This window comes from Oryctolagus cuniculus, chromosome 20, assembly GCF_051225735.1.
Source record: "Oryctolagus cuniculus isolate XC-2025 breed Fujian yellow rabbit chromosome 20, ASM5122573v1, whole genome shotgun sequence".
Classification (NCBI taxonomy): domain Eukaryota; kingdom Metazoa; phylum Chordata; class Mammalia; order Lagomorpha; family Leporidae; genus Oryctolagus; species Oryctolagus cuniculus.
In genome coordinates, this window is record NC_142886.1 from 50243368 (window position 1) to 50802669 (window position 559302).

The 559302-nt window shown below is 55.3% G+C and overlaps 9 protein-coding genes, 2 long non-coding RNA genes, 1 other non-coding gene and 1 pseudogene across 49 annotated transcripts in view; 9 read left to right on the forward strand and 4 right to left on the reverse strand.

Moving 5' to 3' along the window:
- Positions 1-38589: 38589 nt before the first annotated feature.
- RCOR1 (REST corepressor 1) lies at positions 38590-139263 on the forward strand. 5 transcript variants are annotated; one of them, XM_051834874.3, is made up of 12 exons: positions 38590-39118; positions 39210-39269; positions 100192-100275; positions 112046-112098; positions 117407-117568; positions 118344-118462; positions 120360-120438; positions 125636-125830; positions 129281-129358; positions 130837-130894; positions 131481-131710; positions 135458-139263. In XM_051834874.3, the coding sequence occupies exons 1-12, from the start codon at positions 38857-38859 to the stop codon at positions 135497-135499; spliced, it is 1422 nt and encodes a 473-aa protein (XP_051690834.3). In that variant the 5' UTR covers positions 38590-38856; the 3' UTR covers positions 135500-139263. The 5 variants fall into 5 exon arrangements, with proteins under 5 accessions (XP_051690834.3, XP_089178870.1, XP_089178868.1 ...); XM_089322744.1 differs by lacking the exons at positions 38590-39118; positions 39210-39269 and adding an exon at positions 39725-39749; XM_089322742.1 differs by lacking the exons at positions 38590-39118; positions 39210-39269 and adding an exon at positions 58282-58402.
- On the reverse strand, positions 66404-66808 carry LOC149120170 (small ribosomal subunit protein uS14 pseudogene; annotated as a pseudogene).
- A 32616-nt stretch (positions 139264-171879) lies between the features above and the next one.
- TRAF3 (TNF receptor associated factor 3) lies at positions 171880-305823 on the forward strand. 13 transcript variants are annotated; one of them, XM_070065423.2, is made up of 16 exons: positions 173446-174320; positions 175169-175248; positions 176745-176996; positions 228167-228297; positions 248598-248715; positions 258468-258723; positions 266047-266308; positions 267979-268030; positions 271394-271498; positions 272111-272278; positions 279336-279416; positions 283949-284023; positions 285640-285732; positions 293347-293487; positions 298835-299009; positions 300231-305823. In XM_070065423.2, exons 7-16 carry the CDS (start codon positions 266064-266066, stop codon positions 300800-300802), a joined length of 1707 nt encoding a protein of 568 aa, XP_069921524.1. In that variant the 5' UTR covers positions 173446-174320; positions 175169-175248; positions 176745-176996; positions 228167-228297; positions 248598-248715; positions 258468-258723; positions 266047-266063; the 3' UTR covers positions 300803-305823. The 13 variants fall into 13 exon arrangements, 12 of the variants coding, with proteins under 12 accessions (XP_051690830.1, XP_089178875.1, XP_089178876.1 ...); XR_016226882.1 differs by lacking the exons at positions 173446-174320; positions 175169-175248; positions 176745-176996 and adding an exon at positions 171896-172115 and having other exon boundaries at positions 293043-293487; XM_051834867.3 differs by lacking the exons at positions 173446-174320; positions 175169-175248; positions 176745-176996 and adding an exon at positions 171927-172115.
- A 6557-nt stretch (positions 305824-312380) lies between these two features.
- Positions 312381-318972, forward strand: AMN (amnion associated transmembrane protein). The gene is made up of 12 exons (XM_089322752.1): positions 312381-312489; positions 313012-313130; positions 313214-313258; positions 315822-315909; positions 316162-316373; positions 316786-316923; positions 316991-317099; positions 317355-317434; positions 317530-317692; positions 318380-318563; positions 318639-318729; positions 318807-318972. The coding sequence occupies exons 1-12, from the start codon at positions 312447-312449 to the stop codon at positions 318888-318890; spliced, it is 1356 nt and encodes a 451-aa protein (XP_089178878.1). The 5' UTR covers positions 312381-312446; the 3' UTR covers positions 318891-318972.
- On the reverse strand, positions 315155-315907 carry LOC138847269 (uncharacterized). Its single transcript, XR_011384990.2, has 2 exons — positions 315743-315907; positions 315155-315358 (listed from the first exon to the last, which is right to left on the reverse strand). It is a non-coding gene; the product is annotated as an uncharacterized LOC138847269 (long non-coding RNA).
- A 7695-nt stretch (positions 318973-326667) lies between the features above and the next one.
- On the reverse strand, positions 326668-421639 carry CDC42BPB (CDC42 binding protein kinase beta). Of its 6 annotated transcripts, none has more exons than XR_011384989.2 (37): positions 421078-421639; positions 383306-383397; positions 375856-375939; positions 374375-374470; positions 370491-370639; positions 360560-360653; positions 358729-358929; positions 356834-357082; positions 356173-356252; positions 353923-354089; positions 353716-353835; positions 352195-352328; positions 350470-350712; positions 349508-349618; positions 348148-348392; positions 347963-348068; positions 347563-347687; positions 347246-347351; positions 345866-346014; positions 344780-344874; positions 343739-343818; positions 340722-340805; positions 340492-340569; positions 339383-339488; positions 338834-338970; positions 338231-338370; positions 336863-336944; positions 335862-336078; positions 335684-335746; positions 334651-335063; positions 332366-332463; positions 332198-332282; positions 331940-332057; positions 331744-331836; positions 331341-331446; positions 331165-331235; positions 326668-327819 (listed from the first exon to the last, which is right to left on the reverse strand). XR_011384989.2 is itself a non-coding variant. In XM_070065425.2 (37 exons), the coding sequence occupies exons 1-37, from the start codon at positions 421250-421252 to the stop codon at positions 327688-327690; spliced, it is 5112 nt and encodes a 1703-aa protein (XP_069921526.2). In that variant the 5' UTR covers positions 421253-421639; the 3' UTR covers positions 326668-327687. The 6 variants fall into 6 exon arrangements, 3 of the variants coding, with proteins under 3 accessions (XP_069921526.2, XP_069921525.2, XP_089178877.1); XR_011384988.2 differs by having other exon boundaries at positions 331719-331836; XR_011384987.2 differs by having other exon boundaries at positions 334467-335063.
- A 6823-nt stretch (positions 421640-428462) lies between these two features.
- LBHD2 (LBH domain containing 2) lies at positions 428463-438669 on the forward strand. 2 transcript variants are annotated; one of them, XM_070065428.2, is made up of 4 exons: positions 428463-428707; positions 436686-436774; positions 437440-437590; positions 438386-438669. In XM_070065428.2, exons 1-4 carry the CDS (start codon positions 428524-428526, stop codon positions 438454-438456), a joined length of 495 nt encoding a protein of 164 aa, XP_069921529.2. In that variant the 5' UTR covers positions 428463-428523; the 3' UTR covers positions 438457-438669. The 2 variants fall into 2 exon arrangements, with proteins under 2 accessions (XP_069921529.2, XP_008246867.3); XM_008248645.4 differs by lacking the exon at positions 428463-428707 and adding an exon at positions 435162-435231.
- Positions 438670-443181: 4512 nt separating this feature from the next.
- EXOC3L4 (exocyst complex component 3 like 4) lies at positions 443182-456413 on the forward strand. Of its 2 annotated transcripts, XM_051834845.3 has the most exons (13): positions 443182-443337; positions 446932-447082; positions 447451-448193; positions 448885-449518; positions 450357-450468; positions 450624-450746; positions 451016-451116; positions 451253-451333; positions 452567-452681; positions 453211-453330; positions 453415-453567; positions 453862-453983; positions 454608-456413. In XM_051834845.3, the coding sequence occupies exons 3-13, from the start codon at positions 447467-447469 to the stop codon at positions 454798-454800; spliced, it is 2481 nt and encodes an 826-aa protein (XP_051690805.3). In that variant the 5' UTR covers positions 443182-443337; positions 446932-447082; positions 447451-447466; the 3' UTR covers positions 454801-456413. The 2 variants fall into 2 exon arrangements, with proteins under 2 accessions (XP_051690805.3, XP_051690807.3); XM_051834847.3 differs by lacking the exon at positions 446932-447082 and having other exon boundaries at positions 443188-443337.
- A 12026-nt stretch (positions 456414-468439) lies between these two features.
- TNFAIP2 (TNF alpha induced protein 2) lies at positions 468440-479968 on the forward strand. The gene is made up of 12 exons (XM_070065429.2): positions 468440-468574; positions 470903-471258; positions 471464-472100; positions 473833-473947; positions 474078-474200; positions 474382-474482; positions 475032-475130; positions 475521-475644; positions 476440-476562; positions 476812-476967; positions 477121-477242; positions 478285-479968. The coding sequence occupies exons 2-12, from the start codon at positions 470916-470918 to the stop codon at positions 478424-478426; spliced, it is 2085 nt and encodes a 694-aa protein (XP_069921530.2). The 5' UTR covers positions 468440-468574; positions 470903-470915; the 3' UTR covers positions 478427-479968.
- LOC149120171 (uncharacterized) lies at positions 473826-476227 on the reverse strand. Of its 2 annotated transcripts, none has more exons than XR_016226884.1 (4): positions 475958-476227; positions 475255-475322; positions 475015-475074; positions 473826-473963 (listed from the first exon to the last, which is right to left on the reverse strand). It is a non-coding gene; the product is annotated as an uncharacterized LOC149120171 (long non-coding RNA). The 2 variants fall into 2 exon arrangements; XR_016226883.1 differs by having other exon boundaries at positions 473933-474071.
- A 40526-nt stretch (positions 479969-520494) lies between the features above and the next one.
- Positions 520495-528530, forward strand: EIF5 (eukaryotic translation initiation factor 5). Of its 5 annotated transcripts, none has more exons than XM_070065430.2 (12): positions 520601-520739; positions 520864-521074; positions 521694-521973; positions 522057-522138; positions 522688-522860; positions 523053-523164; positions 524446-524588; positions 524786-524944; positions 525195-525356; positions 525504-525668; positions 525936-526070; positions 526342-528530. In XM_070065430.2, the coding sequence occupies exons 3-12, from the start codon at positions 521902-521904 to the stop codon at positions 526429-526431; spliced, it is 1293 nt and encodes a 430-aa protein (XP_069921531.1). In that variant the 5' UTR covers positions 520601-520739; positions 520864-521074; positions 521694-521901; the 3' UTR covers positions 526432-528530. The 5 variants fall into 5 exon arrangements, with proteins under 5 accessions (XP_089178879.1, XP_069921531.1, XP_089178880.1 ...); XM_089322754.1 differs by having other exon boundaries at positions 521833-521973; XM_089322753.1 differs by lacking the exon at positions 520864-521074 and having other exon boundaries at positions 520495-520739.
- On the forward strand, positions 523767-523892 carry LOC127487896 (small nucleolar RNA SNORA28). Its single transcript, XR_007915164.1, has one exon. It is a non-coding gene; the product is annotated as a small nucleolar RNA SNORA28 (small nucleolar RNA).
- A 29485-nt stretch (positions 528531-558015) lies between the features above and the next one.
- Positions 558016-559302, forward strand: part of MARK3 (microtubule affinity regulating kinase 3) — a 105703-nt gene continuing 104416 nt past the window's right edge. For 5 of the 10 annotated variants that reach the window (XM_002721712.6, XM_008248640.5, XM_002721713.6 and 2 more), the window contains exon 1: positions 558016-558598. In XM_002721712.6, the coding sequence (XP_002721758.1) occupies positions 558548-558598 (51 nt within the window). In that variant the 5' untranslated portion in view covers positions 558016-558547. The remainder of the gene's footprint in view (positions 558599-559302) is intronic. The other 5 variants (XM_017337734.4, XM_070065438.2, XM_089322757.1 and 2 more) reach the window with 1 other exon arrangement.

Below are 559302 nucleotides of genomic sequence, written 5' to 3' on the forward strand. Positions count from 1 at the left end.
CGCCCAGGCGCCCTGCGGGGCCGCACTAGGATGCATAGAATCCGCCCCCGGGGCGCCCTGGGCACGAGGACAGACGCAGCGGGGGACAGACCCAGGGGCCCACGCTGGCCCAGGCCACACCGCCCCAGCGAGTTTCCTATGCCAGCGCGGCACCCCCGGCCGACGCGGCCTCGAGCGACACGAGGAGACACCAGGACCGGGGAGGCGCAGCGGGGCGAGGGCTGGCGGGGCGCGGCGGCGGCCTCGGGCGTCCCCGCCTGGCACGGCGCGAGCCTGCCCCCTGGTGGCCCTGGACGCGGCCGCAGCTGCCCGCCTCGCGCCGGCGCCCCGCAGGCTCCGCCCGCGCTCCCGGGACCCGCGCGGCGCCCTCGGAGGGGTCGCGGAGGAGACGCTGAGGCCACAGCCCGGGGCGCCCGGCCGAGAGTGCGGAGTGCCGACGCCTGGCGTCACTGCGCCCGGGCCCGTCCTGTGCCCCAACCCTGGAGCCCAGTGCGGCCCCAGGGACCTCCCCTCACTCTGCCGCCCCTGCCCCACAGGGAGGCCCGGCCCGGGGCACTGGAGGCGTGAGTCCTCGGCGCCCACCGTGCGGGGACCAGTGACCCCGGGGCACAAGCGGCGTCCACAGCGCGCCCGTTCTCCCCGCCGGGCGATCGTCTGGGTGCGCGCAGGGCCGGCTGGGTTTTCTGCATTGATGGCGTCAGCTGGGGTCATCTGGGCGACCCGGCCCAGGCGGCTTCACCCCAAGGCCGCGGCCGCTGCACCTGGGATGGTGGCCCACGGAGGCGCCAGCTGACTTCATTGTAGTTCCATGTCTCCATGAACTTTCATTTCAAGAAAAGGCAAATCCAGCTGGAGAGAGCTGGGGGCAGGGCCAGGGACTGACAGCAAGTGTGCTCCAGGGTCTTGGGGGGGGGGGGGGATTATCCCAAACCGGACCGTGGCTTTGGTTGCACAATTCTAGAAATCGACTGAAAGTCATGGGGTTGGACCCTCCAGCAGGGTGGATTTCGTGGTATATTATACACCAGTAAAACTTGTAAAGAAGAAAAAGCGGGCGAGGCCCTTGGGTCCACTTAACCCAGCCCTGGCACGGCCTTCCAGTCTCAGCCCCAAGCGCTGGGGCCCGCGTCAGCTGCCACTCGAGACACCTAGGTCGGCCAGCCTTGTGGCACAGCAGGTTAAGCTGTGGGCCCCCCTCTGAGTCCCGGCTGCTCTGCTTCTGATCCAGCTCCCTGCTGATGCACCCGGGAGAACCGGAGGAGCTGGCCCAAGGGCCTGGGCCCCTGTACCCACGTGGGAGACCCAGATGGGGTTCCTAGCTCCTGGCTTTGGCCTGACCCAGACCTGGATGTTGTGGGAATTTGGGGAGTGAACCAGCAGGTGGAAGACAGAGCTCTCTCTCTCTCTTCCACTTCACTTTTCAAATAAACAAATATTAATCAAACAAACCAACCAACCTCTTGGGTCAGAATCCCAGCAGGGTGGGAGGGAGCCTAGGGGGTGGCGCTTGCTGGAGGCTCGGGGGAGAGGCCTGTTTGAGTGTGGAAGGCTCCAGATCAGCCCCCCCAGGTCTGGTATCTTCCAAAGGAGGGAACTCTGCTCACTTCCAACAACAAGGGCCAGGCCCCTGGGAGGCCCCAGCTGCACAGGTGAGGCAGCTAATTAGTGCGGGGCAATTAGGGACACTCCCTGGGGGGGGGGGGCAGAGCTTGCTGGGAAACCCAAGGAGGGTGTGTGCAGCCCTGGCCGCCCACACACAGCCAAGAGCGTCTCCCCACACTGGTGGAGTCAGGGTGCCTTCGATGAGCTTGGAACCAAGGGCAGGGGTACCTCCGAGACTGGCTGAAGAGTCGGCGCAGAGCGTCCCGAGTCCAGACACCCTAGGTCCCCCGGCAAGGGTAGAAGCAGCACTGGACCTGAAGTCCTCATGGGGGGCTCCCTGGGCACACCCTGCACCAACAAGCACCCCAAACGCCAGCCCCAGGTGCCTCCTTGGCTGGGTGCTGGGTCTCCCAGGCGGCCCCCCACCTCCCACCCTTGAGTACCACCAGTTTGGGGTTCAGAGATGGAGGTCAGCATCCTCAGATCCATTAACTTTTTTTTTTAAAGACTGATTTGAAAGAGTTAGAGAGAGAGACAGAGAGAGAGACAGAGGGAGAGGAGTCTCTCATCTGCTGGTTCACTCCCCAGATGGCCACAACGGTCAGAGCTGGGCCAATCCGAAGCCAGGAGCTTCTTCCGGGTCTCCCACATGGGTGCAGGGGCCCAAGGACTTGGGCCATCTTCTACTGCTTTCCCAGGCCACAGCAGAGAGCTGGATCAGAAGTACAGCAGCAGGGACTCGAACCGGTGGGGCTTTAACCCGCTGCGCCATAGTGTCAGTCCCTAATTTTTATGTTTTCTGTATTTGAGAGGCAGAGAAACAGAGCTCCCATCCACTGGGTCAGTCCCCGAATGGCCACCCGAGCCCAGGTCTGGGCCGGCTAAAAGCAGCACGCGGGAACTGAACCCAGGTCTCCCACTAGGGCGGCAGAGCCCAGTCACTTCCCAGGGCGCGCACCTGCAGGAAGCTGGAGTCAGGCGCTGGCATCGAGCCCACGTGTGCTTCCATCGGGGCTGTGGGCACCCAGACCCTGCCGCTCAGGCCTCCCCACAGCCCCCATCAGGCCCCTAGGGGCTCTGGTCAAGCTGCAGACGCCCACACCCAGAGGCAGCCGGCCCAGCACCCTGTCTGCTCTTCCCGCCGCTGATTGGACCACACGTGACACCTGACCAAGGGGACCCCCACCCATAGGCTGGCGATTGACCTATCCGAGTAGGCCTATGTAAGGCCTAGCCAATCAGATGCCTCCTGGGGCCCGGAGCCAAAGGTCAAGGTGGGCTATGGGCGGTGCCTGGCCCCTGGGAGGCGGAGACTCTGGGCCCAGCCCTCGCTAACCCGGCTCCCAGGTCCTCAGGCGGAAGCCAGGACGCTGGCCCTGGGTGACCCGGGCTGGCCACCGTCAGCCATTTCCGCCATGCCCCTGCCGCCGTGCGTGTGCGCTCACGTGTCACAGAATTCACCAGCATGAAGCTCCGCCAAGGCCCAGCGTCCGGACACTGGCGGCTCAGGAGAGCCCGGTGCATCCGCCGGCGGAATAGTAGGCAGCCCTGAAAAGGGCGTCGCGAGCGGGGCCAGCCCTCCTGAGACCTGACTTGTCCGTCCCGGCGGGGAGCGGAAGTGGGGTAGGGGCGGGCCGGGGGCCGGCGGGGAAGGTTCTGGGGCGGGGTGCCCACAGCTGCGCCACACGCGGAGGGGCCGCGGAATCTTGAGGCCGAAAAAGCGGCTGTCGTGGCCGTTTTGTCTCACGGGTATTTACCACACGGGCGTGTTAGGAAACTGGCGCAGTGTAGCCAGCTGGCCGCAGGGTCCAGCCAGCTGAGCCAGGCCCCACCCCATCCTGGTGGGATTGGCTGCCCCTGCTTCCCTGCCCGCCCTCGGGCGAAGCTGTAAAGGGCCAGCTCCTGACCACGTGCCCTCTCCGTCCCTCTCTCCTGCCCTCTCCGTCCTTCTGTCCTGCCCTCTCCGTCCCTCTCTCCTGCCCTCTCCGTCCCTCTCTCCTGCCCTCTCCGTCCTTCTGTCCTGCCCTCTCCGTCCCTCTCTCCTGCCCTCTCCGTCATTCTCTCCTGCCCTCTCCGTCCCTCTCTCCTGCTCTCTCCGTCCTTCTGTCCTGCTCTCTCCGTCCCTCTCTCCTGCCCTCTCCGTCCCTCTCTCCTGCCCTCTCCGTCCCTCTCTCCTGCCCTCTCCGTCCTTCTGTCCTGCCCTCTCCGTCCCTCTCTCCTGCCCTCTCCGTCCCTCTCTCCTGCCCTCTCCGTCCCTCTCTCCTGCCCTCTCCGTCCCTCTCTCCTGCCCTCTCCGTCCCTCTCTCCTGCCCTCTCCGTCCCTCTCTCCTGTCCTCTCCGTCCCTCTCTCCTGCCCTCTCCGTCCCTCTCTCCTGCCCTCTCCGTCCCTCTCTCCTGCTCTCTCCGTCCCTCTCTCCTGCTCTCTCCGTCCTTCTGTCCTGCCCTCTCCGTCCCTCTCTCCTGCCCTCTCCGTCCTTCTGTCCTGCCCTCTCCGTCCCTCTCTCCTGCCCTCTCCGTCCCTCTCTCCTGCCCTCTCCGTCCCTCTCTCCTGCCCTCTCCGTCCTTCTCTCCTGCCCTCTCCGTCCCTCTCTCCTGCCCTCTCCGTCCCTCTCTCCTGCTCTCTCCGTCCCTCTCTCCTGCCCTCTCCGTCCTTCTCTCCTGCCCTCTCCGTCCCTCTCTCCTGCCCTCTCCGTCCCTCTCTCCTGCCCTCTCCGTCCCTCTCTCCTGCCCTCTCCGTCCTTCTGTCCTGCCCTCTCCGTCCTTCTCTCCTGCCCTCTCCGTCCCTCTCTCCTGCTCTCTCCGTCCCTCTCTCCTGCTCTCTCCGTCCCTCTCTCCTGCCCTCTCCGTCCCTCTCTCCTGCTCTCTCCGTCCCTCTCTCCTGCCCTCTCCGTCCCTCTCTCCTGCCCTCTCCGTCCCTCTGTCCTGCTCTCTCCGTCCCTCTCTCCTGCTCTCTCCGTCCCTCTCTCCTGCCCTCTCCGTCCTTCTGTCCTGCCCTCTCCGTCCTTCTGTCCTGCTCTCTCCGTCCTTCTGTCCTGCCCTCTCCGTCCTTCTCTCCTGCTCTCTCCGTCCCTCTCTCCTGCTCTCTCCGTCCTTCTGTTCTGCGGAGTGGGGTGCCGGCTCACCTGCGCGGAGACACCCCGGTGGCTGGTCGGGCGGAGTGGGGTGCCGGCTCACCTGCGCGGGGACACCCGGTGGCTGAGGGTTTTGCTGGCCGTGCTGCTGGCCCCGTCCGTGCTGAGCCTGGGCAGCCTGAGAGGCGGGGTGGGGTGGGGGGGTCTGCTCCCCACGTGCACCTGGGAGAGGAGCCTCCAGGGGCAGCAGGCCCCTCCCGGGGGCGGGGGGCGGGGCTCTGCTTCTGCAGCCCCCGGTGTCTGGGGCAGTGGCTGGAGGTACAGCAAAGCCCTCCAGTGAGGCTCTGCCCGGGGAGAAGGCGCCGTCCTAGTCCTGTGCGGCCCACTGGGGAGTGACAGCAGGAGGAGACGGGCTCGGGTCAGTGGCTTCCCCGGGCCCTGCGGCAGGTGGCGCCACTCACAGCTGGAACCCCGCCACTGCCCCACTCACCCTCCCTGAAATGTGCTGAGTGAGTGGGCCTGGGGGTGAGGAGAAGCCACAGGCCACACGGGGACAACCCGGGCACCCATAAGCACCACACACACACACGCACACACACGCACGCACACCGGGGGGGGGGCTGAGCAGGACCCAGGACACGCTCACGGGTCACACACACACACACACACGCACTGGTGGGGGCTGAGCAGGACCCAGGACACGCTCACGGGTCACACACACACACACACACGCACACACACCGGGGGGGGGGGGCTGAGCAGGACCCAGGACACGCTCACGGGTCTCACACACACACACACACACACACACGGGGGGGGGCTGAGCAGGACCCAGGACACGCTCACGGGTCACACACACACACACACACACACTGGTGGGGGCTGAGCAGGACCCAGGACACGCTCACGGGTCACACACACACACACACACGGGTGGGGGCTGAGCAGGACCCAGGACACGCTCACGGGTCACACACACACACACACACACACACACGGGGGGGGGCTGAGCAGGACCCAGGACACGCTCACGGGTCTCACACACGCACACACACACGCACACGGGGGGGGGCTGAGCAGGACCCAGGACACGCTCACGGGTCACACACACACACACACACACACTGGTGGGGGCTGAGCAGGACCCAGGACATGCTCACGGGTCTCACACACACACACACACACACACACACACACACGGGTGGGGGCTGAGCAGGACCCAGGACACGCTCACGGGTCACACACACACACACACACACGGGGGGGGGCTGAGCAGGACCCAGGACACGCTCACGGGTCTCACACACGCACACACACACGCACACACACGGGTGGGGGCTGAGCAGGACCCAGGACACGCTCACGGGTCACACACACACACACACACGGGGTGGGGGCTGAGCAGGACCCAGGACACGCTCACGGGTTTCCCAGAAAGCTTGGCGGTGCGGAGACTGCAGCTCGTCCCACCGTCCCCACCCATCAGCCTCCACCATTAAGGAACGTTGCTGGGAGCGTTCCGGAAGCTGGTGCTCCGTCTGCCAGTTGGGGAGAAAGTAGCCCCGGCTGTGACAGCCTTCGCCAGGACTCGGGGCGGGGGTTCCCCTGGAATGCAGCCAGTGAGGGCGAGGGGGGCAGCAGCCCCCCAGCCTCTAGCCTGGCAACCCCAACACGGGCCCCTCCCCCGAGGCCTGCGTCCCTCATCTCCCAGTGCCGTCCCTCATCTCCCAGTGCCGAGGCGGTGGGGCAGTGGGTGGGCAGGAGAAAGGTGGGACTGTGGAGCGGGGCCCTGGGAGGCTCCTGCTGACCGCGATGCCCCTGGCTCGGGGGAGAGGGGTGGCAGGGAGCTCTGAGGGCGCACTTGGGAAATTGGGGCGTCCTGCGCGGGGTCCCAGGGAGACTTCACCAGTCTCCTTTCTGTTGTTGAGCTTTGAGTAAGGTTCCCCGTGGAGGGGGTTAGGCTACCAAAACCCCTCGGGCCCCTGCACCCCCCATAAGGTGTCCAGTGATCACCAGCGCCTTCCCTGCCACAGGACCTCTCGGCTCCTCCTGGGAGCCAGACAGACCCAACAGGAAACCTGGAATAGCGACCTAGACAGATGGAAGCTTATTCTCCTCTCGTCATGACGATGCTTGGAGGGGGCCAGGGATCGCGTGGCAAGCAGTGTCGTCATGCCGGGAACCTGGCTGCTCCTGCATGGTGGCTCTGCCAAAGGTTACCTTGTGGTCAAGAAGGCTGTGGAAGCTCCTGCCATTATGTTTGCATTCCAGGCAACAGGAAGGGGAAAGGAGAATAGGGGTGCCTTGCCCTTTAAGGAACTTTACTGAAATAAAACACTCTACTCATAACAAGGCCAAAACTTAGTCACACGGCTACGCCTACGCTAAGGGAGCCCAGAAAAATGTCTTCATTCCAAACAGTAAATGCCCAGACCGGACACTCGAGGTTCCATTCCTGTGGACCACTGGGGGTGGCAGGGGATGGACAGGGACCTGGAGGAGAGCGCACAGGGGATGGACAGGGACCTGGAGGAGAGCGCACAGGCTCCGGCCAGCCCCTGAGATGGTTGTGGGGAGGCCCCTCTGTGGCAGGGAGGCCGGAACCATGGGCGGGAGCCACGCTCGCTAGGCCGCTGCCTGTTCCAAACGCGCAGACTTGCAGGAGCACAAACCCCAGCTTCAGACTTTCAGCTCAGGCTGGGGGTCCTCGGGAGCCGCCTGGAGGAAGGCGCAGCCCTGAAGGCAGGCAGAGGTGGGCTGGGGGCGTCCTCCTGAGTCAGGAGGGCCTGACAGGCGCCTGGAGCCGCCGCAGACACAGGGCTCTACCGGGTACGCCAGATAGTTACTGGACAATGGGGCCGGCCGGCGGCGCAGGGGCCAGCCGCTGCTCACAGCACTGGCGTCTCATGTCGGAGCCACAGTCCGAGTGCGGCCCAGCTCCCTGCTGATGCGCCCGGCCCTGGCTGCTGCAGCCATCGGGGGAGTGAGCCAGTGGATGAGCTCGCTCTGTGCGTCTCCCTCTCCCCTCTGTCACTCTGCCTTTCAAATAACTTTAAAGCTGCCTGGCCTGTTGTACAGGGGCCGTGCGTGGCTGCAGGCGGTCTGGGCGCCGTGGGGCTAGGGTGACCTTGCACAAATGCTGAGGCGCACAGGTGGTGCCCCCGTGGAGCCCGAGGAAGCGCCCGGGGTGCCCGGGCTGACCGTGGGGTGGGTGAGGGCACCGAGATGTGTGGCTAAGAGCAGGGTCCTGGTGCGCTGGCGTGGGTGAGTCCCAGCTTCTGTGCACACCAGCTGTGTGGCCGCGGACAAGCACACCCTCTGTGCGCCCCACTGCCCTCAGCCACAAAGCTCGGAGCCTGCGCTGCGCGAGCGCCTGCCGCAGTGCCCAGCACTGCATGTGCGCGTGCCTGGTGACCGCGCTGGCACACTGCTGTGACCAGGCTGCTCCTGGTGAGGCACAGACGGCAGCGGGCGGAGGGCTGGCCCGGGGCAGACCCGGCCTTCCTGCTGCCCGCGCCCCAGCTGGGCACCGTACCAAGCTCCCGGCAGTTGCCACGTGGTGCTCTGAGGGCTGCTGGCTGGCAGATGGCTTCTGGGGCCCCGCTCCCTGGAGCTGCACTGCTGTGGACGGGGAGCGCCTCGGGAGGCCGGTCAGACCCTCAGCTGCCCACCCTGTCCCCCCGCCCAGGCCCCAGGCCAAGGGCCATCGGGGCTGTGCAGCCTCCATGGCCTCAGGCCAAGGGCAAGCCTGCTGTCTGAGGACCTGAGCCCCTCTCTCAGGGGGTCCTGGGTGTGGAGGAAGCAGGAACGGCTCCCCCTGTCCTGGGGTCTCCACCTCGTCCATCTGGGCCTCAGGGCAGTGGGTGATGGGTGGGCAGTGCTAAAGGCCTCCTGGCTTCAGACCCCAGCTCTGCCACTCCAGGCTGTGTGGCTTCCGCCAGTCACTCAACCTCTCTGAGCCCACTTTGTTGGTAAGATGGGGCTAGCCCCTGCTGGTGTGTTTCCAACCATTCAGACTTTCCTCCTCCCCACAATGCTGCCTGGGCGTCCTTGCCGGTGAGGGGGCCGTGCAGGGGCCTACCCTCGGGAAGCAGCACCCTCGTGGGGCCAGCTGATGTGAACCCAGGAGCCACTGATGTGGGCGGGGGGAGCTGAGGGGAGCCAGCGGGTGCACCACACCCCTGCTCTGCCCAAGCCCCACCTGTCCCATGCAGACCACACTGCCGGGGTTGAACCGGTGCCAGCGGGAAATACCCGTGTGGCTGCAGACTGTCTCCGCGGTGACCTTCAGGTCTTACGATGAAGTAAGATCACCACAGCTGGCATGCACTCCCATCATGCACCTCACGCCACAGAAGTGGGCAGTCCTGAAGCCCCACCCCGAAGTCCTCCCTCCGGCTGTTCTATGAGGCTTCTCCGACAGGACCCCCTATGCCCACACGGTGTAAAAGGCTGGGGGAAGGTGCTTTCTCTGTAAACAAACCCTGCCCTCCTGTTGCCCTTGCTCTCTGGTGGAGAGGGACCCCGGACCAAGCCTAGCCAGTGCTGGGGGTGGGGGGGCAGAAGACTGTGGTGCAGACACCTGGGAGGTAGGTGTGCAGGGAGCAGCCGGCAGGCCCTGCCCCCGGGACATCCCTGGGAGACTGAGGCCCCCGCTCTTGAACCCAGCCTCCCTGCCAGGTCTCCCGGCCCCACAGTCGCCTGGGATTTTGTAGACTTGAGTCAGGCGTTTGCACGCCCAACTCCTGCCCCTCCCAGCCCAAGGTGTTGGCACCACATTCCCAAAGCTGCCAGGCCAAGGCGGGCCCAGGGAGGCAGGACGCCCACAGGCACACGCCCCACTCCCCTCCCCCACAGCTGGGCCAGTGCATGTGGGGGTGGGGGGGGTGCTGCCCCTTTGGAGCCTTTCCCACAAGGGACCCTGCCCCAGGAGAGAGGAGGGGGTGACTGCCCTGGCCCCGGGCAAGGGAGGGCACTGGGTCCTGAGCACTTCCTGTTGGAAGGTGGTTGCCTTCCAGAGGCACCCGCCCCAGACCGCCAGGCCTGGGCAGCTGCTGGGGGCCCAGGATTCAGTTAGGTGGTCACTGGGCATCCAGGCAGGGCTGGCTCCTCCCTGGAGCTGCAGAGCACATCCAGGGCGCAGCCCCACTCCGGCATGGGGGCCCCGGGCGTGCCCCGTGTGCAGGCTGTGAAATAGGCAGACTGAGGCTGGGCGTGTGTGCACAGGCTGGGGGCAGGGGGTCCCGGGCCTGCGCCCCTCAGTCCTGTGGGGAGGAATGGGTGGGGCCGTCTCGGGGCTGCAGAGGCCAGAGCCTTCCCCGGGGTGGACACTGGGTGGGGCCCACAGGGCTGCCAAGGCCACCAGCTTCCCTGGCTGAGGAGGGCGCCCTGGCGCCCCCATGGTTGGGCCGGACCCCTCGGGGCGTGACAGGGGCCGCCAGCATGGGGCGCAGCCCCCACAGGCAGTGGGACTTGCCCACCCCTAGCCAAGGCCCAGAGTGGGAGACTGGAGGGTTCCTGGGGGAGGGGGGCCACTCCGCCCACCTCGCCTGCTGGGCCTGGAGCGCGAAGGGCTGGAAGGAGCCCCCCAACCCCCAGCAGCCGGGGCTCTGGGCCGTGTTCCAGGATTCCGCCTTTGAGGTCCTGTGCTCCAGGGCTTGGGGTCTGAGGCCCCCGAGGGACCCAAGGAGCCCTGCCAGAGCCTGGGGAGGCGGCTCCGCCCTGCCCCACCATCCACCCCAGAGGAGCATGGCCCGCTTGGCTCCCTCCCCTTCCCTGCAGCTCCTACCCATCCCCCGGCCCCCTGGCCACTGCCTCCAGCCCTGGGACAGCCGGCTCCGGCCCGCCCAGAATGCCGGCTCTGAGGCTGACCCACCCCATCCTTGCTTCGTCCTCCAGGGAACCCCCGAGGTCCTGAGGGATCCGGGACTCCCAGAGGCCGCGGGTTCCCAGGGACAGCTTGGAGGCTGTGCCCCCTTGGGGTGCCCCTCACCCTGTCTCAGCCCAGGGAGGGGGAGGGGAGGCTGCAGGCCTGGGCGGGGGCGGGGCCTGGCAGGAGGCCTGGCTGGGAGCTGGGCCAGGCTCCTCCAGGGCTCCTGGTGCCCCTCACCCACTCCTCAGGGCTCCCGACGGCGGCCTGCAGGCTGGGAGGGGTGCTGGGTGCCTGTGGGGCCCGGCTGGGGAAAGCTGGACCTCCAAGGAAAGGGCAGCCTTGTTCCCAGGGTGCTCAGCACTCCATAGTCAGAGCAAAGGGGGCCAGAAATGAGAAGCCTCCTGCCTGGGACCTGCCCGGGGCCCTGTGTGTCCCCCTGGTGTCCTGCACACCCCGGCCTCCTCCGGGATGTTTGTGTGCAGGTCCCTTGCGGGGAAGAATCCCTGTGCTGAAACGCACTCCCACCTGCCACTCACACACGCACTCACATACCCCTACCCTCTCCTCTCACCCTCACACCTGCTGGTGCACACACCTCCATGCGCACTCAAACACTCCTGTATTTTTTTTAAGTTTGTTTTTTTGGTTTTTTGTTTTTGTTTCTTTGTTTGTTTTTGAGAGGGAGAGGGAGAGACAGAGACAAAGGCCGGCGCTGCAGCTCACTAGGCTAATCCTCTGCCTTGCAGCGCCCGCACCCCAGGTTCTAGTCCCGGTCAGGGCACTGGATTCTGTCCCGGTTGCCCCTCTTCCAGGCCAGCTCTCTGCTGTGGCCCGGGAGTGCAGTGGAGGATGGCCCAAGTGCTTGGGCCCTGCACCCCATGGGAGACCAGGAAAAGCACCTGGCTCCTGCCATCGGATCGGCCGCAGCACACCGGCCGCGGCGGCCATTGGAGGGGGAAGACCTTTCTTTCTGTCTCTCACTGTCCACTCTGCCTGTCAAAAAAAAAAAAAAAAAAAGAGAGAGAGACAGAGAGGTCTAGGAGCCAGGAGGTTCTTCCGGGTCTCCCACATGGGTGCAGGGGCCCAAGCATTTGGGCCATCTTCTCTGCTGTTTTCTCAGGCCGTAGCAGAGATCTAGATTGGAAGAGGAGCAGCCGGGACTTAAACTGGTGACTATATAGGCTGCCAGCAACGCAGGCAGGGGTTAACCTACTACACCACAACACCAGCCCCAGTGTTTTGTGTTGTTTGCTTTCTTAATCAGCAAAACTGGGGACAGGTGCTGTGGCACAGCAGGAGCCGGGAACTCCACCTGGGTCTCCCAGAAGAGTGGCAGGGCCCCAAGTGCTGGGCCATCCTCTGCCACCTCCCCAGGCACATTAGCAGGGAGCTGGATTGGAAGTGGAGTGTTCGGCTGGAACTGGCACTCCATTGTGCAATGAGGGTGTCCTGAGTGGCGGCCTACCCACCGGACCACTACGCTGGCCAGTTTTGCTGGTTCTGGGTATTTCTTAATAGCCATCCTGTGGCTCCGACCTCCTGTTTCTGAGTGGTTGTAACTGATGGTAGCCCAGTCTAATGGTTATCACCAAACCCCACTTTGCAGCCTTTCGTCTCTGAAATCTGATCCTCCCAACAATCTGGCCAGGGACAGGGACAGCCAACAGGAGTGGGTCACCCCAAGGACACATGAGTGCATCCAGCCCTTAGAACTGGAACCCTAGGGTCTTTGCACTTCCTGTCTGTGGGGAGGAGGTGAGCAAGTGAGACACAGCTGGAGGCGGGAAGCCCTGGGTGAGGGCAGGAGATTGGCGCTCCAAGGACAGGTGGGGAGGGGGAGAGGGAACTGGGAGCTGGTAGAGCGCACTGCCGCTTCCTGGCTGGACTGGGGGTGGTTGTCTGAAGGCACAAGCGGAGCCCTGGGTGGTGACCGTGGTGACCGTGGTGACCGTGGGATGGGGAGTAGATGGGGAGCAGTTTGACAGACATGTCCTCTAGATGGAAGCCCTCAGAGGCCCCGGAAACTGGAAACAGCACAGCACCTGCAGGTACTTTAGAATGATGACAACAAGGTGGCAGGAGTTTTCTTAACCCAGCTGCCCCGAGCCACGGCCCAGCCTCTGGAAACCACAGGAGGAAAAGGCCCCTGGGGGCTGCTGGCAGGGATACACGGCCGTGCCAGTAAAGGGGTGCGTTTGCTTTTCTTTTTTTAAATGATTAATTGAAAGGCACAGTTATGGAGAGAGATTCCATCCACTGGTTCACTCCCCAAATGGGCACAACAGCCAGGTCTGGGCCAGGCCAAAGCCAGGATCCAGGAGCTCCATCCGGGTTTCCCACATCGGTGTCAGGGGTGCGAGCACTTGGGCCATCCTGCACTGCTTTCACTGGAGCCGGTCAGAAGTGGAGCAGCTGGGACTCAAGTCAGCGTTTCAGTACGGGATGCGGAGTCGCAAGTAGCAGCTTGTCCCGCGCGGGATGCGGTGTCGCAAGTAGCAGCTTGTCCCGCGCGGGATGCGGAGTCGCAAGTAGCAGCTTGTCCCGCGCGGGATGCGGTGTCGCAAGTAGCAGCTTGTCCCGCGCGGGATGCGGTGTCGCAAGTAGCAGCTTCTCCCGCGCGGGATGCGGTGTCGCAAGTAGCAGCTTATCCCGCGGCACCACAGGGTGGGCCCCAGAAGAGTAACGGTTTTTAAAATCGCTTTTGAGGGGCCAGCATTGTAGCACAGTGGGCTAAGCCGCCACTTGCAACACTGGCATCCCGTATCAGCACACTGGTTTGAGTCCCAGATGCTGCACTTCTAATCTGGCTTCCCGCTGAGGTGCATGGGAAAGCTACAGAAGGTAGCCTGAGTACTTGGGTCCCCGCCTTCTGGGGAGTGATCCAGAGGATGAAGGTCTCTCTTTGTCTTATCAAATAAGGCCTTTAAAAACTTTCTAAAAAAACCTGCTATTGAAGTGGGACTAGATGAGACAATTGTAAAAGCCAAGAGGAGCGGGAGGGGCATTAAAATCCTGAGCAAATGCGGTCTCTCTGCATCTCGGGGGAACGCTGGGAAAAGGCCTCCCCCCAGTCAGAGGTTGACCAGTTGACGTGTGTAAAATCGCGCTCTTCAGGTGTGCTGAGCCTGGCCTTCACTGTTCAGTCCACCTGAGGTACCTGCTGCTGCATCATCAGCCACCCCGAAACCAAAGCTAAAGTCTAGACCTTTATTGCCTCACGTGGCAGACCAGGAATCCAGAAGCAGCTCTGGCCCGGGGTCTCCCACAGGGTGGGCTGGAGACAGCAGCTCCACCCAGCTCCGGCTTCCAGGCCCACCCATTCCCCCACGGACTCCACCCGGGGCCCGGCAGCCAGCTCCCCAGACCCAGCGAGAGGGGGAATGGGCGCCCGAGACCAAAGCCAGCCTTCTTAGAACCTAAGTCAGAAGTGACGTCCTACCCCGGCCACCCTTCCGAGGATTTCAGTCCACTGTGGTCCAGAATCAAGAGACATGTGAGTCTTTAATAACTATTATAGGGGCTTCTATTTTATTAGTAATATTAGTAATTGTTCATCTTTCAACGTGCCTGTTTATGAATTAAAACGCATGATGGGGCAGCACAGTTTATAAATGACTTGGTAGGAGCCGTACTGGTGTCCATCAACTGGGGGTCCTGCCACAGGGCTGGAGGCTAAGGGGATGGGCCCGGGCCTTCTCCCAGAGGCCAGGCCAGATGGAGCTGGTCTAGGGCCTCCCCTGCACTGTTCCAGGAACCTACGCCTGAGTCGTCGCTGCCACCTCAGGTCTGCACTGTGTCACCCACCAGGGGACACAGAGAGGGCAGGCAGCTGTTCTTGAACCCACAGCCCGGAAAGCTGGGGCTGGCTGGGAACCTGGACCACAGGGGTGCTGGCCTGAGGGGCCTCCAGGGCAGGGCGGAATCCCCTGGGAGCCTGAAGCTTGGGAACAGGGGGCACCAGAACTGTCTCTGGGGTGCCCTAAGCCAGGGTGGGGGTCGGTGACCCCTGGCAGAGGAGCGCCCCCCAGGAGGGTGGGCGTGGAGGGGACAGGGAGAGCTGAGGCCACGTCCAAGGCCTCTGGGTCTAAGGAAGGCTGTGAGTGGGTGAGTCCAGAAAGAGAGGCCGCAGTGGGCACCTGGGAGCAGCTTGGCCATGGAACAGCACAGGCTGAGGTCGAGTGGAGGTCAAGGATCCTCCGTGGCTGGGTGTGGTCCTGGCGGCGGCCACACCCTCAGTCCCAGACCCCACCCAGGTCCACACCCCAGATAGAGCCTCCCAGGACACTGGCCTGAGGCAGCATTGAGTCCTGTGCCCCCTCCCCAGCTGGTCCAACCTGTTTGCCCAGCACCCAACCTCCACACAGCCCCTGTGGTCCCTGCAGCCCAGGAGCTGCCTTTTTTTTTTTTTTTTTTTTTTTTTTTTTTTTGACAGGCAGAGTGGACAGTGAGAGAGAGAGACAGAGAGAAAGGTCTTCCTTTTGCCGTTGGTTCACCCTCCAATGGCCGCCGCGGCCGGCGCGCTGCGGCCGGCGCACCGCGCTGATCCGATGGCAGGAGCCAGGAGCCAGGTACTTATCCTGGTCTCCCATGGGGTGCAGGGCCCAAGTACTTGGGCCATCCTCCACTGCACTCCCGGGCCACAGCAGAGAGCTGGCCTGGAAGAGGGGCAACCGGGACAGAATCCGGTGCCCCGACCGGGACTAGAACCCGGTGTGCCGGCGCCGCAAGGCGGAGGACTAGCCTAGTGAGTCGCGGCGCCGGCCGGAGCCGCTGCCCTTGATGAGCAAGCTGCCCCTGCGCAGCCTCCTCCAGGGAGCCCACCGGAGGCCCTCTTCCCATTCCCAGACCCCTGAGAGTGCGGATGAGGAATCTGCGGGAATCCGGCCCACGGCCCAGGAGTGCAGGTGTCTCCACACCCCGTGTCCGGGACCCTGGTCCCGCCCACCCTGCTCCCGGTGGCCTCTCGCCCCTCCCGCCCAGTCTGAGTCTCAGAGCTCTGCACGTGAGCACAGCGGCTCAGCCCGCAGGGTGGTGCAGTGTCCAGCTCCGGCCGGACACCCACCCCCCCCTAAGCCGCATCCCTTCCTGCTTCCCTCTCTAGTGCCTGGATCTCTCCCACCCCTCTGGGCTCTGCCCAAGCCCTCCTGCCGGGTCGAGGCGGTGATTTAATGGGCCTGTGCCGCAGTTTCCCCGTCTCTAAGGCGGTCAATCCTTGTCCCTGCCCCTGGGAGGAGAGAAGGCACTCGGCGGCGCCCAGCCGCGCTGCCCGGGTGCTCTCCACCCCGCCAGGCGGGGACGGTGCCTCCCGCCCTCCGGAGGCCCCACGGGAGAACATGTGCCGGAGCAGGGCCGGACAGCCCAACCGCGCCTCTGCCGCCTCGGGCCCCAGCAACCCAGGCCCGGCGCCCCGACCCCAGACGCTCGCGGCCCCAGCTGGGCTCGGCCTCTGACTCCCAGACTTCAAATGGGCCAGCAGCGCCCTCCCCAACCGGAGCGCCTGGCACTGCCGGTTCTCAGCGGCTACGAAATACACCCAAAAGACGCCTCGGGGCCCAGCCCGGGTGGCTGCTGCGCTCCGCCCTGGTTGCCCTCCAGGTGCAGCCCCGAGGACCCAGGGCCTGCCTCGGCGCGCACAAGGGCGCGGGGGCGGGGGACTCGAACCCGGGCACTGCCTGGCCTCTCGGCCCGGCCCCGCCGAGACGTACCGTATTTCTCCGAGAGGACGCGCACTCGCAGCGCAGCCTCCACCGCCGGCCGGGAGAGTAAGCGCGGACTTTGCGCTCTGCCACAGCGCGGACGGCGGGGTCAGTTCCGCAGCTCTCCAACCCCAGTGTTGCCTGGGAGACTCCCTGCAGCCGGCCGCCGTCCCTCCCCCGCCTTCCCCCTCCACAGTGCTTGTCTCCTTTTCCCTCCAAGCCCCTGGCCTTGCGAGGAAGGGGCTGCTGACCCCTCTTACGGCCGGGGCACTGCTTTAACACTGCATGGGGGCCGCACAAGCCACAGCCCGACCTCGGGCTGGGAGCCCGGCAGGCCCACCCCTCCACCTCGTGACTCACCGGGAACCAGAGCAGGGGTGGGTCCTTTGTTTAGTGCCCCGGGGCACTGGGACACGTGACTGCTCCTTGCTCTAACTCCAGGCCCTGCCTGCCCAGGGCCACCTGTGTGTTTGGAGCAGGGCCCATTCCTGCAGCCTCAGTTTCCCCACTTGAACACAGACCCTGGACTTGGGTAGGAGAAGCCTCTGGAAAGGAGCAGGAGGGTTGTCCCCCCGAGGGTCCCGGGCCCGGCCTGCACAGCTTCCCCCTGTCGGGGCCCTACCTGTGCCTCCCGCAGGCTGTGAGGGTGGGACCCCAGCCTCCTATGCCTGGCCTGGCGGTCAGCACGTGCCCACTACCTTAGAGAAGGCGCAAGGTCTCCCCCCCCCCCCAGTGGGGCTGGCACCAGCCAGGTCCCAGCAGGGATCTCACCCAAGGGAGCTGGGAAGTAGGGCGAGGGGCCCAGGGCCTCTGAGCTCTCAGAATTCTGAGTTCTGCCTCCCCCCCCCGCCCCCCCCCCGCCCCGCCGCAACCACACACAGCCAGGAGACCCCGGTGCTTTCCTTTCCGCCTTCTGCTGTGGACGACCTTGGATGTGGCAACAGTGACCCATGTCCTAGCGTGCGGGTTTGGGCTTTCCAGCTGCAGGCCGTGAAGAGTCTCTGGCTGCACCTGAGTCAGGGTGCCCAAGGAGCTTGCTTCCTCTAGCCTGCCCGAGCGCGGAGGGGTCTCAGGGTCCGGTTGCCACATTTCTCTCTCATTTGTTCCCTGAGAGCCTGGGGCGTGTCCTGAGTGATCCGGAGGCAGGCTCCTGTGTCTGCCCCACAGTGTGTGTGTGTGTGTGTGTGTGTGTGTGGTGCTTACAGCGTGGGCCCACACCCAGTCACACCCAGTTAGGTACAAGGGTGCCGCAGAACTGTGGGCGGGGGCATGACTCCCTGGAGGGAAGACGGCACTGCAAGCCCTCGGCCCCCACGAGGAGCCCTTGAAAGATGGAGGCGCAGGGGGCGGGAGCAGGGCCAGGAGCACTGTGGGCCACATGCGGCCTTGGCCGCCTGCCAGCAGCACGGAGGAGCCCCCCGGGGCTGTGGTGCGGCCGGCCCGGCAGCCTGGGAAGAAAGCACGCGTCGTTTCCTCCTGCACTCCACGGGCGCCGCCACAGCCTGGTGCGGCTTTGTGCACAGGACGAGGGAGACGGGCGCCATGCCCGTTTCGCAGATGTTTGTAGAAAACAGCAAGATCCTGGCTGTGATGGGCCGGGCAGGACAAAGAGTGCGAGTGTTCGCGGGGCTCGGCTGCTCCGGCAGGAAAGCGTGCAGACGTGGGGCCGAGAGGAGCAGGAAGCTCACGCGCCAAGTTGAAGGCAGGGAAGTAACAAAGGCCGGGCCGGCGCTCGGCACAGAACTGCCGGCCCAGTCGGCATTCAGTCGGCAGTTCTCGGGAGCGTGGGTGTGGGGCCTGCGTTTCTCCCCCCCACGCCCTGCCTGGGATGGTGCCGGCTTCCTAACAGCCCCCTTTGGTGAAGGGCCCCGTGTTGAACAGACAGGACTTCTGGCCTGCAGATGCCGGGCCAGCTCAAGGCTTGCTTCCTCCAACCCGTCTCCCTCTGTGGCCTGCATGCACACCTGGGCTCAGGTCTGCCCAGCTACCCCAACGCCAGTCCCGCCTGCAGCAGTCCTGAGGGAGACGGCTCAGGAGGTGCCCCACCAGGCAGAGGCGCTGGGTGCTGAGTGGGGTTGGCTCAGGGAAGGTCAGGGCACAGTGGGCCTGGGAGGGAGGCCCCTCCTCAGAATCCCAGTGACAGCAATGTGGAGTCTTCCAGGCGGCGTCTCTGCTTGCGGGCAGGTGGGGGGCAGCCAAGGCCCCCTAGTGTGGGTGGGCCTGGGGGTTGGAGGAGGTGAGTGGTGGGGGATGGGCATCCAGGCCAGGCTGAAGCCAAAGGAAGACCTGTGGGAGGGGGCAGGCTAGCCAGAAGACAGAGGAGGTGGGTTGACTTGGGGAATAAGCCTTGTGCTTCTGTCTTCAGCCTCTGCAAGCTCTGGAAGGCGCCCTGGCTGGGGCACCTACAGGCGGGGGCCTGGGCTGTCAGGGAGTGAGGGCGGGGCCAGATGACGGGCAGCTGATGATGGGTCAGAAGGGCGGCGGCCCCCATGGCAGACAGCGCGGTGCCCCCAGTGATTTCCGTCCTGCCTTCTGCTGTTTGTTACCTCGGCTAATCCTGCCCCTCCATGTCCTGGGAGCGGCTCCCAACGAGGAGGCTGTCGGTTGTGTGAATATGTTGTGTGACTCTCGAGCCCATCCAAGCAGGCTGGGGCCAAGCTTCCTGGGAGACAGTGCAGGAGGCAGCTGCTGTGGAGTAGAGACTCATATGCGTGTCTCCAAATCCCATTTACAGGCTCGAGTGCCTGAGTTTTTTTGAATGACTAATAGGGTAATGTTGAGGGTTAACAGATTGAAAATAAAGACCAGATCCAACCACTGTGAGGTGGGCCCCGTGGAAGGGCCTTGGGTCCCTGGGCAGCCCCGGCAGGTGGTTCTCGAGAGAGGGGGGTCGGCCGAGCTGTTCTCCGTGCTCCCCCATCGTGTGGTCCCTCCTCTGCCATCCGCTGCCCTCATCCGGCTCCAGGTCAGTGGGCCTGCTCCATCGCGGGCTGTGAACCTCCAACACCAGCAGCCAAAATAATGCTCCTCCCCCGTAAGCAGCTCATCTTGGGTATTTAGTTATGGTGACGAGAAAGTTGAGTCCTACGGAAGCCGTGTAGAGGAAGCCTGTGTCGGGAAGAGCCAGGGGTTGCTCCAACAGAAAGCCAGCAGGAGGCCAAGTCTGCAGGCACTGCAGCAGGGAGCTGGACCAGAAGCAGAGCAGCCAGGAACTGAACCTGTGCTGATGTGGGCTGGTGGTGTCACGGGTGGCAGGGTAACCCCCTGTGCCACAGCACTCGCCCACCACGTTTGTTTTAACAGAACAAAGAGCTTGTGGGAGTTTAATTGACGGCAGTTGGGGCAGGAGCTTGGCCTAGCAGTTAGGATGCCCATGTACCATATGACAGTGCCCAGGTCATGTCCTGGCTCCACTTCTGATTCCAGCCTCCTGCTAATACAGACCCTCGGAGGCAGCCGGTGGTGGCTCAAGTCCTTGGGCCCCTGCCACCCATGGGGGAGATCAGGATGGAGTTCCTGGCTCCTGGCCTCAGTCTGGCCCAGCCCCGTTCCTTGCTGCTGAGTGACTGAGGGCTTCGGTTTCTTGCTGACCACTGACTGGAGGCTGCCCTGACCTCCCGGAGGTCACCCACTGTCCTTGCCATGGGATCCCTCAGCATACACAGCCTCCTTCTCCCCAGTCAGTGGGGGAGCGAGAGAGTAGCAGGACAGGTGCTGTCATCTCATGCCGCACAATGCCATCTTTTCCATTGTGTTGGTTACAGTGAGACAGGTCATTCCCACACTTACAAGGAGGGGTCTACAACAGGGTGTGAATGCCAGGAGGCAGGGGTCTTGGGATCTGCCTACCAGACCAGGCAGCTAAAACCAAAGGTAGTGATTAACTTATGAAAAACTAAAAGTTGAACAGGAAAGGAAATGGAAGCATAACGTATTACTTGTGTCAGTAACAAACTAGTTATGTAATCATCCTGATGAAACAACTGGATATTGGCTTAAATGAAAGCTACCATGTATCAGTAGGAGTGGTGCACGGGCAGCAGGTGTGAGTGTGTGCCAGGGAGGGAGAGGAAGCCAAACTCGTCTTCCGTGAGAGAAGGTGGTAAGGTAACGGCTGGGGTGGTAAATTATGGAACTGAAGCGCAGAAATACGATTTGTAAGCACAGAGACAGAAGTCAGTGGGGGGGCTGCTGTGGGTCAGCAGGTTCACCAGTGCCCGCAGCCCCAGCATCGCACATGGGCGCCAGTCCACATCCCGGCTGCTCCACTCCCTGCCAACGTGCCTGGCAAAGCAGCAGAGGACAGCCTGAGTCCCTGGCCCCTGCACCCATGTGGGAGATAGGTGAAGTCCTGGCTCCTGGCTGCAGTCTGGCCCAGCCCTGGCTGTTACAGGTGTCTGGGGAGTGAACCAGATGATGGAAAAATCCCCCCCCCCCCCGCTTCTGTAACTCTTTCAAAATAAATAAATAAATCTTTTTAAAAATGGTGGTTATCTCTGGGGAAAATAGGCCTATTTGCCTTTTTTTTTTTTTTATTAGAGATAGAGTTGTATGTCTTGGATTGTTGGTTTGCAAAGCTGACCAAGTTAAATTATGCCTTTTGTTTGAAGTATTCATTTATTTATTTGAAAGACAGAGCTACAGAGAGAGAGAGAGAGAAGCAGAGAGAGATCTCCACCCACTGATTAATACCCAGCTGGCTGGAGCCAGGATCCAGGTGCTCCATCCGGGTCTCCCATGTGGGTGGCGGGACCCAAGCACTCATACAGCCTTCCATTGCTTTCCCAGGCCATTAGCAGGGAGCTGGGTGGGAAGTGGAGCAGCCATGTTGGGTGCCAGCTTTTCCGGCTATGCCACAGCGCCAGCCCCTTATTTGCCTTTTTTCCTCTCCAGTTTTAAAGATTTATTTATTTGAAAGGCAGAGCAACAGAGAGAGAGGGGGAGAGAGATTGATCTTCCATCCATCGGCTCACTCCCTTTATATCCACAGCCGTCTGGTCTGGGCCAGCTGGAAGCCAGGAGCCAGAACTCCATCTGGTCTCCCTCCTGAGTGGCAGGGGCCCAAGGACTTGGACCCTCCTCCACTGATCCCCCAGGAGCACTAGCCAGCGAGCTGGACTGGAAGTCGAGCCGGCACTATAAGCAGTGAGCCAGCCTGCTGCGCCCTAACTCTGGCCCTCCGTTTGCCTTTTTCACTTCTGTACATATCATGTGTGTTGACTTTGAACTTTGGATAAAAATACGCATTAATTAACAGAGAAATCGGGTGCCCAGGGGTGAACAGGGGCGTCCTCAGAGACTTCAGGCCCTGCTATTCTTCCTTGGGGGAGCAGCTCTCCTTCCAAAGAACAGATGCTGGGGAGGAGCGTGGCCTGGGGACAGGACAGGTGCAGCCAGGGGAGAGGTAACCGGAGCTCCGCCTGGAGAGCACAGGGACCGCCTGGGGCCTGGGAGCCAGGATTTGAGGGGTGGGAGGGGAGAACACAGACCCTACCCCTGGGAATGCCCCTCTCCCTAGACATTCTTGGAGGAGACTGTGAAGGCTCTGGCCAGGTTTTGTTTTGCATTTAACTCAGGAAATTTTGTATCTTTAAAAAAAAATCTAAATAATGAGTGCTTCTGATGAAAATGCTGGGAGAAGCCCCACTCACTGTGGCTGCCACTGTTTGTCCCACACAGAAGCGGTCTCTCGCCAGCACCGTGGGCTTTGCACCCTGCAAGACATCCTCCAGACACCAGGGAGGTATCTCACTCAGGCCACTGCGCTGGGAGACCCCCTGGTGAGTACCCCCCCACCCGCCCCGCGACAGGTGGTCAGTGGGCTGTGGGGTTGGGTGTAGACAGGACATGGGGACACAGCACAGCCTGCCCGCCTTGCTTTTCACCCCCTCCCCACCTCAGGGGAGAGGAGGAGGAAGGTGCCAGGGATTCCTGGCTCACTTTCGGGCACTTGTCACAGGTCAGGCATCGCAGGCCCCAGCCACTGTGTGGCCGTTCCAGAAGAGTTCTGGGGTGTCTCCGTGTCCAGCCACCACAGGCCATGTCGGAGGCAGACAGTTGGCTCCCTGGGGCTAGGGGCTGGCTGACCACACCCTGCTTGCAGCCTGGTGATTGATGGATGATTCTGGTCCCCGGATGTACTTGATAGTGACCCTGGGCAACTTAACTTTACGTCTCTGGGCCTCGATTCTCCTCATCTGTAAAGTGACGATGACAGTAGCACCTGTCAGAGCGAGGGGGCAGGCACAGAGCAGAGGGCTGCGGGGGGGGGGGGGAGGACTTCCTGGGCAGGAGAATGTGGTCCACGCCCTCCTGTGGCAGAGCCGGCACACCTGCCTCCAGGCCTGGGTTTCTCCATCCGCATAAAGCGCGGGCAGCCCTACCTGGAGTAACAGAGCTGCTGCCTCCTCCTCTATGTAACTGTGCCTGTGAAGAAAGATGGGGTGGCACGTGGCGCAGTGGGCAGTCCCTGCGTGGACATCCCAGCCCTGGTCTGAGTGCTGGGGTCGAGTCCTGGCTCCGCTTCCTGCTAACGTGCGCCCTGGGAGGCAGCAGGTGATGGCTCACGCACTTGGGTCCCAGCCGCTCACATGGGAGACCCGGATGGAGTTGCAGGCTCCTGGCTTGGTCCTGGCCCAGCCTCGGCTCTTGTGGGCACTCGGGGACTGAACCAGCAGAAGGAAGAGTTCTCTCTGCCTCTCAGATAACATGAAAGTGGGTAAGTGACAGTGTCTTCGGGAGGAAGAAAATGTAGCTTCCTGCATATGTGGACATCGCGGTCTGCTCGGGCGTGAGTCAGCTGGGTGCAGCTGGTGGGGTGGGGGAAGGGAGACCCTGGGGGGGGCAGTGGCTCGGGGAGGACTGGCGGGTCACGACCTAGGACAGCAGGAGCCAAGGCCCTGAGGGGGGGCAGGAAGCACCTGAGGAGCCCGGGCCCCTGTAGCCCGAGACAACAAAACCCCCTCTTCCTGTGCTGTACCCCAGCGACTGACACGGCAAGAGGGCAGAGTGACACGGGAGGGGCTGTGTCTGCTCTGATGAAGCTCTCGGGGGCTCGAGGCCGCCAGCAGCCCCTGCTGTGTCCCCTGAGGTGGGCAAGCTCCTCAGGACCCTGGCGGTACCCAGGGAGGGGTGCTGCAGTCCATGCTCTTGGGCGTGGCTCACGCTTGTCGGCTGAGGTCACTCCCACCCTGGGGGGACCCGGAGTTAACGGCTGTGAGGGCCTCCACGTACTCACACCTCAGCTGAGCTCGGCAGCCAGGCCCAGGGCCCGCACAGCCAGCTTTGTTTGCTGGGTCTCCAGGATGCAGCAGAGCTGCACCCACCGACCTGCCACCCGCTTTGGCATCAGCCGCGTCACCTGGTTTGTCACACCCACCTCTGACCAGGAACTGAGGCTGCTGCAGGCTCCCGAGTTTTGAAAATCAGGTGCCCCACGGGCAAGAGCAAGCCGCAGGTGCTGGCTGTGCACCTCCCGACAGAGGTGCCACCCCCAGGCTGGGGCCCCAGCTTCTCTTCCAGAGGTCTCTCTCTGGTGATAACAATGGCGAGTTTGGCACCGCCCGGCACGTGGCTTCCCACGTCATCCTCTCAAACAGCAGCTTCTGGTTCTCGGGGCAGAGATGCCTGCTCACCTGCACTCACGTGGCAGGGTCCGGGCTCCACTCTACTCCAACCCCTCCCTCTATTCATTGGCCACCCAGCCTGCAGCCATCCTGATGGGCCCCTCTGACCACAGCCCCTCCCTGCCTCTCCTGCCTTGGTCAGGAGGACCCGGTAGTCCCACGCCTGTGTGCTCACTGAGGCCCTGAAGGCAGCAGCACCCACCGAGCCCAGCGTCCGTGGACAGGTGAGTGGCTGCCCGAAATCTGGGCTATTCGTACCAGAAACAGTGTTCCTCCTCAAGGAGGGATGTGGACCCCGCTGTCACACGGAGGCGTCTTGAGGACATAATGCTGAGTGAAGTTGACACAAAGGACAGATCCGGTGTGATCCCAGAGGTCAGTGCTTTTTTTTTTTTTTTTCAAGATTTATTTATTTATTTGAAAGAGATACAGAGAGAGAGGGAGAGAAAGAGAGAGAGACTCTTCCGTCTACAGGTTCACTCTCCAAATGACCACAACGGTCAGGGCTGGGCCAAGCCGAAGCCAGGAGCCAGGAACCTCATCCGGGTCTCCCACATGGGTACAGAAACTCAAGGACTTGGCCTGTCTTCTGCTGTTTTCCCAGGCCGTTAGCAGGGAGCTGGATCAGAAGCAGAGCAGCCAGGACTCGAACCAGCGCCCACAGGGGATGCCAGCATCTCAGGCAGCAGCTCAGCCTGCTGTGCCGCAACACTGGCCCCTGTATAAATCTTTAAGATTTAAGCTGCACAGCCTTAAACCACGTGCGGTCCCTTCTGGGCTGCAGAGCCTACAGGGTGACACGGGTGGCAGTGCCAGCTGCCTGGGCCAGAGTCCCTCACCCTGTGGCCCTGAGCAGCTCAGCTTGCCCAAGGGTATGATGGCCCCAAAGGAGAGGCTGGGTTCACGCATGGGAAACCGTGGGCAAGGCCCGCATCACGGCTGCTGCTCAGCTGGGCTAACCTAGCTCGGGTGCTGAACCCTGCTCTGCACCTGCCTGACCTCCTCACTCACTCCTGCGCAGAGGCAGAGCCCCGCCCCTCCCTGTGTCCGGCACTGGGGACCAACTAACCAGCTGGGAGCAGCATTCCAGAGGAGGGAAAGCAACAGACTGGAAAGAGGACGGGTTGTGCAGGCTCCAAGTTGAGATCAGCTGCCTTTCCTGGGAATCCCGGGTGTGAGACAGGTGTGAGACAGGTGTGAGACAGGTGTGAGACAGGTGAGTGAGGCCGGTGCTGCTTTCCCAGGTGCATTCCCAGGGAGCTGGAGTGGCAGTGGAATCAGTACTCCATATGGGCTGCAAGCAGTGACTCAACCCACAGTGCCACATGCTTGTCCCTGCTTCTGTCTCTATGGATTTGCCTATGTGGACATTTTCATGGAAGTGGAACTATATTTCAATTACTATGATTTTCAAAAATGAACGTTATTTTTTGGAGCAGTTGTAGGTTGCTGGTGGAGCTGAGTAGAAGGAAGAGAGCTGACACATGACCCTGTCCCCACTCGCAGAACAACCGTCCTTCAAGGGGTGCATTTGTTCTGGTCGGTGGACCTAGGAGCATGTATCATGGGCACCCCGAGTCCAGGCTGATGGCAGCACCCCCACTTCATTGCGTCTTTTATGGGCTTGCACACACGTGGAAGGGGGGTGTCTACCATGTGAGGCTTATACACCGGATTTTCACCGCCCTCAACACCCCTGCTCCACCGGCCTGTCCGTCTCTCTCCCCCGGATCCTCCCAGGCCGGTGTGGAGGTGCAGTGGGCTAAGCTGCCACCCGCAAGCACCAGTTCCAACACCCTCAGCTTTTTTTTTTTTTTTTTTTTTTTTGACAGGCAGAGTGGACAGTGAGAGAGAGAGACAGAGAGAAAGGTCTTCCTTTGCCGTTGGTTCACCCTCCAATGGCCGCCGTGGCCGGCGCGCTGCGGCCGGCGCACCGCGCTGATCCGATGGCAGGAGCCAGGTGCTTCTCCTGGTCTCCCATGGGGTGCAGGGCCCAAGCACTTGGGCCATCCTCCACTGCACTCCCGGGCCACAGCAGAGAGCTGGCCTGGAAGAGGGGCAACCGGGACAGAATCCGGCGCCCCGGTGCCGCAAGGCGCAGGATTAGCCTAGTGAGCCGTGGCGCCGACAGTTCCAACCCCAGCTGCTCTGCTTCTGATGCAGCTCCCTGCCAATGTGCAGGGAAGGAGAGGGCTCACGTGTCTGGGCCTCTGTCACCCATCTGGGAGAGAAGGGTGCAGCTCCAGGCTCCTGGCTTCAGCCTAGCCCAGCCCTAGTCATTGCAACCATTTGAAGAGTGAACCCGGCCAGGGCTGTGGTATAGTCAGCTAAGCCTCCACCTTCAGAGCCGGCGTCCCATATGGGTGCCAGTTCGTGTCCTGGCTGTTCCTCTTCCAATCCAGATCTCTTTTATGGTCTGGGAAAGCAGCAGAAGATGACACAAGTCCTTGGGGGCCTGCACCTATGTGGGAGAACTGGACGGAGCTCCTTGCTTTGGATGGGCTCAGTGCGGCCATTTAGGGAGTGAATCACTGGATGGAAGACCTCTCTCTCTGTCTCTCCCTCTCCCTGTCTGTAATTTTCCACCTCTCAAATAAATAAATAAAATCTTTTATTTTTTATTTTTATTTATTTATTTATTTATTTTACAGGCAGAGTGGACAGTGAGAGAGAGAGACAGAGAAAGGTCTTCCTTTGCCGTTGGTTCACCCTCCAATGGCCACCGAGGCTGGCGCGCTGCGGCCGGCACACCACGCTGATCCGATGGCAGGAGCCAGGTGCTTCTCCTGGTCTCCCATGGGGTTCAGGGCCCAAGCACTTGGGCCATCCTCCACTGCACTCCCGGGCCACAGCAGAGAGCTGGCCTGGAAGAGGGGCAACCGGGACAGAATCCGGCGTCCCGACCGGGACTAGAACCCGGTGTGCCGGCGCCGCAGGGTGGAGGATTATTAGCCTATTGAGCCGCGGCGCCGGCATAAATACAATCTTTAAAAAAAGAAAAGTGAGCCAGTAGATGGAAGATCTCTCTTTCTTTTTGTCTCTCCTTCTCTCTAACTCTGCCTTTCAAATAAATGAATGAAAAGAGCCTGTATGAGTGGAATGTAGTGTTCATCTATCTGTGGCTGGCTTATTTCACGTAGCACGATATTCTCAAGGGTCTTCCATGTGGCGTCACAGAGTAGAGTTTGCTTCCCCTGTAAAGACAGAACAACGTCCCACGGGACGCATGCATTTCCCTTCCCCGTTCGTCCAGGGTGGCCACCTGGGTTGCTCCCGCGTCGGAGCTGCCGTGAGCGAGGCTGCCTGAACACAGACGCACAGACATCTCGCGACCTGGCTTTCAGCGCTTCCGGGATTTACCCAGAAGTGGGCTCACTGTATCGTGGGGTGCTTCTGTTTGTAACCCTTTTTGCTTTTGTAGAATTGTCCATGTGGCCTCACTTCCATTTCTGATTTTTGTAATTGGAGTCTTCTCTCTCTCTCTGCCTTTTCAGTCCTTCTAGCTAAAGCTTTGTCCGCTTTGTTGATCTTTTTGAAGAACCAACTTTCGGTTTCTTTGATCGTCTCTATTGTCTTCTGTTCTCTATCTAATCTTCATTGTTTCCTTCCTTCTCCTAGTGTTGGGTTTAGCTTGCTCTTCTTCCTTAATTCTCTAAGTTGTAAAGTTAAGTTGCTTTGAGATCACTCTCGGTTTTTTTTAGAGCAATTTCACCCTCACCACTGCTTTCACTGTGTCCCAGAAGTTTTGGGAAGTTGCCTTTTTGTTTTTATCAGTCTCCAAGTACTTTATTTGTTCTTCTCCTTTTCTTTCTTTTTTTAATCTTATCTGAAGTGCAGAGAGACACAGTTAACCAAGGAGAGGGGTCTTTGAGCTGCTTCTTTACTTCCCAAATACCCACAACAGTCAGGGTTGGGCCAGGCCAATGCCAGGGACCAGGAACTCCAACAGGGTTTCTCACGTGGGTGGCAGGGACCCAGGAACTTGAGCCATCACCTGCTGCCTCCCAGAGTGGGCATCAGCAGGAAGCTGGATTGGCAGTGGGGGTGGGATGCAAATCCAGGCTCTCCAATGAGGGGTACAGGTGCCCCAGCAGCAGCTTAATCACTACAGCCACCCCCAGATATTTTCTAATTTCCTTGTGATTTCTTCTTTGATCATTGGTTGTTTAATATCGTGTTGTTTAATTGCCACAGATTTGTGAATTTCTCGGTTTTCCTGCTGTTACTGATTTCTAACTTCATCCTGTTGCGATCAGAGAAGACCCTTGGTGTGTTACCAATCTATCGAGATGGTCTGTGGCTTAACACGCGGTGTCCTGGAACCCGCCCTGTGTGCAGCCGCGGAGCTCACGTGTGCTGTTGTTGGCGGGCAGAGTCTTCCACACTGCCAGCCGCGTCTGCTCAGGACCTCTGTCTCCTCACTCGGCCTCTGTCTGGTTGTTCTGTTCGTTACTGGGGGGATAGTGACGGTGCCGGCTGTTGGTAGAGCGGTTTCTCGCTGCGGTTCCAGCCGTCATTGCAGCACACGCCTCGGTGGTCTTCAGCAGGTGCAGGTACACCTGAGGGTTCTCCAGGGAGACAGAGTCAGTAGGAGACCGTGGATACAGGGAGGGGACGCACACCAGAGTCGGTAAGCCCACAGCATCCCTCAGCCCAGGTCTGAAGGCTTGTAGGGGGAAGGGGAGCCCAGGGAACCTGGGAGGGTGTAACTCAGTGTGAGGACAAGGGCCCAGCAGCCCAGGGGGCGCCAGTGGGAGTCCTGGTGTCCAGGGGCAGAGAAGAAAGGCATCCTGGCCCCTCCTCCACGCTTGGTCACAGGGCCCCCAGCCAACTGTCTGGCCCTGTGGAGGGCGGGTCCTCACCGCCCAGTCCACTCCCACGCCAGTCTCCTCTGGGAGGTCCTCCCGCCCACCCGGACACCTTGCTTCCTTCCCCTGCGCTCCGTGCCCCTTGACCCAGGCAACCAGCGCAGTGCACAGCGGCACACCACTGCTAGGTCTCGCGTCCGAGCCTCTTATTAGCATAGGGAGGAGGGCGGGGGCAGTCAGGAAGTCTCCAGAGGGGCAGCCTGGCAAGGTCCGGGTGAGGTGCTCCAGGCTGGCTCCGGCAGGTGCAGGATGTGGAGGGCGGGCAGGGAGAGAACGCAGCTGGGGCCTCAAGGGCAGTGCAGCAGACGGACATGTTTCAAGGATGCTTGCTTGTTGTCCTGTGCAGGGAGGGGGGCACTGGGGAGGGGCAGGGTCCTGGCAGCCAAGCTGAGGGGGGCGGGGGGAGAGCTCAGGTCTGCCGCTTCCCAAGACACCGCCGTGGCACCCCTGCCCTGGGGAAGGCCCCAAGTGTCTCTTTGGAACCCTAACACCCGTGAACAGCACGCCAATGGGAGCTGATGTGGCTGGGCCATGCAGACTCTCCCTGGGACCCGACGTTGGCAGTCCTGTCAGGACCCCGCCCGCATGGACCAGGGCCACGGGTCTCCATGGGCTGGCTGGCTGGCTGGCTGTTTCCGGGGAGTTAACTGGTTTGCCCTTTGCTGATCCAGCATCCTGGGGGAGGGGAATGAGAGTTGTCACTCTTGTGGACAGGGGCGGGCCCTCAGGCAGGAAGCCACACGTTGGAAGGCGGTTTCTAGACAGAAAAAGGAAGCCCCCTCTTTGGGAGGGTCTGAAAGTCTGGGTGCAGCTGGTAGCGGCTGAAGGGCCACCAGGAAGCCAGGCTCAGTCAGCATTTATTTCCCTGGTGATTTGTTTATGCTCCCAGGACAAAGGCAGCAGTGGTGACTTAATGAGCTCCTGCTGTGTGCAAGGTTCGGCCGGGCAGGGGACCCAGGCGCGGAGCAGCTGAACACAGCCTGTGGCGCTCCGGATCTGTCGGGGACGAGGCCCACCAGAGCCCCCGGGCCTGTGTCATTACAGCCATTACTCTGATCGGTGCTCGAAGGCAGGCCTGTGGGTGCTGGGACGGGGAGCCAAGGTATCAGGGAGGCCAGGAGAGCTCCCTGGAGGAGGCGGCTTCAACCATGCGGCCTCGGCAACCCCAGGAATCCCCCCTGAAGTGGGCAGTCTTGAGGCAAACTCAGACCCAGTGACCTTCGGACACCTCTGAGGGCAGGAGCTGTCCTCGGCTCTGTCTCCCAGTGGCCATCCCACTCACCCTAGAGGCCCCACACTTGTCCAGCTCTGCGGTCTTCTGGGGGTGGGGGCTTCTTAGAGCGTAAAAAATGTTCCTGAGTGATTTCCATACAGGGCTGTGAGGGCCCCACCTGGGGCTGCGTCCCCTCTTCTGCCGCAAGGTCGTGGGCACCCAGAGCTACTGCAGTGTGACCCGGGCCCTGAGGAGCCTGCGGGAGCGAGGTCACCCCCACGGGTCCTGGCACCTGGCCAGCCACACTTCTGCAGCGAGGCTGGCTCCCCCACGCCAGGCCGCGGAGGGCGCAAACTGGCGCAATCGGAGAAAGCCGAGGCCGTGGGAGGTAAGCTGTTTCCTTCCTTCCCACTCTCGGCTGTGTAGTCACTTCCATTTCTTTTTTTTTTTCTTTCTTTCAAGGCCTGTTTATTCATTTATTTAAAAGGCAGAGTGACCGAGGGAGAGAGAGAGACAGAGAGATCTTCCATCCGTTGGTTCATTCCCCAAATGGCTGTGACGGACGGGGACTCCGTCCAGGTTTCCCATGTGGGTGGCAGGCGCCCAGGTACTTGTGGTGTGACATGGCTGTACTAACCTTATTCCAGGCTCTTGTCTTACACAGAGATTACCAAGTACAGACATGTATGAGGTGCACACAGTGATAGCACGTTTTATTCAAAAGATGAGAAAGCGAACACACATGCACTTGTGAGCATGGATGGCCCTACGTGGACAGACACCTGTCACGGGTGGGCCAGAGGATTGCTCAAGGGAGGGGTGGGGGAGGGCAGAGCGAGTGCCTCCAGCTGCGGCCCACAGCAAGAGAGACCCGCCCTGGTTGTTGGTCTTATTTATGAGGTAGGGGGTGGGGCCTCCGCAGGCGTGAAGCCACCTGGGAATTTTATGAAGCCTCCATAATTCCACGTGGAGCTTTATGTCCATATTTTCAGGGTGCCCCCCTTTATGTCCTGGATGAAGCAGGTGCATCGTGGGAAAGGGGCGTTTTGATCGACAAGTAGGAGGGCACACTCACATTCCGCGCTCTCAGAGGCTTCCAGCTCACGCAGACCTGTCTGGCTTCCTGGTTACGCCGTCACTTGGGCCTTCCAGGTGCCTTCACAGGAAGCTGGATTAGAAGTGGAGGCGAGATTCCACGCCAGGTATCCAGTCGGGATGCAGGGGTCCCAAGCCACGGCTTCACTCACTGCCCTGTCCCTGTCTCAAACAGTGTTACTGGGACAGAATTCAAATACTGCACAGTTCACCCTGTAGAGCGCACCAGTCCGTGGTTTGCAGAGTTGGGTCACCGTCACCACAATCAAGGCCAGGAGATTTCATCACTGCCGATGCGCCCCGGCCCGTGCCGTCTCGGCCCTCCCTCTCCCCTCCGGTGCTGACAGCCATTAACCCACTTCCTGTCCGACACGGTGCTGAAGGGAAGCCCATGTGATTCTTTGTGACCAGCTTCCCCACTGAACAGACGTCTCCAAGGTTGGCTGGGTTGCAGGCTGTCTCTGACTGTTCCTTTTTATGGTGTCTCATATTCCGGGGTTTGAATATACCTCACTTGTGTAAACATTCGTTGAGGGATGGGCATGAAGTTTTGCCTGCTTTGTAACTATGCATGTCAGTAGTATATATGGATAAAACTTCCATGAGCATTTGCATACACTTTATTTTTTTAACATTTAAACAAAGTTTTATTTGGGAAGAAAATATATTTCATTTCACTGCAATATTTGCATACACTTTAGAAATTTTGAGGGGCCGGCACCATGGTGTAGCGGGTAGATCTGCTGTCTGCAATGCTGGCATCCCATATGGGTGCCTGTTTGAGTCCAGGCTGCTCCACTTCTGATCCAGCTCCCTGCTAATGCACCTGGGAAAGCAGCTGAAGATGGCCCAAACCTTTGGGTCCCTGCACCCATGTGGGAGAGCCAGATGAAGTTCTTGGCTCCTGACTTCAGCCTGACTCAGCCCTGGCCTTTGGGACTATCTGAGGAGTGAATCAGAAGATGGAAATGCGCTCTCTCTCTCTCTCTCTTTCAAATAAAATAAATACCTCTTTAAAGAAAAGGAGAGAGAGAGAGAAAGATCTTCCATCTGCTGGTTCACTCCCTGAATGTCTGCAACAGCTAGGGCTGGATCAGGCCGAGCCAGGAGATAGGAACTCTCTCCAGTCTCCCTGGTGCGTGGTGGGGACCCAGGTGCTTGAATCGTCATCTTCCAGGCACACTGGCAGGAAGCTGGATAGGAAGCGGAGCAGCCTGCCTCCAGCCTGCGCTCCGATATGGGATGAGCTTGCCAAGCAGCAGCTTGACCCGCTGAGCCGCCTCAGCCCCATGTGTCCTCATAAAAACGCGCATGCAGAGTGGGTGTTGTGGCACCGTGGGTCAAGGGCTACTTGCAGGCATTTGGGGAACGAACCAGCAGATGGAAGATGCGTCTCCCTCTTTCTCTGTCATTCTGCTTTGCAGATAGATCTTCAAGAAAAGTGGATGTATGTGCTAGTTTGGGATGTATGTCTAGGATCGGGATTCCTGGGCTGGTAACTCTAACTGAGCTTTCTGACCGCCCAGCTGCCTTCCAAGGCAGCTGCACCTCTGCGCTCCCGGCAGCAGTGGGTTCAACTCCTCCACACCCTCACAGCTTTTGCTCCTGTCTGGCTTTCCAGAAACTGCCAGCCTTTGGGCACAAAGCGGTGCCTCATGGTGGTTTTGGCCTGCACTGCCCTGGCGGCTACTACTAGGCAAGGTTCACATGCTTATCCATCACTTGGGCATCTCTACTCAGACACTTTGACCCTTTTAATATCGGTTTATTTATCTTTCTTTCTTTCGTTCTTTATTTATTTGAAAGTCAGAGTTATACAGAGAGAGGAGAGGCAGAGAGAGAGAGAGAGGTCTTCCCTCCACTGGTTCACTCCCCAATTGGCCGCAATGGCCGGAGCTGCGCTGATCTGAAGCCAGGAGCCAGGAGCTTATTCTGGGTTTCCCTCGTGGGTGCAGGGGCCCAAGGACTTGGCCATCTTCTACTGCCTTCCCAGGCCACAGCAGAGAGCTAGATCGGAGGAGGAGCAGCTGGACCTAGAACCGGTGCCCATATAGGATGCCGGTGCTTCAGGCCAGGGAGTTAACTCGCTGCGCCATAGCGCTGGCCCTAGTTTATTTATCTTTCTGAGATGTGTGAGTTTACTATATACTCTAAAGTCCCTTGGCATGCATGACTTACAAATATTTTCTCCCATTGTGTTAATCATCTTTTCACTTTTTTTGACAGGCAGAGTTAGACAGTGAGAGAGAGAGACAGAGAAAGGTCTTCCTTTTCTGTTGGTTCACCCTGCAAAGTGGCCGCTATGGCCAGTGTGTTGCGGCCGGCGCGCTGCGCCGATCCGAAGCCAGGAGCCAGGTGCTTCCTCCTGGTCTCCCATGCGGGTGCAGGGCCCAAGGACTTGGGCCAGCCTCCACTGCCTTACCCAGGCCACAGTAGAGAGTTGGACTGGATGAGGAGCAACCGGGACTAGAACCCGGCGCCCTGACTGGGACTAGAACCAGGGGTGCCAGCGCCACCTTTCTTTTCACTTTTTACTTTTTAAAAACATTTATTTTGAAAGGCAGAGTTACAGAGAGAAGAGGGAGACAGATTTTCCATCCGCTGGTTCACTCCCCAGACGGCTGCAACAGCCAGCGCTGGGCCAGGCCAAAGCCAGAAGCCAGCAGCTTCACTGGGGCTTTCCACCTTGGGCCATCTTCTGCTGTTTTCCCAGGCCATCAACAGGAAGCTGGGTCAGAAGTGGAGCAGCCGGGACTCGAGCTGGCGCCTGCACAGGATGCCAGTGTCTCAGGTGGTGGCTTTACCCGCTACGCCAGATTTATGTTTAGTTCTTACAGTTTGTCTAAGATCCATTTTTTTTTTTTTTTGACAGGCAGAGTTAGACAGTGAGAGAGAAAGAGACAGAGAGAAAGGTCTTCTTTCCATTGGTTCACCCCCCAAATGGCCGCAACGGCCAGCGCTACACCGATCCGAAGCCAGGAGCCAGGTACTTCTCCTGGTCTCCCATGTGGGTGCAGGGCCCAAGCACTTGGGCCATCCTCCACTGCACTCCCAGGCCACAGCAGAGAGCTGGACTGGAAGAGGAGCGACCGGGACAGAATCCGGCGCCCCAACCGGGACTAGAACCCGGTGTACCAGCGCCACAGGCAGAAGATTAGCCTAGTGAGCCGGTGGCGCCGGCCAGATCCATTTTATTATTGAGTTACTAACCTAGGAACTAACAGGATCTATGCTGGCTCTAATATACTGTGAGATTTTGGAGACGAGGGTAAGTGTTCTCCCGAGATTTCGTGCACAACTGTGCTGAGATGGTGTCACGGTTTCTGTGGGTGACAAGGTCACAGGCCCTAATACCACCTACATCCTTAAGTGAAGAGAATACTAGATTTCAGTTAAAGGGCACTTCAAATGAAGCCGGCGTCCACGGTCCTGATTCCAGCCACAGGTCCTAAGCTGAGAGCTCCTGGGAGGGCACACGTTCCCTCCTCAAATCTCAGTTTCTTTTGGGGCCCTGCATGCTCCCAGGCCTGGCTGCAGGGCTGTTTTCCTGCCTCCCTCGCCCCCACCAGCCCTGGCCAGGACCCTCTCCTGGGCCCGCCTCCAAGCTTGGAGCTTGCAGAGCGGCCTTCTCTAACCAGCCATCTAGTGCAGAGACAGCAATAATCAGTAGCGGCGATGAGATCTGTCAGCACTGTTAGGGCATCCTGAGCACAGCCTCGTCCCCGCCCCCCCCATTCCTGGGAGCAGCCCCGAGAGGAGCAGGATCCCGCTTGGCTCTGTGCCTTGCATGTGCCCTCCTGTCCCCACGTGACTGGCGCGTGACTTTCAGCAGATGCTGCAGCCCGGACGCCTCGGCTTCCTACCCACAGGGTGGGAGGCAGGCACGGTGTGTCCACTCGAGGGAACCGCTGGGCAGGGTACGGCGCTCAGAACGCGTCACTGAGGGGAGCCGGGCACGGGCACAGCCTACAGCACCAGCTCCTGCCGCTGGGCTTTGCAGGGTGACAGGGAGATGGCTTCTCCTTTGCTTGAATCTCTCCACAGCTCTCTGCACCCGTTATCTGCATTACCCTGGACTCGGGTCATAAAGGACGTTCTGGGGGACCAAGTCAGAAGGCCAGGCTTTCAGGCCTGGTTTATGATGAGTGGTGTGGGTCTCCAATGCACGAGTCAGGTCTCAGCCCCCTTCTCCCTAACTCAACACAGACCAGTGGGGGGGGCTGGGTGAGGCAGGCCAGGGGCCCGGGGTGCAATGGGGGAAGGAAAGCCTTCGCAGGCACTCCAGGGTCAGAGAGCTCCCCGGCCCTGCCTCGCCCCAGCCAGGTCCCTGTCCTGGGAGCCCTGGGCATTGCCATTCCTGAGGTCCTGGCCTCAGAGAGGAGGGGTTCTTTCCTGAGTTCCAGAAAAAGTTCCTAACAGGGCCACAGCTGCCTGCATTCCCTACCACTCATCCATCCACCTCGCACTCAACAGGTATTTAATGAGCACCTACTATGCACCAGACAGAGAATGAACCTCAATGATTACGGGTTGGAAGGCAGCGTGGTGCCGAGGGAATGGTCAGCTCAGGTGCTGCTGCTGGCAGGGGAGGCCAAGAAGGGACTGCTGGGTGGACAGCGGGGCAGCAGTGGGTGAGCTCAGCAGGAGCTAAGGGGTGGGGGCACGGCCCCATTGACTGGGCAAAGTGGAGAGGCCACGTGTGGATGGGGCTCTGAGGAGGCTCTGTGAGGGGTCTTGGGTCAGGCTGGAGCAACCCTGAGGGGGTGAGAGGGTCTGGGGGAGGAGGGAGCCAGCCAGGCAGGGAGAGGTCAGTCTGGGGGCTGCAGGGGAGGAGCCTGTCTGCTGGAGCGCAGGGGAGGCCACAGGCTGGGAGCCCGGCAGCAGGGCTGTGGGAGGTGTAAGAGGGAAATCTCCGTCTCCCCCACAGCCCTGGCTGCTGCCAGCGCGCAGGGCGACTGCCACCCCCAGCACCAGCGACAGGAAGAGACGGCGGGGGTGGGGGGAGTGAACTCCAGGAAAACCCAGGAGGAAGGTCCCAGTCCCAGAATCCGCATTTCACAGGTGAGGTTGCAGGTCATGGGGTCAGACACAGAACAGGCACTTGTTAGGCTTTTTATTTTAAAACTAAGATTTATTTGAAACACAGAGTAACAGAGAGACGCAGAGAGATCTGCTGTTTGTTTTTTAGTTTATGGGCTGGTGCTGGGCGGATTGGGCTAAGATTCTGCCTGTGGTACCGGCATCCCATAGGGGCTCTGGTTTGCTTCCCGGCTGCTCCACTTCGGATCCAGCTCTCTGCTATGGCCTGGGAGAGCAGTAGAAGATGCCCAAGATGGCCCCTGTACCCACGTGGGGGACCCGAAAGAAGCTCCTGGCTCCTGGCTTCAGATCGGTTCAGCTCCAGCTGTTGCAGCCATTTGGGGAGTGAACCAGCAGATGGAAGATCTTTCTGTCTCTCCTTTCATTTATTTCCAACAGAGTAACAGAAAAGAGAGAGACAAAGGGCGAATCCTCCACCTGCTGGTTCTCTGATCTCTACCATGACAGCCAGGGCTGCGCCAGCTGGAGCCAGGAGCTCTGTCTCTCTAGTGGGTGGCAGTAATCCAATCCAAGCACTTCAGTCATTATCTGTTGCCTGCTAAGACATTAGCAGGAAGCTGGGAATTATGGAGAAACTGGGAGGAACCAGGCACTCTGATATGGGATGTGGGTGTCCCCTGAGGCAGATTAAGCAGCTGTGACACAGAGCTCACACCAGGCTGTTAAAAACGGTGGGGGAGGCTGAGGGCTGAGGCCCTGGCTTTGAAGGTTAAGCCTTAAGCCTCTGCCTGCAGTTTTGGCCTCCCACATAGGTGCTTGTTCAAATCCCAGCTGCTCATCTTCCAACCCAGCTCCCTGCTAATGCGCCTGAGAAAGAGTGGAAGATGGCCCAAGCCCTACGGCCCCTGCACTCATGTGGGAGACGGGAATAAGCTCTTGGCTTCAACCTGGCCCAGCCCTGCCTTGGCCATTGTGGCCTTCTGGGGAGTGAACCCAAAGATGGAAGATCTCTCTCTCCTTCTCTATGGCTTTCAAATAAATAAAATCTGAAAATAAAAAAAGTGAGGCACACGTGGTGGTAAACCCAGCCAGGAAGTGGCCCCCACTGCGGGCTGGAGCCCCTGGGCCCTCGTCAGAGAGTCACCATCACCCCCGTGTCCTGGGAGGCTGGTCGCAGTCCGGGGCAGGGCAGGGCGCTCAGCCTCCTTCCGCGAGTCAGAGGCCCGGGCCGGGCGGCCCAGCCCCAGGAACACAGCCGTGGGTCCTGCGCTGCCCGGGGCTTCGCCGTGTGGGACTCTCTGGGGGCAGGGGCGTCCTGAGCGGAGCCCGGGGGCCGGACGACGGGGGTGGGGTGGGGTCGCAGCCCTGCTCGGGAAGGACCGAAGTGCGCTGGGACGGGAAGCCCTGGCGACGTCCTCCGATTTCTCCCGGAGCCAGCTATACCCTGGGCCGGTGCGAGCTGGAGCCCACAGCAAGCGCAGGCTGAAGTATCTTAAAAATGGGGCTCCCCGGCTTAGAAAAAAAAAAAAAAAGAAAAGAAAAGAGGTTTCCCGAACACGCTCCCTCGGGTCTCACTCGGCGCCCCTCGCCGGGGTGCGGGGCCAGGAGGCCGGCAGGTCCGGAAAAGCGGCTCCCGCCCGCAGGAAGCGACCCTCCTCCCTCTCCGGGGGCTTGGGATGCAAATAGCTTCCTTGTTCCCCTCCCCGGCACGCGGCCCACTTCCTCAAGCCCCCGCTCGGCCCCCAGACGGGTCGGACTGGAACCCCGCGCCCCGGAGTCGCGGGGCCCCCAGGGCCTCCCGGGGGCGCCCCCCACCCACCCAGGGAGCGCCCAGCCCCGGGACCCCGGGCTGCCGCACCGCCGCCCTCGTCTGCAGGGAGGCCGCCCCCGGGGGCCTGTCCCCTCGCACCTCGTCCCCCGGCCCCGGCACACCCCCAGCCCCGCGAGAGAGGCGGGGGCGCAATTAGTTTCTCCCAATTAGTTTCCCCTCTTTGTATGCATCCATTCAAACTGCGGTGTAGTCCTCCGCGCGAGCGGAAAGTAGTCCCGCCTCGTGTGCACGCCCGTCCTCCGCTCGGCGTGTTCCGACTTCTGCAGGCCGGCCGCGCGCGGCCGGGGGCTCCTGCGGGGCAGGCGGGGGCAGAGGCCGCGGGAGGCGCACGCGGGGCCGGGCCGGGGGCCGCGGGCGGGGGGCGGGGGCGGGGAGGGCCGCCAACTCCTCGCTATTGCCTGGAGAGATGGATCATGGGGCGTAGGAGATTGCAAACCTCGAACCACGTACAGTGGGCGATACGCGTCTACCGAACCCGGCCAGCGGAAGCCCGGGGCCTCCCCCTCCGCGTGCGCCCGCCCCGGGGCCCGGACGGACGGGCGCGCGCGGCCAACCCCGCCGCCGCTCGACGTCTCCGTCGCACGGAGCGCGCCAATGGGAGCGCGCGGGGGCGGGGCCTCGCGCGCCGCGTTAGGCTGCGCGCGGCCCTCCCCCGGCCCGCGCAGGCCCCGCCCCCACCCCTCCCCGCCCGCGGCTCCCGGAGTAGTTGGAGCCAGTCAAGTGCGGCCGCCGATGAGAGCCAAAGTTGCGCTCGGATCGGCGCCGGGGGCTTGAGGCGGCTCCGCACTCCGCCCGCCTGGGCCTCCTGAGCTTCAGCTCGCGCCGAGGGGCTGCCGCCGCGCCCGCCCGGCCCGCGCCCGGCCCGCGCCCCCTCCCCCCGCCCCGGCCGCGCTCCTCGGAGCCGCGGGTCCCCGCCACTTCGGCCGGGCCCCGGCCCCCGCCGATGCCGGCCATGGTGGAGAAGGGCCCTGAGGTCTCCGGGAAGCGCAGAGGGAGGAACAACGCGGCCGCCTCAGCCGCCGCCTCGGCCGCCGCCGCCTCAGCCGCCGCCGCCTCGGCCGCCTCAGCCGCCGCGGCCGCCTCGGCCGCCGCCGCCCCCAATAATGGCCAGAATAAAAGTTTGGCGGCCGCGGCGCCCAATGGCAACAGCGGCAGCAACTCCTGGGAGGAAGGCAGCTCGGGCTCGTCGAGCGACGAGGAGCACGGTAGGTGGCAGCCGCCCCGCGCCCGCCCGCCCGCCCGCCGGCCGCCGGCCGCCGGCCGCCGGCGCTCACCGCCCTCTCTGCTTCCCCGCAGGTGGCGGCGGCATGCGGGTCGGACCCCAGTACCAGGCGGCCGTGCCCGACTTCGACCCCGGTGAGTAGCGGCCGGCCGCCCGGAGCGGGGCCCGCGGGGCGCGAGAGGGCGGGGGGCGCCCGTCGCCAACTTTCTTTTTGTGTGTCTGCCCTGCCGTCGGGGGGCGGGCGGGGACGGGGACACGCACGCACACGCACACGCGTGGCCCGCGGACGTGCCCGTGCGCACGGGAGGCGCCTGCGAGCTGGGGGGCGGGGGGTGGGGTGGGGGCGGCTCCCGGGCTCCGGGGCGCAGGTGAGCGGGGTCCCCGCGCCCAGGTGAGCCGCGCCTCTCCGGGGCCGGGCGTCGCAGTGGCAGCGCCCGGGGAGCTGGGGGGCCGCGAGACCCCTCTCCCAGCGCTCGCCAGACGCCCCCCGCTGCCTGCCAGCTCCTGCGGCCCCCGGCCCCCGGAATCCGTTCGTGAAAGTGCTTTCCAGAGGGCGCTTGCCCGGGCAGGGAGGCTCGCGCGCGGCAGTCGGGTGTGAGGACCTATTTGTGAACGTGCGTGCATTTCCTTTATCTCTTTTTGGGGAAGGGAGGGGGAGGGGTTGAGAGGAGAGAGCCGTCAGAAGCTGGAGTCTAATAAATGGTTCCACCTACGAGCAGTGCCTGCACCCTGGAATGGAACGTGTACTTCCTCTGCTCCGTTTTGTGTGGAAGCACATTTAAAGTGGTACAGGAAAAAATCCAATCAGACAAAGGAATTCGTCGGATTTTAGTGCCTGGGATCCGGCCTGTCTTTCTGAGCGCGTCTCTAAAGGGTGTTGCACAGCGACCGTGCGGGAGGGCGCAGGGTGCGTCTCAGAGATGCAGAGAATCTGCGGCTGGACTGTCTTCCCGGTTGGGGGTCTGGAGCGGGAGATTCTCTGTGTGGGTTCTACCCCAGGATTATTAAAAAAAAAAAAAAAAAGTGCTTTTCCTTGGAAACAAAACTGCAGGAAATTGCAAGGATTTCGTCCTTGAAAAAGGCGGTTGCTCTTCAGCTGTTACTAAGGTGCTAAACTCTGGGTGTGCTTGGAAGTGGAAATCCATAGGGGTCCCTGGGGGGCCCTTGGACATTGGAAACCGTGACTTTACCCAAGTCTGCTTTCTAAGTTTTTGTTTGTTGACTTGAATCTCTTGGGGTTACGCAGTCTACGGCCAGGTTGGTCTCCCCCTTTGAAGCCCCTCTGATGTCTTGGGGAAGTCAGGGTCCCCTTGCCCCGCATTCCCTGACTCCTGCACGCCGTCCCTGGCCACCAGGGGAGGCACACTGTGTCTTGGTTACAGTTGACCCTGCCTTCATTTTGTAGGTCAAGTCTGTCTTCGCTTTACAGAACATAGAGCTTGTCCCCAAGTTTCCCCGTCATGCTATTTTTAAAAATCAGCTTGCACAAACCGTTGAGTAAGCTGGTCAGTTTTTTATTTGTGTTAGATTCAATTTGAAAGCTTTAGTTGAGTATGTTGGATGAGATGAGGAAAAGGGAATATTTGATGGGGCAGCAGGAATTAGATTTCTGACATTCATCTAAATATTGATGTCTAGCTCTGAGTTGCTAGCAGTGAGCCTGACTTCTTTGGAGTTGTGCTCAGCTTTGAAACGGTAGATGTTGAATTGCCGCTGCCTTTTTGATGGAATAGGTGCTGCCATCAACTTGCCACAGACCCCTTTCTAGAAAGTGAGACTTTGGGAAGGCCCTGCTGTGTGGACTTTGTGGGTCTTGTAGTAGTGTTTCCGCCTTTCCTAGGAGTCTTAACAGGTAGGAAACAGTTTCAAACTCTCTTGTCAATGGGACATTCCTAGAAATGACTGGAAATTGCCAAACTACTATGTTTTAGTGATTTCTTAAAATGTGTATCGTTATTTAACTTAACAGTCTAAGGGAGAGGAGACTGCCATTTTGGAATAGAAGTGATACAGCAGGTTTGTTTCGTGGCAGAATTCTTTAGATCTTTGAACTTAAGCCAGGCTCTGAAAGAGTCAAGTTAGGAGGAATGATGCAGAATTGAGGGTGCGACTCTGCTTTCTCCCTGACCGAGGGTTGAGTGTATCTTTGTCCTCGTTTACGAGAATTTGAAAATAGACAGATGAACGTGAAGCACATCAGAGCTATCCCCCCATTTTTTTTTTTTTTTGTTTGTTTTTTGTTTTTGACAGGCAGAGTGGACAGTGAGAAAGAGACAGAGAGAAAGGTCTTCTTTGCCGTTGGTTCACCCTCCAATAGCCACTGCGGCCAGCGCACCGTGCGGATCCGATGGCAGGAGCCAGGTGCTTCTCCTGGTCTCCCATGGGGTGCAGGGCCCAAGGACCTGGGCCATCCTCCACTGCACTCCCGGGCCACAGCAGAGAGCTGGCCTGGAAGAGGGGCAACCGGGACAGAATCCGACACCCCGACTGGGACTAGAACCTGGTGTGCTGACGCCGCAAGGCGGAGGATTAGCCTAGTGAGCCACGGCGCTGGCCATATCCCCCCATTTTTATTCATTTTTCATTTTTTTTCAGATGAGAGAGCGAGAGAGATCTTTGATCTGCTAGTTCACTCCCAGGTGCCTGCAATAGCCAGTGCTAGGCTAGGTGGAAGCCAGGAGCCAGGAAGTTATTTGGAGTCTCCCATGTGGATGGCAGGGATCCAGGTGTTTCAGCCGTCACCTGCTGCCTGCTAGGACAATTTTTTTTTTTTTTTAAAGCCAGACGCTGAATCCGAAGCAGAGTAGTCAGCGCAGGAACCAGGCACTTGGACATGGGATGCTGGGATTGCTGGCAGTAAATTTACTGCTGTGCCACATGACTGCCTTTCTCTTTTTTTTTTTTTTTTTTAAAGATTTATTTATTTATTTGAAAGTCAGAGTTACACAGAGAGAGGAGAGGCAGGGGGGAGGGGAGGTCTTCCATCTGTTGGTTCACTCCCCAATTGGCTGCAATGGCCAGAGCTGAGCTGATCTGAAGCCAGGAGCCAGGAGCTTCTTCCTGGTCTCCCACATGGGTGCAGGGGCCCAAGGACTTGGGCCATCTTCTACTGCTTTCCCAGGCCATAGCAGAGAGCTGGATCAGAAGTGGAGCAGCTGGGAATAGAACCGGCGCCTATATGGGATGCTGGCACTGCCGGCGGCGGCTTTACCTGCTATTCCATAGCACCGGCCCCGACTGCCTCTTAAAAACTATATATGATAAGGATGTATAAATGGAAGAAATTGATAATTAGTTTACCATGTTTTGTTTGCAGTGTCCCTACTTTATTTCACTTTAAAATGAATGCTTGAGGCTCAGACCATTTGGCACTTCTAAATAGTCCTAGAAAACTTTAATTCTGTCATGCTTCACAGCGGGCGCATGAAGTGAATAGCACCATAGTCCTAGAAATGCTGATTTGGTTCTTAAAGTCTTAAGACCTAGACTAGATCAGTGGAATATGATATGGCATGGCTTAGAAATTAAAATACCATCTTTTTTTTTTTTTTTTTTTTTTACAATGGAAGATAATTTGACGAGTTGAATACAGAAACCAGGGGCCAGTGTTGTGGCATAGTGGATTAAATTGTCAGTGGCCAGTGCAAGTACTGACTGCTCCACTTCCAATCCAGCTCTCTGCTATGGCCTGGGGAAGCAGCGGAGGATGGCCAAGTGTTGGGCTCCTGCACCCGCGTGGGAGACCCGGAAGAAGCTCCTGGCTTCGGCCTGCCAGCCCTGGCCTTTGTGGTCATTTGGGGAGTCAACCAGTGGATGGAAGACTTCTCTCTGTCTCTTCCTCTTTCTGTAACTCTGCCTTCCAAATAAATAAAATAAACCTTTAAAAACAACAAAAACCAGTGCTGTGGCATAGCAGATGGGGCTGTCCCCTGCAGTGCTGGCATCCCATGTGGGCTCTGGTTCGAGCCCCACCTGCTCCACTTCTGATACAACTCTGCTATGGCCTGGGAAAGCAGCGGAGATGCCCCAAGTCCTTCGGCTCCTGCACCCGTGTGGGAGACCAAGAGGATGCTTCTGGCTCCTGGCTTCAGGTCAGACCAGCTCCTGCTGTTGCGGCCATCTGGGGAGTGATCCCATGGATGGAAGACCTCTCCCCTCCCCTCCCCCTCCCCCTCCCCTCCCCTCCCCTCCCCTCCCTCTCTGCAACTCTGCCTTTCAAATAAAATAAGTAAATATTTTAAAAAATTAAAAAAACAAAACAAAACACCAGCCCTGTACCTTTAACAGGGGCTGGAGCTTAGCTGTCACGTGGTGTCCAGACTGTGTCTGCCTTGTGCCAAGTCGTCACTGGTGTCTCAGAACAGAGTCAGGAGGAGGATGCTTATTTTATCCTGCCTCTGGGTAGTTCTCTCCTACACTAGCAAAGCATCACTTACTTTGAAGTGAGCAGATTTTTTGGTTTGAAAAATGCATTTTCCTGTGATCTTAGCAATAAGCTTGAGGAGGAGAAGTCTCCTAGCCTGTGTATGTCCTTGATCATTTCTTTGACACTTTTTAAAAAAATTTATTTACTTGGAAGCCAGAGTTCAGAGAGAAAGGAGGAGAGACAGGGAAAGAGATCTTCCATCTGCTGATTCACTCCCCAAATGGCTGCCCAACTACTTGGGCTGGGCCAGGCCGAATCCAGGAGGTTAATCCAGGTCTCCCATGTAGGTGCAGAGGCCCAGGCTCTGGGGCCATCTTCCGCTGCTTTCCCAGGCACGTTAGCAGGGAGCTGTATCAGAACTGGAGCAGGGGCCGGTGCTGTGGTACAATGGATAAGCCCTGGCCTGCAGCACTGGCATCCCGTGTGGGTACCCGTTTGAATCCCAGCTAATGAGCCTGGGAAAGCGGCAGAGGATGGCCTAAGTTCTTAGGCCCCTGCACCCATGTGGGAGACCTGGAAGAGGCTCCTGCCTTTGTATTGGCCCAGCTCCAGCCTTTGCGGCCATTTGGGGAGTGAACCAGTGGATGGAAGACCTCTCTGTCTGTCTCTGACTCTCTTAGTAACTCTGTCTTTCAAATAAATATTTAACAAAAAATAAAAGGAAGTGGAGCAGCCAGGACTCGAACGGGTTGCTAGACTCGATGCTGGCACTGCAGGATGTGGCACAACCCACAGTACTGGCCTCTTGTCTGACACTCTTGCTCCCTGTTGTCTTATACAGGAGTGCATGGATAGGTTTTAAGGTTGTTCAAGTTCCCTTAGGATGTCATCTTTTTTTTTTTTTTTTTTGACAGGCAGAGTGGACAGTGAGAGAGAGAGAGACAGAGAGAAAGGTCTTCCTTTAGCCGTTGGTTCACCCTCCAATGGCCGCCACGTCCGGCGCACCGCGCTGATCCGAAGCCAGGAGCCAGGTGCTTATCCTGGTCTCCCATGGGGTGCAGGGCCCAAGCACTTGGACCATCCTCCACTGCCTTCCCGGGCCACAGCAGAGAGCTGGCCTGGAAGAGGGGCAACCGGGACAGAATCCGGCGCCCTGACCGGGACTAGAACCCGGTGTGCCGGCGCCGCTAGGTGGAGGATTAGCCTATTGAGCCCCGGCGCTGGCCTCGGATGTCATCTTTTATCTTGAGTTGGTATTGAGTATCAGTTCACTGATGCTAAAGTGAAGACTTAAATACAGCCGGCGCCATGGCTCACTAGGCTAATCCTCCGCCTTGCGGTGCCAGCACACCGGGTTCTAGTCCCGGTCAGGGTGCTGGATTCTGTCCCTGTTGCCCCTCTTCCAGGCCAGCTCTCTGCTGTGGCCCGGGAGTGCAGTGGAGGATGGTCCAAGTGCTTGGGCCCTGCACCCCATGGGAGACCAGAATAAGTACCTGGCTCCTGCCATTGGATCAGCGCAGTGCACTGGCCACAGCGCGCCGGCCGCGCTGGCCATTGGAGGGTGAACCAATGGCAAAGGAAGACCTTTCTCTCTGTCTCTGTCTCTCACTGTCCACTCTGCCTGTCAAAAAAAAAAAAAAAAAAAAACTTAAATACAAACAAAGAAAATTGTTAATGCTGAGTAGTTTTGAGGTAATGGTCTTTAAAAAAAAAAACAAACCTTTACTTGAACATGAAATCCAGTATTTTTAATCAGATTTAAAAACTTGTGGTTATCATCAGTTTAACTGTCACTTCAGACTAGACTTGTATTAGTAAAATGTGTTTTGCTTTCATGTATTAGAGATAGTTTTCTGAACAGAATGTCTTGACCTGTGTTTCATTTGTTTCCGCTGGTGTTTGGACATGTTTGTTCTTTCTCTCTCTCTCTCTCTCTCTCTCTTTCTCTTTCTCTTTCTCTTTTTTCATTTATTTATTTGAGAGGTAGAGTTACAGAGAGAGGAAGAGACAGAGAGAAAGGTCTTCCATCCTCTGGTTCACTCCCCAGATGGCTGCATCGGCCGGAGCTGTGCCAGTATGAAGACAGGAGCTTCTTCTAGGTCTCCCACCTGGGTGCAGGGGCCCAAGCACCTGGGGCATCCTCTGCTGCTTTCCCAGATGGCATTAGCAGAGAGCTGGATAGGAAGTAGAGCAGCCAGGACTCAAACCTGCGTCCATATGGGATGCTGGTGCTGCAGACTGGGGCTTTAACTCACTGTGCCACAGCGCTGGTCCCGGACGTGTTATTTCTGTATTTCCGTTAATTGTGAAGAACTATTTTGTATATATCCTAAAAGTCATCGGTTTTGGCAAATGCTCTGTGATTTAAACATGTTTTAAGGCAATTGTTCGCCCCAGTGAGAGGTCAGGGTTCTTGCATGTGATGGTAAATCTTGAGAGTGATCAACTGCATTAGGTATTATGGTTGGGAGTCACCCAGTGGTGGCCCTCAGGAGAGACTGTGCTGCATGTGTGACTGAGAAGGCAATACAGGTAGAAGTATCCTTTTGTCACAGGCGCCTCATTTCTTCAGTCTTGAATGGGTGGTTCTTTTCATCGTGGATACTGTCTAGGGGCAATATAGACTAGACTAGGAGAGCGTGCATGGACTGAGAGCTGTGAGACCCTGGTTCATCCTGGCAGTGCCCTTTTGTGCTGACCCCAGGCCAGTGATTTCATTGTGTCTTCATCTGTAAATGTAGATACTAGAACTTTTTTATTTTTATTTTTTTAATTAAAAAAATTTTTTTTATTTGACAGAGATAGAGAAAGGTCTTCCTTCCACTGGTTCATCCCCCAAATGGCTACCACGGCTGGCGCTGCACCGATCCAAAGCCAGGAGTCAGGTGCTTCCTCCCGGTTTCCCACGCGGGTGCCGGGCCCCCAGCACTTGGGCCATTCTCCACTGTCCTCCCAGGGCACAGCAGAGAGCTGGGCTGAGGAGCAGCCGGGACTAGAACCCGGTGCCCATATGGGATGCTAGTGCTGCAGGCGGAGAATTAACCAAGTGAGCCATGACGCCGGCCCCTTTTTTTTTTTATTTGACAAATAGAGTTAGTGAGTGAGTGAGTGAAAGACACGAGAGACAGAGTTTTTTTTTTTTTTTTTTTTTTTTTTTTTAAGGTTTATTTATTTGAAAGACAGAGTTACAGAGAGGCAGAAGCAGAGAGAGAGAGAGAGAGGTTTTCCATCTGCTGGCCCACTCCTCAATTGGCCACAAGGACCGGAGCTGCGCCAATCTGAAGCCAGGAGCTTCCTCCGGGTCTCCCACGTGGGTACAGGGCCCAAGGACTTGGGCATCTTCTGCTTTCCCAGGCCACAGCAGAGAGCTGGATAGGAAGCGGAGCAGCCAGGACTCGAACCACTGCCCACATGGGATGCCGGCACTGCAGCTGGCAGCTTTACCCGCTATGCCACAGCGCCGGCCCCAGTTCCTGTTTTTTTTTTTTTTTTTTAAGATTTTATTTATTTATTTGACAGGTAGAGTTACAGACAGTGAGAGAGACAGAGAGAAAGGTCTTCCTTCCACTGGCTCACTCTTTAAATGGCCACAGTGGCTGGAGCTGCACCAATTGGAAGCCAGGAGCCAGGTGCTTCCTCCCAGTTTCCCATGTAGGTGCAGGGGCCCAAGCACTTGGGCCATCTTCTGCTGCTTTCCCAGGCCATAACAGAGAGCTGGACTGGAAGAGGAGCAACCGGGACTAGAACCAGTGCCCATATGGGATGCCGGCGCCGCAGGCGGAGGATTAACCTAGTGCGCCATGCCGCCAGCCCCCCAATTCCTGTTCTTAAGAGAGGCAATTATCTGAGCCATACGTAAAACTCTTAGTGTAGTGCCTGCCACACAGTGAGTACTGAGTAAACATTTTCCACCATTCTTGTTTTGATTGTTATCCGTGTAACTGAGGTTGCCAGGCAGTGGTCCCGTCATTGCCTGCTTTACTGGGTGGTGACACTGGCTTGTAATGAAGCCACTGACTTGAATGCAGGTCAGTCCTACACTGAAGTGTGGAAGATCATTGTTTTTAAGTTACGTGTTCCTGACACAGTTTAAGTAAATGTCCTTTCCTGGAAGAGAGCCAGTCCACAACTTTCCTGTAGGCCAAGAGAACATTGAGGTGCAGAGAGGGAGACGCACGTGTCCAGATCAGGTCCTGGAAGGCACAGGAGAAAGCTTGAACGCAGCCCTGGGCCGGGGAAGCACACAGTAAGTGGCTTCTGAGTTAGGAAGCTTTTTGAGTTTTTTGAAAGACAGAGGGAGCCAGACACAGAGCCAGACACAGAGAGCTTCCACCCGTTGTCAAGTTACCATTTGTGTTAAAAAAGAGAACCTGAAATCACTTTCCAGGGGAGGGAGTCTAGCAGCATAGAAATCTAAATAAATAGGAACTGAGAAACCAATGCTGGTTCAGTGGTTTGGACTGAGTTAATTCCTACAACTAACGAGCAGTTTTGGAATGTGTTTGTGACTCTAGAAATGGTAGAGGGATAGGAGCAGTATAGCAATTTCTTCTGTTTTATGCTCTGAAAGTTTTATTAATGCACATACCTGACCTCTGGTTTAATTTTATGATTTCTGTTGTCGACTTTTAAAGTTGATTTGGGGCAGGTGTTTGATGCTGGCTTTAAGACATCTCTAATCTGTGTTTGAGTCCTAACTTTGCTTCCAACTTCAGTTTCTTGCTGATGCAGACCCCGAGAGAGCAGTGGCAGCTTCAGTACTCGGGTCCCTGCCACTCATGTGGGAGACCCAGATGGAGTTCTGATTCCTGGCTTCAGCCTAGCCCACCCCTGGCTATTGAGTGAACTAGTAGATGGAGGATCTCTCTTTGTGTTGGTTTGTCTCTCTGCCTTTCAAATAAAAATAAGTAAATTTTAAAAATTACGAAGTTTTGTGACCAAAAAAAAGGTTTGCTAGAATGTTTGAGAAAAAATACTTTCAAATAATATTAAACGCTGATCCTGGGACTGGTGTTGTGGTACAGCAGGTTAAGCCACTGCCTGTGATGCCAGCGTTCCACATGGAGTGCTGGTGTGAGTCCTGACTGCTCTGTTTCCAATCCAGCTCCTTGTTAATGTGTCTGGGAGGGCAGCAGGAGATGAGCCACGTACCTGGGTGCCTGCCCTCCATGTGGGAGACCAGAAGGAGTTCCTGGCTCCTGACTTTGGCCTGGCCCAAACCTGGTTGTTGGTGACCTCGTGGGGAGTGAATCAGCTGATGGAGAGGATCAGTTAGTTGATCAATCTCTGTCTTTCTCTGTCTTGGTCTGCGATTCAGATCAACCAATAAATCTTTAAGATGTCACTTCATTGAAATGTTAATAGTAAGCACTAAAACTTCTGTTTTTTTTCAAATTAGTCAAATTTTTAAAATGTATTGATCTTAGTAAAAGTTACACACCAGACATAATTCTTGGAGATTTTTTTATTTTCTCTGTCTCAGAGTTATTGGAGAGAAAATTGTGATTTCCATCTCAACCAAGGTTTCCTGCTCCTGAGAGTAAGATAAAAGAGAGAAAGTAATTTGTATTGTCTTTCATTTCGTAAACATTAGAAGTATCTCAAGATAGATATTTATTTAGGGTCATATGTGACCAAATGTAAAACTTTTTTCTTTTTTTTAAAGACTTTTTCATTTCACAAGTCAGAGTTCCAGAGAGAGACAGAGGTAGATCTTCCTTCTGCTGGTTCACTTCCCAGGTGGCTGCAGCTGCCGGTGCTGTGTCAGGTTGAAGCCAGGAGCTTTACCTGGGTTTCTCAAACAGGGGCCCAAACAGTTGGGCTGGTTTTCTTCCCAGGCCATTAAGAAGGGAGCTAGATCAGAAGTGGAGTAGCCAGGACACAAACTAGCGCCCATATGGGATGCCGCTTTGCATGCCTAAGCTTTATCTGATACGCCACAACCCCAGCCCCAAATGTAAAACTTCTATTGTTTTAGACTTGTTACTGGCTACAATAATTGACAGCAGTAATATGGGAAAATAGTTTTAGAACCAGAATAAGAGCTAAAGCTTGTAAAACTGAAATAACAAGATGTTTATTGTGTATCATTTGAATATGCCTTTCTGCAAAATCTCTGTAAGGTAGTATGGAAGTATAAAGATAGTTACTTAAAAAATAATCTCCAGGCAGGTGGTGGTGCAATGGTTTGGGTCACTGCTTGGACATCTGCATTCTATGTTGGAATGCCAGTTTGAGTACTAGCTATCTTGTTTCTGATCTAGCTTCCTCCTGATGCATCCTGGGAGAGAGGATGATGGCTTAAGCGCTTGGGCCCCTGCCACCCATGTAGGAGTCCCAGATGGAGTTCCAGGCTCTTGGCTTTGGCCTGGGCCAGCTCAGTCTGTTGCAGGCATTTGATGGAAGATCTCTGCCTGTCTCCCTCTCTCTCTGTAACTCTTTCAAATAAATAACTAATCTTAAAAAAAAAAAAAAAAAATAAGTAAAGGGAGCTGACACTGTGGTGTAGTGGCCTGTGACGCTGGCATCCCATATGAGCGCCAGTTCATGTCCTAGCTCCTGCTCTTTCGATCAGGCTCTCTGCTAATGGAAAGCAGTTGAGGATAGCCCAAGTGCTTGGGCCTCTGCACCCACGTGGGAGACCGGAGAAAGCTCCTGGCTTTGGACCGGTCCAGCTCTGGCCGTTGCAGCCATTTGGGGAGTGAACCAGCAGATGGAAGATCTCTCTGTCTTCTCCCTCCCTCTGCCTCTCAGATAAATGAATGAATCTTAGTACTATGTAACCACTCGAGGGGAAGGGGCTCTCTTCTCTCTCCACCTTGTGGACCAGGACAAGCAGAGCAAGAGTGAAGTGCAGTATCAGATGTCTGTTGAACTCCAGAAGTGAGTGACTCAGTCTCTTCACAGGAGGACAGGGGAGATGCACACTTACCACGCCTGCTTACTGCTGGGCACTGCTTCACCTCGCAAAAACACCCAGAAAGTTAGGTACTTCTAGTGCTTCCTAGGTGATGGCCCTGAGCTTAGTTCCTGTATCATCTCAGTTTTCCAAGATGCCTGCAGATGTGCAGTTTACAATGGAGCCCTAGAACCTGCTGAAAACCACTCAGGTCCATCCGACTGAACAGAGGACCAGCTTCCCTGAGAGCCTCCTCAGAGTGATTTCCCTGCCTGGAAATCCTGGGAGACTGAAATCTTGGACATGGATTTGGGCGCCTAATAATTGCTATCATTGCTTATGTTTAGATGTTATCTCCCAAAACAGATGGTCTTTGTTTTGTAGTTCAGAGACCACGTACAACTTTTTTTTATTAAAATTATTTTTAAACAAAAATAAATAGGTGAATCTTAAAAAAAGTAAAAATTAAAAAATCCAAGTAGAGTAGTATCAGCATTGTGATTAAGCACTGTTAATATTAGACCCTGTTTGCTGCAGGTGCAGCTGAAGCCTTGATCCCACTCATCTTTTTTCATTAATTTGAAGTTGATTTATATTATTTTTCTGGCAGTTCGTATTTTCTAAGAAGCAGGTGCCAAGACAGTGAGATGTGTCAGAAATTTGTAGTAAATGCTTGTCAAGGTTCAGGAGAGGAGGGGAAGGAGACTCGGGCTGCGAGAACCTCCAGTCAGCTGTAGGTGGGCCCTTGGGGAAGGAAGGGTGATGAATGGTGGGGCAGGAGCCCGGGCTGCGGTAGAGCTTGCAGCCAGAGTTAGAGGCGTCCTGGGCAAGACCAGCCCTGCCCTAGATGCCTGCTGGTTTCCGTTCTTTGCTGGGAGTGGCCTGGACGAGCCCTCCCAAGGTGCGGGTATTGCAGTGGATTTTGGTGGGGTCAGGCAGCTGGGGCTGTCAGTTATCCACGTTCCTCTCAGCACTTTCTCCCTCACAGGGAAACCCAGTGTTCTCTGGCACTCACAAGGCGGTCAGAATTCAAATACCTGGTCTTGTATTTCAGGGCAGACTTTTGTATGACAAATAGGTTGTTTTGTTTTGCCTTTTTTTTTTTTTTTTAGTCTTTGTAAATGAAATCACTGTGTTTTGTTGCTTTCCAAACAGGTACATTTCTTTTTCTTTTTTTTTTTTAATTTTATTTATTTATTTCAGATGTAGAGTCACAGTGAGATAGAGAGAGGTCTTCCTTCCGCTGGTTCACTCCCCAAATGGCCGAGATGGCCAGAGCTGGCTGTGCTGATCCGAAGTCAGGAGCCAGGTGCTTCTTCCGGTCTCTCACCTGGGTGCAGGGGCCCAAGCACTTGGGCCGTCTTTCACTGCTTTCCCAGGCCACAGCAGAGAGCTGGATCAGAAGAGGAGCAGCTGGGACTAGAACTGGTGCCTGTATGGGATGCTGGCGCCGCAGGTGGAGGATTAACCTACTGCACAATGGTGCTGGCCCCAGCCAAACAGGGACATTTCTACTAACTAACAAGGCACACAAGTTCACCTAGTCTTCACTATGATGTTAGGTTTATTAATTTTTTTGAAATGTCACTCTTGTGATTTATCCTGCCATTTTTCTAATTACAGGTGCAGTTTCCTTGTGAGAATGCATCACTTGCTGTCTGTAGAGTGTTGATCGATTTCTTACTGGCCTGCGAGTTATTTGAATGTTTGGATAGCAGTCCTTTGTTAAAATTGTGTATGTGCTTTTGTTTTCTTTTTACTTGTGTGTGCGGTGTGTTTCTTTCATTAGAAAAGAATAAAAATACATCCCTGATTGTAGACTGTGCTAGAAAGCAGAAGTCTTTAATATTTGTCACGAAGACCCCTGCTTTCTGAGTGTCACTAAGAATGGACTTCTGTTTCAAATCAGTGTTGTTTGGCTCATTTTGGTAAGCTGTTAACCAGCTGACCCAAATGATGACACCGATAACCTGAAAAGCGTGGTTTAATTTCTGCCCAGTGTGTACTTAGAGGTTAAGTTTAAGGCTTTGATTCCTACAGTGGCCAGTTAGTTTCCTACGAAAGGTTAAACTGCTGTGAACTAAGACTCAATTCAACTGTCTGGTGTACTTGCCACTTGATGGGTGAGTGTCTGGATGGGACAGTCCAGCCTGACATCATTAACAGAAAACCTGACCTCCAAAGCGTGCTTGAGGAATGCTAAGTCAGTGCAGTGCTCCCTCTGTGCCAGGCTGTTGAATACTTTATAGTATTAAATCGCTCGGCCCTCACAACAGCCATCATCTCCATTTTCCGGATGAGGAAACTGAGGCACAGAGGCTTTGTGTCATGTTTCAACTGATAGCTTGCCCAGCATATCCTAGTCTAAGATGCATTAGCTGTCCAGTGCATCGTTATTATTATCTTTTTTTTAAAGATTTTATTAATTTGAGAGGTAGAGTTACAGACTGTGAGAGGGAGAGACAGAGAGAGAGAGGTCTTCCATCCTCTGGTTCACTTCCCAATTGGCCACAATGGCTGGAGCTGAGCTGAGCTGAAGCCAGGAGCTTCTTCCAGGTCCCCCATGCGGGTGCAGGGGCCCAAGGACTTGGGCCATCTTCAGCTGCTTTCCCAGGCTGTGGCAGAGAGCTAGATTGGAAGAGGAGCAGCAGGCACTAGAACCAGTGCCCATATGAGATGCAGGAGCTGCAGGCAGAGGATTAACCTACTGTGCCACAGTGCTGGCCCCAGGTGTGCATTATTTTGTATGTCACTAAAAAAGGAAAAACATTAACAAGATGTCATAACTGTTGAGTTGTAATCAGATTTCAACCTGGTGTATTTCAGGGAGAATCAGCTAGAAATGCTCTTTAAGAAGCACTGGAAAAAAAAAAAAAGAGAGAGAGAAGCAGTATTGGGCTGGCTTGTGCAGCAGGTTAAGCCACAGTGAGATGCCTGTGAAAGCAGTGGAAGATGGCCCAAGTGCTGCACCCATGCGGAAGACCCAGATGGAGTTCCAGGCTCCTGCCTTTGGCCTGGCTCAGCCCCAGCTGTTGTGGCCATTTGTTTTGAACTAGCAGATGGAAGACTTTCTCTCTGCCTCTCTTATTCTGGCTTCCAAATAAATAAATCTTAAAAAAAAAAAAGAAGAAGAAGAAATGCTTAGGAGCAATGCTTTTATCAGATTCATTGATTAGCTTCCATGTGGGCTCAAATGTTGTAGGATTTTATTATTTTCTTGATACTTGGGCTGTCTTCATCTTCGCTGCTTTTCCCAGGCACATTAGTAGGAAGTTAATTGGATCAGAAGTGGATCAGCCAGGGCTTGAACCTGGGCCCATTTGGTATGCTGGCACTGCAGGTGGCAACTTTACCCACTTTGCAACAACGCCATCCTTGTGGAGTTTTAAGTTCAGGGTTGAAGAGCCGGCTTCATGTCCACTACATTCTTCATGGCATTGAAAACCGATGGAATGGCAGGTAGCTAGCTTGGGTCACTGGGCGTAGATTGGAATGAGCTGCCTTGTTCCTGCATGTGTTGAAATAGTTGCCTTTCCGGAGCTTATAGTATAGTGGGTATTGAGGGGAGCGGTTGGCTGTGACTCGAGGCTGTGATGCAGTGCTGTGCTACCCTTGTAGTGTAGCATTTAGATCTCTTCTCTCGCCTCCCAGATATGTTCTTCTGCAGGCTTCTGTTGAATTTGAGCTGTGGAATGAATGTAGGAGTCCCATTTTGAATAAGATGTGAAATAATGAAGTATCTGAGCGTATTAATAAAACCGTTGATGTCAGAGCACAGCAAATGCAGCTGTCTGGTTAGTGCCGTCTGTACGTGATCTCTCGCCTCAGATACTCTTCCCGTTTCCCTCCTCACTGGAAAACAAGCTTCTCTTTCCTTTGCCCACAAAATCAGCATATATTTTTTGGTGTTATATTTCAAAGACCAGATAATACTTAAAGAAATATCAAGTCTTATTCTAATTGACTCAGATGTGAGATTTGCCATATTTGATTTTAGTATAATTTAATACTAACTCAATGCTGGCTTTGTATTTAAACCTAGGGCCCTCAGTGCTGTGGTATAGCAGGTAAACCCACTGCCTGCAATGCCAGCATCCCATGTGGGCACCGGTTCAAGACCCAGCTGCTCCACTTGCCGTCCAGCTCTCTGCCATGGCCTGGGAAAGCAGTAGAAGATGGCCCAAGTCCTTGGGCCCCTGCAGCCATGTGGGAGACCCGGAGGAAGCTCCTGGCTCCTGGCTTCGGATTGGCGCAGCTCTGGCCCTTGTGACCAACTAGGGGGTGGGCCAGTGGATGGAAGACCTCTCTCTCTTTCCACCACTCCTCTGTGTAACTCTGCCTTTCCAATAAATAAATAAGTCTTAAAAAAACAAAAACAAAAACCCAGGACCCTCACCTGCATCTCTTGCTGAAGTTTGGCTTGCTTATCCTTCTCTAGCAAATTCACACAGTGGCCTAGAACACCGCTCTGATGGCTTTGTACCTGAAAGTGTTGGGTTGACTAGGCATTCTTTTTGCCAATTTTTTTAAGACTTATTTATTTATTTATTTGAGAGGTAGAGGCAGACACTCCCCAAATGGCCACAATGGCCAGAGCTGGGCCAATCTGAAGCTAGGTGCCTGGAGCTTCTTTCAGGTCTCCTGTGTGGGTGCAGGGACCCAAGGACTTCAGCCATCTTCTGCTGTCCCAGGCTATAACAGAGAGCTGGATTGGAAGTGGAGCAGCTGGGACTTGAGCTGGTGCCCATATGAGATGCTGTCACTGCAGGCAGCAGCCTTAGCCACTACGCCACAGCACTGGCCCCTCAATCAGGCATTCTTACTTGAACTTGGGGTATTTCTGTACTGTTTCTCTCACATACACTCATTGAATGCTATAGTTTTTGCTTTGCCTTTATTTGGATAGAAGCTTGTGGGCTTGCCAAGTTTAACCTGTCTTATCTGATTTTCCTCAGTCCTACAAAGATTCTGGGAGCTGGGGGTGTCCTGGACTATGTGTGGTTTCTTTGGAGATAGTAACAAAGTTTTCAGCTGCCGAGTTGTTAGGTGTCTCATGTTGTGCTAAACTTGTTGTCGCTCCCCCTCTTCATGGAGGAACGACACCAAACCCTGCCTAGGCTTCATATCCGAGTCACGGCACCATTATGTCGCTCCCCCTCTTCGTGGAGGAGCAACACAGGACCCTGCCTAGGCTTCATATCCGAGTCACGGCACCATTATGTCGCTCCCCCTCTTCGTGGAGGAACGACACAGGACCCTGCGCTGTTCTTTCGTCTGCTCGGCCCTCCCCGGGTTTGCTGCTGGTTCTTCCCGGGTTGGCTACTGTCCCTTCCACCTCCGTGGAAGGGCGGTTCCCCCTGGCCACATTCCCCACTTCCGCGGGGGAGCAGCACACCGCCGGCCGGCTCTCTCGGGGGCTGCACAGGTGTTCCCCTTAGATGTTCCCCTTAGATGTTCCTGGTGCATGCCATCTCTCTCCTCCTATATAGTCCTCTTCCACCAATCCCAACTCGGCTGCCCACACGCCGAGCACGCTGCTCTCCTCCAATCAGGAGCAAGTCCTACAGTTTATTGGCTGAACTGGAGGCAGCTGTGTAGAAGCTGTTTTCTTCTCTCCCAGCGCCATATTGTGGGAGAGCAGATGCATAGAATAAGTCTTAATTCCAGTAACTCAGTCTAGTCCGAGTTGCTCCCCACAACTTGTAGCAGACAACTCAGTGTCACTGAATACTAAAGAATCCTCAGTTTTGCTGAGTTTTCTTGAATATTCATTTGTAATGGACATTTGATAATTAAGCATCAAGTGCAATTATTTAAGAAATGGAAACCCAAGGGGAAATGGGCTTTTAAGTTGTAGTTAGAAGCTAATTTTTCCCATTTTTTTTTGCCTCTCCTATAATTGGGATGAATTAAGATGTACATCTTGCATAAAATGCTTTTTTTTTGGAGGAGGGGGCTACTTCCATCTCCTGGTGGATTTTAGGGTTGGGGTTGTATGTTTTATGGTAAGATACATTTTTAAGGCGCCTTTTCCTTTGAGTTAATTTTTTGGGTGGATAGAGGTTTGTTATATCCTTTGAGTACGTATAGGGTGGTATTTGGGGACTAGAATAGAGATTTAAAATCCATTGTCCGCAGCAGGCATCTGGTGCAGCAGTTGGGTCGCTGCTTGGTACGCCTCGTCCTGGGTCAGTGCCTGGTTAGAGTCCAGGCTACTACATTTATTTTATTTTTTAAGGATTTATTTAAATTTTTTTTAAGATTTATTTTATTTAAAGACAGAGTAACAGAGAGAGGTAGAGACAGAGAGAGGGTGGTCTTCCATCCGCTGGTTTACTCCCCAGATGGCTGCAACGGATGGAGCTGTGCCAATCCAAAGCCAGGAGCCAGGAGCTTCTGGGTCTCCCACATGGTCATCCCATATGGGATGCCGGCGCTTAAGGCCAGGGCTTTAACCCGCTGTGCCACAGTGCCAGCCTCTTGAGGATTTATTTGAAAGGCAGAGTTGCAGAGAGGGAGAGGCAGAGAGATTGGTCGATCTTTATCTGCTAGTCTACTCCCCAGATGGCCACAACAGCAGGGCTGGGCCAGGCTGAAGCTAGGAGCCAGGAGCTTCATCTGGGTCTTCCCGTGGGTACAAGGGCCCAAGCACTTGAACTGTCTTCTGCTGCTTTCCCAGGTGCATTAGCAGGGAACTGGATCTGCTGAAACTCTAGCCAGCGCCCATATGTGATGGTAGCGGTGCAGGCAACAGCTTAACACACTAGGCCAGAGAGCTGACCCCACTATACTACATTTCTTTCTTTCTTTCTTTTTTTTTTTAATTTATTTTTATTTATTTGAAAGAGCTACAGAGATAGGTTGAGACAGCGAGAGAGAGGTTTTCTGTCCACTGATTCACTCCCCAAATGGCTGCAATGGCCAGAACTGAGCTGATCCGAAGGCAGGAACCAGAAGCTTCCTCCGAGTCTCCCACATGGGTGCAGGGACCCAAGGACTTGGGCCATCCTCTACTGCTTTTCCAGGCCAAAGCAGAGAGCTGGATCAGAAGAGGGGCAGCTGGGACTCGAACTGGCACCCATATGGGATGCCAGCGCTTCAGGCTGGGGTTTTAACCTGCTGTGCCACAGCACCAGTCCCATTCTGATTCAACTTCCTGTTAATATGCACCCTGCAAAGCAGATGATAGCTCAAGTACTTGGGCTCACCCTAGAGACCCAAACTGAATCCTGAACTCCTGACTCAAGCCTGACCCAGCCCTGGCTTTGTGGGCATTTGGGAAGTGAACCAGAGGGTGGAAAATCTTTTGCTGTCTTTCTTTCAAATAAAGTGAAAATAAGCAAATAAAAATGTAAAAACATCAAATGTTTGCTCTCAAGGAGTTTAGTTGAGTGTAGATCAATTAGTGAAATAAGAAAATTCTGGTGGCAGTATGCAGAGCACTGGGAGGCATGGTGCAGTGGGCCACCAGATCCTTGCTGGGGGTGGGGGTGAGGGTGAGGGGATGGAAGACACCAGGGAGAACCTTTAGTTGGCATACTCCTTTTTATTTGAGAGGAAGAGTTTCAGAGAGAGAGGGAAGCCTTCCATCTGCTGGTTCACTCCCCAAATGACTGCATTGGGCATGGTTTGGCCAGGTCAAAGCCAGGAGTCAGGAACTTCTTCTGGGTCTCTCAAGTGCATGCAGAGACCCAAGGACTTGGGCCATCTTCTGCTGCTCTCCCAGGCCATTAACAGGGAGCTGGATTGGAAGTGGAGCAGCTGGTACTCAAACTGGCGACAGTTTGGGATACTGGCACTGCAGGTGGTGGCTTAATCCACTATGCCACAATGCCAGCTCCTAATATAACTTTAAAAAAAATTTTATTTGCAAGAATTATAGAGAGGAGAGACAGAGATGGTCCATTCACTCCCTAACTGGCTGCAGTGGTCAGGGCTGACCAGGTGGAAGTCAGGAGCCTGCAACTCCGTTAAGATCGCCTGTGTGGATGGCAGGGTCCCAGGTACTTATCTGCTGCTTTCCTAGGTACATTAGCAGGGAGCCGGGTTAGAAGTGGAGCAGCCAGAACTTGAAGCAGTGCTTGTATGGGATGTAGGTGTGACAGGTGGCATAGCCCACTGTGCCATACGGCTGGCCCCTGATCAGTGTAGTTCTGAGGAGAGTTTGATTCAGGAGCTACCTTACTCTTTGGCTGTGGGACCTCCGCCTTTCTGGAACGTGGTAAAGTGAGTGTGTGTGTTCTCTTGGAAGTGCTTAGTGGATAATCCATCCCCTCCTAGTCATTTTCATCTGCTTGGTTTTTAGAGTTTTGCACATCTGGCGCTTTTTATGTGCCATATATCGGTGCTTCTGAACAAGTAGGATTTTTGTCTCCGCTGAGGAGCCTTGTTTAGAGTTGTTGCCGGGTTCTTTGCCTGCTTGGCAACAGGTCAGTTTCCATGGCATTGCCAGTTTTGTGCTGCATTGTTCCTGAAGCTGGGAGATTGGGGGTGGGGCTGCAAGCCCCTTACCCTGCTGAAGCAGGGCAGAAAGTAGAATAGCTGAGCTTTGTCTGGTTTTGCATATTAAGCTCCTGGATAATAATTCTTTTTTACATTAGAGTTTTATTAACAGTAGAAAGCCGTTTGACATCCATGTCTTCTGCCTTCTTAAGAACAAGTTAACACTAGAAAAGATAAAATGTTGGTATCAGTAATTTTGAAGTGGTAGGTTCTGTAAATAATGCAGTTGAGACAGCTGCCATTAGGCATCCTGGAAGCTGGCGATTTTAATGTAGATGCACTTGCTGGTAGACTGTTTAATTTTGAAGGAAAAATACGAATTTAAGAGCATGCATTAAGTTGGAATTATTCTCTGGAAAAGTGAGATGAGAGGTCATTAGATATTTTTATTTTTTAGAAAAATATTTATTACTTGGAAGGCAGAGCCACAGAGGGAGGGAAGGAGGGAGAGAGAGGGAGAGACAAAGATTGATCTTCTATCTGCACTCGTCAAATGGCCACAACAGCCACAGCTGGGCTGGGCTGAAGCAAGGAGCCAGAAACTATCCTGGTTTCCCCACCTGAGTGGCAAGGGCCCAAGCACTTGGGCCATCATCTGCTGCCTTCGTGGTGCATTAGCTGGAAGCTGCATCGGAAGTGTAGTAGCGAGGACTGGAACCAGCACTCTGATAGGGGTACTGGCATCACAAGCCGTTGTTTAACTTGCTGTTCCACAGTGCTGGTCTCTTGTTTCAGCTTTTTTTAAAAAAAATTAATTTATTTTACACGAAAGAGTTACAGAAAAGGAGAGACAGAGATCTTCCATCCACTGGTTCACTCCCCAAATGGCTAGAGCTGAGCTGATCTGGAGCCAGGAGCAGGAGCTTCTTCTGGGTCTGCTTTCTGAGGTACGTTAGCAGGGAGCTGGATTGGAAGTGGAGCAGCCAGGACTCAAACCAGCACCCGTATGGGATGCTGGCACTGCGGGCGGCAGCTGTACCCGCTGTGCCGCAGCGCTGGCCTCTGTTTTAGCTTCTTGAGCATAATTCTCCTTATGTGTCTTGCCTTAGTTTCACGCATTACATTTTTGTATATGTTTTTAGGAACTCATTATGCAAAGATGTGATGGAATACTTATACTTTTTTTTTTTTTTTTTTTAATTGAGAGGCAGGGGGCAAAGAGAAACATACAGAGAGAGAGTTCCCATTTGCAGGGCTACTCCCCACATAGTTGAAATGCTCTGGGCTGAAAGTAGTGCTGGGAACTTAGTCTGGGTCTTCCACGTGAGTGGCAGGAACCCATCACAGTTGCCACCCAGAGTCTGCATTGGCAGGAAGCAGGAGTCAGGAGCCAGAGCCGGGTATGAAGGCCAGGGGTTTCAGTTTGGATGCAGGGCACTTTTAACTGCTAGACCTGCTCCCAGGTGTTGATCTCTGAGTTAGAATGGAACTTAATCAAATTAAGTGATTGAAGGTGGGGCCTTAGAAAGTGGTAAGATGGGATTAGGTTGTGGGGGATGGGGCTCCTCTGATAATTGTTGTAGCTGTGTAGAGGCACATGGCTGTGAAAATGGAATGTGCTCCCTCCACCATCCATCAGCTTCACCAGGTGCCAGAGGGGCCGCCTGATCTAGTTCTGTGATTCTCCAAACTGTCAGCCAAAATAGACCTTCCTAAGTAGCTTCTTTTAGGTATTTTAGTGACAATAATGAAAAGCTGTCTAATACAAGAAGTCTTTCCACAGGTGACTCTTAAAATAGGTTTGAAGGGCAGTGAAGGGACGCTCTCCAGGCCGAGGGAGCTGCATATTTGAGCAGAGCCCATGGGCAGAGCTTGACCTTTCTTTTCTTTTCTTTTCTTTTCTTTCTTTTTTTTTTTTTTTTTTTTTTTTTTTTGAGGAGTACAGGGAGTACAGTCTCATGTGACTTAATGACAGGGACATGTTCTGAGAATCGTGTCGCTGGGTGAACATCAGAGACTGTCCATAGAGAACTCTGGATAGCGCAGGCCCCCCAGTCCATGTGGCCTCTTGATGACATTGAGAGTGACAGTAAACAGGAGCTGTGGCTGTATCTGGTGTCACAGAGCATACTGCTGCCCACCAAGTGGGAGGAGTATATTCTAAAGTGATGATAAAATGTGTTGGAAATACAAAAACCAGTAGCATTAGCTATTTCTTATTGCTGATAACATGTACTGTACGTAGTCTGTTTGCTATGCTTTTATACAGCTGGCAGCAAAATTATTTTTTAATAGAAAGTATTTTTTTTAAAGATTTGTTTTATTTGAAAGAATTATATAGAGAAGTAGAGACAGAGCGAGAGAGAGAGAGAGAGGTCTTCAATCTGCTTGTTCACTCCCCAAATGTCTGCCACAGCCGGAGCTGAGCTGATCCGAAGCCAGGAGCCAGGAGATTGTACTGGGTCTCCCACGTGGGTGCAGGGCCCCAAGGACTTGGGCATCTTCTGTTGCTTTCCCAGGCTTGTTAGGGAGCTGGATTGGAAGTGGAGCAGCCAACATTCAAACCCATATGGGATGCTGGTGTTACAGGCTGGGGCTTGAACTCGCTGCACCACAGAGCTGGTGCCACAAAATTATTTTTATTTATTTGTTTATTTATTTTTGACAGAGTGGACAGTGAGAGAGAGAAACAGAGAGAAAGGTCTTCCTTTACTGTTGGTTCACCCTCCAATGGCCGGCACACTGCGCTGATCTGAAGCCAGGAGCCAGGTGCTTCTCCTGGTCTCCCATGGGGTGCAGGGCCCAAGCACCTGGGCCATCCTCCACTGCACTCCCGGGCCACAGCAGAGGGCTGGCCTGGAAGAGGGGCAACCGGGACAGAATCCGGCGCCCCGACCGGGACTAGAACCCAGTGTGCCGGCGCTGCAGGCGGAGGATTATCACCTATTGAGCCGCGGCGCCGGCCAAAATTATTTTATTTTTAAAAAGATTTTATATATTTATTTAAGAGAGAGAGTTAGAGAGGGAGAGACAGAGAGAAAGGTCTTCCATCCACTGGTTCACTCCCAGATGGCTGCAACAGCCAGAGCTAAGCTGATCTGAAGTCAGGAGCTTCTACTGAATCCCCATGCGGGTGCAGGGGCCCAAGCACTTGGGACATCCTCTACTGCTTTCCCAGGCCATAGCAGAGCTGGATCAGAAGAGGAGCAGCCAGGACACAAACTGGGGCCCATGTGGGATTCTGCACCGCAAGCAGAGGCTTTAGCCCACTATGTCACAGCGCCAGCCCTGCAAAATTATTTGAAAGATAATTTGAAGCCCAGAACAGTGTTCCCCCACTTCCTAAGATTTATTTATTTATTTATTTGGAAGACAGAGTGACAGGGGACAGAGAAGAACTCTTCCATTCACTGCTTTACTCCCCAAATCATTGCAATAGCCGAATCTGAGCCAGGCTGAAGCCAGGAGCCCAGGACTCCATCCAGGTCTCCCAGTTGAGTGGCTCAGGAAGTCTTCCACTTCCTTTTCCAGTACAGTAGCAGGAAGTTGGTTGGAAACAGAGTAGCCACGACCTGAACCTGCATTCCAGTTTGGGATGCCACTGTTACGAGCTGCTTCTTTACGTGCTGTGCCACAGTGCATGCCAGTCCTTTTACTAAAGTGGCTTGTGCTTGTTTCTGCTAGATGCTGGTACCCTGGAGTCACCCTGAACCATTCAGAACTGAGACAGGTCAAAGGTGTGGTGATGTCCTTTGAGGGCTTGTGCGCTTCAGTTTCATCTGCAACTCCCAGGAGGTAGTCGGGTGGGGTCTTAGCCCAAAGACAGGGGTGTTCACTGGCCACTGCCCATTCCACTCCACCTGTGCAGCTCTGGAATCTGCTACCTGAACAGATGCAGTGCTGGTGGTCCCAGCCTTGCAGTAGACCCTCTGAAATTAGCAAACACGTTTGGTGGAAAAGTGAATACCAGTAGCTGATCTTTCTTTTGTGAGCTCCGGGCTCTCCTGCTTTCTGGGCCTGTCTTAGTTTTCTGATTCTTTCCATGTCTTTAGTATTTTGTTCAGCTCCTCGCTTGTCCTTTAATGTGAGGGTTCTGAACAACTGAGTCTCCGAGAAGGGATGTGGTTCCTTTTATTCTGTTACTTAGACCAGAGGGATATTGTGGTTTCTTTCTTGCTTTGAAAGGCAGAGAGATCTTCCATCTGCTGGCTTACTCCCCACATGGGGCTGGGCCAGGCCGAAGCCAGGAGCCAGGTGCTTCTTCTGGGTCTCCATGTGGGTGCAGGGGTCCATGAGCTTGGGCCATCTTCTGCTGCTCTCCCAGACGCAGGGAGCTGGATCAGAGCTGAAGCTGCTAGGACTGCAACCTGTGCCCATGTGGAATGCGGGGGCTGCAAGCCGTGATACCAGCCCCAGATGTTGTGATCTCAGCATTCTTCAGATGAAAGACACTTTGCCTGCTTGGTTCCTTGCCTTCTCTTCAGAGCCTATTATCTGCTCTTTTTTTTTTTTTTTTTTAAGGATTTATTTTATTTATTTGAAAGACAGAGTTACAGAGAGAGGTAGAGACAGAGAGAGGTCTTCCATCTGCTGGTTCACTCCCCAGATGGCCACAACGGCCAGAGCTGAGCTGATCCGAAGCCAGGAGCCAGGAGCTTCTTCTGGGTCTCCCACATGGGTGCAGGGGCCCAAGCATTTGGGCTATCCTCTGCTGCTTTCCCAGGCCGTAGCAGAGAGCTGGATTGGAAGAGGAGCAGCTGAGACTAGAACTGGTGCCCATATGGGATGTCGGCACTGCAGGCCCGGGTTTTAGCCTGCTGCACCACAGCGCCTGTCCCATGCCTGTTTCTTACCTTAGATTTCTCAGAAAGTAGTGCATATGACAAAGCTTTCGTGTTAGAGTGAGGGAGAGAGAGGCAGGAAGCAGATACAGGTGTGTGCTCTCAAACTGGCCACTGTGTTGCGGGAGCCTTTGGCCTGATACTGCTGGAAATCTCTAGAGAATGGTGAGGCTGCTCAGATCATATGCAGGTAAAAAGGGGGCCGCAGACAACACAGTGAGATGTTGATTTCTTCTTGTGTCCCTTCCTGATCCGTTGCCCCAGGATGTAAACTGCTGTGTGCCTTTGGGTTTGTTCTTGGTCTCTCCATGCAACTGCTGGAGAAGGAGCTGACCTGGTGCTTTGGAGCTGTTGAGGTGTGGTGAGAGCCCCCAGGGTCTTATCACCTGGAAGGGAGAGACCACTGGTGGTGCTAGGAGGTGAGAAGCTGGACTCTGTGATCCTGTAAGCCTGCTGGAAGTCGAGTGGGCAGTGGCTGTGGGTCTGGGGGAGGGTGCGTGCACTGCGGCCATATAGTCCTGCATCCCTTAAGCTGAACATGGAGAGAAGCCAGATGGTCTCATTTTACAGTGGTGCTCACCAAAATCAAGTAGGCCCATTACAGGTCCAGTTCCTCCAGTTGCTCTGCTAGAGAATAGTTTAAATGTCTTACTTTTAAAAAAATTTTATTTAAGTTATACAAGTTTCATATATACAAATTTATGAGCATAATGATACTCCCCCCCCTTCCTCCAGCCCAAGCTCCAATCCTTCTTCCTGTTTCCTCTCACATTCCCACTGTTAATTTTTTTTTTCTTTTCTTTTTTTTTTTTTTTTTTTTTTTGACAGGCAGAGTGGACAGTGAGAGAGAGAGACAGAGAGAAAGGTCTTCCTTTGCCGTTGGTTCACCCTCCAATGGCTGCCGCGGCCGGCGCGCTGCGGCCGGCGCACCGCGCTGATCCGATGGCAGGAGCCAGGAGCCAGGTGCTTTTCCTGGTCTCCCATGGGGTGCAGGGCCCAAGCACCTGGGCCATCCTCCACTGCACTCCCTGGCCACAGCAGAGGGCTGGTCTGGAAGAGGGGCAACCGGGACAGAATCCGGCGCCCCGACCGGGACTAGAACCCGGTGTGCCGGCGCCACTAGGCGGAGGATTAGCCTAGTGAGCCGCGGTGCCGGCCTCCCACTGTTAATTTTTACAAAGATCTATTTTCAGTTTACTTAATGATCATATAGTTAACCCTACACTAAGTAAAAGAGTTCAACAAATAGTATGAAGAAGAAAAAACACTTTCTCAACAGAAGAGACAAGGACTGTAAACAATCATCACATCTTAAAATGTCCATTTCATTTTTAAACATTACATTTTAGGTACTCTATTAGTTATCTTGGATCATGGAAAACATGATATCTGTCTTTTTGGGACTGGCTTATTTCACTATGCTTTCCAGTTGTGTCCATCTTGTTGCAAAAGACAGAGTTTCCTTTTTTTTTTTTTTAAACAGCTGAGTAGTATTCCATAGTGTGTGTATACCATAATTTCTTATCCAGTCAACAGTTGATAGACATTTGGGTTGATTCTCTATCTTAGCTGTTGTGAATTGTGCTGCAGTGAACGTGGGGGTAGAGGTACTCTTTCAGATGCTGATTTCTTTTGGTTTGGGTAGATTCCCAGGAGTGGGATGGCCGTATATGATAGGTCTATATTCAGATTTCTGAGGTGTATCTATACTGTCTTCCAAAGTGCTGTACCAGTTTACATTCCCCCCAACAGTAGATTAGGGTACCTTTTCCTCTACATCCCCACCAGCATTTGTTGTTTGTTGATTTTTGTATGAGAGCCATTCTTTTTTTCTTTTTCTTTTTTGCCAGGCAGAGTTAGACAGTGAGAGACAGAAAGGTCTTCATTTACCATTGGTTCACTCCTCTAATGGCCGCCATGGCCGGTGCTGTGCTGATCCAAAGCCAGGAGCCGGGTACTTCCTCCTGGTCTCCCATGCGGGTGCAGGGACACAAGCACTTGGGCCACCCTCCGCTGCCCTCCTGGGCCACAGCAGAGAGCTGGACTGGAAGAGGAGCAACTGGGACAAGAACCCGGCGCCCAAACTGGGACTAGAACTCTAGGTGCCGGTGCTGCAGGCGGAGGCTTAGCCAGGTGAGCCACCGCGCCAGCCTGAGAGCCATTCTAACTGGAGTGAGGTGAAACCTTATTGTGCTTTTGATTTGCATTTCCCTGATGGCGAGTGATCCTGAGCATTTTTTCAAGTGTCTATTGGCCATTTGCATTTCTTCTCTTGAAAACTACCTGTTCAAGTTCTTTGCCCATTTCTTAACTGTATTTGTTTTGTTATTGTTGAGTTTCTTGAACTCTGTAAATTCTGAATGCTAACCCTTCATCAGTTGCAGTTTGCAAATATCTTTTAATTTTAACCACTAATTCTTTCTTCCTCACATTCCTTTTATTTCACTGGCAAAAATTGAGGTATTTAGAGGAAAACTAATACAGGCTGCCACCTACTGACATCTGTGCTTCATCTTATGCCGTCTCTGTTTTTGTTCCTAGCTAGGACCAACCCTTCTGCATGTCAGTCTACCCATATGTTTCTGTCTGCTTAAAGATATCTCTCCAAAATGAATCTTAATGAAGAATGGGGTGGGAGAGGGAGCAGGAGGTGGGATGGTTTGTGGGTGGGAGGGTGATTATGGGGAGGAAGAACCACTATAATCCAAAAGTTGTACTTTCGAAAATTAGATTTATTCAATAAAATTTTTCTATTAAAAAAAGAATGGAAAAAAAAGATATCATTCCAGTAATTCATCCTTCATTTCCAACATCAGATTTTTCTTCTGTTGTATCAGTCTCATCAACATATAAATAAATAGGTGGTTTTTTTTAATTGAAGTTCTTTATTTTATGTAGATAGCTGGCATGACTTTCATAGTGCTGATGTCTTGGAGAACCCATTCAAGGAGGATGACTTAGTCCAGCTTACTGAGGCTGATATCCTTCGCACACTGATGGAAGCGCTGGCGGCACATTTAGGCCTGTATTTCCTGACCAGACTGTGCCGGTTGAGCAGATGTGATAGGAGTGGGAACTCTGGCCAAGCTTTCACGGGTGGTTCCAGCAGAGCTGCTGGTGGCCCATCTTTCTTTCAGAAGTGCAATGAGGCAAAAAGGTAAATAGTTGTGTGTGTGTGTGTGTGTGTTTTAAGATTTTATTTATTTGAAAGGCCGAGAGGTGCAGAGGCAGAGAGGGAGAGAGAGAGGTCTTCCATCCCCAGATGACTGCAACGGCCAGAGCTGTGCTGATCTGAAGCCAGGAGCCAGGAGCTTCCTCAGGGTCTTCCACATGGGTGCAGGGGCCCAAGGGCTCGGGCCGTCTTCCATTGCTTTCCCAGGCCATTACAGAGAGCTGGATAGCAAGTGGAGCAGCCAGAATTCGAACCAGCGCCCATCTGGGATGCCGGCACTGCAGGCAGTGGCTTTACCCGCTACACCACAGCACCGGCCCCTCCTAGTCTTTCATGGCAGTGGCAGGGGCCCAAGCACTTGAGTCATCCCTTCCTGCACATTCACAGGAAGTTGGATCAGAAGCGGAGTAGCTGGGACTGGAACAGCACTAGTGTGGAATGCGGGCATCCTAAGCAGTAGCTTAACCGGCACTGCAGGTTCACCCTTCTCTTGTTCTCTTGAGCACATTGCATTCCAGCTTCACTCACTGTGCTCTTACAGAAACACGTTTAGGGTCACCAGCGTGATCTGTGTTGCTAAGTCCAGTGGTCAGTTTGCAGTCCTCTTGTTTGACAGTCACCACCCCCAGAGACACATGAAAGGGGTTTAAAGAGTTCATGGAAAATTGCATTATCTTTTTAACATTTATTTATTTGAGAGGTAGAGGGAGGGAGAGCAAGTGCTGGGCCATCCACTGATGCACTCCCCAAATGCCTGCAGTGGCTGGTCGCAGGGCCCTGTGGAAGCTGAGAACCAGGAGCTCAGTCAGAGCTTCTTCCATGGGGGTGGCAGGAACCTGATTACCTGAGTCACCACCACTGGCTTCCCACGTCCATACCGGCCGGAAGGAGGCAGAATTGGTCTTCAGACCCAGGTACTCTGATGCGTGGTCCTGGGCGTCGCAGTGCTAGGCTAAACGCACTCCCACGTGTCGCTGTTTGACCCGCGGGAACATGCTTCCGCCCAGGGCCTCCGTGCTCCTTCCTGGTGCTTTCTTCTTGCCTCCCCTCCCGCCTCCCTCAAAAAATCTGTATTTATTTTCTCATCTGCATTGAAGTGTCAGTTTCTCAGACTCCTCCGTGGTCAGTCTTGAGATTTCAGCTACATCCTTGACGTTTCCCGTTTGTCCTGCTCGTTTTATTTTTTTCTTTTTTGAATCTATTGTCCAGCATACTTCCTTATTTATTTTCTTTATTGTAATTTGGAGGGTACACTCTGAGGTGAGGTATTTTTTTTTAAAAGATGTATTTATTTACTTGGAAGGCAGAGTTACAGAGAAGCAGAGGCAGAGAGCTTTCTTCTGCTAGTTCACTCCCCAAATAGCTGCAACACCCAGAGCTGGACCCATCTGAAGCCAGAAGTTTCTTTTAGGTCTCCCACCTGGGTGCAGGGGTCCAAGGGCTTAGGCCATCCTCTGCTGCTTTCCCAGGCCATAGCAGAGAGCTGGATGGGAAGTGGAGCAGCCAGGACTTGAGCTGGCGCCCATCTGGGATGCCGGCACTGCAGGCAGTGGCTTTACCCGCTATGCCACAGCACTGACCCTGAGAGGATGTTTTTGATATTGTCTTTTATCCCTCCATCTTCTAGAAAAGTGTTTGATGAAAATTTGGCTCTTGATAACTTTGTTTTCTTAAAACTATGGGGAGGCAGTGGGTATTTCGGCTAGTGATCAAGACACCCACGTCCCACATGGGCGTACTTGGGCTCACATCCCTGCTCTGCTTGTCTCTAGCTTTCTGCTGATGCAGACCCTTAGTGGGAGGCAGTAGTGATGCTTCAAGAAACTGGGTCCCTGCCACTGGTTAGAGTTCCGGTTCTTGGCTTTGTGAGCATTTGGGAAGTGAACCAGGAGATAGATGGGAGCTCTTTCTTTTTGTTTATCTCCTCTCTCTTTGTCTCAAAGATATAGAAATTAAAATAAGTAAAAGTTTGACCCAAGAACTGTTGAAAATATAAATTATTGGCCTGCAGTTGTCAGCAATGAATCCCTTTATTGATTTACAAGTACCTCTTATAGATAACCATGGATGAGCTGATAACAGTTTTGAAGACTTCATGCCAGCCTTCTTACTTTCTACTTCCTTGTGTAAGTGTCTGTTAGAACCAGCATTGTACAGAGAGCATGATGCTATTTAGTGTTCATGACAATACTACAGTATAAATGATGCCATCCCCATTGTACAGACCACAGAAGTGAGGTTGGAAGAGCTTAAAAGCTTGCTTGGGGTCTCTAGGGCTAAGTGGTAGAACCCGGCTTGGGGCAGCTTAATTCAGATCCTGTCTTTTTGACCATTGGTAAATTTATATCCCACCTGCTGCATGTAGAGATGTCCTCTTTGTGTCATACAGGAAGTGAGGATCTCAGGCAGATCATTTAACCTTTGAAGTCAGTGAGTACCTTTTTTTTTTTTTTTTTTTTTTTAAAGATTTATTTATTTGGAAGACAGAGGAGAGACAGAGTCTCCATCTTCTGGTTCACTCCTTAAATGGTCGTGACAGGCTGGGCTGGGCCAGGTTGAAGCCAGGAGCCAAGAGCTTCTTCCAGGTGTTTCACGTGGGTGGAGGAGCCCAGGCACTTGGGCCATCTTCTGTTGCTTTCTTAGGCACATTGACAGGGGCCTGGATTGGAAATGGAGCAGCTGGGACTTGAACCCATACCCATATGGGATGCTGGCACTGCAGGTCATGGCTTAAGACGCTATGCCACAACATTGGCCCCCGAGTACCCACTTCTACATTGTCCACCTAACATGTCCACAGATATCCATGAGGGAGTATTCCTTTGTTTTCTCTAGTTACATTTGTAGTTCTTATAGCATTTTTTAAAAAAGATTTATTTATTTGAAAGAGTTACAGAGAGAGAGAGAGAGAGAGAAAGAGAAAGGTCTTCCATCTGCTGGTTCACTCCCCAACTGGCTGCAACGGCCAGAGCTGTGCCGATACGAAGCCAGGAGCATATTCTGGATCTACCACATGGGTGCAGGTGCCCAAGGACTTGGGCCATCTTCCACTGCTTGCCCAGGCCATAGCAGAGAGCTGGATTGGAAGTGGAGCAGCCAGGACTGGAACCGGTGCCCATATGGGATGCCGGCGCTGCAGGCAATGGCTTTACCTGCTACGCCACAGCACTGGTCCCTCTTACAGCTTTTAAACACTGAAAAAAATATTCAAGTTTAAAATAATTGTCCTCTCTATGATTTGGATTATGCGCTTCTTTTTCTCCAAATGTCAGTACTTTAAAAAATAAAAAGGAAGATTGCCTTGGAAAAATAGTAAAAACATGCAGCTCTCCCCCAGATTACAGAGTTATAATGTTGATGGGTTTGTGCCTTGTTTTCAAGCCCGTTTGACAGATTCGCTACATCAGAAAACAGACGGTTGTGTAACAGTTCTGGGAGGAGCAGCACACATGCAGGTAGCCGAGTTCCTTGTCAGGCAGGTGCAGAAGCTGTTGGGGAAGGCTCGGGAAAGAGGTTCTCATGGAGGCTGTCTGGGACGTGCAGGGAGGGAAATCCCAGTGGATTTTATTGGGAATGGTATTAGTCAGTATTCTACCTTCATAGGATTGTCTTCTATCCAAGTTTTGGATGTGAGTCTCTTGGGATTCTTTGCTTGCAGTTGCCACTGTACTGCTAATGGCTGTATCCATGGGAACATAAGTGGGATGACATAAGTTCATAACTTGTTGCTAGGCAGATCTAGTTCATAATGTCTTAAAATTTTCTCATTAGAAATGTGTTTGGATATTTAACCTTTTGCAGGGGATGATAACTAAAGAATATGAATATTCATATTTTAAATGGAAAAGAATTAGTTGAAGTAGCTGTGTTGAAGTGATTTGCTGTACTAGGCTTAAAGGTCCATGTTTGGGGGCCGGTATTGTGGCATAGTGGGTTAAGCTACTGCCTGTGACGCTGCGAGTTTTGGCTGCTGTATTTCTGATCCAGCTCCCTGCTAGTGACCTGGGAAAAGCTTCGAAAGATGAGCCATGTGGGAGACCTGGAGGAAGCTCTTGGCTCTTAGCTTGGCCTGGCCCAGCCTGGGCTGTTGCAGCCATCTGGGGAATGAACCAATAGATAGAGGATTTCTCTCTCTCTTGTTTCTCTATCTGACATTCAAACAAATAAGTCTTTTAAAAACCAGCTGGTACTGTGGCATAGTGGGTTAAGGCTCTGCCGACCGTGCTGGCATCCCATGTGGATGCTGGTTCTAGTCCCAGATGCTCCACTTCTAGTCCAGCTCCCTGCTCATGCACCGGGAAAGCTGTGGCAGTTTTGTGTGTGGGGACTTGGGTGGCAGGGACCTGAGAACTTGGGCCATCCTCCATTTCTTTCCCCAGGCCATTAGCAGGAGCTGGATTGGAAGTGGAGTAGTGGGGACAAAAACCAGCACTGTATTGGATGCTGGTGTTGCAGGCAGCAGTTTAATCTACCACAATGCTGGCCCCGGTGATGTATGTCTTAGATACTCACAGTTCCGAAAGACCTTAAGGGCCAATGAAGGAGATTCAAATACCTGGCTTCTGTTTGGTTACAACTTTAATTTCTTTTAATAACTTTTTTTGAATAATATTATTGGTATCAAATAACTACATTTCAGAAATTATAAATTTTAACAAGATTTATTTATTTATTTACTTGAAAGGCAGAGTTACAGAGAAGCAGAGGGAGGGAGAGAGGGAGGGAGGGAGGGGTGTCTTCCATTTGCTGGTTCACTCCTCAAATTGCTGCAGAGGCCAGAGCTGGGCCCATCTGAAGCCAGGAGCTTCTTCTGGGTTTCCCATGTGGGTGCAGGGCCCCAAGGCCTTGGGCCATCTTCTGCTATTTTCCCAGGCCATAGCAGGAAGCTGGATCAGAAATGTAGCAGCTGGGACTTGAACCAGCACCCATATGGGATGTGGCATCGCAGGTGGTGGCTTAACCTGCTCCATCACAGTGCCAGCCCATCAGAAACTATAAATTAAAATGTCATTGGTTTCCTACCTGCATTGTCTGAGCCACACAGTCCCCTTCCCCCAAGATATCACCCTTTCTCCTTGTCTGATTATAATGTGAAGAATCATTTGAGTAGTTATTTAGTAATGGATATTTTTTATGGAATTTTTGGTGCCAGTTGCTATAAGTACTTTATGGAACAATTTTTGGAAGCGGTTATTATTAACTCCATTTTACTGTAAGGAAACAGTCCTAGAGATGCTAAGTAAGTTGCCCAGAGTTTGCTGTTTCTTGCCCTCCAGATTGTGTGTTCCTAGAGAGTAGGGGCTGTGTCTGCTTCGTTCTCTGTGTCTAGGATGTGCTCCAGGAGGTTTGAGTTCAAGGTCAGCTTCACAAAGACAGTGGTGCGCTCAGCTGTTGACTTTGAACTTGTGCAGCTGTGACTCAGCCTTCTCTTTCTAGAGAGGTCACGTGAGGAATTTGAGCAGCACTGACTGCTTATTTATCAGAGGAATCTTATTTCTGAATTTCATATAGGTAACATTCGACAGTAGTTGGCTTGTGATTTTATTTTATTTATTTATTTATTTATTTATTTTGACAGGCAGAGTGGACAGTGAGAGAGAGACAGAGAGAAAGGTCTTCCTTTGCCGTTGGTTCACCCTCCAATGGCCGCTGCGGCCAGCGCACCGAGCTGATCCGATGACAGGAGCCAGGAGCCAGGTACTTTTCCTGGTCTCCCATGGGGTGCAGGGCCCAAGCACCTGGGCCATCCTCCACTGCACTCCCTGGCCACAGCAGAGAGCTGGCCTGGAAGAGGGCCAACCGGGACAGAATCCGGCGCCCCAACCGGGACTAGAACCCGGTGTGCCGGCGCCACTAGGCAGAGGATTAGCCTAGTGAGCCACGGCGCCGGCCAGCTTGTGATTTTATAAGGCATAATATTTGGGGCCCAGAGTGTTAATATAGAAGTTGATACAGGTGTGACTCCATTCCATTAGTGTTACTCCAGCCCTGACTTTCCAGGGTCCCTTCAGTTTCTTAACCTAATAGAAGGAATAAGAACAGATGGAAAAAATCTAATAGAAGGAATAAATGCCCTTGTTTGCCAATATTAGCAAATGTTGGTGACTTGAAAGCCTATGGTTAGTGTAAGTTTTTAGTGTCACAGGTTTCTTGCCTTTATGGAACATAAAATTTTAGAGCTAGGCAATTGCAATTATTTATAATTATAATTTATAATTATTTATAATAATTGCAGTTATTGCAATTATTTGCTGAAAAGAAATTGAGGAACAGGTCATTTCAAAGGATCATTATCAGATGCAGTTCTTCATTTGTTAAGTGGGGATGATATCGGCCAGTGTCGCAGCTCACTATGCTAATCCTCCGCCTTGCGGCGCTGGCACACCGGGTTCTAGTCCCGGTCGGGGCGCTGGATTCTGTCCCGGTTGCCCCTCTTCCAGGCCAGCTCTCTGCTGTGGCCCAGGAGTGCAGTGGAGGATGGCCCAAGTGCTTGGGCCCTGCACCCCATGGGAGACCAGGAGAAGCACCTGGCTCCTGCCATCGGATCCGCGCGGTGCGCCGGCTGCAGCGCATTGGAGGGTGAACCAACGGCAAAGGAAGACCTTTCTCTCTGTCACTCTCACTGTCCACTCTGCCTGTCAAATAAATAAATAAATAAAATAAAAGTGGGGATGATATCATAGGGTTGATATGAGGATTGAGAGATTCTCTATGAAAGTTGGACCGATGATTCAGGGCTAAGAGTAATAAATTTTGTTACACACTTCATGTGTGCTGGCATAGTGTGGGCAGGAAGTGTTCTAAGACGGTATAGGTGGGTTTGGAGGATAGAGGAATGAAGACAGGAGGGCTGTTGACTTAAGTTTTCTAAATGTGATGGATAGTGGAGGCTGACTAAGCATTAGAAATGGAAAAGAGGTTATTTGAACAACCCAGTAGAGCTAGCAGGAAAGAAGGGAGGCTTGAAAGTCTGAGTAATGGGGTACTTACACGCAGTGCAGCAGTCTGGAGAGGTCACTGATATTTTGAAAATAGATTGTCCAGGGCGTAGTAATTAAGTCAGAAGCAGATTGCTGCCGCGGAACCTCAGTTGCTGTGGAAGTGGTAACCTCCTACTTCACCCTCCAGGGCCCGCTGGGCTTCCATTGGAGAACTTGGATCTCCAGATTGGACTTCATTCCAGCTGCCCAGCAACCACACCTGCACTGTCATTGCACTGACAGATGGAGTGGGAGCCAGAGGGAGCCCAGGTTTGGAGGGGGAGGATGGACAGGACTGGACAAACAGTGAACTGGGAAAGTAAGTAGAGTAAGTGGAAGTTTGCAGATTGAATGGGGAGACACCTAGGGATGTCCCAGAAGTCTGCAGCTGGTTGATACCCTCCTGGCAGATCAGAAAATTCTTCTTTAGAAGAAAACTAGGCTAGATGTGAAGGTGATGATGGTAGAGTGTCACCCTGCCTTCCAATCAGTGATCATGGCGGTTGATGCTGTTACTATTTTCTTAAAATAACAGCAGTCATTTCACTAAAGCCCACATTTTCTGTTGGTGAGGATTTAGGGAGGGTTCAGCGGGGCAGCTCTGGCCTGGGTTTCCCTGGTGGAGGTTTTGGTCACAGCAGCTAGAGCACTGGTTCAGCCGGCAGGGCAGCGGCTGTGATGGTCTAGCCTCTTCCTGCCGTCATCTCGGCAGACTCCCCTGTGTGCTTACAGCCGTCTCCGGGTGCTCATGCTGCAGTTCACAGCTCAGGGGCCAGCGTCCCAAGAGAACTGAGTGTAGGCTGTGCACCTGTTAGGACCTTGCCCCATGGGGCGTCACTTCTGCCAGTCCCAAGTCAGCTCAGCTCCCAGGTGAAGGAACGGGAACTCATCTCTGAGTCACGCTGTAGGGGCAACATGTGGGATGGAAATGTTGTTGTGATCATTTTTGGAGAATACATCTCCTACAGCTTTCAGTTTGATCCCTGTAATTAATGCTCCTCCTACATGCAAATTACACCCACAGCCCCTCCCCCACCCCACATCATGGCATTAGCTAAAAGGTTGTTATCCTGGCCCCTAAATCAGGCCCAGCTGAAGTACCTCAGTTCTGTCCAGGTCCAAACCCAGGTGAGCTGGAGACCGCAGTGGTCTGCCCCTCCTCCGGTTGACAAGGTGGGACAGGCCTAGGATCACTGCTGTAGAAAGCACGAGGCACAGGTGACCTGTTGCTGAAGTTCACCTGGGCGCTTGTGGCAGTTTCCCCGTTGCTGGAAGCATTCTGCTCTGTGTTGAGATTTGTTTTGCTTTCTGATTCACTCTTTCCAAAGAAAGTGTTAGTTTATACCCAGACACAGCAAACATGCTAAAGAGTTTTCTTAACCTGTAGGCTTCATGATCATAGTATCTGGGGAGGAAAAAACCTCTTCATTCATTTTGCAGTGTTTTTGTGGCTGAGATCAGACTGGTACAGGTCTGTTTTATTTGTAGATGCCCGTTGGTGAGCCTTTGGTCAGAGCTGTACTTACGGGTGGGTCTCCTGTGATGCCCTTCCCAAGAGCCCCTTGGGGCTCTGCTTTTGGGGGGGCATCTCTCGGGAAGTCTGGTTAGTGGTGAGGGTCTGCACAGGAGATTCGGGGTCCTCAGAAGGCTCGTGGGCCATCTATAGCTTTCCTGAGGTTTTCGAGGTCTTAACAGCTGTGGTTTGGATTTGATCCCGAGATGTTGACGCATTTTGCCCTTTGTAGGGGTTGGAGACAAGAAGTGGTTTTATTTTTGAACCCAGTAAGTCCTGTTTCCCAGCTCATCTCCGTTCTTCCAGTTTCAAACCACCAGTGTGGGAGAGCCGATGTACTGCACTGTTGCGTGGAGTTTTCAGTGACTAGAGGATTTAGGGTGCTAGCTACATGTCTGCTGTTCGTGTTCCTGCAAGTCTCATTTCTAGCCCTTTGTAGCAGAGATCTCCTTTGCTCTAGTGCACAGTGATAGTTTGTTTTCCATTGATGTTTTACTCAGCATTTCCCTCGTCGTGAGGACTTTTTAGCTTTTTCTAAAAGCCTCTGTAGGCCGGCGCTGCGGCTCACTAGGCTAATCCTCCACCTGCGGCGCCGGCACCCCGGGTTCTAGTCCCGGTCGGGGCACCAGATTCTGTCCCTGTTGCCCCTCTTCCAGGCCAGCTCTCTGCTGTGGCCAGGGAGTGCAGTGGAGGATGGCCCAGGTGCTTGGGTCCTGCACCCCATGGGAGACCAGGAGAAGCACCTGGCTCCTGCCTTTGGATCAGCGCAGTACGCTGGCTGCAGCGCACCAGCCGTGGCGGCCATTGGAGGGTGAACCAACGGCAAAGGAAGACCTTTCTCTCTGTTTCTCTTTCTCACTGTCCACTCTGCCTGTAAGAAAAAAAAAAAAAAAAAAGCCTCTGTAGAGCCTTCTAGCTCCACCTGCCACCCAGCGCCTACCATGGGCTCTAGATTTTCCTGTAGCAGCATCTCCCTTCAAGGTGCCAAAATCTCTTCTGTTCTCTCTTGCTGTCTGAAAAATGACCCCAGTAATTTAGTGACTTGAAACAATTTCATGGTTTTTGTAGGCTGGCATTTGGGGAGCAAATTCTGTGTGCTGGCAGAGCTGTGCCTGTGAAGTTGTGTGTGTGACCTGGCGCCAGCTCTTCACGGCACGTGGCTGCTTCTGTTGTGGGCGGTGTCTCAGGAGAACCAGGCAGAACCCCTTTCACCTTTCTGGCTTCGTCTTGGAAGTCATAGCATGTCACTTGTGCCGCTGACTGGGGCCTGGGAAACCGAAAGTGTCACTTGGCTGCAGTGTAAGAAGACCATGTTGGGTGGCAGGCTTTGGAAGCTGCGGTCTTCCACGGCGCTGGCTGAAAGAGTTAGAGCCCTGTCTGGTTACCTGTGGGGAAGTCCTGCCATGGAAGTCCCATTTGTGCACATTATCAAAACTCTATTTTTAGCTAGTACTTCCTCAGCTAGGAGTGAACAGTCACTGACTGTGACACATGGAGAAGTCTAAGACTCTGATACAAACAGATGAAAAGAAACAGGAAGTACAGAAGGAAAGTTCAGATTTAAAAACAAAGAAAGCTTAAAGAGCTAAGAGAAGACACACAACAAAAAATAGGAATCCATTCAGAGAATAAGTGATCTTGGAAAATACAGCATCCAGGAAGCATTTCAATTGAAGACTAAAAATCTTCCAGGAAGTAGTAGGCAAATACAGACTTGGGGGGAAAAAAAGCCATGATTGGATCTTTGAGAAATAATGCTTGAGGTGATAGAAAGAAATATGAAAATGTGAATGAGGACTGTGTGCTGTGTGGTAATAAATAACTTAATTTTCTGTATGTGTGGCACTGGGATTATATAGGGGAAGATGCATATTAATGAATCTGTTTCTTAATTTTTCAGGTATGTGTGTGTATAAATACCCTGTATGTAGAGGGAGAAGGCGTGTACAGGACAGACTTGTGGCATAATGTTAACAATTGAAACAAGAAGGGAATACTTGAGGATCAGGTCAGGATGTTGTGGGATGGCAGGATCTAGGTTCTTGTCTCTGATGCAAGAAAGAATTCAAGGATGAGACACAGGTAAAGGTCATTGTTATCCAGGTGAAAGTATACCTTGAGAGGGAGTATGGGCATGTATGCACCCAGTGGGGTTCGAGGCCAGCTCTTTATATGATCTAGAGGCAGTTGGGTGGTGTCTGAGATGGAGCTTAAATGAAAATTCATAGTAGGTGGTTTTTGGGGTGGGGTTTGAATACTCCCTTTCCTTGCCCCTCTTTGGAATTCTTTGAGGTGTCATGGTGTCAGATGGATGATGGGTGTAGGACTATCAGCCATGGTAACTGTATTACAATGATACTGCTATCAACTGTAGGTCATTTTGGGAACACAGTCAGCAGTCACATTGGTTATGCTGGCACTTGTAGTGAGCAGCATAGAAGCCACAATTTTTTCCAAGATCTGATGACCTCGGCTCCCCTGTGCTACCTACATACCTGTATCCGGGAGTTCTAGCAACTGAATTATTAGGTGTTTCAAAGAAAGAAAGAAAGGAGAAAGCTGAGAAGAAACAATATTTGATATTTTAAGATTTCCTAGAAGTGAATGATCTGTATCTTTAGATTGAATAGACCTACTGAGGATCCAGACAAAATGAATGATGGAAAAAACTGATTGGCACATCTCAGTGAGATTCAAGAATTGTGAAAGTAGAAGATCTCACAGTCTTGCAGAGAGGGAAATGGAACACCTCAGAACTGTAGGGCATTGCTTCCGCTCGGGGTTCTGTGCTGGTGTGGTTGAGGAGAAAGGCATCTCAGACATGTGGCCTCTTTTTGTTTTTTTTTGCCTTTTTTTTAGGGGTGACAGTGGCTAGTCTGCTCCCTCTGTGTACGCATATTTTTTTTTCCCATGGACCATTCAGAGATAAGTTGAGATACAATGCTCTGTTTTTTCCCTGAGCTTTTTGCTTTTTAATTTTTTTGAATAGTGGCTTTATTGAGAGTTAAAAATTATTATGTAACTTACAAATTCATCCATTTTAAATGTGCAGTTTTGTGATTTTTAGCATATTCATCCAGTGTACAACCATTACTGTTTCTGTGTTAGATGTTTTTGCTATGGCTGAAGAATGCCCCGGAGCCACTAGCCGTCTCTTCCTTGCTGATGCCAACCTGTCTGTGTTGTGTGTGGATTTGCCCTTCTGGACTTTTTGTCTAAGTGAGGTCATCTGATACGTGGTGGTGATCGGCTCCGCTCACTTAGCACGCTGCTTTCCAGATTGATCATGGCAACAGCCTGGGCCAGCCCTGTTGCTGTCTGGTGCTCAGTGCTCTGCCGGTGCTGAGACGCTCCACGTCTGTCTCCTCGTCGTTTGGTGACCTGCCATGTCACAGTGCTGCCCCACACGTCTGAGTGGGTGTTGTGGTGTAGTGGGTACAGCTGCTGCCTGCAGCACCAGCATCCTACATGGGCGCTGGTTTGAGCCCTGGCTGCTCTGCTTCCAGTCCAGCGGCCTGCTAATACGGGTGGGAAGGCCGTGGAATATGGCCCACATCCTTGGCCCTTTCCACACGAGTGGCCGCCGTGAAGCTCCTGGCGTCAGCCTGGCCTGGCTCCAGTGTTGTGGCTTTCTGGGGAGTGAACCGGTACATGGCTGCTCTCTCTGTCTCTTCCTTTCTCTCTCTCTCTCTTTCTCTCTAACTCTTTAAAAATCTTAAAAAAATGTAACTTAAAAATATATCATGCCACAATAAAGCTTATTTTTTATTAGAAAAATTGTTATTTGAGAATTGATTCAGACAGAGTGGAAAATTCAGTAAAAAGCAAAACGTGGAATACAGGACCCAGTGAGGAAATAACTTTGGTTGTGTTTAAATGATCGTCATATGGTGGAACGGGCATTTGGTACAGCAGTTAAGTTGCCACTGGGATGCTTGCAAACCGTGTGAGAGCGCCGTGTTTGAGTGTCGGCTCTTCTGCTTCTGATCCTGCTTCTTGCTAGTGTGTGCCCAGGGAGGCAGCCAATGGTGGCTTAGGTGTTGGGTCCCTGACATCCCCATTGGCGATCCAAAGGGATCTGCACGGCCCAGCCCTGGCTGTGTGGGGATGTTTGAGGAATGAACCAGCTGATGGAAGATCTCTCTCTCTCTCTCTCTCATTCCTCCCTCCTTCTTTTCCTTCTCTATTTTAAGTGAAGTAAAAATAAATGAACTTAAAATTTGTGAATGCGAGCATGTTGGGTTATTGCTATGTGGTATGCATATAGACATAACTCTGCATGTGTGTATCCCCTTAAATCTGAAGCTGCAAACCCTGCTGAACAGAGCCTAAGACAGTGCCCAGTGCCGGGGCAGGCACAGAGCGAGGAAGCTGAAGCATCTGTGGAGCCCACGTGGGTTTCTGTGGAGAGTGGGAAGGGAGATCAGACCTCAAAGAAGTGCACCCAGTGAGCCATTCGACCTTTCTGATGGTGAACTTGCTCTCCAGGGTCCTTGATTTTTTGTTTTGTTTTTAATTTTTATTTAATGAATTTAAATTTCCAAAGCACAGCTTATGGATTACAATGGCTTCCCCCTCCCCATAACTTCCCTGCCACCCGCAACCCTCCCCTTTCCTGTTCCCTCTCGCTTTCCATTCACATCAAGATTCATTTTCAATTCTCTTTATATACAGAATATCAGTTTAGTATATAAGTAAGGATTTCAACAGTTTGCACCCACATAGAAACACAAAGTGAAAAATACTGTTTGAGTACTAGTTATAGCATTAAATCTCAATGTACAGCACACTAAGGACAAAGATCCTACATGAGGAGTAAGTGCACAGTGACTCCTGTTGTTGACTTAACAAATTGACACTCTTGTTTATGGCATCAGTAATCACCCTAGGCTCTTGTCATGAGCTGCCAAGGCTATGGAAGCCCCCTGAGTTCACTGACTCTGATCATATTTAGACAAGGCCATGGTCAAAGTGGAAGTTCTCTCCTCCCTTCAGAGAAAGGTACCTCCTTCTTTGATGGCCTGTTCTTTCCACTGGGATCTCACTCGTGGAGATCTTTCATTCAGGTCATTTCTTTTTCTCTTTCTTTCTTTCTTTCTTTTTTTTTTTTTTTTTTTTTTTTTGCCAGAGTGTCTTGGCTTTCCATACCTGAAATACTCTCATGGGCTTTTCAGCTGGATCCGAATGCCTTAAGGGCTGATTCTGAGCCCAGAGTGCTATTTAGGACATCTGCCATTCTATGAGTCTGCTGTGTATCCCGCTTCTCATGTTGGATCGTTCTCTCCCTTTTTTATTCTGTCGGTTAGTATTAGCAGACACTAGTCTTGTTTATGTGATCTCTTTGGTTCTTAGTCCTATCATTATGATCAATTGTGAACAGAAATTGTTCACTTGGACTAGTGAGATGGCATTGGTACATGCCACCTTGATGGGATTGAATTGGAATCCCCTGGTATGTTTCTAACTCTACCATCTGGGGCAAGTCAGCTTGAGCATGTCCCAAATTGTACATCTCTTCCCTCTCTGATTCCCACTCTTAAATTTAACAGGAATCCTTTTTTCAGTTAAGTATTAACACTTAAGAATAACTGTATTAATTACAGAATTCAACTGATAGTATTAAGTAGAGCAAACAAAAAAAATACTAGGAGGGATAAAGTATTAAGTTGTTCATCAACAGTCAGGGCAAGGGCTGATCAAGTCACCATTTCTCATTGTGTCCATTTCACTTCAACAGGTTTCCTTTTTGGTTCACAGTTAGTTGTCACCGATCAGGGAGAACATATATTTGCCCCTTTGGCACTGGCTTATTTCACTCAGCATGATGTTTTCCAGATTCCTCCATTTTGTTGCAAAAGACCAGATTTCATTGTTTTTTACTGCTGTATAGTATTCTGTAGAGTACATATCCCATAATTTCTTTATCCAGTCTACTGTTGATGGGAATTTAGGTTGATTCCAGGTCTTAGCTATTGTGAATTGAGCTGCAATAAACATTAAGGTGCAGACCGCTTTTTTGTTTGCTAATTTAATTTCCTTTGGGTAAACAGAGTCCTTGATTTTATGGATGGGGAAACCAAGTCCCAAATATAAGTCAGCTTTAAAAAGTTCATGTAGGGACCAGCGCTGTGGTAAAGCCACTGCCGACATCCCATACGGGCGCCGGTTCGAGACCTGGCTGCTTCTCTTCTGATCCAGCTCTCTGCTGTGGCCTGGGAAAGCAGTGGAAGATGGCCCAAGTCCTTGGGCCCCTGCATGCATGTGGGAGACCCTGAGGAAGCTCCTGGCTCCTGGTTTTGGATTGGTGCAGCCCTTGCCATTGGGGCCAATTGAGGAGTGAACCAGTGGATGGAAGACCTCCCTCTCTGCCCCCTCTCCTTCTCCCTTTCTCTCGCTTTCTTTCTCTCTCTCTGCCTCTCCTCTTTCTGTGTAACTCTGACTTTCAAATAAATAAATCTTAAAAAATTTCATGTAAAATGAGTACCATGAAAAAAAACCTGCATGTATTTTTAAAATCTTTGTAACAGAATAAACATGTCTTAATTCAATTTCAATGAACTTTTTGAAATCCCCTCATACTTTTGAAATTTCTGATTTGTGCAAGAGGGTAAGTAATCTATGGTTGTCATGAGCAAAGGAATGCATATTTTGGTTATTAGGTTGTTTCCTCTCATTGCATTATGGGTGTTCTTTATAGCCTAGCTGATTCCCTCAGATATTTTAACACTATCAGGCTTATTTTAATTTTAATTGATTCCTCTCTTGAATGGCAGAGAGACAGAGAGGTCCTCCACTCGTCAGTTCACTCCCCAAATGCCTGCGACAGCTTGTGTTGGGTGAGGGTGAAGTCAGGAGTGCAGAACTCTAACCTGGCCCGCCATGTGGGCAGCAGAGATCACGTTAGTGGGAAGCTTGATTGGAAGTAAGGTAGCCAGAACTCTAAACAGACACCCTGATACAGGATGTGAGTGGCCCACGCAGTCCCTATCAGGCTTACTTTAGAGCTTCTTATCTTAGTGGTTAAATGTTGACAACTTGCTCTCTATTGCATGATCTAATCAACATCACCAGTAATGATGATATTAGACAGTGAGCCTTAAGATTGCTAGTACAATCCAGATATCTCAGTGAGAATGTCTCATTTTTAAATATATGTCATATTTATTAAAATATATGTCTCATTTTTAAAATTTTAGCACCAGATGAAACTTGGTTTGTTGTACAATGAATTGTTGATAGCAGTTAGAAGAATTGGACGATACCTTTGCTGTTAAGGAAGGATATAGAATTTAAAGTAGCTTGAGACTAGAGAAGTAGATTGATAAGAATGTCTGCAAAACAAGTAGGTCCCTTAATTATTAGAGAGCTCCTGGGTTAAATTTCTTGAAGCTGAGGGTTGCTGAGTTTATCCTCAGACTTTTTTATTTTTAAAGATTTATCTCTATATATCTATGTATTTCAAAGGCAGAGTTAGAAAGGAGAAACACAGAGAAAGAGAAATCTTCCATCTACTGGTTCACTCCCCAAATGGACGCAACAGCTATGACTAGGCCAGACTGAAGCCAGGATCAGGAGCTTCTTCTGGGTCTCCCATGTGAATGCAGGGACCCAAGCACTTGGACTGTCTTCTACTGCTTTCCCAGGAGCGTTAGCGGAGAGATGGATCAGAAGTGGAACAGCTGGGGCTTGAACCGGTGCCAGTGCTACAGGCCGCAGCCTTAACCGCTACGCCACAGGACTGTGCCCTATCTTCAGGAGATTCAGCATGAGGCTGGATGGGTAGGGGCTGCTAGGGCTGCTTTAGACAATAATGTTGTACCCGAGTCTTTCAACAGCATGTTTGTGATTGTCTCCTGTGTGCCAGATCTTTGCTTTCTGTTTGAATATGCTGTTTTGTTAATCTTTGTGAAGAAGGAACAGTTTCCTCCTTTTAACAGAAAACAGGCCAGAGGAGAGATTAGAGAACTCTTGTTCTGTCTATGCAGAGCTGGGATTCCAACCAATGACTGTTAGGCCAAGGCAAATAAATGTTGTGTTAAAGAATGAGCTGTGAGGGGCTGGTGCTGGACATAGTGGGTGGAGCTGCCACCTGCAGTGCTGGTATCCCACATGGGCACCAGTTTGAGTTCCTGCTGCTCCACTTATCCTGCTCTCTGCTATGGCCTGGGAAAGCAGTGGAAGATGGCCCAGGTCCTTGGGCCCTGCATCCACGTGGGAGATAGGGAAGAGGCTCCTGGCTCCTGGCTTCGAATTGCCTCAGCTCTGGCCATTGCTGCTGTTTGGGGAATGAACCAGCAGATGGAGGACCTCCTTCCCTCCCTCCCTCCCTCCCTCCTTCCCTCCCTCCCTCCCTCCCTCCCTCTGTAGTCTCTCTGTAACTGTTTCAAATAAATAAAGATAAATCTTTAAAAAAAAGGCAGCACTGTGATACTACCTGGTGGGAAGGAATGCTGAGTGGCAGCACCTCTCCCTTCCTTGCCTTGTGTTGGCAGAGATGAGATTTTTTCAGACCGTTGCCTGATTCCTTTATCATCAAGCTCAATGTGATTTTCATTTCTTCCTTACGGTAAGCTTACCTGTCTGCTACTGTACAGTTCTCTTCAAGTATTGCACCATCCACACATCTCTACTTAAGTATTTTGTTATGGCCTTTCCTTTTTTTTAAGATTTATTTTATTTACTTGAAGGAAGGGTGACAGAGCGAGAGAGAGAGAGAGAGAGACAGACGGAAAGAGAATCTTCACCCACTGGTTTACTGCCCCAGTGGCTGCAATGGCTGGGGTTCTGCCTGGTCAGAACCATGAGGCTGGGTTGCAGGGGTCAAGGCACTCGGGCCATCTTTAGCAGGGAGCTAGAGCAGAAGCAGAGCAGTGGGACTGGAACCCATGCTCTGATATGGGACACTGGCAAGCAAGTGGTGGCTTGGCTCACTGTGCCATGGCAGCCCTGTGTCCTTTCACTAAGACAGTAATTTGAGTGCAGATTCTCCAAGCTGCATTTCTCCTGTGTATTCTGTTTTTATCATATAGAGCCAGCCGGCAGCTGCGAATATTTTGGGGAGATACGTTTTCTATCTTCCAGTTGACAAAAACACTGCCATTGATAAATAATGAACACTTACAATGTACAACTATTCATATACATGGGGAGGGATGGGTCTGTGCAGGGTTTTAGAACATGGAGAAGAATTAAGTGAAAATATCAGCTGTTGAATTTTTAGTGCTATTCTTTAATAGTTCTTTTTTCCTCTATTTATTTATTTATTTGAAAGGCAGGGTTACACAGAGAGGGAGAGACAGATAGGTCTGTCATCTGCTGGTTCACTCCCCAAATGGCTGCAACAACCAGGGCTGGGCCAAACAGAAACCAGAAGCTAAGAGCTTCTTCCGGGTCTCCAACATGGGTGCAAAGGCCCAAGGACTTGGGCCATCTGCTGCTGCTTTCCCAGATGCACGAGCAGGGAGCTGAATCAGAAGTGGAGCAACCAGGACTGGAACCAGCACCCATATGAAATATCAGTGTTACAGGCAGTGGCTTTACCCACAATACCACAATGCCAGTCCCGAGACGTTGTGCTTTTTTTTTTTTTTTTTTTAAAGAAAACTTAAAGGAGTCAAACCAGCACCCATATGGGATGCTGATGTCACACCTGCAGCTTAACCTGCTGTGCCACAACACAAGTCCTCTTTAATAGTTCTTAAAAGGCCTGCGTCGGCTGGCGCCGCGGCTCAATAGGCTAATCCTCCGCCTGTGGCGCTGGCACCCCAGGTTCTAGTCCTGGTCGTTCTTCTTCCTGTCCAGCTCTCTGCTATGGCCGGGAGTGCAGTGGAGGGTGGCCCAGGTCCTTGGGCACTTGAACAATTGCACCTCTGTATGCAACACTGTGAACCTACAGATCTATATTCAACCTGGCTTATGAACCTAGTTTAAGAGACAAGTTCTTAGACATGACACCAGAAGTATAATCCCTAAGACTTTTTTAAAAGGAACATTATAACCATTTAACATTTTAAAATTCTTGCTCTGTGAGCCGGCGCCGTGGCTCAATAGGCTAATCCTCCACCTTGCGGCGCCGGCACACCGGGTTCTAGTCCCGGTCGGGACGCCGGATTCTGTCCCGGTTGCCCCTCTTCCAGGCCAGCTCTCTGCTATGGCCAGGGAGTGCAGTGGAGGATGGTCCAGGTGCTTGGGCCCTGCACCCCATGGGAGACCAGGAAAAGCACCTGGCTCCTGGCTCCTGCCAGGATCAGCGCGGTGCGCCGGCTGCAGCGGCGGCCATTGGAGGGTGAACCAGCGGCAAAAGGAAGACCTTTCTCTCTCTGTCTCTCTCTCTCACTGTCCACTCTGCCTATAAAAAAAAAAAAAGAAAAAAAAAAAAGAAAAAAAAATTCTTGCTCTGTGAAATTTGCTATATGGAAACACTGAAGATTGTGAGAAATACTTGCAGTAGAAGATGGCCCAACTCCTTGGGCGCCTGAACCCATGTGGGAGACCGGGAAGAAGCTCCTGGCTTCTGGCTTCAGATCAGCATAGCTCCGGCCGTTTCAGCCTTTTGGGGAGTGAACTAGCAGATGGAAGACCTTTCTCTCTCTCTCTCTCTCTCTCTCTCTCTCTCTCTCTGTGTAACTCTTTCAAATAAATACATAAATCTTAAAAAAAAAAAAACACTTTTAAAAAAAAAGTTTTAAAAAGTTGTATTTATTTCAGAGGGAAAGAGAAATCTTCCATCCACGGAATCATTCTCTAAATTCCCACAAAAGTTGGTCTGGGCTAGCCTGAAGCTGGAGCAAGAAACTGAATTTGGATCTCGCAGATGAGTGGCAGGGACCCAGCTACCGAGTGTGTTAGCAGGAACTATACTTGTTTCTGGAACACAGGCATTGTGGCAAGAGATTGCGCCTTCCCAGCTGTGCCTTAACTGCTAGTCAATGTGCCTGCTGTAAAAGGGCATTTTTTAAGATTTATAATTGCTTATTTATTTGAAAGGCATGATGACAGAGGGGGAGACACAGAGATCTTCCATATGGTGGTTTATTCCCCAAATGCCCAAAGTGGCTGGGGCTGGACAAGACTGAAGCCAGGAGCCAGGAAATCCCTTGAGGTCCCCCATGTGCGTGACAGGAACCCAAGAACCTGAATCGGCACTAAGGTCTTCCAGAGTGGGTATGCATCAGCAAGAAGCTGGAACCAAGCATTCTCATTGGATGCAAGTGTTTGAAATGCCTGCCCTGGATCAAAGTTTGTCTGCTGTTTTTTTAAGACTTTCTTATTTATGGTTTTAATACTAGGAGTTTTTAGAACTATTTCTTAGAAATAGAGTGGCTACCAGTCCCTTCCCCCTTTCCTGTACATTGTTGACGAGCCCCTCCTCCAGACCCCCCCACCCGTGTTGACATCTCACCTCACCATTTTGTGCGTGTCAGACCCTGTTGCCATCTGGTAACTCAGCAGACTTTGTTCAGATTTACTAGTTTTCTCATTACTGTCCTTTAATGAAACATTTCCCCTGTTTTACGAGAGAGAGATCTTCCGTATGTTGATTCACTCCCCAAATTCCTGCAACAGCTGAGTCTGTTCCAGCTGAAGCCAGAGGCCCGCAACTCAGTCTGGACCTCCTCTGAGTGCAGCAGGGCCCAGCCAGGGTGCACACTGGCAGGGAGCGGGAATCTGAAGCAGAGCCAGGGCTGGAACAAAAGCAGTCTGAAATGGAAAGCAGATACCCAAACTGAGGTCAGGCAAGTGTCCTTTATTTCCCACCCAGGGTGCCATGTTGTCCTGCTTGCAGTGTCCCCCAGTCTCCTTTGATCCTGACACCTTCTCAGTCTTCCTGTTTTCTCTCACCTTGAGAATTTTGAGACCTTCTGGTCTAGTATTTTATAAAGATCCCTCAGTGTGTTTCGTGTGCTTCTCATGATTAGACTGGGATTGTGAGTTTTGGGAAGAATCCAGAGATGAAGAGTGTGTGTGCATGCTGGCGTCGAGTCTTAGCCCTTAGTTACCAGGACCCTCTCCATACTTTCGGTTTGGAAGAAGTTACTAAGATAAGCCCACACTCAAATGGGGAGAATTAAACTCCACTTCCTGGAAAGATGAATCCACATGGATTTTGGAAATTCTGCACAGAAGGTGCTTTTCCAGGAAATGTCTCTGTCCATTTCATTATTTGCTTGTTAGGCTTTTTTTTTTTTTTTTTTTTAACTTGTATTTGAAAGGCAGAGAGAGGGAGGTGGGGAGGAAGAGAAAGAGAAAGAACAAGAAGACATGTTCCCATCTGCTTGTTTACTCTCCAGATGCCCACAACAACTGGGTATGGGCCACAACAAAGCCAGGAGCTATGAACTCAATCCTGGTCTCCCTTGTGGGTTCCAGCAACCCAGCTACTTGGACCCTCACCTGCTGCTACCCAGAGTCCGCGTTAACAGGAAGTTGGAATCATGGAATCACCTTTTCCTTAAACAAGAGGTCTGGGATGAACGCAGTCAAACGTGGCCAAGGGGATTCTGGACTGGAGTCAGAGTGGGCTGTGGTAAAGATGAGTCCTTCACCCACATGGCCACAGCAAGACACATGTGTGTGGTTTCCTCACTTGCAAATTAAGCAGACTCCCTCTGTGAAGGTCTGTATCACTTCAGTCTTCTGAGTCAGTTTCTGGGGTTGCTTGGATTTCTCTTCTCTCTCTCCCTCTGTCTTTCTCTCTCCCTCTCTTCTCTCTTTCATTTGGTGGTGGGGAGAAATTTTTGCAAGGCAGTGTGGAGTAGCATCACATGGCTGGGCAGGGGGAGAGAATTCCTGCTGCCATTTATAGAACAGGCTAAGATCTGGAAATAGGAAAGAGACAGAACCTTGTGTAAGGACTTAATACGACCTGAACAAGCTGTGTGGGGGCTAGATCCTTGCTGGGGAATGTAGAAGAGAGCCACAGCTAGGAAGCATCTTCTAAAATGACACCCAGTTACTTTTCAGTGGCTTTTCTGCTTGTCTTGCCCAGTAGTCAACTGTTGGGTGAGCAGAGTGCCTGTTGTGTGTCAGGGCGTTCAGCTAAGCGCCTTATTCAGATCATCTTATTTGATTCTGTCACTGGGAGCTTGAAGCTATTTTTAACCACCTGTTCTAGGTGAGAACATAGGGCTGTCCCTAGTTTTCAGTGTCTGCAACTTCGCAGGTGCAGATCTAGAGTTCTGTGCCTCAGACGCATCTCAGCGGCCTCACCCGTGACATTCAGAACACAGCTCTGAAGACTGTGGTTCACAGTGTGAGTGAGTGGAAAGTGGTTTCTTAGTATGCAAATGTGAATGGATACTTTTTCATGGATTAGGATAAGTTTTTCATATTGTATAATAAAATTAACTTTTAAGTCTGTTCTATATCAAGAAGAAAATAGACATGCCCTTTCTGTGACTAGTAAGACATTGGCAGCACTTGATTTCTGCTGTCATTATTGTGTAATTTTACCAGATGCACATACAAGCTCAGACACGTGTTTCCTTCATACCATGTGACTTGCAGTGTTATGCATTGGTCCAGTTTGGTTTTAAAAAGTGTAAAATTGTGCATCAGTAATACAGTGGGGGCTGGTGCTGTGGCATGGCCATCTGTAGAGCCAGCATGCCATATGGATGCTGGTTAGAGTCCTGGCTGCTCCACTTCCGATCTAGCTCCCTGCTAATGCACCTGGGAAAGCAGTGGAAGGTGTCCCAAGTCCTTGGGTCCCTGTAGCTATGTGGGAGACCTGGATGAACCTCCTGGCTCCTGGTTTTTGCCTGGGCCAGCCCTGGTTGCTGGCCTGGAGTGAACCAGTGGATGCAAGATCTCACTCTCTCCCTCCCACCTCTCTCCCTCTCTGTAATTCTGATTTTCAAATAAATAAATCTTGAAAAACATACTTCAAAGCTCTTTTTCAAAGAGATGAAGTACTATAAAGAGAAACTGTGGGAGTAGAAATTTAATAAACTCAAAGGTCTAGATTAGTGACAGAAAAGTCGGTTGTAATTATGTAGTTTTTTTAATCCAACCCATCATGCTTTGTTTTATTCAAAAAAGACATAATATTCCTGCCATCCTCTTTTCATTAAACTTATCAGTAGCTTGATACTCCCTAATGTCGTAGAACTCAGAGGGAAAAATGCATTCCTCAGTAAAAGAGTTTGAGTAATGTAATCGGGCGCTTCGAGGGAAGAGACCACTTCCCAGAGAAGTGATTGCTCTTGTTAGAGGGGTGCATGGGGAAGGATGGGCCATGGAGTGTGAGGGGCGGACGGAGATGCCGGGGACCGTAACTCTAGTGGCGCATGAGTGGCTTTGTCATGACGGTGCTGTTCCTGTTCCTCACTACATGCTGCTCACAGCCTTGAGCTATTTCCACGTTGGGCTGCACCAGATCTTGAGTCTTCTGTTGGACTTCTGAGTTCTTCTCGGTTTGTTGCCTCTCAACATCATTGATGCATATGTTTGTAGATGGATTTTTGCATAGTTCTGTGATTTTACCGTAGAATCAGCTGCTGGAGACTTCGGCAAACATTGCTGAATTCCCCCCTTCAGCATGCCTGGGCTGATTTTCAGCACGCTGCTGCTGCCAGCATTTCTCTGCCCCCTCTGACTTCCTGCTCAGCCAAACCTTTGGAAGGAAGCCCATGCTCTCCTTGTCATAATTCAATCATTTATAGGGAAGCTCCTGTAACATGGTTATAGTTTGTTGTTTATTTTTATTTATTTGAAAGGCAGAGATCTTTGATCTGCTGATTTACTCCCCAAATGCCCGCAATGACTGGGGTTGGGATGGCCAAAGTCAGAAACCTGGAACTCAGTCTGTCTCCCATGTGGATGGTAGGGATCCAAGTACTTGAGCCATGATCGCTGCCTTCCAGGGTCTGCATCAATGAAAAGCTGGAGTCAGGAGCCAGAGCTGGAGAGCAAACCCAGTTACTCCAGTGTGGGATATGGTCTTAACCTCCAGGGCAATGGTCCACTGAAGAGCACACAGCATAGACCATGTTTATGAGAACTCGCTTTGTTTACTATTTATTGAGAGCTTACTTTTTATTAAGATGATTGATGCTGTGAAGGTAGGATGTAGGGATGGTGGAGATAATGACACTGTCATAGTCTCTGTGGGTTTGTAGTTTTTAGTTTCTTGTCAGAAGACTTGAGCAGGAAGCTAGTGTCTGCTTTTTAACTTAGTATACTGTAGCAGGTTGAGTGTCCTTTATCTGAAATGCTGTAGACCACAAGTGTTTCAGATTCAGTTTGGAGTATTTGCATAGACTTTACCAGTTCAGTCCCGTTGCCCAAGCTGAACTCTTTGGAGTGCTATGCTGCTTGGATTAGGTATGCCCAACCTGTGCTGCCGTTTTCATACATCTTTTAAGTTGTGATAAAACTAAGACATTTGAAGAAGAGTTGAGATTGCAGGAAACAAGACATGCACTGCTAAAACCTACCCTTGTGAGCAGGTCTTACTTGTGATTGGTGAAGGCAAAAAATGCCTGTAGTTGTCCTCTGCTCCTTAACTGTTTGGACACTGCCTTGCGTGTTTTGTCTTCCTCTCTCTGTTCTGACTGTGGTCAGTGAGTGGGGCCTGGGTGGTAGGGCTGCCCCTCCCCACTTCTTCCACCCTGCACACTAAACGCAGCGAGTGTGTTCAGGGTGTGGGTAGAGGCCTAGCAGAGAGGGGAACCTAAGTAGATGGTCCTGCTGGCTGTGGAGTGGCTGTGGGCAGCTTTCTCTTCTGTTGGTTTCTGGTGTCTCTCCACCTCATATGCATGCGCAGTGCAGAGAAGTGGTCTGACTCCCTGACCTGGGGAGCCACAGCATGTCTTTGTAAACTTTCACCTGTCCATACTTTTGCTTCACATACCAGGGGACTTCAAAAAGTTCTTGGAAAATGGAATTGAAAGTGAGTTTAGGGGTCGGCATTGTGCAGTGGGTTAAGCTACCCCTTGCAGCATTGTCCCTGCCACCCACGTGGGAGACCCAGATAGAGTACAAGGCTCCTGGCTTCTCTGCCTGGCCCAGCTCTGGCTGTTATGGCTATTTGGTAATAAACTAGCAGATGGAAGATCTCTCACTCCCTGTGTGTCTCTCCCTCTCTCTCTCTGTAACTCTCACTTTCAAATAAATGTTTAAATTATTATTATTATTTTTGAAAAGCACACCAAGAAGGGCCCAAGTTTGGGGGCCGTCTTCCGCCTTCTCAGGTGCACAGCAGGGAGCTGGGTCAGGCTGGAGCCAGCCTGCATTTGGGATGCCTTCTTCACACATGCAGAACCTGCGGTGCTGCAATGCAGGCTCCTAAGAACTGCGTTTTTAAAAAGTATGAGTTTATTTTGTATAAGAGGTTTTTCCTTTTTTTAAGATCTATTTGAAAGATAAAGGGAGAAACAGAGGTTCCCCATCTGTTGGTTTATTCCCCAGTGGCCCCAACTACCAGGGGGGGCTAGGCTGAAAGCCAGAGGCAGAAACTCCATCCAGGTCCCCCACGCGGGTGCAGGGGCCCAAACACTTGGGCCGTCTTCTGCTGGCAGTCTGTTAGCAGGGAGTGGGGTCAGAAGTGGACCAGCAGGGACTCTGACTGTTACCCAGATGGAATGCCAGCACTGCAGACAGCTGCTTAACCTGCTGTTCCACAGTACCAGCTCCACTTTGTAGCTTTTTTTTTTTTTTAAGAAATAATACCAAATTTTTCTAGTTCACTTTTTTTTTAAAAGATTTATTTATTTTACTTGAAAGTCACAGAGAGAGGAGAGGCAGAGAGAGAGAGAGAGAGAGAGAGAGAGTTCTTCCATCTGCTGGTTCACTCCCCAGATGGCAGCAATGACCGGAGCTGCGCTGATCAGGAGCCAGGAGCTTCTTCCAGGTCTCCCACACGGAGAGGCTTTACTTACTATGCCACAACGCCGGCCCCTGTAGTTATAGGTTTTATAAGTAGCTTTTTTTTTTTTTTTTTTTTTTTTTTTGACAGGCAGAGTGGACAGTGAGAGAGAGAGACAGAGAGAAAGGTCTTCCTTTTGCCGTTGGTTCACTCTCCAATGGCCGCCGCTGCAGCTGGCGCACCGCGCTGATCCTGGCAGGAGCCAGGAGCCAGGTGCTTTTCCTGGTCTCCCATGGGGTGCAGGGCCCAAGCACCTGGGCCATCCTCCACTGCACTCCCTGGCCATAGCAGAGAGCTGGCCTGGAAGAGGGGCAACCGGGACAGAATCCGGCGCCCCAACCGGGACTAGAACCCGGTGTGCCGGCGCCGCAAGGTGGAGGATTAGCCTATTGAGCCACGGCGCCGGCTATATAAGTAGCTTTTTAAAACAAATTTTATTTATTTATTTGAAAGGCAGAGGCACAGGCAGAGAGAGAGTCTTCTATCTCCTGCTTCACTCCCCAAACGCTCACAACAATGGCTGAAGCTGGGCCAATCCAAAGCTGAGAGAGCCTGGAGTCTCCCACGTGGGTGCAGGGGCCCAAGGATTTGGGCCATCTTCTGCTACTTTCCCAGGCCACATCAGGGAGGTGATCGCAAGTGGAGCAGCCGGGTCTTGAACCGGTGCCCATATGGGATGTCGACACTGCAGGTGGTGGTTTATGCACTGTGCCACAATGCCAGCCCCTATAAGTAGCTTGTTTGTAGCCTGTTCCAAGCACTGGGTCTGGGGTCATTTACCTCAGTTAATTGCACAAGGAAAATCCAATTTGTTGCATCTTAGAAAGTGCTTTCCACTGTTTTCCATTATATTGGACATCTCTGTCAGGACACAAAGTTTTTAAATCCTCAAAGTGTTTATATTTTTCTTCCATTTTAAAAAAAGATTTAATTTCTTATTTGAAAGTCAGAGTTAGAGAGAGGGGAGAAGAGTGGGAGAGACAGAGGGAGAGGGATCTTCCATCCACTGGTACACTCCCCAGATGGCTACAATGGTCAGGCTGCGCCAAACTGAATCCAGGAACTTCTTCCAGGTCTTCAGTGTGGTTCGCAGGGACCCGTGAGCACCTGGGGCATCTTCTGCTCCTTCTCCAGACCATTACAGGGAGCTGGATTGGAAGTGGAGCAGCTGGGACGGGAACTGGTGCTGATACGGGATGCAGGCAGCGGCTTTAACTGCTTCACCACAACACCTTTCTCTAATTTACTTTTTCTTTCTTTTTTTTTTTTTATTTTTTTATTTTTGACAGGCAGAGTGGACAGTGAGAGAGAGAGACAGAGAGAAAGGTCTTCCTTTGCCGTTGGTTCACCCTCCAATGGCCGCTGCGGCCGGTGCGCTGCGGCCGGCGCACCGCGCTGATCCGATGGCAGGAGCCAGGAGCCAGGTGCTTCTCCTGGTCTCCCATGGGGTGCAGGGCCCAAGCACCTGGGCCATCCTCCACTGCACTCCCGGGCCACAGCAGAGAGCTGGCCTGGAAGAGGGGCAACCGGGACAGAAGCCGGCGCCCCGACCGGGACTAGAACCCGGTGTGCCGGCGCCGCTAGGCGGAGGATTAGCCTAGTGAGCCGCGGCGCCGGCCTAATTTACTTTTTCTAAATAATTTGTGCAAGGTCTTCCATTTTAGGAAAGAGCGACATAATATATGAAAAAGCATCATGAAATGACACCTCATGGGGCATCGTTGTCAGTGGCAAAGCCACTGCCTGAGAGTTAGGACCACCACCAGCTCCCTGCTAAGTCTGGAAAAGCAGAAGACGGCCCAAGTGCTTGGGCCTCTGCCACTCATGTGGGAGATCTGGATGGAGTTCCAGGCTCCTGGCTTCCACCTAACCCAGCCGCGACTGTTGTGGCCATTTTGAGAGTGAACGAGCAGACAGAAGATCTCTCTCTCTCTAACTCTGCCTTTCAAATAAATACTTCATTTTTTAAAGGAAATGATACCTCACAACTTTGTTTTTTCCTTAATATATTTTTCTTTTTTTAAAGATTTATTTATTTATTTGAAAGTCAGAATTACACAGAGAAGAAGAGGCAGAGAGAGAGAGGTCTTCCATCTGATGGTTCACTCCCCAAATGGCCGCAATGGCTGCAGCTGTGATGATCTGAAGCCAAGAGCAGGAGCGTCTTCCAGGTCTCCCACGTGGGTGCAGGGGCCCAAGGAGTTGGGCCATCTTCTGCTTTCCCAGGCCATAGCAGAGAGCTGCATCCGAAGTGGAGCAGCCAAGTCTCGAACCAGCACCCATATGGGATGCCGGAGCTTCAGGCCAGGGTGTTAATCCGCTGCACCACAGTGCCGGCCCCTCCTTAATATATTTTTCTTTGGCAGGAAACTTAATTACACAAGTACTGATTAAATGCATCCTTAGGGTGAAAGTCCAAATCATGAGAAATGCGTGGAACTAAATCACAAATTCCATATCTTCCTCCCAGTGTAGGGGCCCACGGACTTGAGGCATCCTCCACTGCTTTCCCAGGTGCTTTGACAGGGAGCTGGATGGGAAGTGGAGTGGCCAGGGATTTAACCTGCTGCACCACAGCACCGGCACCTATAATTCATTTTCATAAAAAGTTAGAAACAATTAAATATTGCCATTTTTAAAAATAGTTTTACTGAGACATGGTTCACAAAACATACAGTTCACTTATTTAAAATATGCAAACCAGTGGCTTTTAGTATATTCAGTTGTATTATAGTTATTACAAATGTATTTTGGAATATTCTCATTTTTCCATAAAGAAATAATTACAGTGACTCTGCATTTCTCCCAAACACCCAAGGCTCTGGCAGCCACTAATTACTCTGTATGCCTGTCCGACCTTTGTTGGTGGAATCATAGAACATGAGTTTGCTTTTCTTTGTGACTGGCTGCTTTCATTGAGTGTAATGTTTTCAGGTTCCATCATATTGACCATATATTTAAATACTCATTCTCTTTTTCAAGTTTTAATTTACTTAAAAAAATTATTGGAAAGGCAAAGAGACAAACAGATCTTCCACCCACTTGTTAGTGCCCCTAAATGCCTGCAACAACCAGGGTTAGGAAAGACTAGAAATCAGGACTGATAACTCCAGCTGGGTGTCTCACGTGAGTGGCAGGGTCCCAAGTAGTTGAGCTGTCTCCTGCAGCCTTGCAAGAAGCTAGAATCGCAAGTGGAGGTGGCACTGAGCCCAGGCACTCTAATGCGAGATGAGCACCTTGACCCCCACATTCCTTTATGTGGTGGCGTAATATGCCAGCTAATAAAAAATTATGTATTTGAAAGTCAGAGTTACACAGAGAGAGGAGAGAGACAGACAGAGAGACAGAGAGACAGAGAGACAGAGAGAGAGAGAGAGAGAGAGGTCTTCCATCTGCTGGTTCACTCCCCAATTGGCCCCAATGGCCGGAGCTGCGCCGATCTGAAGACAGAAGCCAGGAGCTTCTTCCGGGTCTCCCACATGAGTGCAGGGGCCCAAGGACTTGAGCCATCTTCTGCTGCTTTCCCAGGCCACAGCAGAGAGCTGGATCAGAAGAAGAACAGCTGGGACATGCACCGGCACCCATATCGGATGCCGGCACTGGAGGCGGCGGCTTTGCTTGCTGTGCTACAGCTTCGGCTCCTGTAACATTTTGTTTATTGGCTTATCAGCTGGAGGACATTTGAGTGCTTTCTACCCTTTGGCTATTACGAATAATGCTGCTGTGGACATTTCTCTCTCCAAGTGTTTGCAGGGATGTGTGTCTTCTGTTCTTTGATTTTTATGCCCAGGAGTGACATTGCTGGATCGTTTCTAAGTGTTTAACTTTTTGAAGAACTGTAGCATTTCTGATCCCTCCATTCTAGAGAGATAATATAGTTTAAAAGCTGTTTATTGGGCCGGCGCCGCGGCTCACTAGGCTAATCCTCCGCCTTGCGGCGCCGGCACATCGGGTTCTAGTCCCGGTCGGGGCGCCAGATTCTGTCCCGGTTGCCCCTCTTCCAGGCCAGCTCTCTGCTGTGGCCCAGGAGTGCAGTGGAGGATGGCCCAGGTGCTTGGGTCCTGCACCCCTTGGGAGACCAGGAAAAGCACCTGGCTCCTGGCTCCTGCCATCGGATCAGCGCGGTGCGCCGGCCGCAGCGCGCCGGCCGCGGCGGCCATTGGAGGGTGAACCAACGGCAAAGGAAGACCTTTCTCTCTGTCTCTCTCTCTCTCTCACTGTCCACTCTGCCTGTCAAAAAAAAAAAAAAAAAAGCTGTTTATTTATGACAGGCAGAGAGCGATGAGAAAGTGGTTCGCTCCCCAAATGTCAAAGTGCTGGGGCTGGGCCAGGCCAACCCAGCCAGGAGTCCAGAACTCCATCTGGATCTCACGTGCAGGGGTCCAAGCACTTGTGCCGTCTTTTGTGGCTTTCCCGATATCAGGGAGCTGGATCAGAATGGAACCAGCTGAATTCGGACTGGCACTCCCATGGGATGATCAGCTTCGAACAAACAGCAGCCTCAGAGTTAGCGTCTTAGACTCATCAGTGTCTGAGCAGCCATTAACAACAGTGAGGGGGCACACGTTCTTGGGAATGCACCACACTGGGGGCCAGAACAGCTGCATCTCTGAAGATCTGCCTGGCACTTTCTCAGTCGCCCCAGTCCCTAACCCCAGACACCAGTCCCTAACCCCAGTCCCCAGTCCCTAACCCCAGACACCAGTCCCTAACCCCAGTCCCCAGTCCCTAACCCCAGACACCAGTCCCTAACCCCAGTCCCCAGTCCCTAACCCCAGACACCAGTCCCTAACCCCAGACACCAGTCCCTAACCCCAGTCCCCAGTCCCTAACCCCAGACACCAGTCCCTAACCCCAGTCCCCAGTCCCTAACCCCAGTCCCCAGTCCCTAACCCCAGACACCAGTCCCTAACCCCAGTCCCCAGTCCCTAACCCCAGACACCAGTGTTGGCTTCTTCGTCCTCTCAGCTGTGCCTTTTCTAGAACATCATCTTAAGGACTCGTCCGTGAAGTAGCTTTGGGAGACTGCCGGCTTTCACTCTGTGTAGATACAGAGATTAGATCCAGCTTGGCTTCTGTGTCAGTGGTTTGTTTGCGTTTGTTAAATTGCTGTGTCCTGTTCTAGTATATGGATTGTATACCACAGCTTATCCGTTTACCCATTGAAGCACCATTGTGTATAAAGTTACTGTAAATAATTGTGTGCAGGTTTTATGTGACAATATACGAGTTTTGTAGGATCTGTTTCCAGGGGTTGCTAGTTCAGCTATTTGATAAATTATAATTGCCTGTGTATTAAAAAACTACAAGATGTTTCTAGAACGAGTTTAACCTTTTGCTTTCACACTAGCAATGTTTGAGAGTTGCAGTTTCTCCTCCTAGTTGGGACTCAGTACTGTCTGTGCCTTTTCTTTCAGACACATTGGTTTCTCATCATGATTTAAATTTGTATTTATTTAGTAGCCAGTGATGTTGAGCATCTTTTCATGTGCTGTGCCATCTGTGTTACTACTTTGATTATGTCACTGATCAGATCTTTTGCCTGTTTAATAAAAATTGGATTATTGTTGTTGAGTTTGACGGTTCTTTATCTTGGATACAAGTGCTTTGTTGGCTGTCTGGTTCGCAAGTATTTCTCACAGTCTCCAGTGTTTCCATATAGCAAATTTCACAGAGCAAGAATGTTAAATGGTTATAATGTTCCTTTTAAAAAAGTCAGGGATTATACTTCTGGTGTCATGTCTAAGAACTTGTCTCTTAAACTAGGTTCATGAACCAGGTTGAATATAGATCTGTAGGTTCACAGTGTTGCATACAGAGGTGCAATTGTTCAAGTGCCCTTTGTAAAAAGTTTTCGTTATTTATTTGGCAGGCAGAGTGACAGGGAGGGAGAGAGATCTTCTGTCCACTGGTTCATTCCCCAGATGACCAAAAGCCAAGTCTGGACCAGGCTTAAGCCAGGAGTCAGGGATTTCACCCCAGTCTACCACATAGGTGGCAGGAGCCCAAGCACTTGGGTCATCATCTGCTGTCTTTCTAAGTGCATTAGCAGGGAGCTGAACTGGAAGCAAAGCAGCTGGGACTCCAACCCGACAGCCATGTTTAGCTCTTTGTACCAGCATGTGGGGCTCCTAAGCTCATTGTTCTAAAAACTTTTTGACTTTTTTAAAGATTTATCTCGTTTATTTGAAAGGCAAAGTTACAGAGAGGGAGAAACAGAGAGAGAAATCTTCTGTATGCTGGTTAACTCCCCAAATGGTTGCAGTGGCTGGATCTGGGCCAATGTACAACCAGAAGCCAGAAGCTTCTTCCAGGTCTCTCATGTGGGTGTAGGGCCCAAGCACTTGGGTGGGCCATCCTCCACTGTTTTCCCAGGCACATCGGCAGGGAGTTGGATGGGAAGTGGAGCATCTGAGACTTGAACTGGGGCCCATATGTAATGCCAACACTGCATGCAGGAGCTTAACCTGCTAGGCCACATGGGTGGCCCCTCTAGTAACATTTTATAGATTCTATAGATTGCTGCACTGATTATAGTGTTGTCTGTTAATAAAGACAATTTTAGGGGCCGCCACCTGTGGTGCCAGCTGCTCTACTTCCCATCCAGCTCTCTGCTGTGGCCTGGAAAAGCAGAAGATGGCCCAAGTCCTTGGGCCCTGCACCCAAGTGATAGACTCAAAAGAAGCTCCAGGCTCCTGGCTTCAGCTGACCCAGTTCCAGCCATTGTGTCCATGCGGGGAGTGAACCAGCGGATGGAGGACCTCTCTCGCTTTCTGCCCTTGCCTCTGCCTCTCTGTAACTCTGCCTTTCAAATAATAAATTGATGAATCTTTAAAAAAAAAAAAGAATTTTAATTGTACATTTCTGATGTGATACCTTTTATTGACTTCTGAGTTTTATTGGAAATCAAGGAAGACTCGCTTGCATTTGTATTCCATTTAGAGGCCCTGTCTACACACATTTGTTGACTTAATTTCATTTGTAGATTGTGTATGATACTAACAGTTTCCTAAAAGCTATAATTACATTAAAGGTTTTGCCAGCGTAGTTACCCTGATGTCTTTTGTCACAATCCTCCCTCCTCATCTAACCTTCTTCTATCTACCATGTAAATTCAACATGTAATCCTGCCTAATTTGTAACTCACACCTTCTCATTTGTGACGTAACTGTCCCCCACATTTTTATCAAAAGTGCTGAAGTTCTAACATTGAAGGTTAGAAACCGGCAGTTTCACAAAAAGGATGGTGAATTTCCTGTGTCAGAATTAGGTCAAGATGTCCACTGCGTTTTCGAGGGAGGTTTTGTGTTTTAAAGAAAAGCGAGATGGCAGTGATGCCTTTGGAATGGAGGACTTTGGGCCTGATGAGTGTGAGGGCACGGCCCAGCCTCCTGTCTCCTGAGGTTTTAGAAGATGCCGCCTCAGTGTCTCTGATGTGCTGTGTTAATTACTGCTGCTCCAGTTAATCCAGTCACATGGTCCCCCCAACACCTGGCACCTGTACACCTTTGGGCCTACTATTTTGTATCACAGAGTATTACAAATTTAAATCTATTCTGAAGTTTCCTTTCAGGTTAAACTTTTTCTATTTGTTAATAAGCTGTCAGAGTAGAGTAATCTTTGGATTATGATTGTCAAGTCACTAGGAAACTTCTCTTTCTGAGAAGGTGCGAGTGTTCAGCGTGGGCATGATGAGTTCACACCAAGCAGCTGGTGGTTGCGAGTCTGGGCAGGGCCTCCGGCCTCACCTCCCCTAGCAGGCAGTGGCGGGGAGTCCGCCTGCCTCAGACACAGGCTGTGTTCAACAGGAAGGACTGAGGTGGAAAAGGTGTAGCGGACTCTGCAGCCCCTGTCCCACAGTTAGGAAAAGGCGGGTCATGTCATCAGATTCCGAGGCTTGAGAGACCAGAGTGGTGGTGTCACTTAGTGTTTGTTTAATCTGTTATTATAATAAGTTTCTTTTTTCTTTCTACCAAGCCAAGCTAGCAAGACGCAGTCAAGAACGAGACAATCTTGGCATGTTGGTGTGGTCACCTAACCAGAACCTGTCCGAGGCAAAATGTAAGTTTTGGAGTATCTTTATTTCTCACCTTCCTAATTTAATGTTGTATAATTAATTAATTGATTAATCTTTAAAGAGTTATTTATTTGAAAGAGTTACAGAGAGAGTGGTCTTCCATCTGATGGTTCACTCCCCAGTTGGCTGCAATGGCCAGAGCTGAGCTGATCTGGAGCCAGGAGCCAAGAGCTTCTTCTAGATCTCCCATGTGGTTGCAGAGGCCCAAGCACGTGGGCCATCCTCTGCTGCTTTCTCAGGCACATTAGCAGGGAGCTGGATCAGAAGTAGAGCAGGGGCCTGTGCTGTGCGTAGTGGGTTAAGCCGCCACCTCCAGTGCCTGCATCCCATATGGGCACTGGTTCGAGACCTGGGTGCTCCACTTCTGATCCAGCTCTCTGCTGTGGCCTAGGAAAGCAGTAGAAGATGGCCCAAGTCCTTGTGTCCCTGCCCCAGCATGGGAGGAGACCTGGAAGAAGGTCCTGGCTCCTAGCTTCAGATCAGCGCAGTTGTGGCCAACTGGGGAATGAACCAGCAGATGGAGGACCTCTCTCTCTCTCTCTCTCTCTCTCTCTCTCTCTCTCTCTCTGCCTCTCCCTTTCTCTCTGTGTAACTCTTTCAAGTAAAATAAATAAATCTTTAAAAAGAAGAAGAAAAGAAATATTTTGAAGAGTTTGAAAGTATATATTTCTTTACTGTGGCATGTCAGAGTGATTTAGACTCCAGCCTGTGGTGTCATTATCTTCCATCTTTCTCAAAACGTTGCACCTGTGGGTTCTGAAGTAAACAGGGGGTGACTCCAGTGGACGGAACCTTGTAATGCAGTGTGGAACTCCCTCACCTGGGAAATCTAGGTTTGTAAAGAAAAGTTTAAGGACTGGCACTGTGACATAGTGGGTAAAGCTGCTGCCTGTGGTGTCGGCATCCCATATGGGCACTGGTTCGAATCTTGGCTGTTCCACTTTTGATGTAGCTCTCTGTTATGGCCTGAGAAAGCAGTGAAAGATGGTCCAAGTCCTTGGACCCCCATACCTGTGTGGGAGACCAGAAGAAACTCCTGGCTGCAGGCTGGCTTCGGATCAGTCCAGCTCTGGCCATTGTGGCTGTTTAGGGAGTGAATCAGCAGGTGGAAGACTCCTCCACCCCCCCCACCCTGCACCCCCACCTCTACCTCTCTGTAACTCTGCCTTTCAAATACATAAATAAACCTTTTAAAAAAAAGATAGAAGGTTGAACAAGTGTATTATTATTAAAAATTTTTTTTAATTTATTTAAAAGCAGTAGAGCAAGGGAGACAGGGAAGAGGGGGAGAGAGAGAAAGAGAAAGATCCTCCATTTGCTGGTTCACTCCTCAAATGACTACACTGGCTGAAAACCAGGAACTCTCCCTGGGTCTCCCATGTAGGTACAGGGACCCAAGCACTTGGGCCATCTTGCACTGCCCTCCTAGGAACATAAGCAGTGAGCTGGATCAGAAGCAGAGCTGTTGGGACTCAAATAGGTGTTCACGTGGGATGCCTGCGTTGCATCAGCTTATCCCAGTGCATCACACTGCCAGTCCCTTGAATAAGTTTTAATTTGAAGGATTATAAATAGCAAAGTATGTTGGGAATAAGCCTTATAAATAATGTAAGATTTCAACTTAGCTTGGAAGCAAAATAGAGAGGTCTTGCGTCTCTTGGTTCACTTCTCAAATGGTCATAGCAGCCAGGGCTGAGCCAGGCTGAAACCAGAAGCCAAGACCTGCTTCTGGGTCCCCCTCATGGGTTTGGGCCATCATCCCTTGCTTCATAGGTGCATTAACAGGGAGCTGGATCAAGAACTGAGTGCCTGGGACTGGAAGTGAGGTTCTGAAGTGGGGTGTGGGTGTCCCAAGTAGCTGCTGGGCCTGTGCGAGAATGCCCACTCTGGAAGTAAAACTTTTGAATTGGCTAGGTAACAGTGGCACAAACATTCTGACCTGTACTGGACTTTGGTGTGGGGGCAGGTGTTCTGTACCTGTTAATAATAATATAATAATATTATATAATATTATATATAATATTTATTATATTTTCTGTCTCCTCTGCTCAATTGAGCTCTGCTCAATTAATGCAAGATTAATTTTTTAAAGAAGATTTATTTCTTTGATAGGCAGAGTTAAGCAGAGAGAGATCTGTCTGCTTTTTCACTCCTCAAATGGAGTCAGGGATGGGCCAAGCTGAAGCTAGGAGCCAGGAGCTTCTTCCGTGTCTTCTTCCACATCAGTGCAGGGACCCAAGCCTTTGGGCCATCTACTGCTGTTTTCCCACGTGCATTAGCAGAGAGCTGCATTAGAAGTGGAGCAGCCAGGACTTGAACCGGTGCCCATATGGGCATGCTGGCATCACAAGCCATGGCTTAATGCTTCTAAACCACAGTGTTGGTCCTGCAAGATTGGTTTTCCATCTGATATATTACCATGAATCTTTACCATTTTCATTGTCTGTATTTTCTTCATAACTTAAGGAGGAAGACAAATGAGAATGCCCCCTTTGAGATTTCATTGGAGGTCATGGACTCAAGCAGAGTTTTTGATATAGTGCCCATTTTTATATGTAAAAGACATTATATTTTCAAAGGAGCCTTTAACAAAAATAGGTTAAGAGCCATTGTTTAAAATAGTTAAATTGTGGCCGGCACCGTGGCTCACTTGGCTAATCCTTCGCCTGCGGCGCCGGCACACCGGGTTCTAGTCCCAGTCAGGGCGCCGGATTCTGTCCCGCTTGCTCCTCTTCCAGGCCAGCTCTCTGCTGTGGCCCAGGAGTGCAGTGGAGGATGGCCCAAGTACTTGGGCCCTGCACCCCATGGGAGACCAGGAGGAGGCACCTGGCTTTTGGCTTCGGATTGGCGTAGCACACTGGCTGTAGCAGCATTTGGGGGATGAACCAACGGAAAAAGGAAGACCTTTTTCTCTGTCTCTCTCTCTCACTGTCCACTCTGCCTGTTAAAAAAAAAAAAAAAGTTAAATTGTGAGCAAAGTCTGGAACTGGTGGCCTTCCCATGCTATGTTTGCATCGTTTAGAATAGAACTGACAGTATTAGTGCCCAGCGCAAGGGGCATGCGCTTTGCGTAACCTCCGTCTGAATGTACGGTCCGCAGGAGCATATTGAAGGTGCTGTGAGCACAGGTGCTGAAGGAGCATACTAGGTTTTGATCCAGAAGGATCTATTTGTTGTATAAGTATAATACCCTCCATGGAGGTGGGAAATTCAACCACTCTTAGTAATGTTAAGCTTAGCAATAACAAAATACTCTGTCCAATCTGTTTTTTTTACAATAATCTTTTTTTAAAGATTTATTTTATTTATTTGAAAGGTAGGGTTAGAGAGAGAGACAGAGATAGGGTTAGAGAGAGAGAGCGATCTTCTATCCACTGGTTTACTCCCCAAATGGCTGCAATGGCCAGGGCTTGTCAGGCCAAAGCAAGGAGCAAGGAGCGTCATGCAGGTCTCCCACACAGGTGTCGGAGCCCAAGGACTTCGCATTCCCAGAGCAGAGGAGAGGGCCCAGGCAGGGGCTGTGACCTCACAGAAGCTCTTGAGGCAGAGCCTTCCTGTCACATCGTCTCCCTCTGAGCTTCCTCAGCCGCTGAGGCGCATTCAGCATCCTCCGCTGGGGGTCCTTGCGCAGGTGACTGACTGCGGGAGCACCCCACGTGTGTGGGTTGGAAGGGGACGGGTCCTTGCGCAGGCGACTGACTGCGGGAGCACCCCACGTGTGTGGGTTGGAAGGGGACGGGTCCTTGCACAGGCGACTGACTGCGGGAGCACCCCACATGTGTGGGTTGGAAGGGGACGGGTCCTTGCACAGGCGACTGACTGCGGGAGCACCCCACGTGTGTGGTTGGAAGGGGACGGGTCCTTGCGCAGGCGACTGACTGCGGGAGCACCCCACGTGTGTGGGTTGGAAGGGGACGGGTCCTTGCGCAGGCGACTGACTGCGGGAGCACCCCACGTGTGTGGGTTGGAAGGGGACGGGCCCTTGCGCAGGCGACTGACTGCGGGAGCACCCCACGTGTGTGGGTTGGAAGGGGACGGGTCCTTGCGCAGGCGACTGACTGCGGAAGCACCCCACGTGTGTGGGTTGGAAGGGGAGAGGAGCGCCTTGTTAGAATCGTAGCTCCTCCGCTTCAGGTCTGGGCCCCTGGTCACGTGCAAACCATCAGGTATTCGCCCTGCTACCCATGTGGGAAACCAGGATGGAATTCCTGGCTCTTGGCTTTGTTCTTCTTCGTCCCTTGTGAGCATTTGGGTGAGTGAACTAGCAGATGGCAGCTCTGTCTCTCTGCCTTTCAATAAAACAAAACAAAAATCCAACATTTAAAATTTTTTGTATGAGCTAAGTGTGTTTCCTATGTGAAGATGCACCCAGCTGCACTCTTTTTTGTTTTTTGTTTTTTTTTTAGGATTTATTTATTTGAAAGTCAGAACTAGAGAGAGGAAGAGACACGGAGAGAGAGATCTGTCTGCAGGGTAACTCTCAAAATAGCTGCAACAGCCAGGGCAGAGCCAGGCCAAAAAGGAAGCAGGAGCTTCTTCCATGTTTCCCGTGTGGGTGCAGGTGCCCAAGCACTTGGATCATCCTCTGCTGCTTTCCCAGATGTGTTAGCGGGAATCGGATCAGAAGTGGAACAGCTGTGTCTTGAACCAGCACCCTTGTGGGGTGCTGTTGCTGCAGATGGCTGTGGCTTAACCCACTGCGCCACAGCACTGGCCCTGAGCCACACCTTTGCATGTGTGCTGTCTGTGTGTTTCTCTTGCTGATCTGCACCTCTGCCTCTAGTTGAATCTCACAGATGTTCTGCAGGGAGGTAGTTTTTTTTTTTTTTTTTTTTTTTGACAGGCAGAGTGGACAGTGAGAGAGAGAGACAGAGAGAAAGGTCTTCCTTTGCCGTTGGTTCACCCTCCAATGGCCGCACTGATCCGATGGCAGGAGCCAGGTGCTTCTCCAGGTCTCCCATGGGGTGCAGGGCCCAAGCACTTGGGCCATCCTCCACTGCACTCCCTGGCCACAACTGCACTCCCTGGCCACAGCAGAGAGCTGGCCTGGAAGAGGGGCAACCGGGACAGAATCCGGCGCCCCGACAGGGACTAGAACCTGGTGTGCCAGCGCCGCAAGGCAGAGGATTTGCCTAGTGAGCCGCGGCGCCGGCACCAGGGAGTTAGCTTTAATAGTTTCTGTGTTCATGTGTTTCGTGTCCCCTATTCTATGTGAAAGACTGGAGCAGGCTGTCCTGCAGTCTGAGGGGTGGAGGTGGGTGAGATGGGAAGCTGTTCCCAGAAGCCCCGGACTTCCGCTGTCAGGGAAGGTTTGTGGTGGCAGAAGTGCTGCTTTTGTGCGGGTCCTCCTTGCTCCAGAGGGGGCCTGTGAGATTGTTTTGAGGGCACATTTGGTAGGGAGAAGCCCAGTGTGTTGACCTGATGGGGTGCAGCAGAAAGACGGTGTGTCACTGCACTGAGTGTGCTGGCTTGGGCATTTTTTGAGGAGAGAGGTGGACTATTTGTGAGTCTCAACTTTATGTCATTCTACTGCTGATCAGTTTTCAGGATTCTACTTCAGATGTCACGTGGGCAGGTGCACAAATGTGTGACTGCTGCTGAGGGCAGATGGATACACTTATCTTTTTTTTTTTTTTAAGATTTATTTTAAAGACAGAGTTAGAGTTAGAGCCAGCCAGCCAGCCAGCCAGGAGTTTCTTCCGGGTCTCCCACACGGGTGCAGGGGCCCGAGGACTTGGGCCATCTTCTTCTGCTTTCCCAGCCATGGCATCAGAAGAGGACTCAAACTGCCCATATGGGATGCCGGCACCACAGGCAGAGGCTCAGCCTACTATACCTCTGCTTCTTTTTTTTTTTTTTTTTAAATGCAGCATACAAACCTTGAACCGGTGCCCACATGGGATGCCAGCATGGACTTTAGCTGCTAGAGTACAGTGCTCCCCTCTTGTGCTCTCCTTTCCCTTAAAGATAGCGCTAGAGGCAGCCTTCCACTGTAAGCTGTAGTAATGTTTGTGTCCACCAGGTGGCAGAGTTGCTTAATCTAAATGATGTAAGCTCAATTCTGATTCTCAATGTTACAGTGATAACTCATTTATTATTTTAGTAATAAAAGGAAATGTCATGATATTTGTTATCATATTCTTAAAAATATTTTGGCACAGTTTGAGTCATGAGAGTTATTGGTGTCATGTGTCCTTTGCAGTATCTAATGCTGCTGCAAGTACTATGATGAATTCTTTATAAAAAGCTCTATTAGGGCTGTATGCTTTGTCCTCACCCCACCTTATGTTGTCAGCCTACCCTGTTCCACACAGAATGTGCAAGATCACAAGGTGTTCTGAGTCTGCAGTGTGTAGGGGGAGGGCAGGGGGAGGTAAGGTTACTGTGGCAAATTCCCTCTGTATTCTTAGTCTTTTGCAGTTGAATTTGAACCCTGACAATAGGTACTAAGCATTTAGCTTTTTTGGATTGAAACATGATTATAGAAACAAACGACACGCTGCACAGGATATCCGTCTGTTTCTTACCTGTTTCTGTCTCTTGCTGCCTCAGCCAGTTATGTTTTCCTGCCTGTTTCCAGTTCCTGACCCGGGATGCTTTTTTCCCCATGCCAGCTCTCAAAAGACAAGATGGTGCACGTGTTCTGGGCTGGTGCTGTGGCACAGCAGGTGAAAGCCCTGGCCTGAAGTGCTGGCCATATGGGCACCAGTTCTAGTCCAACCCAGCTCTCTGCTATGGCCTGGAAAGGCAGTGGAGAATGGCCCAAGTCCTTGAGACCCTGCACCCACTTGGGAGACCTGGAAGAAGCTCCAGTCATTGGAGCCATTTGGGGAGTGAACCAGCAGGTGGAAGACCTTTCTCTCTGCCTCTACCTCTCTCTGTAATGGAATGACCAGGGAGGATCGAAAACATAATTCCTGTGAAGAGTTTGGCACTATTAGTGGCACACAGTGTTCTCAAATGTTAGCTAATATTTTTACTTAAAATAACCTTTGAGGGGGCAGTATTGGTGGCACAGCTGGTTAAGTTATTGCCTGCAGTGCTGGGCATCCTGTATCAGAGCGCTGGTTCTGGTGCCAGCTGCTCCACTTCCACTTGTGCTCCCTACCAATGTTCCTGGGAAGGCCGTGGAAGATGACCCCGGCACGTGGGCTTCTCTGCACTTGTGGGAGATGCGATGCAGTTCCAGGACCCTGGCTTTGCCTGGCCCAGCCCTGGCTGTTGTGGCCATTTGAGGAGTAAACCAGCAGTTGGAAGAGCTCTGTCTCTCCTTTTGTGTCTGTTGCTCTGCCTTGAAAAGAAATAAAATAAATCTTTTATATGTGTATATGTACACACACACAGAAAAAGCTGCTGGATATTTTTAATATACATTTCTACATAAAGTTTAAAATATTCAAGAATTTATTTGAAAGGCAGAGAGATGGAGAGAGAGAGAGACAGAAGACGGATAGATAGATGTCTTTCATCCACTGTGTTCCCTCTCAAATGATGGAAAGAGCCAGCACTGGGCAAGACTGAAGCAGGAATCCGAATTCCATGGTAGGGAGCCGGGTACTTGAGCCGGCACCTGCTGCCTCAGGCACATTAGCAAGCAGCTGGGACTTCGAACCCAGGCACTTCCACATCTCAGGTGGCAGCATAGCCACTGCCCAGGCACCTGCCTCAGCGGCTGGATCCTCAGGCCGTTCTTCTTGATTTATCATCGTCACCATGATCGTCAGTCTGGTCATTCTGTCCTGATTACTTTGCCTCCTCAAACACTTGTTTCCGGTGCTTACCTGCTCTTCTGTTTCCTGTGTGTTGGTTGAAACCACTGCAGGTTGGTTGACCACGTCAGGAGGCCAGGGCATTTTTACTCTTTTAGTTAAGCCTGTTCCTTACTCCAGTCAGCTGTACATCAGTCAGTGTTAATAAGCCTTAGGGATTTTGTGCATTTTCTTGATGAATGAGAGTCTCACACGCTACCTCACACGATGTTACTCTATGACTCACTTGCCTGTGTTTTGATGGGGAGGCTTTGTGGCTTCAAAGATGCCTTGATTCATACAGTCTGTACTTTTCATAGAGTCAGTGTGATGTATATCCTTTTTATTATTATTATTTATTTATTTACTTGAGAGGTAGAGTTACAGACAGAGGGAGAGGCAGAGGGAGGTCTTCCATCCGCTGATTCATTCCCTAGATGGCTGCAATGGCTGGAGCTGGGCCCATCCAGCACTTGAGCCATCTTCTACTCCTTTCCCAGGCCATCAACAGGGAGCTGGATTAGAAATGGAACAGCCTGGACTAGAACCAGCACCCATATAGGATGCGGCATTTCAGACAGAAGCTTAACCTATTCTTCCGCTGGTCTGGCCCTCTGATGTTTATCTTTATTCATCATAATTTAGGATGAGACAAATCTTGCTGCTTGTTTCAATGGGAATTTTCAAGTTTAAAAAACGTTGCTGTATGCAATAATGGAATTACTTTTAAGTCTGAATACCCAATGATTGATTATTTTGCTGCTGCTGTTCCCCGCCCCCCAAAGATTTATGTATTTGTTTGAAAGCATTAGAAAGAAGGAGACAGAGATTGTCCATCTGCTGGTTTACTCCCCAAATGGCTGCAGCAGCCACGGCTGGGCCAGGCTGAAGCCGGAAGCTTCATCTGAGTCTCCCACGTTGGTGGCAGGGACCTGAGCACTTGCCATTTTCCACTGCTCTTCCTGGTTGGTAGCAGGGCGCGGGATTGGAAGTGGAGCAGCTGGGACACCAGCTGACAGCCATGTGGTGTGCCAGCGTTACAGGCAGCGGCTTGACCTGCTGGGCCACAGTGCCAGCCGCGATTCTAACACATGCTCACATGAGCTGGCCACACAAGACTGGCGGGCCACGCCCAGGTGGCTCCTGTACTGACCCTGTGTGCTGGGCAGGCTGCTGGCTGCGAACTCCCACCCCCGCCCGTGTCCTGGCATTCTCTCAGGCTCCTCGGTTTCTCGTATCACTGATCATTTTACCAAATGCTTCCCTGCCCACGGTTGCTCCTTACAGTGGCTGAGATCACCTCCAGTTGACCTTTGATCTTTTGGGGGCACAACCTAGATTGTTGCTACCTGACGTGGAAGGACTGTAGAAGTTCCTGGGCTGCCTGTTTCAGAACAGAGGTTCTCAGGTGGCTGTGCTTCTCCTGCCTCTCGCTGTTCCATCCGGGAGCCATCCGCCTTCGTCATCGCTGCCCTGTGTTTTCGTGAGGGCAGCTGGGAGAGGGCTTTATTTTCTTGGGTTGAGCTTGTTTTTGCTGTAGTTGGGAACACCCTGTGGGAGATTTTGAAAAAACACACACTTTACCCTTTCCTCACTGTTGCACCAGCTTCTGGTCATTCTGCAAAGGGCGTGGTGGGTGGTGGGAAAGTCAGGGCTCTGGGATATTCCCAGCCACAGAAGGGCACCACGTCCCTCTGAGTATCAGAGAGGAGGAGCCGCAGGTCAGAGCAGTAAAGCAGGGAGCCCCAAGGCCTGCCAGCAGGGTCGTCCGTGCCAGCGGCTGCATTCTGGGCTAATTCTGGTCTGGGAGGCTCTGCCAGGGAGGGGGCTCCGTTTAGGACCTAGTGTTCCTGGTGCTAATTCCTGGTGCTAAAAACATTTAAATCACAACTGTTTACAAAGAATCTTTAAGTGACTTTATTTTTAATCTGGAGTTGGCGACGCCTTGTTCCATAAAATAGAGTCGTGTTCTGACGGGTTGAGCAGAGGACACTGGTTTTATAGACCAGGAAGGCTGAAGGAATCAGAGCTGCTTGGTCATTTCAGAGTCACTTTCCTTGGTCTGGATGGAGAGACCGAGGAGTAGGAAGGTGACTGGCTCAGCTCAGGCTGCGGCTTCCATGTCCGGAGTAAGCAGAGAACCGTGTTCTCATGCAGCCAGAACCAGCTGCCTCCTGCCTCTCACCCTGATTTCTGAGGCTGGGCAGACAGCTCAGGGTCAGCTTGTCGGACGATACAGCGTGAGTGACACTGTTCGCTTGGTCTGTTGTGTCCGGCTTCCCCTGCTGGTCTCCAAGAGGCTCTCACAGCTGAGTGGTCTGGAAGGTGTCCTAAGGAAGATGCTGCCGTGGCAGAAATCAGTGGAGTTGTAACTGGAATGCTGTGGTCCCACTGTAGTTTGTAGCTGAATCTGGTTGGAGATGCTGGGGCAGACTTCACGGCCCCTGTTGCTGATGTAGTGGTGTGGATCCAGCCAATGGCATCTGCCTGAGGCACATGGGCAGTATAGGTCTAGTGAGCAGCCATCTCAGGGCCACCCACTCCACCTGTCAAGCCTGTGCATTGACTGACTTCAAGATCACAGGACTGACCCGTGGCCATGCCCATGGTCCTCATTCAGCTAGGGTAAATAGTAGCATGCTCGTGGAGCTGAGACTGTACGGAAGCTTGTGGTTCATCCCCTCAGAGCCGCTGGACAGAAGCAGCACGGCGCCAGGGTTGGCTTCCACTCTGCCTCCTGCCCCCGGCAGCCTGTCCTGGGTCCTGCCTGCCACCCTTTGCATCCAGGCTCCTCCAGCACCAGCCACTGCAGGCTCCGGCCTGGTCCACGGAGCCACTGCTTCTGTATCTGCACCTCACCTCACATTTTAGAGCCTTAGGGCACAGTCCCTGTCTGACGTTGCCTGCCCTATTTTAAAGTGAAAAGCATGCAGGAGGCGGGACCTGTCCTCCCCCTCTCAGCTGCGGTGACGGCCAGGGCCGTTTCATTGGTTACTTGCTGACTCTCGGATGTATCACAGTTCTCCTGTGTCCTGAGTGGATTGACTGGTATGCTTGTGAGTATATGTGTTTTAAACTTTTTTTAAAGGAAATTAGTGCCATTGTATTGTAATTAATAGTTACTTGCACTAAAGGGAGTTGTTGTTTGAATTAAATTGACTTTCTCTGTTGTTGATGGAAAAAATTTCCCTGAGTATTTAGTATATAACCTAGTAAAAGATTCGAATTATTTTTGGAAATTAATTTCTTTTTTCTAAATTGGTTGTCAATTATACCAGAATTAGCAGTGTGGTTGTAGTATAATTGAATAACAGGTTGAGATGCAGAAGGCCTGATCTTATTAGCTGGCTTGTGGATGCGGTCAGCTCCTGGGGCCACTTAGGGCCTGCTTTCTCTCCATTTAGTCCTCGGGCCAGAGGCTGCCCTGTGAGGGCAGAAGGACGTGGCACCTGTGGGCATTGTACGATTGTTGTGTGCAATTCCATGCTACTTTCTATGATTTATAAAGGAAGGCCATCCACAAATGGCCCATACTTCTTGAGGCCAAGTCAGTTCGATTTCTTCGGTATTTTCTTAGTGCTTGATAGCTAGCCAGCACTTGCCACCTTGTATTTCAATATTTCAATGCAGAGTCCAAGCACTGGGATGTGTAATTAATCTATTAGATTCTTTTTAAAAACATAAAAATAGCTTACTTATTCTTTATCCTCAACTGAGACAAAAAATGAACTCCACTTTCATACTGCTTTTTACTGCTAAGTAAGTATTTGTCAAAGCACCGAGTTAATGGTTGTGTGTTGTGGAAAACCTGAACAACACCAAGACAAGACACAATTTCCCCAATGGTGTTGGATCTGTGAGTGTGTTCCTCTGTGTTACTTAGTGGGATCCATGACGTGGTCCTGCCGTGTTCCCGTCTATTCTGTGGCAGGACTGAGACGTGTGCCAGTCGCGGCAGATAGATTATGCTGCCCCTGCTTACCGGCCTTCTCATCTTGTGTTTCAGTGGATGAATACATTGCCATTGCCAAGGAGAAGCATGGCTACAACATGGAGCAGGTAATGACACTCTGTCCAGCACGGTCTCTGCAGCCAGCCCAGTCAGCGTTTCCCTTGTGTGTGTGTGGGGGGGGGGCACTTTCCTTTCTGGCAGCGGGGCAGGAGTCGGCCCTCTGCTGCGTCCCTGCGGCCGGCGTCTCAGAGGGGCGGGTCTTTTCTCTTTGATATGTGATTGTTTGTGTTCTGGTTATGTGACTTTGTTTTCCACTCAGGCTGTCACTCATTCCTGCAGTGTTCAGTGTTCATTGTTTTACTTTCGGGCTGTAAATATTTGACTACGATGTTTTCTAAAAATATTTTTGGACCATTTTTGAGAAAGCTTGAAGATTTGGTTTTTTCGAGATCTAGTAACATTTTATTTTGCTGATTATCACTGCTGTTTTAGTTTTTACTTATTTGAGGTGCAGAGAGAGTTCCTATCCCCTAATTCACTCCCTAAATGCCTACAACAGCCTGCTGTGCCTGCCACCTGCTGGCTCTGGCAAGTTATTTACTGTCTTAGGGCCTCCTCCTATTTTTTTTTTTTAATTTATTTATGTGTTTTGAAGAGTTAGATGGGGAGACAGACAGAGATCTTCCACCCATTGTTTATTCCCCAGATGACTGCAATGGCTAGGGCTGGGCCAGGCTGCAGCCAGGAGCTCCCTCCGGATTTCCCACGTGGGGAGCAAGGGTCCAAGCGTTTGGACTGTCTTCCGCTGCTTTTCCCAGGGGCCTCTGCATTCTACTTTCGGAAGTGGGAAGAATGCAGTTTACCGCCCAAGACTTGGAAGGGCATGTGACAAAGAGGATTCTGTGATGACAGTGGAGGAGTGAGAAGCAGCCAGAAGTCAGTTATGTCAGAATATGTCCGATGTGACAATTCGGGGACTTCTGTGAGCCAGAAGCTCCCCGTCCTCCAGAGCTGGAGACACAGTGCAGCAGCTGTTGTAGCTCCTCCGTTTCTGCAAGTTCTTTAAAGGGCCAGCACCCTGCTCATCCCCCTCCTTTGTTTTTCTTTGATTTTGGGAGCCAGAGATTAAATACTAGGACATTCCAAAGCAAGCGCACGTGGAGGGAAACTAGAACATCATTGTGCGTGTCCTGGGAAAGCATGAGCTGGACGTCCGTAGGTCCACACTTCAGGCTGCTCCCTGGCACAGAGAAAGCCTGTAGCAATAAAACAAAAGAGCAGACCTGCTCAGGGTTGGGGGGAGGGGGAAGGTTTGATTTCTGGCATTCCCAACTCATTAGATTCAGATGTAGAGTTAAAAATAATAATCACAAAGCATGCAAAGAAACGGCAACGTTATGGCCCACTCAAAGGGAAAGAATCAGCAGATGCTGTGAGGAGGATGGGGTGAAAGGCCTGCCAGGCAGACTGTACCTGTCCTGTGGACACTCAGCACCAAAGGAAGATGAGGGCAGGTCGGGAACCTGAGGCTTAGGAGCGGGTGTGTGGGGTAGTGGATAACCTGCAGCCTGGGTTTAGGTCAGGGCTCTGCTCTGCACGCCAGCTTCCTGCTGACGCAGACCCTGGGAGGCAGTGATCATGGCTCACATTGTTGGTCCCTGCCTCCCATAGGGGAGACCTGGCTGGAGTTCTCAGCTCCCTTCAGCCTGGCCCAGGTTTACCCTCACTGTCACAGGCATATGAGGAGTGAGGCTGCAGATGGGGATCCATCTCTCTCTCTCTCTTGTTCTCTGTCTCCAATGAATAAAGTTTTGTGGGTTTTTTTAAGGTTTATTTATTTATTTTGAAAGAGTCACAGAGAGGCAGAGGCAGAGAGAGAGAGAGGTCTTCCATCTGCTGGTTCACTCCCCAATGGCCACAGTGGCCAGAGCTGTGCTGACCTGAAGCCGAGTTCCTTCCAAGTCTCCCACGTGGATACAGGGGCCCAAGCACTTGGGCCATCTTCTGTTGCCTTCCCAGGCACATTAACAAGGAGCTGGATTGGAAGTGGAGCAGCCAGGGATCCTATATGGAATGCCAGTGCCACAGGAGGCAGCTGTACCTGCTACGCCGCAGGGCCAGCCCCAATAAACAGGATTTCTAAAAAGAAAGAAAATGATCTGGGAACAAAATGGAAATATCAGTAAAGAAGACCTAAAAGGATCTGAAAGCTTCTGAATAAAGAAATATAATAACTAAAATGAGTAATTTGCTAGAGGGATTCAAAGGCAGATTTGAGGAGGCAAAGCAAAGAATCCATAAACTTGAAGATCAGACTATTGAAATTAGAGAATCTTGTTTTAATTTATTCAGAAAGCAGACACCCAGTGGTTCACTCTCCAGATACCCATCACTTCCTGGACTGGGTAGAGTCAAGGTTGGGAACCCCTGCCTTGACAGCAAGCTGGATGCGGCAGCCAGAGCTGGGCGTTGAATCCAGCCCATCTGATAGGGACTTAGCCGTCTTAATAGGCAGCATAACCACAGGCAAGAAGGATTTAAAGAGAGCAGACGAACCTTTGTCCTCTTTAAGCAGAGAAACACAAATATCGTGGGAGTTTCAGAAGGAGAAGATGGAGAGGAAGAGTAGTGTTTGAAGAACTAATGGCCAAAAGTACCAAGTTTAATGAAAGACACAAACCTCCAGGAAATTCAGTGAACTCCAGTTACGATGAGACACCGTGAAACTTCCAGACACAGCACTCGTCTTCACCACAGCCAGAGAAGTGGCTGGTCAGACACAGGGGCCTCAGCAGGGTCACCGGACTCCTTGTGAGACAGTGTCGTCAGACACAGGGCGCCTCAGCAGGGTCACCGGACTCCTTGTGAGACACAGTGTCGTCAAATACAGGGCGTCCTCAGCAGGGTCACCGGACTCCTTGTGAGACACAGTGTCGTCAAATACAGGGCGTCCTCAGCAGGGTCACCGGACTCCTTGTGAGAGTGTCCTCAGATACAGGGTGCCTCAGCAGGGTCACCGGACTCCTTGTGAGACACAGTGTCGTCAGATACAGGGCGTCCTCAGCAGGGTCACCGGACTCCTTGTGAGACACAGTGTCGTCAGATACAGGGCGTCCTCAGCAGGGTCACCGGACTCCTTGTGAGACACAGTGTCGTCAGATACAGGGCTCCTCAGCAGGGTCACCGGACTCCTTGTGAGACACAGTGTCGTCAGATACAGGGCTCCTCAGCAGGGTCACCGGACTCCTTGTGAGACACAGTGGAGACCAGAGACTGCACGGCTCTTCCAGAGCACCAGAGGAAACAGTCAGCCAGAGTCCTGTGCCTGACAGCACTGACGTCACACGTGAGGGGATGAGGCTGCTTCCAGGTGCACCTGAGGTAGTCAGCGCAACTAGACCTGCTCCGGAGCAAGACTGCCACGGGGCGGCTGTCAGAGCCCAGGCTGCAGCAAAGCTGCGTGACCACAGAGATTCACAGCATTAATAGAAACACCACCTAGGGCCGGTGCTGTGGCGTGGCAGGTAAAGCTGCCACCTGCAGTGCCAGAATCCCATATTGGTACCGGTTTGTATCCTGGCTACTTCACTTCCAGTCCAGCTGGGAAAGCAGTAGAAGATGGCCCAAGTCCTTGGGCCCCTGCACCTACATGGGAGACCCGGAAGAAGCTCCTGGCCCCTGGCTTCAGATCAGTGCAGTTCCGGCTGTTAAGACCAATTGGGGAGTGAACCAGCAGATGCAAGACCTTTCTCTCTCTCTCTCTCTCTCTCTCTCTCTCTCTGCCTCTACCTCTTTGTAACTCTGTCTTTCAAATAAATCTTTTACAAAGTAAAAAGACCATCTAAAAGCTAGTGTCGTCTAAGTCTGCAGCTCTATATTTTTATTCCTACATGTTTCAAAAAATTGACTCCTTTAAGAAAATATCTAGCTTAATTTTGTGTACAGATTCAGGTTTTTTTTTTTTTTTTTTTTTTTTTTTTTTAATGTTTGAACGGCAAAGTTAGAGAAAAAGAGAGAGGAATTATCCTTCCCTGTACTGGTTCATTCCCCAAATGTCCACAGTGGCCAGAGCTGGGCTGGGCTGGGCTGGGCTGGAGCCAGGAATTCCATCCATGTCTCCCACATGGGTGCAGGAGCCCAAGCACTTGGGCCATCTTCTGCTTGAAGCAGCTCCCATGTGGAATGCCAGCTCGATAGGCCATGGTTAGCCTGCTGTGCCACAGTGCTTCAGTTGTTTGACAACAGCAGGATGAGGCTGCTGCAGCAGCAGGTTGTCTGGTATGAGTTTGGGTGTTACTGGTGTTGAACTGGGGGGAAGTTCACACTAAGATGGTACAGCCGTAGGCTGTTAAGTGCACTCCCTGTGGTAATCAGGATAACTACAGAATATACACAAAGGAAATGTGAGAAGAAGATTAACGTTTCAGTGCATGTAATCAGCTGAACACAGAAGACAGTGACTCAGAAAATGGGGAGTGAAAGAGGTGTGCAGCAAATAGAAAAGAAATAACAAAGTGACAGAAATCATTTTCTCCTTATCAGTAATGACTTCAAATGTAAGTTGATTATATGCTGTGATCAAAAGAGAGGTGGGCAGAATGGGTGAGAACACTTGATTCTGCTTTGGCGCTGTACAGGAGACTCACTTAACAGCGAGTAGAGAACAGTGTAAGTTAGATAGGGACACAGGGGACCAAGAAGGACATTCGCTGTTGGTGGGATTGTAAAATGGTGCAGCTGCTGCAGAAAACAGGATGGCAGCTGCCAAAACCTGCCGTGTGCCCCAGCAGTTCCCCTTCTGGGTGTAGCTAAGGAAGGAGCAGCAGGGTCTCCAAAATACACAGCCCTGCTCTCAGCAGGCACACCTGTCCGTCAGCCTGCGAACAGGTGAGTGGACCGCATGTACAGGTGGTATCGTTGGAGACAGGGTACAGCGTGAACTTGGACACCACTGGGTGAAGCGAGCCAGTCACAGAGAGGAACGTATCCATCCTGTGTGATTCTACTTAGGATAAGAGACTTAGTGTGGTCAAATCACAGAGACGGGACCTAGAGTCGAGCTCGCCTGAGGCTGGGGGAGGAAGGGGAGAATGGGGAAGGGGTTGGGACCTATTACCGATGGGAAACAGAGTTGGGTTTTTCAAGCTGCGTGGAGTCCTGCAGTGGTGGTGCTGACAACCGTGCGTCAGTGTGACCGCGGATACCACTGAGCCACACCACCTCAATGTGGGCTTACCACAGGGAGGTCCCGGGAAAGGGGTCGATGCCAGTGTCTACCACTGAGCGAGCGTGAGTGCGGCATCCATTAGTTTGTGTGGATTTGAAACATTGTACATGCTCTTCTTTTGCCAATCTCATTTCCATTTTTGGGTTTCATTAAATTCTTCTAAAATTTCACTGATATCATTTTTCTAGGCTCTTGGGATGCTCTTTTGGCATAAGCATAACATTGAAAAATCACTGGCTGATTTGCCCAACTTTACCCCCTTCCCAGATGAGTGGACTGTGGAAGATAAAGTCTTGTTTGAACAAGCCTTTAGTTTTCACGGGAAGACTTTTCATAGAATCCAGCAGATGGTAAGTGGATGAGACCACTGCTTGTCTTGTCTTGTTTGTCCATCCGCTGGGCCAGGCCAAAGTCAGGAGCCAGGAACTCCATCTGGGTCTCCCACTTGGATGGCAGCAGCCCAAGCACTTGAGTCATCTTCTGCTCTCCCTGGTGCATAACAGGGAACTGGGTAGGAAGTGGAATAGTCAGGACTTGAACTGGTGCTAATGGCATGCCAGTATTACAGGTGGCGGCTTAATGTGCTGTGCCACAATACCAGGCCCCATATTACTTTAAAACTACATGTTTATTAGTTTTTTCCTTATCAGAAAAATGGTGCTGTGACTTAGGACATTTCTGAGTATTTCAATGAGTGATCTTTTTTTATTTATTTATTTTGCCAGGCAGAGTTAGACAGTGAGAGAGAGAGTTATAGACAGTGAGAGAGAGACAGAGAGAAAGGTCTTCCTTCCGTTGGTTCACCCCCCTTAAGGCTGCTACGGCCGGTGCTGCGCTGATCCAAAGCCAGAAGGTGGGTACTTCCTCTCGGTCTCCCATGCGGGTGCAGGGACCCAAGCACTTGGGCCATCCTCCACTGCACTCCCAGGCCACAGCAGAGAGCTAGACTGGAAGAGGAGCAACCGGGACTAGAACCCGGCACCCCAACTGGGACTAGAACCCGGGGTGCTGGCACCACAGACAGAGGATTAATCAAGTGAGCCATGGCGCCAACCAAGAGTGATCTTTATTAAACATATCTAAACATTACCTTTAAATATAAACCAGAATATCTTTTATATTCAGCTTCCTGATAAATCCATAGCAAGTCTGGTGAAATTTTACTACTCTTGGAAGAAGACAAGAACTAAAACCAGTGTGATGGATCGCCACGCTCGGAAACAGAAGCGGGAGCGAGAGGAGAGGTGAGCCTGTTGGGACTGCGGGCTCGCCCAGCCCGGGAGCTTGCTCAGTGGTGGAAGAGCCACAGAGGAGAGGGTAGGGGGCCTGGAAATCCCCCAGTGCCTTCCTGGTCAAACTAAACCCCACACGGGTGCTCCTGAGCTAGCGCCATGAGGTAGGTTCCCGAGCGAGTGTCACCGCCTCGGTACTTTTTCTGTTCCCTGCGGAGAGCTTATATTTGCAACGAGTGACCTTACACATCTGGTGTTGCCCCCCTGCCTTTTCAGGCTTATGCTTTTTATTAACCAGAAACTTCTTGTTTTGTAAGCTGAAGTTTATATTACTGTGTGGTATGTAAGAAAGGGGCAGCATCAGATTAGATTCTCCTCTTCCCTTTTGACTGTTGGCCTTTGTGTGTAAGAGAGAAACATCTTAGAATTTCTTAATAAGGAGGTGAGTGTTAAGGCTAGCTTAGTGAGTAGGGTACTTAGCTATCACTTCCTCAGTCTCACCCAGTGCACAGGGAAGGGGGAGTCTGGTCTCTGCCTCGGGTGAGTCAGCTCAGTACACCTGGCCCTGAGCTCTGCTGTTCCAGGAAGGAGGTGTAGCAGCCAGAAGGCAGAGCACAGACATGTCGGGGTTTTGGGGGTGCGGGGTAGAGTGAGGGGGTGTCAAGAATCTAGGTGGCTTTAAAACATCATGCTTTCTAGGTTAATGATACCGATGACAATGAAGGAGAATGAACTCTCTGTGCTGCAGTATCGTATCTCAGGACAGAATTGTGCGATTTCAAGTGAAGAAGTGCTATGTGAGAGTGCAGTCTTGTATAAATGAGAGTGCTGTGGAAGGCTTCTTCGAAGCTCTTTGCAGACCTCAGATTCAGCACAACTGCTGACCTTGATGCATGTGCACACTTTTGTTGTGCAGCTCACAGTCTCGTGGCTGTTTACGGGTCAGTACTTACCCTGACTTTGGTTGATTCTTAGTTTCCCATGCAAGGTAGACTCTGATTTATAGTTATGACTTGAGTCTGGTCCTACAACAGAATGAAATAACATGGACAGGAGTGGGCTGTCCTTGACTATAAATGGTCAGAATATGGCTGCCAGTGCGGCCGTCGCAGTCCACACACCCGCCTCTGTGCGACCACCACGGCTGGCAGCAGTGCTGTGCCAGAATGTGGGGTAACCCTGCAGCGGGACTTGCCGATGGACCGGATGCTGCAGCTTCAGGTTCTGTCTCCTCTGCAACACTTCTCAGCTGGGAGTGGCTGGGGGAGGTGTGACCACCTGCTCACCCGGGTGGCTCCTGACACCAAGTGACAGGTTGACACTGGGAGGCCTGAGTGTTCTGCCGTCACCACCGTGCAGTGGTTCTGGCGGGGCAGACCAGACTGCCGCTTGACCTCTGCCAGTGTGTCAGTTTTTAAATGGAGTTCCTGCCAGCCTGAGGGTTTTTGTTATGTTTTGTGGGTGTGGGTGTGGGTGTGGTTTTTTTTTTTTTTTTTTTTTTGAAATTCTCAGTGGAAGGTCACAAAGTGTTTGAGGTACTATACCTTTGTAAGTGTTCCTTTTTTAAATTAATGAGCTTTAAAATATCAGTTATCCAGGCCACTAGAAACTCTTGGACTTTGGCCAGGTAACAGAGAGGTGGGACTTAATATCAGTCGAGAGCTGAAAGAAAACAGTGATGCTCTGCATCTGGTGTGGGAAGTGAGAAGCATATTGTAATACTTTTCACTGTCAGACCAAAAACTATGACGTTGACATTCTCTCTGAATTACACAGAAGTATATACCTCGGTCGTCTGGATACATATATTTTAATTTTATGTTGTGTTTGTCATAAACTAATTGGTTGCTTATATGAATATAAGAATTAATACAAAATAATCTTTCAGTAACTTGTTCTTGTTTTTCAGTGAGGATGAACTAGAAGAAACAAATGGAAATAATCCCATTGACATTGAAGTTGATCAAAACAAGGAAAGCAAAAAAGAGGTATTTTTCTCTCTGGTATTGATCAGGCAAACTTATTCTGCAAATAAAGCATTCTTCTTGTTCATTCTACTTAACTTATTAAGGGTTCTGTACAAAGCATCATGATACATCTTTCTTTGTTTAACTTGAGATTAGAGACAGGGAGAGCTCCTATCCACATGTTCCTTCATTCCCATATGTCTGCAACAGCCAGGGCTCGACCAGACAAGAGCTGGGACCTCAACCCAGGTCTCCCAGTGGAGTGGTAGGCACCTAATCATTTAAGCCGTCACCACCACCTCCCAGGGTCTGTCTAGAATTAGGAACCAGCGCCAGGTATGTAACCCAAGTAACTCAGATGTGGGATGTGGATGTCTGAACTGCTAGGTCAAATACCCACCCCATGATACGACTTTGAATCACGAAGTGTACTCAGAGAACCTAGAAGTCCAGGACCGTGAAGTACAAGCAAAGGCGGCGTCAAGCAAGTACATGGTGTCCTGTCTCGGGCGGGAGCCCTCACTGGTTTCTTTCTCAAGTGCTAGTTTTGTTTTGTTTTTTTTTGTTTGTTTTTGTTTTTGTTTTTTTAATATTTATTTATTTATTTGGAAGTCAGAGTTACATAAAGAGAGGAGAGGCAGAGAGAGAGAGAGAGAAGTCCTCCAGCCACTGGTTCACTCCCCAATTGGCCTCCATGGCCAGAGCTGTGCTAATCAGGAGCCAGGAGTTTCTTCCGGTCTCCCACGCAGGTACAGGAGCTCAAGGACTTGGGCCATCTTCTGCTGCTATCCTAGGCCATAGCAGAGAGCTGGATCAGAAGGGAGTGGCCAGGAACCGGCCCCATATGGGATGCTGGCACTGCAGGGGTGGCTTTGCCCGCTGCGCCTCAGGGCTGGCTCAGCAACGTGCTTTCAAGAACAGGCTGCTGCCTGGCCCTGATTGTCCACTTAGCAACCTGCTTTCCAGCTGCAGTTCCGACATCCCATTCCTCAGAACAGTGAGGACCTTCCCTCACACGTCTGAAAACCATCACACAGATTTCAGGCTCCAGATCCAAGGGCACGTGAATGCTGCCAGCGGTACGACGTCACACACGTGCTAGGAGGGCAGAGCATGGAGTCAAAGGTCAAGCTGGGTCTTCTGAAGAAGAGGCGGCTCACAACACTCCTGGAGGCCTGTGTGTGGCACAGCCGTGTGGGAGGCCCACATGGACTTCCGGACTCCTGGCTTTGGCCTGGCCTAGCCTCGGCCATTGCAGCCTTCTGGGGAGTGCACCAGCAGATGGAAGATCTCTCTTTCTCCTCTCTCTGTCTTCCTACCCCTTCACTATCAATGTGCCTTTAAAATAAAAAATCTCTTTGTAAAAAATTCATGTACCACATATACTGTGAAAAACTATATATGGGTTTTAAAATGTTTTTGCACCAAAATCTGTATTTTCAGTTCTGGTTTTTCACAAACTTTGAAGTACCTTCAAAGTAGCAGAACATTTATTTTAAAGTTTATTTATTTATTTGAAAGTTAGAGTTACACCGAAAGAGAAGGAGAAACAGAGAGAGAGAGAAAGAGGTCCTCCATCCGCTGGTTCACTCCCCAATTGGCTGCAATGGCCGGAGCTGTGCTGATCCAAAGCCAGGAGCCAGGAGCTTCTTCCAGGTCTCCCACGCGGGTGGTACCGGGGCCCAAGGACTTGGGTGAACTTCTGTTGCATTCCGAGGCCATAGCAGAAAGCTGCAGAAAGCTGGAGCAGCCAGGACTCGAACTGGTACCCATGTGGAATTCCAGCACCGCAGGTGGTGACTCAACCCGTTAAGCCACAGCGCCGGCACCAGAACAGTTATTTGATGCCAGGAAAAACAGAAGGGTCTAGATAGGTCCCAGCTCTAAAATGCTGTCAGTAATGTTGGATTTCTCCAGGACGAGCAGGGAACACACCTGCAGAGAAGTACTAAGGAAACGGCACCCATGGTCACCACTAACTGAGATGCGATACTGAATAGATCCTTTTTTTAATAGAAATAATAGAATGAGAACTTACCCTGTAATATTTCAGGCTTTCAAAATTTGCTCTGCCTTGAATAATATTTCTAGGTCAAAATAGTTGTATACATAGTATTAGCAAAATTATACTGTTTGGGAATTCAGATTGTACTGGAGTCTTTTACAAGCTGTTTTGATGTATTGTTATTTAATAGGTTCTTCATTTTAAACGGAACATTTCAAATGAAAGAGAAAAGGCTTGATTTTTAAATCAGTTTCTGTAATTTTTATACACAAAACAATTTCTGACCCAAAAAGAAAAATGATTAAATCTTAGTAATTGGCCGGTGCCGCGGCTCACTAGGCTAATCCTCCGCCTTGCGGCACCGGCACACCAGGTTCTAGTCCCGGTGGAGGTGCTGGATTCTGTCCCGGTTGCCCCTCTTCCAGGCCAGCTCTCTGCTGTGGCCAGGGAGTGCAGTGGAGGATGGCCCAAGTGCTTGGGCCCTGCACCCCATGGGAGACCGGGAGAAGCACCTGGCTCCTGCCATCAGATCAGCGCGGTGCGCCAGCCACAGCACGCTGGCCGCGGCAGCCATTGGAGGGTGAACCAACGGCAAAGGAAGACCTTTCTCTCTGTCTCACTGTCTACTCTGACTGTCCAAAAAAAAATCTTAGTAGTTTTCTGAGTACTAGATTAGTAAAACAGGTTATGGTCAGTAGGTGACCTGTATTAAACAGCACAGTGCTCTATAGAATATAGTTTATTACCAACTAATATTTGTAGATATTATTTATAACTGCTGTTCAAGAATTGCCAGTACCAGCATGGTTTGCTTAGACTCATCTCAGTCTTTAATGTAAGAAGCCAAAAACCTGAACATATTTTCAGTTTTATCAGTGATTTTTTTAAAGGATTTATTTATTTATTTGAAAGGTATAGTTACAGAGAGGCAGAGGCAAAGGGAGGGGGGGGGTTTCCATCCGCTGGTTCACTTCCCAGATGGCCGCAATGGCCGGAGCTGCGCTGATTCTTAGCCAGGAGCCAGGGGCTTCATCCAGGTCTCCCACATGGGTGCAGGGGCCCAAGCACTTGGACCAACTTCTACTGCTTTCCCAGGCCACAGCAGAGAGCTGGATTGCTAGTGGAGCAGCCAGGACACAAACTGGCACCCATATGAGATGCCAGCAAGGCAGCAGCTCTACTCACTATGCCACAGCACTGGCCCCTTATCAGTAATTTTAAAACACTACCAGGATGAGGTTTTGAACATTTATAAAAATTGATTGTTCGTAAGATGGTTACTAGTTTGTTGTAACACTTTTCCAAAATTTTACTGGGTTTCACTTCAGAAGGTTTAGTGTTTGAGAAAGTACTTAGAGAGAATTAGCAGCAGTCATACATTTTAAAATGGCAGCATAGGGGGTAAGGCATTGAGCCTAGCAGTGGGATGCACATGTCCCTCATCAGCGTGACTGGTTCAATTCCCAGCTCTGGCTTCTGACGCCAGCCTCTGCTAATAATGCAGACCCTGCAAGGCAGCGATTGGGTTCCTGCCACCTACACGGGAGACTTGGATTGAGTTTCTAGCTCCCTTCTTTACTGTGAGGATTTGGGAACTGAAATAGTCTCTATCCCTCTGTTTCTCTGCCTCTCAAATAAATAAATAAATAAAAATAACTTTTAGAGGGCCACCATAGTGGTTTGGTAGATAAAGGCACCATCTGCAATACCAGCATCCCATAAGGGTGCCAGTTCAAGTCCCAGCTGCTCCACTTCTGATCCGGCTCCCTGCTAACAGCCTGAGAAAGCAGCGGAGGGTGGCCCAAGTGCTTGGGTCCTTGCCACTCATGTGGACCCAGATGAAGCTCCTAGCTCCTGACTTCGGTCCAGCCTTAGTGGCAATTTGGGGAGTGAACTAGCAGATGAAAGATGAATCAATCAATATCTCTCTCTCTCTCTCTCTCTCTCTCATTTTCAAATAAGTAAATTAAATATATATATATATATATATATATAGCAACCATGTGTATTTTTTGAGCAATTTATAGAAGTTACCCAAAAAGTTAACTGTTGTCCACAAAGAAAAGATGTGTAGGGGCCGGCACTGTGGTGTAGCAGGTAAGGCTGCTGCCTGCAGTGCTGGCATCCCATATGGGCACCGGTTCATGTCCTGGCTGCTCCACTAGCAATCCAGCTCTCTGCTGTGGCCTGGGAAAGCAGTAGAAGATGGCCCAGGTCCTTGGGCCCCTGCACCAGTGTAGGAGATCCAAAAGAGGCTCCTGGCTTCTGGCTTCAGATTGGCACAGCCCCGGCCATTGCAGCCATTGGAGAGTGAACCAGCAGATAGAAGACCTCTTTCCCTCTCCTCTCCTCTCCTCTCCTCTCCTCTCCTCTCCTCTCCTCTGTCTCTGTCTCTGTCTCTGTAACTCTGACTTTCAAATAAATAAATAAATTTTTCAAAAGAAAAGATGTGTAAAAGTCATATTTTCATCACTTCAAAATGTGTGTATTTTTTTTTTTTTTTTTTTTGGACAGGCAGAGTGGACAGTGAGAGAGAGAGACAGAGAGAAAGGTCTTCCTTTGCCGTTGGTTCACCCTCCAATGGCTGCCGCGGCCGGCGCGCTGCGGCCGGCGCACCGCGCTGATCCGATGGCAGGAGCCAGGAGCCAGGTGCTTTTCCTGGTCTCCCATGGGGTGCAGGGCCCAAGCACCTGGGCCATCCTCCACTGCACTCCCTGGCCACAGCAGAGGGCTGGCCTGGAAGAGGGGCAACCGGGACAGAATCCGGCGCCCCGACCGGGACTAGAACCCGGTGTGCCGGCGCCGCTAGGCGGAGGATTAGCCTAGTGAGCCGCGGCGCCGGCCTCAAAATGTGTGTATTTCTTAATGGGAAGATGGAAGTGAATGACTTCCAGATCCTTCCCCAGTGCTGGATCAGTGGTCGTCTGTGTGCAGGGGGAGATGCGGGCGGTATCATAGGTCCCCCTTATGCTGGAGGCCGTGTCAGGATGTGGCCAGAGTTCTTCCTCGCTACAGGAAGCTGGACCTGCTCACTGTCAGAGGCTTGAAGAGGTAGAACAGGGACACCAGTGTGTGAGACTGAAACCACTTGGAAGCCTTCCTGCCGGCCTGCTAAAGTGTGTGTATAGTAGCTGTTGTGTTGTAGGAAATGGGGTTTTTATTGTTGACACTTTTACTTGTTAGTTTCATTTATCAAATGTGTATATCATGCAGGTGCCCCCTACTGAGACAGTTCCTCAGGTCAAAAAAGAAAAACATAGCACACAAGCTAAAAATAGAGCAAAAAGGAAACCTCCGAAAGGCATGTTTCTTTCTCAAGAAGACGTGGAGGCTGTGTCTGCCAATGCCTCTGCTGCGACCACGGTGCTGAGACAGCTGGACATGGAGCTGGTCTCCATCAAGCGACAGGTGCGTTCAACCCAGTCCTGGGAAAGGAATGAGCTGGTCTTTCGGAAGTGTTTGTACTTGTCACCCATTTTGTCCCCTTATGTAAATACTGAAAGGGGATTTTATTTCTAATGAATTGAACAGAAGATTTTTGGGTATTAGTCAATCAATTTGTTTTAAATTGACTCTTAAAATATTAATAGGTAACAGGAAAGTGTGTGAGTGATTTATGCTCAGTACCTGCATTTGTATGAGTGCATTTGTATCTGAATGATCTCAGTGGCTTTTTTATGTGTGTTGTCAAGAAATAGGATGTCACCAAGACCCCACTTGTCACTTACACGCACACACTCTGCGCCTCGTGACCCACGCTGTCCAGGGAGAGGACACTGTTTTTAAGATCAGTCAGGAATCAGCACTGTTGTCCACAGTTGTCCACAGCACCATTGTCCACAGCACCATTGTCCACAGTTGTCCACAGCACCATTATCCACAGTGGGTTGTGGTTGGACTGTTTCTGGGCTTCTAGCTGCGGTACAAGAGGACTCGGGGCCTGGCCCTTTGTGTTTTCCACGTATTGTCATCATTTCAGTTTCCAGAGAAAGACTTCGTGGGTGGGCACCTCAGATGCCCACATCCCACATTGACTTGGATTCCCTGCTGCGGCCCCTGGCAGTAGCCTCCTGGGAACGTAGGGGCTGGGAGGCAGCAGTTGAGGCTCAAGTAATTGGATTGGGAAAATTCTCAGCTCCACCTTTGTTATTTCCATGCCCCTCAGGGGTCCCCTCCCAGCCGCATTTGTGGGCTGTGCAGAGTGAGCCAACCTTAATCTTCCACCCCCACCTCTCAGATAATTTTTTAATTTAATTTTTAACATTAAAAAATAGAAAATTTACATCTTTATCGAGTCTGGTCCTTCAGTGTTCCGTTGTTTCTGTATTACACAGGCTTGTGCACTGTTTGTTAAGGGTTATTCCTAGACAGTTGGTACTTCTGCAGCTACTCTTGCAAATGATCCTGCTTTTTAAACTCCGTAGTTCAGAAAGGGTGCATCATTTCCAGCTGGCTGCAGAGTGCTTTTGGAGTGAGAATGCGGCCGAAGAGGGTGGTATGGACCGCTCCTCCACTCTCTCTGATTTTCCCGCTGGATTTCAGCTCTAGAAAACTATCAGCATTGTGGAGTGACAGTTTAGTTCCGAGTTTCTGAGTTGTTAATCTTGGTGGTTTCCCAGGAAAGTTAAGTGGGGGCCTGTGTTCCATCTTCCTGTGTCCCAGAGTGGGGGCTGGTACCCACCTTGACAGCAGCACAGCTGTGCTGTGATCTCGGGAGAATCACTTGATCTCCCTGGGCCTCGGAAATGAGGAGATTAATTCTGGCTGATGTCACAGATGCACCACGTGCACACACGGAAGCCCTCTGCTGTGGCAGCGCGCTCTGATGAGGGCTGGGAGCTCTGCATCTTCATCTCTCACAGTCCTTGCCCCTCTGCCAAGAGGAGGTTTGTTAATGTGTTGAGCAAGGAAAATGAAGCCCCTTGGTCCATGGAGCTGGGAGTGATCGGAGTAGGAGACGTGAAGATGGGTTTGTGGGGCAGAGTGCACCACTCACATTTGAAGATGCTATGGGGAGCCAGCTTGTGGACCGCAGCCCACCAGGACCCCGTGGGGCAGTGCTGGCCTCTGCAGCATGGGACATTTGGCTCCCTTGTTGGATAGTTTACCTGAAAGAACATAAAAACTGACCAAGCAGCTGAAACAGGAGGATTTATTGTTGTCAGGTAGCAGGCACCCACACCGTGATGCGCCCTTTGATTTGGTTTCTTTCTTTGTTCCATGGCCTCCCCCGGAAGCTGCAGAAGCCATTTGGTCATCTCACATGCATTCTGGCCGTTCCTTGTAGCGGCACCCCACGGCAGTCTCCTGTCTGCCAGCCGCCACACGCTGCAGAGCGTCTGTAATCCCGGCGTGTGCTGCACCCGGGAACGCTGCCTGCTGCAGCAGGTCTCTGAACAGAGAACAGGGTCTGACGGGAGACAGGGCTCTCTCTGCACGCCCCACACCCCACATGAGACAAAAGAAATTGTCTGTGAGAGGCCAGGTGGGGCGTCTGCCAAGTAGATTGATCTTTGGTTTTTATTTTATTTTCCCTTCTTTAAATGCTGGTTGCTTTCATACCTTAGCTCTTACCCAGCTCCTTACCAGTCTGGCTTCCTTCCACCTGCTCTGAGGCTGGCAGCAACATGTTCTGCCTCTGGTTTATAAACTGTGTATTCCTGTTACGGAAGATACACCAGCGATAGGGATGTGGACTGTGAGAATCTAGCATTTGCAAATGTTTTGTGTGTAATCGCTGTGCTAGCATCAAGAGCTCCCTTAGTGTCCAGCGGAGAAACACCCTCTACACAGAGTTCAGGGAAGGAACCTGCTCCATCCAGGAGGCCCCAGAGGGCGGAAGCGCTGCCTTGGCCAGGTTGGCTGTTTGGTCTGCATTCATTTTTCCTGTGGCTGGGTGAGGGCAAGCAGGTGAGGCACACCGAGGGAAGGAAGACAGGATGGACAGTGAGGTTTGTGGGACAGCTGCTGACATCACGCGACATCTGTGCTTGTGTTCTCTCTGCCCTGGGTGGCACATGTGACGTAGTGGGACAGCACCAGGTTAGGGCTCTGGGAGGCTGGCCCTGAGCTCTGCTGTGTCCTGTGTCTTCAGCTGACTTCTGAGCGGTGGGACGCCGGCTGCTCTGTCCCAGCATCATGGCCAGCTCTTGTGCTGACGCAGTCCCCTGCCTGTGTGCAGGGGCCCTCTTGCCCCCACTCCGTGGGCATCAGGCTGTCTCGTGGCTGTGCTCAGGGACCGCCGCACTGAAATCACCGCCACGGGAACTGTCGCTCCCCGTCTTCGTGGAGGAACGACACAGGACCCTGCGCTGTTCTTTCGTCTGCTCGGCCCTCCCCGGGTTTGCTGCTGGTTCTTCCCGGGTTGGCTACTATCCCTTCCACCTCCGTGGAAGGGCAGTTCCCCCTGCCACATTCCCCACTTCCGCAGGGGAGCGGCACACCGCCGGCCGGCTTTCTCGGGGGCTGCACGGGTTCCCTTAGATGTTCCCCATAGATGTTCCTGGTGCATGCCGTCTCTCTCCTCCTTTATAGTCCTCCTCCGCCAATCCCAACTCGGCTGCCCACACGCCGCGTACGCTGCTCTCCAATCAGGAGCAAGTCCTACAGTTAATTGGTTGAACTGGAGGCAGCTGTGCGGAAGCTGTTTACTTCTCTCCCAGCGCCATATTGTGGGAGAGCAGATGCATAGAATAAGTCTTAATTCCAGTAACTCAGTCTAGTCCGGTTGCTCCCCACAGGAACTAGAGCGGCACTGCTCTTTGTTGTTTTTGTTTGTTTTAGTTTTTTTCAGTTGTGTGTTCTTTTCATGCCTTATGAAAGCTTTCCTTTTTTAAACAAAACTCTTTTCCCATTTAGATTCAGAATATTAAACAAACGAACAGTGCTCTCAAAGAAAAACTGGATGGTGGAATAGAACCGTATCGACTTCCAGAGGTAGGGCTGTGGGAGCATCATCGCAGATCTACCCGTTTGGGGTGTTAAGAGAACGGTGTCTGGGGCAGGTATTATGCAGTGGTTTAACCTGCTGCTTGGGCCACCTGCACCACGCGTCAGTGTGCCTGCAGTGGAGTTCTATGTGTGTCTCCAACCCAGCTTCCTGCTAATGTGCACCCTGGGAGACAGCAAATGGTGGCTCAAATACTACCACCCACTTGGGAAACCCTGATTGAGTTTCTGGTTCCTGGCATCACTTTGGGTGTTGTGGGCATTTGGGAAGTGAGCCATCAGATGGAAAATGTCTGTCTCTTTCTGCCTCTCTACCTCTCAAATAAATAAATATTCCTTTTACCAAAGAATGTAGTATATGTGTGATTCGTCTCCAATATGTATCTCCTAGGAAGAAGGGTGTAGAGATTGGCACTTAGTTTAGCTTAGACACTTGCACCCCATATCTGAGTTCCTGGGTGCCTGGCTTCAGTCCCTGTCCCACTCACTTTTTTTTTTTTTTTTTTTTTTTAATTTATTTGACAGGTAGAATTATAGTCAGTGAGAGAGAGACAGAGAGAAAGGTCTTCCTTCCTTTGGTTCACTCCCCTAATGGCCGCTACGGCTTGCACTGAGCTGATCTGAAGGCAGGAGCCAGGTGCTTCTTCCTGGTCTCCCATGTGGGTGCAGGACCCAAGCACTCGGGCCATCCTCCACTGCACTCCCAGGCCACAGCAGAGAGCTGGACTGGAAGAGGAGCAACCGGGACTAGAACCTGGCACCCACATGGGATGCCGGCACTGCAGGTGAAGGATGAACTAAGTGAGCCACGGTGCTGCCTCCCTCCTCCCTCCCCCTTTTATTTAAGAGGCAGAGACAGACAAAGGTCCTCCACCTGCTGGTTCACTCCCCAAATGGCTACAAAAATCAGGGATGGGCCAGGCCAAAGCCAGGAGCCAGAACTCAGTCTCTGTCTCCCACGTGGTTAGCAGGAACCCCAGGTACTCAAACCACCATCACCACTTGTCTCTGAGAGTGGAGAAAGCTGGAGTCAGAAACAGCAGGTGCTCCACAGGGGCTCAGGCGTTAGGAGCAGCTTCTTGTGGGAGCCAGGTGCTGCACACGGGCTCCTGACTGCAGCTTCCTTGTGTTCAGCAGTGGCGGCTCAGTACTGGGGCCCTGCCACCCTCCTGGGAGATGCGGGCGAGTTCCCAGCTCTCAGCTTTGCCCTGTCATTGTGGGCATGAAGCATGCAGCAGTGGATGAGAGCTCTCTCTCTAAATCTGAATTAGAAAAACAAGACCAGGAGCAGGGTTGAAAAAGCAAACCTTGAGAACAACTACAAAATAAACAAGAAGGATGTTGAAGGATATAGACGTAATTTTATAAACCTCGTTGAAGTTAAGATTCAGCAAAGGTCATTACACCCCAGAAGAGCACAGCCATCTCTAAATATAATGTGCTCAAGCCCTCATTTGCTTCCTCAGGTCATTCAGAAATGCAATGCACGTTGGACCACAGAAGAGCAGCTTCTGGCCGTACAAGGTAGGGGTGTCTCCTTAGAGAACGCGCCAGCAGTGGGGTGGCAGTGACGTCTCGCCTGCTTGCTCCCCTCACTTGCTCCCGAGAGAGAACATACGTACTGCATTCCCTAGGGTTTGCTGCTTTTTCCTTTTGCACTTCTCACAGGTTATAAAAGTTAACCTGGAAACCTCCTTGTGTGACTTTCATTCTAGCAGCTTGGTGTTGAGCTCTTCATAGTGAAGTACAGAGCCAGAGAAGTAGCAGGTCAGATGTGAGAACCTTACTCTGAGAGTGTTATGGGCCTGGGGGTCCCGATGACATAAATGCAGGACACCCCCAGGCTCAGGGGATGCAAGGACTTCCTTGTGCTGTGACATGGTGGGCAGGCTGATGTCTAGAGGACAGGGTCCTGTGGAGCTTGTACGGCCGTGTACGTCTGCATGCGTCCATCTAGAAATGACTGCGTACTGCTCCCTTTCCACACCAAGGTAGTGCCTGCTCTTGGAAGCCCCTGTTTTCTAAACGGGATAAGGGAGCAATCAAATTGTGGTTTATAAAATGGTTTTTCTATTTTATTGAAAAAAAAAATGCTCTCTTGCTTTCATAGCCATCAGGAAATATGGTCGAGATTTTCAGGCAATCTCAGACGTGATTGGGAACAAATCAGTGGTACAAGTCAAAAACTTCTTCGTAAATTATCGACGCCGCTTCAACATAGATGAAGTTTTACAAGAATGGGAGGCAGAACATGGTAAAGAAGAGACCAACGGGCCCAGGACGCAGAGACCTGCCAAGTCCCCGGATGATTCTGCAAAGACGCCGGAGGAGGAGGAGGAGGTAACGGTGCCCGCCCTTCTCTGCCAGCTTCATCTCAGTTTTTTTCAGCTGTAGAAATATTTTTAGGTTTCACCTGCATCAGTAATTTTACTTGTGCTTATAAAATGCCATGATATGTGTGTTGATTCAGTCAGTTCTTGTCACTGTGATTATTCATGTTTTAGCTGCTTGTCAAATTTTTTATTCCATCCTGGTTTCTTCCAGTCACAGAATATTCCACCTGTACCAGTATTTCCTTAAATGCGGTACAAACCATGGGGAAACAGGAAGTGAGTGTCCGAGCTGTTTCCGTGCTCCCATGGCGAGCCTGCTTGTCATGACCTCAGGAGGGGACTTCCTTTTGGGGGCCTGTACTTTGGTAGAATTCTGAGCTCTGTGCCTGCTGTACAAACCCTCTAATCTTTGGTGTTGTTCAGGCCTAATTATTGATAGGGGCATTTATAGGTTTTCTTATAAGGCTGGAACTTGGTAGGATGGTGACTGACTTTCTAGTAATTTCCAGGATGGTGCACTGGTGTATGTCATCAGCCTAGTCAGCCAGGATTAGGTAGCAAGATTGCTTGGGCTCCAGAGACCCATCTGCTGCCTCCCTGCCCCCAATATCAGGGCTGCCTGCCCTTTCTCCATCTTGCCAGGACCACCCTCCTCTGTGGAATCTGGGTGTGGGGCTGAGCAGAGGTGAGCATGCATTGCTAGTTACTGCACATCTGAACTGTTGACTGACTGTAAACGGAGGCTTCCTGTAGCTCTACAAGGAAATCACTTTCTCACCAGAGGCTTCCTCACAGCCGCATGCCTGATGCGAGGTGACTCTCACGTTGAGGGAGTGTCCCCTTGAAGCCTGTTGTGTCCTGAGCATGCAGAAGGACCCTCCTGAGGAGGAGGGCACTCCTGAGAGCATGGGGTCACTGGTCCATGACGTTTCCATCTGTTAGGAAACCGAGACGTTGTGTTGCAATCTGGCTTTCCAGAGCCCCTTACCTTGATTGCACTTGGTGGTGAGTGCAGAGTCTGACAGTGCCAGTGTGAAGGGCACCCGGCACAGCTTCCTGTATGCCCCAGCGGGAGGCCTGGCGGAGGGGCTGCCCTTACAGTTAGCAGTGATTTTGTCTCTGCTAATTGCCCTCTCACAACAAACTAACCTCCATTTCTGGACTCGATTCAGGGGAACTTTGGAAAGTTGGTGATTACTGGGGAGGAGATGGAAGAACTCTCCATGTGTGGTTTAGCTTCAGTCCCAGGGTTACCAGCGCAGATGGTAGGAAATGCTGGTGCTCAGTCACCCTTTGCGTAGCCAGCCGGAGTGTCCTGACAGCAGGACCTGCCGTGGCGCACAGAGGGTGAAGCCACTGCCCACAGCACCGCCGCCCACACGAGCAGCGGTTCCAGTCCTGGCTGCTCCACTCCACTCCAGCTCCCTGCTCAGATGTTAGCCAAGGGCTTGGGCCCCTGTCACCCACATGGGAGATCCGGGTGGATTCCAGGCTCCTGGTTTCAGCCTGGCCCAGCCCTGGTCATTGCAGCCATTTTGGAAGTGAACCAGTGAATGGGAGATCTCTCCCTCCCTCTCTCTCTGTAGATCTGCCTTTCAAATAAATAAATAAATAAATACATCTTTAAAAAAATAAATCTGAGAGTAAATCTTAGACCAAAAATTTTTTTTTTTTTTTTTTTTTTTTTTTTTTTTTTTTTTTTTTTTTTTGGACAGGCAGAGTGGACAGTGAGAGAGAGAGACAGAGAGAGAAAGGTCTTCCTTTTGCCGTTGGTTCACCCTCCAATGGCCGCCGCTGCAGCCGGCGCACCGCACTGATCCTGGCAGGAGCCAGGAGCCAGGTGCTTTTTCCTGGTCTCCCATGGGGTGCAGGGCCCAAGCACCTGGGCCATCCTCCACTGCACTCCCTGGCCATAGCAGAGAGCTGGCCTGGAAGAGGGGCAACCGGGACAGAATCCGGCGCCCCGACCGGGACTAGAACCCGGTGTGCCGGCGCCGCAAGGTGGAGGATTAGCCTATTGAGCCACGGCGCCGGCTTAGACCAAAAATTTTTTAAAGTTTTTTATTTTCATTATATTTGAAAGGCAGAGAGACAAGTTTTCCAGTCGTCTAGTTCATTGCCCAAAGGCTCCCAAGAGCCAGACCGAAGCCGGAATCCAGGAATCTAGTGTGTGTCTCCCATGTCCCTGCAGCCACTCAGGGTGCACACGAGCAGGAAGCCCGAATCAGAAGTGGAGGAGCAGGACTGACCCAGGCACTCCCAGGCGGTGCCTTAACCACTGGACAAAATATCTGTCTTAAGATTTCTTTTTTTTGCCTACAGCTTTTCTTCCATCTCTGCCTGGCTCATTTCCTGGCTGACTTCAGTGAGGCAGGTCTTTGTCACTGGTCCTTGTCAGCTGTGCATCAGGAGCATCCTCAGGCTCGCTCTGTTGGTGGCGCATCCGGTGCCTGTAGGGTTTCCTTCCATACGCACTTGTGCCTCATCCGCGTCTAGACCTCCTCCAAGTGGTCAAACTTTGGTTCTCTTTCGTGATGAACGTTCTCTGTGCGGCTTGCGTGTGTTCACCCAGTGTCGCAACATCAGAAGGAAACAGGGGAGTGGTGTGACCTGGCACGTCATTAATGCATAGCCTTTTTATCTGCTTTTGAAGTGGTTTAAAGTCCTCCCCTCAGATTTCTCGAGTCTCTTTGCTACTCTGCCACCATCTGTTGTCTGTTCTCTGTGTTTTAGTCTGTAGAAGGAAGTCGATCTGTTAGGATCACCACGTTCCTATGTCCCTGGGCCTGAGTGGGTATGTGAGAGCCCTAGCGTCCTGTCAGTGCTCGGACGATGGAGTTTTGTCTTTCCCAGCCTTTTTCCCCAAGGAGTCCCATCAGCCAAGCTTGGAGCCCACTGATGCTCTGTCTGGGATTTTAGGTATTAGGCAAAACAGAACAGGAGGAGCACGTCAGAATCTCCAGGGGTTCGGCAAGTATGATGGCCTGTTGGTGGCATTGATTTCCTCCACTTGTCAGAGTAGCGCCAGGACAGTGACCTTTTGTGGTCAGAGCCCTATGGGGGACAGACCTCACATCCTGCCTCGCACTTGGCATGGCCACGGAGGCATGCTCTCAGCTGACCGTGGGGTTGGAGATAGCAGTCCTCACCTGCAGTCGGGTGCTGGCGTGAACGAGCAGCTGGATGGAGAACTGGTTTCTGGCGCTGCCTCGTAGCCCAGGCAGGTCCCTGGCAGTGACAGCACGAAGGTCGTAGGGACCTCAGACGAGACTTGGCTCCGGGTCCAGGAGCAGCTTAGAAAAATGGAGTCAGGGATTGAGCAACTCCCTTGTGGCTTTCAAAGAAGACCCTTGAGCAAGCGTGTTCCGGGCTCCGGCAGGAACCACAGCTGTCCGTTGGGTGCCAGGGGTTCCAGCCTCCCACTGGCAGGAGGGGCGATGCCGGTCACGCATACCTGAGCCAGGCCCTCCTCAGCTAACTTTTTTGCCTCTTGTGACCTCAGCACTGCTGTTGTGTATATTCTACATGTGAGGAAACTGGAGCTCAACAGGAACTGGTAACTTGTCCTAGGTCACAGTGCCAAGAAGTCCTGGACCGTGGCGTGAGTGGGGGCACCTAGCCCTAGCGCCACCCTCGCATCTACCTTTAGGGCCCACGGGCCTGAGTATGGAACGCTTGCCCCAGGTCTCAGCCTTCAGGGAGCCACTGCTGCTGCTCTCTCCCTGCTCACTGACCCTTTCTCTTTGCTCTCCAGGCGGCTTCTGTTCTTGACGTCAGATACGCCTCTGCCTCCTGAGAAACGCTGGTGGCTCTGCACACTGGGTGTGGACTGCTGTGCTGTCCAGGAAATCAGGTATTACGACATCACCTCGCCATCTGCATCACTTCTCTGTGGACAAGCAGCTATTACCAAAAAGGCACACACTCCCAGGCCTCTGCTGCATCTGCCTTAATTCCCTGCTCGGTCCTCGATGGCGGCACCACTTCCCAGAGAGCCCTGTCGCCTCTCAAACGCTGCCTGCGTGCTGGGACTCCCACCGCCCGCACTCCTCCTGGGGCCCGGGCTGCACCTCCGCAGTCGGAGCGCCTCCCGGTCAGCAGCTTCAGAACGGGCGGTCTCCTCAGAAGGCACGGCTCTGCTCCCGCATGGCCTGCGCGTCTGCTCTCTGCACAATGTCATTTTCGGAGTGACTGAGACCCTGTTGGCCTTCTAGAAAGTTTCTCTTGTTCTTTGTGAGCAGCCAGTGGCGCGGCGTCACACTTCTGTGGCCGTCATAGTGTGTCGGCAGACTGCAGCGTGCCCTGTGTCGTGCCAAGGTCTGATAGGTCTCGCATTGCCCCACATGTAGGGTGTCATGATGGTCTCTGCGTTTAGTTGGCTTAAATCTCTGCCCTCCTCCTCCTTCCCGAGGGGTCCAAAGCTATCCATAGCAGCAGCCCTTGGGCGTCTGGCTGGCGGGAACGCGAGCCAGTGCTTTCTGCCTTCAGCTTTCAGCCCCATCTCTTCCTGATGCCCGACCGCCACCACCACTCAACTCCAAGAGATTCGGTCCCTGCCCCTCTACCTGGTGCTGGTACATCGGACTCGGTGCCTTCTCCTCTGGCAACCACGTTACCACCCTCTTCTGTTCTAGCGCCTCATTTCTTCTGTAAGGTTTATTGCTTGCCAAAGATGACATCACTGAGATTAGGAGACAGGGGAGAGCTTCTGCAGTTTCTAGCAGAGTGCACATTTTGAATGTGGGTTAGCTCGTAAATGCTGTTAGGATCGCTGGGGACGGTTTTACAAAAGCTCCGTGTGGTCTGCACCGTCGCCCTGGTCTGCCTGGCCCGCTCCGTGCCCTCCGTGCGTCCTTCATGTTCAGTGTGACTGCACCACACCCCCCTCTCTTCTAGTATTAGCACAGGAAAGAGAAGTGATCGATGTGTCGGTCTCACGACAGCACGATGAAAAGACACTCTACAAAGTGGTATGGGATGCCTTTTGGTTCGATTGGGAACACGTAGAATTTTCTGGTAAATGTTGTGAGACATCAGCTTCACCTCTGCTCTCAGACCGTGGGCCTGCCGGGGGCTGTGTGTGGAGCACACATCCCACCATAGCCCGCCCCGCACTAGTGTGTTAAAGTAGCTTTTGTTGTTTGCATCAAATACTTTTTTCTGCTTTCAATACCAAAAAGAAAAAAATGCAGATGCTTTAAGGCATAACCAGAATTCTCAAGAATTTTAAATATGCAATTAGATGTGCTGTGTTTTGACTCCACGCACCTTGCTCTTTGTTTTTATAAGTCAGCTGATTTTCTCTTTAGAAAGAGGGCCAGCTAGAAACCTTAAGTTTTTCGGAATTGTGCATTCTTTTTTAGAAGTTTGGAGAAAGGTCACTCAATGGGGAGAGGACAGTGGACTTTCCTGCCTCTCGCCACCTTGTTCCTGCACGAGGCGTCTGTTGGGCCAGGAAAGCCTGTGTTGAGCAGCTTCAGGAGGCCCCAGCTCACTGTTCGTACCTGGTGACAGGGTAGCAAGGTACCACTAGTACCAGGGTAGGGCGGCCTGTGTCACCGGAAGCCTGCGGGGTGACTGGAAGCCGGCAGGGCAGACGTGGAGGGAGCCGGCCTGCGTCAGGGGACCCGGAGGCGTGGACTGAAGCCATAGGTCCCGTCCTGTTCAGCAGAAGCCTCCAGCAGTTGCTGCAGTGGGTTCCTCCCTCTGCCAGCAGCTGTTGTCCCTGCTCACACCCAGGCTCTTCCCTGGGGACTGGGTCCGCTCTGGCAGCACCTGGAGGCTCAGTGCCTGTCCCTGGGCAGTATGGCAAGTAGAGCGACAGTGCCGGCAGTCCCCTGTCTCTGCACGACCCTGTCCTTGGCGCTTGAGATCACAGCAGCCGACTCCAGGCTCCCCGAGAGCGCGTGCGGTCCTGCCACTGAGGGGAAGAGGTGCTGTGCCCGCCTGCCTGCCGTAGTTGCTTCCTGAACAAGATAGCACTGTGTTTTAGACTTCTTTTCTTTACACTGTCCTTGCAATGATGTAAATGCGAGAAATCACTTAGCTTAAAAAGCTAAATGGTTTGGTCTTATTTATGTGAAGACTTTTTAACATATCAAGATTAGGTGCATTGGCAGGTAGTGTTTGGGGTTGATGACTGCTTCAGATGGAATGTTCACGTAAGCATTGTCTTCTTTAAAATTATCAATGTGAATGTCATAATTATATATTTTTGTGGGAAATTTCTCCTAAGTATAAGTTATTGTGCAAAGTATAGTAACATTGACGCAAATAATAGTTTAACTTTTAGTTTAGAAACCCTAAAAGATATAAATTGTGTTGCATATGCATTAAAAGTTTGTTTTATTTAATTTTATGTAGATGTGTAAAATGTTAGGTAAAAGTTGTTTTCACTTTTCCATTTAAACACCTTTTTACTTGAATACCGTGTTGACTGGTCTGCGACCGTGATCCGCTCAGTAACAGCTCGGGTGACACCAGTGGTGGCGCGCAGGCGGGGCCGGGTAGGCAGGAGCCAGGGCTAGTGGCTTGCACCCCTTGCCTTGTCTTGGCGGGTCTGTCGAGACGCCATCCTCACGGTGACTGGTGGCTCCGCCTGTAACACCCTTTGACGGCCACAAACTTGTAATCGAGACACGAAGGTGAAAAGCAGCTGAGTTTTCAAATCTTGCTGTGGTGGACGACTCTGCAGCTTTCTGTTCCTCTAAGTTCCTCAAATGCCACACGCCACTGTCAGCGTGTTCCTTGTCACTTTAAATTCCAACAATGCCCTGTGTTTGTCTTTCTAAATAGCAGATGTACTCTTGGTATAATTGCACACCAAAAATAAGCCAAACAGTGCATTACACTAACTGGACCCTGCTTTTCCGTGAGCGAAGGAAGGACGGAGCCAGCTTCCACGAGAGCCACTTTCCCTCGCGTCCAGCCTGTTGCTCAGTGTCGCGACCCAAGACCCAGCTCCCCCTCGGGTTGACTCCCGGGAGCCGGGCGGCCTGGCTCGCTGGCCTCGTGCCGCGCGCGGCCGCGCCCTGGGTCTGCGGTTCTCCCAGACTGCGGTGAAGCACAATCGCAGCTACAGTCAGAAGAAGGAAGGTCAGTCCAGTCTATGCACGTTGTAAATAGTGAGTGTTTACAGGCGCCGCCTCGAGACGAGATCTGTACTGGAGTGGATAGGATCCCATTATGTAGACTTACCAATTTTGCTAAGTGCTTTTTAGATTGCTTAAAATTTTTTCAAGATTTTAAAAGATGTATAAGGTTAAGTTTGCAAATATAATGGAAATGCTGTATATCTTTTGAAGTGATAAAATCCACGTTGGAATTTTAAAGAAAATACATTGTAATAATGCCGTTGTAAGTAATATTTTAATGTCTGCCTGTTTTCTACTTCAGCACACTCATTGTGGTGAACGTTCATAGCATTATAATTGCTTAGCCATTGAATGATAACATTTGTTAGTGGAGATTAGAAACTTTATTTGTGAAAATCTGCAGAGTTCATTTTCTATTTCCAGTATTTGCTGAAGTTAAATAAAAATTTTCAAGCCATTGCAGTAACAGATGCGAAATGAGAGCGCCTTCTGCACGCCGGCTCCAGCCAGGCTCCCCAGCCCTGCCGCAGAGGAGGGGAGGGGGTGCATGGCGGGGTTCCTGCAGGCGTCAGCCCACTTGCCCTAGACCCTGTGGAAACAGCGACTCCCTCTGAGCCATCAGCGTTGCCCGCACTGTGTTGTCCTCCACGCGTGCTTGGCGTCCTGTGCGATGCAGGGGCCACCGTGTTTGTGACAGTTGGGCTTCACTGCAATGGGTCAGGGAGATGAATTTTCAGTAGTTTCTCTTTTTTCTTTCTCTCTTTTTTTTTCCAGCATAGCCAGGCTTTGACTTGACCTTTGGAGGCTGGTCTGCCCCTGGCCCCTGGACTGTGGTCTCTGGCTAACCAGGAGTGGCCCCGTCCTAGCGTCTGTGACGTTCTCTTTCTGAGTGGGAATGGAGGATTTAATTAGATTACTGCTATGAAAGCCCGTGTCCCAGATGCGCATGCCCCAGACAGAATGGACAGTTGGTGGATGGACTGCGTCCCGCGGCAGGGCTGGCTGCGCAGAGCTGACGCGGTAGAGGAAACAGCCTCTTCCCAGGCCAGCAGTGCCTCAAGAGCGTCTGGGAGGGAGACCCGGGCTGCCTGTGTCCTACAGAGCACCTGTCCTGGAGCCAGGCTTGCAGGAGGGGCGACATCTCCTGGCTTAGCTGGAGCGGCCACCAGGATCTGTCCTAGGGAGCTGGATTGTAGTGGAGAGCAGGGAGAGCAAGTGCCGTGGCAGACTCTGGGCTTCCTACCAGGAGACGGGAGGGAGAAGGAAAGGATGGGGGGGCAGGGCCGACCTGCGGCGCCTGCATCCATGTGGGTGCGGTTCAATCCCTGCCGCGTTACTCCCATCCAGCTTCCTGCTGATGTAGCGCAGAAGCAGCAGCAGACCTCCCGGGTGCTCGCTCCCTGCCACCCACGTGGGAGACCTGGGTGGAGCTCCAGACTCTCGGCTTCGGCCTGGCCCAGCCCTGGCCTCTGCAGCCATTTAGGGAGTGAATTAGTGATTGAAAGTCAATCTCTGGCCGGCACCGCGGCTCACTAGGCTAATCCTCCGCCTAGCGGCGCCGGCACACCGGGTTCTAGTCCCGGTCGGGGCGCCGGGTTCTGTCTCAGTTGCCCCTCTTCCAGGCCAACTCTCTGCTGTGGCCAGAGAGTGCAGTGGAGGATGGCCCAAGTGCTTGGGCCCTGCACCCCATGGGAGACCAGGAGAAGCACCTGGCTCCTGCCATCGGATCAGCGCGGTGCACCAGCCGCAGCGGCCATTGTGGGGTGAAGCAATGGAAAAAGGAAGATCTTTGTCTCTCTCTCTCACTGTCCACTCTGCCTGTCAAAAAATAAAAATAAAAAATAAAAAATAAAAAAAAGAAAGTCAGCCGGCGCCACGGCTCAATAGGCTAACCCTCCACCTGGCAGCGCCGGCACACCGGGTTCTAGTCCCGGTCGGGGCGCCGGATTCTGTCCCAGTTGCCCCTCTTCCAGGCCAGCTCTCTGCTGTGGCCCGGGAGTGCAGTGGAGGATGGCCCAAGTGCTTGGGCCCTGCACCCCATGGGAGACCAGGAGAAGCACCTGATCCTGCCATCGGATCAGCGCGGTGCGCTGGCTGCAGCGCGCCAGCTGTGGCGGCCATTGGAGGGTGAACCAACGGCAAAGGAAGACCTTTCTCTCTCTCTCACTGTCCACTCTGCCTGTCAAAAAAAAAAAAAAAAAAAAAAAAAAAGTCAATCTCTGTCTCTTGTCTGTCTCTCTCTCTGCCTTTCAGAAAAAAAGATGGGGAATGAAAGGTCATGCCTAAGATGGACAGTTGTCAAGGGTCCACTGCCTTGAGCTGGGGGGGCAAGGGAGGTGTCTAGCCTGGCACGACTTGAGTGTGTGGTAGCGCAGCTGGGCGGGGGACAAGTCACGGGGCTTGAAGGCAAGGCCTCTGACTAAGGGAGAAGGATTCGTGTGTCTCTGAGGGTCACCTCTTGTGTCTTACTCCACACGGTCTTGGCCCCCGCTGCAGCCCTGGCTTTCAGGTGTGTGCTCCCACATGGGAGGCCACACTAGACCGCGGATGTGCAGTCCCCTGGGCCACCCTCCGAGCTGTGCCGCAGTCAGCCAGCCCGCTCAGCACTGCAGCTTTGTACGTGTCCCTAACCTGTCTCACTTCCTTTTTTTTTTTTTTTTTTTTTCCCTTTTTGACGGGCAGAGTGGACAGAGAGAAAGGTCTTCCTTTGCCATTGGTTCACTCTCCAATGGCTGCCTCGGCCAGTGCGCTGCGGCCAACGCATCGCACTGATCCGAAGGCAGGAGCCAGGTACTTCTCCTGGTCTCCCATGGGGTGCAGGGCCCAAGCACTTGGGCCATCCTCCACTGCACTCCCGGGCCACAGCAGAGAGCTGGCCTGGAAGAGGAGCAACCAGGACAGAATCTGGCACCCCGACCGGGACTAGAACCCGGTGTGCCGGCGCCGCAGGTGGAGGATTAGCCTAGTGAGCCGCAGCGCCGGCACCTGTCTCACTTCTGCCTCCCCTCTCCCATTCCCTGTGATCACATTTAAAGTTGAACCACTGGACACAAGCCCTCACGCCCTTGTGGAATCTGGGCCAGGCCAGCACATGCACATGGGACCCGTTTCTCTGCTCGCTGTCAGGCCTGGTCATCGTGGTGTCTTCTGCTGAAGGGGTTCTTTTGGAGAGCCTCGACTGCTGATCCCGCAGGAATGGTGACAGCGCCGCTGTTCAACTGCCAGTTGTGTGGCTTCCTGTCAGCCTTACGTCCAGCGCGCGCAGACACTTGAGAGCTGGCGTGCAGCTCAGGCTGCCGGCCGGGGGCCGTGAGCTCTGACGGGCCGCCTCTGCAGCTGCTCCCAGCTCGGGGCGTGGAGCTAAGACTTGGGCCAAGACTAGTTTGTGGGTGGTCCTGACATCCTCTAAGACATAACCAAAGTACCTGGTCTAAAGGGCAGACGGTAAAGAGTTGGCTCCCTGTCTTCTGACCCTTCCTCTCTGCCAGCAGCTGCTGCCAGTCCAAGACAGTCGACGTGGGTGTGCACGTGGTCTTGGCGCACGCACACAGCACACTGCACACACTGCTCTGGGCCTTGCTTGTTGCTGACAAGCCTGTGTCTCCATCTTTCTGTGTTAGCAGGGCCAAGTTGCTTATTCTTTCCCGCTGGCCTCATGGTGGTCCAGGTACAGCTGTAGCCGACATCCATGGCCGGGCCTCACGGTGTCAGTGTGCCGTCAGCTTCCTGGTTTTGTCCACGCGCTGCTGCGGTTGTGAGATGAATACCGAGGACTGGTGTTTCTGGACCGAGAGATGTGTCCATTTGTTGAGATTTGATGCCCACCACCCAGCTGCCTTTCGCAGGGGCTGCGCTGCGGCCGTTTTCACTTCTGATGCTGTGGTTGGAGGGCCCTCGGGTGGGCAGGCTGCCTGTGAGTGCCCCGAGGTCAGGACTGCCAGCATTCCCTGGGTTCCCAGAGCCAGTGACGATAGGATCCAAGGCTGGCTGAAGGAACGGGAACTCGGATGCATGGAGGAGGAAAAATAAATGTCTGCCGGCTTTGGGCTGGAGGGTCGGGGCCCCGAGAGGACTGACATCTGACTCCCAGCAGCGGGGGCCAAGGTTGGCGATGGATGGATAGCCAGAGAGGCCTGAGCAAATCCTGCGGTCAGCCATGTCGGTTGTGGCTGCCCAGTTGCCCGGAGACGAGGTTTAAGCTGAAGGTGTGCTCCCGGTGGGCTTCAAGGAGGCTGGGGTCTGGATCCCGGCTTTTGCGTCCTCTCCTTCCCGCCTGTACTCGGTGCCCCTCTGCTCCCGCCCCCAGCCTGCCTGTCACGGAGCTGGCTGGCCAATCCCTGGGAGCAAGTGGACAGACGCCTTCCGCGGAGCCGCAGGCGGGGCTGCCAGGAGCCGCTGAGAAGCGGGACGCTGTCCAGGAGGTGACGGGAAGGAGCAGCTGCCAGCCCGGGCGTGGGGTGCACCTCCCTGCGCCCTGTGGGTTAGGGCCCCCAGCACTGTGAGCAGGTGAGAGGGCTGTGGCGGCGAGGAATGGATGGGTGGGGTGCAGTGCACCCTGGGACGCGAGGTTCAGGCTGCAGAGAAGGATGGAGCCTGGGTGCCGCCTGCGTCTCCCGGCTCGCGGGCCCCTCAGCGGAGGAAGCTACAGGCTTGGAAGGAGAGTCTGAGCTCTTACTGGGAGGCTTGGACACCCCCTTCTCTTCCAGGGCTGACCGCAGAGACCACCTGGAAGCCCCGCCCACACTCTGCCCGGGATGGAGAGGGCACAGCTGTGCAGGCAGCCCAGGCCAGCAGCAGCAGCGTCTTGCTGCCCCCACGCCAGGGGCACACCGCGGCCTGTGCATCAGCGCCTTTTTCAGAACTGCAATGCTCTCCCTACTGGTCCTTCTTCCTCCGCGCCACACCGTCGTCGCCTTCCCGCAGCGGGCCGCAGTGGCCTCGGGCTGGAGTATTTTCCAGCTCTGTGAAGCCAGATCCTTCCTGGCTAGAGCCGGGGGCTTGGGTTACGGCCCTGAATGAGTGACGTTAGGCAAGGGGCTCCCTCCCTGTCCCTCTGGGTGCCCTGGTGAGGTGACCGCCCAACCCCCTCCCAAATGACAGGTAAATCGCTGAGAGAAGAGGGTAACGAGCTGTCGTTGAAGGAAACACTGATTTTTTATTTTTTTTATTTTTTATTTATTTATTTATTTATTTTTTGACAGGCAGAGTGGACAGTGAGAGAGAGAGACAGGTGAGAAAGGTCTTCCTTTGCCGTTGGTTCACCCTCCAATGGCCGCCGCGGCCGGCGCGCTGCGGCCGGCGCACCGCGCTGATCCGATGGCAGGAGCCAGGAGCCAGGTGCTTTTCCTGGTCTCCCATGGGGTGCAGGGCCCAAGCACCTGGGCCATCCTCCACTGCACTCCCTGGCCACAGCAGAGGGCTGGCCTGGAAGAGGGGCAACCGGGACAGAATCTGGCGCCCCGACCGGGACTAGAACCCGGTGTGCCGGCGCCGCTAGGCGGAGGATTAGCCTAGTGAGCTGCGGCGCCGGCCAAAACACTGATTTTTTAAAGATGCTCGGAGAAGTGAAGGCAGGCATGGAGACAGCCGAGACGCGCGGACAGCGTGAAAGACCGACAAAGGTGCAGGAAGCTGAGCGACCCGAGAGTGGCCGTAGAACTGGGCTGGCCTTGCCCCGCAGCAGGTCAGGGGCTGCTTGGGTCTCCTGCATCGCGTGGCACGGTGTCTGGGCTCAGTGCCGGCTCCTCTGCTTCCAGGCCGTCCTCCTAGCGGTGCACGTGCCAGGAGGCAGCAGGTGACGGCTCGCGTCCGTTAGTCCCTGCCACCCACACGGGAGGCCTGGGCACAGGTCTGCCCTCTGGCTTCAGCCTGGTCCTGCCCTGGCTGGTGCAACCGTTTGGAGAGTGAACCAGTGGATGGGAGGCGGATCTCGTTGTCTCTCTGCCTTTCAAATAAATCTTTAAAAAGTGCATATGTCTTAAGTAGAAATTCACGAGAGGGATTCAACAGCAGACTGGAGGAGTCACAAGAAAGAACAGGAAGATGGGAAAAGGGAAACCGCGGAATCCGAGGAACAGGAGAGAAGCGTGCCCGGAGCCTCCGCAGCCGCCGGCAGGCGCGTGCGTCTCGGCAGTCGTGGAGGGAAGCACGGGATGTACCGGCAGAGGGATTCTTTGAAGGAATAACAGGCCTTGACTTCAGAGTATGGTGGACGACATGAATGGAAATGCTCACACAGATCAAGGCCGGCACCAAGAGCCACCCCATGAGGCCAGAAAACCAAGCCCACGAAGCTCCTTGGGGGCGGGAGCGCAGAGCGGCCTGGCAGCTGCAGGTGCCGGGGAGGGCTCATCGCAGACCTTGTGCCCAAAAGCACAGACTGCAGCTGAGAACCCTGTGCGGATGCTGATGAGGCCCCCGTGCACTGGAACCGCCTTCGGCACACCCGCAGCCCGCTCTAGTCTGCTTGCCGTCGGGTGCCGCTGCCCCGCATCTCCTGAGAGTCCTGTGCCCCCACAGCCATCGCAGGGAGATTTTATTGAATGGCTCGCTTCCACAGCACCATCAAGCAGAAAAGCAGCAGGCCGTCCTAAGCCAGCAGTAAAGACCAGAGCAAGCGACAGCCCGCGGTCACTGAAGCGCGCCCGTAGCACCACTCTGTTTTCTTCAGCAGTCGAGAGACATTTTTAAAATTTACTTTAAAAATAAAGATGTATTTATTTATTTGAGAGGCAGAGGCAGAGAGACAGAAAGAGAGGCCTTCCATCCTTTGGTTCACTCCCCAGATGACCCCAGCAGCTGGTGCTGCGCCAATCTGAAGCCAGGAGCTTCTTCCAGTCTCCCACGTGGGTGCAGGGGCCCAAGGACTTGGGCCATCTTCCATTGCTTTCCCAGGCCTCAGCAGAGAGCTGGATCGAAGTGGAGCAGCTGGAACTTGAACCAGCACCCATATGGGATGCTGGCACGCAGACAGCAGCTTTACCCACTACGCCACAGTGCCAGCCCCTAGAATATACTCTTAAGTATGATTGAGGCTGGCATAGTGGTTGAAGCCACCGCCTGCGGCACCAGCATCCCCCGTGAGCTCCTGTTCCAGGCCTGGCTGCTGCTCTCTGGATCCAGCTCAAGCGCTTGGGCCCTGCACCCGAGTGGGAGACCCAGAGGAAGCTCCCGGCTTCGGATGGGCGCAGCTCCGGCCTTTGTGGCCATCTGGGGTGTGAATCAGCGTAGAAGACCTTTCTGTTTCTCCCTCTCTCTCTAACTACCTCTCAAATAAATAAATAAATCTTGGTTTTTAATTTCACATTCCTTTTGGAACGTGAGCTAATAGGCGTATGTGGTGGCACACAGTATCAGCAGGTGTAATTTTGTGACATCAGGGACTGAGGAGTGGGGATGGAGCTGGAATTCAATAGCAGGAGAACAAATAACCTTGTTGTACAAAAGGAAAGAAGACAGGCACAGGCTTTGCTCATGGTCCAGGGGCCGCAAGTGTGCGGACCAGTGCTGGGTGTTCCCTGTCTGTCGCCAGGGAAGTGCAGGCTGGAGCCCCAGGCCTCACTTCGCACCTGCAGGATGGCAGCCATGGGCGGGAAGTGAGTCTAGAGCCAGCACAGTACACAGCCAGAATGTGGGAGGCGGCAGCAGTGTCCACTGCAGCCCTGTCCAGTCACCCAGGGGGCGTGTCCACTGTGCCCCGCCTTTAAAGGAAGGTCTGCAGCGGCATCAGGCGCAGCAGGTTAAGCCACTTGGGACACCTGCATCCCGCATCAGAGTGTTGGTCCGAGCCCTGGCTGCTCCACTCCTGATCCAGCTCCCTGCCATTGACTTTGCCTCAAATAATATCTTAAAAATGTGGTTTAGGGCCAGCGCTGTGGTGCAGTGGGTTAACGGCCTGGCCTGAAGTGCTGGCATCCCATGTGGGCACCGGTTTGAGTCCTGGCTGCTCCGTTTCCAATCCAGCTCTCTACTATGGCCTGGGAAAGCAGTGGAGGATGGCCCAGGTGCTTGGGCCCCCGCACCCTCGTGGGAGACCCGGAGGAAGCTCCTGGCTCCTGGCTTCAGATCGGCGCAGCTCTGGCCGTTACAGCCAATTGGGAAGTGAACCAGCAGGTGGAAGACACTCTCTCTCTCTCTCTCTCTCTCTCTCTCTTTCTCTCTGTCTCTTCTCTCAGTAACTCTTTCAAATAAATAAATTAACTAAAAAGGTGACTTGTAGTGAGTTTATAATTTTACTCTGCCTCCCACCTTGGTGTCCTCTGGCGATCCATTTTTAAATAGGAGTTTAGTTTTCTCACACCAGAAGCGTGGCTTGGTCGCCCCTGACCAGCAGGTTTCTGTGCCATACCTACTCAAGCGGCTGCAGCATGGCCCGAGGTAAAACTTGGCGGCTGGCAACGTGGCATAGCAGGTTAAGCTGCCACCTGTGACGCCAGCATCCTGCATCGGGTGCTTCCCAGCTTCTAACTGCGATCCCCACTCGGCTGCCTGCCGTGGCCTGGGGAGGCAGCAGTAGCGGTCCAGGTCCTTGAGCCCCTGCACCCGCGGGAGACCGGGATGGAGTCCCAGCCTCTGGTTCCAGGCTGGCCCAGCCCTGGCTGTTGCAGCCGTTTGGGGAGCGGAATCTGCAGATGGAGACCTCGCCCTTGCTCTCCTTTTCAAATAAATAAATTACTTTAAACCAAACAAACAAGAAAGAGAAAAACCTAGAGGTGGGCCGTATGTAGCACAGTGGTTTGGCCACTGCTCGTGTGGTCCAAATCACATGACCAAGTCCTGGGCTGACGTCCCAGCTCCACTTTGCTGGTAATGGGCACCCGGGTGGCGGTGCTGATGGCCCAGGTAGCTGGGTCCCTGCCGTTACATGGGACACCCAGGTTGATTTCCAGGCTCCCGGCTTCAGCCTGGCCCAGCCCTGGGTGGGAATTCTGGTTATGTGTGTCTTTCCCACTTCCTTTGTCATTTTCAAATAAAATATTTAAATCAGACCACTAAACTTGAAAAACATTTTACAGTTTATTTTCGTTTTATTTGAAACAAAGTCAGTCGGGACTCTGCCACCCATGGGAGCGGCCTGGGTGGATTTTCCAGCTGCCGGCTGCGGCCTGTCCTGGCCCAGCTCTCGGGCATTTGAAGCAGTGGATGGGAGATTTCTTGTGCACGCACGCGCTTGCTTGCTCTCTGAAATAAATAAAAAATGGGCGCTGAGGCCCAGCCGCGTCCATCAGGAATGCGCACAAGATCATCTCTGCCTTTCAGATGAACTGCATTCAGTAAAATGCACCTATCGGAAGGCTTTGGTTTTATAATTGATTTAAGGCTTACGGCAAAACTGAGGGCCAGAGCTCACCTCCATGCCCCGTCCAGAGGCGCGGAGCGCGGCTCTCGGCTCTCGTGTCCCGCAGGACCTCTGCCCTGATGGCCCTGCCCGCCACGGTGGCTCTCGGCGGGCGGGAGCTGGCATCTGGCCCACGAGCCCTGAGGTGGAACGTGAGTCCTGAGCTGCAGGCCTCCCAGCAGGAGGGACACGGTCTCCAGGCCTACCTTTTTCCTCATTCCCCCACGTGGATGGGTGTGGTGTGTGTGCTGCTGGTGTTAGGAACCCAAGTGCTTGGATGAGACCTGGATGGAGTTCCTGGCTTCAGCCTGGCCCAGCCCTGGCTGTTGAGGGCATTTGAGGAGTGAATCGGCACAAGCAGCACTCTGTCTCAAAGGGGGGGAGGGATTCCTGCCCTTGAACCTCATATTCCACGCCGTGGCTGGCTGGCACCCTGCACATCTCCACGGCGCACAGGGCTCCGCTCGCTGGCGCTGTGCCCACCTTCTCCACAGGAGGGAGGGGAGAGACCTCACTGTGGCTTTGATCGCTGCTTGTTGGTGATCGAGGTACGTTATTGAACAAGAAACTGGCACAGGCAACCGTCCAGGGAAGGAGGAGGCTACTGGCGCCTGGGCAGGGAGGCCGTGGGCTTGGGGGCCCGGCAGTCTGCCCAGTGTGCCAGATGTGCCCTGGCCTTGTATCTGGATGTCATGGTGAGGACAGAGGGCTTCAGGGACACCCTGCCCCTGTGCATCCGTCCCCCCCCCGCCCCCGTGTGGGGCTCATGGGAATCTTGCGGCTGCCGACTGAGGGCAGGACCAGCGCCTCAGCCTTTGCTGTCCCTCGCTGCAGCCCTAGAGGGTGCTCACAGGTACTAGACAGACAGTGGCCTGCCGGGGACAGGGCTGGGCTGTGGTCACGTGCTCAGCCCCTAGCTCTGCACCTCCCGGCCTGGGCTGCCCTCTGCCCGGTTCCCAGGTGCCTGGCACTGGGGGTCTTTGTGCTGGGACACGATCCCTGGCAGCACGGGGGACAGTCGCGAGGTGTGATTTTGAAAACAAGCGGTCCGTGTCAGAGTACGGCCCCCCTCCGTCCAGACGCTGGCTGCCTGGCTCCCTGGCTGCTGTGTTGGGGTGACTGGACCTGTAGCCTGCAGAGCTTGTTGCTTCTGAGCCGTTGTGGACGGAGGAGCCACAGACGGGTCTTCCCAGCTGTCCCGGGCACAGGTGCGCCTAGAGAGGCCTTGGCCTCAGACTGGAAGACTCGCCGCTCTCGGGCCTCTGGCCCACTTCATGCCCTCCTCACCCTGCTGGCCTGCCCAGGGGACCTGAGCCAGAGGCCACGTCCAGCCACCCGCCCCCTGCAGCACACCCCGTGGCACGGCGCCCACTGTGGGTGGAGGCAGCGCCCATACGTTAAGGACTGGGCCTGGACAGGCCTCGGCAGGTGTAGCAGGGCCCCCGCTCCAGCTCTGAGGCCCAGGCCCTGTCCTGGGGGCGCGGGGGGCTCAGCCCTCGAGCCTGGCCTGGCCTCTCATCCGGGACATCCTGGAGCTTCCCTCCTTCCCCCCTGCATCTGAGTTGCAGGGTCCCCGGTCCTCCCCTGTGGTCTTTCCTGCACCCCACCCTGCCAGCAGGCCCCCAGCTGGGTGGGGCACCCCACGTCCATTGCTCTGGGGTCTGGCTCCCTCCTGTTCAGTCACCTGCTGTGTGTCCACGTGCAGTGGGTCCATTATTTTTAGCACCCTTGGCTCCTCCCAGCTTCTCTGCCCTGGAGACGTCCTTTCCAAGACGGCCAGACCGTGGCCGGGGCCGTCAGGCGCCCACAAGGCCTGGGTGAGAGGCCACCAGACTCCTGCAGCAGAAAGCGGCCCTGCTTCCCAGCCATGCCTCTGCACTTTCCCCCAGCCGCTGGCCCCCACCCGAGAGTCCCTGTGCTGAGGCACATGTGTGCACTGCCACCCCTGCAACCCCAGAGGGCGGCCAGCTCTGGCCAGGCACCGACATGCACCAGCTGCGCCCCACGCCATCACGGCAACAGCTGTGAGCAGACAGGAGCCCCTCCTGTTCTATGTGTATGGATGCAACCCAGGCAACCGCCTGCAGGTGCTGGGCGCCGGGGCTGGGGGGCGTGAGGGGAGGACGGTGGCCACGGGTCGGTGCCTGGCCTGAAAGGCCCAGTGCCCCGGTGCACGGGCCCTCTGAGTGCCGGGAGCAAGCTGGCAGTCTTTCTGGCTGATCGTTGTTTGTTTTCCCAGAGCAGGTGGGGGCAGGGCCCTCTCCCATCCATTATCACGGCGACAGTGAGGCGCCGGCGCGTGCAAGGCAGAACATTCTGGTTTTGCTTGAATTAGCCAGGGAACAGCAGAGCATAGTTTGAAATATCTGAATATCTGTGGCTGTGCAAACGCAGACTCAACTAATAATAATCAGCAAATCCACAGGAATTGCATCAATAGTTAACAAATAGCAGTAGTAACAGCACACCAGGAATCCGAGCCCAGAGGGTGTGGTCCGGCACCTGCGCTTGTCAGCTCCCCACTGTCTCATTCTCCGAGCTTGCAGTGTGTCCCGCCCGGTGCGGGCTGCAGATCTCCCTCTGTCCAAGCCCAGGCCATGATGTGGGCACTTCCTTCTTTTGTTTTTACAGCTATATGTATGTATTGGAAAGAGTTACAGAGAGAAAAGGAAAGACAGATCTTCTATCTGCTGGTTTACTCTGCAGATGGCTGCGATGGCCGGGACTGGGCCAGGCTGAAGCCAGGAGCTCACATCTGGGTCTCCCACGGGGGTGCAGGGGCTCAAGGACTTGGGCCAAACTCCACTGCTTTTCCCCAGCCACTAGCAGGGAGCTGGATCTGAAGTGGAGCTGTTGGGACTTGAACCGGTGCCCGGATGGGATGCTGGCATTGCAGGCGGCAGCTTCACCCACCATACCACTGCACGAGACCCCAGTGGTGGGGCTGTGCAGGCTATCCTTAGACCCCATCCAGGGGAGGAGGTGGGAAACCACAGAGATCATGGTGTGCAACCCAGCGTCCTAAAAGCCAAGGGTCCAGCAGGCAGGTGGTCTGGGGGCAAGGTGGAGACAGGCCAGGGCTACTGTGGATGGCTGATGGCCTGGGCACCTCTGCGGGCACCTGGGGCTTGGCCTCTCCACCTGAGGGGATCCCTCCTGAGACGTCCCGGCTCCTCAGGAGGCCGGCGGCCGGCAAGGGCTCACCAGCGACTCCTGGTCCAGGGGCTGTGGGCTGCCCCTTGGCTGACAAGGCTCCAGTGCTCTCTGCCGCTAGGGGTCCTTCCCGGCTTCAGGGAGCCCGGGGACCCAGAGGGCTGCAGCGACCTCTTGGCTGGTGTGGTCCTGGCACAGGATCCGGCCCTGCCTGGCGCCATCCTCCATGGCTGAGCAGAAAGGGAGGCAGGACGAGGATGCCGACAGGGACCTGGAGCTCCGCCTGGGTCTCCCACGTGGGTGGCAGGGACCCAAGTGCTTGGGCCACCTTCCTGTTCCTCCGCCAGAGCACTAGCAGGCAGCTGCACGGGCAGCAGGGCCTAGAACGGGGCCTGACGCGGGACGCTGGCCCTGCAAGCTGCGGCTCACCTGCGGCGCCACGGTTCCCACCCGCTCTCCGAATCCTGGACGGCGCTGCCTGGGAGGCCTGTGCCCACGTGGAGAGCCTGGGTTGAAGTCTCCTCCGCTTCCAATTTCAGCTTCCTGCTGATGCCACCCTGAGAGGCAGCAGGCGATGGCTCAGGGTCCGCGTCCCCGTCACCCACGTGGGACACCTGCACTGGGTTCCAGGCTCCTAGCTTCAGCCTGGGCCAGTCCTGGCTGATGGGAGTATTGGAGGAGTGAACCATCAGATGGAAGACTCTCTCTCTCTCTCTCTCTCTCTCTCTCTCTCTCTCTCTCTGCTTCTGCTCTCTCTGTGTAACTCAAATAAATAAATAAATTTTTAAAAAATAAAGTAAAATAAAAAATCCAGGGCAGGGCAGCACAGGCCCTTAGCTGAAGCCAAGACTCCGGGCTCTCACCAGGAGCAGTGGGTCAAGTTCCCTGTTGTCACAGCACAGAGCAGGGAAGCCAGTTGAACGCCCCGTGCCATGTGCACCTGCTAAGGGGTATGTGGTGTCACAGGTGCGCACAGGTCGGGGAGTGAGCAGAGGCCAGAAGGGCTAGATTTTGCCTGTGGACTCTGTGTTCCAACCCCAGCCCCACTGGGGCTGTGTGACCCCGGGCAAGTAGCTTCCCCCTCTGGGCTTCAGTGTTCTGGTCTTGCAGAGATGATGGCTGCTACCTGTGGGCTACAGGGAGGCTCATGGGAGAGAATCACAGTGACCACGTGCAGGCCGTGGGTGGCCTGGGGGTCAATGCCACATTCCTAACCTCCTGTGCGAGTTTGAGTCCTGGCCTGGGCCAGCCAGGGCTGCAACCGAGGCTGAGGGTCCAAGGCTGGGGACAGGTTGGGAGGGGGCCGTGGGGCTGTGGCTGGGGGCCTGGAGGAACCCCGTGAGGTTTTGGGACCCTGCTTGGGGTTTTTGGGAGACAGCTCAGAGTTTCCGCGAGAGGGCTGCTGGGCTGCTTCCGGCAGGAGACCCCTCGACTCCGGGGCTGCCCCCACCCGGAAGTTACATGGCTGCCGGGTGCCCTCGGCAAACAGGCAGATAGGCGTGTCTTCCCCTCTTCCCCACAGGCGGCCACCGCTTTGCTTTGCTTTTCTTTTTTCTTTTTTTCTTTTTCTTTTCTTTCTTTTTTTTTGACAGGCAGAGTTAGTGAAGAGAGAGACAGCGAGAAAGGTCTTCCATCCGTTGGTTCACCCCCCAAATGGCCGCCATGGCCGGCGCTGCGCCGATCTGAAGCCAGGAGCCAGGTGCTTCCTCCTGGTCTCCCATGCGGGTGCAGGGCCCAAGCACTTGGGCATCCTCCACTGCACTCCCGGGCCACAGCAGAAAGCTGGACTGGAAGAGGAATAACCGGGACAGAATCCGGTGCCCCAACCAGGACTAGAACTTGGTGTGCCGGCACTGCAGGCAAAGGATTAGCCAATGAGCCGCGGCGCCAGCCATCCACTGATTTTTTTTTTTTTTTTAATTTGTTTATTTTGAAAGAGTTACAGAAAGCGGGAGAGGAAGAGAGAGAGAGCTTCTATCCGCTGGTTCACTCCCCAGTGGCTGCAGTGGCCAGGGCTGGGCCAGTCCAGAGCCAGGGACCTCATTCAGGTCTCCTAGCTGGGTGGTAGGGACCCAGCCTCCTGAGCCGTTCCTGCTGCCTCCCCAGGGCGCACGTTAGCAAGAAGATGGGTTTGGGAGCAGAACCCAGACTTAAACCCAGGCATTCAGATACGGGATGCAGGTGTGGAAACCTCGAGGCCAAGTGCCCACCTGTGCCCTGCGCTGTCTGGGCTGTGTCCACTGAGAAGGGCGGCCCGGGGAAGTGTGCCGTGGTCAGGGCAGCCCTGTGAGGTCCCACGAGGGCTGCCCCGGACGGACTTGTTGGGGTCTTCATCCTGCTCTTCCTCGGGGAAGTCTGCTCCTGCCAGGGCGTGCTGGCCCGCTCGCTGTGGCCACCGGGCGCCCAGCAGGACGCTGGCAAGTGAGGGATGGCCGGCCTTCGGGGCGCAGTGTGCGAACAAGGCTGTCGTGTGCACAGCTCAGAGCGCCCACCGAGTGCGTGATGATCCGACAGCTGCACCCTCCAGCACGTTTGGGAAGAGAGAACTTGGATTCTTTAGCTTGCTTCCTCGCTGCTGTCCGACCCCGCGGCCCCACCCCACAGGACATCTCTCATCGCGAGAGACCAGTGGCCCCGGGGAGACCCAACCCAGGGATCCTGAGGGCTCCGTGATGTCCCCGGACAGATCGTGGCTGAGTCCTGCTCCGAGCTCTGTCTTTTGGAGGTGATGAGCTCACCGTTGTCTGCTGAGGCCGAGTTCCACACCCTAAGAATAAATAAAGTTGCATTCCTGGAATATATATATAAATCCGTATTTTGGGATCAGCCAATTGGTGGCAACCTCAGATGTTCACATGATTTTTCTTTTTTTTGGTCCTGTCTGGGTAGCAGCAGAATGGTGATATATTGGGAAAGTCTGCAACTTGTCTGGTGTCTCTGTGAACGCACGCAGAAGGCCCAGGACCCGTCAGCCTGGTGACAGCAGAGGAAGGAGCGGATGCCCCAGGAGTCACCCGGGGACACGCAGAGCCAAACAGCCTTCCCGTGTATTTCGATCGGTGGGATTTAGTCTTAATTATTTAAGAGAACATTCATGAAGTATTTTCAAAGAGAAATGAGGTCTTAATAACCTGAGCTCTCGGCCCAGCCTTCTGCTGTGGCGCCGCGGCGGCTCCGCAGCGCCGTGGGGCTCAGGGCGCTCGGCCTCACTCTGCCCTCTGGGCGAAGGCCGCGGCAAGGAGCAGTCCCCTCCGTGTCTGGGGGACCGCGGCAGGGCCAGGCACCGCCGTCGGGAGCAGACCTGGAGCTCCCCTCCCCAGCCTGGTTTCAGTTCCTTCCTCTTGCTGAAGTTGCCCCACTTTACCCACTTTATCTTTTTTTTTTTTTTTTTAAGGATTTATTCATTTGGTGGCTGGTGCTGTGGCTTAGTGGGTAAAGCTGCTGCCTGGGGCGCCAGCATCCCATATGGGTACCGGTTCAAGTCCTGGCTGCTCCTCTTCCGATCCAGCTCCCTGCTAATGCCCCTGGGAAAGCAGCAGAGGATGGCCCAAGTGCTTGGGCCCTGCACCCACGTGGGAGACCAGAGGAAGCTCTGGCTCCTGGCTTCAGCCTGGGAAGCCCTGGCCCTTGCGGGCATTTGGGGAGTGACCCAGCAGATGGACGACGCGACGAGCTCGCTCGCTCTCTATCTGCCTCTCCTTCTCTGTAACTTTGACTTTGAAATAAATAAATCTTCAAAAAATTATTTTTTTGAAAAGCAGAGTTAAAGGTGTGTGGGGGTTCCCGTCTGCTGATTCACTCCGAATGATCGCAACAGCAGGGTCTGGGCCAGGCCGAAGCCAGGCACCTGGATGGCCGTGCTCATCTCTCAGGCGCATTAACAGAGCTGGGTCAGGAGTAGAGCAGCCAGGGCTCCAACGGGCTCCTAGGGGACGCTGGCGCGGCACAACACCGGCTCCTGTCGGGGACAGCGGTGACCTTGCTGTCCCCCCGGGAGCTCACGCTGTCACCCACGGCCTCCAGCCTTGGTAGAGGGGGTGTAACGCTCACCCTCAGACGCGTGGTTGCAAAGCGCAGGCCAGAGGTGATTAGCTTGGGTGCAAGGTTTTGCACACGGCGGTCAGTTTGGAGTTTGGGCACCAACCGGCCCTTCCTCCTCCTCAGCTCCAGCAACCATCAATGTTTCTGTCCCTGGGGCTTTGCCTAGCCCGGATGCTTCGAATACAGCGATTGTGCAACACCTGGTCCCTGAGCGCCTGGCTTCCTGACGCCTGCTGTAACCTGTACCGGGGCTCCCTTCCTTTTGTTGCCAAATAAGATTCCGTGGGGTGGCGGGCCCACGGCGTGTTCACCCAGCTGCTGCTTTAACACGGCCGTGGCTTCGGAGTGCCTGTTTCTGTGTGGACAGATGCCCGAGCTGCCGAGGGAAGGTTGTTTGCATGGGGAACGCGTTCACGTGGAGGGCGTCCTGTTTCCTGGGGGAGTGGGGAGCGGGCTGTGGTCTGGACTCTGCTCTCGGACTGCAAGGACTCAGCCACATGCCTGCTCCGGGCTGGGCCCTCCTGCGGGGACGCGCCCGTCTCGGGCAGGTGCCTGCACGCCCAGCTCCTCACTGGGAAGGACCAAGGGCCTCAGACACCGTGCTGGGAGTGACAGTGCCCACCCGCGGAGACCGCGTGCCCTGGCTTCGGCTTTCTGGTCAAGGCCTTGCGGCTCAGAGATGGGAAGCGTCGCCCTCCCGCTGTAATTACCACGTTTTTCATTTGCACTGTAAAGGCTACACTGCTGTATTCCATTGTATCCTTTTAGTTTTGAAAGTAATCCTGGGGCCGGCACTGTGGTAGCGGGGAAAGCCCTGGCCTGCAGTGCCGGCATCCCATATGGGCACTGGTTCGAGTCCCAGCTGCTCCACTTCCAGTCCAGCTCTCTGCTGTGGCCTGGGAAAGCAGTGGAAGATGGCCCAAGTCATTGGGCCCCTGCACCCATGTGGGAGACTTGGATGAAGCCCCTGGCTCCTGGCTTTGGATCGGCACAGCTCCAGCTGTTGAAGCCAATTGGGGAGTGAACCAGTGGATGGAAGACCTCTCTCTCTCTCTCTCTCTCTCTCTCTCTGCCGCTCCTTCTCTCTCTGTGTAACTCTGATTTTCAAATAAATAAATCTTTAAAAAAAATAAAAAAGTAAGCCTTAGCTAATTCGAATAAGAGCCATACAAAGCTCAGCCAGAATCTCATCGCATTTACTAAATAGCTAATAAATATTTACCACAAATCTCATTGTTCCATAAAATGAGGGCTGCACCTTCTGCGTGCCTTCTTGGCTTCGAGGCTGGGCTGGGAGCCAGGGGAGACGGTGGGAAGGAGAGGAAGGAGCCGGCTCATCTCCCTGTTCGGCCCGGCTGTGGTCCTCCGTCTGGTGTTTTCCATAATGAGAGCTGACGGCTCGCCAGGGCCTTTGATCTGAGTGTGGTCATTTTATCCAGGAAGCACGCGTTCTCACAAGGGTTCATTTCCATGGCAATTCCAAGCCAGGTCTCTCTGATTCTGCCTGGAAAGCTCACATTTTCCACTGAGATGGGTTCTGAATTAACTGGAAACGTGGCAGTTTTGTATTTTTTGAATTGTAGATTTCCAACTCCCCTTCTTAGTCTCCCAAGTCTGTCAGTGGGCATTTCTAAATCTGAAATTTGCCATCGGCTGGGTCCTCGAAGAAAGATATATATCCTTGACATTTAAAAAAAATTGACAGAAAATCATTAAATCCTTTGGATTGCAGCATTGAAATGTGGTTACAACTTTTCCCCCAGGCAGTGGGGGTGGATCCCAGCACAGCGGCCGCGCTGAGTTTGGGAGGCTGAACTCAAGGGCTCCCAGACCTGCTGCCGGGCTCTCTGGCTCTGAGCTGGGGCTGTGCCAGGTGGAGCAATGACCTGGTGACCCTGCCACGTACCCAGACTCACTCAGGAGCCCCAGAGAGGGCTAAGCCCCAGGGTCAAGGCGTGGGCTGAGGGGGCTGCTCTGGGAATCCCCGGGAGCTAGTTCCCCGTCGCCTCCCCTGTTCCAGGAATCCTGGAGCCTATTCTCAGGCCGCAGCCTGTTTATGGGGACGGAGGACATTTCTGCAGGTCAACCAAGGCACATGCCAGAGGGTCAAAGGTCACAAGACCATGGCCCAAGCCCAGGCCCCCGTTTCGCTGCACCCACACGGGTAGAGAGGGTTGGCAAGCCTTTAGGGCCACTGGGTGTGTGTGTGGTGGGCACTGTGGGGCCTGTGTGCCTCAGCCTTGCGGTGGGATAAATGGCCCAGACGGGCGGAAGCCAGCCGTCCCTCCTCAGCCCTCCACCCTGAGAGCGGGCCCGGGGGACCAGGAAGGTCTGAGGTTCTCCTGTGGGCCAGTCCCAGGGTCTTGGAGCTCCAGCGCCTGTCAGTGTGTGTGCCTCAGCTATGCTCATGTGCTGTTGGCCAAAGCAGCCTCTTGGCCACGCCCAGAGCGAAGGCGTGGGAACCGATGGATTTAAGGAACCACCATGTCCGGTGCCAGAGGGCCTGGGCTTCTGGCCACTCTGCTCCCTGCAACGGGGCCCCCAGCCCCACGTCTGCGCCCATTCCCCAGCTCACAGCTGCCTGCTCTCAGCCACGCTCGTCCGTCCCGGCCCGCGGCTGGCTGAGTCCTGGGCGCCCGAGGCCCTTCTCCGGGAGGGGGGCACCGGTGCGCTGTGGCCGGTGCTCCTGAACCCCGTAGGCCTGGGGCCAGGGCTGGACTCCACTGCAGCCCACGCGTCCACCTCCCCCTCACCAAACCACGGACCTCACGGCCAAGATCCGGCTCTGCTCCCGCGGGCCCCACGCAGGAGCTTTCCCTGGCCAGGTCCCTCCCACAGCCCTGCTGGCTACCGGGGGCTCCCCCTGCCCGGCGTCTGCTGGGGGGACGTCCGCCAGCCCCACCCCCGAGGAGACCCTCCCAAGCCGGGCCTCTCCCGAGCTCCTGGCCCGCAGAGACGGCCGGGTGCGGGGGCCCTGCCAGCGCTCAGTTTTGAGTCCCCTGTTGCTTGTTGGGGGGCCGCAGTGGCTGGCGGGGTCCCAGGCAGCGTCCGCCTCCTTGCTCTCACGGGGACTCGCAGACGAGGGGGCCCCCCCAGGGCCCTGCACGCGGGCGTCTGTCTGCCCGCCCCTCATTCTCCTCCACCCCGCGCTGACAGGCGCGCGCCCACGCCGGGGAGGGTGCCTCCTGAGCACCCACTTCCCCGCCGAGCCCCGTGTCCCTGCTCCCCGGCTCCCTCGGTCTGCAGCCGGTCCGGGAGTGGGGCCGGGAGTGGGGCCACGAGGAGCGCAGGGCGGCAGGGCCGGAGGGAGCTGAGCCTGCCGCAGCGAGTCCGGGGAGGAGGAGGAGGAGCCCTGCAGAGGGGCTGGTGGTGTCCTGCCCAGCCCGAGACGGCACACGGCACACCAGACACACACACACACACACACATCATACAGACACACACACAGATACACACAGACACACACCATACAGTCCTGGGGAGGAGGAGGAGGAGCCCTGCAGAAGGGCTGATGGTGTCCTGCCCCAGCCCGAGACGGCACACGGCACACAGCACACACACACACACACAGACACACACAGACACCAGACACACACACAGACACCAGACACACACACACACACCAGACACACAGACACACACACCATACATACCAGACACACACACACACACCACACACCACACACACACACCACACACAGCACACCACACAGACACACATACCACACAAGCACACCAGACACACCAGACACACACACCAGACACAGACACCACACAGATACACAGACACAGACACCATACAGACACACACAGACATACACACAGATACACAGACACACACACCACACAGACACACACACACCAGACACATACACACCAGACACACACACACACCAGACACACACACCATACAGACACACACACCATACAGACACAGACACACACCACACAAACACCAGACACACACACCACATAGACACACCACACACCACACATATGCCACATACATACCCCACACACCACACAGACACACACAGACACACCCCACACAGACACACAGACACACATACACCAGACACACACACCCCACAAGATGCATACCACACACACCACACAGACACACACACACCAGACACACACCATATAGACACACACCACAGACACACACACACACACACCATACAGTCCTGGAGAGGAGGAGGAGGAGCCCTGCAGAAGGGCTGATGGTGTCCTGCCCCAGCCTGAGACGGCACACGGCACACGGCACACCAGACAGACACACACACACACATAGACACCATACACACACACAGATACACACACACAGACACACACAGACACAGACACCATACAGACACACACACACACCAGACACACACACACACACCAGACACACACACACACACCAGACACACAGACACACACACCACACACCACACACACTCACCACACACAGCACACCACACAGACACACATACCACACAGGCATACCAGACACACATACCAGACAGACACAGACACCACACAGATACACAGACACAGACACCATACAGACACACACAGACACACACACACACAGACACACAGAAACACACACCACACAGACCAGACACACCACAGAGACACACACCAGATACACACACACCACCCACACCACACAGACACACACACACACACACACACCACACACCACACACAGCACACCACACAGACACACATACCACACAGGCACACCAGACACACCAGACAGACACACACACCAGACACAGACACCACACAGATACACAGACACAGACACCATACAGACACACAGACACACACACAGACACACATACACACAGACACACACACACCACACACACACACCAGACACACACACACACACACCAGACAGACACAGACACACACCACACAAACACCAGACACACACACCACATAGACACACCACACATATGCCACATACATACCCCACACACCACACAGATACACACCACACAGACACACACACCATACACCACACACACATCACACACCACACAGACACCACACAGACACACCCCACACAGACACACAGACACACACACACCAGACACACACACCCCACAAGACGCATACCACACACATCACACAGACACACACACACCAGACACACACCATATAGACACACACCACAGACACACACACACCATACAGACACACATCGCAGACACGCACACACCATACAGACACACACACACCATACACACACACCACACAGATACCACATAGACACACACACCATACAGACACACACACCACACAGACACACACCACACGGACACATACACATACACACAGCACACACCACACACACACACAGAGGCACGTATATACTACACTTACACATACACATACACGGCACACACCACACACACATGCACACACATGCAGTATACACATAGCACACACACACATGCACACCACACACAGACACACACACATGCACACCACTTGACAGCTGTGTCCGGAGGCCGAAGGGAAGACACCGCTGTCCAGTGGGGTGAGTGGCTGGGGGGGCAGGCACGGGGGGAGGCGCGAGGTGGGGGTGGAAGTGACCCCGGGGACCAGTATTGAGTGGTGGGCACAGCGGGGGGGATGCTAGCCCCTTTGAAGTGGTCACAACTCAGGCACGCGGCCAAGCGATGCTACTGGATTCTGACTGATATGAAAGTCGTCAAGAATTGCATTTTTTTAGCAGATGTCAGAGATTCTCTTACATTTCTAGAGTTTTAGGTCCTCTGACAGCACAGGGACAGCCGGCCCCTCGTTCGAGGGCAAACAGCACAACACACAATTCTGAAAGCAATTTCGGCAAGTGCCCGGCTCACGTCCACGCCAGGGGCCCGCACAACGTGGTGGGGCGAAGTCAGAGGGGGAGGGGGAGAAGGTGACGAAGGCAGCCCCCACGCAGCACTGGGGGCTCACCGAAGGCAGCTGGGACCACCACCCCTGCGTTGACCCCTTTGCCATTGCCAAGAGCACTGTACCACCGGCCGAGAAAATCTTGGCTCGTGGTCTGGGAGCTGCAGGTGGGCACCGCGTGGTGACGGGCAGGGCGCGTGCAGGCCTAAGTGTGTTTCTTCCAGTCTCTCTCCTTTTTCTTAGAAAGCCACAGGATTTATGTGTGGGATCCACCCTGACCTCGTCTAAGCCCTAGCGGCCTCCCCAACACCCCACCCCAAACACCGTAATCGGATTAAGCTCCTACCCCTCGATTCCTCACAGTGGGGCTAATTTCCACGCATGACCCTTTGGAGGACGCCCAACCCACAGCCAGACCGCAGCACCCCAAGTCCGTGGGGCAGTATTCGGGGTTTACAAGCAGGACAGGCGAGGAACAGAGCCCATTCTCTCCCTGTGCCGCGGACTGGCTGGGGAGGTCATTGCCCGTGGATCCTCTTTTGTCCTTAAACACTGTCCGGCCTGGGACAGACAGGGCGCTTCTCTCAGCCTCGTGCCCTCTGCTGTCTTCCTCAGGATCGGGAGGGCTGTCGTCTGCCCCCACGGGAGCTGGCAGGAACGTTCGTGTCCCACTGCCGGGCTGCCCTGGCCACTTCACACGGGCTCGTGCCGGTGACCTCGTGTCCCCAGGGAGGCCGGGCGTCCTTCGGGGGAGGTGACCTGGAGGTGGCCGCCCAGAGGAGCTCTGATTCCGGGCTGCGTGGCCGTTTCTGTTTCTGCATTTGGAGTTGCAGAATGAAGCGCCCCAGAGGAAGAGCAAAATCCCCAGACCCAAGTTAGACCGTCCGATTTTGGTTCCTTAACCATCTGCAGGGAAATTTTTGAGTTTGCCCCACACTCAAAAAGAAACAGCCAGAGAGGAAAGGCCGCTTCCTGTGACCTGTGTCAGGGCAGCCGCCGGGGCTTCAGCCTGGATACCTGGCAGGGTCCCACCTCCACCAGCAGCGACACTGTGGGTGGTCTCGGCAGCCTGCCCACGACTCCTGTTCCTGCTGCCCCAGGAGCGAGGAAGCGAGGAAGCGCCCGCCCGCCCGGGTGCAGGAATGCGCCTGAGCCACGGGTCAGCTGACCTGGGCCTCTCTGGAGGCCGCCTCCCGCCAGCCCCTGGGCCCTCGCTCATGCCCGGAAGCTCCTGACACCAGCCAGAGTGCTGGGCAGGCCGATCCAGCTTGTTACACAGAGAAGCGGGTTTGTTTACACAGCCTGCTAATCCAGAGAAGTAACTGTTTGCCTGAAGCTGTAGGACCGCATTTCAGGTGTCACCGCAGGAGCAGTCAGAGTCCCCTGGGAAGCAGCTGCCTCGCGTCCTTCTGGAAACCAGCAGAGGGAGACCTGAACTCGGAAGGAATGAGACGGGTCTGGACTGGCCCCAGGGGGGTCACAGGAGCCTGAGCTGCGCATTCGCTGAGCCGTTTCCCCTGCGGGGCGAGACAGAGACAGAGAGGAGAGCTAGGAGCTGCACCCTGCGTGCCTCAGCTGGTTAGGCTGCTGCCTGCAACACCGGTTCGAGTCCCGGGAGCGCCACTTCCTCTCCCGCTCTCTGCCAAAGCATCCTGGGAAAACAGTAGAAGTTGGCCCGAGTTCCCCGGGCCCCTGACCCCACGTGGGAGACCCGGACGGCGCTCCAGGCTCCTGGCTTCAGCCTGGCCCAGCCCTGGCCGTGGCGGCCTTCTGGAGAGTGAACCAATAGTTGAAGATCTCTCTGTCTCTGCTTCTCTCTCGGTAACTCTGCCTTTCAAATAAATAAATAAATCTTTAAAAAGGAAGGAAGAGAAGGAGGGAGGGAGGGAGGGAGGAAGAAACCGCCCCCTTGAAGGTCAGACCCCGGGCCGTGGGCCGTGGGCTAGACTGCACTCCTTCCTGGCACTCGCCCAGCCTGTCCCCCCCGCCAGGGCCTTGAGGTGCACCTGCCTTTGGGGACTGCACTTGTTAACAGTTTCTCAGCCAGCGCTCATGAGCTCCCGGTGAACACAGCAGGGCCCCCGGGAAACTGCCCGGTCGCTGGCAACCCCAGGGCAGGGCCCGACCTCCGCCGGACACACAGTGACTCTGGATCGGCCCAGCCGTCGGTTCCTTGTGTGCCCATGTCCAGGGGTGAGGCTGCGGGGGGCCCGAAGAGTCCCCGTCTTCAGCGAGCCCCCAGGTCCGTCAGACCCACATGTTGAGGAAAGGGGCCGAGCCTGTGTGGCCATGGAAGTCCAGGCTGAGTCCTGGCGGCTCCTCCGGGCAGACAGCTCCACCACGAACCTCGGAGCAGGGAACCATGGAGCCAGCCCGGGGCCAGGGCCCTGTGCCGGCCGACGCGGGCTGAGGGCTGAGCGAGCCTCAGCCCTCACTCATCACTCATCACTCATCACTCATCACTCATCACTCATCACCACGGACGTCCCCAAAGCTGCCCCTCGGACAGAGTGAGCCCCTCGGAGATGGGGGTGGCTGGGAAGGGGGTGCAGGAAGGCCCAGCGCTGTTTAGGGGCACACGGGCAAAGTGACCCCATCATCATTTGTTTTTTTTTGAAAGTGACCTCATTAATTCAGACTTGACTCATTCTGAGTCTGACTCCATCCAGGGTGTCGCACCGCACACAGAAAGCGGTGAGAGAGCCGTAGATCCAGCAGGCTTCCCGCAACGGCCCCGCGCGGGCCCCGCAAAGCTGCCTCGTGTGGCTGTCGCTCGGCCACCTTCAAAGCTCCTCAGCAGGACCCACAGCGAGAAAACATGTCGTGGCTACACACACACACACACACATACCCCAGAGCCACGTGCACCCCGCGGGACTGAAGCTGGGGTTCCACAGCTGTCCCCGCCCTTGCTCAGGGTGAGTTCTGCCACTTCCGGTCGTGTCCAGCTCGTTGGTTGTGGCCCACGAGGGTTGACTCCATATCTCATACAGAACTGGAAGAAAGGCGCTCGGCGGTCCCGGCACAGGTGATAAGTTGGGGATGATGACGTTCTGGTTTGAACATTACGCTCTGTAAACGCCCACCAGCCACACGTGCCCACACATACGTGCAACAGTCATATGCCAATAAAACACAAACGTAAAAAGTAGACTTAAAACCTTAAAAAAAAATAAAAAAGGCGCTGGTCACATCTACTCAGCTGACCTCACGACCTTTGGATGGTTCATGACCTGTAGCTTGGGAACTGCCCTTTGGAGACTGGACAAAGGCACATGACCCCGTGTGAGTCTGATAAGGGGCTAAGTGATGTCCCCAGTGGAGTCTTGGCTGTGTCAGGTTTTCGCCCACGGCGATGGGTCAGGGCTCCTGAAATTAACTTTCCACGTGACCACAGCCCAGCGTCTGGAACGCCCCGGCACCTTCTCCCGTTTCGGCACCTGCCGCATGGCCTCGGCAGCAGGGCTGCCTTCTCGAAGCTCCCTGGGGAAAGGCAGGCGGTCGCAGTTCCGCTACAGAAAAGGGGAAACACGGGGCCGGGGAGGCGGCGCCTTCCTGCGATCACACAGCCAGTCCTGAGTTGAGTTCTGCTTTTTCGATTCCTGCTCTAGAATTTTCCCGCTGCAGTGATTCCTTGCTGGTTCGCCCTTCCTGGGGCACTCATCACTACCATGTTCCGGGAAGCCCTTGGAAGAGCAGGGCTTGTCCTGGGGCACCCAGCGTGCTGCAGACAGACCAGGGCCCTTCGGAGGCAGGGATGGTGGGCTCTAGAAACTCTTTTATCCAGAGTCACCCCGACTGGCGATGACCGAAGGAAGCGGGGGAGGGAGGGCTGGTTGTAGATGGCTGTGGCAAGAGTGGTCTGGGCAGGGGTAGCAGCATGAGCAAGGGGTCAGAGGCCACCCAGAGGCCAGCAGTCACCAGAGCCGGTGGGCCATGGGCACCAGGCCTGGAGCTGACCACCATGCCCCCCGCTCCCGGTTCTTCCTGCGGACTCAACCACTGACAGCAGACTGGCAAAGGCTGCTACACGGGGCCCGTGGTGCCATGGCCAGAGCTGCCCTGGGCCCGGCCGTGTGCTGTGTCCTCCCAGATCCTCATCCCGGTTTCCCTGTGTCCTTTCTTCCCACCGGCGTTGGTGCAGATTGTTTAAAAGAAGTCACTGGACACGTCTCCACAGTATTTGGAGTTGGAACTGAAAAAAAAAAAACACAAAAACACAAAAACCTGACATGTAGCCATTTAAAAACCAGCCTGGGAGGCCAGCATTGTGGCAAAGTAGGCTAAGCCTCCGCCGGCATCCCGTATAGGCGCAGGTTCGTGCCCTGGCTGCTCCTCTTCCAGTCTAGCTCTCTGCTGTGGCCTGGGAAAGCACTGGAAGATGCCCAAGTGCTTGGGTCCCTGCACCTGCATGGGAGACCAGGAAGAAGCACCTGGCTCCTGGCTTCAGATCAGCCCAGCTCTGGCTGTTGCAGCCATCTGGGGAGTGAACCAGCAGATGGAAGACCTCTCTCTCTGTCTCTCCCTCTCTCTATCCATAACTCTACCTCTCAAATAAATAAATAAAATCTTAAAAAACAAAACAAAACAAAACAAAACAACTAGCCTGCGGCTGGCAGTCTGGTGTAGTGGGTAAAGCTGCTGCCTGCATCCCACATGGGCACGTTTGTGTTCTGGCTGCTCCACTTCTGATCCAGCTCCCTGCCAATAGCCTGAGAAAAACAGCAGAAGACGGCCCAATATCTGGGCCTCTGCACCCACATGAGAGGCCCAGATTAAACTTGGGCATGTGGCTATCTGAGGAGTGAACCAGCTGGTGGAAGATCTCTCCCTCACCCGCCCCTCGGTTGGCATTGGGTTGCAATGGACTAAGCCACTGCCTGCCATGCCATATCCCTTGTGGGCACTGATTTGAGCCCAGCTGTTCCATTTCCCATCCACCTCCTTGCTAATGTGGGGCGGGGGGCAGCAGAGGACTGGCCCAAGGTCTGCAGCCCCTGAACCCATGTGAGAGACTTGGATGAAGCGCCTGGCTCTTGGCTCCGGGTTCCTGGCTATGGCCTGGCCCAGCCCTGGCCCAGCCTTGTTCAAACGGGTTCAGACAAGCCAATAAATCTCTAAAACAGAAAAAACAAACAAACAAAAAACCCCTCTCTCTCTTTCCCTCTCCATGGAGCTCTTTTAAACAAATAAATCAATCTTAAAAATAAAAACAAAAAACCCAGCCTAACGAGGCCTGCCTACTGGCTTCCACCATCAGGCTCTGCAGGCTCCGAGCCCCTCCCTGTCACCGAAGGGGGAGGGGCCCACATCAAATGGTTTCCTGGATTGGGGTCAGTGTGTCAAGAGGGGGTCACCTCGATGTGGAACAATTCTTTTTTTTTTTTTTTTTTTTTGACAGGCAGAGTGGACAGTGAGAGAGAGAGACAGAGAGAAAGGTCTTCCTTTGCCGTTGGTTCACCCTTCAATGGCCGCCGCGGCCGGCGCACCGCGCTGATCCGATGGCAGGAGCCAGGAGCCAGGTGCTTTTCCTGGTCTCCCATGGGGTGCAGGGCCCAAGCACCTGGGCCATCCTCCACTGCACTCCCTGGCCACAGCAGAGGGCTGGCCTGGAAGAGGGGCAACCGGGACAGAATCCGGCGCCCCGACCGGGACTAGAACCTGGTGTGCCGGCGCCGCTAGGCGGAGGGATGTGGAACAATTCTGTTTCAGCTGCTGGCCCACACCCGTGTGTCCATCTGTAGCTGCCCCCACCTACTGCTGGCCAGAGCCGAGGGGTCAGCCCCTGCGGTCTGCGCCTGTTGTAGGAGTTAATGTCCTGCTGTGGTTCAAATCTGCCCACTGCTCAGCCTGTTCCTGGAGGAAAGTGAAGACCGAGACAAGGACAAGGTTCTTTTATACACAGACCCCCCCCCTCACCTGCAGCCCTGCCTACGCAGCCCTCCTCTTCGACTCTCCCTAACACTGGGGGAAGCCACACCGGCTGCTGGGAATGCTCACTGACCACAGGACCTTGGCCCACGCCACCCTGCTGGTGTCCTCATGGCCCCCTGGATCGGTGCCCCCGGGCCTCCCTCCCTGCCCTGAGTTCTGATTGCTGCTCACCCTGGTTACAGATCGTGGTAACCCCTCTGCTTTCCGTCTCCGCCCACTAGAAGTTAGGCTCTTCCTGCACCAGCAGAGTGCGGGTGGGGTTGTGCTGGGCGAGCAGGTCTTGACGGCATGCACTGCTGAGCAAGGCCAGGGTGGGCGGAGTCGCTTCCGCCTGGCAGCGGGTGGCACGGTGCCGTGCAGGCCTCTTAGAACGGCTCGGGGGCCTTCCCCACGGGGACGCTCACCAACCCACAGCTTGATCTGGACCCAGTGGCGGTCCCCCTCCTCATTTCTAATTTGCAGCCCCTGGCCTTTGTGTGGGGGAAGAGCAGAGACTGGGGCGGGTGGGGGTGGGTGGGGCACGTAGGAGCCCCTGTGAGCCTACAGGGCCAGTAGGGTCAGTGACGGGGCACAGGGCCTGGGACACAGGGCTGCAGCCTCTGAACGGGATCTCAAGAGAAGAGCGGTGCTCCTGTGGGTCTCTCGACGTAGGCATCGACAGGCATCCTGTTCTGGTCTCCCTTGACGGTGGGCGAGGATCCCTCCTGCCTAAGGGCACGGCAGGGTCGAATGTATTTTCAGGAAGTGTCCAAGGCCGAGGTGGGCTTGAGCTCCGTTCAAAGCTGCTGGTTGAGAGGCTGGCCACAGCCAGGACTCAGGTCCTTCCAAAGGGCCCAGAGAGTGCCATGGTGTGTGGGTGTTGCACACCCACCCCAGAGTGGGTTCCCTGAGAGAAGGGTGACTTTGTCTCCCTGAGTGCCCCAGAGAAATGAAACTCACGGACACTGTATGAGGCCACCTCCCTCTCCCGTCTCCCCGTCACGTGCCCAAGAGCCCTGCCTGGGCCTGCTCTGCCTCTCCTCACACCACACCCTGTGCGCTAGTGTCCAGCGTCCCTGTCCACGTCCGCATCGCCAGCCAGCCCAGATGCAGCTCGCACGGAGGGGCAGGGATACACTGGCACCATGACCACCCAACCCGGACCCCTCCCGCCACCTAGTGTAAAATAGCACTTTCCAAGTCCAGGCTGAGAGCCAACAGGAAGTTTTGAGGTCATGATCAGCATTAGGCACAACTGGAGGGAGTGTCCTGGTGCAGCAGGCGGGTCCAGCTGGAGATGCTGGTATCCCACGCAGACTGCGTGAGGTCGAATCCCGCTGCTGCGTCCCTGCTGGTGTGCGGCCGGTGTCCTGTATCCTGCGCATCCTCTTGGGTCCCGGGATTGAGTGCCAGGCTCCTGCCGTGGGCCTGGCCCAGCACCAGCTGTTGAGGGCATTTGAGGAGCGAACCAGCCAATGGGAGATCTCTCTGCTACTCTGCCTTTTAAATACATAAACCCATCTTTTAACAGAGGAAACACAACGCCGTAGTGCCTGGCACGTTTGGGGTTGAGTTACACCCGTGGGTGTGCGCCCGCACAGCTCCTGCTGTAGTGTTGTCTGCCGGTCGGTGTCGGCTTTGCCTGCCGGCTGCAGCAGCGCCCAGCAGCTCCGCGTGGGGAGGGGGCGCCTGCGGCACCGGGCGTCCTATCAGAGAGGCGGGCCGGCAGCCCCCGGCCCTCTTCTCCCGCTCCGCGAGCTGTCGCACTCCCGTGAGTCACTCTCACAGCCGCAAGCACGTCTCCGCAAAACGCCGCACGCAGGACGTGTCACGCTCCAGCGGCTCCCGGGAGCAGTGTCTGCAGAAATGGTGGCCCCTTGTTGTTCCGCGTTGCCATAGGGAACCCAGCGCTCGGCCTCCGCCACACAGCGACGAGAGGACGGTGATTGGCTCTCCCTGCTGCCCATCACTGCTCCCCAGTGGCTGCAGCTGCAGAGGCCACAACACCCGCCTCCAAAGATGCAGCCCTGTGTGGGGCAGAACCAGTTTGTGCTGCCCTGTCCCGAGCCTCCGGAACTGGAGCTCCGGAACTGTTCGGACAACCGGAGAGGACAGTGCAGGGGGAGGGGGAGCAGGAGGAGCTGGGGAGGGAGGGGGGAAGAGGAGGAGCAGGGGGAGGAAGAGGAAGAGGAGGAGGAAGGAGAGGAGGGGGAGAAGGAGGAGGAGGGAGAGCAGAAGGGGAGGAGGAGGAGGGAGAGGAGGAGGAGGGGGGAGGAGGGGGAGAAGGGGGAGGAGGAGGAGGAAGAAGAGCAGGGGGAGGAGGAGGAGGAAGAGGGGGAGGAGGAGGAGCTGGGGGAGGAAGAAGAGGAGGAGGGGGAGGAGGAGGAGGAAGAGCAGGGGGAGGAAGAGGGGAAGGAAGAGGAAGAGGAGGGGGAGAAGGAGGAGGAGCAAGAGCAGAAGGGGAGGAGGAGGGAGAGGAGGAGCTGGGGGGAGGAGAAGGAGGAAGAGCAGGAGGAGGGGGAGGAGGAGGGGGAGAAGGAGGAGGAGGAGGGAGAGGGGGAGGAGGAGGGAGAGGAGGAGCTGGGGGAGGAGAAGGAGGAAGAAGAGGAGGAGGAGGAAGAGCAGGAAGAGGAGAAGGAGGAGGAAGAGCAGGAGGGGGAAGAGGAGGAGGAAGGGGAGGAGGAAGAGAAAGTGCAGGAGGAGGGGGAGGAGGTGGAGGGAGGGGGAGGAGGGAGAGGAGGAGCAGGAGGAGGGGGAGGAGGAGAGGAGGAGCTGGGGGAGAAGCAGGACGAGGAAGAGGAGGAGGGGGGAGGAGGAGGAGTTGGGGAGGAGGGGGAGGAAGAGAAGGAGGGGAGGAGCAGGAGCAGGAGGAGGAGGGGGAGGAGGAGGAGCTGGGGGGAGGAGGGGAGGGGGAGGAGAAGGAGGGGAGGAGCAGGAGGAGGAAGGAGAAGAGCAGGAGGGGGAGGAGGGGGAGGAGCAGGAGAGGAAGAGGGGGAGGAGGGGGAGGAGCAGGAGGAGGAGGGAGAGGAGCAGGAGGAGGGGGAGGAGGGGGAGCAGGAGGAGGAGGGAGATCAGGAGGAGGAGGAGGAAGTGGAGGAGGGAGGGGGGAGCAGGAGAGGAAGAGGGGGAGGAGGGGGAGGAGCAGGAGGAGGAGGGAGAGGAGCAGGAGGGGGGAGGAGCAGGAGGGGGAAGGAGGAAGTGGAGGAGAAGGAGGAGGAGGAGGAGGGGGAAGTGGAGGAGGGAAGGGGAGGAGGAAGAGGAGGGGGAGGAGCAGGAGGAGGAGGGGGGAGCAGGAGAGGAAGAGGAGGAGGAGAGGGAGAAGGAGGAGCAGGAAGAGGAGGAGGGGGAGGAGGAGGAGGGGGGAAGGAGAGGAGGAGGGAGGAAGGGAAGAGAAGGGGGGAGGAGCAGGAGGAGGAGGGAGAGGAGCAGGAGGGGGGAAGTGGAGGAGGGAGAGGAGGGGGGAGGAAGAGAAGGAGGGGGAGGAGCAGGAGGAGGAGGGAGAGGAGCAGGAGGGGGGAGGAGCAGGCGGAGGAGGAGGAGGAGGGGGAAGTGGAGGAGGGAGGGGGGAAGTGGAGGAGGGAGAGGAGGAGGGAGGAAGAGAAGGAGGGGGGAGGAGCAGGAGGAGGAGGGAGAGGAGCAGGAGGAGGAGGAGGAGGAGGGGGAAGTGGAGGAGGGAGAGGAGGGGGGAGCAGCAGCAGCAGCGCGGGCTTGACCAGCAGAGGTCGCGGCCACGGCGGCGGCCGGAGCCCGGAGCCCGGAGCCCGGAGCCCTCGCGTTCGACGCCGCGGGCAGCCGGGAAGGGAGGGAGCGCGCGGGAGCCCTGCGAGGGGCCGTGGCCCCGGGTCGCTGCTCCCTGGAGGCCCGGCGGCCGTCCGCCTCGAGGCCGCGTCCCCACGCAGCCCCCTCAGGACGCCGGGGTTGGGCGCCCACCCTGAGAAGTGGGGGCGGCGGGCGGCGCGGGGGCTCCGGGCCCGTGGTCCGGGTGGGGGCGGCGTCGCGGCCGGCCGACCCCAGCAGGCAGGACCCCGGCGGAGGGCGCCCGAGCCGAGGCGGGCGGCCAGGGTTCTGGAGTCGTCCGCAGGGCCGGCGCACGCGGCCACCCGCGCTGGCCGCCCCCTCCACAGCAGTCGCGGGGCGGCACGGGTCACCGAGGGGCTCCTCGGCGCGGGCCTGGGCCGTGGACGCAGCCCCCGGGGGCCTTGATGGCGCACTGGGGACTTGGGGCCGCGGCCCGGCCCGGGAGCAGAGGGCGCAGGCCCGCCGACGACGCAGGAGCCGGCGCCCGGCTGTCCACGCTGGCCCAGGACGCGGCTTCCTGGGTGTGGGAGGGAGGCACCCGGCCACGCCAGCCCCGAGAGGCGCAGGCAGGGGCCGATGGCCGCGTCCGCGGGGCACGAGGCCGTGGGCCTGCTGCGACGGCCGCCCGCGGGCGCGCGTGACGGAGCGTGAGGAGCCGCCCGCCCGCCCCGCGCCCCGCGTGGCCTCTCGACCCGGAACGGCGGGCGCGGGGGCGCGCAGCGGCTGTCGGGGCGGGGGGCTCCGGCCGCGGGCGAGGCCCGCCGGGGGGCGCACAGCGCGGCGCCGCGGCCGAGGGCCCTTAGCAACCAGCCGCGGGGGCGCGCGGGCTCCCGCCGCTCCCACGCGCGCGCGCGGCGGGGGCGGGGCGGCGCGCGCGCCGGGGCGCGCGCCGGCGGCCGGCGGGGATTTCCAGCGCGCGAGAGGAAGTGCCGGCGGGAGGGTGCGCGAGGGCGCCAGCGAGCGCGGCGCGGCGCGGCCGCCGCGTGCGCGAGCCGGGTGCAGCCCAGCAGGGACTTTCCAGCCGGCGGCAGCGGCAGCGGCGGCGGCGGCGGCGGCGGCCGCGCCGGCCCTTCCCCGCCCCCCGACATGGGGCTGCCCGGGGAGCAGGACGCTGCGGACCGCGGCGGAGGACGCGCCCGGCGCCCCTGAGCCGGCCGAGCGGCGCGCACCGCGGGGTAAGGGGCCGCGGCGGGCGGGCGGGACGCGGACGGGCCCACCCTCGGCGCCTGCATCCCGCGCGCCGGGCGCCGGGGCCGGGCCCGGGGCTGCCCGGGGCGGCGCAGGCCCAGGCGGCGCGGCGGTCCGCGCGGCCTCGCCCTGCGCCCCGGCCCGGCTCCCCGCCGCCCCCCGAACGCCGCAACTTCGGGAAACTTTGTGGGGGAGGCCGGGCGGCGGGGGCCGCGGCTTTTCAGGAACCGGGGCGCGAGGCCTCCCGGCCGCCGCGAGCCCCCCGGGGTGCTGAGGCGCCGGCGGCTCCTGCCGGGCGCCCGTTCCGTCTACACCGGCGACCGTGCTCGCCGCGGGCTGCTGGAGGTGATTTTTTTTTTTTTTTTGAGCCATTATTTAAAAGTTTACACTGAGTCATGCCTCTGCGGATGAATGAATGATTCGCAGGCGGGAGCTGCGGCGGCGGGCGGGTCCGGGCCCCGGGCTCGGCGCGCCCCGGGCTGGTGCGAGAGGTCGCCCGCAGCGGTGTGTGCGTGCCGGGGGCCCGCGCCGGGCCCCGCTTCCACGCGGGCACCTCCCGGGGGGCGCGGCGGCGCTTGGCTGGGCAGGGGTGCAGGACCGCGGACGTGCCTTGCAGGGGAGAAGCCTCCGGACGGGGCCCGTGCAGGGCACTGCTCGGCGTTGGCCCTGTCTGAGCGGTGCGGGTGCGGGTGCGGGTGTGCGTGTCGTCGTCCCTGATGCATTTGTTTTTGTGGAGTCATGAGGGCTGCGTGGAGCAGCGCGCTCGCCGATTCCTGATTTACATTCGCAGCACACAGTTGACGGGAGCCATCGTTTCGTGTTTTCCCCTAGCACTTGGCGCGGATACACACTGGTGAAGCCTGGGACTTGTTGTCGGTTGTCGTCTACGTGTCTGTAAAATGCCTGTGCGCAGGATGGGCAGGTGGACCAGCTGCTGGCTTTAGAATCTTCTCGTGTCTTTAAAATGGCCTGTAAAAGACTGCATCACATGTAGGGAGTCTGACAGCCGGGCGCCGCGCACCGCCGGAGTGTTTCTCGCTGCATTGTGACAGTGGGGACGTTAAGAATTGGTCCAAAGATGGAAAATTCTTTGGCCGAAACAAAATAAAAGCCTTATCAATTTAGCAGCTTGGAAATAGCAGACGAGATTGGAAAACCCTGGTGGAGCGTGGATTCCGGCGTCACTGGTTAAAATCAGCCCGTGTCGTGGATAAGGGTTAAGATGTGAGGTGTTTCGCCCAGACGCCATCTGTTCGGTTGTCACAATGCAGGAACCAGGAAAGCAGAGAGCTGGCTACGGAGAAATCCAGCCCTTTTTTTTTTTTTTTTTTTTTGATATTCATGTGAATTTTCCTGTGAGGGGAAAGACCAGTTATTTCCCTTGGATGCTGTCCATTCTTTTTGGTTTTAATAAGGTGGCCCCACTAAGAAGGCTGTAGACATTCCATTGGGAATAGGCGATGGCAGTGACCAGTTGTTTCTTTAATTCCGTTGGAATATCTCCACGCTTGTGTGCGGCTGTCCTTCGTTCGACTGAAACATCTGAGCTGCTTTTTGTTTTCCTCGGTGTTGGGTGTTTGGGATTTTATCCTCTAAGCACCTCTGCTAGAATCCCTTTCCTTTTTTTTACTGTGCAAATCAAGAAGGAGCTTTCTGGGGGTGTTAGCAGAATAGACATGCTAATGAGCTAAAAGATGAGAATGATTTATCACCTCCTTAAAGTCCTTTCTTATGATGCTAAAGCTGCACTACCAGAAAAATAAAACTGTCACTGTGGTGTTGCAAGTCTAAGCTAGTTCAGGCAAACAAAGGAAACTGCGTTAAATTTGCCCATCTCTGTTTTCTCGTTTTACTACAGCAAGACTCTCCAAACGTCAGCCTTTCAAATCTTACACAACAGCCGAATCTCCTTGCAGGGTCCAGGGGAGGTCTAACTCAGCCGAGGTCCAGAGGCCCAGGGTGGTTTCTGCAGAGTCAGGACCCTGTGTGGGTTTCTTCGCAAGTGGTCTTGGAGGAAGAAAAATTATTTGCTGTTTTTTTGGGGTGAAGGGGATATAGTTACTGACGTAAGGTACAGAGAGAAATTAGGAAGAGCCACAGAGTGAGAAAGGAGGAGGTGAGGCCAGCGTACTTGGAAGGTGACCAAGGAGAGGCAGCTAAGGCCTGAACCTGGAACGATGCTTAGATTTGCTGTGAGTAGGAGGAGTGAAGCCTGTGGGCAGGAGGGCGGTAGGGAGAGGGAATGGGGAGAGATACCTACAGTTTACACCGCAGTGTTAGGCTTCAGGGTCCTAAAGGAGTTGATGGAAATGGGAGAAAATTCACCTTTATTTTATTTATTTTTTATTTTTTTGACAGGCAGAGTTAGGGAGAGAGAGAGACAGAGAGAAAGGTCTTCATTCCGTTGGTTCACCCCTCAATGGCCACTGCAGCCGGCGCTGCGCTGATCCGATGGCAGGAGCCAGGTACTTCTCCTGGTCTCCCATGCAGGTGCAGGGCCCAAGCACCTGGGCCATCCTCCACTGCACTCCCGGGCCACAGCAGAGAGCTGGCCTGGAAGAGGAGTGACCGGGACTAGAACCTGGGGTGCCGGCACTGCAGGCGGAGGATTAGCCTAGTGAGCTGGGGCGCCAGCCAAACATTCACCTTTAAATAGGAAAGAAGGGGCTGGCGCTGTGGAGCAGCGGGTTAACCATGGCCCTTCGATGCCCACGTCCCCTGTGGGTGCCAGTTCACGTTCCTGCTGCTCTGCTTCCGGTCTGGCTCCCTGCTGGTGCTCCTGGAAAGCAGCTGGAGACACCCAAGTGCTCGTGCCCCTGCACCCAGCGGGGAGACCTGGAGCAGCCCTGCCTTTGCTGCCACCTGGGGAGTGGACCAGCCCACTGAAGACCTCTCTGTCTCTGTCTCCCCTCCCCCTAACTCTGCCTTTTAAACAAGAAAATAAATATTAAAAAAAAAAGGCAAGAAAATGCATGTGTACTTGTATAGAACCTATGGTTCATCATTAACTGAAAATTCAAAATGGCTTTCTCATTTTTAGAAAGCCGCTGGCGTCTATTTAAGTTCTGACAGCACCCTTCCAGGAAAGGTGGGCAGAGGCGGCGCCAGCCTAGGAAGAAGGTGAGCTTTTTGTCATTAAACAAAAACGTTTTTTGGTAAAACTTTTTTTTCTTTAACGATTTATTTATTGAAAGAGTTACACAGAGAAAGGAAGAGACAGAGATCTTCTGTCTACTGGTCTGCTCCCTGGATGGCTGCAACAGCCAGGGCTGGGCCAGGGCCTCCTCCAAATGTACCGTGGGGGCAGGGCCAAGGCCTCGGGCCGGCATCTGCCTGTGTCCCAGGCACGTGAGCAGGGAGCTGGATTGGAAGCAGAGCAGCCGGGTCTCAAACCGGTGCCCGTATGGGATACCCGCGTCCCGGGTGGTGGATTTTACTGCTCTGCCACAGCGCGGCCCCTCAGTGGCACTTCTTGCTGCCCCCTGCGGATAAAGTCAGGTGACTTGGTTTCTGTCAGGTCCAGGAGTCCGAGAATTCCTGTGCAGCAATTTGTATTCCTTGAGATAAGTAGATCGTTAGCTGGAACTTGGGAGTCTTTCTCTTCCCATTAACGTTCGGTTAAGGCGCCCTGGGTTCCTCTAATAGTCAGTTACGGTGCCGGGGTGTGTCAGACACAGCACCCACCTTTGAGGGCATGACCTGCAGAAATCCGGAACATTCTGACTCCTGTGCACTCTGAGGGGAGATGCCAGGAACCAGCAGGTGCTTGACTGAGGCAGCACCAGAACCAGAGCTTGTGAATGGAAAGGTTGAGAAAAAAACGAAAACTCACTGTCCTGCCTTCAGGAGGACTGTTCAACTGAGAGGCCCCCTGAGAAGTGAGTGCCTGGGTTGTAGGGAGGACTGCAATGCAGTCCTTCTGCATAATAAGGGAAGTAAAGCTCCTAGCTGGCTGGGGTAGCTGGGAAGGCTTCCTAGAAGTGGTGCTGAGCGCACGGTGGAAGGCTCTGCTACACCAGAGCTGTCTGTTTTGGGGAGAGGGGTCTGGCACCTTGCTGCGCCGTTGCTCCCTACTGGTAGAAAGGTGCTAGCCATGCTGCTGGTGGTTGCCCGTCATGGAACTTCTTGCGCTGTCCTGAGCTGCTGCGTAGCCCTTCATGACCAAGCCCCCTTGTTGGTTAGGATGTCTCCACTGAGGGCGAGGCTGTAGAGGGTAACAGAGCGGGGGCAGAAACACGTTCCTCTCTGTACTGTTGCTCGTGGTGGGTAGAAAGTCTCAAAAAATGGTGGTAGAGGGAGGGATATAAATTTGAAAAGCCCCTGACCAGATCTGCTCTGTGTCCTGTGCTAAAGTGAACTGAAGCTCTCTCATTCTCAAGAAGTAAAAAACTTGGCCAGGCATTTAGCTTCATAATTTACTTTTCTAGGTCTTATTTCGCTGATTTTAAACACCAAGTTTTTTTTGTTTGTTTGTTTGGTGACTTCTCATGGGGTCATTCCACCAAGAACGGTGTTAGGATCTGCTGCTCTGATATCCTGATTTCTTTTCCAGTTGAAAATGTTGATTCTGTGGCAAAACTTAAAAAGCTTATTTATCAGAAACTTGATTTCTTCAGATGGTGGGAAGACCTAAGTGATGAACCCCGTGGCTGAAGTCTTTAGGACAGCACCGCCACGGTGCTGTGAGTGAGCCCTGAGTGCCCTGGAGTCAGCCGTCGTCGTGAAGGTGTTCAAAGGCTGACTTCCTCCGTGCCTGTGAGGAGGCTGTGCACGCGGAGACGCGGAGGTGCCTGGGAGGCCTGCCTCCTTCCCGACAGAGGGGTCATGGTGCCTCTGTCAGGGCTCCTGTCCGGGTTCTGCAGGTTCAGGTGAGAGGAGCGATGTGACAGCTGCCCCACAGAGGTTGCCTGGTTTGGAATTCGCGTCCACAGCTGGGTGTGCCCTGAGCTGCCCCCTGAGACTGCACGCTCCTGCAGGCTCCCGTCTTCCTGTTGTTATCCCTTGGCTCCAGGGTTTAATGAGTTGGGGGGCTATGTGATGAGAAATGTCTTTTGACGATTGACTTTCTTTGGTGCACTTTTTTCTTTTTAAAAAGATTTATTTATTTGAAAGGCAGAGTTACAGAGAGGCAGAGACAGAGAGACAAAAAGAGAGGTCTTCCATCTGCTGGTTCACTCTCCAAATGGCTGCAATGACCGGAGCTGCGCTGATCTGAAGCCAGGAGCTGGGAGCCTCCTCTGGGTTTCCCATGTGGGTGCAGGTGCCCAAGGACTTGGGCCATCTTCTCCTGCTTTCCCAGGCCACAGCAGAGAGCTGGGTCGGCAGTGGAGCAGCCGGGACTAGAACCGTGCCCATGTGGGATGCCGGTCCTTCAGGCGGTGGCTTTACTCCCTTCGCTGCAGCGCCAGCCCCGTTGGATGCTTTTAATGACTTTAAAGCTGGAAGAACAGGGAAACTGGTTCTCTTGAGTCCTTCCTTGTCCAGCAGTGCCCAGAAGTCACAGCTTTATGCTGGAAGTTAAATTCTCTCCTTTTTGGATCAGTGTAGCCTGCTATTTCGGGTCTTATTTAGGGGGAATTCGATGTTTAGGTTTCAGAAGGCTTTTCTGAGGGAAGACTTTTCCTCTGTGTGTGAGTAGGGGCCAGCCAATTACAATTTATTTTAAAATTTAGTGTGAATGTTTACATTGTATTCAGTAATATGTCTGATTGTTTAAATATCAACATACTTGTCCCCAAAATCTTTGAGGGACAGTTGATTTCCCAAAGGTCGCTTCGAGGAGTCCCCTGCAATCCCACGTGTGCCCTTGAGGCTGTCCACCCCCAGTGTGGGAAGCAGGAGCTGGGTGGAGAGCACCCTTTGACGGTCTGAATTCCATTCCTGCCCTCTGTGTTTGGTAGTGGAGTGGACTTGGCAGGCTCTCTTTGGACTCTGAGTTGGTTTTCCCGTCTGTAAGGTGGGGCTGATGGGACCAGGGACATCACACGGTTGACATGAACGCGTGATGCTGATGGTCACAGTGATGGAGGACTATGATACTGTTAAGTAAGGATATTAAGATCTGAAACATTTCTGGTTCCAGGCATTTCAGATAAAGGATATTTAACCTGTATTTCATCAAGATACAGTTTTGAGAATTGCTGTGTGCCAGAAGTTGTGCTTGTTGTTAAAACTGAAAAGTCAAGTGTGATGCTAAGTGGTTGCTGTCCTCAGGTCAAGTCAGATACTGAATGATAACTGTCCTCAAGGGACTTCCATGCACTAGGTGGGTAAGAGTAATTGGATTATGGCCCAGTGTCATGGGTGCCATGACAACAGAGTGGAGGCAGCGTGTGATCGTGGGGACACCGTGCAGTCTGGACCGTGGATTAGTAGGATATGTTTTTCACAGAGGTACCTCCTAAATGGTTAGCTTGAGCAAGCTGGCGGAGAGGCAGGGGGGCATTGGCTGGCAGTCATAGGTCAGAGGGCGCCCTGCTGAAGCAGTTACCTGGGAGAGGCGCAGGAAGAGAGGCCTGGCCACTGTGGGACCATCTTTGTGCCAGCCTGAGTGTGGAGGTAGGAGTGACCCCACTGCTTTGTGGTTCGTTTAAGCTGAATCACAGCTCGGTTTTAGGTTTTCTTCAGATTCTGGAGTTTTTAGTATTTTTCAGAATCTGTACTTTGTTTTGCTGCTAGAGCTTTTTCAACGCAGCATGTATTCTCCGGCTTTGCCTTCATCCAGACCCTGCTTTGCCTGTGCTGCCTGGTTTTCCAGTCGTTGCTGCGTCCCTCTCGGGTTGAGTTCTTTGCTTTGCGCAGCGGCGTTGCGCTCAGTGTCGTAGCAGCCTCAGGGTGCTCTGCAGCCCGCAGCTCAGATCTTGCTGGGGAGCCGTCCCCAGCCTGATGCGCCAGCCCCCCCATTTATGTGGCTGTCAGTAGTCGGGAAAACGATCGTGTGTAGGTGTTCTGTCTTTACAGGCTTCTACAAACGTGAGCTTGTTAGTGGTGAGCAAGTCCCTGAGGTCTGCTTGCTCTATAGAGAGCATAATGGTTACAACCCAGCACCCATTTATTTTGAATTTAATTATAACTATGGAGTCCTTATGGGAATACAAATTAAAAGAAAGAAGCCCTCTTCAAGACAGAGAAATGTCGTCGTTGGCTGTTTTGAGGAAGACTTTATGAGATTCTTCTGCTAGAACCGCTGCGAAGTGTTTGCCCGAAGGTGCAACAGGAAAAGCCGGTGATGGCTGGACTGAGGTGTGGGGGTTGTTTCATGGTCATCTGTACCCACTGCAGGAAGAGCTGTGACCAGGGGACACAGCTAGGCACTTGAGGCCCTGCGGTCAGCTCTCTGGGGTGATAAAGAATAGGTTTCTTTGCCGGCGCCGCGGCTCACTAGGCTAATCCTCCACCTAGCGGCGCCAGCACACCGGGTTCTAGTCCCGGTCGGGGCGCCGGCTTCTGTCCGGTTGCCCCTCTTCCAGGCCAGCTCTCTGCTGTGGCCCGGGAGTGCAGTGGAGGATGGCCCAGGTGCTTGGGCCCTGCACCCCATGGGAGACCAGGAAAAGCTCCTGGCTCCTGCCATTGGATCAGCGCGGTGTGCTGGCCGCAGCGTGCCGGCCGCGGCGGCCATTGGAGGGTGAACCAACGGCAAAGGAAGACCTTTCTCTCTGTCTCTCTCACTGTCCACTCTGCCTGTCAAAAAAAAAAAAAAAAAAAAAGAGTAGGTTTCTTTCTTCTGAGGTTGGCCATTTTAGGGTAGAGACAGAGGCATGGTAGCTAGGGCTTCGTGTTTCTGGAGTGTCCCCTGCAGGTTCAGGGGTGTTACGGTGAGTGCTGGCTGGGGCTCTGATGTGGAGAGCACAGCCTCCTAAGCAGAGGGATACCTTTTTCTTTGTGTTTCCGCAGTCTGGCCTAATGTGCTCAGTCAGAATGAGCTGAGTTTATGGAAGGAGTCAAACCTGGTCCTTCCTGTAGCTATTGGTAAGTTATTTATCCTCTTTGAGTCTCATTTTTCTCCTCTGAAAAGGTGAGTGTGGGTGGAGGTTATGATAGCAATGGTCGCCCATTTGGATTTAATACTCCTGAACTGTGCACCTACAACTGATTTAAATGGTAAATTTTATGTTATGTGTATTTTGCCACAATAAGAAAGTATTTGTGAGAATTAAAAGTGAGAACTCAGCATATCAGAAGTGATCATTTTGTCCCTCTCTTCGGAGTGATTTTATAAAGGGAAATATGACTTATTAGCAAGGAGGATGACAGGCAGTACTGGGAGTATGACTGCCTCTCCAGGAATGTCTTCCAAGTGGGAGGAGAGGGCAGTGTTGGACTGTCAAGAAATTGCTTACCACAGGGTAAAATGTCTGGAAACCAAAGTCATGGTTTGTTTGTATAAAAAGGAGCAACTGTATTTAGGTATTCCCTCCTTTTTAAAGGAAGACATTTTTGCATACGATGAATTTAAATTTAATTCCTTCCTTTTTTTTTTTTTTTTTTTTTTTTTTTTGACAGAGTAGACAGTGAGAGAGAGAGAGAGAGAAAGGTCTTCCTTTTGCCGTTGGTTCACCCTCCAATGGCCGCCATGGCCTGCGCACTGTGGCCGGCGCATTGTGCTGATCCGAAGGCAGGAGTCAGGTGCTTCTCCTGGTCTCCCATGGGGTGCAGGGCCCAAGCACTTGGGCCATCCTCCACTGCACTCCCTGGCCACAACTGCACTCCCTGGCCACAGCAGAGAGCTGGCCTGGAAGAGGGGCAACCGGGACAGAAGCCGGCGCCCCGACCGGGACTAGAACCCGGTGTGCCAGCGCCGCAAGGTGGAGGATTAGCCTATTGAGCTGCGGTGCCGGCCTAATTCCTTCCATTTTTAAAAAAGATTTTATTATTTGAGAGGCAGAGTTACAGAGAGAGAGAGAGAGAGAGAGAGAGAGAGAGGTTTTCCATCCACTGGCTCACTCCCCAAATGGCAGCAACGGCTAGAGCTGGGCTAATCTGACGCCAGGAGCCAGGACTTCATCTGGGTCTCCCACATGGGTGCGTGGTCCCAAGCACTTGGGCATCCTCCACTACTTTCCCAGGCCATTAGCAGGGAGCTGGATCGGAGGTGGAGCAGCCGGGACTCGAACCGGCATGGGTGCCGGTGCCACCTGCTAAACCACAGCACTGACCCCAGTTTCTTCCATTTTTGAAGAGATTTATTTGTTTATTTGAAAGACTGAGTGACAGAGAAAGAGACTGATCTGTCTTCCATTTTCTGGTTCAGTCCCCAAATGGCCACAACAGCCAGGCCTGGTCTGGGCCGTCCATCCTCATCTCTCATATGGTGCTCGGGGCCCAGGTCTTTGGGCCACCATCTGCTGCCTTAGGAGGGAGCTGAATTGAAAGTGATGCTGCCAGGATTTGAACCAGAGCTCTGATCTGGGTGCTGGCATCACAGGCTGCGGGTTAACCTGCACCACAGCGTCCAGCCCCTCTTCCAGGGTTAGCAGGAATAGCACTGGGTTCAGTCAGGTCTTTGTTGCAGATTTCACTTCTGTGGAGCTGTCTTCCCTGAACACCGTAATGAAAAAGCCCCCCACTGTCGCTCTCTGGTCTCTCCCCGTCTTGGTCAGCTTCTAGTTACTATAATGAAATGCCTGAGACAGGCTAACTTTATAGAAAGAGAGATGTGGCTCACAGTTGTGAAGGCTTTACGTCCAAGTAGGATGGTGCAGGCTTTTGGGAAAGCCCCTGGTAGATGGCAGAAGTAGGAGATCCTATTTCAATGCAGGAAGCAGAGAGAGAGACTCCTCTGGTCAGCCTTAGGCTTTTATGAAAATGGCTCACTCTCTCTCTTTTTTAAAGATTTATTTATTTGAAAGAGTTACACAGAGGAGAGGCAGAGGGAGAGGGAGAGAGAGGGAAAGTCTTCCATCCAATGGTTCAGTCTCCAATTGACTGCAAATGGCTGGAGCTGTGCCAATCCAAAGCCAGGAGACAGGAGCTTCTTTCAGGTCTCCCACGCAGGTGCAGAGGCCCAAGGACTTGGGCCATTTTCTACTGCTTTTCCAGGCTATAGCAGAGAGCTGGATAGAAAGTGGAGCAGCCAGGTCTTGAACCGGCACCCATATGGGATGCTGGCGCTTCAGGCCAGGGCATTAACCTGCTGGGCCACAGTGCCAGCCCCGAAAATGGCTCTCTTGATAACTCACTCCAGGAGACCAGTATTCCTTCTGAGGGCAGCCTCCCCAGTGACCTAAGGACCTCCCACTGGGTCCCATCTCTTACAGCGCCCATAGTTTCCAGCACCAGCACCCTGAGGGCCAAGCGAGAGGCACAAACAACATGCAAACCAATGCACTTGGATTTTTTTTTTTTTTGAAGATTGATTTATTACTTGGTTCAGCACGGTGGTGCAGTAGGTTAAACTGCCGCGTGCAGTGCCAGCATCCCATATAGGCACCACTTCATGTGCTGCTGCACCTCCAGCACAGCTCCTGACCATGCGCCTGGAAGACAGCACACGATGGCCCAAGTGCTGGGCCCCACCGCCCATGTGGGAGATCTGGAAGAAGCTCCTGGTTTTGCCTGGCCCAGTCCTGACCAATAGGGCCATTTGGGGAGTCAATCAGTGGATGGGAAATCTTTGTCTCTCCTTTCTGTAACTGCCTTTCAAATAAATAAATAAATCTTAAAAAAAAATAAAGATTGATTTACTGTTATTTATTCTAGAGTTACTAGGCGTTGGAGAACGGCTGCTGGCTGCTGGTTTATCCTCCAGATTGCCACAGTGGGCCAGGTCTGGGCCAGGAGCCTGAAACTACGTCCAGGTCTCCCACGTGAGCGCAGGGCACGAGGAATTGGGCCATCTTCCTCTGCTTTCCCAGGCATCAGCAGGAAGCTGGATCCGAGGTGGAGTGGCAGGAAGTCGGATCAACGCCCATATGGGATGCTGGTGTTGTAGGAGGCGACTTAACTTGCACCACAGTGCTGGCTCCTGCACTTGGATTTGTTTTTCTTCATAGCAAAAAATGTTGTCCATCACTTTAATCCATGTACCAGCTGAATGCCTGGCATGTGAAAGATGTTCAGATATTAGAATAAATGAATCAGGCTGGCGCCGTGGCTCAATAGGCTAATCCTCCACCTGCGGCACCGGCACACCGGGTTCTAGTCCCTGTCCGGGTGCCAGATTCTGTCCCGGTTGCCCCTCTTCCAGTCCAGCTCTCTGCTGTGGCCCGGGAAGGCAGTGGAGGATGGCCCAAGTGCTTGGGCCCTGCACCCCATGGGAGACCAGGAGAAGCTCCTGGCTCCTGCCTTCAGATCAGCGCGGTGCGCCGGCCGCAGCGCACTGGCCGTGGTGGCCATTGGAGTGTGAACCAACGGCAAAGGAAGACCTTTCTCTCTGTCTCTCTCTCTCTCTCACTGTCCACTCTGCCTGTCAAATCAATCAATCAATCAATCAATCAAACTATAGTCTAACATTTTGTTTTATTGAGATAAAATTCATATAACATACAAGAGCCGTATGTGGTTCAGTGGTATTTAGTGTCATCACCAACTCTGTAGTGGTAGAACTTTTTTTTCTTCCTGTACCTATTGGGCAGTCATTCTCATTTTTCCATCTCTTTAGCCCCCAGTAGCCTTGAATCCGCTTTTTGTCTCTGTGAGTTTTCTTAGAAATATCATATAAGAGGAATCTTACAATATGTTACCTATTGTATCTGGCTTGTTTCACTTGGCATTTTTATTAAAGATTTATTTATTTATTTGAAAGGCAGAGTTACAGAGAGGTAGAGGCAGAGAGAAAGATAAAGAAATCTTCCATCCATTGGTTCACTCCCTAGATGGCTGCAATGGCTGGAGCTGCACCAATCTGAAGCCAGGAGCCAGGAGCTTCTTCCAGGTCTCCCACACAGGTGCAGGGGTCCAAGAACTTGGACCATCTTCTACTGCTTTCCCAGGCCACAGCAGAGAGCTGGATCAGAAATGGAGCAGCCAGGACTTGAACCGGCACCCATATGGGATGCTGGCACTGTAGGTGGTGGCTTTACCCGCTATGCCACAGTGCCGGCCCCGATTACTTAGCACGTTTTTGAGGTATAACGAGTTCCTTCTTATAGCTGAATAATACTCTTGCGTGTACAAGGGTACTTAAAGATTATGGAAAGTGGAATTAAAAGACAAGTTTATTCTGGTGAAGTTGTCTGAAATCCACGTATACAGCATGTACCGCAGTTTGCTTATCCATTCATTTGTTGGTGGGTTTTGGATTGTTTTCACTTTTGGCTGTTATGAATAATGTGCTGTAAGCATTGGTGCACAAGTCTATGTGTAAATGTGTGTTTTTGGTTCTTGTGGGAATTTATCTGAGAGTAGAATTGCTGTCAACATGGGATTTTGTGTTTAACTTCTTCCTACCGGCAGTGTCCCAGCCTCTGCATGTCTTCACTAACACTTATTTTCTGGTGTTTTTGATGAAAACTGTTCTGGTAGGTATGAAGTGGTACCTCGTTTGTGTTTCCTTCGTGACCACTGATAAGTGTCAGTGTGCTTTCTGGAACAGTGTTTAAGTCCCTTACACGTGTTGTCATTGGATTGCTTTTGTTGAATTGTAGGTGTCCATCTATTCTGGGTGTTAAACCTTTAATAACTTTATGACTTTCAAGTATTTTTTCCCATTGCCTAGTTTTTTCCCACATTTTTTTTTGATAATGTCCTTTGTATAAAATTGCTTAATTTTGATGAAGTTCAAGTAATTTGTTTCTTTTGCTGTGTGTACTCTGGGTGTCAAATTTAATAATCTATGGCCAAATTCCAGGCCATGAAGATTTACCAGTGTGTTTTCTTCTAAGAGTTTTATTTCTTTTATTTATGTCTTTGATCTATTTTGATTTAACTTTTTTATGTGGAGCAAGCTAGGAGTTCTACTTCACTCTTTCATATGTGGTTATCACCTGTCCCAGCACCATTTACTGAAGAGACTGTTTTTTCCCGTTGAATGGTCTAGATATCCTTGTTAAAATAAATTGATTGGGGCTGGTGTTGTGGCGTAGTAGATTTAAGTCTCTGCCTGTGGTGTGGGCATCCTATTTGGGCGCTGGTTCAAGTCCTGGCTGCTCCACTTCTGATCCAGCTCCCTGCTGATGGATTGGGAAAGCAGCAGAAGATGGTCCAAGTGCTTGGGCTTCTGTACCCGTGTGGAAGACCTGGCATTAATTAGCTCCTGGCTCCTGACTTTGGATTGGCCTAGCTCTGGCCTTTGTGGCCATTTGGGGAGTGAACCATGGGTGGAAGATCTCTCTTTGACTCTCCCTCTCTCTTTCTGTAACTCTGCCTCTCAAATACATAAATAAATCTTTAAAATAAATTGACCGGAGCTAGCATTATGGCATAGTGGGTTAAGCTGTGGCCTGTGGTGCTGGCATCTCATATGAGCACTGGTTCGAGTCCCTGCTGCTTTGCTTCTGGTCCAGCTTCCTGCTAAGAAGCTGTCCCAAGTCCTTGGGCCCTTGCACCCGTGTGGGAGACTTGGATTGAGCTCCCAGCTCCTGGCTTCAGCCTGGCCCAGTCCTAGCTGTTGTGACCATTGGAAAGTGAACCAGTGGATAGAAGATCTTTCTTTTTCTGTCTCTCCTCTGTCTGTTACTCTGCCTTTCAAATAAATAAATCTTTAAAATATAAATAAATAAATTGACCATAGATTTTAAAAAAGATTTACTTACTTATTTGAAAGAGTTAACACAGAAAAGGAGGGAGAAAAGAGAGATTGATCTTCTGTCTGCTGGTTCACTCCCCAGGAGATTCATCTGTATCTCCCACACGGGTGCAGGGGCCCACACACTTGGGCCATCTCATGCTGCTTTCCTCAGGCCATTAGCAGGGAGCTGGATCGGAAATGGAGCAGCCGGGACACAATATGGGAGATGCTGGCATCACAGGCTGTGACTTTACCTGCTGTGCCACAGTGCTGGCCCCGACCGTAGATATTTGCATTGAGTACTGGGCCTTCCATTTTATTTTACTGATCTATGTGTCTGTCCGTATGTCAGTACTTTTTCTTTCTTTTTTTAAAAAGATTTATTTATTTATTTGAAAAGCAGAGTTACAGAGAGGCAAAGAGAGAGCTCTTCCTTCTGCTGGTTCACTCCCCAAATGGCTGCAACAGCTGGAGCTGTGCTTATCTGAAGCCAGGAGCCAGGAGCTTCTTCCGGGTCTCCCACACAGGTGCAGGGGCCCAAGGACCTGGGCCATCTTCTGCTTTCCCAGGCCATAGCAAGAACTGGATCGGAAGTGGAGCAGCTGGGTTTCAGACTGGTGCAATATGGGATGCTGGCACTGCAGGCGGCAGCTTTACCCACTACACCACAGCACTAGCGCCTGTCGGTACTGTTTTGATTACTGTTACTTTGCAGTACATTTTGAAAGAGTAAATTTAGGAGTTGTTAGCCTTTTGGCTTTGATTTGCATTTTTAACGATATCTGTCTGTTTGGGGCCCTTTGTAGTTCCATATGAATTTGAGGATCAGCTTTTCTATTTCTGCAGAAATTGTCCAGTGGAATTTTAATACAGATTGCATTGAATCTATACATTTCTTTGGGGAATTGCCATTTTAGCAATATTAAATCTTGCAGTCCATGAACATGGGATGCCTTTTCATTTACTTGTGCCTTCTTTTTTCCAGCAATATTTTATAGTTTCATTGTACAGATCATTCACCACCTTGGGTAACTTTATTCCTAGGTATCTTATTCTTGTGGATTCTATTGAAAATAGAATTTTTAAATTTCATTTTTGGATTCATTGGCTGTATATAGAAACACAATTGATTTTTCTGTGTTGGTCTTATGTCCTGCAACTTTGCTGAATTTATTTATTATCTTTATAGTTATTTTGTGAGTTATATTGGATTTTTTAAATATAAGATCATGTCATCTGCAAATAGAGATATTTTACTTTTTCTTTCCCATTTGGATGCCTTTAAATTGCTCTGGCTAGGAGATCCAGTTGAATAGTAGTGGTAAAAGAGAGCATTCTCCATATTGTTCCTGATATTAGGGGGAGCTTTTAGTCTTTGACCACTGATGATGAAGTGAGCCCTGGGTCTTTTATTAATAAGTGCTCTTTGTCCTGTTTTGCTGTTTTTTTTTTTTTTTTTATCATGAAGTGTTGAATTTTGTCATGCTTTTTTTGTATGTCTTTTGAGATGATCATGTGCTTTATTTTTCCCTTTGTTCTGTTAATGTAGTATATTATATTGATTGAACTTTGTTGAATCATCCTTGGATTCCTGGGGTAAATGTAACTTTGTCATGGTATATAATCTTTTTAATATGTTATTAGATTCAGTTTGCTACTATTTTGCTGAGGATTTTCATTTCTGTTCATCAGGAATACTGACCCATGGCTTTCTTGTGATGTTGTTGGCTTTATTATCAGGTACTCACTGTATTTTAACTGTTCATCATGTTTCTTTGGAATCTTGAAACCTCAACTTCCCCTAATTCATAGCTTATAGAAGACTAGTAGAGTTTGAAGGCAGGCAGGCAGAACGTTTTGCTGATGATCATACTGTATACCTCGTTGCTTCTCAACATGCACACTTAGCCTGTCGTGCCGGCTCTGACACACAGGAGGCTGCCCTTACCGCCGGAGACAGTCGTGGCTGACACTACACCGTAGCCATGTGTCTACCGATGGAGAACTGGTAGAGTTCCAGATGCCAGGTCAGGGGAGAGATGTGCATCTTTCATTTCCTGAAAAAGCCACAGATTGTTCCAGGTCGTGATTCCTGAGTAACACGCTGACCTAAAGAGATTGACTTGAACAGTAAGCTGCTGCTACATCTCCTGTTCTGTTGGCTGATAAGCAGGGTTCTGCTGGGCGATTCTTCTGCTGCTGTGGCGTTACTGAGGCCGCTCCCTGATTCAGTTGGGGGCTGGTCTTGAGGCTCCACGGTAGCTCCACGGTAGCTCTACTTACATGCTTGGACAGTTGGAAGGCTGAGCTCCGGTTTCTTTCCATCCATGTGGTCTTGGGGTGTCTCCATGTGGCTTTTCCACTAGGATGGTTAGACTTCTTAATGGCATCTCTGGACTTCTGAAGTGAGTGCCCTTGGAGAAGAGGTAGATGTTTGAATAAAATTTAGAAATATACTCACTGATCAAATGGCAATTACTTGTACAAATTGTGTGTTTTATTAATCAGCGGCCATCCTTGATCGCTTGTTAAGGGGTTTTTGGGTACACATTGGGGTCCATAAATTTGCTTTTATTGTTAATTTTCAGAATCATTTGAAACCTTCACTTATTTTGAAGAGTATTGTGGAGTTTAAGTTTGTATTTTTTTCTGTTCTTCTTTACAAAAAATCTTCATTGAGAAAATGTTAGTATACACATTCTAAATATTCTTTTCTTTACCCTAGATCATGCTGGTAAGTGCCCGTGAGGCTTATTAGAATTAAGCTCTGGCTGCTTATGTATAAAGTGTGGGAGAATTTGACTGTATGCAGAGTTGTGTGCACATCAGCCCTAACCTCTGCCTCTCAGCCTGCCTCTACGGATTTTGTAAGTGTTTGAGAGGGAGCGATGTGGCGAGGCCACAGGGGAGGGAGGGAGCAGATTTAAATACTAGGAAGCTGCGTCTGGCTGCAGTGGGATTACTGAGGGAGAAGCTGTGTCTGGCTGTTCTGTGACTGCCTTTGCTTGTGCCTGCACGGAGAGCTCTGACATCCTGCCTGGGAAGCCATCTAGTTCTGTGTTTCCCAGGCACGCCCTGCGTCTCACCAAGTAAGTCACTCCCAGGCCTGACGTCGGCAGAGTAGCATGAGTTAGCACAGTGAGCTGCCTGAAGTCTCTGAGACACGCAGGTGACTGACTGAGGGGACTGATGATCGCCTGGATTCTGTGGACTCTGGGGTCTTGCTGCTTCCCCTCCAGTGACTCCTGTGTCAGGAGCTACTGTCTGCGTGCTCTGAGCTCCCTTGTAGCAGGAAGGAACGTGCACACATTGAGTAGGGGTGTCTGTGCTTCATTCTTCGTATTTCTAATTCCAGAGGTGTGCTACTCTTCAGCGCAGTGTGATGTACAAACTAACTGCTCGCTGTGAGCCTTTGGGCGTGTTTCTCTGCAGGCACCAGGTTTCTCATTTCCGTCACTTTCAGGATGCTGCACCAGCAGGTGGTGACTGTGGCCCAGGGGTGGCACGTGTTGGGGCTGAGGGACTGGGCCTTGTTGGGGGAGGAGTCTGAGCACCATGACAGTCGTGTTTCAGAGTTGAGTGGCGTGCGCTTGCCTGTTCCCTCTTCATGCTCTCCTTTTTTTTTTTCTTTTTTTCTTTTTAATGCTTTATTTATTTGAAGGCCAACCTAACAGAGAGCGGGAGAGACAGAGAAAGAGAGATCTTCATCCAGTGGTGTAGTCCTCAAATGGCCACATAGTCTGTTATTGAGCCAGACTGAAGCCAGGAGTTTCCACCTGGGTGCAGGGGCCCAAGGACTCGGGCCATCTGCTGCTGCTTTCCCAGGCCACAGCAGAGAGCTGGATCAGAAGTGGAGCAGCCGGGACTCAAATCCATAGTGCAGGCTCCATCCTTGATTCTCATAAAATAGGTGGTGCCTTGTGTTAGAATGGATTACTATAGTTACGCCCTGGCCTTTTATTTTGTCTTTGGGTTCTTAGAAACTCCTTCGTAGTTTAGTCATTGATGCTTGGAGCAGAATGCATAATGTGTACTTTAACTTGAAATAAGTTATTGAGAGACTTCTTCATAGAGACTCCAGTTTTGCACTTGATAGTTAAGGGCTCTTAAAAGATTTGACCTTCTATTCTTCATTGTGTAGCTTTAATGCACGGGTTTCTAAATTACGTGACATGGTAGGACACATGGAGATGTCTGTTGGTGAGTAGAGGCTGGAGAGGTAAGGGTCAAGGGGCTGGTGGCCTCCCACCTGCTGAGGCTCTGCTGTGGTATAGCCCACCTGTCTTTGTGACACTGGGCAAATCATTTAAACTCTTTGAAGCTCACACCTCCCTGAATGTGTGACATTCAGTGACAATAAAATAATGAAATCACTATAAATGTATTCACCATAAAGAATGAAAAATGGTATTTAAGGTTAAAGAGAAGGAGACTATGTCCCCCAGTCATTTTCCACTTTAGCATATCCTTATCAGTTCAGAATATTCCCTGGTTTGCATACATTTATCTATTCTGTGTCTGGCTGAGGTTCAGTGCCTGCTGTGTGTTTGTGTGTTTGTGCTAAGTGTATTAAGAAAATCAACATTTACACGAACACTGACCACGTCCCGTCCAGTCCAGCTGACTGTAAAGCACTCAGGAACGTGTGGATATGGGATACATGGATGCCGTGTTGCGTGAGGCGCTCTGTTTTGAAGACACTCAGTCTGCTCCCTTCAGGCTGGAACATTAGGCTTTGTGAAGAAGACCACAGAACAGAGTGGGCACATTGCAGATGAGTAAGTGAGCCAGCTAGTAACTCAGGCTGGGGTAGCACTCTTGCTTAGTGTGCATGAAAAATTTCACTAAAAGAGATTCCCCAGAGAACTGGAATCAGGGAGATGAGTAGGCTGCGGATGCAAATGTCACCTCAGAAATGGCCTGAGATGGGTATGGGAGATAGTGACTTACTGGGACTGTTGGAAGCACAGTTAAGAGTTTGGGTGACGTAGAGGGCTGGTTAGTACTGCAGAAAGCTGTTTGGGGCTTTTTTTTTTTTTTTTTTTTTTTTTTTTTTTTTTGATAGGTAGAGTCATAGACAGAGAGAGAGAGAGAGAGAGAGAGAGAGAGGGAGAGAGAGGTCTTCCTTCCGTTGGTTCACTCCTCAAATGGCTGCTATGGCCAGTGCTGTGCCAATCTGAAGCCAGGAGCCAGGTGCTTCCTCCTGGTCTCCCACGCAGGTGCAGGGGCCCAAGCACTTGGGCCATCCTCCACTGCCTTCCTGGGCCACAGCAGAGAGCTGGACTGGAAGGGGAGCAACTGGGACTAGAACCCGGCGCCCATGTGGGATGCCAGTGCCGCAGGCAGAGGACTAACCAAGTGCGCCAGGTGCCTGCCTGGGGCCTTTTCTTACGATGCTGTTTTCAGTAGAAGCTTAACATACAGTGGGGGAGCTTCAGAGTTACGCGGTGGGAGGAGAGGTGGGTGGCTGCTAATGTCCCTTTCCGTCTTAGGACCTCATGAACGTGATTTATGTGCAGATTCCACTGGACTCATTGATTCATACCCATAGACGGCATAGCAACAGCCTGAGTGCTCAAGTCTTTGCTGTGGGGGGGTCAGCGAGGATGCAGCAGCACTTGCTGATGTGCGCTTGTGTGTGGCTGTCTGCGGGGACTTGGCCTTTGGTGTGGTATGTCTAGGGTTTGCTTGGTTTCCAGGGAGGGAGAAATGCTCGCTAGCCGTGTGCCTGGGGTGCTGCGGTTCTCTGTCCTTGAGGAACCTGGTGACACTTCGCAGTCTCCATGGGGAGCCTCTCAGTCTCCTGGTGGCAAGAGGACTCCAGATGGAGCTTAGAGGCGGCTTGCAGGCTGCCGGCGAGTCTTCCTCTGAGAGCAGTCCGTGATGCCCGTGATTCGGAATCCTGGCAAAACACCAGCACTGCGGGAAGTAACCCCCAGACGGGGAGCACCGCCCACAGTTGCTGTCAGCTGTTGAGTTGCTGGGTGTCTTTGAAGACGTTCCAGGAGGAGGCTGATCAGCTGGGGTAGAGAGCCTCTGGGTGGTGGAGAGGATGCACTTTGCTCCCGCTCGAAGGGCTCCTGGCGCCTTAGAGATGCAGTCAAGGCCCCGCTCCGGCCTGCTCTGCGCAGCCGGCATCTGGGCAAGGCTTTCCGGTGACAGCTCTCTCACGTGTGGGGAGCTCTGTGCAGGCTTCGGGCAGGAACACTGGGGGTCTGACCTGCTCTTCTATTTCTTGTTCTTGTTCTTCTTTTTTGTTTTTAAGATTTATTTATTTGAAAGGCAGAGTTACAGAGAGGCAGAGGTGGGGAGAGGTTTTTCCATCACTGGTTTACTCCCCAGATGGCTGCAGTGGCTGGAGCTGAGCCGATCTGAAGCCAGGAGCCAGGAGCTTCTTCCAGGTCTCCCATGCGGGTGCAGGGGCCCAAGGACTTGGGCCATCTTCCGCTGCTTTCCCAGGCCATAGCAAAGAGCTGGATCGGAAGTTGAGCAGCCGGGACTAGAACCAACGTCTATATGGGATGCTGGCACTGCAGGTGGCCGTCATACCTGCTAAGCCACAACGCCAGCCCTTCTTCTTTTTTAAATTATTTGTTTATTAATTTATTTAGTTAGTTATTTGAAAGGCAGAGTTACAGACAGGAAGAGGCAGAGAGAGAGAGAGAGGTCTTCCATCCACTGGTTCACTCCCCAATTGGCCGCAGTGGCTGGAACTGTGCCGATCTGAAGCCAACAGCTAGGAGCTTCTTCTGGGTCTCCCATGCAGGTGCAGGGTCCCAAGCACTTGGGCCATCTTCTGTTGCTTGTCCCAGGCTGTTAACAAGGGAGCTGCATCAGAAGTGGCACAGCTGAGACTAAACCGGCACCTATGTGGGATGCTGGTGCTGCAGGCAGAGGCTTAACCTGCTACACCACAGCTGCCCCTGCTTTCCTTCTTCCTTCACACCTGGTCTGGACTTAAGTTCGGTGGCCTCCCTGAGCCTGGTGCCCTCAAACAGAATGAGTACTATCATGCAGGCACCCAGTCCCTCAGTTGCACTTCCGAAACCCTGAGCCTCTGAAAATGGAATGGTTTTTCTCATAGGTTTAGTGTCACTTGATCTGAACGCATTTGAGCTATTTATAGTCTTTCATTTAATGCGAATATTTTGATACTTTACTGCAAACTCTTAGCTAATATAAATATATTTTTTTGACAGGCAGAGTTAGAGAGAGAGAGAGAGAGAAAGGTCTTCTTTTTTCTGTTGGTTCATCCCCAAAATGGCTGCTATCGTCGGCACACTGCGCCAATCTGAAGCCAGGAGCCAGGTGCTTCTCCTGGTCTTTCATGCGGGTGCAGGGCCCAAGCACTTGGGCCATCCTCCCCTGCCTTCCTGGGCCACAGCAAAGAGCTGGCCTGGAAGAGGAGCAACCGGGACAGAATTCGGCGCCCCAACCGGGACGGAATCTGGCACCCGGACCGGGACTAGAACCCGGTGTGCCGGCGCCACAGGCAGAAGATTAGCCAAGTGAGCCACGACGCCGCCAGCTAATATATTTTCTTATGAGTGCTGTCTCAGACTTCATGAGAGTTTTGCGCAATATGCAGTATGTGCAAACAATATTTCCTTTCTAAATTCCCCAAATTCTGAAGTCTGAAACAATATCTGGGCTCTGTTTTGGATAAAAGATCACGATGCTTGGGGCTGGTGCTGTGGCGTGGCGGGTAGGGCCGTCGCCTGCAGTGTCAGCATCCTATATGGGCACCAGTTTGAGTACTGGCTGCTCCACTTCCCATCCAGCTCTCTGCTGTGGCCTGGGAAAGCTGTAGAAGATGCCCAAGTGCTTGGGCCCCTGCACCCACGTGGGAGACCCGGAAGAAGCTCCAGGCTCCTGGCTTCGGATCGGCACAGTTCCGGCCGTTGTGGCTATCTGGGGTGTGAACCAGCGGATGGAAGACCAACCTCTCTGCCTCTGCTTCTCTCTCTGTGTAACTGACTTTTAAGTTAATAAATAAATCTCAAAAAAAGTATATATAACGAATATCTAACGATTGAAAAAAAAAGATCGTGGTGCTGTAGAAGCCAGCTCCAGAGTTGGTCAGTGTATGTTATAATAATGTGAGTGGGGCCGGCACTGTGGCGCAGCAGGTTAACACCCTGGCCTGAAGTGCCGGCATCCCATATGGGCACCGGTTCTAGTCCCGGCTGCTCCACTTCCCGTCCAGCTCTCTGCTATGGCCTAGGAAAGCAGTAGAAGATGGGCCAAGTCCTTGGACTCCTGCACCCGCGTGGGAGACCAGGAAGAAGCACCTGGCTCCTGGTTTTGGATCGGCGCGGCTCTGGCCGTTGCGGCCATTAGGGGAGTGAACCAACAGAAGGAAGACCTTTCTCTCTGTCTCTCCCTCTCACTGTAACTCTACCTCTCAAATAAAATAAATAAAAATATTAAAAAAGAGGAGGTGGGAGGGTTAGCTATTGGAGGCAAGCCGCCTGGTCTGGATGACTGTGGTCCTTGGAAGTCACTTCACTTCCTGTGTGTCTTAGTTCCTTTATGGAGAAAGAGAGATAATAGCACCCACCTCCTGGAGGTGTGAGATGAAAAGCAGTTAGCATAGCTAAGTGCTTAATAAAGTCTTGTTACCAGGGTGCTTATGTAGGTTAAGTGACTTATTTGACCCCAGAAGTGGAACATTCTTGCTGGGGCTCAAAGCTGGAGTAGGCAGCCAGCTCTGGCTTACTTACAGAACTGTGACTCTGGGTGGTCCAATCTCTCAGCCTCTTGTCTTTTTTTTTTTTTTTTTTTTAAGATTTATTTATTTGAATGTCAGATATGCAGAGAGAGAGAGAGGCAGAAGCAGAGAGAGAGAGAGAGAGAGAGAGAGAGAGAGAGAGGTCTTCCATCTGCTGGTTTACTCCCCAGATGGCTGTAGCAGCCAGAGCTGTGCTGATCCAAAGCCAGGAGCCAGGAGCTTCTTCCAGGTCTCCCATGTGGGTGCAGAGGTCCAAGGACTTGGGCATCTTCCACTGCTTTCTCAGGCCATAGCAGAGAGCTGGATTGGAAGTGGAACAGCCAGGACTTGACCCGGAACCCATATGGAATGCCGGTGCTGCAGGTGGCGACTTCACCCACTATGCCACAGCACTGGCCTTAGCCTCTTTCTTTTCATTTGTAAGTGTCTTATGACTGCTGCAAAAACCATAGAAACATGCACAGATAGAATTCTTGCCTTTGACGAGGTGGCTGAAAAAGGTTGAAAATTCAGAGAAATGGCCGGCACCGCTGCTCACTAGGCTAATCCTCCGCCTGCGGCACCGACACACCGGGTTCTAGTCCCAGTCGGGGCGCCGGATTCTGTCCCGGTTGCCCCTCTTCCAGGCCAGCTCTCTGCTGTGGCCCGGGAGTGCAGTGGAGGATCGCCCAGGTCCTTGGGCCCTGCACCCCATGGGAGACCAGGAGAAGCACCTGGCTCCTGCCATCGGATCAGTGCGGTGCGCCAGCCACAGCGGCCATTGGAGGGTGAACCAACGGCAAAGGAAGACCTTTCTCTCTGTCTCTCTCTCTCTGTCCACTCTGCCTGTCAAAAAATAAAAAAAAAAAGAAAATTGAGAAACAGTGGAGTTATATGCATCTTTACAAATAGAATCATCCCCACCCTGTCCTGTTTAGTGTTCTCTGTGAAGACTTAGAATATTCAATTCTCAAAATTTCTTCAGATTTGATTTTATTTACTTTAAAGGCCAGGGGATGTGGTGGGGTGGGGTGATGGAGAAAGATCTTCCATCTGCTGGTTCATTCCCCAAATGGCTGCAATGGCCGGGGATTAGGCCAGGCCGAAGCCAGGAGTCAGGAACTGCGTCCAGGCCTCCCACATGGTTGTCAAATGCCCAAGGACTTCTGTTGCTTTACTGGTCACATTAGCAAGGAACTGGATCGCGTTGGAGTAGTTGGGTCTTGTGCTGGCACTTAGATGGGATGTGAGCGTCACAGGAGGTGGCTTCATCTGCTGTGCCCCAGCGCTGTGACCTTGGCAGTGAAGATAATCAGACTGTGTGGTCGATGACCGCGGTTAATGTTTCCTGCTAACCACTGTGAGGCCCCCAGCTACAGAGCAAAGTGGACGTGAGACTTGTGCCCTTTCAGAGACCCAGAGCGCCATGTCCTGAAGGAGCTTGTTCTTTGAAAAAAATTTTTTAATTTTATTTGAAAGGCGGACAGATAGATCTTTTTTTTTTTTAAAGATTTATTTGAGGGGCCAGCACTATGGCGCAGTGGGTTAACGCCCTGGCCTGAAACCCCGGCATCCCATATGGGTGCTGGTTTGAGACCCAGCTGCTCCACTTCTGATTTGGCTCTCTGCTATGGCCTGGGAAAGCAGTAGAAGATGGCCCAAGTGCTTGGGCCCCCGCACCCGCTAGGAGACCTAGAAGAAGCTCCTGGCTCCTGGCTTCGGATAAGTGCAGTTCCAGCTGTTGCCGCCAGTTGAGGAGTGAACCAGCTGATGGAAGACCTCTCTCTCTCTCTCTCTCTTTTTCTCTGGCATTCATATAAAATAAATAAGTAAATAAAAAAAAAACTTATTTGAAAGAGTTACAAAGAGAGAAGGAGATGCAGAGAGAGAGAGAGAGGTCTTCCATCCGTTGGTTCACTCCCCAGTTGGCCCCAACGGCCGGAGCTGTGCTGATCTGAAGCCAGGAGCCAGGAGCTTCTTCGGAGTCTCCCATGCAGGTACAGGGGCCCAAGGCCTTAGGCCATCCTCCACTGCCTTCCCAGGCCATAGCAGAGAGCTGGATTGGAAGAGGAGCAGCTGAGACTCGAACCGGTGCCCATATGGGATGCCGGCACTACAAGAGGTGGCTTTACCCGCTATGCCGCAACGCCGGCCCCCAGACGGATGTTCTATTTGCTGTTTTACTTCCCAGGTGTTCACAATGGCTGAGACTGAGTCAGGCCTAAACTAGGAGCTCAGCACTTCACCTGGGCCACCTGCTTGGGTAGGTGGCAGGGACCCCAGTGCTTGAGTCATCACCACTACTTCCCAGCATGTACGCTAGCAGGAAGCTGGGTCGGGAGCTGGCCTTCAAACCGGGTACATGTGGCATCCTAGCGGGAGGTTTAATTGCTACGTCAGACACCCACCCCTGAGGTCGCCTGGTTTTTATTATTATTATTATTATTATTATTTTGACAGAGTGGACAGTGAGAGAGAGACAGAGAGAAAGGTCTTCCTTTGCCGTTGGTTCACCCTCCAATGGCCGCCGCCGCCCATGCACTGTGGCTGGCGCACCACGCTGATCCGATGGCAGGAGCCAGGTGCTTCTCCTGGTCTCCCATGGGGTGCAGGGCCCAAGGACTTGGGCCATCCTCCACTGCACTCCCTGGCCACAGCAGAGAGCTGTCCTGGAAGAGGGGCAACCGGGACAGAATCCGGCGCCCCGACCGGGACTAGAACCCGGTGTGCCGGCGCCGCAAGGCGGAGGATTAGCCTAGTGAGCTGCGGCGCTGGCAGGTAGCCTGTTTTTAGTATATGGTTCTTGTGGTCTCTCTTTACCTACAATTCTTATGAACTTTGCATTCTGAAATATAATTGTGTTCTAGTATGACAGACTTCTAAAAATCTTTGTACTGAAACTGACCCTGCAGGACGGGAAACTGCCTGCTAGTCCTGTGGCCCTGTATATACCGCTGTACTTTGAAGCACTAGGAGAATTTGACCTTCCTTGGGCATAGAAGCATCTGCAAGACTGGCACGTCTTTAATCCCTTAATTGCTCCAGTTTTTTCCTTCTTGCCCATAAGGGAGTCTTTGCACTGCATGCATCCTTGGTGCCCTTTGGTTTAGATAATTTTGATAATTGGCAACTAGTTTTGATCTCATCAGAAAATTTAATCTGGACCCCACCATCACCATTCCCATCAAGGGGGAGTTTGGAAGGCCAGGAGAGTCATGGGATGCTTGTTTTGTGTGGAATGTTCTTAGATGGAGGGAGAAAAGTTAAAACCTCAAAATCTGCATGGTAAACTATGTGGGAATCTGATATTAAAAATGTTAAAATTGATTTTAGGGGCCGGTGCCGGCATCCCCTATGAGTGCTGGGTTCTGTCCCGGTTGCTCCTCTTCCAGTCCAGCTCTCTGCTGTGGCCCGGGAGGGCAGTGGAGGATGGCCCAAGTGCTTGGGCCCCTGCACCTGCGTGGGAGACCAGGAGGAGGCACCTGGCTCCTGGCTTTGGATCAGCGCAGCACCGGCCATAGCAGCCATTTGGGGAGTGAACCAACGGAAGGAAGACCTTTCTCTCTGTCTCTCTCTCACTGTCTGTAACTCTACCTGTCAAATAAAAAAAAATTTTGATTTTAAAGTGTGTTGAGTTACTGATTTTTCTGTGCAGAGTGGCCTGCGTAAACACGGGTGGTGGAAGCCTGCCGATTCTACCTCTGCCTTTGGTCCTTGCATCTGGGATGCTGGAAGCCGTTGAGGAGAGGTTAGCTACTGAGCTCATCGCTGCGGAGGTCCTGTCAGCTTCTCTGTGTCTGGTGAGCTCCTGCTCCCAGCCCCCTTCTGTGATGCCTCCCGTTTCAGTCGTGGGATAATCACCTGCAGGGCCATGCTTGCAGGCTGACGTTGGGTCCTTCCAGAGTCTCAGACCTGTGTCCAGAAGACAGGTCAGCATGTTTGCTGTCATACTTCACAGCTGTGCCAGATGGGGTGTGTGTGTGTGTGTGTGTGTGTGTGTGTGCATACTTGTTTTACTTTCAGTTTCACTGGAAGATGTCATCTGGGCTGCTGGTTTTTAAGCGATCATTTCAAATCTGACTGAGTGTGATCCCCACTTTCTCGGTTATGTTTATACAAAAAGACTACTTGATCTAGGGGAGTGGGTCTCAGCTGTGGGAAGAGGCAGTGTATCCTTCAGGGGTACTTGCGGAAGAGGGGCTGCTGCTGTCATTCGGTGAGAGGCCAGCGGTGCTGTGAACGTCTTCTGATGCCCAGCGTGGTCGCCCACAGCCCGGCTGGAAGACCCCAAATGCCAGCGGTATTGAGACTGTAGAAACCTGGTCTTAGAAGTTGCTCAGAAATAACTCTGCTTTATCTCTAGTGGATGTGTAATTATTAGTTTTAATGTTTTTGTCAGGTGAAGTGCTTTCTACAGAAATTTAGTCTTTAGTCATTAAGTGAAATCTTGAGTATTAAAAAATATTTTCAGTACAATGAGATTCTGTGGGAAGTGTGTGTGGAAATTAGCAGGGGGCCTGGGAGGTCAGAGTGCCTGGGACAGAAGCCCAGATGTCCATCAAGCCAGTCTGGATAAACCCTTCCCAAGATACCGTAACTTACAGCAAAACTTTCGTCAGCAGAATGGGAATTTTTGAGTAGGTAACATTAGAAAAATAGAATAATTTTCCAGCTGTGGTTCCCAAGTTCCCCTTATTTGTGTCTTTAACTCGTACCTCTCTTTGAGCTTTGACTTTGGACCGTGTATTTATTTAACAGCCACTGATGGAGCCCTCCGTGTGTGCCAGGCACCACCCCGTGACAGGCTTTGAAGACAGGGAGGTCCACAGGCTGACTGCAGAAGAACAAAGGGACACTGGCGGGCTGACCTGGGCCAGGAGCCGAGCAGTCCACCTGACTGGTCACGGAGGAGCTCGCTGACCAGAACTTGTTCCCAGGCTCCGAGAGAGTGACGGGGTCTTCTCACTGGACGTCACCTGACTTGTCCTTAACAGCTCTTCTTCCTCCTTGACCCCACCCAGTTGCTTAAGCCAGAAGACTGGGGAGCCTTTCCTGGTCCGTCTCCTTGCCTCCCACTGGGAGCAGCACTGTCCTGTACTTTCCCACCTCCCCGGTCCCCAACCCAGTGCCAGTGGCCCCTGACGGATGTCTCAGCTTCACCCCAGTTCACTTAACCACTTCTCCATGCAGCTGCACAGAGGTCTTGTGTCATCTTGCCCTTACTTAAAACCCTCAGTGGCTTCCTGCTGCACTCAGGACTGCATTCCCTCCCGACGCCCTGCACTGGCTGGGCCCCGGCTCTTCTGGGAGGCCACGGCCAGCCTCCCCTAGACACCTGCCAGCCTTGCCTGTGGCGCGCTCTCCTGCAGCGCCTCTGGGACTCGGTCTTCCTGCGCCTGCCCTCTGCAGTCCTGCTGCCCTGGCTTGTGCAGGTGCTCCCTGGACACCCTCGGTGCCGTGTCCTTCCTGTCGGCCGTCTTTAGATGAGAAACCACTCACCTGTGCCGCTTTCCCGCGGAGGAGTGGGTGATTCACGGGGCCGCCCTCCTTCCCGCAGGGCTGGGGTTTTGCATAGGGGATTTTTCTGTCAGTTATTTTTTCCTCACCTTTTGGAGTCTGAAAAGAACCGAAGCCTCAGTGGGGGGAGCAGGGCGGCGACTGCCTCGTGGAGCGCTCTCTGCCCCTGCGCTGGCGTCCGTCCACCCTGTCCTGGAGCAGAGGGAGAGAGGCGCACGTGATGCGCTAGTAAGCTTTGGAAGGAGAGCGTGGTGAGTGAGTTGGCTTTTTTATTACAAAAAGGAAATGGAAAACTAGGGCTGTGGTGTTGGCAGCCTGCTCCAGCGTGCAGACTGGGCTGTGAGGAGGTCGAGGCAGCGCACCTGTCTCTTACGAAGCCGTCTTTGTTGGATGTGAGTGGATGTGTAGACTGGGTGGTCATTGAGTGATCCTGTATTTAGTGGCTCAGTTTAAATGGATGTAGGAAGGGGACATGTTCTGGTTCCTCGCTTGCCACAGACTAATGCTTGAACGTTCTTAAGTTTCCAAGTGGAAAATGAATATGAAAGAGGCAGCGTGCTAGTCCAGTGGCAGAGGGATTCAGGTGACCTGAGAGAAGGACATGTATTTAAGATGATTTGTTGGTAACAGAGGAACTTCCAGATTGGTCTGGGCGGTAAATCTAGGTATAGACACATTTTCTATGAGACGTATAGGCTGGGAGTACTAAAGTTGCAGCTTCATAATGTAGGAAAAACACATCTTCTGAATCCAGTGGCTGCTGTTTGTAGAAAAATTATTCTAGTCTTGATTGTGTTTGTTTTGATCTTGTTAAGTTTTTTTAAGCTTATATATCCCCTGAAAACTGTATGTATACAAAGTAAATATTATTTTTAAGCTTTATAATCAGTTCACATACAGCATGGCATTTTAAAGACTTCGTGGACAGGAACAGATCCTTGAAGGAAAACCTCAGTCTGGATTGGAGCTCATAGAATTTAAAGCAAGCGAAAGATGTTCCTCCCACTGACCCCAGGCTCTTCATGTATTTGAGAAGCTTGTTAGAAGTCTGCTTGACCACAGACAAGCACTCTGCTGCTTGTGATGGAAAATGCTTAAATAAGCAACTTAAAATCCAGTGTACTCTACCTAAAAGATGCAGAGACAAAGCACTGTACTCGTGTCAGTACTAGATAGTGTGGGACTTGGATAGACTGCTCTTGCTTTCACAGAACCTGTAACCTGTGGGGCAGATGGGAGCAGACATGCAGGCGGTGTGGAGTGTCGGCAGGCAGGAGAACAGAGCTGTGTAGCAGAGCCGTGGTAATCAGGCAGGAACAGAGGCAGAGGCACTGCCTGACCACTGGGAGCCCAGGTAGGAGTAGTGGTGTCTGAAATGGGTTGGTAAGCTACAGAAATGAGAATGGTTTTTATGTTTTTAAAAGATTGTAAAAATAAGCAAAGAAGAGCTGTATGACAGTGAGACCATATGTGGGCCGTGAATCCTAAAATATTTAGGCCCTTTACAGAAAAAAATGTTAACTCTTGGCTTAGAATTTCAGGAAATACTTATTAAGAAGAAAAATCTAATGTTTGAGGAAGACTTGAAGGTAGAGGGACAGAGTGGGAGGGGAAGAGGAGAGAGAAAGAGAGAGATCTTTGATCTGCTGATTCAGGGGAGAGAGAGAGCCTGAGTGCACGATACCTTTCATCCACTCATTGAGTCCCAAAGGGCCAGTGACAGTCAGAATTCATGAGCTAGGAGCGCCATCTGGGTCTCCCCTGGGAATGGCTGGGGTCCAAGCATTTGAGCCATCATCCGCTGCTTCCAGGATGCGGTAGTAGGGCGCCGTGGTAGAGTGGAGGAGCTAGGACGCGGACTGGCGCTCCACGATGGACCCTGGGCCTCCTAAGGAGCTCCTTCACCTGCCGCGTCACAACAAAACCCCAGAGCAGTTTTTCGGGAAATGTTTCCTTCTTCAGGCAGTGAGGGTGGGCGTAAGAATGCGGCGACCGTTCCTCCATCGCGATGCATGGGTCCTGGCATGTGCTTAGGACTACTGGGGAGGGGAGGGCCAACTTCTGGGTCCATCTTAAGTGCCAGCACGTTTAACTTCAGTTCTGGAGTGGGTGAAGCTGTTGAGTCAGAGGCTCAGGACATCATTAGCATTAATTGTAAGATACTGAAATAAATACTGATTAATTGTAAGACACTGAAGTAAATACTCCATGCCCACCCCCCCCATGCTCCCCTGAGCTTGCGGAACAGTTCTTCAGCAACGAGCATGTTCCCAGCAGGCCACTGACTCCTGCATTTCCAGGATTTCTGGATTAGGCTGAGGGCTGGTGATCTGCGTCATGGCTGCGTGTCTTCTAGTCAGCAGCAGGTCTACAGTCTCAGTGATCTCACGAGTGAAGGAACTTGAGGATCTAAAGAAAGGAAAATTCTAACTGTAAGTTAAACTTCTGCACAGAGAATTTGAGTGTCATGTACCATATAAGAGTCAGCCAGGGGCTGGCGCCGCGGCTCACTTGGCTAATCTTTCGCCTGCGGCACCGGCACACCGGGTTCTAGTCCCAGTCGGGGCACCGGATTCTGTCCTGGTTGCCCCTCTTCCAGTCCAGCTCTCTGCTGTGGCCCGGGAAGGCAGTGGAGGATGGCCCAAGTGCTTGGGCCCTGCACCCCATGGGAGACCAGGAGAAGCACCTGACTCCTGGCTCGTATTGGTGCTGCGCCGGCCATAGCAGCCTTTAGGGGGGTGAACCAACGGAAGCAAGACCTTTCTCTCTGTCTCTGTCTCTGTCTCTCTCTCTCTCTCTCTCTCTCACTGTCTAACTCTTCCTGTAAAAAAAAAAAAAAAAAAAAAAAAAGAGCCTGGGGCCGGCGCTGTGGCAAAGTGGGTAACACCCTGGCCTATGGGTATTGGTTCTAGTCCTGGCTGCGCCTCTTCCGATCCAGCTCTCTGCTGTGGCCTGGGAAAGCAACAGAAGATGCCCAAGTCCTTGGGCCCTGCACCTGCATGAGAGACCCAGATATGCTCCTGGCTGCTGGCCTTGGATCAGCGCAGCTCCGGCCATTGCGGCCAAGGGGAGTGAACCAGGGGATGGAAGACACATCTCTCCCTCCCTCCCTCCCTCCCCCTCCCTCCCTCTCTCTCTCTCTGTCTCTCTCTCTCCCCCTTTCCCCTCTTTATGTAACTCTGATTTTCAAATAAATAAATCTTTAAAAAAAAAAAAAAAAGAGTCAGCCTACCTAGGTGGAGATTTTTTTTAAAAGATTTTTATTTATTTATTTATTTGAAAGAGTTGCAGAGAACGACAGAGAGAGATGTCTTCCATCTACTGATTCACTTCCCAAATGGCTGCCATAGCTGGGGCTGGGGCAGGCTGAAGCCAGGAGCCAGGAGCTTCTTCTGGGTCTCCCATGTGGCTGCAGAAGCCCAAGGACTCGGGCCATCTTCTGCTGCTTTCCCAGGCAGATCAGCAGGGAACTGGATTGGACGTGGAGCAGCTGGGACTGGAACCGTTGTCCATATGGAATGCTGGCACTGCAGGCAGTGGCTTTACCCACTGGGCCACCGTGCCGATCTGGAGGTGAAAGGGGAAGGCTGCCCTGACTCCAGGACACTTTCTGGGTCCCCAGGGATGGGTGCCCCTGAGGGCAGAGTCTTTACAGCCACTTACTTCAGGAAGGGAGTCTGAGGAGAAAGCTGGGTAGAGGCATCTTGCCTTTCCAAGTGTGTGTACTCAGAGAAGACACAGAGATAGAAGTACCCCTTGCGCTCCCACAAGTGCCGTTTGCTGTACCGTCTCTTGTGCATAGGCCCTGCCCGTGTCTGCTCTGTATTTCCGGGGTGACCTGACCGTGCAGGGGACCAAGGTCTAGTCACGCCGAGTGGGCCCCCACCCGGTGAGGCGGTGGTGGGCACTCTGCACAGTTCTCCGACGGCCCAGCAGCAGGGGGAGAGGCCGGCGCACACGTCTGAACTCTGGTGGCAGAGGACCGGAGTGCTGAGGCCCTGCATTCGAGCTTCCCAGTGCTTCTCAGCCTGATCCGAAGTTGCTGAGAGGAGACCACATCGCGAAGAGAACACCGACCTGCCAGCAAAATGGCAATTGCCTTTTCAAACCTGACTGCTCGAAAGATCCTCCCCCAGAGCCCAGGCCGTGGCAGTGCATCAAGCAAGGTGCTCTGTCCCCTCACCCTTGACTGGTCTGGTGACACAGCCGCAGCCAGTGGTGAGACCCTCAGTGGGACTTAGACACTTGGTCTTCCTCTCCTCAGGAAACCCTGCGTGGGAGCTTGGAGCCCTCAGGGCAGCTGTGGGCTTGTCTGTGGACCTGCACCTGCTCTGCTCAGCCCTGCTGGCTGGACTTCCTGGAAAGGCGTGTGTGTGTATGTGCACTGACATCTTTGTTTTCAGGAAAAAGCCAGTGTGTTTCTGGTGGAATATTTAGAAATGTAGATATTTCTGTCACCTCACCACTATTCGTATTTTGGTATATATAATTTAACTTTGAGGGGGCATGATCTTGTGAATCTTTAGGAAAATGGGAACCTACTTGTCATTTTTAATTTTTGTGTTTTTTTTTTTTTTTTTTTTTGTAAAGATTCATTTACTTGAAAGGCAGAGTTAGAGAGAGAGAGAGACCATTATCTGGTTCGCTTTGCAAATTGCTGCAAAGGCTGGAGGTCCAAGCCAAGGTCAGGAGCCGGGGCTTCATCCCATTCTCGGCAGGCCGGGGCCATCGCAGGCGGTGGTGTAACCTGCCACATGCTGGCCCTGAATTTTAGTTTTAAAAAGCACCCTTTTAAAGTAGAAAAAAGAACTCCTTTTAATTCCAAAAGCAATACCCATTCAGTTCACAGGAAAAAACTTTTTTTTTTTTTTTTTTTTTTTGACAGGCAGAGTGGACAGTGAGAAAGAGAGACAGAAAGAAAGGTCTTCCTTTTTGCCGCCGGTTTACCCTCCAATGGCCGCCGCAGCCAGCACGCTGCGGCCGGCGCACCACGCTGATCCGATAGCAGGAGCCAGGTGCTTCTCCTGGTCTCCCATGGGGGGCAGGGCCCAAGCACTTGGGCCATCCTCCACTGCACTCCCTGGCCACAGCAGAGAGCTGGCCTGGAAGAGGGGCAACCGGGACAGAATCTGGCGCCCCAACCGGGACTAGAACCCGGTGTGCCGGCGCCGCAAGGCGGAGGATTAGCCTAGTGAGCCGCGGCGCCGGCCTAGAAAAAACTTTTAATAGACAAATTGAAAGATGAAACAATATACTTAACATCCTGTCCACTAAAATCTCCATAGAGTTGTCACTCAGTATCTGTCAGATTTTTCTAGGGCCACCCCCACCCCCAAATAGCAAAATCTCTACATACTCAGATCCCGCCTCTGAAGTAGTGCCAGGATTTGTATACAACCAAAAAGGAGAAACAACTCAATCTCAATCAACTGATGAGTAAACAAAACAGGTATTATCCATCAACAACAATATTACTTACCTATAAAAAGGAATAAAATGATGACACAGGCTTAACACTGTTATATAAAAAAGTTACAAAAGACTATCTATTGTATGATTTTATTTATAGGAAACACCAAGAAAAGGCAAATCAAGACACATAGAAAGGATTAATGGCCGCCTAGGGCTGGAAAAGGGGCAGGATGAGAAGTGACAGATAACTTTTTGAGGTGATGAAAATGGTTTAAAATTAGTGTTTACAAGAGTGATCACAACACTCTTGAAAACACTAAAAACCAGTGAACTCTATAAAATGGAGTTTGTTTTTTTTTTTTAATCTGAATCATACTTTAAAAAAGCTACCATTTTTAAAGGAAAATTATAGGGGCCAGCACTGTGGAGTAGCCAGTAAAGCCACTGCCTTTGACTCCAGCATTCCATGTGTGCCCAGTTGAGCCCGGGCTCTCCTACTTCCAGTCCAGCTCCCTGCTGATGGCACCTGGGAAAGCAGTGGAGCGTGGCCCACGTACTTGAGCCCCTGCACCCACGTGGGAGACCTGGGGGAAGCTCCTGGCTCCTGGTTCCTGGTTTTGGCCTGGCCCAGCCCTGGTTGTTGCAGCCATCGGGAGAGTGAACCAGTGGACGGAGGATCTCTCTCTCTCTCCATCTCCTCTCTCTATAATCTGCCTTTCAAATAACTAAAGCTCTTTAAAAACTTATAAATGGCACTAAATTATACGAGTGTATTTTTATGAAAAAGAATTGTATGAGGCTCAAAGACATGCTCACACAGCATCCGTACCCACAGGCTCTGTATCCACGAGTCAACCACAAGCAAATGGAAATATTTGAAAAACAAGTTGAGTTGTACTGAAAACGTACAGACTTTTCTTGTCATTTTTCCCTGAGAAGTATTTGCCCTGCGTCTGTACTGTTAGGCACCTGAGTACCAGACGGGACTCATGCGGAAGCTGTGCACAGGTTGTATACAAATCCTGGCGCTACTTCAGAGACGGGATCTGAGTATGTAGAGATTTTGCTATTTGGGGGTGGGGGTGGCCCTAGAAAAATCTGACAGATACTGAGTGACAACTCTATGGAGATTTTAGTGGACAGGATGTTAAGTATATTGTTTCATCTTTCAATTTGTCTATTAAAAGTTTTTTCTAGGCCGGCGCTGCGGCTCACTAGGCTAATCCTCCACCTTTGCGGCACTGGCACACCGGGTTCTAGTCCCAGTCGGGGCGCCGGATTCTGTCCCGGTTGCCCCTCTTCCAGGCCAGCTCTCTGCTGTGGCCAGGGAGTGCAGTGGAGGATGGCCCAGGTGCTTGGGCCCCTGCATGGGAGACCCAGAAGAAGCTCCTGGCTCCTGGCTTCAGATCAGTGCAGCTCCAGCCGTTGTGGCCAGTTGGGGAGTGAACCAGCAGATGGAAGACCTTTCTCTCTGTCTCTGTCTCTCTCTCCGCGTCTCCTTCTCTCTCTATGTAACTCTGAATATCAAGTAAATAAATCTTAAAAAAAAAAAAAAAAGTACAAGCAGGGTCTGTGGACAGTGGATTTTGTGGGTCACTGTGACTGCTCTGCTTCGAGCTGGCTTCCGCCGGCGCACCTGGGAAGCCCAAGTAGTACAGGCTCCTGGCTTTAGCCTCTTACCAGTCCTGGCTGTTGCAGCCATTTGAAGAGTGAACCAGTGGATGGAAGACATTTCTCTCTCCTTTGCCTCCTCTCTCTGTAACTGCTTTCAAAGAAATAAAAAAAATCTTTAAAAAAATTTGTATGGAAAATGCACATTATTTAAAAGGTTATGCATGGATTGCATCAAAATGAATTTACCTAATAATCCCATTTTTTTAAACTTTTATTTAATGAATATAAATTTCCAAAGTACATCTTATGGATTACAATGGCTTCCCCCCCATAACGTCCCTCCCACCCGCAACCCTCCCCTTTCCCTCTCCCTCTCCCCTTCATTCACATCAAGATTCATTTTCAATTCTCTTTATATACTGAAGATCATTTTAGCATACATTAAGTAAAGATTTCAACAGTTTGCTCCCACACAGAAACATAAAGTGAAAAATACTGTTTGAGTACTAGTTATAGCATTAAATCTCAATGTACAGCACACTAAGGACAAAGATCCTACATGAGGAGTAAGTGCACAGTGACTCCTGTTGTTGACTTAACAAATTGACACTCTTGTTTATGGCATCAGTAATCACCCTAGGCTCTTGTCATGAGCTGCCAAGGCTATGGAAGCCCCCTGAGTTCACTGACTCTGATCATATTTAGACAAGGCCATGGTCAAAGTGGAAGTTCTCTCCTCCCTTCAGAGAAAGGTACCTCCTTCTTTGATGACCCGTTCTTTCTACTGGGATCTCACTCGCGGAGATCTTTCATTTAGTTGTTTGTTTGTTTGTTTGTTTTTGCCAGAGTGTCTTGGCTTTCCATGCCTGAAATACTCTCATGGGCTTTTCAGCTGGATCCGCATGCCTTAAGGGCTGATTCTGAGGCCAGAGTGCTGTTTAGGACATCTGCCATTCTATGAGTCTGCTGAGTATCTCACTTCCCATGTTGGATCGTTCTCTCCCTTTTTTATTCTGTCGGTTAGTATTAGCAGACACTAGTCTTGTTTATGTGATCCCTTTGGTTCTAAGTCCTTTCATTATGATCAATTGTGAACAGAAATTGATCACTGGGACTAGTGAGATGGCATTGGTACGTGCCACCTTGATGGGATTGAATTGGAATCCCCTGGTATGTTTCTAACAATAATCCCATTTTTTGTAAACCTTTTGAGGTACTGTGTGTGTGTGTGTGTGTGTGTGTAGACTGTTCCAAAGCGCTGGATGTTGTGGTGGGTTGAACCCTGCTTGGGAGGCCTGCATCCTGCACGCTGCAGTGCCTCATTTGTGACCCAGCTCCCTGCTGACAGGCCTGGGAAGCACTCGATCCTTGCCTCCCGTTTGGGAGACTGAGATGGAGGTCATGACCTGGCTCCTTTGGGAAGTGATCTAGCAGGGGAAAGATGCCCCCCTTCCCAACCCCAGGTCACTCTGCCTTTCAAATATATACATAAGTCAATCCTAAAAAAACAAAAAGACAGCTAGGACATTTTACATTCCTGTTGGCAGTGAATTGAGAGTTCTAGCTTCTCTCTTTTTTTTTATTTTAGACTTCCTCCTAGGGGGCATGAAGTGGTATTATTGTAGGCTTGATTTGCATTTCCTTAATGGTGCTGAGCATGTTTTTATCTGCTCAGTTACCAATTATCAGTCTTTCATTGGAAAAATGTTCAATTGCAGGGCAAGCACTGTGGCGTAGTGGCCTAACCTTTGCCTGTGGTGCCGGCATCCCATGTGGGCACTGGTTCTATCCTGGCCGCTCCTCTTCCCATCCAGCTCTCTGCTATAGTCTGGAAAAGTAGTGGAAGATGGCTCAAGTGCTTGGGGTCCCTGTACCCGCATGGGAGACCCTGAAGAAGCTCCTGGCTCCTGGCTTCAGATTAGCCCAGCTCTAGCCATTGCGGCCATTTGGGGAGTGAACCAGCGGATAGAATACCTTTCTCTCTCTCTCCCTCCCTCTCTCTGTAACACTATCTTTCCAGTAAATAAATAAAATCTTTTTTTTTTTTTTTTAAATTTTTTTGACAGGCAGAGTGGACAGTGAGAGAGAGAGAGAGAAAGGTCTTCCTTTGCCGTTGGTTCACCCTCCACGTGCGGCTGGCACGTGCGGTTGGCGCACCACACTGATCCGAAGGCAGGAGCCAGGTGCTTCTCCTGGTCTCCCATGGGGTGCAGGGCCCAAACACTTGGGCCATCCTTCACTGCACTCCCGGGCCATAGCAGAGAGCTGGACAGGAAGAGGAGCGACCGGGACAGAATCTGGCGCCCCAACCGGGACTGGAACCCAGTGTGCCGGCGCCACAGGTGGAGGATTAGCCCATTGAGCTGCGGCACTGGCCCAATAAATAAAATCTTTAAAAAAAATGTTTAGTTACCTTGGCTATTTAAATTTTGAGTTGTCTTTTTCATGAGCTCTTCACGTACTCTGGATATAATTTCTTCATCATATATATGATTTGCAAATATTTTCTCCTGTAGGTTATCATCTCTTGGCATCTTTTGATGCTCAAAAATTTTTTCTAAAATGTTTATTTGTTTTTATCTACTTTTTAAGGTTAATTTAAAAATTTGTTTTTAATTAAATTTAATTATTTAAATTTCATTAATTTATTTTTTAAAAATTTATTTGATTTATTTGGAAGATAGAGTTACAGAGAGAGAGAGAGAGAGAGAGAGAGATCTCCCATCCACTGGTTCGCTCCCAAAATGGCCATAATTGCTGGAGCTGAGCCAGTCTGAAGCCAGGAGCCAGGAGCTTCCTCCTGGTCTTCCCATGTGGGATGCCAGCACTATAGGCTGGGGCTTTAACCCACTGTGTCACAGCACTGGCTCCCATCTATCTACTTGAAAGGCAAAGAAATGGAGAAAGAGAAAGAGGCGCTACATCTGCTGGTTTACTCCCTCAGAGCCCACAGCAGCCAGGAGGTCAGAACTCGATCCAGGTCTCCCACGTGGTGGTAGGGGCCCAAGCACTTGAGTCAGCTTTTTTTTTTTTTTTTTTTTTTTAAGGATTTATTTATTTATTTGACAGAGTTGTAGATAGAGGTAGAGACAGAGAGGTCTTCCATCCGCTGGTTCACTCCCCAGATGGCCGCAACGGCCGGAGCTGAGCCGATCCAAAGCCAGGAGTCTCCTCCAGGTCTCCCACGTGGTGCAGGGGCCCAAGGACTTGGGCCATCTTCTACTGCTTTCCCAGGCCACAGCAGAGAGCTGTGTCAGAAAGGGGCAGCCGGGACTAGAACTGGCGCCCATATGGGATGCCAGTGCTTCAGGCCAGGGCTTTAACCCGCTGCGCCACAGCGCTGGCCCCCTTGAGTCAACTTTTGCTTTCTTCCAAGTTGCGTTAGCAGGAAGCTGGGATGGAAGCGGAGTAGCCAGGACTTGAACTGGGGCTGCCGTCTGGGACTTGGCAGCTTAACCTTGTGCTCCAGTGCCTGTCCCACTAAGGTTTTTAACTCTGTTGTTCAATTTTTTCTTTGATTACTTGTAATTTTATTGTTGCTAAGAAACTTGCCTAATCGAAGGTCATGAAGATTGATAAAATCTGTTATCTTTTAAGAATTATATAGTTTTTTGTTTTTTAAAAAGATTTATTCATTTGAAAGGCAAAGTTCGGAGAGGGAGGAGAGAGAGGGGAAGGAGGCCGGCACCGCGGCTCACTAGGCTAATCCTCCGCCTTGCGGCGCCGGCACACCGGGTTCTAGTCCCGGTCGGGGCGCCGGATTCTGTCCCAGTTGCTCCTCTTCCAGGCCAGCTCTCTGCTGTGGCCAGGGAGTGCAGTGGAGGATGGCCCAGGTGCTTGGGCCCTGCCCCCCATGGGAGACCAGGAGAAGCACCTGGCTCCTGGCTCCTGCCATCGGATCAGCGCGGTGCGCCGGCCGCCGCGCGCCGGCCGCGGCGGCCATTGGAGGGTGAACCAACGGCAAAAGGAAGACCTTTCTCTCTGTCTCTCTCTCTCACTGTCCACTCTGTCTGTCAAAAAAAAAAAAAAAAAGAGAGAGAGGGGAAGGAGAGAGAAAAAGGGGAAAGGGGAGAGAGGGAGAGGGAGAGAAGGAAGAGAAGAGGGAGAGGGAGGGAGAGAGGGAGAGGAGGGAGAGAGGGAGAGGGGGAGAGGGAGAGAAGGGAGAGAGGGAGAGAAGGGGAGAGAAAGAAGGGAGAGAGGGAGAGGAGGGAGAGAGGGAGAGGGGGAGAGGGAGAGAAGGGGAGAGAAAGAGAGAAGGGAGAGAGGGAGAGAAGGGAGAGAGAGAGGGAGAGAAGGGAGAGAGAGAGAGAGATTGACTTTCTGTCCACTGGTTCACTCCCCAGATGGCTGCAATGGTTGGCCCTAGGCCAGGCTGAAGCCAGGGGCTTGGCACTGCATCTTGGTTTCCCACAGGGTGCAGGGGCCCAGTGACTGTGCCGCGTTCCTCTGCCTGCGCAGATGCAGGGAGCTGGATTGGAAGTGGAGCAGTCGGAGCTCAGACTGCCCCTGTGGGAAGCCAGCACTGCAGGTGGCAGCTTAACCCATCGCGCTACAGTGTGGCCCCATTTTTGGTAAAAATTTTACTTCTATTTATTTGAAAGGCAGTGTGACAGAGAGAGAGGGATAGTTGACAGATCATCTTCCATCTGCTGATTCACTTCCCAGCGGCTGCTGACTGTGGCTGGGTCAGGCCGAAACCAGTACCAGGAACTTCATCTACAGGGCTAACAGGGGCCGAAGTACTTGAGCCATCATTTGCTGCCTTCCCAGGCACATTAGCAGGGAGCTGGATCAGATGTGGAGCAGCCAGGACAGGAACTGGGGCTCCAGTGTGGGATGTTGGGTTGCAGGCAGCAACCTAGCCTTCTGTGCCGTAGCAACAGTACCACGAATTAGCTACTTCTAGTTCTTTTATTCTGTGATCCATTTTGAGTTAAATTTTGTGTGTGTGGTGAAGTCAGGGTTCAGTTTCATGTGTTGCATGTGGGTGTCCAAGATTATTGAAGAGACCTTTTTTCTCTGTGGTGTTGGTACCCTTGTTCAAAATTAGCTGACCATGGACTGGCGCTGTGGCCTAGAGGGTAAAGCTGCTGCACTGTTTCGAGTCCAGCTGCTCTGATTCTGATCCAGCTCCCTGCTAATGTGCCTGGGAAAGCAACGGAGGATGGCCCAAGTCTTTGGGCCCCCGCACCCATGTGGGAGACCTGGAGGCAGCTCCTGGCTCTTTGCTTTGGCCTGGCCAGACCCAACTGTTGTGGCCATTTGGGAGGTGAACCAGTGGAAGGAAGTCTGTCTCTCTCTCTCTCTCTTTTTCTCCCTTTCTGTCTCCGTCTCTTCCTGTCTTTGTGTAACTCTTTCAAATAAATAAATAAATTTTTAAAAAATTGACAGAATTTCCAAACCTAATCTATATGAATGTAAAAATGTAAAGGCACATTTCTGCACTCCAGATTCTACACTGTTGAAATTGTGTCTGTCCTCTTGCCAGTCCTTATACTTTGCTGTATAGTAAGTTATGAAATTAAGAATTGTGAGTGCAAATTTGTTCTTTTTAAAGATTGTTTGGTTTGTTCCAGGTCCTTTCTATTTCTGTGTGTATTTTAGGATCAGTTTGTCCATTTCTGCAAAACATAACTTGCCTCTTTGACTTACTGTACTATGAACTTTTTTCTTAGTCTGTAAATGCACTGTCCAGTACAGCAGCCATGGACATGTGTGGCTCACAAACACCTAAAGTATGGCTGTTTAGATTGAGATGTGTCCTAAATGTAAACCACACGCCAGTTTTTGAAGTGTCTGTGTGAAAAAAGAAAAATACGTCTTAAATAATTTTTATTGATTGCATGTTGAAATTAGAAACTATTGTAACGAGGCTGGCGCCGCGGCTAAATAGGCTAATCCTCCGCCTGTGGCGCTGGCACACTGGGTTCTAGTCCCGGTCGGGGCGCCGGATTCTGTCCTTGTTGCTCTTCTTCCAGGCCAGCTCTCTGCTGTGGCCCGGGAGTGCAGTGGAGGATGGCCCAAGTGCTTGGGCCCTGCACCCCATGGGAGACCAGGAGAAGTACCTGGCTCTTGGCTTCGGATCAGCACGGTGCGGCCATTGGAGGGTAAACCAACGGCAAAGGAAGACCTTTCTCTCTCTCTCTCTCTCTCTATCCACTCTTCCTGTAAAAAAAAAAAAAAAAAAAAAAAAAAAAAAAAAGAAGAAGAAGAAGAAACTGTTGTATTGAATACAATGCATTAAATCATTATTTTACCTGTTTTACTTTTTAGGCCTGTGTTTTGAATGGCATGGCATCCTACCATGTGGTTGATTAAGTAATCACCTTCAGGCTGCTTCCGAGGTTCTTGATTCAGTTCCCTGTTTTTGGACACTTAGGTTGTTTCCAGATGTCTCTGTTTTACAGTGTTGGGAGGCATGACCTTGTAGTGGGGTCTTTGCTGCTGTGGCTGCTGCCAGAACACAGCTCACAAGGAGAACTTGAGAAGTGCATCTGCTGTACTTTTTTAAGTCTAAGGCATGCAGATTCTTGTGTTATACGGTGTCAAATAAATGAAAATGAATATTCATTTTCATTTTAATAAGAGTTTCAAAAGAAGACTGTAAAAACTCAGGATTTTATATAATTTTTTTAAAAAGATTTATTTATTTGAAAGAGTTACAGAGAGAGAAGGAGAAACAGAAAGAGCTTCCATCCACTGGTTCACTCCCTAGATGGCCACAATGGCCAGAGCTGGGCCAATCTGAAGCCAGGAGCTTGGATATTCTGGGTCTCCCATGTGGGTACAGGGGCCCAAGGCCTTGGGCCATCCTCCACGGCCTTCCCAGACACAGCAGAGAGCTGGATCAGAAGTGGAGCAGCTGCGACTCGAACTAGTAAACACGGATGCTGGTGCTGCAGGCTGGGGCTTTAACCTGCTGCGCCACAGCGCAGGCCCTTCAGCTGCATCCTGACTGCTAGACTAGCACCTGCTCCGAAGTTGGTTTTTCTTCCCTCTCCTCTCCTCTCCTCTCCTCTCCTCTCCTCTCCTCTCCTCTCCTCTCCTCTCCTCTCCTCTCCTCTCCTCTCCTCTCCTCTCCTCTCCTCTCCTCTCCTCTCCTCTCCTCTCCTCTCCTCTCCTCTCCTCTCCTCTCCTCTCCTCTCCTCTCCTCTCCTCTCCCCTCCCCTCCCCTCCCCTCCCCTCCCCTCCTCCCCTCTCCTCTCCTCCCCTCTCCTCTCCTCCCCTCTCCTCTCCTCCCCTCTTTCCTCCTCTCCCCTCCCCCTTCCTCTCCCTTCCCCTCCCCTCTCCCCTCCCCTCCCCTCCCCTCCTCTCTCCTCTCCTCTTTTTTTTCTAAAGATTTATTTATTTATTTGAAAGTCAGAGTTCGAGAGAGGGAGAAGTCTTCCATCCACTGGTTTACTCCCCAATTGGCCACAGTGGCCCAAGCTGTGCTGATGCGAAGCCAGGAGCTCTTCCAGGTTTCCCACGCAGGTGTAGAGGCTCATGGACTTGGGCCATCTTCCACTGCTTTCCCAGGCCATAGCAGAGATCCAGATCAGAAGTAGAGCAATAGGGACTCGAACTGGCGCCCATATAGGATGCTGGCCCTGCAGGTGGTGGCTTTACCCGCTGCGCCACCACGCCGGGCCTGATTTTTCTTTTCTTTCTTTTCTTCTCTCCCTTTTTCTTTCTTTCTAAGACAGTTGCCTACTTATTTAAATTATCTTAAAATTTTGAAAAGCAGGGAGTTACAGAGATCTTTGGTCTGCTGATTCACTCTCCAAGAACCCACAGTAGTGGGGGGCTGGGCCAGGCAGAGTCTAGAAGCCTGTATCGCAACCCATGTCTCCCATGTGACATGTACCTGCAGCCTTCCGGGATGCACAGTAGCAGGAAGCTGGATTGGACGTGTATCCAGGCACTCTGGCCTTCTGACACGGGAAGGGGCAGCCCAGTCTCTGCTCAACCGCTGCACCCAAAAGTGCCCTTCCTAAGCTGGCGCTCCGACATCTCCGAGAGATGGTCAGCAGGTCAGCAGGTGAGGATTGTGCTTGGACGGAAACGAAGACTGGAAACCGGGTGTCCTGGGAGCCCCAGCGTTTGAGTAGGGGAGGGAGCCAGCGCTCCGATCCAGGATGCAGGCATCTCGACTGCTGTGCTAATGCCCGCCCACAAGAACGTTTTGGCCAGAGGGACTGGGAAGTCCAAAGGCCTTGGCGTGGTTTTGGATCAGCTAGGAGGCCATCGTGGCTGGAGCCTGCTGAGAAGTGACTAGACATAGGATACATTTGGAAGAGGAAACTGACCATCTTTGCTGGTGGGTTGGATGTAGAACATCTGAGGAAGGGAGCCTCTGTGGCCTAAGTGGATGGTGCCGTCTTCTGCGGAATCCTGGAGGTTGGGCCAGCAGCGAGGACTGGGCACCCATCACTCAGTGTTAGACCTGTGACGTCTGAGGTGCCTTTTGAGTGTGCAAGTGGGTGTTGAGTTGCTCACTGGATGCTCCAGTCTGAAGAGTGCAGGGAGGTGGCTTGAGACGCTTTCGGGAGTTATGGGAAGCTACTTGACTGTCAAGCAGGAGGGTGAGCGTTGATGCTGTTACGTGATGTATGGAGCTGTTGGGAGCTGGGATGGCAGTGGTGTCCGTGGGTGTGGCAAGTGCAGGCTTTTAGGGAAGGATGAGATGTCTCCTTGAAACGGTTTACTGTGAAGTGGACAGAAGGTGGGGTGTGTGAGTAAATGGGGCGTTCTGCTACTTCACTGGGCACTGGGAGGGCCAGAGTGGAGGGTGGCCTCGCTCATGGAACCCTGGCACAGGTAGGGTAGCCCATCAGGCCTTCCCTTCAGGGAGTGCCAGCTTTGGAAGCTAGGAGTGAGTGACAAGGGATGATGGGATATTGTAGGCTATGTTTTGAGAGTTAAATATAAATTTTGCTTGAATTTGCTTTTATTTTTACTTATTTAAAAGGCACAGATACAGAGAGAACTCCCGTCCATGGGCTTATTCCTCAAATGCTTGCAATAGCTGGGCCTGGGCCAGCTAAAGCCTGGAGCCAGGAGCTCCACCCAGACGTCCCATGTGGGTGACTACTTAAGCCATTACCTGCTGGCTCCCACGGCGTGAATTAGCGGGAAGCTGGATAGGAAGCAGAGCCGGGACTTGTGAATTTTTAATACAAAATTGAGGAGCTTCAAAGTGTTTACCCTCAGGGTTCTCTCTTGTGCCTTTGGGAGAAAAGTTTGAGAAACCATTTCATTGTTGTAGTATTGTTATGTTGCTAAATCTCACCCAAGTGGATATTTAACCTTAAAGAGTTTGAGATTCACTTACCCATTTTGTTATCCCTAATAGAGCTTTTGCAGCTGCTCCAAATGGCCCTCCGTTTGTGCATCTTAATAGCTGTTTGGCAAGCTGCTTTGATCCTGCCCTGGGGAAGGCCAGTGGGAGGCTGCAGGCTATCTGGAGACAGCACAGGAGTGCTGAGGTCCCCCCCCCCCCCCCCCCGGTGAATTTGACGGCCTCTCTAGGCTCCTGAAGTATAGCAACCTCCAAGGACATTTTAATAACCTTTTTTCCTTTATTCTCAGAACAGTTAACAAATGCACTCTGCATCTTTTAATTCTGGCAGAGTGCTTTGGGTAAGCTGAGTGCAGTTAACCAGCCGTTCACAACATTGGAGTTGTGTGGCCTCTGTCTCATTTATTGCATTGCAAGCTTTTTTTTGTTTCTGTACAGTTTGGTGTCAGTAAGTTCTTTCTCACATTAAAGTTCTTCAACCCTCTTGTACAAAGTGCTGTGAACCCACAGAAGTCACACGTGGGCAGCAGGGACCCATGTGCTTGGGCTGCCTTTTGCTGCCTTCCCATGGCTGTTATCAGGAAACAGTGGGAAGTGGAGCAGAGGGGCTTGAATCTGCACCCTGATGTGGGCTGCCAGGATCACAGGTAGTGATGCTGTCCCACATTAGCCCATTTGTCAGGCTTTGACATTGCTTAGCTGTATAGGTACAAATGATGCAGTGTTAAAACCAACCTTAATGTTTGTTTATTTTCACATTATTTAAATGGTAGAGAGACAGAGATCTTTTATCTTCTGGTCTACTCCTCAGGCCTACAACAGCCTGAGCTGGGCCAAGCCAAAGTCAGGAGGTCAGAACTTAATATGAGTTTCCCACATGGGTGATAGGGACCCAAGTAGTTGAGCCATCACCTCCGACCTCCCGGGGTACACGTCAGCTGGAAGTTGGAATCAGAATTGGAGCAAAGAATCAAACTCCGGGACTCTGTTATAGGATGCTGGCACTGGGGCCTGCACTGTGGTGTGGGAGGTGATGAGCTGCTGCCTGTGACTCTGCCATCCCATATGGGCCCTGGTTTGAGTCCTGCTGTTCCACTTCCAGTCCAGCTCCCTGCTGCTGTCCTGGGAAAGCAGCAGAAGATGGCCTTGCCACCCACGTGGGAGACCCAGATAAAGCTCCTGGCTCCTGGCTTTGGCCATGCTCATCTCTGGCTATTGTAGCCATTTGGGGAGAAAATCACCAAATATAAGATTGATCAATTGATTGGATTGATTTTTCTCCCTCCCTCCCTCTTCTTCTCTAAGTCTGACTTTCAAATTTTTTTTTTTTTAAGATGTTGGCATCCAAGACCGTGTCTTGACCACTCTGCTAATGCCTGCCCAAAACCAAATTTAAGTTGCCTGTTTTGTCAACATGCAGGTTTATTTTGTATTAAATTATCTTTTCATACTTTCAATTTTTTTTTTTTTTTGACAGGCAGAGTGGACAGTGAGAGAGAGAGACAGAGAGAAAGGTCTTCCTTTGCCGTTGGTTCACCCTCCAATGGCCGCCGTGGCCAGCGCGCTGCGGGCAGCGCACCGCGCTGATCCAATGGCAGGAGCCAGGTGCTTATCCTGGTCTCCCATGGGGTGCAGGGCCCAAGGACTTGGGCCATCCTCCACTGCACTCTCTGGCCACAGCAGAGAGCTGGACTGGAAGAGGGGCAGCCGGGACAGAATCCGGCGCCCCGACCATGACTAGAACCCCGTGTGACAGCGCCGCAAGGTGGAAGATTAGCCTAGTGAGCTGTGGCGCCGGCCTCATACTTTCAATTTTTAAAAAATAATGGTGTCTTATTTATTTCAAAGGTTTTTTTTTTTTAAAGATTTATTTCATTGATTTGAAAGACAGAGTTACAATTAGAGGTAGAGACAGAGAGAGAGGTCCTCCATCCGATGGTTCACTCCCCAATTGGCGACAATGGTCAGAGCTGTGCTGATCCGAAGCCAGGAGCCAGGAGCTTCTTCCAGGTCTCCCACGTGGGTGCAGGGGCCCAAGCACTTGGGCCATCTTCTACTGCTTTCCCAGGCCACAGCAGAGAGCTGGATGGGAAGAGGAGCAGCCGGGACTAGAACCAGTGCCCATATGGGATGCCGGCGCTTCAGGCCAGGGCTTTAACTCACTGTGCGACAGCGCCGGCCCCTATTTATTTTAAAGGTTTATTTATTTGAAAGTCAGAGACAGAAAGATCTCCATCCACTGGTTCACTTCCCAAGTGGCTGCAATGACTGGGACTGGGCCAGGCCGAAGCCAGGAGCCAGGAGCTTCTTCTGGGTGTCCCTCGTGGGTGCAGCTTCCACTGCTTTCACATTAACAGGGAGCTCGATTGGAAGTGCAGCAGCCGGGACTCTGGCCCTTGCTGACATGGGATGCCAGCCCTGCAGACGGCAGCTTGACCTGCTGCGCCACAGTGCCAGTACCTTTTTTTTTTTTTTTTTTTTATTAAGACTTAGTATTTTAGGGGTTGTGTGCCGTGGTGTAGAGGGTAAAGTTGCTGCCTGCAGGCTGGCATCCCATAGGGGACCCCTGCACTCACGTGGGAGACCTGGAAGAAGCTCCTGGCTCCTGGCTTGGGATCGGCTCAGCTGCAGATGTTGCAGCCATCTGGGGAGTGAACCAGCAGATGGAGGACTCACTCACTCACACACTCTCTCTCTCTCTCTCTCTTTCTCTCTCTCTCTCTTTCTCTCCCCCTCTGCCTCTTCCCCTCTCTCCCCCTTTGCCTCTACCTTTGAAATAAATAAATAAATCTTTAAAAAAAAAAGATGTTAAAGATTTACTTATTTTAAAGATATAGAGATGGAGAGAGACAAAGGGAAAGAGATCTTCCATCTTCTGCTTCTCTCCCCAGATGGCTGCAACAGCCAGGGCTGGACCAGCTGAACCAGGAGCCTGGAGCTCCGTCTGGGCTTGGGCCATCTTAGGCTGCTTTACCAAGCACGTAAACAGAGCTGGATCAAAAACGGGAGCAGCTGAGACTTGCGCTGGTGCTCACAGGGGATGCTGGTGCGGCAGGCAGCAGCAGCTTAACCCAGTGCCCACAGTGACATTCTCAGATAGTGTTTATGAAATTTCCAACAGTAACATCAAATACAATAGCATAAAAAGAATTAGATCTATTAAACCTGAGCCGTGTGTGTGTCTAAAATAGTTTCTTTTCTGGATTTTGGTTAAGCTAGCAGAAGTACCTTCACATCTGTAATTCCTGGTAACTTAATGAGAACACACTGAACTTTTGGGTCATAGTAAACTTTCCCGTTATATTAAATATTTTACACACTGATTGACTCATTGTGAGTTGTGAGTAGACGTGATTCTCTTCTTGCGGAAGACAGAAGCAAACTTTATAGTAGTGATGATGTCAGCCAGTTACAGAATTGTGTTTGGGGTACCACACTGACCTTTTTTGGTACTCTTTGTGAGCTGGCTGTTGAGAACTTGGATATGGACAGATCGTGTGGGCACTTTTGCCAGGGGCACAGGATGTATGCTTTCTATAGTCATTTATGTTTTATACATAAGGTTATTTTGGTATTTGTGTGTTTTATGTTGAGTTAATATATGTGTACTTTTTCCTCAGTGCTTGTAAGTATTTCCGGGTCGTGGGACCAAGCAAGTGAATAATTTCAGAAGGGTATTGATAGGGTCCATAGTGAGTCTTCCCTCTAATATTTAAAAATGTGAATTCATGTTTGTGTGTATATATGTAATTTATAGTTTGTATTAGTCATTTTTTTTCCTTGAAAAATTGTTGAACTCATATTTTGAGGGGAAAGATTACCATGCAGTTATGGGTTGTTTTTGAACAACCCATATGAAAAAAACTTATATAAAAAACTTAGTAAAACTGTTTAGAAGGGATGCCTCCAAGTTGCCTGCGTGAAAACTCTGGCCCCACCACTTTCCCATTTGTTTTTATTTATTTATTTATTTATTTTTTTGACCGGCAGAGTGGACAGTGAGAGAGAGAGAGACAGAGAGAAAGGTCTTCCTTTGCCGTTGGTTCACCCTCCAATGGCCGCCGCGGCCGGCACGCTGCGGCCGGCCCACCGCGCTGATCCGATGGCAGGAGCCAGGAGCCAGGTGCTTTTCCTGGTCTCCCATGGGGTGCAGGGCCCAAGCACCTGGGCCATCCTCCACTGCACTCCCTGGCCAGAGCAGAGGGCTGGCCTGGAAGAGGGGCAACCGGGACAGAATCCGGCGCCCCGACCGGGACTAGAACCCGGTGTGCCGGCGCTGCTAGGCGGAGGATTAGCCTAGTGAGCCGCGGCGCCGGCCCTCCCATTTGTTTTAAAATGGGTAGGTGAGCTGCCTCTCCTTAGGGGTTGGTAACTACCAGATCTTTGGACTTTGGCCTGATTGCAATGAGCCAGTCACATTTTATAGAGTTCACCCACGGTTTTCAGTTGAGTGGTGTTTAGAATGCACAAGGTTGTGCGGCCATTGCCTGTTTTGAATGTTTCACGTAAATGGAGTTTTCGAGTATGTGGTCTTTTTGTAACTGGCCCCTCTCTGCATGTTTCAAGTTTTATTTGTTTGAAAGGCAGAGGAACAGATTGAGAGGGAGAGAATGAATCTTGCGTCTGCTGGTTCATTCCCCAAGTGGTCAGATCTAGGCCGGGCTGAAGCCAGGAGGCAGGCGCTCCATCAGGGCCCTACACTAGAGCCATCTTAGCTGCTTTTCCTAGTTGCATCTAGCAGGATGCTGGATCAGAAGCAGATGAGCCAGGACTCAAACCGGCCCTCTGAGACGGGGTGCCGGCTCTGCAGGCTGCGGCTGCCCTGCTGGCGCTAGCACCGGCCTGCCACTTGGTGTGTCCAAGGCTTTACTGTGTCGCGGCGTGATCAGGGGATCGTCCCTTTGTAATGGCGATTGTTACTCCGTTGCTTGAGTGTACCCTATTTTAGTCATTGGTCTGTTGGCACACGTTTGGGTTGTTTCTACTTTTGGGGTATTGCGAGTCATGCTGCTATGAATGTTGGTATATGTAAGTCTGTGTGTGGATGTCTTTTTCCATTTCTCTTGGATAAACAGCAAAGAGTTTGTACCAGCCTTTAGTGCTTCTTTTACCTGTCTTCATGTTCCCATTTGTGTTTGTGAAGAGGCGTTACCACGTGTAACCCAGCGATTTCCTGTCCGGGCTTGAAGTCTCTGGCCCCCTCTGTTGCCTAGAGAAGCAGCCAGGATTACAGAGTCCTTCTTACCCAAGACCAGAACGCATCTGATGGTCCTGAGATGGGCTTATCAAATAAATGTCCTGTTATATTTTTGGCAAATAATTATGTATCCAAGCCAACTAAGCCTTTTCTTTATGGTGTGTGTGTGTGTGTGTGTGTGCGCGCTTCATGCTTCCTCTTGGGGACCTTCTTTGTTCTTATGCCCAGCACCACAAGCAGCGGCTTCAGCGACTTGTCTGTGTGTTTTCCCCTCAGAAGGTATACCACTCATGCCTTTGGCTTTGTTCATGTTAATTTTGATACCTGGATTATCTGTTTTTGAAGTGATGTCAATAAGAGACTTGCTTTTTAGCAGTTCAGTGTCTAGCTGAACCTATTAGGGATGTTTTCATAATCTTCAAATTGGTGTACACGTGCATTAATCATATTAGCTGGTTTACCTGAGTTAGATTATTAATTTTATTACTGCTGTTTAATAAAAGGACACTTTTTTGCCATAGTCTTTAGGCCTCTCATGTATCTACATATAGATATATAGATTTATTTTTATTTATTTCAAAGGCAGAGTTAGAGGGAGAGAGCTCTTCCATCTGTTTGCAAATGGCTGCAACAGCCAAGACTGGGCCAGGCTGAAGCCAGGAGCCTGGAGCTTCTTCCAGATCTCCCATGTGGGTGCAGGGGCCCAAGCACTTGGACCATCTTCTGCTGCCTTCCCAGGCCACTAGCAGAGAGCTGGATTGGAAGTGAAACCAGCTGGGGTTTGGACTGGCACCCATATGGGATGCTGGCATCACTGGCAGTGGCCTAACCCTCTACACCACAGTGGTGGCCTCCTCTCATCATATATTTAAGCTGAGTTAAGCTTGAAATAATTATTGAGTGGCTGTATATTGTAACAATTGTGCTTTAAATTTTTTTTTAGATTTTAATTAATTTATTTGAGAGGTAGAGTTACACACAGTGAAAGGGAGAGACAGAGAGAAAGGTCTTCCTTCCGTTGGTTCATTCCCCAGATGGCTGCAACGGCCAGAGCTGCGCCGATCCGAAGCCGGGAGCCTGGAGCTTCTTCCCGGTCTCCCACGTGGGTGCAGGAGCCCAAGCACTTGGGCCATCTTCTACTGCTTTTCCAGGCCACGGCTGAGAGCTAGATTGGAAGAGGGGCAGCTGGGACTAGAACTGGCACCCATATGGGATGCCGGCGCGGCAGACAGAGGATTAACCTACTGCACCATAGAGCTGGCCCCATGCTTTAAATTTTGAGACAACTTATACTTTGGGAGCCTTTCACGTGCATTCTGTCAGTTGAAAAATCAAATCAACTCCTTAAAGTTTGTAGGATAGGTCTTAACTCTTTTCCCGGTTAAGGGGTTTGGTTAGGAAAGCGAGCATCGTACGGAGACCCAGTGTCTGGGAGGAAATAGCAGGCCTTCCCTGCCATGGCCCCTGAGAGGGAAGCAGTGCTGTTTGAGCTGGCACACTTGGGAACTTGCTTTTCCTACTGGGGCCCCACCTCCACATGTCTGGGCGACTTGGCACCCGCGAACTGAACTGCCGCCTCGGGCTTCAGACTGTGCGTGGTCTTGAGGCTTGCGTGTGCTTCTCCTCTGCTCTCCAGAGGCCCCTGCCTACCTTTCTTTTCTTTCTTTCTTTTTTTTTTTTTTAAGATTTATTTATTTACTTGAGAGAAGTCTTCCATCTGCTGGTTTACTCCCCAGATGGCCGCAACGGCTAGAGCTGCACCAGTCTGAAGCCAGGAGCCAGGAGCTTTTTCCAGGTCTCCCACACAGGTGCAGGGCCCAAGGAGCTGGGCCGTCTTTGCTTTCCCAGGCCACAGCAGAGAGCTGGATAGGAAATGGAGCAGCTGGGACTCGAACTGGTGCCCATATGGGATCCCGGCACTGCAGGTGGCTGCTTTACCCGCTATGCCACAGCACCAGCCCCCCTGCCTACCTTTCTGTGCCAGTGTGCACTACCTCAAAATCTCAGCTTCAGACCAGCTCTCAGCCCCACCTCTCTAGGCATCACCTGTTCCATGGGGCACAGGAGTATGCATATAAGACCCCCTGCTCATTCCTCCAGACTTCTGGGAAAGCCCGCTCAGGCCGGAGCACAGCATTGTGCTGGCATCAGGCTTGGATCGGAGACTGCACCGTCCATGGGAAGAGTCGTGTTGCTGCCTTCCGCTCACTGGCTGGCGGGAGGGGGACTGCCACAGAGGACAAGCCTTGATCCCTGATTTGAAAGGCAGAGCTCTGCTGGACTTCTGTGGGCAGTGCTGAGCAGTAGCTCCATGTGCCCAGCAACGTTTGATAAAAAGTTCCTTGGAGGTTTTAAAAAGATGGCTCTAGTGAGTCTCTGTACAGCCCAGTGAGTGATGAGAACAGGAAGTTTCCTGCTGTCAGCTCTCTGTGCCTTCTCTGCTTGTCCACCACGTGCTGTGAGGTAGTCCTGGCCGGTCAGGAATTTATACATAAGTACTTGTGATTTGATCTGGTGGATTCATTTATTCACATCTTGCCTTAAAGGGACGGATCGGTGAGGGAAGACTATAATAATTCCTGAAAGTTTTCGCATAATCTTATGCACCCTGCTCCCTGAGGTCAGTGTTGTATTTCCCAGCTGGTATTGTTGAATCCTGGTGGGTGTGTAGGAAAGCAGGGGCCAGGGTTCAGGGCGCAGCTTATGGAAGCCACGACCTGCCTTAGAATCCTGGCTCTGCCCTGTGGCTGTAACTTAGCTTCCTTGTGCCTTGATCTCTTGGTCTGTCTGGAGATCATGTGGGAGACCCCTCTCAGCAGCAGTGAGTGTGCGTGTCCTCTGGGGTGCTGGACACCTCTGTGCTTCTAGAAGGGAGGAGTAACCAGTACATTTTTTTTTTTTTTCAAGATTTGTGGTTTTTTTGAAAGAGATACAGACAGATTGGTGAGAGGGTGTGGCACAGTATCTTCATCCGCTGGTTCGCTCTGGCCAGGGCTGGGCCAGGCCAAAGCCAGGAGCCAGGAGCTTCTTCCAGGTCTCCCACATTGGCGCACGGGCCCAAACACTTGGTCCATCTTCTCTTGCTTTTCCCAGGCCATTAGCAGGAGCTGAATCGGCAGTGGAGCAGGTGGGATATGGACTGCCGCGCATATGCTCTGCTGGCAGTGCAGGTGGCTTGACCTGCTATGCCACAGCTCTGGGCCCCGGTGCACTTTTGATTTGTTTATTTCTTCCTGCAGTTTACCCAGCACCTGTCCCCTTGTTAGGGCCCTGGATTTGGGGTAGAACAAGATGCATCTGTACACTGCCTACATATTAGGTAGTCATGGCTGTCGGAGGGGGTCACCAGTATCACCAAAAGACAGCTGTTTCTTATTGAGTGGCAGTGCAGGGGAATAGCATAGTACAGGGCTGCCCCACTGGGGTCAGATTCTGACACCTGTGTTTGGTTCCCATGCGCCTGGGGCAGGTGTGTGCCTCAGGTGTCTGTCAGCTGTGGTGGCTCAGGGACGGTGAGCCACACGGGAGCTGAGGACCCATGAGTATCTCCCTCGGAGTGTGACAGCCCTGTGAGGACATTCTTCCCTCAGGCCTCGTCTTTCCCAGCTGAGTCCACTCCTTTGCCTCCCAATAAATGCTGCTCGCTTACAGAACCTTGTCCAGGGAGCTCTGCACCAGCCAGGACTGTCCCTCCCTGAGTGTGCCAGCCCTCTCTGTCACAGGTCCCAGCTTGGAATGACTTGTACCGAGTGTCTTCTCATGACACAGTGCTGTAACCACCTTGATGGTGAGCTGTTACTGTGTGTCCTTGTGCCTGTGGCATGCAGGTAACGCTCACTGAATGCACTGAATGAATGAGTGGAATTAAAGGACATTTAGTATACATGCTACTAGTTCAGAAATCTGTTGGTGTGACTTTGGTTGTAGAATCAGTGGTTTAGGGTTTTAAGTGCTCTTGACCACTGTGGTTTTTACTGGACTGTTTCTCTGCTGTTGAGGTGCTGAGGTTCAAGGTGATGGCTGCCGGTGGAGGGCTCCAAGTGCTGGCTGTACTTGCATGTTTGGGATGAAAGCCGTGTTCATTTCCAGCAGGTATCTCCCCTCCACTCCCCGCCCCACCAGCTGCCCCCAGCCCTGGCCCCAAGGAGGGCTTTGAAGCTGGTGCGGAGCAGCAGACGTGCAGGGCCTCACTGGGAGCGCTGGGCATTGTGGACGGGGTCCTGCTCACCTTTCTTTCATCTCAGCCATCTCTTCTAGCACTGTCACTCACCACAGCTGTCCTCCCGTGCCAGACAAACCAGTCAGCCTTTAGGAAACAGATGAGAAATCTAGAAATGTCCCAGGTATTTGCCACATTTTAAAGAAGATTCTTAGGAAATCTTTGGATTCCAAAGGCAGCGTCCTGTGCCAGGGTGTCTCTAGCGCTTTTGCTTCTGAGGTTGGTAGCTTTCAGAAAGACTGCATTGCAGCAGCCAGAGAGTTCCGGCTACCGTGGACACAGCCATGGTGAAGTCTTCTCTCCTTCACAGTTGCTGGCTCTTGCCTGCAGTCTGGAGGAGGAGATAATGCCAGTGGTGTTCCCTGGCCCTGCAGTCCAGCGCCGAGTGCTAGCGGATTGAGCGTGGGGTGGCGCTGCGAGTCACGGCTGCGTGGGCCTCCCGGAGCGTGAAGCTGAAGATGCCGTTGCGGTTTGTGCGTGGTGATTCTGTTTTCATCTCCATGTTCAGACTCTGAGGAGGTGAGGGGCTTTAAACATTCTATTCCTGGTCCAGGTGAAGAATTTGAACAGATGTCTCTGAGCCTGAGAGATGCAACTTTATTTCTTGTTAATGTCAGTTTTGATGTTTGAAGAATTAGTGTTGACAGGTGCCTTCTGAGTGCATTCTTCAAGCTGTCCTTTGACCGCACACAGTCAGATTGGACAGGTGTAGGTAGGGAATAACGTGTGTGTGTGCTTGATGCACACAATGGCGGTTTCATTAACGTGGCAGGAAGCAGGTTACATTTTACCAAGTCTCAGCCCTGGGCAGAAGTTGATGAAGTCTTAATTTCTTAAATTCTTATTTTGCTCTCAGGGGAGCATTTTGAAAGTGTAGAGCTCTATGCCTGTCCGTGGAGGAGCTGGGTACCGCCTCCCCGTCCGTGGGGGGAGCTGGGTACCGCCTCCCCGTCCGTGGGGGGAGCTAGGTACTGCCTCCTCTGGTCCTCATTGTTTATCTAAGCATCAGAACTCAGGTTTATTTTGCTATGAATTGGTGGCCCCAAACTGTTTTAAATACATTATGAGTGGTAATTTATATGTCCATTGCCAAGGAATAGAATGTCTCAGTTACCATGGTAACTGCATGCATTTAGAAAAGCTTGTGAATGAGTTCTGAACCTTGTGCGTTGGAAGTGAGGTTTTCCAGCTGAGCGCCTGCTCAGTGATTACTGCAAACAAAGTCGGCTTTCCATGGGAAGTGCACCCTCCCTCCGCGTTTGTCAGGGCTGTTCATTCAGCTCAGTCCTTGCACTGGTGATGTCTGCCTGGCCTCTCGGTTCCTGGCCACAGACTGTTAGCGAGAGGTTTTCAGTGTTAGATTGGGCAACTGGCCTGTAGAGTGCAGAGTCCTGCTACCTCCTGTGGGCCCTGTGCGGTGGGGCGGGTGACACACGGGATCCCCAGAAGCGTGGCTGCAGCCCATTTGCCAGTGTAGCCTCGCAGAGCTTTCTGGCCATCTGACAATCTTTCCAGTAGCTCGTCTAGGGCTCCAGAGAGCCCGGCTTCCTCGAAGGCACTCCTGCCTCGGTGGTTGGTTTTTGGGAGGGAGGTCCACATTAGAAAGACCCATGCTCAAAATGTCAGACTTGTGAAAATAGCGAGGGCCTATGGTCTTCATCATGGAAGAATTTTGCTTGTTGTTCTTTGGAAATGTGTGTGACTTAGTGTCTGAAAACCAGCTCCCTTTGTGCATTTAAATCATATTGATATTTTGATTGTACGGGACGGAAATGTTTGTAATCTTATATGGCCTGAAATCCGAGGTCTGGAGCTGGGTAGAGGCTGTGAAAGCCCCAGGGCTGACGTTGGCTTCTGACCTAGCAGCTCCTGATGGAGGACCTGCCAGGATTCCAGGGAGCGTTTTTATGTTTGTATAGAATTCATGCTCTTTTTAAATGAATATTCAGGTCTGAGTTTAAACTATAATTTGAAGCCAGACCAACCTTTTAGTATATGCCCATGAGCACTTGACGATGGCTCATCTATAGGCTTCCATTAAGAACCCTCAGGACGGTCGGCGTTGGGATGTGGTGGGTAAGCTGCCAGCTGCGGTTCCGCTCGGGAATGCCTTCTGAGTGCTGCTTTGTGTCCTGGCCACCCCACTTCTGATCTAGCTCCCTGCTAGTGGACTGGGAAAAGCAGCGAAAGATGGCCCAAGTCCTTGGGCCCCTGCCAGCCACGTGGGAGACCTGGATGAAGCTCCTGGCTCCTGGCTGCGGCCTGGCTTAGCCCTGGCCGTTGCAGTCACGTGGGAATGAGGCAGGGCATGGAAGATTTCTCTCTCCTCCCGTCTCTTCCTCTCTCTCTGCAAATGCCTCAAATAGACAAATGAATCTATTTTTAAAAAGAATTCTGTGTAATTCAGACCTTTTATTTTACAGATGAGGAAACTGAGGCCCAAAGAAGTTACGCCACTTGGTTAAGGTCCCAGAGCAGGTCAGAAGCAGATCTGGATCGGAATCCTGGCTCCTGGCGCTCTGTTCTCGTGGGGATCACTGTCCTGACAGAAGAGGTTTGCTCTCACTCTTTTGTTTCCTTTTGTCAGAAAGAGGCTTTTTGTAAAAGACCCCTAATTTAGAGTTTGACAGACTCCTTTCTTCTCTCTGTCATTTATTGAACTTGTCAATGTGCTGGATATAAGAAAAAAGAGAGGAGACAGAATATGAACTCGCAGCCAGACCGAGTTTATTCAAAGAAAATAAACTCACAGAGGTTGACCAACTGCCAGTGTGCACACAGACTGAGCGTGTGGCAGAGGCCCAGACCCCGGGGCTGGGTTGTTTTATATCTTAGGTGGGCTGGGGGTGGGGTTAGGGGACGGTAGGCAGAGGGGAGCTTCTCCACGCAGGGTTTTCAAGTTTGGCCTGCTGGCTTCCAAACCTGGGGAAGATTGCAGGGGGTGGGGTGGGAACAGTAGAGTGTGAGACTGACTTGGGGTTCAGGGACAAGGGATAAATTCCGATTCTGTCTTTCGGGCAATGAGCTAGAATGGCTGAGGCTTATGTCCTTGTTCCATCACTGGAGGTATCCATGTGAGGGCAAAGGCTCGGACGTCTGCCCCCCGACTGGGCGGGGCGTCAGCACGGCCTGCAGCGCCAGAGCAGATTCTGGCCGACACCTGCAGGCACTTCTGCTCTCTGTGGTATTCTGTGTTCTGCGAGCAGCTGCAGTGCCCAGCGGTCACCCAGAGGTGACCTTGAATCATCACCTGGTAAAGCAAGGTCACAGCACTGCGCTTACTAAGGCAGGGCGGCTTAACAACTTGCTTACTACGAGTAGTGAGTGTCAGCTTACCAAGGCTGGAATACAGATGGTCACTGTGGCCGATTCTACTTGTTAGTTTTCCAGTCATCAAGGAAATTGAGATTATATTGTAGAACTCACTTAGGGTGACGGATTGCATTTTACTGATGGGTCTCAGAGGTATGTCCCGTCCTCCTCACGTGGGACTTTGATGAACGTGTGGGTCTCCGTTCCTTTCCTGAGAGCCTGTGCTGTGTTTGTGACTTGCCTCACCCAATCACATGGCAAAGTGCTGCTCTAACGTTTCTGAGTTGAGTGCTAAGAAAGGTGTCGTGTTCTTGGCTTCTGTTTTGGGATATTTGCTGTGGGGAAGGCCTGCTCCCTGCTGAGAAAGCCCTTGTGCCCGGCGTGCAGCCGAGGAGCTGTGCGTGGGACCAGAGCAGCCGCCTGGCTTGTGAGGGAATGACCCTTTGGTGATTCCACCTTTGCTGCCTTCCAGCCGAGCCTCAGACACGGGAGCAGAGGTTGGCCGCCCCCTCTGTGCCTTGTTCGGGTTCCCACTGCCTTTGGGATGACGTATTGTCTAGCTGCTTACTAGATTCCGTAATGTTTTCATTCAGCAGTAGTAGATCTCGTACTTTATTAACATGCTAGAGATAGAAGACATAAGAAATTGGGACTTTTTGGTAATCACGTAACATTTTAAAATTTTCATTATTTAAAACTTTGGGATAATGTGCTTGCCAGAAACCCTACCGTGTTACAGTGCCCTGTTCAGTGGTTGTCGTCATCACCGCTGCTCAGTTCCAGCGCGTTTTCCCCATGGGAGGTAAAAGGTGAAAGGTTAGGTCATCATGCCTTATGTGGAGCTGTGGTCCGTGCGTATCTGGAGAGCGTGCAAGAGCCAGGTTGGTGCCCCGACGTTGGAGTTTGGCTGCAGGTCGGCTGCAGCTCTGATGGGTGAATAGGAGTTGATGCTGAGACTTTGGGAAGAGGTGAGCTTTAAGCTGGGTCTTCATGGAGTGGGAAATAGGGAAGAGTTTGAGCACAGCCCACGCTGCAAGTCGCGAGGTGTCTGGCAGGTCTTCCTTTGGCTGCACGTGCTTCCCTGCCGCCTGTGCAGGCACTGATGCTCTGTCTGCCCTGCCATGATTCCAGCTGCTCATTCCCACGGATACAATGCTGAAAGTGACATGGGGGAGCAGAAGCGTGGCCTTAAGAGGAGGGGGCTGCCACCAGCCTGGACTGGGGGTCCCCACACTTCTTTTGTGAAGGGCAAGATAGTACACAGTTGTGGACAGTTCTGTTTGTCTGTTTTGTAGAGACCATGTGAGCTGTGTTCCAGTGAAACTTTAATTAGAAAATGGTGGGCTGCAGTTTGCCAGCCCTGGCTGGATGAGCACGCCTGTGCCCCTTGCACCGTGTGTGTGTGCTGACACATGAGCTGCTGCTCTCGTCGCCTGTCTTCTGCTTAGCTGTCATACCAGTTGACAGGAACGCAGGCCGGTGGTACTGTGCTGATTCTTGGAGTGGTTGGACATTCTTACAGCACCGCACCTGCTGCTCCTGAGCTGAAAGGTCTATGGGGCAGGGTGCACATTTCACGTTGTTTTTCCTTCTGCTTAGCCTGTAGCAGGAACCTAGTAAACGTCTGAATAACTTCGGACTTCCTGGAAAGTACTAGGACCGTCACAGATTAGGGGGTGGTTGGCAAAGATGACAGAGAAGGAATAAGGCCAGTGCCCGGGCCCGGTGGTGCGTGCGCCTGTTGCTCAGTGGGCACGTGGTAAGATACATGATAATCTGAAACTCCAAGAGGGAGAGCAAGAATTTGGTCTTCCCTTTAGCCTGTGCAGACAGCCCAGGACAAAAGCATTGTTACACTGAGTGAGAGAGAATTAAATCCCCTCTTAAGAGAGGACACTATCAAAAGAGTCTTAGAAATACCTTTTCCGGTGAAGAAAAGTGTTTTCCCCCTTTTCTCTTCTTTTTATCAGATTTATTTATTTGAAAAGCAAGGCGAGAGAGAAGGAGAGCTCTGCCATTTTCAGTTCGCTTCCCAAATGCCCGCAGCAGCTGGGGCCGGTCCAGGCAGAAGCCCGGAGCCCAGAACTCGTCTGGGTCTCTCGTGCTAGCGCCATTATCTGCCGTCTCCCAGGTCATTTGCAGGAAGCTGGCTTTGAACCAGGAGTCCCAGGGAGCGGCTTAACTCACCACCACAACATCAGCCACACTTTTTGCTTTTAAATCTTACAAGATGCTGAACTTTCTTGATAAATGAAGGATTCCATGATCGTGATCCCCTACCTAATGGGCTGACTTACCCAGACCTACAAAGCCTAGCACCTTAATAGACAGCTTAACTTCAGAGTTCCCTGGGTGATTTGTTTTTTATTAAGAAAAATTTTTTGGAGCCGGCGCCGTGGCTCAATAGGCTAATCCTCCACCTTGCGGCGCCGGCACACCGGGTTCTAGTCCCGGTTGGGGCGCCGGATTCTGTCCCGGTTGCCCCTCTTCCAGGCCAGCTCTCTGCTATGGCCAGGGAGTGCAGTGGAGGATGGCCCAGGTGCTTGGGCCCTGCACCCCATGGGAGACCAGGAAAAGCACCTGGCTCCTGGCTCCTGCCAGGATCAGCGCGGTGCGCCGGCTGCAGCGGCGGCCATTGGAGGGTGAACCAGCGGCAAAGGAAGACCTTTCTCTCTCTGTCTCTCTCTCTCACTGTCCACTCTGCCTGTCAAAAAAAAAAAAAAAAAAAAAAAAAAAGAAAAATTTTTTGGTGGTGGGCAGGACTGGCGCTGTGGCATAGTCCCATATGGGCGCTGGTTTGAGTCCCAGCTGCTCAACTTCTCATCCAACTTCCTGCTAATGCACCTGGGAAAGCAGTGAAGACGGCCCAAGTGCTTGGGCCCCTGCATCCACATGGGAGATCCAGAGGAAGCTCTTGGCTCCTTGCCTTGGCCTGGCTGAGACCCAGCCATTGTGGCCATTTGGGGAGTGAACCAGTGGATGGAAGACATCTCTTTCTGTCTCTCCCTTTCTCTCTCTAACACTGCCTTTCAAATAAAAATAAAATTTAAAAAATGAAATTTAAAACTTTTTTTTCATCTTTGAAAAACAGAGTAACAGAGAAAGAGAGAGGGACTGCAGACAGACACCTGATTCACTCCCCAAAGTGCCTGCAGTGGTTGGTGCTGGGGCAGGCTGAAGCCGGGAGCCTGCAACTCCAGCAGGGTGTCGCATGTGGGTGGCAGGGCCCAGATGTTTGAGGCATCATCTGCCTCCCAAGGCGTGCCTTAGCGGAAAGCTGAATCAGAAAGAAAGTGGCTGGGACTTGAACTGGATGTAGATGTCTCCAGGTGGTAGTTTAACCTGCTGCACCACACGCTGGTACCTAGCATGGTGTAGAGGAGATAAAACCCAGAGGGAAAAATGAACACATTCTTACTGACTGGCTTTCAAGTCCAGATGAGAGGCACTCATCAATTTATGGTGAGTGAAGCAGGTCCTGGTGTTAGAAGTGGGTGATATCCTAGGAATGAATTCAGTGGCAAAATCTCATTAAATTAGAAGAACAAAATTAATTGAAGGAGGATAGTAGTGTCTTGTTCAAAAAAGAGGTGATATTCAATTAAAAGTGACATTTTCACACTTAGATAATCCCTGCATATGTTACGCAATGGCATTTTACAGGCAAATTCGTTAACTAGGAGTCTTTGCAAGGGTCGTCAAACCCTCAGGTTAGAGTTAGCCTCCTTTTTATAGACTCCTGGCAGCCTGTGTTCAGTGATAGGAAATCTGTGTGTAACAAGGTGACTTCTGTTTTCCATGGGGGCAGAAAGGCATGATAATTGTCTTTACCTGTGGGAAGGGTCATGGCTGGCAATCCTGTACCAACAGATAGGTTAAGAGCATGGTGGCCCAGCGCTGTGGTGTATCGGGTAGAGCTGCCACTGCAATGCCAGCGTCGCATACGAGTGCCAGTTTGTATCCTGGCTGTTCATTTCTGATCCAGCTCACTGCTAACAGCCTGGAAAAAGCAGAGGAAGATGGCCAGAGTGCTTGGGCCCCTGCCACCCATGTGGGAAACCTGGATGAAGCTCATGGCTTTGGATTGGCCCAGCTCCTGCCATTGAAGCCATTTGGGGAGTAAACCAGCAAGTGGAAGACCTTTCTCTTTGTCTTTCCCTCTCTCTGTAACTCTGCCTCTCAAATAAAATTAAATAAATAAACAAATAAAAGTGACAAATTTATTTGAAGTTTCATGTGACAAGAAGCCTTGAGGAATGACAACTCAGAGACCTAGAAAATACTTTTTGTTTGCTTGTTTTCGTTTGTTTAATTTGAGATGGGGAGAGAGAGAGAGATCAGTCTTTATCCACTATTTCATTCCAACAGTTGAGGTTGGGCCAGGCTGAAGCCAGGAGTCTCAGTCCATCTGGATCTCCCATGTGAGTGGCAAAGACCTAAGCACTTGAGCCAGCATCTGCTGTCTTCCAGGCATATTATCAGGGAGCCAGATCGTAAGCAGGTGTTTCAAGCAGTGGTTTACCCTGCTGTGCCACAGTGACTGCCGCTGTCTTATTTTTATGCTTAGGTTTAAAAAGAAGAATCATGGGGCTGGTGCTGTGGCGCAATGGCCTGAAGTGCCGGCATCCCATATGGGCGTGGGTTCTAGTCCCGGCTGCCCCTCTTCTAACCAGCTCTCTGCTGTGGCCTGGGAAAACAGTAGAAGATGCCCAAGTCCTTGGGCCCCTGCAGTCGCATGGGAGACCCTGAAGAAGCTTCTGGCTCCTGCCTTCGGATCGGTGCAGCTCCGGCCGTTGCAGCCATCTGGGGAGTGAACCAGTGGATGGAAGACCTCTCTCTGTCTCTACGTCTCTCTGTAACTCTTTCAAAAAAAAGTTAAAAAAAAGAAGAAGAAGAAGAAGAAGAATCTGAACAGGCAGGCAGTGCTGGGTTTCCCGCTTCAGTCTGTCGCCGTGAGATCAGGCTCTTTTGTCCAATCATGTCTCTACATAGCTGTCTATTTTTAAAAGTTTTTTTTTTTTTTTTTAATTCACTTGAAAGGTACAATTAGAGAGAGGGAGAGATAGAGACAGAGAGATCTTCCATCTGATGGTTCATTCCCCAAATGGCTGCAACAGGCTGGAGCCAGGAACCTCTTCCACATCTCCCACGTGAGTACAGGGGCCCGAGCAATTGGGCCATCTGCTTTCCCAGGCACATTAGCAGGGAGCTGGATTGGAAGGGGAGCAGGCGAGACCTGAACCAGTGCCCATTTAAGGTGCCAGCGTTGCAAGCAGCGGCTTTGCCTGCCGTGCTGCGACGCCGGCCCCCAGATTCTTCTTGACCTTCTTGCGGCAGTTCTTCCTCCTGGGTGTGGAGCAGCTCCCCTCTGGAATCGGGGCCTCGGGACTGTCAGACAAGGAGGGCTGAGAGCCTCGCTGTGGCCAGGTGTCACACGGGAAAGTAAGGGAAGGTTGGAGTAATGTGTCTGGTTTCTAAGACCTTTGGGGAAGAAGGAGGAACAGCAGCGTAGCTCAGCGGGGAAGGGGGTGCCACCCAGGGAGAGGAAGCTGTGAAGGAGACAGGAGGGAGGAGGTGGTCGGAGAGGGCGTGTGCTTCCTGCTGTTCTGACGTTCTTTGGTTCAAAGTGCTCATTTTCTGAATAACTTCCGCCTTAGGTGGAAGCTGTGTGCCTGAACTCAGCAGGCTGAATTTAGCTTTTTTCGGAGAAAGGGTTAAGATGGGACTCAGTTTTGCCATCCCACAAGGAGGCGCTGATTTGGCATTCTAGGCTGTTGGAGACGTGGACTGCGAAATGTTAGGTCCGCCTTGCAGCCTTCCTGAATGCTGTCCTGTGTGTGCCTGGCCAGCCCTGCCTCACTCTGACCCAGGGAAAGCGGGAGGGGGTTAGAGTAATAGTTGGAGTTGCTGTGACAGCCTGCGTCCTTCAGTTCCTACAACGCTGTTTTCCCGCTCCTGCCTGTGATTTGGAACGTCTGATAGTGCTGGTTGGTTTGTTCATTCTTCTTCATGGGTGGTGTGGTTTATTACAACTTCAAACTTCAAATCTTGTGAAATAAAATCATTTCCCCCTTTCAGAATTGCTCATCCTAAAAATTTACAATATTAACTTAGAACAAAGCTTCTAGCATATCGCTTACTAATAACAAGCATAACAACTAAAGATAAATTTTGAAAACAATTTTCATACATGGAAGTCAGTTGGAATGGAGGTTTAATTTTTTAAGATTTATGTTTTTATTTGAAAGGCAGAGTTACAGAGAGAGAGAGGGAGAGACAGAAAGAGAGGTCTTTCATCCACTGGTTCACTCCCCAAATGGCCGCAGTGGCCGGAGCTGGGCTGATCCTAAGTCAAGAGCCAGGAACAACTTCCTACATCTCCCACATGGGTGGCAGGGGTCCAAGCACTTGGACCATCTTCCACTGCTTTTTCTAGGCCATTAGCAGAGAGCTGGATTGTGGAGCGCCCAGGACTCAAACTGGACCCAAATGGGATGCTAGCCCTGCAGGCAGTAGCTTTACCCACTATGCCATACACTGGCCCTGAGGTTTAATTTTTAAAAATCAGCAGATACTCAGCAGACTCATAGAATGGCAGATGTCCTAAATAGCACTCTGGCCTCAGAATCAGCCCTAAAGGCACTCGGATCTGGCTGAAAAGCCCATGAGAGTATTTCAGGCATGGAAAGCCAAGACACTCTGTCAAAAAGATCTCTGTGAGTGAGATCCCAGTGGAAAGAACAGGTCTTCAAAGAGGGAGGTGCCTTTCTCTGAAGGGAGGAGAGAACCTCCACTTTGACTATGACCTTGTCTAAACAAGATAAGAGTCGGAGAACTCAAGGGGCTTCCATAGCCTTGGAAACTCATGACTGGTGCATAGGGAGATTACTGATGCCATAAACAGGAGTGTCAATTTGTAAAGTCAACAACAGGAGTCACTGTGCACTTACTCCTCATGTAGGATCTCTGTCCTTAATGTGCTGTACACTGAGGCTTAATGCTATAACGAGTACTCAAACAGTATATTTCACTTTGTGTTTCTATGGGGGTGCAAACTGTTGAAATCTTTACTTAATGTACACTAAACTGATCTTCTGTTAAAAAAAAAAAAAAAAAAGAAAAGAAACTATCAATTCCCAACTTGACTCTCACTGGGATTAAACATGACAATAGGTCTGATCTGATTTCATCATCATGTAAAAAAAAATCATCTATTATTTTTCACTTTATGTTCCTGTGTGGGAACAAACTGTTGAAATCCTTACTTAAGGTATACTAAGCTGATCTTCTGTATACTAAGATAATCGAAAATGAATCTTGATGTGAATGGAAGGGGAGAGGGAGTGGGAAAGGGGAGGGTGGTGGGTGGGAGGGACGGTATGGGGGGGAAAGCCATTGTAACCCATGAGACGTACTTTGGAAATTTATATTCATTAAATAAAAGATAAAAAAAAAAATCAATTAATCTAGGGCCAGCACTGTGGTATAATGGGTAAAGCCACCGCCTGCAGTGCTGCATCTCATACGGGTAGCAGTTCGAGTCCCGGCTGCTCCACGTCGACCCAGCTCTCTGCTAGGGCCTGGGAAAGCAGTGGAAGATGGCCCAAGTCCTTGAGCCCCTGCACCTGCATAGGAGACCTGGAAGAAACTCCTGGCTCCTGGCTTTGGATTGGATCCACGTTGCTCTAGCCGTTGTGGCTATCTGGGGAGAGTGAACCAGTGAATGGAAGACCTCTCTCTCTCTGCCACTGTCTCTCTGTAACTCTGCCTTTCAAATAGAAAAATAAATCTTTTTTAAAAAAATTAGTTAATCTTATTTGGTAGGCAGAGAGAGATGCACACACACAGTAAAGAGCTCCCACCCACTGGTTTGCTCCCAAAATGCCCACCGCACAAGCAGGAAGTGGGACTGGGAGCTGATGCTGGATGTTGAACTCAGACACGCTGTTCTGAGTCCTGAGCCTCATCCTTCTCCTTCACCAAGCCTGTTTACTGCAGGCATTCACGTCCACGGTGAATGGACAGAGAGGAGAGCCTCCCTCCAAAGTGGCTGGATGATCTGGGTCAACCGGCCTGGTTTCTGTGAATCCTTATGTGTGGGGAGCAAAACAGGCAGCATGCAGGAGGACAGGGTCACAGAGACTGCGTCTGACCCCTTGCCGCCTGCTCTCCACGGCTTTCCTCAGACGTTCTCAGGTGTTTTCCGATTCGGCCAAGAAGTCTCTCTTCCACTACTTAGGCCTTCTTCAAATAGTTGAATATTTCCATTTTCTGTCTTCTCTAAGGAGTTGGAAACTAAAAATGGATGTCTTCTTATGCTGTAAGGTGTCCTTTCTTTCTTTTCTATTCCCTCAAGTTCTTCCTTATGGAAGTGAACAGATGCCCTGGGAGGGCCATTGAGTTTAAGTGAACCCCTAGCATTCAAGGATGGAGATTATCGAGAATAATGCAGACTGGTCAAACTTGCCCCACAGATTTTGGAAATTTATGGGCAGAACTCTTACATTTCATTTCTTCCATGTAAGTGCTCAGCTAGGGGAAGAATACCACCATCCCAAAGGATTCAGTGGATGCTTTAAACCTGGCAGCAGAGTGCTGTGGGCAGGGTGAGCACTGGGCCTCAGCCAGGAGGTGAGCCTTGGAGCCGGCTCACTCTGTGCCTGTCATCCAGGCCTGGCCCACTGAATCTCTCCTGGAGTGGGTCAGCAGCACTGTACAACCTGCATTCAAAGGTTTATTTTCATATTTTTCTGGCAGAAAATTTTATTAATGTATAAACTTTATTTGCATAAAGGGTGTTGACAGTGGAATGTTTTATTTTCAAAATATTGATTAATTTTGAGGAAACTGAAGAAATTTGATATTGCATAATCTGTAAATTCACTGAATGAATTTCAGTGAATCATAACTATATTAAGAAAAACTAACATTTCAAAAGAAAAATGACTTGAAAGACCAATTAGGTAAAGATTTCAGAGCGACCTGGAAAGATTCCACACGTTGTTAGATGCCACAGAGGAAAGTTTGTAGCAGTGGGTCTAGAGTTTTAGGAGTGGGAGTGGATTGCATTTATATAGCATGGAGGAATATTAAATTCAAAGACATAGTATACCAGATAACTTAAATTTTCAGCATGACCCTTGGCTAGCTGTAAAAACATGCCTGACATTTTACACTTTAGGAATAAAGTAAATCCGCAGTGGTAATGGATGTTTGATCATAATTTCAGCTGGGCAAGACGTCAGGCAAAAATCAAACCTCACTGTCGCATTATAGTTCCAAAACCAGCTTCTCCTTCCAAGAGCGGTTTCCCGTGTCACTGAGCAGTGCAGGGCAGCTGTTCCACTCTTGTCTTACCTCTGCCTCCTCCTTGTTCAAGTCCATTGGGACAGTGCTTTTGAAAAATGAGCTAAGAGTAGGCATCCTGGCACAGCAGATTAAACTGTGACCTGCAGCAGGAGCATCCCGGAAAACCGCTGGTTCAAGTCCCGGCTGCTCCACTTGGGAGCCAGCTGCCTGCTAGTGCACCTGGGAAGGCAGCAGGTGAGGGCGAAGTGCTTGGGCCCTCGCCACCCACTTGAGAGTCCTGGATGGGGCTCCGGGCTCCTGACATCAACTTGGCCCAGCCCTAGCTGTTGAGGCCATTTGGGGAGTCAACCAGAGAATTGGAGATCTCTCTTTGTCTCTCCCTTTCTCTCTGAGATAGATAGAAGCAGCCCGCATTGTGCCTTTCAAATAATGATTCTGCAGTTGTGAGTGTCCTATGTTGGTCGTAAGGAAATAAATACTGTGCTGACATTCGAAACAATGAAAAAAGGTACTTGGTTTAGGCTGGCATTGTGGTGTAGCAGGTGAAGCTGCAGCCTGTGACCCTGGCATCCCATTTGGGTCCTGGTTTGAGACCTGGCTGCTCCACTTCCGATCCAGCTCCCTGCTAATGTGCCTGGGAAGGCAACAGAAGATGACGCAAATGCTTGGGCCCCTGCACCCATGTGGGAAAGAAGCAGCTCATGACTCCTGACTTCAGTCTGGCCTAGCTCTGGTCATTGCTACCATTTGGCGAGTGAACTAGCAGATGGAAGATATCTCTCTCTGTCTAACTCTGACGTTCAAATAAATACATTTTGTTAAAGTACTTGTTTATATATATATATATATATATATATACACACACACACACACACACACACATACTTGTTTATATTTGACAGGTAGAGTTATAAACAAAGAGAGACAGAGAGAAAGGTCTTCCTTCCGTTGGCTCACCCCCCAAATGGCCGTCACAGCCGGTGCTGCGCCTATCCGAAGCCAGGAGCCAGGTGCTTCTTCCTGGTTTCCCATGCGGGAGCAGGGTCCGAGCACTTGGGCCATCCTCCACTGCCCTCCCGGGCCACAGCAGAGAGCTGGACTGGAAGAGGAACAACTGGGACAGAACCCAGTGCCACCACCCCCCCCTTTTAAGATTTATTTATTTATTTGAAAGTTGGTGTCACACAGAGAAGGAGAGGCAGAGAGAGAGAGGTCTTCCATCCGCTGGTTCACTCCCCAATTGGTCTTAACAGCCGGAGCTGCACCAATCTGAAGCCAGGAGCGAGGAGTTTCTTTCAGGTCTCCCATGCAGGTGCAGGGGCCCAAGGATTTGGGCTACCTTCTACTGCTTTCCCAGGCCATAGCAGAGAGCTGGATTAGAAGTGGAGCAGCCGGGTCTAGAACCAGTGCCTATATATATGGGATGCCGGCACTGCAGGTATTGGCTTTACCCGCTAAGCCACAGTGCCGGCCCCTGTATTTGTTTTTAAAATGGGGCAAATGTATATTAGGCATTGTTTTTATTTTGAATATTTGGGGTTACTTCTTGCTGAGGAATTATATAATCACTCTGGGTTTGAATTCACAAGCGACAGTCCTTCAGAGCACTGTGGTCAAGTTTCCAAGGAGGGAATGCTGGTTCTGGTGATTCTGGTTTGGATCAAGTTGTTAGGTGTTGTTATCTTAGTTACTCTGCAGTCCGAGGAGAGAATTGGACCATTGGATAATCTTTTTAAAGTAATTTGAGAGTGCAAATGGAAAATCTGATTTGCTGCCATAAATCTTTAAAAGCCATCGAGCCAGCTGTGGGTGACGCAGTCAGTGTGTGGTAGCAGATGTGGTTGTTCACATGGGCTCTGGAACCTGGTGGCTCTGCTACTTGGGAATGCACCGTGTGGGGACATTGCTGAACCTCGTGTTTCAGTTTCCTCCTGAGCAGGCAGAGAAGGGAGAGCCACATTTACAGCTGTGTGGAACGAACTCATTCACTACCAGGAGTAAATCAGTCACTGCATCTAACGTGTGTCAGCTTTTGTGTGTTAGGCACCATGCTTGGTGCTGAGGGTGCAGACCTAAGACGCATTCCGGTGTCGTCCGAAGGCTCACAGGTGGGAGAGAGGGAAGGCACCAGGCAAGCACGGCCTACACGTGTCGTGGGTGTGCTCATGGTACCAGGGTTTGAGGAGCAGGGTCACTTTTCACTGGGAAAGCACAGTGGGTGAAAAGATTCCTAAAGGAGCTTTAACTCCACGCTGGCGGGGCGTGTGCTGGGTGCGCTGGTGCCTTCCGAGGTGTTGGGCTGGAGGGTAGATTGAGTGTCACCTATCGATGTAGGACTGTCAGGCGGGGTGGACACCAGAGTGTGGCAGTGACCAGTGGATGCTGAGATGCTGGACAGGCATCCTGAGGATGAAGTGTTTGGCCTAGACAGAGGAGCTGAAGCAGACGGAGCAGGCTAGGAGCGTAGCATTGGAGGCCAGCCTGCAGTGAAGGCCCAAGCTAGGTGGGTTCGACTCACGTCCGAGGGCCAGGTTGGAGGAGCAGACGGGGGAGGCAGTGTGCGTGGGGGTGTACTTTATGAATTTGAATGACAGCTAATGGTTAAATTGAGGCCCATGAGTACTAGACAGTATCCTCATAAAAATCATAACTTTAAACTTCACGGTCTTTGTTTGCCCAATTTAAGATTGAGGAAACTGTCTGTCGGCACATTTGAAAGCATCTTTCTCACCTGGGCCCTAGACAGTGAAGTGAGCAGTGTCACCATGGAGATCACTTTCTTGAAGAGCTGGACCCTGCTGTGGACGAGGTGCTCTTGGCTTGCTGAGTGCTTTTCTCCCATGTCTCTGCGATGGGGTTGGGAGCGGGTGCACTTAAGAAACACGGTAGCTGACTTCGCAAGGTTAGTGATCCTCACCGAGTTTCCGGGCCCTGCACCCACGTGGGATTCTTGCATGAGTTCCAGGCTCCCGACTAGCCGGGCCCAGTCCAGTGACCGAGAAGATGGAAGATATTCTCCCTCTCTCTCTCTCTCTCTCTCTCTCTCTTTCTCTGTGTGTGTCTTCCTCCCTGTAACTCTGCCTTTCAAATAAATAGATAAATTTTTTTTAAAAAAGAAAGAAGTTTGTTGGTTGACTTGCTTTCTTTTTTTTGACAGGTAGAGTTACAGACAGTGAGAGAGAGAAAGGTCTTCCTTCCGGTGGTTCACTCCCCAGATGGCCGTCACGGCCGGTGCTGCACAGATCCGAAACCAGGAGCCAGGTGCTTCTCCTGGTCTCCCATGCGGGTGCAGGGCCCAAGCACTTGGGCCATCCTCCACTGCCCTCCCGGGCCACAGCAGAGAGCTGGCCTGGAAGAGGGGCAACCAGGACTAGAACCCGGCGCCCATATGGGATGCTGGCGCTGCAGGCGGAGGATTAACCATGTGAGCCACGGCGCCGGCCCCATTGACTAACTTTTAATTAAGCTGATGGTTTTGGAGACTGCGCACCTGTTTTCAGTCAGTAACTGGTCTTGGGAGCAGTTGCTTGTCACTGGATACTGTGTGATCACACTTCTGTTTTGTAGTCACAAGTATCTGTGTACACATGTTTATTTAGCAATTATAAGAAAGTTTTTATGTTCACATAGCACTTTCCTGTCTACAGAGTGCTTTTGTTTACCAGTTTGTTTCCATTTGACACTCATTTAATGGTTCCCTGATGGATTGCATGGGAAGTCATGTAAGGCCTAGTTGCAGATAGAAGCAGTGAGAACAAACCATTTCACATGGAAGCAGTCTCTACTTCTAAGTCATCTCTGAGTAAGAAAACGGAGTTTGCCAGTGCCGACAGACGCCTGCAGTGCCAAGGTGTGCTCAGTAACAAACCACGATGGCGTAGCAGGTGCAGATTGGTGCCCACTGGGACAGGTGAGGGCGCCAGCAGCCTTGGCAGGTGCGCTTCCTGGTGTTTTAATGCAGTTCTTTAAAGCGATTCCACTGCCAGAACAGATGAGGGGAAAACTGCAGTTTGAATAAAGACAGAGTCTGTATTAATGATTTTTCCTTTTGCTTCTGGCTCCAGCGTGGTTTGGCAGGCACTGTTACTGAGACTGTCTTTGTTTAAAATTTTTATGTTTTGTTCCTCATGGATTTTTTCATTAATTTTTATTTTATCTCTTTTACTGAATTTTTTGCCACTCAAACTTTGTGCCTGAGGCAACTATCACCTTTCTACCATCTTAAGAAAACCAGACAGAGTGAAAAAAAAAACAATTTTTAGACATTGGATAGCAGGCAGGTTTGAACTGTCTTGCCTATCTCTCTGCTGCTCTTTGAAGCCCTGCTCATGTTTAATAGGATACAATAAAATCCAGCATGTAACAATGTAAAAAAAATTGAATGTCCAGCAATTACCAGGAACACAAATAAACAAGAAAATATAATACTAACTAGGATGGATGTCAATTAATAAAAACAGATCCAATGGTGCTGGCAAGCCACTGCACATGATGCCAGCATTCCATATGGGCACCGGCTTATGTCTCAGCTGCTCCACTTCCAATCCAGCTCTCTGCTAACGTGCCTGGGAAAGCAGCAGAAGATGGCCCAAGTGTTTGGGTCCCTGCCACCCACATAAGAGACCTGGATGGAGCTCCTGGCCCCTGACTTCAGCCATTGCTGCCATCTGGGGAGCGAACCAGCGGATGGAAGTTATCTCTTTCTCTTTTCCTCTTGCTCTCCTATCTCTCCTCTCTCTCTCTCTCCTCTTCCTCTGTAACTGATATTTTCAAAATAAATAAGCAAATCTTAAGAGAAACAGATCCAAAATAACAAATGAAATTGATAGACAAGAATATCAATATATTGCACATATTCAACCATGAGGAGAAGGGGCAGGTGTCTAGGCTAGCAGGTAAGATACCTATGTCAGACATCAGAATACCTGTGTTCAATTCCTGGCTCTGGCTCCTGGCTTCGGCTTCCTACCAGTAGGAGTCTTAGAGGTGGCGGTAGTGGCTTGAGGAATTGGGTTTCTCCTGCCAGTATGAGAGATTGAGTTCTCATCCTGGCTTCTGCCCTGGCCCGGCCCCAGCCTCTTCGCGCATTTGAGGAGTAAACCAGTGAATGGGAATTCTTTGTTTATCTCTTTGTCTGCCTCTCAGATAAATAAATAAAACTTTACTAAAAGAATATAGAAGAGAATATAAGCATATTGACAAGGGAAATAAAAGATAAAAGGAGACTAAAATAGAACTTTTAGAGGTAAAAACAATGGTAGTGAAAACAACAGCATATTAGTGCTACTGAAGACAAGATTAGTGTACTTCAAGGTTGAGCCATAGAAACCATCCAGAATACAGCATAAAGAATAAAGACAACAAAATGACAGCATTGGTGACCTGTGGGGACACAAGCAGCTTATCTAAAACATGCATAACTGGAGATTAAGAAGAAGAAGAGCTAATGGAAACAATATTTGAAGAAATAATGACTGCGTAATATCCAAATTTGGCGAAAAATTGCAATAAGACAAAACCCAAAATAGTACCAGAGTAGACATAAAGAAAACCATACCAATAGTTAGATTGCTAAAAATCAGTGATAAAGTGACAGAGTCTCAGCAGAGGGAAAGAAGACACAGTGCAGAAGAATTGAGAGACTCGTAACAGCAGACATCTGGTAAACAAACAACCATCCCAGACAAAGAGAAGGAATAAATGGAAGTGCTTCCAGATCCTACACTGGAAGTGATAAAATCTACCTGAAGAGAAGGATGTAAATTATCTAAAAAGTTTATCAGGGAAGAAACAAGAAACATTACTTTCCAGTATCTGGGACTTCGTTACAGGTCATAGATATTGAGAGGATGATGAGGAACTTACGGGAAGTTTTATGTCCGTGAATTTGACGCCTCGGAGCCAGTGTTGTGGCACAGCTGCTGTCCCATGTTAGAATGCAGATTTGTGCCTGGCTTCCCTGCTTCAGATCCAGCTTCCTGCTAATGTGCCTGGGAAGGCAGTGGGATGTGGCCCAGCTACTTTGGGCCCTTCACCCACTTAGGAGACCAGGATGGATGGAGTTCCTGACTCTTGGCTGTTGTAGCCATTTGAGGAGTGAAAAATGGATACAGATTTCTTTCTTTTTGTCACTCTGATTTTTAAATAAATAAATCGTAAAAAATTTTTTTGACAACTTAACACAAACTACCAAGGCTCTCCCAAGAGGAGATAGTCTACATAGCTCTCTGTGAGGTTGAGTTCGCACGTTGAAAATGAAAATTTTCGTTTTCATTTTTTTCATTCAGTGGACAAATGAAATTTAAAGGTAAATTTATTTGATGCAGAACAGTTTTGAAGTCATGCATAATCATTTCATAATGTGTTTCCTTGGACTTTCTGAAGACTCCTTGCGGGGTCAGCGCTGTGACGCAGCAGGTTAAACCGCAGCCTGCAGTGCTGGCATCCCGTATTGGTGCCAGTTCGAGTCCTGACTGCTCCTCTTCCTATCCAGCTCTCTGCTGTGGCCTGGGAAAGCAGTGGAAGGTGGCCCAAGTCCCTGGGCCCCTACACCAACGTGGGAGACCCAGAAGAAGCTCCTGGCTCTTAGATTTGGCCTGGCTTAGCTGTGGTCATTGTGGTCACTGAGGGAGTGAACCAGCAGATGGAAGATCTGTCTCTCCTTCTCTCTCTGTAACTCTGCCTTTCAAATAAATAAATAAATTCTTTTTTAAAAAAAGACCCCTTGAATTTATCAAAGAAATTGATTTGTGGTTAAAATACTTTCCTCAGAGCAGGCATTTAGCTTACTGGTTAAGATGCCAGTTAAGACACCTGTGTCCCACACTGGAATACCTGGGTTTGATACTTGGCTTCCGCTCCTGATTCCAGCTTCCTCCTGGAAGGTATTGGTGATGGCTCATGTAGTTGGGTCTCTGCCACCAGTGTGAGAGACCTGGATGGAGCTCCTGGCTTTCCTGGCCTGGTCGTGGTCATTGCAGGCATCTTTGGAAGTAAACCAGTGGGTGGATGGAAGTGCTTTCTCTCACACCTCTTTTTGTCCCTCCCTCCCTCTCTCTCACTCTTTCAAAATAAAAAAAAATTTTTAAATAATTACTAAAAGAACAGAAGCAGAATATGTAACTTGCATGTGAGTACAGAGCAGGTACTTGAATGATAACTAATCCAAAATAAAGAGATAGAAAGCTCTTGAGTAAAATAGTATATTAAATCTAAATATGAGCAGTCACTCCGATGTGAATGAATTCAAGGTTCCAGTTCAGAGACAAAGACATTGAATTGTGGGTTTAAGCATTTCAGCCCTGTACTGTTCATAAGAAACCTATCTGGAACATAGGATTCAGAAATGTTGAAAGTCAAATGATGAAGAAAAATAAATTATGCAAATAATAGCCAAAGGTAGGATGGTATTAGTATCAGAGAAAATATACGTTTTTAAAAAAGATTTATTTATTTGAAATATAGAGGTACAGGGAGAGAGATCTTCAGATGCCAGCACTGCAGGCGGAGACTTGGTGCACTACACCACAGCACTGGCCCTGGGCCGACTTCTGTGTGTTCACGTTCAAGTTCCTTGGAGGAATAGTCCCAGAGTGGGAAGAGAAGGTTTCATGAATTCTGACCTCAATTTTGTGTTCAGAGATGAAGCAGCTCTGACCAGGGGAGCAGGGTGCTCTGATCAGGCAGGCCCGTGATGCATGCTTCCCCATAACCAGAGGTTGGCATCAGTGTCTCTGGGCAGCTGGTGGACTGAGAATGGGATGTTGTACCTGGAGAGAAACTGGGGTGCAGGAGCCATGGGAAAAGTGAATAAATGCGTGCAGAATTAAATCTCCATCACAGTGATTGTCAGATAAACATTTTGCAGTTAGCAAGGATTAAAAAGTCTGATAAGTCTTAAAAAAAAAAAAAAGTCTGATAAGTCTTTTTTTTTTTTTTTTTTTTTTTTTGTGTGTGTGGACAGTGAGAGAGAGAGAGAGAGAAAGGTCTTCCTTTGCCGTTGGTTCACCCTCCAATGGCCGCCGCGGCCGGTGCGCTGCAGCCGGCACACCGCGCTGATCCGATGGCAGGAGCCAGGTACTTATCCTGGTCTCCATGGGGTGCAGGGCCCAAGCACTTGGGCCATCCTCCACTGCACTCCCTGGCCACAGCAGAGAGCTGGAAGAGGAGCAACCGGGACAGAATCCGGCGCCCCAACCGGGACTAGAACCCGGTGTGCCAGTGCCGCAAGGCAGAGGATTAGCCTAGTGAGCTGTGGCACCGGCCTCTGATAAGTCTTATAGAAAAAGTTGAACCCTTCTGGGAGTGTAAATTGTTACAACTGTTTTGGAAGATCGTTTGGCTCCACCTGCCAGCAATGGCACTCCTAGGTGTATGCTCCAGAGAAATCCGTGCACGCTTGACACAGCTGTACCAGAATGGTCTTCACAGTGTCCGTCTTGCTTCGAAGCAGATGCTACCCAAGGAATAGTAGAAAGAATGTTTGTGCTGTAGGTACACAATGGGATGTTTCATAGCAGTGACAGTAAGCTACGTGCAGGAGTAGTGCAGAAGAGCAACAGAAAGTATTTACAATAAGATTCTATTCATGTGAAGTTCAGAAGCATGCAAAAATGAACTGTGTCTATTAGGGCTTCATGCCTCTGTGGTCAGTGTCTGTTGAAAAGCACGAGGCCAGTGCTGGGGCATACTAGGCTGAGCCTCCGCCTGCAGTGCCGGCATCCCATAATGGGCACTGATTCGTATCCCAGCTGTTCTACTTCCGATCCAGTTCTCTGATTATGGCCTGGGAAAGCAATGGAGGATGGCCCAAGTGCTTGGATCCCTGCATCCACGTGGGAGACCCAGAAGAAGCTCCTGGCCCCTGGCCTCAGATGGGCTCAGCTCTAGCCATTGCAGCCATTTGGGGAGTGAACTGGCGGATGGAAGACCTTTCTCTCTGAAATTCTACCTCTCAAATAAATAAATAAAATCTAAAAAACAAAACAAAAAACCACAAACCCATAAAGCAGAAAATGAAATCATAAAAATTAAGATGCTCGTTCCTTTTGGCAAGGAAGGGTTAAGATCAGAGAGTGGGAACCCACCCAGCCTGTCTAGAGTTTAGCAAAGCCCCGGATCCTTGGCCTGGGTGAATTGGACTAGTCCTTGTGTAATAACCCTATGAAATTGTCGATACATATTTCCTGTCCTTTATGTACAAAATACTTCATGGTAAAAGTCACTTAAAATAAAAATAACCACAGACTTTGGTTTCCTACTTACAAATTGTAGGAAACCAAAACCTGAGGCCAGCACCTGCAGTGCCTGCATCCCATATGGGCACCAGTTCGAGTCCAGGCTGCTCCACTTCCAATTCAGCTCTCTGCTGTGGCCTGGGAAAGCAGTAGAGGATGGCCCAAGTGCTTGGGCCCCTGCACCCGTGTGGGAGACCTGGAAGAAGCTGCTGGCTCCTGGCTTCGGATCGGCACAGATCCAGTCGTTGCGGCTAACTGGAGAGTGAACCAGCAGATGGCAGATCTCTCTCTCTCTCTGCCTCTCCTTCTCTCTCTGTGTAACTCTCTGACTTTCAGGTAAATAGGCCAGCTCTCTGCAGTGGCCAGGGAGTGCAGTGGAGGATGGCCCAAGTACTTGGGCCCTGCACCCCATGGGAGACCAGGAAAAGCACCTGGCTCCTGCCTTCGGATCAGCGCGGTGCGCCAGCCATAGCGTGCCGGCCGCGGCGGCCATTGGAGGGTGAACCAACGGCAAAGGAAGACTTTTCTCTCTGTCTCTCTCTCTCACTGTCCACTCTGCCTGTCAAAAAAAAAATAAATAAATAAAATAAATAAATAAAAAAAATAAAACCTCCATGCTTACAAAGTTGTTAAAAATATGTATCTTGGGTCCAGTGTCCTGGCATAGCTGGTTAAGCCACTGCCTGCAACACCAGCATTGCATATGGGTGCCAATTTGAGTCCCAGCTGCTCTACTTCCAATCCACCTCTAGCTAATGGCCTGGTCCAGCCTTGGCTATTGCAGCCATCTTGGGAGTGAACCACTGGGTGGAAGATATATCTGTGTGTGTCCTTTTCTCTCTGTAATTCTGACTTTCAAGTAAATAAATGAATATTAAAAAATACGTATCTTGTTGCTTGGTCATTTTATAGAAATTTGTATTCCTGAAATTCTATTTTTAAAAGCTTTAGAAATTTTCCATATTAGAGTTAACCAATTATTATTATTAATTCCTAGGTAAGGAAGTCCACTACATTTTTTGAGGAAGCATAAGGTTGACACAGCTTCACTTCTTTCTGTATTGAAGTCTCTCCCTGATCAAGCTTCGACACATCTGACAGTGTATGACACACAGGTAGGCACTGAAAAGTCTGCATAGATTTCTTGCTTCACCTGTCACTGTTTCACGTTGCATAAACATAGTCGTTACATTGGGAAGCATCCTGAACTAGGGCGTACTCCGTGCAGCAGTGGGGTGCGCTGCCGGCTGTGATGCTGGGTATCCTAGGAGAGCCCGTTCCGGTCCCGGCTGCTTTATTTCCTTCCAGCTGCCTGCTAGTGCACCTCGAAAAGCTGTGGAAGGTGGCCCAAGTGCTTGGGTCCCTGCCAGCCTCATGGGAGACCCAAATGGAGATTCAGGATCCTAGCTTTGGCCTAGTCCAACCTTCGTATCTCCCGCTCTCTAACTCTACCTTTCAAATAAATACATATTAAAAAATAAATGAATAAAATGGAATTTAAAAAAAAAGTATCTTGAACTTACTCATTTTTCGCTTAGCAGTTTCATTCTTCCTCAGATGTCTTTCAGCATCTTGTTATGTACGTGGCACTGTGTTGTGGTTTGTGTCTGCCCTTATTTTTATTACTTTTTAAAATGAGCGTTAAACTTTGAGAATAAGGGGCATCACACCTGACAGCTCGGCAATGATGGAATAAAGCCGAAAACCAGGAGGCGTGGCAGGCACCCCTGCTGCATAGGCCTGCCGTGGGACGGCTCTCAGGAAGGGCCCTGCTGCAGGACGGCTGCGGGGTTTGGGGAGGGCTGGCCCACTCCTGTTGCTTTGTGAACTCTTCACTCCTCAAACATCTTTCTCCAGGAGTTTGAAAAGAAACAGTACCCTGTGTTTAATCTCTAATTTGTGATTGATATTTTGTACTTGAAATTAGCAACTGTTTAATATATTAGAATATTAGGACGAATATAAAAACAGTTTGAAATATTTACGTCTAAAGTGAAAATAATACATGACAATGTTTCATAAATTGAAACCATGAAAAAAAACGTCGTTACATTTCATTTTTTAAAGATTTGTATTTATTTCATTTGAAAGGCAGAGTTACAGAAAGAAAGGTCTTCTATCTGCTGGTTCCCTCCCCAAATGGCTACAGTGGCCAGAGCTGGGCCAGTCCGGAGCCGGGAGCTGGGAGCCAGGAGCTTCCTCCAGGTCTCCCACATTGGGGGCAGGGGCCCAAGCACTTGGGCCATCTGCTGCTGCTATCCCAGGCCATAGCAGGGAACTGGATGGGAGGTTGAGCAGCTGGACTCAAATCAGCACCTGTATGTAATTCCAGCGCTGCAGGTAGAGGCTTAACCTACTATGCCATGGCACAGGCCCCGGTAAATTTCATTTTAATCAGTTTCATAATAGTATCATTCAATTTTCCTCTGTAATCTCAGGTTTTTTTTTTTTTTTTTTTTTTTGGACAGGCAGAGTGGACAGTGAGAGAGAAAGACAGAGAGAAAGGTCTTCCTTTGCCGTTGGTTCACCCTCCAATGGCTGCCGCGTCCCGGTGCGCTGCGGCCGGTGCACCGAGCTGATCCTATGGCAGGAGCCAGGAGCCAGGTGCTTTTCCTGGTCTCCCATGGGGTGCAGGGCCCAAGCACTTGGGCCATCCTCCACTGCACTCCCTGGCCACAGCAGAGAGCTGGCCTGGAAGGGGGGCAACCGGGACAGAATCCGGCGCCCCAACCGGGACTAGAACCCGGTGTGCCGGCGCCGCTAGGCGGAGGATTAGCCTAGTGAGCCGCGGCGCCGGCCTGTAATCTCAGGTTTTTGTTTTATTTATTCATTCATTCATTCAACTTCGTTTAAAATAAACTGTGAAGTATCTTTGAGTCTCTCCGGATCATTAGGATCCTCCTCCCAATCCCTGTCCTGCTTGCATTTTGTGTGTGGGAAGAACCAGGCTGATGGTCCCGTAGTCAGAGGATGGGTGCCGGGGTCTGGCCATGCTCCCTGTGGAGGGGATGGGTGCCGGGGTCTGGCCATGCTCCCTGTGGAGGGGATGGGTGCCGGGGTCTGGCCATGCTCCCGCTCAGCCGGCCAGCGCGGGCACTCCAAGGCAGTAGTGTGTACTTTTGTGTTGGACTTGCTGGGAGAGAGTGACAATGGTGGCAGTCTCATTTTGTCATTTACTCTTTTTTTTTCTTTTGGCAGAGTGGACAGTGAGAGAGAGAGAGAGAGAGAAAGGTCTTCCTTTTGCCGTTGGTTCACCCTCCAATGGCCACTGCCGCCCGCGTGCCGCGGCCAGTGCACCACACCAATCCGAAGGCAGGAGCCAGGTGCTTTTCCTGGTCTCCCATGGGGTGCAGGGCCCAAGCACTTGGGCCATCCTCCACTGCACTCCCGGGCCACAGCAGAGAGCTGGCCTGGAAGAGGGGCAACCGGGACAGAATCCGGCACCCCGACCAGGATTAGAACCTGGTGTGCCGGCACCACAAGGCGAAGGATTAGCCTAGTGAGCCGCGGCGCCGGCCTTGTCATTTACTTTTAATGGATTCACTGAAATATTTTTGTAGAGACAGTCTTCCAAAAATTACTGTTTGGTTACAGTAAGGGATAGTTCACCTAGAAGAGGCAGGATGAATGTCTGGTTTCTTTGCTGTTAATCAGTTCTCAAATAACCATATGGTTTGACAGTCACTCTGAAAGTGACCAACAGTTGTTGAATTGAAACATATCATGTTTAATCTGTTACAGTTGTTATTCCTGTAGATGCCTAAATTGTGCCACTTCTCCCCAGTGGAGTCATTTTTGTAAAGATTTGTTTATTTGAGGAGCTGGCACTGTGGCATAGTAAACTTCCACCTGCAGTGCTGACATCCCATATGGATACCGCTTTGAGTCCTGGCTGCTCCACTTCTGATCCAGCTCCCTGCTGATGGCCTGGCAAAGCCGTGGAGGATGATGAGAGGCAGAGTTAGAGAGTGAGTGAGTGAGCAAGCGATTTCTTCCATCTACTGCTTCCCTCACCAAATGGCTGCAGAGGCCAGGGCTGGGTTAGACTGAAGCCAGGAACCTGGGACACCATCTGGGTCTCGCACTTGAGTGGTAGGGGCCAAGGACCTACACTGTCCTCCACTGCTTTCCTAGACACGTGGGCAGGGAGCTGGATTGGAAGCGGAGCAGCCGGGACTGAAACCATTGCTCAGAGATGGGATGTCGACGTTGTAAGCCATGGCTTAATCTACTGTACCACAACTCAGGCCCCAGTAGATCTTGTTTTTAGTGTTGTGTTGTATCTTTCCATTTTTGTTGTAAGCTCATATACTAGGCCATTTTAGAAAGTTCATAAAAAATGGAAATAAAAGATGTTTATTTTGATGCAAGAAAATTTTGAAATCTATGCTTGTGAGGAGAGTCTTCAGGAAGTTCATAGAAAATGCATATTATGAAAAACTGAATTTCAAAAAAAATTTTTTTTAAAAGATTTATTTTTATTTATTTGAAAGACAGAGTTACAGACAGAGGCAGAGAGAGAGAGAGAGAGAGAGGTCTTCCATCCGCTGGTTCACTCCCCAGATGGCTGCAACAGCTGGAGCTGTGCCGATCCAAAGCCAGGAGCCAGGAGCTTCTTCCGGGTCTCCCATGCGGTTGCAGGGGCCCAAGGACTTGGACCATCTTGTACTGCTTTCCCAGGCCACAGCAGAGAGCTGGATCGAAAGAGGAGCAGCCGGGGCTAGAACCGGTGCTCTGCTCCACAGTACTGGCCCATCAAAAAAGAAATTTTTTTTTAATTTATTTGACAGAGTTATAGACAGTGAGAGATAGAGAGAAAAAGGTCTTCCTTCCGTTGGTTCACTCCCCAAATGGCCACTCCGGCCAGAGCTGTGCCAATCTGAAGCCAGGAGCCAGATGCTTTCTCCTGGTCTCCCATGCGGGTGCAGGGCCCAAGCACTTGGGCCATCCTCCACTGCCCTCCCGGGCCACAGCAGAGAGCTGGACTGGAAGAGGAGCAACCGGGACTAGAACCCAGCACCCATATGGGATGCTGGCGCCGCAGGCAGAGGATTAACCAAGTGAGCCATGGCGCCGGCACCGCCCCTTGGAATTTTCACAATCCCTCATGGGAATGCCTGGGTTCGAGTCCTGGCTCTCCTTGCAATTGCAGCTTCTTGCGAATGTGTACACTGGGAGTCAGCAGATGAGGGCTCAAGCAGCTGGGTTACTGCCACCCACACGGGAGACCTGGACTGAACTCCAGGTCCCTGGTTTTGGCCTGGCCCAGGCCTAGCTGTTGTGGGTATTTGGGGAGTGAACCAATGGATGGAAGATCTCTCTCTCCCTTTCAACAAAATGAAAGTAAATAAAATGATAAATAGGTGTGGCCCCAGGTAGCCTCCACCTGGAAAGATGCGGCTGCTCCTTGATGGAGTAAGAGCAGCCAGGCCTCAGCGCTCTCCCTGCCCCCTGCCCCCGCCCCCTTCCACGCAGCACCACTGGCCCGGAGCGGGAGAGGCACTTTGCTCGCAGTGAGGATCTAGGTAACGCTTCTCAACAGCCACAGCCGTGGAAGTCCAGGCATATTGGCAACGTGGGGCTGCACGTGGCTGTCACTTTCCTGAGGATTTTAAGCCCATGGTTCACAATGTGGTTCAGTCAGGTTCTTTTCCACTGCTTGCATGGGCAGGCAGGATGGTCTGTGCATCGCTCCCTCCCCTCAGGGGCTGCCTCCTTGGAAGAGTCTCGTCTCTCCTCCTCAGTATTCTCGCACTGTGTTGGGTACCTGCCCCCTCCCCAGGGCAGCGTTTGGCAGCAGGTATTACCAGGAGTCAGCGTGCTGAGTTTGCATTCAGTGTGGGTTTCCAGAAAGCTTCTTACCAGGAGGGCACACCCGCTGTGAGCATCTCCCTTCTCCCTCTTGGCGTGCTGTGGACTTGATGTTGAGCTGTGTGTCAGGTTTAATACTTTCTTGCTGGCAGGAATCGTGTTCTTTGTTTATCGGCTGCTCCCTCGTTTGGTTTTCCCCGGGCTTTCCAGTTCTTGGAACACCCTGTAGTCTGCAGACGTCCTTTTGTTTCCAGTTTCTAAGCTCCAGTTAAAGTGCAACTCAGCCAGAGTCGCACAGTAGGGAGCACGCACTAAACCCTCAGTGATGGAGGCAGAGGAAAGTGAGAGGCCTCGTCCGGCTCTTGCTGCGTTTCTAAGTTTAGCTTTGCCTCAGGTGCGAGCCAGGTGCTCTCAAGTCATCATTTGGGTAAAGTAAAGCCTCAAAATACAATGAGTTCATGCCTGAAAGTGCAGCAACTGCTAAGTAGTGTGTTGGAACAGTAATTCTGCTGAACGAGGAGAGCTGCGGAACCAGAGGTCTGGGACTAGGCTCACCGGGCACTGCCCAGGGTGCCAGCTGCAGACCGCTCTGGTAGGGTCTGGTCTCAGCTCCTCTCCAGGTGTGACAGGCACAGTGGCTCGGTGCGTGGTTCCTCTTCAGTATGATTTCCTGCACTCTACTGTTCCTGATCGGTGTGGGTGGAAGCAATGTTTTCTCTCCACATGAGATGCTCCGTAAGAACGGAGGTGAGGCATTGGCAGTGGCCTCAGGTTCCCATCCACACTTCCTTAAATCAGGTTATTAAGCATTAGTTGGCAAGTCCCTAAAAGTTGCCTCAAAAAAACATCTTTAATGCATTTGACTGAATTTACATAATTTTTCTTTAGCAACACAATAATTATTATAGAATTTCATTAACTTGTAATTCCCACATCTAGATTTTAGGGTAAGGGTAGAATTTTTTTCCTTATAAATTTACTTATTTATTTGAAAGAGTTACAGGAGAGAGAAGGAGAGACAGGGAGAAAGATCTTCTATCTGCTGGTTCACTCTCCAAATGGCCTCAACAGCTGGGGCTGGGCTAGGCCAAAGCCAGGAGCCAGGCACTAACTCCAGGTTTCCCACGTGGGTGCAGGGTGGGCTGTCTTCTGCTTTCACGTTAGCAGGGAGCTGGATTGGAAGTGGAGCAGTCAGGACTCAAACTGGTGCCCCTAGGGATGCCGGCACTGCAGACTGCTGCTTAACCTGCTGGCCCCCAGAGGGAGAATTTAACTATTTTTCTGCCCATTTATAAGCAAGCAAAATAAAGATATTTATATTGAAATTAAGAAATCTAATCTTTTTTTTAAAGATCTTTTTTATTTGAAAGGTACAGTTACAGACAGAGAGAGGGAGAGACAGAGAGAGAGAGGGATCCTCCATCCCAAACCAACAGCTAGAGCTGAGCCAATCCGAAGCTAGGAGCCTGGCTTCCTATGTGGGCCTCTGCTGCCTTCCCAGGCTGTAAGCAGAGAGCTGGATCAGAAGAGGAACAGCCAGGACAGGAACTGCCGCCCATGTGGGATGCCCTCACTGCTGGCAGAGGCTTAGCCTAGTATGCCACAGCATCAGTCTCGGGTTTTTTGTTTTTTGTTTTTTGTTTTTTAATTTATTTTTTTTGACCATTCTCTTATTGGGAAGTTCCAAAGATGTAACTTTGTATATTTCTTGCTTGTTTCTTTTAAAAAATATTAGTTTTTAAGGATTTATTTATTTATCTGAAAGAGTTACACACAGAAGAGAGAGGCAGAAAGAGAGAGAAAGGTCTTCCATCCACTGGTTTACTCCCCAGATGGCCTCAATGCCCAGAGCTACGCTGATTCTAAGCCAGGAGCCAGGAGCTTCTTCCAGGTCTCCCACATGGGTGGGAGTGCAGGGGTGCCAAGGACTTGGGCCATCTTCTGCTGTTTTCCCAGGCCACAGCAGAGAGCTAGATTGGAAGAATAGCAGCTGGGACTCGAACCGACATCCATGTGGGATGCCGGCACTGCAGAGTTACAGAGAGAGGTAGAGACACACACACACAGAGAGGTCTTCCATCCGCTAGTTCACTCCCCAAATGGCTGCAATGGCCAGAGCTGCGCCGATCTGAAGCCAGGAGCCAGGAGCTTCTTCTAGGTCTCCCATGTGGATGCAGGGGCCCAAGGACTTGGGTCATCTTCCACTGCTTTCCCAGGCCACAGCAGAGAGCTGGATTGGAAGAGGAGCAGCTGAGGCACGAACTGGTGCCCATATGGAATGCTCAGACAGAGGCGTAGCCTGCTTCACCACAGTGCCGGCCCGCAGCATGTATTCTTCATCCTGTGTGCCCACTGAAGTCTCTGTTCTGTTAGCCATGTAGCTCGTGATGAGGCACTGAATTCCTTAGGTTCCTGGAACCAAAAATATCTCCCAGACTTTCCGATGGGGTCCGTGTGTGTGGGTGCTACCTCAGCACCCAGCTGGGCAGTTGGCTTTGATCTTTAGCATTCAGCTGCAATTCACCCAGAGCCTGAAGGTCAGCTAGAGGTGAATGCTAGGCACCTACTCAGCCTGCTCTGAGCCTTCGGGTGGCCTTCTAGAGTCCTGGGAGTACGCCAGAGCCGCCAGAGTCCAGCTTCCCTGCCGTGCTGGTAAGGCTGGTAAGGCTGTTAAGGCTGGTGTTTGCCTCAGTGTTACCCATGGCTCAGGCAGCAGCACTTGCTACACTTTTCTCTGTGTGTTTCCTGTACCCTACCCTCTCACCTCCGGTAGCCACCTTGGCAGGGGGAGAGGTCCAAGTCTGGTGAGATAAAGGTACCCCCCACCTTTTTTTTTTCTTTTCAAGATTTATTCATTTATTTGAAAGGCAGTTATAGAGAGAGAGAAGGGGAGAGAGAGAGAGAGAGATCTTCCATCTACTGGTATGTTCCAAAAGTGGCCACAACAGCCAGGGCTGGGCCAGGATGAAGCCAGAAGCCCATAGCTTCTTCCTGGTCTCCCACATGGGTGCGGGGGCCCAAGCACTTGGGGCATCTGCTGCTGCTTTTCCAGGCACGTTAGCAGGGTCCTGGAGTGAAAGTGGGGCAGTGGGGACTTGAACTGGCACCCATTTGGGATGCTGGCACTGTAGGCGGTAGCTTAATCCCTTAAGCCACGGCCCCAACCCCAAGGCAAGCTCTTTGAAGCAAATTTCCAGGGACCACCAGCTGGGCTAGAACAAATAGCTGCAGTGCTTTGCATACAAAACCCACCCTGCCCCCACAGTACCAGTACTGCTGCCAGAATTGCAGCCTGGTGCTGCCCTGGGTGGAGCCGAGCTGGAGATTCAGGTGGATTCTGTTGATCAAGCATTTCTTTGATTGCTGCAAGTTTTTGGTTAGTTTCCAGAGTTCAAAAAAAGAATTTGATTCTGCCAGCTTGCCAGTTTTTTCATTGTACATATTGAGGGATGGGCTAGTGGAGTTCCAGACTCGGCTGTTTTTGCTGGTGTCACTTATTACCGTGTTCTGACATTGTGACTGATTCTGAGTTTGCCTGCTTTACGTCCATGTCACCTGATTCCAGAAGAGATTTCGGATGGGTATAAGGGTACATATCACGAAAGAGCCAGTGCACGACCATTGTCAGTATTCCCAGTGTCTGTAGGGCTGAGGGCATGTTAGTAAAAGCTTCCTTCCTCTCAACTGCTGTTCCAAACTTGTCCTACAGCTGGAAATGCTGTTTCCTGGGGTGATCTTAGGTTGTTGCCTTCCCTGTTCCATAGGTGGGAGGGATCCTGGAGCGAATTTCACCTCAGTGGTTTCTCCAGCCTCCTGGCTGTGCACATCGTCTTAAGGTGATAGTTATACCAAGGTAGTGTCCGGCATCAGGAATAGCTGGTCCAGTCACCTCTGAGTTGGTTGTGAGAAATTTGTCTCCAGTGGTTTTCCTAAATCCAAAACTCCTATTTTCTTGGGATATGGTGGGTGAGCATCCTTTTGTCCAGGTAGTTGGAGGTAGTTGCTGATTCCTAGACTTCCTGTCTTAGTGGCAGCCGATGGCCTATGGGGTCTAGGATTGACCTAACTCTGAGACGGTGCACCTCCATCCTGTCTGCTGATATCTGTTGAGGTGGTCCATCTTCTGCTTCCCTGGAGCCAGCCATGGCCCATAGGGCCATCTCACCGATGCAGACTGCTTACTGGGTCCGGCTCAGGGTCTGTGTCATTCATGCTTGAGTAGGCTTTTGTTTTTAGAAGAATATCTTCTTTGAGCCATGCTAGGCAATTTGACATAGTTAGTACTCATTTTCTAGTCTTGTTAAAAATGTTTATTTTTAAAATTTGGCCGGCGCCGCAGCTCACTAGGCTAATCCTCCGCCTAGCGGCGCCGGCACACTGGGTTCTAGTCCCGGTCGCCCCTCTTCCAGGCCAGCCCTCTGCTGTGGCCAGGGAGTGCAGTGGAGGATGGCCCAAGTGCTTGGGCCCTGCACCCCATGGGAGACCAGGAAAAGCACCTGGCTCCTGGCTCCTGCCATCGGATCAGCGCGGTGCGCCGGCTGCAGTGCGCTGGCCGCGACGGCCATTGGAGGGTGAACCAACGGCAAAAGGAAGACCTTTCTCTCTGTCTCTCTCTCTCACTGTCCACTCTGCCTGTCAAAAAAAAATAAATAAATAAATAAAATGTTTATTTTTAAAATTTATTTTCATCTACTTGAGAGAGGGAGCAGTTTTCCATCAGCTGGTTCACTCTGCAGTGCCTGCCACAGCCAGTGCTGGGTCAGGCTGAAACCAGGGGCCTGCAGCGTCATCCGGGTTCTCATGCAGGGGCCCACGCACTTGAGCCGTCACCTGCTGCTGCCATGACACATTGGTGGGAAGCTGAATTGGAAACGGAGCAGCCAGTATTGGCACCAGCATTGCCATAGGGGAAGACAGTTTCCTCAACAGTGGCTCAACAGACTGTACCACAGGTCCCACCCCATTTGCTAGTCTCATATGAGCAAATTCTGTGATAGTATTAGAATGGCTGTTTTTCTATATATACTGGGACTGTCTCTTTTGTTTTATCTTTTAGAAAAACTTATTTTATTTGCAAGATAGAGATCTCCTATGCTCTTGTTCGCTCCCCAAATGCCCTCAACAGATAGGGCCGGTCCAAGCTGAAACCACAAGTCAGGAACTCAGTCCAGGTCTCCCACAAGGATGGCAGAGATCCAACAACTTGAAGCATCAGCCACTGCCCCTCGGGGTGCACATTAGCAAGAAGCTGGAACTGGGAGTAAAGTCGGAACTTGAACACAGCCATTCTTCAGAGGATGCAGATGTCACAGGTGATCTTCATTGTGCCAGATGCCTGCCCATGAGTGACCCCTTTGATCACCACCATCCGCAAACTAATTGAACATTTGGGAAGTTCAAGATGGGGTAAATTCTACTATATAAAAATTAAGACCTCTCTTCATTAATAGACACTGTAAACAATGTTAAACTCAAGCTATGAATTGAGATAAGACATTTAAAACACATATAACAGATTAACAATCAAAATACGAGTATAGTAAGAATTCCTACCAGTGTTGTACAAGACACTAGTTTGCTTGAAGAATAAGGAGACACAATCAGGCATTTAACAGGAGGATAACAAAGGACAAACTTCCCAAGTATTTATATAAGAAAAGGAAAAGACCACTATACCTGTAGGCTTAGCAGAGATTCGGGTGTTGGTGAGGTGTGGATTAAAGAAGTGCTCAGGCTCCTGGGGCGTGCTCCTGGTTACCTGCCCTCTGGCACTTGCCCACTTGCACAACTGCATTGGCGAGTCCTCTGAACTCCAGGTGTGGACTGTAGCACAATGGGTACAAAACGTTTTTTTTTTAAACTTAATTAAAATTTTTTTTTTAATTTGAGAGGCAGAGAGTTCCCATTCACTGGTTCACTCCCCCAAATGCCTGCAACAGATATTACTGGGCTGGGCCAAAGCCAGGAACCAGGAACTTAATCCAGGTCTCCCAAGTGGGTGGCAGGGACTCAGCTGCCTGGGCCTTCGCTGATGCTTCTCCAGGGTCTGCACTATCAGGAAAGTGGGATAAGGAGCCAAAGCCAAGTGTCAAACCAGGTACTCCAGTGTGGGACCCACATGTCCTACCTGTGAGGCCGGATGCCCACCCCTGCAAACTCTTGTAAGGACAGGAGGCTGAAAGTTACAAACTGGGTCCACACGCTGTGTGTCATGTACATTTTATTCTGTTTGTCTTTACAACCTTTTTTGTTTGTTTCTTTGTTTTACAGATTCCTTTATTTTGAAAGTCAGGGTTAGAGGGAGAAACAGAGACAGAGATATTCCATCTGCTGGTTCACTCTCCAGATGGCTGCAACAGCCAGGACTGGCCGGGCTGAAACCAGAAGCCAGGAGCTTCATCCGTGTCTCCCATGTGGGTGGCAACGGCCCAAGCACTTGGGCCATTTTCCGCTGCTTTTCCCAGGCTGTTAACCAGCTGGATAAGAAGTAAAGCAGCCACAACATGAAGCAGCACCCATATGGGATGCTGGCATTACAGGTCACAGCTTTACCTGCTACCCCATAATGCTACCCTGTCTTTACAACCTTTTAAAGTAGCTGCTGGCTAGATTTGACCCATAGGCTGTAGTTTTCAAATCCCTGACACCCTCATCTCGGGCATGTACCCTAGAGAGACTTGGGCAGATGCCCAGAGATGTGCCCATGCATTCAGAGCAGTCTGTTCGTGATCACGAAAACTGGAAGCTGTGTGAAGAGGGTGGGTGTGTTCATCGTTACTACTGCAGTAAACAGTGAGTCAGATGTGTTTGCCTGGGCGGATGGGCACTCACGATGCTGCTGGCAGAAGAGCGTGTATGGCGCTATTAGAAAAAGAGGAGCAGAGGCCAGCAGTGTGGTGTAGCGGGTTAAACTGTTGGCTGCAGTGCCGGCCTCCCATATGGGCACTGGTTCAAGTCCCGGCTGCTCCACTTCCTATCCAACTCTCTGCTATGGCCCGGGAAAGCAATAAAAGAAGGCCCAGTGCTTGGGCCCCTGCACCTGCTTGTGAGACCTGGAAGAAGCTCCTGGCTCCTGGCTTCAGATTGGTGCAGCTCTGGCCATTGCAGCCAACTGGGGAGTGAACCAGCAGATGGAAGACCTCTCTCTCTCTCTGCCTCTCCTCTCTCTGTGTAACTCTGCCTTTCAAACAATAAATAAATAAATAAATCTTTAAGAAAAAGTGGAGCAGATTGGTGACTCCTCACACTGGGTGCAAAAAAATGTTAGGAAAAGAGTTGCAGAACAGAAAGGAGACAGAATACGAACTTGCAGCCAGACCGAATTTATTCAGAGAAAATAAATCCGCAGAGGTCAGCCAACTGCCGTCATGTTCATAGACTGAACACGTGGCAGAGGCCTCGACCCCAGCAGGCTAGGACCTCTTGTATCTTAGGTGGGCTCGGTTGGGGGGGCAGTAGGCAGAGAGGAGTTTCTCTGTACTGGTTCTTCCGCGTTTGGCACACTGGCTTCCAACCCTGGGGAAGAATGCAGGGGGTGGAATGGAGACCAAAACGGGGTGTGAGACAGACGGATCTCTTGAAAGAAGGCGGGGTGACAAGAAACCTAAGGCGGCTTCTGCTCATGTCCTTGTCTCATCAGCACGATGCTTTATGAAGCTCAAGATGAGGCAGGAGAATGTTATTGAAGAAAACCAGGGGTGAAGTGTGGCAAGAAGATGGACGCGTTACTAAACGCTGTAGTGAGCAGAGACGCGTTCTGGTGGTCTACGGCAGTGGTGACTGTCATTACCAAGTCACTGTGTGTCTCAGAAGAGTTGGAAGGGGATTTTGAATGTTCCCATCACCTGAAATGATGAATGTTTAAGGTGCTGGAAATGCTAAGTACACTGATTTGATTATTACATGCTGTTTGAACATAGCAAAATATCATACTGTATCCTATAAATATATGTAATCATGTGTTAATTAAAAGTGAAAATGAACAGAAAAGAACTGAAGGTACTTCAGAATATTCATGGGAAGATGAAATCAATTTTATTTTGTGCAAACATTTTGAAAACCATGCATAGGTTTTTCATAGTAGCATTTTCATGAACTTAAGACCTCTCAGTATGTATGAATTTTAGTAATATTTTGCAGCAAAATAAACTTTTAATTGCATTTTTCTTTTTTTAAGTTTATTGATTTGAAAGAATTACAAAGAGAGAGGGAGAGACAGAGAGAGGGACAGATCTTTCATCTGTTGGTTCACTCCTCAGGTAGCTGCAACAGCAGAGCTGGGCTAGCCAAAGGCCAGGAGCTTCCAGGTCTCCCACGTGGGTAGCAGGGGCTCAAGCACTTGGGCCGTCTTCCCTTCTATCCTAAGGCCATTAGCAGTGAGCTGGATTGGAAGTGGAGCATCCCAGACACAAACCGGTGCCCATACAAGATCCAGAGTTGCAGGCTGCAGCTCTACCCACTGCACCACAGCGCTGGCTGCTAATTCCATTTTTCAAACACTTTTTGAGGTACTCACGGATATGCTAGCAGGAGCATTATGGCACAAAGTTCAGGCTGTTGTTGACTGGAGAGAGACAAGGGTGGGCTCAGGTAGAAGCACACAGGTGGGTGGTAAAACTTGTCTTCAAACAGTGCTTTATACTTCGTGTGTCTGTGTGGGTGCAGACTGTTAAAATCTTTACTTAGTGTAGAATTGGTCTTCTGTATGTAAAGATAATTAAAAATGGATCTTAATGAAGAATGAGATGGGAGAGGGAGTAGGAGGTGGGACGGAAGTGGGGGTGGGAGGACAAATATGGGGGAAAAGCTGCTGTATTCCTAAAGCTGTACCTGTTAAATTTGTATTTATTAAATCGAAGCTTTCTAAAAAAATAAAAGATTTTATTTATTTGAAAAGCAGAATTACAGAGAAAGAAGAGACAGAAAGCTCTTGGGTGCAGGGCCCAAGCACTTGGGCCAGCTTCTGCTTTTCCCAGGTACATTCGCAAGGAACTGAATCAGAAGTTGAGCATCAGTGACTTGAACTAGCCCTTATATAGCAGACCAGTGCACTGCAATGGCAGCCTCTAATGGAATCTTCTAAACAGTCACGTTGTATAAGATTTGCTTAAGTTTTAATATTTTTTAAGTTTTTTTAAATGTGGAAATTTATTTTTTTTCTTTTTTTAAATTTTATTTAAGGTATACAAGTTTCATGTATTTATTTATTTAAAGGCAGAGTTAGAGAGATAGAGGGAGAGACAGAATGAGAGAGAGGTCTTTCCATCCACTGGTTCACTCCCTAAATGGGTGCATCAGCCAGAGCTGGGCCAGGCCAAAGCCAGGAGCCAGGAGCTGATTCCTGGTCTCCCACGTGGGTGCAGGGCTCCAAGCACTTGGGCATCTTCCACTGCTTCCCAGGCCACAGCAGGAGTGAGACTGGAAGTGGAGCAGCTGAGACTTGAACCAGCACCCATTTGGAATGCCGGCACTGCAGGCTGTGGCTTTACCTGCTACGCCACAGCACCGGCCCCTTTGCTGTTGTTGTTTTAAAAATTTTATTTATTTATTTGAGAGAGAGAGTTACAGACAGTGAGAGGGAGAGACAGGAAGATCTTCCTTCTGTTGGTTCACTCCCCACATGGCCACAACGGCCGGAGCTACACCGATCCGAAGCCAGGAGCCAGGAGCTTCTTCCGGGTCTCCCACGTGGGTGCAGGGCCCAAGCACTTGGGCCATCTTATGCTGCTTTCCCAGGCCACAGCAGAGAGCTGGATGGGAAGAGGAGCAGCTGGGACTAGAACCGTGCCCATATGGGATGCCGGTGCTGCAGACGGAGGATCAACCTACTGCGCCATGGTGCTGCCCCCCCTTAGGTTTTTAATTGAGATGTAATTTGCATACTATAAGTTTACTCATTTACAGATACAATTTTTTGGTTATTTGGCTGTTCACAGAGGTGTGTGGCTGTCACCACTGTGTTCCAGAGCATTCTCGTCACCCAGCAGAAAGGCGGTACCCATCAGCAGCACTCCTCCCCAGTCCCCAGCCCTGAAACCACAAGTTGACTTTCTGCCCCCGAGTGGCCTGCTCTGGGTGTTGGGTGGTTTTGTGCACTGGTTTTCCCTCCCTGTGCTGGGAAGAGGGGGGCTGCTGCTTCTCTTGTTCCTGCTGTGTCGGTGCCATGACGGACAGGCCACACTGGGACAGGATGTGGGGGATCCTGGCCAGCTGTGTGAGAGGCCCCCAGTGGCCCCTTCATGAGATGCCCACGTGTGCAGGGTGAAGCCCTGACAAACCTGCTGACCTGGGGTTTCCTGTGCCTTTCGGGACAAGGCTGCCATGAAAACAAGGACTTGAAGCTGTGTCCTGCAGGGTGCAGTGCTAACTAAGCTCTGGGTGGCTTTCACTCTCAGCAGGCTCCTCGAGGCATGAGGCTGTGAGGGTTTCCTGCTTCTGGAAGTCATTTTGTCCCAAAGATACAGTTTGGTGTGAGAGACGGGGACCTCCCCTTCCTAGGTACCTTCTACTGGTCAGGCACTGGTTTGAGTAGCTGGGGCTATGTTCTGTGGAGGAGCGGGAGGGACAGGTGGTGTGTGTGCTGAGAGGCAGGCAGTGCTGTGGGAAAGCACAGAGGTGAGGGAGGCCTGCCTGCCTGGGGCAGCACCGGCAGCACAGTGGCCAGGGCTGTGGGCCACTTCGACCCCTGAGGAAGCACACGGCCAGTGCGGGGAGCAGAGGGAGATGGCCCTGGCCACCCTCGTCTGACAGGCAAGGGCAGTGCTGGCTGCCTTCCTGCTTGGGCACGGCTCAGCAGGTCTTCAGGAGCAGGGCTTTGACTGGCGCTTTGGCAGGCAGAGTCTCTGACCTCCTGAGGTCATTTTGAAAACTTTGTTGTTTTCACAAATAAATTAATTTCTCACAAGGCTCCCAGCAGTGTTCTATTTTATCAAAGCTAGCCCAAGTGTAATAGAACACCCGTTCATTAATCTGTCAGATGTTCTGCTGCCGGCGTTCGGTTTTTTATACATCCCTAGCCTGGAAATGTTCATTTCTATCAGCCTGAAAAAGGCAGCAAAACACAGTGCAAGCACAGGGCTCAGAAGGAGCTGGCCCTGGCTCCGCCGGCCCTGGGTTGAGGGCGTAGGGTTTGCAGCCTGGCTCACCGTGCTGAGTCTCACACTGAGGAAAAAAGGCGGGGTCTCGGGTCGAGGCCTAGGACCTTGTAAGTACAGTCACAAAAACAGATGAATTGGGCAAACAGCAAGTGTTCTTGAGGAAGCCTGTGAGCTTGGAAAGAGCCCTGCCCTGCCTGTTGACCAGATGTGCTGCTGCGGAGGGGGGAAGCCTGCCTCCCTGCTTGGCCCCTCCCTTCCTCACTGGCTGGCTGTGCTGTGCAGGCTGAGCCCCAAGGTGGCGGAGGCGTGCATGCACTGGCGTAGTGGAGCTGCCTTGTAGAGAAGGGCACGGAGGGCTGAGCACACACGCTCCCAGGAAGGTTCAAAGTGTACGCGTTCCTCTTAACACTGTCCGGTGTCCAAAATGTGCTTGCTTTTTCTTTCTTTCTTTTTTTAAGATTTATTTATTTATTTGAAAGGCAGAAATCCAGAGAGAGAGAGGTGTTCCATTCGCTGGTTCACTCCCCAAATGGCTGCAACAGCTGGAGCTGGGCCTATCTGAAGCCAGGAGTCTGGAGCCTCCTCCTGGTCTCTCATGTGGGTACAGGGGTCCAAGCACCTGGGCCATCCTCCACTGCTTTCCCAGGCCATAGCAGAGAGCTGGATTGGAAGTGGAGCAGCCGGGACACAAACCGGTGGTACCCGTATGGCACTGCAGGCGGTGGTTTTAGTAGCTACGCCATAGCGCTGGCCCCTAAAATGTGTTTTCTTAGCATAAAATTATTATGTTTGGCATGTGTTTGGCATGGTGGTTAAGCCAACGGCTAACAGCAATCCAGGTCTCCCATGTAGGTAGCGTTAACTACTCCACTTCCAACCCAGCTCCCTGCTAATGTGCATGGGAAAACAGTGCAAGATGGCTCGAGAGCTTGGCTCCTGCACCCACATGGGAGACCTGGAAGAAGCTCCTGACTTTGGATTGGCCCAGCTCCTGCCATTGTGACTATTTGGGGAGTGAACCAGTGGATGGAAGACCTCTTTCTCTGTCTCTCCCTCCCTCTGTATGTCTGCCTCTCAATTAAACAAGTAAATCTTTAAAAAATAAAACTACATCTCTCAGATACTTTTTGGTTTTTTTTTTTTTTTTTTGAAGTATTGTTTTATTTATTTTAAAGGCAGAGTTACAGAGAGAGACTCAGAGATCTTCTGTCTACTGGCTCACTCCCCAAATGGTCCCAACAGTAGGGGCTGGGCCAGGCTGAAGCTTCATTTGGGTCTCTCACGTGAGTGGCAGGAGCCCGAGCGCTTGGGCCATCCTCCGCTGCTTTCCTGGCACTTCAGCAGGGAGCGGGATGAGAAGTGGGGTAGCCTGGACTCGAACTGGTGCCCATATGTGATGCCAGTGTCACAAGCATCACATCACCTACCACGCCCCAGCACTGTTGCTTTTCCATGGCTGTTTTTCCCTTGGATAGGATGATGGGATGACACACTACTTACTTATCTGTTTTTTTGCCTTTTTTTTTTTATTCCTGGCAGAACTTGTCTTTACTAAAATGGAGTCAAGTAAAAAGATGGACTCCCCTGGCACAGTGCAGGCAAACCCACCGCTGAAGCTGCACCCTGACCGGGGCGCTGGGACAGCTGTTTTCGCCCCTGAGCAGGGAGGCTACAAGGAGAAGTTTGTGAAGACTGTGGAGGACAAGTACAAGTGTGAGAAGTGCCGCCTGGTGCTGTGCAACCCGAAGCAGACCGAGTGTGGGCACCGGTTCTGTGAGAGCTGCATGGCTGCCCTGTTGAGGTGGGTGCTGTATGGCCCAGTGGGCAGCCCTTGCTTAGCCTGCTTGTGCCTGGCCTAGCTCCTCTCCTCACCCATTTGTTTGTTTCCCAACAAAATAAACCTCTGACGGTTTTACTCACCCTGGAGGAGGGCCCGGCTTGTGCAGCTTCGGGCGCCTCCGTGAAATCCGCATCTGCGCTTGCTGAGGTCTGTGTAGGCCTTTGTCCCTGCCCAGCCCCCGTCCTCCGAGGGCTCCCTGCTGGCATCAGCTCCTCTGTCTGCAGCCTCCGTCTCTTGTTGTGGTTTGCTCAAGCAGCTGCTGGTTCTGTGGAGGGGATGGAGGAGCAGCCATTGAGACGGCGCTGTCGAAGTTCCAGACTCTGGCGTGCAGGCGTGCAGGCGTGCCACGCCCGAGCAGTAACTCCGTCTGTGCACTTACCTCTGCCTGCGCTTTTGAGCCGTGTCAGTGCTGCCGTGCAGCCCACCGGGGAGGCTAGCGCTTACAGTCCAGCAGCGGCAAGAAGCAGCTTCCTCCGTCTCACAGCTGCTGTCCGTTTTCTGGATGCCACCCTGGGCAGTAGGGGTAGCAGACACGCCTCAAGCTTCTTGTGGCCCTAGGGCACATCACCAGGGAAGAGTTGCCCAACTCCTTCCAGTTTACCACTTGCGCCTGGGCTGCCCAGAGACCCTCTGGCAGGCGCAGCACCCAGCCTCCCTCCTTGTCACTCTCCTCTCAGTGCCTGCCCCAACCCCCAACACAGCCAGTCTTGCCACATATCCCAAACCGTCCACTCTCTTTGGCCTGCTTAGAGGTACGATGACTCTTTTTTTTTTTCTTTGATTGATTAATTTGGAAGTCAGAGTTACACAGAGAAAAGGAAGAGGCAGAGAGAGAGGGAAAGGTCTCCCATCCACTGGTTCACTCCCCAGTTGGCCACAATGGCCAGAGCTGCGCCGATCTGAAGCCAGCAGCCAGGAGCTTCTTCCGGGTCTCCCACGGGTGTGCAGGGGCCCCAGGACTTGGGCCATCTTCTACTGCTTTCCCAGGCCACAGCAGAGACCTAGATAGGAAGTGGAGCAGCAGGGACTCAAACTGGTACCCATATGGGATGCCAGCCCTGCAGACAGCAGCTGTACCCGCCTCGCCACAGCACTGGCCCTGCCACGATGACTCTTGAGTTGAGCCTAGTGATGACTTGGTGAACTTAGCACCTGATTGCCCTGCCCCTCTGCCCAGAAAAGGCCTACAGGTGGGTGGGCCACTGGGGAGGGGCTGCCTCCCATGCAGTGGGCACTGGCCTTCCAGTTCGGTGGAGACGATCTGTGTGGAGAGTGTGCTGAATACTCTTAGAAAGCAGGAGCCTGTGAAGCAGCCCCGGCAAGCCGCAGGTGCCGGCGCTGAAGAGCTGCTCCACAGAGAGCCAGTGTGGTTCTGAAATCAGACTTGACTTTCATGTTCTTTGAAAAGGCTTTACTGGGGCACTGAGCTGGCGTTCTACTTAGTAAGTTCCTTTTGGGAAATCAGCATTTAAGAAAGTCATCTCTTTTCTCCTGTGGCTTCACATTTGAACTCAGCTCAAACGCTGCCGGGGGCTCTGGTCCTGGAGAGCGCCTGGCTGGAATGCAGAGCCCTGTGCACAGTGAGTGCAAAAGCCACTTCCACGCTAACGAATTGTTGTGTCTCCCTTCAGCTCCTCAAGTCCGAAATGTACCGCGTGTCAAGAAAGCATTGTGAAAGACAAGGTATTCTTGGGTTTCTGATTCATCGTGTGGTCTGGTGCTGGGCTCATCTTTTCACGGGGCTTGCAGTGCATGCACTGGCACCCAGTTCTGCCTCAGTTTGACCACTGCTGTGGCAGCTCCTACAAGGCTGGGTACCATGTGGTGTAGGCACCAGGACAGATGGCGGTCAGAGCTGTTGGCTGCTTCCCAGCTGTGTGGGCTTCAGGAGGTCCATGACAGTGCTGGCATCAGCTGCTAAGGCTCCTGGAGGCAAGGGTGAGGTGGCCCGGCTGAGGCCCTGTGAGTAAAATCCCCGTGTCTGCAGTCACGGCTGTCCCCTGGCTGTCCAGCCCAGACAGCTTATCCCTGACGCTTCAGATTTTACCTTTGAACTCCTGCTCGTCTGATGAGCTCATTTGGATTTGCTCCCCTGCTGCCCGCAGTGTGTTGTGGTCATCTGACGTGAGACAGCCCATTGTCTCCTCACACGGTGCTGGGTGTCAGCCAGAGCCCATGGGTGTCACTGCACACTGAGCACAAAGGACTATCCGGGCTTGCCTTGCCAGACTCCCTGCTGGGCCCGATCCCTCCATGACCTCTCTGACAGGTGGTCATCCATGTGCCACTAAACCCTACTGGGTGCACTCGGAGTTTGAAACAGTGCATCCTCAGTGCTTAAGATCTCAATAAAAGCATGCGTGGTTCTGCCGTCTGACGACGAGCCTAGCAAGCTTTAGATGGAGGTCGCTAGGCTGCGCAGTGAAGCCTGCTCCGGGGTTTGCCTGTGCAGGGCTTTGCGCTCGCTGGGCTGTTGGGGCAACCCAGGCGGATGCCGGGTGGAGGGCTGCTGGGTGTAGGTGTCCTTGTACTGCTGACAGAACCTGCTCTGGAAGGTCTGAGACCATGTGCCTGTTTGTTGGTTTGTTTGTTTATTTATTTATTTTAACAGGCAGAGTTAGACAGTGAGAGAGACAGAGAGAAAGGTCTTCCATCCGTTGGTTCACCCCCCAAATGGCCTCTACGGCCGGCGCGCTGCACCGATCCGAAGGCAGGAGCCAGGTGCTTCCTCCTGGTCTCCCATGGGGTGCAGGGCCCAAGCACTTGGGCCATCCTCCACTGCCCTCCCGGGCCACAGCAGAGAGCTGGCCTGGAAGAGGGGCAACCGGGACAGAATCCAGTGCCCCATCGGGACTAGAACCCAGGGTGCTGGCACCACAGGCGGAGGATTAGCCAAGTGAGCTGTGGCGCCGGCCAGTGTGCCTGTTGTTTAACACTGACCTTCTGCTAAAGGCTTGGGTGAGTTAGGGCTAAGAATACCAGGTCACTCAACTCTACTCCTTGTCCAAATACTATAAGCAACTACCTTGTTCCCGTGTGTCTAATTGATGTAGCTGAGAGACAGTTGAAACCAATGGGTTTCTGGTTAATTATTCAGAATTATTGTCTCTATTTCTTTTTTAAGATTTATTGTATTTATTTGAAAGAGTTACAGAGAGAGGTAGAGACAGAGAGAGAGGTCTTCCATCTGCTGGTTCACTCCCCAGATGGCTGCAACAGCCAGAGCTGCGCTGATCTGAAGCCAGGAGCCAGGAGCTTCTTCCAGGCCTCCCTCATGGGGCAGGGGCCCAAGGACTTAGGCCATCTTGTACTGCTTTCCCAGGCCATAGCAGAGAGCTGGATTAGAAGAGGAACAGCCGGGACTAGAACTGGCGCCCATATGGGATGCCGGCTCTTCAGGCAGGGCGTTAACCCGCTGCGCCACAGCACCAGCCCCTATTTCTCAATGACATTAATAGCCGAAGGGAAAGGAAAAAGGTTGCTGACTATCATGAGAGAGAAGGAGCAGAGCCGGCTGGGTGCCTGGAGGCCTGGTCTGCTCGGCTGCTGTTGCTCCGGCTCCTCGTGTGTGTTAAAGGAGTGGTTGGAATAAATAATCCAGGGCCTTTCTCTCTGACTGCTTTGCTCTTGTTATACTGGGGTGTGGGGTATGGGGGCTGGATGTTGGGTCTGTGTTTTTTATCTGTAAGGCTAAACTCAGGTGATTTAAGGAGAAAGGAAGCTCATTCATTCCTAGTTAAAAATACCTATTCTGTTGATACTATGTATCTTAAGTCATGACTTTTTATTTTTTATTTTTTTAAAGATTTATTTTATTTATTTGAAAGAATTAGAGAGAGAGGTAGAGACAGAGAGGTTGTTCTCCATCTACTGCTTCACTCCCCAGATGGCCGCAATGGCCGGAGCTGCACCAATCCGGAGCCAGGAGCCAGGAGCTTCTTCCGGGTCTCCCACATGGGTGCAGGGTTCCAAGGACATGGGCCATCTTCCACTGCTTTCCCAGGCCAATCGGAATCAGATTGAGAATCGGAAGAGGAGCAGCCGAGACTAGAACTGGTGCCCATATGGGATGCTGGTGCTGTAGGCCAGGGCATTAACCTGCTGTGCCACAGGGCCGGCCCCAAGTCATGACTTTTTAAAAAATCATGTTTATAAAGGATTGGATTTTACTCCATCTTAGTTTATTTTTAATTCTTAACTGTTGTTGATTCTGTTTTTTGCACTGGTGGAGGTCAGAAGGTTTAACTCCCGGTTTCTCTTACACCGTGGGTGTTATTAACAGATGGAGTGTCTTAGAAATGCCTGAGGACAAAGATGTAGACTGTGTTGTTAGATAGAGTAAGAGTATTTGTTTCTAAGGGTAAAATAAAATTAACACCTGCAAGGTTTTCATTTTCAAAGGAAAATATTTTCATTATTAGATTAACTTTTCTGATATATGTTTAAAGGAGTGTTTTTGTTACAGGAGGCCTGTGGTTCCGTTGTGATGAAGAAGTGGGTTATAAGTAGCATAACCTTAGGAGAAGAAACCAAAATAATTGTTTTATAAATCATCACAGAATATGATCTCTTCCAGGAGTCAGTCTGCTCTTAGCAAGCCATCTGAGCTGTGTTGAGGTGCTTCCAAGCCCTGCTCAAGTCGTTCTGCAGGGAGATCCTGCTCCCTACCATCCCCCACCCCGTAGCTGGCTCCTGCAAGTCCCAGGCGTGCATATGTGAAGTGGCCTCCTCTTCCCTTGACCTGAGATTACATCGGTTAATTGAAACTGTTTGGATGTTACAGAGTGGTCTTTAATTATTCAGTATAATTCATTTTATTTTGGCTTATCTAACCAAAGATGGTCAAGTTCAGGTTAGAGAATTTAAATTGTGTCATTTAGTGGGGCTCCTTCATTCTACTTGCAGAAATTAAGATGGTCCTTAATGCTTCCCGAGGTCCACTTGAGAGTTGCTCTCATGCTCTTTTAAAGTGGTTTTGCCTTGTTCAAAATAGTATGTGTAGATTAAGAACTGTTAATCCCGAAAATAAGTGCCTTTCCGTTGCAGGTGTTCAAGGACAACTGCTGCAAGAGAGAGATTCTGGCCCTTCAGATCTGCTGTCGGAACGAGAGCAGAGGCTGTGCGGAGCAGTTGGCACTGGGGCATCTGCTGGTAGGTCCCACGTGGCACTGCGGCTTTGACACAAGGAACATGAGCCCCTTACTTTGTCCAGCTGTGACATGGCACCTGAAGGCCACGTCCACGCTAGTGCTTCGGAACACAGCCACGAACTGTGGCTTCGGAACACAGGCTGCTGGTCCACGTGCTGTGCTGTTTGTATCTTCACTGACAGAGTTGCCAGTTGTTTTTAAATACTCTCGTTCTATTTAGAATAGAAAAATCTGAATTAGATTTTAATTTTGGAAGTCACATTAAAACCTTTTTTTTTACTATCAGAGTCCACATAATTTCTTTTTTTATTTTTTTAATTTACCTCATATTTTACCCTGTCAGCACATTTGATGTGGGATAAAACAGCGCTCTCAGCAGATGCCCATCTGTCCATCGACAAGGAAGAGTGACTCAGCTCTTCAACGGCAGGCACTAGATGGAACGTGGAATTTGGTGTTTCTTGGTGTATTTGCGACTCTTTGCTGTGAAAACTGGTCTGAAAGCTGAGTGGAAGCATTCCGTAGGAGTTCGTTGTGTGGTGGTTAGAGCATGGTATCTCAGATTAGTATTTTTTCTCTGCCAGTTACAGACTTGGAATGGTTTGTCCTGCAGGTACATCTAAAAAATGACTGCCAGTTCGAGGAACTTGCCTGTGTGCGCGCTGACTGCAAAGAGAAGGTGCTGAGGAAGGATCTGCGCGACCATGTGGAGAAGGCCTGCAAGTACCGCGAGGCCACGTGCAGCCACTGCAAGAGCCAGGTCCCCATGATCACCCTGCAGGTGTGCTGCCCACCACCCTCTCAGCGCTGGGGAGCTTCCTCTCAGAGGAGCTCTTTGGATGACTGTTCTTTTTGTTTTTAAAATATGTATTTATTTATTTGAAAACATAGTTAGGGAGAGGCAAGACAGAGATCTTCCATCCGCTGGTTCACTTCCCAGATGACCACAATGGCCAGGCTTCTTCCTGGTCTCCCACGTGGTGCCAGGGCCCAAGGACTTGGGCCCTCTGCTGCTGCTTTCCCAGGCAGAGATGCCAGTGCCGCGGGTAGCTTAACCTGCTACGCCTGCTACACCGCAGCGCCCGTCCCCGACTGACCATTCCGGCAGGACTAGGGAGAAGAGATGGGAGTCAACAGTGGTTTTCATCTGACTTCATTTTACAGTGAAGCTTTATTGTTTGAGCTTATTTTGATTTATATAGTTAACATTTTCTTTTGCCTTTACTGAGTATACTTTCGAGTCTCAAGAAAATAAATAGTAATTTTTTAAAAAATGTAGAATTCTTAACTTGTCCCAGGGAGTGCTCATGGCTCTACATTTTTTAAGAAATTTATTAATTTTACTTACTAGAGAGCCCCTCTGCTGGTTCACTCCCCAGATGCCTGCAACAGCCAGAGCTGTGCTAGACTGGAGCTGGGAGCCAGGAACTCAATCTGAATTTCCCACATGGGTGCCAAGGACCCAATGACATGAGATACCACCTGCTGCCTCCCAGTGTGTGCATTAGTAGGCTATAATTGAGGGTGGCACCAAGACTCAAACCTAGACACCCAGTATGGGGTACAGACATCCCAGCTGACAGCGTTCTCCTGGCTCGGCATTTTGATGGCTGGCTTGGTCTTTGTGCAGCTGCGTAAGTCATCCCGCAGTATTGAAGCACAGCTGCCGTCTTCAGAGAGCTGAGAATCTAGACTGTTCCTGCCTCAGTTGTTGGCTTGGCGCTCTACCTGTAGGGATGTGTTAGAGTCCTGCCTCTTCTGTGTGCGTCTAAGAGAGGACGGCTGTTGAAGGTGGGAGACAGGCTTCAGGAACAGCACACTCGAACAAGCGTCTCAGAGTGCCTGCTGTGTGCTGGCTGCTCTCCTGGGAGCTGTGGCCTGGGGGGAAGCTCACCTTCTAGCAGGAAGAGAGAATTCAAAAATATGTGCTGTTGGGTAGAGATGAGTGCATGAAGAAAAATCCCCTGGTGACAAGGGAAGTGGAAGTGACTGGGGCTGGCTGCTGGGGCGACAGCAAGGACTGTGTGCTCCGAGACAGTGCTCTTGGGGTCATTGGGTTTTAGGAACAGAGTTGAGATGTGAGGGCAAGGGGGGCAGCCGGAGGACACAGGAAGGCACTGGACCTTGAGTTCTGGTGGCAGAGGTGACAGGCAAGTGGGAGTGGTTGGGGAGGCAGTCCAGGGTGGAGCACAGGGTTGGCCGATGGCTCACAGGGGACATGAGGCGAGGATGACCCTGGGTCTTGTGGTGGGAACAGCTGGGTCCTGCCCCGGAGGGGGTTGGTTGGAGGACAGCAGGCAGGGGAACTGGAGGGCGGGAGGGCGGGGAGGGCCGGTGCTTCTAAGCACTGAGCACATGGGGTCACACTTGGTGACTGGTGGGCCATCAGGAGGGTGGAGACTTGGAAGCCCCGCCAGGGGCCGTGGGCTGCTCTGAGCACTGACCGTGTTGTGCATGAACTGAGGTTTGTTCCGCCTGTGTCTTTTCCTGCCATCCTGCAACTCTTCCAGGGGACACTGCAGGTGCTCCTAGTTGCCAAGAACTCTGAGGAACTGTGTCCAGCACTTGTCATAATTGGATAATTCCTGCAGTAATTAAATTCTGGGGGCTGAGACACATATCTGATGAACAGTTCTCCAGGCTTTACATATATTAGTGTATTTCTGTCAGAGTTAGACTTTGTTTCTCGCAAAAATCAATTATTTACAGAGTAGAATCTAGCAATTAATTTTCATTTGAAAAGGATGTCGATTAAATACCACATTAAGTAACAGACTGGCCCCAGCTGAGGCTGTCGAGTCAGGGGTTGGTGCAGCAGCACTGCATGTGGGTTCCCGAGACCTGACCCGGCACACCCAGCAGAGTCGCAGTCTCGCCTGCAGTCCACCCCTGGTGAAGGAGGTAGCCAAGCAGTGGGGAGTCGTGTGGCTGTAGTTAGGGTGAAGTGGTTACTGCAGCCTGAGCGGGTGCAGCTTTAGTGAGGAGTGGTTTTCAGTTTGGTCTGGGTTGTGAGTCTAAAAACAGGTGGGGAAAAAAGACAACAGGTACTCCAGCACGGCTTGATCAATAGCAAGTTTAAGACCTGAGGCCTGTAAATAAATACTTCTTTTTTTAAAAGATGTATTTATTTTTTACTTGAGAATCAGAGTTACACAGAGAGAGGAGAGGCACAGAGAGAGAGAGAGAGAGTCTTCCATCCGCTGGTTCACTCCCCAATTGGCCGCAATGGCTGGAACTGCGCTGATCCGAAGCCAGGAGCCTCTTCCGCGTCTCCCACACGGGTACAGGGGCCCAAGGACTTAGGCCATCTTCCTCTGCTATTCCAGGCCATAGCAGAGAGCTAGATTGGAAGTGGAGCGGCCGGGACTAGAACCGGCGCCCATATGGGATGCCGGCGCTTCAGGCCAGTGCATTAACCCGTTGTACCACAGCGCCAGCCCCTGTAAATAAATACTTCTTACAACTTTTACTATACTACTCATAGAAAATGTTGAAACTAGAGTACACCCTAAGGTTTATGTTGCTGCATCTTAGAGTCTGTGATGGTTATAATAAGCACATGTGTCCAGGGTCACTGCTGGTATAACTCTTCCTCACCCTAACTTGATGCTGTACCCCCACCCTGAAGTGCTGGCACAGCAGGTGCACACCCACTCCTCCCTGACACTGGGACGGCAGGCACACCCACTCCTCCCTGACACTGGGACGGCAGGTGCACACCCACTCCTCCCTGACACTGGGACGGCAGGGGCACACCCACTCCTCCCTGACACTGGGCAGCAGGTGCACACCCACTCCTCCCTGACACTGGGGCAGCAGGTGCACACCCACTCCTCCCTGACACTGGGACGGCAGGGGCACACCCACTCCTCCCTGACACTGGGCAGCAGGTGCACACCCACTCCTCCCTGACACTGGGACGGCAGGCACACCCACTCCTCCCTGACACTGGGACGGCAGGCACACCCACTCCTCCCTGACACTGGGACGGCAGGCACACCCACTCCTCCCTGACACTGGGACGGCACGTGCACACCCACTCCTCCCTGACACTGGGACTGCAGGTGCACACCCACTCCTCCCTGACACTGGCACAGCAGGTGCACACCCACTCCTCCCTGACACTGGGACGGCAGGCACACCCACTCCTCCCTGACACTGGGACGGCAGGCACACCCACTCCTCCCTGACACTGGGGCAGCAGGGGCACACCCACTCCTCCCTGACACTGGGACGGCAGGCACACCCACTCCTCCCTGACACTGGGACAGCAGGGGCACACCCACTCCTCCCTGACACTGGGACAGCAGGGGCACACCCACTCCTCCCTGACACTGGGGTGGAGGTGCACACCCACTCCTCCCTGACACTGGGGCGGCAGGGGCACACCCACTCCTCCCTGACACTGGGACGGCAGGGGCACACCCACTCCTCCCTGACACTGGGACGGCAGGTGCACACCCACTCCTCCCTGACACTGGGACGGCAGGCACACCCACTCCTCCCTGACACTGGGCGACAGGGGCACAGCCACTCCTCCCTGACACTGGGCGACAGGGGCACAGCCACTCCTCCCTGACACTGGGCGGCAGGGGCACACCCACTCCTCCCTGACACTGGGGTGGAGGTGCACACCCACTCCTCCCTGACACTGGGCAGCAGGTGCACACCCACTCCTCCCTGACACTGGGGCGGCAGGGGCACACCCACTCCTCCCTGACACTGGGGCAGCAGGGGCACACCCACTCCTCCCTGACACTGGGGCAGCAGGGGCACACCCACTCCTCCCTGACACTGGCACAGCAGGTGCACACCCACTCCTCCCTTGACACTGGGACGGCAGGGGCACACCCACTCCTCCCTGACACTGGGGCAGCAGGTGCACACCCACTCCTCCCTGACACTGGGACGGCAGGCACACCCACTCCTCCCCGACACTGGGACGGCAGGCACACCCACTCCTCCCTGACACTGGGACGGCAGGGGCACACCCACTCCTCCCTGACACTGGGACGGCAGGGGCACACCCACTCCTCCCTGACACTGGGCGGCAGGGGCACACCCACTCCTCCCTGACACTGGGGAGGCAGGGGCACACCCACTCCTCCCTGACACTGGGCGGCAGGGGCACACCCACTCCTCCCTGACACTGGGACGGCAGGGGCACACCCACTCCTCCCTGACACTGGGACGGCAGGGGCACACCCACTCCTCCCTGACACTGGGCGGCAGGGGCACACCCACTCCTCCCTGACACTGGGCGGCAGGGGCACACCCACTCCTCCCTGACACTGGGGTGGAGGTGCACACCCACTCCTCCCTGACACTGGGACGGCAGGGGCACACCCACTCCTCCCTGACACTGGGGTGGAGGTGCACACCCACTCCTCCCTGACACTGGGGCGGCAGGTGTGCACTCCCTGACTTCCTGGAATGACAAGAGGTTCTGTGACTCCCAGGGCCTCCTTTCAAGTTGGGGGCATGATTTTATTACCAAGTCTTTTATTCTTTTGAGTTTTAAGCTCAAATTTTCATCCTCTCAGGCTGTAAGTATATTTTATTTTACCATTATTTTGAAAATATATTCATTTTTTAAATTTTTAAATTTTATTTAAAATAGAGATCTCCTGTCTGCTAGTTCACCCCTCAAATACTCACAACAGCTAGTGCTGTACCAGTCTGAAGCCAGGTGCCCAGAACTCAGTTCAGGTCTCCTCTCTGAGTGATAGGGGCCCAAATACTTGAACTGTTACCTGCTGCCTCCTGGGTGTTCATTAGCAGGAAGCTGGAATTAGAAACAGATCTAGGCCTTGAACCCCAAGCATCCTAATGTGAGATACAGGAGTCCCAAATGGCATCTTAATTATTGGTGTCAAATGCCCATCCCTATTTTTATTCATTTTTTTAAAGATTTATTTATTTTGGCAGCTGGTGCTGTGGCATAGAGGGTAAAGCTACCGCCTGTAGTGCCAGCATTCCATATGGGCACTGGTTTGATTCCCGGCTGCTCCACTTCTTATCCAGCTCTCTGCTGTGGCCTGGAAAAGCAATAGAAGATGGCCCAAGTGCTTGGGCCCATGTACCCGCGTGGGAGTCCTGGAAGAAGCTCCTGGCTCCTGGCTTCAGGTCAGCCCAAATCTGCTGTTGCAGCCATTTGGGAAGTGAAGCAGTGGATGGAAGACCTCCCTCCCTCCCTCCCTGCCTCCCCCCGCCCCCGTAACTCTCCCTTTCAAATACATAACTGAATCTTTTTTAAGAAAAGCAGCAGAGTGATAGAGACAGGGAAAGAGATCTTCCGTCCACTGCTTCCCTCCCCAGATGACTCTGACCGCCAGGCAGAAACCAGGAGCCGGGAGCTCCGTCTGGGCCTCCTGCTGCGTGGCAGGGACCCAAGCACTTGGGCCACCTTCTATTGCTTTTCCAGGCCACAGCAGGGAGCTGGGCTTGAGCAGGCACTCAGATGTGGGCTGGGGGCCTCCTGAGTGGGGGCTGCACCTGACCACGCGACGCCTGCCCCCCGTCCCTGTCTGGTAGGCAGACCTAGAGCCCAGGTTGTCCCGATCTTCCTGCATTGCCGTGGTGTGTCCCACGTGCCAGATGGTGAGGAGGACTGAAATCTGCACCACAGCAGTTCTGGCAGGGACCTCCGTCCCGACTGTGGCTGCAGTACAGACGGTGTGTCAGCTGCGTCCAAACGCCAGCCTTCCTCTGCAGTTGAAGTCTGTAGGTCAGCACGATCTCAAGTATCGAGGGCAAAATTCATTTTTTACATTTAGTCTAGAAATTTTTGAATATTGGTCTATTTAAGCACATCTGTTAATTAATGAAAAATCAGGATTGTAAAGATTTCACTTTTGAAAAATGTATCATGAAGGAAGCGTATCTGGGTACAGCCACTTTGGGAAATAATCTGGCAGTATTTTATGGTGTTGAACGTTCACGTACCCAGTTAATTAGCAGCACTTCTCCTGATTATGCAAGAGAAACGCAGTGCACACCCAGAGACGTGGTCATGTGTAGTCAAAGCAGCGGACATCTGAGACAACACGGGCATCCGCGAGCAGGAGCCGCAGGAGCAGAGCCGCTGCGGGGAGCCCATGCCAGGAACACCTGCCAGGGTGCCATCACAAACCACCGAGTGTGCTGTGCAGTGATGAGCGCAGGACCTGCGGCAGTGTGCCCTGGTTGTCAGAGGATGCTTCCCTTTCTGGCTGTGCCAGGCCCCATTGTCATGTGCTGAGCTGTTCTCCAGGGGTCTTGGGGTTCAATGTCTTTATGGCGAGCTGTACTTTGCTTGTGGACAGGTGTCCAGCACTTGCCTGTGACAGGTGCCCAGCTAGTGCCCTAGCATTGGGTTTAACAGTCACTGTCATCCATGTCTGGGAAGTTAACTTCTGTGCCATTCAGAAAAGGGCTAAGCCAAGACTGACCGTATTTTCCACGTGCTAAAGATAATCTAGGTAGGATTTCTGGATCACTCAGTAGCTAGTGCTGTTTTCAAGTCTTTGAGAAGCACTATTTCCAAATTCCAAACTAAGAGGCCAGCGAGAGCCTGCTGGACACGGGCAGGAGGCTAAGCTGTGTGCGCTGAGAGGCAGTGGCCGGGGTGCCACCTCTGTCAGATTCTGCTCCCCCAAGTCACCCCCGCCTCCTGAGTTACCTGAGACCGGAGACGCTCAGACTTCGGGAAATAACGATGATCCAAGCGACGCGTGAGTGTGCTGACTTAGGGGTCGCTGGCAGTGAGCTGAGTGCTTCGTTTTGAGCGTTGGGGCTGCGGTGGGAACTGAGGAGGACAGGTGTGTTTCAGCGCTGATGGCCTCTGCTCTTCTCCGCAGAAACACGAGGACACCGAGTGTCCCTGCGTGGTGGTGTCGTGCCCTCACAAGTGCAGCGTGCTGACCCTGCTGAGGAGCGAGGTAAGGGCTGCTGGGCCGTCGGGAGTTGGGACGTCTTCGGGACTGGGCCCTGCTCTGCTGTCCGGAGCTCAAGTCCGCGTCTTCACAGTCCGTGGTGGTAACGTGCGGTAGAGAACAGAAACCGCAGGGACGTGTTTGCAAGTCAGAAGCAAGCGATTGAGAACTGCAGAGCGGTAAATTCAGGGCAGAAGCGTTCAGAGTTGAGAAAACGAGGATGTAGTGCGAGCAAAGGTGACACTTGAAAAAGCTGCTTTCACATCTGTGAGGCGGGAGTCACTGCCCCGTGAAGTCAGTGCGTTCACCTAGAGACACCGGGATCCTGGTGACCACAGGCTCTGGCTTGGGCACCTGTGTCTGTCCTCACCAGCCCCCAGCCGAGGCTGTCTCTCACACCCTTCCTTTGAGAAAGGTAGATTTTGTAGTGCTTGCACTTGATCAGGGTACATCCAGATGGGAGACGTCCGGGAGTCTCCTCAGTCCTGGACCCCTCTGGCTGCCGTTGCAGGAGCTGCCTGCGGCCCTGTGGGCTCCTGGGTGTCTGCCCCGAGGAGCCTGCTCACCTCAGCCTTTCCCAGCAGCCTGAGACTGTGACACTGCACGCTGGGGTGAGGGACGGCCTCCGGCGACCCTGCTGAGTGAGAAGGCCCAGTTGGGCCAAGGGCCAGGGACGACCTCAGGAGCCACTCTGACCTAGAGTTGCCCCAGGCTTGCCTGGTGACAGATCTCTGGGATGGGGGAGGGTCCTGGCTAGTTATTTCCACGGCCAGACAGTACCCCCACTAGTGTGTAAAGGTCGTAGCACTGAGGGAATTTCCAGGGTTTTGTGCATGTTCCTGAATTCTACTCAGAGCTCTGAATTCAAAGCTGCCTCTCTATTGCTTCTCAGGTGCCACTAGGCTGTGGTATAGCTTATTCTTGTCTCTGTTTCAAAGCTCCTGCAGTCTGGTCTCAGAGTGCTGGTGATGAACCAGTGGAGGGACAGGTGTGACGCCGAGTGCGTAGCGGCACACTGAAAACAGCGTGTCCCCAGTGTGAACGTTCGGAGCGTTAGGTGGTTACATTCACAGCTGCGTTAACAGCGCTTGAAAGAAAATGTCTTGGAATTTTAAATGGACTGCTGTGTGCATTCTCCATGCTGTTGCATCATGTGCCTTCTGGGCACATACCCCACGTCCAGGGCCTGTCCCACCACCTTGACTCCACCCTGGTGCAGACCTTGCACAGAGGTTGGCCATGCTGGCTGTCATGTAGGTCTCTCGGCTACTCCCGTCTCTTGAACCCCCTCCTCAGCTGTCTGAGTAAAGCGAGAGACCTGTCCTGGGATCCTCTGTTCCCTGCATTGTAAATACCTGGCTAGCGGAAAGGACCGTCACTGTCCTGAAGGACGCCCTGCACCCTCCAGGGCGACACAGTGTCTGCACCCCTGAGAGTGAGAGCGTGTGTCCCGGGCACACAGGAGTGTGTCTCCAGGACGACACAGAGCCTACACCCCTGAGAGCCTGTGTCCCGGGCACACAGGAGCGTGTCTCCAGGGCGACACAGTGTCTGCACCCCGAGAGTGTGTGTCCCTGGCACACAGGAGCATGTCTCCAGGGCGACACAGTGCACCCTGAGAGTGTGTGTCCCGGGCACACAGGAGCGTGTCTCCAGGACGACACAGTGTCTGCACCCCGAGAGTGTGTGTCCCGGGCACACAGGAGCATGTCTCCAGGACGACACAGTGTCTGCACCCCGAGAGTGTGTTCCCGGGCACACAGGAGCATGTCTCCAGGGCGACACAGTGTCTGCACCCCAAGAGTGTGTGTCCCTGGCACATAGGAGCGTGTCTCCAGGGCGACACAGTGTCTGTACCCCGAGAGTGTGTTCCCGGGCACACAGGAGCATGTCTCCAGGACAACACAGAGTCTACACCCCTGAGAGCGTGTGTCCCGGGCACACAGGAGCATGTCTCCAGGACGACACAGAGTCTACACCCCCGAGAGTGTGTGTCCCGGGCACACAGGAGCATGTCTCCAGGGCGACACAGTGTCTGCACCCCGAGAGTGTGTGTCCCGGGCACACAGGAGCGTGTCTCCAGGGCGACACAGTGTCTGCACCCCGAGAGCGTGTGTCCCGGGCACACAGGAGCGTGTCTCCAGGACGACACAGTGTCTGCACCCCGAGAGTGTGTGTCCCGGGCACACAGGAGCATGTCTCCAGGACGACACAGTGTCTGCACCCCGAGAGTGTGTGTCCCTGGCACACAGGAGCATGTCTCCAGGGCGACACAGTGTCTGCACCCCGAGAGTGTGTGTCCCGGGCACACAGGAGCGTGTCTCCAGGACGACACAGTGTCTGCACCCCGAGAGTGTGTGTCCCGGGCACACAGGAGCATGTCTCCAGGACGACACAGAGTCTACACCCCTGAGAGTGTGTGTCCCTGGCACACAGGAGCGTGTCTCCAGGGCGACACAGTGTCTGCACCCCGAGAGTGTGTGTCCCTGGCACACAGGAGCGTGTCTCCAGGGCGACACAGAGTCTACACCCCTGAGAGTGTGTGTCCCTGGCACACAGGAGCGTGTCTCCAGAGCGACACAGTGTCTGCACCCCGAGAGCGTGTGTCCCGGGCACACAGGAGCATGTCTCCAGGGCGACACAGTGTCTGCACCCTGAGAGTGTGTGTCCCGGGCACACAGGAGCGTGTCTCCAGGACGACACAGTGTCTGCACCCCGAGAGTGTGTGTCCCTGGCACACAGGAGCATGTCTCCAGGGCGACACAGTGCACTCTGAGAGTGTGTGTCCCGGGCACACAGGAGCATGTCTCCAGGGCGACACAGTGTCTGCACCCCGAGAGCGTGTGTCCCGGGCACACAGGAGCGTGTCTCCAGGGCGACACAGTGTCTGCACCCCGAGAGCGTGTGTCCCGGGCACACAGGAGCATGTCTCCAGGACGACACAGTGTCTACACCCCCGAGAGTGTGTGTCCCTGGCACACAGGAGCGTGTCTCCAGGGCGACACAGTGTCTGCACCCCGAGAGTGTGTGTCCCGGGCACACAGGAGCGTGTCTCCAGGGCGACACAGTGTCTGCACCCTGAGAGTGTGTGTCCCGGGCACACAGGAGCGTGTCTCCAGGGCGACACAGTGTCTGCACCCCTGAGAGTGTGTGTCCCTGGCACACAGGAGCGTGTCTCCAGGGCGACACAGTGTCTGCACCCCGAGAGTGTGTGTCCCGGGCACACAGGAGCATGTCTCCAGGACGACACAGTGTCTACACCCCGAGAGTGTGTGTCCCGGGCACACAGGAGCGTGTCTCCAGGACGACACAGTGTCTGCACCCCGAGAGCGTGTGTCCCTGGCACACAGGAGCATGTCTCCAGGACGACACAGTGTCTGCACCCTGAGAGTGTGTGTCCCGGGCACACAGGAGCATGTCTCCAGGACGACACAGTGTCTGCACCCCGAGAGCGTGTGTCCCGGGCACACAGGAGCGTGTCTCCAGGGCGACACAGAGTCTACACCCCTGAGAGTGTGTGTCCCGGGCACACAGGAGCATGTCTCCAGGACGACACAGTGTCTGCACCCCGAGAGTGTGTGTCCCGGGCACACAGGAGCGTGTCTCCAGGACGACACAGTGTCTGCACCCCGAGAGTGTGTGTCCCGGGCACACAGGAGCGTGTCTCCAGGACGACACAGTGTCTGCACCCCGAGAGCGTGTGTCCCGGGCACAGGAGCATGTTCCAGAGAGGCTTCCCTCGCGAGCAGGCAGCTGCTGTCTTTCCATACTCTTCAGGCATCCCAGCCTGATGCATGACCGCGCCTTGCAGTTCCCTGCCTCGTGCTGGGTGTCACAACTGATTTTTGTGTGATGCCCGCCAATGTTTCAGCTGAACAGAGAGGTTTTTCCTTGGAAGATGCGTTATCTGCCACCAGTCCTCCTGAAGTCCCTTCCATCAGCTAGAGGTGACAGTGTTAAGATTCATGTTGTCAGAATGGCCTGAGGGGTCTTTGAAAGGCTCTGCCACACCGTGGAGGGGAGAGACTTCAGGAGCAGAAGCCCCCTCCAGTTACCCCAAGTGTTACTGAGCGCTGGGCTGTTGAATAAGCCTGCTTGGGAGAGAGCACTCTGTGCACTGTATAGTAGGTGTGTGGCCAGTTGCATCCTAAATGCTTTCTATTTTTTTTTCTTGTGTTTCATGCAATTTTTGTTTATAGTCTTTAAATGTGCATTTCAGTTTACGTTTTTTTATTTATTTTCTGAATTCTGGCACCTCAGACAGCATGCCACATTTTGAACAATTTGTTCTAAAGAAACTACAGGCTTAAGAAATGTGACAGTGAATGTATTTCTGTATATCGGTGTGTATTTGTGTATACACGTGGTTATACTGTATGGTAACTGCATATAACTCTAGAAAGCGAGTGATATAAACACACATAGAGCTGATAAACACCATTCTGAATAGTGCAAGCCGATGCTCTCTGTGCCCTAATATGTTTGAACATTTTCATGCAAACGTTTGTGCCACAACTCATGTCTCTTTCCCGTTGCAGTTGAGTGCACACTTGTCAGAGTGTGTCAATGCCCCCAGCACCTGTAGTTTTAAGCGCTATGGCTGCGTTTTTCAGGTCAGTATCCAACATTTGTCCTTCCTAGTCACTGACATTCTGCCATGAGAGAAAGTTTATATTAACATTTTCATATGCAAGTTCCGGGCTCTTTTAGTCTTTGTCGTGAAACCGAAACACCCTGTTGCACGGGTGATGGAAGCGTGTGCAGCTGCTAGTCCAGTGACTCTTTGAAACTTCAGGTGGATCCTGTACAGAGGAGGAAGTCAGTCTGTTAGGAGAGCTGCTACATTTGAAACAAGCGAGCAGTGGGAGAGAGAGGCTGACATATGGTGGGGGTTTACATGGGTTGATACGGAACTCTTAGGTCTTCCTTGAACATAAGTGATTAACAAACCAGACAGTGTGTCAGTTTCCAGCCATAGGAATCACACGTGGCTTGTGTCATAAATATGTTTTGTGTTTCTGCCTTTGCTGACTCTGCCCCAGCCAGGGACGGATCCAAAAGGGAGCCCAGCCCCTAGGAACCACACTTCCTGGGAAGGAGTGTGGAGAGGATGTGGGCTGCTGCCGCGTATGTGGCATGAGAAACCTGCATCTGGTGGTGGTGGTGGTGGATTTTTTCCTAAACAAGTCTGAGATTGCCAGTGTGTTGGGACTGAAGTTTCATTTAAATGCAAACCTCCCAGCTGCCCAAAGGCAGCACATCTTGCCAGGGAACACTGTGTCTTCAGTGTGTCACCAGGACTTAGGATGAAGTCAGTGCAGGCACGTGGGCGCGTCAGCTCTCTGAGGAAGTGAAAAGACCGAGAGTGAGACTGGCTGTAGCCTCCCTGTGCTTTGGTCTCTGTGGAGACGGAGCCTCCCACCATGTCGTACGCAGCGTCACTCATGCTCTCTGTGTGTGTGTATATATATGTTTATATATAGCCACACTTATATCAACATATATATATGAATTTTCTATGTACAGAGTATATGTTTTGGAGATCATTAAGATGGTTTCTCTGGCTTTTTAATTTTCCAATATTGAAACAGATTATATTTTCATTCTACTTGTCTCCTTAAATACATGAAGTACTATTTCATGTGCGTATTCCTGACTAAAGTGGTCTACATCTTATGTACTCTGTAGATTGTTCATGTTCTGTGTGTGACTTCCTGAGTCCACTTAGAATGGTGAGGAGTGGCAGTTCTTAGGTGCAGTGGATTGGAGCTGTACTGAATTCTGGACACCCTACTTGGCTTAAACATGGTCGCTGGGCTGTGGTAGCAGTATCCAGCTGCAGCGACAGGTATCCAAACATTGTCAACTTACATTTTTAATGGAAAAGGTAACATAAAGAATAACAGGAGCTGAGAGGCTTAGTGTGTTGGTATCGCAAGTGTGGAACGTTGATAAGAAGGCGCTGGTGGTGAGAAGCTTGAGAAGTGGGCAGTGTGCACTTGAGGGCAGCGTTGCGAGGAGTTTTCTAGACTCTGGGTGCTCTGTTCCTCCTCACGACCCTCCCAAGTGGCCACTGGGCGGGACTCTGCTGAGGCTGAGATGCCTGCTAACTACGCATGAGAGACATCAGGAAGCCCCTTCTCTGTGTTTAGTGCCGCTTTTAAACCATGTGTGAGTGTCCTTTGAAATGGAATGATTGGCTCACTGTCTGGCACATTTGCTCTCGCAGGGGACGAACCAGCAGATCAAGGCCCACGAGGCCAGCTCGGCGGTACAGCACGTCAACCTGCTCAAGGAGTGGAGCAACTCCCTGGAGAAGAAGGTAGGCCATGGGTCCAGCTGCTGTTGGGCTTTTCATTTCTTCACATTAGCTAAAGAGGAAAACCTTTATTAGTTGTTAATGAAGAGTTGGCAGATAGATAAGTTATCTTTGCTTGATCTCAAGATTATGAATCAAGGTGCTTTGTTTTTGTGTATTCTTTGTTTTTAAATTGCCAAGTAAGCATGCTTTGCTTTTTAAAAAAATACATACATGTAATCACGTTGTGGTTATCTCAGCATTGATCGAGATCACGATGATCGACACCCAGCCCCAGCTCCTTTTGTGGATGAAGGTGATGACTGGAAAGCTGCCCCCCCCCATTTGTTTCTGTGGACATGGCGTGTGGACGTCATGGCCCGCAGTGGTTACCACCTGGCTCCTCTGATGGGAGTGAGGGTCAAGGGTCGTCTTCAAAGACTTCTTTGTCTTTTGTGAGAGACAAATAGGCAAACCCATTTCCACCATCACTAGCTCAGGGGGTGACAGCCTGGAAGCTTCCTGCACCAGCCACAGACAGGAGCCCCTCCCCAGATTCGCCTCCTCCCGGCTGTCCTCGGAGGGCCGCCACAGGGCTGTGGGCCCCATAGCAGGCGCCCTCCTGTTGGAAGACCTCGTCCCAGTTGAGTTTGTGGTATGGTGTTCAGCACAGCTGGGTCTTACTTTCATGAGGAGAATATGAAAACTGACAAGAATTGATAGAGAAGGAGCTGTTACAAGATCTCCCATTGTGGCTTATTTATAAAATAAGAGCTTAATGCCGCATCTGGCACTCGTCTGGAAAGCATACAGCAGGAGTGCACGGAGATGAACCAGAGCAGCCCTGGAGTCGGCGTTTGGGTTTTCCAGAGATTCTGAAGGTGGATGTCTTGTTTCAAGTGTAGAGTCCAGGCTGTTTAAAACTAACTTTTTTTAAAAGACTTATTTTATTTATTTGAAAGAGTTAGAGAGAGAGGTAGAGACAGAAAGGGAGAGCTCTCCCATCCGCTGGGTCACTCCCCAGATGGCTACAACGGCCAGAGCTGCGCTGATCTGAAGCCAGAAGCCAGGAGCTTCTTCCAGGTCTCCCAAGGACTGGGGCCATCCTCTGCTGCTTCCCCAGGCACATTAGCAGGGAGCTGGATTGGAAGTGGAGCAGCCGGGACTCAAATTGACACCCATATGAGATGCAGCCCAGGTCTTCAACCTGCTGCGCCATAGCACTGGCCCTGAAAGACTAACATTTTAGATTAAAAATTTATCAGGCCGGTGCCATGGCTCACCTGGTCAATCCTCCACCTGCGGCACCAGCATCCCATATGGGTGCCGGGTTCTAGTCCCGGTTGCTCCTCTTCCAGTCCAGCTCTCTGCTGTGGCCCGGGAGGGCAGTGGAGGATGGCCCATGTGCTTGGGCCCCTGCACCTGCATGGGAGACCAGGAGGAAGCACCTGGCTTCTGGCTCCTGGCTTCAGATCGGCGCAGCGCCAGCCGTGGCAGCCACTTGGGGGGTGAACCAAAGGAAAATGAAGACCTTTCTCTCAGTCTCTCTCTCTCTGACTGTCTATAACTCTACCTGTCAAATAAAAAATATTCTCATTACATCTGACATAAAATAGTTTTTTTTTTTTTTTTTTTTGACAGGCAAAGTTATAGACAGAGAGAGAGACTGAGAGAAAGGTCTTCCTTCCATTGGTTCACCCCCCAAATGGCCACTACTGTGCCAATCCAAAGCCAAGAGCCAGGCGCTTCCTCCTGGTCTCCCATGCGGGTGCAGGGCTCAAGCACTTGGGCCACAGCAGGGAGCTGGCCTGGAAGAGGAGCCACCGGGACAGAATCCGGTGCCCCAACTGGGACTAGAACCTGGTGTGCCAGCGCCACAGGCGGAGGATTAGCCTGTGGAGCCGCGGTGCCGGCCAAAAATAGTTTTTAATATAAACACTTGAGAAGAAGCTGAGAAGCAATGACAGGCTGGTGTGTTGTGTGTGCCGGCACAGGCGGGCAGGCAGATTCTGTCAGCTGTGAGGTTGAGCTCATGGTAGATGAACCATGGGTGGTTTTCCCAGAAGCGCCTACTGCTGTTCTGAACTCAGTGACGGTTCACCTATAAATCTTCTTTTCCCTCTTCTTGAAGAATGTGTTGTTTCTGCTCTTTTAAAATTATAGGCATCGATCAAAGGGATGCTTGTCTCATGGGGCTGCATTCCTCATTTGAAAGGTTCTTTTTTTTTTTTTTTTTGATAGGTAGAGTTATAAACAGTGAGAGAGAACGAGATAGGGAGAAAGGTCTAGAAAGGTCTTCCTTCCATTGGTTCACTCCCCAAATGGCCGCCACGGCCGGCGCTGCGCCGATCCGAAGCCAGGAGCCAGGTGCTTTTCCTGGTCTCCCATGCAGGTACAGGACCCAAGAACCTGGGCCCTCCTCCACTGCCCTCCCGGGCCACAGCAGAGAGCTGGACTGGAAGGGGGGCAACCGGGACTAGAACCCGGCACCCACATGGGATGCCGGCGCCGAAGGTGGAGGATTAGTCTAGTGCGCCACGGCGCCGGCCCCGGTTCTTTCATTTTAAGGGTTAGTTTTGTTACAGTGCTGCTACTTACGTAACACTAGAGGTCTGAGTTAGGTGATTACGCAGAGGACAGTGCAGGAGGGAACGTAGCGCTCAGTCGGCATCCAGGACAGGGGCTCTGTGAAGGTGTTCCAGGTCAGGTGTGCTTGTGCCCTTCTTTCTCGCCTCATCGGTTCCCCCTCAGAGAGCATGGTTGGCATCACTGGCACCCGACACGACACTCCCTAGAGCAGCCCCTGCCCCACTGCTGCACCAGCTGCACTGTTGGAACTCCACGTGCTGTGCCCTGGTGACAGTGCAGCACACGGGCTGTGCTTTGCCACGCAGTAGCTGGAATGTTTGTCCCTGGTTGTTGCTCAGGATTCGTCTCTCTGACCCTGTTCGTTAGAAAGGCCGCCCACCTCCCCTGCCCCTGCGTTCCAGCCACCAAGCTCAGGAGAACATGCACATGTGCCCCTCATCCAGAAGTGAAGGCTGGGCACATCATAGAGGTCACTCGTGTCCTGTGTCTTCTCAGAGTGTGAGCTTGTTTCTCATTGTGCACTTCCTCAGGGCCTTGTTTATTTCATGCATCTGTAATAGAAAATAGAATGGTCGAGTTGGTTCAGGAGCAGGCCGTGAGCCTAGCAGCTAAGACACCTGCATCCCGTGTCCAGGTTCCTGGGTTGATCCTCGTCTCTGAGCCCAGCTTCCTGTGAGCAGTGATGGCTCGAGCATTCGGGTCCCTGCGACCTGTGGGGAAGCTGAACTGTGTTCTGGGCTGCAGGCTCCTGGCTCCAGCCTTGGCCCGGCCCCAGCCTGTAGGGGCAGCTGAGAAGTAAGCCAGTGGATGGGAGCTCTCTTTTCTCTCTGTCTCAAATTAGTTAATTAATTTTAAGACGTACTGATCTTCACAGTCATGGTTCAACAAAAGAATGACTTTTTTTTTTTTTTTTTTTGTAAAACTGAGACTGGGTCACACCTACCTTAGATCTCTTGGGGAACCTAAGTCGGAGGGACATGTAGAGTACCTCGAGTGCCTCTAGCCAGCTGGGCAGGGTGGAGGCGCTCCTGATGCACAGGGTCCTGGGGAGGGGCAGGGACTGCTTTCCTGCCGCGTGGACGCTGTGCTATGCTTCTCCAAGTCACACCTACCTGGTGGGCTTTCCCGTGCGTACATCTGCCTAACAGATACATGAAAGCCGCGATCCACGGGCACCTGGGAATTAGGTCCTTTGATTAAAACAAATAAATAAAAGGTTATGGTGTCTGTTTTGCAGTGGGAATAAAAAGTCTTGGAATTCCATCCATCTTTTTTTTTTTTTTTTTTTTTTTTTTGACAGGCAGAGTGGACAGTGAGAGAGAGAGACAGAGAGAAAGGTCTTCCTTTGCCGTTGGTTCACCCTCCAATGGCCGCCGTGGCCGGCACGCCTCGCTGATCCGATGGCAGGAGCCAGGAGCCAGGTGCTTTTCCTGGTCTCCCATGGGGTACAGGGCCCAAGCACCTGGGCCATCCTCCACTGCACTCCCTGGCCAGAGCAGAGGGCTGGCCTGGAAGAGGGGCAACCGGGACAGAATCCGGCGCCCTGACCGGGACTAGAACCCGGTGTGCCGGCGCCGCAAGGCGGAGGATTAGCCTAGTGAGCCGCGGCGCCGGCCTTCCATCCATCTTTGACAGGTGGAAGTGACCCTGTCCTGCACTGATGTGGGTTGGTCACTTGGCAGTTCATGGACATTTGAAGCATTCTGTTTTAGCAAAGAAAGCCAATTTTTGCTGAGTAAAATCCTAGGAAAGTGAAGTCATATTTTGTCTGTAAGATGCTGCAAGTTTTATATTCTTTAGTAAATATATATTTGTTTTTAAATAAAACAAACTGTGTTCATTTCCAGCGGTGCTTCTTACTTTAAATATTTTTTCCATCTTATTTGAAAGTCAGAGAGACAGACCTTCCATCTGCTGGTTTACTCCTCAAAAGCCTGCAGCGGCCATGGCTGGACCAGGCCTAAGCAAGGGGCCCGAAATCCCATTTGGGTCTTCTAGTGGGTGGCAGGAGCCCAAGTACTTGGGCCATCGTTGCCTGCTGCCTCACAGGCTGAGCAGTGTCAGGAAGCTGGCTTAGAAGCAGTGTAGCTGGGCCTTAAACCAGGCACTCAGATGTTGGGTGCAGGTACCCCAGGCGGTGACTTAGCTGTTGTGCCCCACACTGGCCCCAGAGTACTCCTTCCTTTAAGGGATACCTGTCTGTAGGCTGCTTGTCCTTCGAAGGGTAGCATCAGGACTTGCTCTTATCACACTCTGAGCTGCCCTCGGGCCATCATGTCTGCCGCCCTTGGCTGGTGTGGTGCCCAGGCACTGGTGGTCGTCGCTCATTGCAGAGGTGCCATCTGGATCGGTCTGCCTCGGAGCCAGTAGCTGTTACACCCCTGGTGGGTGGAGGTGTGGGTTGGTGGAGCGCAGCTTGTTTCGTAGGCGCAGGCGCCCTTGCAGAGAGCTGGGAGGAAGGAAGCTTGTGGGAATCGCTTCCGGACTCCTCATTCCGGGGGCTTTTGTGGATCAGTCCTGGGAGCCAGTTGTTTTTCAGAAAGAAATATTGGGGCAGGCTTTGGCACGGTGGGTTGGGTTTGTGTCCTGACTTCACTCCTCATCAGGCTTCCCGTTAACACACTAGGGAGACATCAGGCTTGGACCCCTGCCGTTCATGGCAGGCCCCATGTGGATTTCCAGGCTCCTGGCTGTTGCAGGCATTTGGGCGGTGAACCAGCACATGGAAGCTTGCTCTCGCTCACTCTCTCTCCCCCTTTAAAATAAATAAATGAAAATTAAAAGAGTTGAAAAAGAAAGTGATTTTGAAAAGGTGAAAGGTGGACTTGGGAATAGCGGCTGCGCAGGCCAAAGCTGTGTTGAGCGTCTGGGGAGAGGACTGGTGTGCTTACGGCCTTGAGGAGATCCCAAGCCACCCATGCGGTCTTTTTTTTTTTTTTTTAGGTTTAGCTTATTTATTTATCTGACAGTCAAAGTGACAGAGAGGGAGAGACAAAAAGATCTTCCGTTTGTTGGTTCACTCCCAAATTGGCTTGCAACAGTCAGATCTGGGCCAGGCCAAAGCCAAGAACCGAGACCTCCATCCTGGTCTTTTACTTGGATGGCAAGGGCTGTCCTTTCCCAGAAGCCTTAGCAGGGAACTGTATTGGAGGCAGAGCAGCTGGGACTCAAACCAGTGCCCTGATAGGTAAGAGGCAGCCTAATCTGCCGTGCCACAGTGCCAGACTACCTTCTTGATTTTTAATTTTCACACTGCAGGATGCAACCCACGGGTAGGTATTGGGCAATAACGTAGCAGGATATAACTAGGAATACTTCTGATTGCCAAATAATAGTTGGATATATTTCTGGGTACAGTGAGACGTTTTGAATAGATGTATACACACAGAATTTTTAAATCAATGTGATTAACATACCCATGGCCTCATGAGTTTTTTGAGACAAAATTTTTTGGTAGCTTTATTTATTTATTTGAAAGGCAGAGTTACAGAGAGAGAGAGAGAGAGAGAGAGAAAGAGAGAGAGTTTCCACCCGCTGATTCACTCCCCAGGCTGGTTCACAGCAGCCAGGCCCAGGCCCATAGGGAAATGCTGGTGTTGCAGCCAGCAGCTTTACCTGCTGTGCCATGACACCAGGCCCATGTGATTCAGACTTCTAAAGTCTTTCTTAGCCGTTTTGAAATACGTGTCTGACGTTATTATTAGCTGTAGTCACCACTGCTGTGGTAGATCTTCAGCAGTTACTGCTGGGGCTGGGCTGGGTTGTGCTGCAGTGGGCTGTCTGATGCTGCAGCATCCGTGTTGGAGCAGGTTCAAGTCCTCATGGCTCCACTCTCAGTCCAGCTCCCTGCTGATGTGCTTGGGGAGGCACTAGAAGGTGGCCAAGTCCATGGACTCCTGCCCCGTGTGAGAGACCCGGGAAGAATCCTAGGCGCCTGGTTTCAGCTTGGCCCACCCTGGCCATTTTGACCATTTAGGGAGTGAACCAGTGCATGGAAGATACCTCTGCCTGTGCATTCCTCTCGCTCTCGCTCTCTCTCTCTCTCTCATTCTCATTCTGCCTTTTAATAGATAAAATGAATTTTGAAAACACAAGACTTACTCCTTCTGTCCTCTGGTACCTTCTTAAGCTTTCACCAACATCTTAGCTCTTCTCATTCTCACGCAGAAGTGAGACGTGCAGTATTCCTCTTCTGTGCTCGGTTTACTTCACTTCGCATCATGTGCTCCAAAGACCAGCATTGTTTCGTTAAGTGAAATAGAATAAAATAGAAAATAGGGCGCATTGGGACTGATTAGGGCAAGTGTGGTTCTGTGAAACCTATTTTTCAGTTATACACACACATAATGTTTCTATAAATGGGGTGAAATATAAGAATGTGCTTGTTATATGTTTCCTGGTCAGAATTTGAGAGCTACTCAAATGTTTTGTTTTCAGCAAAATCTCTAGAAAAGTACCCTGTCCTAAACTTCAGTCAGTTGCTGTACTTTGCTTAAGTTCTGAGAAATGCAATGCACAGGACTCTGTCTTCTAAAAAATAAGATTTCCTTACTTACCTGAGAGGCAGAGTTACAGACAGAGAGAGGGGAAGACAGAGAGAGAGGTCTTCCATCCACTGGTTCACTCCCCAGATGGCCGCAATGGCCAGACCTGGACCTGTCTGAAGCCAGGAGCCAGGAGCTGCTGGGTCTCCCACGCAGGTGCAGGGGCCCAAGCACTTAGGCCGCCTTACATTGCTTTCCCAGGCCATCAGCGGGGAGCCGGATCCAAGCAGAGAAGCGACACCCGTATGGGATGCCAGCGCCGCAGGCAGAGGCTCGGCTCACTGTGCCACAGTGCCCGCCCCTAGGATTCTTTCCAGTTACCAGAACTTCACTTTCTGTGTGGACGGATTTTTTTTCTTCTGGAACTCCGTTGGGTTTTGTGAATATTTAATTAGTCATTATCATTGTTAATTCATTGTTTTGTGAATATTTAATGAGTCATTAGCGTTGTTAATTAATATTCAAACCACTTTTTGTTAAATTGATTGAGGCATTTCTTTTTTAGGTTTCCTTGCTGCAAAATGAAAGTGTAGAAAAAAACAAGAGTATACAAAGTCTGCACAATCAGATATGTAGCTTTGAAATTGAAATTGAGAGACAAAAGGAGATGCTTCGAAATAATGAATCCAAAATACTTCATTTACAGGTAAGCAGCTGAAGCTGTCTGGTCCACGTGTGGTGTCTCCTGGAGGGCTCCTGCCCGGAGCTGGGGACAGGGGTGCACTCCTCTCTCTCCTCTCCTGCTCAAGTGGAGACAGAGAAGGCAGCCCGGGGAGCTGCCAGGCAGCCGTGGTCTCAGCCTTTTCTCTGGAGAGCAGGCCTCTCACCCCTCTGCTGTGTTGTGATCTGCTGTTGGCAAAGCAAGACTTGACGCCTGTGTTGTAAAAACGAGCAGGCGTGGTTATCTCGGACTCCGTGTTGTTGGTGAGCAGTTGTGTGCAGTGTCTAGGGAGTGAGAGGCAGCTGCGTGGCTCTGCAGCTTTCTGATGTGGGGACCCGCCCCCTGCCCACACGGTCACTCCGTGTCACTCCAGAAGCACTGGAGCAGCCGGAAAGGGCACCCTTCCCTGCTGAATAGGGGATTCTGTCCGCGGGCCCAGTGCCAGCCTCTGCTGGGCACCGTGGAGTAGACTGTCTTGGAGGCCTGTCTGCACTGGGACTGGCACCTGTGCGTGGCAGTGCCCGTGGGAGGCACTGGAGTGATTTTCAGTGTGTTTCCCTGCGTGATTTCTAACAGTGCGGAGCTGTAATATCTTTGAGACTTCCTCTCCTCCCATTTTGACAGTGAGGCTTAGTCATACCTTGACTTGTGTTGGAATTTTAATTTTATCTCATTTGTATTAAACTTTGTAGTTGTGCAGAGACAAGAAATATAGGAAACATTAGATTGTCTTAGAAAAGAGTCAAGCTGTTAGTATTGAAATCAAGCCAAAAGTGTACAGTGTTCCAGTGTACCAGCAAACCTGGAAACTCGTGGCATTTTGCTGAGGACCCAAACAGTATGCGGTCAGACTGTCCCAAGGGGCCAAGCAAGCCCTGTCTCAGGGCCCTGTCCATCCACATGGTTCATCCTCACCTCCTCTGCCTGGGGGACAGGTCTGAAGCTTTGAAGTACAGCACCTGAATTTAACCTTGGCTCAGAGACCAGGGGAAGCCAGGGAAATTGATGTCATGCTAGAAACCTGCCTGTGAGGCTGTCAGCAGGGTCCAGCACTGTGGCGCAGCGAGTTAAGCCACTGTCTGCAATGCTACCATCCCATATGGGCACTGGTTTGAGTCCTGGCTGCCCCACTCACTCGCTGCTACTGTGCGTGGGAAAGCAGTGGAAAATGGCCCAAACCCTGCGCCCATGTGGGAGAATGGGAGGAAACTCCTGGCTCCCGGCTTCAGCCAGGCCCAGTTCCCCAGCTCCAGCCATTACAGCCATCTGGAGAGTGAACCAGCAGATGGAAGACCTCTCTCTCTCTCTCACTCTCACTTTCTCACTCTGATTTTCAAATCAATAAATAAATCTTTAAAAACAAAAAGACTATAACAAAAAGAATGAATAAGCAGTGAGTTAACTTACTTTTTTTTTTAAGATTTATTTATCTTATTTGAAAGAGTTACAGAGAGAGAGAAGGAGAGGCAGAGAGAGAGAGAGAGAGAGAGAGGTCTTCCATACACTGGTTCACTCCCCAGATGGCCGCAATGGCTGGAGCTGCACTGATCTGGAGCCAGGAGCCAGGAGCCTCCTCCAGGTCTCCCACATGGGCGCAGGGCCCAAGGACTTGGGCCATCTTCCACTGCTTTCCCAGGCCATAGCAGAGAGCTGGAGCAGAAATGGAGCAGCCGGGACTTGAACCGGTGCCCATATGGGATGCTGGCACTGCAGGCAGCGGCTTTACCTGCTATGCCACAGCGCCGGCCCCATCACTGAGTTAACTTATTACATCTATAACAGAAATAACATTTATAACAGAAATAATTTAGAATGTACACGATGATGTTTAGAGGCCAAATAGGAAACCTCAAGGTTTCACGTGCCCTTCTTGCAGTCAGCCGGAAGGGCTCTCTGCACAGTGTTTAGTGTGTAATCACTCTGCTACGTGTGTAGAGCATGTTCATATTTTAAAACTTTGCAGCTGAATAAACCGGTAAGATGCAAGTCAGAAAGAAAGGGGAGGTGGGTCGCTGGAGCCCAGGAAAGTGGAGCGTGAGCTCTGACGGGGGTCCATGGCCCCTGTGTGTGGGGTGAGCGGGAGGGCAGTGGCTTGTTCCTTCTCTTCTCTGTGGAAAGAAAAGCACAGAGCAAGCAGACCGCATTTTCCAAAGGAGCTCAGATCCAAGGGCACCAGAGCTTGTGCGGGCACGAGACACGGTTCCCATCACTCCTAGCCTTCTGCTCAGGGCCTCGCCAGACGGATGTGAACGGTGGGAGTTAGTTGGACCTTTGGTGTCACTGTGGGATTGGCAGCCTTGGCTGGAGCTGGGGGAGAAACTCTGGCCTGGCTTCAAGAAACAGTGATGGGAGGAGCTGCGCTCACCTGGGCTCGCCCGCCCCACCCCTGCAGCCAGGGCGCATTGCCCAGGAAAGGCCCACTGTCCACTCGTCCCCTTCCCAGCTCTGCCTCCCTCTGCGCCGCCACGTGGCCCTTTCGCGGTCCTTGAGAGGCTGCTCGCTCCTGCACAGATGTGGCCTGAGCTCCAGGGCCCTCTGCCCCTGCCTGCCTTCGCTGAGTGAGCCTGGCTCCTCCTCAGACACCCTCCAGGACGCCTTCCTCCCTCACCTCTGCCCTCAGCACTGTCCAGTGCTGTGCGTTGACCACCTCAGTGATGGCTGCCCACATCACTGCAGGTCATTCACTCCTCGTCTGACGAGGGTGGGAGTGTGGACACGGTGTGGCATCTGGTGGCAGAGAAGTGTGAAGGGTGTAGGACTGAAGGGTGTGTTTGCTCGTGCTGGCCCGCCAAGGACTGTGTCTTCATATTTCACTTCTTAAAGATCCTGGGTTTTCTTACTTGAAAAACAGCTGAGGTCTGAGCCTGACCCAGTGCTCCTGCTGTCGATGGCACTGGGTGACGTGGTTCTTGCTGGTGGTGCGACCTGCTACTGCGGCTCCACAGGTCCGCGTGCTCTGAGCCCAGGTGCACCGTGGCTGAGAGAGGTAGGCTGCAGGTGGGGAGTGTTGCTGGAGACTTACTTGTCAGTTCTGAGTTACTTTTCCTAATAAATTCGGCACTTGCAGAAGATCTGTGCTTCCAGAAGCACTGTGGCTGATAGTGGCGCCTTCCTAACGAATAAGGCGCGGCTAGAATCTCCTCCTGCCTTGAAGCTGCCCTTCACCCAGCAGGATCATCTGTTCTAAAAATAGAAAATTTCCCCTTGCTGTACATGGGAACTCCTTTCAAGTTAGTGGGTTGAGCCACCTCTCATGTGTCTCTGTGTCCGTGTGCATGTTGCAATGTGTTTGTCCCTGCACACACACCCTGACTCTGCATGCCAGGCTGGGCTTTGACACCACCTGCTGTCAGCTGCAGCTCCGTGCCTCGGGGCCCCGGGCTGTGGGTCACTCCCGCTTCTGTTACTGACAGCATCTCAGGCCATTGTGGGTCCACTTCTCTTTGCCTGTTGTCGGCATCCACATCGGCGTGGCGTGCAGTATCGGCAGAGCGTATGGAAGTGGTGGTCACAGATGTTTCCTAAAATGTGTCTGGGTCTGGATGTCCACTAATGTGAACAGTATTGGCTCCCAGGAAGAATTTTGTAGATTCGTTAAATATTCCTCTCCCAGGTGTATTTGTTTAAAATAAAGGGATGTTGGTATAGAAAGAGGTTTTTGTTTTGTTGAATATTAGCTAACATTAGATTTCTTGAAAAAAAATAGAAAGGGTAACACTTTTTTTTAAAAAAAAAGATTTATTTATTTACTTGAAAGTCAGAGTTACACAGAGAAAGGAGAGGCAGAGAGAGAACGAGAGCGAAGGCTTCCATCCGCTGGTTCACTCCCCAAGTGGCTGCAGTGGCTGGAGCTGCGCCAATCCGAAGCTTCTTCCCAGTCTCCCACGTGGGTGCAGGGCCCAAGGACTTGGACCATCCTCTACTGCTTTGCCAGGCCACAGCAAAGAGCTAGAACTGGAGCAGCTGGGACTTGAACTGGCACCCACATGGGATGCCGGCACTGCAGGCGGTGGCTTTACCCGCTACACCACAGCACCAGCCCCAACATTGTTTTTACACCCAGAAAGTCACCCAGACCTGCCGTGCTCCTTCCTTCCTGGTTGGGAAGAGCAGCAGAGGTGCTAAACCTGCGTGTTACCTGTAGACCTCGAGGGGGCAGCTCAGCCAGGGGCATCAGGGGCATCAGGGGCAGCTCTGGCGCTCAGACCTCCCCAAGCACTCAGCGGCTGACTCGGGAGCTCTGTCTCCCAGTGCAGATCCTTTTCAGAAACGGAAACACTACAGGCCCGGCTGTAGAGAGCGTGTGGTGCTCCAGGCCTGTCACACAGTCGGGGACTGCTGTCCTCACTGCCGTCACTGCTAAGCGTGGCCTGTGTTTCTGAATTAACTGAGGATAACAGGAGTCGGGCCTTGCTGTTGGTGGCCACATATGTCTGTGAGCTTTGTTCCTGCGCCCTGTCCCCTTGTGCTCTGTGTAGAGCAGGCAGAGGGCCCTCAGGCTGTTGCCTGCGTCAGTGCTGTGTAGAGCAGCCAGGTGCGTGGGGCAGCGGCAGGCCGATGCGAGCTCTCTGCCAGGGCCCGGATGAGTTCCCAGGCACCCTCTGCCGCCTCCAGTGCTGTGGCTGCACCTCCCCTGGCCCTCGGCTGATGTTCAAAGAGAAAACAGGGCCGCATGGCAGTGACTCCAGCACCCTGAGCCTGAGGCTCCATGGCAGGTAGCAGGGATTTGGAGCTGCCTGCCCTGGGCACCTGCACTTAATGAGGTGATGCCTCCCTGTGCCCCGGTCCCCTCCTCTGGGAAGCAGGGTTCCCAGTACCTGCGGGCCCTGAAGTACAGACGGATGAAACGGCTGTGGCAACCAGGCCTGGGAGGAGGCGGGGAGGTGCAGGGAGAACCACTGGTGAGTACGAGGGCGGGGTCACGTCCTGGGTCAAAGTGGAGCTGGGGGGATCAGCTGATCCTTGGATAGGACAGGTGGCTGGGCTGAGATGGAGCCGGCCGGAGCTCCTCCCGACCCCGTGTGACACAGCAGAGAGGTTTGCGTGGAACCTCCATCTGATTGTCCCAGCGTGTGTGCACATCACCTCTCTTCCGGTGGCCCTGTGTGGCAGAGCAGTGGATGCAGTGGGCCTGGTTCACTCATTCTCCATAGGAAGTGTCTTTCTAGTTCTTTCCCACCATGCTCCCTGGAGCGGGGCTGGCGCCCACCCCCTGTTCCGTCAGGTCTGGACGCTGGGCGGCTGCTCTGCCCCTGGCTGGCTAGTCCTGGGTAGGTGGTGGCACGTTTTCAGAGTCCTGACTTTCTTGTCTTTTCAACACTCGACGTGGAAGCGAGTAATAGACAGCCAAGCAGAGAAGCTAAAGGAGCTGGACAAGGAGATCCGCCCCTTCCGGCAGAACTGGGAGGAGGCCGACAGCATGAAGAGCAGCGTGGAGTCGCTCCAGAACCGCGTGACCGAGCTGGAAAGTGTGGACAAAAGTGCCGGGCAGGCGGCTCGCAACACAGGTGAGTGCAAGCCTGGGGGACCAGGCTGTGCACCCAGACGAGTGCCGTGTCCAGTGGCAGGTCGGGCGTGGGCCGTGTCCAGTGGCAGGTTGGGCGTGGGCCGTGTCCAGTGGCAGGTCGGGCATGGGCCGTGTCCAGTGGCAGGTTGGGCGTGGGCCGTGTCCAGTGGCAGGTCAGGCATGGGCCGTGTCCAGTGGCAGGTCGGGCGTGGGCCGTGTCCAGTGGCAGGTCGGGCGTGGGCCGTGTCCAGTGGCAGGTCGGGCGTGGGCCGTGTCCAGTGGCAGGTCAGGCGTGGGCCGTGTCCAGTGGCAGGTTGGGCGTGGGCCGTGTTCAGTGGCAGGTCAGGCATGGGCCGTGTTCAGTGGCAGGTTGGGCGTGGGCCGTGTTCAGTGGCAGGTCAGGCCTTTGCTGTGTCCAGTGGCAGGTCAGGCCTTTGCCGTGTCCAGTGGCAGGTCAGGCCTTTGCCGTGTTCAGTGGCAGGTCGGGCGTGGGCCGTGTCCAGTGGCAGGTCAGGCCTTTGCCGTGTTCCTGTGGAGATCCCTGCAGTCAAGATGGAAGCTTCCCCACTCAGGGTCCAGTGGGAGGCCTCAGAGCCCTTCCCAAGAGAGGCTGGGGCCACAGGGCTGGCCGACAGGCACAGGGGACGCCAGGTCCTGATGGTCCATTGCCCCAGGCCGTGCTGCTGTGGTCCAGGGGCAGGAGCTGGCAGGGCAGGCAGCAGACAAGGCCTGCTCAGCACCCCTGTGACAGCCAGGAGTGGAAGTGAGTGGTGGCCTCAGGACCGAGTGGGTGCTGAGTGTGTGTGAGGAGGGTTGGTGGTGGAGAGGAGCGGGAACGCTGTGCGTGTGGGCTGCACCACGCAGGCAGAGGGCTTGCACTGGGAGCGAGAGAGCAGCTGAGACCTACAGGTGGGAGAGTCGTGAGCACACCCTCTCCCAGGGGCTCCCACCAGGCAGACTCCAGGTGGCTCAGAGTTGACCACCCCGTGTGCTTCATCGTCAGCCCCACCCTCCCCCCGTCCACCATGGCTGCTGGGCAGAAAGGAAGACAGGTGGGTGTCCTGAAAAGCCCTCTTCGTGGCAGGCTCAGGCGTGCGCCCCGCTTTCATCCCTGGCACCCAGGTTCCCAGCCGTAGGCACCGGAGTGTGGCTGTGGAGTGCAGATGCTCGCGTGGGTTTGCGCTCGCGTCTCACCTGCCCGATCTCTCCCCGCCCGCCGCAGGCTTGCTGGAGTCCCAGCTGAGCCGGCACGACCAGATGCTGAGCGTTCATGACATCCGCCTGGCGGACATGGACCTGCGCTTCCAGGTCCTGGAGACCGCCAGCTACAACGGCGTGCTGATCTGGAAGATCCGAGATTATAAGCGGCGGAAGCAGGAGGCCGTGATGGGGAAGACCCTGTCCCTTTACAGCCAGCCTTTCTACACGGGCTATTTTGGCTATAAGATGTGCGCCAGGGTCTACCTGAATGGGGACGGGATGGGGAAGGGGACACACTTGTCACTGTTCTTTGTCATCATGCGTGGAGAGTATGATGCCTTGCTTCCTTGGCCGTTTAAGCAGAAAGTGACGCTCATGTTAATGGATCAGGGGTCCTCGCGGCGCCACCTGGGAGACGCGTTCAAGCCTGACCCCAACAGCAGCAGCTTCCGGAAGCCCACAGGGGAGATGAACATCGCCTCTGGCTGCCCCGTCTTTGTGGCCCAAACTGTCCTGGAAAACGGGACGTATATTAAAGATGATACAATTTTTATTAAAGTCATAGTGGATACTTCGGATCTGCCCGACCCCTGACAAGTACCTGGGGAGGTGGATTTAGCAGAAGGTCACTCCTCTGGGGGGGGTTGAACCAGTCTGTCTTCACTGAGGTCCTCGTGCTCAGGAAAGGACCTTGTCGGAGGAACGGAGGAGGAAGCGGCGGAAGGCAGACGCGCGGCCGGCGGGAGGAGCCACCGTGAACACCTGACGCGTTTTCTATAGACTAGCAACACTTCACTCTGAGGAATTATTTATCCCTCGCCGAGATAAATACTGCTGTCAGAGAAGGTTTTCATTTTCATTTTTAAAGATCTAGTTAACTAAGGTGGAAAACATATATGCTAAACAAAAACAAAAAAAAAGTGATTTTTTTCTTCCTTAAACTTGCACACCAAAAAAACAAAACACACGTGGGGACAGCTGGCCACCTCAGCATGTTAAGTGAAAGGAGAGTTTATGAAATAATAATGCAATTCTGATATATTCGTTCTAAAATCCAAGAGTGCAATCTTGTTTCAAATATAGTATATTGTCTATTTTTAAGGCCTCTTCTGGTCTCTGTTCTAATAATTTGTTTGTCAGAAGACCCTGAAATAACACCCAGGTCTTTTTGGAAAGTCTCTGAATTCAGAATCAGTTTTTAATTTAAAGTTCTACAGATAATTATTACTGCAAACATTTTATTTTAAAACGTTGATAGACTGATATTTCTTGGAAGAAAATGTAGAATATCAAACACTGGTTATCACTTGTGATAGGAAAGAGGATCTCCAACCTGCTGTTATTTCTCGTTAGAAATGTGAGCCTTCGTGCTGTCGTAGTCCGTGACACGCCTCAGGGGACTGCGGGGGGACCTGCTCATGGATGCTGTGCATCGTTCTGACTTACCGTGTTTTCACCCTAAAATAGGGCATCAGTTGAACTTTGAAGTTCTAAACAGAATCCTGTAGGTTTTTAAAATTCTGCCCCGTGTTCAGACAAGCTCTCTGTTGCTGACAGCTCGACCTCAGCCCGGGGGTGGGCAGGCGGCGCGTGCTGAGGGAGGCCACAGCAGGGGTGTCCCTTCATCCTGTCATTGCTGCATTCCGTTAGTGATCTCCGAGAGCGTAGATGGCGTGCAGTGCCTGTGCCTTAGATGCGCCATGCTGCTGCTTGACCCTGGGTTGGTGTTCGGCGTCACCCTGGAAGGCCATGGTTTGCCAGACTTTCTCCACCGCTAGGTGTTCTCCGCAAGGGCCCTCAGACAGCTCTGCCTGCCGAGGGGAAGCCGGGCTCCACTGTCAGCCTCCGGAGCCGCCACTGCTTAGTTGTCACAGATTTCAAATCTCTCGGCCCCCGCACGGCCTGCCCCACCCACCCTGAGGGCGGCAGGTGGGGAGCATTAGCCACACCTCCCCGTGTCCCCAGCTGGGGCCCTGGAAACCCACACAAGCTCAACGCAGAACCCTGTGAGCATTCCAGAGACCGATGCTCCGGGGGGCCTGCCCAGGCTGACCCACGGGCGGCCCCGAGCCACCACGCTGGCGGGAGGGATGGCTGGGGCCGCTTTCCCAGCCTGCGCCTGCCCGGACGGCACCCTCCACCACTGTTTACTGTTTCTCAATGGTCCAACTGTGATTGAAGCCTGGAGCCCTGCCCTGTGCCCCTTTTGCTATGCACCACGCTTCATGGTGCTCTTACCACTGATGGGTGCTACACGCAACGGGTGCTTCTTAGACAGAACCAATGTGTGCGAACCACCACATCTGTGCCACTCGCCCAAAAGACGCGCCCACGATTGGCCAGCTGGGCCGCGCACTTCAGACTGCCTGCCTCTGGGCTCTCCCCTTGGTGGCACGGGGACAGCTGGGTTGGTGCCCGGTGGCCCACCTTGTCTCTGGTGCTGCCATCTGTCCTGGGTGTGCCTTCGCCCCAGTGCCTGCTGGAAGTGCCCTCCCTCACGCACACCTATCCCTGCGCCTCCGGGAGTGACCTCCTTGGTTCAAAGCACCTGTCCTGCCCTGTCGTGGTTCCAGCGCGCAGCCGTCCTCTGCTTCCTCCGCCCTCCTGGGATGGCTTTCTGGCCAGAGCCTCGTGTCTTTGCACAGAGAGGAAGGGCTGCCTGCAGAGGCCGCCATGCCCGTGGGTGTCCCTGGCTTTTCCGGGCCTCTCCGCTGGGTTCTACCCTGGAGATCTGGAGGAAGGGCAGCTGCTTGGCCGTCCCTACCTGGCCTCAGGTTTCTCAGGCCAGGGATTAACAACAGAGACCTCCCTGTGACTCCTTGCCCTTCACAAGAAGTCTGTACGGTTCCAACAAGCGTAGGATGAGCGACATCGGGGTCTGGTGAGAAGCCAGCCATTTCCCCTTCTCGGGTTGAAGTCCTGGCCGGGACTGGAAAGCCTCCCTTGCTTTTCCAGCAGCTCCTGGGGGTGTGATGGGCCCTCCCCGCACCCACCAGAGCCCCTGGGATGTGACTGGAGTAGCTGGTCCTGCCCCCTGGGAGGAGGGCACGACCTGGGTCGTGTGATCTGGTGACAGCGGAATTGGGGGGTGCCCATGCCTTTCTGCCTGTGTGCGACACTTGAGGCCCAGGACCCGCTGGCGTGGTCTCATGGACGCTGGAAGTGCCCTCCTGCTCCCTGTGCTTCAGGCGGCCCCGTCCCAGGACTCCTCGGTACCCTTGTTTGGTGCTCGCCGCGGGGCCAGCCTTGGGCTGGGTCTCCTTGCGGCTGAGGCCCAGCTGCCCTTCCTGGCAGCGCGGGGCCTCCCCACTTCACAGGGTCCTGGCAACAGGAAGTGAAGGGTGATGGCACGCTCTGCGTCTCTGGGTGTGTGCGTCTTCCTTCCTACAAGTGACATCCCCAGAAGTCAGACCCCCTGAGTCCCTGGCCCTGTGCAGGTTCTCTCCAGTGCTCCCGCCACCAGGGCCACGGGGCAGCAGGTGGTCCTGGGTCGGACCCAGCTGCCGCTTGTGTGTGTGTGAGCCCCACCGCACTGGCTCTGGGGCTCGTGCCAGGGGAGCGTGAGGAGCCAGAGCCGTGGTGTCCACGACAGCTGAGTGGACGCTTGCTCTGGGAGCAGACAGACCCAGCCCGCGTGGGCTGGCGTTGCCGCGTGGGCCTTGCCTGGGGCTGGGCTTCTCAGCTGCCGTGTTTTTAGTGGCACAGAGGGAGGCAGGAAGGGAGTGTGTGCAGCTGTCTGTCCCCCAGACGTCAAGTCTTGCAGGAGCCTCGGAGGCCTTGGATGCCAGCTGTGTGCTGCTGTGCGGGTGGGGCTCTGGGGGAGGCCCTGAGCCGGAACCCACAGCCCCGCCCCCAGGCAGCCCTGAGCCTACCAGGAAGCTCCTTGCTCAAGCAGCCTCCTGCCTGTCCCAACTTTGTTCCTCCCTGGGCAGTGGACACCCTGCCCACAGGGACTCCCACTGAATTGGCTCTTTGACAAGATGTGCCCTTGTCCACACGTGGCCCTCCCTGGTGAGGATGTGGGTGTCCAGTGCAACCCCACGGGGACAGCCACCTCCTGACCACCAGTCTGCCTCTGGGCTGCCCAGGTCCGAGGCCTCGTGTCCCCGCCGATGCCTGCTGTCCTAGCGTTGTTACTCATGGTGCCCCCTACACTTGACAGTGCCGGGACAAGGTTGTCTGGACAGATCTGTAAACACAGGTGGGTCACTCTCTGTCAGCCCAAGGAGACACCAACGGGTGAGCTGACTCCAGCAACCAGGCCCACCCCTGCTTTCTCCCTCTGCACCCAAGGGGTGGTGCAGGGCCCCGCAGGGTGGCGGCCTGCGCCTCCCTGGGCAGTCCCAGGGTCGGTCAGAAGCGCATTCTCTCCGGGGGCCTCCCGGCACCTTCCTCCGCTTGGGGTCATCAGCACGTTGAAAGGGCTCGGTGGAGCTGTAAAATAGTGGTTTTTACTTTTACTCCAGAGCTTTACTTACTAGACTGTGGAAGGAGTGCTGGGGAGAACTCTGGGAGCTCCTTCATGTTGAGTGCGTGCGAGACGAGAGAGGGTCTGTCACTCAAATTACTTCTCAGCCCAAGACCATGGTTCTGTCTTCCGTTTGCAAATCTCTGTCACTCTGTTCCCCCAAAGTAGAAGAGGTGCCCACGGCGGGGTGGGTGGAGGGCAGTGTCTCCAGCACGCAGATGGTTCCCATCTTGTCCTGGCTGCCCTGGGGGCACCGTTGTCGTCTGCACAGGGGTCGTGGGCAGTGGCAGGGCGGCTGCGGTGCGGGCGAGGAGGCCGGGGAGCAGGGCTTGCATCTCATTTCTGCTGCTGCGCTGTATCTAGAGTCTGTCCGTCCGTCCGTCTGTCCTGTGAATTCTCGCCATGAAAAACGAGGCTAAAAGTCCAGGATCGCTGCACCACTCCTGTAGTTAGTGGTGATTGGTTTTTATAACTCAGTCCCCTTAGACAAGTAAGATAACCTTCAACAGCAAACTCAATGACTAAATTGGAAATCGTGAAAGCCGGCACCGTCCCAAGGATTTCTGTAGGAAGTAGCTCTAGAAGACCTGTGACGCGGGAAGCGTGCGAGCCGCGTAGACACCGTGTGACCCTGTAGGATTGCATTTTCTGATGGCACACCTCTTGCGTTCAGTTCTGTTACCCACAAACAAAGACCAAAGAAGGCCAATCTCTCATTTGACTCTGTATTTTTAATCTGCCTGTTTAAAAAAACAAAAAACAAAAAACAAAAAAAACAGAGCCGTCCGTAGTAGCTGTGCGCTGTGAGGACCCATCTGGACAGCCCGAGTGACCGTGACCAGTGATTCACGCCCCGTGTTTTCTGCTCTTCTAAGAAAAAACAAAAAGACAGTGTGAGTTATTGCTCAGCAATAATCATGTTGTTAATATGCGTTAGCAACATGTCTGACCTGATAGCATTATTATGTTTTATATTTTTGTTGACTGTATATTGTGTGTGGTTTTATTTGGTATTTATTTGTGTTTTTGAGGTCTTGCAATGTTTTTGTGTTTCCTATGCTAATAACTAAAGTTTGTAAGACTGTAGAATGCAAAACTTTGAAATGCTAAACTGTCTTATTAGAGGAAAATAAATCTGATTAAGGAGTCCTGGCTTCTTGTCACACTGCGTCTCCCAGGCCACACGCCGTGTGGCTCTGCACCTTCTAGAACACAGACTTCAGTAAGGACCCTGCGAATTGTGTGCGGTCCGTGGTGTGGCCTCGGGGCCTCCCTTGAAATCCCAGGCCCCGGCTCTCAGGGTGGCTGGCACGGGAGAGGCCAGCCGGTGCCGACCGCCAACCACCGGCCTGGGGCTCTCATTAACCCTTTGTGGGACTTGGCATCTCTGGGCCTGCTTCCGCATCCCTAAAATGGAGGGGCGGTCTCTGCTTCCTTCCTGGAACCAGCGGTCATTAATCAGTGGTTACTAATCAGCGGTCGCTGATCAGCGGTCACTGATCAGCGGTCACTAATCAATCCGGCGGCGGCGAGCAGGGAGGTGTGGCAGAGCTTAAGCTGCCACTTGAGACGCCTGCGTCCCACACGGGAGTCGCTGGGGTCAAGCCCACCCGTCTCCCTCCCTGCTAACAGGCGCCCCTGCCACCCTGAGGGGAGACCCAGATGGAGTCCTGGCCTCGGCCTGGCCCAGCCCCGGCCGTCGCGGAGTGAGCCTCTGGGTGGAGGTCATGCGCTCCTCCCTCCCCGCCCCTCCCTCTCAGAAGCCGAAACCCGGCAGTGCTGACCCTGCTGACCGACGCGCAGGCGGGTGCTGGAGCCCCGGGCTCACCGCCCCGCGGCCAGCTCCCTCTGTCCAGCAGTTGTCTGGGGCAGCCCGGGATGAGGAAACCCCACCTCACCCTGAGGCGCCCCAGAGCCACCCGAGCACCCCCGCCCCCAGAGTACACACTGTCCTGCAGCCTGGGCAGCGCCCTGCCCAGCCTCACTCCCTTCATGGCACTCCGTGGGGCCAGGGCCAGGGATGCCCTCAGCCATCCGGCGTGCCCCCCCATCCTCCCTCCAGAGCCGAGGCTGCTCCCAGGGGCCCTGCACTGGTGCGTTCCAGCCAGGCCCGTGCTCTCAGCCCAGCCCCAGGCTGAGGCAGCCATGCTGGCCTCGCCACAGTCCTGCCAGGCCGTGGTGCCCAGAGGCTGTCCCCGCCCTTGCAGGCCCTGAGTCTGTGAGCCCCTGTGCTGGTGGTGGGGGCCCACGCGTCAGCCTTCTCCCTGGGCTCTGGCCCAGCAAGCTACAGGTGTGGACGCTGCCACCTGGGACCCAGGCCAAGCCGAGGGACGGGCCAGGCCGGCCGAGGCGGCCAACCAGGGTTTCAGAAACTCTTCTTTCACCCCTCTGGAATCTTTTCCCCCAGGAACAGAAATAGATAGGAACCCCCGAAACTGCTGGGCTTGGGCCTGGGCCGGAGACAGATGGGACCCCTGCAGAGCCGGCTTCAGGGGGAGCTGTGCCAACCACACAGTTGGCCGGCAGCAAGAAACAGGTTTGGGCAGGGCGTTTGGTGCCGTGGCTAAGCCGCTGCTGTGTCACCTGGCATCCCCGATCAGAGTGCCCGGGTCAACTCCCAGCGGCTCTGTTTGCAGTGCAGCTTCCGACTCTGCACCCTGGGAGGAAACAGGAAGGGCCCACGTACTTGGGCTCCTGTCGCCCACGTGGGAGACCTGGGTGGAGTGCGTAGCTCCCGGCTCAGCCCGCCCCAGCCTTGGCTGTGTTGTACCATCTGAGGAGTGAACATCAGGTGGGAGATGCAGCTCTTTATCTCTTTCTGATGAAAATAAATAAAAGCTCAAAAACACAAAATGATGGGGCCAGCACTGTGGCGCAGTGGGTAAACCACCGCCTGCATGCCAGCATCCCACATGGGCGCAGGTGCAGATCCCGGCTGCTGCACTTCCAGCCCAACTCCCTGCTAATGGCCTTGGAACGCAGCGAAAGGTGGCCTAGTGCGAAGGCCCCTACACGCACGTGGGAGATCCGGATGAAGCTCCTGGCCCCTGGCTTTGGCCTGGCCCAGCCTGGCTGTTGTGGCCATCTGGGGAGTGAACCAATGGCTGGAAGGCCTCTGTCTCTGTCTCTCTCTAACTCTGCCTTCCAAATGAATATTTAAAAGAAAAAAAAAAAAAACACAAAAGAAACCAGATGAGAAACTGGTATTCCAGAGCCACAGGCCCCTGACCGCAGCCTGACACCCAGACCACAAGGGGCAGGAGGGTGGGTGGCACACCCCGCTGCCGCCTTCCTCCTGCCTGTGGGGGTGCTCCAACTCCGACAGTGGACAGGGCCTGCTGAGACTGCCGTCCCACAGCCTGGGGTGCACGGGTGTGTCGCTGAGGGGTCAGTCACCAGTGCAGGGTCACCTGCTGGCAGCTCCGCCCACAGAGGCCAAAACCACCTCAGCCGGACCCCAGCCGAGGACCAGACCTCCGGCAGAAGTGGCTGTCCCTGGCCAGAGCGCTCGGGGGAAAGCCACGTGCTGAAACGTGTGTTCCAGTAAGAAGAGCGAGGCCTGGGAAGGCCAGGGTTTGCACAGGGTCTGGGGCGGCCCCGCCTGCTCTGGCCTCTAGGACAGCCAGGGACCAGCGACTGCAGCCCTGGCCCAGCCCACCTGCTCCCTAGAACCACAGAGTGAAAAGCGTTAGAGGTCAGATCCGGAGCCAGAGTCCAGGGGGTTTCCCGTTTTCTGAAAGAGCCGTGTGATCCAATCCCGAGCCAGCCGCCTCCTGGTGACACCAGCAGGAAAACCGCAGGGCGGTGTGGGAGCCGGCACAGCGGCTGGCCGTGCCCTGAAGCCCCGGCCCGAGTCCTTGGTGAGAAGTTGGGGACGGAGGGCAGGAGAGCCTCCAGGAGCTGTCCTGGACCCACTCCCTGCACTCGGGTGGCTCTCGGTGGACCCTGGAGCTCAGAGCCCACCTGCGCAGGCCCCAGGGAGGGTGCAGGGCCGTGCACCCCCGGGTGTCCCCGTCCCTCGGGGTAACGTTGGCGTCTGTGCCCTCGAGCCTGGACCCCTGCCACCTGCCTGAGGCCTTGCAGCCACCAACAGGCGCCACGGTGGGCTCCGCGGTGTCTGGGGACACGGCCTCTGTGGGCAGTGAGCTGGCCGGGGCTATCCCAGTGAGCAGCGCTCTCACTGGGGCAGTGTCTGGCTGGGATGTCCGCGCTGCCCGGGAGACCGCTCTTGGCCAGCCGTGCTTTAGCCCCTCAGACCACCCTGAAGTGGCCCCTGTCCACGCACTCGTGTCCTGGCAGAGGCAGTGACCCCGACCTCCAGCTGGGGGCTCCTTTCCTTCATCCCCAGGGGCCTGTGACCCCTGTCCCTGCCTCCCGTCTGGAGGGGAGAGGTGGAGGCCGGGCAGCGCTGGCCCCGCGAGAACCCCTCGCATCTTGGGGTGCGGCTCCCGCAGCGCGCCGAGGAGCCCCGGGGGTGCAACAGGGTCAAGAAGCCCCCTCGCCTGGAGCTCTGTTCCCCTCCGCCAGTCCAGGGCTGCAGCGCGAAGGACCCAGGCCCTTGTGCCCTGTAAGGCGGGCTCAGCTACCTCCCTTTGCAGGCGAAGGATGGAACAGGCTGAGTGGTGGAGCTCACACAGCGTTTGAACCAGGACCCGGCTCGGAGCTGGTGCGGCCACTGCTGGACGCCCCCGCGGGTGCCCCAGCTGCCCTCCGCCTTGGCTGACAGCCGTGGCAGCCCCTGGGCACGCAGCCCCTGGGCACGCAGCCCCCGGGCACGCAGCCCTGGGCACGCAGCCTCCTGGGCCCTGCTCTCAGGCGTCGTCGAACGCGGGCCCAGCAGCAAGGCGCCCAGCAAGCCCCCGGCCCGACCCAGCCAGGGACCCGCTCCTCTTCCTGCCAATCAACCTCCCGGGCAGGGCCGCGAGCCCGGCTGGCCAATCAGAGCGTAGCAAGCCTGGCCCTCGGGGATTTGATTGGTGCAGCGTGGGAAGCAGACGCCAATCAGAGCGAGCGCCCCAGCCCGGAGGGCAGCCGCCACGTCCTAGCACCGGCCTGCAGGTCTGGCCCCCCGTGTGGCCGCCAGCGACTCTGCCCGAGTGCTTGGCGGTAGTCCTGTGGCGGAGCCCCGCCGGAGGCCGGGCCGACCCCTGCAGCTGGCCCCGCCGCGCCCGCCAGCAGCCTCACCCCTGCCCCGCCCCGCCAGCCTCCGAACGGTGGGCGCATCCTTGAGTGTGGCGTTAAGGCTGCCTTCCCAGCAAGCCCCGCTGGCCGTCGGGGCGCCCCACTGCCCTCTCCAGGTGGGCAGCAGCGGCTGGGGAGTTCTACTCCCCAAGGCTCAGCGCCCCCGGGCCTGCCCTCGGGGCAGTCCACTTCCGGCCTGCGCAGGAGCCCCCACCTCTGGCCATGCCTTCCTAGCCTCTTGGGCCCTGCGGTGGAGTCCACTTGGCCAGCCCCTCGCAGCCGAGGGTGCGAACCAGGGAGGCCCAGTCAATCAACCTGCTTTCGAGAGATGCGAGATGAGGGGCAGTAGGGTGCGGTCCAGACTGCCACCAGATGCCGGGTCCCGGAGCCCAGCAGGGGACAAGGCCAAAGTCCAGCACTGTGTCCTCTCCCCACCCCGACTCTGAGCCAGAGAGATCCGAGAGTCGGGGTCTGGTGGCCGCTCCTCCCCCAGATGAAGGGTCTGTGCCTGCAGCGGCCAAGCCCAAAGCAGGGCTGCGGCACCTGTGCCCCAGGTGAGGGTGAGGGTGGAAGGTCCCACGCGTCCACCTCCACCCACCCTTCCCTGTCTGCTCACCCGACATCCAGTCCTCTAGCCCAGCGCCCCAGCCCCCATCAGCCATGACCACTGGTCTCCCAGCACCCCCTGCTCACGCTGTCCCCTAGTGTCAACTCATCATCCTCCCCACCACCCCAGCCAACTGCCACCCACAACCCACCCACGGTCCACCCACAACTCACCCACGGTCCACCCACAATCCACCCACGATCCACCCACGGTCCACCCACAACCCACCCACGGTTCACCCACAACCCACCCACGGTCCACCCACAACCCACCCACGGTTCACCCACAACCCACCCACGGTCCACCCACAATCCACCCACAACTCACCCACGGTCCACCCACAATCCACCCACGGTTCACCCACAACCCACCCACGGTTCACCCACAACTCACCCACGGTCCACCCACAATCCACCCACTATCCACCCACAACCCACCCACGGTCCACACACAACCCACCCACGGTCCACCCACAACCCACCCATGGTCCACACACAACCCACCCACGGTTCACCCACAATCCACCCATGGTCCACACACAACCCACCCACGGTCCACACACAACCCACCCACGGTCCACACACAACCCACCCACGGTCCACCCACAACCCACCCATGGTCCACACACAACCCACCCACGGTTCACCCACAATCCACCCACGGTCCACTCACAACCCACCCACGATCCACACACAACCCACCCACGGTCCACTCACAACCCACCCATGGTCCACCCACAATCCACCCACAATCCACCCACGGTCCACCCACAATCCACCCACGGTCCACCCACTCACCCATCTGTGCCTCCCAGGACACAAACCCAGATCCCCTCACGACCCCGCCATCGCCACATGCGTGACACAGAGATCCAAGCCTCCATCCTCTCCACACAACCCTCCACCCCCCACCACCCCTGCACCCCCATCACCCCTCCACCCCCATCACCCCTCCATCACCCCCATCACCCCTCCACCCCCATCACCCCTCCATCACCCCAATCACCCCTCCACCCCCCATCACCCCTCCATCACCCCCATCACCCCTCCACCCCCCATCACCCCTACACCCCCATCACCCCTCCAGCCCCGATCACCCCTACACCCCCATCACCCCTCCACCCCCCATCACCCCTCCACCCCCATCACCCCTTCATCCCCCATCACCCCTCCACCCCCCATCACCCCTCCACCCCCCCATCACCCCTCCAGCCCCGATCACCCCTCCACCCCCATCACCCCTCCACCCCCCCATCACCCCTCCACCCCCTATCACCCCTCCAGCCCCCTACCGTGGTCATCCATCCACCTACTCACCCACCTGCCTACACCTCTCACCAGCTGTCCACTCCCAGTTCACCAAAGTCCATTCACCACCCTTGGAGCTCCCCTGCCACTCCCCTCCCCTCATCCAGAGCCCACGCCTTTCCTGCCACCATGCGCGCCAGCCCACATCCTCCAACCCTGCACTCGTGACCGTTATCCACCTGCCCACTGCCCACCATTCCCCTCCATCCAGCCATCCCCTCATCCTGCACCCAGTGACCAACACACACACCAAGCGGCCACTCTCGGCCACTGCCCGCCACACGCTGAGACATCCACTACGCTGCCCGCCGGCTGTGTGCTGGCCACCTGCTGATGACCGCTCACGGCCCACAGTCAGCACCCTGGACCATCCCCGGTGGTCCCGGAGGCAGGGGCGGCCTGGGGGAGAAGCTGTGTCCGAGTTCTGTAGGCCGGCAGACCGCACAGAGAGGGGCCTCGCTTGCCAATCTGCCCCTGCACCCGCCCCCTTCCCAGGGCGGTCCGCCCCAACCAGGCCCCTCAGACCCCGATGGGTGGGTGTGGGGCTGCCGGGAGGCCCCTCCGGAGGGGCCCGGGCAGGTCCGGAAGTAAATGTGTAACCGGCCCCGGCGCCCCCGCCGGTCACGTGGCGCCGGCGGGCAAAGTCTGCGGGCCGCGACGCCGGGCGCAGAGGAGATGGGCGCGCCGGGCCGGCTGGTGCTGTGGCTGCAGCTCTGTGGTAAGCGGGGCGCGGGCGGGTCCCCCCGAGATGTCCTCGGCACGTGGGCGCGGCCTGGCCTCCAGCGGGGCCCCTGGGCGCCCTCCCCTAACTCCCGGAGCTCTGGAGGCACAGCGCTGGCCCTGCCCGCTTCCTTGAGCCCCGGCACCTGCTGAGAGCCAGCCCCAGTCCTGCGCCCCCAGCCCCTTCTGCCGGCGCAGCCCCTCCGGTCCCAGGTCAGACTCCTCCAGGAAGCCCTCCTGCCCATCCCCAGGGGCACTGTCCTCGACCGACCCCGACCTCTACTCTCGCGCCGGACATACTGGGGGCGGGGCGGCCACGCGGGGTGGGTCCCGCGAGCTGGGCGCTGGAGCGGGCCGTGCGGATCCGGTTGGTGTCTGCAGGAAGGCAGGGACGGGGCTCCCATAGGGCCGGCTCGAGGCGCGCAAGGACCCTGGCCCGGGCCGCACGGGACTTGGCCGCGCCCGGCGGGGACCCTCGGGGGCCGGGGCTGGGGCACGCACTGAGCAGCCCCCTCCCCAGCGCTGGCCGGTGCTGCCTCCAAACGCTGGGTTCCCAGCACCAACTTCGACGACGCCGCCAACTGGAGCCAGAACCGGACGCCGTGCGCGGGCGGCGCCGCTCAGTTCCCGGCAGACAAGGTGCTCATGGCCGGGGGTCGGCGGGTGGGGGCGCCGTGGGCGGGGTCCTCACGCCCTCTCGCTGACGCCGCTTCTCCCGGCAGGCGGTGTCGGTCCTGGTGCGCGGAGACCACGCCCTCTCGGACTTGGTGAGACGAGAGGCGGCCTCGGCTTTGGCTGCCAGGGGAGGCCTGGGGGTCCACAGTCACAGGAGTTCGGGGATTGACCCCGCGGCCAGGCGCGGCTCTAAGGATTCTGCGTTCGAATGCTTATTTGTTTATTTCCATCTAAATGAAAGAGAGAGAGAAAGAAGAGATGCTTCCATCCACTCCCCAGTGTCTGCACCCGCCCGGGCTGGGCCAGGCCGAAGCCAGGAGCCAGGAGCTTTATCCTGGTCTCCCATGTGGGTGCAGGGGCCTCTGCTGCTTTCCCAGGTGCACTAGCAGGGAGCTGGTGGGAAGTGGAGCAGCCGGGACTTGAACCGGTGCCCGTGAGGGATGCTGGCGCTGCAGTACGCCACAGCGACGCCCTGATTGGTTTCTAGCATGAGTGGTGCCCTGCTTTTCCAAACGCTGCCCTTTAGCTGGCCGCTGTCCCCTCCGCTGCGGCCCTCTTGTTTCTCTTCTCACAGCATTGGCCGGGACCCCCACTCCTGCCCAACAGCAGCCAGGAGTCGCTCTCAGAGAAGCCGTTTCAAGTCTGTCCCCTGAGTGTGCTCACGGGAGGCTCTCGGGACATGGCTGTGCACATCCTACTGCTAGCTGGATGGCAGGTTTTAAAGTTTTTAAATTAACTTATCTGTAAGGCAGAGAGACCTCCACCTGCTGGTTCCCTCCCCAAATGCCTGCAACAGCGAGGGCTGGGCCAGGCTGGAGCCGGGGGCTCCGGCCTGGGCAGTGCTTGCTGCCTCCCCGGGTGGGCGCAGAGCCGGGACTCGAACCCAGACGCATCGCCGTCGACACGTGCCCCGCTCGCCGCTGCGGAAAATCCCACGCAGGCCATTTCCCGCGTCTTTTCCATCCCTTGAGTGCCTCACCCCACCATGTAGCCCGGGAATGAGGAGCTCTGAGGTGACCCGGGCCGCACGGGACACTCCGGGACCCTCCAGTCCGGGCAGGTCGAAGGTTGAAAGAGGCGGAGAGAATTTGCTGGCCCGAGACTCCGCACTGCCCTCTGCTGGGCTCCCCTGGCCCCGCAGCCGGAACCTGAGCAGTGCCCTGCCTTGGGGGAAATGAGTGGTTCTTGATCACCACGCATTTACAACTGAATTTTTAAAATGGTGGGTTTTTTTGTTTTCGTTTGTTTGTTTGTTACAGCAATTGGGTTCAGAGCAAAATAGAGAGGGAGTCAGTCCCTTATGCCCCTGCCCCCCAGTCCGCCCCGCTGCCATCCCCCAGGGAGCTGCACTGGTGCAGGGCACTCGTGGTGTTGCACAGCCTTGCAACAATGCCCCAGTTGGCGCCAGCCCCCAGCTCTGTCCAGAAGTTCTGCTTCGGGATTTCTGAGTAAAATGAGCACATTCTTTCCTATCCTGCGGTGGACTTGTGACCACGCTGACCCCTCCAGGTCTGACCCTGCCTGGCACGCCTGGGTCGCGGATGGAGGCAGAGTGCCATCCACTCTGCACACCGGGGCAGCAGGGACTGCTCCAGGGCTTGGGCCGCGGCCACCCACATGGGGCCCTGGCTTCAACCCGGGCCCAACCCTGGCTGTTGGGGGCAGTTGGGGAAAGAACCAATGGTGGAAAATCTCTGCAGCTTTTGTTCAAATAAAATGCAAAAAATATTACATTTCAGCCCTGTAGCAATTGGCTGACACTTTTCCTTTCATTTTTTTAGTTTTACAGAACGACTTCTGTAACAAGAAATTAATTGTTCCCAGAGAATTCAGCAGAGCTCACCGGTGCCAGTGTCGGGCGGGTTTCTGGGACTCCTGGCCTCCCAAGTTTTCATTTTGTAATGCTTACCGATTGTTCAGATTCTCTGCTGCTTCTTGTGTCAGCTTTGACACTTTAGAATTGACTAGAAATTGACATTTCATCCAACTTTCTTCCTTTTAACTAATTTATTTGTTTGAAAGGCAGAGTTACAGAGAGAGAGAGAGGTCTTCCATCCGCTGGTTCACTCCCCAGATGGCCGCCACGGCCAGGGCTGAACCAGGCTGAAGCCAGGAGCCTCCTCCGGGTCTCCCACGCGGGTGCAGGGCCCACGCTCTCCCAGGCGCGGTAGCAGGGAGACCCCTCTGGAATCCTTTAAGAAACAGCATTGCTGCTCTTGCTTCCCCTGCTCGCCTGTCCTCTCGGGCCCGCTGTCCCTTGTCAGGGCAGCCCCCAGGCCTGGGCGCACTTGGCCGGCGGGTCAGGCGCGGCGCTCCTGGGGGGGGGGGCCTGGCACAGCGCAGAGGCGACCTCTCCCAGCCGCTTCCGCGAGCGCCCTCTGCCCAGGGGAGCTCAGAGCCCGGCGGCTGGTCAGCGCTTTCTGACCCGGTTCTGGAACCCAGAGCCCATGGCCTGCACAGCTTCTGGTGAGGGGGCCCGGTGGTGCTGCAGCCTGGCCCCTCCCAGAGATGGGACGCCCCCCGCCCCCGGCCCTGACTGCGCCCAGTTTCCCGGTCACCCTCTGGGCTCCTCGCACCTGCGACTCGGGGTCCAGGGTGGGCGCGGGTCGGGCTCGGACCCTCACGAGGCGCCATCTCAGCTGGCGCCTTCCGCAGCTCCTGCCGCTGGATGGGGAGCTCGTCCTGGCCTCGGGAGCGGGGTTCAGCGCCTCGGACGCAGGCTCGGACCCGGACTGCGGCCCAGGTGAGCCGGCGGCCGGGGCGGGGCTCCGAGCGCCGCTCAGCCCCGGGGGCGGGGCGGGGGCGTGGCCTGGGCGGAGCTGAGGGGCGCGCGTGGACGGGGCGTGGCCTGGCCGGTGCTGAGGGGCGGCGCGTGGACGGGGCGTGGCCTGGGCGGTGCTCGGGGCGTCGCGTGGACGGGGCGTGGCCTGGCCAGTGCTTGGGGTGGCGCGTGGACGGCGTGGCCTGGCGGCGCTGAGGGACGCGCGCCCCGCAGGTGCCCGCGCACTCTTCCTAAATCCCGACCGCTTCCTGTGGCACGACCCGCTCCTGTGGCGCTCGGAGGACGAGGCGCGCGGCCTGTTCTCCGTGGACGCCGAGCGCGTGCCCTGTCGCCACGACGACGTGGTCTTCCCACCCGACGGCTCGTTCCGCGTGGGGCTGGGCCCCGGCGCCGTGCGAGTCCGCAGCGTGGCGGCGCTCGGCCAGGTGAGCGGGGCGGGCAGGTGAGCGGGGCGGGCAGGTGAGGGGGGGGCGGGCAGGTGAGCGGGGCGGGCGGGTGAGTGGGGGCGGGCGCGGGGCGGGGCAGGTGAGTGGGGCAGGTGAGCGGGGCGGGGCAGGTGAGCGGGGGGGGGGGGCAGGTGCGCGGGGCGGGCAGGTGAGCGGGGGGGGGGGCGGGCAGGTGCGCGGGGCGGGCAGGTGAGGGGGGGGCAGGTGAGCGGGGGAGGTGAGCGGGGCGGGCAGGTGAGAGGGGCGGGCAGGTGAGCGGGGCGGGCAGGTGCGCGGGGCGGGCAGGTGAGCGGGGCGGGCAGGTGAGAGGGGCGGGTGAGGGGGGAGGCAGGTGCGCGGGGCAGGTGAGCGGGGCGGGCGGGCGCTGAGGCGACGCCCCGCTGCCCCGCAGACGTTCGCGCGCGACGACGACCTGGCCGCCTTCCTGGAGTCCCGCGCGGGCCGCCTGCGGTTCCACGGCCCGGGCTCGCTGCGCGTGGGCCCCGCCGCCTGCGCCGACCCGTCGGGCTGCGTCTGCGGCAACGCCGAGGTGAGCGCGGCCGCGCGGGGGGCGCCTCCGGCCGGCCCGGCCCGGCGCTGACCTCGCGCTCCCGCAGGCGCTGCCCCGGATCTGCGCGGCGCTGCTGCAGCCCCTGGGCGGCCGCTGCCCCCCGGCGCCCTGCCTCGACGCCCTGCGGCCCGAGGGCCAGTGCTGCGGCCTGTGCGGTGAGCGCGGCCCTGCGCCGCCTGACCCCGCCTCCCGCCCGCCCCGCCCCAGGCCGCCTGTCCCCCGCCTCCCGCCCGCCTCCCGCCCGCCCCGCCTGTCCCCAGTCTCCCGCCCGCCCCGCGCCCCCGCGCCTGTCCCCCGCCTGTCCCCGCCTCCCGCCCGCCCCGCCTGTCCCCAGTCTCCCGCCCGCCCCGCCTGTCCCCCGCCTGTCCCCGCCTCCCGCCCGCCCCGCCTGACTCCGCCTCCCGCCGCAGGAGCCGTCGTCTCTCTGACCGTCGGGCCGGCCTTCGACCTGGCGCGGTACCGCGCGCGGCTGCTGGACGCCCTCGCGCCGGTAACGGGCTGGCGGCGGGGGCGCGGGGCGGGGGCGGGGGCCCTCAGCCTCGGCCGCCGCCCTGACGCCTGCGCCCCCGCCCGCTTGGCCCCCAGCCCCAGTATGAGGGGCTGCGCGTGGCCGCGTCCAAGGTGCCGCGCCCGTTCCGGCTGCGCGAGGCCGACACGGAGATCCAGGTGGTGCTGGCGGACTCCCGGCCCGAGGCGGGCGCTGCGGGGCGCCTGGCCCGGGAGCTCCTGGCCGACGTGGGCCAGCACGGTACACCCCTGCCCCGGCCCCCGGCGGCGCTCAGCCCCGACCCCCGGTCCCCAGCCCCCGACCCCCGGTCCCCGGTCCCCAGCCCCCGGCCCCTGCCCCAGCCCCCGATCCCCGGTCCCCGGTCCCCGGTCCCCAGCCCCCAGCCCCTGGCCCCTGCCCCAGCCCCCGACCCCCGACCCCCGGTCCCCAGCCCCCGGCCCCTGCCCCAGCCCCCGACCCCCGGTCCCCGGTCCCCAGCCCCCGGCCCCTGCCCCAGCCCCCGATCCCCGGTCCCCGGTCCCCGGTCCCCAGCCCCTGGCCCCTGCCCCAGCCCCCGACCCCCGACCCCCGGTCCCCAGCCCCCGGCCCCTGCCCCAGCCCCCGACCCCGGGTCCCCAGCCCCCGGCCCCTGCCCCAGCCCCCGACCCCCGGTCCCCAGCCCCTGGCCCCTGCCCCAGCCCCCGACCCCCGACCCCCGGTCCCCAGCCCCTGGTCCCTGCCCCAGCCCCCGACCCCCGGTCCCCAGCCTCCGCCCCCGGCCCCTGCCCCAGCCCCCGACCCCCGGCCCCCGGTCCCCAGCCCCTGGTCCCTGCCCCAGCCCCCGACCCCCGGTCCCCAGCCTCCGGCCCCCGGCCCCTGCCCCAGCCCCCGACCCCCGGCCCCCAGTCCCCGGCCCGCGCGGAGACTGAGCCGGATCCTCCCTCGCAGGCGCGGCCCTGGGCATCTTGGCGGCCACCGTGCGGGAGTCCGGCGCGCCGGTCGGGGGCGGCTCGGCGGCAGGGCTGCACGGGGCCGCGGCCGGCGCGGGGCTCGCGGGCGGCCTGGTGGCGGCGGCGCTGGCGTTGCTGGCGCTGCTGGCGGCGCTGCTGCTGCTCCGCTCGGGGCGGCTCAGGTACGCGCGGGGCGGGGCGGGGCGGGGGCTCCGGTGGAGGCGCCGCGTGGGGCTCACCCGCGACCCGATCGGCAGCTGGCGGAGGCGGGAGGAGGAGACGGCCACGGAGGTGCCCATGGGCTTCCGCAATCCCGTGTTCGACTCGGCGGCGGCCTCCGAGCAGCTGGTGAGGGCTGGAGGGCGGGCGGGGGGCCCCGTGGCAGGGCTGGGAGCCCCAGGCCCCCTGACCGTCTGCTCCCGCAGCCCCCCAGCGCAGCCCCAGAGTCGGAAGCCGGCGCCAGCCACAGCTACTTCATTAACCCCCTCTTCGCCGAGGCCCAGGCCTGACCACCGCCGACCGAACCCCTGTTCCGCTCTGCCACCCAGGCCGAGGACCGCGTGGCCTTGCGCAATAAAGGGGTTTTCTGCATCTGCCGTGTGGCTGCAGTCCCTCCTGCCCCCGCGGGGAAGGGCCCTGGGCTGAGAAGTCCCCACGTTGTCAGCTGCAGGCAGCACAGGCAGCCTGGGCGTGGGTGTCCAGCGTGTGTGGGTGGGGCAGCGGGCACCACGCAGGCGGGAAGCTGCGGGCTCCGAAGGCGCACTGAGGAGCCCTAGGTGCAGGGCTGTGCCTGGGCGAGCTGAGCAGGCTCCCCAGGAGGGCTCCCTGGGAGGCTATGCGCGTGGCCGGGCTAGCAGGCACAGGTGGGTGTTCTGATTCTCCTTTCACATTTGCGTCTTTTGATCAAGGTCTCTCTCCACAGTGGTGGTCAGTCATCCGGACGGTAAAGGGCGTCTGACCTCGCTGCCCTTGGTGTGCACCCAGGGTGGGGCTGCGGGGTCAAGGGTGGCTCTGTTGTCCCTTGTGTAGGAGCCTCCACTCTGCTTTCCATGTGATGCCACCAAGGGTGCTCCACGCCCGGGACAGGATTGATCTATGTGGAAGGCAGAGCGAGAACTCCCTCTGTTCTCTCTGCTGTGGGATGCTGCCCCGCAAGCAGCAGCTTAACTGCACAGCAACCCCAGCCCAGCCTCGCTTGTCTCTTCTTTTTTGACAGGCAGAGTTAGAGAGAGAGAGAAAAGTCTTCCTTCCGTTAGTTCCGTTAGCAGATGGCCCCAGATGGCCACTATGGCTGGCGCTGCACCAATCTAAAGCCAGGAGCCAGGCGCTTCCTCCTGGTCTCCCATGGGATGCAGGGCCCAAGCACCTGGGCCATCCTCCACTGCACTCCCTGGCCACAGCAGAGAACTGGCCTGGAAGAGGGGCAACTGGGACAGAATCTGGTGCTCCGACCGGGACTAGAACCTGGGGTGCCAGCGCCGCAGGCAGAGGATTAGCCAGTGAGCCGTGGCACTGGCCCCTGTTGCTGTGGATTGGTTTCCGAGAGGAAGAGTGTGGTGGAGGCAAGAGGCCTGGAGTCACCACACAGACCCCGGGAGTCGGGTGAAAGCAGGCCCGAGGCGAGCAGCCCACAGACTCGTTTATTTCAGTTGGTACAGCAGCTTATATAGCCAAGGCAGCCAATCCGGTCAAGGGGCGGTCTATGCCCTAACCAATCACAACCTGTTGCCAGGCAGTTTCCGAAGCCATCCAATCACAGCTTATTGCCAGGCAGGCTCCGTTGTCATGTGGTTTCCAAAACCATCCAATCACAGCCTGTTGCCAGGCAGTTTCTGTTGCCAGCAGCCATCTTGGCATGGCCTTCTCATTCCACCACATTTCCCCCTTTTTGTTTATTTTTGAGCAACAGGAGCCATGATTCTTGGCCATTCCATTGTTGACCCCGTTTCCATGTGGTCTCCGTACGCAGCTGTGCCTGTTTTAGGTTGTCCCCCATGGGATCTTACCCATCGTTGACTAACCAGCACTCAAAATGGGAGACCACAGGAGTGCTTGCTCAGATGGGGGTAGGAATGAGGAACAATGGTAATCAGGAATGGCGTCACTGCACACAGGCTGTGGGCCATTTGAGTGGCTGACCAGAGCCAGTGGGGTGTAAAACAGTAACAGATGTGGCTGTGGGCGGTTTCTCAGGGCAGGATGATAAGGCAGGTGCGTCCGCTACCAAGGCGGACTCTCAGTCTTGGTCAGCTGGTCCTGGTTGACTGTCAGTTGCAGGCTTGATGTTTCTGGCTGGTACCCAAATGGGCTGTCCCACATCCTCTGGACAGATACAAGCATATGCTCGGCCCTTGGTTAGCAGGAGCCTTGCTACAGGCGTTGGAATCCAGGGCCTGAATTCTGCATCTGCTCCTACATTAACGGCAAACATGCAGGTGGGATGGGGTCTAGCGGCTGCCCTGAGAGCCTGGGGTGCCTGGGAACTGCCACAAACGTGGGGATCCTCACTGGGTGTGGATGGGATGACCTCGCATGGGTTATTGCCTTGAGGTTGTCTAAGTTCATCCCACGGATATTTGGGGGGTGGCTGACCAGGCATCGCTACGTTGTCTGCTGTCATGTCATTTTCACCGTCAGAGCTCTCTTTCCCTAAGTCATCAACTGTTGTCTGTGAGACAGGGACCTGGAGTGTCAGGCTCTTATCACTCACAGATTCACTATGTTTGGTAATATGTGTGCGCCTCTGAGCGGGAGGTATCTTTCCCATGTTTGAGTGTTTAAGAGCGGCGCGCCACGCCAACTCTAGCCAAAGGAAAGACACGCACAGCACTGCCGCCATAACAATACAGATTCCTAGCACCTCAGGGTTGATGGCATTCTGCAGGGGTTCCCTACATTAGACGAACAGACAGTGGTATATCAGATCGTACGTATGTCCTGTGCTTAGTGGGGGACTTCCTTGATTCGTTAGGTCAAGGCCGTATGTCCACACGGTGTCTCCAGAGCGTCACCTCTCTCAAGTGAGGGTAGATGACTTGGTTCCAAATTTTGGGATGATCAGTCCCTTACATGAATTCGCCAGGCGAACCGAAAGTAAAAGGAGGAGCCGAGAAGCGGCGTATGCTTCCAGGCGGTGTGTGCCTAACCTGGGGTCACTTAGACTGAGGACAAGGACAAGGAAAGGGTTGTATGAGGGGGTTCTGTGCTCATCCTCACAGAACCAAACAGCACACAGAACACTGAGGGGCCTTCTTGCCGAAATCCAGGGGGGACCTTGCCGAGTCCAACACGCTGTTTCTCAGTCACGTTGGTGTGCCAGATGTTGAAGTCAATTTCTTCTGAGAGGAGGAACGTGGTGGGGGCAAGAAGCGCGGAGTCACCACACAGACCCCGGGAGTCGGGTGAAAGCAGGCCTGAGGCGAGCAGCCTGCAGACTCGTTTATTTCAGTTGGTACAGCAGCTTATATAGCCAAGGCAGCCAATCCGATCAAGGGGTGGTTTATGCCCTAACCAATCACAGCCTGTTGCCAGGCAGTTTCCGAAGCCATCCAATCACAGCCTGTTGCCAGGCAGTTTCTGTTGCCAGTGGCCATCTTGGCATGGCCTTCTCATTCCACCACAGGCCCCCTCTTGTTTTTCTAATAAGAGCCAGTCTAGGGGCCGGTGCTGTGGTGCAGGTTAATCCTCCACCTGCAGTGCCGGCATCCCGTAGAGGTGATGGTTCGAGCCCCAGATGCTCCACTTCTGATTCAGCTCTCTGCTGTGGTCTGGGAAAGCAGTCAAAGATGGTCCAAGCGCTTGGGCCCCTGCACCCATGTGGGAGACCTGGAGGAAGCACAGCTGTGGCCATTGCAGCCATTTGGGGAGTGAACCACCAGATTGAAGAACTTTCTGTCTCTACCTCTCAAAATTTAAAAAAGAACATTATGTTGAAGAGCCAGTCTAACTGGAGTGGGATAATGTATCATTGTGGATTTATTTGTAAAATTTGTTTTGGGGCCGGCGCCGCGGCTCACTACGCTAATCCTCCGCCTAGCGGCGCCGGCACACTGGGTTCTAGTCCCGGTTGCCCCTCTTCCAGGCCAGCTCTCTGCTGTGGCCAGGGAGTGCAGTGGAGGATGACCCAGGTGCTTGGGCCCTGCACCCCATGGGAGACCAGGAAAAGCACCTGGCTCCTGGCTCCTGCCATCAGATCAGCGTGGTGCTCCGGCCGCGGCGGCCATTGGAGGGTGAACCAACGGCAAAGGAAGACCTTTCTCTCTGTCTCTCTCTCACTGTCCACTCTGTCAAAAAAAAAAAAAAAAAAATTTTTTTTGTTTTGAAAGAGAGATCTGGTTCCCTCTCCAAATGCACCCAGCAGCCAGGGCTGGGCCCAAAGCTGGAGCCGGGAACTCAGCCTGGGTCTCTTACGGAGACTGAGCCCTCATCATGCATCCCAGGGTTCCCGTGAGCAGAACTGCAGTGTGGGATGCAGGTACCCAAGTGGTGTTAACTTTCCAACGCCTGCCCCAACCGTAGCTTTGTAATATTTTAAAGTCAGGAATTGTAATCCTTGCTTTGTTCTTTTTGTTCAAGGCTGCATTAGCTATTCAAGGTCTCTGTAGTTCTGCACAAATTTTAGTATTTTTTCCTAGTTCCGTGGAAAATGGTATTTTGATAGGGATTGCACGGAATCTGTGCATGGCTTTGGGGGTAACACGTGTCTTACAGTGTGTCTTACAGTGTGTTGCAGTTGATTTCTCAACAATGTTGCAGTGGATTCCTGAGAGGAGGAGCGTGGTGGGGGCAAGAGGTGCTGAGTCACCACACAGACCCCGGGAGTTGGGTGAAAGTGGGCTTGAGGTGAGCAGCCCGCAGACTCATTTATTTCAGTTGGTACAACATCTTTTATAGCCAAGACCAGCAAATGTGGTCAAGGGGCGGTCTATGCCCCAACCAATCACAGCCTGTTGCCAGGCAGTTTCCAAAGCCATCCAATCACAGCCTGTTGCCCTTCTCATTCCACAACAGTGAACAGGGTGTCCTGTTTCTCCAAGTCAGTGTGACGGCTCCCCTTCCTCAGCTCTCTCACCTCTGGCCTAACTGTTCCTAGGTTTTTTACTTTTGGGGGGGCTACTGGAAATGGGATTGTCTCCCTGATTTCTCTCGCACTTATTGTGCTACTGGTGTGTGACAGTGCTGCCAGCTTCGTATACCACTTTGTACCCAGGTCATTTACTGTGCCGTCGGCAGCAGCGGCAGGTGATGGCCTCCCGCCCGGTCTGGGCGCCGGCCCTTGCCTGTGCCCAGCTGCCATGGCAGGGACTCGCAGGGTGGTGCTGCGGCAGAGGGTGTCCTTGTCTCGTCCAGGTCTTAGGGAGAACACTTCAGCTCTTCTTCACTGTGGAAGGCTCGTCACCCGTGGATTTTATATGCTCAGGTCCAACCCTTCTGTTGAGAGTTTTTAATCATGAAGGGATGCTGGATTTTATCCAGTGTCTTCTGAGATGAACATATAATTTTTATATTTTTTTGAAAATTTTATTTGAAAGGCAGTTACAGAGAGGCAGAGAGGTCTTCCAACCGTTGGTTCACTCCCCAAATGGTCGCAACAGCCGGAGCTAGGCTGATCCGAAGCCAGGAGCCAGGTGCTTCTCCTGGTCTCCCATGGGGTGCAGGGCTCAAGTACTTGGGCCATCCTCCACTGCCTTCCTGGGCCACAGCAGAGAGCTGGATCGGAAGTGGAGTAGTAGGAATTCAAACTGGCGCCCATGTGGGGATTCTGTGTCAGCACCCCCAAGAGCTGCTCACTGTGAGGTGCGTGCCGCCATCGTCCTGCCGATGGAGAGGGGTCCTGGGGGGGTTCAGGGGACAGCCCGTCCCTGCACACATGCAAACCTCAAGTCCAGTGAGCACACTGTTCCCACACTTGCTTTACTTGATTCATCAGCACAGGTGGGAAAAGCTCTTAGAAACGGTTTTTGTTGTTTTGTTTTTCCCTGGCCATTTTTGTGCCAGATAGAGAGAACCACTACTGACGTGAGTGCTAGGTGTCGCAGGTGTCGGCCAAGGTCGTGAGGGTCATTCTGAGAAGTGTTTGAGAAAGTTACTTTTCCATTCACCTAGGGTTTTCCTTGTAGATCGCTATTTTTTTTCATTTACGCATATGAAAGGCATTTTTGGGGGTGACCTGCCTGCTAGTTCTCTTCCTCAGATGACAACAGCTGTGGCTGGGCCAGGCTGGAGCCAGGGCCAGGAGCTCTGTGCTGGTCTCCCCTGGGAGGCGGGGGTGCAGCAGTGGAGCTGCCAGCTCTGTTGTCCCAGGCACATCCACAGGGACTACGGGATTCAGGCGTCCCACACACGTCCCACGTCACTCCTCCAGCACCCTGGCCACCGCTAGTCCAGGCTAAACCTTCATGTCCCCAAGCGGGGGACTCCTATGTGCTGGGTTGCTGTGGAGTCACTGTAAATCGCAAAACCATTCATTTGAGGGTTTTCCCCCATCTTTGCCAAAACGCCATGGGAAAAACTGGCAAATAGACTTTGTCCGATTTTTAATTTTTTAAAATTTGAAAGGCAGAGTTAAAGCTTCCATCCACTGGTTCATGCCCCAAATGTCCGCAATGGCTGGAGCTGAGCCAGGCCAAAGCTAGGACCTTCATCCACATCTCCCATGTGGGTGTAGGGGCCCAAACACTCGGGCCGTCTTCCTCTGCCTTTCCCAGGTGCACCAGCTGGGAGCTGGACCCGAAGAGGAGCAGCTGGGGGTTGAACCAGCGCCCACATGGGAGGCCGGCGCTGCGGGCGGTGGCTTTACCTGCTGCGTCGCGGCGCTGGCCCCTTAGTTTCCCTAAATGAAAAAGCGGAGTCAACACAAGCAGAGGGAAGAACCCAGAACTACACATGTTCCCTCACATGTACACATGTAGCCTTCACGTTTGCCTTGTTTTAAAGTTTTTATTCTGTTTATTTGAAAAGCAGACAGATCTCCCAGCCAGTGCTTCATTCCCCAGACGCCCACAACAGCCCGACGCTGGCCAGGCTGAAGCCAGGGCTACATCCAGGTCTCCCCAACGCGAGGCCAGGGCCCAGAACGCAAGTCAGCAGCTGCCGCCCCCGCAAGCAGACCAGCAGAGCTGGGGCCCGGCCCAGGCTGACGGGTCGGCGCCCCTGGGGGGCTCAGAGGTGCCTTTCCCTCGGACTACGGGACGGCGTGAGAGGGGCCTGCTCCGTGTGCCCGAGAATCCTGGCGCCCAGTCGCTCGGTCTCTTGGGGAAGAGAAGGTCCCGCAGTACTTGTCTGCGTTCCCAGGGCTGGGCCCATGGTTGGCTTCCTGGTCTTCGTGGTCCACGTCTGTGGCGCTCACCGTAGCGTGTGGTGGCCAGCCGTCTCGTGGTGAACCACTGCGTGCGTCCTGCAGCAGGCAAGGCTGTGTTGGCGTCAGGTGTCGCTGGCCCCTCACCACTGCGCACTGGGCACTCGCCAATGCGCGCGAACTGCAGCCGCGGCTGCCTCGTCTGCGCAGGGTCAGTGCTGCTCCCCACCACTCAGGGACTGTTCTCTGTCCCCTGAAGGGCCGTGTGGCCCCTGGAAGGGCAGCTGTGGGAGTAAGCGGGCTCACGGGAGCTCCTGGGCAGAGCTTTGGGAGCTGTGCCATGTTCCTTCTGGGCTAGGATCACGGAGCCTCAGATGGCCTCGGCCCAGGGGCTAGGGAGCGTGCTGGCCAGCATGGGCTGTGGGGGCAGAAACTGTTCCATGGGGGACCACGTGCTCAGCTGCGGCCCCGGCCAGCACTCCTGCTTCTGTGCACCTCTGTGGCGGTGCCGCTGTCTTCTTAGGGGCGCTGGTTAGCCGGAACCTTCCGTGAATGGCAAATCCAAGGCTACCTTGACCCATCAGGCCAGAGCCCCACCCCCACCCCTTGGCTCCTCTCCGTGCACTCTGGCCTGCCCGTCAGGCTGCTGAGGGGGTAGGAGTGCATGGGACAGTCCCCCCCTACCCTGACCCATGGCGTCTCTCATTGACCCCTGCCTGAGTCTCACAGTGGGACCTGGAGGCCTGGCAGAAGCAGCTGGCCAGTCAGCCCTGGCAGGTGTCCCCCTGGACACCCCCAACCTGGGTCTGAGCAGGTGGAAGCTCCAGTTATGGGGACCAGCTCTGCCCCAGGACTGCGAGTGACTTTGTGTGTGGCTTCTGACTTCAGTGCACGTGACCCAGGACAGCTTGGGCAGGCCAGCTGGCTTCTGGGAAGGAATTCTAGGAGCCCGGACACGGGGCGCAGCCTCAGCACAGGCGACCACTGAGAACTTTAAAACTGCCGTCTCTGCTTTATTGACAGGTAAATTGTTCAAAAATGTTCTCACGATTCAATAATTACAAAGACTCAGACTTACATTAAAAAATTAAAAACCAGACCCCCAGCAGGTGCCCGCCCCAGCAGAAGGCCCAGGAGGAGCGGGCAGGTGCTGGTGTGTGACGTGGCAGCCACAGCACTCAGCACCGCCCCCACAGACGTGGAGGGCGGGAGCACAGGCTGTGTCTGCTGCCAGTCAGTCACAAGCCTTTAAAGAGACAGGGCCACACACTTGATCACTCAACACTGGCTACAGGAAGCAGCGCGATTAATGCGCGCCGCAGGCTGGGGCCGGAAGCAGGAGTGTATCTGGCGGTGGGTGCCATGCGGGGGCGGGGCAGGTGTCCCCAGGCCTCCCCTCAGTCCAGCAGGTGCAGACAGAGGACCCAGCTGACGTCAGCAGGTGCTGGTGCTACCTTGTGGCTGTGGCCCAGTGTGAACTAGCATGCGGGGATGCCGTGTCACTGGTCCCAGGCCTCCCCATAACCAGGTGGTCAGCAAGGACATCCACAGCTGACTATGCAGTGACATGAGGAAAAAGGCCAGATTAACCTGCATCCGCCCCCCCCCCCCCCATCTTCAAACTCCTGGTGACTGGGTGACCCTCCCCGCCTCTCTGCTGCGGTGCTCAGGACGTCCAGGGGAGAGCTGACAGATCAGCGCCTCCTGTGAGGGCTTCTGCTGTGGCCGGCGTCCTCGGCCCGTGCGCCTTTCGGGGAGGGTGCGGGAGGGAGGGGTGTGTGGTCCTTCATGTGCAAACGAACAGTGTCACCTCACGGCTGTGCTGACAAGTGATCTGGTCTGCTGCCATGAACAACACAGCATAAAACTGACCACTGTTACAATAAAGGTTTCCTCCATCTCCGTGTCTACATTTCTTTGAACACTGGAGGGTCCGCTCAGTCTTGGCACTGACGTTGGGGGCCGTCCAGACTCCCTGGCCCAGTGGCAGCGGTGGAGGGCTGGCAGCCTCAGGCATCGCAAGGTGGCTGCTCCAGGCCTGCGAGGGGAAGCTGGCTCCGGTGGGGGGAGTTGGGGCTTGGCGGGCCACTGGGGTTGGAGCTGTTTGACGGGGTTGAGTGTTTGGTGGAATCCGAGTCGGGCTGTAAACAAGAGGGGACATGTGAGAGCCGCCTGCCCATCTAGGTGCTGCTGTCCGTCCGGGGACAGGTGTGGGCACTGTCTCCTCCTCTCCAAGCGAGCTGCTCACGTGGAGGACATGAGACGGCCACACACAGCCACCCAGTCCCCAGTCAGGGTCAGGACCCACGACAGACAGCACTCCTGAGAAGCCCACAGCCCCGTCCCAGCAGTCACGTGAACACAAAGCTTTTCATCCTCGCTCAGGAACAAGACAAGGACGCTGCTCTCCCCAGTCTGGCCAGAGCAACCAGGCCAACAGGAAGGAAACCTGAACACACACACAGAAAACACCCATCTGCCAAAGCCTGCTTGAGTCAGCAGTGTAGCTTCAAGGTCACCACAGGTCACCAGTGAACAGCCTGAGAAGGAATTGTCTACAACGTCCAGAAGAGTCACATCTAGGAATGGACTTAACCAAGGAGGTCAGAGAGCCTCCACAGGGGAGCTCAGAGCAGCCCACCAGTGCTGAGATGAGCGAGCCTGCGTCCAGACGCGAGTGCCTGCAGGCAGCAAAGGGTCCAGCACCATCCAATGGAGAGAGCAGACTTAAACACGTGGTGCTGGACGTCCACACACAGAACGAAGCTGGGATCCTACCTCGTGCCACAAACAAACATGAACTCGACATGTATCAGAGGGCTACATATAGAAGCTAACGCATCTAAGCTGTTAGATGAAAACCCTCGAGGGGCCGGCGCTGTGGCGTAGAGGGTAAAGCCACCGCCTGCAGTGCCGCATCCCATACGGGCGCCGGTTCTAGTACCGGCTGCTCCACTTCCAATCCAGCTCTTTGCTATGGCCCGGGAAAGCAGTGGAAGATGGCCCAAGTCCTTGAGCCCCTGCACCCACGTCGGAGACCCGGAAGAAGCTCCTGGCTCCTGGTTTTGGATCGGCCCAGCTCCAGCCGTTGCGGCCATCTGGGGAGTGAACCAGCAGAGGGAAGGGCTCTCTCTCTCCACCACTGTCTCTGCCTCTCTGTAACTCTGCATTTTAAATACATAAAAGTTCCAGGCTCCTGGCTTCAGACTGGCCCAGCAGGTACCACTGCCACCCAAAGGGCAGCCACTAGAGAGGGGAGAAGTGCCGGGGAGGGTATGGAGGAGCTGGGACTCCGCCTGCCACGGGGAAGTGCACACACAGCAGCTCCACCCCAGCTGTCTCCACAGGGGACGCAGGTGCCCAGACACACGTTCCCAAGGACCCGAGACGGGGTCAGCCCAAGTCTACCTGCGGGAGAACGGAAAAGCTCATCCACACACAGAGGAGTGATACCCTGACGCACGTCACTACGTGGTGCTCGTCCAGAGGAAGACACCAGACACAAAGGCCAGGCACCCAGGTGTGTGACAGAGACAGAAGGGCAGTGGTTGTGTAGGGGCTGGGGACAGAGGAAGGTCCTTATGGGTAGGGCTTCTACTTTGGAGCAATGGAGCCATGCTCGGTGCTAAGGAGGTGGCCACCTGTGTCATGTGCTTGTCCCCTCAGTTTGAGAGAAGCACACGCGGTCAGGGCCGAGCACACAGAACCCAGCGCCCTGACGAGGACTCAGCCTGTGACACAGCAGGGGTGGGCACAGAAAGATGGATGACCTCCCAGAGTGAAGTGGACATGTGACTGGGGGGGGGGTCATGGTGAGGACTGTGCCACCGTGGCTCTAGGTTGGACGTTAGGCCCAGGAATGTGCTGGCCCCACGCTGGGACAATGTCTTCCCTAATCTCAGGAGAGGGGACGTGCACACTCATTGCTCTTTGTCCCTGGGAAAGCTGGGGAGCTGGGGGAGAGGCATGGGGGACCTCTCACTGTTGATGTGAAAGAACCTGCTTTTCAGAAATGGGCAACAAAAAGGCTGGCCAGATCAGACTGGAGACGGGACCCCCGTGCACACAGCGCCCTTGCCGGGACTCTGGGGCAGGCAGGCGCTCCCTCAGGCACACGCAGGCACCGTCAGCTCGCAGGTCACTTCGCTGGCTCTGCACCTAGACAGGGCTAACACAGGTTCCGGCACCTGTGTGTTGTTCACGCCCCTACTTGTTTTCATTTGGAAGGCAGACAGTGTGAGAGATGGGTAGAGGTCTTCCATCTACTGTCATTTCCCAAATGCCTGCAAGTCAGGGCTGGACCAGGCCGAGGCCAAAAGCCAGAGCTCCCGCAGTCTCCCATGTTGGTGGTCACTACCCGAGAACTTGAGCCACCATCCGCAGCCTCCCAGGGTGTGCCTTAGGGGGAAGCCGGAGTGGCAGGAGAGCAGCCAGACCCCAGGATGGGATGTGGCGTCCCAGGCGGTGACCTGGCCTCTGCACCACATACCTGCTGCTCCTCTGGAAGTCTGACAGAGTTCCGAGAGGCCTGCGGAACCTCCCACCGCAGAGCTTGGGGCGTGAACAGCCCTGACCACAGCTCGCAGGACAGCACAGAGAAAGAAAGGCACAGGCCCCCTTCCCCAGCCCGCCCTGAGCACAATGCCTGTGGCTGCCCGTGTCCAGCATCGGTGTCCTGGCACCCTGGCTTAAGCCCTGCTAGAGCACCTAGACGCAGGGGGAGGGGGCAGGGGCCTGCCTGGCACACACCTGGCTGCGGAGGACATCTGGGGGGTGAACCTGTCTCTCCCTCCTGTCACTCTGCCTTTCAAATGAATATATAAATAAAACAATTAATAATCAAGAGTGCAAGGGAATCTACTACAACTCCCTACATTAACGGGTACGAAGGTCGCTCAGTAAAGTGTGAAGCAGGCATCCGGCCGGTGCACTGGGAGTGGCACCACACACACGTGTACGTGCCCGCTGCCCTCACACACATGCTTCCAGGATGTGATGGCAAACAGAAGAGGAGTCCAGCAAAGTTCTCGAAGAGTCTACAGGAGTATTCGTCTTCGCTGGAAAGGAGAATCTAGACTGCACAGAAAACAGATTTCTGCGTGGCCAAGCACAGGAAAGATCAGCACTAGCGAGGGGCATCTGCAGCTGACACCTGCTCAGACTCCCGACTCCGGGCGAGGCCACGGCCCAGCGGCACCAGACAGACAAGGGTGTGACACACAGCGGCCCGGCCCTGCTGCCACCTGCAGAGCGGGCACTCCCACCCTCTGCTGGGTGATTCTTAGCCCACTCGCCTGCATCTCACACCCCCCCACACATAGGGGAAACTGAGGCACAGAGCAGTGAGGCCTCAGTGGGCATGAGGTGTTGGCGCCCAACGCCTGCTGCCCAGTGCTTCCTCCTTTCTTCCCACCCTCACCCTCAGCCCCAGGACCCAGGGGCTGCTGGGCGGGGCAAGCACTGTGGCCATGGCACACGCGCCTTACCTCTCGGTCGAAGTCCTGGTCAGGGTCGGACATGCTCCTCAGAGGCCCTGTCACCCCAGACTCCGACCCCCCTAGGAGACACAGGCAGCGCTCGTCTTAGGGGTCATCAACAAAGCTGAACTCAGAACTTGGCTCTCCCACTCCAGATGTGGCCTGGGCGGCGGCCCCCTCCCTACCTGACGAGGGCCATGAGACGTAGGGCTTGTTCCTAGACGGAGGCTGCCGGGACAGGCCGGCAGGAGCAGGGCCAGGCCTTTCCTCCTGGGCAGCGGGCACGGCACTCTGGGGAGAGAACGGCTCATGAGATGGGCCAGGGGCCAGGTGCAGGCAGCCCGAGACATGATGAGTGAAACAGGATCGAGGGTGGCGAAAACCAAAGCAGCCCAAGTGACATCCGACAGAAAACACAGTGCTGACGTAATGAAGGACAACGTGTGTGCACGCTGGCAGCTGTCTCCTTAGGGGACAGCACTAACGACACATGAAGAGGGCATTCTGGCAGGGACAAGGTTGCGTGGACACCCTGGGTGAGGGCTGTGTCCCCGGGCACGCACCAGAGGCAGGTCCATGAGCACCTGCCTGCCGTCGCCGGGGCCCATGTGTGCCACGTGGTTGAAGTTGGTTGGGTTGGAGATCATTTTGGATCTCAGTTCTGGATCTCTGAGCATCTCTCTGGGAAAAAGAAGATGATTTTGAGATTTGTGACTATGCAAACCTTCGCCTCCAGCCCACCCGCTCCCAGGGGAGGCCAGGCCAGCAGGGGGGCCGCCCTCACCGCCGCTGCTGCAGCCGCTCCTCCTCCGGGACCTTGAAGACAAAGCGCCTTTTGCTCCTGGTTCGAAGCATCTGCTTCCTGCTGTTGTCGGAGGTGTCGGGCACATTGAGCGTCGAACCTGCAGGAGGGACACAGGCCCTGCAGCTACCACCACGGCCTTGATGCAGGACAGGTGTGGGCGAGGGGAGCAGCCGCCAGACCGCTGGGAGCAGTCCATCTGAAAGGTCCCCCTCCTGCTCCCTGCAGAGCAAGGCCTACCCGCGAACTTGCTCTTGAAGTAGATCAGGCGTGGGGGCTCACAGCCAAGGAGGTTGAGGGAGCCGTCGGAGTTCAGTGGTCTTATCTGCACAGGGAACCAGACAAGGTTGGGACACAGGTGGCAAGGCCTGGCCTGCCCACACCCCGGAGGGCAGCCGGAGGCCTTACCCTCCGCAAGCCGATGGTCTGCACCCACTCCATGGTGCGCACGTCAAAGACGTCGACGCCATACTCGCTGTACACCGTGACGTGGGAAGGGCTGCAACCTGACCAGATGGAGCAAGGCGAGGTGAGCAGCTGGCGGGCTCCAGGCCTCACCTGCCTCACTCCTGAGCCAGCCTGGACCTGAGCAGGGCGCCCCCGAGGGGCACCCTCAAACCCTTCTCCCCTGGCCCAGGGTTCAGACACAGTGTTCCTGCGACTGAGTAACACCTGAGTTTCCGTTCACCTGTGACTGCTGCACAACCTATCAGTCCTGGACGAGCCCACGTGAAATTCAGCTACCCCACTGGGAAGCTGACCCCTCCCTCACAAGACGCAGGGACAGGCTCCTGGGAAGGCACCCAAAGCCCCACACTGGATACAGCTCAGCCCCGCGCGCCCCTTGTGACTGCAAGCAGGCCCTGGGGGAATGTTCCAGGCCCCTCTCGGCTCCCCGTGTGCGGTCTGAACAAACACGACAAGGACACTTCCTTTCGGAGCTGCAGCACTGCCGTCTCCCTCTTCCCCAGGCCTCTGCAGCCAGCTTCCTACCGTCGATTCCAGCCAGGCTGTGCGACCAGCCTTCCCCCCTCCCTACCCCCCTTTAATAAAAAACAAAACAAAACTGGTTTTGGCAGATAGAAAGGAGATGCTTAACTGGGTACCAGACTGCCTCAGAACTGATATTCACAGACAAACCCGTGGGGCCCTCTCTGAGCACACACGGAAAACTGACCCGGGCTCACTCTGCCGACAGAGCCATCAACTCACAGCCAAAGAAAACCTCAACTACAGCTACGAGTGAGACGTGGCCGTGGAGCAGCTGAGCCCAGTTACAGAACCTCTGTGGCAAGGGGCGCCCGGTCAGCACCTGCCCTGAGACGGGCGCATTTCACCAGAGCTCTGGGCTCGAGCCCCAGCCCTGCTCCTGGTTCCAGCTTCCTGCTGACAGGCACCCTGGGGGCAGCAGTGAGGGCTCAGGTGTTTGGGACCCTGCCCCCACGTGGGAGACTCAGACTGAGCGCCAAGCCCTGGCCGTTGTGAACTGGCAGATGGGAGGCCTCTCTCATCTCTCTACTCCTATTCAGATAAATAAAAGTAAACAAACGGACTTGGCGTCTACTGTGCTGGGGCGGGGGCGAGAAGACCCTCAGCAGTGGAGGGCACAAGACATCCACCCGGGGTCCGTCTGGGTCGCTAGGGCCCTGTGGCTTCTCGGCCCTGACCCTTCTGTTCCAGGAGAAGGACCCTGCTCCCACGAGGTCAGCTTCCTGTACCGGCTGCCATGATGGGGTGTGGTCCCTCTCCTGCCTGCGCGGCACACTGGGGCTGCCAGCACCCACAGGCTGGGTGTCAGTCCCAGTCCCCGGGGACACTGCCGGCTTGGCGAGGCCAGCAGCAGACAGACCCAAGCACTTCACTTCAGGTAATTCAGGAAAGGAGAACACCCACCTGAGCCCAGCCACTCCCTGCCCACAGCCCCGACGTTGCCCACTGCGGCCTTCTGCCCGCCTGACGCGGTGATGCAGGCCCCTCTGAATTCACCAGTGCAAGCCTGGGGTTTAAGGCTTTAGCGTGGAGCCCAGACCCCGGTGGCGCTGGCTTTTAGCTTCCCAGACGGATCAGGGCTCTGGCTTCTGCTGGGCGTCCCCGTCCACAGAGGAGTCTGGAACTAAGCACACTAAGTGACGGCACCGATTTCCAGATGCTTGACCAAGAGGGACTGGGCTGGAACCCAGAACCCAGACTTGAACTGGCCACCGGACACCTTGAGCTGTTTCTACGCTGGGCCAAGAACGCCAGGCGCCTTCTCCTTCCGCCAACAGGTGCTGCGCAGCAGGAGGCTGCTCAAGAGGGGAGGCCCTGGGCACCCACCACGCCCACCCACGCCACGTGGACGCGTGCTGTCTACACACGCTGCACCGTGGGGGCCAGGGAGCCCACCGCTCCTGACACATCCGCAGCGACAACTAAGGGAACTGGAAGACAAGTACAGCAAAATAGAACACAGCAACTGTCGAGGTGAGAAGCAGCAGCAGGGGTATGGCAACAGAAAACATATACATACTACAGGCGACAGGAGCCGCAGGCCACATGAGCTCCTGCATGCGTGACCTCCGGCCTTGTGGGTCCACGTACAGTCCCATGTGGCTGAAGCAAAGCAGGTACTCCTCACTTGTGAGTTCCACAGCACAAAGGGCATCAAAAGACTGTTGTGAGAGGAACGTAAGCGAGGGGTCATTGGGATTTACCAGGTTGAGAGCCTGCCCGTCTCCCTGGATGCTCAACAGAGAGAACCCAGAAGGGTAGCCAACACACAGCCTGTCCTTGAACACGGCCATCCACTGCACGTGTCCGGGGGCCGCGAGCTCACTGAACTTCCTGTGGAAGGGCTTAGTCCTCTGGATCTCATAGCAGAGGACCAGCCGCTTCACGGCCACGAAGAGGCAGGTCGCAGAGCTCCCCTTCAGGGTGGCCGTGGCTATGAGCTGGCAGCCTTTGGTTTCCGGGAGCTTGATATCAAAGCTGCCTTCCGCTCCATCCAGAGAGGACCACGGGTAGAGGTGCACGTGGTGGCTGCGGCCACACAGGAGGACGACCATCTTCTCTCGGGGAGCAAGCTCGATCTGGTGCACTTTCTTACAGTCGGCGGCGCGGACGATCACTGGAGCGGGGACAGGAGCGTGAGCCCCGTGAGGCGGCCCTGGGCTCTGACACGGGCACAGGAGCGCCCCGATTCCACCGGCCTCTGCCCAGCCCTCTACACCCCCAACACCAGGGCCCTGCTGGGAAGCCCTACACCCCAGCCTGGAGGCTGCTTGCTGCAGGGAGCCTGAGTTTTTCCCAGCTCATCCCCAAACCAGAGCATGTGGGGAACAAGGGTAGCTGCGGCCTCACTCTTCCCACACTCGCCAGACGTCCTAACTGGCTAGGCAGCTCCACTCCACACGAGGAGAGCCAGGCCTGAAGGACAGAGCCGCCCTGGGCCAGCCACGGCTCACCCTCGCTCCCCTGTCTGATCCCTTGGGGCGGCTCTAGGGCCCACTCTTGTCCTGACAGGTCAGCTCCCGACCCTGGGCTGTGTGGCACTCTGCCGTGATTGTCACAGGGACGCCAACGGGCAGCACTTCTGAGAGTCCCAAAGCACAGGAGCCAGCCAGACGCACCCCGGGAGGCACTCCCTGACCCCACCCGTGCGTCCTCTCCTCGTGGACATCAGCTGTGGGCTGGCCACTGAAGGCCTTGCCCTGTGTGACACGGGGTCATGCACCCGGCCGCACTCACCGTCTCGGGTGACCTCAATGACGTACAGTCCCTCTTCCAGGCCAACTGCTATCCGGTCTCCATCTGCCGGGGATAGGAAGGTGACAAAGATGCACGGAGGAGCTCGTCGACGAGTTCAAGGGCAGCACCTCGGAGAACCCCTGCCCAACACCTGGCTGGCCGCGTGCTGGGGACCCACCCACGATGGCCGCCGCCAGCACGGCCTTGATGAGCGGCAGCGAGCTGTCGTAGGCTTCCTGCGGCACGTGCACCACCTGGTTCCTCAGCCGGTTTTTGTGGAGGATGGACTGCAGTCCTTCTAGAATCCCCACCCACTTCCTCTTCTCGTTCTCATTCTCTGTCAGAATGAGCAGGGCGCTGGTCTTGGAAGGTGTACCTAAGAGAGAGGCCGTCACCTTCACGGCGGGAGACAGACAAGAACAGAGAGCAGCCGTCAAACCAAGCAGAGCCCAGGCCTGGTCCCAGGGTCCCTCTGCACCGGGCCAGGTGGACAGCAAAGCGCCTGCCTGTGGTGGCTCCCAGGGCAGTCTACAGGAGGGCGGAACCCAACCACCTCTGCACATCCCTTCCTGCTCAGGTGCAGTTAATTCCGCTCTTGCCAGACTTAGGCTTTCTTGACTAATTATAATCAAAAAGTAGATTATCAGAATGTGTGCCACGAGAACAGGATCCAAGAGACCCCCTACCCTCGCCCTGGATGCCTGGAGGGCTTCAGTCCCACAAGGCGCCCATGACCGAAGCATGAGGGCGGCCCTTTGACCGCGATGTGACTGGGTGAAGGGTGGCTCTGGGTGTTTAGGACAGTGCTCAGCAGAGGCCTGGGGCGTCTCCTTCAGCTCCTGGGAGCTCCCTGGCACACAGACTCCAGCAGGGGGTGGGGGCATTCTGCCCCAGCCAGGAAACACCACGCAACAAGGTCTGCGTGTCTCCGGCCCTTTCCTATCTCGGGCGATTGGTGGGACAGTCACGGCTGACCACCAAGAAGCTGCTCATGGTGCTGAAGGTCAGACCCAGGCCACATGGACACGAGCTCCAGAGGTCGGCTGAAGAGCAGGCTGTGGAGCCGGGCAGGCGTGGGCTGGCAGCAGGACTCTGGGGGAGGCGGGCACCCAGACTCCCTGTATTTTAACCATGGGATTTTTTCTTTTAGCGATTGGAGAAACCATCAGACAGTCCTACCCTGAATATACACGGGACGTCTCGGCGCGTGGCGTGGATGACATCTGAGGCCAGGACTGAGCTCACAGAAAACTCTTCGTCTCTGACAAGAAAAAAACTATTCAGAGCCCAGTACAGATGGGCACGGCCTGGCCCCACCCTTTGCCAGCATGGTGCCTGCTAGGAAGGGCGCGTCCACCCCTGAGGGCAGCCCCTCTGTAGCCCAGGGCTCCGGCAAAGGCACCAACATCTTGGAGGGGCGGGCACCCCCGCTCTGGTTTTACACTGTAATGTGCCCAAGTCCCATAGCAAAGTGTGGCCTGCACTGACCACAGGTCAACCCTGGGCTCTGTGTCTGTCACAGAGCAGGCTCTGCCCCAGACGGCGCTGGGATTCGAGCCCATGCCAGGCCAGGGCCACAGAAGTGGACAGCGTCACTTTGTGGCTGACGCGCCGTTGGCTCTTGCAGTGCTGGGGGGTGCCTGCCTGGTACTCCTGCTCCCAAAGAAAATGCTGGAAACTGGGTCTCTGGGCCAGGCTATGTGGCACTGGGCTGACGACACCAAGTGGCCCTCACGTATGGACGGCCTGTGTGTACTGTGTGTGGCGTGTCTCTCACGTACAGACGGCCTGTGTGTACTGTGTGTGGCGCGTCTCTCACGTACGGATGGCCTGTGTGTACTGTGTGTAGTGCATCTCCAGTAATTGGCTTGACCCTCAGCCCAGCCCTCTGTGTGGGCAGTGGGGTCCTTGCCGGTGTCACAGACATGGAGTCTGAGGACAGAGACGCGGGTGCAGGGCCACTCTCGCACGGGTCTGACGCTCAGCCCTGGTGCCAAGCTTCCGGCACAGGCTGTGCCTCTGCCGAGTTCCTGCTGTTCGTGGGCACAGAGTCACATGCTAAATGTCTACCTGGCAATTTTTTCTTAGTTTATTTTTCATTTATTTGAAAGGCAGAGAAACAGAGATCTTCCATCCTCTGGCTCACTCTCCAAACGCCTGCAATCACTGGGGTGGGCTAGGTTGAAACCAGGAGCCAGGACGTCCATCTGCGTCCCCCACAAGCTGTCTCGAAGGTACACATCAGCAGGGGACTGGATAAAAACCCAGGCTGGGACTTGACCCCGGCACTCCCGACAGGGGACGTGGCTGTCCCAGCTACAGACAACACCCACCGCAGCCATCTTTCCAATGCACAGACAGCCACAGCAGTGACGCTCACAGCCTCTCAGGAGTAACTAAACCTGTCCCGTGTTTGGGCTCACAGTAGTTAAGGAGGTGAAGGTGTCGATGAGGTTGAGGGTCACCAAGCACCCAACCCTCTGTGACAGCTGCCGACAGCTGAGCCGGGTCCCCGCCAGAGTGCGTGGCCAGCACGCCGACACACACCTGAGGTCCAGGACCTGGCTGGCGACGACCCCGGGCTGGGCGGACTTCCCCTCAGGCAGGTCGTACAGGAAGAGCTTGCAGTCGCACACCACCGCGTACGCCCGCTGCCAGCCCTTCTTCACCCCGCTGGGCTTTGGGACCTGCAGACGCACAGTGACCACGCTTCGCTGGGCCAGGGCAGCGGCAGCGGAGGCCGCAGGGCCAGCTCACCACCTGCCTCTGGCGCTGTGCACGTCCCAGCGGCCAGGGCTGTATCTGGGGAAGGCTCCGCATGTGCGGGTCCACCAGCAGCTGGGCCACAGTGGACAGGAGCCTTGCAGTCCTCCCACCCAACCTGACCCTGGACACCTGGCCAGCCGGGGGGATGGGCCCCCAGTGGGTTCCGGTCCTCAGGACCCCCTGCCTCCCAGGAGCACCCCAGGTCACCTCGCACAGGCACCTCAGTGGGTTCCGGTCCTCAGGACCTCCTGCCCCCAGGAGCACCCCAGGTCACCTCACTCAGGCACCGGCTTCAAGAGCAGTGTGGTGGCCCTCAGCCACTAGCCCGGGACGCTGAGGACTGAGTGGAAGGGGCCACAGACTGGGAGGCTGCAGCCCTCTTACCTTGACGTAGCCCTTGTAGGCTGTTCCTATGCCCCTCTGTACGTCCACGCCAAGAGGCCTCTTGGACTGCTCGGGAGGGATGGGGCACACCTGGGGGGCGCTGTCTCTGCAGGAGACGTGGCACGCAAAGGAACACACTGGGAAGGACAGGAAGGCATGTGACCCTCGGGACGTACCCAGGGCAGCGTCACCACAACCCCAGAAGCCCAGCGATCTGGTGCTGCATGGACGTCCACCTGGCTGATAGGAAGGCGGGGCTTGGCTCGTGGTTACGCCATCCCACACAGGCAGGTCCCCAGTCCCCCAGGGCTGCCGTGCATATAGACCGGGGTCCTGGCAAGCAACCAGTGCTTACAAGTTAAAAGGAAAATGCTCCTGCTACCACACGGAGAACCAAGAAAACCACCAAGGCGGCGTCCACACAGCCCAGGGGTGGCCCCCCGTGTACAGCCTCACCCACAGGGCTGCGGGCCAGCCCACCTGGCCAGTGCACACCCCGTCTCTTCCCTGCTGCTCCAGGCCGGCGGGGAGGCGAGGCCGGACACTCACCCTCGCAGGCGTAGCCCTGGCGAATGAGGCCGACCATCAGGGAGGTGCAGTGGCTGCACTGTGTGGGGCTGGAGAAGGACTTGATGCTGAACTGGTGGGCCTTGGGCTGGAGGAAGAGGGCCAAGAACAGAGGTGAGCACGGCTGAGCAGCACACGGTCCCCTGAGGCCTCGCCACGTGAGCCTGGAACCTCCTAGGGCGTGTAGGCCAGAACACATCCACCTTTGCTCACCTCAGAGACACAGGTGGGCTGAGCCGCGGCCCTGGGAGGCGGGGCTGACCCTGGCATAAGCTCTCCAAGACAGACTATGCTGGGGCCAGACTGTCTCTCCAAGCAGCCCTGCACGGGAGTGCTCCCAACAGGAAAAGCTTGGCAGGCCCCAGCGCCGCAATCCATGGACCAGAGACCAACACAGGGCAGGGCTGAGTCCCACAATGCGCTCAGCATGGCACAGGTGTGGCGAGATCGTCGGGAAGAAGCGAGGAGTGGGTGACCCAGGGAGGGGCGCGGGCAGTGGCTGGGCCGGTCACAGCTGTGCCGGGCGACACCCCAGCAGAGCCACTTCTGGGTATCGAATACGTTCACAAAAGGTAGGACGACCCTCTTAACGCGGTCCCTGACTCTTGAAGGCTCTTAAGGCCAAAAGCCAAAGGTCAGCTCATCTTAAATGAACCCCACTTCTTCCTCAGCGGGAACCGGGCAGACGTCAGGGCCACGCCGACGGCGGCATCAGAGAGCCCTGCCACGTGGGCTCAGAGTCAGTCAGGGGGGCTGGGCACCACTGCGAACTGAGTGCTCTGTGCTGTCTACACCAAACACAAAGGAGGCCATGGAACGCCAGGCCACGACACAAATCAGGGAGGCCTGCCTGTGCCAACAGCAGGGCCAAAACGACAAGGCTCAGAACCGTAGAGCGACACCCTCAGCACGAGCACAGGCTGTGTGGACGGCTGTGTGGAGCACAGGTGTGGTGACGCCACCGCAGGCTCCTAGGCCGCCACCAACCCAGACCAGCTCGGCACAGGGCACGAGATCCTACTGTGTCCAGAACGCTGTCTTCTTCACACCAGTTATTTTCCGATCTTTCTGAATGACGCACGAGGCCCTACCTTTGGTCCAGCCAGGGCGAGGGCCGGCGTGGTGGGCAGCGGCACAGCGGGCATCCTCTGTGGCGGTCGCGCCAGGTCCTAGGAGACAGGCAGGAGAGGTGAGCATGCGCACCTTGGCGTAGGACTCCCCTCTCTACAACGGGCTGCTAGCAACATCTGTGCCAAAGGGCGAGGCTCCCGCTGCAGGCTGGGGGACAGGGTCTTTGCTCCCCAAGGCAGCACCGCCTTACCTCCTGCTGCTCGGTGCTGGCGGCCACAGAGGGCGAGGCCTCCGGCTTTGCAGCCTGCGCTTCCTGCTCACTGGCTGAGCTGCTCTGCAAAACGAAGGCGCACAGGGTCCCGTGCAGCCCACACCTGCTCCACTCCCCGGGAGCCCGAGTCCCAGGCCCGCACCCTACCCCCAGCTCTCCCGCCCTGGGCACGCCCATGCAGGGGAGCCAGGACTGGGCCACGTGACCTGATTCTTCCGTGATTTTACCTCAGCCTGGCAGTGTGAGGACGAAGGGGAGGCTCACCTGGGCAGAACCCCCTGAAGCTCTCATGCCTCATGGCCATGTTTTGTGTGGTTGCCACAAATTAGTTGCTGTTTACTACGCATTCCTGAGAGTAAACTTTCCTCATCAAGCCAACTGTGTTTGCTCTGGTGGGTGGGGTGGCTGTGCTCTGGGACCCACACCAGAACCCTCAGTGAGCCGCAGCTGACCCCCACTCCCCATCAGCCAGGGAAGGCGCACAGGAGATGCCCACAGCTGTGCACTGAGTGCAACAACTCGTAAACAAACCACATGGGAAAGGTCTGCTCAGTTATTATCAAAGCTAAAATATGTAAGCAAATGCGCCCCGTAAATAAGGCACGTTAAATGAGCTAAGGTTTGCATCTAGAGATGAATGAGCAGAGTACTAAGTAGTGCAATTTTAGCCACGGAAAAGTCCCACTGGTCCCAGTTACTTGGAGAATTAATGGAAAGGATGCAGTTGCGGAAGAGCAGGGCTAACAAGCTGTCTGCCAACAGGGACGGGAGTGTGGGAGGCGGCACGGCAGGCACGTACTTCCTCCCAGAAGGCTGGCAGAAAAGACAGGGACGAGGAGGAGAGACAGGAGGAACAAAGCAGTCCCGGGCCGCCCGGTGCCCTGGCACAGACATCGACGCGGCCTCAGCCTCGAGCCCCATCTTGGCTGACCAGGCCACGTGGAGCAGACCCAGAGCTGGCCCCACCTGCCCCCAGGATCAGGGGCAGGAAGGAGGGGCGGAGACCGGGCCATGCCGGCCACGCCCTCCTCCCCCAGGGCTGCTGTCTCTGCACCCTGCAGACGCCACGCCTGGCCTCTGCTACCTGTGCTCGCTCCGGCCAGGGGCTCGTCAGAGGAAACACACTCGCGCCTTAAAGTGGACTCCAGCAGAGACAAAGGTCGCGGATTTTGTTTATCTTTTAATTAATGCTTTCTTCCTTTTGTAATTTTTTATTTATGTATTTGAAAGGCAGAGACACAGAGATTTCCATCTGTTGGTTCACTCCCCCCAGGTCAAAGCAGGGAGCCAGAACCTCCATCCAGATCTCTATGTGGGTGGCAGTCTTTGCCTGCTGCCTCCGGCAGTGTGCAGTAGCAGGAAGCTGCAATCAGAAGTAGAGTCAGGACTCGAACCCAGGCACCCTGTTAGGGGATGGGGTATCTTAACCACTGCGCCCAATGTCCACCCACCAATTAAGATTAAAAAAACAAAAACAAAAACAAAAAACAAAACCACATTTTGGCAAGTGGTGGTCGACACTGTGTGCCCAAGATGGCTGCTGGCCTTGCCAACCTGCTAGGAACCTGAAGTAACTAGCTGGTCTGGGTCAGGATGGGGGGTGATGCCGGTCCCCGAGAGGGGGACTGCACGGACACCCGCTGGCTGCCCCACTGATGACACAGACAAGTCTGGCGCCACCGCCTCAACCTGACAGCAGTCGCAGCATAGGCACTCTGGTCTCAGGGCCCTGCCCGGACCTAGCGCCCAGCCGTGCACCCGACACGGCATCAGCAGGGAACATCGGACAGCTCCAGGCCACAGCCGCTTCACCAGACAGTTGGTCTGGACACTCGAAAAGTATTAACATCACAGACAGTGTTGGAGATGAAAGAAACGTGGGGCCGGCCCCGCGGCACAGCTGGCAAAGCTGCCATCCACGACGCCAGCATCCTGTCTGAGCGCCAGCTGGAGACCCGGCTGCTCCACTTCTGCTGCAGCTCCCTGCTAATGCACCGGGGAAGGCAGTGGAAGACGCCCGTGGGAGACCCAGATGGAGGCCACCTGGGGAGGGAACCAGCAGATGGAAGCCCCGCCTCTCCAACTCTGCCTTTCAAATAAATAAACAAAAAGTGAGGGAGCGAGCTAGGAACAGCGTGAGCAGTGACATCATCTCTGACTGGAGAGACCCTGCTGTGAAGGGGCTCACGGGGTGAGGGTGGCACAGGGCCAGTGCCCCCCCCACAGGACAGCAGCAGCGTGCTGAGCTGAGGGAGCGCCCTCGGCCTTACACATGCCGTCACTGTCGGACAGCTCAGGGGACGTGGGTCTGTGTGTGCAGTGAGACAGAAGCACCAGTGTGGTCCCTGTGCTACAGCGCCCACGTTTCCTAAATAAAAGTTGGAATAAGAAGCACCCCAGCGGCAGCCCCACCGCATGGTATGCTCTTGGAACCCCAACTCCTGCTGGCTGTTGGTGGGTGCTGCTCTGGGCCCCTCCACGCCGTGTCAGACACCATGGAGCACCCGTGTGGCCTTCTGGAGCTGCCAACAGCGGACAGCAGAGGGCGGGAGCAGGACCTGGACCTGCTCTGTTGGCAGGTGCCACGCCGGATGCTGGTGCCAGGGTCCTGGCCAGGTGCTCGGTGCCGAGTTCATCTCATAACTCACCCTTCCCACCAATCGTGAGACCAATGACAAAACCGCACAAGCCATGGACGTGGCGACACGACTGAATCGTGCTAATCCGAACAATAGCAGGAAACACTCACTCCTCTGCCGGAGGCCTGTGCAGATTTCTCCCCAGAGACGCCCAACACTTCTGTCACCGACTGTTACCTCATGAGAGCGGAGGAAGCCTCTTCGGGAGCAGCAAGGCCTCGGGTGTCCCTAACCTTGCAGCTCTGACGTCCCGTGTCCGTGACGGGGTCGGCAGGACATCAAGCTAAACAGATGTCCGCTCACTGGTGCGTGGGCAGGGGCTGTTACGCTACTTCTAATTTATCTCAGTTTACTTACTCTGAACGTCAGGTCATGTGCAAGAGGTGCAGTGTTGAAGTACTCAAAAATAGCATCCTGAAAGTCTGGAAGTTTGAGCCCTACAAGAAACAGAACGGTGCACATGAGAGTTTAAGCGCTCGTGTGGGAAGACGACTCAGCGTCACCCCACGTCAGTTCCCCAGCCACGCGGACAGAGGACTCTGACGGGATCCTGGCCGAGTGGGGAGCAGGAGCCTCTGCTGGGCTCTAGCGAGCTCCCGGCCACCTCTCACACGCCACGGTCACCTGTGTGTCGGAGCCACGTGTGGTGGAGGTGAGGGCGGTCTGCCAACCATGAACAGAGAGATGCAGCTGATGGATACAGCTACTGCTCAAGCTACACATCCGCACACTCCAAAGGGGCAGCCGTCTAACCTGAGCACCGGCACCACGCAGGCGGGGCACCACGCAGGCGGGGCGGAAGCCAGGCGTGAGCCCCTGCACAGCTGGGGGAGCGGATGGCTTCCCACGACTAAGGGGGGAAAGCCTGACAAAACACTTCACTAGGAAAAAAAAAACTGAACAAGAGAAGATAAACTAAGAAATAATCAAAAGGCTTTAACTCCTAATATATAAAACACCTAACAAAAACTAACACTGAGTTCTTACAAATAGGCAAAAGATACAAACACATAACTCACCGAAGGAAATACAAATCGCCTTAAATACACGAGGAAGCGCTGAACCTCGCGTAAGAGAAGCAGACAAGCTGCACTGAGATGCGACTTCGCCCTTATTCAGACTGGCAAAAGCCAGACCCCCCAGCCGAGCGGTGGGGCAGGCCCCCTCCCAGAGCGCGGCAGGAATCCATTGGCCCCGGCACACCGGACAATCCCACGTGAAACACACGGAAGTTCCATGCGCACGGCTGGGAGGCCCTACGGTGACGGCAAAGCCGGAAACAGCCCAACAATGCGGCGACCCCAGCACGGAGGGCGCGCAGCCCGTGCCCGGCGCACTCCCAGCTGAGAAGCGAATCTGAGAAGAACCGGCCCCGAAAAGCTCGGCATCTTGGATTACCAGGGTCTGCTCTCAAGTTCTCCTCCATCTTCTTCTTCAAATTCTCCATCTCTTCCAGTAACCCCCTGTTTCTGGCTTCGGAGTCCTTCAGTTTGCTACGATAAAAAGTGGACGGCTGTGAGGCGCGGGGCTTCTCGCTGGCGCCCAGGGCCAGCAGATCCCACAGTAACAAATGCTCCAGCGTGGATCTGGCACGCGGCTGGGAGACTCGGGCTCGGGCAGCCCTCTGTGCCTGGCGTCCCTGTGTCCCCCGAGGCCGTGGGGCCCAGGTCACTCGCTCAGCAGGTGCAGCCTTTCTGTGCAGCTCTGCGGCTGCGCGAGGGCTGGGGCCTTGGGGACGCTGATGCTGGGGTGTGCGGGCCGTGAGAGCGGAGTGGTGCCAGGTGAGCAGAGGTGAGCAGCCGGAGCCGGGTGCTGCCACCATCAGTGGGTGACACTGGCCAAGGACCCTACTTCCCAAGCCCCTGCGCCCTGGTCAGGGGACAAGAGAGTGTGCCTGACAGTACAAGGGGGGGGTCACGGCAGTTCCCACTGCAGAAGGAACGTGACCAGTATCTGTTTCTCATTATTTTCTTAGCCCCAAACAAAAAGGATTTCATCCCTCCTGAGTGCTGCCCCCACCACCCAGCAGCGTGCCCTGGCCTACCCCGCAGGGCACCGGGAACAGCACCTGCACGCGCCACACCCCACAAGTTCTTGCTGAACTTGCCACAGGAACTTGCCACTGCTGCCACTTCGACTCAGGGAAGCTTCCCAGAGGCATGCCATCTTCTGCCTCCATTTCTAAATATTCACGTTTGTTTAACAAACTTCTGCGCTGCCAACGCTAAGAGCGCTGAGGTGGACAGGAAGCCACAGAGGTGCGGCTGTGAGTCTTGTCTCCCAACACAGGGGACACAAGCAGCCAGGGGCCCAGCCACGCTCATTTTCTCTGCGGAACACCAAGCACACTGGCAGCAGAAGCCACACCCTCCTCAAGCCCCCTCCTGTCCTCATGGCGCCCTGCCCACTGCGAGCTGGGCTGTGCCTGTTTCCAGACAAGGGAGGCAGGGTTCAGCTGTCCCGCGTCGGACCAACACCAAGTACCTCTCGAAGGAGAGATTTGCATCTTTGACCTTCCTCAGCTCCTCCTGCACCAGCTGCTTGGCCCGGATCTCTGCCTCAAGCGCAGACTGCAACTCCAGCCGTGCAGACATGTCCAGCTTCTGACTGCGTCGGACTTTCCAAAGCGGGTCCTTCAGACGGGGGTTAGGACGTTACCACCATAGTCATATATGTATATATAACTATTCGCAAAAAACTAACACTAATCTGTAGGATCTTTTACTGTATTATTTGTTTTAAAGATTTGCACATTTAGTGGCAGAGTGGCAAAGACAAGGCGAGACAGAAAGCATCTTCCAATGACCAATTTGCTCCTCAAACGGCCACAATGGCCAGGACCCCATCCGGGTCTCCCAGGTGGGGAGCAGGGACCTGGGTATTGAGGCTACTTTATTTCCCCACGTGCATGAGAGCTGGATCAGAAGTAAAGCAGCCAGGACTCGAACTGGCGCCCATGAGGGATGCTGGGGTCACAGGCAGCGGCTAAGCCACTGCGCCACAACGCCAGCCTCAACATTTTGCTGTGTCATCATCATTGCTTGTTCCTAGGTTGTTTTTTTTTTTAAAAAGCTGAGGCTGGAATTATGGCGTCGTGGCTTAAACTGCCATTTGTGACACTGGCATCCCCCTTCAGAGGGCTGGTTCAAGTCCCAGTTGCTCTGCTTCTGATCCAGTTTCCTGCTAATGCACCTGGGAAAGCAGCAGAAGATGGCCCAAGTACTGTGGCCATTTGGGGAGTGAAGCAGCAGATGAAAGATTTCTCACTCTCCGTCACTCTGCCTTTCAAATCAGTAGTGGCCTGGCATGACGGGACAACAGTGAAACCAGCAGAATGGGCCACGTTCTCCCCGCTGCGGAGCTGCCCCAGCACCGCGAGAAGGAAACTGGGGGAGGCATTTCACAGTCATCAGTCCAAGGTGGGAAGGAGGCCGTCGCCTGCTGCCTGCCGGGGGCGCACAGAACAAGGACTGGACCCTGGCAGTGCCGTAGAGGACACGGGCGCCCTGATGGCACCAACCACCCCCCTTACATCAGATTTAAAGGGCAAACTGGCCCTGGAAAGATGGCGACAACAGGTATCTGGCCTGTGGTGAAGGCGCACAGGTCAGGCTGCCGGGTGAGCCTGGACGGTCCACCCACTGCCAGAGCCTGTGCTCCACGGCGCTTTGAGAGGAAGCCGTGCCCTCCTGACAGCTGCCCAGAGGCAGGACCCTTCCAAGTGGACTCAGCGTCAGGGGTCACATGCAGGCTTCGCCGGCGCAGGAGCACCTGGGATGCCCCCAAACACGGCCCCGTGCTGGACGACAAACCCATCAGGGCGGACGCAGGCAACACAAACGCCGGCTTCGGAGCAAAACCTACCAGTGTCCTGGACCCCAGGCTGGAGCTCCGCAGAGCCTCGAGCTCCTCCGCCATCTTAGAAGCCAGAGCCTGAAGGTAGCCCCGGGCGTCCTTCTCGTCGCTGACCCTGCAGGGGGAAACACTGCCTCAGTCAGGCAAGATGGCGCTTTCTGCCATCGCTGCTCTCCCCAGTCTCCTGGGACGGGGCGTCTACCTCCACCTGAGGGCGAGAGGGCGGCGTGGACAGCGCGGCTCCGCTGGCCCCAGTGACGCCCTCAGGAATCTGGGGAGACGGCGGCAGGCCCCGCACCCCGCCCTGGGCACGGCCACGGACATACCACTGAATGATTTCCGCGATCTGGGCTTCCCAGTGCGCGGCGGACTCCTTCTTGGAGGCCAGGTCCTGCAGCTCGCCCTCCAGCTGTCTGTTTTGAGCCGTGAGTTTGTCCACAAAGGAACAAAGCTGAAATTAAACAATTTCACCACACAACCCATTAATTTGGCATCCTTTAATAGAACAGCCCCATTAAAATCGAGACAGCCACAGTCGGTTCAAGACAGGACTTCGGCCGAGCCATTTCCCCACACACAGAAACCGAGTGGAGACAGCCCCGGACTCCAGGTCGCTACAGCTGTCAGCAGCCTGAATCCGTCCCAAAGACAAGCACATTACTTCAGTTACTGTTACTTCAGTTACCACGAGCACTCAAGCACACACTGAACGCCCAGTGAAGGCACCTTTTCATTCTCAGCTGTTAACTTCTTGTTTTCATCAAGCAGCATCGTTCTCTCCCGCTCGTACTTGTCTCTGACGGTGCCCACCGCCTCCTCCATCTCAGTGTGCCTGCGGGGTGAGGGAGACGCGGCTAGCGCTTCGCGCGGCTCCGGCCGTCGTGGCTCCCCGCCCGGGGCTCCTGGCTCACCGCTCGCGTTTCGCCTTCTCCAGCTTGTCTTTCAGCATCAGCACCTCCTTCTGCAGGGCCAGCTGCTGGCTCTCGGAGTCATGAGCCTCCTTCCTCACACTCTTCACCTCCAGCACGTGCGAGGCCTCGCGCCGGACCAACTCCTCTTCGTAAAACAAGACTTTCTTCTCCAGCTCAGACTTGATCTTGGAGATCTCCTGCTGATGTTCCAGGGCCGCCCCCGGCCCCCGGCCGCCCTGCTTCACCTGGACAGGGAGGAGACACGATGGCGGGCTCTGCGCTGCCCCAGGCCACACCCGGCCTCGGCGTCCCGACCCGGGGCCCTCCTAACAGCTGTGCAGCAGACTGCGGGGGAGGCGGGGTCTGCTCGCAGGGGCTCTCTGCCACACTGCCCGAGTTGGCATCCACTCTTCCACGTGACAACGTCCTCCTGAGGGCTGAGGTGTCAAGCTCCCTTCTGGTGACACCGAGGGCTCTGCTATCGCGGTGCAGGGAGGTCACTGGCACGACTGGCACTGAGATGAGGCATGCGATCAAGTTTGTGGGTGGGGAGTGAGGGAGATGGTTAGGGAGGCAGCTGTGAGGCGTGACTCATGGAGCAGCCCGGGACAGGCGGCGAGGGCGCAGGCAGGAGGCCGGGCGCCGACACGCTCACTGGCTGCTGTACGCAGAGCAGAGAGCGAGGGAAGGAGGGAGGCTCAGCCGCAGACATGCAGGGGAGCCAGGCAAACTGCTGCCAGTGGCGAGCAGCCTGCGCCAGGGGAGAGACAACAGGGTCACCGAGTGGCAGAGAGGCCCTAGCACATCCGCTTCACAGAGCCACTTGTCTGGGGCCACAGTGACCCTTTGCCCAAGCCCACACACAGCCCTCTCGGCTCCCTTCCCGGTCTCCACCGTCAGCACAGGACGTGGGCTTGACTACGGAGCTTTTCCAGAACTGGACACAGCTGAGCTTAGAAAACCAGACCACAGTGAGGCGTAGACGTTAGCTTACCAGGACGACCGTGGACTGCCTGGAACTGGTACACAGGCAGGAAAGACGTGCGCTCGGTTTTGAAAGGAAAGCTAGCACAGAGGCTCTGCAGGCTCTGCCGCCAGCCGGGGCCTCCCCGTGCTGTCCGGCGATGAGCACACTGTGGAAGACCAGTCAGCGGGGTGGGGTGCGGCCCCAACCGTGCGCTACCCTGAGGGGTGGGGTGCGGCCCCGACCTGTACTACCCTGAGGGGTGGGGTGCGGCCCCAACCGTGCGCTACCCTGAGGGGTGGGGTGCAGCCCGACCGTGCGCTACCCTGAGGGGTGGGGTGCGGCCCTAACCGTGTGCTACCCTGAGGGGTGGGGTGCGGCCCGACCCTGCGCTACCTTGAGGGCCTCCAGCTCGCGCTCCACCTGCTTGGAGAAGCTCTCGCTGTGCTCACGAAGCTTGCGTTCCTTGGAGGCCTCGGCGACGGCGTCTTCGAGCTGAGCCTCCAGCTACAAAAGACCCACGGTTCCTTAACACAGAGCGAGCAGGGCCTCACCCGACACACAGGGCCACCGCCAAGTAGGCTGGGAAACACAACTCCGGGCTTCACCGGACGGCTGGTGGTGACGCAGCCAGCGCTAACGTAAACTGAGAATCTGACGCTGAACTTCAAGACAGGACGCTGATTCCTGAATACAGGCCCTTCTGATACCTGTGGAACACTGCTGCGTTTTTAAACAAAATTTCAGTGTCCATGAAAAGGAGAATAGTGGCCCGAGGCCCAGGTGCCGGACAGATGGCTCTGGCAGCGGCCGGAGCTGAGCCCACTCCGTCACTTACAGGAAACCCAGACCCCAGGCCTGAAGTGGCAGTCTGCAATTAGGGGTTTCACTAACTTAGCTGTACTTGACTGTACTACCAACATATGTGGCTAGCAAAGTAAGCTAAGAAGAAAATAAACAGGCGTTCTGAGGCGTGAGGAGAGACCCAGAACCTGGGAGGAACAAGACCTTCAGGCCTTCGAACGCTCGGGCTTTCTCGAGCACATCTGAAATCAGGCACTGTCTGGAGGCCCTCGCCCGCGGACCGCAGGTGCTCAGGAGGCCCAGGGCAGCAGGTCCTCTTAGGTGCCCAGCCAGGAGCCAAGCCTTCCTCAGCGCCACACTTGCGAGGCCACAGCATCGCACGTCACCACTCAGACACTGTCCTTTTGTTTTAAAGGGGAATTTTCAAAATTAGTTGGAATCTCAGCAGCTTCACAGACACGAGGGTCGAGACCTACAACTCAACTCCTGGCAGGTCCATGTACGCGGCTTCGCACAGCACGTGGGACCCCGGGACCTGCCGGCCGAAAGGCTACCTCTTTCCTGAGCTTCTCGGACTTGCGCATCTCCTGCCGCAGCGAGTCCATCTTCTGCATGGCCACCTCCACCTCCTCCTCTCGGTCCCGCAGCTGCCGGGACACCTTCTGCTTCTGGGAGCGGAGCTCCGCCATGCGCTCGTTGAGCTCGGAAAACTCCTGCAGGGCCAGCTTCCGCTGCTGATGCGCGTCTCTGAGTTCTTTGGCCTGGGATTTCAGCCGCTCTGACGCTTCCACCAGTTGCTGGACAGAAAGAACGGCAGCTGTCTCCCGTGAAGGGCGGCAAGGCTGCAGCTCAGCGCTTGCTGTGTAACCGAGGCTGGGGTTAACTTACAGCCCTGAAAACCCGGGGGAAGGCCCTCCGCCCTGCCCTACACACAGCCCGGACCTGCACCACTGTCTCAGCTGCACAATCACACAGACAAGCACGAATCGGTTACACACAGCAGAATCAGAGAACACACATGTGCAGATGCCCAAATGTGCCAGTTCTCAAAGTGAGAAGCTGAGAGCCAGGCCCTCAGCAGACTGCAGCCCGCCGGGTCCACCATCCAGCTGTTCAGGCCCTGTCACTGCTGGTTTGGGGGCTCCCCCAGGGCAGCAGGCAAGGATCCCTGTGAGGCCTGGGGTGATGCCACACGTCCCCACCCGTACTCTAGACCCAGCGCAGACTTCAGAAACTGTGGGCTTGAGCCCCTCTCACTTCAGAGAACAGATCAGGTTCAGAGAACAGAGGACAGGTTCGAGGGCAAAGGGAAATGAACGCGCTGCAGAAACAGGGCTGTGGTGCGGCAGAAGTCGCCGCCTGCAGACCGGCATCCCACGTGGGCGCTGACTCGTGTCCCTGCTACTCCTCTTCCAGTCCAGCTCCCTGCCAATGGCCTGGGGAAGCTGTGGAAGATGGCACAAGTGTCTGGGCCCCTGCACCCACGTGGGAGACCCAGATGAAGCCCCTGGCTTCGGCCTGACTCACCCTTGGCCACTGCAGCCATCTGGGGAGTGAGCCAGTGGATGGAGGCTCTCTCACTGTCTCTCCCTCTCTTTCTGTAACTCAGAGTTTCAAATAAATTAATAAAAAAAAAAAAAAAAAGAAAACAGGGTATGACTGTGGTGCTAACGTGAAGAACATTCAAAATATTAGTGGAAAATAGAATGAAAGCAAGTTAACTTCAGTGCAAAAAATGAAATTCATGAAGTTTTTCCAATAATATGCATTTTCTGTGAACTTTTTAACACTCCTCATAGGCAAGGATTTAAAAAATGTTTTTGCACCAAAACAGATGTGTCTTTTAACTCCATTTCCCACGAGCTTTCTGAAGTGGCACTGAGCATGTAGCCTGCCGTATCTCACTGGACTCAAGTTCCCACCGGCTGCAGGGCCTCAGCGGTCACGGCTGCCTGTCCTCACTAAGAAGCCCCTCCAGGGAGGCCGCTGCAGGAGGCCGGGGTGGGACAGGAGGACAGGCACTCAGACCAGCCGGCGTGGCTCTGTGGACGCTGCCGCAGCCTCCAAGTCCGGCTGCCCCCGCCCCGAGAATGGGGAGGGGGTCCTGCTTCCTCTGCAGGGCTGGGGTGCAGACCGATAATGCCTGTCAAGCGGGTGCCAGCAGCAGCCAGGGCCCTGCCCTCCTTTCCTGCCCACAGCACGGGGGTCGTCCACGGGTGAGGGTGCTGAGGGCTCTGGAGGTCTCAGGAACGCAGCCTGCCGCAGCCCAGCCCCTGTACCTTGTGCAGGTCCTCCTTCTCCTGCCGCGCCGCGCGGCACTGCTTCTCCAGGCCCTTCAGCCGCTGCGTGCAGTCCTCGTGCTCCTGGCGAAGCGAGACCGTGTCCTCCAGCTGCCGCTCCAGCCTGCTCGAATCTGGCACAGAGAGACCATCGTGCTGCTTCGCCCAGACTTCACGGGCTAACCTGGCACGTGGCCTCAGTGCCAGGGAACTACCGAACGGTGCGCTGAGCTCAGAGTTGACCAGGCTGCCACGTGCTTGCGCCTCCTCCTAGTCACCTATCCAGCACCCAGTGCCCACGGCTTCTGAGGCCCAGCAGGACGCCCCTCTCCTGCATGGCTCTCCATGCTGCAGCTGGCCTGGTGTGGACCCCTCTCACGTTAAGTGTGAGAGTAACTGGTTCTTTCAAAGCCTTTTTCTGGAGAGGCGGCAGATTCAAGGTGTGACTTGGAGAGGGTGAAGCTAAAACATCACTGGAGTCTCTGGAATTCTTGGTACCCAGGGACCTCCACAGGAGACAGCACAGGCTTAGCACTTCAAACACTGGACAGCCCACCCCACTGGTGAAGGCTTTAAAGAGGAGGAAGCTCTGGCTACAGAGAAACAGGGAAGCACCAGATACTCTGAAAGTTTGTGGATAAAATAGTCGAGACTGGGGTCAATGCTGTGGTGTCATGGGTAAAGCCACTGCCTGTGATGCTGGCATCCATATGGGCACCAGTTCAACTCCTGGCTGCTCCATTTCCTAGCCAGCTACCTGACAATGGCCTTGGAAAGCAGCAGAACAGGCCCAAGTGCTTAGGCCTTCACACCCACTTTGAAGACCTGGATGAAGCTCCTGGCTCCTGACTTCGGCCAGGCCTGGCCCAGCCCTAGCTGTTGTGCCCACTTAAAGAGTGAACCAGCAGATAGAAGATTCTCCCTAACTCTGTCTTTTAAATAAATAAATATTTTAAAAAGGTTTATTTATTTATTTGAAAGGCACAGTTACAGAGAGAGAAACAAAAAGGCAGAGACAGAAAAATAGCTTCCATCCGCTGGCTCACTCCCCAGATGGCCGCAGTGGAGACGAGCCAGCCCAAAGCCAGGAGCTTCCTCCAGGTCTCCACGTTGGTGCAGAGGCCCAAGCACTTGGACGATCTTTCCCAGGTACATTAGCGAGGAGCTGGATTGGAAGTGGAGCAGCTGGGACTAGCATGGGTACCAATACGGGATGCTGGCACCACAGGCAGTGGCTTTACCTGCCATGCCATGGCACCAGCCCCTATAAATAAATCTCAAAAACATTTAAAAAGTAAAGAAATAGTAGGAACTGAGCCTAGCCAACCGGGGGATAATTCTAAATACAGTGAAGTACCAGGACTCCAGCACTTTGCTCGGGTTTCAGGGTTTGGGGCTGCTCCACCTGATGAAAGCACTACGCCAGCGCCCACCAAGGAGGTCACGGCCAGGAGCAGAAAAGCCACGAGGCCTCAGGGCTGCTCCGCTGCCTCTCCTCAGACCGCCTTCCCTGGGTCTCACCTGCTACCTTACTCCTCAGACGTTCAATCTCTTCGTTGAGCTTTTTGATTTCTTTGTCTCGGTTGGAACTGCTCAGGGCCCGAGTGGAGCCGTGAAGAGACTGCACGGTCTGGGTGGACTCTGCGGGAGGGCACAGTGTGAGTGCGGCGGCCACAGAGCACGGCCGTGGACATGCAGCCCCCGCCCCCGGGGCCGCCCAGCACTCACCTTGCAGCTTCCGGCTCAGCTCCAGCTTCTCCTGCGCCAGCCTGCGGATCCTCCTCTCGTAGGCCTCGACCTGCAGGCTGTTCTCCAGGTCTCGCTGCACGTCCTCGTCCTCGGTTAACGTGTGGGTCTGCATGGTGCTCTTCAGACAGCCTCGATCAGAGAAACAGCTGTGGAACAAAGCAGCCGGCTGTTCTCATCTGCTGAGCCCCAACCATTCTGCACCTCTGAAAAGCCTGCCTGCGGTGACCAGTGGGGGCGAGTCAAAGAAAGAGCCTGCAGAGCAGGCAGGGTGATGTCGTGTGGCCACAGACACTCAGCTAGGAAGGCAAAGACAGAGCCGTCTGTGGAACGGCTGGGCCTACTGGGCAGCACAGGCCACTAGGGCCTCTCCAGTTCTGCCTCTCACTGGCTGGGCGATCCAGGGATACCTGCCAACCCCCTGCTCACTGGCCCCTGCAGGCTAAAGAGCCAACTCCCCTGCTCTGAGCTGCGTGCACCAGCAGCAACCACACTCGTGGGCCAACACACAGCTTCGTTCGTGGGCTGTGTCATGCATTATTTAGTTTGTGGGGTAATGTCCAGGAGACGGTTTCGAGTTACTGCACCGAGTCTGACAGAGGCACCAGCACTCACACACACATTACGTCACTGTTTCTCCAGGCTTGGTCCGACAGGGTCACAGGAAGAGACCCCTGCGATCCCTTGCACCAAAATGAAGCCTTGGCAGGTGGGCCTGGAGCCGCGTGAGCGACACGTGTTTGGTGGTGGGAGGCCCCCATCAGCCTGCCCACCCAGAATGCACCAGGCGCTGTCTAACTCTGTCACCTCACGCTGAGACCTTGACAAACTCCAGCAGAGGGCCCCTCTCTCAAATTTCACCAACTCAGGTGTCAGCTGCCAGGAGAGGCCACGAACCCCACCCCCAACCTCCCCTCAGGCTCCGTCACTCTTCTCCCTGCTCCCCTCAGCCCACCTTCCGCTCCACACCCTAGGGGACACCAGGCAGCACAGCCTTGCAGAGGCCCACCCAGGACAGAAGCCAGAAGGCACCAACAGCTCAGCAGCCGTGGGCCGGGAGCCCACGTGGGCGGACACTCAGCGCTCTCCACCAGCACGACGGCAGTCCCAGGGACGGAAACAAGGGCACTGAAGCCAATATCCTTGAAACAGCAAGCAGTGCTCGCACGAGGCCGGCTCAGCCGAGCACAATGGCACCTGTAGCTGAGGCTGCTGCTCCAACTGTCACCAGCACCAACAGCCGATTCGGTCAGAAGCCAGCAGAACACAGCCATGGGCCAAACCCCACCATGGCCTGTTCTCACGCCACACGGCCTGTTGTCCCGCCAGCTTGCACACGGCCTGTTCTCAGGCCACATGACCTGTTCTCAACGCCAGTGTGTACACGGCCTGTTCTCACGCCACATGGCCTGTTGTCCCGCCAGCGTGCACACGGCCTGTTCTCAGGCCACACGGCCTGTTCTCAACGCCAGTGTGTACACGGCCTGTTCTCACGCCACCATGCACACGGCATATTCTCATGCCACATGACCTGTTGTCCAGCCAGCGGGCACACGGCGTATTCTCATGCCACACGGCCGGTTCCCAACACCAGTGGGCACATGGCCTGTTCTTATACCACACGGCCTGTTCTCATGCCAGTGTGCACTAAGAGTGGCTGCTAAGATTTCAAATGGTTGTAAGACGAGAAGACCGTGTAAAAGAAACTACAACAACTAAACCACAGCCAGGCAGTGCTGAACGACAGGCACAGTCCTGAGATGCCTCTGTCATATGAGCACCACGGAGCACACACATGCGTGCACACACGTGATCTGACGGGACAAAGGAAGGAAGTGAGCAGTCAGAAGGAACGCACAGTCTGAAGCTGCAACCTGTGACACAGGCTGTAAGACACGCACCCCAAAGCGAGAGGGAGCACTGGTCTGGTGTGAAGAATGTATGCCAGAGCCACGGTGGTCTACGGCCTGCACCCAGCACACTCACACGTGCGACAGTGTGGCAGGTGGGTGCGCCAGCACCACCACGCGGTTTTCCAGCCCCACTGTGACCCCAAGCGAGGTAGCACTGCACTCACTGCTCAGCCCCAGACAAAGACTGGGGACCCAACCCAGGGTGTCGCCCATGGTAAGCAGCTGTGTGCTTTCAAAGGACAACAGGTGCTCCTGGGGTGAGCAACACTTGTGCACAAAGGTCTCTGTTTCTTTCATGGGAAGGCAAACCCAGACGTACCTTTCTGTTGTGAATGTGAAACCAATGAATGGCAAATGTAATCCAGAAAAACCTGTGTGAGAACCGGGAGGTAGGATTTCCTGCAAAAGAACACACACCACACAAGTCAAACCCACATTCCCACAGGGAAAAAGAAACGCAGGGGAGCACAGGGAACCCCAACAGCCCGACGGGACACGGCTTTGAAACAAAAGCAGAAGTACTCCACTAAGTCCAAAACAGGGGCCAGTGCGGTGGCTCAGCAAGTGAGCCACCCCTGCAGTGCCAGCCCCATGTGGGCACTGTTGCAAGTCCTCGGTGCTCCACTCCTAATCCAGTGGAAAATGGCCCACGTACCTGGGCCCCTGTCACCCACATAGGGGACCTGGACGAAGCTCCCGGCTCCTGGCTCCAGTCTGACCAGCCCTGGCCATTGTGGCCATTTGGGGACTGAACCAGCGGGTACAAGGTACTCTCTCTCTCTCTCTCACTCTCACTCTCACTCTGCCTTTTAAATGAATAAACAGATACATCTATAAATAAATAAATGGCCACCGAGGACCCAGCTGAAGGCTGGAATGAAAGGTACTTTCCTAAGCCGACTGTTCCCACTTTCCAGGAATCCATGCACTTGGAGGTTGACCTGACAAGCGACAGGGGCCACTGTGACCCTCCCACTCACAGTGTTTCTCAGCACGTCGTCATCCACGTCGAAGTTGGAGGTGTCAGAAGGACTGCTCACGTCAGGGATGTACGGGGCTTCCAGGTTCCGGATGTTTTCCCAGTTCAGGCCTTCAAAGAACGCGTGCTTTTTGAAGTCCTCTATCCCGTTCTGCCCCAGCCGGCGCTCTCTGCTGCAGATCAACCTCTGGATGAGGTCCTTGGCTTCTTCAGAGACATCCGTGACATGGGAGGGGAACTGAAATCGCTCCTGGGTGGAGCCGCAAAAGGAGAGAGAGCAGGTGCTCACACTCAGAGAGCCACGGCCTGCAGACGCCACACTCAGAGAGCCACGGCCTGCAGACGCCACACTCAGAGAGCCACGGCCTGCAGACGCCACACTCAGAGAGCCACGGCCTGCAGACGCCACAGGCAGCAGCACGAGGCACAGCTCCAAAGCAGCGCAGCTCGTGGGAGCGGAAGGCACACCCAAGCCAGCCAGCTTCACATCCTTAGCTGGCCAGTTTTAGTCATGGCAGACTTGGGACCGCACTGCTGCAAGTTCCAACAGGGATAAATATCCACCTGTCAAAGTGGCAAAGGAGCCGCAGGACACGGGCCGTGGCCAGGCACTGCCTTTTCAGGGTGCTTCTGGCAAATACCTGGACCATTCCACTCCTAGAAGTGCACTCTACAGAAACATTCCCCAGAAAAACCAGGACATATTCATGACTGCACCATATTTTGGCCATGAAAACTACAAATAACCTAAATCCTCACCAAAAAGGGAATTGTACAAAAAGATACAGAACACACAGACAGGCTTATCTCTGTCAGAGCAGATGCTGAAAATACATAGAGCGTTTCACTCCCTGCCTATTTGGCCAGGCCGCACCTAAGGACCAATCAGCCCCTCGCTGCCTTGCCTTACCTGCGCTACCCCCAGAAGCAGACAATGCAATTTATCACCTGCTTCATGGGCCGCTGTGTGGAGAGGCCGCCCGCAGCCCCAGCAGGCTTCCTGCTGCTACCAGGCACTGTTCCCACCGTGCCTCTGCAGCCCTGAACGTGGACAGGGCCACCTCCACCACCCACCTTTCGTGCTCTTCTGTGCCCTGAAGGATTTATGGGGAGTACAGTTTTCCACTTTGGGAAAGATGGTTTTTAAAATTTTAGCTTTGCCTTGATTTGCAGTTCAACGGAAAACTTTCTCTATCATAGTGCTATCTGCTTCCTCACAAGAGCTTCAAGGGAGACACGGCTGGAGGGGGCACACACGTGCTCCCAGCACGGAGGGAGACACGGCTGGAGGGGGCACACATGTGCTCCCAGCACTGAGGGAGACACGGCTGGAGGGGGCACACACGTGCCTGCAGAAAGTACATCGTAAGCACACACAGGGGAGTGTGAAGCCATCGTCGGAGACGCGTTTGACTAGAAAAAGAAAGCGAGGAAGATACCAGATAAAAAATAATAAAGAAGGCAAGGGAGAGAGAGAAGGAAGCAACACCGACGTGAAGAATGAACAGCTCCGAAAGGAACGGAAGAGAAAGGAGACCGTGGAGGGTGAGGAACACCCCCTAGGGACTTGTGGCCATTTATGAGAGCGGCCTCTGGGGAGCGGACCTGAGTCATGGCTGCTGTCTGACTGACCACGCCGGAGGCACAAAGTGCTCCGCACATGACTTCCCACGTCCTGTGAACCTGCCTCTGCCAGGGTCCCCAAGCTCAGCAAACACCAGACCCCACCCCCAGGGAACTCCCACTCCCCTCATGCCAGCCCAAAGCTCTCCAGGTTCTGTCCGGCCCAGCCAGCCCAAACCCCAGCACCCCGTTCCAAAATACTAGACCCCTTCCTCGCTGCTCGCCCGCCCTCCCTCCTGGCCTGTGCCAGGCACCAAGCGCACACTGTCTTACCTCATGGTTCATGATCTTGCCGTAGGTCTCCACCAGCGACTCGGCATAAAAGGGGGTTTCTCCATACAGCATCTCGTACATGCAGACGCCCAGGGACCACCAGTCACACTCGGGCCCGTACGCGCCCATGCCGTCCTCCATGGCCTGCAGGATCTCTGGGGAGATGTAGTCAGGTGTGCCCACGGCCACAGAGGACTGGACCTGGGGGGAGAAGAGTAGCTGTCATCACGTGTCTCTAATGACATTCTCTAAAACCCAGAGCAACAGAAAATGAAAAGGCAAGGCATCAAAGTGGCGAGTGACCATGATTCCGGAACCTGATGGCCCCAATTCAGTACCAGTAACGTCCTCTGGCCTTTCTGAACTCCGCAGCCCCGGGAAGCTGCGGAGTCTTGCACTCCGTCTCTCAAAACCCACATGCGGGTCCGGCGCTGTGGCATCGCGGGTAAAGCCGCCGCCTGCAGTGCTGGCATCCCAAGTGGGCGGCAGTAAGTCCCAGCTGCTCCACTTCCGATCCAGCTCTCTGCTGTGGCCTGGGAAAGCAGGCCATAGGAAAGCAGGCCTGGGAAAGCGGGCCTGGGAAAGCAGGCCATAGGAAAGCAGGCCTGGGAAAGCCAGGCCAAGCAAGTCCTTGGGCTCCTGCACCCACATGGGAAACCCGGAAGAAGCTCCTGGCTTTGAATCGGCCCAGCTCTGGCCGTTGTGGGAGTGAACCAGATGGAGGCCCTCTCTTCTCTCTCTCTCTGCTTCTCTGTAACTCTTAAAAAAAGAAGAAAAAAGGCCACATGCCCTCCTTGGCACCACCGGACCACCCCAGTCTCCCAGGGCTGCATTTCCCACACTTTCCTCCCCTGTTCCCTGGTGGCCTAAGGAACCACGCGTGCCAGGCTGGCCTCCTGCCTGTCCCACACAGCACACAGACCTTGTCTGGGGCTCTCAGCAGCACACAGCTGTGTGTGGGGTCTGCCTCCACACTCCCAGTGGACAGGCACCCTCTTTGCCTCCCAAATAAATTAGACTTCCAAACATCTAAGAACAGAGCCTCAACCACAGCCACAGGGGGCGACCTGGACCAAAGTCCCCAGGGCAGTAAAAGGCACACTGGAAGCAACTGCTGCGCCAGACTGGGCAGTGTGGATGGACACGGCTGGTCACGCCACGGGGTGGTGGCTCCATGGAACAGAGGCCTAAGTCTGGGCCCCTGTGCACAGCTGGGGCAGGGCCAGCACCCTCATCAGCAGTGGGGACACCAGCTGCCCCTGCAAGGCTCCAAGCACCAGGGACCCCCATGCCTGGGTCCACAAAACCCTCAGAGGAAGGCGCCTGCCCACAGGAAATACCTGTCAACAAAACCAGGAACCCAGGGCCGACAGCGGGGCCGCCCACCTGCCAGGAACCCAGGGCCGACAGCGGGGCCGCCCACCTGACCAGGAACCCAGGGCCGACAGCGGGGCCGCCCACCTGACCAGGAACCCAGGGCCGACAGCGGGGCCGCCCACCTGACCAGGAACCCAGGGCCGACAGCGGGGCCGCCCACCTGACCAGGAACCCAGGGCCGACAGCGGGGCCGCCCACCTGACCACCTGGACAGGGCACGTACGGGGTGGGAGCCGCCCTCATGCTTCAGGGTTTGGGGAAGCCGGAAAACTCCCCATTTTAAAAGGCACCCATGTGACTTTTCTGAACATAAAAAACAGTAAAAATGTTTGTAAGAGGACTCATTTCTTAATCACACTAATAAACTTGGCTTCTCAATTGTAACTCAAATTCAGTGCAAAGCCCTTTCTGACCACAAGGCAGACCCACAACAAACAGAGCCCACAGAACCTACAGTTCCATCGTCGCTCATCTTCAAGCACGACCCGAAGTCGGCCAGGCGGATGTGGCCGTTCACGTCCAAAAGTACGTTGTCAGGCTTGATGTCCCTGTCACAAAACACACGCACAAATGAGCTGTCTCCGGGCCACACACGAGGCGCTCAAGTCCCCGGCCAGGGGAGAGTGGGCTGGGCGCTGGCTGTGACAGCCACGTGACCACCTGCGCAGTCTGTCCCCAGGGGCGGCAGTCTCACTCCAACCCAGCTAACGCAGGATCTGGGCCTCTCCACTTGCACAGCAGGGCACGGTGCAAGCTGTGGGGAGCCCCAGGAAGGAGACAAGCCGAGGTAAGGAACGAGGAGCAGCGGGGCGGGGGCCTCTGTGGAAGAGGGCGCTGGGCGGGGCAGGGGCCAGGAGCCAACCTGACGCCAGCTGACCTACAGGCGTGGAGCGGAGCTGGGCAGGGGCCAGGAGCCAACCTGACGCCAGCTGACCTACAGGCGTGGAGCGAGCTGTGCTGTTCAGAGTGCGAGTTCCTGACTACCCATCCGCGTCCTTCCTAACCCGTGTGGTGGGGCACAGACATCGGGGCCTGGGCCTCAAAAACTGATTGAACAGTATGGAAGGGAGAAAACTTATCAAAAAAGAGAAGATTATTTATTTATTTGAAATGCAGAATTAGAGACAGAGACAGAGAGAGAGAGTTGTCCATCTGCTGGTTCTCTCCCCATATGGCTACGAGGGCCTGAGCTGGGCCAGGCCAAAGCTAGGAGCCTGTAGGTGCATCTGGGCCTCTTCTAAGGGTGGGACGGGCTGTGTGTGTGTGTGTGTGACAGAGACAACTAGTTGGGCCATCCTCTGCCGCTTCCCCAGGCACAATCAGAGGGACTTGGATCAGACGTGGAGCAGCCGGGACACGAACTGGCACTCAGATACGGGGTGCTGACGTTGCAGGCAGCAGCTTAGCTCCCCACACTACAATGCCTGCCCCAGAGTAAACCCGAAAGGCACGAGTGGGCATCTGGCCCAGTGATTAGGCTCTGTCAGGACACCTGTGTCCTGTGTCCTGTGTCCGGCGTCCAAGTGCCTGGGTTCCAGTCCCGGCTCAGCTCCTGGCTCAAGCTTCCTGCTAATGAAGATCCTGGGAGGCAGCAGTCGATGGCTCAAGTAACCGGGTTCCTGACATCCTCGCAGCTCCAAACTTCAGACTCCCGGCTGTCGTGGGCATCGGGGGCATGAACCTGCGAATGGGACTGAGTACTCGCTTGCTCTCTCCCTCTCTCTCTCTCTGTGTTTCTCTGTCTCTCAGATAAAGAAACAAATAAAATGTAAAAGTGAAGGCAAAAGAAGACATCCAGTACAAGACCAGCACAAGTGTGCTGTCAGCAGCTGCTTACAACTGGCCAGAGCAGCAGCCACCTCGACACCCACCTGCAGGACGAGGGGCACGGAGCCTCACAGGGAACAACAGGCCGACCAAGTGTTCCCAACACGAATGGGAGGGGGCAACAGCTCCTGCCAGAAACAAACCCACAGGCCCGGGCAGGTGCTGCGGCGCAGCAGGGTAAAGCCACAGCCTGTCATGCCCCAGCCCAACATGGGCGCTGGTTCGAGTCTCAGCTGCTCACTTCCAATCCTGCTCCTGCTAATGCACCTGGGAAAGCAGTGGAAGACGGCACAGCTGGGAGACCCAGAAGTTCCTGGTTTTGCCATTGTGGCCATTTGGGGAGTGAACCAGAGGATGGAAGCATTCTCTCTCTCTCTCTCTCTCTCTCTCTCTCTCTCTGTCCCCCTTTCTCTGTAACTCTGCCTTTCAAATAAATAAAATAAATCTTTAAAAAAGAATCAAAGGTATCAATGTGAATGCTGATTTAAAAAAAAAAAAAAAATCCATGGGCAAAAGAAAACTGGAGCACAGCTCTTCACCCTGAAATGAAAGCCTTCAAAAACACGCAAACAAAACAAAACAAAACAAAATTCCACAATGAACTTTTTTAAAAAGAACTGGACAGAAGCAGGAAGAAAACAGAAACAGCTGATTTAACTCAGGGAAGGAATAGCAGGAAAAAATCTTATCGGAAACGAAGACTAAATCATAAGATCCTCAAAGGAAGATAAATTCAGAGAAAAGTCAAATGAAAGGCAAAGAAACGGGGAAGCAACAAGCATGAGCGAACGGCAGGAGACTGAAAGGGAGGATGGGAAAAATGGCCCAACACACACTTAACTGGAGTCCCTGAGGAAAACAACAAAAACGGGGGCTGACGTGGTAGGTGAGGCCGCCGCCTGCAGTGCCAGCATCCCACGTGGGCACCAGTTCAAATCTCGGCTGCTCCACTTCCAATCCTGCTCCTGCTAATGCTCTGGCAAGAAGACTAGAAGATGGTCCAAGTGCTTGGGCCCCTACACCCTTGTGGGAGACCTGGAGGAAGCTCCTGGCTCCTGGCTCTGGCTTGGCCCAGCCCTGGCCAATGCAGCCATTTGCTGTAGGAGTGAATCAGAGTATGAAAGATCTCTCTCTATAACTCTTCAAAAAAATAAATAAATCTTTTTAAAAAATTGGAAACTGTAATCTAAAAGAACTTTCCAGAAATAAACAAAGGAGCTGAACGTATAGACTGAGAGGGCCCCTCAGATTCTGTCTCGTAACTAAATGGCTTTCTGGTCGTCACGGGGCTGACTTTGTGTCGTTCTTTCCTCGGCGATTTGAAATACCGTCTTGTGGGGAGCAACCCGGACTAGACTAAGTTACTGGAATTAAGACTTATTCTATGCATCTGCTCTCCCACAATATGGCGCTGGGACAGGAGAAAACAGCTTCTACACAGCTGCCTCCAGTTCAACCAATAAACTGTAGGACCTGCTCCTGATTGGAGGAGAGCAGCGTACTCAGCGTGTGGGTAGCAGAGTTGGGATTGGTGGAAGAGGACTATAAAGGAGGAGAGAGACAACATGCACCGGGAACATCTATCTGAAGGAACACCTGTGCAGCCCCCGAGAGCCGGCCGGCGGTGTGCCGCTCCCCCGCGGAAGTGGGGAAAGTGGCTAGGGGGAACCGCCCTTCCACGGAGGTGGAAGGGATGGTAGCCAACCCGGGAAGAACCAGCAGCAAACCCGGGGAGGGCCGAGCAGACAAAAGAACAGCGCAGGGTCCTGTGTCGTTCCTCCACGAAGAGGGGGAGCGACATAATGGTGCTGTGACTCGGATAGGAAACTTAGGAGGGAAGAAACGGGAAGAAGTGGGAAAATACCGGAGAGAGAGACTAGCAAAGAGCCTAGGGAAAAGCCGGACGGAAAAGGTGCCGGAAGAAGCTATCAAAAGCCTAGGCATAGACTCAGATACGGACTACGGGGGGAAGCTGGGAGAAATCTCTAAGGTCGAAAGTGAAAGCTAGAACAAACAGACTCGGATACGGACTGTGGGGAGAAGCCAGGAGAAATGAGGGAGGAATATTGTTGGAAGAAAACTTAGGGAAACATACCGGGTAGAGAAAAATGTTAGGGAAATTGAAGCTGCGGGGGCAGGCCGAGGCGAAAACGTAAGCTATGTTGGAATTCTTCAAGTCAGCCCGGGGAACAAAAGGTGAAAAGTTAAACCAGAGGCGGAAACGTGGGCCAGGTTGGAATCCGTTAGATTAGCCCGGGGAGCAAAAGACGGGAAGCCAAACCGTAAGGCGGAAATGTAAGCTATAGGTTGAATTCGCCAGGTTAGCCCGGGGAACTTAGATTGAATACCAGTGGCGGAAACGTGAGCTGGGGCTGTGTGACTCGCGGAGGCTGCCGCGTGCAGAGAGAGCGTGCGGGGCACAAGTAGATAGGGAACGTTGGGCTAGCGCGAGGCCGTGGTGTGGACGCGAAGGGCGTGGAGACCGCGGAGAGCGCGTGAAGCCGCGCAGATGAAAAGCGCGGGCTGAAGCGGCTCAGAGCCAGGAAGCCGCCGAGAAGCAGCCTCGGGGCGGGTGCCGGGAAGCCGCAGGGATAAGAGAAACAGAAATTTAGAAGTAAAATGAGAGAAATAGGAATGCTGGCAGATAGAAGTAAAATGGGAGAGATAGGAATGCCCGGAGATGGAGAAATAGAGAAAAATAGGGCCTCCCCTCAACATGGCAATGAGAGAGCTTGGATTTGGTCTGCCTGATTAGGGAGGTGGTGAGCACCTGTGGGCGGCTAGCAGCTTATGCACCGCAGGTCACCGAAGACAGGCACAAATTAACATCAATAAGTCTGCCCACAATACCGCAATGAGAAGGCTTGGATTCGGTCTGCCTGATTAGTAAGGCGATAAGCACCAGCAGGCAGCTTGACCAGAGTATGAGCTGCAGGTCACCGAAGATAGGCACGAATCAACACCAATAAGTCTCCCTACAATACGGCAATGAGAAGGCTTGGATTCGGTTTGCCTGATTGTTAGGGCTTGTAAGCACCTGCAGGCAGTTCTAGCAGAGCAGAGCATGCGCTGCAGGGCACCGAACACAGGCACGCATCAGCGCCTAAAAACCTCCTCGCAACATGGCGAAGAGAGGACCCGGATTCGGTTTGCCTGATTGGTAGGGCTTGTAAGCACCTGTGGGCAACTCTAGCAAGCAGAGCAGAGTGTGTGCCGCAGGGCACCGAAGACAGGCACGTATCAACGCCAAAAATAAAAAGAAAGGGGGATCTGTGAAGAGCAACTCGGACTAGACTAAGTTACTGGAATTAAGACTTATTTTATGCATCTGCTCTCCCACAATATGGCGCTGAGAAGGGAGAAGCAGCTTCTACACAGCTGCCTCCAGTTCAACCAATAAACAGCAGGACCTACTCCTGATTGGAGGAGAGCAGCATACTCGGCGTGTGGGTAGCAGAGTTGGGATTGGTGGAAGAGGACTATAAAGGAGGAGAGAGACAACATGCACCGGGAACATCTATCTGAAGGAACACCTGTGCAGCCCCCGAGAGCCGGCCGGCGGTGTGCCGCTCCCCCGCGGAAGTGGGGAAAGTGGCTAGGGGGAACCGCCCTTCCACGGAGGTGGAAGGGATGGTAGCCAACCCGGGAAGAACCAGCAGCAAACCCGGGGAGGGCCGAGCAGACAAAAGAACAGCGCAGGGTCCTGTGTCGTTCCTCCACAAAGAGGGGGAGCGACACGTCTTTGTCGCCCAGCTTCTCCAAGTGGCTGGGCTGTTCTGTCTACGAGCTAGCACGTCCTTCCGAGTGGAGCCTGGGGGTGGGGGGGTGGGGGGGCTCGCGAGCTCCTGCACTGAGCCCACACACGCAGTGCCTGTGCTTTCGTGTCGCTCATGGGCTCAAGAACGTGGGCCCCTGCCGCCACCGGGAGACTCAGCCTAAGCCTGATCCGGCCCCAGCTGTCGCCCCTGCCACCACCGCTACCACCAGGAGACTCAGCCTAAGCCTGATCCAGCCCCAGCTGTCGCAGGTGCCTGGGGAGTGAACCAGTGGATGAGACAAATACTTTTTAACAATTAAAGGGAAGAAGGGATAGACACATGGTAAAACCATGAAATAAACATCTCATACAGCACACCCACACACAAACATATGAAAACAGGGCCAGTGTTGTGGCTTAGCGGGTTAAACCACAGCCTGTGACACCAGGATCCCATACCAGAGCCCTAGTTTGAGTCCCAGCTACGCGGCTTCTGATCCAGCGCCCTGCACATGTACCTGGGAGGCAGAAGATGGCCCAAGTGCTTGAGCTTCTGCCACCCGGGTGGGAGACCCAGATGGAGCTCCTAGCTCCTGACTTTAGCCTTGCCCCAGACCTGGCTGTCTCGGTCATTTGGGGAGTGAACCAACAGCTGGCAGATTCGTCTTTCTGAGTCTGTGCATCTGTCTTTCTCCACTTCCCTTCCCTCCACCCGTTTCTCCTAGCCTTCTGTTGCTCTGCCTTTCAAATAAAAATAAATCTTAAAAAAATAAAAATTATGTTCAAGTGTTTAGGAAAGGTGAAAAAGTATTTTTTCTACTTCTCTCATCCACCAGAAGACAGAAACTCCGAAGTCTGCACACTCTGCTGCAAGGCCAGAGCACAGCAGGCGAGACAGGGGCTCTGCACAGGAGGGAAACCCGCACCACAGCTGCCAGGCGTCTCCTCCAGCATCACAAACACAGAGGAAGAAGAGATTAAGAAGACAAGACACGGAAACGCAACATGTGACCCCAGACTGCACTCTCCAAAAAGACGCCCCTGGGTTACTGGACAAAACCTGAACTCAGGAAGGAACAGGAACAAACCCTCCCGGGGCATCCAGTCTCCAAAAGTCACGCGGCCCACGCACAGGAACACCCAGCACACAAGTGAAGAGAAAACCGCACACGCTGTGTGTCTGTGTGTGTACAGGAGGGCAACATTCACATCAGGTGCACCTGGGAGACGCTAGGTGGGTGTCCTGCGTACTGTTCTTGCAATCTGTGTAAATCTCAAGTCAGCCCTTTTGAGAGTAGACAAGCATCTGGTCTAATAACTAGCACCTCATTTAAGACTCCTGCATCCAACATCAGAGCCGACACTCAGCTCCAGTTCCTGACTCCAGGGGCTGGGACCCTGCCACCCCCATGGGAGACCTGGACTGAGTTCGGCTCCCAGCTTCAGCCCCAGCCTAGCTCAGCTGTTGTGGGCATTCAGGGAGCAACCAGAGGCTGGGAGCTAGGTCTGCACTCACACTCCCTCTCTAAATTAAGAAAATTATAAGTAAATATTTTAATAATTCTGATATCTTAGTCATAATATTTAAATAAGAATATAATATTTTAAAACAGGCCAAGACGATTTACGGCAGCCCCTAGCCACCATGGCTATTGAGGTTTAAGTTAAGCTAAATAAAATGAAGAATTCCGTTCTTAGCTGCACAGCCACATTTTGAGTATTCAGTAGCCACACGTGGATGGCGGCCGTGGACGGCACAGCACGGACTACTGAGCAATCCACCACTGCAGAAAAGCTCCAATGACCATGGGGGGCGGGGACGGGGGCAGGGGCGGGGGCAGGGGCAGGGGCAGGGGCAGGGGCAGGGGCAGGGGCAGGGACCGGGAGCAGTGCGGGGCTTCTCACACGGCTGCTGGCTGCCAATGAATGCATTACCGATCTCACACACTCCTCCATGCCCCGTCACACACAGATTCTAGGATAACTGCCATGGCTAGCGGTCTCAGCCCTTCTCAGAATAGCAGTTAAGTCAGGTCAGTATAACCAAACTCAAATCAGCCACAGCTCCTCTCTGAAAACTTACTTGTCCGCCATGACATCTGGGTAAGCACCAAGCACCAGTTATCTCCCCAAACTCACAAACAGTGACCCTGCCTGTGCTTGCTAAAGTCCCAGCTGCAGCAGGAAGGAGAGCTATGGGGGCTGAGGTAGGGGCAAGAGGAGGGGGATGTGGGGGCCAGCAGTGGCGTCTGCTGAGAAGCTGCCCCCAACTGCCCTTCTTTGGGCTGCTGTGACTCCGGTTAAGAGAGGCTGGGCGGAGGGGCCGCTGCCTTGGCTTGGCTTTTCCCACCCCCTCTTTCTGGTCTGCTGAGAAGGGAGGCTGGTCTTGGTCCGCAGGGAGCCGCTTCCTGCTGACCGACAAAGGGAGTGCTCTCACGCGGCGGGGGTGGCTCCCGAGCCCCTCGGACCCCTCAGCTTCACTCTCCAGCTCCTGCCTTGCTCGGATTTCTTCTACATCTTCTGCCTTCTTGGCAAGTTATTCTCCCGCATCTCTGTTTTCTGAGATCCTTTCCTTTCCTTAGGTTTGTATCCCATTCTTGCTTCATCCGGGCAGCACACCTGGGCCTCTGCGGAGACCCAGTGCCCCGTCCTGCTTTTGGCTGCAAGGCTCTCCTGGTGAGCTGTCCTTCCTGGGGTCCCCGCTGCCCACACCAGGCAGAGCTGGGGGCACAGAGGGTACCATCCACAATCACAACACAAAGGCAACCCGGGAAGGGGTGCGGCCCTGCTGGAGCAGCCTCCAGCCCCTCACAGCACCCCTCCAAGGCTCCTGTAGCTGGGCTGCCCACACAATCTAACTTTGTTCTCTTTTTAGACTGGGTTGTCTAGGCACCGGGTCTGAGGGCGGGGGATAAGAGCTCCGTATTTTCAAGTCTTTGCGTCTGGAGGTCCAGCCAACAATGCAAACCAAGAGGAAGCATTCGCCTTGGAGACAGAGGTGTGAACGACCAGCAGAGCGGTCAGGCTGACGCCCCTGGACCTTGGGCTGTGTGTCGGGGGATGCCTCGTCAAGAAGACAGAGCAGGAAACCTGAGTTCCGGAACCACAGGAAGTGGTTCCGCTACACAGAGGCCACACTGACAGAAGGGCACTGCCTGGAACCTCACAGCTCGCAAAGCGGCGGTGTGTCCCTGGGGCAGCAGCCCTGGAATCTACACCCCAAGCTCCACTCTGTGGATGACCATCACAGTCGTGGGTGGAAGGAACAGAAGATGTCCAAAAAATGACCTCACACCCCTTTTCCAGAGGCCACTGACGAGGTGTGCTACCCAAAAAGGAAATAAGCCAGAGAAGGGAAGATGACTCAGAAAACAAGGATCCAGGCCCAGAAAGGAGGACTCTCTCCCGGCAAACAGTCTCGGGATGGGCACGGCACGGTGAGGCCAAGAGCCACCGAGGCTGATGGGGGAACTCAGACCACAGCCGCCTGGGAGGCCTGGGCTGGGAGCTGGGTAATTTGTCCCTGATATTTAGGGATAATTAGCAATGGTTACACAGAAAAGGATGATCATGAAAAGCAAGAATATTATTAACTTCAAAGGAAAGAAAAACTTGTATCATATACTACAATGCTCAGTTTTAATATTTATGCAATCATTATATTATAAACACAAAATACCGATTTAACAGAAGTTGCTATTTTACTAATTGAGACCATGTGGGAGAGGGGGAGAGAGATTTATGCATGAGAGCTAAACCCCATTTTAATCAATGTCATTTAACACCAACAGAAGGGGCAGGCCAGGCTGTTATTCAGGAAATGAAGGGACTGGGGAGGAACAAGTCCACACCGTGACTGCAGCAAGGGGACCATGATGGGACGGGCAGGGTGGCTCCTTTTTTGTTAGAAGCTCTATAGAACTACTTGACTTTTAAGAACTATTACCATAAAATCACTTCAAAAAAAATGAAACTCAGGACCGGTGCTGTGGCGTAGCAGGTAAAGCCACAGCTTGCAGTGCTGGCATCCCTTAGGGGTGCTGGTTCGAGTCCTGCTGCTCCCCTTCCAACCGCATTCTCTGCTGTGGCCTGGGAAGGCAGTGGAGGATGGCCTAAGTGCTTGGGCCCTGCACCCGCGTGGGAGATCTGGAGGAAGCGCCTGGCTCCTAGTCAGCACAGCTCTGGCCATTGCAGCCATCTGGGGAGTGAACCAGCGGATGGAATCTCTCTGTCTCTACCTTTCTCTGTAACTCTGTCTTTCAAATAAATAAAATAAATCTTTAAAAAAGGGAAAAATGAAACTTTATAAAAACAAAAATAAAACCAACTCCAGGACTGAACCTTGGAGTCTCAGAATGAGATCCATGTAAAAGTCACGGCAGCTGGGACTTACGGAGCTGCCTCCCTGCAGAGGGGACAGGCACCGAGCCAAGTCCCCCCTGCTGCTGACCCCAACACCCTTCCGAGTGCTCCGCGGGTTCAGGACTGCAGGCTCTCGTGGGGTCACAGGACAGACTGAAGAACAGGGCAGAGACGATGGAGACACAGTGGGGATCCAACACGAGGCACGGGGATGGCAGGCATTTTGGGGAGGGGATACAGGCGGGGAAGCAGAGCCACTGTCACATAAAGGTCAGAGGTCAAGGTGGCTTCCGCTGCCGGAGTTAGACAGAACAGTTAGACCGACAGACGCTGGGGTCCAAAGAGGCTGGGGTGAATCACCCCGTGTGGCAGCTGCTCCAGGGGGCTCAGAGTGGCTTCCTGGGGAGCCCTGGCCTGGGGCGCTCGCAGGTGTGCTTACCTGTGCACGTAATGGAGCTGGTGGATGGAGTCGATGGCCAGCACCATCTCACCGATGTAGAACCTCGCCATGTCCTCCGGAAGCTTGTCCTCAAACTTGCTGAGCAGGGTCAGCAGATCGCCCCCCACGTAGTAATCCATGACCAAGTACTGCAGGGTCGGGTGAGAAGAGAAGACGCGGCTGTCACCAGGGAGCCCACAGCGAGGCCACACCTCCCCCAGGGGCTCCGTGGCTCCTGGTCTCGCAGGATTCCTCCTCTCGGAACACAAACTCCCTGCAATGCAGCTGCAATGTTAAGTTATGCACAGGGCAGAGAAGACATGAAGGAAGCGGAAATGGGTGCAAGGTGTGAGGCTGCAGGCAGCGTTCTGACGCGGACGATCCAAAGCAGAGCCCAGTTCTGCCCGTCAAGCTAGCCCTGCTGGGCGGACATATGTCTGCAGGCCCTCGGGGCGCGGCAGCAGAGTGACCCAAAACCACTGGTGCATCAGCAGCTCCTCCTGGCGAGATGCTGCCACCCAGGACCGAAGGATGACCACTCGCGGGTTCCCTCCTATGGACAAATCACAGAAGCTGTTGCCTAACGAGAAGTCAGAGCAACGGGAGAAGAGCCAGCTGCTCACAGGGCTTCGCCCCGCCTTACAGGAGCTCACTCACCACAGCACCACAGGCCGGCCAGGGGCAGGCGCTGCAGGCCCCACGTGAGCCCACACGGAGGCCCACCTGACACCCTGCTTCTCAGAAGGCTCAAGCTAGGGTGGGCCTCGGGCCTTGCGGTTCAGATGCCAGTTAGGACCCAGAGAACCTGGGTTTGATTCCGTTCCAGTTCCAGTTCCCTGCGGGTGTGGACGTGGGGATGCAGCAGTGAGCTCGTGTACTTGGGTCCCTGTCACCCTATGGGAGACCTAGACAGAGCTCCTTGCTCCTGGCTTTGCCCTCAGTCAAGTCCTGGCCTCTGTAGGCATTTAGGCAGTGAACCAGCAGACAGGAGCTTGGCCTCTCAAATAAATAAAATTAAAAACAAAACCAAATGTGAGTCAGGCCCTGAAGCTGAGGGCTCAGAAGTCCTGGCGGGCACACCTCCAGGAGCCAGAAGCCCAGGTCAGGGTGGCGGCCAGGGTCATGGGGCTTCCCTGGAGCCCAGGTGTGGGGAGCTGCCAGCGCCGCCCCGAGCCATCTCCTCTGGCTGCCCAGCTAGCCTTCGTTCACAGGCAGGGAATGCCACGTCCTGGTCCTTTCAACTCATTAAGGGCCACTGCTCGGTGTCACCAGCCTGTGCTGGGCCCTCAAGCACATGAGCTGCCCTCTTCCCACTCCTCAGGTGCTGTGCAGGCCCCCGCTGGCATTCAGGTAACATCCTGCTCAGCACGTCCCAACCAACCGCCCGCTGTGGGGCCTGTGTGGGAGAGGCGGGCTCCGGGCTGTTCTCAGACAGATCTCCCAAGACCGTCCCCGAACGCAGCCCCTCAGCAGAGGGCAGCTTACGGCCTCCCTCCTTGCCAGCTCTTCCCACGAGGGCGGGGCAGGCGCCCACAGGGACCAGGACGCTGCCTCTCCCGCACCTCGCCTGCCTCCTGACACACTAAACGGTAGAGGGTGGCCTGGCCAGCTGGCCCCTGCCTCCTTGGCTCACTCTCACCACAGTCACCCCCTTGGAACCTCCTGCTCCTCGGAGCTCAGTTAGTAGAAAAGGCCAGAGAGCGAGAAAAGCCATGGAAACAGCAGGCCCGGGGAATGGCCAAGCACGGAGCACCCAGCTGGTGGACGCCCAAGCAAGGGCCTGGGGGGCGGCCAGGCTGTGCTCCAAAGGGAAGTGCAGAGAGGCCAGGGGCAGGTGGAAATGGTGGCCGTGCCTGGCGGGGAGCAGAGAGGGCCCTGTGTGGGTGCCGTGTGCAGAGGGCAGTGGAGAGGGAGGACACAGGATGGATCCTGGAGGCACTGTGGGGCAGGAGAGCAGCGGACGGGCGTGTGGGGGTGAGGGAGAGCAGCGGACGGGTGTGTGGGGGTGAGGGAGAGCAGCGGACGGGTGTGTGGGGGTGTGTGGGGGTGAGGGAGAGCAGCGGACGGGTGTGTGGGGGTGAGGGAGAGCAGCGGGAGTAGCAGCCAAGACCTCAGGTCCCTAAAGCAGCAAGTCGGGCACCACAGCGAGCTGGGCCCCCATGGTTTTCACATCTGCCTAGAAACCTGCAAAGACAAATAAGCCTACACAGCAGTGCTAATCCGGGGGGTGGTCTTCTGAAAAACAAGTCTCTAAGAGTCGACGGCCATGGCTTAGGAGGCAGAGAAGCACAAACTTATTTTTGGAGTAAGAACAAGACCAGTTATTTCCCCTGTTCCATGACACACGCAGTGGAAAAACAGGCTGACTTTCTACAACATGCAGAGCTGGACACCGACAGCAGGAACCACACCATGACCCAGCTCTGCGTGCTGAGGGCACCGATGCCCACCCAAGCCCAGCCACACGCACCGCCCTTCCAACGGGCAATGCCACGACTCTCACCAGGAGTCCTAACTGACGCCTCTCAGCTCAGGATAAACCTGGTGACGTCCAACGTCTCAGGAAGCAGCATGCTACTCATAGAAACAACACAGAAGCCACAATCGTCCTCTGTGCAGACCCACACTGCCTGGAGTTCCTTGCCAACCCCGCTCACTTCTCAGCAGAAGAGGAAACGGGAAGCAGGCACCGGCAAGAGGCCACGGTGTTGAGACGTGTGCCTTCCCTACCAGAGAGCCTGGGTTCCAGTCTCCACCCTGACCCTGATTCCAGCCCCCGATAATGCACCTGGGAGGCCGCCCAAGTACTCACATGGGAGACCCAGATTGAATTCCTGGCTCCTGGCTTGGGCCTGACCCCCAGGCATATGGCATAGGAGGAGTGAACCGGTAAACGGAAGCCTACTCTTTCTCCCCTGCCCCCACCTGCTCCTCTCTGTTGTTCTGCTTGTTGACTGTTGAATAAATCAATCTTTTAAAAAAAATTAAAAATCAGCATTTCCATGAACTTTTTGAAGCCCCTTGTATACCGTATTTTTTTTTTTAATATTTCTTTATTTATTTGAAAGGAAGAGTCAGAGAGAGACACACAGAGAAAATTTTCATCCACTGGTTGGGGAACCAACCAGGGCCAGGGCTGGACTGGGCCAAAGCCAGGAGCCAGGAGCTGCATCTGTGTCTCCCGCATGGGTGCAGGGACCCAAGCACTGGGGCCATTAGCCCAGAGCTGAATCGGAAGTGGAACCGCTGCAACTTGAACTGGTCCTCACAGGATGCCAGCAGCACAGGCAGTGGCTTAACACAAGGGTCTCGGCTCCTGCTGCCCACACGGGAGACCCAGATGAGGCTTCCGGCTTGGGCCTGGCCCAGCACTGGCCACTACAGCCATCTGCTGAGTAGATCAGCAGATGGAGGACCTCTTTCTGTCTCTCCTTCTCTCTGTAATTCTGACTTTCAAAATAAACAAATCTTATATATTAAAAAAAGTGTAAGAATCCCTTTATATAAAAAGAAGTGGGCCCAGCTCACTCCGAAGAATAAACAGATGACGAGCCAGAAACAAGCATTACCCAGCCTGAGTGACGAGGCCTGCAGGCTGGCGCAGGGGCCCTGCTGGCGACCCACCAGGCAGAGGGAGGGATGCCCATGGGGCCAGAGCCGGGGCCTTCAAGTTCCCGCGGCAGTTTCTTAGCCTTCTGTGGGATTGAGGACAGGAAACGTCACCCAAACGTAACAAACCCAGAGATCAGAGGGAACTCACTTACTCACCCAAGGCTTTCTCAAGCTCACTCTGCAGTGACAGCACAGAGCAGTGCAAATACTGAACCCTCCCGGACCCGGCCCCCAGCGCCCCAGGCCCCTCGGCCCCCAGCACCGGTGCCTACCAGGTAGTTCTCGTCCTGAAAAGCGTAGTGCAGCGTGGTGATCCACTGGCAGTCGCCGTTCACCAGCACGTCCCGCTCCTCTCGGAAACAAGCGGTCTGCAAGGGCGAGGGGACGGTCAGCCCGTGTTCACCCGGAAATCCCCAGCACTGGGGGGGCTCTGCTGTGACACAGCTCCAGGGACAGCATCACCAGCTCCCCAGGCTGCACGGAGCCTGGTCTTCATCTCCCCTGGGCCAAAGGGACCCTGGCCCTGGATGCCCCCTGCAGTCCCAGGGTGCTGGCCTGGACGGTGTCACGGGCCAGAGAAGGCACGCAGCCTCTCGCCCCGCCGCTTCTCCAGAGCCGCCCACCCTGCACATGGACTCCTCCAGCCCAGGGCCACACCAGCTCCTGCAGCTGCCTGTGGGGTGCGCCCTGTCTCACACCATTGCCGAAAGCACACACATCTGGTTAGCGACCCGAGTCCGTTACGTCCCAGAACTGTGACTTCCTCCCGCACACTGGTGAGGGCTGTCACCCATTATGGACGGCCAGTGGCGTAGGGGCGAGGCTGCGACGCTGCCTGGCAGCCTGGCATCTCTGCAAGTAACCAGTCTCTGGCTTAACTGTAACAGTTTCTTCTCTACTGAGCATACAACATACTAAGATTTAAACTCATTCTTCCATCTAAAGCTTATAAAGCTTAACAAAAATCAAAGCACTTTCAGGGCGAGGGTTTTAGCAGCTCTCTCACCAGTCTCGGTGGCCTTTTTCATTCTAAAACTTTCTAAGTCTGTCTTTCACAATGAAATGACTGGGGCTGGTGCTGTGGCGCAGTAGGTAGTCCTCTGCCTGCAGGGCTGGCATCCCACATGGGCACCAGTTCTAGTCCCCGCTGCTCCTCTTCTGATCCAGCTCCCTGCTGTGGCCTGGGATAGCAGTAGAAGATGGCCCAAGTGCTTGGGCCCTGCACCCTCACGGGAGACCCGGAGAAGCTCCTGGCTCCTGGCTTCGGATGCTCCGGCCGTTGCAGCCATTTGGGGAGTGAACCAGTGATGGAAGACCTTTCTCTCTGCCTCTCTCTGTCTGTAATTCTACCTCTCAAATAAATAAATAAAATCTTAAAAAGAAAATGACTGAGGTAGATGTGCCTCAATTCTACTAATTATCACATGCGGGGAGGGGACCCGCAGCCCGCTGAGGACATTCTGACACAAAGGGACAAGCAGTTCCCGTGAGACTACCTCCCACAGGGAACGGTGTCACAGCAGAAGCCTGTCCCCTGTTCTAGGTGCAGACAGCCACCTGTCTCGTTCTGTGTGTACATGGTAACCTGTCCCATTCTACCATTCTGATGGCCGCCTGTCCCCTGTTCCACGCACTGACGGCCGCCTGTCCCCTGTTCTACAGACGGTTGCCTGTTCCCCGTTCCACACGCTGACAGTCGCCTGTCCCCTGCTCTACAGATGGCCGCCTGTCCCTGTTCCATGTGGGTAGTTACCTCTGCTCTTTTAAGCATCTCCCACTTGTTGAGGATCTTCATGGCATAAATTCGTTCAGTGTTCTTCATTTTGACAACAGCAACCTAAAACACAAATGTGAGTTTAACAGAAAGTTAACAGACCCTGTAACACAGCTACAGCCAATACCAACTGCCCGAGAGCTGTCGAGGAAGGAGCAGCTTTCTACGTGGACAAAGCTTTGTCCTCCTGTGCCTCAAAACTCAATGGAACCATCCTGCTACTGGAATGCCTCCTGGCTCAGCTCAGCTCAGCTCTCGCCCCAAGCCATGGGAACACGCAGCTCTCTGTACTCTGCCTGGAGAGACTCATTTAAAACAAAAAGTTTTAAATGTGGCACAGCAGGTTAATGCCCTGGCCTGAAGCGCCAGCATCCCATATGGGTGCGGGTTCTAGTCCCGGCTGCTCCTCTTCCGATCCAGCTCTCTGCTATAGCCTGGAAAAGCAGTAGGAGATGGCCCAAGTCCTTGGGTCCCTGCACCCACGTAGGATACCTGGAAGAAGCTCCTGGCTCCTGATCGGCGCAGCTCTGGCTGTTGCAGCCAATTGGGGAGTGAACCATCGGATGGAAGACCTCTCTCTCTGCCTCTCCTTTTCTCTCTGTGTAACTCTCATTTTCAAATAAATAAATAAATCTTTAAAAAAAATAGTTTCAAAATTCGTTCATGACTCCCAAGCTTCGATCCCTCACACCTAAGCTCCCCCTCCCATTTCTGGCTCTCACTCTAGCCAATCTGTGCCTGTGCCAACTCCTGCATCTGGAATCTTCTTCCACAGGGGCAGCAGTTTCTGGTGTTCTACTTGGCAAACTGACTTCAGCCTCAGTTTCCACAACTCCAAAAGGGGATCAGAGCAGGACTGGCCTCCCAAGACTGCGGTGTTGGTCACCTGAGTCATTACATTTCACACCCTCAGACCAGCTAGGCACAGTCAGCACTCAGCATGACTGTCAGCCATGTACTTAAGGCAAAACTGAAAGGCCACCTCTTCCAGGAAGTCCTCCTGGATATTTCGGTCTTTGCCAAATCTTGAAAGAGCTCTTCCATCACTATCAACACCCACACACCCATGGTGATGTCTGCGCCACCGCACGGTTATGTCTGATCCTCAGCTGTCAGCCACGCACTGGCCCACATTCCTGCCTTGACACTGCTGCAAGTGACTTCAGTGCGCCTGGCTGCCAGCGGCAGGGTCAGCAGTCGCCTGAACACAGCCGCCAGACAGAGCTGAGCAGTGGAAGCATCTGCTCCCTGCCTTTTTTTTTTAGGTTTATTTATTTAGTTTGAAAGGCAGAAGCAGAGAGAGAAAGACAGAGAGAGAGAGAGAGAGACAGAGAGAGGAAAAGACAGAAAGAGAGGTCTTCCACCTGCTAGTTCACCCCCCAAAATGGCCGCAACAGCAAGAGCTGTGCTGATCCGAAGCCAGGAGCCAGGAGCTTCTTCCAAGTTTCCCATGCAGGTGCAGGGGCCCAAGGACTTGGGCCATCTTCCACTGCTTTCCCAGGCCACAAAGAGCTGGATCGGAAGTGGAGCAGCTGGGACTCGAACCAGTATCCATATGGGATGCCGGCACCACAGGTGAAGGCTTTACCCGCTGAGCCACAGCGCCGGTCCCTGCTTCCTGCCTTTCTAAGCATCATGGTTCACCCAGTAACATCGCCAAGGCAACTGCGGGTGCCAACACACCCAGAGCCCTCCCCACACACCAAGGACAGCACGAGGCAGTCCCCGTCCCTCATTTAATGCTCACGTCAGTCCTGGGTGGTAGAGAGTTTTAACACCCATTTCTTTTACGTGTGTGGAATTTGAGACTCAAAGTGTTCACATGAAGCAGCCAGGCGTCTCCCTTTCAGACACGTGCTGTTGCAGACCGCACCGTGACCACGGTGACAGCGTAGTTAAGTATGCTCCCCTGGGCAACAGCCGGGGTCCACAGTGACCAGGGTCACAGAGGCCTGGGAGCGCCTACTTTCCCTCTGGTCCTGTTTTGGTGCTATGGTCTCAGAAACTAACAGCCGAGCTTGCTGAAATTCTGAATTAATCAGAAACAAGTGGTGCTCCCTGATGTGTCAGGAGTGAGGACTCAGAGGCACACACTCTTCTCCTGAGAGCCACTACAACCCAGGTACGTGGGTATCAGCATTTCAAGGAGCTAGAGTACTTCTACAGCAACGCTCTAACTGGAAGGGACGGCAGAGGTGGGGACTTGCTAAGGAAACACTGGGGCCAGTGCTGTGGTGTAGTGGGTGAAGCTGCTGCCTGCGATGCCAGCATCCTACAAGGGCTCACATCCTGGCTGCTCCACTTCCGGTCCATGTCCATGCTATGGCCTGGAAAGCAGCAGCAGATGGCCCAAGTGCCTGGGTCCCTGTACCCACAATGGAGTTCCTAGTACCTGGGTTTGGCCTGGCATAGCCCTGGCCATTGTGGCCATTTGGGAGAGAACCAGTGGATGGAGTCTCTCTCTCTTTGTAACTCTGCCTTTCAGATAAATAAAAGAAAATTTTTTTAAAGATTTTTTATTTATTTGACAGGTAGAATTATAGACAGTGAGAGGGAGAGACAGAGAGAAAGGTCTTCCTTCCGTTGGTTTACCCCTCAAATGGCCACTACAGCCGGAGCTATGCCGATCCGAAGCCAGGTGCTTTTTCCTGGTCTCCCATGGGGTGCAGGGCCCAAGGACTTGGGCCATCCTCCACTGCCTTCCCAGGCCACAACAGAGAGCTGGACTGGAAGAGAAGCAACCGGGACAGAATCCAGCGCCCATTTGGGATTCCGGTGCCAAAGGCAGAGGATTAGCCAAGTGAGCCACGGTGCCGGCCCAATAAAAGAAATTTTTCTCAAAAATTTCTTAAATAGGGGGCGCTGAGGGCACAGAAAACAGGCAAAAGACTCTGGTAAAATCCATGAGGAATGGATGTGACCACAGAGATCTTGCCAAATCAAGAATGCATGGAAGCAAAATTTAACACGGAGAACAATCCTGTGCATTAAACAAGTTTCCTCTATTACAAAACAACTTATAATTTATAAGCAACTTGTAGAAAATCTTGCTTGGCTTACCAGAGAATTCTTCTTGTCCAAAACCTCAATTGTAATGGTTTCAAAAAGAGGTCAAGGAACTGGCGTTGTGGCACAGAGGGGTAGGCTGCCACCTGAGACACTGGCATCCCACTTGGGCACCGGTTCAAGTCCCAGCTATCCCTCTCCTGATCCAGCTCCCTGCCAATGGCCTAGGAAAAGCAGCAAAAGATGGCCCAAGTGTTTGGACCCTTGCCACCCATGTGGGAGACCAGATGAAGTTCCTGGTTCCTGGCTTCGGCCTGGCCCAGCACTGGCAGTTGCGGCCATCTGGGGAGTGAGCCAAGAGAGAAAATATCCCCTCCCTCCCACCACATTCTGATTTTTAAATACATACATACATATATACATGCACCTTTTTAAAGATTTTTTATTTATTTTTGAGAGGTAGAGTTACAGACAGTGAGAGAGAGAGACAGAGAGAAAGGTCTTCTGTCCATTGGTTCATTCCCCAATGGCTGCAATGGCCAGAGCTGCACTGATCCGAACCCAGGAGCCAGGAGCTTCTTCCAGGTCTCCCATGCAGGTGCGTGGGCCCAAGGACTTGAGCCATCTTCTACTGCTTTTCCAGGCCACAGCAGAGAGCTGGATCAGAAGAGAAGCAGCTGGGACTAGAACCAGTGCCCCTATGGGAGCCGGCACCGCAGGTAGAAGATTAACCTACTGCACCATGGCGTAGGCCCCTATACATAAATTTTAAGATGGCCCAAGTACCTGGGTTTCTACCACCAACATGGGAGAGACCTGAATGGAGTTACAGGCTCCTGGCTCAGCCCAACATTGGTGGCCACTTAGGAAGTGAACCAACAGATGAAAGATTCTCTCTCTTTCTCCCTTGTCTTTCTCTCTCTCTCTCTCTCTCTCTCTCTCTCTGTAACTCTGCCTTTCAAGTAAATAATCTTGGGGCGGGGGGATGATCAGAGTGGGTATCATGGCAGTGAGGTAAGCCACTGCTGGAGATGCCCACATCCATATCAGAGTGCATGGTTCAAGTTCAGGCTGCTCTACTTCAATCCAATTGCCTGCTAATGTGCCTAGGAAGGCAGCAAATGATGGCTCAAGTACTTGGGGCCCTGCCACCCACATGAGAGGCCCAGACGGAGTTGGGAAGTGAACCAATGGATGAAGATATCTGTCATTCTACGTTTCAAATAAATAAATAAAACTTAAAAACTAAACTAGTTTCATTCTAAAGCTATCTCCAAAATTAGCCAATTAGCAAAAAAAAAAAAAAAAAAAAAAAAACTTTACACAACATTAAAAAGTGATCCAAGGGGCTAGTCCTGGCTGCTCCACTTCGATCCAGCTCTCTGCTTCGGCCTGGGAAAGCAGTAAAAGAAGGTCTAAGCCAGAGGAGGCTCCTGGCTCTTGGCTTTGGACTGGTGCAACTCTGACCATTGCAGCCATCTGGGGAGTGAACGAGCAGATGGAAGTCTCTTTCTCTCTGTGCCTCTGCATAACTCTGCCTTTCAAGCAAATAAATAAATCTTAAAAAAAAAAAAAAAAAAAACAAACCAGCAGCAGAGGAGCCAGGAGTCCACCTGGCACTCTGTATGTCACACTGGCACAGACAGCAGCTTAACCCACTGTACTGCAACAGCAGCCCAGGAGGTGCCCTCTGGTCCCTGTGCCAGCGGCTCAGCACCTGGTCCTTCTCTGCAGCAGGGCTCACGGCAGCGCCTGGCATGGCCACAGTGCCAGGTGCACACAGCAGCCTCTGGTCCAGCAGTAACTCAGGACCGCGTGTGAGGAACACGCCTGTCTCCAGAGCTGACACCTCCCTCACATCTGTGATTTGCTCAGTGTTTTCAGAGACCAAGACTGAACTGGGATGTGACTACAACAGCAGCCCGTGGGGGTCACGGGGAGACAGCAACACAGCTGCAGAACCCAAAGGCCTAGCTCACGTGGCAGGGAGGGCTGGTGAGAACCTGGACACAGGAGCAAGCAAGAGGAGTGGGCAGCAGCAGGAGCTGGATACGGAGGGCTGGGGCAGAGTCCAGCCACAGGGGCCCAGAGAGGACACCAAGGGATGACCTGGGTGGGGTGGGATCTAGAAGTTGCTAAGGGGGCAGGTGTGGCACCGTGGTTAGCCCATCGCCTGCACGATATGGGTGACAGCACCCATATTGGAGCACAGGTTCACTGAGTCCTGGCTGCTCTGCTTCTGATCCATCTCCCTGCAGGAGGGCCTGGCAGAGATGCCGTGACGGCCCCTGCCACCCACATGGGAGACCCAGAGGAGTTCCTGGCCCCTGGCTTCAGCCTGGCCCAGCACTGGCTGTTATAGCCTTTTGGGGAGTGAACCAGTGAAAAGATTCTCTATCACTCTACATTTCAAATAAATAAATAAAATCTTAAAAAAAAAAAAACAACAAAAAAAAAAACAGCCAACCATGGTAGTTGCTACAGGCTACGCAGGGAGGGAAGCAGAGGAGGGGCCCGTAGAGGCAGGGCCCTGGGCAAGCCCACACTGGTCTTGGGCAGCAGGAGCCTCCCAGGGGCTGACCCCTCACAGATTGGGCTCTGACAGCTGTCTCACCCCCCGGTGGGCCCTTCCTTGACTTCTGAGCCCGCTCCTGGTCAGTGAGGCTATCACTGGGCCCTGGATGGCCCTGGCTCTTGCTCCTTGCCGCTGCCACACCGGCACAGGGCCTGATGCAAGGACGTTGGGCTGTCAGCAGACAGCCTCAGTGCAATCTGGTCCCACTCTGAAAGGCTTTCTGGTTCCTCTCGCCAGCACAGAAGCCTCGAATCACAATTGAATGAGCTGTGTGCCCCCAGGAGGGCTCTTTCGTGTGGACTCCATTCTTCCTGTGGCTCCTTTTATGGAAACTTCTTTGCTGGTGGCAGAGCTGTCATCTGGCAGTGGGCAGGGCCTGGCACAGGGAGAGGCCTAGAGAGGACTGGGGGACTCTGTATTGACGGGAGTGCGGGTTACGAGGGTAAGCTGTCAACTCGAACTACACACTTAGATCTGGCATTTTATGTAACTATATTTCAGGATTTTTAAAAAATTTTAAATTTTCTGTCCCACCCCAGCCCAAAGTAAACTGAATTTGGCTGGGAGTCCTGAGTCCATGGCGGGCCAGGCCAGGCCCAGGGGGAAGCTGCTCCCCTCTCCCCCTCTGGAGACAGTCACAGGGCTGGTGCTCAAAGACAGGGCTGGGCCAGACAAGAGAAGCACAGGACAAGAGACACGGAACCAGGCTGGGGTCTAATCTGAGGCCACGGCAATTTTCAAGGGAGAAATGAAGGCCGGCTCGGGCAGGCAGAGAAGTTTCTCATTCGAGTATTTTTGAAGCACTTCCCCAGGAATGCTTTCTCCTGTGTAACCTACGTTAGACCTGCAGGTAAGGCAGGCGTCAGCAGGGACGTTTCAGTCTTCATAGAAGACACCAGGATGTCTTTCACAGCAGCCCAGGCCTGGTTCTCCTCAGTATTTACCTGTGAGGTATCCCAGGCCAAAGAGGCATCGCCAAACCACATGCACCACTCTGGTGGCTCTTCGGGGAGGCTGGGCAGAGCAGCCGCCACGACGCGACTCGGGCGTCTGGCATCCAGTCGTCCTCAGCGAACAGCACGCACGCTCCACGGCTGGGCAGAGTCTCGGGGTGAACGCACTTCACCGCTTACAAAGCAAAGCTCTTAGGGTGCTGTGGGCTGCCCGGGGTCTTGGCAGAAAGGCCACGCCGTGCGCCCCCGCCTCCCAGGCAGGGCCCTGATGCAGCTCCCCGAGCCGGAGCCCCACCCTCCTTCAGCGTGAGGCCGGCAGCACGCTCCACACTGCGACAGCCTCACTGAAACCTCCGACGTGTTTTAGGAAACGCCAACAATTCTTCAGTTAACGTGTTTTAAAAAACTTGTGTTTTTCTAGGCTAATCCTCCGCCTAGCGGCGCCGGCACACCAGGTTCTAGTCCCGGTTGGGGCACCGGATTCTGTCCCGGTTGCCCCTCTTCCAGGCCAGCTCTCTGCTGTGGCCAGGGAGTGCAGTGGAGGATGGCCCAGGTGCTTGGGCCCTGCACCCCATGGGAGACCAGGAAAAGCACCTGGCTCCTGGCTCCTGCCATCGGATCAGCGCGGTGTGCCGGCCGCGGCGGCCATTGGAGGGTGAACCAACGGCAAAGGAAGACCTTTCTCTCTGTCTCTCTCTCTCACTGTCCACTCTGCCTGTCAAAAAAAATAAAAATAAAAAATAAAAAAAAAAAAACACTTGTGTTTTTAAGAAACTATATCTTTCCACACAGCGTTCAGGGTTTTTTTTTTCCTCTCAATCTCTTTCAGAGTGTAAGGTTCAGGAACTCCCCCGACACCAGTGGGCAGCCACGGGAGAAACGGGATGCACCTTACCTCACCAAAAGCGCCTCTTCCGATCACTTTAATTATCTCAAAGTCTTCTCGATGAAGCTGCATTTCTTTCACCAGCTGTGTGAACGGTTTAGCTACAAATGTTTAAGAAAAGTAAAATTAACACTTTCATCTAATAGACACGATATAAAAATGCAACTGAGCATCTCACTATATTACACTCTTTTTTTAATGTTTACTTTTTTAAATATTTACGATGTGAAAAGCCCTGGAAAGTCTGTGTTTATGCTAATAAATGTAGATGAATACCAGCAACTCTGAGGGGTCTTCAAACAAGTTCATAAAAACATGACGACGAACATGAAGAAACCATGCATGGAGTGCATGCAAACTGTTTTCTGCCAAAATAGTTCACTTTCTAAATTCCATTTTCCCATGAAGCTTTACAAGTACCCACGAGCACATCACCATCTTCTATAACCAGCGCCATTGCTACAAAATTTCCTGGTAGAAATCTATTCCCCTCCAGGCCTAAGTCCAAGAGTGACACAGGCAGGTGGGCTGCACTGCCCTGAGAAGGCCACCTGCCCCAGGCCAGGCAGCTCTCAGCCCCACGAGCCACACAGGCTCCAGGACCACAGCAACGGCAACCTTGAGAGTGCTGGCCACACCCCAGGCACCCTAAAGGGTCCTGAAAAAGCCAGATGGAGTCTCACAGGGACACGCAGGGACCAGGCACTTTAGGCTGCTGCTCACACCCTCCGTGCAGGGGCTCTCTGAGCCTAACCTGTCCTTAGCATGTTTCACACACAGAACACCCAGCCTTGCCGCTGCAGACCATGCACGAGGGTGAACGGTGTCCCCACGATGTGTGTCTTCATAGGCACAACCACGTTCAGATGAGGCCACAACCTGGAAGAGGGTGGCGCTAGCTGCGACATCACCGGTGTCCGTATAAAAGGGAGAATTCTGACGCAGAGACAGAGTGGGGAGAGCCGCGTGAAGACGCGGGCCGTGGCTGGAGAGATGCAGCCTCACCAAGCAGCGCCGAGGACAGCCAGCAGCCACAGAAGCTGGGAGAGGCAGGCAGGATCCTCCAGCACTCGGGGCGCAGTCCTGCCCGCTCCTCCTGTGACAGGACCGCCGCTGCTGCTTTCAGGCCCCCGGTCTGTGGTCACTGTCTCAGCAGCCCAGGACACGCCTACAGAGAGGTTAGGCTTCCTCCCAGGAGCACATCCTCATGGCCACGCCCACCTGCCCATGCTCCAGCCCACCGAGCTGTCAACTACATTTCTTCTTTTTTTTTTTTTTTAAGATATTTATTTTAAAGTCAGAGTTAGACAGAGAGAGAAGGAGAGGCAGAAAGAGAGAAAGTGAGTCTTCCATCCACTGGTTCACTCCCCAATTAGCCGCAAGTGCTGAAGCTGTGCCGATCCAAAGCCAGGAGCCAGGAGCTTCTTCTGGGTCTCCTATGCCAGTGCAAGGGCCCAAGGACCTGGGTCATCTTCTACTGCTTTCCCAGGCCATGACAGAGAGCTGGATCGGAAGTGGAGCAGCTGGGACTCCAAACAGCGCTCACATGGGATGCCCGCACTGCCCACTACGCTACAGTGCCGGCCCCTCAATTACATTTCTTACACCCGCTCTTACATCACCATCGGGCCCAAAGCCCTAAGTGTTCTGCTAACTTTTATTGTTCTGCAAGGCTGTTTTTCAAATCTCCCATTAATGGTTTGACAGAATATTAGCACTGGGAAAACTGTGCCAAGTGTATAGGAGATCTCTCTTTTACTTTTTTTTTTTTTTTTTTTTTTTTGATAGGCAGAGTGGACAGTGAGAGAGAGAGACAGAGAGAAAGGTCTTCCTTTGCCGTTGGTTCACCCTCCAATGGCCGCCGCGGCCGGCGCGCTGCGGCCGGCACACCGTGCTGATCCGATGGCAGGAGCCAGGAGCCAGGTGCTTTTCCTGGTCTCCCATGGGGTGCAGGGCCCAAGCACTTGGGCCATCCTCCACTGCCCTCCCTGGCCACAGCAGAGAGCTGGCCTGGAAGAGGGGCAACCGGGACAGAATCCAGCGCCCCGACCGGGACTAGAACCTGGTGTGCTGGCGCCGCTAGGCGGAGGATTAGCCTATTGAGCCGCGGCACCGGCCTTACTTCATTTTTTTTAAAGATATATTTATTTATTTGAAAGTCAGAGTTACACAGAGAGAGGGGGGAGGGAAGGAGGGAAGGAGAGAGAGAAGTAGAAGACAGGGCTTCCATCCGCTGGTTCACTCCCCAGTTGGCCACAACAGCCAGAGCTGCGCCGGTCCGAAGCCAGGAGCCAGGAGTTTCTACCAGGTCTCCCACACGGGTGCAGGGGCCCAAGCACTTGGGCCATCTTCTACTGCTTTCCCAGGCCACAGCAGAGAGCAGGACTGGAAGAGGAGCACTCGGGACTAGAACCTGGTGCCCATATGGGATGCCGGCGCCACAGGTGGAGGATTAACCAAGTGAGCCGCGGCGCCGGCTCCCGATTATGATTTCTACTAAGTGACATAGTTAAATGAAAAAAAGACAGTAGCATGGAGGAAAGGCATTTACAGCTATTGCATCTGACAAGACCAAAATCAAACCATCATACGCCTGGTTAAAAAGATGCAGAAGCGAGGCAGGTGCTGGGGTAGCCGTGCAGAGGCCGCTTGGGGTGCCTGCACCCCCCAGACTCAAGTCTCAGCTCCACTCCTGCTTCCATCTTCCTGCTGACGAGCTCACACGTGAGACGTGGATGAGGTGCCTGGCCTCGGCCTGGCCCAGCCGTCTCTTATATGCACTCGAGAGACTTCTGTCTCCTTCTTTCTCTCTGCCTCTCCAGTAAATGAATAAATAAAAACTCTAACAAAATAAAAGACCAAGATGCGACCCATGCGCAGATGTGCTGGGCAGACAGTGAACAGGGTGCGTGTGGGCAGCCAGGCACTCGGCACTGGGCACCAGGGGCTGTGCCGCAGGGGCAGAACTTCGGCGCCTCCTGTTTTGGAAGACAGACCGGAAGCCTCAGAGCACGTTAACCCTCTAACTGCACAGGCCAGGAACGTCACCCTTGCAGTTGGTGAGGACGACGAGAGAGCCACGTCTCTGGAGTGCCAGCTGTGAGGAATGAAGTTAAGCTAACCGTGTCCAGCGGACACGTGATTCAATCGCGCGAGATGAGGCTGAGCGGCGGACGACTCTGAGCTCTGGCTCAGGGCTTTCTTTGCCCTGGACTTTGGTTTTCCGTGGTTCAGGGCTCTGTCACCTCCTGTGTGCTGGTGCAGGGCAGGGCTTTGTATCCCTCGCGCGGCGGACACTGAGCGTCTGAGAGCTCCTGTGGTGGTCCTCAGTGCCGTGACCGTGGTGATGACACCTTAGGGCTGCTGAGCAGCCACGTAAGGAGAGAAAGTCGGGTCTGGTGTTGCGGTGAGTGGGTTCAGCTGCAGCTCCTGTTGTCAGGATCCCATGGGGAGGGCTGGTTCAAGTCTCAGCTACTCTCCCAGCTCCCTGCTAATGTGCTGAGAAGGCAGTAGAAGAGGCCATGTGGTAGGCTGTGATTTGGCTCCTGGCTTTGGCCTGCCCCAGCATGGGCTGTTACAGGAATTTGGGGAGTGAATCAGAGGGTGGAAGATCTTTCTCTCTGTTGCTCTGCCTTTCAAAGAAACAGGTAAAAAAATTTTTGAATAATTTGGAACTCAGAAAATTTTAGGTTGTACATTTTTTAAAAAAAGACTTACTTATTTGAAAGTCAGAGTTACAGAAAGAAGGGAGAATTATATAAAGAAAAATCTTCCATCCACTGGCTCACTCCCCAAATGGCTGCAATGGCTGGGGCTGGTCCAAGCCAAAGCCAGGAGCCAGGGGCTTCATCCAGGTCTCCCACGTGGGTGTAGGGGCCAGAAGACTTGAGCCATTTTCCACTGCTTTCCCAGGCCATAGCAGAGAGCTGGATTGGAAGTGGGGCAGCCAGGACTCAAGCCAGCCCCTAGGTTGTACAATGTTGAGGAGTGAATTATAGATACACTTGCAGTAGTTAGAAATAAAAGGGAGAGGGGGCTGGCACTGTAGTGTAGTGGGTTAACGCCCTGGCCTGAAGTGCTGGCAAAGATATGGGGGCTGGTTTGAGACCGGCTGCTCCACTTCCGATCCAGCTCTCTGCGATGGCCTGGGAAAGCAGAAGATGGTCCCAAGTGCTTGTGACCCTGCACCCACATGGGAGACCTGGAAGAAGCACCTGGCCCCTGGCTTGGGTTCAGTGCGGCTCCAGCCACTGCGGTCATCTGGGTAAGAACCAATGGTAGGGCCGGCACCGCCGCTCAATAGGCTAATCCTCTGCCTGCGTCGCCAGCACACCAGGTTCTAGTCCCGGTCGGGACACCGGATTCTGTCCCGGTTGCCCCTCTTCCAGGCCAGCTCTCTGCTATGGCCCAGGAGTGCAGTGGAGGATGGCCCAGGTCCTTGGGCCCTGCACCTGCATGGGAGACCGAGAGGAAGCACCTGGCTCTTGGCTTCGGATCAGCGCGGCAGGCCGGCCGCGGCGGCCATTGAAGGGTGAACCAAAGGCAAAAGGAAGACCTTTCTCTCTGTCTCTCTCTCTCACTGTCCACTCTGCCTGTCAAAAAAAAAAAAAAAAAAAAAAAAAGAACCAATGGTAGGAAGACCTGTCTCTCTCTGTCTGTAACTCTACCCCTCAAATAAATAAATACAATCTTTAAAAAAAAAAAAAAAAAAAAAAAAAGGCTTACTCATTCATTTAAAAAGCAGAGCACCAGACAGGGAGAGACAGAGAAATATCTCCCATCTGCTGGTTCACTCCCCAGATGGCTAGAACGGCCAGGGCTGGAGGAGCCAGGACCTCCACACTGGTCCCACATGAGTGGCAGAGGTCCAAGTGCTTGGGTCATCATCTGCTGCCTACCCAGGTGCATGAGCTGGATCAGAAGCAGGACAGCCTGAACTTGAACTGGTGCTCTGACATGGGATGTCAGCGTCAAGTGGCAGCTCAACCCCCTGGACCACAGTGTCAGCCCCAGGTGCCCCTCTTTCCATATTAATTAATTATCCTAAAGTCATCTATCTCCTCTATCAAGCATTTCCCTCACTCTTTTAATTTTTCTCCTTATACATTGTAACAGTTTTGCACAAATTCCCTTGAAATTGGGTAAAAAGATCCATCAGGGCCTGCCTGATACACAGGAAGAACCAACAAACCCGAGAGGAAAGTTCAAAAAAGGAAAAAACGCAAGTCTCCAGCAACGGAAAATCATCTATGCGAATGAAAGCTGACTTCTTTAAATAAAGGGCATTGTAAAGAATGATCCAGAAAGAAGTCTAAGGGGAAACACTTCTTAAAAAACACGTATTTTCAAATAGATGTGAGAACCAACTAACAGCACTGCACTAGATTGTAAAAATTAAGCTAAATTTAGCTAAAATCAGACAAGAAAACCCAATCAGAGAGCAGTGCTGGCCACACTGGTGCTAAGGGGAGGGGGGGCAAACAGCGTGGACGGGGCGCAGCAACTGGAAAGGACAGAGGGGCGGTGCTGGGTGTAGGGGGTACAGCCCCCCCTCCAGTGCTGCATCCCATGTGGGCGCCAGTTCACATCCTGGCTGCTCCACTTCCCATCCAGCTCTCTGCTGCAGCCTGGGAAAGCAGTGGAGGATGGATGGCCCAAGTGCTTGGGCCCCTGCACCCGCATGAGAGACCCAGAAGCTCCTGGCTCCTGACTGACGCAGCTCCAGCTGTTGCGGCCATTTGGGGAGTGAACTGCTGGATGGACGACCTCCCTCCCTCCCTCCCTCCCTCCCTCCCTTCCTCTCTCTCTCTCTCTCTCTCTGCCTCTCCTTCTCTGTGCAATTCTTTCAAATAAAGACAGAGGGGCACGCCAACGTGAGGACAAGGTGTCTGCAGGGATGGAATGGGCACAGTTAAGAGACAGAAGCCAGCCACTTACTTGAACAAAGAAAATTCTGCATAAAGAACTGCTAACCAGGTAACTCAAAGTAAACCAGGGCACCCACGTTTCATGGAGACGGCACTGCAGGGAGCAACCGCAGTGATCCTCAGGCTTGGGAGGCAAAGGGGAAAGGTTACAGACACCCGGGCCAAGGGCCCCCAAGCTGGAACTCCATCTCCGGGGTGAGAGGCCGCAGGCAGGCCCCCTGTGCTGGGGCCCGCCCCTGTGCCTGTATCAAAGGGGGCGCCGGCTGGCTGCTCTGTGACTGTGGGGGAAATGTCCACTCCCAGAAGGGCTGCACTGCCAGGACGGAGTGGTGCCAAGGTGTCGCTCAAAGGAAGTGGACACGGGCAGTCTCTCTCTAGTGCCCCCTTCAGGCTGAGCACAACAGGAACAGAGCCAGAGCCTGCCCCACTGGCAGCTGATGCAGCGAGGACAACTATGCTGCGATGGGGAAGGGATGAGGGCGAAATAAGCAAATTCTGCTCCCGTGAAGAGAACTGAGTCAGACGAGGGAGGAACTAGGGTGAGTCCTACAGGCCTTGACCAGACGGGAGGTGCCATTACAATCTCCTGTCTTGCGTATGCGTGGACAGACACAGAAGTGACTACAGACACAGGGGCTAACAGCCCCAGCTCTGTCCACTGCATGGACCCTAACAATGAGCGCATCCTACACCAGACCCAGTTTCCAGCACCACTGTCCAGCGCAAGAACCAGGGTCCCCGGGCAGTTCCAGAGCTGAGTCAAGAAAGTACAAGGTGGAGCAGGCCTTGTGGCGCAGCAGGTTAAGCCACTGCCTGCAGTGCTGCATCCCATATGGGCGCTGGTTCGAGTCCCGGCTGCTGCAGTTCTGATCCGGCTCTCTGCTGTGGCCTGGGAAAGCAGTGGAGGACGGCCTACGTGTTTGGGCCCCTGCACCCACGTGGGAGACTCCGAAGCAGCAGCTCCTGGCTCCTGGCTTCAGATCGGCACAGCTCCAGCCATTGAGGCCATCTGGGGAATGAACCAGTGGGTAAAAGACTTCTCTCTCTCTCTCTGCCTCTATCTTTCTCTGTAACTCTTTCAAATAAATAAAAGGGGTTCACACTCTTCATGTTAGAGAGAGGGAGAGAGAGAAAAGAAACCTAAGCTGAAGGGGCATTCTGCAAAGTGACCAGCCGACAGTCTCCAGAGTCACGGAAGCCGAGACGGCCCAAGGAGCCGCTCACCCTGCAGGGCCTGGGACACAAGGCACAGTCACCTTCTGCTGGTGATGCCACCCTGCCCTGTGAGCACCAGACGGCAGCAACGGAGCAGCGAATCCCTGGTTTTGATAAAGAGCGCCCCCGTTTGGAGGAAATACTAATATGCTCAAGGGAAATGGGGTTATTGTGAAAGCAATTTAAATACTTGGGGGAAGAGAGTTCTTTGTAACTTGCTACGTTTCCATAAGTTTGAAACCATTTCAAAAAAATGTTTAGCTTTTTAAAAGGTCATTTGTTGGGGGCCAGCAAGGTGGTACAGGGGGTTAAGCCACTGCCTGTGACACCAGCATCCCATATGAGCCCCAGTTCAAGTCCCAGCTGCTCCACTTCCAATCCAGCTTCCTGCTAACATGCCTGGGAAAGCAGAGATTGTCCACATGCTGGGTCTTGATCCATGTGGGAGACCCGGATTTCTAGGGTCCTGGCTTTGTCCTGGCCAGGTCTGACCACCATGGCCACTCGGGGAGTCAACCGGCATACAGAAGAAAGCTCTTTCTCTGTCTCTCCCTGTCACTCTGCCTTTCAAAAAAATTTAAATTTCTGTTCTTAAAAAAGATTTATTTTTATTTCAAAAGAAGAGTCAGAGGGAGAGAGGGAGAGAAAGAGAGAGGGAGAGAGGGAGAGACGGAGAGAGAGAGAGAGAATGAGCTCTTCCATCCTCTGGTTCATTCTCCAAATGGCTGGAATGGCCAGGGCTGGGCCAGGCCAAAACCAGAAGCCAGGAGCCACAAGCTTCCTCCAGGTCTCCCATGTGGGTGCCAGAGTCCAAACAGTTGGGCCATTCCCCGCTGCCTTCCCAGGCCATCAGCAGGGAGCAGGCTCGGAAGTGGAGCAGCCAGGAGTGGAACTGACGCCCATGTGGGATCCCAGTATCACAGGTGCTAGCTTAACCTGCCACACAACAACACCAGCCCCAATTTAAATATCTTTAAAAAAATAAAAAAGGGTTATTTGTTGCAATTTGGAGAACAGAACAGGCTGTAGACAGACAAGTCTGGAAAGAAGAGCCCAATGGATGGAGCCCACTCCAGCAGCAACCATCAAAACGCCACTGAGAGATTAAACTGACTGATGCTGAAGGCGGTTTTCAGTGGGCCAACACCACTGAGCTGCAGCCTGGGACGCTCCTCCGTAGGGACACAGCCACCAGACCCTCGCTATAAGTATCTTTATACTCAGATCCGCTTGGCAGACGGGAGACAGTGATAGCTTGAAGAAAATCGATCAGCGTGAGACAATGCTGGACTCTACAGCGACAACAAACTTGCAGGTTTTGAGGTAAGCCCAATATAGCTATGTTTTTAAAAAAGGTTTTATTTATTTATTTATTTATTTATTTGAAAGTCAAAGTTACACACAGAGAGAAGGAGAGGCAGAGAGAGAGAGACAGACAGACAGACAGAGAGGCAGAGAGGTCTTCCATCCAGTGGTTCACTCCCCAAACAGCTACAATGGCCGGAGCTGGTCTGATCTGAAGCCAGGAAGCAGGAGCTTCTTCCAGGTCTCCCACGCAGGTGCAGGGGCCCAAGGACTTGGGCCACCTTTCACTGCTTTCCCAGGCCAAAGCAGAGAGCTGGATGGGAAGTGGAGCAGCTGGGACTCAAACTGGCACCCATATGGGATGCCTGCCCTGCAGGTGGCAGCTTTACCCGCTACGCCACAGCACTGGCCCCCACGTATTCAACATGAAGACCGCAGATTGCAACTTGAACGTTTTCTAACAAAAATGGGCTGGGTAGGGCTTTAGCCTTTAGAGTTAAACTTTTACTAGGAGAAATACCCTCCTCATCTCTTTATTCCTCTATAATCCAGACTGCCCCCTTCAGAACTTCTAGAAGCCCCAGAAGATAATGAATTAATCCACCTCTGGTCAGCAGTGACAAAGATGAGATCCAAACTGTAAGGAAAAGGTGCACTGCAATGTTCCCTTTAAATAGGAGCGGCTCAGCCGGGAGAAGGGGCAGAGCTGAAACTGACGGAAAATCGCTGTAGAAAGAAACCCCCATCCCCATTTTTTTTTTAGATTTATTTATTATTTAAAGTCAGAGTTACACAAAGAGAGAGGAGAGGGGAGGGGAGGGGAGGGGAGGGGAGGGGAGGGGAGGGAGGGGCAGGCACTCCATCCGATGGTTCACTCTCCAAATGGCTGCAATGGCCGGCCAGAGCTGCACCGATACAAAGCCAGGAGCCAGGCGCTTCTTTCGGGTCTCCCACATGGGTGCAGAGGCCCAAGGACTTGGGCCATCTTCCACTGCTTTCCCAGGCCACAGCAGAGAGCTGGATTGGAAGTGGAGCAGCCAGGACTCAAACCAGTGCCCACATGGGATGCTGGTGCCTCAGGCCAGGGTGTTAACCCACTGCACCACAGCACCCATCCCCCCCCCCAATTTTTTATAAGAAATCTTATCAGGCCGGGTGGGAGGAGCGCCCCAGAAGGCGGGGTCTCAGGACTGAGGGTCACAGCGCAGGGCAGCAGCCCACAGGATGGCAGGCAGGAAGTCCGCAGCCCCCTCCAGCTGGAGCCCCACTCAACCCCGTCACGCAGTCTCCCCACTGCTGTGGCCTCAGCCACCTGTGCTCAGTCAGTACACAGGACCTGGAAACACGCTTACATACTGTCCCGCAGAGACGAGCCATGCACCAGTGGAGAAACAGGGCCCCAAGGGCCAGCTGACACGCAGAGTTCACGAGGGACAGAGGTCAGTCACCCCTGCCATGGGCTCGCTCCCCCTGTGTCTGCCACTGAGTTCTGGCCCCTTCAAGGGACAACAAAACCAGTATCGCCCAGGTAGCCACTGCACAGCCGGCTGAGCAGCGGGTGGCCAGAGGGAGGCACCTACGGAGGCTCTGCGAGGCCCACAGGTGAGGCCCAGGCTGGCAGCCAGGCCCCAGCGTGCCAGCCTCCAGAGTGGGGAGGCCAGAGCAGCAACCCAGTGGCAAAACAATGTGGACAGGGAACAGGTAAGCCCCAAGAGGGCGTGCGGCCAGAGCCGAGGGTCACGATCGTCTCTGGCATGTGACAAGCGGCATGCCACATCTAACGGTGAGTCCAAAGTCCCAAAACCACCTGCAACTTGGACAGCTCAGGCTGCTGCTACATCAGACTCCACCTCTAATCACAAAGGTTTTGAAAAGTGTGTTCAGGCCGGCGCCGCGGCTCACTAGGCTAATCCTCCGCCTAGCGGCACCGGCACACCGGGTTCTAGTCCCGGTCGGGGCGCCGGATTCTGTCCCGGTTGCCCCTCTTCCAGGCCAGCCCTCTGCTGTGGCCAGGGAGGGTAGTGGAGGATGGCCCAGGTGCTTGGGCCCTGCACCCCATGGGAGACCAGGAAAAGCACCTGGCTCCTGCCATCGGATCAGCGCGGTGCGCCGGCCGCAGCGCGCCGGCCGCGGCGGCCATTGGAGGGTGAACCAACGGCAAAGGAAGACCTTTCTCTCTGTCTCTCTCTCTCACTGTCCACTCTGCCTGTCAAAAAAAAAAAAAAAGTACATTATACATGGCCGGCGCCGCGGCTCAGTAGGCTAATCCTCCGCCTTGGGGCACCGGCACCCTGGGTTCTAGTCCCGGTTGCCCCTCTTCCAGACCAGCTCTCTGCTGTGGCCCGGGAGGGCAGTGGAGGATGGCCCAAGTGCTTGGGCCCTGCACCCGCATGGGAGACCGGGAGGAAGCACCTGACTCCCGGCTTCGGATCAGCGCAGTGTGCTGGCCACAGCGGCCATTGGAGGGAGAACCAACGGAAAAGGAAGACCTTTCTCTCTGTCTCTCTCTCACTGTCCACTCTGCCTGTCCAAAAAAAAAAAAAAAAAAAAAAGTGTTCCAACTGCATAAGTACATTCTGTCTGCTTCGACAACTAAGATCCTTATAAAGTGATGGAACGTCTTCTCAGAGAGTGTCGGCCATGAATCCTCTTCATGAACCTTCCCAGAAGCCCCACAGACGCCCGAACAAAGCTCTAAGCATGAATTCGTCCACGCAGGCTGGTGATCAGGAACCATGTGTTAAAAGAGCATTAAAATTCAATCCACTGTAATTTACGGTTTTGGAGGATTCAGAAGGAAGCCCTCTAATAACAGTGATTCAGGAAGACACAGCTGAGTCAGTGAGATGCTGAGCGGCTGAGTCAGCTGAGACCTGGGCTCGTGCCTGCCGCCTGCTGTCACAGCAGGGTGGCCGGCACCGCCTCGCTCAGACCCCGCGTGGTGCTGGTGCCGAAGCACTGGGCCACACGTCCCTGTAGCTTTGCCAAAACTCGGTATTTCACAGGTTTCTTTCCTCAGCTCACTTTCGTCTAGCTGGACTCCTCATGACTCAGTCCGCTGAAGCGTCTGTCCTGCTCAGAACGGCTCGTCCCACCAGACCCCGAGCCCCACAGCACAATTCCTGTGGCAACGCCAAGGGCCTGTGCGATGACCTCACAACAGCTGGCTGCCTGCTGTAGGACAGAAACACAAGTCCGACGTGCGGAAGGACAAGAGCCACAGGGCAGGCCGGTGCCGCGGCTCAATAGGCTAATCCTCCACCTGCGGCGCCGGCACACCGGGTTCTAGTCCCCGTCGGGACACCGGATTCTGTCCTGGTTGCCCCTCTTCCAGGCCAGCTCTCTGCTGTGGCCAGGGAGTGCAGTGGAGGATGGCCCAGGTGCTTGGGCCCTGCACCCCATGGGAGACCAGGAGAAGCACCTGGCTCCTGGCTTCGGATCAGCGCGGTGCGCCGGCCGCAGCAGGGGGTGAACCAACAGAAAAGGAAGACCTTTCTCTCTGTCTCTCTCTCACTGTCCACTCTGGCTGTCAAAAAAAAAAAAAAAAAAAAGAGCCACAGGGCGCAGCACGCACGTCCCCGCCCTGCCCGCTCACAGCAGCTCCTCACCCACTTCCAGGCCACTTTGTCCAAGTCGTAACAGCGTCCTGAGCCTGCTCTCCACCTGAGACCCAGAAACCCAACCTGGCTGGTGTGTGGGGCACTGGCTTGGGCTGCTGCTCCCGATGCCTGCATCCCGTTCGTGAGTGCTCTCTGCTCCCAATCCAGCTGCCTGCTAATGCACCTGGGAAGCAGAAGACGGACCAAGTGCTGGGGCCCTGCACCCACATGGGAGACCTGGGTGGAGCTGCCGACTCCTGACTTAGGCCAGGCCCAGCCCTGACCCTCGTGGCTATTTGGGGAGTGAACCAGCAGAGGGAAGAGCTTTCTCTTTACTCTGCTTTTAAAATAAATAAAAATAAGTCATTTTAAAAAATTAGAAAATACATTTAAGGATTCTAAAATATACCAGAATCCACTGAATAATTACTACTAAACAGCTGCTACTTGGTAAGAACTGCTCCAGGCAGCAGACAGCTCTGTGAACAGAACCTCTCTGGAGCTTACATCAACAGAGTAAGACAAAAAGGAAACAGAAACCACGAGGAACAGTGAACACACAGAAGCAGTAAGCTGAGAAATCCGGCCAGCAGGACGGGCTGGGAGCAGGGGCTGTGGTGTGGACAGTGTCTCCTGAAGGTTCCCTGTGGGAAGCCCAGGTCCCCAGGGAGGCAGTGGGAGCTGCTGGGCGTGCTGGGCGCAGGGCCTCCCCCGGAGGCAGCACTGAGTTGGTTCTCCTGGGAGGCAGGTGTTCTGAAGACCTGGGCCTGAGCCCCAGCCTCTCTCCGGTCTTCTGTTTGCAGATGTGAGCTCTTCCTCCCAGCTTCTAAAACTGTGAGCTAAATAAACCCCTTCTTTATAAAATGGATTGGAACTGCTCCAAGGACTTTGTTTTGGGTAGCAAACACTATTTTGTTATTAAAAAAGTTATACAGGTATTTATTCGCGGTGTCCCCCCCAAGGTATTTCTTATACACAGAATATGAACGAATACAGTTCATGACACAAGGCGGGCAGTGGTCTGTACAGAGCAGGTGAGCTGCTGGACTGGCTGTGCCCAAAGGAACCAGCCAGTGCCACAGCCTGAGTAGCAGGCTGAGCTGGCCACAGCCAGGAAGGGAGGGATGAAGGCAGGGGTGCGCTGTGGTGGTGTAGACAGAGGGAGGCAGTAGGATGAGCGTGTGTGGGCACTCAGTGTACAGCTGGGATTAAGTTTCCAGCCTGGAGAGTATCGCCCACGCAAGTGGGGGCGGGGCTACATGAGGAGGCTGGGAGAAGGGACACACCCACAGGTGCAGAGAATCCAGGACCTCCACTGGGAAGGCAGGGAGCACAGAGGATTAAGACTTTGCCACATGGAGACCATAAGTGCCCTTGACCAAAGTGGCAGCAAGAAGAGACAGGGGACGAAAGTCTGAAGAGAGGCCAGCACTGTGGCTCGCGAGTTAAGTTGCTGTCTGCAGCGCTGTCATCCTGTATGGGCGCCCCACTTCCGATCCAGCTCCCTGCTAATGCGCCTGGGAAGGCAGCAGAGGATGGCCCAGGTCCTTGGGCCCCTGCACCATGTGGGAGACCCAGAGGAAGCTCTGGCTCCTAGCTTTGGCCACTGCAGCTATTTGAGGAGTAAACCAGAAGATGGAAGACCTCTCTCTGTCTCTCCTCTCTCTTTTTCTCTCTCTGTAACTCTGACTTTCAAATAAATAAATAAATCTTTAAAAAAAAAAAAAAGTCTGAATAGATTGTGTTTGCGAGTTGGAAGGTAGGAGGTGGGATTAGCAAGGACTGACAACTCTTTAGTCTTACTGTTAACAACAACAACAAAAAATACCACAGGCTGGATGCCTGAAATCATTCTCATCAAACATTCTAAAAAAAAAAATTAATTAATTAATTAATTCAGGGGCCAGCACAGTGGTGTAGCAGGTTAGGCCACCACCTGCAATGCTGGCACCCCATATGGGCACCAGTTCAAGTCCTGGCTGCTCCACTTCCGATCCAGCTCCTTGCTAATGCACTTAGTGGCAGCAGATGATAGCCCAAGTCCACAGGTCCCTGCACCCATGTGGGAGACCCAGATGGTGCTCCTGTCTTTAGCGTGGCCTGGCCCTGGCTGTTGCGGGCATTTGGAGAGTTATCCAGCAAATGGAAGATGTATTTCTTTCTTTCTCTCTCTCTGCTTTCAAATAAATCTTTTTAAAAATCTTCATTTTTTTCTGGCTTACAGACTAACAATACTTCACAAAATTCTAGAATTACAAAATAAACATCCCAAGCTTCAACAAGCAACCAACAGAATACAGCACTTCCTTAATGAACGTGGCCAGCAGTCGCTCCAGCGGTGACCATGCGCCCACCTGGGGCAGCCGCTCACCGAGGCCCACTGCGCCCATCCTAGCTGTGCTACTGTTCAATGGGCTGTTACCTGCCACACCCAAGTACAGCAGCAATCACACAGATGTAGTTAATTTTTTTCCTTTGGTGGAAATTAATGATTTCACTTACTGGGTTTTTCTTGATCTTTCTTTACTGAATTCTGGTGAAATACATTCATAGTTTTATTAAAATCAACTACCAGGAATATGTGCACACATTCTGATGATACACACCAGAGAGAGGCCTCCAAGCTCATGTACGACAAGAGCTTGCTCTAGAGAGGACTGTGTAACTCCACGTCTTGTCCCACTACCGAGATATCCAGGTATCGTAACCGGCTGATTTTCTCCTTAGCATTCCAACCAGTTACCGTGAAGATAAAAAGCAGCACGCAGTGCTGGGCACCCTGTGGGATGGATCAACTGCCAGACCAGCAGGGCAGGGCTCTGCTGACCAGCACAGGAGCCTGCGAAACCAGCTTGGCAACTGCCCTGCAGGGGCAGGAAACAGGAAGGGACCTGTCTACACCTCTTCCTCCAGGGAGGACCTCAGGGAGCACCCGAGCTCTGCCCTCAGAGTCCCCTCTCCCAGGCCCTGAGACTTGCTGATACACTCCTAGAACTCACAAGACTCCCGGCAAAGTGCACTGGTAAAATGGAATCTTTTCTTAGCTGCGATTGAGGGAGTGGGGAAAGAATAGGATAATCTGAGAAGCATCAACAAAGTAATAAAATTCAAATGAAGGTAATTTAATTTCGGTCATCAGTAAACTAAAAAATTTTGGTGGGGCCCATACGGCCACTGCCTGCAGCACCCCACCGCAGGAGGGCAGCCGTACTGGTGAACATGCAGCGTGGGGGAACCCTGAATTGAAAGAAAGCAGGCACAGGCACGAGGTTGAGACGCCCCTGGAGCGTGCATGTCGGTGTCAGGCCACCTGGGCTCAGGCCCCCTCGGCTCCTGCTCAGATTTCCTACTGAGGAGCACCCTGCAAGGCTGAAGGCTCAACCACCTGGGCTTTGTCACCCACATGGGAGCTGGAGCCTGCCTCAGCCCTGGCTACTGCAGGCATTCGGAGAGATGAATCAGCAGATGGAAGACTTCTGTCTTTCAAATAAGTGAAAATAAGCAAAAGTTTTTAAGAAGAAAAAAAAAGCCACGCACAGAAGGTACACATTGTATTTACATGAAATGTCCTCAACAGGCAAATCCAGAGAGACAAAGAGAGAGCAGCGGCTGCCAGGGGCTGGGGGCTGGGGCCTGGGGCCTGGGGGCTGGGGCTGGAAGTCATGGCCGCTGGGCACCTTCCACCGAGGTGATGACATGATCTAGATGAGCCAAAGGTGCCAATGCGCCAACAACCACTGGACTGCCTACCTGAACAGAAACAGCGCCAGGCACTACGCATCCGGAACACGGACTACCAGGGGCTGAGGTTACCCAGCAGGGCTGCACAATGCACCACTCACTCACTGTCAAGTGCCAGGAAGCGAGGGACACGGTGGCCGCACACAGGCACCTGAGCTTCGATCCAGCAACCCCACTGTGCCACAAGTATTCGGTTCCCTCCTGGACAGACAGTGAGGCGGCATCAGCAACACCACAGGAACCCTCCCGGTGCTTTCCCTGTTCCCACAAAACAAGGTGGCAGTGGCTCCCAGGGACACACCTCTGTACCCAAAGCAACAGCACCGGCCCCTTGGTCCCTGCCCAACCTCCCCCGCGTGCAGGCCGCCGGTCCTCTGGCCATCTCTGCACTCTCTTCACAGCACTTCTGGAAGGCCCACTCCACACCAGACCCCAAGGATGCTCAGCCAGCGAGAGCCCCCGGCCTGACCCAGAGGCCTTTCTCAGAGACGCCACCTGCCCCTCCCCGTGCCCCCTGCTCACGCCTACGCTTCGGAGCAGGCTTTTATCTGAATACAGTGCATGGGATTCTAACTTAGCAGATCTGTTCCTCATTTTTAAGCTCACTGAAATGGAAAACACTACTAACAAGAAACACCAGGAGTTTTTTTATAATTCTAGCATAATCCTGAAATCAGTAGACTCTACCTAAGCTGCTAACTCGTCTGCCTACAAACCATTCATCAATGATCTTAAAACTGCTCCGAGCCAAATGCTCAATTATCCCAGTCTTGAGTGCCAGTCTTTGGAACTACACAGCCCACACCGGCAGGCAGGAAGGGCTCACGGACAAGGATCCTTCAAGTCTCTACTGTGGCTGGCGACTAACCCCGTACTTTCTGCACAAGGAGTAAGTGTCTCTGGAGGGGGAAAATGTTTCTAACAAAATTGTGTGAATGTTCCAGAGCCCGATCCACGACCAGACAGACACCCAGGGCGAGAAGGAGACACCAGACTGAGGCCAGGGCAGGAGGTAGAAATGAGAGCCTCAGGGCAGCCCCGCAGCCTGTCCAGCAGCTCCAGGATCCCAGAGACCCCCAGGCAGGGGCTTCTGGAACAGGGCAAGAGCGAGCTGCTCAGACAGAAGCACTCCCCTCTCCCCAAGACGCAAAGACAACGTGCAGCCAGCAGGCAGGAGGCTGCCCTGGCGAGGAGCTGCCGCGGGTGTTCAACCACGAGACCGCACTCCGGGCACCACAGACCCAGGGCCTCGCTGCTGAGTCTGGGGTACCGGCGCCTTTTCAAAACGCTCAGGAACCTAGCGAATCGAGGAAAACAGCTACCTGCGCTACTGTCGCGTTGACAAACTGCTGGAGGATGTGTACGGCAGGGGCTACGGCAGGGGCTACGGCAGTGGGGCTACGGCAGGGGGGCTACGGCAGGGGCTACGGCAGGGGCTACGGCAGTGGGGCTACGGCAGTGGGGCTACGGCAGTGGGGCTACGGCAGGGGCTACGGCAGTGGGGCTACGGCAGTGGGGCTACGGCAGGGGCTACGGCAGTGGGGCTACGGCAGGGGCTACGGCAGTGGGGCTACGGCAGGGGCTACGGCAGTGGGGCTACGGCAGGGGCTACGGCAGTGGGGCTACGGCAGTGGCTACGGCAGTGGGGCTACGGCAGTGGGGCTACGGCAGTGGGGCTACGGCAGGGGATACGGCAGGGGCTACGGCAGGGGGGCTACGGCAGAGGCTACGGCAGGGGCTACGGCAGTGGGGCTACAGCAGGGGCTATGGCAGGGGCTACGGCTGGGGCTACGGCAGAGGCTACGGCAGGGGCTACGGCAGTGGGGCTACGGCAGGGGCTACGGCAGGGGGGCTACGGCAGGGGCTACGGCAGGGGCACTGCTGCTGAATTCCACCTGCTTCCCTCCTGACTTTGCTCGTCAGTATCTCTAAAGTCTCACAGGAAAAGAAGGCACAGCTTGTGTGACTAACACACACCACATTTACACTCGAGCTGCTTTTACCAACCAGCTGAAAACCAGCATCAGAGTAAAATGGACATGAGACACAGGCAAGCGATTCATCGATAAATAGTACAACGGGAGACAGCACAATTAAAAAAAAGTGCCAAACGTCTTAGTAATTAAATCAAACAAAACAATATGCCATTCTTCCATGTTGGATCCACAAAAATAATCAACTGTATGTAGGAACAGCATTCCTCCAACAAAAGTAGCTGGACTCGCTGATATAAGCATTTTGAAGGTGTTTGTCAGTAAAGAACAAAAACTTTTAAAATGTGCACATGCTAGGGGCAGGTGCTGTGGTATAGCAGGTAAAGCCACCTGCAGTGCTGGCATCCCATATGGGCGCCAATTCATGACCCGGCTGCTCCATTTCCAATCCAGCTCTCGGCTGTGGCCTGAAAAAGCAGTAGAAGATGGCCCAAGTCCGTGGGCCCCTGCACCCACATGGGAAGAAGCTCCTGGCTCCTGGCTTCGGATCGGTGCAGCTCCGGCAGTTGCGGTTGGTTGGGGAGTGAACCAGCAGATGGAAGACCTCTCTCTCTCTGCCTTTCCTCTCTCTGTGTAACTCTTTCAAATAAATAAATAAATCTTTTTAAAAATAATTATTATTATTTTAGAAAATAATCAGACAAGGGTAACAAATTATGTTTAAGAGTATTCAAAAAATATTAATTATGAGATGTCAGAAAATCTCAATGCCAGTTAGTTAAAAGACAGTAAGTCTATGTTATAAAGAAATGCTGTGCAACCATTAAAACAACAACAAAACCATTGAGGAGGCTGCCACTGCGGTGTAGCAAGGTAAAGCCGCTGCCTGCGACACCAGCATCTCACATGGGCGGCGGCTGTGGTCACAGCTGCTCCACTTCTGATTCGGCTCCCTACTAATGCGCTTGGGAAAGCAGAAGAAGATGGCCCAAGTCCTTGGGCCCCTACACCCATGTGGGAGACTTGGAAGAAGCTCCTGGCTCCTGGCTTTGGTCTGGCTCAGCTCTGGCTGTCACAGTCATTGGGGGGGGGGGGGGGCAAACCAGTGGATGGAAGACTTCTCTGTGGAACTATATCAAATAAAATAAATAAATCTTTTTTAAAGAGCCCATCAAAGTATCTAGCCTATTAAAAGAGGCATATAACGCTGTTTAGCCATTTGGGGAGTATATGAGTGGATGGTATATCTCTCTCTCTCCTGCCACCTCTATAGCTCTACCTTTCAAATAAGTTTAAAAAAAAAAAATTGTGCCCAGACTGTGTCCCATCATCCACACTGAATGGTATTCCACTGAGCTACGCATCTCTGAGACACTTTTTTAAAATAAACAAACCAACCTGTGCTTGGTATTTTCTCATTAATATAAAAATGTCAGCATAAGGAAATGAAACACAAAAGCGAACAATCCAGCCACCAAGCAGAGAAAAAGCTGCATCTCCCGTCTTCAGCTCACCATCCCCAAAACAACCGGATTCACAGGAAGGAGAGGAGGCTGCGCTTCCACAGGCCGAGTCCACAGAGGCACCGGGCGCCCCAGAGCTGCCCTGCCCACCAGGGCCTGCAAGGGGACACAGAGCCTTCCAAATCATTACCAGGATTTCACTAAAGCCTGGCAAACGTTCTGACATTTTAAAAGGAAGACCAGCCTGTGACTGCACCCATCTACAGCTGGACGGGCGGGGAGCCACGGCCCTCCCCCTGACACAGGCCGTGAAACGGGAGTGTCACAGCATGAGCATTTCATGAATTTCATGGTAAAAAAGCGTCCTGACTGCCAGGGAGCCCCACGCCGACCCACACCCACACTCAGCCCCTGACATCTGAGGCACAGGCGTGGCTCGGCCTCGTGTGCAGGCAAGAGCTGCACCGCGGAAACAAATTAAAGAGCTGAACGCAGTGACCCTGCAGGTCGCAGACACAGCGTTGGCTCATTCTTCTTAAGCTCAGTAAGGAAACAAGAAGCTTCACACACAACTTGCAGAGCAGTCTCCATATCATCAGCTCCTCGGACCTGCCTCTCCGTTTCTGCAAACCAAAGGCCGCACGCCCAGCGCTTTCCTGATGAACAGGCACACTGGTGTTCACAGCACTGGTCACCAGGGCACCTGGCGTCCTCCAGGAGCGTGGGCACTGCTGCCCCACTCACACTGTGGGCTCCTTGCCCTGGGAGGACCCAGAACAGGACTGAGACTGAGTCACCCCAAGTGTGACCTGGCCCCACAGACCCCTCCCAGCCCCAACAGCCACACACCCACCTCAAGAGCTGCAGCGCGCTCCCAAGAGGACACTGAACACTGGCCCTGCCAAAGGGTCTATGGCTGGCGCCGACCCCCAGCGAGACAGGAATGCTCCAGGGAGGTGGACGCCTGGCCAACCCTGAGACAGCAGGCTGCAGCTGAGGGGGCTGCGCAGGACATGCTGCACCTCCCATCACAGCCCAAGACCCTGGCCTCTCCAGCAGCTCTCCAGCACGCCTTGGCTTCACCTGCCACCAAGATTCCAGCCCTCAAGAATCCCAGGGGTCAGCAGACATGAAAAATGCAATGCACTTCAAGAAAAATGACATTTTCATGCACGGCACCATCTACTCCTTTATAATATTTTTAAATTTTTTTTTATTATTTGGGTTTTTACTTTTTTAAAAAGATTTATTTATTTATTTGAAAGTCAGAGTCACACAGAGAGAAGAGAGGCAGAGAGAGAGAGAGAGAGGTCTTCCATCCGCTGGTTCACTCCCCAATTGGCTGCAATGGCAGGAGCTGTGCCGATCTGAAGCCAGGAGTCAGGAGCTTCTTCCATGTCTCCCACACGGGTGCAGGGGCCCAAGGACTTGGACCATCCTCTACTGCTTTCCCAGGCCACAGCAGAGAGCCAGATGGGAAGTGGAGCAGCCAGGACTCGAACCGGCGTCCATATGGGATGCCGGCGCTTCAGGCCAGGGTGTTAAGCTGCTGTGCCACAGCGCCGGCCTTATTTATTATTTGAAAAGCACAACAACAGAGAGAGAGATACACAGAGCTCTTCCATCTGCTGGATCACTTCCTCAATGTCTGCAACAGCCAGGGCTGCCCCAGGCCACAGCCAGGAGCCAGAACTCCATCCGGGTCTCCTCCGTGGCTGGCGGGGCCCCAAGCACTCGAGCTATCGTCTGCTGCTTCCCAGGCGCATTAGGAGGGAGCTGGACTGGAAGTGGACGTGGCTGGGACCTGCCCAGACACCCCTAAACGAGATGTGGGCGTTCCAAGCTGCGGCTTCACAGCTGTGCAACACCCACTCCTACTATTCTGTTAACGTGGCTCTACTGCAAGAAAGCTGAGGGCACAACATGGGGTACTGCACCAGAAACTTGAGAACAAGTTTCCTTTTGCAAATACTCAAAGCAGGAGGACTGAACCCAGTCTACAAGCTCTTGTCCCACACGTGGCAGCTTCCTCCTGGAAGCGCATCACAGGAAAGCCAGCTCACGCCCAGCGTGCTCATCCTGAGCTCATCTGTTTTACCGCTGGCATCCTTCTGGCCATAACCAGTTTTATGAGCTGGTGAAACTCCTGTGCAAACCCTCAAAGCTGGCGTGGCTCCTGATCTCGGCGCTAGCAGAGCACACCGTACCTGCTGACCCGGCAGGACCCGCTGCAGCCTCCCGCACAGGCTGCCACACACGGAGGCCCCTTGACACACCCACCACACGGGCCACAAGGAAAAGTGAGAAACAGTAACATTCTCCACATAAACTGTATTTTTTAGAACACTGAAACTTCATTTTACTTAAGAATTTACTGAAAACAGTTCTCTGATATTGCAAATGTAGTATTTTAAGCACCATTAGATTAGTTTCAATCAACAACCAGAAGTCTATGGCAGGAAAAACTAAGCCATCAGAAAAAGGTGCTGTGTGGAACTACAAAGTGTGTATTAAGTTTAGGGCAGCATGAATTTTTAGTTTTTCTCCCTGGGGCTGGTACTGTGGCACAGAGAGTGAAGCCACTGCCTACAACACCAGCATCCCATATGAGTGCCTGTTCAAATCCCAGCTGCTCCACTTTTGATCCAGTGATAATGCACCTGGGAAAGCAGCAGCAGGTGGCCCGAGTGCTTGGGAGACCCAGACGGAGTTACTGACTCCAGGCTTCAGCCTGACCCAACCCCAGCTGTTGTGGGCATTTGGAGAGTGAGCCAGTGCATGGAAGATCTCTCTCTCTCTGCCTCTCCTTCTCTCTCTGTGTGACTCTTTCAAATAAATAAATATATCTTAAAAAATTTAATAGTTACCAAGAATGCTACTGCAAAAGGAAACTATAAAATCTGATCAACTGAGGACCTAGCAGTACTCGAAAATGTCACCATTCAATTTTCTTTTCTTTTCTGCAACACCGGCATCCCATGTGGGCGTCAGTTTGTGTCCCAGCTGCTCCACTTCTGATCCAACTCCCTGCTGATGGCCTGGGAAAGCAGAGGAATATGGCCCAAGTGATTGGGCCCTTGCCCCTCACGTGGGAAACCTGGAAGCAGCTCCTGGATCCTGGATTCAGATCGGCCCAGCTCCAACCATTACAGCCATTTGGGGAGTGAACCAGTGGATAAAGACCCCCCACCCCCACCCCCGTCTCTGCCTCTGCTTCTGCCTATGAAAAACTTTGTGACCTTGGATTCAACAATGAATTCTTAAATGTAACACCAAAAGCAACAATGAAAGTTAAATTGTACTTCATCAAAATTAACTTTTGTGCTTCAAAGTCTACTATTAAGAAAGTGAGGGGTGGGCACTGCAGCACAGCGGGGTAAGCTGCCACTCGTGGCACCCAAATCCCAGACTGGAGTGCAAGTTTCAGTCCCAGCTACTCCACTTCCAACACAGCTTCTTACTGATGCATCCTGGGAAACAGACAATGGCTTAAGTGCTTGGGTTCCTGCCACCCACATGGAGACCCATATGAAGAGCAGGATCCCGCCTTCAGCCTGGCCCAGACCTGGCCCAGACCTGGCATTTGGGGAATAAACCAGCAGAGGAATGACATCTCTGTCTCTACGTCTCTCTCTGTCACTCTGCCTTTCAAGTAGGTGAAAAAAATTTTTAAGATTTATTTTGTTTGTTTGAAATGCAGAGTGACAGAGAAAGAGGAAGCCATAAAGGGGGAGGACAGGGTTCCTCCATCCACTGGTTCATTCCCCAAATGGCCACAACAGCCGGGGCTGAGCCAGACCAATGCCGGGAGCCAGAGCCTCTTCCAGGTCTCCCATGTGAGTGCAGGGGCCCAAGCAGGTCGGTCGTCCTCTGCTGCCTTCCCAGGCCATTAGCAGGGAGCTGGATCAGAAAGGGAGCAGCCAGGACTCAACCGGTGCCCATGTGGGATGCCAGTGCTGCAGGTGGCAGCCACAGTGCTGGACCCCAAGGTAGGTGAAAATAAATAACATTTTTTTTTAAAGTGAAATGAGAATCCAAAGATTGGGAGAAAATATTTTCAAATCATGTCAGATATCAAACTCGTACCGAGAAAAAAAATATATATATATATATAAAATTCACCAACAAAAAGACAAATATAGGCCTGGAGTTGTGGCACAGCAGGTTAAGCTGTCACCTGCTAGGCCTCTATCTTATGTGAGGGCTTGTCCCAGTCTCGGATGCTCTGCTTCCGACCCAGCTCCCTACCAATATGCATGGGAAAGCAGCAGAAGATGGCCCAAGTGCTTGGCCCTTGCCGTCCACATGGGAGACCCAGATGGAGCTCCAGGATCCTGGCTTCAGCCTGGCCCAGCCCTGGACATCGCAGGCATTTGGGAAGTGAACAAGTAGAAGATATCTCTCTCCCCTCCCCCTGCTCTGTAATTCTGCCTTATAAAAAAAAAATGGGCACAGAAGAGCAGGTGTTTGGCACAGTGGTTAAGACACCACTTGGGCCGGCGCCGCGGCTCACTAGGCTAATCCTCCACCTAGCGGCACCGGCACACCGGGTTCTAGTCCCGGTCGGGGCACCAGATTCTGTCCTGGTTGCCCCTCTTCCAGGCTAGCTCTCTGCTGTGGCCAGGGAGCGCAGTGGAGGATGGCCCAAGTGCTTGGGCCCTGCACCCCATGGGAGACCAGGATGAGTACCTGGCTCCTGCCTTCGGATCAGCACAGTGCGCCGGCCGCAGCGCGCCGGCCGCGGCGGCCATTGGAGGGTGAACCAACGGCAAAAGAAGACCTTTCTCTCTCTCTCTCTCTCTCACTGTTCCCTCTGCCTGTAAAAAAAAAAAAAAAAGACACCACTTGGGGGAGGGGGGCAGCACTATGGTGCAGCAGGTTAACACCCTGGCCTGAAGCGCCAGCATCCCATATGGGCGCCAGTTCGAGACCTGGCTGCTCCACTTCCAATCCAACGCTCTGCTGTGGCCTGGGAAAGCGGCAGCAGATGGCCCAAGTGCTTGGCCCCTGCACCACGTGGAAGGCCTGGAAGCAGCTCCTGGCTCCTGGCTCCCAGATCCGCGCAGCTCCACATGAAGATCACTCTCTCTGCTCTGCCTTTCAAATAAACAATCAAGACTTTTTAAAACATTCATTTCTGACGCAGCTGCAAAACTAATTTTCAAGGATTGCTGCATACCATTAATCACAAAACAACATCTTTCTCATAGTGACAAATCAACACAAACAGCATTTCAAATCAAAGTAAAGTAAAGGGGCTGGCATGGGACCACTTGGGGAGCGAACCAGCGGATGGAAGACCTCTCTCTCTCTCTGCCTCTCTTCTCTCTGTGTAACTCTGACTTTCAAATAAATAAATAAATCTTTAAAAAAAAAAAAAAGACACCACTTGGGGGACCAGCGCTCTGACATAGTGGGCTAAGCCCTTGCCTGTGGAGCCGACATCCCATGGGGCGCTGGTTCAAGTCCCAGCTGCTCCACTTCTGATCCAGCTCTCTGCTATGGCCTGGGAAAACAGCAGAAAATGGCCCAAGTGCTTGGGCCCCTGCACCTGCGTGGGAAAACCCGAAAATGCTCCAAGCTCCTGGCTTTGGATCAACTCAGCTCCGGCCACTGCAGCCATTTTAGGAGTAAACCAGCAGATGGAGGACTTCTCTCTCTGTCTCCCCTTCTCTCTGTAACTCTACCTCTCAAGTAAATAAATAAAAATCTTAAAAAAAAAAAAAAAGACACCAATTGGGATGCCCACATCCCATATCGGAGTGCCTGGGCTCCAGTCGTGGCTCCGTTCTCCATTCCCGCTTCCTGATAATGGACGTCCTGGTAAGCAGTAGGTGACGGCTGGAGTACTGTGTCCCTGCCACCCATGTAGGAGACTGCATGGCGTTCTGGGCTCCTGGCTTCAGTCTGGCCCAGCCATGGCTGTTGTGGGCATCTAGAGTGAACCAGCAAATGGAAGATCTGTCTGTCTCTCTCTCTTTCAATAAAATACAAATAATAATTAAAAAAAAAAAAACTTAAATCTTAACTCTTGGGCTAGGTGAAAATAAGTCAGCCACAAAGGTCACATCTTGTATGATTTATAAGACATGTCCAGAATTCGCAAGTTTATAATGAAAGTGATCAGTGGTCACTCAGGGTAGCGGTGCAGGGGAGAAGGCTAGGGTGAGGGTGAGGGTGAGGGTGAGGGTTAAGGTTGGGTTAGGGTTAGGGTTAGGGTTAGGGTTAGGGTTAAGGTTGGGTTAGAGTTAGGGTTAGGGTTAAGGTTGGGTTAGGGTTAGGGTTGGGTTAGGTTAGGTTAGGGTTAGGGTTAGGGTTAGGTTAGGGTTAGGGTTAGGGTTAGGGTTAGGTTAGGGTTAGGGTTAGGGTTAGGGTTAGAAAATGTTCTGGATTTAGACGCTGCGGAGGTTCCCTGACTCTAGAACACACTAAAAACCACTGAAGCATACACCAACTGTATCTCAATAAAGTCGTTATCGAGAGGGAAGAGAGAAACCCCTGGAGTCGCAGAGGAAGTTCGCTTCATCTGTTAGCCGTGTAATTCAATTTAGATTTCTGTCACACTGCTGGGAGACATCCGGCTTTTGTTCAATAACGCTCTGAACATCCTATCTCACAAGGATTATTTAAACTTCATAAACACTAAGCTTGCTTCCTAAAAAAATAACTAAATATTTGCAGAAGGAAATACATCCAGGCTTATCACTTTAGTTACATAAAACCATGAAAATGCCTGCTGTTTTGGGAAACGCATCTATCCTGACACAGTCCATGTGCAAACACCACCCCTGACATTCACCATCCGGTGAAACTGGAAATCCACATCCCAACAACTTCCTTATTTGCTGCTAGCCCCACGGTAGCTTCTACACATCTGAAGGCAGAATTCATCAGTATCTTCCCAAATTCACTTTAAAGGTACATCAAGAAAGTTGTTTTGTCAATATAACCCCCAGCAATCTGGTTTCAAGTCCTTCGGGTTAAAAAACACCCAGGGGCTGGAGCTGCACAGTGAGCTAGGCTGCCCCCTGCAACCCCGGCACCCCATATGGAAGCGCCAGCTCAAGTCTCAGGTGTTCCACCTCCAATCCAGCTCCTCGGGAGGCAGTGGTGGGCCAGGTACTCGGGCAACTAGCACCCACAAGTGACACCTGGATGGAGCTCCAGTCGCCTGGCTTGGGCCTGGACCAGCCCCAGTCATCATGGCCACCTGGGGAGTGAACTAGCACATGAAGATCACTCTCTCTGCTCTGCCTTTCAAATAAACAATTAAGACTTTTTAAAACATTCATTTCTGACACAGCTGCAAAATTAATTTTCAAGGATTGCTGCATACCATTAATCACAAAACAACATCTTTCTCATAGTGACAAATCAACACAAACAGCATTTCAAATCAAAGTAAAGTTAAGGGGCTGGTATGGTGGTGCAGTGGGTTAGGCCACCGCATGCAACACCCGCATCCCACATTGGAGTGCTGACCCAAATCCTGGCTGCTCCGCGTCTGATCCAGCTTTCTGATACCTCGCTGAGGGAGGCAGCGGAAGATGGCGCAAGTGCTTGGGCCCCTGCCACTCATGAGGAAGACAACCCAGATGGAGTTCTGGGGTCCTGGCTTTGGCCGGTCCCAGCCCTGGCTTTTGCAGCCATTTGGGGAGTGATCCAGCAGAAAGATCTCCCCACCCCCCACCAACTCTGCCTGTCAAATAAGTAAATAAACAAATATTTTTTAAAAATAAAAATAGGAAGGCCGGAGCTGTGGCACAGTAGTCTAAACCTCCACCTGGGGTACCTGCATCCCATAAGGGCACCAACTGTAGTCTCACTGCTGCTCTTCCGATCCAGCTCTCTCTGTGGCCTGGGAAGCAGTAGAGGTGGGCCAAGTCCTTGGGCCCCTGCGCCTGCGTGGGAGAGCTAGCAGAAGCTCCTGGCTTGGGATCAGCACAGCTCCAGCTGTTGCGGCCTTTTGGGGAGTGAACCGGTGGACAGAAGACACCCCCCACCCCGGTGTGTGTGTATGTATGTCTGACTCTCTCTGTAACACTGAATTCCAAGTAAATAAATAAGTAAGTAAATAAATAAGGGGCAAGGGAAGGAAAGGCATGGACAGGCTCTTGGTGCTGAGACCCCACACCCCATACTGGAGTTCCTGGGTGCATGAGCTCCGTCTCATTCCCGCCTTCCATGAACCCCGAGAGGCAGCTGCTGATGGCCCAAGTACCTGAGTCCCTGTTACTCAACCTCAGATTTGAGTTCCTGACTCCTGGCAGTTACAGGCATTTGGGGAGTGAACCAGTAGATGAGTGATCTTTGTCCTTCTGCCTTTCAAATAAATAAATAAATAAAATTAAGAGGAAAGGGGCTGGTACTATGGCGCAGTAGGTTAAGCATCTGCCTGCAGCGCTGGCACCCGTATGGGAGCTGGTTCGAGTCCCGGTTACTCCACATCTGATCCAGCTCTCTGCTATGGCCTAGAAAAGCAGTGAAGGATGGCCCAAGTCCTTGGGCCCCTGCACCCATGTGGGAGACCCAGCTCCAGCCTCTCAAGTAAAAAATTAGGAGAAAAAAAAAAAAAAAGAAATGAAAGATATGACAGCAGCAACAGAAGTTCAATGTAAAGACTAGAAGCTGGGCTGGGCATCTGGCACAGCGGTTCCGTTGCTGCCTGGGAATCCTACCCCCACACCAGAGTGCCTGGTTCCCTCCCTGCCCCTCCGCTTCCAATCCGCCTTCCTGCTCATGTGCATCCTGGGAAGCAGCGGATGGCCCAGGTATTCAGGTCCCTGCCTCCCATACGGGAGTTCTGGGTCCTGGCTTTGGCCTGGCCCAGCCCTGACTGTTTGCTGCAGACATCTGGGGAGTGAATCAGCAAATGGAAGATCTGTGTGTATGTCTGCCTTTCACATAAAACAAAAAAAAATGAATAAATTTTTTAAATGTTTCTCCTTTTAAAATAACAAGAGAAGATAAAGTTATGGACTCGCCCCCTCAAAATAAAAAGACAATGAAATAAAAACGGAAAACTGGAGTTCAGGACGCCCCACGTCTGAACAACACGAGACGTCTGAGAGTCAGAACAGAAATGCTTCCCAGGGCTGAGGACGCGGGACTCCGACTAAAAAGATCCAGAGGGGCCGGCGCCGCGGCTCACTAGGCTAATCCTCCACCTTGCGGCGCCGGCACACCGGGTTCTAGTCCCGGTCGGGGCGCCAGATTCTGTCCCGGTTGCCCCTCTTCCAGGCCAGCTCTCTGCTGTGGCCAGGGAGGGCAGTGGAGGATGGCCCAAGTGCTTGGGCCCTGCACCCCATGGGAGACCGGGAGAAGCACCTGGCTCCTGGCTTTGGATCAACGCAGTGCGCCGGCTGCAGAGCGCCGGCCAGGGCGGCCATTGGAGGGTGAACCAACGGCAAAGGAAGACCTTTCTGTCTCTCTCTCTCTCACTGTCCACTCTGCCTGTCAAAAAAAAAAAAAAAAAAAAAAAAAAAAAAAAAAAAGATCCACAGAGGAACACCAGGACTAAATAGAACCACCTGGAACCTTCCAGATCGAACAGCAGCAATCAAGGCCTGGGAACCACAACGGCCCCAGACTGCTCCCCTCAATCTCTGTGACCTAAAATTCCATACCCAGGCAAACTCTCTCTCACGTGAGGGGAAGAAAGGCTAAATTCTTAGGCCAGGCCTCGAAAACCATGCCTCTGAGTCCTGCGCAGGAAGGCCTGGAAGAAGCCCTCCACCAGAAGGTGCCAGGCTGGCTCCAGACACAGCACTCCCAGTAGGAAGGGGAGGAAATCACGGTGCTGCTTAGCGGCAGGCCTACGGCACAGGCCCAAACAGAAACAATGCATGGAAGACTCCGGAAGGGATGAAAGCGCCAGACCGCCCGAGGTGGCTGCCGGCGCTGGAACTGAATTCCCGAGTGCACTGAAAACCACGCCAAGCCCAGGACTTAACTGTGTCCTGTGTGCTGAATGTCAAACTCAACAAACTGGTATCCTGTACTGGGACAGGGGAGAGAGGAAGGGTGGTCTGTGTGGGGCAGTGGGGGAGAAGGGATGGTCCCATGGGAGCCGCCGCAGCTCTTCCACGCCAGGAAGTCACAGACGACATCCAAAATGGAAAAACCAGAAACAGGGAACCCGAGGCACGAACTGCAAGATCATTAACCACCGACGCTCCAGATTCTTCCACAGTAACACAACACCTCCATCCCTGGGAGGGTGGCCCCTGCTGATGCTGGGGTGCAGGGCAGGAGAGACCCAGCCTCCCAGAGGCTGTCCTACCAGCCTCCCACTGCTGACACTCGATTTAACACAAGGCAGAAATCGTTACTTGGTTCTCCAGTACTGGAAGCTGAGTGTGGTCCTAATTAGAATCAGGAGGGAAAGCGGTTGCCTAGGGGAAGCTGCAGCCCCAGGGTGGCGGGGGCGGGGACCGGGAGGCCTGTGTTCAGCACTCAACTCTGTAGCATCACTCGGCTTCTGAAACCACCAAGAGGGGTAGGCATGGTGGCCAGTGAACTAAGATGCTACCCCAGACACCCACATCCTGTATCAGAGCTGTGGATGGACAGTCCACCTCCACTTCCGATGCAGCTTCCTGCTTTTCACCTGGGAGGCAGCAGACGACAGCTTCCTGCTATGGGAGACCAGACAGCGCTGGGCTCCTGGCTTGGGCCTGGCCCAACCCCAGCTGTTGTGGGCATCTCGGTAGTGGACCGGCAGATGCAAAGTCCGTTTCTCCCTCTCTGTCACTCTGGCTTTAAAATAAACCTCAAGAAATAAAAATAAAACTTGGGGCCGGTGATGTGGCATAGCAGGTAAAGCTGCTGCCTGCAGCGCCAGCATCCTACATGGGCTCTGGTTTGAGACCCGGCTGTTCCACTCCCAATCCAGCTCTCTGCTAAGGCCTGGGAAAGCAACAGAAGATGGCCAGGTACTTGGGCCCTTGTACCCACATGGGAGACCTGGAGGAAGCTCCTGGCTCCTGGCTTCGGATCGACCCAGCTCTGGCCATTACGGCCACTTGGGAGAGTGAACCAGTGGATGGAGGAACTCTCTCTGGCCCTGCCTTTCTGTAACTCTGCCTTTCAAATAAATAAATAAATAAATATCGTTTTAAAGAAATAAATAATAATAAACCAAGGAAATGTGTCATGTTAATAAGGCCAAATTATATTTAGGGAAAATCACCCCACCAGGTAGCTAAGTCGGAAGGGCCATTACCCTCAACTTCCAAAACTAAGGTCAGATGATCTTTCCAGGTCTATTTTAAATGCCAACACTGGACTGTGGATTTCAGACCTGATTTGGTTTTGTTTTTGTTTGAAGGCAACAGAATATGAAGCCACTGTAGAAGCATTTGAACAAGGGAGTCATGAAATGAAGGGAAGTGCCTAGGACTGATCTGACAGAGGTTTATGTGGGGGGGGGGGGGCCCGATGCAGCAAGTCACGCTGCCGCTGGGATCCTGCTCCCTGTCACACAGTTGCCTGGGACGCAGTCCTGGCCACTGTGGAGCCACCCAGCCTCCTGCGAATGCAGCTAGGAGGTGCAGGACAGCTCACAAACTTGCGGCCTGCCACCCGTGTGGGAGACCTGGACGGAACTCCAGTCTCCTGGCTTCATCCCGGCTCAGCCCCAGCTGCTGCAGGCACGTGGGGAGTGAATTAGTAAGTGGAAGATCTCGCTGTCTCTCCCGCTCTCTGCCTTTCAAGTAAATTTTTTTTTTAAATTAGCGTTGTGGAACAGCAGATTAAGCCATGGCTTGTGACACGCGCATCCCATACAGGTGCTGGGTCCAGTCCCAGCTGCTCTGCTTCCAACCAGCTCCCTGCTAATCCCCCTGGGGAGGCAGCGGAAGACAGCTCAAGTACTTGGGTCCCTGCCACCCATGTGGGAAACCTGGGTAGAGCTCCAGGCTCCTGGCTTCAGCCTGGCCCAGTCCCAGCCATTTGGAAAGAGAACCACTGGATGGAAGATAGATTCTCTCTCTCTCTCTGCCTTCCAAATAAACAAATCTAACTAAAAACTTCAAGTAGGAAAACTTTAAAAACTAAAACTTCAAGTGGGAAAAGCATTCACGTAGGTCTGAGGGCCTGGAAACTTCAGGTAGGCCACTCACAACAGGACTGGAAGGAAAACGCACGAGGCCAGCAGTGATGTAGCGAGTAATGCCACCGCCTGCAAAGCTGGCACGAGCACCGGCTTGTGTCTTGGCCGCTTCATTCCTGACCCAGCGCTCTGCTGACGGCCTGGGGAAAGCAGCAGAGGATGGCCCAAGAGTCTAGGCCCCTGCTGCCCAAGTGGGAGACCCTGATGAGACTCCTGGATCCTGGATTCGAACTGGCCCAGCCCTGGCCGCTAGGGAGTGAGCCAGCAGTTGAAGAGCTCTCTCTCCCTCTCTGTAACTCTTTCAAATAAATAAATAAAAACTGAGGTATTTCAGAGCAGGCACCAGTGAGGAGGTCAAGAGCGCGATGCTGCCCTGGCCAGAGCACTGCCTGCTCATGCAAGGGGGAGTGGGGCTGAGGACCGTCCCAACAGCGTCCCCACCCGCGACTGATGGCAGCAAGCTCTCAAATTCCCAACAGCGTCCCCACCCGCCAAACAGGCACCAACCCCAGGACAGAAAGTGAATGACCAATTCAAATTTCTCTTTGAATTTCTAATTCTTTCTTAAGCATAACAAAAGTCCAAAGTTCCCTAATATGTAATCGATCCTTTTTGGAAAGTTTTAATTTAAAAACAATTTTGCTGCCACAGTTAGCTACCAATCAATAAAGCTGACCAAAACCCTGATTGCTTAAAATCAACCTACAAGGTGTGTGTGACCTTTACTTCATAGGTAATATCTATTTTATTTGGGGGATTATTTGGTAATTTTAACTCCAAGTGAAGAATTTCCACGAGACGGCCACACGGAGCTCACCCTGTCCAACACCCGGGACATGTGTTTTCCTCTCCCCATCTTCTTCCGTGAGAGCAGCCTGCGGGAGCTCGTCACACACTTTTCTTCCTTCCGTTGGTTCACCCCCCAACGACTGTTATGGCCGGCGCGCTGTGCTGATCTGAAGCCAGGAGCCAGGTGCTTCTCCTGGTCTCCCACGCAGGTACAGGGCCCAAGCACTTGGGCCATCCTCCACTGCACTCCCGAGCCACAGCAGAGAGCTGGACTAGAAGAGGAGCAATCGGGACAGAACCCAGCACCCTGACCAGGACTAGAACCTGGGGTGCCGGCGCCACAGGCGGAGGATTAGCCTAGTGAGCCGCGGGGCCAGCCTTCCTCACACACTTTAAAAGTACCCTTAACATCTGTCACCCCAAACATTCCAGGACTAAACACAGGACAAGGACCCAAAGGGGCTGTGACACGGGTACGGTGACCACACGGCCACGGCCATGCAAGGTTTTCTGCAAAGCTTATTTAAGCCCCCTTTTGTGTAAAGAAAGTAAAAAAAATCCATTATTTGTTCTCTTCCAGCAGGATCCTTCGACTCAGGCTCAAAAAATACTTCTTGCCTCTACGTCAGAAAACATTCACTGGTTTCCCTGAACTTAACAGAGCTGGGAATTAACAGCCCCACCCGCCCAGTGTCAGCACAAACAGGAGACTCCTGGGGGCCCTGGCTCTGTGAGAGGCGCTGCCTGTCAACCCTCCACTGTGGGTACTTTAACTCACACTTGAGTGTTGGGCTGTCCCTGCCCATCATACACTTCTCCAGGCAGCTCAAGCAGCAGTATCTAAGTGAGAACCCTTTCTTCAACTCCAATCCTACTGACCCAAGTATCTAAGTGAGACCCCTTTCTTCAACTCCAATCCTACTGACCCAAGTCCAGATCCAACACTGGCACCGCCGTGCACCGTGAAGCTCAAGCGTCCCTCAAGGTCTCCAGCAGACAGGCCCGTTCTTCCTGGCTGCAGCCCCCCCTCGTGTCCTGTGGTCAACACCAGCCCGCGTTTCAAACAGCTGCTCAGAAAATCCAAGCCATACCAACCTAATTTTTATCATGCAATCCTGACGTCACCCTACAATTTAGATTTTATTCAAAAGATTTCCTAAATCTGTTATTAAAAAAAAAAAAAAGCATGCCCATGTTACACACTCCACCCAGAGAAAACATAAAGGTTATAATGTATTTTTTTTAAAAAGATTTATTTATTTATTTGAACATCAGAATTACACAGAGAGAGAAGGAGAGACAGAGAGAGAGATAGGTCTTTCATCAGATGGTTCACTCCCCAATTGGCAGAAACGGTGCCGATCCAAAGCCAGGAGCCAGGGGCTTCTTCCAGATCTCCCACGCAGGTACGGGGGCCCAAGCACTTGGGTCATCTTCTACTGCTTTCCCAGGCCACAGCAGAGAGCTGGATCAGAAGTAGAGCAGCCAGGACCCAAACTGGTGCCCATATGGGATGCCAGCACTGTAGGCGGCAGCTTTACCCACTATGCCACAGCACCGGCCCTGTATAATGTACTTTTTTTTTTTTTTTTTTTTTTTGACAGGCAGAGTGGACAGTGAGAGAGAGAGACAGAGAGAAAGGTCTTCCTTTGCCGTTGGATCACCCTCCAATGGCCGTCGCGGCTGGCGCGCTGCGGCCGGCGCACCCCGCCTATCCGAAGGCAGGAGCCAGGTGCTTTTCCTGGTCTCCCATGGGGTGCAGGGCCCAAGCACTTGGGTCATCCTCCACTGCACTCCCTGGCCACAGCAGAGAGCTGGTCTGGAAGAGGGGCAACCGGGACTAGAACCCAGGGTGCCGGTGCCCCAAGGCGGAGGATTAGCCTACTGAGCCGCGGCGCCGGCCATGTATAATGTACTTTTTTTTTTTTTTTGACAGGCAGAGTGGACAGTGAGAGAGAGAGACAGAGAGAAAGGTCTTCCTTTGCCGTTGGTTCACCCTCCAATGGCCGCCGCGGCCGGCGCGCTGCGGCCGGCGCACCGCGCTGATCCGATGGCAGGAGCCAGGTGCTTTTCCTGGTCTCCCATGGGGTGCAGGGCCCAAGCACCTGGGCCATCCTCCACTACCCTCCCTGGCCACAGCAGAGGGCTGGCCTGGAAGAGGGGCAACCGGGACAGAATCCGGCGCCCCGACCGGGACTAGAACCCGGTGTGCCGGTGCCGCTAGGCGGAGGATTAGCCTAGTGAGCCGCGGCACCGGCCCCATGTATAATGTACTTTAAAAAATTATTTTCTTGGCCGGCGCCATCGCTCACTAGGCTAATCCTCCACCTACGGCACTGGCACCCCGGGTTCTAGTCCCGGTCGGGGCACCGGATTCTGTCCCAGTTGCCTCTCTTCCAGGCCAGCTCTCTGCTGTGGCCCGGGAGTGCAGTGGAGGATGGCCCAAGTGCTTGGGCCCTGCACCCCATGGGAGACCAGGAGAGGCACCTGGCTTCCGATCAGCATGGTGCGCCGGCCGCGGCGGCCATTGGAGGGTGAACCAACGGTAAAGGAAGACCTTTCTCTCTGTCTCTCTCTCCACTCTGCCTGTCAAAAAAAAAAAAAAAAAAATTATTTTCTTGGGTCCGGTGCTGTGGCACATCAGGTTATAGCCCTGGCCTACAACACCAGCATCCTATACGGGTGCCGGTTCAAGTCCTGGCTGCTCCACTTCCAATGTAGGTCCCTGTTAATGTGCCTGGGAAAGCAGCAGAGGCTGCACCCACATGGGAGACCCAGACCCAGACCAAGCTCTTGGCTCCTGGCTTCAGCTCAGCTTAGCTCTGACCATTGCGGCCATTTGGGGAGTAAGTCAGCAGATGGAAGACCTCTCTCTCTCTCTCTAGCTCTACCTCTTTCTGTAACTCTGTCTTTCAAATAAATAAAATAAATCTTTTAAAAATTAATTTCTTTTTATTTATTTGGAAGCAGAGAGACAGAGACAGACAGATTTCCCATCCAGTTTCAATTCCCAAATGCCAACAACAGTTGGGGCTGGGCCAGACCAAAGCCAGGAGTCGGAAACCCACTCCAGGTCCCCCACAGGGGTGGAAGTACATCACCTGCTGTCCCCCTGGGGTGCACACACCAGAAAGCTGGAACAGAAGCAGAGCCAGGACTGAAACCCCAGGACTCTGACATGGGACACAGGCAACCCAAGAGGCATCGTAACTGCGGGGCCAAACTCCTGCCTCCTGAAAGGTACTCTGAGACGTTCACCACCATCAGTGTAGGCACCGAGGGCTGGGCGCCCACACAGCTATGGACACTCACACCCAAGAAGGAGAATCGGAGAAGGTTCTGTCCCGTGCACGACAAGAGGGAATTAACAGAAAGTCTAGAAAGGCAAAGGGAGCGCCTGCTGAGACGAGGCCCTGGGCAGGGACGGACAGCAGGTCTGCCTCGCTCCTGCCCCGCGGTCTCTCCAGGGACCAGAGCGGAGGGCCCCAGGCTGTCCATCACCAACAGGCTGGGGCTGCAAGCATCAGCTCCGTCCAAATGAGACGCTAGCTGTCGCATTTAAGCTGTGAAAAAAACCACCGAACACATGAAAAAAGTATTTTTACATTTGGTTGTATTTACTTGAGGAAATTTTAAAGTGTTTCATTCGCTCTGCTTCAAATGGCATCAAATTTACATTTTAAAAAAATTTGTTTAAAGAAATACACATGCAAAACAGAGCATTTCCAACTTTTAATTGAGGCCCAGGATTTCAGAGGAAGCCAATCAAATTATAAACATAATCAAAGGAAAATTAAACAAAAGTCCAGAGAGCTGAGCTGACTTTTGTCCGGCACGCGGGTGCAGCGGGAAGTCACGCTGTGCACGTGCATCAACGCCACACCGCAAGTGTGTGCAGGACTCTGATGTCAGTTAGAAATTTAAGGGCCAGAAACAAACTCCCTTTGAAACTTCAGAACATGATAACCTACACTTTCCAAATTCCCTCGAAGCCTTCCCAGGAAGTCTCAAAATCTAAATGGAGTCAACTGCTTTCCCTTCTTACATGTCAAGAATCCTATGTAACTGTCCCTGGCTACCTGGCACAGACGTGGGAGGTGGAGAGAGGCCGGCCGGCTCCCCACTCCCCAGGGCGGCCAGTCCCTCGCTCCCCTGCACACAGACCCGGTGCCCTGCGAGCACCCGTGACCCCCACCCCGGAAGCTGGGTGCCTGATCACGCCCCACAGTCGGGTCTGAAGAACAGCCCTCATCCTCCAGCGGAAGTCACCAGGCCGTGCTACTGCACACGGCCAGCGAAGGCCCTGGCTCGAATCACGCCGTGAGTCACGGCGGCGGCATGCACTGCCTCGAGATTTTCATGCTGCTACAATATTTTTTTCTAAGATTTTATTTATTCATCTGAGAGGTAGAGTTACAGACAGTGAGAGGTAGAAACAGAGAGAAAGTGCTTCCTTCCATCGAGCCAGGAGCGTCCTTCTGGTCTCCCACGCGGGTGCCGGCGCCCAGCCGCTGCGATGTATTAACGGCAGCCAAGCACCACCTGGAGAGTCCCTGCAGTCATGCAAGTCACTCGTAACCGGGATCTCCAGAGAGCCAGACCCTCAGCACACAGCTCTGCCTCTGCGCAGCCTCGCACAGGGACTGCCGGCACACGCCTGGACGCCCTGCCCCGGCGTCCCGCACACCGCACCAGCTAGCCCAGCCCTTCCTCTGCACCAGCCCAACCGCTGAGAGGCCCGGCCGTCCGCGTCCCAGAGGCCCCACCCGCAAAGCAACCAGAGCCGTCCACTGTTCGGCTGGACATCAGGGCGTGGATAAGGAACCCCGGAACCTGGATCGGTGGCCCTGAAACAGCAGGGCTGCTCCACCACATCCATCCCACACCGAAGCGCCCACAGCAACTCCAGCTCGAGCACCGCGGGGCAGAGGGGCCGCAGTGCGGACCCCACTCACTGTCTCTTCGCAGAAATATCAGCTGCGTGGGCCCAGAGACGAGAACTCGCGGTGCTGGCTGCATGGTCGGCACCCAGCACCAAACGTGGCCCAGGGAGACGCCTTCCCGAGGTTCGGCCGGAACGGAGGCACTGCTTCCTCCTCCTCCGTCCTGGGTCTCTCCGGTCTCACCTTACACTCCCACCAGCCTTCGGGATTCTAACTACCCCGTAAAGCCCTAACCAACCTGCCCACCAGCATCCCGGGTGAGCCTGGCGCCGACCGCGGCCGTACAGGTGCCTCCGCGTGCGAGGAGCAGAAGCCACACTTCCGGCTACCGCCAGGGCACAGGGGTCTGGCACAAGTACAATAGGGGGAAACCAACCGGCTCGAGCATGGCGCAGCCGAAATAAAGCCTTCAGCCTTGACACGCTCTCAGAAGGGCTACGGCAGAGCGGGCGTCCAGGGCCCTGGACAGCAAGGGGACGCAGCCAGGACGTCACCTGCAAGGGGCGGTCGAGCCGGACCCCCGCCCAGGAGATGCGCACCGCTCCCGGGAGCTCCGCGCCGCCCGCGGACCCCAGAGGCGAGTGCGGGGCGAGGATGCGGGCGGATGTCCCAGGGAGCTGCAGGAAACGATATCCGGACCCGGAGGGTGGGTCTCGGAAGCCGCCAGGCGACGGCCGGGCGGGGGAGGGGATGGGAGCCGGGATGCGGCGCGCGGGGACAGGATGCGGGGGCGCGCGCGGGCGCGGCACTTACCCCACTCGAGGAACTCGGCCACGTACTTGTCGCGCCGCAGGGCCGAGTGGCTGCACTCGGTGTACAGGCACACGAGCACGTCGAGCAGCGTCTCCACGCTCAGGGCGCTCTCGTTGCGCCACGGCCCGTCCAGGAGCAGCTGCTCCAGCTTCTTCAGCCGCACCTTGGCCGACATGGTGCCGCGCCGCCCGCTCTCCCCGCACCGGCCACGCGCCGCCCGCTCGGCCAGCCCGTCAGCGCGAGCCCCGGGGGGCCCGGCGGCCGCGAGTCCCCTCAGCGCCCGGCCGCCGCCCCGTCCGCGTCGCCGCGCCCCGGCCTAGGCCGACATCTTGGGCTCCGTCCCCGCGGCGCAGAGTCTGAGGCGCCGGGCCCCGCGGGTCCATGGGCCGGCCTCCGCCCCTCGGCCACCGCCTCCCGCCCGCCCGGGCCTCAGCCCCGCCGGCGGCCGCGCCCTCACACGGCCGACGCCGGGCGACGCGGAGCCGAGCGCTGCGCAAGCCCGGCCGGCGCCCGAGCCCGACCCCAGCCCCGACCCGGCGGCCCAGCCCCGCGGCCCGCAGCCAACCAGGGCGCGGCCAGCGCGGCGCAGCCAACCGCGGCGGGGCCGGCCCTCGCCGCGCTGACCTCAGCGCGCCGCCCCGCCCCGCCCCGCGCTCGCGGCTGGCTGCTGCGGGCTCGGGCCTCGCCGCTCGCCGTAGCCAGACCGGACGCCGGCGGGGCGGGTGGGCCGCCGAGATTGCGGCCGGCGCGTGCGCAGAGCGGCCGGCCTGCGGGGCGGCGGCGCTGGGCGAGGCGGGGTCGAGGGCGCGGCGGGCACGAGGGCTGCCCGCGCGCGCTGCCCGGGAGAGCGGCCTCGGGAGGCTCCGGCCCGGCCGGGGCGTGCCGCCCGCGCGTCGGGAGCGCGGGATGCCCCTGCCCACCGCGCAGCCTGCCCTGCCCGCAGAGCTGGCGGGAGGCGGGCCGAGGCCCCGCGCTCGCTGAGGTTGCGGGTGTGTCCGGGTGGCCGGGGAAGGCGGCTGGCGGAGACCCCAGCCGCACCGCCGCAGACCTTTGGCGTCGGGAGACTAGGGCTCCGGGCGTTTTGGGAGTGGGAGGTCGCGGCGGGGGGCGGGCGGCCGGGGGCAGAGCCGGCCCTGGAGATGGGAGTCGGAGGACGGCCGCCTCCGGAGGGGGTCCCAGGGCAGTGCGGGCTGCAGGCCAGGTCCTGGAGCTCGGTCTGGGTGCGGGGTACCCAGGGGCGTAAGTGCACCGCTCTCAAGCCGTACGCTGCCGGCAGTGCGAGTCCCCGGCATCTGAAACGTTCGGGCTCGGCCACCTTTGGGGGCGCGAGGCTGGAGGGGCTCGCAGCGTGCCCCGGCTAGGTCTGGCCCGTCCAGTTAGGTGGAGCTGTTCGTACACAGGTCACGCACTGTACCCTAAATATTTGTTCGCTGTACCGTGTGTGTATCAAGTCTCAATTAAAATAATAATCCCTAGTCGAAACTCGCGCTTTAGGATAGAGCCCAGACTCTGCCGTGGCCCCTGGGGAGGGTGAGCAGACTCGGAGTCTGGCCAGGCCCCCAACCCCCCGGTTTTCACCTTTGTCCCCGGGTAGTGACCTCTGCTCCCACGAGTGTCCCTGTGGACAGCGTGTTCTGCCGCCTGCCCAGCCACACCCCCTTTTCAGTCTCACTGTCCTCTCGCTGGACCTTCGATCCGCCGGCCCTGCCGCTGCTGGCCGTGCTGCTCCTGCAGCGCAGCCTTGGCCGGCGTCCTGGGCAAGACCAGGCCCCCCTGTCCCGCCCAGCACCTGGCACCGTGGGTGCCTGTGAGACCTGCCCGTAGTCTGGAACCACACATCTTCCTGTCCCTCAACGAGTGCGGGCGTAGTAAAGAGAATAACTGGACCTACCTCTGCATTCCACTGAGTTTGAGACAACTGAGTGGGTTAACACCCTTGGATCAGTCCATACTGGGCCTGAGTGCCCGCACGCCAGTGGCGTTTTTTAAGACATTTATCTGAAAGGCTGAGTGACAGGGAGAGGAGGAGAAACAGAGAGAGAGAGAGATCTTCCATCTGCTGGTTCACTGCGATGGCCAGGGCTGGGCCAGGTTGAACCCATGGGAGCCTGGTCTCCATCAGGGTCTCCCACATGGGTGGCAGAGGCCCAAGTACCAGACCCGTCATCTGCTGCCTCCCGGGCGCATTGGCAGGGAGCTGGATCAGAAGCCAAGCAACCAGGACTTGAACTGGCGCTCTGATAGGGGATGCCACAACACTGGTCCTGTGCTCTAGGCACTGTTTCAGAACCCAAGGACTGTGTGACCGGCTGGCTCTTAGCCCCCAGGCCAGAGAGACCCAGTGCACCCGAGAGGTTCCACTGTATCCTGACCCTAAACTCCTCACTTGGGCTGACTCGGTGGATGTCTGATCAGCCCACAGTGGACACAACATCTGGCTGTTACACCTCTGAAGTTTGGCTCTGTCTCCTTGCACCCAGATTGGCCCTTTAGGGCCTGAATTGACAGAACATTGCAAGTGTCCCCTTCTGCCCCTCTGGGGCTGTGCCCAGGGAGGAAGGAAGGGAGAGGGGCTGCAAGGGCGGGGTACCGTCTCTGTGCTGGCAGGAAGTGAAGCTGGCCCAGTGGGGACAGCCACGTACCCCATGCTGGGTCCCTGCTGCTCACTCCTCTGCCCCCTTAACCCAAGCAGATATCATCTGTCTGGGTGGGGCCCTCCGTCCTCCCAGGGGGACTGCCAGGCCTGTTAGCCCCTTGCTTGTTCACATGTGTCCACAGGACGCTTCATGCACCCCTTGCCCCCAGCAAATGGTAGGGAGCAGGCAGCTCCCAACCCGACGTGTTCCTGGCTCTGCTTCCAAAGCAGCACGTGCGCAGGTCCTGTTTGGGAGTCAGCGCCGCAGCCACGGTGCCCCCCAAGTGGAGGGCCACAGCTTGGGCTCTAGAGGAATGTCCTGGAACCCCTCTCACCAGGCTGAAGGCAAAGGAAGGAGCGCCCCATCCTCTCGCCCTCGCAGGTGCAGGTCAGGTTCCCAAGCGCTTGCCTTGACAAGCTACATGGCATGCGAAGTGGGAGGGGCGGCACAGCTGCTCCGTGCAGTGCCAGGGCTTTGGAGCTGGCCGTGCCACCCTCTGCCTGCAACGCCCCCTGCTTCCGAGGCGGCTACTAGGTCCTAGGCTGAACGCCAGGGAACTACAGGGAGGTCCTTTGGCCTAGTGTCAAGACACCTGCATTTTATATGGGAGTGCCTGGGTTCAAAAGGGAGTTACAGAAAGGCAGAGAGAGAAAGACGGGCATCTTCTGTCTGCTGGTTCACTTCTCAAATGGCCACAACAGCCAGGTCAAAGGCAGAAGGCTGGACCTCTATCCAGGCCTCTTCCAGAGAGCTGGACAGGAAGTGGAGCAGCTGGGACCTGAACACCTGCTCCTATGGGATGCCAGCATCGCACAGCACCAGGCTCCTACTATGCTTCTGATCCAGCTTCCTACTAATGCATCCTGGGGGGTGCCAGGTGACGGCTCAAGTATCTGGGCCCCTGCCACTCATGCGGGAGACCCAGATTGAGTTCCAGGCTCCTGGCTTCAACCTGGCCCAGTCCAGGCTTTTGTGGGCATTTGGGAAATTAACCAGTGGGTGGGAGTTTCTCCCCCCCACCATAGAATAAGTTTTAAGAAATAGGTGTTGGGGTTCTAGTCCCAGTCGGGGCGCTGGATTCTGTCCTGGTTGCCCCTCTTCCAGTCCAGCTCTCTGCTGTGGCCCGGGAGGGCAGTGGAGGATGGCCCAAGTGCTTGGGTCCTGCACCCGCATGGGAGACCAGGAGGAAGCTCCTGGCTCTTGGCTTCGGATCAGCGCGGCAGGCCGGCCGCGGCAGCCATTGGAGGGTGAACCAACGGCAAAAGAAGACCTTTCTCTCTGTCTCTCTCTCACTGTCCACTCTGCCTGTCAAAAAAAAAAAAAAAATAGGTGTTGTCCCCACTAAGCTGTAAAACCAGATATGTAAAACGAGACCAGGTGCACATACACACACGTACTGGACGGGGTGAGTGTCAGCGTGAGAGGGGGTGTAGCCTCCACCACACTCTTTGCTCCAGCTGCCTTGCTTACTTCTCCACCTGCAGCTGTGCCCTCGCAGGAGGGTCTCTGTGAACCACCAACAGAGGGTGAAAAAGCATACACTTGCTATAGAGGGGTCTGCATTGGGTCGGCGCTATGGCGTAGCAGGCTGCCACCTGTGGCTCTGGCAACCTATATGGGCATCAGTTCAAGTCGCAGCTGCTCCACTTCTGATCCAGCTCCTTGCTAATGCTCATGAGAAAGCAGCGGAAGATGGCCCAAGTCCTTGGGCCCCTGCACCCACATGGGAGACCTGGATGAAGCCCCTGGCTCCTGGCTTTGGATCGGCACAGCTCCAACTGTTGAAGCCAATTGGGGAGTGAACCAGTGGATGGAAGACCTCTCTCTCTCTCTCTCTCTCTCTCTCTCTCTCTCTCTCTCTCTCCTCTCTGTGTAACAGTAACTCTTTCAAATAAATAAATAAATCTTAAAAAAAAAAAAAAAAAAGCAAGGGGCTGGTGCCATGGCTCACTTGGTTAATCGTCCGCCTGCGACGCCAGCACCTGGGCGCCGGGTTCTAGTCCTGGCTGCTCCTCTTCCAGTCCAGCTCTCTGCTGTGGCCCAGGAGGGCAGTGGAGGATGGCCCAAGTGCTTGGGCCCCGCACCCGCATGGGAGACCAGGAAGAAGCACCTGGCTCCTGGTTTCGGATCGGCACAGCGCGGGCCGTAGCAGCCATTTGGGGAGTGAACCAGCGGAAGTAAGACCTCTCTCTCTTGTCTCTCTCTCTCACTGTCTAACTCTGCCTGTCCAAAAAAAAAAAAAAAAAAAAAAAAAAGAACCAATGGATGGGATATCTCTTTCCTCTGAGTTGCTGTAGCTTTGACTTTAAAATAAATAAATGAATAAATGAATCTTAAAAAAAAAAAAAAGGAGGGCTCTGCATGAGGTGCTGGCTGCAGCCAGAGGTGCACGGCCCCTGGGTAAAAGCTGCAGTGTGCAAGAGCCCCACCAGAAGGCAAGACTTTTGTGGTGAGGCACAGACAGTGGCTCAGGGCTGAGTCCAATCAGAGGTAAAAGGGTGAAGTTTCCCAGGTGGCCTGGGGGAAAGGCGAGTGGGTGGGCTTGGCCGTGCCCACGGCTGGAGGCTCACCACAGCATTTCCTGCGGTCTGCTTCCTCCCCCACCCCAGTGCTTGCTCCAAGGACCCTTGCACACGTGACCAGGGGGGCAGGGACAGAGTCAGCATGGCTTCCCCTGCCAGGGCTGACTTGGCCTCCATGTGGCTGGGTGCAGGGGGACCAGGGAGGTGACACTGGGCCCCTCCATCGCGATTCGCTCTCATACACACCAGCCACGTCACTGCTGCCAGCACCACCATTTGCAGACTCTGTTTATCTATCACCATGGCAACTCCAACACACGGCCTTGGACTGCAGGATTCGGTTTATGGTGAGGAAGTATGGCAGAGAGCTCGTGCCGGTGAAATTCCTGGACTTACCCAGTGTCCCACTGCCCGGAAGTGGCTGGCTTGAGAGAATGGTGGGGGTGGATTGCAGAAACCCTATGAGGTCTACCCACCATTAACGTGGTGTGGCGTCTGCCCCAGTAGCTCAAGTGCATGGGGCCAGGAGCCCACCCACTCTCACTAAAGAACCTGCTGCAGGAGTTCTGCTTCCCTGCCCGTGACCTTGGGCTAGTGTCCAGGAAAGGAATGCTCCCAGCAGGAAGCACAGGCCAGGCTGCCCTCCCCCACTCCCAGTGTGCTGGCTCCTCAGGCAGAGAAGGGACCTCTGTCCTGGCTGGGAGGGTCAGTCGTGGCCGGCAGGCCGCCTCCTGATGCCAGCATCCCACATTAGGGTCCTGGTTCAAGTCTGGGCTGCTCCACTCCCAAGCCAGCTCCCCGCTAATGTCTCTGGGAAGGCACGGAAGATGGCCCAAGTGCTTGGGCCCCTGAACCCACGTGGGAGACCCGTGTGAAGTTCCAAGCTGCTGGCTTCAGTGTGGGCCACACCCGGTAGTGTGGGCATTTGGGGCATGAACCAGCAGATGAGAGGGCTCGCTCGCTCTCCCCCCCCCTTCTCTCTCTCTCTCTTTCCCTCTGTGTTGCTCTGCCTTTCAAATAAATTATTTCCTGAAAAACGGGTGTAGACCGAGCGATTCTTCCAAAGCACTAGCAGCTCCGAGCGCCCACGCTGCACGGTGCTGTCTCAGGACAGCCGAGCGTCTTCTAGTCACAGGGGACAGGCCACAGAGCCGGGCACCGAGGAATGAAAAAAGAATTCAGGGCGTGGGAAGCCATGAGGAAAATGCACCGGGTAACTGGTGACACGGGGGGGGGGGCTCCCTGTGGATGGACTCCCAGGAGGTGGCAGGGGGGCTGTCCTGTGAGCAGAAGGCAGCCAGTGAGCGATGGCAGAGGGGAGCAGGGCCAGGGGCCAAGGCCGGAGCTGCAGGGTGGGCCCGGGCCTGCGGGAGCTCCTGCGGCGGCCGTGACCGCCGTGACCCCGGCCGTGGTTTCTGAGGTTTCCGGCCGCCTGAGTCTCTGGGTCGCAGCGCTTCCTTCAGGGCGTTGCTCCTCCTCGACCTCGACACCCAGGCCGACCACAGCGAGGACGCTGGAGGTCAGGGGCACGGGCCAAGACCCTGCCAGGAGGAGGCACACAGACACCCCCGCATAACCCCTGAGCGGAGGCAGGAGGCAGGAGAGGGACCCCATCTGTCACAGGGCTTTTGCTTCAGGCCGAGGGGCAGGGGCTTCTCTCCTGCTCTTTGTTCAACTCTGGCTGTGCAGGAGGGGACGATGGAATTGGGCAGCCATGGTCACAGAGGCCCAAGTGGCCAGGGCCAAGCCATCCTGCAGACCCCCCAGCCCCCAGGAGCAGAGCCGGACAAAGGCCAGAGAGCCTGCATGTGGATTTAAGGCCCAGGCGCGGGGGCAGGCATCTGGTGCCGGGGTTGGGACAGCCTGGGGCGCGTGTTGTGGCAGGTCGCCTGCGTGGCACACTGAAGTGCCCGGGCGCAGCTCTGCCTCCGCCCTGCTTCCTGTCCAGTTTCCTGCTATTGTGCCTGGGAGCCAGCAGTGTTGGCTGAAGTGCTGAAGCCCAGCCAACCCCACAGCAGCCCCTGACGCGTTCCTGGTTCCCGGCTGCAATGTGGCCCAGCCTCTGCTCCTGCAGGCACTCGGGGAGTAAACCAGCAAGCCAGCAGATGAAAGCGTGCATGAACGTGCACGAATAACTAAATAAAACCGCATCTAATCAGTCAGGGGCCCAGCAGGAAGCAGCTTGCTCCCTCAGATTAGGCTTACTCTGAGAGGTTCTATTCGTAAAGCCCAGTGACAGAGCAGGAGGCTGGGGGAGGGGGCTGGCACAGCCGCTGCACCTGTGCCCCATGGCTTCCGAGGCCCCTTGGGGCTCCCCTACTCTGCTACCTGCTCTGTGTTGGCAGAGCTGTGTGCGAGCCCAGCGACTCTGCACGGAGGCTCCGATAACAGTGGCGGAAGGGGGGAAGGAGACAGAGTGGGGCGTGCCTCCCCGCCAGGCCCCCGGCGTGTCCGATCGAAGGTCGAGCTCCGGTGAGTCTCCCTTCTGGGTTCCAGCTGAGGGTGGCCTTGGCCTGCTGCCCCAGCCCAGGGCCGGCAGCTCTGCCCAGCCTGCACAGACAGGCCCCAGCGCACCCCGCCTTCCTAACCCCTCCCACGTGTCCTTGAGGGGAGTGCACCGTCATAGCCGGCAACGTGCCCTGCACCCAGCAGCGCAAAGTCCGGCAGCAGCCAGCAGTGCCCCTCGGACGGCCGGGAGCCAGCACCCCAGCTCCCCGTCTGAAACGAGAAGGGCCCGCCCCAGCGCCTGTGTGGCTCACGGAGGTCACAGGCAGCAGGCAGCCGCGCTGGGCACGGCACCTGCACGGAGTTAGCTGTCATCACAGGCAGCAGACGATAACAGGCCGGAGGTGCAGTGCGCCTGCGGCCCGGGCCCCCCGCCTGTCCGCCCTCCTGAAACCTGGGGCCGGGGGCTTCAGATGCCTCAGCCATAAAGGCAGCCCCCAGGCTGGGACCCAGGCGCCCCTGATCTGCAGAGGGCACTGCTTGTACCCGGGAGGGGTGGGCAGGAACAGGAGTTCAGGGAGGAGGCGGAGCGGGGGCGGGGGGCGGTGGGGCGGGGGTTCCCGGCAATGCTGCAGACACTGAAGTGCACTTTGCTCCGCTCGTTGCAGACTGCACTTCCACTGGCAGTGGGAACCTGGGAAGGCAGGGACCGGAACAGTCCCCATTGCACAGAAGGGCAAACTGAGGCTTGCAGAGGTGGAGTCCCTGCTGGCCGGTGGCAGGGCCCAGTCTTGAGCCACAACCCTGCCTTTCCCCAGAGCACCGGATGTCTCCCTCCAAGCGTGGCTGCTGCTCTTCCTTGGAAAGAAAGAACAAGCCCCCTCCCCCCCCCATGGCCTCTGGCTGCCCACTCTGCCTCCCCCTGACTCTGCAGACTTGGAAACTGAGTCTCAGGGGTTGCCACAGACCTGTCCAGGGGCCCACAGCAAACCGAGGGAGGAGCCAGGGCTCCACGGATGCCCGGGCATCAGCCCCTGAGCACAGGTGTCCGCAGAGCAGGCCCGAGGGGCAGACTGAGGATGCTCTGTGCCTCCGGACAGGGCCAGCATCCGAGCACCTGGGAGCTCGGAGAAATGCAAGCAGACCCTCTCCGCCAGCCCCCAGACGTGGCCACTGCCCACCGAGATCCAGGACGGCCGGGCCCCTCGCCTACCCCTGTGCTGCTTCACTCCAGGGCCCCATCTCCAGGCCAGGGGTGGGGGTGGTCACTGTTTTAGTCAGCTTTTGGTCAACAAAACAAAATCCAAGAAAACTCACAGTACAATCATCTTAGCTCAGTCTTGAGGCTCAAGTCCTAGGCGGCCCACACACAAAAGGGAGGGCTCCGGAGTCAAGGCGCCAACCCAGCCCGATGGCCTTGCAAAGGCCTGGGGACAAAGCCTCAGGGGATGTTCCCCCATCAGACTCCCTCCCGATGGCAGCACTGGCCTTCCCCGGCCCTGCCCGTGCTGAGCGAGAACGGAGGGAGTCGGGGGGCTGTCACCCGAGGGCTGCGCGGGCTCGTGGGCAGCCCGCGGCCACGTGTGCAGCACCCTGAGCAGGGGTGTCGCATTGGCCCTCGGCGCCTCCGCGCCTCCCCGCGTCCCCCGCTCCCGACTCCTGGAGCGGGAACTCCACGGCCGCCGCTCCCACCGGACTCCTGGCCTCCTGCACCTCCACCCCAGCACCCGGGGAGCGCAGCGCTCGGGGGTTCTACGCGCCCACTCCCCAGGTTCGCCGGCGAGAAGTCGCCCCGCGCTGGGGAACCCGGGAACCGCGCCGCCGAGGCACCTGCTGCTGAGCTGGGGAGGGCCGGGGCGGGCGCGGCGAGGCTCCCGCGTACTGCGGCCGGCCGGGACCGGCCTGGACCCCTCCAGGGCGGAGCAAGGCTGTACCGTGGGGTCTGTCGGAGACCGGCGCGCCCTGGCGCCCCCGCACGGAGGAGCCCCAGTGCCTGCGGCCGTCCTGGGAAGATGTAAGCCCCCGCCCGCAGTGCCGCTGTGGGGCCGGGGTCCCAGGCAGCGAGGTGTGGCCGAGTGACCACGGGTGGCGTCTCGGCCTCCCCGCGCTCCGCTGGTGGAACGATACCGGCCCTCCGCCCCCGCCCGGGCTCAACGGCCGAACGCAGGGATTGTGTATCCGGACGTGTCTGTGCCGTACGAACCCGTTTGCACGCAGGCGCAAGTATTTGAAACTTCGCGCTTCTCACCCAAAGGAAGCTCCGGCCTCAGCCACTGCCCATTTACCCACACGTCCGGGGCAAGGGTCCGTCCCTGCCGGTGTAACCGGAGCTGCCCCTCCGTGGGATGGGCCTGGGGTGTCTCGGGGCTGGCAGTGGTGGTGGCAGTGGCCCTCGGAAGTCCCTGGAGACTACCACGCGCAGGGCGACTTGGAGGGGCGGGCCTGCCAGGCTCTGGTCAGCGCCGCGACGTGGGCTGGGCCCAAAGCCCACCGCTTTCAGGCCCTCGCCGCGCGCTCCACGCGCCCCGCGCTGCCCCCTCGCTTCCACCCCAGGTGGCCTGCCCTGTAACCGGAAATCAAGCAGCTCCAGGCCCCAGTCCCGAGTCCCCCGACTTCCCAGTCCGCGCGACGGGAGACGGGCCCCCGCCGAGAGCAGGGGTCAGCACGGCGCGGGCGCGCGCTCCCGGGTCCGCCGTCCGCGCCGAGCCTCAGCTTCTCAGGGGGGCGCCGAGAGCCACGGGGGTCACCCGGGCTCCCCTCCCTGCCCGGGACGACCCGAGCCCCAGGTGCACGGGAGCGAACCCCGAGGCCTAACGCTCCCGGAACCCCGGGCGCGGGCAGTGGACGCCCCGGGGCTCGCGGCGCCGGGCCGGCCGGGGCGGGCGTTGGTCTGCCGGGCCGTGAGGGGGCGCGGAGAGACCCTCGCGCTCGCCGTCCCCGCCCAGCCGTGACCCCCGGGAGTCTCGCTCCGGCAGCCCCTTCCTCCTCCGTTAAAGCTGACGGTTTTCGGGCGGGAACGTCGTGCAGCCACAGCATTCGCGGGCTGAGGATCGAGTGTGGGGGCGGGCAGTGAGGCCCCCGCCGCCCACTACCGGTCCCCTCCACCGCGCCCTGTGTGCTTTCTCGCGGACAGGCAGAAGCGGGGACAAATACACGCCCACGGCGCTCTCCAAACCGCAGGTCCCCGCCCGCGGGCCGCGTGCTGTGCCTCAGGATGGCCGCAAGAGGACGCTCAGGCCTTGGGCTGGGGAGGGGGCCCCTGCAGCCGCGGCCTTCCCCTTCCTTTACTCCACAGGGAGGCCCCGAGAGGGCCAGGGTCCCCAGGTTACACCGCAAAGACGGTGTGGCCAGGACGCAGAGCTGCCGGCAGCGAAGCCTGTCGCTTTGGAGCAGGTCCCGCGAGGGCAGGAGAGGGGCAGGAGCAGAATCTGACCCCGAGGAGGCCTCTGCAGCCTCTGGTGTGGGGTCCAGGCCCACTCTGCAGGTGCTGCCTGTCCCCAGCCACGCAGCGTCGGCCTCAAGGGGCCTGGCAGGTAACACCCAGGCCACAGCAGCCCCTTAGGGAGGGCCAGCTCGGCACTGACACACAAGGAGAGCACTTCCCGTCCAGTGCCCGGAGGCAGGGGTGGCCTTCTGGGGGCAGCCAGTGGAAGGGGAGCACGAAGGTACTGGGGTGATGAGATGGTGCAGGCACGGGCACGTTGGCCGGGTCCCAGGTGTCAGGTCCACGTGGGACTCCTGGGACTTGCCGGCCGGGAACCCGCACCCCCACCCCACCATGAGCTCCTGGCCTCTCCACTCAGGCCAAGTCCCTGGGCCATTTCCCCGGCCTCACAGGATCTCTGCCACCCTCTCTTTCCACTCACATCACCACTTCTGCCACGCCGCAGCCACAGTGCCCAGCGGCTGACCCTGCTGTGCGTGGGACCCGTGGGACCCTGGAGACTCCTGCAGAGAGCTGTGGCCAGCCCACGTCCTGGCCTTGGAGGCTGCGACATTCCAGCATTTCTGTTAATAAATGGATGTTTACTTTATAAATTAATGGTAAACGAATGGTGAGGAAGATGAGTGGTGGAGAGACAGACGTCAGAACAGTTGACTAATGTTTACATTTTATTATTTATTTGCAGATGATGTAAGAATATAGTGTAAGGTAGTAGATGAATACAAGGAGAATGACGGGTGGCTGAGTTAGATGGCTGAATGGCTGATGGGGGCGTGAATGACGAGGTGGGTCTGAATCAATGGGTGAATCACGGAGGCGGTGAGAGTGAGTGTGTGGATGACGGCTGGACACAGGCTGATTGCATGTGGTAGGTGGTGGTGCTTCGTGGTGGATGGACGGAACACAGTGGGAGCATCTAGGTAGTGGTGGTTGGTCAGGTGATGTGAGCAGACAGATATATTGAAAGATGGGGTGGATGGCTGTGGATGCTGAACTGAAGAGTCGGTGGACATGGAGTGAATCCATAGATAGTGGGTGAACTGCAGGTTATAGTGGGTGGATAGTGGACGCTTGGTTTGTGGATGAATCATGGAAGTATGGGTGGATGGATGGTGGGTGCTAGATAAATTGAAAATGGATGATTGTGGGCCGGCGCCGCGGCTCACTAGGCTAATCCTCCGCCTAGCGGCACCGGCACACCGGGTTCTAGTCCCGGTCGGGGCGCCGGATTCTGTCCCGGTTGCCCCTCTTCCAGGCCAGCCCTCTGCTGTGGCCAGGGAGTGCAGTGGAGGATGGCCCAGGTGCTTGGGCCCTGCACCCCATGGGAGACCAGGAAAAGCACCTGGCTCCTGGCTCCTGCCATCGGATCAGCGCGGTGCGCCGGCCGCAGTGCGCCGGCCGCGGCGGCCATTGGAGGGTGAACCAACGGCAAAGGAAGACCTTTCTCTCTGTCTCTCTCTCTCACTGTCCACTCTGCCTGTCCAAAAAAAAAAAAAAAAAAAAAAAAAAAAAAAAAAAACAAATAGTAGAAAACGGATTAATGGAAGGTGAACATGGATGAGGGACGGTAAACAGGTCACGTGTGGCTGCAAGGTGCATGGTAGGTGGGTGTTACATGAAGAGATGGATAGATGTAAAATGGATGATGAACGAGAACAGCTGTTGAGCGATAGCGAGTGCTGGGTGGGGTGATCACAGGCAGTGACTGCGGATCGTGCTGGTGGACGCATGCCCTCTGCTCTCTCTTCTCTGGGTAGTGCCCAGTGCCGAGGTTCACACGTGGCACTTAGAGGGATGGACGACACAGTACTGAGGTCGATTTGGGATGCTAGTGATTTTGGCTACATAGGTAGAGGAAATGCTGAGACTGACATTGAACAGACAGACATGGAGATGAGAGATGGTAGGTGGTAGAGAATTGGTGGTTGGATGATGGTGGACTGTTGTTCATGGAAACGTGGCCGGGTGATGCATGGTGAATGGCTGATGGACGAATTATGGTTGGTTGGATGGATACATCAGGATACAGGGATAGTAAGTAGATGGGTAGACTGGTGATTGGCAATTGGATATGTGGTAATGGATACACGAAGGGTGGATGGACAGATAGCTGTTAAATGTCTGTGGAAAGCTGTTGCATGGTGCATGACGGATGCATAGAGGTGGGTGGGTGGTGAAGGAATGGTGGACTGCTGGCTATTCTCACGGTGTGAATGGTGGGCATGGGTAGTCAGCAAATGAAGGCACGGTGGATGAATGGTGGCTGGACAGTGAATGGTGATGGGAGGTCACATAATGGTTTGTGGCTGGTAGATAGTGGATGAGCCTTGGCCATTGGATGGTGATTGAGCGGTGGCTGGTGAACAGATGGACGGTAGTTGGACAGGGGAAGGTGATGGCGGATTTCGGACAGGGAGGATGTTGATGATGGCTGGCTGGTGGTTGATGCTGAATGGTGGCTGAATGGTGGTTGAGTGGCAGACAGCAGATGAGAGCTGGCCGGGTGAGTAGTTGCTGGTTTGTAAATGTTGGATGGCAGCTGGATGTTAGCTAATTGATGGTGGACATTAGATGGTGAAAGATGGGAAAGTATGTGGCTGAGAGAGTGTGCCAGGTCTCTGAACTGGACTGACACCTATCGTCTGTCCTTTTGGGAGACGGGACTGGGACGGAGAAGAGAGGGGAGCTGTGGGGTGACTCCCTGCTCCTCGATACTCATTCCATTTTGAGGTCGTCCTCTTCTTTTCCACTCCTCATTCTGCTGTCCCAGGTGTCCTCTGGCTATGTGTTTGGTCCTATTGAACTCCGCACTCCAAATTCCTGAACCCTAAACCTTGGAGCCCAGCATCTTAAGTGGCTGGGGTCAGATTCTCAGGGCACAGACTCAGGGGATGGGCTCAGCAGGAGGCTGAGGTCCTGCCTGGGAGCCGGAGCCGGGAGGGTGGCAGCGCCGAGGGCTGGCCAGAGTGTGAATGAGAGGCCAGGCAGGCAAGGAGCAGGGAGTGGGCGGGAGGCACCGGGGAGGGAGGGCTGGAGGGAAGGCCAGCCGGCAGGCGCAGCACAAGCCGAGCGTGGAGGCCCCGGTGCCTGCTTCCAGCACGGGCGGGTGAGTGTGAATGATGCCCCCACCCCGCCCTGTGAGTGCCCCCCACCTCATGCACCCTGACGACCAGGTGTGGGGGAGCAGGAACAGGGGGTTGAGGAGTTCTGAGTCGGAGCTCTCTGGGGGAGAGGGAGGACATGGGTTCCCCAGGACCCAGGCTCTGGGCCACAGCAATGGCTGGGGGGCGGGGGGCTGTGCTGGGTGCACCTGCCCCTCCACACCTGCCTGGGGGAGGCTGCAGTGCCTGCTGCCCATGCTGGCATTGGCCCCTGGCACTGGTGGAGACTTGCTCTCTGCTGGCCCCTTGGTTGGCTCAGGGTGACAGCCCCGTCACCTGGCCCTCCCGTCACTCCTATCGGGTACCCTGTGTGTTCTCTCCAGGTTCCCCACCCTGGCCCCTCCCCTGTGCTCCTCCCCTTCTCTGTGGCCAGTGGTTTTCCCGCCTCTTTCCCCCAACTGTTTGGTGCTTGAGTCCACACAGGCCTCTGTCCTGGCTGCCCTGGGCTTCAGGGTCCTGAGATGCGACCCCAGGAGGGGCTTTATGGAGGGGCAGCCCCAGGAGCAGCGAGTGTGAGCACTGGGATTGGATGGAGGCGCAGGGTGTGTGGCCTGGCTGCCCACTGCCCCTGCAGGGTGTGCCCCTCTCCCAGCCTTCCCTGGGCCTCTATGGGACCTGAGCTGACCTGGGCTGGGAGTTTGGTGACAAAATCCCATTTCCCACAAGAGCAGCCGTTCCCCAGCTGAATGCCCACAGCGCCCCCTCCCCACACCCAGCAGGGCATCACGGGCGCCCCCTGCCCCATCCTTCCTGGACCTTGCCTGTGACCTTGCCACCTGCCAAAACTGGGTCCCACCTACCGCACCTACCCCTGTTTTCCCCTCCCTCCTGGTGTGTCGTCAAGCATGCAGGTGGGGGCAAGGCTGGCCGTGACCTTCCAGAGTGAGTGCTCGGCCGGTGCGGGCAGGGTGTCAGTCTCCTTCCACGATGGGTTTCAGCACCTGCCCTGGTGTGCATGGAGGGCTTGTGGCGGGGGTATGGGCACCTTGTACCCGGCTCCCGCTCCTCCCAGCCTCCGGCTCATCTGGGTCCCCCAGGCGCTCTGTGCCCATCCTTCGCTGCTCCCTGACTCAGAACAAACCTCGGCTCCCACCCAGTCCAGCTGCCTCCTGCTCACCCCTCAGGCCTCGAGCCGGCTTGCTTTCTTCCAGGAAGCGTTCTTGGGTCCTCTCCCCCGCAGCCTTGGATACAGAACTGTACATGAAGGAGTTCAGCCGAGTATGGGGTGAGGTGGGGCTGGCTGACCGTTGCAAGGCCTCTGGGGAGGGGACCCAGACAGAGTGAGCAGCCCAGAGTCTCAGGGCCCAGCCTGGAGCCTGGGGTCGCAGACACAGCACCCTGGCAGGTGGGATCTGGCCCCAGCCCTGGTGACACCTGCCTTCTGCCCCCGTCTTTGCAGGTGGCAGCGGTGGCCACAACATGGGTACCCCCCAGCCCGCGGTGCCAGAGCTCCATCCCACTGAGGGGGCTGGCAGTGTGGCAGGGAAGGTATGTGATTGGGGTCCTGAGGCCACTGAGGTGGGGCGGGCAGGCAGGTCCGGGCCACGGGGTGCCAAGGGACGAGGGAGTGCAGTGGCCTCCACCTGCAAAGGCTTTGAATGGGAGGTGGAGAAGCCGGGAGGCGCCCCGCCCCGCCCCCGCGCTCTCCTGGACTCTGAACAATGAGGAGGAGCAGCCTGGCAGCAGCGCGGGTTGCCATGGCAACAGATTCCCAGCGCCTCTGAGCCGAGGGAGGTGGCCAGGGGCCCAGCAGGGAAGACCCCGGGGAGGGGCTGTGCAGGATTCCAGGTACAGGAGGCACAGGGTGGCCGTGTGCACAGCAGCCCAGGGATCACGCCTGGTGTGGACTTGGCCCCTCCAGCTGTAGGCTGCACGTGGGGGCTGAGCCCAGGTGGGGGCCTAGGAAGTCCCCAGGGAGAGCCGCGATCCCTAGTGGTGGGGTGAGGGGGGCTGGGACTCGTCTTGGGGAAGCCTGCGTGTGCATTCCCATAGGCACGCACACATGTCTGTGCGTGCGCACATGGTCATATCTACCTTGGGCCTGGACAAAGAGGCCTCTGAACCTCCCAGTGGGACAGGTGCTGGACAAGAGCGGGAGGGAGCTGGAGCCCAGGGCCTGGCGCAGCCTTGACCCCTGCCCACCCGCCCTGCAGGCTGTAGTGGGTGCCCGGGAGAAGGGCCCTCGGCTGGGCCAGCGGCTGCCCTCGATCATGGTGGAGCCCAGTGAGGCCGGTGCAGTGGAGAGTGGGGAGCTACGCTGGCCCCCAGAGGGTGCCCAGAGGGGAGCCCCTCAGAGCCAGACCGGTGAGTGGGGGCGGCCTGTGAGGGGAGCTTGGAGGCCTACGGTGACCTGGCCTTGACCTCTCTCCCACCTGCATGAGAGCTCCCCTCATCCAGCGGCCCCAGGCCTGGCAACCGGGAGGGCACGGTCAGCACGTGCTGAATGACTGCGCGTCGTTGCCCCATTCTGCCCCCCTCCCTGTGCACCCTCGCTTGGTCACCTTCAAACCAAGTGCCCACCAGGGCCTGGGAAGGGACAGGTGCAGCTGTGACGAGACAGCTGGCCCAGCGGCTGCAGGAGCCCTGATGAGCAGCCGACGCCCCTGAAGGAGGGGGCCGGCCAGGGCCAGGACCGAGGCGCAGAGCAGACGGGCTGGGCAGCGGGGGCCTCTGTGGAGGGCCCCCAAGGCCCCCAGGAGCCGGGCCCTGAAGGTGTGGTCCCCTGAAGTCCCCTGGAGAGGAAATGAACTCAGCCAGCTGGGGCCCCTCCAGCCCTGCCTGCCTCTCGCTGTCCCTGGACCTCGCCCTCTGCTGGTCAGCACCCCTGGCTCTGTCAGTTTCTGCCCCGGGCTGGGGACAGCATCAGGGACTGCCCTCGGGCATCCATGGGGATGTGAACCTGGGAATGCCCCGGGGTCTGCCCTGGACCCTTCACTCTGTCATCCACTGGGCCTGGTGCTCCTGGGCCTGCCTCATCTTCCCTCCCTTGGGGACACCCTGGCCTGCCCTTCCTCTCCCCCAACAGCTGCCTGCCAGAGACCCCTGGGCTACCCCGGGTTGCAGCCCTCCACTAACACGGAGGCCTTCGTGTCTCCACAGCCCCCTCGCCAAGTTCCCCGGGTGCCCCAGGGATGACTTCAGATGACGCTGCCAGCACCGGGGACCAGTGACGGGGTGAGGACACAGCCTGGCTCGCTCTCTGCCCGTTGAGAGCCCCACCAGGGTGGCCCGGCTGCTGCACAGACCCCCGCAGGCGGGCTGCGCTGCAGCTTCCTGTCTCGGCTGCGTGGCCCAGCTGCAGCTCTGCCCCTGCTGCCGCTGCTCCGGTCTCACCACACCCTCCTCGTCCCGCGGTTTGGAGCAGAAATAAAAGCACCTCTCAGTGGCCGACGGGTGTGTACTTGTTGAGGATTCAAGGGACTGAGGATTTTGGTTCTGATGGTGGCCTTCCGGGCAAGGGCTGGGAGCCAGGTGGGGGCCACTTGGTGTGCAGCAGGGCGGGCTCTGCGAAGACCCTAGGGCTGGCACTGAAGAAGTCAGACACTCTTTCTGCCCTGCCCAGCCCAGCCCAGGCTGCCCTGGGCAAGACCCGCCTCCCCCGGGTTTGTCCCCACTACCCCTCCCCCCGCAGGAGCCCCTCCTGTAACCCCCCACGGCAGCAGGGATGGTGTCAGCCCAGGGTGATGCCGGAGTGGGGGTCCCCCTCCAGGATGGAGCTCATCACATCTTGCAGGGGAGGAAACAGGTGAGAAGTGAGGGCCTGGGACGAGCGGTGGCCAGGGCTTTGAAGGGATCCCTGAGGCTGGGCATGGCCAAGCTGGCCACAGGGCCCACATGGGAGGGTCCTGTCCCCCCATAGGGTCCATCGACATGGTAGGGGCAGGAAGGGAGCCATGCTGCCTGGGCAGGGATGGTATGGGGAGGGCAGGGTCCTGCAGGTAGCCCAGGGCCCACTCCCTCGCTGTGCAGCTGCTGTCCTGCCTGGTCCCCTGCCCTTGGCCAGCCTGAGCCAGGCTGCAGGCAGGGCCTACCGTGAAGAGACAGGAGGCAGGAGACCGGCCCCCCTGGTCTCTCCTGGAGCCTGCTAAGGTCCAGGATGAACGAACGTGCTCCACCCCCCAAACGCCAGAGAGGGCAGCCAGAGGGGCGAGGGTGCCCCTGGCAGCGCGGGAGCTTTGCTGCAACTTTGCCCGCACAGACCTGGGCAAGATCTTCCCGGCCCCTCCTGTCGGCCCGGGAGCCGGGCTGGGAGCCCAGAGGGAGCTGACCGGCCAGGCCGGGGATGGGCCAAGCGGGGTGCGCCTCGAAAGCGCATCGCTAACACGGCCGTGGCCTCCCCTGAGATCGGCACGGCCTCCCCTGCCGATCTCACCGTGCATCTGGGCGCCGAGTTGGTCCAGGCCTTGGCTTCCAGCTGGAGCTGGGGTCTGCCCGAGGGAGGAGGCCCCGTGCGGGCGGCCAGAGCGTGGAATCCGCCGGCAGGACCGCAGGACCCTGTCCCGCAGCTTCCTTGCGGTCCTTCTCCGTGAGCTCGCACAGCCCTGCCCCAGCCCCACCCGGTCCACACGCGCGACCTGGAGCCACTCCCACGGGATCGGTCCGCGGCGCCCCCTGGCGCCCGTTGGGGTCACTGCCGGGAGCGGCGAGCGTGGTGGGGCCGCGGGGCGCCCTGCCGGGTTCCGGGCCCCAGAGCGGAGGATGGAACGCGGGCCCCTCCCTGGCTAGGAGCCGGGCGGGTAGGATTTGCCGCCTCTGGCATCCACATTCCCGTGTGACAGCCCGGCACGGGCAGGCAGGGGGCCTCTGTCCACCCTTCCCCACCTGCAGAGGACCACATACCCGGCCATGATGAACCCCCCGACCCCAACCACAGCCCCACTTCCTGGAGGCGTGGCCTGAGGCGGAGAGCCGGGAGTGCTTCTCCCAGGGTCAAGGGGAGCTGGGCTGTCCTGTGCTGGGTCTCCCGATGGTCATCCCCTTCTCTGGACCCAGCCAGGCTGGCCCTGGCCCCAGGCTCCTCTGAGGCAGGCTGGGACTTTTCTGCATGGATTTTACTGGGAAAGCTGGGGCAAACAACTTGGACATGGACTAAGCAAAACATCACGTTGGTGTGGTGAAAAGTGGGCACAGGCTTGGGCAGGCTTCTTGGGGTGCAGCAGAGTTTGGGGGCACCCAGGAGCAGCCTCCAGGCCCTGGGCACCACCAGCTTCTAGGTCACTGGTGCCTGTGATTTGGGGCCCACGGCCCTCATGTGACCAGTGAATGGGGGCGAGGGGTCAGATTGAGAAGCCCCCCGGGGTCCTCCAAGTTCTGGCCCCATAGGAAGACAGAGTCAGAGGCATGGACGTGGCCCTGACCTCTCTCTCACCAGCTGTGTGGCCCAGAGCAGGTGGCTGAGCCCTGGTGGTCACTCGTGTCCCCTTGTGTCTAACTGTCGGGGACATGAGCTAGGAGGCCAGCCTGAGTGGCAGGAAAGGCACACTGGCAAGCTGGGCGCCCCCGGGTTTAAACTGGACTTGCATTTACTTGAAGATTTGTTTATTTGAAAGTCAGAGTGACAGAGAGAGAGGCAGAGAAAGATCTGCCTGCTGATTCACTCCCCAAAGGCTACAATGACCAGGGGGGCCAGCTCACAGCCAGGAGCCCAGAACTCCATCTGGGTCTTCCATGTGGGTACCAGGGGCCCGAGCAGTAGGCCATCCTCTGCTTTTCCAGGCACATCAGCAGGGAGCAGGCTCAGAAGTGGATCCCCCAACACTGGCCGGTGCTCTGATATGGGTTGCGGTCATCGTAGGTGGCAGCTTAATCTACCGTGACACAACTCGGCCGCTGAGCGGAGCTTGTGTTGCTCCCCTTCCCAGAGGGACCCATTGCTTACGGTGGCCTTCTCATGCCACCGCAGCTGATGACCCAGGAGGTTGACTGGAGGGCTTCCTGGAGGAGGTGCTGGTGGCTCTGGGTCCAACTTGGCTCAGCCGCGGACGGCAGTGGAGGACAGCGTATTTCAGGTGGCTTCCAGTGTGACGTGGGCTGGATTTTCTGCCCTCAGTATTCGTGGGCTGAAGTCCTATCCCCCCATACTTCAGAATGTGACTTGTAAAGAGTAAGGAAAAGCCAGGGCCACAGTGAACCTTAACCCACAATGAGGAAATCAGACACAGACACACAGGGAGGCCATGCAGAGTCCAGAGAGAAGCCGCACAGGCAGCCCAGCCTGGGCCCAACTGCCACCTGGGTCTCGGGGAGGATAAATGGCCCCTCTCCCAGAGGCTCCAGAATCATGTCACAGGGGCCTGGGGACAGCTGGAGCAGCCACACTGTCACAGAGGACAGGGGACAGCTGGAGCAGCCACACTGTCACAGGGCCCTGGGGACAGTCAGAGCACCACACTGTCACAGAGGACAGGGGACAGTTGGAGCAGCCACACCGTCACAGGGGCCTGGGGACAGTCAGGACAGCAACACTGTCACAGTGGTCTGGGGACAGTCAGAGCACCAAGCACCACACTGTCACAGAGGACAGGGGACAGCTGGAGCAGCCACACTGTCACAGAGGACAGGGGACAGCTGGAGCAGCCACACTGTCACAGAGGACAGGGGACAGTCAGGACAGCAACACTGTCACAGAGGACAGGGGACAGTCAGGACAGCCACACTGTCACAGAGGACAGGGGACAGTTGGAGCAGCCACACCGTCACAGGGGCCTGGGGACAGTCAGGACAGCAACACTGTCACAGAGGACAGGGGACAGTCAGAGCACCAAGCACCACACTGTCACAGAGGACAGGGGACAGTCAGAGCAGGTGACACTGTCACAGGGGCCTGGGGACATTTGGAGCAGCCACACTGTCACAGGGGTCTGGGGACAGTCGGAGCACCACACTGTCACAGGGGTCTGGGGACAGTCGGAGCACCACACTGTCACAGAGGACAGGGGACAGTCGGAGCAGCCACACTGTCACAGGGGCCTGGGGACATTTGGAGCAGCCACACTGTCACAGGGGCCTGGGGACAGTCAGAGCAGGTGACACTGTCACAGGGGCCTGGGGACATTTGGAGCAGCCACACTGTCACAGGGGCCTTGGGGCATTCAGAGCAGCCACACTGTCACAGGGGTCTGGGGACAGTCAGAGCAGGTGACACTGTCACAGAGGACAGGGGACACTGGGCACAGCTTCATGTCTCCTCCGCAGGGCCCTCAGCATGCCCCCTGCCCTCCCCACCCGCCAAGCAGGCACTGCTAGCTCGGGACGGGCCTGGATCCGGTCTCCCTGGATTTTCCCTGCATTTCTTTCCTAGGACGTGGGCAACGGAATCCCCCATGAAGGGAGCCCCACTTCCCGCTATGCGTCAACCCTGACAGGCTTGGCGTCGGGGGCGGGGGAGGGCCATGCTCAGCTCTCCAGGCTCAGGCCCTACCTGCTCCTTTGTTCTTGGGCTGGCTCCTGTGTGGACAGCGACCCCTCACTCCTGGGTGTGCCCGCTCCATCCTTCCAGCTCCCCGTGCTCTGGGGCAAGGACAAACGGCAGTCACCCTGAGTGCCCCCACCCCTGCCACCAAGGCCCAGTCCCACCCTCTTGGCTCAGCCTCTTGTGGTCTTGGGATGCATTCGATAGAGCCCCTGGCCTGGCGGGAGGTGGACGTTCCCCAGGCCAATGCCTGCAGCCCCTGGCCTCTGAGGGGGGCCGTCGTAGTCCCTGGGCACACCCACCCCCTGCTGCCCAGAGCCCCCCTTGCTGTCTCGCCTGTCCCTCTCCTTCCTCGTTCCCTGAGTGCAGGCTGCCTGCGACTAAAGGTCCGCGGATCTATAACCTCTGGAATGAGAAGGGGTGGGAACTTTCTGAAAGTGAAAGCAGGGGATCAGGGCTGGGGGTGGGGCCGGGGGTGGGGCCGGGTGGGCCCAGCAGCGCTGATCACGGCTGGGAAGTCCCAGCTGCCGGTCACTCACGCCGGCTGCTCCGGAGGCCCCAGGGCCTGGGTCCAGCGCTGAGGGTTTGCTCTGAGTCTCCCGGGGCTCCTGCAAGGGCCCAGCGTCTGCTCACTCCGCAGGTACGTTCCGGGCAGGTGGGCTGGTGGCAGGCGGGGCACCGGGTGCTAACGGGCGGGGACTGGAGAGAGGCCTGGGCTCCAACTCAGGGCCAGGCGGACTACAGAGCACCAGCTCCGTCGCAGTGCACACACCGACACCACACACACACCTGTAAACACACATACTCACAAGACATGATGGAACGGGTGCAGGCACAGCCACACACTCGCGGGCACACTCTCTGGGGCACACACAGGCCACAGCAGTCGTACATACAGGGAGACACAGGTGCCAAGCCAAAGACCCCCCACCCGGGGGCCCGCACTCTTCCCCTGATACCTGGCGTCTGTCGGCTCCCGCCCCCTCCCTGCCCTGCCCTGCCCTGCCCTGGGGGCTCCTGCCAAAGGGCAGAGACACTCCGGATGCTGTAACGGCCCCCAGCAGAGGGACTGTGACCGGGCCAGCATCTCGGAGGAGCCACGTGTGCTGGGCTGGCAGGGGCTGGGGCTGAGGTCACTGGGGCAGAGGGGACAGCCTGTGCGAAGGTGCTGGGGAGAGGAGAGAGCTTCCGCGGCTGAGTGGCGAGGGTCGGGCTGGCGAGGAGGGGCCTTGAATGTCAGGAGGCTGCGCTTTGCCTGGTCGCGGCAGCCCTGCAGGTGCCGTGTGCGCTGCTGGAGAGGGGAGTCTCTAAATGTGTCGGTTTTTTTTTTTAAAGATTATTTGAAACACAGAGTTACAGAGAGAGAGAGAGATCTTCCACCCGCTGGTTCATTCCCCAAATGGCCTTGACGGCCAGGGCTGGGCCAGACCCAAGCCAGGAGCTTCTTCCAGGTCTCCCACATGGGTGGCAGAGGCCCAGGTGCCTGAGCCACCTGCTGCTGCCTTCCCAGTGCGTCGGCAGGGAGCTGGCAGGAAGCGAGGCCGCTGAGGCCACAGCGCGGGCGCCACCCAGCCCGTGAGGGTCTCTTTCTGGGCTACAGGAAAGCGACTGATCGTGTCTGCCTAACCAAGAACGAACGTACCAATTCTTTCGTCAGCTTCAGTTCATTTCAGTCTCAGGCTGAATCACATCACCTTTGAGTAGTGAGTTCTACCTGTCACCCCCCTATTGACAGCTCTTGCTGACCTTGCTTTACTGCCGTCCTGGCAGGGCAGTTAGGAGGCACCGACAGGTGTTGGTAGGTAGCAGCTGGCCAGGCAAGAGGCGGGACGCAGGCCCGCTGGGTCACTGCCAGGGTGCAGTGGCTGCCTTTGGAGGGGTGGTGGCCCAGCCCCAGGGTAGGTAGGGAGGCGGGGCCGGGCACCAGGGACAACTGCAGAGGAGGAGCTGCTGCCAAGCGGGCATCTAGGAAAAGAGGGGCAGAAGAGAGGCTCAGGAGGCCGGTGGGGGAAGCCCAGGGTGGGAGTTCCAGGAACCATGTCTTCTGGTGGCACTCCCGGCCCTGCCGTGGTGTGCACCTGACCCCGAGCACGGGCTGGGCCCACTGTTGAGACTGGGCCTGGGTCTCCAGGGCTGTGGGGCTCAGCCAGCGTGACACGCAGCAGAGTGGCAGCACAGGAGCCTGGGCCTCCCTGGACAGGCAGGGAGCCAGAGGCCCACGGATGAGGGAGGCAGGTGTGGGGTGTGGGGTGAGAGGGACCTGCGGCTCTCAGCCCAGGAAGAGGGGCACCCCGTACACAAGCGGGAGAGGCGCACAGGCTGCCAGGCCAGTGCAAGTGCAGGAAGCCCACGTCACCCCCAGGACGGTCCCAAGTGCCCACGGGGCAGACAGGCGGTGAGAGTAGGCAGTGCAGTGGGATCTCCTGAAACCCAAGGCAGATTCGGGGAGCAGCCTGAGGGGAGCTGGAGGGCTGCAGAGCCGGGTGCACCATCCTCGCACCCCAGAGGTGCAGCTGAAGCAAGGCCAGTGCAGGAAGGGAGGGCTTTGCCTGGCAGCGAGCATGGGAGGAACGCAGGGGAGTGACCCATTTGCACTGGGGAGGGTCAAGAGTCTTGGGAAGGGGCCGGCGCCGGGGCTCACTCGGTTAATCCTCTGCCTGCGGGGCCGGCAGCCCATATGGGCGCCGGATTCTGTCCCGGTTGCCCCTCTTCCAGTCCAGCTCTCTGCTGTGGCCCGGGAGGGCAGTGGAGGATGGCCCAGGTCCTTGGGCCCTGCACCCGCATTGGAGACCAGGAGAGGCACCTGGCTCCTGGCTTCAGATCGGCGCAGCGCCGGCCGTAGCGGCCATTTGGGGGGTGAACCAGTGGAGGAAGCCCTTTCTCTCTGTCTCTCTCAAGTTGTAACTCTCTCTCTCTCTCTCTGTAACTCTCTTTCTCTCTCTTTCTGTCCAAAAGAAAAAAAAATGTCTTGGGAAGCTGCTGGGAGCTTCATGGTCCCAGGTGGCATGGGCTGGAGGCTGGGGGGCTCTGGGGGCTCTGGGGGGCTCTGGGGACTCTGGGGGGGCTCTCGGGGCTCTGGGGGCTCTGGGGGGCCTTGCCGCTCTGGTCTGGGGCTCGTGTGTGTGCAGGCCCCCAAGAGACCCACCCGTCCAGCAGCCCTTCCTCGCCCCAGAGTCTGATTTGGGCTCCCAGGGAGGGAAGCACTGACTCCATCCCCACTGTGACCCACCCCTGCCTGGGGGCCTCTCTGGGACCAAGGAGTTCAGGGGAGCAGCCCTGCCTGCCTGGTGCTTGGAGATCCAGGCCAGTGCAGCCCTTGCTCCCCGTCCCCAGGCTGTCCCTGAGCCCTGGTTCCTTCTGTGGCCTGGGAGGATGAGGCCTTGTCCTCCCAGGGATCTGATCTGTGTCGGGTGCTGGGCTCTCAGTGTGAGCCCCCTGCCAAGGCTCGCCCGCCTCATTCTTGCCCTGGGCCCCTCCATGACACAGTCCAGAGCTGGCAGCAAGAGCACAGCAGGGCTGGGGCCTTCTCTTCCTCCCACTCCCACCCTGCTGCCCCAGAGAGAGGAGTGGGGAAGCAGGGAAGGACCTGAATCAGGCAGGGTCCCTGAACCCAGTGTCCACGACAATGACCTGTGGCCAGGGTGGGACTGACAAGTTCCGGGTCAATCATTGCAGTTTGTCCTGCCTTTCCCAGGGCCTCCTAGCGAGAGGGGGCCTCAGGTGACCCCTGTACTGATACCTGGCTGGAGAGCATGGGCTGGGGGAGGGGCCGGGCCCTGCCCAGGGCAGTCATTCCACCCAGGCAAGCCCAGGCCTGGGGAGGGACAGTTCCTGCCTGAAGTCGTCCAAGGGTCAGGGGCTGGCCCCAGCCTGGGCCTTGTGGCCACCTGGAGCCCAGCTCGGGGCTCTGCCTCTGGTTAGTCTGCAATGCTGTTTCTCCAGGGTAAAACAAGCCCACTGGCTTCAGTGATACCCTCCCCCCGACCCATGGCCCAGTTTGCTCAAGGGGGTGGGTGGAAATTCCCTCCTCTCTGGCGCCCCCAGCCAAGCCTGCAGCCAGGAAAGCAAACATGGGAGACAGCTCCGGCCCCCTCATGCCCTTGGGACCCCTCCACGCACCCTGTGCGGGAGGAGCCGGAGCACGCTGTGGTGGGGATGGGGGGACGGAGAGAGGGGAGATAGGAACCCCCCAAGTCCTCCAGTTAAATATAGACCCATGGCTCCTCCCCTGCAGGCTGTGAGGCCGTGATAAGTGGCCCCGACCAGAGCCCTCAACCCCACAGCGCCTGCCTCCGGCTCAGCAACGCCTAGAAGAGGGGGTGGGCTCCGAAGGCACCCCGCTCTCCGCTTTGAGCGGCAGCTGCCAGACCTTTGGGGCTGAGGGGGTGAGTGGAGGGTGCTCCTGAGGGCAGTGGGGTGGGGGTCCTCAGGCCTTGGCACCTGACGTGCAGGAAGTCCTGGCGTGGGTCCTGTCCCTGCCTGCTGGTGTTGGGAGCTGGGCCCGTGGACCTGCGCATTCAGCACCTCCCGTTCTGGTGGGAGGGTCCGCCTGGCAGCCCAGTGAAGGCTGCCCAGGGCGGGACGTGCCCAGGGTGGGAGGCGCTCCTCAGACAGCCAGGGGCTTGCCTCCTGGAAGCCTCCCCGACAGAGCCCCTGGGGTCCGGCCAGGCCCCACCTGGCTTGCTCAGGGTTCTGTCTGCCCCCTGGGCCTGGGCACCCGTCAGGCCTCCTGAGCCCCCTGTGTGCCCCCCAGCTCTCCTGCTGCCAAGATGCCATCACCACGGACGGTAACCCCCGGGCAGGAGCCGGGAAGCCCCAAGGAGCCTGGGGAGCCCCAGAGTGCAGCTCAGGGCGGCCAGCAGGAGCCGGGCGCCCACCACGAGGACAGCACGAGGCCAGCGCTGAGCACCCTGAGGCGGGCCTTCTCAAGGACAAGCCAGGCGGCCTCCAAGGAAAACTCAGGCCGGCGCAGAAGCTCCCACTCCCTGTTCTGGCCTTCACGGCGTGGCCCGGATGAGAGCCCGGGCACCGGACAGTCCCAGGTCACCGCTGTGCCAGAGGAGCCGTGGAGGGCCACGGAGGATGCTAGCCGGCGGGCGTCCACCAGGGTGGAGCCGGAGGAGCTGGGATCCCCCACAGGTGACAACCTCACTGGGCAGGAGCCGGGAAGCCCCAAGGAGCCTGGGGAGCCCCAGAGTGCAGCTCAGGGCAGCCAGCAGGAGCTGGGCGCCCACCACGAGGACAGCACAAGGCCAGCGCTGAGCACCCTGAGGCGGGCCTTCTCAAGGACAAGCCAGGCGGCCTCCAAGGAAAACTCAGGCCGGCGCAGAAGCTCCCACTCCCTGTTCTGGCCTTCGCGGCGTGGCCCGGATGAGAGCCCAGGCACCGGACAGTCCCAGGTCACCGCTGTGCCAGAGGAGCCGTGGAGGGCCACGGAGGACGCTAGCCGGCGGGCATCCACCAGGGCGGGGTCGGAGGAGCTGGGATCCCCCACAGGTGACCACCTCACCGGGCAGGAGCAGAGCATGGAGCCAAGGCTTCCTGGGATCCAGACCCCCCAGGCCTTGCCCCGGCACAGCTGCACCTTAAATTCTTACAGCAGCACAGCAAAGGGAGCCCCCCCCAGCCAATAAGAAAAGTGAGGCTCGGGATTTGACGCCCGATCCGCGTGGCTCCAGAACCCTAACCTCTCCACTGCCTCCCATGGCTTGGCTCCTGGCCAAACTAGAGCCACGGGGGAGACCATGGCTCTGTCCCGGCACAGGGTCACAGAGGGTGCAGGGGAGCCGCGGCTGCCTGGGTGGGGGGTCAGGAGGGCAGCTCAGAGGAGAACACAGTGGAGCAGAGCCCTGAGTTGGGGGGCGGGGAATGGTGCCAGGCTCCTCGGTGGTAGGGGCTCGCAGAGAGCAGGAAGCAGCTTAGAAATACTGGAGTTGGCTCCCCGGGCAGGTCCCTGGATGGCACAGGGCATGACCAGCCAGAGCTCCGACCCGGTTACACTTGCTCTCAGGCCCGCCCACAAGGCCAGCAGGGGCAGGGAGCAAGGAAGGTGAGGGCTGATGGGGGCTTCTCTTTGCCCCAGGGGGCGGGTGCCTCCCGTGGGGCTTCGGGGTCTGCCCGCCTTAGCTTGGGCCCAGGGTCCTGGAATGGCCCCCCTCACAGCCCCTCTTCCTACCTGCTCTCGCAGAAGGCAAGTCCCTGGCCGACCTCATTACTGAGAGGGAACTGCGGGCTGCCTTCGAGCGGCTGCAGCGCCTGGAGACGCAGCTGGAGAACGAAAAGGCCTCGGGCGCCTTCAAGCAGGACCCCACGGCCTTCGCGCGGCGCGCCATGGACCTGTGCCTGCACTACGACGGCCTGGCGGCCGAGATCAGCGCCATCGTGCAGGAGACCCTGGGGCCCCAAGGGGTGGACGCGGCCGCGCTGGGCGAGCTGGCGCACGTGGTGCGCGCCGAGGAGCGAGCCCACCCGGCGCCCCCCGCCGACGGCGACTTCCTGCGCACGCCCCGCCACTGGCGCCGCCACTGGGAGGAGGCGGTGCAGCGCAGCGTCCGGGAGCGCGTGCGGGCCACGGCCCCGCAGGGCGCGGCGGGCCTGGCGCAGCTTCTGGTGGAGCTGAGGGACTTGGTTCGCCAGGACCTGCAGAAGGTGCTGCAGGAAGTGCAGCCCGCGTGCGCGGCCGCCGGCCTTCCGGCGTGGGAGGCCTACGTTGGAGCCTTCCACAGTGCGGTGGCCCAGCGCCTGCAGGAGCTCGCCCGCGACGCCCGCGGCTGTGAGCAGTTCTACCTGCTGCTGGACTGGGCCGCCAACGTGTACGGCAGGTGAGGCCTCAGCTGGGTGCCGCGAGGGCCGGGTGACCCTGCTCACCGGGCACTGGGGACCTCAGGACTGGTGGGGAGGGGACGGGAGCCTTTCTTGTCCAAGCCCCTCCGGCGAGGGCGGGTGACCTTTGACATTCTTTCTGCTGTGTCGGGCCAGGTGCGCCAGCTGCCCCAGATTGCCCTGGGGGGCCTTCCAAGCCTGCCTTCCCAACGCTGGAAGCTTCCCTGTTGGGAGCAGGGCGCTCCCCGTGCTAGCCCACAGAGTGCCGTGGGCGGACAGGCGACGGCCACCTCTCCAGGGCAAGCACCCCAGGGGGCAGTGCTTGGTGGGGTCCACCCTCATTTCCCCTTTGGACTGGCATCTAGGGGCAGGGGGCAAGCCTGCTGGGGGCTTCCACCTCCCTCTGCCTCACTGCGAGGGGCTCCAGTCCCACAAGCGGGAGTCGATGCCCAAAGCCCCCAGCTCTCCCTCAGTGGCCGTGTGGCCCCAGGTGTGCCCGCCCCTCTCCGGGCCTCCCTGGTGTGGGTTGGCCACTGGCCGGTCCCTTAGCTGTGGGGTCTTTGGAGCCCAGTCTTGGTTGTACCCCGAGCCACCGTGAGGGTAGAGGGGCGAGGTCACCCGGAGGCAGGCTGGCCACAGCCCATGGGCACAGCTGTCTTCAGCGGTCTGTGCAGGCACAGCCGGTTGCCAGAATGCCAGGAGAGCCGGCTGTTGCTTGCAAGCGTCTGGGGAAGGCGTGCGATCGGAAGCCCAGGTCCCGGCTCTGCAGAGGGGAGCGGGCCAGCCTGCCACGTCACAGCCCTGCCTTGGCCCTCAGCCCCCTGCCCTGCCTTCCAGTCCTGACTTCCTGAGCACCCGGGACCTGGCGCTGCCGGCTGAGCCACTGCCCCCTCTCCTGGAACCCCACATGTGGGCCCAACTGGAGAGCAACTACACCAGCCTGCTGGAGGTGAGGCTGGGGCGGTGCCCGGGGCTGCCGGTGGGGCTCACTCACCCTCTGGCTGCAGGGGCCTGGAGGGGTGGGCCTGGCCCCAGGGGCACAGCAGTGGGTTCGGGAGGACCTCTCGGGGGCGCGTCCCATGGTGCCCGCGTCTCCCTGCCCAGACGGAGATCGCCGGGTGCTTGGACAGCATCCTGCAGCTGGAGCGGAACCACTGGGCAACTGCCGACGGCCCCGAGGTGCTGCAGGGCCTCTACCACTCGCAGCTGTCCATCGACGTGCACATGGTGCGGCCGGCGGGGCTGGGCGGGGCTGGGCGGGGGGACAGCCAGAGCTGCCAGACCCAGTGCTTACCGCCTTTCCCGCTAGATGGGCCGCTGAGGTCCCCGGGAGGTGGGGCGGGGCCCGGGGAGGCGGAGGACGGGGCGCAGGGGTGTGAAGAGGGACCCTCAGCTTGGGCTGCTAGCAGGGAGCTGGATCCCAGACTGGCGGAGTGGGGTGGCCCGGGGGTGGCGCGGGGTGCCCAGGCGGGGTCAGCGTGTGGTCTTGCTCGCAGCTGGTGGCCCAGCACGTGAAGGCGGCCGGCGCCATCTCGGCGCAGCTGGAGGCCACCATCCTGCGGATGTGCGCGCAGGCGCTCAGCATCTTCGTCCCCAGGTGCGGGCACATCCTTGGCCGGGCGGGGTCCCGTTTGCCCAGGGCCGGGGTGGGGGCGGGGCGAGGGCCGTTCCGGCCCCAGCTCTGTAGGTGGGCAGTGGGGCCTCAACACGGGCCTCTGCAACGCCGCCCGCAGGTTTGAAAAGGCTTTGCTGGAGTCGCCAGCGGTGAGGGCGCCGCACCTGGGCGCCTACATTAACGCCTGCGCCGAGATCAGGTAGGCGCCTGCGGCTCCTCCAGAGGGCGTGTCCACGCTGGCCAGCAGGGGGCGCGCGCGCTCCAGGAACATGGAGGAGCCGCCTGCGGTGTGGGGTGCTGGTGGGGAGGGAGACAAGAGGCTGGGCCCTGCCCTGGAGTGTGGACCTAGTCGAGCTTCCCCGGAGGCACCAGGGACCGGTTCCTTCTCTGCCCCACAGTGAGGTCCTCCCTGAGCCCAGGGAAGCTGGGCCCCGGAAGGGACAAAGGCCGGGTTTCCAGGCTAAGCAGAGGCCGGGATTCTTCCTCCTCCTCCTCCTCTTCTGGGAAGCCCTCCCTGACTCCTTGCCCCGGGCTGTGCTGGGGTGGTCTGGGGGTCTCTGTCCCCAGAAGGAAGAGGCCCGCCCACCCTGGGGACTGGCAGTGCTGCCTGCCTTCTGTGTCCTCAACCCCAGGGCCCCAAGGACTACGGGCATGGAGCCCAGTGTCCCCCACAGCGGATGCACCATGCGCAGAAGGCAGTCAGTGAGGCAGGGCAAGACACTCTGTCTCGGATGGGGTCCTGGGCTGCCACCTGCTGCGACGTGCCCAGGGCACGTCCCTTCCTCTGTGTCTTCTCATCTGTCAGATGGGACCTGGGCACCTGCTTCCTAGGGCTGTGGGGACACGGTGCCTTAGAGGACCCTTCCTCTGGCCCAGTGCAAGCGCTTGCGACGCGCCAGGCCCTGTGCTGGTTGGTCTTCCCCAAGTGCAAGGCACCCACGTGCAGTCGGACAGGAAACACTGGTTCTCCATGGCCACACAGCCAGGCTGCCTGTATCCGCCACGCTGCTTTTCTGGGTCTCTGCCAGGCGGCTCCTTGGCACTGGGGTCTCTGAGGGCTTAGCCCAGGGGCCGTCTTGGCCCCTCTGGAGGCAGCCTCCGGCTGATTCCTGAAGGAACTTCAGCTCTGCTGTTTCCCTGGGCATAGCCCGGCCCTCGGGCTCCCAGCACCCTCGGGGGCTCAGTGGGGGGCGTGTGCCAGGCCTGGCTGTGCTGCTTGGCCAATTACTGCAGGGCACAGAGGGTTTATCCCGGAGTGGCCACGGAGCCCAGCCAGTGCCGCCCGCCGACCTCGGCTCCGTGACTGGCTCTGGGGCCTGACCTGACGCTGCCCCTCGCAGTATAGTCCAAATGGGTGGGGTTGGGGGCTGTGCGCCAAGCCTTGTCCCCCAGCCCCAGCTGCTCCCCGTGATGTGTCCCGGCCACTTCCCAGGACTCATCTTCTGGCCAAGTTCCCAGGAGCCCTGGAGGAGCTGACGCAGCCCCTGGAGGCTGCCACCCAAAACTTCCAGAAGCACCTGCTCCAGGGCTTGAAGAGGGACGTGCAGGTGAGCGGGCAGGCCTTTCTCCCCCGGTGAGCGGGGCAGGTGAGCGGGCAGGTGAGCGGGCAGGCCTTTCCCTCCCGGTGAGCGGGGCAGGTGAGCGGGCAGGCCTTTCTCCCCCAGTGAATGGGGCAGGCCTTTCTCTCCCTACTCGCCATGCCCAGCAGGTGCCCAGGGGCCAGGCCCAGCGCTGATTTACCACAGGGGTGTGAGTGAGGGCTAGGAAGGCACACAGAGGACTTCCCAGGCTCCCCTTCGTAGGGGTCAACAGCCAAGCCTGGGTCAGTGTGTTCACAGGCTGGATCAGGCCGAGGCCTCTCCTCTGGCCCCTCAAGACCCCCAGGGCACCCCTGAAGCTGGGCCTGGCTGGATGCTGCACCAGAGCCCGGCCTGGAAGAGGCGTTGTGGGAGAGACCCAGTGACATAACCTGTGGCTAAGGCGAGGAAGCACCGTGAACCCCGAAGAGAAGGGGTCAGAAATTGGGTGGGGCAGGGAGAGGGGGCTTGAAGGACTGCCCCTGCCCTCTGTCCCCAGCCACTGTTCAGGGCCGTGTGCACCAAGGGCTGGCTCACGGAGGACCTGCTGGGGCCCCTCATGGACAGGGTGGTGGCCTTCGCCCGCCACCTGGAGCACGTGGTCCCGCCACAAGCGCAGGTAGGCGGTGTGGGGGGGGGTGTCATTGGTTGGCTGTGCCCAGGGCTGGGGCCTTGGACCCTGACCTGGACACCACCTGCCCAGGAGATTCTGCAGGAGGTGCACCGCTACGTGGTCCGTGAGTACCTGGTGCAGGTGCTGAGACCACAGGAGCGATTCCGGGGCACGGACCGGGTGAACGGCTCCCAGAAGATGAGTCTGGACGCCCAGGCCATTAGCAACACCTTCCAGGGCTTGGTAAGAGCAGTGTTTACTGCCCTGCCCCCACTGCTGCTGGGCTGCGAGGGGGCGGGGCCAGGTGGGCTGCACTTTGCCCGTATTTGCATACAGCTTGTGGTGGGGTGGGTGAGGGTCCCAGCGGGGCCTGTGGAAGGTCTCTCTCCAACCCAGACCCCGAGCCCTTGGGGCAGGGCCCCTGCCGCCCTCCATCCGTTGTCTGAGCTGTGGACCGCTCAGCTGCGGGCGGGGACGCAGGGGCTGCGGCAGGACGGCCTGGCCCGCACACAGGTGCGCCTGTCCCGGTCTCCGCAGGGCTCTAAGGCCACGTGGCTGGACCAGGCCATCCCGTGCGTGGCCGAGATCCTGGGCGAGACCTACAAAGACGACATCAGGAAGCATCTGCAGACGCTCATAGAGACCTACCCCGACTTCAGGTTCGTAGCCACCTGTTCCCCACTGGGGGAGGCCACGGGTCCTGGCGCTAGCCCCTTCCAAGGAGTCCGGGGCCCACAGGGCGGGCGGGTGAGGAAGCCAGGGTGAGGGGCGCGGCCCGGCGCTGGCCGGGGTCCCGACCGCCCCTCTGCCATGACCTATTATTCCTCACGCTCCTGGATCGGCCCCGCGGCGCGACCCCGACCCCGGGGGAGCCCGAGCCTGCCTGGAGGCAGGAGGTCCGGGGAGTGCTGGGGCCGTGGAAATCCCAGTTCAAGTCTCCGTGACCTTGGAGAATCCGGAACGACGCAGAGGCCGCCCGAAGCCCCGCCCCCGGCGCTCGCCCCGCCTTCCCTCCCATGGCCCGCCCCCCCTGGCGCGGCGCTCCGGGCCCCCCCCCACCCCGCCCTGGGTCGGCCGGCGAGCCCCGCGCCGGGACCCCGCAGGGAGGGGGCTCTCGCCTCGCGCTTCGCCCCGCTCCGCCACGGCCCCTGCGGAAGGAGCCCCCACGGCCCCGGGCCTGCCCCCGGCTCCCGTGCGCCCTGCCCAGCCCCCGGAGCGCTGGGGGCGTGCCTCGTGCCGGCTGCTCGGGCCAGCTCGCCCTGACCGCGCGCGTGTCCTCGCAGGCGGGACCACGTCCTGGCCGTCCTGGCGCTGCGCCGCCTGGGCCGCCGGCGGAACCAGAGCCTCCTGCGGCACGCGCAGGCCCTGCTGAGAGCCGCGGCCCAGGCCCGGGGCCCCGCGGCGCCGCCCGCGCGCGTGCTCTTCGACGAGATCGAGGTGCCCGCCTCCGTGGACGTGCTCCTCACCTGTGTCTAGTGCGGCCGGCCTGCGGCGGCTGGAGGCCGCGCGCGGAGCCCCCGGCGGGGCCGAGGCTCGCTCTGGGCCGGCCTCCCAGCTCTGAAGCCGGCAGTTGCTCTCAGCCCTGCACAGCTGCGGGACCCGCCGGGAGGAAGCCGTCCCCGGCGTGTGTGGGGGAGTGTTTGGGGCAGCGGGGTGCCGTCCACGCGGCAGGACTGTCCAGCACCAGCCCCAGATGGAGAGGGACAGAGTATTTATTTTTAAAATAAATGAATTAAAATGGTGTCTACCTAAGGAAGACGTGGGGCCAGGCTGGCCCTTTTGTGCCCGCTGTGTGGGTGAGAGGACCGAGGCCCTGTGACTGCAGAACGGACTAGGTCTTTTTTTTTAAAAAAAGATTTATTTGTTTATTTGAAAGTCAGAGTTACACTGAGAGAGAAAGAGGCTGGTTCACTCCCCAACTGGCTGCAACGGCCAGAGCTGTGCTGATCCGAAACCAGGAGCCTGGAGCTTGGGCCATCTTCTACTGCTCTCCCAGGCCATAGCAGAGAGCTGGATCAGAAGTGGAGCAGCCAGGACTCGAACCGGCACCCATATAGGATGTTGGCACTGCGGGCAGCAGTTTTACCTGCTACGCCACAGCGCCAGCCCCAGACTAGGTCTTGACCATGAGGAACCCTGGGCCCACCGGCCTTGTGTGTCAGGTGGGCTCCCCCATCAGGGTGGGCACAGCCTGGGCCCCTCCTGGGCAGGAAACAAGGAGAGGCCAGGCCCCTTCTGAAGCTTGGGGTTTCTGGGCCAGATGTGGGCGGGGCTTCCCAGCAGAGAGTTGTCCCAGTACTGTAGGGGATGTCACTCGAGGTGTGCGGAGGGGGCAGGCCCTGCAGGGAAACCGCCTGGGGTGCACCCCCCTCTCCTGGAGCCTGGCGCCACCGTTTGGCTGCAGTCTTAGGGCGAGGCTGCTGGGAATCATTTGCATATTTACCTTGGCAGCCCCGGGCTTTCCAGGAAGGCTGGGAGCCGAGCCGGGAGATGTCCAGGGAGAAGCGGGGCTGGTGGTGATGGATGCCCACCACACCCCTGCACAGCGGGCCTCACCATGTCTGGGCCTGACCTGAAGAGAAGGGGGTGGGCGGTTGCCGGAGACCAGCTCCAGCCGGTTCAGGGGCCCCAAGGTGTGAGAGGTGTCGGCGCGAAGAAATGAGAGGCACTCACAGCAAAGCTGACGGCACGGCTCTGGCTTTTGGGCACCAGATTTCATTTTTATATGATTTTTTCTTCTTACAATGAAAAGCCTGTTGTCCATTTTTCCTAATTACATGTTTTTGATTTTCAAGGGCATGCTCAGAGCATGGGTTACAATCACAGGCAGGTGCAAGATAACAGGCTGCCCACACAAGCCACGGCGAACTTTGCAGAAATTGCTACACAAGCTAGAACGGTACCTTCCTAATCTAATCTTTACTAGAAGCCCCAAGTTCAAAGCAGACCTTTTTTAAATGGATCCCCTCTTTGCAATTTTTTCTGTAACTCTTTAATTTCTTTACTGCACTTATTTAAAGGTTTACTTAGATTTATTTTGCAGTCTTGACATCCTAGCCATGGTAGTGTTTGTAGCATATAGTGAATTAAAGCTTTAGTAACATCTGTCTTTACTCTAGTGGGAAGTATATACCAGAGAGCCTGTCGCCTTTTAATTCTTTTCTACAAACAGCTCAACCTCGCATAAGGCATTAACCCTTTCTTCTACACTAACATTCTGCTTGATGAAAGTTCTACCAGGCAATGGACACTTTGGAGGTTATGAGACTAAGTGCTCGGAATACAGCAGTCATTAGCAGGACCACCAGGAAGCTCCAGCTTGTAGTTCCCATCAGACCTAAAAGCACCAAGAGGACCGCAGCTGTCCTTCTCATGCCTGCTGAGACAGGCCTTCTGCTGTGACCTTGTCAGCAGCTGAAGCTGCCTTGGCCTCGGCAGGCGGTGACAGCAGGTGGGCCAAGTCCCAAGAACAGAACCAGGTGTCCTGCGGGTGGGACAAGAGCCCAGGAGGCGGTGGTGTCTGCACAGGTCTTCCCTGTGCCCTGCACCAGGACCGGGCAGAGTTGAATCTGAGGCTGCTGGGGCCCTGGGCTAAGTGGGTAGGGGGCCCAAGGGTCCTTCGTCTCCTCCCGGAGGGGGTGCCAGCTCAGTGCCCCTCCGCAGGCCAGGCTCTCGATGCCAGGGGCAGGGCCAGCTTGTGGGGTCTGGGGAGTATCCAGACCTCCTGGGTGAGGGGGGCGGGGCAGGAATGAGGAAGTGGAGGGGCTGGGGGTGCAGGTGCTGATAAGCAGAGAACCTGATGCTGACGGGTGTCATCTTCCCAGCAGGGGTTCAGGCTGTGCCAGAGGGAGGGCAGGTGGTGAACAGGCCAAACTGTCCCCTGCTTGACCCCACTTGTATGTCCAGAGGCCATCTGTGGCCAGGGTGGGAAGACTGGCAAGCTGTGGAGCACCTGGGAAGCCTTGACCTGCTCTGGTCCTGGCCAGGAACCCCTGCCTTGAGCCCCAGGCCCCTCCCTGAACCCCTGGCCCCTCCTGGGGAGTCAGGGGAGGGTGTGGGGAGGGGTCTGCCTGGCTCTGCTGCCATCCAGCTGTAAGGCAAGTACTTGGGTCGCTCTATGCCTCCGTTATCCAGCTGCCAAATGGGGGTGCTGTCAGCGCCTTCTGGGCTGGGAGGCCTAGGCCCCTGGCCTTCCCATGACCCCTGCCCAGGGACCTGGCCCTGGGGAGGAGAGGGGAGGCTCTAAGTCCGGGTCACTGCGTGGGGGAGGTGCCCAAGGGGAGCAGCCTGGCCTGAGCAGAGCTTCCCAGCACGGGGAGGGACTTAGGCACGGACCCTCCTAGACATGCAGGACTGTGTTCCTGAGGGTTTCCAGGCTCGAGACAGGAAACCAGGGTTTTCCAGGCACACCTGTGGTACCTGTGCCTCTGTGTGTGTGTGTGCGTGTGTGCATCTGCACCTGTGGTACCTGTGCCTCTGTGTGTGTGCGTGTGTGCATCTGCACCTGTGGTACCTGTGCCTCTGTGTGTGCGTGTGTGTGCACCTGCACCTGTGGTACCTGTGCCTCTGTGTGTGTATGCCTGCACCTGTGGTACCTGTGCCTCTGTGTGTGCGTGTGTATGTGTGTGCACCTGCACCTGTGGTACCTGTGCCTCTGTGTGTGCGTGTGTGTGCACCTGTGGTACCTGTGCCTCTGTGTGTGTGTGTGTGCATGTGTGCATCTGCACATGTGATACCTGTGCCTCTGTGTGTGTGTGTGTGCACCTGTGGTACCTGTGCCTCTGTGTGTGTGTGTGTGCGTGTGTGCATCTGCACCTGTGGTACCTGTGCCTCTGTGTGTGTGTGTGTGCACCTGTGGTACCTGTGCCTCTGTGTGTGCGTGTGTATGTGTGTGCACCTGCACCTGTGGTACCTGTGCCTCTGTGTGTGCGTGTGTGTGCACCTGCACCTGTGGTACCCGTGCCTCTGTGTGTGTGTGTGTGCGTGTGTGCATCTGCACCTGTGGTACCTGTGCCTCTGTGTGTGTGCGTGTGTGTGCACCTGCACCTGTGGTACCTGTGCCTCTGTGTGTGCGTGTGTATGTGTGTGCACCTGTGGTACCTGTGCCTCTGTGTGTGTGTGTGCACCTGTGGTACCTGTGCCTCTGTGTGTGCGTGTGTATGTGTGTGCACCTGCACCTGTGGTACCTGTGCCTCTGTGTGTGCGTGTGTATGTGTGTGTGTGCACCTGTGGTACCTGTGCCTCTGTGTGTGCGTGTGTGTGCACCTGTGGTACCTGTGCCTCTGTGTGTGCGTGTGTGTGTGTGTGCACCTGCACCTGTGGTACCTGTGCCTCTGTGTGTGTGTGTGTGCACCTGTGGTACCTGTGCCTCTGTGTGTGCGTGTGTATGTGTGTGCACCTGCACCTGTGGTACCTGTGCCTCTGTGTGTGCGTGTGTGTGCACCTGCACCTGTGGTACCTGTGCCTCTGTGTGTGCGTGTGTATGTGTGTGCACCTGCACCTGTGGTACCTGTGCCTCTGTGTGTGCGTGTGTGTGCACCTGCACCTGTGGTACCTGTGCCTCTGTGTGTGCGTGTGTATGTGTGTGCACCTGTGGTACCTGTGCCTCTGTGTGTGTGTGTGCACCTGTGGTACCTGTGCCTCTGTGTGTGCGTGTGTATGTGTGTGTGTGCACCTGTGGTACCTGTGCCTCTGTGTGTGTGCACCTGTGGTACCTGTGCCTCTGTGTGTGTGTGTGTGCATGTGTGCATCTGCACATGTGATACCTGTGCCTCTGTGTGTGCGTGTGTGTGCACCTGCACCTGTGGTACCTGTGCCTCTGTGTGTGTGCGTGTGTATGTGTGTGCACCTGCACCTGTGGTACCTGTGCCTCTGTGTGTGTATGCCTGCACCTGTGGTACCTGTGCCTCTGTGTGTGCGTGTGTATGTGTGTGTGTGCACCTGTGGTACCTGTGCCTCTGTGTGTGCATGTGTATGTGTGTGTGTGCACCTGTGGTACCTGTGCCTCTGTGTGTGCGTGTGTATGTGTGTGCATCTGCACCTGTGGTACCTGTGCCTCTGTGTGTGCGTGTGTATGTGTGTGCACCTGTGGTACCTGTGCCTCTGTGTGTGTGTGTGCACCTGCACCTGTGGTACCTGTGCCTCTGTGTGTGCGTGTGTATGTGTGTGTGTGCACCTGTGGTACCTGTGCCTCTGTGTGTGTGTGTGCACCTGTGGTACCTGTGCCTCTGTGTGTGTGTGTGTGCACCTGCACCTGTGCACCCAGCAGTGCCTCAGGGCTGGGCTTGGCTTCCCAAGACCACGTCAGGTGAGCGGGAGACTAACAGCAGCCCCCACAAGGGCATAGGGAGGCTGGGAAGGAGGGTGGGCTGGGACCCAGGCGTGCGGGGTCAGGCCCCTGGTTCTGGCCCCTGGTCATTTGACTCTAGGGGTGGGAATTATACTCAGGACCCACCACCCCCTCTACCCACTGCCATGTCCCTTGAGGCCTGGTGAAGGGGCTAGGGTGTTGTCTTGGCCATCTTGTCCAGGCACGCACTGGGGAGGGGTCTGGGGGTGTGGCTCCCAGCTGGTTCTGGGCTCATTGACCAGGCACCCAGCTGGTGAGAGTGTGTGTGTGTGCCCTGCTGGGGGGAGATGTGCCCATCAGCACCCCTGGGATGGAGGGCCCTTGCCCAGCCTCCTGGCTCCACACAGGGTCAGGACCACCCTCCTGGCCTCTCAGGCTCACATCTGGGCCCCGTCAGCTGTGCCTGGCCCCGGGCTCTGCCCTGTGAGGTGCTCTCCGCCCTCCCCCTGAGGCCGCGTGCTGGAGCGAGCTCCTTCTTGGGTTCTTTTCCTTAGCTTCAGTTAGAAGTAGGCAGCTTGGAAACAATTTGCAGAAAGGAGCAATCGCTTTATTTCAGTTTGCAAAGCCGGAGTGAGGGGTCTGGTCCGAGAGGAGGCCAGGCGGACTGCCCCCTGTGGGACACTGGCTCTCAGGAAGTACGCAGGGTGTTTAAGGCATTGCTGTCGGCCGGCGCTGCGGCTCACTAGGCTAATCCTCTGCCTGCGGCGCCAGCACCCCGGGTTCTAGTCCCGGTCGGGGTGCTGGATTCTGTCCCGGTTGCTCCTCTTCCAGGCCAGCTCTCTGCTGTGGCCCAGGAGTGCAGTGGAGGATGGCCCAAGTGCTTGGGCCCTGCACCCACTTGGGAGACCAGGAGAAGCACCTGGCTCCTGGCTTCGGATCAGCTCGATGCGTCAGCCGCAGTGCACTGGCCGTGGCAGCCAGTGGAGGGTGAACCAACAGCAAAAGGAAGACCTTTCTCTCTTTCTCTCTCTCTCACTGTCCACTCTGCCTGTGAAAAAATGGCATTGCTGTCCTTCCATTGGGCCATTCTATGGGGGTGCCCATTGGACAGGGGTTCATATACTGTGTGTTGATTGGCATGGGGGCGCCCTAGAAACAGCCCAATTCCCCTTAGGGGCTCAGCCCCCTCCTGTGCTCTGGGTGGAAGATTCCAACTTGACTGTGAAAACCACAGACTCACGGATACAGAAGGCTAGTGTGGGGGAGACGCCCAAGCTCTGGGGAGAGCTGGGTCCTTCAGGACAGCCTGCGTGTACAGGACACTCTGTCCCAGGGGCCTGTGCACCCCCTTGCCCCACAGGATGGCCCCAGAGCCTGCCTGTGTCCGGGGGGCTGCCTCTGTCCCCGAGCCTGGGGCTCCAGCCTCGGCCCTGCTGAGAGAGCAGTGAGAGAAGGCACAGAGGGCAGGTGCCTGAGGGCCTGCGTGCAAGCGCGTGTGTATGCACATGCGTGTGTTCAGGTGTGTGTGTGTGTGCATGTGTGTCTGTGCAGGAGGAAGAGACATTGGTGTCCCCCCAGGACTTGGGCCCAGGAAAGACCAGGGGGGCTGAGTCCCACAGAACTGTGTCCCACCGGGCTGGGGCCTGGGGGTCCCTCCCCTGCTGCTCAGCCTCCTTGAAACACGGAAGGCAGTGCTCACTCGGGATGGAGCTGGGGGCTTCCTTCCTCGCCTGGTGACCCCAGCCCCTTCCTTCCTGGCCCCAGCCCTCAGCAGGCCCCCGCACAAGGGGCAGCACCCCCAGCGGCTAGGAGGTGGCCCCCCACAGGTGGGAACTTGAGGCTGCAGGGTCCCAGGCTCGCTTCCTCCTTAGCTCCTCTGCAGACTGCAGCTGGCCTGCAGGGTCCCGGTCAGCCTGCTGGCTGTCCCCTGGCCTGGGCTGTCCCCAGCCAATCCGGAAACCTGAGCGGGGAGGCTGTGCCGGCCACTGTGAGAAGACAAGGCCGCTGCAGGCAGATGCCACAGCACCCCAGGTCTGGGGACTGGAGCCTGTGGTGTGTGGGGGGGGACTGCCGGGAGGCGGGAGTCCTGGGGTGGAGGGCCGCCAGCCTCAGTCTGCTCTCCCGGATGCCCTGCTCCTGGGAGATCCTCACAGAGAACTGAAACCTCAGCAAGTGACACCACCCCTCGGCCACGCCCTCTGGGACCCCAGCTTCCGGACTGCTTGTGGCAGGGCCCTGCCAGCTGTCTGGGCTCAGACCCCACCCCCCAACTACGGGCCATTTCACTGCGTGTTTTGGGTAGTAATACAACCACACAGGACAAAATTTAAAAGGTCCAGGCAGGATACAAGGCAGAGTCTCCTCTTTTCCCTCCCACGTAGCAGCCACAGTCGCCTGCAGGACACGGGGCCCGCCCGAGGAACACCGGGAAGAGTGGACCTGGGAGCCATGCAGGAGAGGGGCTGGGCTGCGGGCGACAAGCAGCCCCTCCTGTTGGCGAGAAAGCACTGATAAGCCCAAGACCCTTTATTTCAAAATTCTTTTTAAGGTTTTATTTATTTTATTTGAGAGGTAGAGTTACAGACAGTGAGAGGGAGAGACAGAGAGAGGTCTTCCATCCCCTGGTTCACTCCCCAAATGGCTGCAATGGCTGGAGCTGAGCCGATCCGAAGCCAGGAGCCAGGAGCTTCTTCCAGGTCTCCCATGTGGGTGCAGGGGCCCAAGGACTTGGGCCATCTTCTACTGCTCTCCCAGGCCATAGCAGAGAGTTGGATCAGAAGTGGAGCAGCCGGGACTAGAACCAGCGCCAGTATGAGGTGTCGGCACCACAGGTGGAAGATTAACATGCTGCAACATGGCGCCGGCCCCTATTTCAAATATTTTTAAAAGAATTTGTTTGAAAGGCTGTGTGGGCCGACGCCACAGCTCACTAGGCTAATCTTCTGCCTGCGGCACCGGCACCCCAGATTCTAGTCCCGGTTGGGGCGCCAGATTCTGTCCCGGTTGCTCCTCTTCCAGGCCAGCTCTCTGCTGTGGCCCGGGAGTGCAGTGGAGGATGGCCCAAGTGCTTGGGCCCTGCACCCCATGGGAGACCAGGAGAAGCACCTGGCTCCTGGCTTCGGATCAGTGCAGCGCGGGCCGTAGCAGCCATCTGGGGAGTGAACCAGCGGAAGGAAGACCTTTCTCTCTGTCTCTCTCTCTCACTAACTCTGCCTGTCAAAAAAAAATAAATAAATAAAGGCTGTGTGGCAGAGGGAGGGGGAGAGCAACCACTGGTTCACTCCCCAAATGGCAGCAACAGACAGGGCTGAGCCAGGCTGCAGCCAGGAGCCAGGACTCCACATGGGACGCTGGCCCGAAGCAGGGCAGCCTGGACTTGAACCAGTGCTCTGACGTGGGATGCGGACGTCACCAGCAGCAGTGTTACCCGCGGCCCCCCTCCAGCAGAGCACAGGCCTTGTGGGTGGGCTCCCCAAGCATGGGAATCTCCTGGCCTGGGAAGGAGAAGTGCCGTGGTTTCGGGGCACCCGCAGGCCGGCGCTCTGGCTTCCCGTGGGCTCAGTGCAGTGGTCAGAATCGGTTTCTGGATCCGGGCACCCTGGGTGCCTGCGTGTCTAGCTGCTGGGCTCTGCCTGCCTGCCATGGGAGGGGGCAAGGCAGGAGCGGGCAGGCGTGTGGTGGTTGTCATTCCTCCTGCGCCCAGCCCCACAAGGCACAGACACGGATGTGAGTTTGTGGGAGCTTCCCAGGGCCCAGATGTCACTGCCCCCAGCCGCCCTCACTGTGCCTCCCCCTCTGAGGCTGGGGAGCCCGGAGAGGCCTCTGTGTGGTCTGGGGGAGCCTCCCTCCCCTCCGGCCCTGGCTGAGCCCCAGGGAGTATGGGGATTCCCAGGGCTCCTGCCTCTGCCTGGAGCAGCAGCCGGCAGCTGTCTTCCGGGAAACTGTGCCGTTTCCATGAAGGCCCCGCGGGCTGCTGGGACTGGGCAGCCCTGGACGGAGGAGCGGGTGCTGAGTCAGGCGCTGTGTCACAGCTGACATCCCTGTGAGGGGCTGGGCTCTGCTAGGAGAGAGCTGGGTGCGGGGACGGCGACGCCCACGTGTGACTGCCCCAGCGAGCCCCTGCGTCCCCGAACTCTGGCAGGGCCCACTCCTCCAGGGAGCCCTCCCACACTGGTTCTAGGGCCTTATCTCAGGGAGGGAGGTGGGCCTGGCTCTTGGTGCCTGCAGAAGTCCTCGGGCCTCAAACACCAGCAGCCCTTGGCCTGCCTCATGCCCTCCTGGGAGAAAGGGGAGGAGCTGTTGACAAGTAACCGGCTTCCCCTGCGGCGTGCCTGGGGGCCCTACTTGTGTAAGGGGCCCTGTGAGGGTGGCGCCTGCTCTGCTGCGTGGCTGTCCCGTGATGCCCAGCGGGTCAGCAGACTGACCAAGGCCACGTGCAGCTGCAAGCGATCCTGAACCGGTCACTTCCCTCTTGGGGCAGGCTGTGTGTCCCCAGCCTCCGGGTCTGCTCACTCTGTTCACCTGTCAACAGGGCGTACCTGTGCGCGGGCAGTCAGTGAGCGGGGCCTCCCCAGGACGCAGCGGCCTCAGGAGGCGTCCCAGGACTGGCCCTGGCCTGAGACCCGCGAGTGCGGAGCACGGTGGGCGCCTGCATCCCCTGAGCCCAGGCAAAGGCAGAGTGGGAAGAAGTGCAAGTCATGGGGAAGAAGGAAGTGGGCCGTGCTGGGGGAGGGGCCGAGCTCCTGGAATGCACTGGTTCCGCCTCCTGGGGAGCCCACCCCAGGCCGCACTGCGCCCGCATGGGCGATCCAGGCACCAGCCCTGCTTCCTGGCCAGGCTTCCTGCGCCGGGGCCCTGTGATCGCAGAGCCCTGTGCCCTGCCTTTGCACCTGCTGACCCCTGCCCCGGGAAGCCTCTTCCCTCTGCCGCCAACTTCCTCTCTCCAGAGAGCTTCCCTCCAGCCCAGGGGTGAGCAGAGAGAAGGGCACCAAACACACCCTGCCCTGCTACCAGTCTCCGGCCAGGGCTGGGCCAGCCCCTCCTGCTGGGTCGCAGGGTGGGCGCGGAAGTCTAATTAAGTGACTGAACAAGGAGTTGAGTGAAAAAGGTTGGAAACTTCTTATTGTTAAAGATGGAAGAGGTGCAAACGACGGTCCAAGTTTCCGTGTCTTCATTTGAGTTCTCTGGCCTGGAAGTCCCTGTGTCTGACTTCAGTACGTCAAGCTGCATTTTATTTATTTTTATTTTTTTCAAGTTGCATTTTAGACACGGAGCAACACTGGACAAGAAGCAAGATGGCACGGTGCTGAGTGAAGGGACTCCCTCTCCAGCTGAGGGCGCGTGATTGAACCCATCTGTGCCTCGGTTTCCTTACCTGTGAAAGGGGCACAGTTAACCAGCACTGCTTCATTAGGTGCCTGACATGCAAAGCGCCAAGAGCGGAGTCGAGCACCGGCGAAGGTCAACAGGTGTCAGCTGTCCGCCCAAAAGAACTGGCAGCAGGAACCGAACATTAGCGCGCCCCTGTTCACGGCATCACTGGCCGTGGCAGCCACGCGTCCGTCCAGGGATGAACGATGCATCTAGCGTGTGGGTTACGCCACCGCCTGCAGCACCAGCGTCCCAGCTGCTCGCCTCTGAGCAGCTCCCGGGAAAGGCAGAGGGGGTGGACAAACCCAGGGCCCCTGGGGAGACCTGGATTCCTGGAGGGAGCGCCTGGCTCCTGGCTTCAGATCGGTGCAGCTCTGGCTGTTGCGGCCATCTGGGGAGTGAACCAGCGGATGGAAGACCTCTCTCTCTCTCTCTCTCTCTCTCTCTCTCTCTCTCTCTGCCTTTCCACTCTTTGTGTAACTCTAACTTTCAAATAAATAAATAAATCTTAAAAAAAAAAAAAAAAAACAGAATCTTAGACAACAACAAGAGTCAGCTGTGAGTGCTCCAGCAGAGGGAAGGGAGGGGACCTCCTGCGGGTCTGGGGAGTCAGAGCCAGGCTGCTCTTGCCCGCTGGGTGCAGCTGGCCCACTGCCCCCAGCCTCACCCGTACCCCCCACAGAGCTGGGGAATGGCCCGGCTGCTTGCTGGTCGGGAACTTCTAACCAGCATCAGTTTCCGGCTGGAGGAGGAATTCTTGGCTGGCCTTTGTCTCCCCTGGAAGGGCCTGGCTCTTGGGGCTGCTTCCTCATCTGTCAGGGGTGTGACAGCAGCCCCTGCCCTGGGGTGCCCGAGCTGTCACCTCTTAGGCGGCTTCAGAAGGGTTCCCTGGCGCTGGGGATTTCAGGGACGTCACTGTAAACCCCCAGACGGGAGCTCAGAGGTGGAGCAGTGAAGGCGACGGGGCCCTGCCCATGCTGGGGGCTGTCCTTTCTGTGGGCTGCCGATTGCGCAATGCGGCCCCAGCAGGCAGCCGCAGAGGCAGGAGCCAGGGCCCCCTCGACCGCGTTCCCATCGTCCCTGTTTGCATGGACTTGGCTGGGCCTGGCCCTGGACTTCCCATCTGTGCGGTGAGGAGCCCGGGGGCCCTGTGGCTCTGTGGGCTCAACTGAAGAAGTCTTTTTTTTCTCTTTTTTTAAGATTTACATATTCATTTGAAAGGTAGAGAGTGAGAGAGAGAGAGAAGGAAAGACAGGGAGAGGAGGAGACCTTCCATCCTGTCGTTCACCCCCCAGGGGGCTGCAACAGCCAGGGCTGGACCAGGCTGAGCCAGGAGCCTGCAGTTCCATCCTGGTCTCCCACGCGGGTGACAGGGACTCAGGTACTTTGGGCCATCATCCGCGGCTTTCCCAGGCACGTCAGCAGGGAACCAGGTCAGAGGGGGCACCGGACTCCAGCCTGCACCCCAGTATGGGATGCGGGTGTCACAAGCAGTTGCTTAAATGGCTGTGCCACAATGCCAGCCCTCTCCCTCCTGTTTTTAAATTTTTAGTCATTTATTTTCATTTTATTTGAAAGGAAGATAGAGATCTTACATCCACTGCTACACTCCCCACATGCAGGCAACAGTCAGGCCAGAGCCAGGAGCCAGGAACTCCGCCAGGGTCTCCCACGTGGGGACGGGGCCCTAAGTACCTGAGCCATCACCAAGACGCTGGGACCAGGAACAGAGGAGCAGGGACTGGAGCCAGACATTCTGAAGTGGGGTGCAGGGTCTTAGCTGCTGCCCCAGAGGTGGGGCTTCCTCAGGAAGAGGGCGGTCGGGGCGGCGCTGTGGCACAGCAGGTAAAGCCGCCGCCCACAGTGCCGGCATCCCACCTGGGTGCCAGTTCAAGTCCCGGCTGCTCCACTTCTGATCCAGCTCTCTGCTATAGCCTGGGAAAGCAGCAGAAGATGGCCCAAGTCCTTGGGCCCCTGCACCCATGAGGGAGACCCAGAGGAAGCTCCAGGCCCCTGGCTCCTGGCTCCTGGCTTCAGATCGGCACAGCTCCAGCCACTGTGGCCATCTGGGGAGTAAACAAGCCGATGGAAAACCTCTCTCTCTCTCTGCCTCTGCCTCTGCCTCTCTGTAACTCTGCCTTTCAAATAAATAAATAAATAAATCTTGAAAGGAAGAAAGAGAGAGCGGGCTGACCTGCACTGTGGGGCTGGCAAGGCCTGTCCCTTGCCCTGGCCTCCCCGGCAGCGCGCTGGATGAAGCATGGCCTTCACCTGTTTGGAAGGCTCAGCCCCAGCTGTATTCAGAGCCCAAGTCCCCGCAGCCGCTATTCGGAGAACAGACAGAGCCCCTCTTCTAGGGGCCCATTTCTCTGGTGTTCGCAGTCACCTCTCACACCCAGACTCTCCCCTTGGGGAATGCTTCTAGGGGTCTCTCGCTCCTGGGGTCCGCGGCGGCCCCCGGGGGCCATCCGCGTGGGAGCACAGGCACCGCTCCTCCTGCGGGTTTCTACCTTCACAGACTCTCTCTGTCTCTCTCTCTCTCACACACACACACCAGGGGCTTTCTGGCCTTGGTGTCCTGCCCCCAGGGTCTCTCTCTCTCTCACACACACACACACACACGAACACACACCTGCAGCTCCCCCCACCCCCACAGCCAGTGCATCACACACCAGGATTCACCCAGAGCACCACTGGTCCTGAGACTTCTCCCTGCACCCAGCTGGCAGGGGGCGCCCAAATCCAGCCCCCTTTTCTCCTCAGCCCTCCCTTGGCCCGAACCCCAGGCAACCCGCTGGGCGCTGCTCCGATCAGGGCAGCTTTGGCTTTCAGCGCTCAGCACGGCTCCTCCTGCCCCCGCCCCCAGCAAACTCCCCCAGGACGGGAGGCAGAGTCGCGCGACCCGAGCCAGCCGGGCACTGGGCCACGTCCCCAGGAGGAAGAGGAAGTCCCCATCCCAAGGGGCAGCCCCGCTCCAAGCACCCCCGCAGCTGCTCCTCCCCAGCCTCGAAGACCCGAGTGCCCAGGCCGGTGGGGGGGGGGGGGCGGGAGAAGAAGGGCCAAACAAAAGGGGGAGGAGCAGAGGCTCCCGCCAGAAAGGGAAGCTGTGCCCGGCCGGGAAATTCCTGGCTGACAAGGTCCTTTCCAAAGGGCAGGAATTCCTAGGACGCGAAAGGGGACAGGGAGGGAGTCCGCGCAGGGCCGCCCCACCCCGCCCTCCTCCGCATCTCACCGCCCGCGAGGCACACCCCGGCAACCAGGGTTTCGGTGGGGGAAACTGAGGCGCCACCGCCAGGAGCCCCGTGCTCCGCGCGCGTCAGTGCCGATCGGCCCGCGCCGGGAGCCCACCGCCCGAGCTGGGAGCCGGCTCTGTGACGCGGGAAGGGGCTGCGAGCGCCGGGCCCCTTCCCCGCAGCCAATCAGCAGCCCGGCCGGCGCCTCGCCCCGACGGGAACCCCACGGGCGCCACGGCCCGGCCTCCGCCCGCGGGTTTTCCGCGGTCGCAGGGGCGGGGCGGGGCGGGGCGGGGCCTGCCGCTACTTCTGGCGGCGCGGCGCGCGGCGGGGCCAGCTGCGGCCGGGCCAGCACGCAGTAAGTGACCTCCGCCGCCGGCCCGGTGCCCCGCGGTGCCGGCCGGCTCCCCAGGGCGGGGCCTGGCGCGTCGGAGGGGACCCCAGGATCCCGCAGCCCCAACTGCTGGGGAAACTGAGGCCTTCGCGCCCCGGGCAAGGCAGGGGAGGGGGGGCTGGGCAGCCGGGGCCCCGGGGCCGGGTCACTTCCTTGCCTGCGCCTGGCCACCCGCATCGCCCTTTCCGTGCCCAGGGCAGAAGGAGCGGGGGCCCTGGCGCTTCCTGTGGCTCTCAGGGAATCAGGAGCATTGCGGGGGCGTCACCCGGCGGGACTGAGCAGACCCCTTCCTGCGGAGGGGGGCGAGCCTGCGGGCAGAGGCAGGGACACAGGACTCTCGCCCCCTCTGAGGCCCTGCTGGGTGCCCAGGGTCGTGCCACATCCGCCCGCAGCGCTGGGAGTAGGGGTGTCCCACTGCACAGACTGCGAAGGGAGGCTGTGACGAAAGGGGATGTCCAGTGGCGCTCTGCTGAGCCCTGCGTCTGAGGCCAAAACAGTTTCTCTTCTCACTGCCCAGGACCTGGTCCCAGGCCCAGGGGCTGCTGCCAGACCTGAGGCTGAGGGGCTGGTGTCCCAGGGGTGGGAAGGAAGCGGCCCCTCACCCAGCCAGCACAAGCGGGAGTCATGCGGGACTGTGCAGGCAGCACCGCTGGCCAGCCCCCCCCCCCCCCCGCCAGGCGAGCAGAGTTGAGGTCTGGGTGCCAGGGTGGGGCTGAACAGTCCCCCTCCCAGGCCAGCTCCTGCGGGTGCCTGGCCTGGGAGGAGAAGCAGGCAGTGTTGGCTGGGTGGGGCAGACGTGCTTGTGGCCTCCCCCATGGTGACTGTGGCTTGGGGCGGCCAGCACCCTCCCTGCTTGGCTAGTGTGGTACTCTCAGCCCAGCTGGCACCAAGCTGTGGGCCAGGAGTGCGAGCAAATGGAGGGGCTGGGAGTGGGAGTGGGGGGAGCCGGGATTCTTGCTCCCCAAGTGGCTCTGGCCAAGCCCCTCGGAGGACGGGTGTCACGGGGGCTGTGGGAAGGGACTACCCGCAGTCCCCATGCCTGCGCTGCCTCTCCCACGTGTAGCCACAGTCCCTCCTCCCGGCTGTGTCCCGTCTGACCCGGGAGTGCCGCTGCAGGGTGCTCCGAGTGACAAGACGAAGCTTGAGGTGTTTATTCTGAGGGGGGCAGGCGGGCGGCACCACGGCTATGGGTCACCCCTGCTACCAGGGCCCCCAGCCCTGCCTGCTCCCTCGCTGGGTGTTGGCCACGCTCTGCTCCTGCGATTCCGGCCCGGCTCCGACCACAAGCAGGGTGCCGGGGGACATGGGGAGGGATGGGCTGGGCTCTGCGGCCCGGTGTTGACCTAAGGGTTCCGCCTCCTTTGGAGCCCTTCGTGGATAGAGAGGACGAGACGGGCTGGGCACCCAGGAAGGGCGGGGAGAGGAGCTTTTGTGGCGATGGAGTCCTCGCTTGGCAGCAGGGCGGGGCCGTCAGGAAGCCCGGATGCTCGGCCCGGGAAGCTCCGTGCCTCGCTGAGCTCCTGGCCGCTGTTGATGTGTGGAAGGCTCTCCCTACCCCCCCACCTTCCCGAAGTTTGGGGGTCCCGTGGTTTCTGTAGGCCTGGTCTCGAGGCTGCACAGGGGGTGAGGCGCTGCGCCCGCTGTGTTTCAGCTCACGGCAGTGAGAACTGGGCCAGGTGGGGAAGGGGCCTGCGACAGGGCAGGAGTCCGTTCGGCTTCTGATTCTGTGAGCTGGGGCCTGACCTTTCCCACCTCTGTCCTTGCTTGGCCGGGGTCGTACCCAGCCTCTCCCCTGGGGCTCGCGGAATCCAGGGAGGGACTTCCTGCGGTCTCTTCTCTCTGCCCAGAGGGTAGTTTGCCCGGGAAGTACATTCGTCCACGGGTGGCCACGTGAGATTGGTTTCACGACTTCATGGATACTGCAGCCTCTTGTACAAAGTGCATAGAACCTGCCCACGTCTTCTGTGCACTTAAAGTGCACAAGTGTCGGCCATGTTCAGTCCAGGTGGGCATGGAAGCCCTCCTGCAGGGAGGACTGCATTGGCCTCTGTCTGGGAGGCTTGTGGTCCCCAGCCTCTCCCCTGCCTCAGAAGCAGCTTGGAGGGCCTGGGGGTCTGAGAGGATCTGCGGGGAGGAGACACGGCAGGGAGGCGCAGTGTGAGCGCTCATCCGGGAGGGGGCTGGCGGCCATGTAAGAGCAGAGATGGAGCCTGGTCGGTGCTCCCGGCTGAGCCCACAGCCAGCCCCCCCCCATGGCTGCTGACCCTGCCTCTGCCCCCGCCCCCCATGCAGGCCTGAGCCCGCGATGCTGAAGATGATGACCTTCTTCCAGGGCCCTCCAGGCCAGCGGCCTGTACCAGGGACCCTCGACTTTCTCGGAAGCCCCCCAAAGCCGCGCTCCCCATCAGAGGCAGAGTCAGAGGCCTCCATGTTGGAGGCCTCCTCTGAGGACCTGGTGCCACCCCCGGACGCCGGGACAGCCCCGGATAAGGAGGAAGAACAGGCTGCCAAGAAGAAGAGGCCCAAAGGCCTGGCCACCATGTTCAGCGTCTTTACCAAAGGGAAGAAGAAGAAGGGCCAGCCCAGCTCGGCCGAGCCCGAGGCCGAGCCGCAGGCCAGGCCGGGGCTGGAAGGCCGCCTGCCCTCGGGTAGGCTGGGGTCTCCGGCAGCACCGGGTCCTGGGTCACGGCTGGGGCCACGGGGCGGGAGGGGGCAAGCAAGGCGGGCTCCAAGGGCGCCCATGTGCCCACCCTGGGAGCTGGGGGGGCGGGGCAGGGCGTTGCTGCGGCTCAGCCCCTCTCTGCGGGTGTGTGCGGAGGGTGGCTGGCGCCGACACGGTTTTCTGGGCCGCAGTGGAGGAGCTCAAGGCGGCGCTGGAGCACGGACGGCTGGAGGCAGCGCGGCCGCTGCTGGCGCTCGAGCGGGGCTTGCGGGCGGCGGCGGCCGCGGGCGGCACGAGCGCCGAGGAGCTGGTGCGGCGCCAGAGCAAGGTGGAGGCGCTGTACGTGCTGCTGCGGGACCAGGTGCTGGGCGTCCTGCGGCGGCCGCTGGAGGCGGCGCCCGAGCGGCTGCGCCTGGCGCTGGCCGTGCTGGCCGAGCAGGAGCGCGAGGACAGCCAGGCGGCCACGGAGCCCGCGCCGGGGGCGGCCGCCCTGGCGCCCACGCGCCCGCGGGGCTGGCTGCGGCTGTGGCGTCGCGGCGTGGCCGAGGTGGCGGCCGAGCGCCTGAGCCGGCGGCCGGCCGCGGGCGCCGACGGCCGCTCGGAGACGGAGAGCGCGTTCCTGCACATGGGCCGCACCATGAAGGAGGACTTGGAGGCCGTGGCCGAGCGGCTGAAGCCGGTGTTCCCCGCCGAGTTTGGCGTCGTGGCTGCCTACGCCGAGAGCTACCACGAGCACTTCGCCGCTCACCTGGGCGCCCTGGTGCAGTTCGAGCTGTGCGAGCGGGACGTCTACATGCTGCTGGTCTGGGTGCAGAACTTCTACCCCAAGTGAGCGGGGCGCTGGGCTCCCCGAGGGGGCACAGCTGCTGAGCCTGGGGGCGCGGGCTCCAGGGCACAGGCTGCAGGGGGCTGGGGCTGCTTTGCTCCTGGAACCCTTGGTTTTCTGGGCCTCTGCCGCAGTCTACAGTTGGGGAAACTGAGGCACAGAGCACGGCTGGGACTCGGTCATTCATTTGTGAACTTGCCACCTGGGGAGGGGCTGCAGCAGACAGTGAGCACCCAGCCCAGGAGGGGCCCTGAGCAGGAGCCGGGGCCCCGCATCCCCAAGCCCGGGCAGCAGTACCCCTTCTATCGGGTGCAGGGGAGTCAGCCAAGGGGAGGGACTTGGCAGGCAGAGAAGATGCAAGGGACATTGCTGCTCCCTGCAAAAGCTGTGTCATCTCCCAGGGCCTGCGGCTGTGCCAGGGGGCATCCTGGGAGCCGAGCAGGGCCTGCCCAGTGTTGGTGTGTATCTGCGGGCTCTGGGGTCAGGCTAGGACCAGGCACTGGGTTGGAAAGAGGCCTGTTGTGCAGGGTCACCCGTGAGCCCATGGCAGGATGGGCCCCAAGGCCTCGAGCCCCCAGGTGGGAGCTGGTGTTTGGCTGGCTGGCTCCAGGCTCCAGCACTGCCCGGTTGGCCCAGACTCCACCTGTTCCCCAGTGGGCCCATCACTCGCACAAGCTGCAGGGGTGCATGCGCAGGCCACAGGGCAGGGCGGGGGAGGGAGGGACTCCCCTTGGAAGGACTCGGCCCTGCTTTCCCCAGGCCCTGGCGTGAAGTCTGCAGGAAGGACGCTTGGAGACGCAGACAGAATGAGCAGTGTCTGAGGGTCCTGGGCCCCTGGGCGGCCAGCAGGTCCTGCTGGTGCGGGAGGGCACGCAAAGGGGCCATGCAGGCAGTGAGTGAGGGGCCAGCAGCTCCCAGGGCCGGGCTTGTGCGGGAGACAGCCTTGCCCCAGGCCAGTTCTTGCTGGCTGGTCCTGACTCACCAGTGCACTTGCACCTCTGCCCATCGTGAGCTCAGGCCCAGGGCGGTCAGCAAAGCAAGAAACTGAGGTCATTCTGGGCTCTGAGCTGGGGGAGGGGAGTCCAGGGAGACATTGTTTAGGCCTGAGTGGCCAGAAGTGTGGGGAACAGAGACACAGCTGTCCAGACCGGCCGAGGGGCAGAGGGTCATTCTTAACCTTAGACACACAAAGGCTCCTCCGGAAGGGCCAGGACTGGGCAGGTTCCCCGGGAGCTCTTGGAGGGGAGCAGGTCGGGGGAGCCCTTCCTGTCCAGACCGGCCCACTCCCTGGGCACAGCAGGGCTGGCAGGGGCGGGGCGGGGGGCAGGTCTGGCGAGATTCCCCAGGTGTTGGGTTCTCTGTGTGAGAGGGGAGCCTTGCTGGGGAAGATTGGATCTGAAAGGAGGCTGCAGGGGAGGAGCCATTGCTAGGGAGGGGCGGGCAGGGAAGGCGGCCATGGCGGCGGCAGAGGTGGGGGTCCTGCCACAACTGGTGGTGGCCTGCCGAGGACTGGGGTGGCTGAAGCCGATGGATTTCAGGGCAAGTGGGGGAGCTGAGAGGATGGGTGGTGAGGGAGTATGGGAGGCGCCCTGATACCCGACTGAGCGGCCAGATGAGGCCCAGTCATCTGAGGTGGGGACTGGCGGCGGGAGGGTGTGAGGAGGTGGGCTCTCGCCTGGCGGGCGGCGCTGGGCGGGTGCAGCGTCCCTCATGCCAGCCATGCCCTGTCCACAGCGACATCCTGAACAGCCCCAAACTGGCAGGCGAGCTGCAGGGGCTCAGGCTCGGGAGCCTCCTGCCCGCCCCGCAGATCCGGCTGTTGGAGGCCACATTCCTGTCCAACGAGGTGGTGAGTCCGGGAGGGGCTGCAAGGAGCCAGACAGGAGGCTCAGAGCCGGGCAGGGTGCTCGGCTGAGACTTCCGGTGTGCTGAGTGAGCTGGTCAGTGCTACAGGCACCTGCGCGTCTTCTCCCCTGCAGGCCAACGTGAAGGAGCTGATGTCCCGTGCCCTGGAGCTGGAGTCACAGCGCTGGGCCCAGGATGTGGCCCCCCAGAGGCTGGACGGCCGCTGCCACAGTGAGCTGGCTATCGACATCATGCAGGTACGAGAGCCTGGCCCGGGGACAGCCCGAGTGCCTGCAGGCGCTCAGCACTCCCGCCTGCGTGCACATCCCCCCTCCAGATGCCCCCCTGGCTCCTTGGCAGGATGGCCTCCCTGCCCCGGCCGCAGCCCACCCACTGGGCCCCAGCTCAGCTCACACCCGCCCTCTCCCCACCCCCCAGATCGTCTCCCAGGGACAGACCAAGGCCGAGACCATCACTCCTGACCTGGGCTTGCAGACACAGAAGGTGCTGCTGGTGGAGCTGGCCGAGTTCCTGAGGAGGTGGGCGTCCGTCCCCGCAGCCAGCTGTCCCGGAGCCACGCCCCTCCCTTGCCTTGATCAGCTCCCTCCCAGGCAGGGTCTGTCCTTCCCTCTGCCCGACCCCCACCCTGCATGAGAGCCTCAGGTAGTCCCCCCTCCACCAGAATCAGTGTGGGAGCTTCCAGCAGCAAAACAGCGTCTGGATTCCTAGAAGACAGCCCTGGGGAATTGAGGACTCTGCCACCCCTTCCCACGACGGCCCCTCCCCCTCACCTCCACCCCAGACTTGCCTGGCTGCCTCCCTCCCCACTCTGAAGACCTGTGTCAATCACAGCCCCTTCTGGCCTCCCAGTGATTGCAAGACCTAGAGGAGGGGTGGCAGCCCTGGAGGGGCCTGAGCGTGTGCAGCCGCGGACGTGGCGCGGGGTGGTAGCCCCTTCCTGGGCTGTCGGTGGTGGGCAGGAGTGGAAAAGCCCTCTGCTTGCCCAGGGAGACGCGGTCTGGCTTGGCAGCTGCTGTTGTGCTAGCCTGTGTGTGCCGGGCCCAAACGTACCCTTCTTGCTCCACCAGCTACCAGGCCAGCTTTGCCGAATTTCTGGAGAGAGGCAGACAGCTGAGAAATTACAGGGCCAATGTCATTGCCAACATCAACAACTGCCCGTCCTTCCGGTGAGGGTGCTGGGAGGGGCTTGTGTACTGGGGAGAAGGTGTTGGGGAGGGGGCACTGGAGGGGAGGAGGGACTGCTTGAGCAAAGGGAGTCGGCAGTGCGGGGGGGGCAGCCCACACATTTACCGCGCTGATGGGGTCAAGAACTCTTCTTGCCTCTTGTGGACGCTGTGAAGTGGCCATGGTGGTCGCGCCTGTGAAGCAGGTGGGCGAGGTGAGGCATTGAGAGGCTGAGAAGCCTGCCCTCGGCTAGAGCGGGTGTGGTGTTGGTGCGTGCCGGGGACACAGATGGCGTGGGGGTCCCCAAGGGGGATTCGGAGCCATCGAGGGCTCAGGGTGAAGGGTTGTTGAGGTCCGACTCCCTGGGTGACCGCCCCGCCTCCGCCTTCCAGGACATCCGTGGAACAGAAGTGGCAGACACTGCAGGACCCCCCAAGCCGCCTGCTGGACCCCCTGAGTGAGCTCAAGAGCCAGGGCTTCGACGCGCTGCTGCAGAGCCTGTTCTCGGACCTGAAGGTGGGCGGTCTCTCCCTGGGGCTCGTCCCGAGCCTGGCGCCGGAGGGAGGGCACAAGGGGGGCTGCAGGGAGGGGGCATGGCGGGAGCAAAGGTGAGGGGTAAGCTCTGTGAGGCTGGGGGTGCCTGGTGATGGGGCACCAGAGGGCCCCTGACCTGGCCAACCACTTGTCCTGGGCGTTGGCCTGACCCGTCCCCGACTTCCCCCACCCCTTGGAACCCGGAAGCTTCCCCATCTCGAGCCAGGCCGGTCCCCACATTTGCACCCTTTTCCACGACTCCCCCAGGCCCTGCTGCCCACCCCCGGCTCCATACCTGACTCCCAGCTCCCAGTCGCACCTGCTGGGGACCTGGAAGTGCCCAGAGGACGAGACAGGTCCCTTGAAAGGAAGAGGAGGGGCTCCTTGCCCAGTGTGCAGGGCTGGAGGCCTGCGGGCGCTGAAGGCCCGGCGGTGACCCCGGATGACTTGGCACCAGTCTCCCAGATGCAGCCAAGCACAGGGCCTTGTTTATGCAGGAATTTATTTATTTAAGAGGGAGGCAGTGGAAAGGCCTCAGGGCCAGCAGACGGGCTGTCTTCACTCCGGAGCCACAGCTGGGTGACCTTGGAGACAGGAACAGGGTCCCGCCTCCACTTCCTGTCTGTGGACAGGACCTGCGGCCTGCTTGCTTTCCCTGGAGTCCCTGAGTCCCTCGGCGCCTCCCACACGGGCGAGGGGGTGGTGTCTGTGCCTCTGGGGCTGGTGGCCCTCGCTGCCCAGGGCGTGACCAGACCTCCTGCCCGTCTCCTGGCCCAGCCGCTGTTCAAAAGGTTCACGCAGACCCGCTGGGCCGCCCCCGAGCAGACCCTGGAGGAGATCGTTGGCACCGTGCTCACAAGGCTGCCCGAGTTCTCGGAACTGCAGGACTGTTTACGGGAGGTGAGGGGCTCTGGGCTGCTGGCATGGCCTGGGGTGGGGCAGCTCGGGGACATGTGCCAGCACGTGTGTGTCCTCCCTCATGCACACGAGCACACATGTGCGTGCACATACACACGCCGACACACGCTCCCCATGCACGCCCTTGCTCTGGCATCTGCCCCTCCCTGGCTTCCTGGCTTCTGCGGCCTCCCGGGAGGTGCTGAGCTCCCGGTCCCCGGCGGGCCCACACGGCTTGGCCCTCGCCCTCAGGAGCTCATGGAGGTGATACACCTGCACCTGGTGAAGGAGTACATCGTCCGCCTGAGCAAGCGGCGCCTCGTGCTCAAGACAGCCGAGCAGCAGCAGCAGCTGGCCAGGCACGTGCTGGCCAATGCCGAGGTCATCCAGCGCGTCTGCACTCAGCACGTGAGCCCTGCCCTGGGGTGGGCTGCTGCTGCTCCCCCAACTCCTCCGGCCCCAGGCAGCCCTCAGGGCCTCTCCAAGCCTGCCGGTTACTGACCTGAGCCCCCCTGGGCCCCAGCGTGTCTGTGGGGGTCTCAACCAAATCTGTGCCTGCAGGGTTCCTCTGCGACCTGGCTGCACCCTGCCCTCCCCACTCTCGCTGAGATCATTCGCCTGCAAGACCCCAGTGCCATCAAGATCGAGGTGGCCATGTATGCCACCTGCTACCCCGACTTCAGGTGAGAGTGAGGGGCCCCTCGGGGCCTCCGTGGTCAGCATGGCCCTGCCAGGCCCGGCTGTGGTCCGGGAGCAGACGCTGGTGCTCTGCCGCGGTGAGTCCTGGCAGCTCACGCCGGCCGCCGTGCTGAGATCTGTCCCAGGGTTCGCTGCTGTGATCTGCCCGGCAGCCCCGAGAGGCGGTCACAGACGAGGTCTGCAGAGCTTAAGAGGTGTGGCCAGAGTCAGGATGACAAAGTCAAGCCGTCTGCTCCACAGACCGTGCTCTCTCCTGATACTCAGGGGAAACTGAGGCCGGGAGACCAGTGTCCACCACTCACCCAGCCTAGGGCCCCTTGGGGGCTGGAACCTATGCCCTGGGCCCTGGAGCTCCTATTGGGAAGTGGAGGCTTGGCCTCTGGCTGCCCCAGGGTCTGGCAGTGTTGCCCCTGGGCAGGGTCCTCTGACGTGGTGGAGGGAATCTGGGTGGGCTTGAGTGGGCTTGACCCATCTTGGCCCAGTCCAGTTCCTGGCTGATCTACTTCACCCATCCATTCATCTGCCCACTGGTAAAATCACCCTCCGTCCACCCATCTGTCTACCCGCTCACCCGCCCAGGGACCCCAACCATCAACCGACAGTCTGTTCCAGGCACCGGGGTGCAGGCAGGTACAAAGCAGCCAGGCCTCAGCCCTCCGCTGTGGAGCTGGCCGTGTGTTGAGGGCCAGCAGTAACGATGCTCTCGGGCGAAGAACTACAGGTGCAGGTCTTGAGCAAGAGCCGCCCGATTTCGGCACTGGGAAACCATCCAGGGTCGTGACTGCTCAGCTGAGACCCGGAGGCTGGGCTGGAGCTGGTCTCTCAGAAGCGGGGGCTGGAGCTAGGCTGCTCCCAGGGGCCAGGTGGCCAGGGGGGCAGGGTGGATGGGCCGGGGCAGCGAGGTCCCCATGTGGGTAGGGGCTGGCCGCAGGGCCCCGGGGCACTGCCCGGAGCCCGGGGAGCCGGGCGGGGTGAGAGCAGGGGTCCTGGGGGCTGGGCTGGGCCCGACAGACCCCCTCTCCTCAGCAAGAGCCACCTGAGCGCCATCCTGGCCATCAAGGGGAACCTGCCGAGCAGCGAGGCCAAGAGCATCCGCAACATCCTGGACGTCCACACGGCGGCGCAGGAGCCTTCCAGGTCCCTGTTCTCACTTATAAACGCGGGTTAGCCTTTCCTGCCTCCTGCCCTGCTCGTGCCGGCACCGCGCCCCCTGTTCACACCGGTGCTGGCTCCGCCACCCTCCGGGCCTCCTGCGGCCTGCTCTGCGTCTGCTGACCTTGGCCGGGCCCCTGGGCAGCTGGAATCGGACAGACCTTGGTTCGGTTAGGACTCTGGGCGGGGGGCAGGAGCACCCAGTGTGGGAGCCACCAAGGCAACATCTGAGAAAGCCTAGGGGCCAGGGACCCCGGGCCCCTCCCGTGCAGAGGGCCCTCCCGCAGTCCGCCTCACTGCTGTCCCTCCCCTAGGCCATCCTGAGCGCCCCTTCCAGCTCCCCGGGCCCTTCTTGCTTCCCTCAGTCCAAGGCCACAGGAGCTGGGCTCAGTGAGTCTGGAATCAAAGACGGACCTGGACTGGAAGGAGGTGGGGATGAACTCTTACCTGGGGCCTGGAGAGGGGCGCGTGGGGGCCCGAGCTGAGCTGGGGCACAGCCAGCACCAGGGCCCACGTCCAGGCTGTCCCCGGACCCCCAGGCCTGGGTCCCCTCGTCTCCCCCAGGGATGGCCCCCAGGAGGCCTAGGCGACCACAGCAGCCAGGCCCAGGACCTGGAGGACGCAGCCACTCTGCTGTGGTGGAGGCTGGGCGGGGGCGGGGCAAGCTCAGCCCCCTGTCTACGTCCTATTGCTGCTGTCCACCAACTTGATGGAAACAAGGGCTTAGAGCCGGGCTGGCTCGGGATGCACAGCGAGGTGTGGGAGGGCTGCGCTCCTCCTGGGGGGGGGGTGCGCATCCTGGTCTTTTCCTGTTGTTAGGGGCCACCCCTATTTCCGGCCTTGCATCTCTTCCATCTCCGGAGCCAACCAAGCCTAGTGAATCCCTTCACCACCTCCCCTCCTGCCTCTCGCCCCAGGGGGTGTCCCTGAGCAGGGTGGGGGGCCGGGGTGGCTGTGAGCCACCAGGGAATCCAAGATCATCTCCCTACCTTAAGTCAGATGAAAACCAACCCTAATTCCATCTGCAACTCTAAGTCCCGTTCGCCGTGCAACCTCACAGAGTCACGGGCTCCAGGGGTCAGGATGCGGGCAGCTTCGGGGTCACGGGCTCCGGGGGTCAGGATGCGGGCAGCTTCGGGGTTCCCTTATTCTACCTGCCACAGCCTCCCTCCCTCCCCCCAACCATGGAAAACTTGGATTCCGTTTCCCTGCTGGGTCTCTGCTCCCTGCCCCCCTAGAGCCTTTAAGACTGATCACTGAGCCCTGAGCCCGGCCGCGATCCCCAGGGCTTGCCAGGGGGTGGGCCCCGGAGGACCCGCCCCCACTGCTGCCTGCCCGGCCGGCCCAACTTGGCCTCCCCAGCCCAGGTACTGCCTTACGAGACTTGGCCAGCAGCTGGCCAGTGTGAACCGTGCACTGAGGTCCTTGTACGTTTGTAGGAGTCGGCTTGTTTGATGTTATTAATATTAATATTATTTTTATAGTATTACTTTTGTATGTGTGTAGTCTGGACAGGATCTGGGTTTTACAGTTTGCTATTAAATTTTGATTTCCACAATGGCTGTGCAATGGTTTCTTTGGGGAGCTGCAAAGTGGGGTGGGAGTCCGAGGCTTGGCCCCCAGGGTCGGGCCAACTGGGTCTTCCCAGGTGGGTGTGGAGTCTCCCAAGGCTCCAGCACCCTGAACACAGTCCACACCCTCCTCCCTTGGGGGTGAGCTTTGGGTGGTCCGGCTGAGGCCATGCCTGTCTGAGCCTGTTTCCTCATCTGGCAATATGGGTGGGGGCCCTTGGGGGCCTCCCCACCGCCCTTCCGCCCTTCCTTGGGGATGAGGGGTGGTGGGAGGGGGGTGGGCTCTGGACCATTTCAGCACCGGGAAGCTCTGGGCAGAGGGGTCCCTGGTCCACAGGGTGACCAGGGAGGGTGGTCCTGCTCCTCCCCCCCGCAGCACCACAGCAGTTCCAGCATAGGGCTTGGATGCGCATGGCCTAGGGTCCTTTGGAAGCGCCTGGGCACCAGCTAGACGGTGGAGGGAGCTCACCCGGCAGGAAGCAGGGGGTCGAAGGGGTGGGGCTGAGGGGTGGAGTGGGAGACCCCTGCCGTGGGGCTGGGCATGGGGAGCAAGCCCCTGGGGCAGCCGACCCGAGCGGGACCAGCACCCCCGGGGCGAGCGTGGAGGAGAGAAGTTGTCTGGGAGGGGAAGCGCGATCCCGCCCGGGGAGGGTGGCCCGCGGCTCCGCCCGGTGCCCGGCTCTACCTCGGTGACTTCCCCAGGAAAGGCCCAGAAGGGGCAGGCTTTGTCCCAGTGAGTCATGGGCAGGGGCGCGGCAGAGCCTGGACCGGGTGGGGCCCTCTGGGAGGAAACGCTGCGGGTCCCAGTCCAGGGGCTGATGGGGGGGGCTGGCACGGGAGAGGCTGCGGGGTGGCTTGCCGAAGAGAGGACCCTTGATCGGGAACCCCAGACTTGAGGAGGTCCCTGGTGCCCACCAGGGCAGAGCCTGCAGGGGAGGGGGCAGCCTGGGGACTTGGGGTTTTCAGGGAGAAAGGCAGGGGGCTGCAGGGATGGGGGCTTGGGGTGAGACCCTGCCAGGAGGGCAGTGGCAACTCTGGGGCTTGCGGGGAGGCCTGCAGCGAGCCGGCTGTGCTGCTGCTGGAGCAGAGAGGGGCCCAGAGCACGTAAGGGGCTCTGGGGCACGCTAGTGGAGAGGACAGTGCCTGCTCCGGCGTGGGGTTGAGGGACTTAGGGCAGGCTGCTGGTGGGTGGAGGGAGAGCAGTTCACCCACCTGCGGTGCCAGCATCCCACATGGGCACTGTTTTGTGTCCACTGCTCCACTTCCGATCCAGCTCTCTGCTCATGTGCTGGGAAAGCAGAGGAGGATGACCCAAGTGCTTGGGCTCCTGCACCCACGGGGAAGCCCGGAAGAAGCTCCTGGCTCCTGGCTTTGGAGTTGCAGCCAGGGAAGGCGTGGGGGAGGGGGAGGGGGCCGGAGGAGACATTTGGCCTAGTCTGCAGAAAGGGAGGAGGCTTCGAAGACAGACGGACGCAGGCGAGTGAGGACGTCCCGCGTGCTGTGCCGGCCCCCAGGGGCACTCTCACGGCTTCCAGAGCAGCCTTTGGTACAGCCCCCATGGAGGGGGAGTTGGCAACGTGGGTCCAGCTGACGTGCGCGCACACCTGGGAGCTGGCCCTCCCCCCCGGGGACTCTTACCCACACTCTCACATCCGTGGAAGTGGCACAGGTCCCAGGGCAGTCACTGGACTGTGGCACTGAAAATGCTAAAGGGCTGTGAACTCCCTGCACGTCCATCAGGAGGCACCGGGGAGCTGACCGCAGGGCTCCCGGACACGGAGGTGCCGTGGAAATCAGAACTGACACCGCTGAGGGGGAGCACAGCAGGCAGCTGGCCGTGTGCTGGCTTCACGGAAAGCAAGCGGGAAGGCAGAAGTGGACATCCCAGTGTGCACGAAGGCAGGAACCATGTCAGTCGTTGCTTGTACGTGCACCTGCCTGTGTGCGTGTGTGCGTGTGTGAGTCCGTGTGTGCAAGGTGGGCAGGACTGGACCCGGCGGAGGCAGGCTGGGGAGCAGGTGTCTCTGTGTCTTTACCCCTCGTTGGGCTTGTTCGTCCTGAGTGTGCTGTGTGTGAGCAGAGAGACCTGTGCCACCAGTCGAGTTCCGTGATGCAGCCTCTGCCAGGGCACAGCCCAGGGCTGGGAACCACGTCCTCCACAGGCCTGATGCTTGTGGGGCGGGAATACCGAGGAGCGAGAGACCAGAAATACAGGACTTGGTGCAGCCGCTGCCCTGGCTGAGGCAAGCGCGAAGGGATGAGCACACCCGGAAGGGCTCTCCCGCCCCGGAACCAGCGCGGCACCAGCTGGACGGTGGCCCGGGGCGCTGCGCCTGCGACCCCGTGAGCACCCCGGGAGGCAGGCGGGAGTCCCGCAGCGCCTTCTGCTGGCCAAGCCCAGGGTCTGAGGCTGGGGAGTGAGGCCAGGAAGGACAGTGAGGCCGCGGCGTGATAAAGCGGCCAACGGCTTCCCCGTTTCCCAGAGCTCTGCCGGACACCACGCGTCTGTCCTTCCGGCAAGTGAAGACTCACCCACCCGCTCCCCAAAATGAGGAGAGGCCCCCACCATTATGTCCACCCCCTGTTTACTGATGACGTCACAAATTCAGCCCCAGCCCACTGAGTATTCTGTTGTCTAAAGACTGCACTGTAGGGGCCGGCACTGTGGTGTAGCGGGTGAAGCCACCACCTGAAGTGCCGCATCCCATACAGGAGCTGGTTCCAGGCCCGGCTGCTCCACTTCTGATCCAGCTCTCTGCTATGGCCTGGGAAAGCAGTGGAAGACGGCTCAAGTCCTTGGGCCCCTGCACCCACGTGGGAGACCCAGAAGCTCCTGGCTCCTGGCTTCAGATTGGCCCAGTTCTTGCCGGAGTGAACTAGCAGATGGAAGACCTTTCTCACTCTACCTCTGCCTCTCTGTAACTCTACCTTTAAAATAAATAAAATAAATAAATTTAAAAAAAAGACTACACTGTAATGTTAACCTCCAACAAATCATACGATATTGTGAATGTATAAATGTAATTATACTAATACAATACAATAAAAAAGACAAGGAGAAAAAGGAGAGACATAGAGGCAGGAATTATGGCATAGCGAGTTAAACCGCTACTTCCAAAGCCTATATTTCCTATCAGAGTCTCTGTGTTCAAGTCCCCACTCTGCTCCCCATGCAGCTCCGTTACTGCACATCCTGCTAATGCGCTGCCCAAGTGCTTGGGTCCCTGCCGCCCACGTGGGAGACCTGGGCGGAGCTCCAGGCTCCTGGCTTCAGCCCGGCCCAGCCCTGGCTGTGTGGGCATTTGGAGTGTGAGTGAACCAACAGATAGAAGAGATCTCTCTCTCTCTATTTTTTTTCTCTGTCTCTGTTGCTCTGCCTTTTAAATAAAAATATATAGATAGATAGATAGATAGATAGGTAACTTTTTAGGTCAGCATGTACAAGACACGCCCTGGAGTGGGTGTCTAGCCTGAGAGCAGACGCCTGCGTCCCACTTCCGAGTGCCTGGGTTCAATTCCCTGCTCTGCTCCCTGACCCCAGCTGTCTGCCAATGCAGAGCCTGGGGGGCGCTGGTGGTGCCCCAAGTAATCGGGTTCCTGCCACTCATGTGACGGACTGCAGTTTAGCTCCTGGCTCCTGGTTTCAGTCTAGTTTCACCCTGGCCATTTTAGGAATTTAAGGAATGAATCACAAGATGGGAGATCAATATCTCTCTCTCTCTCTGAAATAAATAAATGAGTAAGTAGTAATAAGCCACACACACATAAAATAAAAGAAAGCAGGAGATGGCACTGTGGCGTAGCTAATAAAGCCACCACCTGCAGTGCTAGCATCCCAGATGGGTGCTGACTAAAGGGAAAACTTCAAATGTGGGAAACTGGGGACCGGCGCTGTGGCATAGCAGGTAAAGCCGCCTCCTGCAGTGCCGGCATCCCACATAGGCTCCAGTTCAAGACCCAGCTGCTCCACTTCAGATCCAGCTCTGTGCTGTGGCCTGGGAAAGCAGTGGAAGATGGGCCAAGTCCTCGGGCCCCTGCACCCGCGTGAGAGACCTGGAAGAAGCTCCTGGCTCCTGGCTTCAGATCAGCACAGCTCTGGCCATTGTGGCCATTTGGGGAGTGAACCAGCGAATGGAAGACCTCTCTCTCTCTCTCTCTCTCTGCCTCTCCTCTCTCTGTGTAACTCTGACTTTCAAATAATTAATTAAAAAAGAAAGAAAAGAAGGCAGAGTCCTGGTTTTGTGGGTGTCAGAGCCCAGGCTCGGTGTCCACGGCTTCCCCCACTCATCCAGTTTTCTCCTCCTCAGCCACGGTCCTGATCTCTGGGGACCTCTACCCGATGGAAGGGCCCCAGCCGTTGTCCCCGGAGCCCCGAGAGCTCCATTCTGCCTCCCTGCGCTTGGTGCACAGAGGGGAAGCTCTCCTGCTCCAGAGGCAGCCAGGTCAGCGCCGAGAGCCCAGGAGGGGCCGGAGCGGGAGCAGGTCCGTGGGCTCGGCTGCGCTCACAGAGCCGGCTGCACCTGGGGCACACTGCACCGACACTCCCCGGGGACTCAGACGCCAACGTTCTTTCTCGGTTTCTTTGAGCGTAAGGGCTAAGCAGCGAGGCGCTGAGGCAGAGGGAGATGACGACGGTGCCTGTGGACTCCGCTCGGTTGGCTGGGTCCCCACAGGCCCCGCCAGGGACAGGCACAGCGGCTCTGCGAGACTCGAAAGTTAACATGGAGAACACATTAGCCGGGCCCCTGGCGGCTGCCAAATGCCAGGGCTGGCTGACTTGGCTGCAGCGGGCGTGCTGCCTGCCTCTGGCCAGCAAGTGGACTCCCCATGTGACCATGGTCAGTCCCAGTCTTTACCAGCTGCCTGGCTGGACGGGCAGGCCAGATGCATGGGACTGAGATGGGCACGCCCACCCCTGCGTCTCTCAAGTCTTCAAGGGCTGACACTGATCTCCACAGGGAGCCAGGGATGTGGCGAGGGCCAGCATGCATGGGAAGCAAGCGAGGGCCCAGGACGCAAACAGGCAGCCTCGCTTGCAGGATCACGCAGGAGCCGAGCCCCAGTGCCCCCCGACCTCCCTCCCAGGGCTGGAGACCGAGCTGCACACCCGCCACTGCCAGGGCTGGGCGCCGGCACCGAGTTCCTGCAGCGCATTTCACTGCTTTCTCCCCAAAGTTTAATCCCAAGGCTTCAAAATTATCTCATCATCTTGAAAATTTTTTTTTTTTTTTTTTTTTTTTTTTTTTTTTTTGTGGATTTGAAGGATTTCTGTTTACATTTTGGTCACAGCAACACATGGACAGAATTTGAAAACTCGCGCAAGAGTTCTGGACTTGTGACGTCAGTGCTCTGCCCCGCTCCGACAGCCCCTTTCACCTCTGCCTGCGTCTTCCAGTCCTTCTGGGATCTCAGTCATAGCCTTTCGCTGTTGAGTCGTTAACACGCAGGTCTTTTTTATGTGCATTATTTGAAAGGCAGAGGTACACAGAAAGGGAGGGGCGGAGACAGAGCAAAGTCTCTCCCATCCACTGGTTCACTCCCCAAATGGCTGCAACAGCCGGGGCTGGACTGGTCTGAAGCCAGGAGCCGTGAGCGCCTTCCAGTCTCCCACGCGAGTGCAGGGGCCCAAGCACTTGGACTGTCTTCTGCTGCTTTCCCAGGCGGATTAGCAGGGAGCAGAATCGGAAGTGGAGCAGCCAGGACTCAATCAAGCGCCCATATAGGGTGCCAGTGTCTCAGGTGGTGGCTTAACCCACTGGGCTACAACTCAGGCCTCATTTCTCTTAAAATTTATCACCAGGCTTTTCATAGCTTTTGGTAATATTGTGAATCATACCTTTTCCCCATAAAATTATTTTACTAGGTGCTGAGCATAAAATGTATGCCCAGCGAGTTTTGTATGTTTGTCTTGTAACCAGCAGTCTTATGCGATCAAAGAAGCTTTTTTTTTTTTTTTTTTTTTTGACAGGCAGAGTGGACAGTGAGAGAGAGAGACAGAGAGAGAAAGGTCTTCCTTTTGCCGTTGGTTCACCCTCCAATGGCCGCCGCTGCAGCCGGCGCACCGCGCTGATCCTGGCAGGAGCCAGGAGCCAGGTGCTTTTCCTGGTCTCCCATGGGGTGCAGGGCCCAAGCACCTGGGCCATCCTCCACTGCACTCCCTGGCCACAGCAGAGAGCTGGCCTGGAAGAGGGGCAACCGGGACAGAATCCGGCGCCCCAACCGGGACTAGAACCCGGTGTGCCGGCGCCGCAAGGTGGAGGATTAGCCTATTGAGCCACGGCGCCGGCTCCAAAGAAGCTTTTGATTCAATCTCTGATTTTCTGGGGAACAATCCTATCCGCTGGGGGTATTGCACATTCGTTGTATTCTATCTGCATAAAGCCCACATACCTTGTGTAACGGGTGTGTAAACGGTAGATATACGATCACATTGGTTTTTAAACCTTTTAAAAATGATTTATTTATTTGAAAAGGAGAGACACAGATTGAGAGAGAGATCTTCCATGCATTGATTACTCCCCGAGATGGCCACAGCAGTCAGGGCTGGGCCAGGCCCAAGCCAGGAGCCCAGAGCTGCTTCTGGGTCTCCCGTGTGGGTGGCAGACGCTGAGGCTCTCAGACCATCTTCCACTGCTTTCCCGGGTGCACTCACAGGGAACTGGATTGGAAGTGAGGCCAATCTTCGCGTTGCAGGAAGCAGCTTAACCTGCCATGCCACAACACTGGCCTCCAATTTTAAATTTTTTTAAAATGTATTTTCATTTTATTTGAAAGAGAGAGAGGCAGACTGTGCCCACACCCGCTCCCCTCACTCCACGACCTGAGAGCGGCAGACAGGTGAGGAGGGAGACATCGTCAGCACTGGAAAAGCCCGGGGAAGGACGAGGCCTCCGCCCGCAGGCCAGGGGCTTCCGGGGGGGCCCCCACTCCCCCGTGGGCGGTGCCGCTTCCCTCCCTTGGAGATGCGTGCAGACAGGCAGAACAAGCTCAAGACAAAGCAGAGAGGAACTGGCTCAATGCCTGCCCCTAGCTGTCTTCCCTGGGCGGGGTGGTGGAGTCCAAGAGAGCCAAGGTCAAGGCCACAGGTCTCGGGCGTGCCCAGGGCCTCCCGCTCCCCCCACCCCGTGTGTGTAGTCCCCCATCAGGACGGAGGCATGGTGCCGCCGCACACTTCTCCATTGTTCCCATGTGTGCAGTGACTTCCCTGGGCGGGGTGGTGGAGCCTAAGAGAGCCGAGGTCAAGGCCACAGGTCTCGGGCGTGCCCAGGGCCTCCCGCTCCCCCCACCCCGCGCATGTAGTCCCCCATCAGGACGGAGGCATGGTGCCGCCGCACACTTCTCCATTGTTCCTGTGCGTGCAGTGACTTCCCTGGTGGCTGCTCATGGGCACTTAGGGAGTTTCCAGTACTTTGCTGCCACCTCGAAGTGACCGCTGTGGGACCTGCGCCGTGTTGCGTGGCTGTCGGAGCACAGCTAAGGCGGGGCCCTGCACGGGGCTGTGTGACCCAGTGTCCCAGCCCCCTCCACAAGTCCAGATCCCAAGGCCGTGTGGGGATGTGCCTGGCAGCCGGTGGCCTCACCGCCGTCAACATGAAGCACTCTGGCACAGGCGGACCAGCTGGCATGGGGTGGGAGGCACGGATCAAAGACGGGCACGTGGAGGCTTTATGGGACGAAGGCCAGGCTCGTTCTCTTCCCAAGGACACAAACGCACACACAGACACTGATTAAATGGAGCACTTCAAGTGTGGGCACCTGAGGGCTGGCGCTGTGGCACCAGGTAAAGCCACCGCCTGCAGTACGGGCATCCCACTTAGCTCCAGTTCAAGACTCGGCTGCTCCACTTCTGATCCAGCTCTCAGCCATGGCCTGGGAAAGCAGTGGAAGATGGCCCAAGTGCTTGGACCCCTGCACCTGTGTGGGAGACCTGGAGGAAAATCCTGGCTCCTGGCTTTGGATCAGTGCAGCTCCGGCCGTTGCAGGCATCTGGGGAGTGAACCAGCGGATGGAAGATTCTCTCTCTCTGTAACTCTGCCTTTCAAATAAAAAAAAATAAATCTATAAAAACAAAATAAGACAAATGTGGGCAACTTCTTCTGTGTTAGTTGCATAACAACAAACTTTTGGGGACTTTCTTGTCCAGAGATTGCCACAAAATGGACAGAAAATTGCCTCTGGTTCTGGCACAGCCGCGAGGGAGCCGGCTACCATCCTCGGTGCTGGAGCGAGCCAGCAGTCTTCTGTGGAATTGACCTCTGCAGCGTGGCAGCCCCCCCAACCTGAGGGAGGTGCGGTCCCAGGCCCCCAGGGGACGCCGCTGTTCTCAGCGCCGTGTTGCTGCCCGTCCATACACACCCACAATAAAATTCAGTCTGTAAGTTAGATACAGGAGCAGAGGAACATCAGTAAAGAATAAAATAGAACAATATAATAATAACACATGGTAATAAAAGTAACGCAAACTTATGGGTTGTCCATTTCTGGGATTTTCCATTGTCAGGTCATAGGTAATTTTTTTTTTTTTTTTTTTTGCACCAGCTCCCTTGCCCCCCCCCCCGCTCCCTCCACAGATGACCCCCATTTTAAAAATATTTATTTATTTATTTGACAGGTTAAGTTATTTAGAGAAGTAGAAACAAAGAGATCTCTATCTTCTATCTGCTGGTTCACTCCCTAAATGGCCACAACAGCCAGAGCTGGGCTGAGCCAGGCCAGGCCAAAGCCAGGAGCCAGGAGCTTCACCCAGGTCTCCCACGCAGGTACAGGGCCTCAAGACCTGGACCATCTTCTGCTGCTTTTCCCAGGCCATCAGCAGGGAGCTGGATGGGAAGTGGAGCAGCTGGGACTCAGACCGGCGCCCATGTGGGATGCTGGCATCGCAGGCGGCAGCTGTACCGGCTGCGCCGCAGCACCGGCCCCCAGACCACAGCTTTGAGGGAGACCCTGGCAAGCGGGGCCGAGCCGGGGGAGTCTGCCGTGTGCCTCTGCCGTCTGGGAGATGAGAGCACTCTTGGCCGAGCTGTCGCTCAGAGCCTGTCGATTCATTGCTCCTGTTGCCTCGGCAGAACTGACCTCCCCAGGCAGGGCTCTCTCCTTATTCAGTTCCTTTTAGTTATTTTATTTGTAAGGTAGAGACAGAGACAGAACGAGATCCTCCACCTGCTGGTCCACTCCCCAAATGCCTGCGGTAGTGGGGCTGGACCAGGCAGAAACGCCAGGAGCCAGGAACTCAAATCCAGGTCCCCCATGTGGGTGGCTGGGACCCCAGTGCCTGAGCCACCCCCACTGCCTCCTGGAGTGCACGTTAGCAGGAAGCTGGATGGCGAGCAGAGCCAGGACTCGAACCAGCACTCAGATACGTGGTGTGGGCATCCCAAGTGGCCTCTTAAGTGCTGTGCCCACCTCCTGTTTCTAAGGCCAATTCTAATGAATTCCAGAGCCTGGCCTTAAAAACAAAGATGCACAGATTTAACAAAAGGATTTTTTTTTTCAAGATTTATTTATTTATTTGAAAGGCAGAGTTACAGAGAGGCAGAGGCAGCGAAGACGGAGAAGTCCAATCGGCTGCAACAGCCGGAGCTGTGCCGATCCGAAACCTGCAGCCAGGAGCTTCTTCCAGGTCTCCCGCGTGGGTTCAGGGGCCCAACGGCTTGGGCCATCTTCCACTGCTCTCCCAGGCCACAGCAGAGAGCTGGATCTGAAGTGGAGCAGCCGGGACTCGAATCAGCGCCCACATGGGATGCCAGCACTGCAGGCAGCGGCTTCACCCGCTACGCCAGGGCACCGGCCCCCAACAAGAGGAATTTAAGAGAGCGAATGACATCTCCTCCCCTGAGATCCTGGGAAGGAATCATTCTGTTACGAAACGTGGTGAGAAAACTCCACGGGAGAACACGAGGACACGTCTTGCCTTCCCGTGTGAAGTGTCGCAACTCTGAGCAGCTGGCTCGTTTCTGGGTCACGAGGAATCTGATGTTTGAACAGCCGAGCCGCCCCACTTTTCCAAGGCTTCAGAATTTGTTGCTAGGGCCTTGACAATAACTCCAAATAAAAAACTGGGATTTTGCTTGGCTGTTTTTCTCGGGGAAGTGTTGCCTGGGTACGGGTACTGGGGTCACATCGCTGGATTCTGAACTGTGAGAGCGCCTTGGGCACGTCTCAGATGAAGAGAACGGGGCTTGTCTGTGCGCTACACCTCTTACTTAGAGGCCCTGGGTCTCGAGTCGCCTCCACTTCCAGGGTGGCTGTGGTACCAGACACGAGAGGACAAGCACAAGCCGTCGCCTGTACAGGGGTCTCGTTGCAGGGTGGCCTGGAAACTCTCAGGACATCTGCAAGAAGTAAACAACCTCTCTTTCAATCTGTAAAGATTTATTAATTTGAAAGCCAGAGTTCTGAGAGAGACAGAGAGAGAGAATGAGAGAGAGAGAGATCTTCCGCCTGCTAATTCACTCCCCAAGTGGCTACAATGCCGGGCTGGGCCAGGCCGAAGTCAGGAGCCTGGAATTCCATCCAGGTCTCCCATGTGGTTGGAGGGGTCAACTTCCACTGCTTTCCCAGACGCAGTAGCAGAGAGCTGGATCGGAAGAGGAGCAGCCGGGACTCGAACCAGCGCCCGTGTGGGGTGCCGGCGCTGCAGGCAGTGACTTCACCCACTGCGCCACAGCGCAGGCAGGGGAATAGCCGATCCACTCCGCCATGTTCAGAGGGAGCCAGCGCAGCGTTCTCTGATTTGGGGGAGCACCCGTGACCGGACATCACGGGGAGCTACCAACCTGTAGGGCAACTCTAGGCATGCTGTGTAGCAGGGTACGACGGCAGCACGCTGGGACAGATCTGCCCAGGGAAGCTGGACCGGACGCTGCTGGCCGTGCGGCCTGTACCTCACAGTCAGCAGGCCCGAGAACGCCTCTTCTCTCTTCAGGGGCTGGGACATCTCGAAACAGGACTGGCCAACCCTCCTGTCAGTTATCCATGAAGGGTTTGGCCAGGCCAAGCCTTGGGCCAGTGGGCATCTTTTCCCACTAAAGGCAGGGTGATTGATCTGTGGCCAGGCCCCAGCCTGCAGCTGTGCAGAGCACACCCCACAGGGGCGGGAGGGGCCCCGACTGGGACCCCAGGGCAGGCTGGGCGCGGGCTGCGCTTGTCTTGGCTTCTCTGGAGTTCCTTCTCCCTCTACTGCCTCTGATGCTGCAGTAAAACCTCGGCTCATGGCCGGCGCCGCGGCTCACTAGGCTAATCCTCTGCCTGCGGCACCGGCACCCTGAGTTCTAGTCCCGGTCTGGGCGCCGGATTCTGTCCCAGTCGCCCCTCTTCCAGGCCAGCTCTCTGCTGTGGCCCAGGAGTGCAGTGGAGGATGGCCCAGGTCCTTGAGCCCTGCACCCCATGGGAGACCAGGAGAAGCACCTGGTTCCTGGCCAGCCACAGTGCGCCGGCCACAGCGGCCATTGCGGGTGAACCAACAGCAAAGGAAGACCTTTCTCTCTGTCTTTCTCTCTCTCACTGATCTGTGGCCACTCTGTCCACTCTGCCTGTCAAAAAAAAAATGGCTCCCTCACTGCCCGGTCTCCGCTCGCTGCAGCTCCTCTGGGGTTGAGGCAGACTGGCCGGAGGAAGGAGCCTGTGCCGGGCCTGGGGCAGCAGGGGCAGCACAGGGGACCCCAGCCCTGGGCGCAGCTGCTGCTCAGGGTTGAGCAGAGTTCCCGGGCACCAAGTCCCAGGCCAGCCCCACCGAGTCCCTGCTGCCAGCTGAACTGTGAGACCCCCCCCACCCAGGAGAAAGCCAGCAGGCCTACCCGCCCAGCGGGGAGAACAGGGAGGCCTGGTCCCTCGGCTCTGCACTGGGATGACGTCTGAGACTGGGGACACAGGGCTGGGTTCAGGGGCAGGGACACTGGGTCACCCCTGGGGGGGGTCACATAGGGTCACATAGGTCACCCCCTGCACACAGGGGCTGGGGGCTCAGCGGGGCCTCTGTTCCCCTTCCGATGTGTCCTAGGACCACGCTGGCCACCAGGTTCCCCGGGACAAGGTGAGCCTGTGCCAGTCCTTCCCGAGCCCCTGAGGCCACCGTCGCAGCTCTGTCCCGGGCCGGCAAGACAGGTGTCGCCGTTCGGCTGAGTGCCTCTGCCGGGCCTTGGATATGCTCAGCCTCACGGAGGGCGAGGCCCGAGCTGCAGAGAGCGGCCGAGGTCACCCCAGCGGCGCCCGCGGGAGGGAAGGCAGCCTGGCCCGACCCGGCCTGGCCCTGCGGACCTCGGACGCTTGGCGAGGGAAGTGCGCGTGCGCCGCTCCTCTTCCACGAGCTGCCGTCGCCCCCTGCTGGTGGCAATCGGGCCCGCCTGGGCTCGTCCCTGCGCCCCGCGGAGGAGTGCGGGTTCGAGGGCCCGCGACTGTCTGCTGTTTTGATAAAGCACTCGCTGGAATGAAGTCCACCACGTGGATATCAACATACAACTTCTAAGTTTTATTTTTATTTCTAAAAGATGTATTTATGATTTGAAAGGCAGAGAGAGGGAGCAAGCAAGCTACCATCCGCTGGTCTATTCCCCAAATGCCTGCAAAGGCCAGGCTGGGCCAGGCAGAAGCCAGGAGCCTGGAGCTCCATCCTGGTCTCCCGGGTAGGTGTGGGACCTAAAAGAGGGCCCCCAGGGAAGTCCTCCCTGAGAGGCAGTTTGCCAGGCTTATGGCCGGCATGGGGCACCCTGCAGCCCCCGCCCCCGCCCAGCCCTGACCCACACTGCTCTCTGGCAGCTGCCCCTGCCCGTGCAGGGCTGGCCCCTCTGAGCCCAGTGTCACAGCGTCAGCCTCCCTGTCAGACTCCTGGCCTGTTCCCATACCCCACACTCAGCTACAAAATCAGCCTCCCGGCCATGTCCCCTGGACAAAGGGCTGCCCTCTCCGTGCTGGCCCCCGCCTGAAACTGACCCTGACCAGGGCACCTGGCTGCCTGGCTGCAGGGGAGGGGAGCACCCGGGCACTCAGAGGAGCCAGTGCAGCCCCTGTGGAATCCCGAGCTCCCCGGCCTGCAGGTCCCCTGGCCTGGCCTGTTAGGGGCGTCCACCACACACCATGTCAGGCTCAGGGCCCAAGATGGGTTTGGGGAGAAGCATGGGAAGGAAGCAGGGAGGCACCGAGGCGAGTGGACAGAGGGGACCCCAGGCCCTCGCTTGACTGCTCTCCACAGACTGCCATGAACTGTCCCAACGTCAGTCGCAGGCCCCCCAGCCCCTTGCTCTCTCCCAGCCCTTGCTGCCCCCACCCAGGGACACAGGGGGAACCCCGGGAAGTTATTGAATGGTGGGGACTGACCTCTGGCTGAGGGCAGAGGCTGCAGCCTCCAGGAACCTCTGCCCTCTGTGCTCTGGTTGCCCCAAGGACCAACCAAACACACCCCGGCCAAACACGTTATTTCCCAGTGGGGAGGGCAGGGGCGGGGGCCTATCCCATGCGGGGTGCTGGCAGCCTGGTCCTCTGCGGTGGCCTGAGCCCTCAGGGCCTCGTGAGGCCACTGGCAAACTAGGGCCCCAGAGAGCCAGCCCGTGCTCGCAAGGGGCACCTGGTCCTGGACCCTAGCCCAGGCCAGGCCAGGTCCACAAGAGGCTCAGTGGCTGCTCTCCACTCCAACTGCACCCCTGCCCACGATGAGGTGGGAGAGGCCCCTCCGGGCCAGGGGTGCATGCATGCACTGGGGGCTCATGGGCTCCCAGGGCCGGAGGGTGCAGGATGTAGAGCGGCTGTGTGAGGCTGCAGGACCCTTGGCTGACGGGGAGGCCAGGCTCTGACTCCGTGTGGTGAGGCCCCCACCAGCCCTGCCTCCCGTGGGACCCTCCAGAGAGAGACCACGGAGCAAGAGGAGGTTGGAAGGCAGGGGCCGGGACCCGTCTTCCTCTCCCAGGAATGGAGGGAGTGGCCGCCAGCACACTGGGTTCTAGTCCCGGTCGCTCCTCTTCCAAGCCAGCTCTCTGCTGTGGCCCGGGAGTGCAGTGGAGGATGGCCCCGGTGCTTGGGCCCTGCACCCCATGGGAGACCAGGAGAAGCACCTGGCTCCTGGTTTCGGATCAACGCAGCATGCTGGCCATAGCGCACCAGCCTCAGGGGCCATTGGGGGGTGAACCAACGGAAAAGGAAGACCTTTCTCTCTGTCTCTCTCACTGTCCACTCTGCCTGTCAAAAAAATATTTATTTATGTATTTGGGAAAGGTAGAGGCAGAGAGAGAGAGAGAGAGAGAGAGAGATCGTCCATCCACTGGTTCACTTCCCAAGTGGCCACAGCAGCCAGGGCTGGGCCAGGCCAAGGCCAGGGGCCAGGAGCTCCATCCGGGTCTCCCACGTGGGTGCAGGGGCCCAAGGACTTGCGTCACCTTTGGCTGCTTTCCCAGGTGCATCAGCAAAGACCTGAATTGGAAGTGGAGCGGCCAGGACTTGGACGCGGTGCCCGTGTGGGATGCCAGGATTGTGGGCGGTGGCTTTCCCACGACACCACAGTGCCGGCCTCCTGGGTGGTTCTTGTCAGGCCCCCGTGCAGGCATCTGCGCCCTTGTCACCTCCAGCTTCCATGTGTCTTCCTAGGGTTGGACCCCAGTGACTCCACTTTTGCCCTGAAGCTTTTGTAGCCGCTTTGCCCATGGGGGGGGTCTTCCCACCCCAGCACACGCGTCCCCCCCCACGGTGGCATGAGCCTTTCCTGTGCTCCAAGGGTTTCCCTGGGGCAGCCCCCCCCCCAGGTCACTGCTGGCTCTCCTCGGGACCGCCCACCAGCCCTCTGTGCCCGGGCTGCAGCTGCGGTCCTGTCCCAGCTGACCTGCAGCGAGGCACAGCCCGCGGCCCACGAGGAGACGTCCCCTCTGGCAGGATGTCCCGAGTTTCCCGGCCTCTGCCTCAGAGCTCCAGGGCCACAGAGGGAGAGCGAGGGAGGCGAGAGAAGCAGGAAGCTGGGCGGGCTCTGGTTTCGGTGCAGCCAGGGGAGCCGGAAGGGGCCGGGACAGCTGGTCCGTTGGGTGGGCTGCGCGTTGCACCAGAGGATGGCCCGCCGAGGACAAACTGGGAGCATTCATGCAGAGGGGTGTGGAGGCTCTGGAGGCCGCGTGCCAGCGGATCTGCCCGGAACGTGGGGTTCCCGCCAGTCTCTGGGAGCGAGTTTGCACCGGAGTCCTGGCAGCCCTGAACAGCCTGTGTCTGGGGCAGCCCCAGCCGGGGCACGCAGCCGCCGGACTGGGTTTCTGCGAAGAACGGAGGTGTGTTTTGGACAAGCAGACAGAGCACCGGGAACACACAGGGGCTGGGGCTATTCTGACACGGAGACCCTGGCTACAAGGGGCGGTGGGCAGACGTCTCCATAGCAGCTTCTGTGCAAGGCCGTCTCTAGCAAGTGCTCCTGTTAGCACAGGTGTGAGGTCCGCCATTCACCTCTCCCAGGTCCACTGATGCCTCCGGCCAGGCCTGGACAGAAGGCACCGTGTCTCCTGCCCAGGACTTTCCTGGTCCACTGGAGACAGCAGATGGGACGCTGGCTTTGCCTTGTGGATTACGCCTCCAAGACTCTGGGACAAGTTCTTCCCAGCTCCTGTGTCACAGGCTCTCCCACGTTTTTCACTGGTGCCTGCTTTTACCTGTTACAGAAACCCTTTCCCAGACCACAGGTGGATGAGGGGCAGATGGGGCCCAAGACGGCCGTGCTCGGATCTCCTGGGGCCCCAGTGAGGCTCCCCAGTGCCGAGGGGCAGCGAGGGTGCCCCAGAGTGACCCTGGCCTCCAGTTGGTGCACCTGTCCCGAGCTGAGCAAGAGGGCCCCAGGGCCGCCCCAGACGAAGCTCTGTGCTCTCTGAAGCCGCAGCAGGGGGCAACCTTGCAGGGGGCTCTCAGTCACAGTGAAGTTCATGGCCGAGATCTGTGGCCCTCTGAACGGACACTTCTCCCAGAAGACTGTCCCTGGACTAACCGAGGGAAACCCCGGGTGCTGCAATGTCTGGGCTCTGGCGCCCTCTGGTGGGAGCTGGGTGCCCTACTTGCAAAGCGCCAAAGGACAGGAGGGACAGCAAGCAAGCGCAGGAGGGTCCTGAAAAACAGGCAGCAAGCGCAGGAGGGTCCTGGCTCCGCCCCCACGCCAACTCTGGACAGCAGGTGGCCCTGGAGAAGGCACTCCCCTCTCTGAGCCTTGGCTAAGCGGTGACGCTTCCATCCATCCAGGGACAGAGACGCACAGCTGAGACTGTGCAAGGGGCTGTCCCAGGAGCAGGCGTCGCTCCACCCTGCCCAGTCCTCCAGTTTCCGCTGACCCCAGGACCAGGCCTGTTTCTCGAGGGCCTGGGATGAGCTGCACGCCCCCACCCAAGCCTCCAAAAACAGTCTTGGAAAAGAAGGAAGACTGCAAGCTTCACACTTTGATTCCGGAACTTACTGCAAAGCTACAGTCATGGAGAGGACAGCCAGCCAGGCCGGCGGAACAGAGCCGAGAGGCGAGGAACAAGCCCTCCCGCTCACAGGTCCCCCGGCTTGACGGCAGCGTCAGACGGCGCCGGGTGCTGGAGTCGCTGGCCGGGGCTCGCCTCGCCTCACACACAACCGGGAACTTGAGAGGTGTCGAGACCAGGATGGAAGCAAACACAGGCACAGGCTCTCATGACCTCGGGGTTGGCAGATTCCTCAGGTTCCAGGAGCGAGGACAAAGGTTGTGTCACCAAAAGTTAGGGCTCTGTGCCGCTCAGCAACAGGGACAACTCCCCCGGGGGCAGGAAGGCGAGTCTGGGTCCTGGCCCCCGCCTTCCAACCTCCTCTGGTTCCTCAGTGTCCGGCACAGTCACTCTGGAGGGTCCCACGGAGGCAGGGCCGGTGGGGGCCTCAGCACACGGGGTCAGCGCCAACGCCCACCTAGCCCGCTCACGAGTCACGGCCCCGGTGAAAATGCTGCCCCAGAGACAAGCTCTGGCAGCAGGCGAGACTAAGCTACCGAGGCTGGAGGCTGCCCAAGGCACCAGGCCGAGCGCACGGACGCCATGGCAAGGCCCAGCCAGCCAGGAGGCCGGCCCTGGCGGGTCCCGGTGGCAGGGACAGTGCCTGGCCCCGCACTCTGCCTGCTCTGGAGGCTTCAGTGGTGGCCCGGGGTCAGGCTTGGTGACCAGGCCTCACAGCCAGGGTCCCAGAGCCCAGTGGTTGGCCCCTACATGCCCGTACCCGGGAGACAGGCAGTCAGATCCTAACCAGTCTCCTTCAGAGACAACCCCCGAGGCCCCCAGGAAACTGCCTCCCAGCGCAAGGAGCGCTAATGCGAGCCTGCACACCCATGGCTCCCTGGAGGGCCTGCTCGCCTGTCCCTACATGACGAGGGACACTTGACCCAAGTGTCTCCTGCCCAGCTCTTCCGACCGTCCTTGGTCAGGAAGCGCCCTACCTCCAGACAGCTGGGAACGCATCCCACACGCCCCCAGCTCCTGGAGACAGAGGGAAGGCAGAGCCCCTGACGCGCTCCGAGCTCACGCTGGGACCCACTGTAAGGACTCATTTCATGTTATCGTGCGCGCGTGCACACACACGCACATACACAGGTTTCAATCACTGAGCAACAGTGGAGGGGTTCCACTCAAATAACTGGCGCCCTCTCCGGGGGCCAAAGGCAGAGTGGGCAGCCTCTGTCCCCACACAGGGCTGTCTTTCGGAGGGAGAGGGCCAGGGCTTCCCATGTGCCCCTCCCCAAGACGGACCCTCCCCCGAGGTCAGTGGGATGATTCAGCCTCCATTTCTTGCCCACGCAGGAAGAACCCTGGGGGAGACCTCAGGCCTGCACCCCAGGAGCCTGCATGCAGCTGCGGTGGGGGGGCCTCCTCAGCCTCGCGTGTCCCCCCACAGGTGATGCAAGGACTGTGACACAGGCGCTGTTGCAGGCCCCGCAGAGTGTGTCAACCGTGTCACTTACTCCACAGATGTCTATGAGCTGTGGCATAGCGGGCAAAGCTGCTGCCTGTGGTGCTGGCATCCCATGTGGACGCCGGCTCAGGACTCGGCTGCTCCACTTCCAGTCCAGCTCTCTGCTGTGGCCTGGGAAAGTGGCAGAAGATGGCCCAAGTCCTTGGACCCCTGCCCCCACGTGGGAGACCCGGAGGAAGCTCCTGACTCCTGGCTTCAGATTGGCCCAGCTCTGGCCGTTGTGGCCATTTGGGGAGTGAACCAGCAGATGGAAGATGCCCCTCTCTCCCTCTTTCTGTAACTCTGCCTTTCTAATAAATAAATAAAACTTAAAGAAAAAAGAAATTATCAATTACTCCAGCTGCAGAGCCAGCACCGGTGCTGAAAAAGGCAACATCGACACCAGCACTGTTCCAGAACCCAGGGGTCTCCCCTCAGAGTCCAGCCTGGAGCCAGGACAGAAGCTGAGTGACCAGGGGCGGGGCGGGGCGGGGCGGGGGGCAGTGCCAATGGTGGCCCAGAGGAAACTATGGCAGAGAAGGCCGGCCAGACTCAAGGCCGTGCCGTGAGCAGGTCTCGCGTGTGCCTGGCTGCGGCCCAGCCCCAGGGCAGAGGCCGTGCCCCGGGCAGAAGTGCCAGACAAGGGCGGTCAGTGCACAGTGGCTGCCACAGGTGACTGCAGGCTCCCTGTGGGGCCCGGGAGGGGGCAATGCTCAGAACCACAGCACTCGGAGAACTAACCCGAGCAGCACTGGGCAGAGGGCACAGCCGTGAGCTCCTGGACTGGTCCCTTCCTGTGTCTGTCCCTCCCCAGGCTTGTCCCCTGCCACCCAGGGGGACCCACCGGGTGCCAGCTCAGTTCAGCAGATACTGTTCTTACAAACAGCTGACCCAGATTCTCAGCTGGAATTAGGACGTCTCCCAGGGAGTCAAGGACATACAAAGATTAACTTAAATGGGGCTTAAAAGCGTAAAAGCTTGAAGGCCTCCTGGCTGTGCCACACCACGCACAGCCCAAGGTGGGCAGGACCCCCGGAGCGGCAGGGTGCACGGTCTCACCTCTCCCTGCAGGTCGACCCACGGAGCTTCGCAGAAAGGTGTGTGTTTCAGACGCTCATCAACCTGCATTCCTTCCTCGACCTTGGAATCTGATTTTCCATTTTGACCCCGATGCTCATCCAACAAGGGGTTTGGCCCCCAAAACAAGAGAGCATTGGGAGGCAATGAGACACAAGTGACAAACGCATCGCTCAGGGTCACTGTTCCCCAACCCTTCACGTGTCACCGCAGAGGTGGGGGTGGGGGTGAGGGGACAGGTCCAGGCTGGTCACGCCCAGGAGAATGTGGTGGCTGTGAGCGTGTCATTGGCACAGGGTGCCCATTGCTGAGATCCCACGGCTGCTGCCAGGCAGTGCCCGGTGAATGTGGCAAAGACACTAGTGCAGGCCTGCCCCTAGAAGACGGGAACACTGCTGGCCGGCTCCGGCTCCGAGTCTCCTCCCTCCCTGCCACCTTCTTCAGCCACAGGGCCCTCAAGGACCCGGCCAATCTGCTACCCTTCCTAGGAGCCAGGCCTGGTCTCCCCGGGGACCATGCTGCAGCCCAGGAGCTGCCCCAGGCATGCCCACACCCGGGGCTTTCATGTGGGACCCATCCACCCACCCCGGCCCTGATCCATCAGCCTTGGCCGCCATGCACAGCCTGGCTCAGGCCAGGGAAGCTGGGCACAACAGGCAGAGTGTTCGGATGCTGACAGAGCATGACGGTCGACAAGACACCAAGCACAGACACAGAAACATTAGAAGAGAGGCAACAGCCCCTGGACACGGCCAAGGAGAGAGGGGGCGAGATTAGCGACACAAACTCTTCTCACAAAAGCGCGAGGAAAAAAGAGCCAGGGCCAGGTAAAAACGTCAAGCGTGAGAAATACGTTTGAAAACGACACTGGGAGTAAAGAGCAGACCAGACATGGCTGCGGAGAGAATCAGCAGAGGGAGGACCAGCTGGAGGAGATGCCCAGGAGGAGGAGGAACGGGACGGAGGAGGGGAAGCGGAATGCCGAGAGAAGCGGGAGGGACGCAGCTTCCAGCCTTCGGATGTGCAGATCCAGGAGCGAGAGACACACGCCTGAAGGGGTCATGAGGGTGAATCAAAGGTAAGTAATTAAGCAAAAGACCTCCAATGGGGGGGGGCGGTGTTGTGGTGCAGCAGGTTAAGCCACTGCCTGCAATGCTGGCACCCCATGTTTGAGTGTGTGGTCAAGTCCCAGCTGCTCTGCTTCTGATCCAGCTCCCTGCTAATGCGCCTGGGAGGGCAGTGGAAGACGGCCCACGTGCTTAGGCCCCTGCCCCGTTTCCTGCTGCTTTCCCAGGTGCATTAGCAGGGAGCTGGATCGGAAGTGGAGCAGCTGGGTTTTGAACCAGCACCATGTGGGATGCTGGCATCGTAGGAGATGGCTCCACCTGTCACCCCTCAGCGCAGGTCCGCAGCTCCTGAGCTTTCAAACGCCAGCAGTGGCAGCAGGGATGGAGGTCTGGAGCCCAGTGGACGACCTGTACAGAATTTTGCAGCCCACAAAGAAGCCCCAGGGGCCACCCCCACCTGTGCTCAGAGACGGTGCCCGAGAGCGTCTCAGAGAGCGGCTTTACCACTGGCCAGGTGGACTCTAAACCCTGGCGTGTGGGGAAGAACGAAAACTGTCAGAGGAGAAACCCTCGGATCCAGCTAGAATATTCCAGAGGGGATGTGGCCTGAGAAAAGATGCTAACGTCCAGGTCCGAAAGGCACAGGCCTTCGCTCTCCAGGCCCCAGCACAGACATTGTGCCCTAGCCGAGCACGTGAGGCTGACGCGCAGAGCTAGAAACAGGGGCTACCACGTGCGTATCTCAGGCTCTCAGAGCAAAAGTCAACTTTATACACACCTGTCGCTCCTGCACTCGCGGAGGAACGACACCGGACCCTGCGCTGTTCTCTTTCCCCGGCCCTTCCCGGGCTTGCTGCCGCTCCCCACCCCCCCCCCACCCCCGCCTCCGTGGAGGATCGGCACCGGCGAGCTCTCCGACCGACTCTCTCAGGGGGGCGCGGCCGCACATGTTGTCTCTCTCCCCCTTTTAAGGGGCTGGGCCAGGAATCAGCTAATTGACGAGGCAGCTGTGTGAGATTTGTTTACTCTCTCTCAGCGCCATATGATGGGAGATCAGATGCATAGAGTTAGTCTTAATAGTCTCAGTGGTCTAGTCCAGTCTCGGTAGTTTCAGTACTTATTTGTCCATAGTCTCAGTACTTATTTGTCTCCCGGGCGCCCCGCCATGTTGCAAGAGATGGGCCCTGCTCCCCACAACACCCAGCACCAAGGAGCCACCCCTCCTGCCCAGCCCCTTCTGACACATGTGGCTTGGATAGGGCAGGGCTGTGTCACATGGGCCATGAGGAGGCAAATGGTGCCTGTCGCTCCCCGTCTTCGTGGAGGAACGACACAGGACCCTGCGCTGTTCTTTTTTTTTTTTTTTTTTTTGACAGGCAGAGTGGACAGTGAGAGAGAGAGAGACAGAGAGAAAGGTCTTCCTTTGCCGTTGGTTCACCCTCCAATGGCCGCCGCGGCCAGCGCGATGCGACCGGCGCACCGCGCTGATCCGATGGCAGGAGCCAGGAGCCAGGTGCTTTTCCTGGTCTCCCATGGGGTGCAGGGCCCAAGCACCTGGGCCATCCTCCACTGCACTCCCGGGCCACAGCAGAGGGCTGGCCTGGAAGAGGGGCAACCGGGACAGAATCCGGCGCCCCGACCGGGACTAGAACCCGGTGTGCCAGCGCCGCTAGGCGGAGGATTAGCCTAGTGAGCCGCGGCGCCGGCCCCCTGCGCTGTTCTTTTGTCTGCTCGGCCCTCCCCGGGTTTGCTGCTGGTTCTTCCCGGGTTGGCTACCGTCCCTTCCACCTCCGTGGAAGGGCGGTTCCCCCTGGCCACATTCCCCACTTCCGCGGGGGAGCAGCACACCGCCGGCCGGCTCTCTCGGGGGCTGCACAGGTGTTCCTTCAGATAGATGTTCCTGGTGCATGTTGTCTCTCTCCTCCTTTATAGTCCTCTTCCACCAATCCCAACTCTGCTACCCACACGCCGAGTACGCTGCTCTCCTCCAATCAGGAGCAGGTCCTGCTGTTTATTGGTTGAACTGGAGGCAGCTGTGTAGAAGCTGTTTCCTCCTCTCCCAGCGCCATATTGTGGGAGAGCAGATGCATAGAATAAGTCTTAATTCCAGTAACTTAGTCTAGTCTGAGTTGCTCCCCACAGATCCCCCTTTCTTTTTATTTTTGGCGTTGATACGCGCCTGTCTTCGGTGCCCCGCGGCACACACTCTGCTCTGCTTGCTAGAGTTGCCCACAGGTGCTTACAAGCCCTACCAATCAGGCAAACCGAATCCGGGTCCTCTCTTCGCCATGTTGTGAGGAGGTTTTTAGGCGCTAATGCATGCCTGTGTTCGGTGCCCTGCAGTGCATGCTCTGCTCTGCTAGAACTGCCTGCAGGTGCTTACAAACCCTATCAGGCAAACCGAATCCAAGCCTTCTCCTTGACGTCTTGTGGGGAGACTTATTGGTGTTGATAACCTTGCCTGTCTTCGGTGACCTGCAGCCGCCCACAGGTGCTTATCATCTTACTAATCAGGCAGACCGAATCCAAGCTCTCTCATTGCTGTGTTGTGGGGAAGCCTTATTTTTCCCTATTTCACTACCTCCGGGCATTCCTATTTCTCCTATTTTGCTTCTATCTGCCAGCATTCCTATTTCTCTCATTTTACTTCTAAACTTCCCGCAGTTTCCTGGCGCCCGCCCCGAGGCTGCTTCTCGGCGGCTTCCCGGCTCTGAGCCACTTCAGCCCGCGCTTCTCTCATCTGCGCGGCTTCCCGGCTTCGCGCGTGCACTCCGCGGTCTCCGCGCCCCTTCGCGTCCGCACCACGGCCTCGCGCTAGCCCCGGGTTCCCTATCTACTTGTGCCCCGCGCGCTCTCTCTGCGTGCGGCGGCTTCCACGAGTCACACAGCACAGCTCACGTTTCCACCACCGGTATTCAGTCCAAGTTCCCCGGGCTAACCTGACGGATTCCAACCTGGCGGCCCACGTCTCTGCCTCTGGTTCCAGATTCTCGCCTTTTGCTCCCCAGGCTGACTTGAAGAATCCCAAGATAGCTTACGTCTCCGCCTCGGCCTGCACTCGCGGCTTCATCCTCCCTAACATATTTTTCTCTACCCAGTATGTTTCCCTAACTTTTCTTCCAACAACAATATTCCCCTCTCATTTCTCCTGGCCTCTCCCCACAGTCCGTATCCAAGTCTAAGTTTCTTCTAGGTTTCACTTTCGCTTTCAATCTCCTAGCTTCCCCGCCATAGTCCGCATCCGAGTCTATGAAAGCTTTCACTTTCGCTTTCAATCCTAACTTCTTTCCCACAGTCCATATCCGAGTCTATGCCTAGGCTTTCGATAGCTTCTTCCGGCACCTTTTCCGTCCGGCTTTCCCCTAGGCTCTTTGCTAATCTCTCTCTCCGGTATTTTCCCACTTTTTCCCGCTTCTTCTCTCCTAAGTTTCCTATCCGAGTCACGGCACCATTATGTCGCTCCCCCTCTTCGTGGAGGAACGACACAGGACCCTGCGCTGTTCTTTTGTCTGCTCGGCCCTCCCCGGGTTTGCTGCTGGTTCTTCCCGGGTTGGCTACCGTCCCTTCCACCTCCGTGGAAGGGCGGTTCCCCCTAGCCACTTTCCCCACTTCCGCGGGGGAGCGGCACACCGCCGGCCGGCTCTCTCGGGGGCTGCACAGGTGTTCCTTCAGATAGATGTTCCTGGTGCATGTTGTGTCTCTCCTCCTTTATAGTCCTCTTCCACCAATCCCAACTCTGCTACCCACACGCCGAGTACGCTGCTCTCCTCCAATCAGGAGCAGGTCCTGCTGTTTATTGGCTGAACTGGAGGCAGCTGTGTAGAAGCTGTTTCCTCCTCTCCCAGCGCCATATTGTGGGAGAGCAGATGCATAGAATAAGTCTTAATTCCAGTAACTTAGTCTAGTCTGAGTTGCTCCCCAGAGTACCCACCACAGATTCCCACACAGTGCACGGACTCATGGCTGGGCACAACCCCGGCCACACCCCTGGCCCCTCCTGAAAAGGCCCAGCCCAGCTCCTCACCACAGCACAGCAGTAAACACACACACGTGCCCGGGTCTCCTACCGTGCTACCTGGAGCACCGTCTGTCCTCAGGCGGCCCCTTCCCCACGCCCCCGGGGACTGTCTGCGTCCCCGCCCCGTCCTGGACCCCAGAGGAAGCTGGCAGGAGGCAGCCTGTGGAACCAGGAGACTCGGTACGTGAAAGTGACGAAACGGCCACGGCACAGAGCTGGGCGTCCTGCTGCCGGATCTGCCCAAGAGCGGTCTTTGGTAGCCTGGATTGGCTGGAGCGCACCTACCCCCTTCCCCGGCCCAGCGCCGCAGCTGGGCTCCGAGCGCCTGTTCTTGTCTTTGTACCATGGACAGAGACCCACCCTTCTCCCTGGCGGCCTGCTGGGCGCAGGTCCCAGCTGCGCAGCGAACACAGGACACAGGCCTCGGGGAGCACAGCGAGGGCTCCACTCTGTGCCCACCAGACCCCCTGGGCAGTCCCACACAGCCAGGTCCTGGCCCAGGGGGAAGTGGGCAGCCCCTCCAGGGAGCCTGTAACGTCTCTCTGGATCTAAGCCACCTCATTCACCGCATTCACAAGGTGTAGACATGGCGGCTACTCTGGCCTGGCCTCCACTCTGACCCCACCACGTGTCTTCCCCTCCCCGGAGCCCAGCTCACTCGTTCCTGACTCCGAGCTTCTCGGGTGCTGGCCCTGCTGCCTGGACACTCCTCCCCGCCCCTCTGCAGCCACCCCTCCTGCTCAGTGTCTGGGTCTGCGTTCACTGGCTGGCGTCTGGAGGGAGGCTCGGCCTTCTCCTTCCCTCGTCACCCGGGCCCTCCTTGGCGCCGGCCCACCCTGTTCCACGGCCCCAGCAAGCACGTCCGCCAGGCCGCAGCCTGCACACAGCTGCTGGCTCACACGCATCCAGCCCTTAATTAATCAAAAGCATGTACTCCTCTGCCTCGATGCCGCATTCCTCAGGGCTCGGCCCCACGCTCCTCCCAAGCCTCTCCAGCCTCCCCCGTAGAGGCCCGGGTTACTCATGTGGATGCTGAGTGACAGCCTCTGCTGTCACTCCTCCACCGTGCTCCTCCCTCACGGCCCCCCCCCCCCCCCCCGTCCACCGGCCCCTGTCACACCCCTCCCCTGCGCTCCAGGTGTCCTGGTCCGCGGTTCCACGTGCCCCCTCACTGCGGCTTTTCTGAGGCACAGGCTCTGGCACTGCTCACGCAGGGAGCTGCTCTGGGTGTGGTCCCCGATTAACAAGGCGGATGTCGACTCGGGGTGCCTGTGCGCCCCAGCATTGCCTTCCCTCAACCCCAGACTGAGGAGTGGCTTCTCGGGTGCCCCGAGACTAAGTGGCCTCGGCGACAGCAGTGGTGGTGACCTCTGCCCTCTGGCACTTGTGTGGGTAGCTTGGCTGCCATCTGCGCTGCTGGCGGGGTTCCCGTGACCCCGGGCGCTCCAGGTGTGACAGTGCCTGCATCACGTGAAGGGGCTCAGGGCCTGCCTGCGGGGAAGGACGGCGTCTAGGATGCCAGCATCCCACCTTAGAGTGCTGGGTTCAATACCCGGCTCCGGCTCCTGACTCCAGCTTCCTGCTAGCACACAGCCTGGGAGGTGACAGCTTCAGCAGGTAGGCTCCTGCCACCCAGGTGGGACAACTGGACTGAGTTCCAGCCCCAGACTCCAGCTTTGGCACAGCTTCAGCCAAGCCCCAGCCTGTGGGGAGCCATTGCACTGCGCCCTAAAGATGGCGCCGGCTCCTTTCCCCCGGAAGGACTGGCGAGAAACAAACATCTCCTAATAAGGAGATGGCTGAGCTCCCTTCCGGCTTCCGCATTGCTGTACCTATCAATCCTTGCCACTTGGCTGCTTTTGATTGGTGTGCTGATGGCTATAAGAGGGATGGGAGAGGAAAGGAGGCGGAAGAAGAAGCTTGTTCAAGGTTCCTGAATAAACTGCTTGAAGAAGAGTTCGGGTCGTGTCTTCCTTGCTGGTCGAGGGACGCGACACCAGCCTTTGCAGGCATTTGGGGAGTGAACCAGCAGATGGGAGCATGCTCTCTCTCAAGTGAATACATTTTTAAAAATTTTTTAGAGAACTTGTAGTGCAGGGTCCCCTGCTGGCAGCAAGCAGGGAGACTCGCTGCAGCTAGTTCACAAGCAGGAACCAAAAATAGGGCTCAGCAAGGTGGTGGGGCCTGGGGGGGTAGAGCTCCCGTATGAGGGCACTGGCTTCCTGGCACAGAGGTGGGAGCAGCCTGGGGGCCCAGCTGGGCATTAGAGTGACCACTGTCAGCCAGGTGTGCCTCTGTGGGAAGTCCGGGGCCTTGTGTGGGTCTCCCTGCAGCCACAAACATTCACGGTCTTCAGCCCTCCCTGCCCCAGGGTCAGTGTGTGCACCCTGAGCCAGCTCCGCACAGCAAGATGGTGACGCTGCAGCCACCCAGCAGACAAGTGCCCCCAGCACCCACTCACACCCCACGCCTGCCCTCTGCCTGCCGCCGAGCCATGCTAGAGAAGGCTGCCCGCAAGTCTTCCTGGGCCGAGCCTGGCCCTGACAGTTACAGAGCCCTCCTACCCTCCAGCCACACCATAGAGGCTTTCCAGATCGGCTCGGCCGCCGCACCGACCACAGCGTGCTGCAGATACAGACATGAAGCAATGGACAGGTTTACCCACCTGCGGGGTTCCAGCCGCAGGTCCTCCTGGTGAACCACAAAACCAGGTGCAAGGTCCTGCCGCAAACCTCCCTCCTCTCCCTCCTGGGGGGCCCACCTGCTCCTGCTGTCCCAGCCCTGCCCGGGTACTCCTGGGCCTATCTGGGGTTTCTGCTTGCCCCCGGCCCCCTAGAGCCCTCATGGGTCCGCCCGGCCTGGTGTGCCCCTCTGTTCCCTGACCTCTGGAGCAGTTTCTTGCAACCTTCTGTGACCACAAGTCACAGTTCAGTGAGCATCTCACACGTGACCAGCACCTACGTGCTGACAGAGAACCAGAACAAACATGCTCCGGGACTGCGCTCACGGCCGCCCTGTGCGGAGTGCGCCGATCGTGTCCGTTCTGCCTCATTACATTTGTCAAAACCACACGACAGCGTACGGCGTGCGACAGCGAGACAGACCCTAAGGCAGACCTGGGCCGTGGGTGGGAACGGCGATGCACCACACAGGTGCCTCAGATAACACAGGCCCTGCCCGTGCCGGTGCCGGCGACACAGGAGCTCCCTGAGCCTCGCTCTCGGCGGCCCTGGGAACCCAATCTGCTCTAAGCACTGAAAGATGAGGGGCCAGTGCTGTGTTCCTGGGATGCTGGCAGCCCATTGGGGCACTGGTTCAAGTCCCGGCTGCTCCATTTCTGATCCAGCTCTCTGCTATGGCCTGGGAAAGCAGCTGAGGATGGCCCAAATGTTTGGGCCTCTGCACCCATGTGGGAGACCCAGAAGAAGCTCCTGGCTCCTGGCTTCGGTGCAGCACAGCTCCGGCCATTGTGGCCAATTGGGGAGTGAACTGGCCAATGGAAGACCTCTCTCTGTCTCTGCCTCTGCCTCTCTGTAGTTCTGCCTTTCAAATAAATAAATAAATTTTTTTAAAAAGAATTAAAAACATTAACAATGATCTCCTTCCTGCTCCACCAAAATGGATTTTCCCCTCGGCTGCCCCCTGCAGTGGAGACGCTGCCCCAGCGAGCCTGGGCCTGCTCATTCTTGAGGGGCAGTTCCTTTTCATTCCACTTACTTTCCACTCATTTGTCTTCGTCGTGCTTCAGTTTACACCAAGTGAGCTCAGTAACACTCACGCCCCTGCCCGGGGTGACGAATGGTTCTACCCTGCCTGGAACTATGGGAGTCCCTGTGCGCAGGGACTTAGGGTGCTGAGCAAACCCAGACAAGGGGGCCCCCAGTGCGCCCACAGGAAGAAACTCCGCTCAGTACGGCCCCTGGGATGCTGAATGAATGCAACTGCTGGGTTCCCTGTGCCACAGAGCCTGACGGGAGCCAGGGTCTCTGTAAACGCAGACTGGCCGCCCCACACTGGAGGGGCTTTGCATTCCATTCCCCAGCATTTGGGGTCTCCTCTGCTGCCCACTGGGGCTGGCCAGCGTTCTGGCACGGCAGTGACATGAGCTGACATAGACCCTGTGCAGCAACAGGTGGGCTCTCCTGGAAAATACCCCCATGGGGGTTTGCAGGGCTCACACCGGCTCTCGGGAACCTCACCTTCACCGCAGGGACCGTGACTCACACATCCCCACCGGCAGGGAGCAGCTCGGTGACTCAAAAAGGCAGGATGATGCTGTGGCAGAGTGGGTACACAGCCCTGAGCTCATGATGCCCTGAGAAAGGAAAAGAGGCATTTTCAAAGATTTGTTTATTTGAAAGGCAGAGCTACAGAGAGAGACACAGAGAATCTTCCATCTGCTTCATTCCCCGAATGGCTACCAAGGCCAGGGCTGGGCCAGGCTGAAGCCCAGAGCTAGGAACTCCATCTGGTCTCCCACGTGGGTGCATGGGCCCAGGCCCTTGAGCCATCTTCTGCTGCTTCCCAGGCACACTAGCAGGGAGCTGGATCAGAAGTGGAGCAGCCGGGACTCAAACTGGCACCCGTGTGGGATGCCACAGCTGCAGGCAGTGGCTCAACCTCCTGCACCACAGCGCCGGTCTTGGGAAAAAGGTATTTTGCCACCTGGTGCTGGCCACATACCACACATTTGCAGGTGCCATGTCATCCTAGGCCTGCCAGTTCCTGCCCCTGGGTTAGAGTGCCACCAAAACAGTCTGAATGTGTAAGAGCTAAAGGAGGCAAGCATTCTCAGACATGAAATCTCACACAAGGCCAACAGATTCAGAGGTGCAGGAAGGCCACCACTGCCTTTGCTTTTCAATCCAACAACCGAATAAAAGCCATTGCATTTAAAGCCAAGCAGGGGTAGGTGTGTGGCACAGCAGGTTAAGTCATTGGGAATCCCACACCTGAGGGCTGCCTGGAGTCCTGGCTACTGTGCCTCTGAGTCAGCACGTGACCCATGTGGGGAAACTGAATGGAGATCTGGGCTCCTGGCTTTGGCTGAACCCAGTCCTGGATGGTGCAGGTATTTGGGGAGTGAACCAGCAGATGGAAGATCTCTGTCAGTCTGTCTGTCCATCATTCTGCCTTCCAAATAAACAGCAAAAAAAAAAAAAAATTCTAGCAGGCAAATAGCATGCATATTAACATTTCTGATAAAAAGTACCAGGTGCTGGTGATTTGGGCAGTAAGAAGAACAAATGTATCCATGCACTTTTAAAAAGATTCAAACTTGGGAGGCTATGTATCAGCAGGGGTGAGGTGAAGGAAGAGACAAAATGTTTCTACTTGGCAGTGAGGTGGACAAGGGCCCAGAAAATGTTGTCCGAGACTCTAGCCCAGCTCTTTTTCTTTCTTTCAATGTCTATTTATTGAGAGGCAGAGTTACAGACAGAGGGAGAGACAGAGAGGGAGGTCTCCCATCCGCTGGTTCACTCCCCAAATGGCCCCAACAGCTAGAGCTGAGCTGGGCTGATCTGAAGCCAGGAGCCGGGAGCTTCTTCCGAGTCTCCCACACGAGTGCAGGGGCCCAAGCACCAGCCCCTAGAGCAGCTCTTTCTAACACTGTCATCTCTTGGTCACCTTATTTTTTTTTTTTTTCTGAAAAGTCAGGGTTGAGACTCACAGGTCTCTCATGGCCATTCCACATCTGAGTCTCACTCTAAGCAGAAGGGCAACAGGTAGGGCAGCACTGTGGAGCAGTGGGTGAGTCTCCGCCTGCAGCGCCGGCACCCCACACAGGTGCCCCACACAGCAGAGTCCCGGCTGCTCCACTTCTGACCCAGCTCCCTCTATGGCCTGGGAAAGCAGTGGAAGGTGGCCCAAGTGCGTGGGCCCCTGCAGCCACATGGGAGACCTGGAAGAAGCTCCTGGTTCTTGCTTCAGTCTGGCCCAGCCCTGGCCATTGTGGCCACTTGGGGAATGAATCAGCAGACAGAAGACTTCTGTCTCTGTCTCTGCAACTCTCCTTCTCTGTAACTCCACCTTCCAAATAAACACATCTTAAAAATAGATAAAAATAAATAAAAAAGGGCAACGGGTGGCTCACTGGCCAGACACAACCCTTTAATGTTTTGTGTGGCCTTCAGGGGTTGTTTTCATTCTTTTTTTCTGTTATCAGGTGTATTAGCAGGGAGCTGGATCAGAAGTGGAGCAGGCGGGACTCAGAACTCAGGGTTCCCGGCCCCTGTGGGATGCTGATGCTGCAGCAGTGGAGTTGCCCGCTGTGCCGCGGCGCCGCCCCTGTTTTCATCCTTTGGTTGCACGTGAATGCCTTCAAGCCGGGGTCCCAGCTTGCCACAGTCCCTGCCGTGCCTTACTGTCTCATGTCTGCCTCACTCTGCTGTCACCTGGGCTTACAACGCCGCTCTACCGTGGAGGAATCTCCAACACTGCACTTGATTCTGCTACCACGTGACCCTCATGAGGGTTTTCTCAAGGTACTGTGGTTCCTGGTTACGCTGCTGAGTAAGCTTTATGGCTTAGACTTCTTTATTTTTGCTGATCCCATAGAATATTTTCATGCCTATTGCACAGGATAATAGCTCAAAATGCTAAAATGGCTTTTGAAAAGTCAGAGTTAGGAAGTTAGAAAGTTAAAATTATCTCTATTTTCCAAGGAAGGTTTTAATCTGAAAAATGTGGAAAAATACAAGAGAATTTTCATACAAATATATGCATTATAATTTTTTAAAAAATTATTTATTTGAAAGACAAAGTCACAGAGAGACAGATCTTCCATCCACTGGTTCATTCCCCAACTAGCCTCAACAGTCAGGGCGGGGCCCGGCAGAAGCCAGGAACCTGGGCCTCCACCCAGTTCTCCCATGTGGGTGACCTGGCCTTAAGTGCTTGGCCATCTTCCGCTGCTTCCCCAGGCGCATCAGCAGGGAGCTGGATTGGAAGTGGCACAGCTGAGACTTGAACTGGCTCTGATGTGGGATGTCAGCACTGCAGGCAGCAGCTTAACCCACTGTGCTGCAACACAGGCCCCAGTGGTTACAATACTTAGAATAAATTATAAATAAGAGGCCGGTGCTGTGGCTCACTCGGTTAATCCTCTGCCTACGGGGCCAGCATCCCATATGGGCGCCGGGTTCTGGCCCCGGTTGCTCCTCTTCCAGTCCAGCTCTCTGCTGTGGCCCGGGAGGGCAGTGGAGGATGGCCCAAGTGCTTGGGCCCCTGCACCCGCATGGAGACCAGGAAGAAGCACCTGGCTCCTGGCTTTGGATTGGCGCAACATGCTGGCCATAGTGGTCATTTGGGGGGGGGGGTAAACCAACGGAAAGAAGACCTTCCTCTCTCTCTCTCTCTCTCTCACTGTCTGTGAAATTAAAAAAAAATTTAAATTTAAAAAAAAATTATAAATAAAACATCCTTAAACATTGAAACTTTTAAAGATTTATTTGAAAGGCAGAGAGAGAGAGAGAGAGAGAGAATTGACCAAGCAGTTAAGACACCAGTTAAGATGTCTGCATCCCATACCAGAGTGCCTAGGTTCTGGGCCGGCACCCCGGCTCACTAGGCTAATCCTCCACCTTGCGGCACTGGCACACCGGGTTCTAGTCCCGGTCGGGGCGCCGGATTCTGTCCCGGTTGCTCCTCTTCCAGGCCAGCTCTCTGCTGTGGCCCGGGAGGGAGTGCAGTGGAGGATGGCCCAAGTACTTGGGCCCTGCACACCATGGGAGACCAGGAGAAGTACCTGGCTCTTGCCATCGGATCAGCGCGGTGTGCCGGCCGCGGCGGCCATTGGAGGGTGAACCAACGGCAAAGGAAGATCTTTCTCTCTGACTCTCTCTCTCTCACTGTCCACTCTGCCTGTCAAAAATAAAATAAAATAAAATAAAAAAAGAGTGCCTAGGTTCTGCTCCCCACTTGGACTCCTAATTCCACCTTCCTGCTCATGCGCCCCCTGAGTGGTAGCAGGCGGTGGCTCATGTAGTTGGGTCCCTGTCAGCCACGTGAGAGCACTGGAATGAGCTTCCCATTCCTTGACCTCAGCCTGGCCCAGCTCTGGCTGTGAGCATCTGGGGAGTGAACCAGTGGATAAGAGCTCTGTGTCCCTTTCAAATAAGAGAGGGAGGCCAGCACTGTGGCACAACGGGTTGAGCTGCTGCCTGTAGTGCCAATTTGAGTCCCAGCTGCTCCACTTCCAATCCAGTTCCCTACTAATGGCCTGGGAATGCAGTACATGATGGCCCAAGGGCCCTGTCACAAACATGGGAAACATGTCACAAACATGGCTTCAGCCTGGCCCAGCGCTGGCTGTTGCAGTCATTTGGGGAGAGAACCAGCGGATGGAAGATCTCCCTCTCTCTCTCTCTCTCTCCTTCTGTTACTCTGCCTTTCAAATAAATCAACCTTGAAAGAGTGGAAGAGCACACTCTCAGTTGCTGATATGCCCCTAAATGCTAGAGCCAGCTGTGGCACCCAGGCACTCCAACAGGGAACAGGGTCGTCCTAGCCAGCATTTTAACCAAGGCCTACCTGTAAATCATCTTCGATTCCAGGAATGTGAGCTTCTAGTATACCCACCACCAGTGTGTGACACAGTCATGCTTAGGCCATTCTTGTAGAGCTGTGGGTTTTTACTGTGGCACAATAGACACAGCATGAAATCTGCCATGGTAGACACGTTACAGCGCACAGCTCAGTGGCACTGAGCACACTCCTGTCCCTCTCCAGGGCTGCTGTCACCCTGTGCAGAAACCCTCCGTCAGCCGTCCGCCACTCTGCTCCTCCAGCCCCACAAGTCCCTCTGAACTGGCCCACTCCTGGGACTTCTGTGGTGGCCTGGGCAGCACCTGTCCTCCTGTGACCGATGTCCTTCCCTTCGCGTGGTGGAGAAGCCGTGAGGACACCACGCTAAGGGAAATAAGAACTCGTGGTTTTCTGTTCTATCTGTGATTTTAGGGCAGAAGTAGTCGTGAACTTTGTAAATACCCAGCGAATGGGCCCTGCACCCCATGGGAGACCAGGAGAAGCACCTGGTTCCTACCTTCGGATCAGCGCAGTGCACCGGCCACAGCGCGCTGGTTGCGGCGGCCATTGGAGGGTGGATCAACGGCAAAGGAAGACCTTTCTCTCTGTCTCTCTCTCTCTCACTGTCCACTCTGCCTGTCAAAAAAAAAAAAAAAAAAAAAACCAGCGAAGAGGCCAGAATGTGTGACCTCGCCTGGGTCTGCCTTCTGCATGAGGTACACAGACATACAAGCGGCCTTCATGAACTAAACGGAGACAGGAGCTCTGAGCACGGCTCCTGGCACAGAAACTCAGAGCAGCTGAGCTTCACATACCAGGTGTAACAGCACAAAATGTCACGCGGGGAGAATGTGAATGCAGGGGTTCATTACCCAAGGAGAGAAGAAAGCCCCTCACCTAAGTGAAGGAAACTCAAAATGAATGCATTTTTTGGTAAAAATTCCACATTGCAGGCGCTGGCACTGTGGCACAGCAGGCAAAGCTGCCACCTACAATGCCGGCATCCCACATGGGCGCTGGTTTGAGTCCCAGCTGCTCCACTTCTGATCCAACTCCTTGCTGATGCACCTGGGACAGCAGTGAAAATGGCCCATGTGCTTGGGCCCTGCACCCATGTAGGAGACCTGGAGGAAGCTCCTGGCTCCTGGCTCCAGCCTGGCCCAGCCCCGGCCTTTGCAGCCATTTTGGGGCGTAAACCAGAGGCATGTCTCTCTCTTTTTCTCCCCCTTGCTCTGTAACTCTGATTTTAAATGAATACAATAAATCTTATTAAAAAAAAAAAAAAAGGACAGACATGAAGGCACACAGAGGGAAAGACAGATCCATAAAAAGGGAAGAAAACCACTTGGCAACAGGGGCAGAGATGGGAGCTCTGTAGTGGCCACACAAGGAACACGAGAGACTGCCAGCAACGCGACAGCATGGCCCCACCAACGCCTGCATTCAGGACTTCTTGCCTCTGGAACTGTGAGAAATAGTGTGTGCCGCTTGTTTGGAGTAGTCCTGGGAAGCTATTACCATGTCTTAAATGGTAAGGTTCTCTGGGGCTGGCACACACGGGGCATGTGAGGTACCAGTATACCGGGTGAATGAATGAATGAACAAGATGAACACTTGTGGAGAAGAGTGCACGCACACCTGGGGAGAGACAGGGCACACACACACCTGGGGGGAATGGTACACACACACACACACACATGTCAGGGGGAATGGTGCACACGCACACACACGTGGGGGGGAATGGTGCACACACACACACACCTGGGGAGAGACAGGGCACACACACACACGTGGGGGGGAATGGTGCACACGCACACACCTGGGGGGGTGTGGGGAGCAACTCGGACTAGATAAGTTACTGGAATTAAGACTTATTCTATGCATCTGCTCTCCCACAATATGGTGCTGGGAGAGAAGAAAACAGCTTCTACACAGCTGCCTCCAGTTCAGCCAATAAACAGCAGGACCTGCTCCTGATTGGAGGAGAGCAGCGTACTCGGCGTGTGGGTAGCAGAGTTGGGACTGGTGGAGAGGACTATAAAGGAGGAGAGAGACAACATGCACCAGGAACATCTAAGGGGAACATCCGGATAACACCTGTGCAGCCCCCGAGAAAGCTGGCCGGCGGTGTGCCGCTCCCCCGCGGAAGTGGGGAATGTGGCCAGGGGGAACCACCCTTCCACGGAGGTGGAAGGGACGGTAGCCAACCCGGGAAGGACCAGCAGCAAACCCAGGGAGGGCCGAGCAGACGAAAGAACAGCGCAGGGTCCTGTGTCGTTCCTCCACGAAGACGGGGAGCGACAGGGGGGGAATGGTGCACACACACACGTGGGGAGAGACAGGGCACACACACCTGGGGGGAATGGTGCACACACACACCTGGGGGGGGGAATGGTGCACACACACTTGGGGGGGAGGGAATGGTACACACACACTCCTGGTGTGTATATATCAGGATTTCAGAGTTTCCAACTTCCTAACGAACAAGAAATCTAGATTTTTAGGTAAAATTTCCAAGTTTTCAATTCACTCACACAAGTGGAACCTGTAGCCCTGGGGTCACTTGACCCGTGGAGCCTGGCACTTCCTGTACAGGGTGCTCAGGGCTGACTGACAGCCACTGGCATGGAGGAACAGGCATCCTGGCTGACCTTCTGGGGCTCACAGCCAGCCTCAGGACTCTGCCAAGTGCAGCCAGACACCTACGGGGATGACCTAGAAGACACCTCTACCCAAGCGCAGGTGACGTGGTGCACACAACCTAACCAGAGGTGCTTCCAGGTCAGCGTCTGGGCCTTGCTCCCCTTCCCTGCCAACACACTGTGACATAACCGAAATGCAACTAAAGGAGACGAAGCCAGTTTCTAGAACCTGGGCACACCATGTGGCACAATGGTCCCTACACAGTGAGAGGATCCTGGGGCTGGGAGTCAGGATGTCCGACCTTGAGACTGGAGACCAACTGTGCCCCTGGGCCTTGCATCTCAGCCATGCCACCTCCGCAGCTGTGTGAGTGTGCCAGTGACAAGGGTGCAGACGGCTGGGCCGCCTCAGCACTACAGGGCTGTCAGCACCCACCGTCATCCTAACTCCGAGGGGCATGGTCAGCAGGATGCTGGCGCCAGCACTTGGCCATCAGCCCCGGGGGACACATCCACCACGCTCTCATCAGGTGGGCAGAGCGGTCTCCTCCGCTAACTCTTCATGCTCAGACTGGCTGCCGGATGAGGCACCTGGAGCCCCTGCTGAGAGCCCAGCGGGGAGGGGAATCCCCTGGCTTCAGGGCTAAGTGCAGTCCGGGAACAGCAGCGCCTCCCTCCCGGGAGCTTTCTCAGAAATCTAAATGGTCTGTCCTCTGGGGCGGGCCCGCAGCACTGAGCTCCAACCTGAGAAGCACCGTCTTGCGAAACCAGGCTGTGCACAGCCAAGTCAGAAGTGCAAGCACAGGGGCTGCACTAGGGGTGGAGCTGCCGCCTGCAGAGCTGGCATCCCCTGTGGGCACCGGTTCAAAACCCAGGTGTTGCACTTCCAATCTGGCTCCCTGCTAATGTGCTTGGGAAAGCAGGAGAAAGATGGCCCAAGTGCTTGGGGTCCTGCCCCCACGTGGGCCACCTGCAAGAAGCTCCTGGCTTCAGATCAGTCCAGTACTGGCCACTGTGGCCATCTGGGGAGTGACCCAGCAGAAGGAAGTGTGGGGAGCAGCCCGGACTGGACTGAGTTACTGGAATTAAGACTTATTCTATGCATCTGCTCTCCCACAATATGGCGCTGGGAGAGAAGTAAACAGCTTCCGCACAGCTGCCTCCAGTTCAACCAATTAACTGTAGGACTTGCTCCTGATTGGAGAGCAGCGTACTCGGCGTGTGGGCAGCCGAGTTGGGATTGGCGGAGGAGGACTATAAAGGAGGAGAGAGACGGCATGCACCAGGAACATCTATGGGGAACATCTAAGGGGAACACCTGTGCAGCCCCCGAGACGAGCCGGCCGGCGGTGTGCCACTCCCCTGCGGAAGTGGGGAATGTGGCCAGGGGGAACTGCCCTTCCACGGAGGTGGAAGGGATAGTAGCCAACCCGGGAAGAACCAGCAGCGAACCCGGGGAGGGCCGAGCAGACGAAAGAACAGCGCAGGGTCCTGTGTCGTTCCTCCACGAAGAGGGGGAGCGACATAATGGTGCCATGACTCGGATAGGAAGCCTAGGCAGGATCCTGTGTCGTTCCTCCACGAAGAGGGGGAGCGACAGGAAGCTCTCTCTGTCTCTGCCTCTCTCTATATATAATGCTGACTTCCAAATAAAGTAAAATATAAAGTAAAAATAAAGTGGCACAAGTGCAGCCCAGAAGGCAGACGCAAACATCTGCACTAAAGGTGACCCCTCTGCCCAGGTCAGGTGATGCAGAGCTGACAGCCTAACCACGCTCCCCTAGGGGCGGCCCAGCCTGCCCAGAAGGCCAGAGAATCCACAGAGGATGACGGGCTTCAGCGAGGTGCCCAGAAGGCGGCTACCAGCCTGCACTGTGCACACGTGACTTCCCTGGGCAGGGCCTGTGGCGCAGATGGGTCGAACCCTTACTCCTGGCACAGAAATGTTTGCTCTTACTATGTTAGATACCAGACCTCATGTCAGCCAGTGCCTCTGGACTCACCAGATAAGCCTGGGCTCCCTTCCAGCAGCTCTGAATGTCTGATCTGGGCACACTGTGCCGACAAGCCAGCGCTGGAGGAGAAACTGCAATGCCGGGTAGCTCGCTGTTGGGAGGGCGCCTGACTCCGCACAGCTTTCAGACTGAGAGGGGCAGGTTTGGCCGGGCAGTTGAGACCCTGCTTGGGGCACCCACCTCCGTGTCAGGTCCTGGGTTTGAGTCTGAGTGCTGCTGCTGATCCCAGCTTCCTGCTCAAGCAGCCATGGCTGCACCTGCGCAGGGGACGCAGACGGAGCTCCCGGTTCCCAGCTCTGGGTGGGACGGTGGACATTTGGGAAGGGGCCCAGGGGCTAGGCGATCTCTGCCTCTTTCTCTGCCTTTCAAATAAACAAATAACTTTTCGATTGTTTTTCTAGATTTATTTGAAAAGCAGAGTGTCAGAGAGTACGACAGACAGACAGACAGAGGCATCTTCCATTCACTGGCTCATTCCCCAAATGGCTGCCTCGCCAGGAGTCCAGAACTCCAGCAGAGCCTCTCACCCGGGCCACCGTCTGCCGTCTTCCCGGGTGCATTCGGAGAAGATCGGCTGAAAGCAGAGCAGCCGGGACTCCCACCGGCGGTGCGACGCAGGACGCCAGTGTCACACGTGGAGGCTTACCCTGCCAGGCAGCGCCGGTCCCTAAAGAAACTTCTGAAAAACTGGGCCGGCGCCACGGCTCACTAGGCTAATCCTCCGCCTTGTGGCGCCGGCACACCGGGTTCTAGTCCCGGTTGGGGCGCCGGATTCTGTCCCGGTTGCTCCTCTTCCAGGCCAGCTCTCTGCTGTGGCCAGGGAGTGCACTGGAGGATGGCCCAGGTGCTTGGGCCCTGCACCCCATGGGAGACCAGGAGAAGCACCTGGCTCCTGGCTCCTGCCATCAGATCAGCGCGGTGCGCCGGCCGCAGCGCGCTGGCCGCGGCGGCCATTGGAGGGTGAACCAACGGCAAAGGAAGACCTTTCTCTCTGTCTCTCTCACTGTCCACTCTGCCTGTCAAAAAAAAAAAAGAAAAAAAGAAAAAAGAAACTTCTGAAAAACTGAAAGCTGGGAGAGAGGTGTCACAGGAGGCCAGGGGAGCAGCCGACGACTGCTTTTGATTGCCCTTCACGAGGTGCAGACCGGGGGAGCCGGGCCACAGGCCCCGTCACCGTGGGCACTAAGGTACTGGACAGGTGGTCTCCCGAAGTCCGCGTGGGGCTGATCCTGCGCAGTGAGGGGCTCGTGCACGGCAAGACAACGTCTCAACAACCAGAGAGCTGCCTGCCTCTCACGTCTGCCATTCAGGCCACGCGCCACACTCGTCCAACAGGCATCCAGGCGCACCTGGTGCCCGTGCATCCTTTAGTGGACGGTGAGCACCTGACTGGAGGACGTGACACAGCCAAATGGGCACAGGCCCAGACATGGGAGGCGGAATTGTGCAACAGGCCTGGCGTCACACAAGCCGGAGTTCAAACAGTGACAGGCGACTTCGGGAACACCGCCTCCCCTTCCCGAGTCTCCTCGCCCGTAAAATGAGCGTGAGGACGCCCCGCACAGGCCTGCCGGTGTTCACGCAGGTCTGCCTCCCCGCACAGGCCTGCCGGCGTTCACGTGGGCCTGCGGGCTGCGCCCCTGCTGTTCAAGGCGATGGCTTTGGGACCCCGCAGCTCTGGGCCTAAATCCTAGCTCTGACCTTCACTGGGTCTGTGAGGGAGTCCAGCTTGTGAGAAAATGAAATTAAAAGGTTGTTTTGTCACAAAAAAGCCTGCAATCCAGGCACACAAGGGGTCTTCAAAAATTTCATGGAAAATGCATACTACAAAAATAACTATGCATGGTTTCTACATTTTATTTTCACCAGACGTGTCAGTCAAAATTTTCCATGACTTACTGTTTAAATACCCTCGTATGACTTTGGGCAAGTTGCTTAAATTTTTCCACTAGGCCTGTTCGCACATTTGCAGAATGGGAATAAACGTTGTCCTGGGGTCTAGCAGTGAGTAAGATAGCGCCGCCAGAGCACTCGGCTGCGAGGGCGGGTGGAGAGCCTCACAACGTGGCTGTGAGTGCCACACACCAGAACTTAAAATGAGCTCAAACTATTAAAAACTGGGCAAGGGAAAAAAGGCGCCTTGTATTTATTTAAAACTTTCCTGAGGACAAAGCCTCTTACCCCAGGAGAGCTGCGCGCCCTTCCTTTCCAGGAGTTTCTAAAATAACGTCACGCGTGGGCAGCCACGCAGAGCCAACCGGCCTCAACCCTGCAGTCACGCGCCGCCGCGACCCTGCCCAGCACGGCCGAGTTACTCCCTACACCCGCACTAGGCGGGCCGAACGGCTTACAGAGCCCACAACACCAGGAAGAGTAACCCTGCACTGGAAGGGGAGAGGGAGTGAGAGGGGAGCGTTGTGGGTGGGAGGGAAGTTACAGGGGGGGGGGAGCTATTGTAATCCATAAGCTGTACTTCGGAAATTTATGCTCATTAAATAAAAAAATTTAAAAAAAAAAAGAGTAACCCTGCACTTTGATGTAAAAAAAAAGCCTCTAAGCTTGCAAGCTGCACGGGTTAACACCCACGCTGTCCACTCCAGGTGCGGACCCGGGGAGCCCGGCCAGGAAGCAGCCAGCACCGTCCAGCTCAAGCCCGAGTTCCTGGAAGCACAGGGAAGCTGCGGCAGAACAAGACGCGAGCCCTGTCGCCACAGCCGCCCTGGTCACCCCGGGGCCCCATGCGACGGGCGGTCACTCGGGGCAAAGCGGCAGAGGGGCAGCGAGGGTCGGGGCTCTCCAAGCCTGGGGCAGCGCAGCGGACACTGCGCCGAGGCGGGGGCGCTGCCAGGAGGCCCCGCTACGAGCGAGTCCGAGGTTTCCACTTCTGAAACCGGGGAGCCACGGTGTGGGAGGGGAGCGGCCAGGCTCGGCGCGACGAAGTCCCTGGCCTGCCCCATCCAAGGGCCAGGGTCCCCCGAGGCCACTCGGCCCAAAGAGGCGGATAAAAGGCAGCACTCGCGATCCAGGAGCCGGGCAGGGGCCGGCGGGCGAGTGCCCGGCCCCTAGTCGAGCGCGCCGCCGCGAGGAGCGGCCCGGAGCGCTGCAGGCCCGAGCCAGGCCCAGGCCCAGCCTCAGGCAGACGGGGGAGGGGAACCAACCGCCATCTTTCCCAGAGTGCCGTAACCACTAGACGAAGCTCCGCCGCGGCGGCCGCTCCCTCTCTCGCGAGATCTGGCGCCTGCGCCGCGAAGGCCACTGGGAAAAGCGGGGGGAGGGGAGAGGAAGGAAGCCGGGACCCCGGCTGGAGGCGGGCTGAAGCGGCGACAGGACCCTCAGGAAGAGGGGGCGGGGAGAGGGCGCGATTGACGCGGCGTGCAGGCCAATCAAAAGCGAGCTCGGGCGGGCCTCCGGCCAATCGGTAGTGCGGCCTAGCGCGAGGGGCGGGCGCTGGGGCCGAAGGTAGCTTGAGCGCGGCGGCGGCGTTGTTCAGTCAGAGCGAGAACATTCCAGAGGTGAGTCCGCTGGAGGGGCGGCGGCCCCGCGCCCCCTCCTCGCCCCCCGACCCCGCGGGCCGCTGGCTGGCGGGGCAGGCGCGCCCGCCCGGCCGCGGCTCACGGCGCCGTCTCTCCGCGCCAGGTCGCCGCTCCGCGCTGCCCGACCGCGGACGTCTGGGACAGCCCCTCCCGCTGCTCGGCGGCGGCACCTGGCCCGGCCGCTCCCCGCGCTGCGCTGCGCTCCGCTCCGCCGCCTCCGCCGCCCCGGACTCGGACTCGGGTTGAGACGCGCCTCACTTCATCCCAGTCCCGGGCGAGCAGCGTTGGGTTTATGTCTTTATTTGACGAAAACGGTGAGTCGCGGGCGGGCGGGCGGACGGGAGATGGCGGCCGCACAAGATGGCGGCGCCGCCGCGTGACCCGCCGCGGCGTGTGGCGCAGTTTGGGGGGCGGGCGGCCCGCGGCCCGCAGCCGGCGCGGCCTCTGCCCTGCCGGCGGGAGCGCGCGCTGCCGCATCTGTGAGTCACCGCGCCCGCGGCGGGGGTGGCCGGCGGCCCCGGCGCCGCGGCGGGCCCGGGATGGGCCCGGCGCCCCTGAGCGCCTCGGAGGGCGCGGGGCCGAAGGTCAGGCGCGCGGGGCCGGGCGGGCCCTCGCGCCCGCGGCCGGACGCTGGAGTAAGCCGGCGCCGCGGCGCCAACGCTCCGCTCGGCCCCGGACTGCGGCTCGGGGGGCAGGGCTGGCCGCCCCGGCGGGTGGGGGCGGGGCGGGCTTCCGCGGGCGGCGGCCGGCGTTCCCGGGCCCGGGCCGCGGCGTCGCCAGCGCGGAGGCCCCGTCTGTCGCCGGCGGCGTGCGGGGTCGGGGAGTCGGAGGCGCCCCGCCGGGTCCGGGGCTGTGTGTGGCGCGGGCAGCCCGTCGGTGCGGGAGTGACGTTACACCTGCGGGGATCGGGTGTGTTCTTTGCTTCTCTTGCAGAGCTGTTGCGCAGCCATTGGTACCTGTATTGGGGACACATAGCATACAAGCAAGAAGCTTGCAGCCTCAGTGGCGAAAATTTTTTCATGTCAGAGACCGAGAACTCTTGCAGTCGTTTATGTCATCCCTTCTTCTCCAGACAGAAGATACCAAAAAGTTGCAATCAAAGATCTCTTCATCTTATTGATAAAGCCACTAATAAGCCAAAATGTCTGTCAACGTCAACCGCAGCGTGTCAGACCAGTTCTATCGCTACAAGATGCCCCGTCTGATTGCCAAGGTAATGCTGATCTTCGATTTTGTAGGAAGACTGTAGATGTTTAAGTAGATTAAATGCAAAAATAAAGTTCGTGTTCTCTTTAGGTTGAGGGCAAAGGAAATGGAATCAAGACAGTTATAGTCAACATGGTTGACGTTGCAAAGGCGCTTAATCGGCCTCCAACGTGTAAGTAAAGCTTCTTGGAGAAGTCTGAAAAGGTATATGACGAATATATATTGTCTTGATCCTCTTTAAGCTGAAAAACATTTACGAATTCTTTGCTAATTAGTTGAAAGGGTAAGGAGTGGAACCTCTAACAAATGTAATAGTTGTCTTAAGTTCACAAAATTACCTGGGCAGCACATTAGATTTAGCACGATTTTTTTTGTTTTAAAGATTTGAGAGGCAGAGAGAGGGGCTGTCCATCTGCTGGTTCACTCCCCAAATGGTCACAACAGCTGGAGCTGAGCTGATCAGGAGCTTCTTGTCGGTCTCCCAGTTGGGTGCAAGGGGCCACCTTACATTGCTTTCCCATGCCATAGCAGAGAGCTGGATCAGCTGGAACTCAAACAGGCGTCCATATGGGATGCTGGCACTGCAGGTGGCAGCTTTACCTACACCACTAGCTCTGTGCCCAACAACTTAAAAACAGTGATTTTTGTGTAAGATATGAACAAGCAGCCAGACATTTAGTTAACTGTAATGAGGCAAATCTAATTGTTTTTCTCCAAATAGATCCCACCAAATATTTTGGTTGTGAGCTGGGAGCACAGACCCAGTTTGATGTTAAGAATGACCGTTACATTGTCAATGGATCTCATGAGGCGAATAAGCTGCAAGACATGTTGGATGGATTCATTAAAAAATTTGTTCTCTGTCCTGAGTGTGAGAATCCTGAAACCGATCTGGTGAGTGAATGCAGCGGGGTTTTTGTTCGGAACAGACAAAACCATCTGCCTGCCTCTGAGCAATCCTGTGGTAGCACTGCCTTTCCTGGGAAGGCAAGGCACACTTTGCTGTTAGAAAACAACGCACCTACAATTTTTTTTAAGTAGGTCGCCGTCTCTCATTTCTTATGATGGTTTTTTTTCCTTTTCCAGCATGTCAATCCGAAGAAGCAAACAATAGGCAATTCTTGTAAAGCCTGTGGCTATCGAGGCATGCTTGACACACATCATAAACTCTGCACGTTCATTCTCAAAAACCCACCTGGTAAGGCTTCATACTAAACTAACAAGACTTTTTTTTTTTTAATTTATTTATTTATCTGAAAGTCAGTTACATAGAAGGAGAGACAGAGAGAGCTCTTCCATCTGCTGGTTCACTCCCCAGTTGGCCGTCGCTGATCCGAAGCCGGGAGCTGCTTCTAGGTCTGCCACTCAGCTGCAGGGGCCCAAGGACTTGGGCCATCTTCTACAGCTTTCCCAGGCCATAGCAGAGAGCTGGATCAGAAGAGAAGCAGCCAGGTCTTGAACTGGCGCCCATATGGGATGCTGGCACTGTAGGCGGTGGCTTTACCAGCTGTGCCACAGCACTAGCCCCACTAATAAGAGTTTAACAAAATTTCTTGGAAACAAAGTGGGAGATTTTCTGTTGCAAAAGGAATATGGGAACACCACGTTGCATTACATGTAAATGTTTGAAAAGTCTACTATTTTTTTTTGTGTGTGTGCCATTAAAGTTGAATACAGTAGATTTTTCCACCATACCATCAACTTTTGAGATGGGCCATCTTAAGGTGAATGAGACACTTAAGATTAGTGTTGTTTGGTAAACGGAGAGCTTGTCTTAAGATTTAAGGGTCTTTAAACTGCAAGCAACACTCTGTGGCAGACTGTCAAAACTGTCTGACACAATTTGAGCTTGCTATAGCAAGGAAGTCTAACCTATTCCGGTGTTCTCTTTCCTGTGAGACAAGCCGTTATATAGACTTAAACAGTGTTCAACTGTGTTGGAGAAGGCTGGTTTGAGATAGAAGCCTTGTTCAAGGTCACAAGGCCTATGTTGAACTTCTTGGGCATTTGAGACATCTCACTTCATGTCTATTCTCATCCAACAATTGATTCCCAGGATTTTCCATTCTCAGACTGAATTTCTCAGCTTTGAAACACAGTGGGATAAGTATGATCTATAGAATTTTTCAAGATTTGTTTGAGAGGGAAAGACAGATCCTCTTCTGGTGGTTCACTCCACAGGTGGCCGCAGTGGCCAGGACTGTGTCCTGCCTGGGTGTAGAGGCTTTGGGCCATCTTCCACTTCTTTCCTAGGTGCATTAGCAGGGAGTTGGATTGGAAGGTGCCCATGTGGGATGCTTGTATTACAGGCAGCATTTTAACCAGCTGCACCATATCACTGGCTCTAATCTAGAATTATAAGCGTTTTGTTTGGTTTTCTGAGGGTGATCCATAGCAGACAGACAGGATTTAAATGTACGGTGGGCACTGAGATGTTCGCTATGAGATTAAACTTGTATTTCATTCTGTTTCCATGTAGAGAATAGTGACAGTGCTACAGGGAAGAAAGAAAAGGAAAAGAAGAACAGGAAGGGCAAAGACAAGGAGAACGGCTCCGTATCCAGCAGTGAAACACCACCGCCGCCGCCGCCAAATGAAATCAGTCCTCCTCCACATGCTGTGGTGAGTGCAGTGTTGAAGGCCCTGGGATACGGTTGATGTGTGTTGCATTGTGTTTCAGATCCCAGGTACTGTTGGTTGCTTAAAATCAGAAGAACTTAATTTATTTTAGAGGTAGAAAGTGAATTTGATGTCATTAACTTGGCATCATCTGCAAACATTTTTAATGCCCTTGACCAAGTGTCTTCTTTTGTAAACAGGAGGAGGAGGAGGATGACGACTGGGGAGAGGACACAACTGAGGAAGCTCAGAGGCGCAGAATGGACGAGATCAGTGACCATGCGAAAGTCCTGACGCTCAGTGACGACCTGGAGAGGACTGTGGAGGAGCGCGTCAACATCCTGTTTGATTTTGTTAAGGTGAACATCTGCTCCGGCTGTGAACCTGTGCTCCTCAGGTTCTGCCTTTCAGATAATTACTGTATTCAGCTGGCCAGCAGGCAGGTGCATTCTCGATACGTGTGAATATTCTGGTTAATGGCCGTGTAGTTCTCGCGTTCTCTGTCCATTCAAGAAGTGACGTGGAGTGTAGTTGCCAGAATGCAGGGGCACCTGGAGTCTTGAGCAACTATCAAAATAACAAGTCCCTTTCTCTGGTTTTTCTCTGCAGAAAAAGAAAGAAGAAGGTGTCATTGACTCATCTGACAAGGAAATCGTCGCTGAGGCAGAAAGGCTGGACGTGAAAGCCATGGGCCCTCTTGTTCTGACTGAAGTTCTCTTTAATGAGAAGATCAGGGAACAAATTAAGAAATACAGGCGCCATTTTCTAAGAGTAAGGAAACAGATTCATAAATGAAATGACAGCTGTTTCTCCCTGGGCCTGCCATCTATCGCTTTAACCTCTTCGGCTCATTTGTTAGAAGTTGTCAGCCTAGATCATGAACGAAAAGTTTGTTAATGCCAAAATCTCTGTTTGCAGTTTTGTCACAACAACAAAAAAGCTCAGCGGTACCTTCTTCATGGTTTGGAGTGTGTGGTAGCAATGCATCAGGCTCAGCTCATCTCCAAGATTCCACACATCTTGAAGGAGATGTACGATGCAGACCTTTTAGAAGAAGAAGTCATCATCAGCTGGTCGGAAAAGGTGGGGACCACACGAGTGGACTCTGAGAGGTCAGGAGTGTTGCGCCAGAGCTGCTGGGGGTTTTTCGGGTGGAGGAGTGACTTGGGACGGCTGGCGATTCCTGCCTTGTCAGTTTTGTATCTGCACTAACAAACAGCTGCGATTCACGTGTGTTAACTCTGTATTTTGTTGAGGATTCATGACCAGAGTATCAGGATATGATCTCCCCAGAGTAAGTTAACTTTTTAATGTCCTCAAACTAAGAAAATCGTACTGATCGGTTTTTAGGCTTCTAAGAAATACGTCTCAAAAGAACTTGCCAAAGAGATTCGTGTCAAAGCAGAGCCATTTATTAAATGGTTGAAGGAGGCAGAGGAGGAGTCTTCTGGTGGTGAAGAAGATGATGAAGATGAGAACATTGAGGTAAACTCTGGAGAAAATAGAGCATTGATGATGGTGTTTTGTTAAAATGTTTGGACAGTAGTTTGGGAAATAATCATGAATGGATTGTAGAGGGTGATGAACATCTCTCCCTCTGTGACCAGAGACTGTGATCTGCAAAGAAAACGAGGAAAGCAGGGGAGAGGCAGTGTACACGTGTACCGAGAGTGTACATGCCGCATCTGCTTTGTGACTGTATGTGTTAAATGCAGATTGATGGGGACAGGTTTACAATCATAATTTATTTTATCAGGTGGTGTATTCGAAGACTGCCAGTGTACCGAAAGTTGAAACTGTGAAGTCTGACAACAAGGATGACGACATTGATATTGATGCCATTTAAAGGGCCGGATGCAACCTAGCTTAACAGTGTAATGCTGCAACTTTTTCTCCATTATCAGCCAGAAGTGCAACATGTATGTGCAAAAGCTAAAATAGCTTAACATCATGCTACACTTTATACTCAGAAAATCTATTACTGTGAGTGATCTGTATTTAAGCCCAGTGAGACATCTAGGGAGTCCATACACATCAGTGAGCAGATAGAGTTTGCTTATTTTATAGCATGTTTCTTTTTGAAAAACTAGTGATGGACACATTTGGATCACATTTATACAGTTAACAAAAATAAAGATTTGATTTTGGTCATTCTTAAGATTTTTGGCTCTGAATGACTTTGGCTGAAGTAATTGGCTCCTTTTATAATGTACCATCATTTAACCTGATAGGATTCTTGGAGCCTGTGATACGTTGTTAGGTGCTGAGACCATAATGAGGTCTTCAGAGTGTGTGTGTATTTGTAATGACTTTATTCAGCCACTAAGAAATACAGTACTTGGAAAGTTTTACCTCTGGTCCCATGGATTGGTGTTTGGTAATGCACGTTTAGGCCAAGGTAGACTGCTGATCAAATGACAGCGCAACATCTGAGGAGCAGACGTGACCTGAGTGTCCTGTAAACGTTGATTAAGAGCAGGTTTTGAAACTTGAAGTTTTGTTTTTCCAGTTTGTGTACAATTTCCCCAAATTTGTAGTCTTTGAAGTCGTGTGCATTGCACGTTGGATGAGCCAGGGAAATGACTACTACATTAACAAGCAAGCATTGTATGTGTGTGTAGTGGTTGCTTTGTACTAAGAGAACACAAATTCTGAGGTGTGATTACATAGTCAGCTGATTTTATTTGGGGGAAACAGGTAAAGGTGCACTTAATCTCTAGCAGAAACTGAGCATAGTTTTTAGCTTTTACCATTATGGTTTAAATTATAACTTCCGAATGCTTAGACATACTGTATATTTCGTTCAGTGTGATTTTTCCCTGAATACTAAGGTTGTTCTTGAATGCCTTTTCCACTTGAACCACATAGCTTACGTACGCTTTCTAGATTTTGGTTGCTAGCTTGCCAAAATAAGTGTTACTGTGTTTCAAACTTGATTTTTGTTTTTCTGTCTTATTTTAAAAATAAGGTTAAAAGCATATTTCTAAGTCGAAGCCTCTATTTTGGTGTAAGACTTGGGATATTTTTTACTTCACATTGAATCTAGGCAGACACCCGAGAGGTCTGTGACGCTGGCTCTGAGTGCGGGTGACTGGGGCCTCTGCCGGCCCTGCAGGGCTTCGGGTTTGGACCTGTGAGAGAATTCCTTGCCCAGTAGTTAGCTAATGTAAACTCACTTGATCCGAGTTCTGACTATATTTGAGTAATCATCTTCAAGATGGAAAATTGTTGTGTTTATTCCTTTCTGCAAGAAGTGCACTGTGGGAACTGGGAGTCCGTATGGTTAAGCTTGTTTGGAGGATTTTCACAGCGTTTCCTTATTTCCTTGTGACCCATCTCACAGATTATGAGACTTTAACAAATGTATGTAAAAATTTTTTCACATTGAAATTATACAAACATTTGATAAAATAAAACCTTGTTAGCTTGATATTTTAAGGAACTGAAACCTAGCAATCTTATTTGAGAGAGTTTATTTACAACTGCCTTTGGTAGATTCTGATGAGAGTGGAACAGGAGCCATATACCTGGATGGAATGTGCTGTGTCACACCAAAGAGGGGAGTTTTGCAAACGCATATGTCGCCTAGGTTTCAAATTCTGCTGTATGGCCAGTTTGCTTTCATCAACTGAAATACCCATAGGAGATCCTGGTGACCTAAGTTGTACTCAACAGTGTCAAGCTAATGAGGTTCTGTTATAGAGCTTTTTACTTTTAACCTGAAGGAAAATATGTTTAGGGCTTCTCAACACTAAAGAGAAAATTTTGGCTTGGACTAATGTTCAGTCTGGTGCCAAGTTTCCAGTGGAATTCCAGTTCACGTAATCTGTTGAATTTTATTCATGGAGGGTATCCTAATAGAGTGATCCTTCACTGCTCTATTGAACTGTCTTAAAATTTCCTGTTCCAAACAGCTACGTTACTTGATTAAAACAATTAAAATTATGTTTTGTCTTTGCTTTAATACTGAAACCCTAAGTTTTCATTTCACAGTGAGGTGAGAGCTTTGAGATCAGCCCGTTCAGTAGCTGGTGCTTTCGATTCTTCACTCAGACTGGCCAGCCACACACAGCAGCTGTCGCATGCACAGCGGGGCACTGGGAAACGCGCCTCTCAGCTTGAACGAGGGACTGGGGGAGCTTGCTTTGTTCTGTCACAGTCCACACAGTCCTCGTCCACTTGCCTGCTGCTGAGGTGGAGTCGGCCCTGTCCTGAGCTCTGTTTTTGAGTCTCAGCCTTTGTTGACCATGCCAAGGGTTCTCGGTACACACAGTGTGCTGCGCCCTCCCCCCTGAGGGAGTGGGGCAGAGGGCGCACTCATGAGTCCCCTGGACAGACCTTGACTGACGTGAGCATCTGTATCAAAGGGAATGGGCAAATGACTGGCTGGCTTGTATGCCAGCACCCCACCTGAGAGCTTTTTGGGAGCTTACGGTGTGTGTCCGCCTGCAGTGCGGCACTGGGCTCTGGCCCAGCAGCAGGCCTTTTGAAGAAGTCAGATCTGGTCCTGGTTACTGAAGGAGGTTGAACAGCTTGCGTTGGTATATTGGCGTAATAGCTGGGGGAGTCGTTAGGGCCTGAACCGGGAGGGCACTGTTGGCATCTAGAAGTCCACAGGTCTGCCAAGTCCATTGCCTACCATTCGGTTTTTCAGGTTTTTTAAAAAATATCTTGGAGATAGAATTTTCTTTTATCTCAAAGGCAGAGAAAGGTCAGTCAGTTCACTACCCAGATGGCCACAACATCTGGAGCTGTGCCAGTCAGGAGCCAGGAGCTTCTCTGGGTCTCCCACCTGGGTGCAGGAGCCCAAAGACTAGGGGTGTCTGCTGCTGCTTTCCTAGGCCACAGCAGAGAGCTGGGTCAGAAGTGGAGCAGCCAGTGTCCATATGGAATGCTTTTTAAAAGGCAGGGCTGGGGGGGGCAAACAAACCTGGGCTTTGGACTCAAACCAGGGTTCTTGCCAGAGACTTGTGCCTAGTGGGAGGAGCAGTCAGCAGAACGCAAATCCCGCAGGGATAGCAGGGCTGCGCGTGTGCTGGTTGACACTGGCAAGCTCAGGAATGTGTGTGTGGCCTTGGAGCAGTCCCTCACCACCATATCCTGGATCCTGTGACAGCTGCAGGTGGTAGGATCCAGTCCAGTCTGCCCTCACCTGACAAGGCCCCAGAGGGCAGAAGTCTCCAACAGTGGCAGAGAATTCGGCCAGCAGTGTGTGAGTGGCTTCCCCCAGCTAGGGCAGGGCGGAAAGGCATGCCAGGAGTTGGGGGCAGTAAGAGGCTGGATGGGTCCTGGCATTTGGTTACACGTGGCACATCACGGGAAGGAGAGTACCTGGCCCAGCATTGCTATATGTTCTGTCACATGTTACACAGTAGTGGGAAGGGGGAGGGGCAGCTGTCATGGAAGTGGGCTGGAGCCATCCACAGATGGAGAAAGTCCCTGAGGGACAGGCCAGCAGACAGCCCTGGACGCTAGGACCCCCTGAGACCCTGCCTCAAGCTTCTGACCCAGCTTTTTGCTAATGCTTCTGGGAGGCAATGGGTGCTGCTGCAAAGACGTGAATTCCTGTCACCCATGGGGTGCCTGGCCCAGCCCTGGCTTGAAGAGTGAACCAACACATGGAAAATCTCCTTGTCCCTCCCCCTACCTCTCATCACTGTGCCTTTCAAATAAATAAGCCTTAAAAAGTTTTAACGAGAGCACCACAATAAAACACTGCCCGACATCCGCTGAAGCAGCTGAAATAAAAGCAACACCGATTCTGTGAGGAATGGAGTAGCGAACTCTTCGTTAGGGTATGAAGCTGCTTTAGGTATAAGCACTCCAGGGAAGGGTCTAACAGTTTCTTGGGAAAACTGGATGCGCCTGCCTGCCCGCCCAGGAAAGTGAACGCAGGGCTCTTGATTGTGTGAGAGCCGCTTTTTCCATAGTGATTCCAAACGGAACGTGCCTAGGGCCCATTACTGGAAGATGCCTGGACAGACCATCCCATGCATGTACTCTATGGAGTGTGCTCATCTGGGAAAGCCAGAGCAGCAAAGCCTTTGGTTCACATGCCCACTCCCTAAGTGCCCACAGCAGCTAGGCCTGGGCCAGGGCAAACCCAGGAGCCTGGAATCCCACCCGGGTTTCCCACGTGAGTGGCAGGGGCCGAGCACGCGAGCCGTCAGCTACCTCCCAGGATGCGTTAGCATGAAGCAGGGTGCGGTGTGGGTGCTGTGTCAGCATTCCCTTTCTCCCAGGAGTTGTGCTGTGTGGCCATTTTCATTTTCAAACAATTTGTAAACTGCTCTTGATTTCTTAAGTGAGGCATTGTCCTATAAGACCATGTCTCCATGTATTTGTATAACTTCTAGAATTTCTTTTGTTGATTTCCAATTTTATTCCACAATAGAAAGGAAATTTGACAGGATTCTGATTTTTTTTTTTTTTTTTAATTTTTGACAGGCAGAGTGGACAGTGAGAGAGAGACAGAGAGAGAAAGGTCTTCCTTTGCCGTTGGTTCACCCTCCAATGGCCGCCGCTGCAGCCGGCGCACCGCGCTGATCCGATGGCAGGAGCCAGGATCCAGGTGCTTTTCCTGGTCTCCCATGGGGTGCAGGGCCCAAGCACCTGGGCCATCCTCCACTGCACTCCCGGGCCACAGCAGAGAGCTGGCCTGGAAGAGGGGCAACCGGGACAGAATCCGGCGCCCCAACCGGGACTAGAACCTGGTGTGCCAGCGCCGCAAGGTGGAGGATTAGCCTATTGAGCCACGGCGCCGGCTCAAGGATTCTGATTTTTTTAATTTGTTGAGGCCTGTTTTGTGGGCTCGTACATGGCACATCCTAGACAATGTCCCGTGTGTTGATGACAAGAATGTGCAGCTGGGGCCGGCATCGTGCAGCAGGCCCTTGCGGGCACTGGTTGAGCCCTGGCTGCTCTGCCTCTGATCCAGCTCTCTGCCAATGTGCCTGGGAAAGCACATGGCACAGGTACGTGGGCTCCTGACCCATCTGGAAGACCTGCATGGAGTTTCAGGCTCCTGGCTTCCGCCTGGCCCAGACCTCGCCTCTGTGTCTATTTGGGGAGTGAACCAGTAGATGGATGTGTGTGTGTGTGTGTGTGTGTGTTTCTCTCTGCCTTTCAAATAAGTAAATTTTTTTTAAGTTTTACTCATTTGAGAGGCAGAGTTGCAGAGAGAGGGCTTCCATCCTCTGGTTCACTCCCCAAATGATTGCAGTCGCCAGAGCTGGGCTGGGCTGATCCAAAGCCAGGATCTTCTTCGGGGTCTCCTACCTACATGGGTGCAGGTGCCCAAGCACTTGGGCCATCTTCAGCTGCTTTCCCAGGCCATCAGAGGGAGCCGGATTGGAAGTGGAGCAGCCGGGACTTGAGCCAGTGCCCATGTGGGATGCCAGCGTGGTAGGCGGTGCCACAGTCCTGGCCCCTATTGTGTTCCTTTTGGAGCATCAGATGGCCTTATTTTTTCTTGCTTCTAGTGTTTCTATGCTGACGTGTGTGTATCTGGGGAATCCAGCGTTTCTATCATTTTAAAAAGGTAGCTTTCGGGGACGGCAAGCATTTCCTTAGACACCATCTCGGTGTGGTTCTGGGGTCGCAGCTTTGGCTCTAGTTCTGGTTGGATCCAGCAGTGGGTCTCACTGTACCTCTCTTGGCTGTAGTTGATAGTAGCAGTGGCAGCAGGGGTCTGAGGTGCTCCTGTGGCCCAAAAAGGATGCTCGGATCCCTGCCACGCAGTCCCCCCACTGCCTCCAGGCTGCTGGTGCTGCAGGACCAGGCCTCGGATTCCCAGCACTCCCCAGGTTGGGAGCTGGAGCTGCAAGCACAGTGCTGGTGCTGGGGGCAGGCCGTGTCCACGGGCCACCTGCCTTGAGTCCAGGAGCAGCGCTGCGCTGGACCAGGCAGGCCCCCCAGTACTGCCTGAGAGGGGCTGGGGCCCCAGGAGTGGCCTTGGCTCTGGAGTAGGGGGGCATACAAACCCCAGGGACTCTCTGAAGGAGAGTTATAGCAGATTCTTAAAATGGAGATCTGGCATTGTGGCACAGTAGGTAAAGCCGCCGCCGGCAGCACCGGCATCCCACGTGGGTGCTGGTTCAAGTTCTGGCTGCTGCACTTCCAATCTAACTCCCTGCTAACGTGCTGGGAAAAGCAGCAGATGATGGCACAGTTGTCTGGACCCCTGCCACCCACGTGGGAGACCCAGACAAAGCCCCTCGCCTTGGCCTGGCCCAGCCCTCGCCTTTGTGGCCGATGGGAGAGTGAACCAGCAGATGGAAGATCTCCCTCCCTCCCTCTCTGTAACTCAGATAAGTAAATCGTTAAAAACATGAATTATTAAGAAATAAACGGATGCTCACTAGAAAGTTGATGAGTCTCAGGAACTCCGTACTAAGTGAGGAAGACTGACCACACCCAGTAAGTGTTAGATCCCAAAAGCAGGCCGGGTGGAGTGGGGCCCGTGGCGGGGGCAGGCCAGACTTTCTGTGGAGGCAGTAATTGATATCCTGTGGGAGTTTGGCTCTGTAGATGTATGCGTTTTTCAAAAATTTATTTGTGCCATTGCGTGGAGATTTTACCTTAGAAAAGGAGCCATAAACACATACTGAACTCTGCGTAGTGCCATGTGTGTTACAGTGTTGAGGAATAAAATATATTGATGTTCACAACTATTTTCAAGGTGTGTCTGGGGTTTGCGAACGGTGTTGGCAGCGCCGCACGCCAGCATCCTGTGTGAGCACTGGTTCAGGCCCCAGCTGTTCCGCTTCTGTCCGGTTCCCCGGGAAAGCTGTGAAGGCGGCCGGAGGCCCTGCCCCCGCGGGGGAGACTGGATGCAGCTCCAGGCTCCCGGCTTCAGCCTGGCCCAGCCCTGGCCTTTGTGAGTCGGTTGGCGAGTAGAAGAGCAGACGGGAGATTCATCTCTCTCCCTCCCCCACCCCTCCCTCTCCCTTCAAATAAAATATTTTTAAACGCATCCAAAACCAGCTGGGTTGATAGGTGGATGGGCAGCACAGCGGGTGGCTGCGTGATTAAACAAAGCGCAGGTGATGCTAGAGTCCTCACAGTGTCGGTGAGTGTCCGCAAGTCTCAACAGTTTTGTATGTTTTAAGTTTTTTGTCAAATGCTGGTAACATGTAATGGAAGACCAGGGAAAAATCAACAAAGCCACCTTTGTAATGGGAGATCTCAGCTAACCTGTTGCCGTCCAGGGACCACGGTGGACTGAGAGCAGACGTGGGAGGCGGCCTCCATGGGCGGGCAGGGCACTCCCGGGGAAACTCCGGAGGGAGGGCCTGCTTCCGCAGGAGGGACGGGACCCCGCAGGGAGGAGGAGAGTGGAGGAGGAGAGGAGCTGGGGTGTTTCACGGGCGCAAATCTCAATGAACCACCATGCAGACTGCCTCGTGGATGTCCCCGGACACTCCCCAGGAAGCAGATGGAGTCGGGTTTAGGGCCGTGGCCGCGCTCAGGGAAGTGTGGAGGTGTGTGTGGGCCCAGCCGCGGCTCAGCTCACCCCACAGGGAGCTCTGGGGCTGGAATGGCCCCTGAGAGCACAGAGGACTGGGTACCAGGCCTTGGGTGTGGCTGGCCCTCGGGATGGGGGTGTGGCCCGGGACTGGGGTGGGGCTGGGGAGGACGGGGGTTTCCGAGAGAGAGGTTCCAGAGAATGATCATCAGAGGCGTCAGGCAGAAGAGCAAGGCAGGTGACAGAATGACAGCTCTCAGGGCTGTGGGGCGCGGGGGCTGGGAGCAGTCTGGTGGCACAGCAGGTTACGCGTCACTGGAACTGATGAAGAGGAACATTTTCAAAGACGTGCAGTAGGGGCCATGCCATGGCGTGTCAGGCTGCCGGCTTGTGTGCCAGCTGCTCCGATTCCCATCCAGCTCCCTGCTGAAGGCCTGGGGAAGGCAGCAGAAGACGGCCCAAGTGCCTGGGCCCCCGCCATCCCGCGGGAGACCCAGATGGAACTCCTGGCTCCTGACTTCAGCCTGACCCAGCTCCAACCGTTGCGGCCATTTGGGGAGTGAATCAGTGGATGGGAGATCTCTCTCTCTGCCTCCCCACCCCCATAAACTCTGCCTTTCATATAAATAAATAAATCTCTAATATATATATATATATGTATGTATGTAGCAGAACCAGCCACAATAGGTGCAAGGTGAGAACAGCCGGACGTCTCAGTGGATGATGGGCAAACGAGGTGGGGTCTGTCCACACCATAAATAAGCCATTGAAGCCATAGAGATCAGTGATGTGCTCCTGCAGGCCACCATGCGGGTGAACCTCAGAAACTTTGGGCTGAGTGAGAAAGCCAGACACAAGGACGTTCCATACAGTTCCTCTGATGGAGCCGGATGCGTCTGCAGAGACGGAAGACAGGTTGGGGGCGGGCGGGGGCGGGTGGGGGGTGACTGCCTGGTGGGGGTGGGGTTTCCTCCTAGGGTGATGCAAATTTCCAGGACTGGGTAGAGCGGTGGGTGCGCAACACTGAGTATACCGTTTACTTAAGTGGTAAATTTAATTAATAAACATGAAAGGATATTTATTCACTCAAAATAGTTCACCAGGCATTGAGATAGGTGTTGTATAAATAGGCATATTCCTTATTTTTATGGAGCTTAGAATCACATGGCAAACATTATTTTTTAAAGATTTTTATTTATTTATTTGACAGGCAGAGTTATAGACAGTGAAAAAGAGAGACAGAGAAAGGTCCTCCCTCCTCTGGTTCACTCCCCAAATGGCCGCCACGGCCAGAGCTACGCCGATCCGAAGGCAGGAGCCAGGTGCTTCTCCTGGTCTCCCATGGGGTGCAGGGCCCAAGCACTCGGGGCCATCCTCCACTGCACTCCCGGGCCACAGCAGAGAGCTCGACCGGAAGAGGAGCATCCAGGACTAGAACCCGGCACCCATATGGGATGCCGGCGCCACAGGTGGAGAATTAACCTAGTGTGCCACCGTGCCGGCCCCGACAAGCATTATTTTTTAAACAATACAAATGGGAATAGTTAATGCTAGCATGTAATGTGGGACAGAGTGGGAGGTGGCATTGTCTAGGGTCTCCCATGTCCAGGAGGAAGGTGTAGAGGCACTTACCTGCCCTGGACCATGACGTGTGGTGTAGGCACCTGTCGTCCCCAGAATGACCACCGGCTTAGCAGCAAGAGCATCGAGAGGGGGCGGCGCTGTGGCACAGCGGGTGAAGCCGCCTCCTGCAGCGCCAGCATCCCATGCGGGTAAAGCCGCCTCCTGTGGCGCCAGCATCCCATGTGGGCGCCGGTTCTAGTCCCGGCTGCTCCTCTTCAGATCCAGCTCTCCTCTGTGGCCTGGGAAAGCAGCAGAAGATGGCCCAAGTCCTTGGGCCCCTGCACCCACGTGGGAGACCCGGAAGAAGCTCCTGGCTCCTGGCTTTGTATTGGCTCAGCTCTGGCCATTGCAGCCATTTGGGGAGTGAACCAGTGGATGGAAGACCTCTCTCTCTCTCTCTCTCTCTCTCTCTCTCTCTCTTTGCCTCTGCCTCTCTATAACTCTGCCTTTTGAATAAACAAATAAATCTTTTTAAAAAGTGTCCAGAAAGGAGAGACACCATAGGTGGTCTGGGGGCGGGGTTAGGACTGCAGTCTATTGCTCTATTGCTCCTTGGGATGCCCTTGTTCTGTCCTGGAGTTGCTGGGCTCGATTCCTGGCTCCGCTTCTGTTACAGCCTCCTGCTAATGCATCCTGGGAGACAGACGGTGACTCAAGTGCTTGGGTTCTTGCCACCATGTGGAAAACTTGGATTGAGTTCTGGGATCCTGGCTACCGCAGACTTGAGGAGTGAACCAGTAGATGGAAGCATTTCTCTCTCTCTCTCTCTCTCTCTCTCTCTCTGTGTGTGTGTGTGTGTGTGTGTTTCCTTTCAAATAAAATTGTAAAAATAAACTAGGGGCTCTTTCTGTCACTCTGCCTTTCAGTATGTAAATAAATCGTTTTTAATAAATGCACAGATCATCATAAAAAACAAAACAAAATTACTGCACCTGCCCCTCTAACAACTAGGAGGCAATACAGTGCTGTGTGGGGTTTATAGGCGGCAGAGTCCTCCTCGGGAATGTGGATCCAATCCATTTAACTTGTTGAGTGGAGCCAAGGACAAGAAGTGTCTCAGGAGCCGTCCAGGCTGCAGTACGGAAGAGCTTGGGCTTCGTGCTGCTGGAGCTTCCGTGTCTAAGCAGGTGCAATGGCCAGGGAGGTGCTGTGCTTGGAGTATCCCCAAACGCACCCGTGTTGGACCCTTAACGCCCGAGTCCGTATGTTAATGGTGTGAGAGATGGGAGCCTCTGGGAGGGCATCAGTGGCTTTTAAGAAGAGGATGAGGGACCTGAACGGGTGCGCCTGCTCTGCCTCCCCATGCAGGGTCCTCCATGCAGAGGCCCTAACCAGAGGCTGGCGCCAGGCTCTTGGATTTCCCAGCCTCCAGAACCATGAGGCAAATAAACTCCCTTTCTTTATAAATTATCTGGTCTCAGGAGTTTTGTTACAGTAAGAGAAAACATGACAGGAGCTGGTGTTGGGACTCAGCGGGTTAAAACAGCTGCTGGCATCCCAGATTGGAGTGTCAGTTCAAGTCCTGGCTATTCCACTTCTGATCCGGCTTCCTGCTGATCACCCAGGAAAGCAACCTACGGTGGCCTGAGCACCTGGGCCCCTGTCACCCAAGCGGAAGACCAGGTTGGAGTCCCTGGCTCCTGGCTTCTGCCTGGTCTGGACATGGCTACTGTGGCCATTTGGCGACTGAACCAGTGGATGGAATCTCCCTGTCTCCGTCTCTGTGTGTCCCCTTGGAAGTGTGCCCACGGGGAGCGACCACCACCATGCTGGAGAAGCTGTGCCCGGACAGGGCGACCATGTGGTGAGCGCAAGTGGGTCTTCGAGGGGCAGAAAGACAGCAGCCGGCCTCAGGTACTGTGGAGAGGCCACCAGCTCTCTGCTGCTTCCCTCAAGACCCCTCTTCAGGGAGGGATATGCACACCCACCTCACTCGTCTCAGCCACTGCGTATATGTGCCTTCGTGTGATGGATGCAGAGTGGGAGATAAGGTGGCACGGATGTCGGAGCAAGCGGAAGCCTGCGCTAACCAGAGTGGCTCTCAGCTGTGGCACGTGAGGGGGGCAGCGTGGAGAGCCGAGAAGGACAAGAGGCAGAGAGGGGTGAGGACGCCTCTTCCAGGCCTACGGAGGCCACGACTGGCTGAGTGCTGACCCTAAGCCCCGGGGGACAGAGTGAGGGGTGGGGATCCCTGGGGGGATCCATGCCCCTAGCAGCAGCGACTCCACGGAGCTTGCTGTCTGTGCTGAGGGAGGACACAGCGGAGAGGTGGCCGCCTGCCGGCCAAGACCCCGACCCCGCACCCAGCTGGACCTCGGCCTTGCCTACCTCCGGAAAGCAGGAAAGCCCAGTTCTGCCGTGCAAGCCGCCCAGTCTGCGCTGCTTTGTCTCGGCACTGGAGCGACTTACACAGGTCTCTGCTATCCTTGGTTGGACTTGATCTTTTTTTTTAAATCTGCAAGGGAAAATCCTGGAAATACTGAGAAGAACAAGTAACAAAGGAAAGGGTACGCACGAGTACAGAGGAGACAGGACCAGCGTGGAGCAGCAGACTTCCCCGGGCGCTCTCGGGACCACACGGGCTCCGGGAGACTCAGCACAGGGCAGTGGGAGCTCGAGACCCCAACAGCACGCGTCTGGGGGCTGCACGGCAGCCGGAAGCAGGACAGACGGTGCTGACCGCGGCCCCGGTGGCGCGAAGCCTGAGGGCTGTGCGTGTGCGAGGAAAGGCAGGTGGCGCACAGGACGAGCACTCGGGTGGGAATAGTCCTCAAACCGAAAACCCGACAACAAAACTGGGCACAAACAACATTCTGGAGGATTTCCTGAAGTTAAGGAAATTTAAAAGGTTTTTTAAATGTTCACTTTTATTTATGGTTTTCGCTTACTTGCAATGCAGGATGACATAGAGAGATGCTTTACAGGTCAATTCCTTCCCCCAAATGCCTGCAACAGCCAGGACTGGGTCAGGCGGAAGCCTGGAGCCCTGAGCTCCATCCAGCTCTCCCGTGTGAGTGGCAGGGGCTCAACCCGTCAGCTGCTGCTTCCCAGGTGTGCATTAGCAGGAAGCTGATTATCTGAAATTGGGGTAGCCGGGACGTGAGCCACTCTGATCCGGGATGCTGGTGCCACAGTGCGTCTTAGTCTGCTGCGCCTCAACATCCATTGCATGAAAGATTTCAGAAAGGGGGCCAGCGCTGTGGCACAGCAGGTAAAGCTGCCACCTGCAGTGCTGGCATCCCACAGGGGCGTCAGTTCGAGTCCCAGCTGCTCCACTTCCAATCCAGCTCCCTGCTAATGGCCTGGGAAAGCAGTGGAATATGGTCCAAGTTCTTGGGCCCCTGCACCTGCGTGGGAGACCTGGAAGAAGCTCCTGGCTCCTGGCTCTGGATCAGCCCAGCCCTGGCCATTGCGGCCATTTGAGGAGTGAACCAGTAGATGGAAGACCTCTCTCTCTCTCTCTCTGTCTCTCTCTCTCTCTGTCTCTCTCCCTCTGCCTCTGTGTAACTCTGCCTTTCAAATAAACAAATATTTTTTAAAAAAGACTTTTTTTTTTTTTTTTTACTGGCTGAGTGGACAGTGAGAGAGAGACAGAGAGAAAGGTCTTCCTTTGCCGTTGGTTCACCCTCCAATGGCCGCCGCGGCCAGCGCACTGCGGCCGGCGCACCGCGCTGATCTGATGGCAGGAGCCAGGTGCTTCTCCTGGTCTCCCATGGGGTGCAGGGCCCAAGCACTTGGGCCATCCTCCACTGCACTCCCGGGCCACAGCAGAGAGCTGTCCTGGAAGAGGGGCAACTGGGACAGAATCCGGCGCCCCGACCGGGACTAGAACCCGGTGTGCCGGCGCCGCAAGGCGGAGGATTAGCCTAGTGAGCCATGGCGCCGGTCTAAAAAAGACTTTTAAAAGTGTGCCAGATAAAGCAGGTAAAACCACGACCACCTGTAACACTGGAATCCCTATGGGCATCAGAAGAAGCTCGTGGCTCCTGGCTCCCGCCTGGCCCAGCCCTGGATTAGGAGCATGAACCAGGGGATGGGAGATCTCTCTCTCTCTCTCTCTCTCTGTCTCTCCTTCTCTCTCTAATTCCGCCTTCCAAATAAATAAATAAATCTTTAAAAAAAAAGATTGCTCAGGGTGCCCCCTGTGGTCAGGAGAAAAGAGAGCTCTGTACAGCACCCAAGCCCCCGGGCCTGTGTGGATACGATTGACGGCTGTGTCTCACCACTGCTCAGACAAGGCTCAGCACGTACCGGAATGCCTTGCAGGAATTTTAGGGACCGTTTGTCCTCAGGTTCTCAAACTTGAGCTCTCAGGACCCCTCATACTCTTTTGTTTTTAAATATTTATTTAAAAGGCAGAGTTATGGAGAGAGAGAGAGAGAGAATCTTCCATCTACTGGCTCACTCACCAGATGGCCACAATGGCCAGGGCTGGGCCAGGGTGTAACCAAGTGCTAGGAACTCCATCTGACTTTCACATCTGGGTGTGGGTGCCCAAAGACTGGGGCCGTCCTCTGCTGCTTTCCCAGGGTCATCAGCAGGGAGCTGGATTGGAAGTGGAGCAGCCGGGACTCGAACCTGTGCCCACGCGGGGTGCTGGCATCCTAAGAGGTGGTTTAACCCGCTGTGCCACGACAGCGGCCTGCCACTTACACTGCTAGCATCACTGAGGATCCCTAGGAGATTCTGCATATGCGGGTTCTATCGCATTTGTAATGCCGACAGTGGGAGCTGAGGGGCTGGGCCCGCACTGTGGCGCACGGGGCTGAGCCAACACTTGCAACACCAGCATCCTGCATCGGAGGGCCAGTTCAAGTCCTGTCTACTCTGCCTCTGATCCAGCTTCCTGCTAATGTGCCTGGGAAGGCAATGGATGATGGCCTAAGTGCTTGGGCTCCTGCCACCCACTTCCAACCCAGCTCTCTGCTATGGCCTGGGAAAGCAGAAAAAGATGGCCAAAGTCCCAAAGTCCTTGGGCCTCTGCAGCCACGTGGGAGACCTGGAAAAAGCTCCTGACTCCTGGCTTTCGATGGCCCAGCTCCAGCTGTTGCAGCCATTTGGGGAGTGAATAACTCTGCCTTTCAAAGAAATAAATAGGCCTTCACCGCGGCTCACTAGGCTAATCCTCCTCCTGTGGCACCGGCACCCCGGATTCTAGTCCCATTTGGGGCGCCGGTTCTGTCCCGGTTGCTCCTCTTCCAGTCCAGCTCTCTGCTGTAGCCCGGGAGGGCAGTGGATGATAGCCCAGGTGCTTGGGCCCTGCACCCACATGAGAGACCAGGAGGAAGTGCCTGGCTCCTGGCTTCAGATCAGCGCAGTGTGCCGGCCATAGCAGCCTTTAGGGGGGTGAACCAACGGAAGGAAGACCTTTTTCTCTGTCTCTCTCTCACTAACTCTGCCTGTCAAAAAAAAAAAAAAAAAAAAAGAAAGGAAGAAAGAAAGAAAGAAATCTTTTTTTAATTTATTTATTTATTATTTTTGGACAGGCAGAGTGGACAGTGAGAGAGAGAGAGACAGAGAGAAAGAGAAAAGTCTTCCTTTGCCGTTGGTTCACCCTCCAATGGCCGCCACGGCCGGCGCACCACGCTGATCCGAAGCCAGGAGCCAGGTGCTTTTCCTGGTCTCCCATGGGGTGCAGGGCCCAAGCACCTGGGCCATCCTCCACTGCACTCCCGGGCCACAGCAGAGAGCTATCCTGGAAGAGGGGCAACCGGGACAGAATCCGGCGCCCCGACTGAGACTAGAACCCGGTGTGCCAGCGCCTCAAGGCAGAGGATTAGCCTAGTGAGCCGTGGCGCCGGCCAGAAAGAAAGAAATCTTTAAAAAAAAAAGGAAGTGATGGATTGAAAAATGTGTATTTATTAGCTCATTTTATACTGACAATAAACTTATTACATATTAACAAATAATATATTCTATAAAAGTTACATTTTTTTAAAAATTACAGTTTTATAGTTTTCTTTAATGTCTGACTTAGAATACAGCAGGTCTATCTCTCTCTCTCTCTCCTTTTTTAAGATTCATTTATTTATTTATTTGGAAGGCAGAGTCACAGACAGGCAGAGAGAGAGAAAACGATATTCCATCCGCTGGTTCACTTCCCTCAAGGCTGTGATGGCCAGAGCTGGGCCGATCCGAAGCCGGGAGCTTCCTCTGGTTTTCCCACATGGGTGCAAGTTCCCAAGCACTTGGGCCATCTTTCGCTGCTCTCCCAGGCACTTTAGCAGGGAGCTGGATCAGAAGAAGAGCAGCCTGGACTCGACCCGGCACCCACATGGGATGCCGGCACTGCAGACAGTGGCTTTACCCACTAAGCCTCGATGTTGGCCTCACTTCTCCTGTTTTTGGTTTTGCTTGAAGCACACTGAGAAAATCTGGCCTCACAGAGATGGATGGTTGGAAAAGAAAGTGACATTTTAATAGCTTTTTCTTTTAACATATTTTATTTATTTGAGGTGCAGATTTACAGATAGATAGAAAGAGGCAGAGACAGAGAACGGTCTTCCATCTGCTGGAGCCAGGAGCTTCCTCCAGGTCTCCCACGTGGGTGCAGGGCCCCAGCACTGGCCGTCCTCCTCTGCTGTCCCGGGCCACAGCAGAGAGCTGGCCTGGAGGGGGCGCCCATCTGGGACGCTGACGCCACAGGCTTTGTGGATGATGTGCTTCAACACTACCCCAAAACTTCTCAAGTGGAGTTATTGTTTAAGCTTTATTTAGATGAAAGTCACACAGAGATAGAGAGGGAGGGAGGGAGGGAGGGAGGGAGACGGAGAGGGAGAGGGAGGGAGAGGGAGAGGGAGAGGGAGAGGGAGAGGGAGAGGGAGAGGGAGAGGGAGAGGGAGAGGGAGAGGGAGAGGGAGAGGGAGAGGGAGAGGGAGAGGGAGAGGGAGAGGGAGAGGGAGAGAGTTTCCATCCTCTGGTTCTCTCCCTAACTGGCTGCCACGGGTGGGGCTGGCATGGAGCCAGGAGCCAAGAACCCCACCTTGGTCTCCCCCATGGGTGGCAGAGGCCCAGTGATTTGTCCCATCTTCCACTGCTTTCCTCGGCGCTGGCAGGGAGCTGGGTCGGATGTAGAGCGGCCAGACTCCAACCAGCGCTGCTGGGGGCCCAGGCGTCCTGCAGGGCTCCTGAGCCTGTGCTCCGTCTTCTGCTCTGTGACCTGATGCGCGGCTTCAGTCCGCGCTCCACGTTAGGCCACTTGCACTCCGGCTGTGAACCCGCTTGTTCAGACTCCATGACCTTGTTCTCTGTGTTTCTGGAGCCTGCTGAACGAGACTCGTGTGGAGGACTGGGCATTTAGGTCAATGACGGATCTTGGGCTTGACTTTCCTTTGCTTCTGATGTCTTGGCCCTGCTTTTTCTCCCAGAACAAGTTGAGAAGTGTGCTGTGGTTTGAATGCTGCACCAAATTTCATCTTAACTTTAGTCCCCATGCTGAGCTAGCTGAGGTCTTTATTTTATTTTATTTTATTTGAAAGGCAGAATTACACAGAGAGAGAAAGAGAGGCAGAAAGAGAGAGAGAGAGAGAGAGGGAGAGGTCTCCCTCCACTGGTTCACTCCCCAGTTGGCCACCACACCTGGAGTTGCACTGATCTGGAGCCAGGAGCTTCCTCCAGGTCCCCCACGTGGTGCAGGGGCCCAAGCACTTGGGCCATCTTCTACTGCTCTCCCAGACCATAGCAGAGAGCTGGATGGGAAGTGGGGCTGCCGGGACTCGAACTGGCACCCATATGGGAAGCCAGTACTGCAGGCGGCGGCTCTACCCACTATGTCACAGTGCTGGCCCCGCTAGGGTCTTTGAAAGGTGAGTCCTGGGGACTCTGCTCTCTCGACCAGGCCAAAGTGAGGAGCCAGGAACTGCAGCCTCATCCCCGACGCGGGTGCAGGGACGGAGCACTCGGGCCATCTCCCCTGCCTTCCCCGGCGCATCGGCACGGAGATGGACGGGAAGCAGAGTAGCTGGGATTCGCCGGCAGCACAGGCGGCCGCTTCACCTGCTGCGCCAGTGCCTGCCCCTGCTGGGTTTTCTGAGGGTGGGTCTGTTAGAGAGCCAGCCTGGCTCTGGGCCTTAGGCACCCCAGTCACCCCGGGAGGCCCTGCCCTGCCTCTGGGCTCTGCAGTAAGAAGGCTCTCCCTAGGGGCTGCCCCTTGAGCTTGCACCCCCAGCCTCCACCGTGAGCTGACCAGATCTATTTCTTTCACATTTTTCTCAGTTATTCTACTCATTTAAGAGCTGAAGAGGCAGAGAGACAGAGAAGGACAGAGCTCTCCCACCTGCCGGCTCACGCCCCAGATTCCTCAATAGCCAGGGCTGGGTCGGGCCAGGAGCAAGGAACTCTGTGTCTCCCGCGCGGGCGGCAGGGACCCACCTACTCCAGCTACCCCCAGGGCCTCCCGGGGTGCACATCGGCAGGAAGCAGGCGTGAGGAGCAGGGCCGAGGCACTCCAGTGAGTGTCCCAAGTGGTGGCCTGACCGCTGAGCCACACCCCCCCCCAACCCGTTCTTATAAATGAGCCAGTCTCTCCTCTTCAGTCATAGTGACAGGAAGCGGACCCAGACACCGTGGGCTTCCTCTTCACAGTTTTGGAAGAGTTTTTGAAGAATTGGGGTTACTGCTCCAGACTTCCAAACAATTCTTCATCAGTGTCAGACTTCTGGTCTTTGAGGAGAGGCAGAGCAAGATGGGAGAGAAGGGGGAGGAACCAACGTGGAGTTCAGATCTGAGGAGTGGGAAACCAGGGCACCACACGTGCACACATGCTCACACACACACTGCACACACAGACACACCACACACGTGCACACATGCTCACACACACACACTGCACACACATGCACACTTGTTCACAGACACACCACACACATGCACACATGCTCACATGCACACACATGCACACATGTTCACACAGACACAACACACACAGATACACCACACACATGTACACATGTTCACACAGACACACCACACACAGGTACACATGTTCACAGAGACACTGCACACACAGATACACCACACATATGCACACATGTTCACACAGACACAACACACATGCGCACATGCTCACATGCACATACACATGCACACATGTTCACACAGACACACCATACAGATACACCACACACACGCACACATGTTCACATGTACACAATGCACACATGCTCACACAGACACACCACACATGTTCACGCAGACACACCACACACATGCACACATGTTCACGCAGACACAACACACAGAGATATACCACACACATGCACACATGTTCACACAGACACACCACACACAGGTACACCACACACATGCACACATGTTCACACAGACACAACACAGATACATCACACACATGCACACATGTTCACACAAACACAACACACAGAGATACACCACACACATGCACACATGTTCACAGAGACACAACACACAGATACACCACACACATGCACACATGTTCACACAGACACAACACACACAGATACACCACACACATGCACACATGTTCACACAAACACAACAGAGATACACCACACACATGCACACATGTTCACACAGACACAACACACACAGATACACCACACACATGCACACATGTTCACACAGACACAACACACATGCACACATAGACACACCACACACATGCACACAGGGTCGCAGACACACAGGTACCCATGCTCACACACATGCACACATGTTCACACAGACACCACAATGCACATCACGCACATGTACACATGATCTCACATATGTGCACAGATGCACACAACACAGGTGGCTCAAGTGCCCGAATCCCTGTCACCCACATGGGAGACTCAGACTGAGTTCCTGGCCCTTGGTTCAGCCTGGCGTTGTGGGCATGTGGGGAGAGAACCAGCAGATGAGAGATCTCTCTCCATTTGTCTGTCTCTGTTTCTGCCTTTCAAATAAAAATAATTTTTAAAGATTCATTTTATTTATTTGAAAGGGAGAGTTACAAACAGAAAAACAAAGAGAGAGAGAGAAAGAGAGAGAGACTTTCATCTGTTGGTTCACTCCCCAGATAGCCGCAAAGGCTGGGATTGGATCAAGCCAAAGGCAGGAACCTGGAACTCCATCTGGGTCTCCCACATGGGTGCAGGGGCCCAAGCACATGGGGCCATCTCCTGCTGCCTTCCTAGGTGCATTAGCAGGGAGCTGGATTGGAAGTGGAGCAGCCAGGACTCGAACCAGCACTCATAGGGGATGCTGGACTCGTGGGCAGTGACCTAACCCGCTGTGCCACAATGCCAGCCAAAAAGTAAATAGCTTTTTTTTTTTTCTTTAAATAGCATGCTTATGAAGATGGATCTCCTCCAAGCAGGTTTCTGGTTTTAGAGGGGTTCCCGGAAGACTGGGGCCTGTTTGTCTGTAGGTCTAGACTGGAGAGTTTGCTCTAAGAGAATCTCTTTCCGGCGAGGAAAGCAGCTCCTGCTCGTGCATGTTCAAGCAGCCCAGTTACTCATCCGCACCGAGCGCACTGCACACGCGAGTCGTCATTCTCCTGCCCTTTGTGAAAGGAGGCTTTGAATCCGGCAGCCCCCGGGGAAGGCGTGTAGGTGGGACTCAGAGCTGATTCAGAGGGCCAGCCCCGGACAGCTCACGTCTGAGGTGGCACCTGCGGGGCGGCGTGAACAGCATCTTGTCCGGACAGCTCTGCCGCCTGCCCTGCCCAGCACCTGAGTCGTCCGGGTGAGGTCAGACAGAAGGCTAGACCTTTGAGGGCTCTGCTCTTTATACTCCACCCTTGTCCCTGACCTGAAACCGCTCTGGCAGCAAATATTTACAAACGCAGTCGCGGCAGCCGATGCCTGCCAGCGACAGGATGCACAATCAGCGTCGTGGTGGTCAGCAGATGGGGAGGCTGAGGCTGAGAGCAGGCAGCAGGGTCTGGGGCAAGGCCAGGTGCCGAGCTGGGCGGGTCCTCCGTCTGCAGGTGACCATTCCCTGCGAGCCTCCCATGAGGGACAGCAGTGGGCTGGTTCCTCCACTGCCACGCCCTCATGCCCTGACTTCAACATTAGATTATCAAGAAGTGAAGAATCGTCTTCCCGTCTCTGAAAAACACAAGCTGTCTGCACATTTCAGTCCCGCTTTCTTGGCCGTCTAGCACTCTGCGCCGGTGGCCTTGGAGTTCCTTAGCCCCACCGTGCCTGCGCGTAGTGGCTGAATGGCGCTCCGCAGAGGTGTGGGTCCTGTCCGCAGAGGTGTGGGTCCTGTCCGGGTATCTGGTATGGTAAAGGTTTGCAGATGTGACTGTGTTAAGGAATTGAGACAGGGAGGGGTGGGCCGGAAATGCCATCACAAGTGTCCTTGATGAAGACGGAGATTAGACTGTATCTGTGCAGAAGAGGAGACGATAGAGACCAGACACAGAAGCGAGGTGTCCAGAGGTCAAGGAGTGAGGCGAAAGGCACACTGTCCCTCAGGGCCCCAGGGGAGCCACAGCTCGCCCTGCTGATACCGACTTGACGTCCAGCCTGCAGAACACGGAGACTAAACCCCTCCTCTGTGAGCCACGCAGTCTGTGATCAGTCGCTGCGGTGCCCAGCAAGCCTCTTGACCGCTGCCCAAGGAGGACGCCGGGGGAGGGCGCCCGGCCCTGCTGCAGGTTCATCAACCTGAGTGTCCTGGGCTGCTCCTCAGGGCTCTAAGGGGAGCTGGCCCCAGCCTGCCCAGGCAGCTCCCAAGAGACCCTCCTCATGCCTGCGTGGTCAGAAGTGGAAGAGGCGCCTGGGCCGCTGCCCGCATCTCTGCCCAGGCAAGTCCAGCTCTGTGTCCTCCTGGCTCGGCTGAGGGGCTCTGACACCCCGCGACGTCAGTCACCGCTCAGCTTCACTGTGCCCCCACCCGACGTGCAGGCCACCAAGCCCTACGTCTGTGCCAAGTCCCACTCTTCCTCACAGTGGCACCCTCCTGGCACAGAAAGCGGAGTGGAGGACCCCAGCAGAGGCCTGGTGTCCAGTCACCAGCAGCTTGAGCCCGTTCATAGCGGGAGCATCAGCGTTCTCATCTACAAGGTGGGAACTCATTCTGACCAGGAGAGGCCAGGCAGAGAAGTGTGAAGCCAGCCAGGCCAGGGGGGCCTGGTCAGGTACCACAGGCGGTTGAGGGAGGTCGAGGCCTGGAACGCCCAGTGGAGTGGGCAACCGAGGGGTCACTGGGGCCCTGGGAGAGGTCGGGGGTAACTAGAGCCAACAGGTTGGACCTCAGCAGAGAATGAGAGGAAAAAGATTGCACGGGCGGGGCTGGGGACATGCAGATGAGGCTTCCTCAACTGGGAATCCACACGGGAGACCAGGAAGAAGCTCCTGGCTCCTGGCTCCAGATCGGCGTAGCTCCAGCCGGCTGTAGCAGCCATTTGGGGGTGAAGTAGAAGATGGCCCAAGTCCTTGGGACCCTGTGGGAGACCTGGGGGAAGCTCCTGGCTCCTGGCTTCAGTTCGGCACAGCTCCAGCTGTTGCGGCCAACTGGGGAGTGAACCAGTGGATGGAAGGATGGAAGACCTCTCTCTCTGTCTCCCTCTCTCTCTCTGTCTCTCTCTGCCTCTCTGTCTCTCTCTCTCTGCCCCCCCATATATATCTTTGTCTCTCTCTCTGTCTCTCCATCTCTCTCTGTCTCTGTCTGTCTCTCTCTCTCTGCCTCTCTCTCTCTCTATATATATATATCTGTTTCTCTCTCTCTATATATATATTTCTCTCTCTCTCTCTCTCTGCCTCTCCTTCTCTCTCTGTGTAACTCTGACTTTCAAATAAGTAAATAAATCTTAAAAAAAAAAAAAAAAAAAAAGGGAAATCAGCCCGTGGAGGAGACATCTGCTTTTGCATGTCCTTTGTAGCACTGCTCACAAGCCAGGATCTGCACCCAGGGCCCAGTGTTGTGGCACAGTGGTTAATCTGCTGTTTGCGACACTGCACCCTATATCAGAGTACTGGGTTCAAGTCCCGGCTGCTCCACTTCTGGCCCAGCTTCCTCTTGTGAAGGCAGCAGGTTGAGGTCCAAGCACCTGGCCCTGGGCCTCCCAGGTGGGGGACCAGGGTGGAGTTCCTGGCTCCTGGCCCCAATCTGGCTGTTGTGGCCATCTGGGGAGAACCAGCGGATGGAAGACCTCTCTCTGTCTCTGTCACTCTGCCTTTCAAATAAATAAAATAAATAAATCTTTAAAAAAAAAAAAAAAAGGAAAGAAAGAAAACAGAGCCAGGTCCTGAACTTAGGCGCTACAGGACGAGCTTTGACTTCTAGGCCGAACATTTGCTCCCGGTTAAGTTTATGTTATCTGAATTCCACCTCAATACATGTCCCAAATCTTTGCCGGGAATCGTGTGACACGGATGGCTGGGCATCTCTCTCCTCTCCCCACTCCTCTTACTCCCAGCTGCGCCCCCTTTCCACCACACTCCTGATTTTTGTGTTCATTGTTTCTTTTATTTTTTGCTTATTTGAGATGCACAGAGACAAAAAGAGGGCTCCCATCCGCTGGGTCACTCTCCACATGCCCACAACAGCTGGGTCTGGGCCAGGGCTGACGCCAGGAGCCAAGAACTCAGTCCAGGTCTCTCCCATGGGTGGCAGGGACCCAAGGACCTGAGCTGTCACCACGGCCTCCCAGGGTGCACGTGAGCAGGAAGCTGGAATCGGGAGTGGCGCTGGGATTCAAACCCCCGCACCCCGATGCAGGATGCCAGGCCACACAACTTCCCCCGTCCTGTGTTTCCCACGACGGTTTTATCCCACCTGTTTGCATGGCTGAGCGCTGCGCCACATGGGCAGCATTTCCGGACTCCGGTCAGTGGGGTCCTGCCGTGTGGAGTCTGAGTTCCACGCAGGGCTGTGCTCGGGAGCCGGGGATGCCGCTGTTCCCGCCGCTGAATTGGATTTCTCCGTGAGAGCAAGCTCTGCTCTCTGTTCCTTCCGGTAGTGGACGTTGGGTCGGTTCCAGCGGTTTCTATGACAAACTGCAATGTTATGGTTATTCTTACACGTTCCCTGTACTCCTGTCGAGGTGTTTCTGTAGGATAAATATTTTGGATGGACTTGCTGAGTTGTAAGGGATGCCAAAGTTAACTTTACTTGCAACATTATGTCAAATTGTTTTCCTTCTTTGAAACCATTAAAGGGTGAAGGACAATGCTTTTAAAAACTGTATGCTCGAGGCCAGCACTGTGGCGCAGCAGGTTAACGCCCTGGTCTGCAGTGCCGGCATTCCATATGGGCGCAGGTTCGAATCCTGGCTGCTCCACTTCCTATCCAGCTCTCTGCTATGGCCTGGGAAAGCAGTAGAAGATGGCCCAAGTCTTTGGGCCTCTGCATGCACATGGGAGACCTGGAAGAAGCTCCTGGTTCCTGGCTTCGGATTGGCCCAGCTCTGGGCATTGCGGCCAATTGAGGAGTGAACCAGCAGATGTAAGCCTTTTCGCTCTGTCTCTCTCTCTCACTGTAATTCTAGCTCTCAAATAAATAAACAAAATCTTTAAAAAGAGAGAGAGAGAGACCTGAGGCTTTATTGTTTCTGGAAAACCTGTTATTTCTATTTGGGAGATGTGCTTACTTTAACAGGTTATCCCTAAAGGGATGGGCAGGTGTGAGGCTCTGGGAGGGCCTGGTGGTTCTACTCCCACACTCTGTCCTTCTCCCCATCCTTGTGTTGTCCTCCTGTCTGGCAGCCAGCAAAGCGTCACAGCCACCAGCCTGGGGCATGGGACTCTGCCCGTGTGCACGTGGGCAAGCCTCCGGCCCTCTGTCCGTGAGCAGCGATGCCCCGTCCCGTCTGTCACCTCCGGCCCTGTGAGTCCGTGAGCAGTGATGCCCCGTCCCGTCTGTTGCCTCCAGCCCTGTGAGTCCGTGAGCAGCGATACCCCGTCCCGTCTGTCGCCTCCGGTCCTCTGTCCGTGAGCGGGGGTGCCCGGTCCCATCTGTCGCCTCTGGCCCTCTGTCTGTGAGCAGCGCTGCCCCGTCCGTCTGTCGCCTCCGGCCCTCTGTCTGTGAGCAGCGCTGCCCCGTCCCGTCTGTCGCCTCCGGCCCTCTGTCCGTGAGCGGGGGTGCCCGGTCCCATCTGTCGCCTCCGGCCCTCTGTCTGTGAGCAGCGCTGCCCCGTCCGTCTGTCGCCTCTGGCCCTCTGTCTGTGAGCAGCGCTGCCCCGTCCGTCTGTCGCCTCCGGCCCTCTGTCCGTGAGCGGTGATACCCGGTCCCGTCTGCTGCTCAGCTCCCACATCTGCAGCCTCCTCTGCTCCTGCAGCAGAGTCTCCATGACTGATCTGGAGGGAGGAAACCAGGGAGGAGGCTGACCCTGACTTGGTGCCCCATGTGGCTGCAGGAGCCTTGACCTGTGTCTCCAGGCTCCAAGGCCAATGCTCTGCTCCGGGGAAGGGCCTTCCGCTGCAGGGGGGTGACCATCTGCCTCCACAGACGCCCGCGGCAACAGGGAGGGGCCCGCATGGGTTAACCCAGAAGCAGAGCTCTAAGATGGGGCGTGATTGGCACAAACCCATGGCCAGGGTTCAAATCCAGGGTTGAATGTCCAAAGCTCAGAGCAGAGCAGATGAGGGGAGAGGGCTGGCTACAGGGAAGCTACTCATGGCGCCCCTGGACCCCTAAGGTCACGCATGTGCATCTAAGGCCGGATCTGGGTCTCGGTACCTTCTCTGCCGCAGGTGCCAGAGCCAGGGCCCCAAACCACCTCCATGTTGCAGCAAAGTGTGGAACCAACCGAAGGATAACTCCACGTTGTGGTTGTGGAGCCTAGATCTGCCTGGGAGCTCTCTCTCCAGGGGATCGTGAAAGCCCAGCCCTTGGGGCAGCCAGGACAGAGCGCTGGCACTGGGCAGCCAGAAGGCCCACACTTCCTCAGAACAGAAGGCACTGGCGGCCATCGGGCGCCTGCAGGCTGAGCTTCAGCCTCTCCCTTTCTTTTCTTTCTTTCTTTCTTTTTTTTTTTTTTTTTTTTTTTGACAGGCAGAGTGGACAGTGAGAGAGAGAGACAGAGAGAAAGGTCTTCCTTTGCCGTTGGTTCACCCTCCAATGGCCGCCGCGGCCGGTGCGCTGCGGCCGGCGCACCGCGCTGATCCGATAGCAGGAGCCAGGAGCCAGGTGCTTTTCCTGGTCTCCCATGGGGTGCAGGGCCCAAGCATCTGGGCCATCCTCCACTGCACTCCCGGGCCACAGAAGAGAGCTGTCCTGGAAGAGGGGCAACCGGGACAGAATCCGGCGCCCTGACCGGGACTAGAACCCGGTGTGCCAGCGCCGCTAGGTGGAGGATTAGCCTAGTGAGCCGCGGCGCCGGCGCCTCTCCCTTTCTTGCTGGCAACACGGAGCCAGGCACAGTTTGTCTCCCAGTCGTGGTCCTCCTGCCCCTAGCATATCCATCGACAGGTCTTCCCGGGCTGCTGGAGAGTTGCCAAGTATACAGCTGGAGTTCAGCACATGTGCTGTGGCCCCAGGCTGTGGAAGTCAAGGGTGTTGGGGTGGTGGCGGGGAGCTCCCTGGGGGTGGTCGGGGAAGGCTCTGCAGGACGAGGGAGCAGCAGGAACCAGGCACTGACGTGAGCAACAGCGGCCCTTCGGGGTAAAGCAGGCGGCCGGAGCGGGGAATTAAAAAGCAACAGGCCAGCCCTGACCCCGCATGCTGAGAGTCTGGAACAGACTTCGTGTTTCCCCCGCCTCCAGGCCTTGGCGCTCCAGCCCGCGTCCTTCCCCTGCCCCAGGCCCTGGGTGCTCGCTGAGTAACACAACACTCGGGACACGCCGCGCTGGGAGACACACAACCCGGCTGTACCGACTTCCACAGTGGGGGCTTCTTTCTCTGCCACAGGCAGGCTCACGGCCAGCACAGGCCCTCAGGAACCCCAGCAGGGACGCCCCCTCCTCCTCTGGTGCTGGGCTGGGAGCTGCAGCGGATCCGCGTGGGATCATGTGGCAACACCGGCTGGCGGGGAAGAAGGCCCGGGGTTGGGGCTTGGAGACTGGGGTCCCCATCCTCGCCCTGCTGCTAACGAGCTGCGTGAATTAGTCACTTTGTCTCCTTACTCTTTTTCATGTTTATTTATCCACTTTCATCTGCTTGAAAGGCAGAGAGAGAGAGAGAAACAGACTCACAGAGAGAGACATCTTCCCTCCTGTAGTTCACTCCCCAAACGGTTGCAACAGCCAGGACCAGATCAGGCCTAAGCCAGGGGCCATGAACTTCATCTGGGTCTCCCACGTGGCTGGCAGGGGCCTAAGCACTTGAGCCACCGTCGGCGCCTCCCAGGATGCATTGGCAGGAGGCTGGATTGCAAGTGGTGGACCAGGACGCATTGGCAGGAGGCTGGATTGCAAGTGGTGGACCAGGACGCATTGGCAGGAGGCTGGATTGCAAGTGGTGGACCTGCAACTCTAATTAGGCACAGGCAACCGAGCAACAGCTCAACCTGCCCCCTCTTCATCTCGTGATAAAGATGGCGGTGAAGTGTACCTACCATAAAGCTGAACCATCTCAACCACTGTGAAGCACATTCGCGCGCGTCTGCCCCATCTTCACCACCCAGCTCCAGAACTTTCTCCCCCCGGCCCCTGTTAACCGCTATCCCACTGCAGTCTCTGTCTTACGACTCCAGGTAACTCACAGAGCTAGGGCCACACAGTATTTGCACTTCTGTGTCTCATGTAGTTCCCTTGACATAATGTCCTCAAGGCCACCCATGGTCCTTTTAAAGGCTGGACAGTATCCCACTGTATGGGCTTACCACACTTTGCTCCTCCATTCACTCAACGATGGGCACCTGGTTTGCTTCCACGTTTCAGCTACTCTAAATAGTGCTGCCATGAATGTTGATGAACAAATATTTCTGTAAGATCCTGCTTTCTTTCTTTTGGGTATCTACCCAGAATTGGAATCATTGGGTCATATGTTTTTTTTTTTTTTTTTTTGACAGGCAGAGTGGACAGTGAGAGAGAGAGACAGAGAGAAAGGTCTTCCTTTTGCCATTGGTTCACCCTCCAATGGCCGCTGCGGCTGGCGCGCTGCGGCCGGCGCACCGCGCTGATCCGATGGCAGGAGCCAGGTACTTATCCTGGTCTCCCATGGGGTATAGGGCCCAAGTACTTGGGCCATCCTCCACTGCACTCCTGGGCCACAGCAGAGAGCTGTCCTGGAAGAGGGGCAACCGGGAAAGAATCCGGAGCCCCGACCGGGACTAGAATCCGGTATGCTGGTGCTGCAAGGCGGAGGATTAGCCTAGTGAGCCGCAGCGCCGGCCATGGTAATTCTCATTTTTTCCAAAATCACCACAGCTTTCCACAACAGTTGCACCATTTTACATTTCCACCAACACTGCACAAAAATTATAATTTCTCAGCTGGCGCCGCAGCTCACTTGGCTAATCTCACTCCACCTGTGGTGCCGGCACCCCGGGTTCTAGTCCCAGTTGGGGCACCAGATTCTGTCCTGGTTGCTCCTCTTCCAGTCCAGCTCTCTGCTGTGGCCTGGGAGTGCAGTGGAGGATGGCCCAGGTCCTTGGGCCCTGCACCCAGGGAGTGCAGGGTCTCCTGGGAGACCAGGAGGAAGCACCTGGCTCCTGGCTTTGGATCAGCGCAGTGCGCCGGCCACAATGCTTCAGCTGTAGCAGCCACTTGTGGGGTGAACCAATGGAAAAAGGAAGACCTTTCTCTCTGTCTCTCTCTCTCACTGTCTAACTCTGCCTGTCAAAAAAAAAATTTCTCCATATTTTTTTTCTGTAAAACAATTTATATATTTATTTATTAAGCCTTTTTTTTGAAAGTCAGAGTTACACAGAGAGAGACAGAGAGGTCGGTCTTCCATCTGCTGGTCTACTCCCCAATTGGCTGGAATGGTCAGAGCAGTGCCGATCTGAAGCCAGGAGCCAGTAGCTCCTTCTGGGTCTCCCACGTAGGTGCAGGGACCCAAGGACTTGGGCCATCTTCTACTGCTTTCCCAGGCAATAGCAGAGAGCTGGAGCAGAAGAGCAGCAGCCGGGCCTCGAACTGGTGTCCATATGAGATGCCAGCACTGCAGGTGGCAGCTTTACCTGCTGTGCCACAGCACTGGCCCCTATGTTTATTTGAAAGGCAGAGAGAGAGAGAGAGAGAGAGAGAGAGATCGATCTTCTATCTGCTGGTTTACTCTCCAAATGGCTACAATTACCAGGACTGGGCCAGGTCAAAGCCAGGAGCCTGAACCTCAATCCAGGTCTCCTATGTGGGTGGCAGGGCCACAAGCACTTGGGCCACTACTGCTACTTCCTAGTGTCTACACTAGTGGAAGCTGGAATCAGCAGCTGGACCCAGGAATCCAACCCAGGCAAGCGTCTTAACCACTAGGCTGACCTCTCCCTATTTTCTGGGTTTCTGATGGTGGCCATCCCAGGGGCCTTGAGGTGGCCACTGTCATCATCAACATCATTGCCAGCTTCCGATGTGTCTCAGTGGCCTCCTGCTTGCCATGAAGATAACCACAGTGGGCCCTCCCTACCTGTGGGCTTTGCAACCACGGACCCAAATGACCGTTTGTGAAAAATAGTAAATAAATAAACACAATCACGGGGTGGGCGTTTGGCTTAGCAGCGAAGACGCCTGCCAGCTGCATTGCACAGTATCTGGGCTTGATACCGACGCCAGCTCCCTATGGGGGCAGATGCTGGAAGCAGGGATGATGGCTCAAGTACCTGGGCTCCTGCCGCCTGCATGGGAGACCTGGCTCCCAGCTTCAGCTTGGCCCAGTCCTGGCCATTGTAGCATCTGGAGTGCGGCTCTCTCTCTTGCTCTCTCTCTCTCTGCCTCTTGGATAAATAAATTTAAAAACATGTCTTTTCAAAGTTGCGTCTGCACTGGAAGTCCTCAGACTTTCTAGTCACTATTCCCGGAACAACATAGCGTAGCCACTATTTAAATCACATTCACATTGTATAGGTAACTGGGTGATGATTTCACGTACACTGGAGGACGTGTGTGAGTTGTTTGCCAACTTCACACTGTCTTCTTTGAGGGACTTGAGCAGCTAAGGATTCGGGTAAGAGAACTGGTGCCCTGCAGGTGCTGAGGGAAAACTGTGCTGCCGACGCACGCACACAGCTTGGTATATTTAGCTGTATCTTTCACGTTTCAGGAGCTGAAGATGGGAACTGTCTGACTATGAAGACAGGAAACAAAGAACATGAAATGGGATGGAAGAACACATTCCAAAGACAACTTCCAGATCTCGCCCTTCTGTGTGTGTGTGTGTGTGTGTGTGTGTGTTTTCCTGACTGCAGATGCACACAGCTGAGGGTCTCCGAGCGTTCTTTGGACAGAACAATGCTTTGCCTCCCTCCCCCACCTCTTTCTGTTCTGCATGTAACACACCCACCTTGCCTCCCACATCAAGACCCTTATGGTGTCATGACGTCATCTGACATCAGTGCCACGAAGAGTTCCAGGTGCTTCTTTAATTCTAGCCTTCAGCAAAACCAACATCATGAGTTGGGTGCTGTCATCTTCGTTTTCTGACTCCGGGCGTTCACTGACTCATTTCTCAGTGAGAAAAGCAACTGGGTGGCACCCTCATCCCCGCCCCCCCTCCCCGGTCAACGGCGAATGCTGTGAATCACCCCACGCTGTCTCTCAGCTCCGGCCCGAGGCTGAACTTCTCGGGGTGTTTTCCTGCCGTCGTTGGGAGCAGACACAGAGCCAGGTGCTGTGCTGAGTCTAGGCCCTGCTCTTCCAGTCTCACCTCTCCAACCTCTGCAGCCCTGCCTGGACTGTCCTTTGCACCCTCCTTACCTGGCTAACTCTGCCGCTGCTTTTAGGCTCAGCGTAAACGTTCTCTTCTCCTGGAAGCCTTCTCTGACTCAACCCCCAAGTTGGGCTAACAACACTTGTGCTCACCCCAATCTTATCATATAACCCACATTTTGGTTGAACCGTGTCAGGCACACATTTAATTCTTGGGAATTCCACATCTCCCCTTGGCCAAAGAAAGAACGGTGACAACATTCCATATAGGGATACCCTGGACCCCTCTAGCATTGTCCTGGAAGGGTGACATGGGAGCCCTGGCAGTATCCTAGTCCGCAGGTGTTTGTATACTGGGAGCATCTGGCTTCTCTGGGAGTGATTACGGTGTTTAAAGATATATATGTTCTGGGGATGGCACTGTGGCATACCGGGTAAAGCCACTGCCTGCAGTGCCAGCATCCCATATAGGTGCTGGTTCGAGTCCCAGCTGATCCACTTCCCTGCTATGGCCTGGGAAAGCAGCAGCAGACAGTCCAAGTCCTTGGGCCCCTGCACCTGTGTGGGAGACCTGGAGCAAGCTCCTGGCTCCTGGCTTTGGATTAGAGCAGCTCCAGCCGTTGCGGCCATCTGGGGAGTGGACCAGCGGATGGAAGCCTCTCTCTCTGCCTCTCTCTATCTCTTTCTTTCAAAAAAATAAATAAATCTTAAAAAAAAAAAGTATATGTTTCACGGAGCAGAAAATGCTGGCAAGATGGCCTCCCCCACCCCCTCCAAAATCGGAAGAAACAAGCAATCCACACCCACCCTACATTTCGCTTATCTGTTTTTACCAGAGTTTTAGGAACAGGGTTCAAATCGAGGCTCCTTTGGTAACCAACCTGTCCCCGGGTGACATGGTGCATCTGCCCTGAGGCTTAAATGAGGTAGCTGGTGCAATGTCCCCCCCCCACCCCAGCCTCTCGAGAACGGTTTATGTGACCCAGCCTGGTCGCAAGGGCACCCAAGGCCCAGGGGAGGCGGCATTTCCAGTGTTCCTGCCGCAGGGGGCTACTGAGCCACACCTGCAGCTGGTCCTGGTTAGAGACCCCCTAGAGGCATTAAGAACTGGTCCCTAGGGGACCGATCCCCTCCCCTGCCTGCCCCCCTAGTCGCACTCCCCCTTCCAGGTGGCATTTGGCTGGGTCCAAGTCAGACCCTCCTGATGGCCAGGCAGGCAGGCCCGCAAGCAAGTTGGGTGTGTGCACGCCCGACGCCCGGGTCGCAGCGGCTCGTGCTGGAGCCGCGCGCCCACCTGCAGCCCCGACCCTGCGGATCCACCCACCCCACGTAGCGTTGTCCCCGGGAGGCGAGCTCGGTGTTTGCACACAGTAGGCGCCCGATCTGTAATCCAAGAAAGCCAGATCTGTAGTCCGTAAGCGCCAACGCCGCCGCGCAGGGATGCCCGACTGTGGGAACCCGGCGCCCCCGGAGCCAGCGGAGACCCGGCGCCGCCCACCTCGCGCCCTACCTGTCGGGCCGAGTCGCCCCTAGCAACAGCAGCCCGCCCGGGCCGCTCCCGCCGCTCTGATTGGCCGGCCTCCGGGAGGCGGCGGCGGCGTCACTTCCGGCAGCCGGAGACAGCAGAGGAAGCCGAGTGGCGGCCATCTTGGGTCCGTGAGGCTCTGAGGTGCCGGGAGCGGCGGCGGCGGCGGCCAGCAGGGCGGAGGCTGAGGCGAAAAGCGAGCGGGAGAGAGGAAAGCAGCCGGGCGCAGGCGCCTCCGCCGCAGCCCCCTCCATGGTCGGCGCCCGCAGCCCGCGGCGGCCTGTCTTGCGTTCCACCTTCTCCACATCCTCTTCCGCCTCCTCCTCAGGGGCTGCCGGCGGCGCTGTGTGGAGGCCCCGGAGCTGAAACCCGGGGCGCAACGGGCGCGAGCGGAGGCGGAGGAGGCCAGGCGGCCCGGGCCCGCGGCGTGCGCTGAGGCGCGGGGCCGCCGCCGCCGCCGGGCTCCTCGCCGCGGCCGCCCGGGCAGGGGAGGATGAGCCCCGGGAGCCGCCGGGGCACGGCCCGGGCCAGGCCCGGGATCTAGGCGGCCGCGGGGGGAGGGGCCGCGCGCCGGCTTCCTGGGCTGTGCCGTTTTGTTCTCGCCCGCGCCCTGTGCGAACCCGAGCGCAGTAAAATGTCCACTCGGACTCCGCTGCCCACGGTGAATGAACGAGACACTGAAAACGTGAGTAGCCGGGGCCTGTCGGCGGCGGGCGTGTCCTCCCGGCCGTGCCGGCCCCAGCGAGGTCCGGGCGCTCGCCCGGCCGGGTGGGCTCTCCTCTCCAGTTGGGCGGGCGGCTCTGTCCGCTGGTGCTGATTCAGGGCGCTCGGAGGGGTCACGTGCACCGTCCTTTCTGCGGGCGGAACCGGGCGTTAGTGGCTGACAGTCGCCGGAACTCGGGGTCCCGCCTCGACCCCGGAGAGGTGTGCAGAGCGCGCAGCCTTTGCCCGGCGCGGGCTGCGTCCCCGCGAGGCCGCAGTGGCCGGGGACACCGCTTTCCGCCCCCCGCGGAGGAGGTGCGCTGAGACGAGCGGCCCGCACCTCCTGGAGGAACCTTGGCTTTGCTGCTTGTGCCCCTTTTGTAAAAGGCCGGGGGTGGGGGCCGCGCTGCTGGGGCTGCGCCCTGCGCGGGTCTGCCCCTGCGCCGCAACCGCGAGAGCCAGTAATTGGCAAAGCAACTTCGGGGGCCTTTCAGGGTGCGTGTTAGCAGGTGATTGCTGGCCAGAAAATGCCAGCTCTTAGGAGAACTTTTCTTGCTCTGCGTGTTTTCATCCCTTTGGTAACGTCCCGAGACGTTGTGGCCCAGACATATCAAGTGCCTTCACTTTAGTTGTTTGCCGGCCGGCTGGCTGGTATTTTCACCTGTTTACGTAAGCCTCCGTCTCGAG

Coding starts and splice junctions, on each gene's coding strand:
- RCOR1 (XM_051834874.3), top strand. CDS start 38,857: ATGCCGGCCATGGTGGAGAAGGGCCCTGAGGTCTCCGGGAAGCGCAGA. Junction 118,463..120,359: donor AAGCGGGAGCGAGAGGAGAG/GTGAGCCTGTTG, acceptor CTTGTTTTTCAG/TGAGGATGAACTAGAAGAAA. Junction 125,831..129,280: donor TGGTCTCCATCAAGCGACAG/GTGCGTTCAACC, acceptor TTTCCCATTTAG/ATTCAGAATATTAAACAAAC.
- TRAF3 (XM_051834870.3), top strand. CDS start 266,064: ATGGAGTCAAGTAAAAAGATGGACTCCCCTGGCACAGTGCAGGCAAAC. Junction 272,279..279,335: donor TCCCCATGATCACCCTGCAG/GTGTGCTGCCCA, acceptor TCTTCTCCGCAG/AAACACGAGGACACCGAGTG. Junction 299,010..300,230: donor GCAGGCGGCTCGCAACACAG/GTGAGTGCAAGC, acceptor CGCCCGCCGCAG/GCTTGCTGGAGTCCCAGCTG.
- AMN (XM_089322752.1), top strand. CDS start 312,447: ATGGGCGCGCCGGGCCGGCTGGTGCTGTGGCTGCAGCTCTGTG. Junction 316,924..316,990: donor GCGTCTGCGGCAACGCCGAG/GTGAGCGCGGCC, acceptor GCGCTCCCGCAG/GCGCTGCCCCGGATCTGCGC. Junction 317,435..317,529: donor TGCTGGACGCCCTCGCGCCG/GTAACGGGCTGG, acceptor CTTGGCCCCCAG/CCCCAGTATGAGGGGCTGCG.
- CDC42BPB (XM_070065424.2), bottom strand. CDS start 421,252: ATGTCGGCCAAGGTGCGGCTGAAGAAGCTGGAGCAGCTGCTCCTGGAC. Junction 374,471..375,855: donor AGATGCTTAAAAGAGCAGAG/GTAACTACCCAC, acceptor TCGCCCTTGCAG/ACCGCTTGTTTCCGAGAGGA. Junction 347,352..347,562: donor ATCGCGGAAATCATTCAGTG/GTATGTCCGTGG, acceptor TTCCCCCTGCAG/GGTCAGCGACGAGAAGGACG.
- LBHD2 (XM_070065428.2), top strand. CDS start 428,524: ATGGCTTCCGAGGCCCCTTGGGGCTCCCCTACTCTGCTACCTGCTCTG. Junction 428,708..436,685: donor CGATCGAAGGTCGAGCTCCG/GTGAGTCTCCCT, acceptor CCGTCTTTGCAG/GTGGCAGCGGTGGCCACAAC. Junction 436,775..437,439: donor CTGGCAGTGTGGCAGGGAAG/GTATGTGATTGG, acceptor CCCGCCCTGCAG/GCTGTAGTGGGTGCCCGGGA.
- EXOC3L4 (XM_051834845.3), top strand. CDS start 447,467: ATGCCATCACCACGGACGGTAACCCCCGGGCAGGAGCCGGGAAGCCCC. Junction 449,519..450,356: donor GCCGCCAACGTGTACGGCAG/GTGAGGCCTCAG, acceptor CCTGCCTTCCAG/TCCTGACTTCCTGAGCACCC. Junction 453,568..453,861: donor GCAACACCTTCCAGGGCTTG/GTAAGAGCAGTG, acceptor CGGTCTCCGCAG/GGCTCTAAGGCCACGTGGCT.
- TNFAIP2 (XM_070065429.2), top strand. CDS start 470,916: ATGCTGAAGATGATGACCTTCTTCCAGGGCCCTCCAGGCCAGCGGCCT. Junction 471,259..471,463: donor GGAAGGCCGCCTGCCCTCGG/GTAGGCTGGGGT, acceptor TCTGGGCCGCAG/TGGAGGAGCTCAAGGCGGCG. Junction 475,131..475,520: donor AACAACTGCCCGTCCTTCCG/GTGAGGGTGCTG, acceptor TCCGCCTTCCAG/GACATCCGTGGAACAGAAGT.
- EIF5 (XM_089322753.1), top strand. CDS start 521,902: ATGTCTGTCAACGTCAACCGCAGCGTGTCAGACCAGTTCTATCGCTAC. Junction 524,945..525,194: donor TCCTGTTTGATTTTGTTAAG/GTGAACATCTGC, acceptor TTTTCTCTGCAG/AAAAAGAAAGAAGAAGGTGT. Junction 526,071..526,341: donor ATGAAGATGAGAACATTGAG/GTAAACTCTGGA, acceptor TTATTTTATCAG/GTGGTGTATTCGAAGACTGC.